Source organism: Xenopus laevis, chromosome 2S (genome assembly GCF_017654675.1).
Source record: "Xenopus laevis strain J_2021 chromosome 2S, Xenopus_laevis_v10.1, whole genome shotgun sequence".
Lineage (NCBI taxonomy): Eukaryota > Metazoa > Chordata > Amphibia > Anura > Pipidae > Xenopus > Xenopus laevis.
Genome location: NC_054374.1, coordinates 157,737,861 through 158,314,576, shown reverse-complemented (window position 1 = coordinate 158,314,576; position 576,716 = coordinate 157,737,861). Strand labels below are relative to the sequence as shown.

Sequence of the window (576,716 nt, the reverse complement as noted above, 5' to 3'; positions counted from 1 at the left end):
TAGGTAGCTTTGCTGGCTAGTAATCTACCTTCTACTGCAGTGCTCTGTATGTAGCTGCAGTGGGCAGCTGTCCTGCTTCTGATCTCATCTGCTGACTGCTGCAATAACAGTAGTCCTTGTAAGGACTGCTTTTATTTATTTTTTGTTGTTTTACTACTACTACTACTACTACTACTATAAGAGCCCAGTGCTATTAGTCTAGCAGTGTTGGGGAGTGGGACTGGTGTGCTAATCTGCTGCTCCTAGTAGTTCAGCAGCACCAACTTTAATTTTTTTTTTTTAATATTCATTTTTTTTTTATTTTACTTTTTTTTATTTTACTACCGCTGTAGTAGTGTATAAGTTGACCTTTTAGGCATTATTTGCCCTGTAGGCATTATTTGCACACTGTTTTCTTCAACCCGCCATCGAGCTGTGTGACCTTGTTCACATTCTGTCTAAATATCCATAATATTACCGTCTCCAGAAAAAACACCGGAGTCACTTTTTTCAAGCAGCCATAATATATTTTACGTAATCCGTATCCACCGCTGTAGTAGTGTATACGTTGGCCTTGTAGGCATTATTTGCACACTGTTTTCTTCAACCCGCCATCGAGCTGTGTGACCTTGTTCCCATTCTGTCTAAATATCCATAATATTACCGTCTCCAGAAAAAACACCGGAGTCACTTTTTTCAAGCAGCATTCATATATTTTACGTAATCCGTATCCACCGCTGTAGTAGTGTATACGTTGGCCTTGTAGGCATTATTTGCACACTGTTTTCTTCAACCCGCCATCGAGCTGTGTGACCTTGTTCCCATTCTGTCTAAATATCCATAATATTACCGTCTCCAGAAAAAACACCGGAGTCACTTTTTTCAAGCAGCATTCATATATTTTACGTAATCCGTATCCACCGCTGTAGTAGTGTATACGTTGGCCTTGTAGGCATTATTTGCACACTGTTTTCTTCAACCCGCCATCGAGCTGTGTGACCTTGTTCCCATTCTGTCTAAATATCCATAATATTACCGTCTCCAGAAAAAACACCGGAGTCACTTTTTTCAAGCAGCATTCATATATTTTACGTAATCCGTATCCACCGCTGTAGTAGTGTATACGTTGGCCTTGTAGGCATTATTTGCACAGTGTTTTCTTCAACCCGCCATCGAGCTGTGTGAGCTTGTTCACATTTTGTCTAAATATTGATAATATTATCGTCTCTAGAAAAACCACTTGAGTTACTTTTTTTCAAGCAGCATTCATATATTTTACGTAATCCGTATCCACCGCTGTAGTAGTGTATACGTTGACCTTGTAGGCATTATTTGCACACTGTTTTCTTCAACCCGCCATCGAGCTGTGTGAGCTTGTTCACATTTTGTCTAAATATTGATAATATTATCGTCTCTAGAAAAACCACTTGAGTTACTTTTTTTCAAGCAGCATTCATATATTTTACGTAATCCGTATCCACCGCTGTAGTAGTGTATACGTTGACTTTGTAGGCATTATTTGCACAGTGTTTTCTTCAACCCGCCATCTAGCTGTGTGTATTATCGTTTCCAGAAAAACCAACTGAGTTTTTGTTGTTGTTGTTGTTTTTTTAAAAATAATGCCAGGCAAAGGCAGGCCGCCACGCAGAGGCCGTGCTAGGGGCCGTGCTGCTATGCAATCCTGTGGCCCTAGCAAATTTCCCAGTTTTAAAAAGCCAATGACCCTGAACTCCCAAAATGCTGAAGAGGTAGTTGACTGGCTTACACAGCACACCCATCCTCTACCGTTTCTAACTTTACCACAACATCCTCCTCATCCTCCACTGCTATGGCCACCCCACGTAACACTTCCTCCACCACCGGTGCCCCTTCTTCACTGGGGTCAGAGGAGTTATTTTCCAATGAGTTTCTTGAACTGAGTAATGCGCAACCATTATTGCCAGAAGAAGATGAAGGAGATGAGGACCTTACACCAGATTTAATTCTGGCAGAGAACACGATAGAGATGGACATAATGAGTGATGAGGAGGAGGTCCCCGCTGCTGCTTCCTTCTGTGATGTGTCAGAAGAAATTGATGCATCTGAGGAGAATGATGATGAGGAGATTGATGTTTTGTGGGTGCCTAGTAGAAGAGAGCAAGAGGAGGGTAGTTCAGATGGAGAGACGGAGAGTCAGAGAGGCAGTAGGAGAATAAGACTTAGAAGAAGCAGGGAGGACAGCCCGCAGGGATCAGCAGGGCAACAACATGTATCGGCACCTGTGTTCAGCCGGCCAACGCACCCGCCATTGCCGCCAATACCGCCAACTCCGCCAACTTCTACTGTTACCGCCAGATCGCACACTTCCAAAAAGTCAGCAGTGTGGGATTTTTTTAATGTGTGTGCCTCTGACAAAAGCATTGTAATTTGCAATGAGTGCAGTCAGAAACTGAGCCTTGGTAAGCCCAACAGCCACATAGGTACAACTTCTATGCGAAGGCACATGAGCGGCAAGCACAAAGCACTTTGGGAGCAACACCTCAAAGGCAACAGGCAAACTAAAAGCCACACTCCTTCTGGTCCAGCATCTTACTGCTCTACCTCTGCTCTCCTTGACCCGTCTGAACCACCCTCCACTCCGCCTTCCACCTTGACCACCTGTTCCCATTCCCAGTCATCTGCCACCAGCCAAGTTTCTGTGAAGGCCATGTTTGAGCGTAAGAAGCCAATGTCTGACTGTCACCCCCTTGCCCGGCGTCTGACAGCTGGCTTGTCTGCACTCTTAGCCCGCCAGCTTTTACCATACCAGCTGGTGGACTCTGAGGCCTTCCGCAAATTTGTAGCAATTGGGACACCGCAGTGGAAGGTACCCAGCCGCAATTTTTTTTCTAAAAAGGGAATACCACACCTGTACCAACATGTGCAGAGCCAAGTTACCGCATCTCTGTCACTTAGTGTTGGGCCAAAGGTCCATATGACTACTGACGCATGGTCCTCCAAGCATGGTCAGGGCAGGTATGTCACCTACACTGCCCACTGGGTGAACTTGGTAATGGCTGGGAAGCAGGGAATGGGTAGCTCAAACAACAACAGTGGAGTTGGTGTCACCGCCACGGATTGCACGCGGTTCTGCCACCACCTCTACTCCTCCATCGCTCTCTACCTCGTCTTCTTCTTCTTCTTACTCTGCTGCTGGGTCCTCCTTCTCCTCCTCCACACCTGTGCACCCCCAGCTCCCCCTAGGCTATTCGACGTGCCAGGTACGCCGTTGTCACGCTGTCTTGGGGATGACGTGCCTGGAAAGCAAAAACCATACCGGATCTGTACTCCTGTCATCTCTGCAGTCACAGGCCGATCGGTGGCTGACCCCACACCAACTGCAGATCGGAAAAGTGGTGTGTGACAATGGAAGCAATCTGTTGGCAGCGTTGAGACTAGGCAATTTAACACATGTGCCCTGCATGGCACATGTGTTAAATTTAATAGTCCAACGTTTTGTCTCCAAGTACCCAGGATTCCAGGACGTTCTCACCCAGTCCAGAAAGGTGTCGGCCCATTTCAGACGTTCCTACACAGCCATGGCACGCCTTGCTGACATTCAGCAGCGCTACAACATGCCAGTCAGGCGTTTGATTTCTGACAGCCAGACTCGCTGGAATTCAACGCTCCTTATGTTGGAACGTCTGCTGCAACAACAAAGGGCCGTCAACGAGTACCTTTTTGAACTGGGTGGTAGGACTGGATCTGCACAGCTGGGGATTTTTTTCCCCCGTTACTGGGTGCTTATGCGCGATGCCTGCAGGCTCATGCGACCTTTTGAAGAGGTGACAAATATGGTCAGTCGCACCGAAGGCACCATCAGCGACCTAATACCCTTCGCTTTCTTCCTGGAGCGTGCCGTGCGACGAGTGACAGATGAGGCTGTAGACCAGCGTGACGAGGAGCTGGAAGCGCACGATTTCTGGTCGGAATCACCAGAACGAACCCAGGCACCTGCTGCAACGCAGGGAGAGGTGCCAGAAGTGGAGTCAGAGGAGGAAGGTGGCTTTGTGGAGGAGGAGGAGGAGGACCAACAGGAGCAGGCTTCCCAGGGGGCTAGTGGTGACCTTTTGGGGACCCCTGGTCTTGTACGTGGCTGGGGGGAGGAGACCGTGGATGATGCAGTCCTTGATAATGAGGAAGCGGAGATGGATAGCTCTGCATCCAACCTTGTGAGAATGGGGTCTTTCATGCTGTCATGCCTGTTGAAGGACCCCCGTATCAAGAGGCTTAAGGAGAAGGACCTGTACTGGGTCGCAACGCTACTAGACCCTCGGTACAAGCATAAAGTGTCAGAAATGTTACCAACATACCACAAGTCCGAAAAGATGCGGCATTTACAAACCAGCCTGCAAAACATGTTGTACAATGCTTTTAAGGGTGATGTCACTTCAGGAACTCATCAACATTCCAGGGGCAGAGGTGCCAGTAATCCTGCCACGAGCACACCTGCAAGGACAAAGCCCTTTGGCCAGTCTGTAACGTCAGACATGCAAATGTTTTTCTGTCCAAGGCAGCGCCACAACCCTTCTGGATCCACCCTCAAAGAACGCCTCGACCGGCAGGTAGCGGACTACCTGGCATTAACTGCAGATATCGACACTCTGAGGAGCGATGAACCCCTGGACTACTGGGTGCGCAGGCTTGATCTGTGGCCAGAGCTGTCACAATTTGCCATGAACCTCTTGTCTTGCCCAGCCTCAAGTGTGCTCTCAGAAAGGACCTTCAGTGCAGCAGGAGGGATTGTAACTGAGAAGAGAACTCGCCTAGGTCACAAAAGTGTCGATTACCTGACCTTTATTAAAATGAATGAGGGGTGGATCTCGGAGGGTTACTGCACGCCGGAAGACTTGTTCTGACTTCTATGCAGCTGTCCTTCTCTTCAAGCCTCATGACTCCACACACAGCTGTCCTTTAGCGTCCTCCTCCTCCCTCCGCCACCGTTACAAACTAGGGTGCAAACCCTACTGGTTTAATTTTTTCTGGCCTCTGTGCTTCAGTGGCTGCAACCAAAAAAACTGGGCAAACAATGTCTACAAGGTCAACGTATGGCAAAAAATGACTATTTTCAGCATTTATATGGCATATTTTTTCTGGCAACTGTGCTTCAGTGGCTGCGTCCAAAAAAATGCATATTTTCTGCATTTATATGGCATAATTTTTCTGGCAACTGTGCTTCAGTGGCTGCGACCAAAAAAATGCATATTTTCTGCATTTATATGGCATAATTTTTCTGGCCTCTGTGCTTCAGTGGCTGCAACCAAAAAAATTTATATTTTCAGCATTTATATGGCATAATTTTTCTGGCCTCTGTGCTTCAGTGGCTGCAACCAAAAAAATTTATATTTTCAGCATTTATATGGCATAATTTTTCTGGCAACTGTGCTTCAGTGGCTGCGACCAAAAAAATTACTATTTTCAGCATTTATATGGCATATTTTTTCTGGCCTCTGTGCTTCAGTGGCTGCGGCCAAAAAAACTGGGCAAACAATGCCTACAAGGTCAACGACGTTGACCTTGTAGGCATTGTTTGCCCAGTTTTTTTGGCCGCAGCCACTGAAGCACAGAGGCCAGAAAAAATATGCCATATAAATGCTGAAAATAGTAATTTTTTGCCATACGTTGACTCAACGTATATGGCAAAAAATGACTATTTTCAGCATTTATATGGCATATTTTTTCTGGCAACTGTGCTTCAGTGGCTGCGACCAAAAAAATGCATATTTTCTGCATTTATATGGCATAATTTTTCTGGCCTCTGTGCTTCAGTGGCTGCAACCAAAAAAATTTATATTTTCAGCATTTATATGGCATAATTTTTCTGGCAACTGTGCTTCAGTGGCTGCGACCAAAAAAATGCATATTTTCTGCATTTATATGGCATAATTTTTCTGGCCTCTGTGCTTCAGTGGCTGCAACCAAAAAAATTTATATTTTCAGCATTTATATGGCATAATTTTTCTGGCAACTGTGCTTCAGTGGCTGCGTCCAAAAAAACTGGGCAAACAATGTCTACAAGGTCAACGTATGGCGAAAAATTACTATTTTCAGCATTTATATGGCATATTTTTTCTGGCAACTGTGCTTCAGTGGCTGCGTCCAAAAAAACTGGGCAAACAATGCCTACAAGGTCAACGTATGGCAGTTGTTTAAAGAGAACAGTAGATTACTAGCCAGCAAAGCTACCTAAGCTAAAATGTCCCTCAAATCCCTGCAGACTTCTGTCCCTCCAATACAGAGCAGTATCAAGCAGATTACTAGCCAGCAAGCTTACTATCATCTGTCCCTGAAATCACTAACAGCTCTCCCCCTACACTATCTCTTCCAAGCACACACAGGCAGATTTTTCAGATACATTTTTGCCCTTGATCCCCCTCTGGCATGCCACTGTCCAGGTCGTTGCACCCTTTAAACAACTTTAAAATCATTTTTCTGGCCAGAAATGTCTTTTCTAGATGTTAAAGTTCGCCTTCCCATTGAAGTCTATGGGGTTCGCGAACCGTTCGCGAACCGCTCGCATTTTTGCGCAAGTTCGCGAATATGTTCGCGAACTTTTTTTCCGACGTTCGCTACATCCCTAGTCTTGACTGCCAAAGTTCCTGTATGGTTTATAAAAACCATGAAACTGGATGCCGGCATTACTGACATCCCACATGTTCCCATATCTGCCACAGGAGATTTATACAGTAACAGCAACAATCTCTGCTGATTCAACCCAATTTGTTTAGGGATGAAATGAGAGTGCTGTGTGTGGATTACTGTACCATGGTTTTGCTGATATAGCATTCCAACTTTTTTTTTATGTAGATTCAAGCTATCGCCTTCCATAAAGGCTAAGAATCCTGTCATTCCTAAATTTTTGTTTTAAATCAGTATTTTTCAGGCCATAAGGTAATTGTGCCTGCCCATCAACATGAACTTTGGAATGAGTAGCCACTATTCACCAACATGTACATCAGTAGCTACTATCTCACCAACATTTACATTAGAGAGACTATGAACTCATGAATGCACCTCCGAAGCGTGGCCACCAGCTCATCACTCTGCATGTTAGAAAGAGTATCCACCAACCTATAAACATGTATGTTAGAAAGAGTAGCCACCAACTCTTCCACATGTATGTTAGAAAGAGCAGCTTCCAACTCTTCAATATTTACTTTGAGTACACATGGACCAGCTCATCACTGTGTACATTAGATAGAGTAGGCATCAACTTATCATATGTATGTTAGAAAGAGTAGCCATCAACTTATCAACATGTAGTAGAGTATCCACCAACTTATCAACATGTAGTAGAGTAGCCACCAAGTTATTGACATGTATGTTAGAAAAAGAAGTTACCAGCTCTTCAATATGTACTTCTAAAGGAGTAAGCACCAGCTCATCAATGTGTACATTGGAAAGAGTAGGCATCAACTTATCAACACGTATGTTTGAAAGAGTAGCCACCAACTTTTTAGTTGTAATATTGGTGTGTAGGTGCATCTCAGGTTATTTTGCCTGGTCATGTGATTTCAGAAAGAGCCAGCACTTTAGGATGGAACTGCTTTCTGGCAGGCTGTTGTTTCTCCTACTCAATGTAGCTGAATGTGTCTCAGTGGGACCTGGATTTTACTATTGAGTGCTGTTCTTATGTCTACCAGGCAGCTGTTATCTTATGTTAGGGAGATGCTATCTGGTTACCTTCCCATTGTTCTGCTAGGGGGGGGGGAAGGGAGGGGGTGATATCATTCCATCTTGCCGTACAGCAGTAAAGAGTGACTGAAGTTTATCAGAGCACAAGTCACATGACTGGGGGCAGCTGGGGAACTGACAATATGTCTAGCCCCATGTCAGATTTCAAAATTAAATATAAAAAAAATCTGTTTGCACTTTTGCAAAACAGATTTCAGTGCAGAATTCTGCTGGAGCAGCTCTATTAACTGATGTGTTTTGAAAAAAAGCATGTTTTCCCATGATAGTATCCCTTTAAATAAGTTTGAGAAACAAAGCAACGGTGCATTGTCCTGGCTTGGAGCTGGTACCAGTCTGTGGGTTCTGGCAAATGCAAGAGGGGCTGCTATAAGGTGCCATAGAAAGTCAGTATTTAGTGGGCTGGTGGAGGTTGTTTGGGCCTCTATGTGGGCCTCTGTGGAAATGAAATGTCAGGGCCTATTTTAGTTCTCAGTCCGGACCTGGTTCCCACTGTCTGTTTTATTTGGATATACAGTATAGTATATGTTTTTTTACATATCATATTTTACATCACTATACAGAGTTGGACTGGAGGGGGCTGCTGCTTTGGGGGCCAACCAAACCCCCCCTGAGCTGGCCCCAGATGCAAAGCCCCAGCCCCCCTGCCTGAGCAGCAACCCCCACTGGCCCTCCAGTGTCTACCTTCTTCCTCTTGCGGCCATGCCTGGGACCAGGGAGGAAGGCTGGAATCTGCAGCAAAGGCTTCACACAAGAGCCGGGGCCCACTGGGCTTTTTTCATTGTGTCCCACTGGCCCAGTCAGTATATCCATACCTCCCAGCTCTCCAGTTTTCAGAGGGACAGTCCCGCTTTTACAGTTCAACCCGCAGTCCTGTGTTTGTACTGAAAAGCCCTGACTTTCTCTGCACTGAACAGCCAAAAAAATAAACAAAGTTTCTAACTTAATTTGCTTTTGGCAGAGAGCCCAGAACAACCACCAGGTGCAACTAAAGGCCCCCATACACGGGCCGATAAAAGCTGCCAAAAGACTGAGTCGGCAGCTTATTGGCCCGTGTGTGGGGCCATCCGATGGGCTTCCCCGATCGATATTTGGCCGAAAGTCAGCCACATCTGCATATACACTTTTATGTACCTGGAAATTCTCAGCCTACTCTGAATACCAGTGTCAAGATTCTTATCTAATCCCTCAAATAACCGGACACAATTTATTCGGTACTGGGAAATGAGGCCATAGCTACCCTCCTCAGCCGCAACTTTATTATAGCAACAAACCAAACATCAGGGACAACACAAATATAAATGTGGTATTCAGTGCTACTCCTTATCTGGATGACCCTTCAGCTTGTAATGAATCGCTATTTGTTGCTTTTATTACAGTTTGAAAACTCACACACGTTCCACCATCTGTTCTGTTCCCTGACAGCGCAACTGCTCAGGATGGCCGTTTGCATACTAACAGTATAAAGCAGCATGTCTCGACTGTTAATGGTAAGGAAAGGAAGAGAAGATGGGCAAGAAATTGTAAGAAAACAAACGTAAAAATGAAGGACATATTTCATTCCAGTCATAGTTAGTGATGGGCGAATTTATTCGCCAGGCATGAATTTGCCGAGAATTTGTCCGTTTTGCCACCGGCAAATAAATTTGTGAATTTGCCGTGAAAATTGGCGCCGAAATCGTGACGCCAGCGACGGTTTCACCGCTGAATTTTTCGCCAGTTTTGCGAATTTCACTGTAAATTCGCGAAAATCATGGTGAAGCGAAACAGAACAAATTCACTCATCACTAGTCATAGTATTGCTAAGGGGGATTAGCAGGATAAATGATTCGAATTATAGAGTTAAATCTTTAAACCTTTTCATTTATTTCAGAAGTTAAATTATTTTCCTATTGTGGATGTCAGTTTAGCTTGATTTAGATCTCTTTATCTCTTTATCAAGAAAACCTTGTTTCGTCTACAAAGGTTATCTAGACTATTAGTGCAGGAATCTGACTACAGAAGAGTTCTGAAGACAGTGAAAAAAGTAGATGCAATAAAACACAAGGGCTTGTGCTCCCCAAATGATGAGCAGAGCTGTTGCCAGGGCCATATTTTCTATATAATCACCTTGGGTGGCAGTTTTGGGGGAGTGTCTAGGGATGGGCGAATTTTTTCGCCTTGTTTCGCTGTAAAAATGACGCCCATAGACTTGTATGGCATTGTGCGTCGGAATAAAAAGACGCACGTCAAAAAAAATTCTGAGTTTTCTGGATAAGTGGTTTCCAGGTAACTGATCTCATACCTGTACTTAAAACCTGCCCTACGGGTAATTTGGACCCGAGCTGAAATTGCAAACTGGAGAGCCACAAAAAAAAAAAAAAGCTAAATACGGTGACATAAAACAGAAATAAGGTCAAATGAAAACTAATTGCAAATTGTCTCACAATATCACTCTACGTAGGGGCCCATTTACTTAGCTCAAGTGAAGGAATAGAGGGAAAAAAACAAAACAAAATTTTTTTGGCTACTTCGACCATCGAATTGGCTACTTCGACCTTCGACTTCGACCATCGACTTCGAATCGAACATTCGAACTAAAAATCGTTCGACTATTTGACCATTTGATAGTCGAAGTACTGTCTCTTTAAAAAATACTTCGACCCCCTAGTTCGCCACCTAAAACCTACCAAGGCCAATGTTAGCCTATGGGGAAGGTCCCCATAGGCTTCCTAAGCATTTTCTGATCGAAGGAAAATCCTTCGATCGATGGAATAAAATCCTTTGAATCGTTCGATTAGAAGGATTTAATCGTTCGATCGAATGATTATTCCTTCGATCGTTTGATCGTAGGAATAGCGCTAAAGCCTTCGACTTCGATATTCGAAGTCGAAGGATTTACATTCGGCAGTCGAATATCGAGGGTTAATTAACCCTCGATATTCGACCCTATGTAAATCTGCCCCTACATATACATCATACTAAAAGTTAATTTAAAGGTGAACAACCCCTTTAAATGTGAGATGGGATGTAAATTGCCATATATAAATATGAGTAGGACATGGAATTTGCATCTTTAATTATAATGTAATTACAAGAAATGAGTTTGTAAATATTGTAAATAGTGAATAGTTATTTATTAATTATGTGAGAATCTGGACATGTCAGGATTGCAAGGGTCATGTTAGAACTGATATAATAAGATATAGTGAATAAAGTACCCCCTCTTGTAAAATATAAGGATATTATAAGTTACTGAGGAGTTTCATGCCCATATAAAAACACGAGGCCGAAGGCCAAGTGTTTTTATACAGGTCATGGAACTCCGAGGTAACTTCTAATATCCTCATATTTTGCAACTGGGGGTACTTTATTTATTATAATACACAAATTTATTTAATTCTGTCATGTGACAGAAATGACATGAGAACTCACCGTTTATAACTGATGACATCAGAACTCACCGTTTATAAGGATATAATTTACAAGATATTCATGGCTTTTGTGTATTATATAGTGAATAAAGTACCCCCTCTTGTAAAATATAAGGATATTATAAGTTACCGAGGAGTTTCATGACCATATAAAAGTACGAGGCCGAAGGCCGAGTGTTTTTATACAGGTCATGGAACCCAGAGGTAACTTCTAATATCCTCATATTTTACAACTGGGGGTACTTTATTAATTATAATACACAAATTTTAGTGAGTCATGTGACAGAAATTACATCACTACTCACCGTTTATAACTGATGACATCACTACTCACCGTTTATAAGGATATAATTTACAAGATATTCATGGCTTTTGTGTATTATATATATATATATATACCAGTAGTGATGAGAGAATTTCTCCCATTTCACGCAAAATGGCGAAAAATTTGCAAAACTTGAAAATTTGAAGCTGGTGTTAAAGTCAATAGGTGTCCAAATAGTGTTAACGCGTAACGGTTTTGACGCAATCAGCTTTTCCAATTTTGTGAAGCCGCCAAATTTTTGTGGAAGCTTTGCAAATGTATTGGCCGACGGTGGATCACTATATACCAGCACTGCGCAACATGTCAGCGCTCTATAAATACATGTTAATAATAATACATATATAGATAGAAAGAAACAAAAAAAATGTAACAAGCTATGGTTAACAAATTTATTCATTTTTTAACATGGCAGGAACACAGATGTAACGTATTCTGCATTAGCTGCTTATTTTGCATTTTGATGGACAGACTTGCAGATATTGCCCTGGCTAAAAAATACGGTTTTGAAATGGATCCTATGAAAGGGTTAATCCAATGAAAGGAAATATGTCAGAGCTGAAGGCCCAGATGCCTTTGAAACCTGTTTTTGAATGATTGTAAAAATGATGCCTATGACTACGTGTATCAAAACACGAAATGCGCTAGAAAAATGCTTTTGTGAATAAAGTCGCTCAAATTTTTGCCACTGTCCATGTTTCCATGAAGTTCTCGCTGCAAGAGGTTCCTATTAGGGATGTAGCGAACTGTTCTGCTGCGAACTAGTTCGCGCGAACTTCGACCGTTCGCGTCCGCCGAATGTTCGCGAACGTTTGGGAACGTTCGCATTTTGAGTTCGCGTTAGATTCGAATACAAGTCGTTCGACCATTCGACCATTCGAATTCCTTCGACCGCTAAAAATCGAACGATTTCCATTCGTTCGATTCGAATGAAAATCCTTCGATCGAATGATTAAAATCCTTCGATCGTTCGAATGATTTTAGCGGGTGTTCGAAGTTTGCGAACTGTCCGCGAACATTCGCATTTTTTGCCGGTGTTCGCGAACGGCGTTCGCGAACACCAAATCGGCAGTTCGCTACATCCCTAGTTCCTATGTTGGTGAATTTCTCCCCAGGCTGCGGGTTCAGAATTCTACACCCGGACCATGGAGATTGAGCGGTGAGTGACCTGTTTTACAAGGAAAAAAAGCGTTATGCAAGAGCTTTGGGGCACCTGAACCTGAATAAAATTTTGGTGAGCGTGAAGACTCAATTGGAGTATATTTGTTTTACTTAGATTGGAAAGTCGCTCAGGCTATTCACTTAAATTGATGTTAAAGGGGTTGTTCACCATGCAAACACTTTTTTCCAGTTGAGTTGTTTTCAGTTTGTTCACCATAAACCAAGACTTTTTTAATTTTTTCCATTTTTTATTTTTTACCGTTTCCCCAAAATTTAAGTTTAAAGTTTAATGTTTCCAGAAGCATCGGAACTGTTGCAATTGGCTACATTGCATACTTCTCATCAGTATCTCTGGAATATTAGCAACTATTGTATCAATTCTAACAGCTGTCTTTAACAGAGAATTCAACCCTCTAGCAAAAAAACCCTACCCCACATAGACCCCCCTCCCTCCTCCCCCCAGCCTAACTGCCCCCCTGGGGAAATGCCCCTAACTTTTTACTTACCCCTCGGTGCAGATTTCTGGATCGCAGTTCACGGCAGCCATCTTCCGGGTCTTCATGTCTTCTTCCAGCAACTTCGTCAATTTCCGTCCATTTCGGCGCATGCGCAGTTGTCGTAACCGGTAAATTGCTCCACCTGTGCATGCGGCGTTTCACCGGTCTCCATCTCAGCTTACCGAAGACCCGGAAGATGGCTACGTGGAACTCCGATGCCTGAATCAGTGCCAAGGTGTAAGTACATTTCCTTGGGGCGGCAGTTACGCTGGGGGGAGGAGGGTCTACAGGGGGTGGGTTGTACAGGTTTTTTGCTAAAGAGTTGAATTCTCCTTTAATGAAACTCAGGGATTCTGCTGAACAGGGACAAAGATAACAAATGTATGAACTAAATGTCAATAAATATTGTCAATAAATATCTGCGACCTCCCCTCCCAGAGCTGCTTTAGAAGGTGAAAAATGAAACTTTACACTAACAATGTTAAAAAAAAGGCCACAAATAGAATATAGAAAGTAATTGGGAAAAGACTTAATTTATGGCGAAACCAACTGAACTGAAAAAGTGTTTGAAGCTGAACAAGCCCTTTAATTATAGGAAAGCTTTAGTTTTTCTCTCTATTGAGTGTCCAAATCCAATTAATTGGGTAAAGATGACTTTGACGTAGTTGGCCAGCTTAAATATATTGCAATATATGGACAAACAATCCCTGTGTTGTTTAAAGGGTAAGGCATTTTTTAGTAGCAGTATGCACAAAATGTCGCTGTCTTAAATATATTGATAATGGGTTGAGTGCAGAGGACCTCTTGTAGTTGACTATATGTTTTTTGTGGTCACAGCTTCATTGCACCCCCGCCTAATGGTTTTAAAAAATAGCGGTGAGCACAACTTTCCCTTGTTTGTTAAAGATGTCTCATAGTCAACAATCAGAGTTCTATTCTACTGGTTAGTCTGGTTAAATCCTAAATAGACCTGCTTTATAGGGGTGTTACTATAGAGGAAGCAGACCCTGCGGGGCCCAGGAGGTAAAGGGGCCCCATGAGGCTCAAATTCATATACAGTTTCAATAAATATTGGTAAAACAAGTCAACCTCTAAACATTTTTGGGGCCTGAAAAATAATTAGCTGTGGGACCCAGTAATATCTAGTTACGCCACTGCTCCTTAAACATCATAAGTGCAATTGCAACGCAGGCTTCCTATGCAAGGGTAGACTCATTACAATGACCAACTGATGATTGATGAGGTAGAACCAAGGACTGTGAATGGTTCCTCTTGTTCAAGCAACTCTATAAATATATTGTAAATTTGCATTGTGACAGCTCCAGGGTTGCCTTTAATGATTACACCGAGAGCACGACGCTCTACAACCAAACAACTTCCTTTGTACGTTGTGGAAATCATTAAAGCCTTTACCCCAATGATCAGCCTGGATAATGATATACTTATTTAACAGTCTGTTTTCTATTAAGTTCAATTATTGAAGAAACTGAATTACACATCAGTAGAAATGTATGAAATGGTTGATGTGAAATGCGCCTATATTTCTACCAATGAAAGTGCTCTCTAAAGAGACTTAATACTTAATGAGGCAGAAGGCAGATTCAACATATTTACTCTTTGATTTACAGGAACTTTTATGAACAAGCACAATGGATGGGATGGAAATCACGTGAAGAAGGAGCTTGTTGATAGGTGAGCCAACATACACAACATACTTTCATTTTCCATTTGCTTTAAATACATATTTTTAATTTGCTTTAAATACAAATACAATTGAATCATACTAATACTTCAGTATGGCATCTCCCATGGTCAAAAGTTTTGTGAATTTCCCGCAAAATTTGCGAAACAGCGTAAAATTCCCGAAAAATCGTGAAATCTGAAAGTTTGCGAAAAAATCCTGAAATTTGAACGTTTTCACGAAAAAATCGTGAAATTCAAATGTTTTCATGAAAAAATTGTGCAATTCGAACGTTTTCACACAAAAAACAAGCAATCTGAAAGTTTTCACAAAAAAATCAAGCAAAAAATTTTTTACTTAAAAAATCAAGCAATTCAAACTTTTTCACTAAAAAATCAAGCAATTTGAAAGTTTTCACTAAAAAATCGAGCAATTCGAACATTTTCACAGGAAAATCGGGCAATTCGAACATTTTCACTAAAAAAAAATTCACAAAAAAAAATCAGGCAATTTGAATGTTTTCACTTAAAAAATCGAGCAATTTGAACGTGTTCACAAAAAAAATCGAGCAATTAAAATGTTTTCACGGAAAAATCGAGCAATTTGAACGTTTTCAGTAAAAAAACTTGAAAATCGGAAATTTCACCGGCAAATTTTCGCTGGAGATTTGCAAATGTATTCGCCAGCGGCGAAAAACAGAAATTCGCTGTGAATTCATGCCAGGCAAATTTATTCGCCCATTTGAATTTGCCACCTAAAACCTGCCGAATTGCTGTTTGAGTCAATGGGAGAGGTCCAGGGATCAATTTTGCAGCCTTCCTGACATTCGAGTTTTTTCGGAGAAAAGTAATAACCGAAGTGTCCCAGCAGGCACAAAATACGTTAATTTTTGTCTCTCATGTCCTGATAAATGTTTTTGTATTTTTAACTAATTTTGGTTTTTGCTTCATATATATATATATATATATATATATATATATATATATATATATATATATATATATATATATATATATATATATATATATATATATATATATACACACCCACAGACTGGGGTGAACTGTGAGTTCTTTCTCCTTTTTCATTATTCATTTTTGTCACTGAACTATTATATACTCTGGAAGTGCCCATATTTGAATTGGCGTGTTGCACCAACTTTTCATTTTTGAGCAATATTCCCCTGCCTTTGGTGGGCATATCGGGGGACGTATCTGCTCGTTTGATGACGTCACCAAATGAATGGATCTTATAGGGGGTTATTTACTAAATTACAAATGCAAAAATCACGAAAAATTCTTGATTTTTTTTAAATAAAATCGGACTTGAATCATCGAAAACATGAATTTTTCAGAATTTATTAAACCCAGAGGATGGAAAAGTCGGAATCTGAAAATCCGGCATCTCAGGCCTGTCGAGGTTGAATATAAGTCAATGGAAGAAGTCCCAATGATTTTTTGATGTGCGCTGGGTTTTTTGCAATACCCTGAAGTTTTCGGGCAAAATTGTGAGTTTTTGGGTGAAAAATCTGAAAAAAATCGTGAAAATCGGATGAAAGATCCAAAAATCTGATTTTTCATGTTTTTTCCGGATTTTTTCCCGCACACGAAATTTCGGGGAATAATATAAAATATAAATAAGCCTAAAAAACCTGTGCGAATTTGGTTGGAGTTTTTTTCAGAAAAAAATATTGAATTCTTACTTTGATAAATAACCCCCTTAGGGGGTTATTTACTAATCTCCGAGTGCAAAAATCAGGAAAAAATTTTTAAAATAAAATCGGACTTTTAAAAAAATCACGAATTTTTCGGAATTTATTAAACCATTTATTAAACCCAGAGGATGGAAAAGTCTGAGTCAGAAAATCCGGCATCTCAGAGCTGTCGAGGTTGCATATAAGTCAATGGGAGAAGTCCCAATGATTATTTGATGTGCTCTGGGGTTTTTTTTGCAATACCCCAAAGTTTTCTGAGTTTTCAGGTGAAAAATCCGAAAAAAATCGGATGAAATATCTGAAAATTGTGTTTTTCACAATTTTTTGGGGGGATTTTTTCCCGCAAACAAAATTTTCGGGAAAGTGTATTAATAACTAAGCCCAAAAAACCTGTGCGGATTTGGTCATTGTTTTTTTCAGAAACTATTGAGATAAATTCGGACTTTGATAAATATCAGTTTAAATTCCCAACTCTACAGCTACAGGAAAAATATTGAATTGTTCAAAAAATAAATCAACCCCAGTTACCAATCATCTTGGGAAACCTCCGTCTACTTCATGGTAATCATTCAAGGTGAACTGAACCTTTAAAAAAAGAAAAGATTCATGTTGCCTATAAACAGGTTATATGTTCCTTTTCAGACCTTTTAAAATTGAATATCTGTTAGATTTGAGCTCTGTTTTTCAGATATGCATTTTATGGGCAACTGTTAAATTTAACCCACAAAAAGTTAAGGCTGAAATATTCCAGTTTCGACTTCCTTTGAATTGGGGCAAGATCACATGACTGCTAAATGTGATACGATGGGCTGGAACAGACGAGCCTGCCTGCGGTCGCAAAGAAGTGATATTTTATTATTGTCCGTTTTCCAAGCATACTGAAATAATCACTCGACTTGCAAAAATATTTTCCTAGGATCTTATCCAAACTCGGCGGTGTTTTGGTAATCTCTACAATATGTGAGTATAAAGTATGGTTACATTTCATGGACCCTCATTGTCTCCTTTTATTAAATGTTAAAGGGCTAAATAGGCCACAGCTATAGTTTCTGTACAATGAAATTACATTTATGTCATAAAGGATTTTTTTTAGAGGGACTGAGCACAATTAAGAGGAGGTCAGAGCAATCACAGAATAAAAATAAATGATATTTACATAAAAATTGACTTTTAACAGTCGGCTTCTTTATCACTCGATGGCAGCAATGTAGCTCCCATGTCAGTCTGTTCACCCAATGATCATGATTATTCTGTTGTTCATTAGCTGAATGCATTTGATCAGAATTTCAATTTCAATCATCGAAACAGATTGTTTGGGGCTTGTAAGACGCCCCCGGAGATTTCCTCCTGTCCTTACCTCCCGGCACGTCTCTGCTCGTCTGAAGGGGCGCTGGCGTCATCCAGGGATAATGGATGCCAGGGTCACGTTGCTGGCGTCTGACGCCGAGTGTCACGACGCTCACGTTTTGACGCCAAACGTCATGACATAAGTTTTGGGCACCAGATTCAAACTTTGGCGCCAAATCCTCTTTAAGAAGCCCAAACGCCATTTTTAAAGTGCCCAAGCTAGGCTTCAGTTTATCTGTTCATGCTCGTTTTTCTATATTTTGACTTCCTGGTTTTACCTTTTGCCTGATATTTCGACTACGACTTTTGATGCCTGCCTTGAACTCTTCGCCTGACTCTGACTATGTTTTCTTTTGATCCCTGCTGGTACCTCATTTTTGTCTTTTGACTACGCACTTCCTCATTGGCTTCCGCAGCAAAAGCCCGGGGCCCGAAAAGGGAGTCGGTGAACACCGGAAACCCACAGCTCACCTGTGCATGCAAAGCTACTGTTCACCTCACAAGGTTCCCATTAACGAGATCGTTACAGGCTGAACCGATGGAGAGATCTTGGTTAAACTGATCATATTCTGCACAATGAACGCTGCTGACTCGGCCCCTCCAATCCGAATAACCAGCTTATGAAAAAATGCAGTTGCTTGAATTTTCCTAATACAGCTTTCATTGACTTCAACATCAACTTGTCATCCTTAAAGGAGAACTAAACCCTAAAAATGAATGAGGCTAAAAATGGCATATTGTATATAGTGAACTTATTGCACGAGGCTAAAGTTTCAGCTTGTCAATAGCAGCAATGATCCAGGACTTCAAACTTGTCACAGGGGGTCACCATCTTGGAAAGTGTCTGTGACACTCACATGCTCAGTGGGCTCTGAGCAGCTGGCGTCAATTTGCGGGCTTCAAAATAAACGCCGGCGACTATTAAAGCAAAAGGAATCCATTTAATTAGAATCTGAATTGTCGCCGGCGTCAGTATTGTTGCCGACGTCAAAAAAAAAATTTGCCAGCCAATTTCGCAAATTTATTCTCCAGCTGCAAGCGCGGAATTTGCTGTGAATTTGCGCCTGGTGAATAAATTCGCCCATCACTATTGACATTCATGTTTATTTGATTTAAACATGAATGTAATTGTTTATTTGGCAGATATAACACACCATAGAAGTACTTATGCGTCAAAGCAGACATATTCCACCTGCAGATCTATCGGGTATATCACTTTAAATAAATCCTTTTAATTTCTTTTGTGTCCTTAAACGTGAATAACATGAAAAGGCAAGACACAGTCTCTCCCAATACAGGTATGGGACCTGTTATCCAGAATGCTTGGGACCTGGGGTTTTCTGGATAATGGATCTTTCTGTAATTTGGATCTTCACACCTCGTCTACTAGAAAATCATGTAAACATTAAATAAACCCAATAGGCTGGTTTTGCTTCCAATAAGGATTAATTATATCTTAGTTGGGATCAAGTACAAGCTACTGTTTTTTAATTACAGAGAAAAATGAAATCATTTTTAAATATTTGGATTAGTTGGATAAAATGGAGTCTATGGGAGACGGCCTTTCCGAAATTTGGAGCTTTTTGGATAACGCGTTTCCATATAACGGATCTCACATCTTCAGGTAAGCGTCACACATAGGGGCAAATTTACTTATGGTCGAATATCGAGGGTTATTTAACCCTCGATATTCGACTGTTGAATATAAATCCTTCGACTTCGAATATCGAAGGATTTAGCGCAAATAGTTCGATCGAACGAAAAATCATTCGATCGAACGCATAAATCCTTCGAGTTGTTCGATTCGAAGGATTTTATTCCATCGATTGAACGATTTTTCTTCTACCTAAAAATTGATAGAAAGCCTATGGAGACCTTCCCCATAGGCTAACATTGTACCTCGGTAGGTTTAGGTAGGTTTTAGTAAGGGGTCAAAGTTTTTTTTAAAGAGACAGTACTTCGACTATCGACTGGTCGAATAGTCGAACGATTTTTAGTTCAAATAGTTCGATTCGAAGTCGAAGTAGCCAATTTGATGGTCGAAGTGGCCAAAAAAAACATTCAAAATTCGAAGTTTTTTTTATTCTATTCCTTCACTCGAGCTAAGTAAATGGGCCCCATAGAGTGTAACACCGACAGAAGGGGTGCCGAAAGGGTTAAATTCATATTGTTTAATTATTGATCAACACATCACACATGAATGATTGTTTTGTAATCGTTATCGTAATTGCGCAAATCTGCGAGAGCTTTCGTTTTCATATTGCTGAACATCTCTCTGAATTAATTAGCACCCTGATGGGTGATTTATCCCCTATATTATACCAGAGGCAGGAAAAGCTCCATGAAACCATCTTTCTAAATGATAGCTGATGCAGATAGAACTCTTTATTGTTATTACTGTTATCAATATGTTAATCTAGTCACTGAGAATTTGTAGCATCGGTTCTATAAAATAATCTCCGTCCTATGGAAGTGGGGACGACAATTATTCCTTTATAAGACACAATTGTTCAATGCAATCAGATTTAATTACTCCAATATATTTGTAGAACGCCAGGCTTCCATGTTATATTCCTGATTTGTCATCGTTTCTAAATCATTTACATAACGTTTGGGCGTCATTAAAAGATATTGCGTTGCAGGGGCTAATTAAAAAGCAGTAATAACTACAAGAGAGAAATAACACAATTAATTACTTTATTGTGCAATAGTGAAAAGGGCATGAGTCAAAATATAGTCACAGCACATTTGTCAGATCCATTGAATAAATGAATGCTGATGGTTTGCCGAGCGAATAATTCTTACAAGATTTCGTGGATATAATGAAGGTTGGTTGCATCTTTCCCGACCTCTGCTCACATTCTGTAGAACTGCTGTCTGCTTCGATGACTTTTGTTTAATGCTTAGGTGCTTCCATCTTTATTATTAGTGATGGGTGAATAAATTCGCCAGGCGCGAATTTCCATGCCAGGCGCGAACTCCCGAGAAAATTTGCCGTCGTCAAAAAAAATTAGACGTGCATCAGAAAAGTCGATCGCATCAACAATATTGGGCTGCCCATTGACTTTAATGCTGGCGTCAAAATTGACATGGCGTCCAAATTCGAGTCTCTTCATTGTTTCGCCAATTTCATGGGAAATTCGCGAATTTTTAGACGAAACGGGAAAAATTCGCCCATCAGTGTTTATTATAGGGATGCACCTAATTCAGGATTTGGTTCGGGATTCGGGCAGGATTCGGCCTTTTTCAGCAGCAGATCCTTCTGCCCAGCAGAACCGAATCCGAACCCTAATTTGCATATGCAAGTTAGGGGCGGGGAGGGAAATTGCGTGACTTTTTGTCAGAAAACAAGGAAGTAAAAACAGTTTTCCCCTTCCCATCCCTAATTTGCATATGCAAATTAGGGTTCGGATTCGGTTTGGTATTCGGCTGAATATTTAGCGAAGGATTTTGGGGGTTCGGCCGAATCCAAAAAAGTGCATCCTTAGTTTATTATATGATTAATTGGGTGAGCTATGGCATTGGACCTGTTTTTTGCACTTTGCATGTTGTCTTTCTTATAGGAAATGACGCTTTCCTTCTCTAGTTCCTTGCGATGATGTGCTGCGTATTGACAAAAAATAATCTAAAATCTAAAAGCATTTGTAGGGATGTAGAGATTTAACCTGCCCTATTGTGTGAAGTTTAACCTGTGCGCTGTGGGTGGGTTGTATTGCTAATGTCCCATTGGTGTTATGGGTAGTGATGGGTGAATTTATTCGCCAGCCCGAATTTGCAGCGAATTTACGCGTTATGTCGCCGCAAATAAATTCACGGATTTGCAGCAAAAATTCACTGTTGAAAAATTTCAACAGAAAAATTTTAATGCCGGCAACGGTACCGACGCCGGCCTCAAAGATTTTTACACACAGATGACGGTTCTGCCACAGACACCAATTTTGATTAACGGATGCCCATTGACTTTAATGGGCCAGCATCAAAATCGGCGTTTTGCAAAATTTTCGAAATGGGACAAATTTGCCCATCACTAGTTATGGGTATTACCTAGTCCAGGGTTCCCAACTTTTTTTTACCCATGAGTCACTTTCATTTGAAGCAACGTAGGGGGTTCTTCACAGTCAGGACAGTGAGGTTGTGGAATGCACTGCCGGGTGATGTTGTGATGCTGATTCAGTTAATGACTATAAGAGGGACTTGGATGATTTCTTGGGCAGACATAATATCAAAGGCTATTGTGATACTAAACTCTATAGTTAGTATAGGTATGGGTATATAGAATTTAATTAAAAGTAGGGAGGGGTGTGTGTAGGGATGCTGGGTTTTCATTGAGGGGTTGAATTTGATGGACTTTGTCTTTTTTCAACCCAATTTAACTATGTAACTATGTAACTATGTAACTAAAATCTAAATGTAATCTAAAAAAAGGTTGCTCATTACTTTTTGTAATTACTTAGGATGTGTGGTCTATATTCCTAAAAGTAATAGAACTTGATACAAATGGCTAAGAATCTGAGTTGTTGTGGCTTCCATAGAGGAGATGTTGTAGGCTTAGTATCCCAGTGGAAAACCCATCAGTAGAAGACATTGCGGGGTCAGGCCGGCCAGCCCGGGCACTTCAGCCCGTCACATCACTGCGCAACAGCGCGTTACTGAGGATGCGCGTGTGAAACCGAGGACTCGCAACCATGGACACACATGCACAACCGCATGCAGCCGAGGGCACGCATGCACGGCCATGCGCAAAGCACCTTGACTTCAAAGAGCACCCCCACTTGCTGGACTTAAGCTGGCCATAGATGTTGAGAATCTTAAAAGATCAGATCGTCATCGTGAGAACGCGATTATCTCGGAACGATCGTACGATCGTACAACTTGTCCATCAACTAAAAAGACCAATTTGCCAGGAAAACAAAGGGGAGCTGCCTGCTTGGCCCTGCAAACATAGATAGATTGTACTGGGACTGACAAAGATTTTTTAACCTGGCCGATGAATTTCTCGACTGATGTCGGCTGAAAAATCGTAAGATTTAGAAAAATTAGAAAAAGTCACAGGGAAAAAAAAGTGCAACTTTTTCAGGAGTTTATTATGCCGAATCTGAAAGTACTCCAGCTAAAACCTGTCGAAAACATGAAGTCAATGGCATATGTCCCTTTTACAACCGGAAGATCTTTTCCAGATCTGATTCGTGGCATTAGAGGTTTTCAGGTGTTTTTGATGGTGATTTTTCTGTGACTATACATAAAAGTCATAGTTATTGTGCAACAACTCAAAAAAGTTGCAGGTTTTTTTTACTTTTCAGCATTTTTTGCCGTTCGTGCTTTTCCTGTTCATATTTTTTTAATAGATTTCATGAAATTCGTGGTTTTAGGGAATGCGAGTTTAGCCGTGGTTTGCAGGGATGGGCGAATTTGACCTGTTTCGATTCGCCGAAAATTCCCAGCCAGCGAAAATTCGCCCATTAAAGTCTAAACCACAAAAATATGAATGTTGACAATTAGGCCTCCACGTTATGCCTCAAGCTGCAAATAGATGCAAAAATATAGTCGTGTGAATTGAAGTTTCGTGCGATTTGCAGGGCATGTGTGGATCGTCCCGACATTTTTCGTACAAACGTAATCGGTAGTTTAGTCGATGGGACAGGTTCGAAAATGTCTGTTGGCTAATGATAATATCTCTGCATGTATTGCCTGACAATATCAATGGGTGACTGTCATTACTATTTGTCAGATATAACTTTAGTACGACTGCTGTGATTGGCATAACATCGTCTGATTTGTTCTTTTACGACTTTATTTAATCTGAATGGTTAGTGACAAACTAAATCAGAAAGGTCTGAGGAACAGGCCAGTTTAATTGGTGTCTGCAGGCCCATTAGTAGTGATGGGCGAATTTGCGCCGTTTCGCTTCGCCGGTTTTTCGGAAAAATTTTTTTGACGCCGTCGAATGTTTGCAGAAAATTCGCACCTGGCGAATAAATTCGCCCATCACTACCCATTAGGCTCACAGTTCAGCAATGTATAAGCCTAGAAAAGAACTGACTGCCTGGGTTTGCAGGAAGGTGTAGCTCATAGGCTCTAAAGTACTGTGAATTTGATATGCGCATTTATTAGAATTTCTTGGCTTCAGACAAAAATGAACTGTTTAGCTGCACTTCTCTTTCTCCTTTTTCTATGGTCCTGTGTCCAATCGAGATCGCACGGTTACATTCTGAAATCATCTTCAAAAATGACAGTTTGTAAGGAAGCAACCTTAAGAGTTTCTCGCACATTCCCTGCGCTTTTCCGTTTTAGCATAAAATAGTCCTATAAAGGCTGGAGTCGTGGAGCAGCCTTTGCCCCTATTACTGAGTCAAAGCAGGCGGATGGGGCACGGGCATCACTTAAACACCTTCCAAATTGATTCAACAGGTTTAAGTATGAGCAGACACTTTGTGCAAAGAAAAGGATTGGCTGGTTGTAAAACACACAATATTCTTGTGGCTCAATAAGCTGTTCCTTGTGCTTCAGTTCAAAGTAATAGGTGTCACATAAAGAATGAAGGTTAATGCATTCCCTGTATGGCATTTTGAGTAGTGATGGGCGACGTTTTTTTCGATGCCGCCGACGGTTCCAACACCGGCGACAATAAACGGACGCCCATTGACTTTAATGGGTTGCCGGTGTCAACTTTGACGCAGGCGTCAAAATCAACGTTTCAGGAATTTTCCAGCAGTTTTGCGAATTTCGCTGGAAATTTGCTAAATTCGCGGCGAAACAGGAAAAATTCGTCCATCACAATTTTGTGGTATTCAGGTTTGGTTGTGTATTGCCATTTGCTTCAGTTGCAATCATCTATCAATGCTTCTGGTAGGCCTGGCTGAACAGCAGGGGACACTCATATTAAAAATTAAAGAGATTCTGTCATGGGAAAACATGTTTTTTTCAAAACACATCAGTTAATAGTGCTGCTCCAGCAGACCTCTGCACTGAAATCTATTTTTCAAAAGACCAAACAGATTTTTTAATATTTCATTTTAAAATCTGACATGGGGCTAAACATAATGTCAGTTTCCCAGGGGCCTCCAGTCATGTGAATTGAGCTCTGATCAACTTCAGTCACTCTTTACTGCTACACTTCAAGTTGGAGTGATATCACCCCCCCTCCTTTTCCCCCAGCAACCTAACAATAGAAAGGTAACCAGATTAACAAATAAGAATAGCACTTGGTACAAATAAGAATAGCACTTAATAGTAAAAATCCAAGTCCCACTGCAACTCTTCCAGTTACATTGGGTAGGAAGAACAATAGCCTGCCTGAAAGCACTTCCATCACTAAGTGCTGGCTCTTTCTGAAAGCACATGACCAGGCAAAATGACCGGAGATGCAGCTACACATCAATATTACAACTAAAAAAAATTGTTGGATCAGGAATACAATTTTATATGGTGAATTATTTACAGCGTAATTTAGAAATAAAACTACACCATAAAAATCATGACAGTATCCCTTAACCCCTTAACAATGTAAAACTGCCAATAATGTGAGAATTCAAACAAAACAAATTATATAAATTCCAAAAGTTGTTTGTATCTCTTTATTCACTACTATTCACAAGGGAAAAAAGAAGCAAACTGATACAATTGTGCCATTTTTCCTCTTAAAGGGGTTGTTTACCTTTTAATGAACTTTTAAGGGGATATTTATCAAAGTCCGAATTTATCTCAATATTTTCTGAAAAAACGCAGACAAAATCCACACGGGTTTTTTGTGCTTATTTAATAATAAGCTTTCCGGAAAATTTTGTTTGCTGGAAAAATCCAAAAAACAGCGAAAAATCTGATTTTTCCGGGTTTTTCATCCGATTTTCACGTGTTTTTTTTTGGGATTTTTCAACCGAAAACTCAGAATTTTGCCCGAAAACTTTGTGGTATTGCCAAAAACCCTGCGCACATCAAAAAATCATTGGGACTTTTCCCATTGACTTATATGCAACCTCGACAGGTCTGAGATGCCGAATTTTTTCATGCTCTGGGTTTAATAAATTCCAAAAATTCTTGATTTTTTTAAAAGTCCGATTATATAAAAAAATATCACAAATTTTTCGTGATTTTTGCATTTGGAGTTTAGTAAATAACCTCCTAAGTATAATGTAGAGAGTGATATTCTGAGCCAATTTGTAATTGGTTTTCATTTTTTTATTATTTGAGGTTTTTTTTTTATTTATTTAGCTTTTTATTCAGCAGCTCTCCAGTTTGCAATTTTAGAAATCTGGTTGCACAACCATGCATTGCTTTGAATAAGAGACTGGAATGTGAATAGCAGAGGGCCTGATTCTCTGTCTGGTTCCATTACAAGTTTAAAATTAAAGTAAGTGTTCTAGATCATAGCTGGGGAATTACTGACCAGTAAATCTGACATCCACTTTAAAGAAACTTAATTTAAGGGTTATTATATAAATGTACATCACAGCCATCAATGTTAATCATAAAAATGCAAAATATCATGTGCCACTGCAGTTTAATTCATTTTCTGTGAAACAGTGACTAGAGGAATAGGTAGACCTTAATAATAAAGCTGGAACACACCAGAAGAACAGCATTCTTATTACCAGGGAAAAAGAGTGTGGGGGTATGTGTTTTAGGTGCTTTCCTTTATCTTGCTCCATCTTGCTCTACTTATCCTTACATAGAGCATTCTAGATCTATTCTCCACCACTGGTGAATGCTGCAAAAATATGGCATTGTGTTCTTGCATTGACATGCCTAGATCCTACACCATAGATAGACCTTATTAATAAAGCTGGTGCACACAGAACACCATTCTTATTACCAGAGAAAAAGAGTGTGGGGGTATGTGTTGTAAGTGCTTCCATTGATCTTGCTCCATCTGTACATACATACCCTTACATAGAGCATTCTAGAACTGTTCTCCACTGGTGAATGCTGCAAAAATATGGCATTGCTTTCTTGCATTGCCATGACTAGATCCCCCACCTTGCCAAATGGATGCATCTCCTTGGGTGGATTTACTTATTTTGATACAGTTACAGCCAATGGGAAAACAAGCCCAAAAAAGCTCAACTCTGCTGGAAAGCCATAGGCTACAGAGTAGAGTTATTGCCTAAACCACATGCAATTGGAAGGGCAGGTCTTCTCTCTCAGGTGATATCAGTTCAGTTTGGGGTATCTGTATCATTGAAAAGACATAGACAGAAAAGGTCAATGACAAATAAGACGTTGGAGAATGTCAGGACTATTTTAGGGGTATGATCCCAGATCAGTAAAGGAATTATGAGGAGGACCTGTTATCCTCAGTTCTATGCAAATGACAAAATGCTCTCCTTGCAATTACAGCAAAATAAATTGTTCACTGCAAAAAGAGACAAAGAGGATTAAAATGTTATAAGATGTGAAATCCATTGCCTTTGGATGTATAGCTGCTGATTAGTTCATTCATTTATTTATTCATTAATTTATCTTTAGAAAAGGTGTTATAGTCATCCTTGAGGCTACATTGACCTGGACTTCTTTTTTATTTTTGTCAGTGTCCTCCTGGTCAGTGTTCAAGACTGAGCTTGATGGCCTTGGCTCTCCTTAAAAACAGGACTGAGAGAGAGAGAGAGAGAGAGAGAGAGGGAGAGAGAGATATGATAGATAGATAAATAGATAGATAAATAGATAGATAATAGATATTTAGATAGACAGACAGACAGACAGACAGATAGATAGATAGATAGATAGCAGTGGCGTAACTACTGGGGGTGCAAATGGGCCAGGGCCCGCACCCCCGCAGGGCCCCCCCAGAACATAGTGTGCGCTGCAGCCGACTGGAGTCGGCTGCAGGCGCAGAGAAATAACGCGGAGACGAGGGTGGGGGTGGGCCCGTCTGCACGGCCCGCACCAGGGCCCGCCCCCACCAAGTTACGTTACTGATAGATAGATATTAACAGATAGAGAGAGAGAGAGAGAGAGTAATGACGCCAGCGCGCAATGGTGCAAAGTTCAAAAGTTCAAAGTTGTGCCAAAACACAATTTCTCACTGCCCATTATAGGATCTTGTTCCTGAGTTTCCTGGTGCTTCTGTGCTCTTAGAGCTTCTGCTATTCTGTGATTTTGACTACCTGGTTTGACCCCTGCCTGCTTCTGACCATCCTGACTTCTGAAATCCTGACCCTGCCTGATAACTGACTCCTCTATTCCATAACCCTTCTGATTGATCTCCTGGTTGGCCCTTGCCTGTTTGACTCCACTTGTACTCTGCCTGCCCCAACCCGGACTGATCTGACTTCGCTTTCTGTCTACACCTTTCACTGCGACCTTCTGCCCAAAAGACTACCGTTGTGCCCCTTTGCTCATTCAGAACCCTTCGCTTGGCACCTCTCTTTATAAGACCTGGCGGCATCCAATTAGCAGAGAGCTCCTCCCGAGGTGAAAGGCGGCTGTTAAAGGCGGTAGCAAGACCCGAGAACAGGGTGCTTAGCATCGGTTCTGAATTTAGGGAGCCAACCGTGACATATAGATACAGATGGAGATAGATAGAGAAAGATATAGATAGAAAGATGGATAGATGGATAGATAGATAGATAGATAGATAGATAGATAGATAGATAGATAGATAGATAGATAGATAGATAGATAGATAGATAGATAGATAGATAATGAAAGAGAGATAGATAGAGATAGATAGAGATATTGAGAGAGATGCAATATATATATAAATGGAGGGAGGGAGGGCAAGAGGGAGAGGGTGAGAGAGAGAGAGAGAGAGAGATTAACAAATAAGAATAGCACTTGGTACAAGAGAGAGAGAGAGAGAGAGAGAGAGAGAGAGAGAGAGAGAGAGAGAGAGAGAGAGAGAGAGAGAGAGAGAGAGAGAGAGAAATCATAGATCAAGTTGTATTTTGGCTGCAGTTTTCTTTGATTGGGTGAAAGGTTTATGGTATGAAATTAAAAGCATGCTGTGTTTAGATATGGGCACAAGTACATAACCCAGCGGTGATTAGCACCTTAGCTCCTGCTCAGTGGCACATTGATGGTCCCAGTTAGGAGGAAACAAGTTGAGATGGTTTCATGCCGAGAAACATATTGTTGCAGTAACATCATTATGACTTTTTCTCTGTGGTTTGTCTTCTAGAACATGCACTTGTATGAAATGCCCTCGTTTGATCCACTCAAATAATAAAAGGGGGAGTGTGGAAGACAAGTAGCTCCTGTTGAACAGTATTTGTTTTTTATCGGAGTCCCGCAGATCACAGAAGGTGCTACAAATCTGCAGTTCACAGCATCTGGCAAACAAGCGTTGATAAATGGGAGCCCTTTTCAAGTCCATATGGTCATAGATCTTCAATGTCACCTACATACTGGATGAAAATCTATCCATCACTTATACACAACTGCTAAGGGTGGGCCAACATTTACTTTTGCACCTACATTATATACCAGCATTAATTAATTGGATGGAAAAACAGATTATTATCCTGTTTTAATTAAAATGATGTTCTCTATAAAAGACTGACTGCAGAGATACAGTTATTTATGTCTTACAAATTCTGCATCACACACAAAGGTAACACAGGGATGGTCCAGGGGAACCATCATTTGGAATGTGAAAGAATGGAAAAATTATTTGCTGCAAGACAAAAATCTTACCGAGTCAAACATGTTGCCCAAAGAAAAAACTCCCATTGACTTTAATGCATTTGGAGCGAGAAAATACTTGAGAAATAAACGCCCATTGACTTTAATAACTTTGGAGTGAGAAAAAAAAGTAGGTAACGTGTAAAAATGTTTTGTTTCCTATTGATTTTTGTTTCCTATTTTGTGAATTGCCATTTTGCAATTTTTTTTTCAGTTTCACAAATTTTTGGGAGAAGGGACAGATTTGCTCATCACTAGAGAGTGGCTGCAAAATGTGCTACACTAAGGGGCATATTTATCAAAGGTCGAATTTAGAATTGAAAATACTTCGAAATTCGAATTCAAAAAGACCAACCGAAATAAAGTTGAAGTTTTTTTTGGGTCGAATAGGTCCGTTTTCGATGGAATAGGTCTGTATTCGGCCGAGTTCTAATCAAAGGAATAGCGCAGTCAATCAAAATCGATTCAAAGTTTTCCCCTAAAAAAATTCCGATTTTTCAAAGTCCACCAATTGACTCCAAATAGGTTCTAGGATGTCGGCCATAGGCTAAAATAGCAATTCGGCAGGTTTTAGATGGCGAATGGTCAAAGTCAAATTTTTAAAGAGACAGTACATGATAAATTCCAATATTCGAATTTTTGAATTTTTTTCAAATTCCGTAGTACTAGAGAACTGAAGGAGATAAGTCATCTTTCCTAAAGCCGGTTCAATAAAATGAAACTTCAGTGTTAAAGCTCTGCCTTTTCTTTTAAGGGATTCTGTCATGATTTGTATGGTGTAGTTTTTATTTCTAAATTACACTGTTTACACTGCAAATAATTCACTCTACCATGTAAAATTTAATTTTTTTAGTTGTAATATTTTTTGACCATTTATAGGGCCCTGGTAAGGCCTTACCTGGAGTATGCAGTCCAGTCCGTAAGAGGGATATAAATGAGCTGGAGAGAGTGCAGATACATGAAACTAAACTGGTTAGAGGGAGGGAAGGGAGGGAGGTGGTTGATATCACTCCAACTTGCAGTGCAACAGTAAAAGATGACTGAAGTTTATCATCAAGTCACATGACTGGGGACACCTTGGAAACTGACAATATGTCTAGCCCCATGTCAGATTTCAAAATAAAATATAAAAACATCTGCTCTTTTGAAAAAAGGATTTCAGTTCAGAACTCTGCTGGAGCAGCACTATTAACTGATGCATTTTGGGGGGAAAAAACATGTATTCCCATGACAGTATTCTTTTAAGAGGGTTGGTCAAACAATGATAACTTATATTTTTATGGTGCCAAGCAAGTGCTGTTGCTTTCATTTACATGTAATGGCCCACAAAACCTTCATGTAAAAAAATAATATTTTTGCATTAATTGGAAGTGATGTGTTAATGATACAAATAAACATGTGACTCATACTCTCTCTAGCCTCTCAGTAAGAACCAATGAAAAATTCAGAATCCAAATCTGATGGTGTTACACTGTGTTGACGAGTGTCTGGCTGTTTGACATGGATCAATTAACTTGTTGACACTTGGTAGCTATTGCTAAAAGCTTTAAGGCTGATGGTGTATGTTGGATTTTTGGTTTCATCATAACCCCCCTAAATATAAATTATTAGAAAAACATTTAAGCAAAATTTGAGATCAAGCCAGGTCCAGATGTAGAGCCCAGTGTGTCTTCAGCTTCTCTGTGTTCCACTGGCTTTTGGTAAATGTTGATGTCCTAGCAGAGAAAGTGCAAGCTAAACAAAAAAAAACTTAAAAATCTCCTTGCATCATCTTCATTTGTATGATTTATAATACAACCGTTATTTACAACCAGTAATTACAGGGTAGTTGGATTTTAAGACACAATGTCCAGATTAAGGAATGCTGGTTTTCCCTACATGATGCAGCCTTTCCCGCTGAGGAAGATACTAATTCATCGGGACTTGCTGTCTCCAGCATTGGCTGCTGGATTACCACTTCATCACCATAAACGGCTGAATAATGGAAAACAGAATTATTCTATCCTGCTTCCCCTCATACATTCCCAGTAGGTTATATAAATATTAACTTTATGGCTATAGCTTCTATATTAGTATAAAAAAGCAGCCTCTTTCTGCTCACTAAAAATATAAGATTATTCAGCAACTTTGGATAAATTCGTTCTAGTTATCCTTGTACTTGTGCGCTAAAAATGGTCTTATAGAGCAATGGATAGTAAGGTCAGCCTAAGCTATTAGAGTTTTCTTGGGAAATTGTACTTCATCTAACAAGTCACCCTAATGTTGATGTCTTACTCTCCTATTCCAGTGATCCCCAACCAGTGGCTCACAAGCAACTTGTTACTCTCCAACCCCTTGGATGTTGCTCCCAGTGGCCTCAAAGCAGTTGCTTATTTTTGAATTCCAGGCTTGGAACCAAGTGTACTGCCAAACAGTCTTCTGTAGGCTGCCAGTCCACATAGGGGCTACCAAATAGTTAATCACAGCCAGGGTTGGATAGGGGGGCCCTGGGCCCACCGGGACTCCTGTCCAGGGCACCCCTCTGGACCCCCTACTGCGACGCCACAAATTGTTTTTTTTTGTAGGGCCAGGAGATCGGAAAAAGGGGGTCTGGCCCAGGGGGGCCCACCAGGTTTTTTCCCTGTGTCCCGCCGGGCCAGTCCAAACCTGATCACAGATGTTATTTGGCATCCCCTGGGATGTTTTTCATGCTTGTGTTTTACATTTGAATGTGGCTCATTTGGTAAAAATAGTTGGGCAAGCTATTACCCATAACACCCCTGGGCCATTAGCAATAAACCCCACCCACAGGGCACAGGTTAAACTTAAACTACCACAGCACTTATTTGGCACCCAGGAATATTTTTATGCTTGTGTTGCTCTCCATCTCTATTTACATCTGAATGTTGCTCATGGGTAAAAAGTTTGGAGACCCCTGTCCTATTCTATAGCCCTAGTATCCCCTATTCTTCCTACCTGCTATACTGGGCCCCATTTTATAGGGCAGCTCTAGGAAATCACCAATATTTGCCCCACGTACAGGCAACTTGGGGTCAAAACAATTATAGACAATATCAACAATCAGTATGTAAGTAAATAAATCATCTGTTTTGTTTCTCAACCTTCATATGATTAAATCTACAGCACAGGATATGACTATTCTCTTTTCAAGCTAATGTCTTTTTTTTTTTTTTTAATGTTTGCCAAGCAGACGAATAAATAAAGTACAGTTAGTGAAGTTTACTATCTGCTGACAAGAAAATGAAACTATTAGTCACAAGGCTTAGTTCGCTTGCACAGAAAATGTAATATCAATGTAGATTAGCTGTCGCTCCAACGAATTCAGTGTGTCTGACATATCTTATAACCATGGAAAATAAATTGTGAATCAGATATTTCACTGCAAAGTCTTATTAGCTTAAAGGGATACTATTACATTTTTAATTTAAGGGTAGATTTTGCTTAATTTAACAGCACCCAGAATTTATAGATTTATATATAAAAATATTTTATTCTTATTGAAAAGCTGTTTGCCTATAGACTTCTACCATCTTCATTTTTTGCTATAGACTCCCTTAGGTATAACTGTGACCTTCAGGCTGATGCCACATTTTCCAGTAGGGGCGTTCCGAGCCAGAAAATGCTTTAGTGCCAAGATCTGTCTTATTTAGCTCGGGGCATCAATACATTTAAAATTACAAGACATCATACAATGCATCACATACTTCTAGCCTCTGAATTAAGCTACAACATTACCCAATATTTTAAAGTTAAAAAATCATGGGGCAAAAATCTGCTGGCCAACAAAATGTATAAAGGTTGAATTGTTTTACCAATATTTATTAAAATTGTATATTTATTGGGGCCTCATGGGGCCCCTATATGTCCTGAGCCCCCATCTGTAGTTATGCCCCTGGTGAAGGGGGTGTTTCAAAAGTAGCCCAAAAATAGCACAATATGTGCAGTGAAAAAAAGTCTAAAAAATTGATTAATACATGTGAAAATATGCCTTTTTAAATTTTCACTGATTTGCGCATTTTTCACCAGGGGCATAACTACAGAAGGGGCTACATATACAATTTCAATAAATATTGGTAAAACAGGTCAACCTCTAGGCATTTTGATGGCCAGCAGATATTTGCCCCATAATTGAAATTGAGAAAAGTCACCGGAAAATCTGGTAATTCACAACTTCTACACAAGTCAGTCCCATTGCATGCTGGGTATTGTAGTCTTACATAAAACATTGCAGTCTGCAAAAACTACACTACCCAACATGCTTTGGGAGACGTAGGCTTGGCACATTAGGGCAAGAAAAAACTTTGGCTGGTTTCCAAAGTAAAAACCAGCCAAAGGCCCAAAAAGTAGCCCAAATCCGTACCTTGGCTAGTTTGTACTTTCAAAACCTGCCTGGACTTTATATTAGGAGCCCAATTTGGCTGGAAAACCACCAACTTGGAAACCATGTGCTTCTCTCTCCCAGCAGCCTTTTCTCTCTCCCAGCAGCACTTCCTCTCTCTCTCTCTTCCTTCCTGTCAGCTCACAGAGGGTGGGGCTCCTCCCCCTCCTTGCACAGAATCAATACAGAGGAGAGACAGTGTACACAGCTCTCCTACATAAGTATTGCCTCCCATTTATTTTAATGCATCAGAAACTGTGTTGGATCTGACTTGGATCAACCTGGACGAAATCCATGGGCTTGTTCAGCTTTAAATTAACTTTTAGTATGATGTAGAGAGTGATATTCTGAGACAATGTGTTTTCATTTTTTTTTTATTAGTGGTTTTTGAGTTATTTATTTATTTTTTATTCAGCAGCTCTCCAGCTTGCAGTCTCAGCAGTCTGGTTGATAGGCCCCAAATTACCCTAGCAACCATGCAGTGATTTGTATAAGCAACAGGCATATAAATAGGAAAGGCCTGAATAGAAAGATGAGTAATAAAAAGAAGCAATAACAATATATTTGTAGCCTTACAGACCATTTGGTTTTTAGATGGGGTCAGTGACCCCCATTTGAAAGCTGGAAAGAGTCAGAAGAAGGCAGCAAATTCCAAGAAACATTTCACTGATATTGGCAACATTCAGATTTTGTTTCCCTGCAGCATAGGTGCCCTTTCCCCAGCTCCCCTCATCCTAAAGCTCCAGCTATTCAGAGGCACCAAGGATGGTGATCAACTCCTGGAACTCCTACATAGCTTTGTTATAACCCTCATATAACACAAGTTTTTTTAATTGTCTTTTAGTTATGAAAACATTAAAATACTGTACCTGCTAATATTAGCAGGGTTGGATTGGTCTGGTAGGACACCAGGAAGAAGCCTGAAGGGTCCTGGTCTTAATGGTCTACACCGACCCAGACCAGTTCCCCTAGGCATTGCACCCTTAACTTCCCCTGGCCCTGATCACAGCTGCAACAAGATAAATTATGTGCGTGGAGGGGGTATCCCCTGAGGCAGCAGCCCCAGTGGCCCCCGGACCCCCCAGTCGACACAGAATATTACCCTCCGATAAGATATTAAGTCAGTAGCTTTGAAGTTCTGGCCTCATTTCCAGTGAGTTTTTGTGCTCACATCCAGACAGTCATCTCCATTCTGATTCATGTTAATGCGTCTCACTTTTCTCGGGGGAATACGAGTCGAAGCCATTCTGTTTTCGTATTCTCTTTCCAAATATGAATGCTGATAAACCTGAGGGCAATGTTCTTCCCTCCACTGAAATGCGCCTAAACAATGAACAAGGGCAATCGATGCACAAATAAAAGTCTAAATGACAGTGGATTGATTTTTTTTTCTTTTTTTATTCTTCATGGGAAACAATCTTAGAAAAGAAGTCATTTCCTTAGAGGGAAATCATTGTCCTTGCGCATTCTGTACTTGAATGCACCCGTGCTTGATTTATTGGGAAAGAATCTGATTTTCTCTTCCTTTTTCTGTATTGTACAAGGAAACGTCAATAGGGGACTGTGAAGGGAAATATCTACATACCCCGATATCTATAGATCACATTTTAGTCACTTATAGTCAAATATATTAAACACAATCTCAATTCAACATTTTGTTAGTTCTTTACTTTTTTGTCCTTGGTACAGATTATGGACAAGAGATGTTGTTATACATATATAATGCTTGAATCTGTAACATAAATCTATGTGTAGTGCTTAATAAAGTAGGAAAGAGGTGAAACTAAGGGATTCACTTATTTTATCATTTTAAGCCATTTTTATACTTGAATAATGCAGTAGAACACTCAAGCGAATATTGCCAACCTGAAAACTCGATCAAATTCGACTAAACTCGAATCGAGTTTTTTCTCAGAAAAAAATTTGAATGCCAGGAAGGCTATGAACATCTTCAAATGGGTCACTGGATCTCTGCCATTGACTTCTACATGAACTCGTCAGGTTTTAGGTGGGAAATAGTCAAATTCGAGTTGTTCGCAGGGTCAAGGTATGATAAATATCGAATTTGAATTCGAGTTTGGATTATTCCCAACTCGAATTTGTGAGTTTTGACCAAAAATCCAATTTGAATTCAAATATACAAATTTGAGCCTTAATAAATCTGCCCCTATATGAACTTTTAGTATGATGTAGAGCGTGATATTCTGAGACAATTTGCAATTGTTTTAAATTCTTTACTATTTGTGTTTTTTTTGTTATTTAGTAGTGATGGGCGAATTTATTCGCAGGTGGGAATTGGCGGTGAATTCCAGCGATTCGCCGCCAGAGAATAAATTTGCGAAAACGCAGCGAAAATTTGCCGGCGTAAAAAAAAAATGGATGCCGATGTCTGTTTTTTTGGACGCCATCGAATTTGCGCCTGCATCAAAAAATGGATGCCGGCGTCAAAAAACGAGACGGCGACAGCGTTTCGCGCATTTTTCACTGTTTCACGAATTTCCCTGGAAATTCAAGAATTTTTCGGCGAAGCAAAATGCCCCAAATTTGCGAGGTTTTCTGAATTTTTTTTCCGCTAGTAATTATCTGAAAAACTTGAGGTCTTTGAGATATTTGTATTTTTTTCTGCACTTTTTGCCGTTTGTGCTTTCTATATTTGGATCTTTTAATAACTTTCACAGCATTTGCGATTTTAGAGAAACAGAGTTTAATGTGGTTTCAAAAAGCTTTAATACCAAAAAAAAAAAAAATGTGACCATTAATAAATGGGCCTCCCAGTGATGAGCAAAGTTTTTCCCATGTTCCTCCACAAAAATAAAGTTGAGCGGCCTACATGAAAAAAATAAAATAAAAATGCCATTGATTTGCATTTTACGATCTTTTACTGTTTCTCAAATTTTTGGTGTAGCTTAATGGACAAGATTCATCCCATCATGAATACATGAATTAAAAAAACGACGAGGCCAAGAATGTCATCTTTCTATTTGTCAGTGAGCACAGGTATGATTGAACTTTAGGAACACTGGTGTTCATCTACTAACTCTAGTTGATACTTCAGTGCATCAATACAGTAGCCAGAAGCAGTTAACTGGAGATTGGCTTCCATTTTTGTAACTTGTGATGGACTATTCAAAGGTATTCACTAGTGATGGGCGAATTTGCGCCGTTTCGCTTTGCCGAAAAATTCGCCCAGTCGAATTTTTCCGCCAAATTTTCGCGGGCGCTTCACGAATTTATTTGCTGGCGGCGAATCGCGCAAATTCGCCTATCACTAGTATTCACCAAGTGTCCATAAACAAGCTTCATTTAGTCTATACACATAGGGGCAAATTCAGTAACCGGGAAAAATTCGCCAGCACTGGCTTCGCGCACATCGCAAAACTTCACCAGGCGTAAATTCGCCTGGACAACGCTAATTCACGAAGATCCAAAGTTGCGCACAGGGTACCGAATGCTGGGAAAATTATGCCAGGGAAATTACGCTCAGCAGTTCGAAGTTACACTAGTGTTGGCTAATTAGCATACAGTGTGCAGTTAAAGTACAATGGCCGTATATGTTACAGTAAATACATTACACTACACAAGGCCAGGGAAAATGTACGATCTTTTTCAGTCTATCACCCTTTAAATAGGAAAAAACGCCAGCGTTTTTTGGGACTTTGAAAAATATTCAACTTTTTTTTGAGGAACTCCTATCTACTCTATTGCACTTCGCCTGGTCTGAGGTGGCGAAGGCAAGTCTGGCGATAGAGGTAACGGTCAGTAAAATCAAAAACGTGTGAAACGCTCTTTCGCCAGACCGAAAATTCGCCTGGCGTTAGAGTGCGAGGTTGTGCCTGAGTCTATCTCCTTGGCGAAATTATGCCAGCGAAATTACGCCAGCTACCATTAGTAAATCGACAGTGTCAAAATGACAGCACACTGGCGAATTTTCGCCAGCGTTAGCCACTTCACCCTTTAGTAAATTTCCCCCATAGTCTAGCTCACCAGCATGATTTACTTTGAGGATCACCAGCAGGCATAGAGATATACAGACCTGACTATAGTAGTCCTTTAAAATACTTTCAAAGGTTCTTATTGGGCAATAATAGAATTAATGTTGGTTGCTGTCCCATCCTCCATTAATTAGACATGTGTGCTTTTCCTTAAAAGAGAAGGAATAGCATTTTACACTTGGGGGTGCCAGAAATTAGGCACCCCAAGTGACTACTTTTACTTACCTGACACCCTCTTCTATGAGCACCAAAGAGTCATCCTCTTCCTGCTTCTTCGGGTCTTCTCACGGCTGCGCATGTACTAGAGCGAAAAGCTGAACTTTAATGGAATAAGCCGGCTATTTTGTTCTACTGTGCATGCGTCTGCCCCGGGAAATTAGAAGAAGCAGGAAGAGGATTGCTCCATGGTGCTCGCCAGAAGAACCCTGGGCTGCGGTGGTTTTATGCTGATAGGAGCACATGGTGTCAGTTAAGTAAAAGTATTCACTTGGGGGTGCCTAACTTTTGTAAAATGTTATTCCCTCTCCTTTAAGAGGGTTTAGAATGTCCAATCCAGGTATCAGGAACCATTGAATCAGCTCTCAGCACGCGGGCGGTTGACTCTTGTGACGTTGAGCATCATGACGTCATACAGAGGCGCCGGTTTTGAATTTTTGGCGCCAAAACTCTTTTAAAAGGCCAGTCCTCCATTTTTTTCTGTGCCGAAACTGGTTCCAGTTTACTGATCCTGCGTAAGCGTTATTTGATATTGAATTCCTGGTTTTTAACCTTTTTGCCTGACTCTCGACTACAATTTCTGCCGCCTGCCTTGAGCCTTTTGCCCGACTTCGACTATGTCTTTTCTTCAACCCTGCTGGTACCTTGCTTATGAATTTTACACGTACTTCCTTGTTGGATTCCGCAGCAGAAAGCCCAGGGCCTCAAAAGGGCGTCGGTGAACACCTGTGCGTCCGCAGGTACTTTCACAAGGTTCCTGATAATGTGTTAATAAATCATTTAAGATCGAACTGTTAAAAGTCATTATCCCCTTCTGCCCATGTTCACCTAGAGCAAGGGTCCCCAACCTTTTTTTACCCATGAGCCACATTAAAATGTAAAAAGAGTTGGGGAGCAACACTAGCATGAAAAAAGTTCCTGGAGGGTGCCAGATAAAGGATGTGGTTGGATATTCGGTTGCCCTATCTATATGGACTAACAGACTACAGGAGGCTCTCTTTGGCCATAAACCTGCTTTCAAGTCAGGAATTCTACAAGAAGCACCTACTTTGAGGCCACTGAGAGCAACATCCAAGGGGTTGGTGAGTAATATGTTGCTCCTGAGCCACTGGTTGGGGACCTGTAAGGAACTTACCCTGGTGGTCTAGCGGCAGCGGGGTCCACGCCGTGTCCTCGGCGTGGACACCCGCTGTGCTGCTTTCTTCCTGTGCCGGCTCCCTAGCGCGCGCGCACGCCTGCGCACTCTGATTTAAAGGCGCAGGCGCGAAATTCAAAAGTATAAGAGGGGAGTTTGGTTTTTAGCAAATTGCCCGTTGTTAGGTTCAAATTAGCTTGTTCCTGGGTGCTATTACTTTATTCCTGATATCTCTGCCGTGTTTGACTCTTGCCTGCCTGATTTACTACGCTGATCTCTCTAATCCTGACCCTGCTAGCCTGTGACTATTCTGATCTCTCCAATCCTGACCTTGCCTGCTTTCCGACTATTCTACGATCTCTAATCCTGATTCCGGCCTGTCTGACTATTCTAACTGCTTGTGCTGGCCCGGCCTGCCTGTTCCTGGTGGCTTCCTATCTTCCAGTATCCTTGTAAACAGTCGTGCCCCATTGCCTGCCAGAACTTATGCCTTGCACCTCTCGTTAAGTCCAGGTGGCATCTGAGTACGCCGAGGGCTCCTCCCGAGGCCAAAGGCGGTCACTTAACTGGTGAAGTCGAGCCGAGACCAGGGTGCTTGGCATCTGTTCTGGTGTAGGGTGCCGACCGTGACAGGACCACTGACCTAGAGTAATTTTTCTTTCATATGATAGTATTTTACTATGGTCTGTACTTGGATCTAGAAATTATATAGAACCACTGGAAGTGTACAGTTTCTCCTATATATACATACAGTCAGCACATATGTGTAAGGGGTCTGGCTGGCTGCAAAGGTTGGATAATTAAGATAAGACTCACCCTGGACTCCTTCCTTTTAAAGATACACCCATCACTGTTATCTGGGTAGCTATTATGTTGTGATCACACCAGTTGGTTGCTCCTCCCTCAGTAACACAATGGTGTACATGTATGCATGTACATATGTCATTTTTCTCCATTGGTCTACATAATTATGTTCCACAGCACACCTCAGGGTTAAACAACCACTGCAATGTATCTATATGTAGATTTCTGTAGAGCGAAGGCCACCGCCCTGACACAGGAGAGAAAAAGACACCAAGTAGTATTTTTGCCATTGGATGAGAGGACAATTCACCACAAAAGAGACCTCCACAGCCTTAATAACTTAAGTGTTTTGACGTTTCTTCTCTCTTAGAAATATAGTCCCCAATATAGTCAATGGTTCAATGGTAAGTCCCCAAGAAACTCTTACACATACCATTGAACTAGAGCAGCTGTTCTCAGCCTTTTTTATCCTCCAATCCTCATGTACAAGAGAAATCACTTTCCAAATGGTGTCTTCAAACATTACCCTTATGCATAGCTTTACTATGACCCCACAGAAAAATAGTAAGTAGAACCAACACTATTCAATATTCAGGCACTTTAGATGTTGAGCCTCACAGTTCAAGGAACATCTCCACTTAGCAAGAAAAGAGCCAAGTCCACCAATGTAATTATTGGAAGTCCTGTACCTATAGTAAAGTTTACTTGACAATAAAGTTAAGTTATAGTAGAGAACTTTTGGAGGGGGTCTGAGATGATACTTGAGAAAGGGCAAGTAAGGCCCGAAACATGTTGTGTATGTAGTCCTACATTAAAAACTTTAATCACAGCAGTTCCTGCTTTTTGAGTGCTCTCCTCATCTTTATCTAATTGAGGGACTGAGATGATAAGTCGACTGAGAAAAATATTTGGTGAGGGAAATCCTTAGCAGGGGACAAATGTATCCTATAAAACACTAAAGCTTGGATATACCTCCCAACTCATTTTTCACGGGACAGTCCTGATTTTGACAGCTCAACCTGCAGTCCTGGATTGTTACTGAAAGGAACTTTCTCTTTGTATCTTTTCCTGGCTGTTCAGGCTGTTCAAAGTTTCTAAAACATAATTGGCTTTTGGCAGAGAGCCCGGAATAAGTGGCAGAAACATTTGTAACAATTTAAGATAAGCAAAGAAACAATTTTCACTATTTAAGATAAGCAGGTCTCTTTGGGAAACTGTGATATTCATTACCTGCCAAATTTTGTAACATGAACATGATAATTATAGGTTGTGGCCACAAAAATGGACATGGTCAAAACATTTAGCCGCGCTCCTCACGGCAGATCTTTTTTGTCCCTCTTTCTACTTTCAAAATGTTGGCAGGTATGGCTTGGGCCTTAAAATCTCTTGTAGCCAATCTGTTGTCTGACCTAGTGTTTCCGGCCTATTTACTTGTTTGGGTTCTGTGGATATAACGAAGTTCTGTTCCCCTGGTGCCAGACGTATAGGGCAGAATACTAGACATAGGAGTGTGTTTAACAGTCACATCAAAGAGAACCTGCTTTCCCAATTAAAGAAAAAAATTTGTATTAGTCAAGGACATTTTTTAGAAACCTAACGTTTCATTGTGTCTGAAAGTGATTTAGATGTAACTGTTTTATTTACAGTAAATCAACAGAAGCTCATGGAGAGAAAACAGCAGCTTGTGGAAAAACAAGACTCGGAGCTTTGTGCAGTTTGGACGAATCTACTGTCAACATGATATCATTTACCTACAGGTAATTAAATTGTCAAAACTAATTAAAACATGCTCACAAACCAGTAGCAAACACATTTATAATCCTCTATAATACTTCTGACTAAGAATTGATAATGCACGTACAATATGCTAAACTATAAATATCATTACACAAACAGGTTTGTTAAAAACTTTGCATAGTTTGTACAATGCACAAACTCTTAATGGAAATGATAAGGATATTAGAAGTCACTGAGGGGTTGTTCTGTGACCATATAAAGACACAAGGCTGCAGGCTGAGTTATACAGGGAACTCTGAATATCACTCATGTATTATAAGGGATAATGTACCCCCTACTGTAAATGATAAGGATATTAGAAGTCACTGAGGGGTTGTTCTGTGACCATATAAAAGCACAAGGCTGCAGGCTGAGTTATACAGGGAACTCTAAGTATCACTCATGTATTATAAGGGATAATGTACCCCCTACTGTAAATGATAAGGATATTAGAAGTCACTGAGGGGTTCTGTGACCATATAAAGGCACAAGGCTGCAGGCTGAGTTATACAGGGAACTCTGAGTATCACTCATGTATTATAAGGGATAATGTACCCCCTACTGTAAATGATAAGGATATTAGAAGTCACTGAGGGGTTGTTCTGTGACCATATAAAAGCACAAGGCTGCAGGCTGAGTTATACAGGGAACTCTAAGTATCACTCATGTATTATAAGGGATAATGTACCCCCTACTGTAAATGATAAGGATATTAGAAGTCACTGAGGGGTTGTTCTGTGACCATATAAAGGCACAAGGCTGCAGGCTGAGTTATACAGGGAACTCTGAGTATCACTCATGTATTATAAGGAATAATGTACCCCCTACTGTAAATGATAAGGATATTAGAAGTCACTGAGGGGTTGTTCTGTGACCATATAAAGGCACAAGGCTGCAGGCTGAGTTATATAGGGAACTATAAGGGGCAGATTTATCAAGGGTCGAATTTCGAGGATTAAAAAACCCTCGAATTCTACCATCAAAGTAAAATCCTTCGAATTCGAATATGGAATTCGAAGGATTTTAGCGCAAAAGTTTGGATTGAATAAAAATCGTTCGAATTGAACATTTCGAACGATTTTAAACGATCGATCGAATGATTTTTATTTGATCATAAAAAGTGCCCAAAACCTACAATGTCCCCATAGGCAAACATTCAATTCGGTAGCTTTTATTTGGCGAAGTATTGAGTCAAAGGATTTTTTAAAGAGACAGTACTTAGATTATTGAATGGTCGAATGGTCAAACTATTTTTACTTCGAATCATTCGATTCGATCGAATAAGATAGAATTTGACCAATTCGATGGTCGAAGTACCCAAAAAATTACTTAGAAATTCGAATATTTTTGGATTCAAACTATTCACTTGAGCTTAGTAAATCTGCCCCTAAGTATCACTCATGTATTATAAGGGATAATATACTCTCTATGGTAAATGATAAGGATAGGAAGTCAAAAGTGAGGTCAGAAAGGAACACTAACTTCAGCATTCACAAGCAAATGTTAAATACCCATACGTGGCTCCACTTCTGCATTTTGTGAGCCTGTGAGGATCCATTTTTGAGAAACAGCATCAGCATGAAATTTTCTATAAGGACAGGCGGATTGTGATCAATTCAGGTCACATGATGGCCTTCCAAAACAGCACCAGCCACGGTACCCAGATATGGGCATAGCTACTTTACAGCAAAGCATTGCTTATCCAGTACAGAGAGAGATCCAGCTTCACAAATTAAATGATTTGCCCTGCAGCGTTTATCAGTGAAAAAGTTCATCTTTGTTAAATACAGGAAAGAATCCGTGTTCTGATACTTAATTCTTGGAGATTCCTAAACATAAACATGGGTTTAGAGCAGTGATCCCCAACCAGTAGCTCGTGAGCAACATGTTGCTCTCCAACCCCTTGGATGTTGCTCCCAGTGGCCTCAAAGCAGGTGCTTATTTTTGAATTCCAGGCTTGGAGGCAAGTTTTAGTTGCATAAAAACCAGGTGCACTGCCAAACAGAGTCTCAATGTAGGTTGACAATCCACATAGGGGCTACTAAATGGCCAATCACAACACTTATTTGGCACCCCAGGAAAATTTTTCATGCTAGTGTTGCTCCCCAACTCCTTTTACTTCTGAATGTTGCTCACGGGTTCTAAAGGTTGGGGATCCCTGGTTTAGAGGCATCAATTACTATCATCGCTAACCCTTAATAACCCTGTCGTCACATGAAGATTCCAGATTAAATGCAGCCCATGGAAGCCATATCTGCATGAACAATGAATAAAAGCAGAAACCAGTAAGGAGATAAGGATGGAAAAAATCCTGGTACTAAGGGATGTGCCGGACAAGTCACGGCATAGGTATGCATGGAAGGATTTGTAAGCATCCCCAAGGGTCTTGTGCAAGCAACTAAATAGAAGATCAAAATAATAATTCACTTTAGTTGCAGACAAATACTGTATAACAAGGGACAGCACAAAATATTGCATAGATAACACTCCTGTTGCCAAGAAATAGCTTTTGCCTTTGTGCCAACCAGCTACAGTCACTGTCCAAGTTCTTCTACTCTGTTTTCATAGTCTCATGCTCAGGGCCTTGAAAGTTGACCCCGTGTTCTGGGTCGACATTTGCTGAAAGGTATAATATGGTTAATAGTGTGAGTGGGTAAATGTATCGGTAAGGCGTTAGTGTAGGAGCGGTTCCCAAACTACATGGCTCTCCTTGCAGGGTCTGGAGCAGGTTGGGGGTGCTCTCCCTAAAGGCGGTGAGATTTAAGGGTAAACCCTATTTTCTCTTCTACGTATCCCTAGAACCTCAGCATGAAGGTCAAAGACAGTGGAATTGGTAAAACTTCCTATGAGCTGAGTGGTGGGGGGCTTCACCAAAGGTTCCTTAAAGGGCACCAATCATGACCAAAATCATTTCCTAAGTAAATACACTATGTGAAAGTTCAAGAAATCCAATTTTTAAAACAGTTAGAATTGTTTGTATAATATAAATGATCAGCTCACTATTCCTTCTGCAAGATCTCCCCTATCTCCCCTGCAGTTCTAGCTGAGGCAGCCATCTTGGATTTCACTGGCTCCTCCTACCTATATCTTCCCAGCCAACTGTAGCTCTGAAATCTCGCACATGCTCAGTTGAAATTCCTTGTTGCTTATCAACCCTTCTAAGCTATTTTCAAATCAGCCAAACCTGTGTGTTAGCTGCTGTTCAGTAGTGCTGCCCCCTGCTGGAAGTTAGTGTGTGTCCTTCATTTGCATAATGACTTTACCAGCAGGGGACAAGATAGGGAAATCTCCTGATACTTCTAGTGGAGGAGTTTACTTAAACAAGGCATTCTGGGTAGAATACTCAAAGCAGTGTTACAATCTGAGCATGCTCCTGAAATTTGCATATTAGAGTCTCTGTTATAGTCACAGTATGGCCTTCCTCAGTGAAAGAACCCATTTGACAAAGTAAGGGATTTTTTTAAAACCTGCAGTTTTTTCAAAAAACTACATATGTAGTTTGATTAAACATGTTTAGATTGTACTGGTCAGATTGTTAATATGTGTTTAATTTTGGCTGTGATAGGTGCCCTTTAAACTTGAAACTCTAGGGGGCAAATTCACTAACGCGCGAAGCGCCGATTGCTAGCGTTAATTCGCTAGCGTTGGGCATTTTCGCTACTGCGCAAATTCACTAACGAACGCTGGCGTAGTTTCGCTAGTGTTACTTCGCAACCTTACGCCAGGCGAATCTTCGCTAGCGACGAAACTACGCAAATTCACTAACTTTCGCAGTGTAGCGAACGCTACCTTTTACGCTAGACTTCCTTCGCCACCTCAGACCTGGCGAAGCGCAATAGAGTAGATAGGGATTGTTTAAAAAAAAAATCAAAATTTTTTCTAAGTCCCAAAAAACGCTGGCGTGTTTTCTACATTATGGGTGATAGGCTGAAAAAGATCAAAAAAATTTGGGGCTCCCCTCCTTCCCCCCTACATTTCCTGACTCATGGCAACTTACCTATACAGTGGGCACATGTGTAGGGCAAAATAACATTTTTATTTGATGATTTGAAGGTTTTCTAGGCATTTGTAGTGCTGATACGTATTCCTCCATTGAAATTTGAATTTGGCGCCGTATGCAAATTAGCCTTCGCTAGCGTAACTTCGCTTTACATAGCGAATCAACGCTAGCGCAAGTCCGCAACCTTACGCTACCCCTGTGCGCAACTTCGGATTTTAGTGAATTTGCGAAGCGCTGGCGAAACTACGCATCTTAGTGAATTTGCCCCTAGGAATCATTGCATTGCCTTACACTCAAGTTCAACTATGGAGCATGACGTGTATGTTTGTTTTATGTTCTTTCTCTCTCTTTCTTCACTCAGGATAGAACTATGGGCTTCAGTGACTACTTAACTTAGATAGTGCTGGGTTGAAATGTTCTAGCAATATCTATATAAACAAGTCTGATGCTAAATAGATCCAGTAACTGTAGGTGCTACTACGGTTATCTTGGCCTCTTTTGTAGTTTTAAGGTTTTCTCTATCATGCATTCTAGGGGGAACCTTCATTTGGGGAAACTTGAATGTCCTTTTGTCTATACAGGTATGGGATCAGTGATCCGGAAACCTGTTATCCAGAAAGCTCAGAATTAGGGAAAGGCCATCTCCCATAGACTCCATTTTATCCAAATAATTCAGATTTTTGGAACCGATTTCAGTTTTCTCTGTAATAATAAAACAGTAACTTGTTCTTAATCCAAACTAAGATGTAATTAATCCTTATTGGAAGCAAACGCAGCCTATTGGGTTAATGTAATGTTTAGATGATTTTCTAGTAGTCTTAAGGTATGAAGATCCTAATTACAGAAAGATCCATTATCTGGAAAACCCCAGGCTCTGAGCATTATGGATAACAGATCCCATACCTGTACATGCCCCTATTCACTCTGATGAAATGTGTTCATTTGGGCATAAGGGAATCCTGGATTTACTGGTAGCCAGTAGGTAGGAAATCCAGTGTTCCCTAAGTGCTTGTAGACATACTCTCAACTAACTTATACCAGTTGACTTGAATCAGACACAAATGGGGTTATATATCAAAAGGTGCAAAGCTTGCTACAGGTCTTATCAGCTACAGTAACTAACCAGCAGGAAGCAAATACAGATCACCTGTTTAAAAGCAAACATCTAAGTGGCTGATATGGGTAAATTGGGAGGTCCATTTATCAACATTCTCATTTTAGTGGTTTTTGAAACACAAATAAACTCATTTTCTTTAAATCCATGAATGTCACATTTCATTTATTACAAGATCCGAATACAAAAAAGCAAGAATGGAGAAAAATGCAAAAAAAAAAAAAAATCTAAAAAAAAAAAAACTCTAAAAATTCTAGTTTGGAAATATATCAGAAAACCTCTAAAAGTAAATGGCTAAAAAGAAAAGGTCCAAAGAGATCAGCACAGCTCCCATTGTCTTCTACAGGACCTCGATTGCTTTTACTTGCTGAGGGTTTTGTGGTTTTTACACTTCATAGATCTCACATTTGTGGAGTTTTAGAAAAAATTTCAAAAAACACGAATGCGCTTATCAAAAATCAAATTTGGGAGATTTTAGAGGATTTTTCTACTTCTACGAATAAACTCACAATTAAAAAAAACTCAAATGTTAGCTTATTTCTTAAAACATCAGAATATAAAAAACATGATTGAAAACTAGCTCAGAAAAACTTGAATTTATGAGTTTACTAGCTCAGAAAAACTCAGATTTTTGAGTTTACTAGCTCAGAAAAACTTGAATTTGTGAGTTAACTAGCTCAGAAAAACTTGAATTTATGAGTTTACTAGCTCAGAAAAACTCAAATTTGTGAGTTAACTAGCTCAGAAAAACTGGCTTGAATTTTGCCTTTAACTCCCATTGACTTCTTCATGAACTCATCATCTTTTAGATGCCCAAGTTTCACTTTTGGGTTTTTTGTGCTTATTATATACTATGGGGCAGATTTCTCAAAGGACGAATTTCGAAGTTATGTGAATTTATTTTTTAACTCTAATGAATTTGAATGTACTAACAACTCACATGGGAGGTTATTTATGAAAAAAACTTGAATGTCTAATATTCAAATATTTGAATAGGAACAACCTGAAAATTGTAATCATCTTCAAATGGTTCAACCATTGACTTGTAAATGAACTCGGTAGGTTTTAGGTGGTGAATATTTGAATTAGAACTGTTTTCAATGTGTTCTAAATCTCACATTCAAGTTGGTGATCTAAAATTCAAATTGAAAATCTAGGGGCACATTTACTTTGCTCGAGTGATGGAATGGATTAATAGAATAAAAAAAACTTTGAATTTCGAATGTTTTTTTTGGCTACTTCGACCATCGAATTGGCTACTTCGACCTTCGGCTACGACTTCGAATCGAAATAAAAATCGTTCGAATATTCGACCATTCGATAGTCGAAGTACTGTCTCTTTAAAAAAAACTTTGACCCCCTACTTTGCCACCTAAAACCCTACCGAGGTGCAAAGTTAGCCTATGGGGAAGGTCCCCATAGGCTTGTCTATGTTTTGTTGGTCGTAGAAAAATCGTTCGATCGATGGATAAAAATCCTTCGAATCATTCATTTTCAAAGGATTTAATCGTCCGATCAAACGATTTTCCATTTGATTGTTCGATTGAACTAATTACGGTAAATCCTTCGACTTCGATATTCGAAGTCGAAGGATTTACAGTCGGCAGTCGAATATCGAGGGTTAATTAACCCTCGATATTCGACCATATGTAAATCTGCCCCCTAATTTACCATTCGAACCTTAATCAATCTGTCCCTAAACCTTCTAGTTTTTGAAAATATAATTAAACTGTATTTTTACGTAAAAAAAATGTTGCCAAAAATTACGATTTGAGCATTGATAAACCACCATCTAATTTTTAGAGGAAAAAATTTGATTCCTGAAAAAAATAGATATTCGAATTCAAAGCACCATTACTGATGGCACTTGCCTATCACACAGCAATTGTTGTGCTGGAAATGTGGGAACAAAACCCAGCATGCATTGTGTCGTTTTAACAGCACTGAATAATAGAAGTATTTCTTAAATAGACGAAATCGCTTCGAGAACCCGCTTGCTTTGTTGAAGAACTTCAATTGAACAAATGAAACAGATTAAAATCATAAAAGTTAGTGAAAAAGATGACAAATGTACATAAAGTCAATGAATAAGAACATTTAAGCCCGGATGAAGACATAGAAAAGTTCCTCATCGGGAAAATCTAAAATCTGAGCCGCGCAGAAATTATTATGTAAAACTAGTCGGCGAGGCCGCCCCGAAAACAACAGCACTTTCCGTTTCCTAATGTACTGGAGCAAACGACATTTCTCTACCTTTGGGGTATTGTGTCATTGCAATAACACAGTCCAGTGTCTTCTAAAATTGATTTACATGCATTGCTGCAAGATACAATTGCTTTCTCCAACGGGCTATTTGTTTCTTGACTCCTTTCATCATTAACAGGGAAAAATTTGGAAGAAAGACGACAAAGTTGCTTTGAGTTTCCAGGCGCGGCCTCTCCTACTCGTTGATATTTAGAGAAAGGTACATCCATTACAACGCTGATTAAAGAAGGAGCAAAGGACTTCACACAAAAGCTCGGAGACAAGACGCTTTATTATGGGTTTAATTCAAGCAGAATGTGATACTTTATTCAGGGTCTAGCGGTGTCACATTCCATCGCGAGTGAGCACAATGGAAGACAAAAATAGAAATGGTAAAATAAAGGAGGGGGGGGATCCTTTGTTAGACTCTGTACTACACAGAGAGGCGGAATTAGAATTTTCTTCACCATCGTGAACGTGACATCTGCCAAAATCGACATTATTCTAAGGAAAGGTAAAATAAAAATACAATGTGCTAATGAGTAGCTCCGGGAAATATGTGGTGCCACCAAGAAGGAGTGTCACCTGCTAAGGGAGGAATAAAGTGATGGATTCAGACATTTGGGTTTGTTACTTGGGTTAGGGTTTAAAGCAATGATGAGACAGTAGTGGCAGTTAAAGGATCTCTATGAATGACAACACCATGAACACTCGGGATCCTTTAACGTCTGCTGATCTCCAGGTAGAGTAGTGATGTGCGGGTCAGGAAAACTCAACCTGCACCTGACACTGACCCACAGAACTTAACCAGCACCCGTCCCTAACCAGTGTCGGACTGGGACACCAGGGGCCCACCCAAAGAACCATAGACCAGGGGCCACTCTCAGTGCTATTATTCTTCCTCTCCACTCTCAACCTCTATTCTCCTAGTCTCTGTTCTTTACATACTATAATCTATTATTCCATCTATTTAGCCTCCTTGTTGTCAAAGAAATAGGGAATGACCATGAAATAGGCCAAATGTTTAGCAGCATGAGGCCCACAGACACCTGGGCCACCGGGAGATTTCCTGGGATCCCGGTGGGCCAGTCCGACACTGTCCCTAACCTGCAAAATGCTGCCATTGTAGGACCCATGCCCAACCTGTCCCCGAGTCTTCTTGCTCTGTTCACTACTTCTGTGCGTGCCTCTTGTTCCAAGACAGGGAATCTTTAGGAGAAGTGGAGGAGTGTACTTACCCAGTGTGACCCACACCCAACCCTAACCAGCAACAATTGGCCAAATATTAATCCAAACCCTCCAACTAGGGGTTCAACCCACAGGTCACCACAGGTTTCAGGTCCACCCGCACATCACTAAGGTAGAGCACTGCTACATGCGACTCCCAATCTCAGCAGGTAAAAATCACACACACTCATGCATTGGGATAATTATTTGGTGCCAGTTGTTCTTTAACCGGAACTGTTTAGTTATTGAAGAAAATTAATGAGGGTGCTTCACCTGGTACACTAAATATTTCTGGCACATCATCATAGTGGTTTTATATTAGTCACTTGGCTATTACTCACACTGCCAGATACTTCAGACACTACTCCTAACCACTGGAGTTCCTATAGTCTGTCTGTTTATATCTGGGCGACTATCCCACATTACAGTCCCCTGTGTATCCTGTGCTTGAATGGCTGCCCCCGTGGCTACACAGCAGCTTGTTTATATAAACTATAGTAGTACTTATCTGTTATCTACTGTGTATCCTGTGCTTGAATGGCCGCCCCCACGGCTACACAGCAGCTTGTTTATATAAACTATAGTAGTACTTATCTGTTATCTACTGTGTATCCTGTGCTTGAATGGCTGCCCCCATGGCTACACAGCAGCTTGTTTATATAAACTATAGTAGTACTTATCTGTTATCTACTGTGTATCCTGTGCTTGAATGGCTGCCCCCGTGGCTACACAGCAGCTTGTTTATATAAACTATAGTAGTACTTATCTGTTATCTACTGTGTATCCTGTGCTTGAATGGCTGCCCCATGGCCACACAGCAGTTTGTTTATATAAACTATAGTAGTACTTCTCTGTTATCTACTGTGTATCCTGTGCTTGAATGGCTGCCCCCACGGCTACACAGCAGCTTGTTTATATAAACTATAGTAGCACTTATCTGTTATCTACTGTGTATCCTGTGCTTGAATGGCTGCCCCCATGGCTACACAGCAGCTTGTTTATATAAACTATAGTAGTACTTATCTGTTATCTACTGTGTATCCTGTGCTTGAATGGCTGCCCCCGTGGCTACACAGCAGCTTGTTTATATAAACTATAGTAGTACTTATCTGTTATCTACTGTGTATCCTGTGCTTGAATGGCTGCCCCCATGGCTACACAGCAGCTTGTTTATATAAACTATAGTAGTAATTATCTGTTATCTACTGTGTATCCAGTGCTTAAATGGCTGCCCCCATGGCTACACAACAGCTTGTTTATATAAACTATAGTAGTACTTATCTGTTATCTACTGTGTATCCTGTGCTTGAATGGCTGCCCCCGTGGCTACACAGCAGCTTGTTTATATAAACTATAGTAGTACTTATCTGTTATCTACTGTGTATCCTGTGCTTGAATGGCTGCCCCATGGCCACACAGCAGTTTGTTTATATAAACTATAGTAGTACTTCTCTGTTATCTACTGTGTATCCTGTGCTTGAATGGCTGCCCCCACGGCTACACAGCAGCTTGTTTATATAAACTATAGTAGTACTTATCTGTTATCTACTGTGTATCCTGTGCTTGAATGGCTGCCCCCATGGCTACACAGCAGCTTGTTTATATAAACTATAGTAGTACTTATCTGTTATCTACTGTGTATCCTGTGCTTGAATGGCTGCCCCCGTGGCTACACAGCAGCTTGTTTATATAAACTATAGTAGTACTTATCTGTTATCTACTGTGTATCCTGTGCTTGAATGGCTGCCCCCATGGCTACACAGCAGCTTGTTTATATAAACTATAGTAGTAATTATCTGTTATCTACTGTGTATCCTGTGCTTGAATGGCTGCCCCATAGCCACACAGCAGTTTGTTTATATAAACTATAGTAGTACTTATCTGTTATCTACTGTGTATCCTGTGCTTGAATGGCTGCCCCCACGGCTACACAGCAGCTTGTTTATATAAACTATAGTAGTACTTATCTGTTATCTACTGTGTATCCTGTGCTTAAATGGCTGCCCCCATGGCCACACAGCAGTTTGTTTATATAAACTATAGTAGTACTTATCTGTTATCTACTGTGTATCCTGTGCTTGAATGGCTGCCCCCATGGCTACACAGCAGCTTGTTTATATAAACTATAGTAGTACTTATCTGTTATCTACTGTGTATCCTGTGCTTGAATGGCTGCCCCCATGGCTACACAGCAGCTTGTTTATATAAACTATAGTAGTACTTATCTGTTATCTACTGTGTATCCTGTGCTCGAATGGCTGCCCCCATGGCAGCTTGTTTATATAAACTTTCGCAGGAAATTCGCAAATTTTTCGATGAAGTGAAACGCCCCATATTCGCCCATCACTAGTAATAGTCATTTTTACTTTTAAGTGATTTAAAAAAAAAAAATGGAACCACATCCACTGATACAGTCGATGCATATTCAATATGGTTACAGAGCAAATGCAGTGAATTTCCAAAGGGGCAGAGCAAAATGCACAAAACAGCTTTTCAACTGAAACATACGGCAGTTGATAAATCCAGAGTGTTTATACATCGTCTGGAGAATGTACTCCGTGTGCCAGGTAAAATATCAGTTCTAGGTTCTGCAGGAAACACAATTAATGGAAGAAGAGTTGGGAAAGCCAAAATGATAAATAATTGAGTTAATAAGAGACCCATTAATCATGAAGTGCAGTTCCTCTGTATATTTGTTATTGCCCAGTCCGGCTGATCCTACTCACCTTACTGAGGGAATCTGAGCTTTACGTTAAAGTGCCACTTTGCCTTCATCTCATGTTTTTCTTTTCCTAATGGAAACCTGAAAAGCTGAATATATATTTCTTTTCCGTTTGCTCCCAAGATTTTGTGACGCATGGCCTGCGTTTCAGCCTTTAATGGAAACAAAATATGCTCAGTTTTTCATGTGTGTTCATTGAATATTATAATATCCATCATTTTATATTTTGTGCCAGTCTGTGTAATAAAACAAAATGCCACCTTCGAGGAGAGATTAAAATACAAATAGTAACATAGTAAGTGAGGTTGAAAAAATACACATCCATCAAGTTCAACCTTAAGTCTATATATAGCCTGCCTAACTGCCAGTTGATCCAGAGGAAGGCAAAATACCTCATTTGAAGCCTCTCCAATTTGCCTCAGAGGGGAAAAATTCCTTCCTGACTCCAAAATGGCAATGGGACCAGTCCCTGGATCAACTTGTACTATGAGCTATCTCCCATATCCCTGTATTCCCTCACTTGCTAAACACCATCCAACCCCTTCTTAAAGTTATCTAATGCATATGTTATTATATATATAGTGATGGGCGAATAAATTTGCCTGGCACGAATTTGCTGCGAATTTCTGCCTTTTTGCCTCCAGCGAACAAATTTGAGAATCTCCTGTGAAAATTCACCGGCGTCAATTTCGGATTTTCGCTATTTCAAATTTCACTTTCAAATTTCACGGTTTTTGAGTGAAATCCTTCAAATTTCACGATTTTTGAGTGATACAACCGATTTTCACGATTTTTTTGTGAAAACCTTAAAATTTCTCACGATTTTTGAGTGAAATCCTTCAAATTTCAAGATTTTTGAGTGGAATCCTTCTAATTCCACGAATTTTGCTTGAAAACATCCGATTTGCACAATTTTTTCGTGAAAACGTTCGACTTTCACGTTTTTTTCGGGAACTGTTGGGCCAATAGGCTGGTATCAGCAGTCTAAAACAGAAACCATTAAAATAGAAAAGTAATGTAAATTGCAAAAGGTCTCAGAGGACCACTCTGTGTGAGTTTACATCAGTTCATAACTAGTGATGGGCGAATTTCTCTCCTGCAAAATTCGCAAAACGGTGTAAAATATGCGAAATGCGAATTTTGATGCCGCGTCAATTTCGATGCAGGCAACAATTTGATGTTATTAAAGTGAATGGGCTCCTTTAATTGTCGCCGGCGTCGGAATTGACAATTTTGTACATTTCGATTTTGTCATTCAAAGAAAAACTTTTTTTAAGCTTTTTTTTTTTTATACCTCTTAAAAAATGTGATTCGTGGACTTTTTTGGACAATTTTGACACCGGCGATTTTTCGTGGCAATTTTGCGAATTTGTTCACCGGCTGCGAAATGCAGAAATTCACTGCAAATTTGCACCTGCCAAATAAATTTGCCCATCACTATTCATAACTTGGATTTAGCTAATTTTTAGTTGTTATATTCAGGGTCCGACTTGAGCCTTGGGGGCTGCAAATGAAGGGCCCTCCTGGCAGTCCCCGGGGGCCCCCTCCAGACCTCCAATTCCGAGGCCCACCGCATGCATGTGTGAGCTCTGCAGTGCAGGTTCAGCTTTTTATGGGGCAGGTTTGGGCAGGCGGAGGCCCATGAGGGCCAGGGCCCACTAGGTTTTTCCCCCAGTGTCCGACACTGATAATATAATAAAAATGCAGCACTGTGTGGAAACTGAAAGGTGGACATCACTAAAGAGCCCCCTTTGAAAACAAAAAGCGCGCACACACACAGCTAACAGGACGGGGAATCGGAAGGTACCAAAGAATTTCTAAAAGTGCTTTTACCTCCTCATACTTTCTAACGCCACATCTGCTGCACTGTTAGATGCCAAGGTCAGCACAGCCATTTCCCTTGAAATGAATTACCGAATCCCAATAAATAGGCGCGGGTGCTCTCAGAGCAGCTCAGAAATATCCTGGAATCAGAAATAAATATTTCATAAACCCGACAAGAATACAAGTGTGAGAGTGTTTTACAGTTACTGTATCTGTCCGGGCCAAGAATCTCAAATACCAGAGACATTACTAACTGGTGCCGCTGATAATAATGTGTATTTTATATAGATTCTTATACATAACCAAAATTGGGCCTGCACACGCTCATGCTCAAGTCACTTTATTTCACTGCAGATTTTCTAGCTACAGATTCCTCTTGTGCCTGTTCATGAGACAATATTTTACTACCTCCATACAGGTAAAAAACTCTGGTTAGTTTCCAGTCAACACGTCTACATGATCTTTAGTGATTGGCGAATTGGCGCCGTTTCGCTTCGCCGTAAAAAATTCATATAATGGCAAAAAATTAGCGAAACGGCGCTGGCATCAAAAGCGAGATGCCAGCGCCGTTTCGAAAATTTTTCGCTGTTTCGTGAAATTCACTAATATTTCGGAGGTTTTTGACGCCGGTGTCTGTTTTTTTGGCGAAAATGCGCCGGCGTCCTAAAAACAGAAATTCGCAATGAATTCGCACCTGGTGAATAAATTCGCCCATCACTAATGATCTTCCTTACGAATACAGGTATGGGATCTGTTATCCAGAATGCTCAGGTCCTGGGGGCTTTTCAGATAATGAATCTTTCTGTAATTTGGATCTTCATCCCTTCTAGTCTACTAGAAAATCATATAAACATTAAATAAACCCAATACGCTGGTTTCACTTCCAATAAGGATTAATTATATCTTAGTTGGGATTATGAACAATATACAGATTTTTTAATTAAAGAAAAAAAGGAAATCATTTTTAAAAATGTGGATTATTTGGATAAAATGAAGTCATATTTTGGATCTTTCTGGATAATGGGTTTCCGAAAAACGGATCCCATGCCTGTATTAGAAGGATATAATATGGAATAAACATAAACTAAAAACATGCATTTACTTGAAGGGGTTGTTCACCTTTAAATTAACTTTTAGTATGATGTAGAGAGGGATATTCTGAGACAATTTGCGATCGGTTTTCATTTTTTATTATTTCTGGTTTTTAAGTTATTTAGCTTTTTATTCAGCAGCTCTCCAGTTTGCAATTTCAGCAATCTGGTTGCTAGGGTCCAAATTACCCTGGCAACCTTGAATTGAATAAGAAACTGGAATACGAATAGGAAAGAATAGAAATATGATTAATTAAAAGTAGCAATAACAATAAATTTGTAGCCTAACAGAGTATTTGTTTTTTAGATGGGGTCAGTGATCTCCATATGAAAGCTGGAAAGAGTCAGAAAAAAAAAGCCAAATAATTAAAAAAAAAAATACAAAATACACAATGCAGACCAATTGAAATTGGCCATATTAAAAGTTAACTTAAAGGTGACCCAACCCTAAATCGTGAACAATATCAACATAAAGCAGTGAAATGGCCAAAAGTACTGTATGTGGGCACCCTCTTTTAATGATTAGAATCAGCTGTGTAAGCCATACTCATCAAAAAAAACCACTAAAAAATATGAAAACCTCTTAAACCTCTAAAAATTCAAGTTTTCTGGACAATTACCACCTGAAAAAGAGGTTCAACAGGATCAGCTGCAACCATTGACATCTTTGGGACCTTGACCGATTTTACTTGATGACATTTTGTATTCGAGTTTTTTCATTGGTTTTTACACTTTATAAATGCCAATTTTTTTGTAAAAATTTGGAAAACACAAATTTTAGGGCCCCTATGTGTTAGAATTAGACACACATGTGTCCCCATACACTTGACCATATAGTTTGACCTCTCCTTCACCACAAAGTAATCCAGTTAACAAAAAGAAAGTACAGGTATGGGGTCCGTTAACTGGAAACCCGTTATCCAGAAAAGTTCCAAATTACAGAATGCCTCCCATAGACACCATTTTATCCAAATACTCCACATTATTAAAAATGATTTCCCTTTTCTCTGTAGTAATAAAACAGTAGTTTGTACTTGATCCCAACTGAGAAAATAATTAATCCTTATTGGAGGCAAACCCAGCCTATTGGGCTTATTTAATGTTTAAATGATCATCTAGTAGATTTAAGGTAGGAAGATCCAAATTATGGAAAGATCTGTTATCTGGAAAACCCAAGATCCTGAGCATTCTGGATAACAGGTCCAATACCTGTTCATGCCCCTACGGGCAGGAAGTTGGAACTTCACCCATAGTTTGTTGAAGTGTTTGACACAAGTAGGTTCAACAAAAGATTCAGCCCTTCTTCACTTCATTACTGGATTTATTCCAGTTGAGTCATTGTCATATAGGAATTAGAGATGAAGCCAGTTCTGAAGGACATGTGGAGGGAAGGTATAAGGGAATGCTTCATTTCTTTTCTTACCCGATTTGGATTGGCAAATCCCTAGTTTCCAGACAGCGTGCAAATGGTGCAATCCAAGGATGTCCATTCTGTTTGGCCTCCAGCTGTTTTTGAAGGACAACTCTCACCAGTTCTGGAAGGCCAAAAAGTTGCCTAGGGCTATTGAGAGCTTCATTTATTTTCTTACCCAAATAGTACAGGCTACAATTAGCTCCACAGACATTCTCAGTTTCCAGCTAAACATTCCATGCACAGACTAGAACATATTTTGTACTAAAGTTGAAAAGATCTGACACGTTGGGACCTCCATAAAAAGTTTCTTCAGACAAGTAGAAAAAAACATGTTTGTTTCCAGTAGGGATGCACCAAATCCAGGATTCGGTCTGGTGCATCCCTAGTTTCCAGACAACCTGTAATCCAAGGATGTCCATTCTGTTTGGCCTCCAGCTGTTTTTGAAGGACAACTCTCACCAACTCTGGATGGCCGAAAGGTTGCCTGGGGCTGTTGAGAGCTTCATTTATTTTCTTACCCGAAGAGCAGAGGTTATAATTAGCTCCACAGACATTCTTAGTTTCCAGTTTAACATCCCATGCACAGACTAGAACATATTTTGTATTGAAGTTGCATAGAGCAAACACTATAGAACCTACATAAAAAGTTTCTTAAAACAATAAGAGAAAAACATGTTTGTTTCCAGTAGGGATGCACCGAAGTTTCCAGACAACCTCTTATCCAAGGATGTCTGCTCTGTTTGGCCTCCAGCTGTTTTTGAAGGACAACTCTCACCAACTCTGGATGGCTAAAAGGTTGCCTAGGGTTGTTGGCAGTCTTAGTGCAATAACACCTTGAGGGCAGCATCGTTGGCATCCCAGCTCTAATCTGTAGAGGATTAATCCCCTTATAAACAGGTTTATGGTTAATTCTCCATAGATAGCAAAGGCTGAGATGACGGATAAAAACAAAGTTTAAGTAAAAAAAGAAAAATTCTGTGAAGTTAGTTGTCTACATTTTCTGCCATGCATTAACTTGGTGCTTCTGCAGTTTACTCTGAAATATGAGAAAGGAACAAAATGAAGTGACTATTCTTATCAACTCCCTCTGCAAAGTCTACAGTTGTCTCTGTCTGGGCAAGTCATGTTCATTATTTTGTCTTGTAAAGTTTTCAATAAAAACCCAATAGGAACACTTTCAAATTACAGAAAGATACGTAATTTGGAAGGTCATTTTGAGTAAATATTTTGTATGTACAAGTATGGGACCTGTTATCCAGAATGTTGGGGACCTGGGGCTTTCCGGTTAATGGATCTTTTATTGGATCTTCATACCTTAAGTCTACTAGAAAATCATGTAAACATGAAATAAACCCAATAGGCTGATTTTGCTTCCAATAAGGATTGATTATATCTTAGTTGGGATCCAGTACAAGCTACTGTTTTATTATTACAGAGAAATAAACATTTTCAATGGCAGACGGCCTTTCTGTAATTCGATGTTTTCTGGATAACGGGTTTCTAGACATTATTTCTCAGCTGGTTTTAAAGGGGAACTATCGCAGAAATGAAAATGTAATATAAGCTTCCTCATACTGAAATAAGAAGCTTTCTAAATACAGTCAATTAAATATTCTGCATCATTTCTGTGATTGAGCTCTAATACATCTTCTAGGCAAAAGGAGCCCCCCTATAAGAAATATTGGATCTAACTGTCAATGATTATCTGACACCCAACTCCCGTATGAAGACAGAATGAGGAGAATCAGATGCTGAGAGAGGAATAGTGAAGATAAACTTGATTATTTCAGAAACAATGCAGCATATTTACAGTAATTGATTGCATTTAGAAAACGTATCTCAGTTTGCTGAAGCTTATATTAAATTCTCATTTTCGTGATGGTTCCACTTTATGCTCTGTCTGAATGGAAAGCATGGAGAAGGGTACATTTCATTCTGACTGTGCTTTATATTGGCCAAAATCTTTTGCTCATGCCCCTTATATTCTAGTCTGATGTTCTCTGCTTTACCCTCTAAATCTGCTTGTTGTTAAAATAGTTCACATTTGTCAGGGTTGCTCCGATGATACTCATTCAACCTACCAAGGTAATTCTGTTTATTCCTCTTACTTTCGACCTACCACCCTATAGGGGTGAGCAAAATTGTTAACTGCAGCAATATGGACACTTGTATTACGCTACTGGTCATTTATCAGCCTATCATGCTTTTTGCTAAGGTGTTATATTCAAAGTTTGCTCCTTATTGATTTGTGCCTGAAAGGCCTGGTGGGAACCCACAGCATATTAATATCCATTGCCATGGTCTAGATACAAAGACAAGAGCATTTTGTATATTCTACAAGCCTTAGGGGAAGGTCACATGGGGGGGGGGGGTTTATATTGCATTTTTAAAAACACCACATAAGAGTAAATACGCAGGATATGAAGCCATTCTTTTCATATAAGTTAAATAAACCTTTTCCGGGGAGAATTGTGGGGAACGAGCAAAAGCAGAAATACATGTTGGGAAATGAAATCTACGGGCTGAAAAAAACACATTGTCATGCACATGTGGTTTCATTGGCGTATTTATGCTGACTGCACATTTTTAAAAATGCAATGTAAACCCCCCCATGTGACCTCAGACTCAATATGGGGACACAGGCTGTTGGTTCTGGCTGTTGTCAGTCTGTGTATTTTTCCAGACTGAGAGAAGCAGGTCTGCTCCGTGCCGCTGCTCCATTGATTTGAATCCAATCAGAAAAAAAGTTCCTAGTAGACCGCGACCATTACTTTAAATGGTCACAGCTCACACGGTGCTCACCCTCCCACCTTTGTTAGGCTCACTGCAGGCAGCCGGCCGGGTCAAATTATACAGCTGCGATGGTCTGACAGCAACTAGCAGCAGTGCATAGCTCATTGGTGAGCCAAGTTTTGCAGCAAAAATGACGCCCATAGACTACAATGGGTAAAAAAAAATTGTTGCGTGTGCCCATAGACTTCAAAGCAATTGGGGTAATGGGGGTATTTATATGTGGAATTGCCTTTGTGTCATCTTGCTGATGAGTTCTTGAGGTAGATCTTATGATGGATCAACATTTAAAGGGTAGACTGTCAAGGTTGGGGTTGTTTTCTATGGAAAAAAGGGAGGGGACATGATTACACTTTACAAGTACATGGACATTATAGACAAATAGCAGGGGACCTTTTTACCCATAAAGTGGATCACCGTAACAGAGGCCTCCCCTAGGGAGTCTTTGTAGATAACAAGTTGTCTAATTCTGGGCAGTGTCATTCTGTGGCTACTAAAGCAAATAAAGTTCTTGCATAAAAAAGGGCATTAACTCAAGGGATGAAAACATAATTCTGCCTCTTTATAGGTCCCTGGTGAGGCCTCATCTGGAGTATGGGGGGCAGTTTTGGACTCCAGTCCTTAAGAGGGATATAAATGAGCTGGAGAGAGTGCAGAGACTAAGTGCAACTAAACTGGTTAGAGGGAGGGAAGACTTAAATTATGAGGGGAGACTGTCAAGGTTGGGGTTGTTTTCTCTGGAAAAAAGGCGCTTGCGAGGGGACATGATTACACTTTACAAGTACATTAGAGGACATTATAGACAAATAGCAGGGGACCTTTTTACCCATAAAGTGGATCACCGTACCAGAGGCCTCCCCTTCAGACTAGAAGAAAAGAATTTTCATTTGAAGCAACGTAGGGGGTTCTTCACAGTCAGGACAGTGAGGTTGTGGAATGCACTGCCGGGTGATGTTGTGATGCTGATTCAGTTAATGACTATAAGAGGGACTTGGATGATTTCTTGGACAGACATAATATCAAAGGCTATTGTGATACTAAACTCTATAGTTAGTATAGATATGGGTATATAGAATTTATGTGAGAGTAGGGAGGGGTGTGTGTATGGATGCTGGGTTTTCATTTGGAGGGGTTGAACTCCGGATTTTAAGATGAATGTCACATGGCAAGAGTAGATCACTATATATATATATATATATATATATATATATATATATATATATATATATATATATATATATATATATATATATATATATATATATATATATATATATATATATACATTGTGTTTTCAAAATATCCTTTTGTGGCTTAAATACTTTTCTATATATACCAAACTATATATTGGTGCTGCCAGGCAGGCATTGCCAGCCAAAAGATTGACAACAAACTGCCCAATGGATCAATAGACTTCTCTCATGACAACATTATTGTAAGATAATAAACCCCCAATAATGTGGTACTGCATGAACAATCAACCCAATGAAAAATTGAAACGCACAATAGGAACATTTCCCATAATAAGCCAGAAGAACCACAGTGACAGGCATCTTGGTATCTGTGCTCACCCACCACATTGCGATCACCTAAACAGATGGCTACACACACAGGACAGCTTGCATGGAATGGTTCAGGAGACCTAAAACATCACAATGCCTAATAAAGCACTGGGTTGACGAAAGCACCTTTATAAGTGCAGCCATCTCTTTATAATATGGTCATCTGGGTTCAAGACATTGTCTTTCCATGGTGGAAACAAATAAACCCCCTTCCTTGAAAGAATGAACATTTGATAGGTCATTATTTATACAGAGGTCCTAGTGATCCAACATTTTCAAAATTTAGGATTTATTACATAGTTACATAGTTAGTTACATAGTTAAATTGGGTTGAAAAAAGACAAAGTCCATCAAGTTCAACCCCTCCAAATGAAAACCCAGCATCCATACACACACCCCTCCCTACTTTTAATTAAATTCTATTAGGATTATTAGGATTCATTAACATGCCTGCTAAGAATCTTCAACATTCTGGGCACATTGTGGAATTCTGGGTATTTAGGTCCATATAAACAGACAGTTAACTTGGCCATTTTTGGTAGGCAGTTTTATTTTGACTATAATTCCATGGACATTCATTGCATATCAAGAATTAAATTTTTAACAAACCAACCAGTCTACTCCATCCTACATGTCCATGTCCGTGTTGGCACAATGATTGGAAAGAGAGAGAAGCTCATCATCACTGGTCCAGGCTATTGGGTTATACGACGTACAATTGACCAGTATGTTGCCTCTTAAGCAGTGTCATCTTCATCATCTTCTTTTAAACAAGACAATGTACATTCTATTTGCTAATTTCCATTATTATCTTTTTTCTTCTTTGATTAAATAGGCTGTTCTATCCAAACATCCTCAGCTCCTGGCATTTCGCTGCCTGACATGAGCCGTCATGCTTCACTTCTCTCTTATTTCTGATAATTACTTTTTCTCTTCCTTACGTGTTTTGAAGTTATTATGCTAATTAGAACTAAGCACTAAAATGGTTTATTAGATAAGGTAGCGTGTAAGGGATAGACAAAAGGGCGGCCGTAAAAAGAGATCGGTCTGTAGGGATCAGGATAACCAACGGTGAACATGGTTCAGTACTGGGGCATCAGCTCTGTAATTACCAGCTACATTACAATTAAGCGACAGGAGAAGTTCTGCTTTTGTGTTAATGACATTGTGTTCCACAAGACGTTTAAAAATCCAGAAGGAGTAAACAGAGTGAGAAATAATCTAGATAAATTAGATAAATGGCCAGGAGGCTGCCAACTACAATTTAGAGCTAACAAGTTAAAAGTCACAATACTTTCCCTAAAATGCTTGATGGAGAGAGAGAAATAATTTACAAATGACTTGAAATACTGAAGTTAGATGGCATGGGAAGGACTGTTATTCCTTGAGACTTAATAGAGTTGTAATGATTCCAATAACTGTTTCTTTGTTATACAAATTGTAGAGCATGGTTCTGCTGACAAATGTTCATGAGCAGTCTATCAATATTTCCACTACAGCACTGTAGGGATATAGGCAAATTAAATTCTTACAAGAGATGTAGTATTGTACAGAAGAAGAAGGGTTAGAATTAGTACAAGTAGGATGGTATTTCCTTGGGTTAGATCATAGTAGTAGAGCTTAAAGTAGTTTACCCATCCTGTTGTGAGACTATAAAAGAAGAATGGGCAGAGTTTGTACAGATAGGATGATGTTTCCTTGGGTTAGATCATAGTAGTAGAGCTTAGAGCTTAGAGTAGCTTAACTATTCTGCTGTGAGACTATAGAAGAAGAGTGGGAAGAGTTTGTACAGATAGGATGGGGTTTCCTTGGGTTAGACCATAGTAGTAGAGCTTAGAGCTTAGAGTAGCTGAACTATCCTGTTGTGAGACTATAGAAGAAGAGTAGGCAGAATCTGTACAGATAGGATGATGTTTCCTTGGGTAAGACCACAGCAGTAGAGCTTAGAGTAGCTGAACTATCCTGCTGTGAGACTATAGAAGAAGAGTGGGCAGAGTTTGTACAGATAAGATGGGGTTTTTCCGGGTAGACCATATTAGCAGAGTTGTTGGAGTGTCTTAAATTCATATGTGATAATGCCAGGATCACAGGACTGTGTATTAATTTATTCTATATAATATGTAAAAAGAGAGGTGATTGGTCAATGAACATTCCCTAGTTCCCCATTCCCTTGTTTCACTAGTAGTTTAGTATCTGTAAATAAATAGTTAGGTCTACTATGTGGAGTTTACTATGATGTGGTATGGTGGCTTCCCAGTTTTATGACCCCAACTTTGCAGCAAAAACCCCCTGTTCTTGAAAATATATGCACTTGCATAGATACTGATTTTTTTAATGAAACAGTGGACCAGGGAAAGTGCATTGATCAATCCCCTCTTGTTTGTATGCTTGTAGCTAATCTGGCCAGATCAGTTGCACACACACACTTTTTATAGGATTATATGTAGCCAGAAACTGAGGTGGTGAAGGACCCCAGAGAAGAGTTACACAAGACATCCCTTGAGTAACTTCTTTGCAGGAGTATGTGTATCCAGGTCCTGGAGCGGAATTACAATCAAGGAGAAACCACATGAGTTAGGAGTGTGCAATTCAGGGCTAGGTCCCAATTTTTGGAGCAGGGGCACCACCAAACTGAGAGGCATAGTAAGAGAAGCAGGCTCAGGAGTGGGGTAGTTGTCCTTGTGATTAAACCAATTTGAAGACCAATGGACTGAGTTTAGGGTTAGGGATTATTTCCCTTAAAGTGGTCCAGGAGGGCAGGGGGTGCCAAGGCACAACCTAATGTTTTGTGAGGCCCCCCACTGCTGTCCATCCCCATGCCTTATCTTTATTCAGGCATGCAAAGTGCCAGTGGGTGCATGCCGCTATTGAGCCCTGTACTTATTGCCTGCCCAATGGCAAGGAGTAAGAATGAGGTTGCCTTGTGTCTATTGGCGCTACACCCTGCACCCAGTGCTGGATTTCAGCAGACCTGGGGATCTCTGTATTTGACCCCCATATCTCGCAATGTCAAGAGCAAATGAATTCAACTTCACCTGAAACACTGCATCGCTGACAGTTTGATTCAGTTGTTTACAGCAGGATAAAAATAATATCAGCTCGAGAAAACAGTCCAATAAACCATTTATATACAAAAAAACAAAGTAACACAACCTATTTCTGAAAAAGAATTATTAAGCATCCGCTACAGAATGAATGTGTGTTTATATTGATGACAGTTTCACTTTAAGTAGGTTGCAGATGTTTTCTTAACACAGACATTTTATCTTGCCCATCCGCCCTCTTACTGTGAAGCAGCCTAAATTAGATTTGGCACAAAGAAGTGGGGGGGAAGGGGACACAATGTGCAAATCTATTACATTCCAAAAAGCTAATTTATGAGATAAAAAACTAAAATGCCAAAAGCAAACAAAATGCAGTCTGCAAAATTTAGAAATGACACATTCACAAGCAAACCCCGAGTCTATTTCTGCCAAAGTCCTTCCCTATTCCTGTGGTTTTACCCTTCAGAGCGAGAGTTTTCTCTGCAGGGTAAACAGTCCTCACCTGTTCCCAATTACAGGGACCAAGGCTAAGTCAAGGACTCTCAATCCCCCATAGAGCTGGAGGCTTTGCTACTATGAGTGGGGCATACTTTGTGCATATGGGATGAAGGACAGAAATAAATTCTGCATTTCAAGCTTAGTGATTGATGTTTTTGAAGCGCAAACCTCAATTCTCAAATGCATTTCATAATTAGTGTCTAGAATAAATGTTTTTCTATAGATTTCTGGTAGCATAATTCTACCACATCTCCTCCTCCATGCTGTTGCCCCACAACTGCATTCTCCAAATTCCATAAAGGCAAATTATAGGTCTAGAGGTCAAATTCTAAAAAGTCTGGCCCTATAAAGAATATATGAAACTCTTTGTCCAATTTATTCCAAGTTCTCCAATCTTGATGATATTTTGCTGCCGATCATACATCTACATTTTTTTGTAATCATAATATGTGAGATAATACTTCACCTGGGAAACTTGATTAAATCTTCTGTTCTGAATAATACAGGTATGGGATCCGTTATCAGGAAACCCATTATCCAGAATTATGGAAAGGTCGTCTCCCATAGACTCCATTATAATCTAATAATCCTAATTTTTAAAAATTATTTTCTTTTTCTCTGTAGTAAAAAAATTGTACCTGATCCCAACTAAGAAATAATTAATCCTTATTGGAAGCGAAATCAGCCTATTGGGTTTATTTAATGTTTATATGATTTTCTAGTAGATTTAAGGTATGAAGATCCAAATTACGGAAAGATCCATTATCCGGAAAGCCCCAGGTCCTCAACAGTCTGGATAACAGGTCTCAGTCCCAAGGTTTGGATAGGTTCATACTCCTTGTCCGGCTTACACTTGTATCCCTTCAAGTCCAAGATACAAAATATTTACTCAAAATGACCCGCCAAATTATGGCTCTTAAATTATTATTAAATTATATTTTAGTAGATTTAAGGTATGAATATCCGTTATCCAGAAAACTCCAGGTCCCAAGCATTCTGGATAACAGGTCCCATACCAGTAGTAGTAAGTTGTAAGAAGAGATACAATTTATGAATAAAGGAATCCACATGCCCCCCCCCCCAAAAAAATTGTTTACAAATGTAGGTACTGGCCCCCACAGGAGTGCCCAGAGCAGTGATGCCAAGATAATGAGAGCCTGAAGCCTGGTAGGGTGGAATTTGTAAAGATTACCCATTTGTTCTCCAAGATAAACCTGAAAGTCCATCTTGAAGTAAATTATTTGATATTTTCAGAAAAATGGTTGTTCTGTGTGTTACCTACTAATGAGCAAAGGGGGCACTGACTAAAAATGAAACCTCCAAGAAGGGGCCTCGACCAAAAAACGATGACAACTTCTGAATTAGACTAATAGTGACTGTTCCTATTATGGAATTTGGCTTTTCTCTGGGGAAGAAAGGAAAGTTAGGGATGTTAGTAAAAAATTGGACATAGGCAATACATGAGCCTTTGAAATTGCCTATTGAGCTGAAATTTGAATTGAGACCAACAGGATTTACCTGCCCTGTCAGTCAAAGGACAAAAGAGGACCATGAGTGACAATGTCATGAAGCTGGGGGCCATTATCTCCAATGATGGACATTTAAAACTATTTAATGTAGCCAATCATATGACTGCTTGCAAACAGTGCTCAATAAATTTTACTTGTTGATTGTTTGTTACGAGTTCCTAAACCAACACCCAAATTCACGGCTGTTTTTTTATTCTGCAATGTATGTCTTTCTGCATAATCAATTTGTAATTGTGATATTTTTCTGAATTTTCCGATTATTTAAAAATGTCCCTGCTATTCCTACAGATTTGCACTTGTGCTAGAATCTTCAGTAATTTATAGCGGTTACTTAGGTGGTTATCTAATGACTCATTTAAAAGCAAGCAGAGAAACCTGAATTTTCAGTAGTTGAACTGCATAAACATTTCTGAAAATTAGTTAAGCTTCATTGATTGTTTTTCTCCTTTCTTCCTTAGTACATTTCATCTAAAAAAATAACCGCACATCCAAATTCAATTAGAATTATTTTTCAAAACTTATTTTTTGCTTATTGTTGCTTACTACAAGTAGATAACTGCTCATGGGGAGGATAATATTCCTATAAAGCTGGCCATAGATGTTGAGATTTTTAAAAGATCAGATCCTGATCGTGAGACCACGATCTTCTCAGAACAATCGTACGATCGTACGAATTTACCATCAACTAAAAAGACCAATTTGGCAAGAAAACAAAGGGGAGCTGTCTGCTTGGCCCTGCAAACATAGAGAGATTGCACTGGGACCGACAAAGATTTTTTGACCTGGCCGATCAATTTCCTGACAGATGACGGCCGAAAAATCGTAAGATGTACGATCGTTCGAATCCAACTAACCTCACAATAATTTCAAAGGATTGGTCGGGCTTCCCTAAAATCGGTCTTTCGGCAAGAAGAATTGTCGCGTCTATGGGGAGCTTTACTCTTCTAATGAATTGTTCTTCTCCAGTATTACCCGACAAACTTTGATGCACATTTATCAAGGGTCCAATTTCGAATTCATGTGAGTTTTTTAAAACTACCCTAAACTCCCATGAACTCAAAATTCGACCAATCGAAAATGTATCAATAAAATTTTGTTTTTTAAAAGTCGGGTGAATAGTCGAATTTGAGGACCAGAATATGATAAATCTCAAAAATCTAATTCAAATTCGAATCAAATTTGAATAATTCCCTAGACGAATTTGACAGTTTTGACAATAAAAAAAACTTGAAAATTTGAATTTCGAATTCAAATTTTCAATTCAACCCTGTATCAATCTGCCCCTTTGTATATCAATGCAGTAGCATTATGATAGCATATTATGAGTGTGGAACAGGCTTTCATTGTTTTTGTAAAAGATTTTTATACACAGGAATCGTTCTGAGTATTCGTTTTGCAGAAAACTGTTGCTCCTCTGTTATTTATTAAATTCTGATTACTCTTCAGATCTTGTAAAAAGACATTATAGTGACTTTTCATGGATTTAGGAAAACGATGGTGCTCCTGAATGTGAGAGTCGTGTTCTAACATTTTTATAATAATTTGGCCTACACAGAAAAATAGATTAATAGAAACTTTGAATGGGTTTTACTGATCATAATCAAGTCCTCTCTGTGGGCAAACATTTTGTCAGGACTTTCATTTAGCCCTAGCAATATTATATATACATATTCACCTCCAACCTGTAGTTCCTCATGGTCATGTCTCCATCATCAATACAACAGGCTAGATAAAGTTTGATAAGAAACATTTTTCTCATGAATAGAGGTCTTCCAGGATCTCTAGAATTGAATTAGGACACAATCGTTTTAATATGGATTTTTTTCTAATATTGACCCAGTGAGAAGAACACGTGAGAAGAACACATCTAATTCAATTGCAGATTTTCCCATAGACCATAATGGAAGTTTCACGTACTAAACCATGACAAGTTCTGGGACATCGTATTTGATCACATTATTGACATTGATTCTTTAGTCCACCTTGAGGAGATAAGTCTTTAAATATAGGAGTGTTTTGTTCATCAATGAGACATCTCAACAGGAACTGATTAGTATGTTTTCTGGAGCAGTCTCCTCCCACTGATTTGTTGGGCAGGATTTTTTAAAGTTTTATATTTTACAAGTAACTCTGGAACCCACCACCAATGGATCAAATGAAGAAGGGAGATGGTGCACCCATTGCAGACTCATTCAGTGAGGAGAATGCATCTCCTAATGCAATTCCAGATTTCCCAAGACTGTAATGGAGGTTTCACGTGATAAACCATGAGATAAGTTCTGAGCCATTGTTTTTGACCAAGTGTATGAAATTATTGACATTGATTCTTTAGTCCATCTTGATAAAATAAGTCTTTAAATCCAGGAGTGTTTTGTTCATCAATGATACAACCCAATAGGAATTGATTACAAAGTTATCTGGAGCAGTCTGCTCCCACTGATTTGTTGGGCAGTGGGAGCAAGTAATATTTTTAAAGTAACTCTGGAACCCACCGCCAATGGATCTAATAAAGAAGGGAGATGGGGCACTCATCACAGACTCAATTCAGTGAGGAGAACGCATCTCCTAATTCAATTCCAGATTTTCCCATAGACCATAATGGAGGTTTCACGTGCTAAACCATGACAAGTTCTGGGACATCGTATTTGATCAAGTGTATGACATTATTGACATTGATTCTTTAGATAAGTCTTTACATTCAGGAATGTTTTGTTCATCAATGATACAACTCAATAGGAACTGATTAGAAAGTTACCTGGAGCAGCCTGCTCCCACTGATTTGTTGGACATAATTTTTAAAGTCTTTTTACAAGTAACTTTATGATCACTCTTGAACCCACCACCAATGGATCAAATGAAGAAGGGAGATGGGATTATTGTATCTATGGGGCCAAATCTTTAAAGTCTGAAAACCTCTGCAGCAGGAGGCCAGAACCACATTAGAGACAAAGTTGTACTATGCAGAAAAGAAATTGCAGGGGTAAGACTAAAAATGTAAATTTGGCTTGCTACATTGCATTGCTTTCTGCTATGAGATAGCAATTATCAGAACTGGGCCAAGTATAGATGGAAAGACATTACTACTAAGCCCAGCACCCTACCTCAACCTAAAGCCCCCCTTGCTTGCACACCTCTCACTAGGTCCAGCTACATGGTTCTCCTCCTCATCCAGTGTCTACCCTTGAACCATCTGCCATGTAACTTGCTCTGTACAGTTTGTTTGTTCCTTTCTGCCTACTTGTTGGGTCCAAGGCATGTTCCTTAGCTGCCAACTCCTAGTTCAGGCCCTGCCAATTATCATTTTAAATATCTTCTCTTTATTCATATAATATCTTTTCTAAACCTCTCATAATACCTATTCAGTGCTTCAAAGTTCTCAGTTGCCCTTTAAAATGATCTTACGGCTGTGTGGAGTGAAGCAATAAATATCCAGTCTGAATAATAATTAACCTGAATATTTATAAGACCTTTAGAGCAACAAGTGAGTTGGTACTTCTATAAGTAATTATATAATACTGCTAAATAAGCCAGCATGTCCCATCTCGGACAATGTCAGCTGTGAATTCTTCAGTTTCATGGTTATTATGGGAAGTTGTACAACAGAATCCTGTGTCTGTGTATTTGATGCATTTCAGGCTGGCTGCTATATTTCTACTGATGATTGTTTTCTTCAGCTTTCATTGATTAACTGCTGGAAGCTTAAAGCTTAGATGCACAAAGCCAACACGTTGCCTGAGCTTACGGCCGGCGCTGGGTCACAGATGGTTTCTACCTTGGAGGAATTAAGAGTTTGTTAGCTCTGCAAGCAGGATTTGATATAAATCTTCCACAAAAGAACGCTAAGTGGCATAATAAAGTGACAGATGATAAAGACTAGTAGAAACACCAGACAAATACTTCTATTTACTTCTTTGAACTGCCATTGAGAGTTTTCATGTATTTTCCAGTTGAATCTAAGCATTTTCTTACCATTACAACAAAATAAAAAAATGCACACTGCCATGTAGTCTACCAACCATGATACTGGGTTGGTAAAACTGGCACCTCAGCACAGTACATGACATGTTGCTACAAAGCTTATAGTGCAAATATGGGCCCATTATTTGGCCTTCCACTGAATTTACTTTTGCACTACCCCATATATTTCTAATGACGGGCCTTTGTAAAATATCAGGTCAAGTAAGAACTTGTAGTATAAATTCTAAATTGCTTTTTTATAATAAGGAGAGCCCAAGAAGGGGGTGGTGCTAATATGTCAGACAACCCCCGAGGACCCCAGTCACTATCACATAAGCACTGGCATTTTTCTTAGTTTCAAAAAAAAATCTTGCTGGCTGTAATAGCTTTCTGAAGGGCAATGACAGATGGGATGACTTGTCACCACAATTGGACATCACCGCTGGGAAAACATACAAAGTAAGGCTACTTTCGTAGTTTCCTCACAAGGAAACTTCTGCCATCTTTGCCCCGCATATGTTTCCCCAGATTCCCATCTTAGCTGATGGAAAGGAAACAAGGGATGTTTTGACACCCTCTAAACAAACTCTCTAAGGGGGTTATTTATCAAAATCTGATATTTTCTCACTATTTTCTGAAAAACACTCTGACCAAATCCCCACATACTCCCCCCCCCCCTATTTATCAATACATTTGCACAGAAAATTTTTGTGTGGGGAAAAAACATGGTAAGATCGTTAAAAAAAACCAGAATATTATATTTTTTTGGATTTCCCAACGAAAGCTGCGACATTTTTAGATAATCGCCTGACAACCATGAAATCTTCAGATTATTGAACAAATGATCAGGATATCTTCACAGTGTCAACAGGACATCTGCCATTGACTTCTACATGAACTCTGCAGGTCTGAGATGGAGTACTTTTTTAGTTAGACTTTTAACACAATCGAGGTTTAATAAATCGTGAAAAAAATCTATTTTTTTTTTAAATTTGTTTTTTTCCTTTAAAAGTCTGACCAGATCAGGGCAATATATGCACACCCGCAGGCAAAAGTCCTAGTAAATGGAATATTTTCTAACACCTTCCTGCTGGAAATGGGAACGCGGCAGGGCTGTCCCCTTTCACCCTTATTATTTGCACTGGCAATTTAGCCATTAGCAGTAATGATTAGAGCTAACCCACAAGTAGAAGGGCTCGTGTTGGGAACAATCACCGAAAAAGTGTCACTTTATGCAGATGACATGTTGATATACCTGTCAAACCCTAACAATGCATTAGCAGCGCTTCTGCGAATAGTAACCAGATTTGGGGAATTCTTAGGTCTTAAAGTCAATGAAAATAAATCAGTCATCTTTCCCATTGACCCCCTCCCAGAGAACAGACCTTAAAATGTAGGTAATCTACAAGTAGTCGATACCTTTAAGTACTTGGAATAGTAATACAGTGGGATCTACAAAAATATTCCAGTCTTAACCTAGATCACATAGTCAGGTCCTTTGAGGCCAAACTAGAGACTTAGCAAGCCCTCCCACTCTCATTTCCTGGTAGGGTGAACATATTTAATATGGTATTCTTACCAAAATGTTAATATGCCCTCCATAACTCCCCTATCACTCCACGAGTCTGCTGGTTTTAACGTGTCGAAAGTCTGATAAGAAACCTCCTTTGGGCAGGTGGACACCCTCGGGTAACATTTAAGACAATGTGTGCCCCTACAACAGGAGGAGGATTAGCCCTCCCTGATGTTAAACTATATTATTTGGCTAGTTAACTAGTGTTCGCACACTGTTGGATTAACCCAACACTGGATAACCAAGCTACCATTCTTGAGGCAACAGCTGTGGGTTCTTTTGAAGCTCTAGCTAGATCATTGTATAGAGGTCCATCCCAACATTACACCGCCACAACTCCCATGCTCACAGTAACCCGAGCATACCAAAAAGCCATAAAAATGGTAATGGGCACCTCCGAGACATGGTCTATTTGGACCCCTCTGTGCGGCAACACCAGCCTACCCCACTTTCAACTTATATCGGATGTCAGTTGCTGGGCCAATCATGGCGTCAAAACTACTATAAAAGATACCAAAGAAGGTGGTGACATTAAACAGTTTCCAGTCCTACAGCAAGAATATAACCTCCCTTCTAGGATGTTATTTCACTATCTTCATCAAACATGCTTTCCTATCACAATTTCCTGATAGACCAATACTAACCAAAGAAACAACATTGGAAAAGTATCTACTTAAACCAAGCCTGAAAAAAGTCAATATTACTTCACTGGAAATCTATGACAGCCCCCTCGCTCAATTTTTGGAAAAAATTAAGCGATGATTCTCTACCTAAACAGAAACTTAAATATATAGCCAGAGGCTGCCCAAAAACGTTTGATGCAGTCTGGGGAACCTGGGTAGTAGTGCAAAGATAAGAAAGTGGTGTATAGATACTCAACATATAGATGTGTAACTCTCTTGACCCCACCTCCTATGGCCCTTGAGATCCTTTTTACTTGCTTTCCTTTGTTTTTCTTTCTCTTTCTTTTCTAAGGTTGTAGAACTTGTATTGTTGTTTGTGTTTATTATGAAAACTCAAATCTTTCTTTATCGATTTTTTCAGAAAAGGAGAAAAAGGGTGGGGTACAGAATGTAAAAGGGGGATGGAGAAGCATAAGCATAATATAGATCCAATACGTATCAATGCTTGAACAGGTGAACAATGAGTCAATACTACATATCCAGAGTCTATACACTATAAACGCAAACATTCGATGCCAAGAGAGTTAACTAGTTTAGTGTAGGTAGATCTCATGGTCGGGTAATCAACTTGTCATTTTCCAACTGTCTATACATGGTTTCCATATCAGCTTGTACTGGGCTATATTATTATGTAAAGTACTTGTAACTTCCTCCAATTTCCTAGTGTCTTCCACTAGGTTGCACCACTCGATTTCTAATGGGGGGCTTGTCTGTTTCCATTTTTTGGGTATCAAAGCAATAGCAGAGTGTAGATGATGTAAAGTTAATTTATCTGATAACAAGGCGCTGTGCCTAGTATTGCACTGAAATAGAATCAGATTGATGTCAGTATGGTTTATCACAAAGCTTATTATCTGATTTATTCTCTTACAAACTTTTCTCCAAAAGGGTATGATAGCAGGGCATGTAAACCAAATATGACTGTATGTTCCCACCTCTGATTTACACCGCCAACAAGATTTCGACGTTGCTGGAAATATTTTGTGTAGCTTTTCGGGTGTGTAATACCACCTGGTTGTGATTTTATATAGCATTTCCCTTACCCTAGAGCAGTGATCCCCAACCAGTAGCTCGTGAGCAACATGTTGCACTCCAACCCCTTGGATGTTGCTCTCAGTGGCTTATTTTGACTTGGAGGCAAGTTTTGGTTGTATAAAAACCAGGTGTACTGCCAAACAGAGTCTCAATGTCGATTGACAATCCACAAAGGGGCTTCCAAATGGTCAATCACAGCATTTATTTGGCACCCCGAGAACATTTTTCATGTTTGTGTTGCTCTCCAAATCCTTTTACTTCTGAATGTTGCTCACGGGTTCAAAAGGTTGGAAATCCCTGCCCTAGAGGCTCTGGGTGTTTTATGAACATTAGTCATTATTCTCCATCTCATCATAGGGGTAAGGTTTATCCCCAATGTGTTTTCTCATGCTTCAAAAAAAATTTGGATGAGATAAGGTTTTCCGTGATACTAGTTCATACGTTAGCGAGATAGGTCTAAGCAGCTGTTTCTTAAAGGGATCCTGTCATCGGAAAACATGTTTTTTTCAAAATGCATCAGTTAATAGTGCTGCTCCAGCAGAATTCTGCACTGAAATCTATTTCTCAAAAGAGCAAACAGATTTTTTTATATTTAATTTTGAAATCTGACATGGGGCTAGACATTTTGTCAATTTCCCAGCTGCACCTGGTCATGTGACTTGTGCCTGCACTTTAGGAGAGAAATGCTTTCTGGCAGGCTGCTGTTTTTCCTTCTCAATGTAACTGAATGTGTCTCAGTGAGACATGGGTTTTTACTATTGAGTGTTGTTCTTAGATCTACCAGGCAGCTGTTATCTTGTGTTAGGGAGCTGCTATCTGGTTACCTTCCCATTGTTCTTTTGTTTGGCTGCTGGGGGGGGTGTGATATCACTCCAACTTGCAGTACAGCAGTAAAGAGTGATTGAAGTTTATCAGAGCACAAGTCACATGACTGAGGGCAGCTGGGAAATTGACAAAATGTCTAGCCCCATGTCAGATTTCAAAATTGAATATAAAAAAAATCTGTTTGCTCTTTTGAGAAATGGATTTCAGTGCAGAATTCTGCTGGAGCAGCACTATTAACTGATTCATTTTGAAAAATGTTTTTTCCCATGACAGTATCCCTTTAAGTTCTAATATATTTTCCCATTCTGTCGGTAGTATATCTATTTGGCTGAGATGAAGGGAGTTTACATAGTCATGGAGTTGGTAATAGCACCATGTATCTCTTGGGTGGGAGCTCCAGAGTTGTTGGATAAAATAAAATCTTTTCTTTATTTTACTCTACGCAGCTGCATCGGTCCATACACAGTACTGCTCAATGTCCTTTGCTGAGTTGGATCTGCTGCAGAGAACCATTAGTAAGATGCCTCATTCCCCTCTAAAGAAAACTATCAGGATCAGTGGGTTTTTTAAACCAACATAGTGACTGGGGTCCCCAGTGGGCGCTTTATAAATTGGCCTCCACCGCTATTCTGTCCTTTCCTTGTCCTTAAAATGACTGGCACAAGTGGTGATGATGTCACAATGAGCCTCACCTGTGCAGCACCCGGAGCTATGAAAATAGGGGAAAGTGCATTGTTGGTAGAAACAAATGGCGACTGGAGACTGTTTTTGTACTTGGCTACTCCTGCACTTCAAAACGATTCAATAAACATCCCTTTAGAACTTATTATTTCAAAACACTGTATCCCATCATTCCCACCCCTTGTAAACAGATGGCAAAATATAAAGTGCTCTGACAGTGTGTATTGCCTGCAGGTAACGATCCCTCCGCTCCAGATGCACTCGCTGCCAGGAATTATTTATAGGAGAACTAACACCCGATACCGCTCGCAGGTGATTTAGCAGGCACATGCCTTCACTACAACCTTCCCTGCACAAGATTCCTGGTGGGGTTTTTATTATCTGTTTTACAGTAACTGATGCCCAGGAGCCAATTGTGCAAAACGTTTTTAACCCCTTGGTTGCCGGGACAGGTTGACTGTAAACATTCGGCGCTACATATTCCAGAGATGCAAAAGCCAGAGATGTTAACTGACAGCAGCACCATGGAATATAATGTTACACAGACAAGCAGTTAAGCATCCAATCATTAGTTCTGTAGAGAAATAAAAGCATAAGAAACCGTAGCCCTTACAAAATGTTGTCCTTGTAAAACCTCATGGGCCTCATTTGTAGTGATGGGCGAATTTCTACCGTTTCGCTTCGCCGCAAAACGGCAAAAAATTCATGAACCATGAATTTTGACGCCAGCGAATTTTCCCAGGCGAATTTTTGCGGAAATTCAGAGAATGTATTTGCCGTCGGCGAAACACGTAAATTTGCTGCGAATTTGCACCTGGTGAATAAATTCGCCCATCACTACTCATTTGCGCGATTCGCCGCTGCGAATAAATTCGCGAAACGGGCACGGAAATTTGCTGGCAACAATTCACCGGCGTCAAAAAAAAATGGACGCCGACGCATTTTCGCCAGCAAATTTTTCGCCGTTTAGCAATTTTGCACGAAATTTGCAAATTTTTCAGCAAAGCGAAACGGCGCAAATTCGCCCATCACTACTCATTTGCAATCACTGTGGCAGGGTGCAATGTATCATGTTTTTTACACTTTGCACTGTATGTATTTTATGTCTGCTGTCCAAGACCTTCATGTTTCCCTTGACGAATATTGCACTGTATTTCTTTAATGGGGGGCATGAGTTGTCCAACTGAAGTTATTCATACCTCACCTCGCTGAGGAGGTAACTTCAGTGCACAGATTTACCCAGGTGAGGAGGATCCCGCGAGAGCTGCGACTGAAGGTGGAGACGCTGCATAAAGAAGGGTGAGCTCCGATATAACATCTAAACCTGCTTTTTGATGCTTATTCATACCTCCCAACATTTTGGAAATAAAAAGAGGGACAAACAAGTTGCTGTGTGTAGGGTGGGGAATTTGTTGACCACGCCCATTTTTGTGACCACACCCCCTAATTACCATGTTCATTTTACAAAATTTGGCAGGTTATGAAAGTTGAATATATTTCTGTGTTTTTTTTCAGTTATTACAGTTTTCATAATGAAGGTGAATTGCCCTTTAAGCTGTGAGTCTAACTTTTCCCAAGGGACCTGTTCTCTTATATTGTTATAATTACTTATTTGCTTATCTTGAAATTGTTACAAAAGTATCTTATCTGCTGCTGTCGCTGTTCTGGGCTCTCTGCCAAAAGCCAATTAAGTTAGAAACTTTGTTTTGGCTGATTGTCAAAAGAGGGACTGTCCCTCTAAAAACTGGACAGTTGGAAGGTATGAGTAACTGGTGGGCACTGGGCTCCCCACCCACAGCAATCCCTACTTACTCCCCACCGGCCCACTCTCAGCCCCGCCGATCCATTCTCATGCCTCTCTGTGTCCTCCCTTCCTGGAGTCCCCACTCAAAGTAGGCTAGTGGCTGGGGAAGGAGGGATTATTTATAGGGTTTCCACTTTTTCTGGGTACAGGGAGGTGGGACGGATGACATCTAAGTTGGGGGCAGGACCCGTAACATTGGGGGCGGTGATGTTGGGGTCGAACTGGTGATGTTGGGGGTGGGACTTATGATGTGGAGATCAGTGATTGGCTGATTGCCATGTCATTATTTTCAATATCCTTTCCGGATTTCCTAATTTGTCCGAACTGGACAGTCCTTCCAAATACTGGGCTGTCTGGGTGAAATCCGGACAGTTGGCAACCATAATTATTTTTGAACTAAAGAGAAAGCGAACCCTGCAGTCGTAGCCCCCCTGTTCCCTGGACCCCCCTGTAGCCGTATGATCTGCTTCCTCCATAGTTACACCACTGGACTGTGCTCAAGGATCAATGGTTTCCTCAACTGCCCACCTAACTATGGTGCGATTTTGCACCTCTTGGTGCTCTTGAATAGGGACCAGCAAATTTTGTCAGCTGATTCAAGCTGTAATTCGGGACAGGCTATAAAAAGTGGTGAAAATTTGTGCTAAAATTTCTCCATGCATTTTTTTTTTTTGCTGAAATATGTTGTAAAGGAAAAAAATGTAAGAAAAAGCACACGTAGGGGCACATTTACTAATGGTCGAATATCGAGGGTTAACTAACCCTCGATATTCGACCCTCGAAGTTAAATCCTTCAACTTCGAATATCAAAGTCGAAGGATTTAGCGCTATTCGAATCGAACGGTACGAAGGATTTTAATCCATCGATCGAACAATTTTCCTTTGATCCCAAATTGGCTATAAAGCCTATGGGGACCTTCCCCATAGACTAACATTGATGCTCGGTAGCTTTTAGGTGGCGAAGTAGGTGGTCGAAGTTTGACAGTTAGACAGTACTTTGACTATCAAATGGTCGAATAGTCGAACGATTTTTAGTTCGAATAGTTCGATTCAAAGTCGTAGTTGAAGGTCGATGTAGCCAATTCGATGGTTGAAGTAGCCAAAAAAATACTTCGAAATGTGAAGTATTTTTTATTGTATTCCTTCACTCGAGCTAAGTAAATGTGCCCCATAGACTTCACTGCATTGGGCGTGACAAAAAGCACTTCTATGGACTCCAATGCATTATTTGGCAAAATTTCTCCATTTGCTCATTAATACACAAAGCAATACAGGGCAGTCTCCCTTGTAAGTAGTGGTGATAATGTTCAGAATTTGAATTAAAATTCTGCATTTTTTTTCAAAATCACTGAATCATGTTGCTGTGAAATTTTTTGCCACAAAAAATTGCCCATTGATTTCCATGTATTTTGTGCTGGAAAATGCTGTCACACAAAAATAGGCCATTGACTCAATGTATTTGGCTTGGAAAAAGTTGGTGCAAACAAAAAATCTTATTGACTCCAATGTACTTTGCGCCAAAGAAGTAGCTGCAAAAAATAAAAGCCGATGCATTTTGCACAGAAAAAAATGTACAGTATGTGTTTGGTGTTTATGCAGCTTTACTGCTCCTTGCCCAATACTGTACCCACTCCTGTCTCTTTTCATGGAACAAGACCTCAATATAAATCATGTGTGTTAACTCCAAAGACACCAAAGCAGAAGGTCCGCATGGCTGGGCTTTAACTCTCTTTTATTATATGTTCTGATCCATTTTCCTTTGTAATATTGTACCAGGTAAGACCTTGGCATGGAGGGATCGGAGGAGGAACAGTTGATCTTTCCATTGTACCTGCCTCTCCCTTCCCCCTGAAGGTTAAACCAAACTGTATAATCGTATCAGTGAGAGAGGCTGAAGTTATGAAATGCTTACTATGTACCCACACTCGCCTGGAACAGGATTCCGCTCCAACCGAGAGGTCTTTTTATTTAACATCTCATAACCCAGTGAATAATTGTGCCTCAGTCCAGCTGTGAGACCGCTAGAGAGGCCGTGTAAGTGAGTATCACAATTACAGGAGATCGCACTCATTGTAAACAATAGCGACACTATAGAGAGAAGAAGGATCATTTACACAGAGCAGTGTGTATGTTTTTTGACTCAATTTGCCATGTTTTTTCCTACCATTACAGCATTACTGTGATCACATGCTCAGTTGCATCTGCTGCATGGCATACAATGCGCTAACATGCATGCTTATCACCCTTTGCATTTCTGTGGCTAATATTGAGTGGAGATGGCATAAATAATGGCATTAGCATTTAATTGTTTTTGAGTAGGGTCCTACATCCGGTCGGTCCTAGCGGAATACCCAAAAATAGGACGAGTTCTGGGTAGAAAATTCCTGATTCCATGACCATGCGGGTAGTCCATGGGTAACCCACCTGGGTACCTGGCAAATGTGCGGGACTGGCTCTTGTGTTGTAGGCAATGGTGCATTTCAAGACGAATGGGCGCCGGAGTGACATCCCTTTCAGTTTCACTGGTCCCAGGTCGGAAGATAAGTTTAACTTATAAGCTCCGGGTCGGGTAGTGGCTCTGGGTAGGGGGAAGGATTCTAGTGAGAAGCAAACATTGTTTGGTTTGGAAAAAGCCGTCAGGTGTATTTTGCACATTTTTGTCATTTTATAAATTTTCAGTGAAACAAAACAAGACAGATTTGTCTATCACCATTGGAACAGACACCACATTAACTCTCTGTCTAACACAGTCCAGTTAAAGTACCAAACCATTTTTAAACTAGGAATGTTCAGCCTTTTAGACAAAGGGTAATCTAAATTGCACCTGTACATTTAACCGTAGAACCAATTAGATCTTGGCTTGCTTGGCTTCCAACAGCTGATTGGTTGCTATTGAGAACTTCAGTGTTAAAAATGGGCCCTAAAGTCCATCCCTGGGATTTTTCTAAAGGGTTACCTTTCCCATGGACCTTTCCTTCAACAAAGGCAGCTGCTTCTGCATAACAATTACAAATATAGAACATGTTTCTAAAATTGTCAAACAGGTGCTCCCAAATATAATTCTGCCACAATCCAGGGGCACTCTGCATTTTCTCAGCTTGCACTCTGTGGTATTTGTCATCTTATGGTGACTTGAAGCTTGGATGGGAGTATCTTTGTCCATCAGCTTGGTGTTAGAGATTCAGGTACGTCTTTCTTGTGGAGTTTGGCAGAGTCTTCTCACTGCCTTTCTCTATGGTTTTCTTCTAGGCTGGGAGTTGGAGACTTTTATAGCCTTAGTCCACACCCCTCTGTCAGGCTTCTTCCAGGTTCTCCACTTCTTCATGGCTCATTTTGAAGCTCTCCAGCCCTGTCCGGCCATTTGTATATGTCCACTGCTGGTGACACGTCATAATGACTGCATTGCTCTAAGGGGTCTCCTCTGCCTCCTCTCTTTAGTATTATTCTCTTCCTATTATAACTGAATCTTATCAAGGGTCCATAGGCTATGTCCAGCAGTCCCTTGTGTTCCCCAATGCCTTCAGGCAATAGTATACGTAGATTGCTCCTCTGTCAGGCTTCTTCCAGGTTCTCTACTTCTTCATGGCTCATCTTGAAGCTCTCCAGCCCTGTCCGGACATTTGTATATGTCCACTGCTGGTGACACATCATAATTACTGCATTGCTGTAAGGGGTCTCCTCTGCCTTCTCTCTTTAGTATTCTTTAATATTCTATTCCCTTTCTAACTGAATCTTGTCAGGGGCCCATAGACTATGTCCAGCAGTCCCTTGTGTTCCCCAATGCCTTCAGGCAATAGTATGTGTAGATTGCTCCTCTCACAGGCACAGACTGACAAGTGAGGAAGAGGACATTGGGGCACTGAGCTGACGCTAGAGGGTGATTATGGCTCCCAACAAAATTTTTGTAGCTCAGATTAGGTGATACCTGCACTTATAGTCTCATTTGTATTACTGTAACAATTCCTAGGTTCACACTCCAAAGTTCATCAAATATAAGAAAACAAGCCTTCTGTTGGTGAAAGTAATGGTTTCTGATATTCAGCTGAATTCAATACATGTTGTTTCTGCTTGCTTTGTCTTTTTTCCCTTTCTTTTTAAAATCAATAATAGTTTTAAAACACTTACATTTTTTTGTATTTAAAGTACATACTCTATTACAGGAATAAGAAAAATAATATATATTTAGAGGCAATGTATAGACTTGGGAACAGGCAGCCTGTGGTTTTACTTTTAGAGTGCCTTGTATTTTAGTACCACATAGTCAATGCTCTGTATAAAATTGCACTTCATGGTTATTGACAAAGGCAATTGTATCTGGTTCTGCAGGTCTGGTATTCAGTGTGAAATGATCAATATTCCTTTACATTCTCCTATAACTTCCAACTTTTAAATTTGATTTTACTTTTTTTTTTATTTTAAGTTATGTAAACAATCTAAAGGACTAGCTTTCCCTTGCTCTCTGGTCCGGTCAGTAACCTATGTCCTAACGGAGGAAAGTATTCTCATTTGCCCAGGGCAGGGCCATATTAAAGGACAAGGAAAGTCTAAAATAGAATAAGGCTAGAAATGCTGTATTTTGTATACTAAACATAAGCATGAACTTACTGCACCACAAGCCTAATCAAACAAATAATTTATGCTTTCAAAGTTGGCCACAGGGGGTCACCATCTTGTAACTTTGTTATTCATCTTTGCCTGACCCTGACCCTGCACATGCTCAGTGTGGTCTGGGCTGCTTAGGGATCGTCATAAACAAAGCTGCTTGAGTTCTGCATGGCTGGTAAGTAAGGCGGGGGCTCCCCCTGCTATTCATAAGTATGATTGTTTCCCTGCTCAGCAGTTAGGGACTGTCTGACAATTCCTATCCACAGCAGTAAATGAAGGGAGAATTTCATTGCATACAGTCAGGTTTCTTATAAAAACGGTACACATTTTTAAATTAAAGTATATTGGAGATAGGTTTATTTTTCATTAAAAAAAAGTAAAAATGGGATTTTATTTTTTTGCCTTTCCTTGTCCTTTAAGGCCTTGGTGGGACCTGGGCAAAGAGCCAAAAGGTCGGCCCATATTATTCTGCCACACACAGCACGGCCACATTTTTTAAACCACGCCCATAAATACACCACCTATTTTATTACAATACAACACAGATAAACCAGTATAATTACTATACAAATGAATACTGAGGATATTAAGCACAGATGTGATTTCATTTAATGTACAAGAGGAGGGTTGTGGGTGCACTCCTAAGGCCATATAAAAAAATATTTAAATACAATAATCCCCTGTCTAAAAAAAGAAAAACAGGGTTTTTTGTTACAAAGTTATGATCATAAAATTGGTAAGCCGCCATACTACGTCAAGGTAAACCCCATACGGCAGTCCCTAACCTGTTTACCTGTGATCAAAATATAAAACCTTGGTTTCAATCTGTGGACTAGATCCTCCCCTGCCACCTGCATTGACGTGGTATGGCGGCTTACCAATTTTATGATCATAACTTTGTAACAAAAGACCCTGTTTTTCTTTTTTTAGACAGAGGATTATTGTAATTAAATTTTTTTTACATGGCCTTAGGAGTGCACCCACAACCCCCCTCTTGTATCTGAAATGTAGCCGGAAGCTGTGGCTGAGCTTCATGTGGTTAGTGCACCCTCATACCCACCCCTTTAAATTAACGGTGGCCCTATGTCCTTGTTGTTTTTTATTAATCCTTGGTTTGGGCAATTTCTCTCCCTTAAAAGCCACAAATGCTAGCGGCTGGGGAGGCTTTGGCCTTTTTATTACCAACGCCTGTGAGACACCCATTATATTTGCTGCACTTATTACTAGGTAACACTTGCACAGACCCACACACATTACACCTATTACACTCCACATTTAGCTTTTCCTTTTTCATCTCCCCCCACATCTATACTCACACCTGTACTTATACTTATACTCACACACATACACACACAAGTGTGCACTTATATATATTACTTTACTTTTCCTTCATTATAGTCTCTTCACAATCAAATTTTTTTTTTTTAAATGGGCGTTGGTCTGGGCAGTCTCCCCTTCAAAAGCCGCATATGCAGGTGGCGGGGGAGGATCTAGTCCACAGATTGAAACCAAGGTTTTATATTTTGATCATTTTAACGTGGTATGGCAGCTTACCAATTTTATGATCATAACTTTGTAACAAAAAACCCTGTTTTTCTTTTTTTAGACAGGGGATTATTGTATTTAAATATTTTTTATATAGCCTTAGGAGTGCACCCACAACCCCCCTCTTGTATCTGATTTCATTTAATCCCTAAGTAAAATGGAGAATGGCCATATAAACTCTAGACCTGACTGTATAATACTATAGAAAATGAATAATCAGCAAAACACTGTGACAGTATAATCATTGTAGAAATGGCCAATAAGCAATCCCAGACATGCCAGCAAGATCACTGAAAAATGTCCAATAAGCACTCCATTAAATGTCAGTAAGATCAGTGGATGGATTGGAAGCATTATGTTACACTTGTACAAGCAGAATACCAGTAGCAAAGTTTTCTTCTTTCCTTTTGCTCCCACAGCTGCTTGGTGCACTCTCACTCTCTCTCTCCTCCTTAAAAAAGGAAAAGACACCAGCGTTTTTTGGGACTTAGAAAAAATTCCAACTTTTTTTGAAGCAAGCCCTATCTACTCTATTGCACTTTTCGCCTGGTCTGAGGTGGCGAAGGCAAGTCTGGCGCAAGAGACTTCAGTAAAATGCGCAAGTTAGTGAATTAGCGTAGTTACGTCCCATCGCCATAGCGCAACTTCGCCTGGTGTAAGGGTGTGGAGTAGCGCTAGAGTAGGTCCACTTCGCTAGCGAATTTACGCCAGCGCCCGTTAGTAAATTAGCGAAGTAAAGAAATGACATCACGCTGGCGAATTTGCGCTAGCGTTCGCTGCTTCGCGCTTTAGTGAATTTGCCTCTCTGTCTGTCTGCCTGCTCAATAAGCTGTAGAAAAATCCAAGATGGCTGTGTGTTCCACAGTGGAATGCATGGCCATTTACTAAGGAAAGAGAGGTGGGGCTAAGGAGGGCAGCAGGCAGTATGGAGGGCAATAAATAAAAAAAAATCTGGTGGCACAGTGGACCTGTTTTTTTTTTTTAAGAGAATCGCACAACATCAAATATGTTGCAGGTGGGGAGCTTCCCCTTTTCTTTATTGGACCTGGCAGACTATGGGAAAAGGGGTGGGACTTCATGTATCCCATATGTCTTAAATGCGTGTGTAGCACTAACATTTGTATCCTGACAAAGGGAGGGTTAACCCCCCCCCGAAACGTTGATGCACAGGTGGTCACAATAAAGAAAAGGGGAAGCTGCCCACCTGCAACATATTTGGTGTTGTGCGATTCTCTTCAAAAATTCTGCCCTGGGCAGATGCGCCATTGGCTGTATGGTTATAGCGGCCCTAGCCCAGGGGTATAATATCAGTTCCTTGTTCACTAATATATCAAAGGGGAGGGGACAGGTGCTCCGTCTACTACTCGACTCCATCACAAAGGTTATGGAACTGCCAGGGGGCCTGAGGTGGAAATAGGCCTCAGTAGCGTAGTACAAGACCAAGCTCTAAGGTAGCCGCCCCATGAACAAGATTTGCACGTAAAAGGCTAGCTCTAGTCCTACTACACCCAGGGGTGTCATGTAGTCAGTTGTGGGTTGGATTAGGGTTGAGCACAGCATTATTGATAAATATTTGACCTGCGCATTGCTAGTAGCCAGGGATACTAAGCAAGGGCAGTCGTATGCACTACCAATAAGAACACTACAACCAGAAAATGACCCAGGCTATATTTATGCCTCAGAGGCTTCCACTGGAGGGGATCTGTAGTGACCATCCTGTCTTAAACCCAGATATGAGTGACTACTTTATAATATAGTTACATAGTTAAATCAGGTTGAAAAAGGACCAAAGTCCATCAAGTTCAACCCCTTCTATATGAAAACCCAGCATCCACACACACACCCCTCCATACCCTCACATAAATTCTATATACCCATATCTATACTAACTATAGAGTTTAGTATCACAATAGCCTTTGATATTATGTCTGTCCAAGAAATCATCCAAGTCCCTCTTATAGTCATTAACTGAATCAGCATCACAACATCACCCGGCAGTGCATTCCACAACCTCACTGTCCTGACTGTGAACAACCACTACTGACCCGACTAACTAATGACCTTTCAACTGCTAAAGCCAACAATCATTTCTCACTACTAATACTTCTTGATCTCTCAGCTGCATTTGACACTGTAGATCATCCTCTCCTCCTCCAGTCCCTCCATTCGCTTGGCCTTTGTAACACAGCCCTGTCCAGGTTCTCTTCTTACATCACCAATCGTTCCTTCAGTGTCTCCTACAACGGAGTAGCATCTTCTCCCCTACCTCTTTCTGTTGGAGTTCCTCAAGGCTCTGTTCTGGACCCCTTACTATTCTCCCTCTATACTTCCTCCCTCTGCAAATGAATCAACTTGTGTGGTTTCCACTACCACCTCTATGTTGACGATACTCAGATCTATCTCTCATCTCCTGATCTTAATCCAGAACTCCTAACTCGCATCTCCTCCTGCCGGTCCACTATCTCTGACCCTGACATTCAAAGCACTTCATAACTCTGCCCCACCCTACATCTCTGAACTCATCTCTATATACTCACCCAGCCGCTTACTACGCTCCTCTACTGACCTGCTACTCAACTCTTCTCTCATTACCTCCTCACACTCTCGCATTCAAGAATTTGCAAGGGCTGCACCCCTCCTCTGGAACGCTCTCCCACAGTCTGTCCGACTTTCTCCCAACCTTTCTGCTTTCAAGAAATCTCTTAAAACGCACTTCTTTCGAGAAGCCTACCCTCACTCTGCTTAACTACCAAACGCAACACCACATACAGTACCACATTTCTCATTCACTGAATTTGATTTTGCCCACTCCCACACCTTGTGTATAACTCCCTTCCCTTTAGAGTGTAAGCTCTTTTTGCATAGGGCCTTCCTCACCTTTTGTACCATTATTGATTGTGATGTATGTAACTCCCTAAGTTCTATTTATATAAGTATGTGATTTAGTTGTATAATCACATTTACTTTATAGTGCTACGCAATATGTTGGCGCTATATAAATACATGTTAATAATAATAAATAATAATAATAAATACTGAACTTATTGCACGAGGCTAAAGTTTCAGCTTGTCAATAGCAGCAATGATCCAGGACTTCAAACTTGTCACAGGGGGTCACCATCTTGGAAAGTGTCTGTGACACTCACATGCTCAGTGGGCTCTGATTGGCTGTTGAGAAGCTAAGCTTAGGGCTCGTCACTAATTATCCAGCAGAAAATGAGCTTCCCCTGTAATATAAGCTGATGCTACAGGGCTGATTATTAAATTCTGATGCTAATTGCACTGGTTTCTGTGCTGCCATGTAGTAATTATCTGTATTAATTACTAATCAGCCTTATATTGTGACATTTCTATTCTATGTGTACTGTATATTGTGAGTGGGTCCCTAAGCTCAGTAAGTGACAGCAGCACAGAGCATGTGCAGTGAATCAGCAGAAAAGAAGATGGGGAGCTACTGGGGCATCTTTGGAGACACAGATCTTTACTGCTAAAGGGCTGTGGTTGCCTTGGGCTGGTACAGAAGCACAAAACATAATGTACAACATTTCTAGCTACTTCTTCAGTTAGACTTTAGTTCTCCTTTCAGACTTATACTGCAAACTCTCCTACTGCAGTGTGCCAGTCCCCATAGATAGGCATTATTGACCCACCATCCCAATTAAGCTTGCTTATACTGTATATTTTACTATGAAGATTTAACTTTGAAAGTTATTGTATAATAGTTGAATTAAGCTCCTGCTAATTGCTCTTCTTACAAAATGTATCTGCCAAAGGTTTCCATAGAAATCGCTGAATCGTTAACTCTATTGTATGTGGTTTTTGCCTTTATAGAAATGTATTGGTATTAGGAACCAAGGACAAGTGCCTTTGGGATCTTTCGAATCAGTGTATCACCACTGTCACCGTAACATAAAACATGTAATGTACCTTTCAAAAGATTTGAGGTCAGAATCTGCCCGTAAGAAGTCTGTGGCTGGAGAATGCAGATAGGGAAAACCTAGTACAGGTATGGCATCCATTATCTGGAAACCCATTATCCAGAAAGCTCCAAAATATGGAGAAGCCATCTCCCATAGACTCTAAACAATCCAATCTTTAAAAATGATTTCCTTTTTCTCTGTAATAATAAAACTTGATCCCAACTAAGATATAATTTATCCTTATTGGAAGAAAAAACCAGCCTATTGGGTTTTATTTAATGTTTACATGATTTTCTAGTAGACTTAAGGTATGAAGATCCTAATTACAGAAAGATCTGTTATCCACCAAACGCCAGGAGAACCTGAATGTTGACCTAATAAAGTTGCCACAAACCATATTCAGTATACTTTAGAGATCATTTATGAACATGTCTGACATGACCTATCCTTCATAAAGCCATGCTGATTGCTGCTTATAATGCCATTCATTAGGACAACATTTTGAATGCGATCCCTTAACAAGCCTTCAAATAATTTGCCCACCACAGATGTCAAATTTACTGTCCTATAATTGCCAGGCTGAGATTGTAATCCCTTTTTAAATATTGGAATGAAATCAGCTTTCCTCCAATCCATAGGCACCATAGCAAATGAAAGTGAATCTGAGAAAATCAGAAATAGAGACCAGTCTAAAACTGAACTAAGCTCTCTTAAAGAGGGTGGGAGACGAGCCGACCGATATCAGCTGAAGACTTGGATATGGGAACATCGGCCATTGTTAGTGCTGAATCATCAGATACAGGTAGAATTCTATTGTTTCTCTCTGTATATCTGACGATTTAGCTACACATGTGTATTGAAATGAACAATCTGTGTTGGAAAGATCTTATCCAGGAAAGACCGTAATTTTAAAGTCTATCGCCACCTTTAGAATCTGGAGGTTCCGCCTGGTGCCACCAGTTTGAAGGTGGCAATAGTTCCAGGCTTACGCTTAGGGTTGGACTGGACTGGCAGGACTCAGGGGGCCCTTCCGACCCAGACCCACACCCTTCTGAGACCCTGTGTTGCCAGATCTTCCCCTGGCCCCAATCATGGTTGCAAGTAGAGAACTGCCCTGTTTTTAGGGTGAAAACTGCCTGTCCGGATTCCTGGACTGGCGTCTGTGACATCATCTACTCGACCCAATCTTACCGGGACTGCCCCTGGCGTCATCTGACCTTCCCCCGCCCAATCTAGCAGAAGGTGGCAACCCTAGTAAATGAGCCCTTTTTATTTATTTTAAATGGTAGCATTTTTAAAATGATAGTTTATCCCTTTAAAAGACAATATATTCCAACAGAATGATAATAAGAGACAAAATTAGCACAAAGACAGCAGAATTTGGCACCTGATGTTCTTCACATGAATTATTCTTTATCACCTTTGATGAAACATCTTTATGTGCGAATAGTGACAGCTTCTGCAGAATATTTGCTAATTATATCTTGTACTACCTCTACAAATCCCACTTCTAGGAAAGCCAATAATTACCCTTAAGCCTGATAGATCCGTATTTCAAATCTTTAGCATCCACATTGTTTGTACTTGGATGTTAAAAATATAGTATTTGTTACCAGACAACATATATTTTAGCTACAATGAGAAACGAGTAGGTTTGGGTAATTATAGCCTCGACCATGAAAGTGTTATATACACTGACAGCCACAGTGAAATGTAGGGACTTTCAACAGGAGAATTTAGAGTGGGGATCTTGAACTGTTTTAACCAATCACAAGAAATTTGATTTTATTTATGATTTATCTTGACTAGATCATTAGACGTCCTCTTATGTCACGTATAAAAGCTATAAGTGATTGAATGTCTTCATATAAGGTTCTATTATCCAGTAGCCAAGTCCACCTACTGAGACTGGGGAACCTAGAACCATGGACACACTTAGGGGCCGATTCACTAACTTCAAGTGAAGGATTCGAAGTTTTTTTTTGGGCTACTTCGACCATCGAATGGGCTACTTCGACCTTCGACTACGACTACGACTTCGAATCGAAGGATTCGAAGTAAAAATCCTACGACCATTCGATAGTCGAACTACTGTCTCTTTAAAAAAAACTTCGACCCCCTAGTTCGCCATCTAAAAGCTACCGAAGTCAATGTTAGCCTATGGGGAAGGTTCCCATAGGCTTGGCTAACTTTTTTTGATCGAAGGATATTCCTTCGATCGTTGGATTTAAATCCTTCGAATCGTTCGATTCGAAGGATTTAATCCTTCGATCGAAGGAATTATCCTTCGATCGTTCGATCGAACTATCTGCGCTAAATCCTTAGGATTTTAATTCCTAGTCGAATATCGAGGGTTAATTAACCCTCAATATTCGACTCTTAGGGAATCGGCCCCTTAATATGTGAGCACTGAGCATTAGCAGTGCCAATGACAATCAGAAGATGCTTCTTAGAAGAGTCAAGATGATGGTGACAACTGTGGAGCATTACTGCTACAGGGCTGCCTGGCCATGTGCTTATTTAAGCTTTATTTCCCCTTAAATATGGTACTTGGATGAATTTAATAGACTGTCTATACTGGAAATGTAGAAATAAATTACCAGAATAATAGACTTAATATGGATGAAAAAGAATCCTGATTTCTTATGAGATGTTACCATCACTTTAGGCTCTTTCACTGGTTCTGGAAATTTTCAGTCACAGTGCATAATTAAAGAAAATCTCTCACCTAACATGGAAATAAGATACTCGCCCCTGGACATTCTCTCGGTGAACATTTTAACTGTGAAAAAGATGATTTCTTTAAAATTTTGCACGTATCAGTGAACACCAAACCCACATTTTTGATTTAATGGACAACATCTCATCAAAGGTATATTATTAGCCGCTAGAATAATGGCATACGGGAGTTCTACCTAGGCAAAGTCATGAAGTTTCATTGTATGCCATACATTACGTTAATGGGATATACTGTGGATTAAACTAAAAGTTAAAAAATCTTGGCTAAGGAGAATGCATTCAATTTTTAGAGATGGGGAACAAGGCAGATCTTTATGTGGGCAGCACATTTCTTGAGCAAGCTGATTTGACGCTACAACTTTAAAGGTTCATCAACTTGAGTTGTTTTACTACTAAGAGGCAAAATGAGGAAGAGGGGGGTAACTGGGACTATGTGATGAAAGATGTGGTAACAATACAAGCATTGTTCTGCTCTAATGGTCAAGGAGGCCAATAATAAAAACCTGCAGGTTCAAGTAGCTTAAGTTTTTCTTAAAGAGGAGCTATCGCAAAAATGGAAATTTAATACAAGCCTCATCATACTGAAATGGGAAGCTTTCTAAATACAATCAATTAAAAATTCTGTATTGTTTCTGAAATAATCAAGTTTATGTTCACTATCCCTGTCTCAGCACCTGGTTCTCTTCATTCTGTCTTCATTCAAGAGTTGGGTGTCAGATGAATGATCCAATATATTTTATAATGGGGGCTCCTTTTGCCTAGAAGATGTATTAGAGCTCACTCTATTAACTTCACCAGACATCATGTCTCTCTACATGCAGGATTTGTGCAAAAGGCCGTTATTTTGTTTTTACTGGAATCAGTTATTTGAGTGGGCTCTAATACATCTGCTAGGAAAGGAGCCCCCCTATAAGATATATTGGATCTAACTGTCAATGAATATCTGACACCCAACTGCTGCATGAAGACAGAATGAAGAGAAACAGATGCTGAGAGAGGGATAATGAAGATAAACTTGATTATTTCTAAAATGTTGCAGAATATTTAATTGATTGTATTTGCAAAGTTTCTTATTTCAGTATTTTTGAAGCTTAAATTAAAATTAAATTTTTCGCAAAAGTTCCCCTTTAAGTCCATTCAACCCCTTAGACCACAAGGTAAATTCATTTAAATACAAAGCCATCCTGCAGTGATGGGAATGTTCCATTATGACTATGAGATTGGAATGTACTGCGATAACAAATCCTTATATACAGGACATGGTTACATTGACCTGACAGCAAGAAAACAGTATAAATTGGGTCTTATATCAAGCAAAACAACCAAATACTAACCAAGATAAACTTTTATGAGGGAATCTGTAGCACTACTAGAGCAATTTTTGGTGGGACAGAATTTATAAACCACCCAAACACTGGTATCTACACAAGGCTACACTCAATGAGTTGGGGGCAGCAACCTATGGTCTTTCAACTTTTGTTGACCTTCTACACTAAGAACCACCCAAAAGCCTTTTGCCATATGAGGGCACTTGGTTTTATACCCCAATGACATCTAGTGGTCAATATAAGCTTCTTTTAGAACTAGTTCACCTTTCCCTTGCCTGAGATTATCTGCTCTATTGAATAGCTTGATTGTATGCCCAAACAACATCTAGTGGTCACATGTTAGAGATCTGCAGTGGGTTGAGTACCCATGAGTTATCCATAAAGGTTTAGGTTGCAGGTAGGATGTGTGAATGCAGGTATGGTGTGGTTTGGGGGATCATCTGATCTTTAAATCACCTATCATAATATAAGATTATTTTGCAACTATTTAACCTTTACCTTGCCTGAGATTATCTGTCTATAGAATAGGCAATTTCCAGTTTTATATTGGCTAGCAAGTTGCAGGCATAGATGTGGCTTACCTGCACAGGTTTCTACCACGGATTGGCCAAAACTGATATAAACTGACAGTAGAGCTATTCTATGTAATGGCTGACTATGAAGATTTTCATTCATCCAGGTCATAGTATATCTAGTATAGGTCAATGTAAAAACAACTGGACTTGCTGAGTAATCAATGAAGACGTTTCACTACTCATCCGAGCAGCTTCTTCAGTTCAACTGACTGGTTTGGGAAGTTCTCGGTATATAAACTCTTCCACTAATCCATTTACAATGGCACATTGTAACTCTTCAAAGAGGTGACATCTGAAGAAACTCACAGAGGTGTTGATTCTGTGTAGTTACTGTGATGGGATTATCTAATGTGTCATGCAACTCCTAGATACAGGTGTTACTTGTGAGAGTTGCATGAATGGATGTGTGAAGTGAATCCGCCGGGGTACAGATGTTAGAACAGCATTGTATGTAGCAGACAGGTGGTGTCGAAGGCCCCCACCTCTGTTCAGAGATGGTCTCTCCACCTTGACATGAATCGCCTCTTTCACGCCTCGTTCAAACCAGCGGTCTTCTTTATCCAAGATTTGGACCTTGCTGTCTTCAAAGGAGTGTCCTTTGTCTTTTAAGTGTAGAAAGACAGCTGAGTTTTGGCCTGTAGAGTTCTCCCTCCTGTGCTGAGCCATTCGCTTGGAGAGCAGTTGTTTTGTCTCCCCGATGTATAGATCTGTGCACTCCTGGCTGAAGGCATCACTATGTGTAGAATGTAGCTGAAGCAAACTGACCTTCTTTAGATCCCCAAAAGACAGGTTAGTACTGTATGTCTCTCTCTTTGTCAGGGGGCCTATCGGCTCTAAGCGAGGGAAGTCCCGACCAAGGAGGAAGCTTCGGGTAAAAGTCCAAGTTTGCAGTACAGACAAAGGTTCAGGAATAAGCGTAGTCAAATCCAGGCAATAGTTCAATAGGCAGGCAGATAATAGCAAAGTCAAGGTACAGGCAGTGTCAAAAGACCAGGACTCAGCAAAAAACAGAATTTAGGAACACCCAGGAATGCACCAAACAAATCCTATACTCAGGCATTGAACTGGCGTCCTTTTGAATTTGGTGCAAAACGCAGCGTTGTGACATCACGCGTCTGCACACTGGCATCAATGCGCCAGCACCTGAACCCACACGGCGACCATTGGCGCCGCCATCTTGGACTTGCTGCGGCTGGGAACAGGAGCGTCGCAGAGCTCTCCTGACACTCTGAAAGAAAAGGAACTAAATCACTACCATGTATAGAGACTCATTTTATTGAAAGCATCTCAGTCAACATGCCAGTGATGAAAAGCACTGTAGTGGAGTTTTTGTTGAACATTTTATACAACCTGTTATGGTAGGCAGTTTGGATTCCTGTGTTGGCATTCTGCTCCACTGAAGATTTACTAACTCCTAACTCCTGATTTTAGTTACATCTGGGACTGCTAAACGTGATCAGCAGAAGGCAGTAAGTGCACCGTCGACCTGTTAAAGGAAAACTATACCCCCAAAATGAACACTTAAGCAACAGATAGTTCATATTATATTAAGTGGCATATTAAAGAATCTTACCAAACTGAAATATATATTTAAGTAAATATTGTCCTTTTACATCTCTTGCCTTGAGCCACCATTTCGTGATGGTGTCTGTGCTGCCTCAGAGATCACCTGACCAGAAATACTTCAACTCTAACTGTAACAGGAAGCAGTGTTGAAGCAAAAGACACAACTCTGTCTGTTAATTGGCTCATGTGACCTAAAATGTATGGTTTGTTGGTATGTTTGTGAGTACAGTGAATCCTACGATCCCAGGGGGCGGCCCTTATTTTTTAAAATGGCAATTTTCTATTTATGATTACCCAATGGCACGTACTACTAGAAAAGTATATTATTATGAAAATGGTTTATTTACATGAAGCAGGATTTTACATATGAGCTGTTTTATGCAATATCTTTTTATAGAGACCTACATTGTTTGGGGGGTATAGTTTTCCTTTAAGAGTCTGACCAGATATTCCATAAAGGATCCTGGACAGTAGTAAAGCTCACTGGGACTCTGCTTCCAGGTCAGAGGGCTTATCGAATGCTAAGTGGAAAACATGTTCCCTATAAAAATATACACTAAGGTGCGGATTTATTAAGGATCTAATAGCAAATATGAATTTATGATTTCGTTTTTGGTGTCAAAATTCACACAATCAAATTTTAATCCCTCAATTTGAATGTAAATTCAAATGTTAGATTTATCACATCTCAACCCTGGAAATGGTCCTAATTCGCATATTTGCCTCCTAAAACTTGCTGAGTTCAATGTCGGACTGGGACACCAAGGGCCCACCAAATAACTTTGGACCAGGGCCTCACCCTCAGTACAATTTTCTTCCTCTCCTCACTCAACCTCTATTCTCCTAGTCTCTTTTCTTTACATACTATAATCTATTATTCCATCTATTTAGCCTCTTTGTTCTCATAGAAATAGGGAATGGCCATGAAATAGGCTAAGGGGCCCATTCACCAAGCTTGGGTGAATGAATAGAGGGAAAAAAAGCTAGAATTTCGAGTAGTTTTTTGTGCTCCTCGACTATCGAATTGGCGTAAATTTGCCTGAGTAGAATGATTCGAATAGATCGAGCGCAAAAACGCTGCGACTATTCGCCATTCGATAGTCGAAGTACTGGATTGAGCGCAAAAATGCTGCGATTATTAGCCATTCCATAGTCGAAGAACTGGATTGAGCGCAAAAAACGCTGCGACTATTCGCCATTCGATAGTCGAAGTACTGGATTGAGCGCAAAAACGATGCGACTATTCGCCCATTCGATAGTCGAAGTACTGTCTCTTTTAAAAATACTTTGACTGCCTACTTCGCCACCTATAACCTACAGAATTGCTTTAAAAGCCTATGGGACTTTCCCATAGGCTTTTAAAGCAATTCGGTAGGTTATATTGTTTTCCAAGTTTTTGATCGAGCGCCTATTCGCCTGGCGAATATTCGCCAATTCGACTATTCGCCAGCGCGTAAATTCGCCCGAATTGCCTATTCGATTCTATTCACCAGTCGAATTTCAAGGGATTAAACCCCTCGAAATTCGACCCTTGATACATCTGCCCCTAAGTGTTTAGCTGCATGAGGGCCCACTGACACCTGGGCCCACCGGGAGTTTTCCTGGTATCCCGGTGGGCCAGGCCGACACTGGCTGAGTTCATGTACGAGTCAATGGCAGAGGTCTGTTGAGCCATTTGGAGATGTTTATAGCCTTCCTGACATTCCAGGGTTTTTTTGGAGGAAAACTTAATTCGTATGATTCGAATACTATTCAAATACAATTTGAATTTTCAGGGTCGGAACTATTCAATCGAATATTAGACATGACATTTTTTTCTTAAATAATCTCCATCGAACTGTGAGTATATTCGAATTTATTAAAAAACATTCACATGAATTTCGAAATTCAACCTTTGATAAATGGGCCTCTAAGACAATAATATTGCTGGATCTTTATTTTATATACAAGAGCCGCTTGGTATTTCCATGAAATATCACGTGAAACTATTTCTATGTCACCATGTGTTTCTATGTCACCATGTGTTTGTTGGCACAGTTTGGCACATTCTTTAGTTTGGTTTCAACACAAGTTTCTTCTCTTGTTAGGAAAGATTTATGTATTCCAAGGATGTAATTATTACAAAATGAATGATGTTTTGGAGGCTAAATGTACCCCAGAGTTTAATCATGACTGATAGCACAGAGATTTAAATAAACAAGAAAAAAAACACTTGTTTGCTGTGTGTCTCCTGCTTTCTTATTCAAGGAAGAATAATGGGTATCTCATGAAACATTGATTCATAGACTGACAAGGAGAAGACTGTAGAGTGAGTTGGCAGCGAAGCTTTGTTCCTGTTGATCATTCATCTAACTGCTTTGTGTTGCCCTGTAGATTAATATTGTTCTATTCCCAAACCTGTTGTGAAATGCTTGGGGACATCATTCTTTCTATCAGCGAGAAACCCATAATTCTTTGCTCCCCTCGTGCATTAAATGCAAAGGTAACGCGATTGCTTCGGGTTGCTGTTGTAAAACCCATGATTCATGTCCTCATTAACCTTTTAAAGATTCAGTGTAATACTGATGTACACACCTGAAATAAGAGGATCTTTAATTATTTTTTTTATGTTCCTAATATATAACCTCAAACGATCTCAAGCCATAAGGACATTAGTAAGGAAATGACAAATCGTTCAGATATGGGATCTGTTATCAAGAACGCTTGGGACCTCTGGTTTTCCGTATAAGGGATATTTCCATAATCCTGGATTCTGGGACCACACTGTGGAGCATGGATTCCAAGGCTTAGCTAAGTGACAGATTTTCAGGTTTGGATAAAAACACACGGGACTAGAAACCAGGAGCTAGCTGCAAAAAAAACCCAATGGACTACCAGGGCCAGTTGGAGGAATGACGTCTGTTGATGCGGCCCACAGTGGGAACCCTGGGACTACTGCAACTTTGAAGGTTCTTCAAAGGTAGATAATTAGATTACCAGTATACAAACTACCTTCTTCCCACCTTTGTTGTGATATATAAATATGTTCCCTTAGCCAATTGATCATCTCAATAGTTTCGTTCCATTCTGTCCCATGTCCCATTTGTGCAAGGGGTGTTTCAGGAGCACTCCAAGGTTAATTAAAGAGAAATTGAAGAGCAACTGTCTGTGCGATCTGTGAGGCAGAGCAAAATCAGGAGAGATATTCACAATTATCTTTCCATGCTCTGGCAAATTTAGGGTTTTCTGGAATCCCAAGGAAAGATCCATTGTAGTTGCCATGAAGGCTGATGTGTGATCTGCAGTTCAGTGCACTCAAATACAAATTTGAATTTTCTAGTTTTAAAATTCACACATTCAAATTTTAATCCCCTTTTCGAATGTAAATTAGAAAGTGAGATTTATCACACCTCGACCATGGAAACAGTCTTAATTCAAATATTCGGCACCTAAAACCTGCCAAGTTCATGTAGAATTCAGTGGCAGAGGCCCGTTGAGTTATTTGGAGATGTTACTAGCCTTCCTGACATTTCGAGGTTTTTTTTTTGGTAGAAAAACTCGATTTGTATGAATTGAATACGATTTGAATTTGCGGGTTGGTACCATTTGATCGAATATTAGACATTACATTTTTTCTTAACCTACCAGTTGAATTGTGAGTGAATTCGAAATTCTACCTGCTCTAATCTGATAAATGGGCTTCCCCATATTCACTACTGTCCTAAAATCATAAATCATATTTTGTCTTGATAAAGTTAAGATCCCATACAGAACCTAAATAGAATCATACTATTCCCAGAAATAATTTTCTATTGGTTTGCCTATCCTGGACTATCAAATCTTCTGAGTTGTCTGCATGGAGACTACGGATGCACCGAATCCACTATTTTGGATTCGGCCAAACTCCCGAATCCTTCGTGAAAGATTCAGCCGAATACCGAACCGAATCCTAATTTGTATATGCAAATTACGGGTGGGAAGGGGAAAACATTTTTTTACTTCTATGTTTTGTGACAAAAAGACACGCAATTTCCCTCCCTGGGCCTAATTTGCATATGCGAATTAGGATCCAGATTCGGTTCAGCTGGACAGAAGGATTCGGCCAAATCCGAATCCTGCTGAAAAAGTCTGAATCTTGGCCGAATCCCAAACCGAATCCTGGATATGGTTCATGCCTAATGGAGACACAATGTGCCTTATTTATAAACAATAAACAGATTGGCACAGGGGCAATAACCCATAGCAACCAGTGACTGACGTTTTTCAGCCATTTGCTAGGTTGCCATGGGTTACTGTTGAGGTTAAAATTTTTGAGCCCCAATATCACATTAAAAATCTTTGTTTTTTCTCATTTCTTGAGCTAAACAGGGCAACATGAACCCTTTAATAAACCCCTTTCATAGAACGCACCCATCACAAAGATTCCAAACTCCCAGGGTACAATAAGAGACAATTCTCTATAAGACTGATTAATATGATGAGAATGAGGACATCTAATTAAATTAGGATAAAAGCATTTTTAATTACAGGGAGAGCTGTGGAATACTCTCCCCCCGAATTAGTTGTACTGGCAGATACATTGGAAAGCTTCAAGAAGGGGTTGGGTGGATTTTTAGGAGAAAATTAAAAATTACTAAGATTAACTCTTCGGGGCACATTTACTATGAGTCAAAATGAATTCAAAGTGGATTTTCGAATTCAAAAACTTCGAATTTCAAAGTAATTTTTGGGTACTTCGACCATTGAATAAGCCAAAATTCGATTCGAATTGAAAAAACTTTGAATATTCGACCATTCGAAAATCGAAGTACTGTCTCTTTAAAAAACTTCGAATTCGACACTTCACCACCTTAAACCTACCTAATTGATATGTTAGCCTATGGGGACCTCCTAGAACCCATAGCCAATATTAGTTTTTAGAAGTCAAAGGTTTTTTTTTTTTGGAAATCGTTCGTTCGATCGATGAAATCGTTCAAATTGTTCGATTCGAACGATTTCTATGATTGAGCTAACGATTTTAATTCAAATCGACTAGCGAATTTTTTCAATTCGATGGTCGAATTTTGAAGTTTTAGCACTTCGAAATTCGACCCTTAGTAAATGTGCCCCTAAGTATCTCCAGGTTCAAATTGGGGCATTTTGCTTTTTTCTGGATCAACTAGTTTTACTTAAAAGGTATAAAAGGTTGAATTTGATGGCCACTTTTTATTTAACCTCATTTAACCTAAATTATTAAGATCTATGTTGGAATGAACGCCTCTTTTATGGCTCTAGAATGAATACAATATTGCAGATATTTAACCTGGCTCACTGCTCCAGTACGTGCAGCATTAAAGGGTTTGTTCACCTTTAAATTAGCTTTTATTATGACTTAAAGATATTCTGAGACAATTTGAAATTGATTTTCATTTTGTATTACCGTACAGATTTGGTCAGAGTTTTTTTCAGATGATATTGAGATAAATTGGCCTCTAAGTCTACTAGAAAATCATGTAAACATGAAATAAACCCAATAGGCTGGTTTTGCTTCCAATAAGGATTAATTATATCTTAGTTGGGATCAAGTACAAGCTACTGTTTTATTATTACACAGAAAAAGGAAATCATTTTTAAAAATGGACTCTACGGCTTTCTGATAACGGGTTTCAGGATAATGGATCCCATACCTGTTATGCAAACCTGCCCCTCATCCATCATTGTAAATAGGCCATGCGTGGGCTGGTTATTGCGTGACACTTACATGATCCTTTACCAGTTGTGTTTCATATGGGTTTGTTTATTTTATTTTAATTTCATTTTTCATTGTGACACCTACAATTGAGTAGTTGGCTTCTTTTTCAGGGGGGGAGCAGCTAACAAACAGTTATTGCACGCACATTATATAACATAACAAGCATTCCCTGTGGCTTCTGTACTCACCCTGATTACTGGTTAGATTCACATGAATTCTTCAGTGGGTTAATGAATCAGGAGCCTAAAAACCCAGCCTGTTTCTATGATTAATGATAGAAGTGATTGTTTGCCAGACACACACCACGGTGCAAGGATCTCTGGATTCCTGATACTAGAAGGGGAAAAAGAAACATTGACAAATAGTCAGTAGGCTGAAGTGGGCTGCATAATAATATGTCAGACAATTATTCTTTATTTAATAAAAGAGAAGATAAAACTAGATTATAGACAATGCCCTCCAGGCTGGAAAAAAAAGGGAAAAGATCATTGAGAGAGAATTCCAGACTTTATGAAGATTTGGGGGCTGATTCACTAAGGGTCGAATATCGAGGGTTAATTAACCCTCGATATTCGACTTGGAATTGAAATCCTTCGACTTCGAATATCGAAGTCGAAGGATTTAGCGTAAATAGTGCGATCGTACGATCGAAGGATTATTCCTTTGATCGAACGATTAAATCCTTCGAATCGAACGATTCGAAGGATTTAAATCCAACGATCGAAGGAATATCCTTCGATCAAAAAAAGTTAGGCAAGCCTATGGGGACCTTCCCCATAGGCTAACATTGAGTTCGGTAGCTTTTAGATGGCGAATTAGGGGGTCGAAGTTTTCTTTAAAGAGACAGTACTTCGACTATCGAATGGTCGAATAGTCGAACGATTTTTAGTTAGAGTCATTCGATTCGAAGTCGTAGTCGAAGTAGCCCATTCGATGGTCGAAGTAGCCCAAAAAAACCTTCGGAATTCAACGTTTTTTTACTTCCAATCCTTCACTCGAAGTTAGTGAATCGGCCCCTCGATGTGAAGTACATTTGCTGGACATGGAGCTGTAACTTAAATCATTCTGGTAACGTAATTTTTCTAGTTTCTGCATTCTTTGCTGGCTATACTACAAGCCTAGTTGGTATAAATAAATTGCCTCAATAATCAATCATATAATCCATAACCAAATAACATTGTCCAGTGTTGTGCCGCAAAACTAGGGACGGAACTAAGATTAGGCAGAGAAGGCAAACAGGGCCGGATTTCCTGAGCGGGCGCCCCAATGCGCAATGGTCCTAGCGCACGCTCAATTCATGTTTTTTCTCCAAAAAAAAAAACGTTAAGGGGCAAATTTACCTAGAGTCGAATATCGAGGGTTAATTAACCCTCAATATTCGACTGCCGAAAAGAAATCCTTTGACTTCGAATATCGAAGTCGAAGGATTTAGCGCAATTCGTTCGATCGAACGATCGAAGGAATAATCGTTTGATCGAACGATTAAATCCTTCGAATCGAAAGATTTGAAGGATTTTAATCCATCGATCGAAAAAAATTCCTTTGATCAAAAAAACCTTGGAAGGGTCCCCATAGGCTAACATTGGCCTCGGTAGGTTTTAGGTGGCAAACTAGGGGGTCGAAGTTTTTTTTAAAGAGACGGTACTTCGACTATCGAAAGGTCGAATAGTCGAACGATTTTTAGTTCGAATCGTTCGATTCCAAGTCCGAAGTAAAAAGGTCGAAGTAGCCCATTTGATAGTCGAAGTAGCCAAAAAAAAACATTCGAAATTCGAACTATTTTTCCTCTATTACTTCACTCGAGCTAAGGAAATGGGCCCTGAATGTCAGGAAGACTGCAAATAACTCAAAATTGATCCCGGACCTCTCCCATTGACTTAAACAGCAATTCGGCAGGTTTTAGGTGGCGAATAGTCAAATTCAAGTTCTTAAAGGGCCAGAGTATGATAAATCTCAATTGAATTAAACATTTTTTAAAAAAAACTTGAATCAAATTTGAATCACTTCCTTGTTGAATTTGACAGTTTTGACCATAAAAAATTTTGAACATTCGAATTTTCAGTTTGACCTTTGAAAAATCTGCCCCTTAGCGTCGGAGCGGATCGAGGATGGGCCGCATCACTAGTGTAGTAAACGCTATTGTGCATGCTGCCCTAGCAGAGACAAATTTCCGTGTTGAAAAATGGAAATTTGGCTCATAAATTACTAGAGGCAGTTTTTTGTCACCCCTGCTAACTGGCCTCTCCATGCCACCTGCGGGAAGGTTCTGGCTGTAGAGAAAAATGCACAAATCAGACACAAATGCGCCATGGCTTTTTACCCACAATGCAGCATCCTTTCTCAGGATTCAAATGTATTAGAAGATGTAGATGATTTGGTAAATTGCAGTGGATGTTTTTTTAAGTGGGATTCTCTTTGTGCAAGTCAGTTTCATCTATTGATACAAACTGCTAAAGGGACCCTGGATTTAGAGCCAGGTCCATCCATGCAGTTGTGTGCAATTCATCAGAGCATAGATTGGTGTTTTGGTATACACCACAACTGGTGATGAGCAAAATTTGCTAGCCATGGATTTGCGGCAAAATTCTGCATTTAGCCATGTCTTCATTAAAATTCGCAGAGAAAAAACGCCCAATGACTTCAAAGCTTTAGTATGAAAAAACTCACATTGACTTCAATGCATTAGGAGAAAAAAAAGTTGCCATAAGAAAAAAAGCCCATTGACTTTAATGCATTAGGAGAAAAAAAAGTCGCCATAAGAAAAAAAGCCCATTGACTTTAATGCATTAGGCCAAAAAAGTCGCCATAAGAAAAAACGCATCTGTGATGTTTTATTTTGCCTTGCCCTTGAGGGGCAATAAGGCAACCCCAGAATACAAAATATAAAGCTGATTAAAGGGGTTGTCTATGATCAAAATTACCCTTGAGCATTGGGTAGATAGCAGTATTCTAGGTCTATTTATGGTTTTCAAATTTTTTTGTTCAACAGCTCTCGAGCTTGAGATTTAGTTGGCTGCTTGGATGCTAGGCCTGAACAGAAATGTAAGCAATAAAGAAATAATTATAACAATAAAACTGAAACCTTGCAGTCAATCTGTTCAGCGGTCCTGACAACCAGGCAGCAATTTCACTTGCAAGCTGGAAACAAAGCAGAAGAGGAACACTAATGAATCAAAAGCTATACAAAACAGAAAAATGAAGATCAGCTGAATAATTGCTTAGAATGGCTCCATCTGCTAGACAATAACAGCTTGTTTAAAGGCTGACTTCCCCTTTAATGTTGTAAGTGCAGTGGTTAATTTATGGGGTACCAGCGCTGGTATAATGCATAGTATTTTCTTTGTGCAGGAAAACGTAGGGAGCTTTTCCAGCTGCATCTATGCCTTTTCTAAGTCTATTAGTCTGTTCTTGAATGATCAACCCAACGACATAAAACCAACAGCCTACTGGCTTGCAACTTAAAAAGGAATTATGGCTCTACAGAAAAAAGGAGAGGAAAGGAGCAACCCTCACTAGTGACCTGGTCTAGTCTTGTAGACACAGCTGGATACACACAACCCACAACTGCTGACCATCCTAGTATGAAGCCTATTAACTGACCCCCAATGCAGTCACTATGTTGCAAAGTAGAAGAGGATATTGATAAAAGACACATACATCAAGTTCCACCTTAAGTCGATGAAACTCTTGTCTTATTGGAGATTCAGGGAATGGTGAAAGAACCCAACTGAAACTATCTCCAGTTTGCCTCAGAAAAGTAACATTATTTTTGAGCCATAGATTGGAACCTCCATTCTCCCAGTTCCAATGGATGTCCACATGTCCTCTGGAAAGTTCTATTGGTGAATAAGGTATAAATTAGTTTATTATATGGTCCCTATATACATAAATATATACATAATGATCATGTCCCCTCTAATTGCTACACCTCTCTCATTTCTTAACAACTGTGACTTTCCATACCCTTTTATGTCACCCAACACTCGACTTTCTTAGTTTCAAAACTGTCCCTTTTGAGCACTGGAGACCAAAATGATATGACGTTTACTAGATGGGGACTTACCAGAGTTTTGTAAAGGGGAATTCCTCCCATGGAGCTATACCCCTTTTAATACACCTCAATATCTTGCTGACACTTCCTACTGCTGAGTGGCATTTTTGTCAGTCACGCAAGTACCCCCCCCCAGGTCCTCCTCCATCAAGGATTTGCCTAACTTAGTCCCAAGAGTATAAGTAACCAAAATATTTGTAAATCCCAAGTGTATAACCTTACAGTTCTCAACAATCGCTTCTGCCAGTTTGTCAAGATCTGCCATCAAGGGTGACACATGCTTTGTGGATTCTACATAGTTTTATGATATTGGCAAACAGAAATGCCTCCTCCAAGTCATCAATGAATAGATTATACTAATGTGACCACCCCCTGAAGCACACCTGTATACTCTGAACATAATGTTCACCAATTTTCTGTGCAAACATCACCTCCACAACCAATGGACCTTATTTTAGAAAAGAAAGGTTTATGTTGGACAGTATCAAGTGCATAGGCAAAATGTAGGTGTTACAAATGGAATCCCAACCCCAGAACTAGATGCAAGGTCCCGGTCTCAGCTCACTCTTCTGCCTATAACGTCCACCTTTTGCTTCGGGAGGAGCCCTCCGCTACTCGGGTGCCGCCATGAGATGGACCAGGGAGATAGTTTTGGGCAGGCAAGGGAACTGAACGTGGTAAATGGAACTGAGAACAAGGAGCATGGTCGAGGAACAGGCCCGGGTCAATACCAATAAGCAGTACAGATTCTAGAGACTAAAGAGAAGTCTAGGCCGAGTGAAACACATCAGTATCGCAGTTCAAAACAGGATCAGAGAGAGTAGTCAATACACGTGCAAGGTTCAGGAGAGGCAATGGACTAGGCAGGGTCAGGAACAGATCAGAAACACACCCAGAATCACACACAGGAACTATTGAAATAGACTGTTGTTGGGCAATTGAGTTACCAAATGAGAGTCCTTTAAATATTCGAATCTCGCGCCAATGCGCAATGACATCATACACAGCGTTGCATCAAATGCAGAAGAGCATGTGCACGTGCCATTTTCATTCGGCGCATAAAAAGGATTGACGCCACGGGCATCCCTGATGTGTTTATCAGACAACGCTGAACATTGTCACCGCTGCACAACTGCCCCACCATGCTGACTCTCCAAAACATAATCTATCTTAAATGGTATCTCATAACAAATCCTCAAATAATTTACAGGCCTACAACTGCCATGATGAGATTGTAATCCCTTTGGAATTACATAGGTGTTCCTGCAATCCACTAGCACTATAACATAAATTGTAGCCTCTCTAATCTAATACTGAACTAAGCTAATTATTTGAGTGAGAATTCCATCTGTGTCACGACCACTGGCCGTTTTTACTGAAGGGCCAACCGGGGCCCACAATGGAGTCTCCAGGGTCACTGGTTATAGTATTTGGTGAAGGGACCAAGAAGGAACAACAGAAAGGGCAGCGACAGCAACAGGAAGGATTAACTCAAAGTAGTCTCTAGACCAGTGATCTCCAACCAGTAGCTCGTGAGTAACATGTTGCTTTCCAACCCCTTGGAGGTTGCTCCCAGTGGCCTCAAAGCAAGTGCTTATTTTTGAATTTCTGTCTTGAAGGCAAACTTTAGTTGTACAAAAAACAGCTGTACAAAAAACAGAACCTCCCGTACGCTGCCAGTCCACATAGGGGCTACCAACTGCCAATAACATTCAACTTTAGCACCCCTAGGAACTTCTTGCGTGAATATGTTGCTCTCCAACTTATTTTACATTTAAATGTGGCTCACAGGTAGAAAAGGTTGGTGAGTCTAGCACATCAGGGTTAAAGAAATACAAAGTCCAACATACATTAGATGACTGGCAAAGTTCAAGCAAAGTCAGGTATGAAAGGATAACAAGGAGCAACTGCCATGGATACAGTGACCAGAAGGAGCAGAACATCACTAAATGGCCAAGAACATTGGCATCAGTGGGGGTCATTTATCAAGACTGGGCAAATTTGCACATGGGCAGTAACCCATGGTAACCAATCAAATTGCTGCATTCATTGTTCTGCTTGCAGCTGGTTTCAAAAAGCTAATCACTGATTGGTTGCTATAGGTAACTGCCCATGGGCAAATTTGCCCAGTGTTGATAAATGAGCCCCAGTGTGTTTAAAATATATATTTTGCTCCCCAAGGTAGTGTGCTTGTCATTGTACACACCAAAACCAGTAGCTTAATGGCACATGCATAATGATACTAAACTGACATGGCTTGTTCAGGTCAATGCACGGCTACCCAACCTGATCCAGTTTCTATATATCAGTAATAACAAGATAGAATTTAATTGACTAGGGACAGATCATCAATACTCTACTTATACGGCTTTTTACATATTCTGACATCACAACTTTTACAATTAAAGTGCTATCACTGTGCCATTGTCAGAATAATGTAATATAGGTATGGGATCTGTCATCCAGAAACCAGTTATCCAGAAAGATCCAAATTGCTAAGGTTGTCTCCCATAGACTCCATTTTATACAAATAATCAACACGTTTAAAAACTATTTTCTTTTTCTTTGTAAAAATAAAACAGTAGCTTGTACTTGATCCCATATATATATGGGATATATATACTTATATATATATATAATTAATCATTGACTATAAAGATTTTCATTCATTCAGGTCATGGTATATCTAATATACGTAATTCTAAAAAACAACTGGACTTGCTGAGGAATTATTGAAGATGTTTTACTACTCATCTGAGCAGCTTCTTCAGTTCAACTGGTGTGGGAAGTCCTCAGCATATAAGCTATTATTGAAAGTAAAACCAGCCTATTGGGTTTATTTAATGTTTACATGATTTTCTAGTAGACTTAAGGTACGAAGATCCAAATTACGGAAAGATCCGTTAACCCCAGGTCCCGAGTATTCTTGATAACAGGTCCCATACCTGTATTCTGATTGCAGAAGTGCTTGTCCTTATTGACATGACATGTAGCATTAAATGCGCAGCCACAGAAACTGCAGAATAAATCATTTGCACTTGGATATTTTAACCCTCGCTCTCAAGTGCCACAAACGACATTATTATTATTATTAACATGAAAAAAAAGCTCCTCTGCTTCTGGTGTGATACTTCTCTTAAGTGGTAGGACTTGAACACTCGTATCCTCAGGCGATGATGACCTTTTTCTAATGCTCACAGAATTTATTTTATAGGGCAGAAGTCAAATCTCCCATCAGTCCTGACCTATGTCAATGTCATTTTCTTTTCTCACAGGAGGGGGTTACATTGGATTACATTCCTCTTATTTTCTCTAACGTAGAGAGAAAGATTGTGCAGTTACTGCCTACTTGCCAGAACTAAAGCTCTGCTTGTTCTTTTACATTGTCACAAGTGTGTTCATAAAACAGAAGTTAGAACAGACGTCCTCTAAAATTCCTTTTAAGACAACACAAGTCAGAGAAACAACAGTAAACAGGGAATGCCCTAGGGATCCTCAGGCTTACAATACATTTAAGTTTTATTGAAGAATCAACATGCTGGTGCTTACTCAGAGCTACTGAAAGACCCTTCTGTATAATATTTTCTAAATTGTATAAGAACAACACTGTAGTTAAAATGAAGAAATTTGATGGGATGCAGGGTCTGAGACCTTACTAAAGGTTTAGGGGTCTCTATGGACATTAACAATCAGATCTTTCACAAGTGTATTTTGAACAATGGATTATGAAGAGGATACAGAATATAGGATCTGGATGAGAACAGAGGGAATAAAAGGACTGTGGGATAGCAGGTATAGTAGGGAGAGATGGTGCCTATAGTAACAGTGGATAATAGTCTCTGGGAAGGGAGTGTGACTGTGGGATAGCAGGTATAGTAGGGAGAGATGGTGTCTATAGTAACAGTGGATAATAGTCTCTGGGAAGGGAGTGTGACTGTGGGATAGCAGGTATAGTAGGGAGAGATGGTGTCTATAGTAACAGTGGATAATAGTCTCTGGGAAGGTAGTGTGACTGTGGGATAGCAGGTATAGTAGGGAGAGATGGTGCCTATAGTAACAGTGAATAATAGTCTCTGGGAAGGGAGTGTGACTGTGGGATAGCAGGTATAGTAGGGAGAGATGGTGCCTATAGTAACAGTGGGATAATAGTCTCTGGGAAGGGAGTGTGACTGTGGGATAGCAGGTATAGTAGGGAGAGATGGTGCCTATAGTAACAGTGGGATAATAGTCTTTGGGAAGGGAGTGTGACTGTGGGATAGCAGGTATAGTAGGGAGAGATGGTGCCTATAGTAACAGTGGATAATAGTCTCTGGGAAGGAGTGTGACTGTGGATAGCAGGTATAGTAGGGAGAGATGGTGCCTATAGTAACAGTGGGTAATAGTCTCTGGGAAGGGAGTGTGACTGTGGGATAGCAGGTATAGTAGGGAGAGATGGTGCCTATAGTAACAGTGGATAATAGTCTCTGGGAAGGGAGTGTGACTGTGGGATAGCAGGTATAGTAGGGAGAGATGGTGCCTATAGTAACAGTGGGATAATAGTCTCTGGGAAGGGAGTGTGACTGTGGGATAGCAGGTATAGTAGGGAGAGATGGTGCCTATAGTAACAGTGGATAATAGTCTCTGGGAAGGGAGTGTGACTGTGGGATAGCAGGTATAGTAGGGAGAGATGGTGCCTATAGTAACAGTGGGTAATAGTCTCTGGGAAGGGAGTGTGGCTGTGGGATAGCAGGTATAGTAGGGAGAGATGGTGCCTATAGTAACAGTGGATAATATTCTCTGGGAAGGGAGTGTGACTGTGGGATAGCAGGTATAGTAGGGAGAGATGGTGCCTATAGTAACAGTGGATAATAGTCTCTGGGAAGGGAGTGTGACTGTGGGATAGCAGGTATAGTAGGGAGAGATGGTGTCTATAGTAACAGTGGATAATATTCTCTGGGAAGGGAGTGTGACTGTGGGATAGCAGGTATAGTAGGGAGAGATGGTGGCTATAGTAACAGTGGATAATAGTCTCTGGGAAGGGAGTGTGACTGTGGGATAACAGGTATAGTAGGGAGAGATGGTGCCTATAGTAACAGTGGATAATAGTCTCTGGGAAGGGAGTGTGACTGTGGGATAGCAGGTATAGTAGGGAGAGATGGTGCCTATAGTAACAGTGGATACTAGTCTCTGGGAAGGGAGTGTGACTGTGGGATAGCAGGTATAGTAGGGAGAGATAGTGCCTATAGTAACAGTGGATAATAGTCTCTGGGAAGGGAGTGTGACTGTGGGATAGCAGGTATAGTAGGGAGAGATGATGCCTATAGTAACAGTGGGGATAATAGTCTCTGGGAAGGGAGTGTGACTGTGGGATAGCAGGTATAGTAGGGAGAGATGGTGCCTATAGTAACAGTTGGAGAATAGTCTCTGGGAAGGGAGTGTGACTGTGGGATAGCAGGTATAGTAGGGAGAGATGGTGCCTATAGTAACAGTGGATAATAGTCTCTGGGAAGGGAGTGTGACTGTGGGATAGCAGGTATAGTAGGGAGAGATGGTGCCTATAGTAACAGTGGATAATAGTCTCTGGGAAGGGAGTGTGACTGTGGGATAGCAGGTATAGTAGGGAGAGATGGTACCTATAGTAACAGTGGGATAATAGTCTCTGGGAAGGGAGTGTGACTGTGGGACAGCAGGTATAGTAGGGAGAGATGGTGCCTATAGTAACAGTGGATAATAGTCTCTGGGAAGGGAGTGTGACTGTGGGATAGCAGGTATAGTAGGGAGAGATGGTGTCTATAGTAACAGTGGATAATAGTTTCTGGGAAGGGAGTGTGACTGTGGGATAGCAGGTATAGTAGGGAGAGATGGTGCCTATAGTAACAGTGGGATAATAGTCTCTGGGAAGGGAGTGTGACTGTGGGATAGCAGGTATAGTAGGGAGAGATGGTGCCTATAGTAACAGTGGGATAATAGTCTCTGGGAAGGGAGTGTGACTGTGGGATAGCAGGTATAGTAGGGAGAGATGGTGCCTATAGTAACAGTGGGATAATAGTCTCTGGGAAAGGAGTGTGACTGTGGGATAGCAGGTATAGCAGTGAGAGATGGTGCCTATAGTAACAGTGGATAATAGTCTCTGGGAAGGGAGTGTGACTGTGGGATAGCAGGTATAGCAGTGAGAGATGGTGCCTATAGTAACAGTGGATAATAGTTTCTGGGAAGGGAGTGTGACTGTGGGATAGCAGGTATAGTAGGGAGAGATGGTGCCTATAGTAACAGTAGATAATAGTCTCTGGGAAGGGAGTGTGACTGTGGGATAACAGGTATAGTAGGGAGAGATGGTGCCTATAGTAACAGTGGGATAATAGTCTCTGGGAAGGGAGTGTGACTGTGGGATAACAGGTATAGTAGGGAGAGATGGTGCCTATAGTAACAGTGGATAATAGTCTCTGGGAAGGGAGTGTGACTGTGGGATAGCAGGTATAGTAGGGAGAGATGGTGCCTATAGTAACAGTGGGTAATAGTCTCTGGGAAGGGAGTGTGACTGTGGGATAGCAGGTATAGTAGGGAGAGATGGTGCCTATAGTAACAGTGGATAATAGTCTCTGGGAAGGGAGTGTGACTGTGGGATAGCAGGTATAGTAGGGAGAGATGGTGCCTATAGTAACAGTGGGATAATAGTCTCTGGGAAGGGAGTGTGACTGTGGGATAGCAGGTATAGTAGGGAGAGATGGTGCCTATAGTAACAGTGGATAATAGTCTCTGGGAAGGGAGTGTGACTGTGGGATAGCAGGTATAGTAGGGAGAGATGGTGCCTATAGTAACAGTGGGTAATAGTCTCTGGGAAGGGAGTGTGGCTGTGGGATAGCAGGTATAGTAGGGAGAGATGGTGCCTATAGTAACAGTGGATAATATTCTCTGGGAAGGGAGTGTGACTGTGGGATAGCAGGTATAGTAGGGAGAGATGGTGCCTATAGTAACAGTGGATAATAGTCTCTGGGAAGGGAGTGTGACTGTGGGATAGCAGGTATAGTAGGGAGAGATGGTGCCTATAGTAACAGTGGATAATATTCTCTGGGAAGGGAGTGTGACTGTGGGATAGCAGGTATAGTAGGGAGAGATGGTGGCTATAGTAACAGTGGATAATAGTCTCTGGGAAGGGAGTGTGACTGTGGGATAACAGGTATAGTAGGGAGAGATGGTGCCTATAGTAACAGTGGATAATAGTCTCTGGGAAGGGAGTGTGACTGTGGGATAGCAGGTATAGTAGGGAGAGATGGTGCCTATAGTAACAGTGGATACTAGTCTCTGGGAAGGGAGTGTGACTGTGGGATAGCAGGTATAGTAGGGAGAGATAGTGCCTATAGTAACAGTGGATAATAGTCTCTGGGAAGGGAGTGTGACTGTGGGATAGCAGGTATAGTAGGGAGAGATGATGCCTATAGTAACAGTGGGGATAATAGTCTCTGGGAAGGGAGTGTGACTGTGGGATAGCAGGTATAGTAGGGAGAGATGGTGCCTATAGTAACAGTTGGAGAATAGTCTCTGGGAAGGGAGTGTGACTGTGGGATAGCAGGTATAGTAGGGAGAGATGGTGCCTATAGTAACAGTGGATAATAGTCTCTGGGAAGGGAGTGTGACTGTGGGATAGCAGGTATAATAGGGAGAGATGGTGCCTATAGTAACAGTGGATAATAGTCTCTGGGAAGGGAGTGTGACTGTGGGATAGCAGGTATAGTAGGGAGAGATGGTACCTATAGTAACAGTGGGATAATAGTCTCTGGGAAGGGAGTGTGACTGTGGGACAGCAGGTATAGTAGGGAGAGATGGTGCCTATAGTAACAGTGGATAATAGTCTCTGGGAAGGGAGTGTGACTGTGGGATAGCAGGTATAGTAGGGAGAGATGGTGTCTATAGTAACAGTGGATAATAGTCTCTGGGAAGGGAGTGTGACTGTGGGATAGCAGGTATAGTAGGGAGAGATGGTGCCTATAGTAACAGTGGATAATAGTCTCTGGGAAGGGAGTGTGGCTGTGGGATAGCAGGTATAGTAGGGAGAGATGGTGGCTATAGTAACAGTGGATAATAGTCTCTGGGAAAGGAGTGTGACTGTGGGATAGCAGGTATAGTAGGGAGAGATGGTGCCTATAGTAACAGTGGATAATAGTCTCTGGGAAGGGAGTGTGACTGTGGGATAACAGGTATAGTAGGGAGAGATGGTGCCTATAGTAACAGTGGATAATAGTCTCTGGGAAGGGAGTGTGACTGTGGGATAGCAGGTATAGTAGGGAGAGATGGTGCCTATAGTAACAGTTGGAGAATAGTCTCTGGGAAGGGAGTGTGACTGTGGGATAGCAGGTATAGTAGGGAGAGATGGTGCCTATAGTAACAGTGGATAATAGTCTCTGGGAAGGGAGTGTGACTGTGGGATAGCAGGTATAGTAGGGAGAGATGGTGCCTATAGTAACAGTGGATAATAGTCTCTGGGAAGGGAGTGTGACTGTGGGATAGCAGGTATAGTAGGGAGAGATGGTACCTATAGTAACAGTGGGATAATAGTCTCTGGGAAGGGAGTGTGACTGTGGGACAGCAGGTATAGTAGGGAGAGATGGTGCCTATAGTAACAGTGGATAATAGTCTCTGGGAAGGGAGTGTGACTGTGGGATAGCAGGTATAGTAGGGAGAGATGGTGTCTATAGTAACAGTGGATAATAGTCTCTGGGAAGGGAGTGTGACTGTGGGATAGCAGGTATAGTAGGGAGAGATGGTGCCTTTAATAACAGTGGGATAATAGTCTCTGGGAAGGGAGTTTGACTGTGGGATAGCAGGTATAGTAGGGAGAGATGGTGCCTATAGTAACAGTGGATAATAGTCTCTGAGAAGGGAGTGTGGCTGTGGGACAGCAGGTATAGTAGGGAGAGATGGTACCTATAGTAACAGTGGGATAATAGTCTCTGGGAAGGGAGTGTGACTGTGGGATAGCAGGTATAGTAGGGAGAGATGGTGCCTATAGTAACAGTGGATAATAGTCTCTGGGAAGGGAGTGTGACTGTGGGATAACAGGTATAGTAGGGAGAGATGGTGCCTATAGTAACAGTGGGATAATAGTCTCTGGGAAGGGAGTGTGACTGTGGGATAGCAGGTATAGTAGGGAGAGATGGTGCCTATAGTAACAGTGGGATAATAGTCTCTGGGAAAGGAGTGTGACTGTGGGATAGCAGGTATAGCAGTGAGAGATGGTGCCTATAGTAACAGTGGATAATAGTCTCTGGGAAGGGAGTGTGACTGTGGGATAGCAGGTATAGTAGGGAGAGATGGTGTCTATAGTAACAGTGGATAATAGTTTCTGGGAAGGGAGTGTGACTGTGGGATAGCAGGTATAGTAGGGAGAGATGGTGCCTATAGTAACAGTGGGATAATAGTCTCTGGGAAGGGAGTGTGACTGTGGGATAGCAGGTATAGTAGGGAGAGATGGTGCCTATAGTAACAGTGGGATAATAGTCTCTGGGAAGGGAGTGTGACTGTGGGATAGCAGGTATAGTAGGGAGAGATGGTGCCTATAGTAACAGTGGGATAATAGTCTCTGGGAAAGGAGTGTGACTGTGGGATAGCAGGTATAGCAGTGAGAGATGGTGCCTATAGTAACAGTGGATAATAGTCTCTGGGAAGGGAGTGTGACTGTGGGATAGCAGGTATAGCAGTGAGAGATGGTGCCTATAGTAACAGTGGATAATAGTTTCTGGGAAGGGAGTGTGACTGTGGGATAGCAGGTATAGTAGGGAGAGATGGTGCCTATAGTAACAGTAGATAATAGTCTCTGGGAAGGGAGTGTGACTGTGGGATAGCAGGTATAGTAGGGAGAGATGGTGCCTATAGTAACAGTGGGATAATAGTCTCTGGGAAAGGAGTGTGACTGTGGGATAGCAGGTATAGCAGTGAGAGATGGTGCCTATAGTAACAGTGGATAATAGTCTCTGGGAAGGGAGTGTGACTGTGGGATAGCAGGTATAGTAGGGAGAGATGGTGTCTATAGTAACAGTGGATAATAGTTTCTGGGAAGGGAGTGTGACTGTGGGATAGCAGGTATAGTAGGGAGAGATGGTGCCTATAGTAACAGTGGGATAATAGTCTCTGGGAAGGGAGTGTGACTGTGGGATAGCAGGTATAGTAGGGAGAGATGGTGCCTATAGTAACAGTGGGATAATAGTCTCTGGGAAGGGAGTGTGACTGTGGGATAGCAGGTATAGTAGGGAGAGATGGTGCCTATAGTAACAGTGGGATAATAGTCTCTGGGAAAGGAGTGTGACTGTGGGATAGCAGGTATAGCAGTGAGAGATGGTGCCTATAGTAACAGTGGATAATAGTCTCTGGGAAGGGAGTGTGACTGTGGGATAGCAGGTATAGCAGTGAGAGATGGTGCCTATAGTAACAGTGGATAATAGTTTCTGGGAAGGGAGTGTGACTGTGGGATAGCAGGTATAGTAGGGAGAGATGGTGCCTATAGTAACAGTAGATAATAGTCTCTGGGAAGGGAGTGTGACTGTGGGATAACAGGTATAGTAGGGAGAGATGGTGCCTATAGTAACAGTGGATAATAGTCTCTGGGAAGGGAGTGTGACTGTGGGATAGCAGGTATAGCAGTGAGAGATGGTGCCTATAGTAACAGTGGATAATAGTTTCTGGGAAGGGAGTGTGACTGTGGGATAGCAGGTATAGTAGGGAGAGATGGTGCCTATAGTAACAGTAGATAATAGTCTCTGGGAAGGGAGTGTGACTGTGGGATAGCAGGTATAGTAGGGAGAGATGGTGCCTATAGTAACAGTGGGATAATAGTCTCTGGGAAAGGAGTGTGACTGTGGGATAGCAGGTATAGCAGTGAGAGATGGTGCCTATAGTAACAGTGGATAATAGTCTCTGGGAAGGGAGTGTGACTGTGGGATAGCAGGTATAGTAGGGAGAGATGGTGTCTATAGTAACAGTGGATAATAGTTTCTGGGAAGGGAGTGTGACTGTGGGATAGCAGGTATAGTAGGGAGAGATGGTGCCTATAGTAACAGTGGGATAATAGTCTCTGGGAAGGGAGTGTGACTGTGGGATAGCAGGTATAGTAGGGAGAGATGGTGCCTATAGTAACAGTGGGATAATAGTCTCTGGGAAGGGAGTGTGACTGTGGGATAGCAGGTATAGTAGGGAGAGATGGTGCCTATAGTAACAGTGGGATAATAGTCTCTGGGAAAGGAGTGTGACTGTGGGATAGCAGGTATAGCAGTGAGAGATGGTGCCTATAGTAACAGTGGATAATAGTCTCTGGGAAGGGAGTGTGACTGTGGGATAGCAGGTATAGCAGTGAGAGATGGTGCCTATAGTAACAGTGGATAATAGTTTCTGGGAAGGGAGTGTGACTGTGGGATAGCAGGTATAGTAGGGAGAGATGGTGCCTATAGTAACAGTAGATAATAGTCTCTGGGAAGGGAGTGTGACTGTGGGATAACAGGTATAGTAGGGAGAGATGGTGCCTATAGTAACAGTGGGATAATAGTCTCTGGGAAGGGAGTTTGACTGTGGGATAGCAGGTATTCCTGCTCTTCCCTGCGGCTGAGCGCAGCTACAACCACTCATTAGTAAGAGCCTTAACATTTGGGAAAGGACTATAGCTTAAAAGGGTGGTTCACCTTTAAGTTTAACTTTTAGTATGTTATAGAGTGGCCAATTCAAAGCAACTTTATTATTTATTTTTCATAGTTTTTTAATTATTTGCTTTCTTCTTCTGATTCTTTCCAGCTTTCAAATGGGGGTCACCCCATCTAAAAACAAATGCTCTGTAAGGCTACAAATTTATTGTTATTGCTACTTTTTATTACTCATCTTTCTATTCAGGCCTCTCCTATTCATATTCCAGTCTCTTATGCAAATCAGTGCATGGTTGCTAGGGGAATTTGGACCCTAGCAACCAGATTGCTGAAATTACAAACTGGAGAGCTGCTGAATAAAAGGCTAAATAACTCAAAAAACACAAATAATAAAAATTGAAAAGCAATTGAAAATTGTCTCGGAATATAACTCTAAATGTTAACCCTTTAAGACCTCTAGATTCTGCAGTATCATTTTACTAAAAGTATTAAACTCTGCATTTTTTCTAAACACACGTATGTAAATAAAAAGTGTGTGCTCCTAATTCTATCAAGGGACACGTCTATTTTATGCTGTTTCAAACATACACTTGATTGTACATTTTAATATTACATAAACGTATTCCCAACGATATTGTTTTCTGTACATAAAATAAATAATCCAACTCTGGAATGGCTTTGCCTCACAAGGGATCAATTGTTCAGTGTACAAATGAGCTTTATGGCTGGTGCAAGAGAAGAGAAATAAAACAGGTGTTTGCAGAATTGTATAGCGATGACAATGACGATAAAGAGGAGGAAATGGTAAACGGGGCTGCGCTATGTCCAGTAACGTGCGTGCGTGGGGGGTATCATTCTGCGAGGTCTGTTCTTAAATTTTTAGTATGTTATTGATATGACCAATTCGAAGCAACTTTTCAATTGGTCTTCGTTATTTATTCTGTAGCTTTTAAATTATATGCCTTCTTCGTTTTAAATGGGGGTCACCGACCCCTTCTGAAAAAGCAAATGCTCTGTAAGGCCACACATTTATTGTTATTGCTACTTTTTATTACTCCTCTTTCTATTCTGGCCTCTCCTCTTCATATTCCAGTCTCTTATTCAAATCAGTGCACGGTTGCTAAGGTAATTTGGACCCTATTAACCACACTACTGAAATTGCAAACTGGAGAGCAGCTGAATAAAAAGCTAAATAACTAAAAAAAAAAACACAAATAATAAAAAATGAAAACCAATTTAAAGTGTCTCAGAATATCACTCTCTACATCTTACTACAACCCCTGAATGAATCCTCTGCAACTGCTGCAGACTGGTCCCCTGGCTCTCTGCAAACACAGGTCTTGTTTTTTTGCCAGCGCTCTAGCCCTATCCTTAAGCGTTTTTTTGGGCTAATTTAGACTTTATAGGAACAGAGATTGTGTTATATGGAAGCAGTGAAGCAAGGATGCTGTGGCACTAGTCTGTCGGCTGTGCAGCAACAGCAAGTGTGTGGCAGTGCCTGCTGCTGCAGGCTGATTTTTTTTTTTTTTAATTGTTTTATTATATATTTGAAGAGTGGGACAGTCTGACTGACTTCTGAGGGGGGAGGAGGGGGCAGTCAGGTCAAGCTGGCAGGTTGTTCTGTAGCCATTGGTAAGTGATCTGGCCTCAGGGGGTAAAATAGGGTCTGTGGGGCTGCTGGGGCAGTGTGTGGGACTGTTGAACTGTTGCAGGGAGGGGGGCAGACAGAATTTACAAAAAAAACAAAAATCTACAAAAAAAAATATTTGTGGGCAAGGTAATTTGTAAAGGGTCTCTGGAAGTGGGACTGTGACTGGCTTGTGTGCAGGGTTGGCACCTTTTAAAAAAAAATTACCAGCCAGTGGTGGGGGCGGAAACTAAAGGGGCGGACCGTGACACTAAAAGGGGCGGAGCTGTCGGGTCGCAAAAGGGGCGGAGTCACTGGGTAGTGCCACAAAATGGGCGGGCCACATCGCCAGAAGCGAAGAAAATGTAGGTTTTCACCGGCGGGCAAGGGCTTTTGTAAATGGTATTACAAATTACCGACAGCTACATTGTCGGTTAATTTGTAATACCGGCCCCCGGCCCTGACAGGTGTTTTACCGGCAACTCTACTTGTGAGGGGGAGGAGGGGGCAGTCAGGCCAGGCTGTGCTGTAGCCATCTGAAAGTGATCTGGGGGTAAAATTGAAAAGGGTCTGTGGGACAGTGGGTGTGGGGCTGTTGAACTGTTAAAGGGAGTGAGGGAGGGGGGCAGACAGAACTGAGAGAGAAAAACTACAAAAAAAAAAATGTAAAAAAAAAAACTAAAAAACTTTTTTATCCCTCTTTCTACTTCCAAAATGTTGGGTTAGTGCTTCTGTTACAACTATAACTTTAGGTGGTTCGAGGTGGAGGGGGGGGGTCAGAAGCATTAACTAGGGCCCTGTTTAGTCCTAATCCGGCTCTCTGTGCCTTATTTTTGTGACTAGGGTTGCCACCTGCCTGGTTTTGACTAGAGCTGCCCGGGTCAAAACTGTCTGCCCCGTTTTCCAAATTAGGAAATCTGGGCAGGATTTCCTATAATTGACATGACGATTGGCTCATTGGTCATAACCCCACCCCCAACATCACGGCCCTGCTTCGTCGTGTCACTGTCCCGCCCCCGCCGCATCCCAGCCCCGCCCCCTGCCCGGATTCCATGAGGCAAAAGGTGGCAACCCTTTTTTTCACATAAAATATTTTGTGATGTGTGTGATGTGTTGCCACCTGTCCGGTTTTGACCAGGACAGCCCGGTAATTTGAAGGGCTGATGGGTCAAAATTTCCTGCCCGGTTTTCCAAATAAGGATTCCCCATGATTGACATGGCGATGGCCCCGCCCCCTGCCCGGTCTCCACCGGCAGAAAAGCTGGCAACCCTAGTTGGGGAGGGGATGACAGATTGAGGGATCATTTAGTTCTACCCTCTTGCCAACCTCTGGTGATACTTGTGATGCCTTCATTGTTGGCCACACATCCAGGAGTTTGTGGACTGCTCCATGGGGGAAACAAGTTCTCTCTGTCCCGTAAAATAGAATATTATTCTACTGATGCCCGTGCTGCCTGCCTTAAAGGATTGATTCACCTTTTAGTGTTCTATAAAATAGTCAATTCTAAGCAACGCTTCAATTGGTCTTCATTATATATATTTAAAGTTTTTTAAGTTATTCGACTTTTTCTTTTGACTCTTTTCCTACTTTCAGATGGGAGGATCACTGACCCCCGCTAAAAATAGTTTACAAATTGTTGCAACTTTTTTATTACTCATCGTTCTATTCAGGCCTCTCCTATTCATATTCCAGTCTCTTCTACATGGTTTCTAGGGTAATTGGACCCTAGCAACCAAATTGCTAAATTCAGAAACTGGAGAGCTGCTGAATAAAAGGCTAAATAACTCAAAAACCACAAATAATAAGAAATGAAAACCAATTGCAAATTGTCTCAGAATATCCCTCTCTACATCATACTAAAAAGGTGAACAAACCTTTTAACCAGGTGAAATAATAATACAGTGTTTATCTCATTACAAATATGTTGAGGTTCTGCACAAATACAGGTATATCCCCCATACTGTATGTTGTAACCGAATAGAACTATGGTATGTAACGTGCATTAGTAACACACATACCCCCATATGTAATAAAAGGCACTTAGTTTGCCCAGGAGCAGTAACCCATAGCAACCAATAAGATGTTTGCTTTTAAACAGGTGACCAGTGAATGCTACCTGCTGATTGGTTGCTATGAGTTACAGTTCCTGGGCAAAATTAGTGCCTTTTATTACATTTTCCCCTTTGTGATTTAGCAGCAGTTTCCCATCTCTGTGCTGTTTGTTAGTGATGGGTGAATTTGCGTCGTTTCACTTCGCTGAAAAATTAGCGAATTTCCCACAAAATTCGCAAAACGGCGATAAATTCACGAAACGTCGAAAAAATTTTGCCGCTGCGAATCATGCAAATTCGCCACGAATTTGCGTCTGTTGAATAAATTCGCCATCACTACTGTTTGTTGCCCACAGCTCACATGGGGTCATTGTGTTTGCTGTAGCAGCGCAACTGTAGCCTAATTGTTACCCCTTGGGATGGCAGCTGCCGAGGCTTTACATGAACATAAGATGGAGGATTTCCTTTGTAGCCTTCATTTATTCCTCTGCATCAACCAATAATCTCTCAATACATGGGGCGCCGCCAGGGCTGATCCTATCAAATGTGGGGCCCAATTGGGACCATGTTGGCGGGGCCCCTAGACAAAGTGTTGCTGGCTACTGACACACCAAGTATTTAGGAAAATAAGGGCATACAGGCACAAAATAGAAAGGGAAGGGGCAGACAAGGTAAGAGAGTGAGAGGAATGAAATAGGGGCACATAATAGGGGCACACAGGGTAAGGGAGAGAGGGAGGAAATAGGAGAGTGGCCTGGGCCAATTAGTTTGGGGCTGGGCCGATTCAGCTTGGGAGCAGGCTTGGTTGGATTGGGGGCAGGCAGGGCCTATCAAGGTTGGAGGAAAGCTGGGCCTATGAGAGTTTGGGGCAGGCTAGACCTATGGATTTGGGGATGGGCTGGACTCTCAAAGTTGGGGGCAGGCCAGGCAGCATCCTGTGCTGAGGGAAATATTATCTGTGCTGCCCTGTGGTGCGGGGCCCCCCAGAGGTGCGGGGCCCTATTGGGCCCAATTGGTCCAATAGGCCTAAGGCCGGCCCTGGGCGCTGCCATTTATAGGGGAGTAACTGGTCCCTCTGACTTACGCGAAAGGTTCATTTTTCTGGAGTCTTTAGTAACAATAAGATTTAATGTGTGCCAAGTAAATGAAATGCCAGTGAGCTGGATTAATAGAAGAGGACATTCAATACTCTTTGACTTACCATTGTGTTTTATAGCGAGCCCCAGAAATTCTCTGCAGCAAGGAACTTTAAGGAGAACTAAAGAAGTAGCTAGAAATGTTGTACATTATATTTTCGGCTTCAGTATCAGTCCGAGGCAACCACAGCCCTTTAGCAGTAAAGATCTGTGTCTCTAAAGATGCCCCAGTAGCTCCTCATCTTCTTTTCTGCTGATTCACTGCACATGCTCTGTGCTGCTGTCACTTACTGAACTTAGGGACCCACTCACAATATACAGTACACATAGAATAGAAATGTCACAATATAAGGCTGATTAGTAATTAATACAGATAATTACTACATGGCAGCACAGAAACCAGTGTAATTAGCATCAGAATTTAATAATCAGCAAACCTGTAGCATCAGCTTATATTACAGACAGGGAAGCTCATTTTCTGCTGGATAATTAGTGACGAGCCCTAAGCTTAGCTTCTCAACAGCCAATCAGAGCCCACTGAGCATGTGAGTGTCACAGACACTTTCCAAGATGGTGACCCCCTGTGACAAGTTTGAAGTCCTGGATCATTGCTGCTATTGACAAGCTCAAACTTTAGCCTCGTGCAATAAGTTCACTATATAAAATATGCCATTTTTAGCCACATTCATTTTTAGGGTTCAGTTCTCCTTGAAGAGTTTAATGATCAGCAAAGGGCATTCAGGCAAAGATTGGCAGAAGATAATGTCTTACAATCTAATGTATAACTAGGGGGCTGTTTAAAGGGATTCTGTCATGATTTTTATGGTGTTGTTTTTATTTCTAAATGACACTGTTTTTACACTGCGAATAATTCACTCTACAATATAACATTTCTGAACCAACAAGTGTATTTTTTTTTTGTTGTAATATTGGTGTGTAGGTGCATGTAGGGATATTTTAACCTAAGATGTGCCAGTATAATTACTACATAAATTAGAGAATCTGTCAGTTAACTTTTATTATGTTGTAGAATGGCTATATATTAGCAACTTTTCAATTGGCCTTCTTTTTTTCTGATTGATAGTTTTTGGATTATTTGCTTTCTTCTTCTGACACTTTTTTTTTAATCCCCTGGCCACCAATGTATTATTTTAATATTCTATAGGCCCCTGCCACCAATGTTTTTTTTTTTTTAAATATTTTTTGGGGCCCCAATTTTTTTTTAACTTGTAAGGGGGCCCTGGCTCCAATGTTTTTTTTAAAAAAAATGTATGGGTGGCCCTGGCGCCAATGTTTTTTTTTTAAACTTATAATGGGGCCCTGATCATCAATAGCTTTTTATAACATGTGTGTGTGGGGGGTTACATTTTTAGCGCTGATGTCTGTGTGGTCTTTTATGTGATGTGGAGTGGGCGGGGTCTGGGGCGTGGCTTGGGCGCCAGGGTGGGTGGGGCCGGGTCCCCAAAAATGTTGTTGTATACGGGCCCCGTGATTTCTAATGGCGGCGGCATGTCAGCTTTCAGGATTTGGTCCCCCCTCTTTCGGTGACGCATAGATAGAAGCCAGTCTCGTAGCCATGGCCGTGCCCAAAACACCCCCGAATGGGGGATAACCCTTGTGGGCCCCATGAAATCTGAGGCAAAAAAGTAGCCCTGACAAGGACACTGCCTTCCTTAAAAGGAAAGACAGAGACGTACCATAGGATGCTAATAGCCTGCCATTTTCAATCACCTCATTGCCAGCAAGCAGAGAATATTTAAGATTAAGGGAGGCTTAGTCTTCCCCAAACATTGATCAATTGCTACAGTACATATATCTATATATAGTTATATGTTCTTCAGTGATAGACTTCTATTGGTAGCCTTCCAAAATAAAAAATTCAGCCTCCTGCTGGGTGCAAGCAGCGCTTCATACAGAGACGGGTGCAACTCTGCTGATACAGGGCACCTAACAAATAGACACTCACAGTAGATTGGGTTGAAGTGGTCAGACAGGGTGCCACCTGCAGCCCTACCAGGGTGTCCAACCCACAGCCTTCTATCTGATAATCTCATCATTCTAATGGCAGCCTAGTGGGGTGAGGGAGTTGTAGTTTAACATTGGTTGTTGAATGGCAGGCTAGTCCCTGAACCCCATTTTTTTTTTGCAAACTTCTCCTAGTCCAAAAACATTATCTTTTACTCTTTTTATTGTTCCACCTGAATTCACTGACAAAGTTACAGGTCTGTTCGGTATCCAAACGTAACTGGTAGTTAAGTCACCCTGGCATTCTTTTCCTATAACGCACAATTTCTATCTTTATGGGCCAATCTTTTATTTTCTGTTCTTTTTTGTGTACGAGGTCGGTGATTGTTTTTGGCAGTGCTCTCGGCACACACAGCACCACCTAAATGACACAACATCCCTGGAATTGATATTGTCATGGTGCCATTGTGCTACTGATCTTACCTTTCCCTCTCCCAAGAGCTGCCGTATATTATACAGTAGAACCCTCATTTCATGTTTTTCAAGGGACCAGAATAAAATCGTGTAAAATCAGGGAAATGTATTATGCATAATATATAGGTGGGATCACAAAAAAACAAATGTAAAGTTAGGGGAAACTTAACAGGGGATGTAAAATTGAGGTTTCACTGTATAAACAAGCCATGCCTTCTGGGGCCACAAAAGCAACTGCCAAAATACATAATAATAATAATAATAATTAAAAAAATGTAACTACTCTATGAGAAAAAAAATGCTGGTATGAACTATTTTTTTTGCTAAAAATCAGGACATTCACTAATCGCCAGTATGTCTGGTTGCAATAGAACCTAAAAGGGGGCATTGACATACACACCTCCCAACTGTCCCGTTTTTAGAGGGGACAGATCAACCCGCAGTCCCTCTTTTGTACTGGAAAGTCCTGTTTTTCTCTGCACTGAACAGCCAGAAACAGAAACAAAGTTTCTAACTTAATTGGCTTTTAGCAGAGAGCCCAGAACAGCCACCAGGTGCACTTGGAAACTTTTGTAACACTTTCAGATAAGCAAATAATTAATTGTAACAATACAAGATAACAGGTCCCTTGGGAAAAGTTAGACTCACAGCTTAAAGGGGAAACCCTTTTGGCGCATGGTAATTAGGGGGTGTGGCCACAAAATGGGCGTGGTCAAAAATGTTGCCGCACTACGTGAGCCAACTTTTTTGTCACTCTTTTTATTTCCAAAATGTTGGGAGGTATGGACATAGAGAATGGGTGCAAGTGCTAGAGAATTCATGGAGCGCATAGTTCATGTAGGGTAGGGAGCAGGCACCTAAAGAAAATTTTCCGCGTGGGAGGGGTAAAGTCATAAAGTCAAATTAATAACCTGTTTTTGTAGACTAAACCTGTATACAACTACTAGGTGCCATGTTTGTAGGAAATCAATTTACTTTCAAAGCCCATAAAGTCACTCATAACTTTCGAAGTTGTATAACTAATGGGGCTGTTTAAGTAGAGAGTAGAGATCATGAAAATCTGCCGCACTCAGTGTTCAAAACATTTTTTGGTCATTTGCACTTTGTGAACAGACTGGGCGGTAAATACTACACCCACTTGCCAAAGCAAAGCCCACCACGTCAGTGTAATAGCTGAAGAAAATGAGCATAATAACCCCAGATAAACCAGTATAATCACTACATAAAATAAATAATGTTAACCCCAAACAAACCAGTATTATTACTAAAGAACATGGATAATCTGCATATTAACCTAAAATATGTGAGCATAATTAATTACAGAAATATTAACCCGAGTTGTGCCAGTATAATTGAGACAGACGAGCCAGTGCATTCACTAAATAAAATATATGAAGGATTATAACCCCAGATGTGCAAATATTATTACTAAGGGAAATTAATTATCAGAATATTAACCCAAGATGTGCCAGTATAATTAGTACAGAAAATGGTTAACCAGCATATTAACCCAGAGATGTGCCAGTATAATTGAGACAGACGAGCGAGTGCATTCACTAAAAAAAATATATGAAGGATTATAACCCATATGTGCAAATATTATTACTATGGGAAAGAGATAATCAGCACATTAACCCGAGATGTGCCAGTATAATCACTACAGCAAATGGATAACCAGCATATTAACCCGAGATGTGCCAGTATAATCACTACAGCAAATGGATAACCAGTATATTAAACCGAGATGTGTCAGTATCATTTCTACAGATAATTGATAATCAGCATATTAACCCCAGATGTGCCAGTATAATTGCTACATACAAGCCAGTATAATCAATAAATAAAATATATAACAGCATTTTAATCCAAGATGTGCAAATACACTAAATTAATACTAATATGTTACTGCAGGAAATGTATAATCTGCATAATGTCCATGTATCAATGGCAGGTTTAGTTGTTAAGCACTCCATCACTATGCAATATACTCACTGTCGCACGTGTACTCAGTGCTCAAGCAGAGCATCTTCACTCTGCACCCAGGGCCGGATTTTCGGGTATAGGCGCCTCTGCCACCGCATGGTCCTAGCGCACGCGAGCGCACTTTTAAGCACCGGAGCACTGGGCAGCTTTGAGTCCCCAGTGCTCCTCAGAGATGTGAATAGTTTTTTTTTTTAAATATTTTTTTGGGGCCCCAATTTTTTTTATCTTGTAAGGGGGGCCCTGGCACCAATGCTTTTTAAAAAAAACTTTTATGGGTGGCCCTGGTGCCAAAGTTTTTTTTTTTAAACTTATGGGGGGGCCCTGACCATCAATAGCTTTTTATAACTTGTGTGTGGGGGGGAGGGCCCTGCTAACCCATAACAACCAATCAGTGACTACATTTTTTATACAGCTTGCTGCATGTGAGCCAATGAATCAGGGGTAGGCAGAAGAGGCACATGTCTAGAGCACAGGTTGCCTAGGGTGGCCCGATTCTGCAGGGAATGCAACAATTTTATTGGTTGTCATGGGTTGCTGCCCATGGACACATTTGATAAAGTATCCCCTGTGGCCTTTACATCACTCCATCTTAGGCTTGGCATTGCACATGGTGATGTTGGGTTTGTTTGCCTCTCATCACCCATAAATACCCCGCAGTTATCAAAGAGTGAAGTTCGAGATCCGTAAAGACCACTAGAGTGAAATTCCGCCACTCTCCATTAATTTCTATGGGACATGAATTCACGCCTTTCACGCCTTTCACGCCTTTCAAAATCCCATTGAAATGAATGGAGAGTGGCGGAATTTCACTCTAGTGGTCTGTGCGGATCTCTAACTTCACTCTTTGATAAATATACCCCATTTGTATTTTCATAGGTTTTTAGTATATCTGTGTTCAGGCACAGAGGAATCTCTCCAATAAAATGTGTTATGTACGACCCTGCTTAGCTTATAACATAATGGGAAGCTTGGGGGTGGCATAATGAAAACATATACAAATTCAGGGGAAAAAAAGGAAAATAGAACAAAAAATTGAAAGTAGGAAATTGAAGCTTGAGGGTTTTTTTTATTCCTCTGAGATATTTAATATATTACAAAGGATTATGATGTGTGACAGTGGCAGCTGGAGTTGCGCCCGCTAAGTGATAATACTTTATATAAAGGGGACATATTGATTTTGTTGTGTTATGTAGTGCTTGGTGGGTTGATGTTTGTCACAGGGGGATGAACTGGCGTTTCGGTGACAGAAAGAATAATAGAATGAGTCCGGCATGAGCTTGTGAGATGTTGTAGAAGAAGAAGGGATGTCAGCTTTATTACTGGCTCTGTCCCTATCAACACTTTATGATGGGAACAGAGACACATTTCAGAATATACTGAGAGCTTGTTTGATATACAGGTACGAGACCTGTTATCCAGAATGCTCCGAAGTGGAAGTCGTAGTCGAAGGTCAAAGTAGCCAATTCGATGGCCGAAGTAGCCAAAAAAAACATTCAACGTTTTTTTTATTCTGTTCCTTCACTTGAGCTAAGTAAATGGGCCCCTAAAGGATCCATACTTTGCATATGCAAATTAGGATTCGGATTTGGTATTCGGCCGCATCTTTCGCAAAGGATTCGGGGGTTCGGACGAATCCAAAATAGTAGAATCGGTGCATCCCTACAAAAAACAAAATCTGGGGTGTAGCAGAATGTAAGGAAGGGTGCCAGGTGGTTGGGACATGGGTGCACAAAGAAGGAGGGATAGAAGAGGCAAAAAACAAGGAACCCTGTACCTAAAGGGGTGGTTTACTTATAAGTTAATTTTTATTACCGCCATTATCCGGAAACCTGTTATATAGAAAGCTCCGAATTACAGAATGGTCATTAAGCCTACTCCATTTTTTTAGCTCCAAAAACCCATTGGATACTAGGAGATCAGTCTAAGATGTTATGCAACAGTTGTAGGATAGGAAGGAGCATAACAATCCGCAGACTTGGCTGCAAAATTCCTTTATTATCACAACATGTTTCGGATCATCATGGATCCTTTTTCAAGTGAAAAAGGATCCATGATGATCCGAAACATGTTGTGATAATAAAGGAATTTTGCAGCCAAGTCTGCGGATTGTTATGCTCCTTCCTATCCTACAACTGTTGCATGAGTACAAATTTGGCCTGGCTGGTGTGGCCTGAGTAGGAAAGTGAGCTACACAGGTGGAGATCGTTTGGATAAAACTACATTTTTGCAGTCTAAGATGTTAGTGGTGGGCCCCTACAGCATTCCGCCCAACTGTCCCGTTTTTGACAGCTTAACCCACAGTCCCGGGTTTGTTACTGAAATGGCCTGACTTTCTCTTTGATCTCTTGCACTGAACAGCCAGAACAATATACAGTGTTTCTAACATATTTGGCTTTTGACAGAGAGACCAGAAAACGTGGCAGGTGCACTTCGATACATTTGTAACAATTTAAGACAAGCAAAGAAATAATCATAACAATTTAAGATAAGCAGGTCTCTTTGGCAAACTGACTTTCGGCTTAAAGGGCTAAAACACTGTGAGTGCCAATATGCTCTGCATCCCCCCATGAGGCTACAGTATTGCCAGGCACCTGCATATTTGATCTGTATCCCCCAGGCTGCCCTGAAAGTGCATTATAGAGTTTGCTTGTGGTACAGAGAATACTGAAGAAATGGATCAAACACTATGGCACAAGTGTGATATAAGCCGCTATGATTTTCATGGAAAATGGGCACCAGGCTGGGTCACAAGATTAGCTTCCCCCTAATGTTTTCACCCTTTGTTCTCCTTTTAAACCAGCTAATTATTAGTGATGGGCGAATAAATTTGTCAGGTGCAAATTTGCATCGAATTTCCAAAAGAAATCCAAAAAAATTTGGACACGCGTCGGAATAGTCGCTTGCATCAAAACTGTCGCGCCTCAAAATCATTCATAATTGACACAGGCGTCAAAATTTACATTTCGCTATTTTTTTGCCAGGATTTGGCCTTTTTCAGCAGGATTCGGCCGAATCCTTCTGCCCGGCCAAACCGAATCTGAATCCTAATTTGGATATGCAAATTAGGGGTGGGGAGGGAAATCGCGTGACTTTTTGTCACAAAACCAGGAAGTAAAACATTTTTCCCCTTCCCACCCCTAATTTGCATATGCAAATTATGATTCGGATTCGGTTCAGTATTCGGCCGAATCTTTTGCGAAGGTTTCAGGGGTTAGGCCAAATCGAAAATAGTGGATTTGGTGCATCCCAAATTATTAACCGAAGTCCTTTGAACTGATGGCAAACAATTCAGCAGACTTTACCATGCCCCCCTGTTTGTAACATAGAATGTGCCCCCTTATTTTTTCATCTCTAGACCCTTCTGTATTGCACGCCATTTAATTGAGCACCTGCAAATAGGGATTTCATTTTTCCACTTCTTTCTTTCTTTCTTTCTTTCATGTCAGGCTCTGTATTGTTCACTTTGTTCAGCAGCTCTACAGTTTGCAATTTCAGCAATCTGGTTGCTAGGGCCTAGATTACCCTAGCAACCACACACTGATTTGAATAAGAGACTGGCATATGAATAGAAGAGGCCTCAACATAAATATAAGTAATAAATAGTAACAATAACAATACATTTATAACCTTACAGGGCATTTGTATTTTAGATTTCAGGTCAGTGACCCCATTTGAAAGCAGGAAAGAGTCAGAAGAAGGAGGCAAATGATTATAAACTATAAAAAAAATAATGAAGGCCAATTGATTCTTAGATTAGGGCATTCTATAACATACTAAAAGTTAACTTAAAGGTGAATCACTCCTAATGTTTTGTGGGATCTGACTGTGGCAAACAAAAACTCAGCTACCCTCCTTTCTCTTTTTTTTGTCTGTCCTTTCTTTTCTCTCTCTCTTTCCCTTTCTTTCTTTTAGTTTCTGTATTTGTATTTCTTTCCTATCTTCCTTCCTTCCTTTTCCCTCTTTTCTTTCCCTTTTTCTCTATCCCCCTCTTTCTTTCTTTCTATCTTTCTTTCTTTTTCTTTCTTTCTTTCTTTCTTTTTCTCTTTCTTTCTTTCTTTCTTTCTTTCTTTCTTTCTTTCTTTCATTCTCTTTCTTTCTTTCTTTCTTTCTTTCTTTTTCTCTTTCTTTCTTTCTTTCTTTCTTTCATTCTCTTTCTTTCTTTCTTTCTTTCTCTTTCCCTCCCTCCATTTCTATCTTTATAACTTCTTTCTTTCTTTCTTTCTTTCTTTCTTTCTTTCTTTCTTTCTTTCTTTCTTTCTTTCTTTCTTTCTTTCTTTCTTTCTTTCCCTTACTTTCTATCTTTCTCACTTCTCTCCTTCTCTTTCTTTCCCTTTCTCTCTTTTACCCTTTCTGTTCTTTCTTTCTTTCTCTCTCTTTTTTCTTTCTTTTCTTTCTTTCTTGCTATCGTTCTTTCTTTCTTTCTTTCTTTCTTTCTTTCTTTCTTTCTTTCTTTCTTTCTTTCTTTCTTTCTCTTTCTTTCTTTTTCTTTCTTTCTCTCCCTCCCTTCCATTTTATACATCTAATTTCTCTCCTCTTTCTTTCCCATTCTCTCCATTCCCCTGTAGCGAGGCACTTAGTGACAGATGTAAGGGGAAGGTAAATACACTGGAGCAATCTGTTGCTAGAGTAAATCTGGCAGTCAGTGAATTCCTGACAGAACAGCTGAGTGAAACCCAGTGCTAAGCCAGGACATTTCTTGCAGATCCGAACGACTTCACCAAGAAAAATATCAGAGTTTTATGGGCTAATCTTGTTGCAGCTCGGCCCCAGCTGAAATGAGCAGCTATCAGACACTCAGCAGCACAGCTTGATAAAGTCACTGTAGAAAGCAGAAATCTGGGCCCCATTGTTTTATGTGGGAAAAAACTATTCCCCTTGGTGCTGAGAGTGGGAATAGCAGGAGGGATAGTGCTCTATATGAAGTCAGCCAGTTTCGGCTTGTATTAAAAAGTTGGAAACATCTAGTGGCTACAGATTATATGAGGTCAATTTAAAGGGTAAAATATACACTGTATTCATGGTGCTAATGTGAATAGAGCTGCTGTGCACCTGCTAATGTACAATAACACTATGTGATAAATCATTTCTCCTGCCTCTGTCACTGTCTCTTCTCTCTGTGTCTAATCAATGTTATTTATCCATTTATCCCTGTACTGGTGGCACTGGGCATAGACTACAGACAAATGTGTGAAACATCCCTATGGTTGATAGAACTGATAGAAAGATAGATAACTGCCCCTAAGCAACCCCTAGTTCTCTGGTACTTACCCCTTTCCCCTTAAAGGAGAAGTAAAGCCTAACTAAAGAAGCTAGAAATGTTGTACATGATGTTTTGTGCTTCTGTACCAGCCCAAGGCAACCACAGCCCTTTAGCAGTAAAGATCTGTGTCTCCAAAGATGCCCCAGTAGCTCCCCATCTTCTTTTCTGCTGATTCACTGCACATGCTCTGTGCCGTCACTTACTGAGCTTAGGGAGCCACTCACAATATACAGTACACATAGAATAGAAATGTCACAATATAAGGCTGATTAGTAAATAATACACATAATTACTACATGGCAGCACAGAAACCAGTGCAATTAGCATCAGAATTGAATAATCAGCAAACCTGTAGCATCAGCTTATATTACAGCCAGGGAAGCTCATTTTCTGCTGGATAATTAGTGACGAGCCCTAAGCTTAGCTTCTCAACAGCCAATCAGAGCCCACTGAGCATGTGAGTGTCACAGACACTTTCCAAGATGGTGACCCCCTGTGACAAGTTTGAAGTCCTGGATCATTGCTGCTATTGACAAGCTCAAACTTTAGCCTCGTGCAATAAGTTCACTATATAAAATATGCCATTTTTAGCCATATTCATTTTTAGGGTTTAGGTCTCCTTTAAGTTAACTTTTAGTATGTTAAAGAACGGCTAATTCTAAGCAACTTTTCAATTGGCCTTCATTTTTTCTTTTGTACAGTTTTTTTTTAATTATTTGCCTCCTTCTTCTGACTCTTTCCAGTTTTCAAATGGGGGTCACTGACCTCATCTAAAAAAAAACAAATGGTCTGTAAGGCTACAAATGTGTTGTTATTGGTACTTTTTATTACTCATCTTTCTATTCAGGCCTCTCCTATTCATATTCCAGTCTCTTATTTGAATCAATGCATGGTTGCTGGGGTAATTTGGACCTTAGCAACCAGATGGCTGAAATTGTTGAAACTGGAGTGCTGCGGAATAAAAAGTTAAATAACAAAAAACACAAAAAATAATAAAAAATAAAAACTACAGTAATTGGAAATCGTCTTAAAATATCACTCTCTACATCATATTGAAAGTTCATTTAAACTTGCAGAACCCCTTGGAGCAAACCAGTTCTGGAATGTTAATAAGTTGCCTTCAGCTACATTGTTTCGGGAGTCAGAACCGTCCCAGCAGCAGTGAATAGCAAAGGACAGACCTGATCCAGTTACACATACAGAGCACTGAGAGCTGATACATGTCTATGGGGAAGTTGCTGTGTAGAACGCTGGGCTTCAGTACAGAGTCAGGCTGAGGCTTCCCCAGTAGGCTGCGCGCTGATTGGTGGACAGGGAGTTGTGTCTCAGCAGCAGTAGGAGCGGTTGGAGCTGGAGGGACAGATGAGCGGCGGGTTCCAGTGCAGCAGCCCGGCTTATGGGACTCTCTTCTCCCCATACTGATGAGTATTAGCGGCGAGCTCCGGAGACAGCAGAGGACAGAGGAATCGAACACCGAACGGTCGGTACTTTGTGCCCAATCCACCCCCGACCCCGTCTCTTTGTCTTGTCCCTGGGGCTCATTCCCCCCTGTCAGCTCTGAGCAGCGCATGGGAAGTTACACCTGACCCAGGTGTGCGGGGGAATTAGGGAAACTTTATTCCTATTGGAGCTGAGACCACTGACTGGGTCACAACCGGTACCGACAGCTTCTGTGCCCTGGGGCTTCATTGGATCTGCTGCTGTTGCTGTAACACTTAATACCGGTACTGCTGTAACCACTTCCATTTGCCTTAAGAACTGGCTCTGCAAGTCACTGCCCATTGTGGGGGTATGTTCCTTTAATAGGGAAACTGACCTCTTTATCTGCACAGAACTGACTGTCTCTCTCTCTGTCTGTCTGTCTATATCTGTCTATCTCCATTCATTCATCTATCTCTTTATCATTCAATTTTCTGTCTCTTTTATCTATCTATCTATCTATCTATCTATCTATCTATCTATCTATCTATCTATCTATCTATCTATCTATCTGTCATCTATTCATCTTTCTATCTATCTATCATCTATCTATCTATCTATCTATCTATCTATCACTTTATCTATCATCTATCTATCATCAGTTGATCTATATATCTATCTTTATCTATCATCTATTTGTCCGTCTGTACGTCTATCTATCTATCTATCTATCTATCTATCTATCTATCTATCTATCTATCTATCTCTTTATCTATCATCAGTGGATCTATATATCTATCTTTATCTATCATCTACCTATCTACTGTATCTATCCATCCATTATCTATCTATCTATCTATCTATCTATCTATCTATCTATCTATCTATCTATCTATCATCTATCTATCTATTATCTATCTATCTATCTATCATCTATCTATCTATCTATCTATTATCTATCTATCTATCTATCTATCTATCTATCTATCTATCTATCTATCTATCTATCTATCTATCTATCTATCATCTATCTATCTATCTATCTATTATCTATCTATCTATCTATCTATCTATCTATCTATCTATCTATCTATCTATCTATCTATCTATCTATCTATCTATCTATCTATCTATCTATCTATCATTTATCATCTATCTATCTGTGAATCTGTGTATCATCTATCATCAGTCTATCAATCTATGTGTTTATGTATCATCTATCTCTATGTACCTGTATCAAATCCAATTACACATGCTACATGTATGTGTCTCATCACACCTGTACATCCCAGTCGATGTTGTCACAAAGCAGCTGTTGAAACGGATTCCTATGGAATGGGTATAAGTGTCTGTTCCTTTCCAAGTGCTGATATATATATATATATGTAATGATATGTGCAGCCCCCATTTGTATACATACTGTATTTGTGATACTTACATCCAGCAGTATTGATGGTTGCCAGGGGTTGCTGGGAGCTGTAGTTCAGCAACAGGTTGAACTTGCCTATGTGTGAGTGTATATGTATGGGCATGAGCATGATTATTGGCCTGTGTGTAGAAGATGCTTAGGAAGGGGATCTGTGTTCATCATCCCATCAATCACTCCTGATGAGCCCAGCGTGTAGCCTGTCTCCCTCTGCTGATTCCCTGCTGGACCACTCTGTCTCCTCAGGGGTTAATCCCCACTGCGCTTGATTTGCAGCGGATTTCTGCCTGCGCTCAACCGGCGGATCACACTGAGCCCCAAGCACTTGCTGGAAACCCCATTCATATTATATATACTGTATACATATAAAAACCTCATCTCTCCGGTCTGCAGCTCTGCCCGAAAGGAAAGTTTTCTCCGGTCTGGCGGGCGAGAGATTTGCTGACGGAGATTCGCTGTCACCGAGGCTTCTCCTTTCCAAAGCATTCCATTAAAGGGAAAGTAACCTTTAATTCCATGTCGGTACAAGAGATGTAGGAAATATTGATAATATTTTGTAATCTTATTCTAGAAATGTAAAGAAGACCAAATGCAAAAAAAGCCCACTTAATATCCCCTTTAAAGTAGGCTGTTTTCGAATTTTTTTCTGACTACAAGTGTCACCCACGTTGCCCCATGTCCAGCCCTGAGTTGGTCTGAATGCAGAGTATTTTACTTTATTAGCTGCTCCGTCACCCGAGAGGCCAAACCCACCCATTCCCCCATTATCTCTGCCCAATGCATTGCCCAGAGTAATAGCGCTAGTGATGGGCGAATAAATTCGCCTGTCACAAATTCCCGCCAAATTTCCGTATTTCGCCGCCAGCAAAGAATTCGGGAATTTTTTAGCGAAGCGAAACGAGAGAAATTCGCCCATCACTGAATAGCACAAGGCTTGAGGATGGATAAAGCTTCCATGTAATTATTCACAGCAGCCTGGGACCCTGGGTGGGCTTTTACACAATGGTGGGTGCCATTATGAATGGTGGGTGCTATTTATGATAAGACTCTTTGGCATAAAAGGAGTTAATTAATCCGCTCTTCATTGGCTCATGCAGTTGTTACAACTTTATAACACGACTTCTGGCAGGTGTTTGCCTCTTTAAAGGGGTGGTTCACCTTTCAATGATCTTTAAGTATGTTATAGAATGGCCAATTTTAAGCAACTTTTCTATCGGTTGTCATTATTTATCTTTTATAGTTTTTGAATTATTTGCCTTCTTCTTCTGACTCTTTCCAGCTTTCAAATGGGGGTCACTGACCCCATCTAAAAAACAAATGCTCTGTAAAGGGGGCCATACACGGGCCGATAAAAGCTGCCGACAGACTGGGTGGGCAGTTTATTGGCCCGTGTATGGGGCCCCCCGACGGGCTTCACCGATCGAGATCTGCCCGACTTTTGGATGGGACGAAAAATCCTGTCAGATCGCGGCCGCATCTGTTCGTGGGCATATCGGGGAGAGATCCGCTCGTTTGGCCACCTTAAGGCTACAAATGTATTGTTATTTCTTCTATTTAATACTCATCTTTATATTCAGGCCTCTCCTATTCAATATCCAGTCTCTTATTCAAATTGGTGCGTGGTTGCTAGGGGAATTTGGACTCTAGCAACCAGAGAGGAGAGCTGCTGAATAAAAAGCTAAATAACTCAAAGGCCACAAATAATAAAAAGTGAAAACCAGATTGTCTCAGAATATCACTCTCTACATCACACTAAGGGGCAGATTTATCAAGGGTTGAAGTGAAAATTCGAATTAAAAAACAATTTTTTTGTGTACTTCGACTAGGGAATAGTCCAAATTAGATTCGAATTTGAAAAAAATTAGAAAATTAGAATATTGAAAATGTGACTGCGACCATTCGCCATCTAAAACCTGCCGAATTGCTGTTTTAGCCTATTGACCTATTTGGAGTCAATTGGTGGACTTTTTTAAAAAAAAAAAAAACGTTTTTTTTATTCGAAATTCGACCCTTGATAAATATGCCCCTAACTGTTACTTTAAAGGTGAACATCCCCTTTTAAAGAGAGTTGAATTGCGCTGCTGGTAGGTGTAGGGTTAATTTTAGGACCATGTTTATTTGCGAAACAGTTTGTGCCTTTAAATGAAATGGCGGGGGAGGGGGGAGGATGGGCATTAAAAAAAACCTTACAGTTAATTTATTCAGAGATTGCCCCAGATTCCCTTCCTCACTCCCGTCTCATCTGATCTTTTCTTCTTCTTCTTCACTTTGGCATTTTCATCTGGGATTTTATTTGGGTGGCGATTCCTTCGCTTTGATTTCTCCTTCCAAACGAGCAGTCGGGAAAAAAGAGAGAGAGAGAGAAAAAATGCAACTTCTCTCTCACTCTTCCCAGTCAGTTTCTACGGTTACGGGTGTAATTCAGTGAACAGAATGTGAAAAGTGATTTCTGAGCGGATCATCCCCCCTCCCTAGTGGATTGGCCTGAGCTAGTGCTGCCGAGCGGGAGGGGGAGGAGTCAGTACAGTCTGGAGCTGCTGGCGGAGTTTCTCGTGTTTGGGGCAACGCTGGAGTAATGATTAAATTCCTGCACAATGTCTGTCGCGGTGTATCGGCGCTTGTACTGAAGTGTATTGGCTCAGTATAGCAGCACTAGCGAATTTGTCGCGTTTCACTTTGCCGAAAAATGAGTTAATTCATGAAACGACGGAAAATGAGCGAAACGCGAATGTTGTCGAGCGACAGTTTTGACATGAGCGACTATTCTGTGGCACAGGCAACTTTTTTTTTTTACATTGGCAGTTTCGTGAGTTTATTTCCCGGTCACGAAACGTGGAAATTCACTGCAAATTTGCGCCTGGTGAATTTATTCGCCAATCATGCAGGGGGAGCAAATGAAAAAAAGCATTGCCCTGACACAGGGTCACAGAGCAGGGTTCCCCAACCGCCAGAACCGGGCCACGGACATCCTGCACTGGGCCGCCGAGCTCAGCCCACAAAAACGAGGTGCGCAGAATTGGACAACGGCGTGCCCATATTGGATGCTGCTGACCCTACCCCAACACGCTGACCCCTCCGCCGACCCCGACCCCACTCCCGACGACCCCATCCCCGACCCCACCCTCCCCCAGTCCTTGAAAAAAAAAAATGTTTTTGCACCCCGGTCCCCGGTCCATAAAAGGTTAGGGACCGCTGCATTAGAGGATATTTCTGCTGATGAAACATAGTAAGTTAGGTTGAAACAAGACACGTCCATCAAGTTCAACCTTAGCGGTAAAAAAACCTGTTGTGCTATTGTTTTTTGGGAATACCAGCACTGAAGCAAGCAATATGGCAGCTCCCAGGGCAGTAACTAGAAGCCCAAGGGCCCACTGCAAAATGTAGTGCAGAATCCCCTTCTTAAAGAGATACTGACACCAGAATATAATAATATTGTCTTTGCATAAGATTTATAATTTTTTTTGTAATTATAATTTTGCCCTAAAAGTACTTCCTAGATGGTTTTCATTTCCTTTCTTACCCCCATGTTCCTGTATGAGGGGGCTGCCATATTTGTGCAGCAGGCGTCCGTTACTATTAGAAACTCTAACTGAGGAGGGACAGTCAGGTTGGCAAAACAGTCAGGTTTAGGAACTTCAACTAACAATTACTTACAAAAGCAGAGCTATGAGTGAAAAACGATGAACATGACCTATAGGTAACTTTTAATGTACATTAATATTTTGAAAAGAAAATTTTTTAGTGTCAGTATCACTTTAACACTATGCTAAATACCTATATCCCACTGTGTTTTTCTTCCTTCCCCACCTGCACCCTACAAATGAATTATCTTAAATATGCAAATATGCTGAGAAAGCCACACCCCCATGCAACAGAAGGCGTGTTTTAGCAGACAACATTTTAATTCGAATTTGGTTGATTGTTTTTAAATGATGGTTTTAGTAGACTTAAAGGAGAACTAAACCGTAAAAGTGAATGTGGCTAAAAATGCCATATTTTATATAGTGAACTTATTGCAGGAGGCTAAAGTTTCAGCTTGTCAATAGCAGCAATGATCCAGGACTTCACACTTGTCACAGGGGGTCACCATCTTGGAAAGTGTCTGTGACACTCACATGCTCAGTGGGCTCTGATTGGCTGTTGAGAAGCTAAGCTTAGGGCTTGTCACTAATTATCCAGCAGAAAATGAGCTTCCCTGTAATATAAGCTGATGCTACAGGTTTGTTGATTATTAAATTCTGATGCTAATTGCACTGGTTTCTGTGCTGCCATGTAGTAATTATCTGTATTAATTACTAATCAGCCTTATATTGTGACATTTCTATTCTATGTGTACTGTATATTGTGAGTGGGTCCCTAAGCTCAGTAAGTGACAGCAGCACAGAGCATGTGCAGTGAATCAGCAGAAAAGAGCTTGAATAGTGCTCTACACTTGGTTACACAGGAAAGTTGGACTGAGCAGCCTCTTTATTACAAAATCTTTTTTGAAATGGTTGGCTGCACATTTGACATTGGGATTGACTTTTGCTTACGCTCTTTATATATAAATATGTACCTAACATAAACCCACAAGGCTCACAGCTGATTTGTAGCTGGAGTAGTTTGCTGGTACCTGGTCAGTGTTTAATAGCGATAGGCGAATTCATACGGCGGGCACGAATTTGCGGCGAATTTCCACGTTTCGCCGTCGGTGAATAAATTAGTGCTGCGAAAATTGTCAGAGTTTTTTTTTCGGTCAGTGACAATTCAGCGACAAGTAAAAGAACGGGCATTACCCTTAACAAGCGCCAAATGTCACCAGCGTTAAGATTCACATTTTGCAAATTTTTCGCTTGTTTCACAAATTTCGCGGGACAAATTCACCCATCACTAGTGTTTTAATATTTTGCCATTAGAAACAATAAAATTGCATGCTGGGAGATTGGGGTTAGCCAAGATTCCTCTAGAGAACTCCATCCGAACAGAAATCATTTGTGTCAGCTCTTGTGTATAACTCTCTCTTAGTTACTGTAGGCAGGTCCCAACTAGGGTTGCCATCTGTCCGGTGTTCACCCATATGGTTATCCAGTTTCACCGGACAGCCCTGTTTTTGGAAGGGATGTTCAAATGAAAACTTAAACAAAAAACAAAAACAGAATAGACTTACTGTTAGTTAAAAATGAAGCCCAGATGATATATAAAAAGTAGAAAAATCTTTATTAGGACATACCCAAGCCTGACGCATTTCGTGCCAAAAGTGGGCACTTACTCGAGTCTATGAGTAAGTGCCCACTTTTGGCACGAAACACATCAGGCTTGCACATTTCTTAATAAAGATTATTAGGACTATGACTTGACTCAAATAAATGGCCCTTGGACTGAGGGTCTGTTTGGGATTAGACTACTGTGATGGACGTTGATCTCAAGGAATAAAATCTTTTGGAATTCACTTTGAAACTTGGATTACATTTAATTAGTAGAGGCACACATATACTCGAGTATAAGCCGAGGTTTTTCAGCCCCCAAAATATACTCGGGTCAAGCGCAAAAATGGTCGCCGGCGTCTAAGAATAGTCGCCGGCATCTAAGAATAGTCGTCTAAGAATATGCGCCGGTGCCTAAGAATAGTCGCCGGCGTCCAAGAATAATCGCGAGCGTCCAAGAAGTCTCCAAGAATATTCGCCGGAGTCCAAGAATGGTCGCCGGCATCCAAAAACGAGACGCCGGCACCTCCAATGGGAGCAGAAACCCTCAATTTTTTGATTGAACTTACCAGAAGCTGCTGCATTTCTCACCCTAGGCTTATACTCGAGTCAATAAGCTTTCCCAGTTTTTGGAGGTAAAATTAGGTACCTCGGCTTATACTCGGGATGGCTTATACTCAAGTATATACAGTAGTTAATTGTTTGGATGAAAACTGCTTCCAAATTAGGGAATCCAGACAGGATGTTGAAGTAAATGGCATGGCAATCAGTCAATCACTGATCGCCACACCACAAATACCGCCACTGATGTCTTCAGCCCCACCCCTACAGCACCGGTCCCGCCTCCTTTTTCACCCGCCCTGCTCTTCACCGTCACCAGCCCTTCCCCCTGCCCAGAGTTGGTCAAACAAAAATGTGGCAACCCTAGTCCCACCATGCTGTACAGGTATGGTACTTGTTATCCAAAATGCTTGGGATCTGGCGTTTTCTGTATGAGAGATCTTTTGTACGTAATTTGGATCTTCATACCTTAATTCTGCCAGAAAATCATGTAAACATTAAATAACCCCAATCGACTGGTTTTGCTTCCCATAAGGATTAATTATATCTTAGTTGGGATCAAGTACAAGGTACAGGTATGGGACCTGTTATCCAGAGTGGGGTTTTCCGGATAAGGGATCTTTCCATAATTTGGATCTCCATACCTTAAGTCTACTAAAAAATCATGTAAACATTAAATAAGCCCAATAGGCTGGTTTTGCTTCCAATAAGGATTAATTATATCTTAGTTGGGATCAAGTACAAGCTACTGTTTTATTATTACAGAGAAAAAGGAAATCATTTTTAAAAATGTGGATTATTTGGATAAAATGGAGTTTATGGGAGATATCCTCTCCATAATTTGAAGCTTTCTGGATAACAGATAATGGATACAGACTATAACCCAAATAAATATTCAGCTTCTCTATGATTTGCAGAAAAATAAAGGAAATATGTCACACAACTGTATCTAAATAGTTTATATATGAGGGGCTATTTCCCAGAGAAGCTTCAATCACAAAAATCCTTCCCTTTCAAGTCAAAGAATGAAACCAAGAAGCATCTGATAGAACGTCTGGTACTGTCATTTTATTTACTCTGACTTTACAATGTAGAACTCAGAGGGAGCAGAGACAGAACATCACTGACGAGGGCTCCATGCCAAACTGTCATGTGTTCTTGTCAAAAGGAAAAAAAAACTTGCGTGAAAGCTGCGAGGGAACTCGAGGTAGAATATTCCTTTTTTTTTTTAAAAAAAAAAATCTTCTTTGGCTCGTTCCGGCTGTTCCCATTGTCTGGATGACTCCAAGTAATGCGGGAATGCTGGAGACGTGCGTTGAATTTTAATTGGGTCGAAACTTTGAAAAACACTTTTTTTTTTAAAGACAAGTAAATGTGCCATTGCAATACGGGAAGTTATTATCTGTGGGAATTTTAATGGCTGCGGCGTACGCAGAGATAGCAGCTGGCAATTAGAAATTTGCTTATCGTCAGCAATACAAACCCAGAGACACTAAACACAAATTGCCCCCGACACCTTCGCTGGATCTGCATGTTGACAAATACCTGAATAGCCCAAATGACTATTTATTTTATATAGTGAGAAATGTTGGATTATAGTTTTCTAGATTTCTATAAAGTGCACCGTGTACAATGTGTGTTTTTTTACTCTGTCCGAGATCGGTGCAATGCCAACATTTTCACTTAACAAAAGATGTTTACTTTTTTTTATGTACCAGAGGAAAATTTATTTTAATCCTGCAGAAGTTAATTGTGTTGATTGCTTTTTAATCCTCTTGTTGTCATGGAGAACAAAAAACATCAGTGGCAGCTGTTCCTATTGTGGGAACAACAAATACTTCTTGCACGATAAGCTAAAACAGCTAGATTTTATATAGTAGCAGTGGGATAGCAGGTATAGTAGGGAGAGATGGTTCCTATAGTAACAGTGGATAATAGTCTCTGGGAAGGGAGTGTGACTGTGGGATAGCAGGTATAGTAGGGAGAGATGGTGTCTATAGTAACAGTGGGTAATAGTCTCTGGGAAGGGAGTGTGACTGTGGGATAGCAGGTATAGTAGGGAGAGATGGTGTCTATAGTAACAGTGTATAATAGTCTCTGGGAAGGGAGTGTGACTGTGGATAGCAGGTATAGTAGGGAGAGATGGTGTCTATAGTAACAGTGGATAACAGTCCTCTGGAAGGAGTGTGACTGTGGATAGCAGGTATAGTAGGGAGAGATGGTGCCTATAGTAACAGTGGATAATAGTCTCTGGGAAGGGAGTGTGACTGTGATAGCCTATAGTAACTAGTCTGGAAGGAGTGGATGTGGGATAGCGGTGAGTACCAGCCTGGGAAATGTTCACTAACATAGTCTCTGGGAAGGAGTGTGACTGTGGATAGCAGGTATAGTAGGGAGAGATGGTTATAGTAACAGTGGGATAATAGTCTCTGGGAAGGAGTGTGACGTGGATAGCAGGATATAGGGAGACTATAGTAACAGTGGATAATAGTCTCTGGGCTGGACTGTGGATAGCAGGTATAGTGATTGATAGTAACAGTGGGATCTTGACTGTGGGTAGCTATGGTGCCTATTGTTGGGATAATATGTGGACTGTAAGCAGTGGTCAGTGGATCATAGTCTCTGGGAAGGGAGTGTGACTGTGGGATAGCATGGTATAGTAGGAGAGTGGTGGTAACAGTGGGAAAAGTCTCAAACTGTGGGATGCAGTATCGTAGGGAGAGATGGTGCAGTGGGATAGGAAGGGAGTGTAACTGTGGGATAGCAGGACTGGAGAGATGGTGGGAGTAATGAGATAGCAGGATAGTAGGGAGATGATTGGTGTAGTAAGTGATATAGTCTCTGGAAGGGAGTGTGACGTGGGATAGCAGTTAGTAGGGAGAGATGGTGTCTATAGTAACAGTGGAAATAGTCTCTGGGAAGGAGTGTGACTGTGGAATAGCAGGGTATAGTAGGAGAGTGGTGTCTATAGTACAGTGGGATAATAGTCTCTGGGAGGGAGTTCATAGCGTATGTTAGAGTCGGATGTTGTCAACGAGTCAGGTGGGATTATTACTAGAGTACATGTGTGAATAATAGTCTCTGAGGAATAGGGGAGTGAGGGCATGATAGATGGCTGGTGTGTAGTTCGTGGAGTAAGATCCAGTAACAGTGGATAATAGGTCTCTGGGTAAGGGACTGCCTGGATACTGCTGGGTAGCATGTCGGTAAGCAGGTATAGTGGGAGATTTGGCCTATAGTAACAGTGGAATAGTTGGGAGGGAGTGTGACTGTGCGAAAGCAGGTATAGTAGGGAGAGATGGTGCCCCTATAGTAACAGTGGGATATAGTCCTCTGGAAGGGAGTGTGAACTGTGTGGATAGCAGGTTATAGTAGGGAGAGATGGTGCCTATAGCAACAGTGGATATAGTCTCTGGGAAGGGAGTGTGACTGTGGGCTAGCATGGTATATGTAGGGAGTGATGGTGCCTAAGTAGACAGTGGGATATAGTCTCTGGGAAGGGAGTGTGACTGTGGGATAGCAGGTATAGTAGGGAGAGATGGTGCCCTATTAGTAACAGTGGGATAATAGTCTCTGGGAAGGGAGTGGTGACTGTGGGATAGCAGGTAAGTAGGGGAGAGATGGTGCTATAGTAACAGTGGGATAATAGTCTCTGGGAAGGGGAGTGTGACTGTGGGATAGCAGGTATAGTAGGGAGAGATGGTGCCTATAGTAACAGTGGATAATAGTCTCTGGGAAAGGGAGTGTGACTGTGGGATAGCAGGTATAGATAGGGAGAGATGGTGCCTATAGTAACAGTGGGATAATAGTCTCTGGGAAGGGAGTGTGACTGTGGGATAGCAGGTATAGTAGGGAGAGATGGTGCCCTATAGTAACAGTGGATAATAGTCTCTGGGAAGGGAGTGTGACTGTGGGATAGGCAGGTATAGTAGGGAGAGATGGTGCCTATAGTAACAGTGGGATTAATAGTCTCTGGGAAGGGAGTGTGACTGTGGATAGCAGGTATAGTAGGGAGAGATGGTGTCTATAGTAACAGTGGATAATAGTCTCTGGGAAGGGAGTGTGACTGTGGGATAGCAGGTATAGTAGGGAGAGATGGTGGTCTATAGTAACAGTGGGATAATAGTCTCTGGGAAGGGAGTGTGACTGTGGGATAGCAGGTATAGTAGGGAGAGATGGTGTCTTATAGTAACAGTGGTATAATTAGTCTCTGGGAAGGAGTGTGACTGTGGATAGCAGGTATAGTAGGGAGAGATGGTGCCTATTAGTAACGAGTGGATAATAGTCCTCTGGAAGGGAGTGTGACTGTGGGATAGCAGGTATAGTAGGGAGAGATGGTGTCTATAGTAACAGTGGTATAATAGTCTCTGGGAAGGGAGTGTGACTGTGGGATAGCAAGTATAGTAGGGAGAGATGGTGCCTATAGTAACAGTGGATAATAGTCTCTGGGAAGGGAGTGTGACTGTGGGATAGCAGGTATAGTAGGGAGAGATGGTGCCTATAGTAACAGTGGATAATAGTCTCTGGGAAGGGAGTGTGTCTGTGGGATAGTAGGTATAGTAGGGAGAGATGGTGCCTATAGTAACAGTGGATAATAGTCTCTGGGAAGGGAGAGTGACTGTGGGATAGCAGGTATAGTAGGGAGAGATGGTGTCTATAGTAACAGTGGATAATAGTCTATGGGAAGGGAGTGTGACTGTGGGATAGCAGGTATAGTAGGGAGAGATGGTGTCTATAGTAACAGTGGATAATAGTCTCTGAGAAGGGAGTGTGACTGTGGGATAGCAGGTATAGTAGGGAGAGATGGTGCCTATAGTAACAGTGGATAATAGTCTCTGGGAAGGGAGTGTGACTGTGGGATAGCAGGTATAGTAGGGAGAGATGGTACCTATAGTAACAGTGGGATAATAGTCTCTGGGAAGGGAGTGTGACTGTGGGATAGCAGGTATAGTAGGGAGAGATGGTGTCTATAGTAACAGTGGATAATAGTCTATGGGAAGGGAGTGTGACTGTGGGATAGCAGGTATAGTAGGGAGAGATGGTGCCTATAGTAACAGTGGATAATAGTCTCTGGGAAGGGAGTGTGACTGTGGGATAGCAGGTATAGTAGGGAGAGATGGTACCTATAGTAACAGTGGGATAATAGTCTCTGGGAAGGGAGTGTGACTGTGGGATAGCAGGTATAGTAGGGAGAGATGGTGTCTATAGTAACAGTGGGATAATAGTCTCTGGGAAGGGAGTGTGACTGTGGGATAGCAGGTATAGTAGGGAGAGATGGTGTCTATAGTAACAGTGGATAATAGTCTCTGGGAAGGGAGTGTGACTGTGGGATAGCAGGTATAGTAGGGAGAGATGGTGTCTATAGTAACAGTGGATAATAGTCTCTGGGAAGGGAGTGTGACTGTGGGATAGCAGGTATAGTAGGGAGAGATGGTGTCTATAGTAACAGTGGATAATAGTCTCTGGGAAGGGAGTGTGACTGTGGGATAGCAGGTATAGTAGGGAGAGATGGTGTCTATAGTAACAGTGGGATAATAGTCTCTGGGAAGGGAGTGTGACTGTGGGATAGCAGGTATAGTAGGGAGAGATGGTGTCTATAGTAACAGTGGATAATAGTCTCTGGGAAGGGAGTGTGACTGTGGGATAGCAGGTATAGTAGGGAGAGATGGTGTCTATAGTAACAGTGGATAATAGTCTCTGGGAAGGGAGTGTGACTATGGGATAGCAGGTATAGTAGGGAGAGATGGTGTCTATAGTAACAGTGGATAATAGTCTCTGGGAAGGGAGTGTGACTGTGGGATAGCAGGTATAGTAGGGAGAGATGGTGTCTAAAGTAACAGTGGGATAATAGTCTCTGGGAAGGGAGTGTGACTGTGGGATAGCAGGTATAGTAGGGAGAGATGGTGTCTATAGTAACAGTGGGATAATAGTCTCTAGGAAGGGAGTGTGACTGTGGGATAGCAGGTATAGTAGGGAGAGATGGTGCCTATAGTAACAGTGGATAATAGTCTCTGGGAAGGGAGTGTGACTGTGGGATAGCAGGTATAGTAGGGAGAGATGGTGCCTATAGTAACAGTGGATAATAGTCTCTGGGAAGGGAGTGTGACTGTGGGATAGCAGGTATAGTAGGGAGAGATGGTGTCTATAGTAACAGTGGATAATAGTCTCTGGGAAGGGAGTGTGACTGTGGGATAGCAGGTATAGTAGGGAGAGATGGTGTCTATAGTAACAGTGGATAATAGTCTCTGGGAAGGGAGTGTGACTGTGGGATAGCAGGTATAGTAGGGAGAGATGGTGTCTATAGTAACAGTGGATAATAGTCTCTAGGAAGGGAGTGTGACTGTGGGATAGCAGGTATAGTAGGGAGAGATGGTGTCTAAAGTAACAGTGGGATAATAGTCTCTGGGAAGGGAGTGTGACTGTGGGATAGCAGGTATAGTAGGGAGAGATGGTGTCTATAGTAACAGTGGATAATAGTCTCTGGGAAGGGAGTGTGACTGTGGGATAGCAGGTATAGTATAATAGGGAAGCAAGACGTATGTAGTCTGTCTGTCAGTGAACAAGGCTGTTCTGGTTAATGAACAAAAACTGTGAGCTGCTATAATTTGTTATGCAATGTTACAAGTCATATATCTCTTGAAAACAAGAATAAAACAGGCGGATTCCTGTTTAAAGCAACTGTTTGTTGCTTCCTTTTTGCTTTGCAAAGTTATTGCTCAAGCTGCCATTTGAGTGTATTCCCAGAATTCCCAACCTCCATATCTATTTCTATGTTTATTTGTGTGTCGGGTTATAAACTGAGGTTTCCACTGTGTCAATGTCTCGCCCTGAATCTGCCAGAAGCAAGTTTTGTGAGTCCATTTGGGAGTCAGAGTGGGACCTGCCTGAGGGTGAGGACAAAGTTGTGTCAGGAAGGGATGATACAGAAAGTCTCCTGTCCAGGGACTGAAACACAGGATTAGTCTCTGTAGAGAAATGTGTTAGTCCAGCAGTAGTGAGAGCAAGTTGTAGTTAAAGTGGAAGAAACCAAGTGGAACTTTTTTTCTACATAATTTTATTTTTTCTATATTTGTGTGTCCTCTTGTGAATTCCTATTGTGGATTGGGCCACATTTAGGGGGTTATTTATCAAATTTTTTATGATTGTTTAAATAAAAAAGTCTGACCAAACTAAAATCCACGATTTACCCTTATTTACCAATAAAAAAAATATGAAAAAAAAAGTTTTTTAGCTTTCGGACTTTAATAAATAACTTTAATAAATAACCCCCTTATTGTATTTATTGTGACCCAGTGCAAATCTCGCCTAATGCCGATATCAATCAATTACACAATTTATTTCTTCTGTATTTGTGTGTCTACTTGTGAAAGTCCTATTGAGGATTTGTTGAGGTCAGCATTTAGGAGGTTGTTTATCAAAATCCAATTTTTAAAAAAATAAATAAAAAAAAAAGTCTGACCAATCTAGAATCCACAATTTACCCTTATTTATCAATAAAAAAACATGAAAAAAACTGACTTTTTTGGATTGTCGCATGAAAACTGCTAGTTTTTGGGATTGTTGCATTAAAAATCTGCTTTTTTTCAGATTTGACCCCAAAAAATTCGAATTTTTCTTGAAATCGATGGAAAATCCCGAAATGTTCAGATTATCGTACAAAACCCAGTGCAGACAATAATATCTTCAAATTGCAAATAGCGCCTCTGCCGTTGACTACAGGACCTACACTGTAGGTTGAAGATAGAGTATTTTAAGATTTGGAGTTTTTAGCCTCGGGGTATAAAAAAATTTGAATTTCTTTTCCACTAAAAATTCAGATTCTATAGTAAAACAACTAAAATTTTCAGAGTTTTTAGCATTCGAACTATAATAAATAACCTCCTTACAGTATTTATGTGACAGTGCAATTCTCGCCTGATACCTATTCTAATTTATTACACATTTTATTTCTTCTGTATTTGTGTCTTCTTGTAAAAGTCCTATTGTGGATTTATTGAGGTCAACATTTAGGAGGTTGATAAATAAAATTTTTAAATGAAAAAAAGTCAGACCAACCTAGAATCCACAATTTACCCTTATTTTTCAATAAAAACCATGAAAAAACTTTTTGGGATTGTCGCATGAAAACCCGTTAGTTCTTGAGATTGTCGCATGAAAACCCGCTAGTTCTTGGTATTGTCGCATGAAAAACGCTAGTTTTTGGGATTGTCGCGCAAAAAAATCAGAATTTTTCAGATTTGACTCCCAAAAAGTCCGACGTTTTCTTGAAAACGATGGAAAAGCCAGAAATGTTCAGATTAGTGATGGGCGAATTTGCGAATTTCAAGCAAAATTCGCAAAACGGCGCTCGTTTTTGATGCCGGCGTCCGTTTTTTCAAAAAAAAATTTTTGACGCCGGCGAATTTTTGACACGAATTTTCGCGGGCGTTTCGCAAATTTATTTGCTTGCGGCGAATCACGCGAATTTGCCGGGAATTCGCACCAGGCGAATAAATTCGCCCATCACTAGTTCAGATTATCCTACGAACAATAATATCCTTAAATTGCAAATAGGACCGTCTGCCATTGACTTCTACAGGACCTTGGTTGAAGATTTAGACTTTTTGCAGCCTCGGGGTATAATAAATTTAAATAGTAAAATATTTAATGGTAAAAGAACCAAAATTTTCTGTGATTTTAGCATTCGGACTTCAATAAATAATCCCTTTATTGTATTTATTGTGCAATCCTCGCCTGATGCCGAGGTTAATTTATAACACACCTGCACTGTGAATCCAGAAATGCTGAAATATATATCATGCAATAAGTCCATATTTAATGTGGAGATAGGACTACAGAGTCCTGGGGTTGTGATGGCATTTGAGGCTGTGTTTTTCCTCCCCATTCAGGAAACCATCTATCATAAGTAGCTTCCAAAACATATGCTATATATTTGACATAATCTGTTGCACAGACTTTGCTTCTGTCTAATCCCTAGACAGACCAACATTATATCTGCTGTAATAAATTGTTCAACCCTACTTAATGGATCAGTACCGATTCTTTCTCTTTTGCATATTCTAGAAGTAGCCAACACCACTCCTTTTCTCTAGTTTATACAGGTATTGGACCAGAATGGTTGGGATCTGGGCTCTTAAATTTACTAAAATAACATGTAAACATTAGTGATGAGCGAATTTATTCTCCAGCCGTAGATTTGCGTCATGTGCAAATTTTTTTTGCGAAACTGCGGTGAAAATTTGCAGCGAAAAAATGCCCATAAGAAAAAATGCCCATAAGAAAAGACACACATTGACTTTAAAGTATTAGGACAAAAAAGTCGCCATAAGAAAAAACGCCCATTGACAGGATGAAAATCGCTGGCGGAATGGCACTCGGATCGCTTCATTTTCAGAAGTTGCCAGTAGTTTCCTCGTGAGGCAACTTCGGAAAACAAAGCGCTCTGTGTGCCATCCCGCCGGCTAGAATGAAAATCGCCGGCAGGATGGCACTCGTTTTCCGAAGACAGGAGAGGCAGTTCTGGGAGATTAGTTCCCCCGAAGAAGAGGAGATTTGTCGCCAAATCGCAGCGTGTGTCTCTGCCCTGATGCATTAGGACAAAAAAGTCGACATTAGAAAAACCGCGCATTGACTTCAATGCATTAGAATAAAAAAAGTCGCCATAAGAAAAAACGGCCATTGACTTTAATACATTAGGACCAAAAAAGTTGACATTAGAAAAAACCCCCATTGACTTTAATGACTTTTAGGACAAAAAAAGTCGCCATAAGAAAAAACGCCCATTGTCTTTAAAGCATTAGGACAAAAAAAGTCGCCATAAGAAAAAACGCCCATTGACTTTAATGCATTAGGACAAAAAAAGTCGCCATGAGAAAATAGCCCATTGACTTTAATGCATTTAGAGTGAGAAAACTTTGTTGCACGCTTAAGAATTAGTCGCGAATAAAATCGCCCATTGACTTTAATGTGTTTCGCGAAATTTTGCCGTTTCCGTTTCTTGGGTTGCCAGCCATTCAGTGTTATGAAACCACAGAAAAAGGGAGGTGCAAGACACAATATATGTAGATATATATATATATATATGAATCAGGTGGTCCAGTTGCACCAGCCCCAGACCCTCAGCTATTAGGGAGAGGATAAACCAGCAAAGTACAAAAAGAGGGGTATCAGGTACTCAGAAAGACTCCACAAGGCTCCATTGGCCCTTCGTGAAAATGTCAGATTTTCACAATTTTCATGAAAATGTCAGATTTTCACGATTTTTCGTGAAAATTTTGGAATTTCATGATTTTTCCATGAAACTTTCCGATTTCACGATTTTTTTGCCAATTTTTTGCAGCAAAGCGAAACGGGAAAAATTTGGCCATCACTAGGTTTGGCCATTTAGGGGCACATTTGCCTAGGGTCGAATATCGAGGGTTAATTAACCCTCGATATTCGACTGCCGAATTAAAATCCATCGATCGAAGGATTATCCTTCGATCAGAAAAGTGTTAGCAAGCCTATGGGGACCTTCCCCATGGGCTAACATTGGCCTCGGTAGGTTTTAGGTGGCTAACTAGGGGGTCGAAGAAATTACTTTGATTATCGAATGGTCGAATATTCGAAAGATTTTTAGTTCGAATTGTTCGATTCGAAGTCGAAGATCGTAGTCGAAGGTCAAAGTAGCCAATTCGATGGTCGAAGTAGCCAAAAAAACCATTCGAAAATCTATTTTTATTCCCTCTATTTTCCTCTATTCCTTCACTCGAGGTTAGTGAATGGGCCCCTTAGTGTTCCCTGAAAGAATTTCCGCAGGGGCAGTTGTTGGCAACATAATATATACAGTAACCTGATATAGAATAAAACCAGAGTGAAAGAATAAGGAAATGATCTTTGATACTTTAGAACATCTCTGTATGGAGGAATATTTATTTAAATAACTGAATTCTAAACATACTGCCCACTAAGCAAATGCCTCCCATGTCTGGTCTCCCTGATTAATGAGGTTGACCGTAGGGTGACTGTAGAACTGAGGAAGCAAATACAGAGAGGGGAGTCCAAGGTCGGACACAGAGGGTCAGCTAACAGGGTAGGAGCCAAGGAAGAACAGAGGATTTATGGCAGATGAGATTAAAGTGCCCATGTAATTTAGGGAAGGGATGATGGGCACAGTATAGAGGAGGCAAAGGGCATGTTTATACCAGAGAAAGTGCTTTTATAGGCTGAAGCAATAGAGAGAAGGGGGAATAAAAATGTCAAGATGATCTCCATGCGGAAGTCTAGTAAGTCTCATACAAAGCACACTGTAAGATTCCTGAAATATAGAATAAAAATCATTAAGTAATTCTAGCTTGTGAGATAGCTCTGGTCACCGTTTTCTCTCCTACATGTTAAAACCTGCTGTTATTAAAAATATAATTAAGATAAATGAAGGGAGATCAAGAGCACCATCGTTTGTGAATGCTTACTAAACCATTTTTTTAGGGAAGCGATCAGAGAAAAGTGCAGGTGCCCGTCGCTATTCTGCATTGTAATGTGCAGATTCATTAGTTCCAAATGCAGATGTGCCCACCCTTGTTGTGTTGCTCAACTCGTCAGGGAAAATTCGAATTAAAGGGATAAATACATACCCTGTAAATGTCAGTTTGTTTTCCACGTATTTACCTTCTTTTCACTTCCCATAGCCCTTCTATTGTGCTATAATTACTTTACAAGCAGAAGCAGTGGGTGGGGTCTACTAGATGTGCTCTAACTATATGGCCTATAAAAAAGGCATCTGTATAGCAGTTTCTGCTCATATCTGGTAATGACTGATGGGAGGATGGTCCCTTCGTTGACATAACTAGGGGACCATAGGCCCAGATCCAAAACCTTCACTCAAGCCCCTCCCCACCAGGACATGCACCAGGCATATAATCGTACATTCATGTCTCCCTTCTGTGACTCCAGTAGACTCTACTGGGGGGCAGCCGGGGTACAGTTGCACGTACTACCCCCCAAATAGTTAAGTCACTGGGTCCCTCAGATGTCTTCTTGCATTTGGTCATGTTGGGTCCAAACATAGCCAAGGAGAAATAAAGAGAAGAATAGATCACACCTTTCTTCCTTAAGACTCATTACATGTTGCAATAAAATATTACTTTTGGGCACAACTATTCTGATGCTTTTTTGCAAATGTATTCGCTGACTGCAAAACGTAGAAATTCGCCGCAAATCCATCCCTGGTGAATTCATTTGCCCATCACTAGTGGCCAATGTTCAGTGGTGGACCATACCATTCTTCTGCTGAAAGAGGTAGAGTCAAGCCTCCATGTGCTGCCCTCAAGCTTTGATGCTCCAGCACCTCTACTTGTTCAGTCTAGGCCGGTCTGTTATGGAGTTTTACATTTCTGAAAGCACAATGCACTCTTTTCTAAAAAAATAAAACAAAAAGTTTGACTCTTAAAGTCACAGCAGTATGTGCTTTTAGCGAAGTGCAGCCTATTGGCCAATTCATACCTCTTCATCCGTGACCCCTTGCCAGTTAGATGACAGTCACTGCAACTATGCATGGGCAGAAGTATCTTATACCTGCAGTAGACTCTACTATGGACTTACTACTGGGGTTATTCTGGCCAACATTTATTCCCATTCCGTGCATAAGCCCTCGCACATCCAAGTGTGCAATGCTAGTTAAAATACCACAGGGGTCTAGACCTACCAGAATGAACTGTTCTAGCTGAGAAAATTGCAAATGAATATAGTTAGCAAAAAGGCAAACTTTTTTTTTAAAAAAAGTTGTTTTTGTGTTGCTGCAAAACAATGTTGGTTTGTAAGATAGTTCCATCAACATTTTGCCATAGTAACAATACAGCATGTCATTAGCAGTGGATTTAACATTAAAATAACCCATAATTTTAGTTCTTGAATGAAGACTCCCCTCGCCATAAAACACGCTGAACGGAAGCGTTGTGCACATTTTGGGTGTCTGCGTTCCCTCCAAAGACAAAAAACCTTGCAGTACACATAGGGACGTGAATGGAGTAGAGAGAAAATTATATCTTTCGCCTGTCAGAGGGAGTTCTAACGAACTGGTGGCTTTCACTTATTTGTTCGGGCTTAATTGTATCCTTACAGAATGCGTTTAGAGGCCGGGGCTATTTTTAAACTCAAGGCAACGACTCTGTAAGTAGATGTTAAGCAGAGACAGATGATCTTGGCAGTAGTAAGGTTATAGAGGCTTTCGGGGATGAGTCGGATGGCGAGTTTCCAGACCGCGCTCTTATGTAGCCGCTGTTTAGTGAGAGAGCGAGTTATCATTAAGCAGCTTCAATGACAGTCGAAAGCACCGCAGACATTGGGAAAAACGAGTTTCTTAGAACTTGAACAAATAGTCATTTACAATGCGTTTTCTTTTGGGGGGTGGCTGGTTAAATAATATATCATTATACGTTGGGAGACGTTTCAGAATCAGAAACACGTGTGAGATGTTAAATATACCCTGGTCTGTCAAAGAAAGTAACCCTTATGCTGTAGTTCACTTCACGGGGATACTTGGTCTCTGCATACATTTTGATTCCTAAAGGACACAAATTGGGGTTTTGACCCGCACTCCCATTCCTTGGTGGAGCTTTGGCTGGTTCCTCTACACCAGAGGTTCTCAAACTACAGGCCTAGCCTTTCTAGGAGGAGCCAAAGCACTGGCTAGGTTTGCAGCCCTAAAGTATAATTGGGGTACAACATAGGGAGAATATTGCAATGTCTTTCATACACCTGGAAGCCCAGCTTGGAGGTCAGTTGGCTGCTAACGCTACACCAAAGGTTCTCACACTGTAGTCCTGGCCACCCTAGGGGAAGGAGCAAATGCACTGGTTGGGGGTGCAGCCTCAGTAAATTATTAGGATATGATTTAGGCATAATAAAAATGTAATAAAAAGTAATATCTTACATGCCCCTGGAAGCCCAGCCTGGAGGTTGGTTGGCAGCTTACTCTACACCAAAGGTTCTCACACTGTAGCCCTGGCCACCCTAGGGGAAGGAGCAAATGCACTGGTTGGGGGTGCAGCCTCAGTAAATAATTAGGATATGATTTAGGCATAATAAAAATGTAATAATAAGTAATATCTTTTATGCCCCTGGAAGCCCAGCCTGGAGGTTGGTTGGCAGCTTACTCTACACCAAAGGTTCTCACACTGTAGCCCTGGCCACCCTAGGGGGACTCAATGCGGTGCAGCCCCAATGTATAAGTAAGATATGATTTAGGCATAATGATAATAATTTAATAATAAGTAAAATATTGCATGCCCCTGGAAGCCCAGCCTGAAGGTCAGCTGGCTGCTTACTCTACACCAGAGGTTCCCAAATGATGGGCCTGGCCACCCTAGAGAGCACCAAAGCACTTGCTGGGGTTACAGCCCTATAGTATAGTTAAGGTTAGATTTTGAGAGAATACTATGTCTATGTATTTATTATGTATATGCAATATGTACTGTATGTCCTATATAATACTACAAGCACATCCTGGCTGGCTGGATTCTTATGCTGCACTGGAGGTTCTCACATTAGGCCTAGCCACCCTAGAGGGAGTCCAGTCACTTGTTGTGGTTGTAGCTCTAAGTATAATTAAGGAGAAACTACAAGAGTATACTGTAATGTCATATTTCTAGGATCCCAGCCTGGTGGTCGGTTGGTTAATTATGCTTCACAGACACTCTTAAACTATGGGCCTGGCCACCCTAATTGAAGCTAAAGCAGTGACCAGGGATTCAGTGTTGAGCAATGACTCCAAACCAGTGGCTCATGAGTAACATGTTGCTCACCAACCCCTTGGATGTTGCTCCCAGTGGCCTCAAAGCAGGGGCTTATTTTAAAATTCCTGACTTGGAGGCAAGTTTTGGTTGAATAAAAACCAGGTGTACTGGCAAACAAAGGCTCCTGTAGGCTGCCAGTCCACTTAGGGGCTACCTAATTGCCAACCACAGTCCTTATTTGGCACCCCATGGACTTTTTTCATGCTTGTTTTGCTCACTAGCTCTTTTTATATTTGAATGTGGCTCACAGGTAAGAAAGGTTTAGGACCCCTGGTCTAGAGTATAACAAAGGTGATACTGTATTTGGGTAGGATGTGCTATGTACAGTTTTGGGCACATTTACTTAGGGTCGAGGATTTACCGCATTTCCTTCATTCGTACGATTAACGATTAAATTCTTCGATTTTCCTTAGATCAAAAAAAGCTAGGAAAGCCTATGGGGACCTTCCCCATAGACTAACATTGATGCTCGTTAGGTTTTAGGTGGCGAAGTAGGTGGTCGAAGTTTTTTTTAAAGAGACAGTACTTCGACTATCGAATGGTTGAATAGTTGAACGATTTTTAGTTCGAATCGTTCGCTTCGAAGTCGTAGGTCGAAGTAGCCAAAAAAATACTTAGAAATTCGAAGTAATTTTTATTCTGTTCCGTCACTCGAGCTAAGTAAATGTGTTTTTTTTTGGAGTGAACTTGTTATTTTGTATATGGGTTAAGAAAACCCTGGGCAAAAACTGGAAACTAAAGGGAACTTATATGTAAACAGTTCCAGTAGAGGAACAAAACTTTAGTGGCACTGGGGCCCAGGAGCTTAAGGAGAACATGAAGAACTAAGAATTGAGGCATGCAGAGAAATAATTTGGGGCATGTAGGCTTTTAATTTCCTTAGGGAACAGTTCAAATTGTATCTAGCCAGATATATAGCATTTACTACCCCCGTGTGTTACCTAAACTACTATCATAATGTTACTTATAAATGTTTTTTTTATACAGTTGTTCAGTCCCAATTCAAGGGCTCCACATAAGAGCCTGTTGTTGGACACCCCTCAGATCAGATTGTAGCCTGAACTCTCCATTTCTAAGTATGTTCCTCTGCAGAATCAACAGAATGCACCGAGCAGGTGTTTCATACCTTCTGCTGATCCTCCAGGGCACGCACCAGTGAGAGCAGCTGTAAGTCTATCATTGACCACCGCCAGAATCATTCAGCCTCAGCTTCGCTCTTTCCCTTCATGCAACAAAACAGCTGTGGACAGGGGCTTCTGTCTCGTAAGCGCCTCTGACTTTCATCCGCTTCGCTGTTCACCAGTTTTTAGGACTTTGCTCAACCTCCAGAACTCACTGCCAAACGCTGACAAACTTTCCATCATACTTTTCCTTTGTTCTCCACTTTTGGAAGACAAACAATCGGGTGCCCATACTGGGGCAAAGATTTTGTTGACCTTGACTTACAAGTGGATCCACCCAAGGACGATTATCTTAACGACGACTATGGAGATTATGTTGCAAAGGGTTAAATGTGGCACCTCCGTGTGTTTGTTTTTCAGAATTTTGCCTATTAGTATTCCAAATCAGGCTTCGTGCTCTCTGTACCTGAAATAATCTGCATAATTATCCTTATCTTTTGTGCAGCGATGTGTGAATTCTCCAAGCCAGAGGAACTGTGCTGTGTACTCTTGATCTGCTGTAATATGTAAAATGTCATTTTATAAATTTGTTGCATGGATTCCGTCCCTGTAGCTACATGCAAATTTATCATTGTACCCAGTTTCTTGGCTTCTTTAGACTACAATGAACATCAGATGTTCATCGAATGTGAGGGGTAGGGGGTGGGCAGACAACCAGGGGACGTGAATTTGGGGCCAGGGGATTTGAATTTGTTCCTTAATCTGTGTGTGTATATGGGGGGGGGGGGTTATGCAGCAACTTTGGCAAAATCGGTAACACTTTCCGGTCACCTGCTTCTTTGGTGTTTTCCGTTCTCGTAAAATCCGAGCCTGAAGGCCAATTACTTTGACGTTTTGGAGAAAATCCTGACTCGCCTTGTTATTGTTGGAACTATAGCAGAAACTAGGGATGCACCGAATCCACTATTTTGGATTCGGCCGAACCCCCGAATCCTTCTTGAAAGATTCAGCCGAATAACGAACCGAATCCGAATCCTCAGTTGCATATGCAAATTAGGGGTGGGAAGCGGAAAACATTTCACGCGATTGCCCTCCCCTAATTTGCATATGCAAATTCGGATTCGGTTCGGATGGGCAAAAGGATTCGGCCGAATCCGAATCCTGCTCAAAAAGGCCGAATCCTGGCCGAATCCCGAACCGAATCCTGGATTTGGTGCATCCCTAGCAGAAACGGATAAGAAAATGGAACATTTTTAATCTTATAAAATAGAATGGAACCTGACCGGACCTAGAGCTTGAACCCAATAAGTCTGAAAATAGGGATTGATCAATGCAGGTTCCCTGGTCCCATGTTTAGGGTCAGGGCACACAGGCAGATTCGGGGAGACTAGTCGCCCGGTGACAAATCTCCACTTCTTCAGGGCAACTAATCTCCCTGAACTGCCTCCCCTGCCTTCCTGCCGGCTAAAATGAAAATCGCCGACGGATAGCACTGGGAGCGATTCGTTTTCCGAAGTCGCCCCGCAATTTCCTTGTGACTTCGGAAAACAAATCGCCAACCCGCTGGAGATTTTCATTTTAGCCGGCGGGCGACTAATCTCCCCGAATCTGCCTGTGTGCCCTGACCCTTAGTGGTAGGGATGCCACTTTCCCTGCTGCATTGAGACTGCACAGGGGGGTGGGTGATGACATCACAGGGGGATTAGAAAAGTAGAGGAATCTTAAGTCTCTTCTTGATGAGTTCTTGTTGCCATGACAGTTTTATTTCAAAGTATCTTAAGTGAAGACAAAGTGTTCTGTTATATCTCTGTTTGGAAAAGTGCTAAACCTTTTATGGTGTATGAGAGTCACAAACTTGTGTGTATATTCTATTTCTGGAATGATACTGTGAATATTTATACCCAGAACGAGGGTAATTAACGTGTTTGCTGAAGAACATGTACCTGTAATGAATGTGCGTGATGAGAAGGATGGAAATGATCTGAGCTCAGGGGAAACTCTTGGCTGGTTTAGTGCTTTTCCGTATTCAATGCTGGAGAATGGAGTTTTATATTAATAATAAGGTCACAACTAACTAGACTTTAAGGATAGGCACCGCTGGCAGCAGTATTGGTTAGAAAATATACAGAAACCTTGAATGGAGAGCAGGCACCACTCCGGAACACCAAAAAAATCAATTAATCAGTAGAATCCAGGAGTCCAAAAATTTTTTTGTGAAATAGTACAAAAGTCTTTATTTACATTATGTATAGAAAATAAAAGCCTGACGCGTTTCGTGCCCCCCAAAGGACACTTAATCATATATGTACTATTTCACACAAAAATTTTTGGGCTCCTGGATTCTCCCGAATAGTGATGGGCGAATTTGCGGCGTTTTGCTTCGCCGAAATATTCGCGAAATTTGTGAAACGGCGAAAAATTTGCGAAATGGCGCCGGTGTCTAGTTTTTAATGCCGGCGCCCGTTTTATTTATGCCGGCGCCCGTTTTTGATGCCGGTGTCCGTTTTTTCGAGAAAACATTTTTTGACGCCGGCGAATTTTCGCGGGCGTTTTGCGGATTTATTCGCTGGCGGCGAATTGCGCAAATAAATTCGCCCATCACTACTCCCGAATAATTTATTTTTTGGTGTTCTGGAGTGGTGCCTGCTCGTTATTCAAGGTTTCTGTGTGTCGCTCCCCTTCGCTCAGGGTCTAGGACATGAGCACCCGGACCCATTATGGAAAGAGGTAAGCTTGTCCCTTTATTTCAAAATATCCATGTTTCCTATGGTTTTCATTTCATAGTAAGGAAATATATATTCATTTATATGAGAAAATAAACCTGTGGAGTATTGTGCATGTGTATTGAGTGTTGTGCATGTAAGTGTAGAAGAATTATTGCATTTCATAAATACAACTCACCCTCCGTTTGGCAGCAATGTGTTCATTAGGGGTAATTACCCCCCTAATTACCATGTTCATTTTACAAAATGTGGCAGGTTATGAAAGTTTGAACACATTTCTGTGGTTTTTATGTTTTATTCCAGTTTTGCTAATAAAGGTGAATGTTCCTTTAAGCTGCAAGTCGCAGTTTCCCCAAGAGGCCTGCTTATCGTAAATTGTTTCAATTGCTTCTTTGCTTATCTTTAATTGTTCCAAAAGTATCCAAGTACACCTGCTACATAGTCTGGGCTCTCTGCCAAAAGCTAATTAAGTTAGAAACGTTGTTTCTTTTTCTGGCTGTTCAGTGCAGGAGATCAAAGAGAAAGTCAGGACATTTCAGTAGCAGTCTGGGACCGCGGTTTGAGCTGTCAAAATCTGGACTGTCCCGCAAAAAACAGGACAGTGGGAGGTGTTCTTTTTAAATGTGCCCCTTAGAACTTTTGAATTTTTGACCAAGGCAGGGGGAACTAGGGGGAGGAAGAAGAGGCATGCACATAGGGAGCAATGGTGAGCATGTACCTCTTCTCCCTGGCTATCACTGGTACTTATGTCCTGAAGAGGATTTCTTTAGTGTTTCTGCCTCCTACCGTATGTAACCTGGGGGGGGTGATGAGTGAGATCTGCCTTGGGCTAACCAGTAACTTGGCCTGGCCCTGGTCCAAGGTCTCAGTTAATAGTCCCATAGTCTTCTAGGATCCACCACAGAACCTGACATTGAGGATCTCCATTCACAACAATTAGTAGACATTACTGAATGTAATAGATATCATATAGCCCTATGATGGAAATATGAAAGGGCTGATGGGGATTGCCCTTGGGCTGGGGATTACTACTGTTGGGTGAACCAGGGCAGGCCTGGATTTGTGGCCAGGCCACAAAGTCCTGGGCCTATGGTGGCAAGATTTTAGTGGCGGCATGCTGGCCAGCCGCAATCTAAGGAGCACTGGGGACGCGTACTCCTCTATGGATAATCCCCAGTGCTCTGGCCATTGCGCATACTTGCACGTAGGGGTGGGCAGGGTCGGACTGGCCTGGCGGGACAATGGGAAAAAAACAGACCCCCTTCCCTTCTCCTGATACCCTGGCCCTACAAAAACAATTTGCCGCTCCTTTTACGCATGCACGGCGTTGCAGTAGGGGGGTCCAGAGGGGGACCCTGGACAGCGGCCTTGGACAGGAGTCCCGGGGGTGGGGGCAGCACAAGTGCAGGTGCCGGGCACTAGGACCTTGTGAAGAAAAAATAAATAATTGGGGGAGTCTATATTGCCAGTCCGTATTGGTCAGTAGAGTTCCAGGAACTTGCCCCAGTTCCCAGGGCACCATGAAATAGAGAGTGAGGTTAGGAGTTAAAGGAGGGGACCTCAAGAGTCTTTTGACGAGAAGAGAGGTATTCTGGATCTTTCATTTACAAACACCTTACCATTGGGACAACATGATGAATTTTACGTTACATAATATAGCTAAATGTTATTACGTTTTTTTTATTTATATTTATAAATAACATTTTTTATTTTATAACATTTATGATATAATTACGATGGCAATAAGGTATACATTGGAGATGGGAATGATAACATATCCATGGGAGGTTTAAACATACTAAATCGACTGTATTGACTGTATTACTTGTTAATTCATAACATACTGTGATTGCAACATTATAATTTGAGGGTTGTTACATGATACTATGGAAATTATATAGAAGCCAGTATTGTTTATACAGGGTACAGGAAATAGTACTAGTGCCCCGGAAACATACAGTCTAAATGTTATAAAGAGGTTGAGCCAACCTCACTGGTTTTAAAGGAGAAGGAAAGCTACCAAAGCAGTTTATTGCCAATAGATAAGCCACATTAGTGCAAGCTATAACACTATATTTATTCTGCAGAATGCTTTACCATACCTGAGTAAACAGCTCTAGAATCTCTCTCTGTTTGTTTAGGATAGCAACCACCATATTAGCTTGGTGTGACATCACTTCCTGCCTGAGTCTCTCCCTGCTCACTCATAGGTCTGGACTCAGATTACAGCAGGGAGGGGAGGAGGGAAGGGGAGAGGAGCAAACTGAGCATGCTCAAGCCCTAGCCCTGGAGGTTTAAGCTGAAAACAGGAAGTCCGATACAGAAGCCCATGAGTACACAATAGAAGGAAAGAAATGTGTTATTTCTTTTGACAGAGGACTCAGAGCAACATAACATTGAGGGTTTACTGGTTTATTTATATAGACCTTTCTGATAAAGCTTGCTTAATTTTAGCCTTCCCTTCTCCTTTAAGTAGGAATGGGTGAGATCACCCTGGTTTTAAATTCTGTGATCAATGTAATACTGACATAAGCACCTATGATTAAGTACCGAAGGGTATGAAACGCGTAAGGTGGGTCATACGGGGTCATAGCATTTTTAATATGTTAATTAATGATGGGCAATTTTCTCCTGCTTCACTTCGATGAAAATTTTGCGAATTTCCCCACGGAATTTGCGAAACAGCAAAAAATTCGAGAAACGGCAAAAAAATTCACGAAAATTTGTGAAACTCGACAATTGATGCCCGAGTCAATTTTGACGCCCGCGTCAATTTTGACGTGGACGTTAAAGTGAATGGGTGTCCGAATATTGTTGACGAACGGCGATTTTGACGCGAGCATCCAAAAAAAAATTATGCTGAATTTTCGCAAATTTATTCACCGGCGACTAAACTCGCCCAGCACTAATGTTAATATTAGGGATGCACCGAATCCACTATTTTGGATTTGGCCGAACCCCCGAATCCTACGCGAAAGATTAGCCCGAATACCAAACCGGTTTTTCATTTGCAAATATGCATATGCAAATTAGGGGTGGGAAGGGGAAAACATCTTTTACTTCCTTGTTTTGTGACAAAAGGTCACGCAATTATCCATCCCATATGCAAATTAGGATTCGGATTCGGTTCGGCTGGGCAGAAGGATTCGGCCGAATCCGAATCCTGCTGAAAAATGCAGAATACTGGCCGAATCCCTAACTGAATCCTGGATTCAGTGCATCCCTATTTAATGTAATAAATCTTGGAGTTTTTACTAGTTATGAGTTATGGGATCTATATCTTCAATAAATGGCTATTTACTAGAACCCAGTGGCCTAGGGGCACCCAAGCCCGAAATCCGGGCCTGCACCAGGGGATTCTCTAATAATCTGGCAGGTCATTCTGACCCTGATGTTGAGTCATTTGGCTTCTATCAATATTGTGCTCCTCTATTTCAAGGTGTAAGAGGGATGAAAATGCTGAATAAACGACTTGGTGTGGGGTGATAGAGATAGATAAACAGATATACTGTAGATAGACCATCATACGGTCAGATAATAGCAGCGTTTTCAGCAGTTGCAGCTGATATATAATCAGTCATCTGTTAAGGCTCATTCGTATTCCAAAATGGCAAATGTCCCCTCTCAGCATGTTTGGTCCCCTGGGAAGACAAGGAAGATGCTGATTATTTATTCATTTGCCTTACAGAATAGTATGATAGCTCATTTTTTTGGCTGTGCGAGAAAGAAAAGCAAGCGGCCATGCTCGTGTGCCCTCGTCTCCAACCAGGGCCGGTAAATAAATGAAGAGGCTTATGAATCATAGAGTTGCACCGACTCATTAAGTGCAATCATTAAAGCTGCTGCAAGTTTCATGCAAAATAAGCTGGAAGCAATCTGCAAATATCGTTACTCCTAATAACAATTGCATTGCAGGGTATATAACATGTAAATATCTGCAAATACCTGTTGGGCAGGGCCCTTTGTAGACTGTGGGCAAAACAGACTTTGCAGAGCTCATTTCCTATTATAGGTATGGTATCCGTTATCCGGAAACCCATTATCGGGAAAGCTCTGAATTACGGAAAGACGCTCTTCCGTAGACTCCATTATAATCAAATAATTCAGATTTCCTTTTTCTCTGTAATAATAAAACAGTAGCTCGTACTTGATCCCAACTAAGATATAATTATTAATCCTTTTTGGAACCAAAACCAGCCTATTGGGGTTATTTAATCTTTACATGATTTTCTAGTAGATTTAAGGTACGAAGATCCAAATTACGGAAAGATCTGCTACCTGAGCATTCTGGATAACAGGTCCCATACCTGTACTGTCCATGGTTTGAAACTACTATCCTCCATTCTCCCTACAAATGCCAGTCGGTGGAGCCCCACAGGGTTCATGCCCCAAAACAGCAAGAAAAGGTGCTGAAAAGAAAGTCAAATGTGGTGTATAATTTTAAGGATACAATGAATATTTTGCTTTAATATGTTTGCTTTAATATTCATATGTATAAATATTTACAACAAGGAATTCTGCATTGCACATATACAGTAAAGCCCAAAAGCAGTGACTCTGTACCAGTCAGAATACTCATTGGGGGTCATTTATCAACACTGGGCAAATTTGCCCATGGGCAGTAACCCATGACAACCAATCAAATTGCTGCATTCATTGTTTTACTTGCAGCTGGGTTTAAAAAGCTAATCTCTGATTGGTTGCTTTAGGTAACTGCCCATGGGCAAATTTGCCCAGTGTTGATGAATGAGCCCCAATTGTGTTGTTCAGCCGTTTCCGTTTCAGATCAAGGATAGACACAATGATATCTATGGAACTGGGGTGTTGCATCTTATATCTGACCACAGAAAGAGTAAATAGACCTTGAAGGTGGGCTATATATAATTCTGGGCATTATTCAGGTTGGTTTTGGACCAAGGAAATTCAGGTGTGGGATCTGTTATCCCGAAACTCAATATTAACCAAGTAATTCATACTTTTTAAAATTGATTTCTGTTTTCTGGGTCCCAACTAAGATATAATGAATCCTTTTTGGAGGCAAACCTATCCTATTGGGCTTATGTAATTTTTTACATGATTGTTAGTAGACTTAAAGGAACAGTAACACCAAAAAATGAAAGCTTTTTAATGGAATGACAATATAATGTAGTGTTGCCCTGAACTGGTAAAACTGGTGTGTTTGCTTCAGAAACTCTACTATAGTTTATATAAACAAGCTGCTGTGTAGCCATGGGGGCAGCCATTCAAGCACAGGATACACAGTAGATAACAGATAAATACTACCATAGTTTATATAAACAAGCTGCTGTGTAGCCATGGGGGCAGCCATTCAAGCACAAGACACACAGTAGATAACAGATAAGTACTACTATAGTTTATATAAACAAGCTGCTGTGTAGCCATGGGGGCAGCCATTCAAAGCACAGGATACACAGTAGATAACAGATAAGTACTACTATAGTTTATATAAACAAGCTGCTGTGTAGCCATGGGGGCAGCCATTCAAGCACAGGATACACAGTAGATAACAGATAAGTACTACTATAGTTTATATAAACAAGCTGCTGCGTAGCCATGGGGGCAGCCATTCAAGCACAGGATACACAGTAGATAACTGATAATCACTACTCTAGTTTATATAAACAAGCTGCTGTGTAGCCATGGGGGCAGCCATTCAAGCACAGGATACACAGTAGATAACAGATAAGTACTGCTATAGTTTATATAAACAAGCTGCTGTGTAGCCATGGGGGCAGCCATTCAAGCACAGGGTACACAGTAGATAACAGATAAGTACTACTATAGTTTATATAAACAAGCTGCTGTGTAGCCATGGGGGCAGCCATTCAAGCACAGGGTACACAGTAGATAACGGATAAGTTCTGAAGAATCCTATAGTATATTACAGAGCTTATCTGTTATCTGCTGAGTATCCTGTGCATTTTCTCCTTTTTTTAGCTTTGAATGGCTGCCCCCATAGCTAAACAGCAGATTATTTGTATGAACTATAATAGAGTTTCTGAAGCAAACACACCAATTGTACCAGTGTAACACAACAGTACCTTATATTTTCATTACTTCACCTTCATTTTTTGGTGTTACTGTTCCTTTAAGGTATGAAGATCCAAAATTATGGAAAGATTCCTTATTCCGAAAACCCCAGGTCCCAAGCATTCTGGATAACAGGTCCCATAACTGTACTCTTTTCATTAGTGATGAGTCTAATTTCTTTCAGGGCCTTTGCTCTTCTGTGACATCATTAGTCTGTCACAGCCCTTCCTGTGAGGTCACTGCCTGTATCTTCTTTCCTCTCCAATATTTTCCTATCTCTGATATCACTCTACGTCTGTCTCTGACATCACTCTAGGGCTAGTCATAAAAACCATAGACAAGCTTAGCAACGGGGTGAGTTAGGGCTGGCGATAGTTGAAAAATTGCTAATTGTTGCATCTCTAATGGATTGAGAGGGGATCTCCTCGTTAGAAGCTGTCAACTCATGAAGTCAGTTTATAGAATACTTTATCTATGTTTTATGGCATCACAGTCTGTAGTTTCATTTAATTAACCTCAGGAGTCTTTTTATTTTCTGTAAGCAACTCCAGGGCGTCTAAAAGCATGGTCTCCTTACCCCAAGAGCAGGCATTCCAGTGCTACCCGCTAATGTTATGTTTGTGTGGAACCAATGGGTAAGAAAATGCCAATGTCAGGTCTAAATGAACACCTCACATATAATCAATGAGTCAGTGTTTGGCAAGGCTTTCGCAGTGCTGCTCGACTTCTTCTCTGGTCATTAATTCATGCAAACCACACCATGCAACGGGTGTACATTTCTAACAAGCCTGCAATTCTAGATTTAAAATAAATATCTTTGGAGACGAACCTTATATGAAAAAGGATGAAATCATGTTGGATCTGAGTTTTGGAGTCTGCTTATGTCATTGTATTTATTCAACTTGGGGTCTTTGGGTAACATATATATATATTTATTTGTTAGTTGAAGGGTGCAGGGAATTATCCTTTGAAGGTACTGCAGGGCTCTGTACTAGGTCCCTTGCTTTTCAACTTGTTTATTAATGACCTGGAGGTGGGTATTGAAAGTATTGTTTTTATTTATGCTGATGATACTAAATTGTGCAGAACTATAGGTTCCATGCAGGATGCTGCCACTTTGCAGAGTGATTTGTCTAAGTTGGGAAACTGGGCAGCAAACTGGAAAATGAGATTCAATGTTGATAAATGCAGGTTATGCACTTTGGCAAAAATAATATAAATGCAAGTTATACACTAAATGGCAGTGTGTTGGGAGTTTCCTTAAATGAGAAGGATCTTGGGGTCTTTGTAGATAACACGTTGTCTAATTCTGGGCAGTGTCATTCTGTGGCTACTAAAGAAAATTTCTGCATAGGGATGAAAACATAATTATGCCTCTTTATAGGTCCCTGGTGAAGCCTCATCTGGAGTATGGGGGCAGTTTTGGACTCCAGTCCTTAAGAGGGATATAAATGAGCTGGAGAGAGTGCAGAGACTAAGTGCAACTAAACTGGTTAGAGGGAGGGAAGAGTTAAATTATGAGGAGAGACTGTCAAGGTTGGGGTTGTTTTCTCTGGAAAAAAGGTGCTTGTGAGGGGACATGATTAGACTTTACAAGTACATTAGAGGACATTATAGACAAATAGCAGGGGACCTTTTTACCCATAAAGTGGATCACCGTACCAGAGGCCTCCCCTTCAGACTAGAAGAAAAGAACTTTCATTTGAAGCAACGTAGGGGGTTCTTCACAGTCAGGACAGTGAGGTTGTGGAATGCACTGCCGGGTGATGTTGTGATGCTGATTCAGTTAATGACTATAAGAGGGGCTTGGATGATTTCTTGGACAGACATAATATCAAAGACTATTGTGATATGAGTGTATATAATTTATAAGAGGGGTATGTATGGATGCTGGGTTTTCATTTGGAGGGGTTGAACTTGATGGACTTTGTCTTTTTTTCAATCTGATTTAACTATGTAACTATAGAAGGTTTGGGGTCCTATTTAATCTCTTGGACATACCCCGTCAAGAAAGAAGGGAGTAGGTTTGTCCATAGACTGAGGTATAAGATGATATTCTTCTGCAGTAAGCAGCCTCCACAAAGGAGTATTAGTGCAGGAATCTACCATGTGTTTAGATTAAAGGAAGAGGTGGTCCCTGACAGTCAACATGAGAGGTCCTTATAATTGATGAAGATGGCACTCCTGTGAGTATTGTAACCCAAGCTTCTGTGTGTAACCTATTGCTACTAAATATTTAGTTATATTCTATTGTGGAACTGTACTGGCCTGTTTAAGTCGATTGTTATGGTTTGTGGAAGAACCCCTGGTGCCCATTCTGAGTAAATGGTATCACATATCACTTACAGTATCTAGTTGGGCCCATCATCGAGTGTAGAGGGTCTAAAATGTAGAGTCTCTCAAGCTTCCAAGTTCCTACTCCATAAGTGTGGTCATTACAGTTCCTCTTCTATTTCTGCTGTGTAGAGGGTCTAAAATGTAGAGTCTCTCTCAAGCTTCCAAGTTCCTTCTCCATAAGTGTGGTCATTACAGTTCCTCTTCTACTTCTGCTGTTTTGATTGTTTGGGCTCTTCACATGAATGATGGAGACAATAGAAGGGTGGCCATATAGTATGTGACCCATTGTATGTTCTTCTTTACATTGGATGGTGGGCCTATTGGTAGAAGATCATACCATATGAACCCATATATGGAAGTCTTTAGTAGATTGACTAAAACAACTGCTGATTGGTTGCTATGGGCAACTGCACTGGCTCAATTTAGCACCTATGTAATAAATCCGTCCTGGGATTTCATATCTGTAGAAGGCTGTATAGCTGTTCACTCCAATGGCAGCTTCAGGGCTGGAATTTGGAATTTGCCAAACCCGCAAAAAAAAAAAAAAAATCTTTGTTAAAGTTCATGAAATATTCAACAATGGATTTCAGATGTTAAATGAAAGAAGTGACCTGATTGGGATCAAAAGCTCTCAAGACATTCATTTCATCTTCACAAGACTTTAGCTGCGGGTGTATGAAATTGCAATCAGCCTATCAATGATCCGGCAGCATATTATATCACCGTGCTCTGGAATGGAAGGTATGACCAGTTACATTATCACAGCATGACCTGATTTCTTTAGATTGTGCATCATTAACATAAGAATCCAACTTAATATCTCTAGTACATGCCCTAATCTATAACGTGACCTGGAAATACTGTGGCAGTGATGTCACAAAGGCTATTTGATTTCTTTTTTAAATTCATGCTGGTTGTATCTACTTAATTTCCATAGATCATTGAACGTGTTTATGAAGCTGCCACTCTTTAAAAAAACTTTGCATGTAAATTCCACGTGTAAAATCGCCATTTATCTATTTGTAAAATGCTAAAAGATACACCATTTCTAGATGGCCTCTTGGGGAAGCCCATTGGAATGAATAGGAATAAGGCAGGATAATTAGGCCAATCTGTTTTCTGGCAACCCTAATATAAATGCATTCCAACACATATAAGTTCACCCCAAATCTCTTGCTAAATGACCTACAAACTGGGCTTCCAGGACTATCTAGCAGAGCAAATAGGCATTTTGTTCCTCATATCTCAACCTACATTGCCTTTAGGCTGGACCTTTGTGGTTAGACTTTGTTCTTATGTGGGACTGGGAATTTTCCAGATATACCAAACTCAACTCATTGGATTTTACTCCTTCAGGCCACCAGGAGCCCCAACTGGTTGTATATAGTTCTGTCTCTTCTTTGTTCCTGCTGGGAATCCACAGCGAATTCATGGACTCTTCATAAGATTGAGACTGCCTTTGTCCCATTGTTGTTTTATCCATCAGGATATTTGGCCAGTGGACTGGGGGGGTTGGTTCTGTGTGAGTGTAACATTCGGCCGAATACCGAACCAAATCCTAATTTGCAGATGCAAATTAGAGTTGGGAAGGGGAAAACATTTTTTACTTACTTGTTTTGTGACAAAGAGTTACACAATTTCCCTCCCCGCACCTTATTTGCATATGCAAATTAGGATTCAGATTCAGTTCGGCCCGGCAGAAGGATTCAGCCGAATCCGAATCCTGCTCAAAAAGGCCGAATCCCAAACCGAATCCTGGATTCGGTGCATCCCTAAATGTCATACCTCCCAACATTTTGGAAATTCTTGCAAACACGAAGCACCAGCGAATTAAAAACACCCATTTATTTGAAATGCATTAAAATGTAAGAACAGAGCGTAGTGAGCTCAATAGCTTTGACGCGTTTCGTGGATAGCCCACTTCCTCAAAAAGCATTTTGGAAATAAAAAGATGGACAAAAAAGTTGGTGCGTGACGCGTGGCTAATTTTTTGGACCACGCCCATTTTTGTGGCCACACCCTCTAATTACCATGTTCATTGTACAAAATTTGGCAGGTTATGAAAGTTTAAACATATTTCTGTGGGGTTTTTTTTTTCTTTCAGTTATTACAGTTTTGCTAATGAAAGTGAATTGCCCTTTAAGCTGTGAGTCTAACTTTTCCCAAGGGACCTGTTGTCTTATATTGTTACAATTACTTATTTGCTAATCTAGAAGTTGTTGCAAAAGTATCTTATGCGCAGCTGCGGCTGTTCTGGGTTCTCTGCCTAAAGCCAATTAAGTTAGAAACATTGTTTCTTTTTTTGGATGTAGAGAAAACGAGACTTTCCAGTACAAATGATGGACTATGGGTTGAGCTGTCAAAAGAGGGACTGTCCCTCTAAAAACGGGACAGTTGGGAAGTATGAAATGTTACTGTAAATTATGTTCATATTTTCAATAAAAAACATAGAAAACCCCCCAGCTAGTGCTCCAAGCTCATTTGGATTAGGGCAACTGCACAGTTAGGGAATTACTGATTGATTGCTTGGACCTCTCCCTCTTTAATATAGATCTTCATTTCCATCTATTGGGGCAAATGTTCTGTTTTCTTTTTTCCACAAATCGTAACCAGATATTAATTTTTCTTTAACCCGTGGAACGGGGCCTGTTAGCAAGTGTTATGGGTGGGGTGATGACTAATCCAACTGTGTAGGTGGTTTTTTTTTCTTCTATTCAGAAAAAAAGAACGTCTTCTCCTTTTCTTCACTCTTGACTTGCTAATCATATATTGTATTGTGTCCCTCAAGTTCTGATGTTCATGGACTTGCAGCCGGTCTAACGCAGATAAAGTGCAGGAGATTTTCATGATTCATGGATAACTATATCACATATCTGGTTAATATGTGAGAACAGCAAAGTGTGTTTCTGTAGTGGGGTTGGTTGTGGTTAAAGCAGGAACATTTGTACAGGTTTATTAGGCAATTTCTTTTTTCTTATGGATAGAGCCTCAGCCAGGGTGGGCATAACGGATCAGGAGGCATCTGCCACTAGGGATTTTGCAGCTGTTGGTTGATGCTGAGAGGTGAAGTTTAGCAACAGCTGGGGCAGCACAGGATGCAGTGCAGATGAAAAGCATAACTGGAAGCTCAGGAGTATTGCATTCCATGTACATTGAGGGGCAGATTTATCAAGGGTCACAGTGAATTCGAGGGAATTTTCAAAGTAAAAAAATTAGAAATTCAAAGTAATTTTTTGGATTCTTCAACCATCGAATAGGATACTACGACTTTGAATTTACTTCGACTTCGATTCGAAGTAAAAAACGTTAGAATATTCGACCATTCGATAATCGAAGTACTGTCTCTTTAAAAAAACGTTGACTTCAATACTTCGCAAAATTAAACCTGCCGAATTGCTATGTTAGCCTATGGGGACCTTCAACAAAGTCTTTACACATCGAATAAAAATCCTTCTGTCGTAGGATTGCCAAATTCGATGAAAAAAATTCGAATTCGAAGTTTTTTAATTCGATGGTCGAATTTCGAAGTTTTTTGTACTTCGAAATTTGACCCTTGATAAATATGCCCCTAGCTGTCTATCCATGCATTGATCTATCTCTGGTATCTATCTCCATAGTTGTATCTGTCCATCCATTCAGCCATTCATTCAACTCAAAGATGTTCCATTTACTATTGTTTAGGGCAGAGACACACGGTCAGATTCAGGGAGATTAGTCGCTCGTTAAACAAATCTCCTCCTCTTCGGGTGACTAATCTCCCCGAACTGCCTTCCCCTTCGCTAGAATGAAAATCGCCGGCGGGATGGCACTTTGAGCGTTTAGTTTTCCGAAGTCGCTTGAAGTTGCCTCATGAGGAAACTTTGGGCGTCTTCGGAAAACGAAGCGCTCTGTTTGCCATCCCACCATCATAATCAAACAATACATATTTTTAAAAATGATTACCTTTTTCTGTATAATAATAAAACAGTAGCTTGTACTTGATCCCAACTAAGATATAATTTATCCTTATTGGAAGCAAAACCAGCCTATCATTTACATGATTTTTCTAGTAGACTTGGGGCAGATTTATTAAGGTTCGAATGGTAAATTCAAAATTCTCAAATTGTTTTTGGTCAAAAGTCACAAATTCGAATTTTAAATCAACAGCTCGAATTTGAATTCAAATTTAAGATTTATCACATATCGACCCTCTAATTTGAATATACGGCACATAAAACCTGCCAAGTTCAGGTAGAAGTCAATGGCAGAGGTCCATTGAATCATTCAAAGATGTTAATTGCCTTCCTGACGTTTGAGTTTTTTTCCGGAGAAAAACTCGATTCGATTTTGGTTTAAAATTTTTGGGTCGTTTCTATTCGATCGATTAGATAAGATGTTCAATTTTTTTCATAAATAACCTCCAATTCGAGTTGTGAGTACATTCGAATTTATTAGAGTAAAAAAAAAAATTCACTATTCAGTCGAATAGTCCCAAAGAATTTCATTGAAAAAAATCTCACAAATGTCAGGAAGACAATTAACATCTTCAAAATGGTTCAACGGACCTCTGCCATTGCCTATGAAATGAACTCGGCAGGTTTTAGGTGGCGAATATTGAAATTAGAACTGTTTCGAGGTGTGATAAATCTCACATTTGAATTGACATTCGAGTTGGTGCTTTAAATTTGAATTTGTGAGTTTTAAAAAAAATAAATAAATTCGAATTTATCATTTGAAACTTAAAGGGATCCTGTCATCAGAAAACATGTTTTTTTCAAAATGTATCAGTTAATAGTGCTACTCCAGCAGAATTCTGCACTGAAATCCATTTCTCAAAAGAGCAAACAGATTTTTTTATATTCAATTTTGAAATCTGACATGGGGCTAGACATTTTGTCAATTTCCCAGCTGCCCCTAGTCATGTGACTTGTGCCTGCACTTTAGGAGAGAAATGCTTTCTGGCAGGCTGCTGTTTTTCCTTCTCAATGTAACTGAATGTGTCTCAGTGGGACATGGGTTTTTACTATTGAGTGTTGTTCTTAGATCTACCAGGCAGTTGTTATCTTGTGTTAGGGAGCTGCTATCTGGTTACCTTCCCACTGTTCTTTTGTTTGGCTGCTGGAGGGGGGGTGATATCACTCCAACTTGCAGTACAGCAGTAAAGAGTGATTGAAGTTTATCAAAATCTGTTTGCTCTTTTGAGAAATGGATTTCAGTGCAGAATTCTGCTGGAGCAGCACTATTAACAGATTCATTTTGAAAAAAAAATTTTTCCCATGACATTATCCCTTTAATAAATTTGGCCCTAGGTGTCCACCTTCCCCCAGCTGTGCCAAGGAGATATCCCTCCCCATTCCTGTGGTATTGATGGAAGCAAGACAATCGATAAAAAAAATATCCAGATATAAGAGGTGCGGTTTCTAACCCTGATTGGTATCAGCAGACACCCACAGGCGGATCAGCACCCACCTGCATTTACATCAATCATTTCTTTGCTTGTCGTAGGTTATAATTACTCGTGTTCAATTGTGACCTCACATGTGCAGTCTGAGAGTTATAAAATAAATATCTGGTTCTTTCAACTCGCGAGGTTAATTGAATTGGAATCTCAAAGGCCGATGTAATATAGTGAGTTGGTAGATCTTATTTGAGTCCATATTTGTATAACTTCACATTTCTCCCATTTGGTATAAATCAAATCTATATTTTATACTTATCCTGGAAGTTTGGATCTCTTAATTTAGTAGAATATTTTGCCGAATGTCCTCAGTAGACATGTCACATTTTAGCTGTAATTAGTGATGGACGAATTTGTCCCGTTTCGGTTAGAAATGGCAAAAAAATTGCGAAACGAGAATTTTGAAATGGGTGTCAATTTGTGGGTGTCAAAATCGTTGCCAGCAACTATTGACGCTTATTAAAGTCAATGGGTGTTCGTTTAATTGATGCCGGCGTCTGAATTGTCGCTGGTGTCAAAAAACTATGACACTGCTGAAAATTAGATGGCGAATTTTCACAGCAATTTTGCGAGTTTATTCGCCGGCAGTGAAACGTGTAAATTTGCCGCTATTTCGCGCCTGGCCCATCACTACCTGTAATGAGTTTTCCAAGAAATAAATACATTTTTGGTTGAAGATTTTTCTATATTCTGGGGTTAGGCTGGTGGCACTCTGGGAATTTAGTAATAAATCTTCGCTACTGCGGGCGACTAATCTCCCTGAAATGCCTTCCCACCAGCAAGAATGTGAATCGCCAGTGGCATTCGCTTCATTTTCCAAAATCGTGCAAAGTTTCCTAATATCCCCGCCACCAACCTTAATGGTAAACGGTTTAGATTTGTTGAGTTTCTGCGCTTGTTTTACGTGGATTGTTGGGTTATTTGTCTGAATAGCATACACCCCAAACTAGATTATATTAAAGCATTCAACCCAATATTCAGAAATTATAATATTTAAGCCACACCTCCATTATACCCAAGCTGTGGCCAGACCCCCTTCCCCAGTGACCGTAAAGGCTGCCCAATTTTCCATGGCTGCCCCTGTTTAACTCACTAAAAATGGATATCCGATATTTTCTGTTTTAATTTTTTTTTTGTTACAAATTGATATAATAATGAAAAATAAACAATTTACTGCTTTGTTGCTTTTTGTGCTTCTAGGTGTTGATGTCAGATATTTATACTAACCCATATTTAATTGTACTGCAAGACTTATGTGTAAAGGTTCTCTGAAAATGTTTTTAACGCACTGCCATCTGTTCCCTGACTCCGGTATATAGAGAAAAGGAAATATTTGCTATAAATTATGTGTCTGAAAGGAGTTTTGCCAGTTGATTTCAAAACGATAAGAGATATAGCCCCCGTATTCAAAACTCCAGGTATTTAATGATATTGGATATAAATAGTCGAGTCTTTCACTTTGCACCATACGTTGACTTTGTAGGGTTCTTGTGGCATAATTAGGGTTGACACATTTTGTTGGAATATATACTGATAAATATGGAACAAGGGATGGGGAGGAGATTTGAGGGGCGGGACCATGATATAAGGGGGCGCATCAGGTGGGGATATGGTTGGTAGGGCAGGTATGTAGAGCTGTGGGATAGAGGGGAAGTTGGGTGAGGGAATTGAGGAGAACTAAGGGTGGAACAACTAGGGATCACCCCTTTACCATAAAGTATTTTGACTAGGCTCGGCTGGTAACCCCAGGGGCATTGTGCCAATGAAGTGAGTTGGCAAAAAGCTGTTCCTGGTAACTTTAAGAGCTGAATTTCCAGTTTGCTTTCTCTGCACAAGCAACCCCCCGACCCCATCTGGCACTGATAAGGTGAACATGGGGCGAAGGGGGGATAACTGGGCAACTCTAGACAGAATACTGTATGAGATAGAGTCAAGAGACAGAGACTTGAGAAAAGGCACTAGAAGGCCTACTCTACTTTCCCTTACAGAATTAGGAAATTGTAATATATAGGGGAGAAGACAATGGGAAGACATTGGGGCTCTATCACCATAGCTGCTGATCTGTTTACATTTTTTTTGGAGACTTTGGATACAGCTGAGAGACTGGGAGAAAATCGGCAGGAGAGAGTAAACCTAAAAGACTGACTTTTTTTCCTGAAAATTCCAATCTGAAAGGGCAAGAAGTGTTATTGCCTGCGATGCTTTTATTTCCCCAACAGAAAAAGGGATTGGTTGTGGTAGGGACAGAGACAAGGCAAAAGTATTGGAAGCAGTGGAGTATCTTCATCTGGCCATAAAATCTTTGGGGTTTCCAGCACTTACTCAACCTCCCAGATGTGCTGCCAACAACAAATCAGGGCCGGAACTAGGGGTAGGCAGAGTAGGCACAGTGGAGGTACCGCCTCTGTCACCTACCTCTAGTCCGGTTCCCTTCTCTGCCCGACTATCTGTGGTATTTTAGCTTTCATGCGCTTGTGCGCATGCGCAAGAACTCTAATCAGCGCAAGCGGACGTGAGCGGCAATTCGCGCATGCACACGTGAGAGTGGTAATTTGCACATGCGCACACGAGCAGCCATTCGCGCATGCGCACGCTAAGCCGGCGCCGCGACTGCCCGGCTTGCCTAGGGTGACTGGCCAGCGCGGCCCGGCTCTGCAACAAATAATGCATGTGCATGGTGAACTTTGGAGTTTGAAGTGCCTGGGGACCTCCATGTACCCCAGGTCACCTCATGACTACGCCATTGCTCTGCTCTCATTTCCCCTAGAGGATTGGTAGCACTAGATAGGTACCAAGAGCCAAGAGGAAAGTGTTGGAAGGGTTACTGTCTGCTCTGCTCTCATTTCCCTACAGAAATAGGGATTGGTAGCACTAGATAGGTACCTAATATATAGAGACAAGAGGAAAGTGTTGGAAGGGTTACTGTCTGCTCTCTCTAATTTCCCTACAGAAATAGGGATTGGTAGCACTAGATAGGTACCTAATATATATAGAGGAAAGTGTTGGAAGGGTTACTGCCTGCTCTGCTTTCATCTCACTGACAGAAATGGAGAGGCTTGCTGTTTTTGCCTTGAACACATTCATATTTATAGAGACATGTTTTACAAACTTAGAAATGTAATGCAAATTCATATTCACTTTACTGACTGTAAAACACATATGGGATAAGTGCTGAGCACAGGCATTATCGGTGTGTGCACATAATGGGGGGATGTGGGAATAGAAGTGTGTGTTTTCCTGTTTGTCTCCAGTGATGGAAAAAAGCTGAGCTTGCTATGTGCCCCGCTTGCTAATTATTGTTCTTATGTCCCTAAATACATTGCACTTGTTTTCTGAAAATGATTGCGAGTGCTGGAAGGAATCTCATTATAAAGATAATTCCATTGTGTACTGTACGGCTATACCTGGTGCATTTCCACACATAGCACCATATATTAGATACGCAGGATTTCCTCATACTGTAAATGATGGCCTTATCTGCTCCGCACTATTTCTGGAATGTAGATTATGTAGCCTGCTGGTTTGAGGTTTATAAAAAAAATGCAGCCTAATGGAAAACAAGGTTATTTTGGCCCCGGTGGTCCGAGGAATTGCTCACAACATGGGAAGCTGAGGTAATTGGGGGGCACTTGATTGCAATGGGATATTTTGGGAGACAGAGACCTGTTGCAGAGTTTATGTGAGGTGATGAATAATTTGTGTCTTGCAAAACACAGCCATATATAAATAGCCTCAAACTAGAGTTCTGCATCAGGTCGGGTACCCGCGGAATCCCCACAATAGGGTTGAGACTCGGCGGATTATTCTTCATTGACCCATTGTGTGGTGCCCCGCGGGTTCCCGATTGTCTGCAGTGGTGGGCAACAGGTGGCTAATGCAGGGGAAACAAAAATTCCAAGGGTCCTAATGGTTAAAAAAAGCTCATTGTGACGTCACTTTCGGTCAATGTGACGTCATTTCTGGTTGGAACGACGATCACTGTGGGGAGCCGGTTGGGTGAAAATTTGTGGAGTTGCCAAGGCAGTTAAGCAGGTTCGGGTCAGGCTTGGTGAAAGCAGGTACAGGTTGGGTGCGGGTTTTAAAAAACAGACGTGTGCAAGTCTCTACCTCACACAGCACATTGGAGACACTTTCACATGAAGAATAATACCAGTGACTTCCTTGTCCTCTGCTGGCAACTCAATATCCTTCCTGTTCTCTGCCTGGTGGGTCTCCTCTACTTTCTGTGCCAGATTTAAATCATCACCTTCTGACTCACTGTCTTTTGGTATTATGGCCCCTTCGGATATGCTCCTCATTCAGTTGCCATCTCACATGCTCCTTGTTGGTGTAATGCTCTTGATTCCTGGACAGGTTCTTCATAAGTGGTGTCATTTTGTTGGCAACATGTCTTCTTCTTGACGTGATGACCCTGATTTTTCAGGTTGAACAGCTTCTTCATTAGTTTTGGCATCTCATTGGTTTCTTATTGTTGTAAAGCTCCTAATTCTTCAGACTTGCCATGTTCTTCACTTTGTGTTATCATTTCATTATCATCTTATTTCCACCTTGTTGTTTGTGATACATCTTTGCCTTCAGATTTTATAGGTTCTACATTACATGCTTTGCATTTTGGTGGCTTCATATTGGTGGGCTATTCATGATTACATTGGACAGGCCCTGCTTTAGTGTTGCCATCTAGTTGACTTTTTGTTGGTGTGATGTTCCCGATTCCACAGACTGGACAGGTTCTTCATAAGTTAAGTCATTTTGATGTTGTCTTCATGTTGGTGTGATGACCCTGATTTTTCAGATTGGACAGGTTTTTCAGTAGTGTTGCCATATTATTGGCTTTTTATTGTTGTAATGCTCCTAATTCCTCAGACTGGACAAGTTCTTCTCTTGTTGTTATCATTTCCTTGTCATCTAGTTTCCATCCAAATTGTATAGGTTCTGCATTACATATTTTGCACTTGTTTTGTTGGCTTCTTATTGGTGTGATAGTCATGATAACTTACATTGGAAAGGTCCTTTACTAATGTTGCCATCTCGTTGACTTCTAGTTGGTGTGATGTTCCTGATTGCTCAGATTGGTAAGGCTCTTCATTAAGTGTTAATATTTCATATTATTGTCTTATTCCTGGTTTGAAGCTCCTGACTAATCAGATTGAAGTGGTTCTTCATCAGTGTTGTCACCAACTCGTTTGTTTGTTGCTGGTGTGGTGCCCTTTATTCCTCAGACTGTTGATGTTCTTTAACACTGTTCTCATTGTGTTGTGTTCTCGGTGGCTTCTTTTTGATGTGATGCTAATATAAGGGTTGGAGCTATGACATAAGGTGGAGGATAGGGCAGAGATTTTGGAAGGGCAGGGAAGGGTTACAGAGGTGCTGAGGAGATAAAGGGGAGCTGGTGGACTAGAGGCAGAATGATTGAGGATTACAACACATTTCCAGCTCTGGCTGGTGTTTTACTGGCTAGGCTGGTGAAAAACTGGCCAGGTGGGATACATCCACCTTTTTACAGATCATCATGATTTAATTTCCCAGGATCTGATTTCCCCAAGAAGATTTATTTATTTTTTTACTTTCAGGCTAAAGTCAGTTCTGGAGTCAGGCCATTGGACCACTTTCCCATATACTCACAGCAACTCAAATTCGACAATGCTCTGTATTGAGTTGGGCCAGAAATTTTTTTGGCTGTACTTCCCAAAAAAAGAACAATCCCAGGATAGGCATCATTACCCCTTTGGTATCAGAGCCAAGCTGTAATTTGTAGTTCAACTACAGCTCATGGGCCCATTATTAGTGAAAAAAATCTGATCTGTTTGCCAAAAATTTGGCATTGAATTCTATGGGTGACAGATTTTTTGCCACGCGTTAATGTTTTTTTTTTGCCGCGCAAAATTTTTTCAACCATTGTTCTATGGGTGTGTTTTTTCAAGGCGAAACCTGGCTCATTATTACCCATTATCCACAGGTTTTTTTTTTGTCCTCAGCGTGTGTCTATACTTTAGTTATCCAGGTGACCCACTTGGGGCTTACAGGGCGGTTGTTGAAGGCAGATAAAGCCACTTGCCAAAGCTGAACGATTGAAGCCAGTGCTGCCTCTTTCAGATAACAGTGTCTGCGCCAAGCTCCGCCGCTCAACATAATTCTCTGTTTGTTTTAAGAGAATGGCAAAGCCGCGTTATGATTACGTGTAATAGAAGTTGAAGCCATTATGGCTGTTGAAAAACAATTTGAACCCAGTTGCTGGAGAGAGAGAGAGAGAGAGAGAGAGAAAATGTGCAGAGATGCTGTAACGTATCAGCGCTCTATGATTTCTGTTAAACATTGATTTTTCTTCTTCTCTGTGATTGTTTGAAATATAAGAGCTGACGGCAGTATATCATATCCACTCGTCCAAGCACCCTGATAGCTACTTTAATGGTCTGTTTGTGCCGGGGCAGTTCATGCAGGAGGCGGTCATACAGTACAGGAGGGACACTGTATATCTATAGCTTTTGGATTGCTTATTTAACAATTTAATATACAGGAAACCCCTTATCCTTAAAGCTCCAAATTACGGAAAGGCTGTCCCCCATAGACTCCATTATAATCAAATAATCCACATTTTTAAAAATGATTCCCTTTTTTTCTGTAGTAATAAAACAGTAGCTTGTATTTGATCCCAACTAAGATATAATTATTTGTAACTGGAAGCAAAACCAGCCTATTGGGTTTATTTACATGATTTTCTAGTAGATCTAAGGTATGAAGATGCAAATTATGGAATTATCCCTTATCTGGAAAACCAGGTCCAGCATATTCTGGATAAGGGTAAGGCCACACAAGGAGATTTGGGCAGATTTTGTCGCCTGTCGACTAATCGTCTCGTCTTTTGTGCGACTATCTCCCCGAACTGCCTCAGTGTTTTTCCCCATAGGTTACAACGAAAAGTCGCCTGCGCTAATGCACACCCGGCGATGCGTTTTCTATAGTAAGGCAACTTCGGATGACTATTGAAAACACATCGCCGCGTGTGCATTAGCGCAGGCGACTTTTCATTGTAACCTATGGGGAAAAACGCTGAGGCACTTCGGGGAGATAGTCGCTCAAAAGACGAGGCGATTGTGGACTAGCCCTAATAAGTCCCATATCTGTATATTTTTTTCCTTATTTGGGTATCTGATCTAAAGTTTCAGAGCTTCAGCCCAGTCGTGAAGGTGCCAGACTTCTCTTTAATGTTTATGTCCTCCTCTGAAGTTAGTTACCTTAGCCCTTGTCTGAGCCGGACACCTGTCCTTGTCTTTCATACATAAAACCCCTTGGCTACAGAGACCAGGGGCTCCACAAGGGCCCCTTATTCTAACCTCTACATATAGACAGTAAATTCCAGCCAGGGCTGAAGTTACACACAGAGGGGACACGGGTCAAAGCACGAGCACTGGGGCCCATAACTTTAAAGAAAAACAATATAAATTGTTAAAGAGACAACTGCCAGCTTCCTGACTGTCAGGCTGATACTGAAGGGGCTCATTTACAGACACAGGCACAATTGTGGGCACACATTGCTTGTATTTTCACCATTTCACACATATTTGTGCCAAACACCACGGAGCTCATAAAGTTACGATTCACGTAAGTGTTTCTAAAGGAGCAGGAGAGCCCGGGAGCTGCCATGTTGAAAGGTTCCAGGGTTCCAACTGCTGGTAGGGTTACTGTCTGCAAAGTCGGTAAAATACCAGCTAAGGCCGGGGGTTGGTATTACAAATACACTGCCCGGAAATTGTAATAACTTGTCCATTCGCCCCAATCCTTCTCTGAAAATATAACACATAAACCCAAAATGAGGCACCTATGCTAATACTATACCTTATATATGTTAGTGATGAATGAAATTTTTCACAGTAAAAAAAGACGCTTATAGACTCCAGTGGGTGAAAAATGTTGTCGCGTGTCAAAAAATTTCTGTTGACTTCAATGCATTTGGTGAATTTTTCGCTGTTTCATGAAATACTATATACACTGTAAGTGCTGCAGAATGATAACATTTACATTGATTTTTTCTGATTTTTTTTTCTGATTGTTTCTGATTTGTAAAATATACAGGTAAGGATTTGGGTTGCCACCTTTTGCCCGATCTGACTCCAGGCAGGGGGCGGGATGTGATACAACGGGGGCAGGGCCGTGATGTACGAGGGGCGGGTCGTGATGTCAGGGGCAGGGCTATGACGTGGCAACTGGCCGATTGCCACTTCAGTCATAGGGAATTCTGCCCGGTTTTCCAAAAATTACCAAAAAATCGTCTGTCCAGGTCAAAACCAGGCAGGTGGCAACCCTAGTAGGGACTCATAGGGTTCCCCTATGGCTTTAAATCTGTACACTTCCTTATTCCCTAGTTGCCGGGCAGAAGAGGATGTATCTATTTGTTCTCATTAGCATAAGAGTATCATTGGCCCAAAAGCGGATGACCACTTTCTGTCACACTTTCGTGTTGGCAGAGGGTGGAGCTTTCTCTTTGAACTTCCACTTCAGGAGGGAGTGGCTGGTGCTGGGGAGCCTGGGACTTAGGCCCCAGCATAGGAAAGGCCCTAAGGGTGTTGAGGCTGCTGAATAGGGATTTAGGGTTTGTGTATCCCCTGATCCAATGTGTGGGGGGGCAGCTAGAGGGGAAATTTTCAAAGCAATTTCACAAATTGATTCGCTGGCGCGAAACGTGGAAATTTGCCACGAATTTGCACCTGGCAAATAAATTCGACCATCACTATCTATAATATAATATCTTTCAGTAGCTGAAATACATGTTCATGGAAAATGTTTGTTCCCAAGTTTAGGGGCCCACTAATCTTGCCATGTGGATCAACAACTAGTCAGTAGTAGTTCCTATATATAGTAAAAATAATGAATTCATGTGCTAATAAGTCAATTAGTTTATTATCATCATCATTTATTTACTGTATATAGCGCTGTCAAGATACGCAGTGCTTAATTAGGGGCAATAAAGTTTACCATAGGTTTTTGCATTCATTGGTGGTCAGGGGAGTTTGCCCCTGGTGCTCTTGTGAAGCTTCTCTGCACTGACATTCAAAAACATCAGCAGCACGTAGTAATTTTTTGACTACATCCATTTTATGGCCACACCCCCTAATTACCATGTCTATTTTACAAAATTTGGCAGGTTATGAAAATTACTTTTCTGGGAGTTTTAGGGTCATGTTTTATGTTCCAGTTAACAGTTTTGCTAATGAAGCTGAAATTGCCCTTTAAGCAGTGTCACAGTTTCCCCAAGAGACCTGCGTATCTTAAATTGTTTCTTTGCTTGTCTTAAATTGTTAGACATGTATATGTATATGTAGAAAAGTGCAACTGCTCAGTGTTCTTAGCTCTCTGCCAAAAAGCCTCTTATTTTAATTAAGTTTTAGAAACTTTGTATCTTTTTCTGACGTCTGTGCAGGAGATCAAAAAGAAACTTGGGACATTTCAGTAAGAAACCCGGGACTGTGTCAGAATCGGGACTGTCCAGCAGAAAACGGGACAGTTGGGAAGTCATTGCTTGATAAGTTACGTAAGCTTCTGTAAGTTTATATAAATTGTGTACGTTTTAAAGTCATTTAATAAGTAACGTAAGCAATTTGTACAACTTTCGCAATGCAGTGGATGTTAAATAAACGTTTCTTTGGTTTGTTGCTATAACCTCTGGTGCACTCCATCTTCATTTTTTGGTATAGAAGTAAGAGAGGTGTAGTTGCACAACACCCTCACCTTCCTCTTCCATACTGTGAAGGCCCATTCTGGGTAAGAGAGTCCAGTGTAATCCCATGTTCTACTGGTTCTACTGGTGCTAGTCTGGGAAGGCATTTATTGAGCCGAAATAGAGGTTATATACATTTCATTGTACCAAGGAGACTGCCCCATTGCCCCTTCTACCCCTACTTAGCCCCTGGCCCCAGTATCTGAGGGGGTTAAAGGAGAAGGAAAGGCTAAAATGAAATAAGCCTTATCAGAAAGGTCTATATAAGTTAACCCTCAAAGTAATGCTGCTCTGAGTCCTCTGTCAAAAGAAACACATCATTTCTTTCCTTCTATTGTGTACTCATGGGCTTCTGTATCAGACTTCCTGTTTTCAGCTTAAACCTCCAGGGCTCGGGCTTGAGCATGCTCAGTTTGCTCCACTCTCCCCCTCTCCCCCTCTCCCCCTCCCCTCCCTGTAATCTGAGCCCAGAGCTATGAGTGAGCAGGGAGAGACTCAGGCAGGAAGTGACATCAATCTAATATGGCAGCTGCTATCCTAAACAAATAGAGAGAGTTTCTAGAGCTGTTTACTCAGGTATGGAAAAGCATTCTGCAGAATAAATATAGTGTTATAGCTTGTACTATTGTTGCTTATCTATTGGCAATAAACTGCTTCGGTAGCTTTCCTTCTCCTTTAAAGAAACCGCCATTAAAACGAACTGTTCTCACCATACTGAAAGGGTGACTTGGATCAAACCTATTAAGAAAATATAAAATCATAATAAATCTCTTTACATTCTGTACATCACTTTTATGATTGGCAGTTGGCAGCACCGTCCGTTGCCATGGCAGCAAGGGTATTGCAGTCTATTTTAAACATTTTAAAAGGAGACTTTACACTTTTGACCAAGAAAGCGCAGGGGAACGTGTTATTCTAAGTGTAAGTGACTTATTGTATTGGCGTCTGTGCTCACAGTTAGTGTTGAGCAAATTTTTTCACCAGCCATGGATTCACTGCAAATTTCTTCATTTCGCCATCTGCAATTTTTTTTGTGAAACTGTGGCAAAAATGTTGCCGCAACAAGAAAAAGCCCTTTGACTTTAATGCATTTGGATAAAAAAGTCACCTTAAGAAAAAACTCCCATAAACTTAATGCATTTGGCGCGAAAAAAATTGTTGCGCGTGTGAAAAAATTGTCACGTGGAAATTGTTTTTGATACCCATTCACTTCAATGCCTTTTTTTGCGAATTTTCCACCAATTTTTTTGCCGTTTCTCAAATTTTTTTCGGCAAAGCCAATAAATTTGCGGTGAAAATTCGCCTGCGTCAATAAGTTTTGGACGCGCGTCTGAAAAGTCGCTCGCATCTTAATCGGCGTGCATCAATGCTATTCGGACGCCCATTGATGTTAAGGCCTGCGTCGAAATTAAGTGAACGCCTTTTCAGACGCTTGTTCAAAATTGACACAGGCGCCGATTTTTCGAGTATCACAAATTTTTGCAAGAATTTTCCTCCGTTTTGCAAATTTCACGGGAAATTCGTGACTTTTTCGGGGAAGCGAAACGGGACAAATATGCTCCTCACTACTCACGGTCATTCCGAGGGATCGAACTGGCAGCCTAGTTGGGAAAAACTACAAATTTCAGACTCAGGAAAGGCTATTGGGGTCTGCTGGGAGTTGTAGTTCACAGGAACAAGAGGGTCATAAGCTCATAAGTTCAAATTGGGGTTTTTTGTTCCTTCCTCTAGATCAACTGGCAGTTAGGCAGGTTATATATAGACTTAAAGGTTGAACTTGATGGACGTGTGTCTTTTTTAGGGATGCACCGAATCCACTAAATCCTTCGCGAAAGATTCGGCCAAATACCGAACCGAATCATAATTTGCATATGCAAATTAGGGTTGGGAAGGGGAAAACATTTTTACTTCCTTGTTTTGTGACAAAAAGTCACATGATTTCCCTCCCCGCCCCTAATTTGCATATGCAAATTAGAATTTGGTCCAGCCGGGCAGAAAGATTCTGCCGAATCCGAATCCTGCTGAAAGAGGCGGAATCCTGGATTCGGTGCATCCCTAGTCTTTTTTCAACCTAACTTACTATGAAATGATGTTACCACAAGGTAGGACAGTAGGCTCAGCATAGCAGTCCCCTAAACATCTACCTTATGTGACCTTTTTACTGTTTTATGGGTTATTTCCCCTTTATTTCATGCCAATCCTGCAGTGACTCTATAGGTCCATAAAGAGCTTATTTATAAAGTCCATTGTTTAGAATAAGAGCTTTCTTGTCTGTGGTGCAGTGATCCATCATATTCGTCACTTGGGGTCCTAACGAGTCAGCGCCTCCCTCGCTTTGCTCTTTATAGTATTTCCCAATAACTGTTTATTCTGCATCCGCATCGCTGTCACAACCCCCATGAGTTATGACTTTCTCAATATTATACATTGTCACCGGGAAAAGAAAAATAATGTTTTAAGTGGATGCCCTGGCAAACGGAGGGTAAAAATGGAGGTTTTAGCCAAAGGTTGAAATCAGGGGAACTGGAACTCCCAGCATGCTTGTATGTTAATGAGGGTAGGAGTATATATCCGGGATTCAGACAGGATTCGGCCCTTTTCAGCAGGATGTGGATTCGGATGAATCCTCGTGCCTGGCCGAACCGAATCCCAATCCTAATTTGCATTTGTAAATTAAGGACAGGTAGGGAAATCGTGACTTTTTATCACAAAAGAAGAATTTTTTCCCACTTTTTCCTTTCCTGACCCTAATTTGCATATGCAAATTAGGATTTGGTTCGGTATTCGGCCGAATCCTTCACCAAGGATTCGGCCGATTCCCAAATAGTGGATTCGGTGCATCCCTAATATATATATATATATATATATATATATATATATATATATATATATATATATATATATATATATATATATATATATATATATATATATATATATATACACACACACACACATACTCCCAACATTTTGGAAATAGAAAGAGGGACAAAAAATGTGTTATTACAGTTTTGCTAATGAAGATGAGTTGCCCTTTAAGCTGCAAGTCACAGTTGCGCCAAGAGACCTGCTAATCTTAAATTGTTACAACTGCTTCTTTGTTTATCTTAAATTGTTACAAGCGTATTTAAGTGCATCTGCCACGTATTCTGGGCTCTCTGCCAAAAGCCAATTAAGTTGTAGAGACTTTGTATCTTTTTCTGGCTGTTCAGTGCAGGAGATTAAAGAGAACTGGGGACATTTCAGTAGCAATCCCGGACTGCGGTTGAGCTGTCAAAATCGGGACTGTCCCGCAAAAATGGGACAGTTGGGAGGTATGAACGCCTAAAAAAAGAATCTGATTAGAAATTCGGTATTTTATGTACTGTACTTACTGTACCAGCGGTTCAGCAGCCCTATAACAGTAATGATCCAGGCCTTCAAAGTTTCCCCAGCAGCTCCCCATCTTGGTTGTGCATCTTTTGAGTGTCAGTGGCACTGCACATGCTCAGTGTTCTCTGTGCTGTAGCTGAGAAGCTAAACTTCGGGGTTGTGGGAAATAAAGCAGAAAGTGAGATTTATCCAGTGGCATTACTAGAGTTCACCGGGACCCCCTGCAAAAAACCTTCAGAGGGGCCCATCGTACTTCAATCCCAATCTTCCCACCTCCTGACCAACCCACCTCCTGCCCACACCCCACCCAACTCTTCCCATGCCCCTCCCCAACTCCGCCCAACTCCCGCCCCCTCCTCGCCGGTAAGAGAGCGGCTGGGGAGGAGGGTCTTTTTACTATCTATAGAGACAGAAGACCCCACAGTCCAGACCCCCTGTTTCCCGGGCCCCCCTACGACTGCGGGGTCGGCTTCCTCTACAGATAGGCCACTGGTTTCATCTGTCATAGAAGCTGTTGCTACAGGGCTGATTATATAATGCTGATGTAGACTGTACTGATTTCTAAGCTGCCATGTAATGTGAATTGGAAATAATTGCTAATTATCTTTGTATCTCTATATACAGTATATTGTGGATTTGGCATACCAGGTGGTTCACCTTTAAATTAACTTTTAGTATGTTATAGAATGGCTAATGCAAAGCAACTTTTCATTTGGTCTTCATTTTTTTCCTTTTTATAGTTTTCAAATGATGTCCCTTCTTGGGTCATGGACCCCATCTAAAAAACAAAGGCTATTGTTACTGCTACTTTTTATTACTCGTATTTCTATTCAGGCCTCTCCTATTCATATTCCTGTCTCTTATTCAAATCAGTGCATGGTTGCTAGGCTAATTTAGACCCTAGCAACCAAACGGCTGAAATTGCAAACCGGAAGGCCTGCTGAATAAAAAGCCACAAATAATAAAAAAATGAAAACCAAATTCAAATTGTCTCAGAATACCACTCTGTACATCATACTGATGAACAACCCCTTTAAATGAAAAGACTGGTGACAGTTGACTACAACTCCCTGCATCCAGCTGCCGGGCCATTGTGGGAGTTGTAGTTTAAGGAATGTTGAAGCAAACAGATGGCAAGCCCATGTCTGGGTCAGTGTTTGGGAGCTGCTGAGTTGTGATTAATTGAGCAGAATCGACTCTGTGCTGACACACCAGCAATTGCACTTTCCCCAGTTGTTCTCTTCCCGGACTGACTGGTTTCTGCTGGCGCTGACAGAATTTTGAAGTGTGGACGGGTCATTAATCAGACCTGCTGTGGACATGGCAAACCTGCGCTTCATCTCCAGAGCTGGGGGGATACAGGATTATTATTTATATCTATTTTATATTCTAAATGGACAACTGATATACCCAATTGCAAGTCCATTTATCTCCCTGCAGGAGCATCAAACTCTCAGTCTGTACTGCAGTGTCTGAAATATGTCAGTTCCATTATGTTCTTGGGCTTGGGCAATACCTACAGTAATGCTGGTCTAGTTTTATAGCATCTCTCTGTACAGACTATGAGCAAACTTAGGGACTGTTCCTGCTGAATTGTGCTTAGTACAGGGGAATACCTATGCTGTCATAGTTTTATGGGATCTCTCTGTACAGACTATGAGCAAACTTAGGGTCTGTTCCTGCTGAATTGTGCTTAGTACAGGGGAATACCTATGCTGCCATAGTTTTATGGGATCTCTCTGTACAGACTATGAGCAAACTTAGGTGACTGTTCCTGCTGAATTGTGCTTAGTACAGGGGAATACCTATGCTGTCATAGTTTTATGGGATCTCTGTGTACAGACTATGAGCAAACTTAGGGGCTTTTCCTGCTGAATTGTGCTTAGTACAGGGAATACCTATGCTGCCATAGTTTTATGGGATCTCCCTGTACAGACTATGAGCAAACTTAGGGGAATGTTCCTGCTGAATTGTGCTTAGTACAGGGGAATAACTATGCCGCCATAGTTTTATGGGATCTCTCTGTACAGACTATGAGCAAACGTAGGGGTCTGTTCCTGCTGAATTGTGCTTAGTACAAGGGAATACTTATGCTGCCATACTTTTATAGCATCTCTCTTTACAGACTATGAGTAAACTTAGGGGTCTGTTCCTGCTGAATTGTACTTAGTACAGGGAATACCTATGCTGCCATAGTTTTATGGGATCTCTCTTTACAGACTATGAGCAAACTTAGGGGTCTGTTCCTGCTGAATTGTGCTTAGTACAGGGGAATAACTATGCCGCCATAGTTTTATGGGATCTCTCTGTACAGACTATGAGCAAACTTAGGGACTGTTCCTGCTGAATTGTGCTTAGTACAGGGGAATACCTATGCTGCCATATGTTTATGGGATCTCTCTGTACAGACATTGAACAAACTTAGGAGACTGTTCCTGCTGAATTGTGCTTAGTACAAGGGAATACTTATGCTGCCATACTTTTATAGCATCTCTCTTTACAGACTATGAGTAAACTTAGGGGTCTGTTCCTGCTGAATTGTACTTAGTACAGGGAATACCTATGCTGCCATAGTTTTATGGGATCTCTCTTTACAGACTATGAGCAAACTTAGGGGTCTGTTCCTGCTGAATTGTGCTTAGTACAGGGGAATAACTATGCCGCCATAGTTTTATGGGATCTCTCTGTACAGACTATGAGCAAACTTAGGGGTCTGTTCCTGCTGAATTGTGCTTAGTACAGTGGAATACCTATGCCGCCATAGTTTTATGGGATCTCTCTGTTCAGACTATGAGCAAACTTAGGGTCTGTTCCTGCTGAATTGTGTTTAGTACAGGGAATACCTACGCTGCCATAGTTTTATGGGATCTCTCTGTACAGACTATGAGCAAATTTAGGGGTCTGTTCCTGCTGAATTGTGCTTAGTACAGGGAATACCTACGCTGCCAAAGTTGTATGTTATCTCTCTGTACAGATTATAATAAAATTTAGGCACAGTTCCTGCTGCATTATGTTTAGTACAGGGGTAATAGTAATGTTGGCATCTTTTTATAGTTATGATCACAACAGGGAGTGGGGGTTGTTTCTGCAGATATAGGTTTATTGTATCCAGTTATGAGCCAATTAAGAGGGGGAGGCTGTTCTTGCGGAACTATATTATGGTCATTATAGGACAAGCCAGGTGTAATTTTCCTCTGAGTGTTGCTAAAACCAATCTATAATCCCAAGGAATAATAACACTTTATTGCATATATCCATTAATCATTAATTACAGGCCGTTTCTGCAGCTGAACTTGTGTTTTGTACATTTACTAGACCCGCGTGGTGTTGCAGAACTACTCACTGGACATTTTTTATTTGCAATAAAATCCCCATCACTGGGCCAAACTCTTTGTTTAAAGCTTAATTGCTACAGTCGAATGGGTTTGTTTTCTGTTCCCCTGTAATTGAGTGCGTGGGATTAATTAGTCTGTTCCGTCCCGTGTGCTCGGCCTCTCGTCTGGGAAGTCTAGTGTAAAATCCACACCCCATGTAATGGGAGCTGAGTGCTTTAGCAGATTGGGGAGCTTGCTGTTGGGGAGAGCTTGATACAAATTGCTTTTTCAGAAGGAACGGCCTCAGTCTCACAGATCAGTTCCAAGACCAAATCGTTTCTCACTTCAGCACCAATCGGGACATCGTGTTGCTGCGTTTGCCCCACTCGGGCTTGTACAAGTCACGGCTCAGATAGTCGGTGACAATAAGGTGAGACACGAGAGAAGGAGCCGCTCGCCCCGGGCGCACACATTTCCATCATGATTTTATTTCCGCCTGTCGTTGCCTAATGGAATTTACAAACTGAAATGTCTGAGGTTGGAAGGGTGTCATTTACAGGTGTTCTAATTGGGTGACACCAGTGCCTGCAGCACCCACCCCGGGGAATTCCTGCCCAATTTAATTACGAACAGCATTGAAAGTTCAGTGTTATACTTTCTCTCACTAGACATTTACAACTGTTAGTCCTTTTCTATTGTCTTATTCCTACATTTTTAGTGAGGGGGAGAAAGAACAAAGATTTACTGGGGCAAATTCACTAAGATGCGAATTTGCGCCAGGCGCAACTTCGGCGCACTTCGCCAGGCGTAGTTTCGCCAGCGCTCCGCAAATTCACTAAAATCCGAAGTTGCGCTCAGGGGTAGCGTAAGGTTGCGAAGTTGCGCTAGCGTTGATTCGCTATGTAAAGCGAAGTTACGCTAGCGAAGGCTAATTTGCATACGGCGCCAAATTCAAATTTCAATGGAGGAATACGTATCAGCACTACAAATGCCTAGAAAACCTTCAAATCATCAAATAAAAATGTTATTTTGCCCTACACATGTGCCCACTGTATAGGTAAGTTGCCATGAGTCAGGAAATGTAGGGGGGAAGGAGGGGAGCCCCAAATTTTTCTGATCTTTTTCAGCCTATCACCCATAATGTAGAAAACACGCCAGCGTTTTTTGGGACTTAGAAAAAATTTAGATTTTTTTTTTAAACAATCCCTATCTACTCTATTGCGCTTCGCCAGGTCTGAGGTGGCGAAGGAAGTCTAGCGTAAAAGGTAGCGTTCAGTACACTGCGCAAGTTAGTGAATTTGCGTAGTTACGTCGCTAGCGAAAATTCGCCAGGCGTAAGGTTGCGAAGTAACACTAGCGAAACTACGCCAGCGTTCGTTAGTGAATTTGCGCAGTAACGAAAATGCCAAACGCTAGCGAATTAACGCTAGCGTTCGGCGCTTCGGCGCTTAGTGAATTTGCCCCACTGAGTCTAGTAACCCATAGCAACCAGCTGCCAGTTTGCATTTGCTGGCCGGCAGAAGATTTGGTGAAGGAAATAAATCTCTGATTGGTTCATATGGGTTAATAGATGATATGAAGCATTACCTGACTCCTAGTGATGCCCGGGTCGGCACAAAACCAGTGGCAGGTTTGGGACCACTTACTCAAAACGTTTGCTGGTTTCAGGCGTGTTCAGCAGGGTCTGACTGGCCCGGTGGGACATGGGAAAAAAACCCGGTGGGCCCGACCCTCATGGGCCTCCGCCGGGCCAGACCCCCTCTCCCGATATCCGGATTCTACAAAATAAAAGCATTTCTGTGCTGCGCAGCGCCGTCTGCACGTGCGCGCAGATTAGCGACGTTCGCGCATGTCTGCGGAGCGGCGCCTTTATGCATGCGCACCGAACACTGCATCGCAGTAGGGGAGGGGGGCCCTGGACAGCAGTCCCAATGGGCCCTGGGCCCCCCAGTCCAACCCTGTTCAAACTGAACTTCCCCAGATGCCCACCCTGCCCGTGACCTTAATATGCCCCACTTCAACCTCCAGGCATGGCTTTTTAGCTTTTTATAGTTTTGTGCCTGCCCCTTCCATGACGTCAGAGAAGGGGATTGGGTGTTGGCATATATATATATATATCATTGCTTTCCAGGTTAGGGTTGGGTGTGGGTGCTTAAAGGAAAACTAAACCCTAAAAAGGAACATAACTTAAAATGGCATATTTTATATAGTGAACTTATTGCACGAGGCTAAAGTTTCAGCTTGTCAATAGCAGCAATGATCCAGGACTTCAAACTTGTCACAGGGGGTCACCATCTTGGAAAGTGTCTGTGACACTCACATGCTCAGTGGGCTCTGATTGGCTGTTGAGAAGCTAAGCTTAGGGCTCGTCACTAATTATGAGAAAATGAGCTTCCCTGGCTGTAATATAAGATGATGCTACAGGTTTGCTGATTATTAAATTCTGATGCTAATTGCACTGGTTTCTGTGCTGCCATGTAGTAATTATGTGTATTAATTACTAATCAGCCTTATATTGTGACATTTCTATTCTATGTGTACTGTATATTGTGAGTGGCTCCCTAAGCTCAGTAAGTGACAGCAGCACAGAGCATGTGCAGTGAATCAGCAGAAAAGAAGATGGGGAGCTACTGGGGCATCTTTGGAGACACAGATCTTTACTGCTAAAGGGCTGTGGTTGCCTTGGGCTGGTACAGAAGCACAAAACATCATGTACAACATTTCTACAGACTTCTTTAGTTAAGCTTTAGTTCTCCTTTAACATCACTGCTACCCTGGCATCAGTATAAATTGGCTAATGATACAAGATTAAACCATTTTGATTGGTTCAATACTGTTAGAAATCGACTAATCTCCCCGAATCTGAGCGCGTGTCTCTGCCCTTAAAGGGCAATTCGCCTTCATCTGCAAAACTGTAATAACGCATAAAAACCACAGAAATGTGTTCAAACTTTTATAACCTGCCGAATTTTGTAAAATGGACATGGTACGTAGGGGGTGTGGCCACACAATGGGCGTGGTCAAAACATTTTGTAGGGCTCCGCGCTGCCTCCCCAGTGTGATTTGATGTGCGAGGGGGTGGAGGCCCCTGTGATTGCAAGCGGTGTCCTTGGTGTTGTAGCCGCAACGGGCCCCCAATGCCTCAGTCCAATGGCAATCATCAGACTATAAAGAGAGGACGAATGGCCTGTAGTCTCGACTGTCAAAATGTTTTGCTTTGCCTTGATTTCCCTTTCATGATAAGAGGGTTCCAGTTACAGAACTGACACCTCCACCGGCCTGGAGAACGTCTCTGTCTGACTTGAGAGCAGCCCAGGGACTCTTATGTCTTCAGACGTTCTTAATGTGTCTGAGACTCAGGATGTTATGTTTTCTACTTATTCTAAGTGTCAAATGATTGTGAGTAGAATTCACTGAGGATTTCGTGCCGTCGCCCCAACAGACTGAGATCTGTATTTAGCTGCACATAGAGAGGCACATTTATCAAAGGTCCAATTTCGAATTCATGTGAGCTTTTAAAAACTCCCCTAAACTCCCATAAATTTGAAATTCGGCCGATCGAAATTTATTTTAGAAATTCCAGTTTTTCCAACTGGAATGAATTAAATCGACCCGAAAACTCAATCGAATTTGATTAGAATTTAAAAAACCGGATCCGAGTTTTTTCTCCGGAAAAAAACTGGACATCTCCCATTGAATTGAACAGCAATTCGGCAGGTTTTAGGTGGTGAATTGAGTATGATAAATCACGGAAAATCAAATCAGAATTTTTTTTAAAAACTCAAATCAAATTTAAATAGCTCCCTAGTCGAATTTGACAGTTTTGACCATTAAAAAAATGTGAAAATTCGAATTTCAAAGTCGAATTTTTAATTCGACCCTTGATAGAACTGCCCCAGAGTGTGTGTTTCATGCTTCACTGAGTTAATGTAAGACTTCATTTATCTAATGAAAGCCAGAAGAACTGGCCTGATGAAGGCTCATGGTGAAACGTAGGCTCATGGAGAAACGTAGCTATTGAAATGCCTGTCCCCCAGTGTCGGACTGGCCCACCGGGATACCAGGAAAACTCCCGGTGGGCTCCGGTGTCAGTTGGCCTCTAACCATTTGGCCTATTTCATGGTCATTCCCTATTTCTTTATGGGAACAAAGAGGCTTAATAATGGAAGAATAGCGTATAGTATGTAGAGAAAAGAGACTAGGAGAATAAAGAGGTTGAGTGAAGAGAGGAGGTATAATAGTTCGGAAAGTGGGCCCTCAGCCTAAGGTTTTCTGGTGGGCCCCTGGCACCCCAGTCCGACACTGCTGTCCCCCATCTAGGCAGCCATTGTTCAGGGGCATCTAAGTTAGCAGGTCCCAAGCATGTTCTGTAGACAACGCGTTTCGCACTCTCAGTAATGGAAAGTTGATGTAAAAGTTGATGTAATGCAAATTTAATATGCGGTGTAAAAAATGGCAAAATAATCGATGTCTGCGTAATATTTTTCGGTGTGATTTCTTAGTGCGATTATAAAGGATTCAAGAGGTGTAAAACGACGGCCGCAAATCTGGTCTTCACAAAATAAAACACATGTTGATGAATTTATTTTACACAGCTTTTTACAAGGCCTTTTGCACCATTTTTTGGGCAGATTTCGTTTTACACTGGATAATAAATCGGCCCCTATGTATTGGGAGGGCATTTTTGGTGGGGCCGGAACTTCACAGGAGCTCCTTAGGGCAATGTTCATTAAAACATCCATAAGACTGGGCATATTTGTCTCAATGCATTAAAGGGGTGGGTCTAGGGTTGCCATCTGTGTTTTTGACCCAAACAGTTCGGTTTTTGTAAGGCCTGTTCGGGTCTGAACTTTCTGTACGGTTTTCAGCTTTATGAAACCCGAACAATAATCTGGCCAATACTGTACATGAAAAGCAGTTAAATACTAAGATACTCCCCTTTCTTATTATTACAGATAAATAAAATGTTTTTTTCTAAATTAGCATTGCTGTATTTCAGAGCTTTCTGGATAACTTATTTCTGTATAATAGATCTCACAACTGTAATTAAAGGATTGGGCTTAATCATCAAGCAGAATATAGGTAGAGATAAGGTTGCCCCCCATGTGGTTTTGAAATGGGCATCAACACTTTAAAACATTGGATAGAAATCCAACCAGTTGTATCTAAGTGATGCAATAACCTCGCCCTGGTGTCATAACTCCACCAACATCATTGTGCCCACCTCTGATGTCATCATGCCTGTTCCTACATCACTGCCACACCCCCAATGTTATCTGCCCAGTCCCCCATGTTCGGGTTTAGCCATCAGCAAAGGTGGCAACCCTAGGTGGGTCACCCTCAAGTTTACGTTTAGCTTTCTTTTCAATTGGTCTTCATTGTTTTTTTTATATTGTTTTTTAATTGTTTGCCTTCTTCCTCTGACTCTTTCCAGCTTTAAAATGGGGGTCACTGACCCCATCTAAAAAACAAATGCTCTATAAGACTACAAATGTATTGTTATTGCTACTTTTTATTACTGAGATTTCTATTCAGGCCTCTCCTATTCATATTCCGGTCTCTAATTCAAATCAGTGCATGGTTTCTAGGGGAATTTGGAATGCTGGGACAGGTAGTTCAGCATCAGCTGGAGGGCTGCAGATTATTCATCCTTAAAGGACCAGTAACATTAACATTTTTTAAAAAAGATTTCGTTAGTATACATTGAAAAAAAACACCAAGACAAATTAAACTTTATAAAGAAATAAATTACCGAAACTCCGCTCCACTCCCCGTCAGAAAAGGTGATCGTGATCCATCATGCGGGGCTCAATGTCACTTCCCTGGCTATCTCCTATAAGGAAAGCAGGGAAGAGAAATCGAGCGCTGCACAATGGATCGCAAGTTTCTGAAGTGGAGTTTCGGTAAGTTATTTCTTAATAAAGACTTTGCGATTTTAAATTTCAATTTGTCTTGGTGGTTTTTTTTTTCAATGTACACTAACTAATTTTTTTTAAAAAATTCTTTGGATGCTTTAACTTACATATGTTTTACCCTTATGAATGGCGCACAAAAATCCTGTAACGAATACTGTAATGAACTTTACATCTATTTTTACCTACATGATAATGTTTTGCTCTTTGTTTGATGTGTTTTCTCTTTCTTTCATTTCCTCCCCAATATATTGAGCGGCGAGAACAGTTCTGCTCATAAATCACCACGTACATGAGTGTGAGCCTTGTCTGTGTGGGCAAGAATCGACAGCAGAGTTTCAGACTGTGAGTGACCTAATGGATTGCACATATGTACGAGCACATGTCTCCCACGCTGTGCCGGCCTTCCCGGAGGAATGTGGCTCTTAAATGCTCCTGTTTATGTAAATACCAGGCAGTTTTGTGCTGAACTGGGTGGGTTTGGGAGGGGGTCTGGTGGAGCAGTTGGGGAGGATGCCCAGTCTTTTATTTAAAACAAGGATTATGTCTCCTTTAACCAACAAGGGATCTGATAGAAGGTTCTAATCTGTAGAGGAAATTCTTTTGTACCATTTACAAAATTCTGATGTGGCTAAAATCAGATTCTGGCTGCAGCGATGGGAGGGGAGAGGGAACATAACGTTGGTTTCAGAGGGGCAGATTTACTAAGGAGCAAAGTGGCTAACAATAGCGACTTTTCGCCAGCATTGCCACCCGCAGGGACATCGCCAATTCACTAACAATTCGCTAGCAAACAGGACCGCCACTAGCGGTCATTCACACTCTATCGTCAGGCGACTTTTCGATCTGGCAAACGATCGTTACACCGCAAATTCACTGAAGTGCAGATTTTACTGAACGATATCTTTTTCGCCAGAGTTGACTTCACCACCTAAGACCAGGCAAAGTGCTAAAAAGAAGCCAGATCTTCCTCAGTCTTCTGTGAGCCAAAAATACATTAAAGTTCAAAAACACTGGCGACTTTTCCTTTTCTGAAGCGGAATTGGCTGCAAAAGTCCTAACTTTAACTTTTTTGGGGTAACTGAAAGTAAAAGATGATAGGCACAAACGAATGCTAGCAAATCTTCGCTATGAAATGATCGCACTGCCGAACTAACGCTAGCGAAAAGTCGCCGTTGTTCGGTGCACAAGGTGCAACTTTGCATACTAGTGAATTAGCGTATTGATATCGAATTTCCGCCTGGTGAAGTGGTGCGCTGGCAATAATTCGCCCTTTAGTAAATCTGCCCCAAAGTTTGATAAATAGACCCACGCCAATAAGAGGGCTTGTCTTTCTTGGCTGAAGAAGTTTCTATAGACAAACTGCTTAAATGGGACTTATTTAATAACATAGATGCTAAACTGGGTGGCTCCTTGATAGATACAGAGTAAGTTGTCCCGCCTCTAGAGCCAGGCTCCCAAACAGCCCGTCCAATTTCTGCCTAAAAAGTCATAACGATATCAAAAGCCGGTCTAAGTAGTATTTGTGCTCAAGGCAACACAACCCAACACTCGCTGCCTACAACAATGCCCCCCCATCTCACTACCCACCAGTTGCTTGATCCCCCCCTCCCCCCCACTACCACCAATTAAGTAGATTCTCATCATTGTAAACTTTGGGTTTGGGCACACAGCCCTAAACCATCAGCCAAAGGGAGAGGAACACTGATGAAACAATAATAGGGCTGGCACTCTAACATGTGGGGCAAAAGTACAACATTAAACAGCCTTACGCATTTTGTGCCGCTTCAGGGGAGCAGCACCAATGAGGCGAGATATGAAACAGCGGCAGCGGGTCACTGGTTGCCAGGGGCAGCAAAAATGCCACTTCTTGTAACTTTAAGAATATATGGTTTTCAATCTTAAAATTCAGCTCTTGTAGTACAAAGAGTGTTCTGGCTCCATGGACCCCCAGGGTTCCCTCCAGGGCCAATAAGATGAACGCGAGGGAGGGAGAGGGGGAGGCAGCACCAAACCAACTGAGGTTAGTGATGGGTGAATAAATTCGGCAGGTGAGAATTTGCGGCAAATTTCCTTGTTTCGGCATCGGCAATAAATTTGAAATGCCGCAAAACTTTGCTGGCGAAAAAAAAAAATCTGGACGCATCAGAAAAGTTGCACGCGTCAAAACGGTCGCGCCTCAACATTATTCGGATGCCAGTTGACTTTAGCACAGGCTTCAAAATTGACGCGAATTGATGCGTCAAAATTGACGTGGGCGTCAAAATTCGTGTTTCGCTAATTTTTGGCTGTTTTGTGAATTACGGGACAGATGGCAAAATTGCCAGGATTGAGCCTAGCCTGCTTAGTCATTGGCTAAGAACTACATTCCTAGTAGTGATGTGCGAGTCAATAACAATTCGACCCACACCTGACCCTGACACACCTGCTCCCAAGCCCAACCTGGCCAGCACCTCCATTTATAGACCCATGCTCAATCTGCCCATCTCTGATGTCACGAAAGGAAGTGGGGCAGAACCCGAACCCGCTTGCAACCCGAAAAATGTGCGTGGCAATCAGCAGGGCCCATTGGTTAAGCTGCGCATCACTAATTCCTAGGGTCCTAGTGCCACCCCAACATTGTTTAACCTTAGGCACATGTCCTTTCTGCCTACCCCTAGTTGTGGCAGAAAACCCTGTTGGGCAAGAAATGCATTTCATTAAACTATATGGATGGTCAGAGCAGGGCTAAGAAGTAACGCCCTCTAAGTCATTTCTACTTGGGTCCGATGCCCTGTTTGTTTAAACCTTAAACTCTATCCCCTGATTACTCACCCAAATTTACCGCCTGGGTGGCATTCTGTAAACCAGTCCTCCGTTAGGTCCGTGCGCCACCTGCATACTAGTGATGGGCGAAAAAATTTGGCAGGCATGAATTAGTGGTGAATTTCCACTGTTCGCCGCCGGCGAATAAATTCTTGAAATTGCCTTAAAAATTCGCCAGTGAAAAATCCACCGCAGCGGAAAAATTTGGGTGTTCGTCAGAATAGTCACACGTATAAACATTGTTGTGCGTCAAAATTATTCGGACACCCATTGACTTCAATTCAGTTCGCGAATTTTTTGCCATTTTGCGGGAAATTTGCAAATTTTTCCCGAAAACTGAAACGGGACAAATTCGCCCATCACTACTGCCTACCCCTAGTTTGTCCCTGTGCTTGATTAATTATAATGGCAGTATTTGGAGTGGGTAATGTATGTGGTCCTTGCCTATGAGCTATTTGCTTTGTAACCCTGTGCCTGTTGCCTCTGAATCAAACAGTAGGGAAACAGTACATGAAGGGGCAGATTTAACAAGGGTCAAATTCAAAATTCATATTCAAAATTTGAATTTTCAAGGTTTTTTTTTTATGGTCAAAACTGTCAAATTTGACTAGGGAGTTATTCAAATTTGATTCGAGTTTTTGAAAAAATTCTAATTAAATTTTCGAGATTTATCATACTCTGGCGCTTTAAGAACTGGACTTCGACTATTCGCCACCTCAAACCCGTCGAATTGCTGCTTAAGTCAATGGGAGACGTCCTGGGATCAATTTGGAATTGTTTTCAGCCTTGCCGACATTGGAGTTTTTTCCGGAGAAAAAAAACCTCAAATCTAATTTTTTAAACTCATGCGAATAGGAAGACTCGAATCTAATTCATTTTGAATTTTAAAAACTCAAGTTTTTAAAATTTGAATTCAATTCGATTTGAGTTTTCCTATTCGCACGAGTTTACAAAATTAGATTTTTTTATAATAAGTTTCGATTAGTCGAATTTCGAGTTCATGGAAGTTTATCGGAGTTTTAAAAAACTCACACGAATTCGAAATTCGACCCTTGATAAATGTGCCTCTATATATAGAGAGACTGTTATTTATTATTAGATTTAGGGCTCTTACAGATGAGCGTTTTTACCTGTGCTCCCCTGCGTTCCGTTTTTCTGCGTTCAGCCGCAGGGGAGCGCAGGGATAGACGCATTACATTTTTTCCAATTGGGCTGTACTCACACAGGCACGTGTAGGCGCCGAACGCAGGTTGAGACGCAACATGCTGCATTTTTTCCTGCGTTCGGCGCCTACACGCGCCTGTGTGAGTACAGCCCCATTGGAAAAAATGTAATGCGTGTATTCCTGCGCTCCCCTGCGGCTGAACGCAGAAAAACAGAACGCAGGGGAGCGCAGGTAAAAACGCTCGTCTGTAAGAGCCCTTACACATGGCGTTGTTATTGTCTGAACGACGGCAAACATTTAAGTTATTAAGAATTATCTAGTTTATTTTGCTGTTAGGGCTCTTACTGACGAGCGGTTGAAGCTGCGTTCTGCGTTCAGCCGCAGGGGAGCGCAGGAATAGACGCATTAAGCTTTTTTCAATGGGGTTGTACTCACACAGGCGCGTGTAGGCGATGAACGCAGGAAAAATGCAGCATGTTGCGTCTCAACCTGCGTTCAGCACCTACACGCACCTGTGTGAGTACAACCCCATTGAAAAAAGCTTAATGCGTCTATTCCTGCGCGTCTATTCCTGCGATGAACGCAAAAAAACAGAACGCAGGGGAGCGCAGCTTCAACCGCACGTCAGTAAGAGCCCTTAGTCCCCCTGCCCCAGACACACCCAGAAACATTCCTGCTCTGCTTTTGTTCCCTATAATTCCACTTGTCTCTGCACTCAGATCTAATGACGGCAACAGCTGTTTTTCTTATTAGCTTTCAACTTAAATGGTATCAGTTTCTCATTTCGGGAGATCAGCGTGCGCTCTATAAAATCTATACTTTCTGCTCTCAGACAAATAAAAGAAATCCCTTTGATTCTGCGTCTCGGGAAAGCGTCACCGGCTTTTACCATATCGATTTATAAAGTGCCAAAGTAAATTTCGTGGGTTCGATAAATATCTCGCTAAAGGGACCGAATTCCTTTCCGATTGGCTTCTCGGGCTCCTTTGTAGACAAATCGACAAGGATCGTGGGTAATGGGCGTACATGTACTTTACTGGGCTGTTGTTGGGAATTTTAAATGGGGGTATATACCCTGTTAATGCATAAGTTTGAGCCTCCATCTGGTTCCGCTTATTCAAAAAGTAAAGTAAAGTTGGTATGAGGACCTAACATTTATGTTTGCTCCAATTATTATTTGTGCTGTTCCGTAGGAGCTACCATATTGTTTGTCTTAATTAAAGGAGAAGGAGCTAATATTACCGGGCTGGTTGCCAAGTTGCAAAGCACCCACAACTAATTTAGTCACCCACCTCCTATACTAGGATGGAACCCTTCAATTCTTCAAAACAGGCAACGGCTTAGGGAACATTATGCCAAGCATTGTGCCGCCATCTTTTTCTGACCCCAGTAATTGTGCATGGGTGCTTGAGCAGTACAGGTATGGGACCTATTATCCAGAATGCCTGGGATCTGGGGTTTTCTGCAGCGTCAGACTGGTACACCAGGGGCCCATTCTCCGTATTATTATTCTTCCTCTCCTCACTCAGCCTCTATTCTCCTAGTCTCTTTTCTTTACATACTATACTCTATTATTTCATCTATTTAGCCTCCTTGTTTTCATAGAAATAGGGAATGGCCATAAAATAGGCCAAACATTTAGCAGCATGAGGGGCCACTGACACCTGGGCCACCGGGAGATCTACTGGTACCCTGGTGGGCCAGTCCGACACTGGGTTTCTGGATAAGGGATCTTTCCATAATCTGGTTCTCTATCTATTATATATACTTTTATTTAAACATTTAATAAACCTAATAGGAGTGTTTTGCCTCTACTAAGGATTAATTCATTATCTTAGATGGGATCAAGTACAAGCTACTGTTTTATTATTACAGAGAAAAAGGAAATCATTTATAAAAATAAGAATTATTTGATTACAATGGCGTCTATGGGAGACGGCCTTTCTGTAATCTGAGCTTTCTGGATAATGGGTTTCCGGATAATGGATTTCATACCTGTACAGAAATTGGACCTGGGGCAGCAAGGATATACCAGAGAGGCTAGTAGAAGATGGCATCATCCAAAGTCAGGCACTAGAAGGACTGGGGGTACCAAGGACACCCTCCCAAGTGATTTTTGGTTTTATTTTCCTTTACACGGTAGAGACCTACACAGGTCTTGTCATGCAAAGCGTCTTCATGTGAATTGATCCATGACCAGACTTGCTAACCTGTATTTAACCCTGACTCCCCCACCCCTCACTTGCCCTAAAGTTAATTCTTTGGTACCAAATGCCAATGAACATTGCGTAACCCCAGAAGTGACATCACAATAACCAAGAAGTGACATCACAATAACAAAGAAGTGACATCATTGTGGGAGGCAGATAAGGTGCAACATCAGGAGTACACACACACCCGTTTCAGTTTCAGGCGGCCACGGGGACCCACCGGTCCAGTCTGACCCTGAGGTGGATTATTTTTCCACCTGGAAGTCACAATGCCTAAAGTGAACTTCATCAGGTGGGATTTATTGACGTCTCTACAAACCAACACCAAGTCATTTCCTACAGCAAAACAGATAGAGGGACGGAAGACTTAAATTATGAGGGTAGACTGTCAAGGTTGGGGTTGTTTTCTCTGGAAAAAAGGCGCTTGCGAGGGGACATGATTACACTTTACAAGTACATTAGAGGACATTATAGACAAATAGCAGGGGACCTTTTTACCCATAAAGTGGATCACCGTACCAGAGGCCACCCCTTTAGACTAGAAGAAAAGAACTTTCATTTGAAGCAACGTAGAGGGTTCTTCACAGTCAGGACAGTGAGGTTGTGGAATGCACTGCCGGGTGATGTTGTGATGCTGATTCAGTTAATGCCTTTAAGAATGGCTTGGATGATTTTTTGGACAGACATAATATCCAAGGCTATTGTGATACTAAACTCTATAGTTAGTATAGGTATGGGTATATAGAATTTTAATTAAAAGTAGGGAGGGGTGTGTGTATGGATGATGGGTTTTCATTTGGAGGGGTTGAACTTGATGGACTTTGTCTTTTTTCAACCCAATTTAACTATGTAACTATGTAACTATGTAAATAAGGAGACAATTTGTGTAAAAAATAAGAATGTACCAGTGCATTATACTCATTTAGATATAGAAGAATTGTGCGTAAAAAAAGTAGTGTTTCAGGCTGATTTATTGAATATTTCTGCAAAAACCCTAATAATCCCTCCCTTCCACTTCCTGCTCCCTGAACTCCCAGGCTGTGCACTCAGCTCACTGCACTGTAGGACAGGAACCAATCAGCAGCTAGCAGGACCTGATAGGGAACTGAAGCCTGTCTGTGCTTGTGTGAATGCAGGGCTGTGATTGGCTGTCCCCCTCCTACTGTGATTCTGGCAGGGACCATTAGGACATGCCCACCCCTCATTTGAAACACAGACAGAGAGCAGAGAACATCTATAGGGAGCTCCAATAAAGGAGCTATTTTTAAAGATAATATTAATTTTTAGCACCATGTAAAAGCAGCACCATATATTACTTATAATTGCCTACAAAATTAGTTTTTTTTTTATTTATCCTATATGTCTCCTTTAAATGCAATCTAAATCCAATGTTTAAATAAGGCATATTTTGTCTGGGAAAAGTATAAATACCTGATATGCAATATATTAACAAAGCACCGTGGGAAGAAAGCCGTCCTTGCAAGATACAAAGAATTAATGCATTCATTTCTATTCCTTCAATCCGCCCGGGCAGACTTAATGATTGATATTAAATAGTAAAGAAAAAAAAAATTCCCTGTAATATTGATATCATAATGCAACAATCCCATAAAGTACGTGCGGGAGGCAGACGTGGTATTAATTCATTCATCCCCAGATAAATTATTTACTGTTTGGAGCTCACTACATTATGGAAAGTCTGCGGGGAATGAGAATGTAAATTGATCGCTGGCAAAACAATGGCCGGCGCTACAATATTGTGAATTCATCATAAATGGCAAATTAAAGCTGGTTTTATCAAAGCCGTCAGAGGAGCAGCCAGGATTATAAAGAAAACTAGAGAGGTACATTTCCTGAAGAAAATGTGAGTGGTGCTTGCCGTGGCAAAACTCAGGCCCAAATCTGATTGGCTGTTGTTGCCCCGCCCCTTTTTTTCCTAATTGTGAACCACAGTCACTCAGTGACTAACATACCAAAGTTTGGGAATGCTGTCATTTAATGTGTAAAAATGGCAGCATTTCTATTTTTTTCTATTGAAAATCAATGAATGAAATTTGATTGGTTGTTGGTGGCTCCGCCCACTTTTTCTAAACTTGAAGTGGAAACCCCCAGCGACCACATTTGTGATATTCAAGGTCCCTGACATCAATACTGAGAGAATGGCAGCCTTCTTAATTTTTACGATTAAAACCAATCAAAGAAATCTGATTGGTTGGTTTTGGCTCCACCCACTTTTCTTAATTTTAATCCCAGTCCCCCAGTGACCAACTGTGCCAACTTTGAGGACCCTGCCATTAACCGTCTAAGAGCGGCAGCAGTTTAAAATTTTCCTATTTAATTGAATGGCTGAAATTTGATTGGCTGTTGTAGACTCCGCCCACTTTTTGTAAATTTTGGCCGCAGTCACCCAGTGACCCACGGTGCCAAGTTTGGGAGCTCTGGCTTTATTACTGTGAGAATTACAGCTGTTTACATTTTCTCATTGAAGTCAATAGGGAAAATCTGATTGGTTGTTTGCGGCTCCGCTCACTTTTTTGGGTCCCCAAAATAGGACAGAAAAGTCACAACACCCCATTCCCGAATAAGCTGAACGGTTTGACACCTCATTCATGGGTCTGCGACAAACTAATTATTCGATAAATTCCCCATTATAAGTCAATGGGGCAAATTTGGGGACCTCTCCTGCCCCGGGGGTAAAACTTATACCCTCATGTGGGGTATCATCTGACACAGGTCGCAAACCTCTTCAAATGTGGTAAATTTAACGTTTCTACAAGATTCCCTCTCTGCGCTAGAATCCGTCAAAAGTTGGCCTCAATGTTAATCTATGGGACTTTTCGGGGTGGTTAATTGCCCCCGCAAGGGGCAATTAACCACCCACCCCTTAGAAAAGTCATACCACCCCATTCCCGATTAAGCCGCACGATTTGACACCTCATTCATGGGTCTAGGACAAACGGTGCGGGACTAGTTACGCGCCAAACTTTCATACGGAAGAAGAATAAAAATAAGTTTGCAAGATAACAGTAGTGATGCTTTGCTTCGCAAGCACCACTAATTCAGGGAAGGGGATGGAAAATTGATCATATCACCTTTTATTGGGAGGTGCACTGTATGCGATGGCTACTGCTGACTAGGGGATATGGAAATGCAAAAAAACAGGTTGGGGCAAAACAATACAGGGTACTACAGGTATGGGATCCGTTATCCGGAAACCCGTTATCCAAAGACATCCGAATAACAGAAAGGCCGTCTCCCACAGACCCCATTGTATCCAAATAATCCAAATTTTTAAAAATGATTTCCCTTTTCTCTGTAATAATAAAACAGTAGCTTGTACTTGATCCCAACTAAGATATAATTAATCCTTATTGGAAGCAAAACCAGCCTATTGGGTTTATTTAATGATTTTCTAGAAGACTTATTGTATGAATAAATGACGGAAAGACCCTTTATCAGGAAAGCCCCAGGTCCTGAGCGTTCTGGATAACAGGTCCCATACCTGTATATAGGTATTTAATGAGATTCTTCCTTCCAGGTAAATCCCACTTTATAATGAAGGCTTTGTCTATATATATGAGTATTGTATATACTTGAAGGATCAGCACACTAATATTATTTTTTAATGATAATTTATTCTACTGTGGATTCCAACAATTTGGTCCACATTTAGGGGGTTATTCACTAAAATCACAATTTTTCTGATTAATAAAAAAAAAAAAATCTGACCAAACTAGAATCCTCTTATTTATCATTAAAAAAACACGAAAAACAAAAAACGTGACTTTTTCGGATTGTCACACGAAAACCGTGTGTTTTTTGGATTGTTGCACAAAAAAAATCTGAATTTTACTGATTTGACACCCAAAACGTTGTAATTTTTCGTGAAATTGCCGGAAAAAAATGAAATGTTTGGATTATTGTACGAAACCCATCGCAACCAATATCTTCAAATTGCAAATAGGACCTCTGCCATTGACTTCTACAGGACCTCGACAGGTTGAAGATGGAGTATTTTCGGATTCATAAATTTGCGTTCTTGAGGTATAATAAATCTCAAAAAAATTCAAGTTTTTCTTTCCACTAACATTTTTTAGAGTATTTACCATTCAGACTTTAATAACTATATCCTGTGCTTGAATGGCTGCCCCCATGGCTACACAGCAGCTTGTTTATATAAACTATAGTAGTACTTATCTGTTATCTACTGTGTATCCTGTGCTTGAATGGTTGCCCCCATGGCTACACAGCAGCTTGTTTATATAAACTATAGTAGTACTTATCTGTTATCTACTGTGTATCCTGTGCTTGAATGGCTGCCCCCATGGCTACACAGCAGCTTGTTTATATAAACTATAGTAGTACTTATCTGTTATCTACTGTGTATCCTGTGCTTGAATGGCTGCCCCCATGGTTACACAGCAGCTTGTTTATATAAACTATAGTAGTACTTATCCTTTATCTACTGTGTATCCTGTGCTTGAATGGCTGCCCCCATGGCTACACAGCAGCTTGTTTATATAAACTATAGTAGTACTTATCTGTTATCTACTGTGTATCCTGTGCTTGAATGGCTGCCCCCATGGCTACACAGCAGCTTGTTTATATAAACTATAGTAGTACTTATCTGTTATCTACTGTGTATCCTGTGCTTGAATGGCTGCCCCCATAGCTACACAGCAGCTTAGTAACTATAGTAGTTTCTAAAGCAAACACACCAGTTGTATCAGAGCAGGGCAACACTACATATTTTCACTACACTTCAATTTTTAAATGTTACTGTTCCTTTAAACATTAAATAAACCCAATAGGCTGGTTTTGCTTCCAATAAGGATTAATTATATCTTAGTTGGGATCAAGTACAAGCTACTGTTTTATTATTACACAGAAAAAGGGAAATCAGTTTTAATGATGGCCAAAATTCAGGTTTCTGAATAATGAATCCCATATATACAGTATATGATATAGATATGAAACACAGATAGGGTTGCTATCGGGCCTGGCAGGTAAAAGTTATGCTTAATACCAATGTTATTTATAGAGAAGAAATTAGAAATATAGGAATGTTGGTATTTTCCCCTGAAATGTGAAAATGTATACAAAGAAGGGAAGGGAGTGGGATACATCTTTTTCATCTTCTGCTTGTTATCTGGATACAGAATAAGAATGATCCACAATCTATTAGTTGCAATTAAACATATGCTAACGATGAGGGCTCATTTAATATGTGTATCCCCATACAGCTACACTGCCTGCTCCCCGGGTCTGCTCTCTGTATTTGGGACTGTTTGGAGGTATCTATATAAATCACATTTGCATTAATCACAATAATTGTCCTTGACTCTCTCTAGGTGCCTTACCTTATAACAAGCCATGGCAATGACATTAATGCATGTTTCTAGTGTGTGCTTCCTAGTAGAACTGCCTTACTACCAAGAGCCCCAGCATTTGTGCTAGTCAAGCAGTACTACTAGAGGTAGTCTGTAGGGTTAGGCCCATCGGAAGCAATTAAAGCAATATCTAGGCAGCTACGAGAAGCACGTGGGCTTAGCCCATAACCTGTCAGTTGAAGTCTAAGTCCCTAGAAAAGGAACGTGAGAGAAAGAGAGAGAGATTAATCCAGGATGACCAACTTTTGACTATTAAGTTGTTGTGCAGCTCTAACTTCCAGCTGGAACTGGGGGTAGCTCGAAGAGGCAGCTGCCTAGGGTTCAATGATCGGCGGGCGCTGGCAGCTACCTCTAAAATTGTCTTCTTCCTACCCCTAGTCTGTGTTTGCACTCCTCAGTCTTATTCACCTTCCTTCCCTCTGTCACCCACCCCTCCATCGGTTTCCCCTCTCCTCCATAGCATTCTCCTCCCTCCCTCCTCTCCATCGCTCTCCCATTGTTGCGGTGTAAACTTGGTTGGTGTCGGGTGGGGGTTGCACCTGGCCAGCCTGGTCTGGCCCTGCTTCCAGCATTCCTTGAAAACAGGTGTTTCTGTTTTTATTGCCCTTCATGAATAGTTCATGGCCCAGACATTGCATCTACATATGCTTTTCCTGGTGCCTAGTGAGCAGTGTCAGACTTGGTCTCCTAGGTCCTAGCTGAGAACCTGACCTCCTGGGCCAACTCTCACAGTAACTAGATATATTTTTTAGTTTTCATATATACTTCTGTGTTGCAAATTTGGGATGATGGGGGATTCTCCTCGGCCCGGGCCTGGACCAACCCAGAATATCCACTGGTACTCTGCTAGGCCAGTTTAAGCTTGTTAGTGAGATAAGGGTCTTATATCATAGCTGGGGATATACCAAATCAAGTTGGGTTAAGTCAAATTTTTTCAACTTTCCTGTGGACTGTAGTGTGAATTTTTGTGCAGCTACCTCAATGAATTATCTTCAACCAACCAAGTCCCTCAAGCATTGAATGTGCAAATATGTATTGGTCGCATCTCACTGTTTTGTAAGACCTGTTAAAATACAACTCATGGAACCAACTTCAATCCAAAGGCTCCCTTCTTATGCTGCCCTATATGAACTCCTGGGGGCAAATTCACTAAGCACCGAAGCGCCGAACGCTAGCGTTAATTCGTTAGCGTTTGGCATTTTCGTTACTGCGCAAATTCACTAGGAACGCTGGCGTAGTTTGGCTAGTGTTACTTCGCACCCTTACGCCTGGCGAATTTTCGCTAGCGACGTAACTACGCAAATTCACTAACGCGCGCAGTGTACTGAACGCTACCTTTTACGCTAGACTTCCTTCGCCACCTCAGACCTGGCGAAGCGCAATAGAGTAGATAGGGATTGTTTCAAAAAAAGTCAAAATTTTTTCTAAGTCCCAAAACACGCTGGCGTGTTTTCTACATTATGGGTGATAGGCTGAAAAAGATCGAAAAATTTTTTGGGGCTCCCCTCCTTCCCCCCTACATTTCCTGACTCATGGCAACTTAACTATACAGTGGGCACATGTGTAGGGCAAAATAAAATTTTGATTTGATGATTTGAAGGTTTTCTAGGCATTTGTAGTGCTGATACGTATCCCTCCATTGAAATTTGAATTTGGCGCCCTATGCAAATTAGCCTTCGCTAGCGTAACTTCGCTTTACTTAGCGAATCAACGCTAGCGCAACTTCGCAATCTTACGCTACCCCTGTGCGCAACTTCGGATTTTAGTGAATTTGCGGAGCGCTGGCGAAACTACGCCTGGCGAAGTGCGGCAAAGTGCGGCGAAGCACGGCGAAGTTGCGCCTGGCGAAACTACGAATGTTAGTGAATTTGCCCCCTGGAACTGAGGTGGCCCTGGGCTAGGAGAACCTTCAGGGTATGATACCACATTGCATCCCCAGATGGGAGTAATATTCTGATATTAGCAGCCACTACCACCTCCATGCATTACATACACTAGTCTGAAATATCCTATTTGGCTTCCGTCTCTAATAAAAGTGCTCCCTAATGACCTGTGCTCATCGGGTGACAGTTCTTGGGATTACAGGAGTTTAACATATAATGAGATTCACTGTCTTAGAGAATGCAATAAATACGTTTGTTCATTGCTCCTAAATTTAGAAGCTAAACCCCTAATACGTGCAGCACCCTCTCCTCCAGAGCCAATTAAAGCGGGCCTTGGAGGCACAACAGAGTCTACATGTCTCATGTCGGTGCATTGTTTTTTGTTTTTTGCCTGAAATGCCACATGTGCATCCTTTGGGCTACAGAGCTGTCAGATGTTGCACTGCTTGTGTCTCCCATTAAATTTCTTGCTAATGGGTTGAAAGATTCTGCTCAGGGTCTGGTGTTTGGGTGGGAAATAGATCCCCCTGCATTAGGGAATGTTCATGCTTCAGAAGTTTAATGCCTTTAGCACTCTATAAAAATACAGAACTCTGCACGGTAACTGAAGCTAATAAGGCCCAGAATTGGCAGGCAAGGGGAGAATTATCATGTGTGAGTGGATGACAGAGAACCCCCTACCTCTGTAACAGTGAATTAGGTGGGATAGTAAACAGGTGAGCAGGGACATAGCTTGTCTGGGGTTAGAGCAGGGGTCCCCAACCTTTTTTACTTTTGAGCCACATTCAAATGTAAAAAGAGTTGGGGAGCAACGCAACCATGAAAAAGTCCCTTGGGGTGTTAAATAAAGTCTATGATTGGCTATTTGGTAGCCCCTTTGTGGACTGGCAGCCTACAAAAGGCTCAACTTGGCAGTATACTTAGTTTTTATGCAATTAAAACTTGCTTTCAAGCTTGGAATTCAAAAATAAGCACCTGCTTTGAGGATCCTGAGAGCAACATCCAAGGGGTTGGCGAGCAACATGTTGCTCGCGAGCTACTGGTTGGGGATCACTGGGTTAGAGAGTGAGGAATAAATCAAGAATGTCCAACCTGGATCCCTTCAGATATCACTGACCTACTATTATTATTATGGAGCTATCAGTGGGATGCTGGGAGTTGCAGTTATCAAAAATAGTACGGCCTTCCCCAACCGGGACCCATAGCAGATAAGGTTCTCTAAATTGCCTTCAGGGTCTTGTTGTACAGCTTATTAAGAATTCAATTATTTGCCTGACAATGGAAGTGAGATGGTAATCCAAAAAAAACTAAACCCCATCATAGTTTAAGCCTTCCTGCTACCCCTTATCTGATCTCCAGAAGTAGTGCTATGGAGTGGGGATGTCAGCCACCATGTTTGCCAAAAATATGCACAATTTGTTCTGCAGAGCCTTCATTTATCTCAGGATGTGCTATGCATCCAGTTTGTCTCAATGTGCATTTTATATTGGTAATCAGCTAATTATTTCCCTTTATTTGAGGAAACAATGTGTACAGGCCTAAGATTACAGAAGATAAAGGACCATAGGTCTAACTAAAGAGTCATATGAGCACTTACTAGAGGGAATGTCCCATATTGAGATACATCGTCTGACTTTGCTTGGTGGCCTTAATCTATGGGAAGGCTATAAAGGTTTGACTCTAAGGTGCATGGGAGTGTAAGCTATTTTAATGTAAAGGCAAACAAATAAAATCCCATTTTTACTTTCTTAAATGAAAAAGAAACCTATACTCCAATATACCGTTTTTATAAGAAACCTGACTGTATGCAGTGAAATTCTCCCTTCATTTACTGCTGTGGATAGGAATTGTCAGACGGTCCCTAACTGCTCTGCAGGGAAAACTTATGAACAGCAGGGAGAGCCACCGCCTTACTTCCCAGCCATGCAGAACTCAAGCAACTTTGTTTGTTTTCCTGTTTTGATAATTTATGATGATCTCTAAGCAGCCCAGACCACACTGAGCATGTGCACAGTCTTAGTCTCGCAAAGATGTTTAACAAAGTTACAAGATGGTGACCACCTGTGGCCAACTTTGAAAGCATAAATCACTTGTTTGATTAGGCTTGTGGTGCAGTAAGTTCATGTTTATGTTTAGTATACAAAATACAGCATTTCTAGCCTTATTCTATGTTAGACTTTACTTCCTCTTTAAGGACTTTTTCGGTTGTGTAACTAAATAATGACTTAGACACTTGAACATCTTGATCATTGGACGTGTTTGCATCATATGGCTAACTAAAGAATCACATGAGCACTTTGCCAGAGGGATTGTCCTATACTGAGATACATCTTCTGACCTTGCTCGTTGGCCTCAATCTATGAGTTTGACTCTAGGGTGGCAAATCCTTGGGAGTGTAGTCTACTTAAGGACTTGTTGGGTGTGCAACTAAATAATGTCTTAGACACTTGGTCATTGGACCTGTTTGTACCATAGGGCTAACTAAAGAATCACATAATCACTTTATCAGAGCGAGTGTCCTATACTGAGATACATCTTCTAACCTTGCTTGGTGGCCTCAATCTATGAGTTTGACTCTAGGATGGCAGATCCTTGGGAGGGTAGTCTACTTGAGGACTTTTTTGGTCGTGCAACTAAATAATGTCTTAGACACTTGGACATCTTGATCATTGGACCAGTTTGCACCATATGGCTAACTAAAGAGTCACGTGAGCACTTTGCCAGAGGGATTTTCCTATACTGAGATACATCTTCTGACCTTGCTTGGTGGCCTCAATCTGTGCGAAGGCCATAAAAGTTTGAGTACAGGGTGGCAGATCCCTGGGAGAGTAGCCTACTGGTAGCTTAAGGACTTGTTGGGTTGTACAACTACATAAATGCCTTAGACACTTGAACAACTTGACCTTTGCACCTGCTTGCATCTTTATCAACATTGGAAAACATTCTTGGAAGGACAGGAACATTTAGTTTCTATGTCCTGACCAACGCAGAATTTTTGACTCCTCCTCATTAACCCCCTTGTTCCCCTACCCCACCCATACTTCCTACCCTGCAGAACAGCAAAAAGAAACTTCTGCAAGAGCTCAAGTAAAGGGCAAGGGCTAGAATCAATGGCACATGGGAAGGGTGTCACACATTTTGTATAGGGGTTCCCACTTTTTGACCCCATAAACCGCTCTCCCACTCATTCACACAAGTCCATTTGTCCCCTTCTGCATGAGTTTCTCTCTCACAGTGAACATATTTATTAAAACGTGTAATATTAATTCTGTCGACTTGATGCCTCCTGCCAACAATGAATGACAAATCTCCTAATTAGCAGTTGAGTCCCAGTTAATTACCAGATCAGTCTTTTGGCTTAATATAAGAACCACCGTCTCTATTCGAACTCTACAATAGATATCCGTCTTCACTCGCCTGTATCGTTTATTTATTGTGAGAACCAAATCAGAAAAGCTGTTGTTTATACATTGATTAGTGCCTCGTTACTGGTCGCTATTAGCTTCCGAGACTTTTGCAGTAATTAAATCTGCTTTTTGTATGGTCCCCAATGAACGTCAACTGAACACTTCCATGTAGGAAGATCTGGAGTCCCGTATTAAGTGTTTCATTGTTACAGAGATCCAATTGGTTTATTTATAAGGCCACCTCCTTTCTATAGATGTCTATAGCGTGTTATCCAGAATGCTCGGGACTTCGGGTTTTCCGGATAACGGACCTTTCCCTAATTTGGATCTTCATAACTTAAGATCATGTAAACATTAAATAAACCCAATTGTCTGGTTTTGCTTCCAATTATATCTTAGTTGGGATCAAGTACAAGGTAATGTTTTATTATTAAAGGAAATCAGTTTTAAAAATTTGGATCATTTTGATAAAATGGAGTCTATGGGAGACGGCCTTTCTGTAATTTTCTGGATAACAGGTTTCCGGATAACGGATGCCATACCTGTAATGCCAACGTGCTGTCATTTGGCTTACATTGTGCATTTAGTAAAAATGATAATAAGGATTTTAAATATTGCTGATTTTAACATATGTAAATGTTATCCCCCCTTTTTTTTTATTTTTAAAAGCAATATTGTCATGGTAACCAGAGACTTTAAAGGAAGATTAACTTTGAGTCTGGTATATAAATGCCTTGAGTCAGACTCTCCAATTAGGTGCAATGTGTGTGTATGTAGAATGACCTGAGCACTACTGTTGCCTTGTTAGCTCTGTAGGGGTATAGGGTCTTGTATGGCTGTTGGTCTTAAGGGAAACTCTCTGCATAATAAGGATTAATAATAATAATAATAATCAAATATACAGTATATACCATAATGAGTCTAGCTTTGCTTTATAGGATAATACAGGCATAGTAGAGTATTGTAATGTGTTAGCCATAGATCAAAACAGGGGCGTAAGTAACTATAGAGGAAGCAGACCCTGCGGCTGCAGGGGGGCCCAGGACATAAATGGGCCCTGTGAGGCCCTAATTTATATACAATTTCCATAAATATTGGTAAAACAGTTCAACCTCTTGAAACAGGGTCCTAGGTAGTCCCAAAAGCTCACATTTTTAATCTACTCAGCCAATAAAAGGTATCACCTACTCTCTCTCTCTCTCTCTCTCTCTCTCTCTATATATATTTATTGGGTAAAAAGACAGAATTTTTTGGATTCTTTCCCCAAAAAGCCTGAAATAGTCTGTAGGATAGGGACCTTTCCCACTGACTTATTTCCAACCTCGACAGGTCTGAGATGGAGTATTTTCAGATTCTGACTTTTTCCATTCTCTGGTATAAAACTTTTTGAAAAATTTGAGGCTTTTTTTAATAGTTAAAAAAAAACTTGAATTTTTCGAGTTTTTTTGGATTCGGACTTTAATAAATAACCCCCATAGTCTTATTGTATATATCTGAACCGGTAAGGGACCTGTTATCAGCGCCGGATTTGTTTGCCGGCCGCCCCTAGGCCGCGAGGTTTGACCAGGCGGCTGCGCGGTCCTAGCGCCCCCCTACACTTCCCCTTCCCAGCGCACCGGTGAAAAAGCGCCGGCGCAGCTGGTGTAATTGAATGGGGACGCACCCGTCCCCATAATGCGGCTGGGTGGCATGCCGTCCCTATTTTTTGCCGCCCGGGCCTATGTGGCCTCGCCACAAATCTGGGCCTGCCTGTTATCCAGAATACGTGGGACCTTGGGTTTTCCAGATAAGGGATTCCTTACTTTAACCTGTCTACTAAAAAAACATTTGTAAATGAATTAAAACCAATAGGCTTGTTTTACCTCCAATTGGGATCAATTAGTTAGGACGAAGTACTGTTTCATTGTTATAGAGAAAAAGGAAATCCTTTGAAATATTTAATTAAAATGGAGTCTGTGGGAGACGGCCTTCCTGTAATCTGGATCTTTTTGGATGACGGAAATTTGTAGTACTGGCTATGGGTTATTATCCTTGACGTCAAATAGTACACGTTGGTGGAGTCCAAAGGGTTTGGCAAAAATAACATTGCCTGTGATCCCCCCGTGATAGATGGATCTGAGAGTAATGTTTATTGTAATACTGAAGCTTTATCTGCTTGTTGGCCGTGCATGTGTCTCTGAGGGTATCATCAGAACCCGGCTCTTTGTCTCTGGTACATGTAAATTCATTTTAGCTAATCTCAGCCACACAAATAAAACTTTATTACAGTGAGTAAATGGCACATCAGCACAGGCTCCCGACTCCTCAAATAAAGAGTAAGCTTGATCTCCAATGATACCTCCAGCTCAGAGGCGTTGTTTACCTATAGTAAAATTACCGGGGATGGAAATCACTGAACTGTATAAAAAAGTGACTTCAGGAGGTTACGAGGTGCTTTCCGAGAAATGGATGATTCAGGGAGCCAAATTAAGGAAAAATTGCAGATGGGAGATATGAGCAAAGGGGACTTTTGTGAGCCGTGTCCAAGCAATCAAAATGAGAGAGAATAAGTGTGAGGCTGATGTGTGATTGAGATACAGATACATTGCACCAAAGGCTCATCTTCAAATCTGTTAAACATTTACCCTGTGCTAGAGAACAAGCCCCTTCAAACCAAAAAGCACATGCTTTATGGAAAAATGTTATTTAAGGGCCATAACAAGCCAACAGATGTATCAATAGAAGACACGCTACTATCTTTAAATGATGAAATGAGCCACGGAACGTGACTAAGACTGTCCTCCAATGTGGTTGGGCAGTTTGTAGAGATTGTGACCTCATTGGAAACCAATTTGAAGAGACAACCAGTCTGCCCTGACAGATCATATGATCTGTGCCAATTCCCAATGGTACATTAGTGGGAGAAATATGTTGGTCCAGATTTGAGAAGTGCCACAACTTTCACTCCATAATATCCAATCATTTGGGCTGGGCTGGGCTGGGCTGGGCTGGGCTAGCAGAGAAACCTTATGTAGCTGTCCATGCAAATGGCCAAATTGGATAATATCTGTCCATTCTCCTGGGGCTGATCATGGTAATGGGAGACCCAAAAGTTAGTTGTGGTACAACATCATGTTTTGCCCAAGGTTGGATCAAGACTGTCTAGGTTGCACAAGAAGGATCCAATGAACAAGGCATGGCTACCTATAATTTATTCTTTCACTTTGTGTCTCAGGTCAACCCCAAACTCAAATTGTTTTCTTAGGGAAAATGGTTAACTTGCCCTTGTATAATGCAGAGACATACACAACCTGTCATCTTGGCCATGTGATTACTAAAAGTGATACAGCCAATTTGGTGGCCAGTCTCTGCCTAACTAACATATTGTTTTGGAGGAGGGGACCTGGTTAGACATGAGCATTGGCAGTTTTGGGCAGTGGGTGAGTATTCGTGCTAAATCAGTGATCCCCAACCATTGGCTCATGAGTAACATGTTGTTCACCAACCATTGGATGTTGCTCCCAATGGCCTCAATGTTTCCTTTTTTTTGAATTCCAGGCTCGTAGGTAAGGTATAGTTGCATAAAAACCAGGTTTACTGCCAAACAGAGTCTTCTGTAGACTTCCAGTCCACATAGGGGCTACCAAATGGCCATTCACAGTCCTTATTTGGCACCCCAGGAACATTTTTCATGCTTTTGTTGCTTCCCAACTCTTTTTTACGTTTGAATGTTCCTTACGGGTAAAAATGGTTGAGGATCCCTATGCACAGGGCACACATTGACGTCAATGTCAACCCATGTCCAGAAACAGAGCCCACGATCTCCAAATACTGCTTGAATATACCAAGTGGGAATGAGGGGGGAAAGGAATAAAATACATTTTAATTTGCCCTTTAATTTAATTTTAAATAAAGAAAAAAAACATGGAGTCAATGGGAAAACAATAGAACAGGCGCATACAGTTAGTTCAGGAACTGGATAATATTTCTTTCTGAATGTATCATGTTGTGGCTGGAAGGTGATCTGCATTGATTAGTTATCAACTTTTATGGCCGGGGTTTATGTATTACCTCCACTGTCATAAATTATACTCAGCCCGTGATGTATTTTGTCTATTTCATCAGTTTTTATTCCTGTGCCCGATGTGTGTGCGCTGTTCTCCTGCTTAAATGTCTCTGTGCCTTTTCTGCTTTATATCCTGTGGATAGGCTGAATGTGACCTTTATATAACAACACAAAGCTGTAAATTCAGCCTGGGGGTGGGAGGAAATATCCTTTCCATTCCAAAGATGGCAGCAGCCTTGCTCCCTGGATCATTAATTGTTTAACAAATGATTATCCTTAATTCCCTTTGTTCCTAGAATCTGACCAAACAATCTCTCACCTGGTAGGGAATTCCATAATACAGTAATGAAACTCCTTGAATGATGCTGATGGTGAAATCTCCTTTCCTATAGTCTCAGTCATAGACATTTTGTTGCTTGGAGTATATTATAGAACATTTGTTTTTTTAGAAAGGGTCAGTGACCCCCCCCCCCCACTTGAAAGCTGGAAAAAGTCAGAAGAAGAAGGCAAGTAATTAACAAAAATCTCTAAAAAAATAAAAAATTAAGTCCAATTGAAAAGTTGCTTAGAATTAGCCATTCTATAACATGCTAAAAGTTAACTTAAAGTTGAACCACCCCTTTAAAGGAAACTTTACCCCCAAAGTGAATACTTGAGCAACAGATAGTTTATATCATATTAAGTGGCATATTAAAGAATCTTACCAAACTGGAATATATATTTAAGTAAATCTTGCCCTTTTACATCTCTTGTCTTGAGCCACCATTTTGTGATGGTCTGTGTGCTGCCTCAGAGATCACCTGACCAGAAATACCGCAGCTCTAACTGTAACAGGAAGAGATCACCTGACCAGAAATACTGCAGCTCTAACTGTAACAGGAAGAAGTGTGGGAGCAAAAGACAGAAGTCTGTCTGTTAATTGGCTCATGTGACCTAACATGTATGGTATGTTTGTGCGCACAGTGAATCATACGATCCCAGGGGGCGGCCCTTATTTTTTAAAATGGCAGTTTTCTATTTATGATTACCCAATGGCACATACTACTAGATAGTATATTACTATGAATATGGTTTATTTACATGAAGCAGGGTTTCACACATGAGCTGTTTTATGCAATATCTTTTTATAGAGACCTACATTGTTCGGGGGTATAGTTTTCCTTTAATATAGAGTAGAGATGGTTAGGGGTAGCAGCCTTCAATTTTCAAGGGCCCTTTTCTTTCTCTTTTTTTGGACTAATTCCCATGCAGGTAAATCCCTAGAGAATTCCGCCCCTGAATCTTTTTCTCGAAAAGGCGAATCCGTTGCACAGTGCAGCAAGAAGATATTCCTTAATGTGTTTAACTGTCCCATTGCCTTAGGTGCAGTCTAAATATACTCTGTCATTATTCTGCTTATTACCTGACCTGAAAGCGCAGGGAAGGGAGTCAAACAAAGATTGAGCTGTAACATGGAGTGCAAGATCCCTGGGACAGTTAACTGCTTGCTGGCCAAGCCAGGAAAGAGCAGAGGGGTCGGTCTAGTTGCCCTTTTCTTTCATTATTCTCTGAGGTTAGAGACAGAGACTGTAGCTGTGTTTTACATGCATGATATTCGGCATGATATTCGGCATTCAGCTGGGCAGTTTTATCCAAGGAAACCATGGGATGCTGGTGCAGCAGCATTGCTGGAGGCCCATTTATATATAATATGTATGAGGCAGTTCCCTTTCCCCAAGGCATCGGGTTCCCTACATTCCCTACATTTGTCTGTGCTAGTGAGAGTGCTGTTCTCCCCACATTAAGTAGGGTCTAAGTTGCTATTTGTTAACCTTTGCCCTTTAATGATTCAAACATCTGATTGTGAGCTGCAGGTCTCAGCATGAGTGTGCAATGGAGAGCACCAGTAAGTGAGTGCCAGTGGCACCTCTGCTCAGGACTACCAATAAAGGTGTGGTTCACCTTTAAATTAACTTTTAGTTATAGAATGTCCAGTTTTAAGCAACTTTTCGATTGGTCTTCATTTTACATTTTTTTTTTTTATAGTTTTTTAATTATTTGCCTTCTTCTTTCCATCTCTCAAGTGGGGGTCACTGACTCCCAGCCGCCAACAATTGAGGCTACAGTTTTTGTTATTGTTTCATTATATTGCCTATTCCTCTACCAGTCATCTCAGTCGAATCACTCCCTGGCTGCTAAGGTAATTTGGACCCTAGCAACCAGATAGCTACTGAAATTCCAAACTGGAGAGCTGTTGAACAAGAAGTGAAATAATTTAAAAAAACAAAACGCAGAAATAAAAAATGATGACCAATTGCAAATTGTCTCAGAATATCACTTTTTACATTATACGAAAAGTTAGCTCAAAGGTCAAAGAATTTCACCCGTTTTGCAAATGCCGAAAATTTTGCAAAAAAGTTGTGAAACTAGAAAATTGACGCCTGCACGTCAGAAAAGTTGCTCGCATCAATCGGCGTTAAAGTCAATGTGCGTCTGAATAGTGACGCGCACTGACTCGGGTGACTTTTCGGACGCGCGTCCAAAATTTTCTGACGCCGGCGAATTTTCACTGGAGTTTCGGGAGTTTATTGGCCACTGGCAAAACGTGGAAATTTGCCGCAAATTTGCGCCAGGCGAATATATTCGCCCATCACTAATCACTGAAACAGCCCTGATGTGTCCAGACTTGTAGTACAATGCGTGTAGTATGCGAGTGAAAGGAATGGCTCAGTATGAGAGTAAACATGGAAATACAGGTCTTTTATCTGCAATGCTAGGACCCTGATGGGGCTTCAGATTAAGGGTCTTTCAGTAATTAGGGCCACTATGGGAAATATTCAAACAGATAGACAAAAATATAAATAAATACTTTTTAAAAGTAGAGATGTCCAGATAAAGGTATCTATTCTATGAAACCCATTATCCAGATTTTGGACCGCAAGACAATAACAGTCATATGTGACCGCGGCCATGCTATAATGAATGCAAATGTTGGATATAAAGGTATGGGATCCGTTAGCTGAAAACCCATTATCCAGATAGCTCAGAATTACGGAAAGGCCGTCTCCCATAGACTCCATTTTATCCAAATAATTCAAATTGGAAGCAAAACCAGCCTGATGGGTTTTCTAGTAGACTTAAGGTATGAAGATCCAAACTACGGAAAGATCTTTTATCCAGCAAACCTCAGGTCCCGAGCATTCTGGATAACAGGTCCCATACCTGTATATATATTAGGGATGCACCGAATCCAGGATTCGGTTTGGAATTTGACTAGTATTTTGCCTTTTTTACCAGGATTTGGATTTGGCCAAATCCTTCTGCGCGGCCAATCCGAATCCTAATTTGTATATGCAAATTAGGGGCAGGGAGGGAAATCGTGTGACTTTTTGTCACAAAACAAGGAAGTAAAAAATGTTTTTCCCTCCCACCCCTTATTTGCATATGCAGTCTGATATTCGGCCAAATCTTTCGCAAAAGATTTAGTGGTTCGGCCTAATCCAAAATATTGGAGTTGGTGCATTCCTAATATATATATATATTTGTTTTCATTCTCTTACTCTTAATTTTAAATACACTTGTTGTATATCCAGTATCCCAAGGCAGAGGTCAAGTCTACTCCAAATGATAGGAAAACGCCAGGTCCCCAGCATTCCAGATCGCTATAAATATAAGGATAGCCTACATATTTTTTGCAGTTAATCAATGGGAAAGCCTACTGAAGCCTATTGAACCAGCCTTTCTATATGAAATAGTAGAATAATCCAACATCCAACCTTATGATGGAACGAGGGAATTCTCCATACAGTCATCTCTATCCTGGGGCAGAGAAACAGCAGGCGCAAACCGTTACCCGAAATCATTCTGGGGATAAGTGCCATGTGTTTACACCACTCACGGAATGTTTTGACATCTTTCTACTCACATTTCCTTTCACCTTTCCCATTTCCCACTCGCCTCCCCTCCCTGTCAGCCTCCCTGATATTTCTCATTATGTCTGAGCGTCTGACAAATCAGTCTGGCCTGCTCCCTTGGGATATGTTTTACCCTAATTCCATGGAATACACAGCTGGTTCGTATCTATTGTTCTCTCAATTATGGCACAGTGTAGCACAAGGAAATTCCTTTGGGGCACATAACCCTTTAGCAGAACCTTTACTACACGGGACGTAGTATGTGTCACGCGTGATCCTGCCAATGGCTCAGCACATACAGCCGGCTCACATGGACACACATTAAATGAGCTCACATCACCCATAAAACCTTCCCCAACATGCCAATTAATCGGCACCACCGCAATTTATTTAATGGCTTTTTATCAAAAGAGTCTTCTCTTCCCCCACCGGTAAATGAATTAAAGAGAAATAAAGAAGTAATGCTGTGTTTCTGAACATCAAAAGCCTTGACATTGATTTGATTGTTACAGATAAACCTCATAGTGAGTGTGGTTGTTAGGAAATCCTGGAAATCAGATTAAAGGTATGATGGGTCTGTGTCATAGCCGGAGAGCATGGAGTTCCTCTGAAGCAGCTGAGACTTTCCATGTCCATGGTGTAATGATCTGATAGTTCAGTTGCCAAGCAACAAGATCATTGTGTTACATGGCCCCTTGGAGTTTAATATAAGGGGAAACCAGCTTTGGACCTGAGCCCCCTATGGTTTCTATTCTTCTGCTGATCAAATTTTTGAGAACTAAATATAAAATGTAAGTAGTGATGTTCAAGCAGTGGCTGGTGGACTTTCTCGGTTTAATCCCTATTAGAGACATTAGGTCCCCTACCTCTACCACTTGCCTTAACATAACCCTGTGAAAAACCATTGGTGTAATAACCATTCCAAAGTAGTTCCAAGAATATCTATGGAAGCAGGGGTATCTAGAAGACTAACCCAACAAAGTCCCTTTTGCCAATGATCCAGCCTGTATTTTTGGGAACCACTGCACTAGAGATTAATGCAACGTGCATTGTACTGGAATCCTCCTATATACCTTCTTATACTGAGTTCCCTAATACCACCACGGTACCTGGACAGGGTCATGAGCTTTCATCAATTTCCCGAAAAGATACATGTAGTCAGCATTGTCCACAGCTAGTGGGAGATTATGCGTTGATCAGAGCAAGCATGGACATAGGATCCCCACTTAGAAGATTATATTTACTTATAGGGATTCATGGTGCTTTTCTGGTTGAAACTCCTGACCCCAGTCACAGTTTAGTATGCTGGATCATTTTATTTGGACTAATTCCAGCAGGAGCTTAAAATACAAGGGTGAGTGGTGTGGCCTGAAGCTCCAATTGCCTATAGGCTCCTGGTGGTCTCCATCTGAGAATAAATTTGGCCATGCCTGAAATGTGAAGCAGAAGGGAGAGGCCAGCCATACTTGATTCTGATTTCTGACTTATTATTTCAGAAAAGTTTGGACTTTGTACCTGCAGCAGCAGTGTGGCACACATAAGTAGAAATAATTGGGTCCCCAAAGTAAAATCATTTTAAGACCTCATGATTTTTTAAATATATATTTACCGTATATACTCGAGTATAAGCCGAGTTTTTTAGCATCCAAAATGTGCTGAAAAAGTCTACCTCGACTTATACTCGAGTCAGTGGGCAGTAGCTGAGATTGCAGTCACTTTTAATCATTCCTATACCAACAGTTCGCTTGGGGAGAAACTGCAATATCACACAGCGCCCTCTGTTGGTTATATGAAAGAATAACACCCTCTGTTGTAGTTGTGTCTAGGCTTATACTCGAGTCAATAAGTTTTCACAGTTTTTGTAGGTAAAATTAAGTGCCTCGGCTTATACTCGGGTCGGCTTATATTCGAGTATATACGGATAACTGCTTATCAGTCATGGCCGGAACTAGGGGCAGGCACATACCTCTTCTGTCTCTCACCCCTAGTCCTGGGCCACGTGGCCCTCCTCATGTGCATATGTGGTGGAGAAGCTTCTGAGGATGTGGCCTGTAGCCACGAAACTCGTAAAGCGAGCAGTCTACATTATTTTCTGGGCATGCTTTGACCATTTTTAATGATTCTTAAATACATTTCTATTTATTAACGGATGAAAAATCGGCTTCTTTGGTGCTTCATTTTTTCATGCTCTATGCTGGGAGAAGGGCAACAAAGCTGGCCTACCCAGATACTTCAATTAGTAGTCCACTGAAACTCCCAATACCTCCAATGTGAAAACGCTTGGGAGTATATTTGTCGAGGATTGAATTTCAAATTGAAAAAAAACTTTGAAATTCAAATTCAAAAAGATCAACCATAATTAAGTCAAAGTTCCTTTTGGGTCGAATAGGTCAGTTTTTGATCGAATAGGTCTGTATTTGGCGGAATCTTTGGAATCGAAGGAATAGCGAATTAGATTCAAAGTTTTTCCACCAATTGACTCCAAATGGGTTCTAGGAGGTCCCCCATAGGCTAAAACAGCAATTCGGCAGGTTTTAGATGGTGAATGGTCGAAGTTGAATTTTTAAAGAGACAGTACATGATAAGTTTCGATATTCGAATTTTCAATTTTTTTCCAAATTCGAATCGAATTTGTAATGTTCCCTAGTTGAAGTACACAAAAAATCTAAAATCTGCCCCTTAGTTCTGATTGTGTTCTTGTCCCTGATGAAGGTTGTGGGAAGCCAACTTGGGATACAATGGCAGTTCTGGCAAGACTGAAACTGCAAGTATTGAAACTGGAGGTGGGGTTGGCGATTTTGGAGAGTCCCAGAGCAATACAATATATCAGGAAACAAAACAGGATTTTCAGTCTAGTGTGAAGCTTTTATAGATTCGCCTCTTAGTATTTCCGTTAGGTAAATAATATAAAGGGAACATACAAATGAAGGTTTAACAGACCCAGTCTCTGTTTCTGTGCCTACCCAAGATTTCTGTTGCTGCTTGTCATTTATCTATGAGATTTGTGTGACTGGTGCAAGTGTGAATCCCGCTGCTCTGTAATGGGGGGCGGTTTTGGCTTTGGAGCTGTGAATTTTTGTCATCTTTTATTTATGGTGTGTCAGGCCGTTCCTGTGCGGTGGGAGGCTGGGGGGCTCTGCATTCGATTATAGCACTTATGGCGACATGGAGAGAAAATGCCCTTTGACCTGATCCTAGACAATCAGATCTGCTTCGGTACCAGGCACTTATCATCATCATCATGGTGGTTTTACGCATGGCAGACTGAAGGTCTCCCTCAAAACTGCAGTGCACTTGGGTCCTGACAGAGGGTTCAAGTTCAAGTTGTGACTAAGGACAGCCATGTTTAAGAAAATTCAACCCAATTCATTAATTGTATGTGCTGAAGCCTACATTCATTTATTAGCAGTTATATAGATTAGAAACCACTAGGCACACACTGGAGCCAACTCTTCCCTCCTAAGCGGGTCAAAAGTAGGGTTGCCACCTTCTTCTGTTCTGGTATGGACAAAGGGCAAGTCCGATGAAATTAATGGCTGGGTGGATTACATCCAGCCCCAGATTTGTGGCAAGACTCTCCCCAGTGCTCCGGGGCATGCCAGTGTGTGTTCGTGGGGGTGTATGGCCCAGATTTGTGGAAAGGCCACCAAGACCCGGGTCCAGGGTTGCAGGATTTAAGAGGGTGGCATATTGCCCAACCACACCCATATTGGTTCAAAAACATCCCCATTGCTCTGGTCCCAATGATGAAATTTTGCACGAATAAAGGGGAGGGACAGGGGTGACGTACGGTAGTTGGCCTAGGGGCACTTACTATGTAAATCCAGCCCTGGTGAAGGGCGGGCGGGTATGAGGACTGAGCCTTTTTGGATCAGGTGATTTTTTGGGAGTGGGTTCATGACATCAGGGGCTGGGGTTTCAATGTAGCAATCAGCTATTGGCTAATTGCCATGCCATTCACTTTAAAAAGGTTGTTCACCTTTCAACTGTTCACCAGAAACAAAGACTTTTTTCAATTATTTTCCATTTTTTATTTTTGACTGGTTTCCCAAAATTGAAGTTTAAAGTTTAATGTCTGTGTCGCTAGTGTTTCAGCCTGGCAGCTGTTACAATTTGCTCCATTTAGTTGATCCATTTCTCAGTAGGATCCATGTGGAGTATGAGCAACTATTGTATCAATTCTAACAGCTGCCTGTAATGAAACTCAGGGATTCTGCTCAAATGTATCAACAAATGTATCCATTTTGAACAGTTAGATAGTCGGTGACCCCCCCCAGAGCTGCTTTAGAATGTGAAAAATGTACACTTCCATATTAGAAAAATAGTCACAAATAGAAAGTCATTGGAAAAAGTCTTTATTTCTGGCGAACCATCTGAAACCAACTGAACTGAAAAAAAGTGTTTGAAGGTGAACGACCCCTTTAAATCCCTATCCGGATAGGAGGGCCTGGCTGATCGAGTTGGAACTGAAAATCATCCAGATATCAATCGGGCAAGGAGCTGTAGAGCAATAAATAACTGACCTCAGAGTAATAAAACAATAGTGCCACATCAGCGAGTTGTTATTATTTACTAAACAAACCACTGTTCAACCATGTTTCATGATTTGACCACTAGAGGCACTGTTTTTATCTAAAAACCTATTGTCTAAAAAACTATTTTTGTGAAAAAAAAAACCTGGTGGACCGCTTCGATTTAGACCTGCCCCCTGCACTGGGCGCTACATCCTTACCCCCCCTGGCCCCTATTTCAGGCTTTAATAAGCTAAAATAAGGTTCACGGGGACCTGGAAAGCTGCCCTGGCTGGAATGGAACTTACGACCCCAGCACTAAAAGGCAGCAGCGGTAATACAGACTTTGCTGTAGATTTAAAATGGTCCAAAGCAACAAATACTAATTGTAAATATCACAACCTGATTCGCCTCCAGCTTGAACCCACCATTGCTAGTGATGGGCGAATTTATTAGGCAGGCGTGAATTTGCGGCAAATTCCAGCGATTCGCCCCGGGCGAATAAATTCACGAATCCACTGCCAAAAAAACGGACGCCGGCGGCAAAAACTAGATGTCAGCGCCGTTTCGCAAATTTTTCACTGTTTTGCGAATTTCGTAGGAAATTCATGAATTTTGAAAAGTGAAATGCCCCAAATTCGCCCATCACTAACCATTACCCCCAACGGGCAGTTTGGGAAGCTTTGCTGTATGGGAAGGATGATATTTGCTTGTGTTGGTGACATAAATACTGAATATGTTGCAGCTTCTCCCTCGACAAAATGAAAAAAAAAAAACGACCTTAGACCTTAATTGACAGCGTGAGCTTCATTTGTTGTGATTTGCTGTCGCTTCGCAATCCCATTACTACTACTGGGTGCGTCACACTGGGGATTTCATTCATATGAGAGATGATCTGTGTAACAGTGGGCCCCGGGGGCCCTAACATAAGAAAGCGTTTTTTGTGTGTGTGTCTCAAGATTGTGTTTTAAATTATTGATTGATGAGCCAGTGCCATTAATCCATAGCCGGGAGCAGGGTGCATTGATTGGTTGCTCCTCCTGAGTCTCACACACACACACTCTATTATAGCTCTGATAGATGGAGGCTTAGATGCATTCATTCAATGGTGGTGTAACCCCCAGCAAAAAAACATGGCTGCTGATTTAGACTCAGGGGGTTGCACAAAGCATCACATCAGGTGCGCTCCGCCAATGAGGCGAGCTGAGGCGCTCGCCTCAGGCGGCAGCGCCAGATGAGTTTCCAGGGGCGGCAAAAAGCCGCTCCTGTCACTTTAAAGAGACGAATTTCCGGTTTTGAAACCGGAAATTCGGCTTTACTAGTGCGAGAGAGCGCAGTTGCGCTCTCCGCACTAGTGTTTCTGCGAGGGGAGGGGCGGCATTTAAGGAGCCGCCTCAGGCGGCATCTTCATTAGAATCGGCGCTGCATCACATGTACCCACTGGATTAAAGTACAAAGGGCATATTATATTAATGGGGAACTATTGCAAAAAGGAAAATTTAATAGAAGCTTCAGCATGCTGAAATAAGAAACTTTCTAAATACAATCAATTACAAATTCTGTACCGTTTCTGAAAATAATCAAGTTTATGTTCACTATCCCTCTCTCAGCATCTGTTTCTCCTCATTCTGTCTTCATGCAGCAGTTGGGTGTCAGATAAATGATCCAATATATCTTAAAGATGTATCAGCGCTCACTCTATTAAAATCACCAGACATCATGTCTCTCTACATGCAGGATTTGTGCAAAAGGCAGTTATTTTGTTAGATTTTGTTTGTGCTGGAATCAGTTATTTGAGTGAGCTCTGATACATCTGCTAGGAACTCTGCTGAATTGTAACTCCACAGAGGGATTCTGGGAGTTGTAGTTTAAAGGGATACTGTCATGGGAAAAAAAAATGTTTTCAAAACGCATCAGTTAATAGTGCTACTCCAGCAGAATTCTGCACTGAAATCCAATTCTCAAAAGAGCAAACAGATTTATTTATATTCAATTTAAAAATCTGACATGGGGCTAGACATTTTGGCAATTTCCCAGCTGCCCCAAGTCATGTGACTTGTGCCTGCACTTTAGGAGAGAAATGCTTTCTGGCAGGCTGCTGTTTTTCTTTCTCAATGTAAATTAAAGTGTCTCAGTGAGACATGGGTTTATACTATTGAGTGCTGTTCTTAGATCTACCAGGCAGCTGTTATCTTGTGTTAGGGAGCTGCTATCTGGTTACCTTCCCATTGTTCTTTTGTTTGGCTGCTGGGGGAAAAAAGGGAGGGGGTGAAATCACTACAACTTGCAGTACAGCAGTAAAGAGTGACTGAAGTATATCAGAGCACAAGTCATATGACCAGGGGCAACTGGGAAATTGACAAAATGTCTAGCCCCATGTCAGATTTCAAAATTGAATATAAAAAAATCTGTTTGCTCTTTTGAGAAATGGATTTCAGTGCAGAATTCTGCTGGAGCAGCTCTATTAACTGATTCATTTTGGAAAAAAAATATTTTTCCATGACAGTATCTCTTTAAGTACAGCTATAGGTCTGCACCCACCTCCCCTGGTGCGAGGATAAATGTAGATTGATACGGAATAGATTGCCATGAGAAGATGGTGAAATTGCTTTTATAGACAGACCCACCAGCTTGGTCGGGGAGGGGGTCCCTGCCGCACAGATAAGGTTAATGGTATGCGGCACAATCAGGGGGGTAAGGAGAGAGAAATCAATAATTGAAGCCAAGCAAGGTGACACAAATAACTGCTATGATACACCAGCTGGGACATACAAACTGCCAGCAGAATCAGCGGATTGGAGATCCATTCTGTGACAGGGATCTGCCATAGTAATTACTGTGCAATAGGTACAACCCTATGGAGAACATTTATTAGCCATAAGGAATAAAGGCGCCAGGGATATAAATGCAAATTCCGGGAGAAAGGAATGTTTAGGGAGCCATGTTCCACCCACCCTGCAGTCTCCCTGTAAGCAATTGCCTATTTCTGCTGTTATTGTATTATTCAAATTGGCTGTATATTCAGCTGTTCCTTGTATTTCTAAACACTTGTCCCCAGTCATGTGTTGCCTTTAAAACACAGCCTGTTCCACATGAGACTTCTGCGTACGCCTCGGCCCTCGCACTAAAGCAAATAATCGCCTTTGTTTTTTTGTCATTAAAGCAATTCTGTGACCTTGCGCTCAGCACCCTCGGCACGTTACTATTTCTTTTCACTGGGTAGTAATAACGGCTTAAAACAGCTAACGGCATACACAGCACTGATACTATTACATTGAACACACAGTAATGTATATGAACAGTATGTGTGCTATATATATACAGGAATATAACCTACAGGAATATAACATAGCACGTCTCACAGACCAGATATAAACCCTGCACCCCTTACATGTTTCATTCAAAAGATATCCACCCTTCACCCCTTTCCAACAGCAGATATCCACCCTGCACCCACTTACATGTTCCATACAGCAAATATTCACTCCGCACCCCTTTCCAACAGTAAATATCAACTCTGCACCCCTTTCCAAAAGCAGATATCCACTCCGCACCCCTTTCCGACAGTAAATGTCCACTCTGCACCCCTTTCCAATAGTAGATATCCACCCTGCACCCACTTACATGTTCCATACAGCAAATATTCACTCCACACCCCTTTCCAACAGTAAATATCCACTCTGCACCCCTTTCCAACAGTAAATATCAACTCTGCACCCCTTTCCAAAAGCAGATATCCACTCCGCACCCCTTTCCGACAGTAAATGTCCACTCTGCACCCCTTTCCAATAGTAGATATCCACCCTGCACCCACTTACATGTTCCATACAGCAATTATCCACTCTGTACCCCTTTCCAAAAGCAAATATCCACCCTGCACCCAATTACATGTTCAATACAGCAAATATCCACTCTGCACCCCTTTCTAACAAAAAATATCCACCCTGCACCCCTTTTCAACAGCAGATATCCACTCTGCACCCCTTTCCAACAGTAAATATCCACTCTGCACCCCTTTCCAACAGTAAATGTCAACTCTGCGCCCCTTTCCAACAGCAGATATCCACTCCGCACCCCTTTCCGACAGTAAATGTCCACTCTGCACCCCTTTCCAATAGTAGATATCCACCCTGCACCCACCTACCTGTTCCACACAGCAAATATCCACCCTGCACCCCTTTCCATCAGCAGATATCCACCGTGCACCCCTTTCGAACAGCAGATATCCACTCTGCACCCCTTTCCGACAGTAAATGTCCACTCTGCCCCCCTTTCCAACAGTAGATATCCACCCTGCACCCACCTACCTGTTCCACACAGCAAATATCCACCCTGCACCCCTTTCCATCAGCAGATATCCACCGTGCACCCCTTTCCAACAGTAAATATCAACTCTGCACCCCTTTCCAACAGCAGATATCCACTCCGCACCCCTTTTTTAAAAGTAAATATCCACTCTGCACCCCTTTCCAACAGCAGATATCCACTCCGCACCCCTTTCCAACAGTAGATATCCACCCTGCACCCACCTACATGTTCCAAACAGCAAATATCCACCCTGCACCCCTTTCCATCAGCAGATATCCACCCTGCACCCACTTACATGCTCCAAATGGCAGATATGCATCCTGCACCTCATTGAGTCCATATAGTGACTAGTCACAATAAATACATTAAATATACACATGACTGAGAGTTTATATAAGGACACAGAGCTTTAGTGCTATGTAGTAAGAGACAAGATAGGAAGGAGCTCCCTGCCCCATAGAGCTTACAATCTATTTATCAAAGAGTGAGAAAAGAATTCACTGCAGGAGCGAACACCCAGCTACCTTGGAATGTTAGGGGCACATTTTTCCAAAGGGTGCAGAGATACCATAGTAGTGTATAGAGAGCGGGTGCTGGTGATAACTGTGTAATGATTGGAATGAATAATATTTATAGTAGGGATGCCTTATATCTGTGTATATATCTGTGTATATATCTGTGTATATATCTGTGTATATATCTGTGTAAATATCTGTGTATATATCTGTGTATATAACTGTGTATATATCTGTGTATATAACTGTGTATATATCTGTGTATATATCTGTGTATATATCGCTGGCACGTGGGCTTCTGTATGCTCCGTGCCTGGAGTTGCTCAGCAGACTGGGGACACCCTCGCAATGGAATTCTGCAAGTTCCTCTGCACAGAGCCCACTGTGTGAGTACGGGGGACCCCCAGGGGCTTCTTCTTATTGACTGAGAATCTGGAGAAGGGTCTGGAAAGTAGATTTCACTGTATGGCCACTTAGCTTTGGCCCCTTTCTTCCTCCTTTATTTCCCTGGTATGGGAATTCCTGAGTGCCGGAGCTTGTAGCCTATCTGACAGCATTGTTTAAGCTCTCATTCTATATGTGTGTCACATTCCAGCCCCATTCTCCTCCTCCTCCTCATTCTCCTCCTCCTCCTCCTCTCATGCTGCCCTTCCCCCACCCCCACCATTCGCTGTGCCCCCATCTCCAATTCACAGTGTTTTCCCTATAGCACATGAGTAAGGTGACTGCAAGTTTCCCAAGCAGCTTCTTCTTTTGACAAGTTCACTCCCTGGACCAGCTGCGGAGGTCACAAGCCCAACATTTGTTTTTATTTGATTTTTTTCCTTTTTTAATGGTTATAACTAAACTGCATTGGAAGGCTGAGTGAGCGTGGGGGGTTCTATTCTGGTTACCTTGGTAGCAGATCTCTGCGCTATGGAGAATTAAGTGGCTTTGCTGAGAGATTTTGGGAACCCATAGAGGATGAGCACTCATGGCTTGTGACTTAGCCTCCCTCTCTGTCACCTCCCCTAGTGTCAAGGTAAGTCTCCTGTCTGTCTCTTGTGTGTCTCATTGCTCTACCTCTACTATACTGTGTCCCATTTCCATACCTCTTGTATAGCGTGTGTGTCCCATTTCAGTACCCCTACTATACTGTGTCCCATTGCCGTACCTCTACTATACTGTGTCCCATTGCCGTACCTCTACTATAGTGTGTGTGTCCCACTGTCGTACCTCTACTATACTGTGTCCTATTTCCGTAGCTCTTCTATAGTGTGTGTGTGTCCCATTGCCGTACCTCTACTATACTGTGTTCTATTTCCGTAGCTCTACTATAGTGTGTGTGTGTCCCATTGCCGTACCTCTACTATACTGTGTCCCATTGCCGTACCTCTACTATAGTGTGTGTGTCCCACTGTCGTACCTCTACTATACTGTGTCCTATTTCTGTAGCTCTTCTATAGTGTGTGTGTGTGTGTGTCCCATTGCCGTACCTCTACTATACTATGTTCTATTTCCGTAGCTCTACTGTTATGTGTGTGTCTTATTGACGTACCTCTACTATACTGTGTCCCATTGCCGTACCTCTACTATACTGTGTCCTATTTCCATACCTCTACTATAGTGTGTATGTCCCATTTTCGTACCTCTTCTATACTGTGTCCCATTGCTTTACCTCTTCTATAGTGTGTGTCCTATTTCCATTCCTTTTCTCTTCTGGCACCTTATTGATAGGCTTGTTACAATGATGCAGTTTCCAAGGTACTGATTCCTTAACTATATAGCTGTATATTAGTGATGGGCGAATAAATTCAGCAAGCGAGAATTTGCAGTGAATTTCCGAGTTTTGCCCCGGGCGAATGAATTCGCAAAACTGCCGTGAAAATTCGCCCACGAAAAATCAGCCTCAGTGAAAAAATTTGGGCGCACGTCAGAATAGTCGCGCATAAACATTGTCGCGCGTCAAAATTATTTGGACGCCCATTGACTATGGGGACTATTTATATATATATATATATATATATATATATATATATATATTTATATATATATTTATATATATATATATATATATATATATATATATAGGTTTAATGCTTCTGTATATATTTTATTTCCTATACACACACGCCCACTCTGCCTTGGGATACTGGATACATATATATATATATATATATATATATATATATATATATATATATATATATTATATATATATATATATATGTATACATATATATATATATATATATATATATGTATACATATATGTATACATACAGGTATGCGATGCAGAATGCTTGGGACCTGGGGTTTTCCAGATAACAGATCTTTCTGTAATTTGGATCTTCATACCTTAAGTCTACTAGAAAATCATGTAAACAGTAAATAAACCCAATAGGCTAGTTCTGCTTTCATAGGCGAATTTCCCGCACAATTTTCGAAACGGCAAAAAATTCACCAAAATTTTTTTCTGCTTTCTATGTGCCAGAAGTTTGTGGTTTCTCCCCGTGTCTGTGCAGGTTTCCTCCAGATATTCTGGTTTCCTTCCACACTCCAGATACAAACAGTCAGGTTCATTGGCTCCTGATACAATTGCCAGTAATGGGTTTGTGTGATAAGGACCTTAGATTGTAAGCTCCACTGGGGCAGGAACTGAATAAATTCGCCCGTCACGAATTTGCTGCGAATTTCCGCATTTTGCTGTAGCCGGCGAATAAATTTGAGAATCTCCTGCGAAAATTTGCCTGCGTCAAAAATTTTTGGACGTGCGTCCGAAAAGTTGCTCACGTTAAAGTCTCTGCGCATCAACACTATTTGGATGCCCATTGACTTTAACGCCAGTGTCAAAATTGATGCCAGCAACTTTTCGGACACGCGTCCAAAATTGTATCGATTTTCAAAATTTTTTGGTGAATTTTTTCGCCCTTTTCGAAAATTTTGCGGGAAATTCGCCAATTTTTCGGAGATGCGAAACAAGAGAAATTCACCCATCACTGTGTATAACAGCTGTAGAATATGTTGGTTCTAAATAAGTAATGAGTAATAACAATATTGAAGGGTTCCTGGCGTTGCTACAGTAGGTGCTGAGAGTTGTAGTTCACCAGGATATAGCACATACTTGAACAACACCTCTCTTGGTATTTGGGAGTGCATTTGCTTTTTTTTTTTAATTTGTAAAAGCACATAGACAACATCCAGCCAAAGACTTATAGGGACTTCTGGGAGTTGTAGTTAAAAAACAGTAAAAGGTGGTTTAAGATGACGGACAGCGATAATTGACTGCAATTACACAGTGAATCGTTATCAGTCTATTGCCATGGGGGTCACTTGACAGCCCTCTGGCACAATTGCAATTCATTGAGCTCATATTTGTCCAGATGGAAGTCATCAGGCTCCCCAGCTTTGTGTTTTGGCTGATTAACTCTAGTGCTGCCATTGCAGATTTGCTGTTACTGAACTACACCTCTCATCGTGCAAGGGAGCCTGGAATTGTTTTTAAAAGTGCAACTTTAACCCCTCACATCCTGCATGGTTAGAAGGCAGCTCATCTGCATGCCTGTTGCATGGCTGCACAGAAAGCAGCACAGTCTACAGCGTGCCTTTCAATTCATTGCTAATTAGCCACGCACAATGTGGAAGGAGGTGCAGCCCTTGTGCTTCAGCAACAGCCTCGGGTTGTGTATTCCTGCATCTAGTTTGGGGTTAGGTAATTCTTTCGGAGTGTACATGACAGATGGATAATGTGCCCCCCCCCCCGACTCAAAACTATATTTAGATTGCAAGCTCTTGTGTCCAGGTGCTTTTATTCTGTGACCTCACTGTAAGATCCCCTGTTTGTTAAAGGGATTGTAACACGCTACAAAATGTGTTGGAGCTATGTAAATAAATGATGGTGATGATTATGAAGGATGATGAGATATACGTAGAATTTCGGTGTATTTATAAATCCTAATACAGGACCTGTTATCCAAAATGCTTGGGGCCTGGGGTTTTCCGGATGAAGGATCTTTCCATAATTTGGATCTTCATACCTTAAGTCTACTAGAAATTAATGTAAACATTAAATAAACCCAATAGGCTGGTTTTGCTTCCGATAAGGATAAATTATATCTTAGATGGGATCAAGTACAAGCTACTGTTTAATATTACACAGAAAAAGGAAATCATTTTTTTATTTGGGTAAAATGGAGTCTATGGGAGAAGGCCTTTCTGTAATTCTGGATAATGGGTTTCCGGATAACTGATCCCATACCTATAGTCTATGGGAGACAGCTTTTCCATAATTAGGGGATTTCTAGATAATGGGTTTCCGGATAACTGATCCCATACCTAGAGTCTATGGGAGACAGCCTTTCCATAATTCTGAGATTTCTAGATAAGGGGTTTCCGGATAACGGATCGCATACCTGTACCTTGATTCTGGCGCTATTTTAGTTTAGCGGATTGCATCTTCTGCCGGCGAATATAACGTTACAGGCTGCAGCGGCTATTAACTCTTTCCGTGGGGACTGGTTTCATGAGGAGTCTGTTTGTTCTCACTCACTACCAGTCCGGGGGCTGAATGTACAAATGGCAGGTGTAAGCTTTCAGGATTAGTGTCTCGCTTCCATTCCCTTCCGTCCTGTCATGGGGAGCGCACCCCACTCCCTCTGCTTAATCTCTCTCTGTATGGCAGTCGCATGGGAAGGAAATCAGAAATTAGAGTTAATTGTTCTTTTTAGTGTTTTTTTTAATAAAGAATACAGTGGGTTATTGTGGTTGCTAAGGTCCAACTGACTCTAACAACCAGGCAGCGGTTTAAAGGGGTAGTCTGCCTTTAAATTAACTTTTGACGTTATGTCGGCTTTAGTCGATCTTCATTATTTTATTTTTTTTTGTGTATTTTTAATTATTTACCTGTTATGGATTTCAGCAGGTTTCTGGTTGCTAGGATCTATTTTCATAGCAACCGGGCAGCAGTTTAAATGAGAGACTGGAACATGAATAGAAGTGGCCTGAATAGACAGATATGGAATTAAAAGTAGGGATGTACCCAATCCACTTTTTTGGATTCGGCCGAACCCCCGAATCCTTTGCGAAAGATTCGGCCAAATACTACCGTATATACTCCAGTACAAGCCGAGTTTTTCAGCCCCCAAAATATGCTGAAAAACGCTACCTCGGCTTATACTCGGGTCAAGCGCAAAAATGAGAATAGTCGCCGGCGCCTAAGAATAGTCGCCGGAGTCCAAGAATAGTCACCGGCGTCCAAGAATAGTCTCCAAGAATATTCGCCGGCGTCCAAGAATGGTTGCCGGCATCCAAAAACGAGACGCCGGCACCTCCAATGGGAGCAGAAACCCTCAATTTTTTGATTGAAACTTACCAGAAGCTGCTGCATTTCTCACCCTCGGCTTATACTCGAGTCAATAAGCTTTCCAAGTTTTTGGAGGTAAAATTAGGTACCTCGGCTTATACTCGGGACGGTTTATACTCGAGTATATACGGTAATCTGAATCCGAATCCTCATTTGCATATGCAAGTTAGGGGTGGGGAAGGGGAAACTTTTTTTACTTCCTTGTTTTGTGACCAAAAAGTCAAACGATTTCCTCCCCGCCCCGAATTTGCATATGCAAATTAGGGTTCGGATTCAGTTCGGCTGGGCAGAAGGAATCGGCCGAATCCGAATTCTGATGAAAAAGGCTGAATCCTGGCCGAACCGAATCCTGGATTCGGTGCATCCCTAACAATAACTGTAAAACTATAACCTTAAATGCAATACGTTTTTGGCTGCCGGGGGGTCAGTGACCCCCTACTTGAAAGCTGGATAGATGCAGAAGAGGAAGGCCAAGTGAACAGTTGCTATGAATAGGACATTCTATTAACTCAAAGGTGAACTACTGTTTAACAACATGAGCGTTCCATGCAACCTACTGCTCCTACGACTCCTCAGCTAAGCAAGGATGCTGGGTATTGTAGTTTAACACCAGCAGCTGAGACACAGTTTGATTGTCCTTGTAGTATAAGAAGAATACTCTATAGTGTGTCATCACTGGACTGGTCTATCTCTACCCGCCAGAATGCAAATACCCCTCTCTGTGCCACAATATGGTCCTTTGAGCTTGCAATCTAAAAACAGAAGGGAATGTAAGACACCAGATTGTGGGTACAGATGCTTTGGCCATTACTTTCCCTAAGCAGCACGTGGGCTTTGCCAAACTTATTAAGCTTTGTTATTAACTGGTTCTGACAGTTACACACCTATCGCCATGGATACTCGATAATAGCGCAGTTTCACAAAGTGTCATCTGTTGGGTTTTATTCACTAAAGCCTTTTCCACTCTCTCTTTTTTATCTCCATTCTTTATATACGGAGGCATTAAAATAGAGTTTTATTGTGAATTCATGACCCAGTTCTGTGTATAATGTTATTGTTGGTCATTACCTTGTAACCTAGATTATAGCCTGATGTACTTCTAAACAACAGACGTCTGCGGCCTGTCTTTGTAAAACCTTTACTGCTGTATTATGTGCTGTCATTATATAGAGCTATAAGGCTCTTGGCATTTGCTAGACTCAATAGGCCAGTTCATTCTATCCTATTAGTAGTGTAGATAGGAATAATATAATACACAAAAGCCATGAATATCTCGTAAATTATATCCTTATAAACGGTGAGTTCTGATGTCATCAGTTATAAACGGTGAGTTCTGATGTCATTTCTGTCACATGACTCACGGAAATTTGTGTATTATAATAAATAAAGAACCCCCAGTTGTAAAATATGAGGATATTAAAAGTTACCTCGGAGTTCCATGACCTTCGGCCTCGTGTTTTTATATGGTCATGAAACTCCTCGGTAACTTATAATATCCTTATAATATCCTTATAATTTACTTTATTCACTATATATGTAAAGGGCAGGGATGTGTATATATAAAGCTCTCCCGTGAGTCTTTGGGTAGGGGAAGGCATTCAGTTCACTCTACCAGCACACAATAGGGTTAAAGTCGTCAGGGGCCAATTAACCCGCCTGTAAGTTTTTGGAGTGTGGGAGGAAACCAGAGCATCCCATTTAGCAGGCATTCTCCATAATGCACCCAATATACTAAATGCACCCAAAAAAAACCCCAGAGGAATTAGGCTATGCACAGAGGGTGCCAAGAAAAACATGGTTGTTACATGTGCGTGTGTATCCACAGAAACAGATTGTGTGCGAGGAGCAGCAGCCATGGGACCACGGTGTCTCCCAGCGGTTACGCAAATTAGCAAAATAGTCGTGTTCCTCTGAGATGTCAGTAAAGGATAACAAGTTGGGTGCATGAATTTGGCTACGTATAAAGGTTGATAAACCGTCAGACTTCTTAAAGGAGAAGCACATCTCATGGGGTACAAACGAACGGGTGGCATCCGGGAAACAATTTATCCAGAGTGGAACCAAATATAGGGTAAAAATTCGTCTTTATTGATCCAAATTAAAACCATGTGTACCAGCGGGCAGGGAGAGTATCTTAAAGGAGAAGGAAAGGCTTGGTGCACTTGGGGGTGCCAAATGTTAGGCACCCCCTAGTGATTGTATTGAGTTACCTGAAACCCCGGGCCGGTGCTCCGATCAGCAGAAAACTGCACAGGCCCGGGGTTATACCAGTGAGCACCACGGAACGATCCTCTTCCGGCTTCTTCTTTCTTCAGATTTCCCGGGGCAGACGCATGCGTTAAAGTTCGGCTTTTTATTCTAAATTGCAGCCGCACGAAGAAAGAAGACAGAAAAGGATCGCTCCGTGGTGCTCAATGTTATAACCCCAGGCCGGTGCAGTTTTCTGCTGTTCGGAGCAAAGGCCAGGGTTTCAGGTAAGTAACTACAATCACTTGTGGGTCCCTAACAATTGGCACCCCAAGTGCCCGAACCCTTTACTTTAAAGGGATACTGTCATGGGAAAAAAACATTTTTTCAAAATGAATCAGTTAATAGTGCGACTCCAGCAGAATTCTGCACCGAACTCTGTTTCTCAAAAGAGCAAACAGATTTTTTTTATATTCAATTTTGAAATCTGACATGGGGCTAGACATATTGTCAATTTCCCAGCTGCCCCAAGTCATGTGACTTGTGCTCTGATAAACTTCAATCACTCTTTACTGCTGTACTGCAAGTTGGAGTGATATCACCCCCCTCCCTTTCCCCCCCCAGCAGCCAAACAAAAGAACAATGGGAAGGTAACCAGATAACAGCTCCCTAACACAAGATAACAGCTGCCTGGTAGATCTAAGAACAACACTCAATAGTAAAAACCAATGTCCCACTGAGACTCCTTCTGTTACATTGAGAAGGAAAAACAGCAGCCTGCCAGAAAGCATTTCTCTCCTAAAGTGCAGGCACAAGTCACATGACCAGGGGCAGCTGCGAAACCGACAAAATGTCTAGCCCCATGTCAGATTTCAAAATTGAATATAAAAAAATCTGTTTGCTCTTTTGAGAAATGTATTTCAGTGCAGAATTCTGCTGGAGTAGCACTATTAACTGATGCGTTTTGAAAAAAACATGTTTTCCGATGACAGGATCCCTTTAAGCTTTCATTAGCTGCTTGATTCACCCCTGTACATGTCCCAATCAGCCTTCCCTATTTCACAATTCCAAATACACCGACCAAAGTGGCGCAATGGGGTGCTTATACCTAAGTAAGGGCACCTATATATTATTATTAAGCTTTCCTTTGTTTTTTTGAGCTAATGTACATAGGTTTGGGGTGATTTCTGTATCCCAGTGCAAATTCCATGTATAATATCCCAGAACACATGGTAGTATAAATATAATGCCAATTCCATATAGAAGCCTTCCAGAACACCTTGAAGCATAAGGGCTCTTACTGACAAGCGGTTGAAGCTGCGCTCTCCTGCGTTCTGTTTTTCTGCGTTCAGCCGCAGGGGAGCGCAGGAATAGACGCATTTAGCTTTTTTCAATGGGGCTGTACTCACACAGGCGCTTGTAGGCGCCGAACGCAGGAAAAATTTTGCGTCTCAACCTGCGTTCGGCGCCTACACGCGCCTGTGTGAGTACAGCCCCATTGAAAAAAGCTAAATGCGTCTATTCCTGCGCTCCCCTGCGGCTGAACGCAGAAAAACAGAACGCAGGGGAGCGCAGCTTGAACCGCTCGTCAGTAAGAGCCCTAAATTCAGTGGCAGTTTAATAAATAAAACCCAAGAATACACGGTAGTATAAATACAGTGCCAATTCGCTATATAATTCCCCAAACCCATGTGATATAAATAAACTTCCAGTTCCATACATAATTCCCCAACACCATGGCAGTATAAATTCAGTGCCACTTTCATATATAATGCCCCAAACCCATGGTAATATAAATAAAGCTCCAATTTCATATATAATGCCCCAAACCCATGGTAATATAAATAAAGTTCCAATTTCATATATAATTCCCAAAAACCGTGGTAGTAAAAATATAGGGCCAATTTAATATTTAATGTGCCAAACCCATGGTAATATAAATAAAGTTCCAATTTCATATATACTTACCAAAAACCTATGGAAGTATAAATACAACGTTAATTTCATGTATAATGCCCCCAAACCCATAGTAGTATAAATTCAGGGTCAATTTCCCTATGTCCCTATGTGCAAGGGAATAATACTATCTGCACCCCCTTAATGTCCTCGGAGTAAGGAGAGAGAAGGAGTAAGTCTTATTTACGGGACCTGTTAATATCATTAAGCAAACCCTAATAAAGCTGAATCCCAATTAAGTTTATTGTGCGTTACACTGAGACATTTGTGCGTATTTCCCCGCGGTAAGAAGTGGATATGAGGTGCCGGACTGTAAAACGATTCTAGCCCGCTGTAAAACACGACGAGTTATTCTAGCAGGGAAATCTTGGCACAGGCACCATGAATATTTATTTGGCTTCCTCAATGGTCACATAGTAAGGGGCAGCCATAAATCCTCATCTTTACACTAACGCTCCATTGTTTGCTCCAGCCCAGCACTACTGTACCTCCCACATTGTGGAGAGACTGTAGTTCTGCACTGATAGTATATGTTTATAAAGGAATATTGGTGGGAGCTGCCATGCTGATTCCTCTCTTTTATACTGAAAGAAAGGTTTAGGAAAAGTTGTCACTTTAAGAGGGGGTTGGGCTTGATCTGAAAGGGGCTTATTTACTAAACTGAAGGGTTTCTTTTTTTCTCTCCCTATGGGAATGCAACTGTACACCCTGCCTGGTTTTTGCACTATCCATTCTCACTAATGAATGGCCAGGGGGTTACATCAGGTCACATGGTGAATGCAACTGGAGCCGTGTTGGGAAACTATGGTGGCAGCTAAAGAGGGGGAGGGGCAGTGTAACCGTTAATAATGGCAGATTCTTAATTATAGGGTTTCCACTGCATATTGTTCCTGTAGCTGCAGTGGGCGGCATTGTCTCCTTGCAGCGCTGGGTCCTAGGTTTGATTCCAGCCAGGGCACTTTTTTTGCAAGAAGTTTGTATTTCACCCTGTGTCTGTATTGGTTTCCTTCCACACCCAAAAATCATACCGGCAGGTTAATTGGATCCTGATCTAACCCGGTTGTGTGACCTTGATGACGTATAATGTTGCCAAGATATAAATAAAGAAATCTTCCCTATCTGTCATTCCAGCCACTGCCTGTTGCTAGGGTGCTAAAGTCCATAGCAACCACATAACCGTTTTAATACAAGCCTGGAGAGCTACAAAAATTAATGAAATATGAAAAGACACTAAGGGGCAGATTTATCAAAGGTCGGGGTGAATTTTTGAATTTAAAAAAATTGAAATTTCAAGTTATTTTTTGTGTACTTCGACTATTTGAAAAAAAAATTGAAAATTCGAATATCAAAATTTATCATGTACTGTCTCTTTAAAAATTTGACTTCGACTATTCGCCATCTAAAACCTGCCGAATTGCTGTTTTAGCCTACGGGGGACCTCCTAGAACTTATTTGGAGTCAATTGGTGGAATTTTGGAGAAAAACTTTGATTTGAATTTGGCCGAAAATGAACCTATTCGATCAAAAATTTACCTATTCTGCCAAAAAAAAACTTTGACTTCATTTCGGTTGGTCTTTTTGAATTCTACGTTTTTCAAATTTCAAATTCGACCCTTAATAATAAATATGCCCCTAAAAATAGCAGATTAAGGGGCATATTTATCAAGGGTCGAATTTCAAATTCGAGTAATAGCACATTCGATTGAATTTGAATCAAAGTTTTTCCCCAAAAAAAGTCCACCAATTGACTCCAAATAGGTTCTAGGAGGTCCCCCATAGGCTAAAACAGCAATTCGTCACGTTTTAGACGGCGAATGGTCGAAGTAGAATTTTTAAAGAGACAGTACATTATAAAAAAAAAAATTTCAAATTCGAATCTAATTTGAACTATTCTTTAGTCGAAGTACTCAAAACATTAAAAAATTCACCTTTGCCCTTACAGGGTTTATTTCTGCTTTATACTAAAAAAATTCTTTCCTCTCCACACACCCCCTGCTCTTTAGAAAAGGAGTCGCTTTTCAGCCAATAAAAAGAGGAGGCTGCGCTTTCTATCCATTGTATTATTGTCAGTGCCTTTAGGAAATTTTCTGCTTTCCTATATCAAAATCATGATTCAATCCCATAACCTAAAAGAGGGCCCTTCTCTCTCCGTTACACTCAGGACCATGTAATCCTCTCAATAAAATAATAGAGCGTGCCAAGATTGTGCGCAGCCCAGGCTGAAAGGCATAAATGCTTCCATAGAGGAGGCTCCGGAGTAATGAATTACAGGCCCTTCCAGCCCCACAGGAGTTAATTAAAAGCACTTGGAGATGGGGAAGCGGGCAACAAAGCTTACACTTGCTGGTGGCAATGTGAGGAGTGGAATGGAGGTGATTAACATTTGAAAAGGAGATTCCCGGGCTGTGCTGGAGAGGGCCAGGAATGAGCGCCTATTGAAATGCTTTCAGCTGGAAAGTCTGTGTTGCACAGAGAGAGATGTTACAGTATCAGCTCCTATTCCCATTAGTTACTTTTCATTGCACTTTCAAGGAGAACTAAAGCTCAATAAGGAACTTGGCTAGAACTGCTGAATCTTACTACTGCTACAGTGATGCTTCGTGCCTCGGCCAGTGAGGGATGCTGGGAGTTGTAGTTAAACAGTAGTGGAAGGGCTACAGTATGTTGGCATTTATATTCATAAAGAGGGGCAGCTAATTAGCATCATAATGGAGAAAAGGATGAGGATATCATTGTGTTGCAGATTTATATATTGTATTCCATTCTCTTTATAACCATATCCCAGGTTATTTAATGCATGTCAATAATGGAGGCATGGTACATTACTGCAATAATAGCTCCTGGGTATTTTCCCAGACTGGGTTCTACTATAAAAAATATATATAATATATAGATAGATAGATAGATAGATAGATAGATAGATAGATAGATAGATAGATAGATAGATATGTGTGTGACACCTGTTATCCAAAATGTTCAGGACCCAAGGTATCCTTAATACTAGAAAATGATTTAAATATTAAGGGGGTTATTTATTAAAATCCAAATGTTTCTGATAATTTTATTAAAAAAAAGACTGACCAAACTAGAATACACTATTGGACCTTATGTATTAATATAAAAGCAGGATTTAATCGGATCGGGGAAGAACTCGAAAATTTGTGCGAAAATCCAAATCGTGCAGGTTTTTTTCAGATCTATTTCCCGAGTCGCTCGATTTTTTTTTCTGGCTTTTTTCCGAAAAGCCAAAATTGACGGATTTTTGCCCAAAAGCCTGAAATTGTCGGATTTTCAGGATAATTCCAGCGCAAACCACAGAAGCATCCAAATAGGATAGGGACCTCTCCCATTGACTTATATACAACCTCGGCAGGTCTGAGATGCCTGATTTTCAGATTTGGACTTTGCAGCCTTGGGGTACAAATATTTTTTAAAACGTTTTTTTTCCCACAAAAAATTAGGTTTTTATAGTAAAAAAAAGCTCAAATTTTTTGAGCTTTTGCCATTCAAAAAAAAAAAAAACCCATTAATAAACCCAATAAGCTGGTTTTGCCTCCAATAAGGATTAATTATATCTTAGTTGGGATCAAGTACAAGCTACTGTTTTATTATTATTAAAGAAAAAGCAAATAATTTTTAAACATGTGGCTTATCCGGATAAAAATGAGTCTATGGGAGACGGCCTTTCTGTAACTCAGATCTTACTGGATAAGGGATTTACGGATAAACCTATAACGGAATCTCTAATAAGCGAGTCCTGCGGGACCTATTTACTTAGTTTGAGTGAAGGAATAGAATAAAAAAAACTTCGAATTTCGAATGTTTTTTTGGCTACTTCGACCATCGAATTGGCTACTTCGACCTTCGACTTTGACTTTGAATCGAACGATTCGAACAAAAAATCGTTTGAATATTCGACCATTCGACCCCCTAGTTCGCCACCTAAAACCTACCGAAGTCAATGTTAGCCTATGGGGAAGGTCCCCATAGGATTTGCAATCTTTTTTTGGTTGAAGAAAAATCGTTCGATCGATGGATTAAAATCCTTCGAATCGAACAAATTAACCCTCGATATTCGACTGTCGAAGTAAAATCCTTCGACCCTCGAATATCAAAGTCGAAGGATTTACCACAATTCGTTCGAACGAAAAATTGCGGTAAATCCTTCAACTTCGATATTCGAAGTCGAAGGATTTAACTTCGACAGTCGAATATTGAGGTTTAATTAACCCTCGATATTCGACCATAAGTAAATTTGCCCCCTGATGATACTGCGGCACTGAGGCTGCAGAAAGTGGCTAGTGGCTAAACTAGTGAATTCCGCCTGCAGATTCTTTGGCCTATTTAGTTGGATTGTGATACAGTCCCCAATGAAGTGTCAGATAAAGAGGCTTTCAGTGGCATTTTTGCTTTGACGTTGATGTTTTCTGGGTGATTTGTTAACAACCTACAAAGAAGTCGCAGTATATAGTAAACAGCTCAAAGCAGCTGAACAAAAACAGAGCCTCCCCCACCATAAACACTAGTGTAAGGGAAATGCTCTGTGTGCAGAAAATGATCAGACGTTCAAATATAACGTTCAATATAATGACTTCCCTGCTGTATGTGCTGAAATGTACGTCTGATTCTCATGAGAAGTGAAACAACCAGAGAATCCCAGGGTTTTACACTTGAAAATATCTTGTATGAAGTACCATTGCTACATAAAGTAAAGTTGCATGACATTTGTAAAGGTATTCCTGGTTATATGGTCACAGAACCCCTCAGTGACTTCTAATATCCTTATCATTTACAGTAGGGGGTACATTATCCCTTATAATACATGAGTGATACTCAGAGTTCCCTGTATAACTCAGCCTGCAGCCTTGTGCCTTTATATGGTCACAGAACAACCCCTCAGTGACTTCAAATATCCTTATCATTTACAGTAGGGGGTACATTATCCCTTATAATACATGAGTGATACTCAGAGTTCCCTGTATAACCCAGCCTGCAGGCTTGTGTCTTTATATGGTCACAGAACAACCCCTCAGTGACTTCTAATATCCTTATCATTTACAGTAGGGGGTACATTATCCCTTATAATACATGAGTGATACTCAGAGCTCAGATTATGGTTAACGAAGGGGAAACTCTGTAGGAGACTGATTCTTGGGTCCATGAATTGCAGTTCTGATTGCAGCGTGTTGGTGTAAAGTGATAGACTCGACTAAGACAACAAACTCACTTTGGGTTGATAACATCAGATTTTTTAAAGCAACACAACTGCTGCTGAACAATTTATACCGCGTTATTTCTGTAACCCAAGACCCGGGGCTGTTTCTCCGCACGCCGTAGGGGGAAGAAAAACATCCTTGTGTGATTCTCTTTCTTGTAAATCTTAAATATCTGATTGCGACTGGGATTTCATGGGTAGAGGTTACAATATGTATTTATGTTTTAGTCATCAGCGATGTGTGTGGGGGATACTTCCCATCACAGGAGGGGGAAACTGAAGTGGGGAAAGGTCTATAAACCCAGTGTCGGTATATAAAGGGGCTTGTTATAGGGAAATGTCTTTAGTTAAAGGGATACTGTCATCGGAAAACATGTTTTTTTCAAAACACATCAGTTAATAGTGCTACTCCAGCAGAATTCTGCACTGAAATCCATTTCTCAAAAGAGCAAACAGATTTTTTTATATTCAATTTTGAAATCTGACATGGGGCTAGACATATTGTAAATTTCCCAGCTGCCCCTGGTCATGTGACTTGTGCCTGCACTTTAGGAGGGAAATGCTTTCTGGCAGGCTGCTGTTTTTCCTTCTCAATGTAACTGAATGTGTCTCAATGGGACATGGGTTTTTACTATTGAGTGTTGTTCTTAGATCTACCAGGCAGCTGTTATCTTGTGTTAGGGAGCTGTTATCTGGTTACCTTCCCATTGTTCTTTTGTTTGGCTGCTGGGGGGTGATATCACTCCAACTTGCAGTACAGCAGTAAAGAGTGATTGAAGTTTATCAGAGCACAAGTCACATGACTGGGGGCAGCTGGGAAATTGACAATATGTCTAGCCCCATGTCAGAATTCAAAATTGAATATAAATAAATCTGTTTGCTCTTTTGAGAAATGGATTTCAGTGCAGAATTCTGCTGGAGCAGCACTATTAACTGATTCATTTTGAAAAAATTTTTTCCCATGACAGTATCCCTTTAACAGGTTTCCATGGAATATCGGCAAAACTGATAGAGAAAATAGACAACTTATTGGCTCACTCAACATTAAAGGGGATGTAAAACCTCTTTAAAGCAAATACTTCTGCTAGAGTGCCAGTGGCACTCCTGTCTACTGAGAAGAGTGTGGCAGCCAATCGAAAATGTGCAGGCGTGGGACGTAGAAAGCCTGCTTATTTCCGATTGGCTGCCAGTGTATAGGTGTTCCACAACAAATACAGTAATGGAAGTATATTTTAAAGTTGATCTATAGTTGCAGTTGGTCCTGCCTTTGGTGATACAACTGACTAGTCTCATGTTTTGGAACAATGTTGCTGGGAGTTGCTTCCATTCAGTCAGAGCATTATTGAGGTTGGGCACTGATGTTGGGGTTCAAGCCTGGCTTGAAGTTCATCCCATGGGTTTTCAGTTTGGTGGAGGCCACAGCCAATTAAATTATTCTACTCTCTTCTAACCCATTCTGTATGGACCTTGTTAAGTTCCTAGGAACTTTACCTCATAAATTTTGATTCAATGGCCACAATTTCGTCAGGTGCACAGGCCACTCACAACTGCAAGTAGAGGGTAAAACATTGTAGTTCCTCTTTAAAGGAGAAGTAAACCCTAAAAATGAATGTGGCTAAAAATGCCATATTTTATATAGTGAACTTATTGCACGAGGCTAAAGTTTGAGCTTGTCAATAGCAGCAATGATCCAGGACTTCAAACTTGTCACAGGGGGTCACCATCTTGGAAAGTGTCTGTGACACTCACATGCTCAGTGGGCTCTGATTGGCTGTTGAGAAGCTGAGCTTAGGGCTCGTCACTAATTATCCAGCAGAAAATGAGCTTCCCCTGTAATATAAGCTGATGCTACAGGTTTGCTGATTATTAAATTCTGATGCTAATTGCACTGGTTTCTGTGCTGCCATGTAGTAATTACCTGTATTAATTACTAATCAGCCTTATATTGTGACGTTTCTATTCTATGTGTACTGTATATTGTGAGTGGGTCCCTAAGCTCAGTAAGTGACAGCAGCACAGAGCATGTGCAGTGAATCAGCAGAAAAGAAGATGGGGAGCTACTGGGGCATCTTTGGAGACACAGATCTTTACTGCTAAAGGGCTGTGGTTGCCCATCTGTGTTGGGCCCATCTGAAGATTTTTTTGGAAGGGGGCCCGACGTACTCTAGTTACGCCACTGTCAGCCATCTAACGCCTATTGTTGTGCACAGCGCCGTTTTTAAAACATTTGTCAGCAATAAAGACAGAAGAATGTCTAAAACATGTCGCTGACACTCCTGATATTTTTATGTTTTTGCCAATAACATCCCCAATACAAAGGGCCCCAGTCAGAGATCGTTTGCCAAGCGTCCCACTAAAGTGTCTCTCAGACAAAAAGTCCGAGCAGGCGCGGCGAGGTTACGGCTTAAGCCTTAAGTCTTTTTACAGGAATTCATTTGGCAGCTGTCGCTGCGCAGCAGAGGAGATTTCACCGGGGGTTTGTATTTTTTCTAATCTTTCACACATTTTTATTAGGGGGATTTTTTTTTATACTATTGTCCCAGAGGAAGGGGCGCGAGAGAGATGTGGGTAATAATGCGGAATATGTATCGCGTGAAAAGTGCGTGCGTGTGCCGTTTCTCTTGTTTTATGGTAATTTATTCCGTTTGATTTAATACATTCCAGGCAGGCTCCTGAATTTGTAGCGGTTTTGAGGTTTAACTCTTTGAGCAAGGGAAATAGCCAATAACCCTCGAATGGGTGGAAACTACATTTCTCAGCCAGAGGCATGATGGGTTTATTAAAGGGGAAATATTGGGGATTATATAAACTTTATAACTTTATAACTTTCTAAATACAATCAATTAAAAATTCTGTACCATTTCTGAAATATTCAAGTTTATCTTCACTAGTCCTCTCTCAGCATCTGTTTCGAAGTGGCTAATGCTAGCGACTTTTCGTCAACTCGGCAGGGACATTGCCAATTTACTAACAGGCACAGGTGCGAATTCGCTAGTGAAAGAGACAGGTGCTAACGGTCATTCGCCCTCTATCACCAGACGACTTTTCGCTCTGGTGAACGGATGTTACTCCGCAAATTCACTAAAATGCGGATTGCCTTCACCACCTCAGACCAGGTGAAGTGCTATAAAGCAGCTCGACCTTCCTACCACTTACATCATATACTGTGTGCTGAAAATGCATTAAAGTTCAAAAAACGCTGGTGACTTTTCCTTTATTCCAGACATTTCATAACATATGGAACATTCATTTTACAATGGGCTCATGTGTAGGGCATTATATTAACTCTCTTGTCTTTATTAAGGTTCCCTGGACATTTGTAATAAAAAGTGGTAACTTCAGGCATTTGCACCAACATTTATAATAAAGACGTCCATACAACTTTAAATTACCCGCCCTATGCAATTTGACCTAAGCGCAAGATCACAAGTGACGTTTTGCTAGGCACAAATTAATGCTAGCGCATCTTCGCTATGAAATGCTCGCACAGCCGAAGTAACGCTAGCGAAAAGTCGCCAGTGTTCGACGCCCAGGACGAAACTTTGCATTTTAGTGAATTAGCGTTTTCTCAGCGCATTTGTGCCTGGTGAAGTGTTGCACTGGGGGGCGAAGCAGACGCTGGTGAATTTTAGCTGGTTAGTGAATCTGCCCCTACATGTATGTCTCTCTACGTGTAGAATTTGTGCAAAAGGCAGTTATTTTGTTAGATTTTGTTTGTACTGGAATCAGTTATTTGAGTGAGCTCTAATACATCTGCTAGGAATGGAAGCCCCCCTATAAGATATATTGGATCTAACTGCCAATCAATATCTGACACCCAACTGCTCCATGAAGAGAGAATATAGAGAAACAGATGCCGAGAGAGGAATAGGGAACATAAACTTGATTATTACAGAAACAATGCAGAATATTTAATTGATTGAATTGAGTTTCTTTTTCTTGAGTTTCTTATTTCAGTGTGCTGAAATCTGTATTACAATAGTTTGTACGAACGATTCGAAGCATTTTAATCCATCGATCGAACGATATTCCTTCGATCAGGAAATTGTTAGGAATCCTATGGGGACCTTCCCCATAGGCTAACTTTGGCCTCGGTAGGTTTTAGGTGGCGAACTAGGGGGTCGAAGAAATTTTTAAGGAGATAGTACTTCGACTATCGAATGGTCGAATAGTCAAACGATTTTTAGTTCGAATCGTTCGAAGTCGAAGATCGTAGTCGAAAGTCGAAGTAGCCCAATCGATGGTCGAAGTAGCCATATTCGAAATTCGAACTTTTTTTCCTCTATTCCTTCATTTGAACTAAGTAAATGGGCCCCTTCATGTTCACCAAGTATCTGATTCACCCAATCTACTAGTGGATACCTGGAGGTACCACCATGTCCAAGCTGGTAGTATTTCCATGGTTTTCTTTCCATTGCATCAATGAGTGTGCAATTCCTTGGAATAGGCTGGGCTGGCTCATCGGCGTTGCCACAAGACTTTAGGAGAACGTATGGGCGCAAGTACTTTTATTAACAAATGCTCCGTTTTGTTTTAAAAATACTGGCATAAATGAAGCGTCTTGTGTGGCAAAAGCCAGTTCATCAGTTCGTCCTGCAACTTAAAAAAATAAAGTGCCATTTTGTGATACAAACTCAAAGTTTGAAATTGCTCTGAAATTACTGGAGGCCCCTCCATGCCCCAGTGTCCCATACATAACCTTCATGAGTCAGTGCGTGACACATTTAGCAGGAAGCTGCTCTGCCTCATATACATCTGAGTAAACTGCAATTATATTTTACCAGCTGAGGAAACATGGTTATGTCATAGAGAATATTAGTATGTTGGGCTGACATTGCAGAAGTATGTGTCTCACAACTATTTCATTTTCCTCTGATGAGTTTACCTTGCTTTTGCATCCCTGTGTGCATAACCCAACTCTCTCCACTGTTTCTTCAGGATAGTATCATTACAACCCAACTCTCTCCACCATTTCTTCAGGATAGTATCATTACAACCCAACTCTCTCCACCATTTCTTCAGGATAGTATCATTACAACCCAACTCTCTCCACCATTTCTTCAGGATAGTATCATTACAACCCAACTCTCTCCACCATTTCTTCAGGATAGTATCATTACAACCCAACTCTCTCCACAATTTCTTCAGGATAGTATCATTACAACCCAACTCTCTCCACAATTTCTTCAGGATAGTATCATTGCAACCCAACTGTTGCCACCGTTTCTTCAGGATAGTATCATTTAGTGGCGTAATTAAAAAAAAATCTTCACAGTGGACCGGTGCAATCCCATCCTCCCACCCACTTCCCATCCCACCTCCATCCAACCCATGAACCACCTCTGCCTTGCCCACTACCACGCCCAGACTCCATTCACTCCCACCCGACTCGCGCCCCCCTTCCTTGCCGCAGGTAAGAGAGCTGCTGGGGAGGAGGGTTTTTATTATTGGCTATAGAGGAAGCAGACGCCACAATTTGGGCCCCCTTGTTCCTCTGCCTCCCTGTGAATGTGGGGTCTGCTTCCTCTATAGTTACTCCACTAGTATCATTACAACCCTGCTGTCTCCACCGTTTCTTCAGGATAGTATCATTACAACCCAACTGTCTCCACCATTTCTTCAGGATAGTATCATTACAACCCAATTCTCTCCACGATTTCTTCAGGATAGTATACTTTAGTGGCGTATCTAGAGACTGGGTCCCTGCAAAAAATCTTCAGAGGGACCTGGTGCACTCCAGTCTCCAACCTCCCACCCACTTCCCATCTTCTGATCCATTGGGATTTTATGATTATTACCCATTTGTCGTCACACTTTCTTTAGGATAGTATTATAAAAGTTCTAGCTACACAATCTTCAGAATAATATTATTAAAATCCAGCTGCCTCCACACTTTCCTCCCTATAGTATAAATTAACCCCCAACTATCTCCACACTTTGTATGGGATATTATCTTTATATCCCAACTGTCTAGCTGTCTCCTACAGGTTAATATCATTATATCCTTACACTGTCTTATTTCCTTACTACTGAATACTATTATACAGAATAATAAACAACCCTTACTCTGGGTGGCCATAATATCCCATCGGCCTGTAGATTTAATGGCAGTTATTATGGTTATAGCAGATGTTACTTTAATATTTTGAAGGTTGTGGGGCTTCTTATGTGCATTGTTTATATTAAGTATTCTAAATACTTAATATAAAAAATGGCTAAATATTGGGAAGGGGTTTGTTACAGTGAGAGCTGTGAAGATGTGGAATTGTCTCCCTGAATCAGTGGTACAGGCTGATACATTAGATAGGTATAAGAAGGGGTTGGATGGTGTTTAGCAAGTGAGGGAATACAGGGATATGGGAGAAGCTCATAGTACAAGTTGATCCAGGGAGTGGTCCCATTGCATCTTGGAGTCAGGAAGGAAATGTTTCCCCCTCTGAGGCAAATTGGAGAGTCTTCAGATGGGTTTTTTGCCTTCCTCTGGATCAACTGGCAGTTAGGCAGGTTATATATAGACTTAAAAGGTTGAACTTGATGGACATGTCATCTTAGTGTTGGTGAATGCCGGGAGATGTAGCTAAAGAGGCACCGGAGTTGACCTTGATGAACTTGTGTCATGTTTTAAGTTTCATCCTTTAAGGCTTAAAGGGGTTGTAAACCTGTAGTTAATTAAAAAATTAAAGGCAATTGAAAAGTTGCTTTGCATTAGCTATTCTATAAAATCCTAAAAGTTAACTTAAAGGTGAACCCTTTTAACAATTAGTAGCAAATGTCCTTTGTTATTTGTGCCTTTTCTATTACATCAAAGCACAGAGCGAGTTAAATCACTGAAAAAAAATAACCTGTCGGTAATAAATACATTTACAGTATATGTAGATTCATTCCTTAACAATGTTCACTGATGTCTACATGTGTATACACATCTGTAACATCTGCATTACTACTTTTCTTGGCTGGATTGATTGTGAGTCGGCGGCATGAGTGAATGGTACCATCTCCGGTTCAAGGGCTCCTTTGTAGAGGTGATATAAATAAAGCAGAAATAGTCCCACCGGCTGGGGTACAAGGCACTAAGAGCGTATTGCTACCGGAATCTGTGCACCTGTGGGATTTCTGTTTGTTCCATTATATTCCCTTACATGCTATCTGTTTTCCACATTATGAAATCCGAAACACTGGCCGACTGTCAGGCACTTATCAGCAGAACAGTGTAGCACTTTGTAAAAAAAAAAAAAGAAACAACAAATCTCGCACCAGAGTTTCAAGTTATTTTGCTTTGCAAGCAATTTTTATTTTTAGGGAAGATTATTTGAATGTTTGAAACCAAAAAAAAATCCGGCTGTTAAAAAGCGAGGATGATTGTGTCTCCAGGCATAAAGGACCTGTTGTGTTACTCTTTTGTGCCCAAGTTGTAGAGGTTACTGGTCATTTCAGTTTCTAGGATTTCTGGCTACAGACGTGGTACTGGCTTAAGGTTATTCTACGCAGTGCCACAGAGGTATGTTTTGGATGTAGCTCCAGAGGTCAGCAGTCATAAACGGGTGGTAAATTATTAACAAAAGATTCAGATATCTACTGCCATACTACAACAGGAGGAAGGTCATACATTTAACATTCCCACAACTAAACATGGTTAGTTCTGCCCTAGGCCACTTTGCTAATTCTAATGGCCCATAGAACAGTCTTGGCCAGGGTCAGAGTGGGCTGGGGGACACCGAAAAAAAACCCAGAGGGCCCCGCAGGCCCAGACTCAATCCTCGCCGTCGACCCCCCAGGTTGCTGAAAGTAGGTTTAATTTACACCAGCTTGGGGGATGGGGTAGGGTGGGTGGCCCTGTAGGGGGGGTGCGGGGGCCCCTGGGGCAGCAGTCCTGGTGGACCATGCACCCACCAGTTCAACCCTGGTTTTTGCTTTTTCTCCTAATGCAGTTTCATGGGCGCAGAGTGATTTTTGTGTTTGGGATGGCTAATTAAAGACATTTACTACAAACATAACATCACTGGGCCCTTCCCATGTATAATTCCACCAAAACACACGACAAGATGATTACAGTACCGATTTCATACATTCTAAAACACATGAAAGGATAAATAAAGAGCCATTCGACTCCAGAAAAAGGCAGAATAAATGCAGTGCCAACTCAGTGTATAATTCGGCTATGTTGTAGGAAATTTAGTGGTGTTGGTTTTGGGGAGGCTTAGCCATCCAAGTTTTCATTAAAATTCAACCCTGAAGACCTTCCTATTTGACTCGCCTACAGGCACCTACAGTATGCTGCTGGGGGATAGGGGGGTAAGGGGTGATATCACTCCAACTTGCAGTACAGCAGTAAAGAGTGACTGAAGTTTATCAGAGCACAAGTCACATGACTGGGGGCAGCTGGGAAACTAACAATATATCTAGCCCCATGTCAGATTTCAAAATTAAATATAAAAAAATCCGTTTGCTCTTTTGGAAAACAGAATTCAGTGCAGAATTCTGCTGGAGCAGCACTATTAACTGATGCATTTTGAAAAAAAACATGGTTTCCCATGACAGTATTCCTTTAATAATATGTAATTGTGCACCCAGGGTCGGACTGGGCCGGGAAAAACCCGGTGGGCCCCCCAGATGTTGCCTCCTGACCTCCCCACATGGCACCAATGAGGCTGCAAAAAGAATGAGTTATCCGCGGGGACAGAGGGGTATTGTGACCGGGGCGGGGGGCCCAGGGATGTGTGTAGGCCCCTGAGGCTACAGCCCCAGTGGGCCCCGGATACCGCAGTCTGATACTGTGTACACCTATTCTGGTGAAAAGATATAGATATATAAAGCTGTATCCCATAGTCTGTAAAGCGTTGCAGGAGACAATGACACTATATAAACAATAATTATAATGTGTGTTTGTTGTAGGAGAATTAGACCGTAAGCTCTCCTGGTGCAAACGCCAATGTGTTTGGCTAAACAAGATGTCAGTGCTTTATAAATAAAGGGATGACATCATTTCAGGTTCTCGCGCTTCAACACTTCTACAAATAGATGGATTATTATTTTTGGTGCTCTAATAAACATTTGGTAACTAGGGTGCGTGAATTCACTGTACTTGATTCAGTGAAAGTCTCCGAGTTTGCAGAACCTTCAGTCTCCACAATGAAGGGATTCATCTGTATTTGCAACTGCACTAGAAATCTGACTGTGAACAAACTGCTATTGTGGAGAATTTCGGGTCATACATTGAGGTTAAGGTCATGGAGAATGTTTCCTGCTGCTTTTGGTCTGACCACACACATATAGATGACATATTGATGAGTTATATAGATTGACTTGATGAGTAAAACATGACCATTCGGATACACATTTTCAGTAGATAAAATAAATACCCCCATGGCTAGTTTATGAAGATACTCAGGATCCATCCTAGTGGAGGAACCCATCCATAAAGCTCACATAAGAAAGGAATGCTTGTGCAGACCCTCAGGAAGGATGGATCTAAACATCTCTACACCTTGAGTCGATATGGACATCTAGTGCCTACTGATGATTAGTTTTCAGAATGTAGGCACTGTAATCTTTCTTGACAAACAGGGGCCCTTGTTCTAAAGGTGCAAATAGAAGTACTCACACCATCCTAGAGTTGCCACTCAAAGCAAAGGTTGTTATAATAAAGATTCAGTGTAGGACTGGTCTTGAGGAACACCAGCAACTCACTCCACCCCCCACCCTGATCGCGGTCTCAAAGAGGGGTGAGATGGTTTGGTGCATGGGGGAGAGGGGTGCTTGAGGCTGGCAGCAGGTTAGTGCATCATGGAGGTAGGAGTTTCCGACTGGTGTACAGGGGCCCTAATTTGGCTGGTGGGGGGAGAGGGCCCTAAGGTAGCAGCCCCCAGTGAGCCCTGGACACTCCAGTCTGACACTGGGATTAAGCCAAAAGGAAATGTTATGCGCTCCTCAGATTTGCAAGGAACAGTGGATTAGGCACCCATAGCATTAAAGGAGAAGTAAAGTTTAACTAAAGAAGTAGCTAGAAATGTTGTACATTAAGTTTTGTGCTTCTGTACCAGCCCAAGGCAACCACAGCCCTTTAGCAGTAAAGATCTGTGTCTCCAAAGATGCCCCAGTAGCTCCCCATCTTCTTTTCTGCTGATTCACTGCACATGCTCTGTGCTGCTGTCACTTACTGAGCTTAGGGACCCACTCACAATATACTGTACACATAGAATAGAAATGTCACAATATAAGGCTGATTAGTAATTAATACAGATAATTACTACATGGCAGCACAGAAACCAGTGCAATTAGCATCAGAATTAATAATCAGCAAACCTGTAGCATCAGCTTATATTACAGCCAGGGAAGCTCATTTTCTGCTGGATAATTAGTGACGAGCCCTAAGCTTAGCTTCTCAACAGCCAATCAGAGCCCACTGAGCATGTGAGTGTCACAGACACTTTCCAAGATGGTGACCCCCTGTGACAAGTTTGAAGTCCTGGATCATTGCTGCTATTGACAAGCTGAAACTTTAGCCTCGTGCAATAAGTTCACTATATAAAATATGACATTTTAGTCATATTCTTTTTTAGGATTTAGTTTTCCTTTAAGGACAGAGCTTCTTGGCACCCTGCTCCCACCCACTGATCCCCAGCATGAAGCTGTTATTGTTGTTATGATCTTATCTTTTCTTCTTTCCTTGCACTCTGTAGTTAGTTAGTGACCGCACATAACACAGAGCTCTCCCTCCAGGAAGAAGCTATACTAGTCTTCTCCATGGGACAAACATTTTTACATATAGATCTGTGAGTGTTTGAATGTCATTTATAGTAGCACAGCAGGAGTTGAATTGCTTCTCCTCATCCTACTGAGCAGCTGTACGGGCAATATCACAGCACTTCAAGATAGTCTTCAAGATCCAAATAATACTCACTTAAATATCTTCATCGCAACACTGGGTTGGATGGAGAACCCTTTAATGACAAAGCAAAGAATAGACAATCATGGCTTTTGGGGGTGCTATGGCCTAGGCAAATTTCTTTTCCCGAAATATGTAATTTGGGAATTAAAGTCAATGGGTAGTAATTTCTAATATCTTTATTGGGGAATATTAACAGCAGTTGCATCCTTTATGCAGAATTATGTTTTCGCAGGACACAAATATGGCGTATTGAGGTGTCCAGCATGGCCTTCTACTTTCTTGGATTGAAGGACATTTTGCCGCCTTTCCTATTTAGGCCATGCAATCCTGATTGGACATTAGAAGGCATAGCAATGTACATGCTCAAGCCCATCCCTTATGAATGCAGCACTGCCAAACAAAGGTAACACTGTATTCATGGAAAACGCTCCATTTTGGAGCAGGGCTGTATTTATATCTAGTGCTGCCCTAGGCACCGCTCCTCTGCCCAACCCCTCCTCTTGACAGTTGGCACATGCACAGAACAGTCAGAAGAAAGGGGGTAGGTGGGAATTGTTTTATTTTTTCTATATAGGCACCCCAACAACGTACTGTAGATTGCTTATATAGGAACACAACCGTAATCTGGAATGCAAAGACATAGTTACATAGTTAAATAGTTAAATCGGGTTAAAAAAAAAGACAAAGTCCATCAAGTCCAACCCCTCCAAATGAAAACCCAGCATCCATACATACACCCCTCCCTACTCTCACATAAATTCTATATACCCATATCTATACTAACTATAGAGTTTAGTATCACAATAGCCTTTGATATTATGTCTGTCCAAGAAATCATCCAAGTCCCTCTTATAGTCATTAACTGAATCAGCATCACAACATCAGCCGGCAGTGCATTCCACAACCTCACTGTCCTGACTGTGAAGAACCCCCTACGTTGCTTCAAATGAAAGTTCTTTTCTTCTAGTCTGAAGGGGAGGCCTCTGGTACGGTGATCCACTTTATGGGTAAAAAGGTCCCCTGCTATTTGTCTATAATGTCCTCTAATGTACTTGTAAAGTGTAATCATGTCCCCTCACAAGTGCCTTTTTTCCAGAGAAAACATCCCCAACCTTGACAGTCTCCCCTCATAATTTAACTCTTCCCTCCCTCTAACCAGTTTAGTTGCACTTAGTCTCTGCACTCTCTCCAGCTCATTTATATCCCTCTTAAGGACTGGAGTCCAAAACTGCACTGCATACTCCAGATGAGGCCTCACCAGGGACCTATAAAGAGACAGAATTATGTTTTCATCCCTTGAGTTAATGCCCTTTTTTATGCAAGAACTTTATTTGCTTTAGTAGCCACAGAATGACACTGCCCAGAATTAGACAACGTGTTATCTACAAAAACCCCAAGATCCTTCTCATTTAAGGAAACTCCCAACACACTGCCATTTAGTGTATAACTTGCATTTATATTATTTTTGCCAAAGTGCATAACCTGCATTTATCAACATTGAACCTCATTTTCCAGTTTGCTGCCCAGTTTCCCAACTTAGACAAATTACTCTGCAAAGTGGCAGCATCCTGCATGGAACCTATAGTTCCACATGGTCCTAAGAGACAACCCATGTGAACAAAACATTTAGATTTTGCACTATTTTTGCACTTTGCTCTAGGGATGCACCATTTTCAGGATTTGGCCAAACCCTTCTTCTGTACTGGAAAAGCTGGTTCAAGTGCAGAAACACATAATTTGAACACCAATTTTCTGGATTTGGTCCAGGCTCTTGAAGTTGTATGAATCCTGCCAAAAATAGCTCCAATTCGGCTAGGGCTGCCACCTTTTTTCTTTGGGGAAAATGGGCAGGGGGGCGAGCCGTTGACATCGGAGGTGGGCCGGATGACATAAGGGGTGGGGTGGTGAAGTGGGGGGCGGACTGGATGATATTGGGGGCAGGACTGTTGATGTGGAGACCAGAGATTGGCTGATGGCCATGTTATTCACTTCATTGTCCTGTCCGGATTTCCTAATTTAAGTTTCCAAAAACTGGGCTGTCACGGTGAAATCTGGACAGGTGGCAATCTTGAATCCAGGATTTGGTGCATCTCTACTTTGCAGCCTTCCCCACACATAGAGGCACATAGGTCGAATTTCAAATTCAAGTGAGTTTTTAAAAACTCCCCTAAACTCCCCTAAATTCGAAGTTCGACCAATTAAAATTAATTAAAAAAACTCGAATGAATGCTATCGACCCGAAAACTCAAATTGAATTCAATTCGAATTTTAAAAACTCGATGTCAGGAAGGCTGCAAACAACTCTAAATCGATTTATGGACCTCTTCCATTGACTTAGTCGGCAATTCGGCAGGTTTTAGGGGGCGAATAGTCGAATTTGAGTTCTTAAAGGGCCAAATCTCGAAAATCAAATCAGAATTTTTTTTTTTAAAAAAAAACTTGAATCTACCGTATATGCTCGAGTATAAGCCGTCCCGAGTATAAGCCAAAGTACCTAATTTTAACTCCAAAAACTGGGAAAGCTTATTGACTCGAGTATAAGCCTAGGGTAAGAAATGCAGTAGCTTCTGGTAAGTTTCAATCAAAAAATTGAGGGTTTCTGCTCCCGTTGGAGGTGCCGGCGTCTCATTTTTGGATGGCGGCGACCATACTTGGACGGTGGCGAATATTCTTGGAGACTATTCTTGGACGACGGCGACTATTCTTAGATGCCAGCGACCGTTTTTGCACTTGACCCGAGCATAAGCCAAGGTAGAGTTTTTCAGCATATTTTGGGGGCTGAAAAACTCGGCTTATACTCGAGTATATACTCCCTAGTCGAATTTGACAGTTTTGACCATATAAAAACTCAAAAATTTGAATTTCAGATTTGAATTTTTGAATTCAACCCCTGATAAATCTGCTCCTTAGTATAAGAGGCCCAAAATGTCTGTTCTTCCATGTGCTGCAGGTGTGTGCAAACCCACTGGCATATTCAACAGTAAAGGCCTCTGTTTCTTAAAAAGACAGGGGCACAATCTATTGCACCCACATTACATCCTCCCCCTCTTGGAAAGCAGACATAAAACAGGTTTGGCATGAAAATGCCTTTATTATCACATGGCAGCTGGAACTGGCAGTGCTCTGGGCGCTTGTTTTATCAGAGTTGATAACAAGTGTTTGTACAATGCAAACGTTGGCAGCCATTCAAACTCACTGCCATATCTTTTTATTCTTCCAGGAATGCCGTGCCACCACCATGGGCTGTGGGAAACTTAAATATATGGCACTGCAGCTAATGCTGGAATTTGGGGGGCAGAACTGATGGTTTCAGCACAATGTAGAGACTTCATCAGACTCTTAATAACAGCGGGGCAGGAGTTAAAGAATAAGGAGCCCTGACAATGGCATGCTGGGAGTTCACAGATGACAGTTCCCTACTAAGAATAAAAAATCTAGGCAGTTAGCATGAGGCAAATGGAAGGCCTTTACTTTTCATGCCCTTTAATATCTTCCATCGCCAAATACAAACCGGCCCTTTAACAACCCATTGTCTGTGCCGTGGTTACTCCTAACCCTGGATAAATCCCACACGGATATTTCTCTGCCTTTTACTCATCACTGCGATTGAGAAATAGGTTTGAGTTTGTTCACCTTTTAAATTAGTTAATATTTATTCTCCCGTGGAAGGTCGGCCCGGAGTTTTACCAGCGACTCACCTTGTTGTGCAATTGATTTAAAGGGCAGAGGAAAACGGCGCCTTCTGAGATTTAGATTAGTAACAGTAAAAACACTCATATTTCTTGCCTTTTTATTCAGATATATAGTCCTGCACCATTCCTGTCTGTCTGTGTTTTTTTAGGTGCAGGGGTTGGGGGGGGGGGAAGCTGTTTTTTGTAAACCTCTTAACCTACTTCCCACCATGCGTAACAATGGCTGCTGAGAGTTGTAGCTCGACAAAAACTGCAGGTTCCTCCCTCATTTATAGTGTTACTATTGTCATTTACTATACCTGCTATCCCACAGTCACACTCCCTTCCCAGAGACTATTATCCACTGTTACTATAGGCACCATCTCTCCATACTATACCTGCTATCCCACAGTCACACTCCCTTCCCAGAGACTATTATCCACTGTTACTATAGGCACCATCTCTCCCTACTATATCTGCTATCCCACAGTCACACTCCCTTCCCAGAGACTATTATCCACTGTTACTATAGACACCATCTCTCCCTACTATACCTGCTATCCCACAGTCACACTCCCTTCCCAGAGACTATTATCCACTGTTACTATAGGCACCATCTCTCCCTACTATACCTGCTATCCCACAGTCACACTCCCTTCCCAGAGACTATTATCCACTGTTACTATAGGCACCATCTCTCCCTACTATACCTGCTATCCCACACTCACACTCCCTTCCCAGAGACTATTATCCACTGTTACTATAGGCACCATCTCTCACTACTATACCTGCTATCCCACACTCACACTCCCTTCCCAGAGACTATTATCCACTGTTACTATAGGCACCATCTCTCACTACTATACCTGCTATCCCACAGTCACACTCCCTTCCCAGAGACTATTATCCACTGTTACTATAGGCACCATCTCTCCCTACTATACCTGCTATCCCACACTCACACTCCCTTCTCAGAGACTATTATCCACTGTTACTATAGGCACCATCTCTCCCTACTATACCTGCTATCCCACACTCACACTCCCTTCCCAGAGACTATTATCCACTGTTACTATAGGCACCATCTCTCCCTACTATACCTGCTATCCCACACTCACACTCCCTTCCCAGAGACTATTATCCACTGTTACTATAGGCACCATCTCTCCCTACTATACCTGCTATCCCACAGTCACACTCCCTTCCCAGAGACTATTATCCACTGTTACTATAGACACCATCTCTCCCTACTATACCTGCTATCCCACAGTCACACTCCGTTCCCAGAGACTATTATGCACTGTTACTATAGGCACCATCTCTCCCTACTATACCTGCTATCCCACAGTCACACTCCGTTCCCAGAGACTATTATCCACTGTTACTATAGAAACCATCTCTCCCTACTATACCTGCTATCCCACAGTCACACTCCCTTCCCAGAGACTTTTATCCACTGTTACTATAGACACCATCTCTCCCTACTATACCTGCTATCCCACAGTCACACTCCGTTCCCAGAGACTATTATCCACTGTTACTATAGGCACCATCTCTCCCTACTATACCTGCTATCCCACAGTCACACTCCGTTCCCAGAGACTATTATCCACTGTTACTATAGAAACCATCTCTCCCTACTATACCTGCTATCCCACAGTCACACTCCCTTCCCAGAGACTTTTATCCACTGTTACTATAGGCACCATCTCTCCCTACTATACCTGCTATCCCACAGTCACACTCCCTTCCCAGAGACTATTATCCACTGTTACTATAGACACCATCTCTCCCTACTATACCTGCTATCCCACACTCACACTCCCTTCCCAGAGACTATTATCCACTGTTACTATAGGCACCATCTCTCCCTACTATACCTGCTATCCCACACTCACACTCCCTTCCCAGAGACTATTATCCACTGTTACTATAGGCACCATCTCTCCCTACTATACCTGCTATCCCACAGTCACACTCCCTTCCCAGAGACTATTATCCACTGTTACTATAGACACCATCTCTCCCTACTATACCTGCTATCCCACAGTCACACTCCGTTCCCAGAGACTATTATGCACTGTTACTATAGGCACCATCTCTCCCTACTATACCTGCTATCCCACAGTCACACTCCGTTCCCAGAGACTATTATCCACTGTTACTATAGAAACCATCTCTCCCTACTATACCTGCTATCCCACAGTCACACTCCCTTCCCAGAGACTTTTATCCACTGTTACTATAGACACCATCTCTCCCTACTATACCTGCTATCCCACAGTCACACTCCGTTCCCAGAGACTATTATCCACTGTTACTATAGGCACCATCTCTCCCTACTATACCTGCTATCCCACAGTCACACTCCGTTCCCAGAGACTATTATCCACTGTTACTATAGAAACCATCTCTCCCTACTATACCTGCTATCCCACAGTCACACTCCCTTCCCAGAGACTTTTATCCACTGTTACTATAGGCACCATCTCTCCCTACTATACCTGCTATCCCACAGTCACACTCCCTTCCCAGAGACTATTATCCACTGTTACTATAGAAACCATCTCTCCCTACTATACCTGCTATCCCACAGTCACACTCCCTTCCCAGAGACTATTATCCACTGTTACTATAGAAACCATCTCTCCCTACTATACCTGCTATCCCACAGTCACACTCCCTTCCCAGAGGCTATTATCCACTGTTACTATATACACCATCTCTCCCTACTATACCTGCTATCCCACAGTCACACTCCGTTCCCAGAGACTATTATCCACTGTTACTATAGAAACCATCTCTCCCTACTATACCTGCTATCCCACAGTCACACTCCCTTCCCAGAGGCTATTATCCACTGTTACTATATATACCATCTCTCCCTACTATACCTGCTATCCCACAGTCACACTCCCTTCCCAGAGACTATTATCCCACTGTTACTATAGACACCATCTCTCCCTACTATACCTGCTATCCCACAGTCACACTCCCTTCCCAGAGACTATTATCCCACTGTTACTATAGACACCATCTCTCCCTACTATACCTGCTATCCCACAGTCACACTCCCTTCCCAGAGACTATTATCCACTGTTACTATAGACACCATCTCTCCCTACTATACCTGCTATCCCACAGTCACACTCCCTTCCCAGAGACTATTATCCCACTGTTACTATAGGCACCATCTCTCCCTACTATACCTGCTATCCCACAGTCACACTCCCTTCCCAGAGACTATTATCCACTGTTACTATAGGCACCATCTCTCCCTACTATACCTGCTATCCCACAGTTACACTCCCTTTCCAGAGACTATTATCCCACTGTTACTATAGACACCATCTCTCCCTACTATACCTGCTATCCCACAGTCACACTCCCTTCCCAGAGACTATTATCCCACTGTTACTATAGACACCATCTCTCCCTACTATACCTGCTATTAGAGATGTCGCGAACTGTTCGCCGGCGAACTTGTTCGCGCGAACATCGGGTGTTCGCGCTCGCCGGAAGTTCGCGAACGTCGCGCGACGTTCGCCATTTTGGGTTCGCCATTGTTGGCGCTTTTTTTTGCCCTCTCACCCCAGACCAGCAGGTACATGGCAGCCAATCAGGAAGCTCTCCCCTGGACCACTCCCCTTCCCTATAAAAACCGAAGCCCTGCAGCGTTTTTTCACTCTGCCTGTGTGTGCTGAAGAGATAGTGTAGGGAGAGAGCTGCTGCCTGTTAGTGATTTCAGGGACAGTTGAAAGTTTGCTGGCTAGTAATCGTTTTGATACTGCTCTGTTATTGTAGGGACAGAAGTCTGCAGGGGTTTGAGGGACATTTAAGCTTAGGTAGCTTTGCTGGCTAGTAATCTACCTTCTACTGCAGTGCTCTGTATGTAGCTGCAGTGGGCAGCTGTCCTGCTTCAGATCTCATCTGCTGACTGCTGCAATAACAGTAGTCCTTGTAAGGACTGCTTTTATTTATTTTTTTGTTGTTTTACTACTACTACTACTACTACTACTACTACTACTACTACTACTATAAGAGCCCAGTGCTATTAGTCTAGCAGTGTTGGGGAGTGGGACTGGTGTCCCTGAAATCACTAACAGCTCTCCCCCTACACTATCTCTTCCAAGCACACACAGGCAGATTTTTCAGATACATTTTTGCCCTTGATCCCCCTCTGGCATGCCACTGTCCAGGTCGTTGCACCCTTTAAACAACTTTAAAATCATTTTTCTGGCCAGAAATGTCTTTTCTAGATGTTAAAGTTCGCCTTCCCATTGAAGTCTATGGGGTTCGCGAACCGTTCGCGAACCGCTCGCATTTTTGCGCAAGTTCGCGAATATGTTCGCGAACTTTTTTTCCGACGTTCGCTACATCCCTACCTGCTATCCCACAGTCACACTCCCTTCCCAGAGACTATTATCCCACTGTTACTATAGGCACCATCTCTCGTACTATACCTGCTATCCCACAGTCACACTCCATTCCCAGAGACTATTATCCACTGTTACTATAGGAACCATCTCTCCCTACTATTCTAGTTCAATCCCAGACACTGTTCCATAGGCATTATTTAACCCTACTATCCCTACCGCTTTCTTCCTATTTGGATCCTATTATGACAGTTGTGCAGAATGGAAACAGCTCTAGAAACCTCACTGTGCCATATTATTTGAGTCCTATTGTTCTGGCGGATCTGCTGGTTTCTCTGTATCATTCCTTCTCTATTACACACGTCTCACTTTGCCGATGTGGGGAACTGATTTTTAACACACGCGCCACTTCTCAGCACTGAGTATCAGAGAGAAAACATGCTTGCAGTTGGAAGTGTTTGCTGCTGAATTAATATTTGACATTAGTGGCTGCTATATGGAAATATTTTCGGTACTGGAAAAATATTCATAACGGGCTGCTGAATAGAATCTGAGTCCTTGGGGGTGTCTAGAATTACAATTATTTAATGCTGAGTGGCTGGTTTTACTGATGGCTTCCAGCTAACTGCCAGATCAGTGATACAGACGTTGCATTGTTTTACACTGTATTTCATTTATTAGTCGCAAGAACGATTTTCTGTATATGGACAAACACACACAGATACATTAATCAAATGCTACGAGAAACCCGTGAAATATATGGATTATATATACCTTTTATATACCTTATTATAAAATGTCATCTTTGGCTGATGTTTTTTATTCTTCAGGCGTCAGGAGGATAAGGTGATATATTTATTTATTGATATATATATAATCCATGGAAGAAATGACGAGGAAGCTAGGAATGTTATTTTATTTATTACTTCACTATAATTTCATATATTGCTGGGATTTCAGTTGGAGCATTTGGCCTGGAAAGAGAGAGAACCATAACTTTTTAATTGTAAACAAACGTATACATTCTGCAGGAGTAACATATGGCCGCCTTCGCTTTCCAGCCAACCTTTTATGTTCTCACGTTTTATCTTTTTCCAGCGACTTTCTTGTGACCCCCATAATATTTTACTTTAGTCTTTTATTAACTGAGGGTTTGGAATAAAGTGTCCAATGAAAACAATCTGTACACTCAGTAGAAGAAAGTAGAAGAGGTCATTCCTGCCGATGACTACTCTCTGCAATGAAATAACATTTTTATATTTGGAGTAAGTCTGGAGTTTTTGGGTGCAGCAAATTAGTGATTCATCCCAAATCTTACCACCACCCCACCTTTAAATTATCTTTTAGTATGTAATAAAGTGGCTAATTCTAAACAAGTTCTCAGTTGGTCTTCATTATTTATTTTTTATAGTTTTTGAATTATTTGCCTTCTTCTTCTGACTCTTTCCAGATTTGAAATGGGGATCACTGACCCCATCTAAAATAAAAACAGATGCTCAGTAGGGCTACACATTAAGGGGCCCATTTACTTAGCTCGAGTGAAGGAATAGAGGGAAAAAAATTTCGAATGTTTTTTTTGCCTACTTCGACCATCGACTGGGCTACTTCGACCTTCGACTTCGACCTTCAACTGGAACGATTTGAACTAAAAATCGTTCGACTATTCGACCATTCGATAGTCGAAGTACTGTCTCTTTAAAAAATACTTCGACCCCCTAGTTCGCCGCCTAAAACCTACTGAGGCCAATGTTAGCCTATGGGGAAGGTCCCCATAGGCTTCCTAACAATTTTCTGATCGAAGGATAATCCTTCGATCGATGGATTAAAATTCTTCGAATCGTTCGATTATTCCTTCGATCGTTCGACCGAATGAATTGCGCTAAATCCTTCGACTTCGCTATTCGGAGTCGAAGGATTTCAATTCAGCGGTGGAATATCGAGGGTTATTTAACCCTCGATATTCCACCCTAGGTAAATTTGCCCCTTATTGTTATTGCTACTTTTTATTACTCGAGCTGCTGCTGAATAAAAAGCTAAATTACTCAAAAATCACAAATAATTAAAAATTAATACCAATTGCAAATTGTCTCAGAATATGACTCTCGACATCATACTAAAAGGTAATGTAAAAGTGAAAAACCCATTTAAAAGCTAAAATGCATTCTTTGCAACTCTCACTCATGATGGGGGAATAAATTTGCCTGGCATGAATTTGCGGCTAATTTCCATGTTTTGCCGCCTGCGAAAGTTCGCCTTCAAAAAATTTCGGTCACTCATCCAAAAAGTCAACACTATTCGGATGCCCATTGACTTTATCACCGGCGTCAAAATTGACACGGCGTCAATCTTCACGAATTTCACTGGAAATTCGCAAATTTTTCGGCGAAGTGAAACGGGAGAAATTCGCCCATCACTACTCATCCTATCTGGCCTTCTGCCCACCCGAGCCACTTCTACGGCAGCTTCATAGTTATGGAACCCCTGCTCTAGAGCTTTCATTCAAGATCACTTGCCTTTTCCAAATCATGCCCATGTCAAAAACTGACTCCTAATGCTTCTAGCAGTGGTTTGGGGCTTATTTGCAATAGGCAAATAGTGATGTGGCTCCCCCTAGACTAGCTTTGAAGTTCCGAATGGTAGACAAGGTGTGGCCAATATCTGAACGTCCATCTCAGGTGGCCAGGGGTGCAGAATTGCCCCTTCGTCTAACAGTCCTATATATATATATATATATATATATATATACACACACATATACAGTCTATATTGAGTCCCTAAGCGCAGGTAAATGATACCGCCCCAGACCATGTGCTGGGAAGCAGGAGAAAAAAAGTTTGGGAGCTACTGGCTACTGGCGGAATCTACAGGGGCAAAGAAGCTGAAACATTAGTGCCATTGATGGGTGAAATTTCTGAAACGTCGGAAAATTCACGAAACGCAAATTTTAACGACAGCGTCAATTCTGATGCTCGTGTCAGATTTTGACGCTGGCATTAAAGTCAATGGGCGTCCAAATAATGTTGACGCGACGGTTTTGACGTGAGTGACTTTTCCGACGCACATCCAAATTAATTTTCATTGCAGTTTCGCAAATATATTTGCCAACGGCGAAACATGGAAATTTGCCGCAAATTAACGCCTGCCGAATGTATTCGCCCATCACTAATTAGGATGGGCTAAAAGCTTGAAAAATTCAAGTCTTTTTACTATAACATTTTTAGTGGGAAAAAAAACGTGATTTTTTGAGATTTATTATACCCCGAGGCTGCAAAAAGTCAGAATCTGAAAATACTCCATCTTCAGCCTATCGAGGTCCTGTAGAAGCCAATGGCAGAGGTCCTATTTGCAATTTAAAGATATTATTGTCTGTGCTGGGTTTTGTACAATAATCCGAACATTTACGTTTTTTTCCGCCGATTTCATGAAAAATTTCGACTTTTCAGGAGTCAAAAAATTCGTATTTTTCTTGCACAATCGAAAAAGTTGCGTTTTTCTTGTTTTTTGTCGACTCAATATTTTCAATTTTTTTTAATAAGGGTAAATCGTGGATTCTAATTTGGTCGGATTTTTTTTTATTAATTAATCAGAAAATTTCTGATTTTAATAAATAACCCCTAGGTGTGGCATTTCTAGTATCATTATTTCTTGAGTGTAATTTTTCCTTTAAGTTATATACAAGGATACTCATATTTCCATAAAGAGGCACTCATCAATGAAATGAACAAATTCATAAAATAAATCATCAATAAAATATAGTTTGCTGTTTTCAAGTTTCAGTTGCTTCTCCATTAGCTGAGTTTTATATATGAAAGCTGTTACAATGACTGCACAATTTGGAGTGTCTGTTATGGCTCCACAGGGTGTGGGGCTTGAACATTTATTGAACTGGAAAAGTACAGAAATGGTAAATTAAATGAATAAAGAGAACAGGAAGGGTGAATCCATCTATGATTAAGCTCTTAGAGAACATGATCTATAGCATGATCTATTGTATTAAGATAAAATATTCCTAAGGGGATTCTGAAAATAGAAAATAAAGGCCCATTCATTGTAAAAACACCAAACCATCGAAAATGTAAAATGGTATCATCTCAATTTTATGAGCAGGGGCTTCTGCTGGCTTTGCTCACTGCTGCATGTGTAATGTAATTGGCTGGTGTGGTTGTACTTTTACTGGTGCAGTACTTCATTTTATCTCAGTTGAGTACACATTACAGTACACCTAATTTTTTGGAGGTTCTGTGTTCATTTTACTAGCCTTAAGCACAGGACCTTGTTTTGTTCCAAAAACTCCTTCAGAAATTATGCCATGGGTCTAACCCTTTCAGAAGTCCAGAACTGTTCAGCATGGCCTCGGTGTTACTCACAATTCCACTTGATCTTCTCTCCTGTAGCTATGCATACTGAATTAATTAGATGTTGCCCTCAAGACCATAAACCATTTGGAAAGCTCTTTTTAAAAGACTAATGTCTCCATAAAGTCAACCCTACAGCATGGGCACATTTCACACTGGATGACTTATGAGTGGTGGAAGAGAACATATTTATGGCCTTGCACACTTGTTTATAGTTTTAAGAATTGTATTGATTTTATTGATATTGATTTACATTACAATTAAAACAGAGCCTTCATCTGTTGTTAAAGAGTCTTCTTTTGGTGTAATTGTTGACATATTGATCAGAAGGGAACCATTGTCTGTTGGGAAGTCTTCTTCTGTTGGTTCCATTGTTTACATAAAGCGATTTAGCTTTATATTGCGATTTAGCTTTATATTTAGTTTAATTAAAAGGGAACCATTGTATGTTTGGAAGCTGTCTTCCTTTGGTGCAGTTGTTAATATCTTAATAGAAAGGGAACCATTGTCTGTTGGGAAGTCTTCTTCCTTTGGTACCATTGTTGACATCTATTGATTTAGCTTTATATTTTATTTGATTAAAAGGGAATCATTGTATGCTTGGAAACTGTCTTCTTATGCGGCAGTTGATAATATCTTCTGATTTATCTTTATAATCCTTATAAATAGAAAGTGAACCATTATCTGTTTGGAAGGTTTCTTTTTTCAGTGCAGCTGTTGATGTCTAGTGATTTAGCTTTATAATCTGATTGATCAAAAGGAAACCATTGTCTGTTGGGATGATTTCTTCTTGTTTCTGTGCAGTTGTTGACATCTAGTGATTTTGCTTTATATCCTAGTTGATCGAGAGGGAACTATTTTCTTCTGGGAAATTCTCTGTTTAGTTGTTGACTAATAGGGATTTAACTTTATATCCTGATTGATGGATATCTTTTGGGAAGTTTTCTTTGGGTGTAGCTGTTGACTTCTAGTCATTTAACTTTATATCTTGATTCATCAAAAGGGAACCATTGTCTGTTTGGACGATTTCTTCTTCTTTCGGTGTAGTTGTTGACATCTAGTGATTTAGCTTTATATCCCAATTGATTGAGAGGGAACTATTTTCTTTCAGGGAAATGGTCGAAAGAGAAGTATTTTCTTTCGGGGAAATCTTCCTGTTTCTGTTTAGTTGTTGACATCTAGTGATTTAGCTTTATATCTGAAATGGTCGAAAGAGAAGTATTTTCTTTCGGGGAAATCTTCCTGTTTCTGTTTAGTTGTTGACATCTCGTGATTTCATTTTATATCCTTATTGATCGAGAGAAAACCATTTTCTTTTGGGAAGTCTTCTTTTGGTGCAGCTGTTGAATTCTAGTTATTTAGCGTTATATCTTGATTCATCAGATTGTCTGTTGGGAAGTCTTCTTTGTTTTTTACCATTGTTGACATCTATTGATTTAGCTTTAAATTTTGTTTGATTCAAAGGGAATCATTGTATGTTTGGAAGCTGTCTTTTTTTGGTGCAGTTGCTAATATCTTCTTATTTAGCTTTATATCTTAATATAAATTAAACCATTGTCTGTTTGAACGTGTTATTCCTTTTTCAGTGCAGTTGCTGATGTCTAGTGATTTAGCTTTATATCCTGATTGATCATAAGGGAACCACTGTCTGTTGGGAGGATTTCTTCTTGTTTCTGTGTAGTTCTTGACATCTAGTGATTTTGCTTTATATCCTAATTGATCGAGAGGGAACTATTTTCTTTCTGGGAAATCTTCTTGTTTCTGTTTAGTTGTTGACATTTAGTGATTTAGCTTTACATCCTGATCGATGGAGAGAAACCCATTTTCTTTTGGGAAGTCTTTTTGTGCAGCTGTTGACTTCTAGTCATTTAACGTTATACCTTGATTGATCAAAAGGGAACCATTGTCTGGATGATTTCTTCTTGTTTCGTTGTAGTTGTTGACATCTAGTGATTTAGCTTTATATCCCAATTGATTGAGAGGGAACTATTCTCTTTCAGGAAATCTTCTTGCTTCTGTTTAGTTGTTGATGTCTAATTATTTCATTTTATATCATGAGTGATCAAGAGAGAACCATCTTCTTTTGGTGCAGCTGCTGAATTTTAGTTATTTACCGTTTTATCTTGATTGATCAGAAAGGAACCATTGTCTGTTGGGATGTCTTCTTCTTTCAGTGCAGTTATTGACTTCTAGTGAGTTAACTTTATATCCTGATTGATAGGAGCAGAACTATTATCTCTTGGGTAGACAACTTCTTTTAATGCAGTTGTTGACATCTAGTGTGCTGGCTTTTCAAAAGGGAACCATTGTCTGCTGTGAAGTCTTCTTCTTTCAGAGCAGTTGTTGGAATTTGCCTATTACTTATGGAGAAACCATTGTGATTGGTCCTATATCTTCTCTTGTGGCACTGCATTTGCTCAGATTTTCATTATACATTGGCATCTCTCATAAAGGAATGCCAGCATGGTGTTTGGCACTGAGCGCATCTCTAGCTAAGTAATGCACTTAGTATCATTAAAGGCCTTAAATGTGCTCATTGAAGGCTCTAATTGCATTTTAAATTGGTTTGTTTTTCAGTTGAATAGGCGGGACTGCATAGAGGGATGAGAAAACAAAGTAAGGGGAAGAAAGGCTTTCTTTTAATAAAAGCAGTCATTACTGCCGATTGAGACTTGTGCTAAATAAGGCAGCATACAGGTTAGTTCATGAACTGTATTTTATTGTGTTAATCATTTTCACTTAAACCAAAGTGTAATTGTGGCAGCAAGTGGTGCCCTTAGAGTGTTGAAAATGGAACATTTCTCGCAAAAGGATGAAGATATCAGCACTTCCCAACTAAATAAATCACTTTTGTCAGTATAGCTGAAGTGTTATAGAGTTTGACATGATTTTACTTGTACATCTGTCCCTCATCTGTTTTCACATTTCTTCAATATTATGTGTCTGTTTCACACAGGATAGCTGTATTTCTCTCAAGTGCTAAATTGCCTATTTTTAACCAACATTACACAGCAAAGGGCTGAATGGCAATTCTTCCATTCCACTTAACCTACATTTTTTATAATATTTCTGTTTCATTTTTGTGTACTTCTGATTATTATATTGTGTTTCTACAAAGTTCTAATTTTCATAAGACTCTTTCTTATCTTTCTTATCTTAAACCCTTCCGCTAAGTATTATGGTAAAGGGCTAAAGAACATTTAAAGATATGAACAGTGGTTTATAGTTTGGGTCTTAAAACACTATGGTCTGAATGTTTGGTATCTAGAATACCATCCATGAAGCAGGATCTAAGGAACATTGCTGGATTATAGAAAAAGGGAGCTTAAGGTGTGATTGAAGACTGTTGCACTCTTATTTATGGACACATCTGTCTGTAGATGCGTTTGTTCATATTTACCCATGTCTTGCCATTGTACTGGGCTTGTTCCAGTGTTGGGTGGCACACACCTTTCACATGCAGAAGCCCAGTCTACGAGGACAGTTGATGCTGTGGTCTCATTTTCCTTGCACTTGTTCCGTTTGGGAACCAATGTGTCAACTCATTTTAAGTATTTATTTTCCAAAACTGCATTCTGATTATTCTGCCGCTGCTCAAGCCCTATACGTTTGTTTTTTGTTGAGTTTGTACTCAGAGTGTACTTCTGATTTTGATTCATTCAATTGTAAAAAGAGTTGAGATAGCACAATCATAAAAAAGTCCATAGAGTGCCAAATAATGACTATAATTACTATTTGGTTTTTTATATGGACTATATGGACTATAATCACTATTTGTTTTTTTATGCAACTATAACTTGCCTCCAAGCCTGGAATTCTAAAATAAGTACCTGCTTTGAGGCCAAGCGTTGGTGAGTAACTTATTGCTCACAAGCCACTGGTTGGGAATCACTGCTCTAATCTGCTCTTCACCACTACTAGTTACTTCTCAGAAGTTAAGCTTGCCATAGATGCAAAGATTTGATTGTACGAATCTCCGTTTCATACGATTTTCGGGCAGTTTGTGGAGTGTCCCTACATTTTTCGTGAGATGGTGATCGGTCGTTCAGTTGATAGGACAGGTTATACAATTTCTGTTGGCTACCAATAGTATCTCTGCATGTACGATCAGACGATATTAGTGGGAGACTGACCAGCTTTTGTCGTACATAACTTTCGTACGATTGCTGTCAGGGGCAGAACATTGTCTAATCTGTTCTTTTACTACTTTATTTGATCTGAATGGTTAGTGGCAGGTCGGGAGATGGCACAGAGCGATTGTTTGTCCAATATGAAAGTAAATCTGCACGTGGATAGCCAGCTTAATAAGTAATTAGCTTGCCAGTTAGTATAGAAGCAGAACGTTTCTGGTGCACCAAAATGGTGAAGACCAACAAAGAAGAGACTGACTTGAACTGGCTCCTGGTCTCCATAGGGTTCTGCCTTTCAGCCATTACAGTTTGACTATACCTAGTTCAGAAGAAAGTAGGTTCCCATGGGTGGATTGTAGTGAAGACTTGGGGTGGTAAGCCTTCCCAAGTCAACACCAAAAAGAATAGAGGTACGTTGGCACTGAATTTATACTGCCGTGTATTCTAGGGTTGTTGTACATAAAAAAATTACATTGTATTTTTACTACCATGTGTTTTGGCATTGTATTTATCCAGCCTTGTGTTCTGGAATGTATCAAAATGGCACTGTGTTTATCTTGTAATAAAGTATGTTCTATGGTGGGCATTACTGTATATATGGAATTAGCATATGAAGAATCTATGTATACATTTTAATTATACTCCCCAAACACAAAAATCATCTACCACCTATGGTGTTGCTTATCACACCTCCTTATTAAATAGACCAGCTACAGCTAGCTGTATTTTTACATTTTATTTTTCACATTCCAGACTTAGCGAAAGAGAGAGAGCACAGTCCTACAATTGAATTTTTTAATAATAGCTCGACCTTAAAAGTGTTTAAAAAGTTACATAACTTAGTTATCATGTAATATTTCACATTGCTGAACAGGAGTAAGTGGCGGTGACTAATACAATTAGAAACTAACTTGTATTTGCAGGTACAATATAAAGATATAAACTCACATTTCTAAAATTGTATTTGTATTTTTTATTGCAGGATGAAAACATGAGGATATGGCTATGAAAATGGACATCTTGGGAGGCACACCGGCCTCTCATTCTCTCATTGGCCTGCTGTTATTAAATCTGCTTTGTAACCTCTGCCTATGCAATGGCCTTCAAGGAACCTCAGCTCAGATTTTTCAGTTTACCCACCCCGTTTACAATGCAACTGTTTACGAGAATTCTGCTGCAAGGACCTATCTCAACAGTCAAACCAAAATCGGCATTCAGTTAGCAAACATGTCATGGGATATCAAATACAGGATAATGTCTGGGGACGAAGAAGGGTTTTTTAAAGCTGAAGAAGTTGTAATTGGAGACTTCTGTTTTTTAAGAATTAGAACAAAAGGTGGGAACTCTGCTATACTGAACAGAGAAATTCAAGACAACTATTTATTAACAATAAAGGCTTCAGTGAGAGGGGAAGACCTAGAAGCTTGGACAAAAGTAAGTGTACAAGTCTTGGACATGAATGACTTGAGACCTTTATTCTCCCCCACAACATACTCTGTCACAATAGCAGAAAGTACTCCAGTACGGACTAGCATTGCCCAAGTTACAGCCACAGATGCCGATATTGGATCCAATGGGGAATTCTATTATTATTTCAAGAACAAAGTAGATCTGTTCTCTGTTCATCCCACTAGTGGAGTGGTGTCATTGAGTGGGCGTTTGAATTATGATGAAAAAAACAGATACGACCTGGAAGTCTTAGCTGTAGACCGTGGCATGAAATTGTATGGGAACAATGGCGTAAGCAGCACTGCTAAACTCTACGTTCATATTGAACGTATTAATGAACATGCTCCCACAATCACTGCGGTGACCCACATTCCTTCAGTTCTTGACACTGATCCAACCTATGCCGTTGTCACCATTGATGACCTTGACGAGGGAGCCAATGGTGAAATTGAAGCTATAACAATACTAACTGGGGATCCACTAGACCAATTTATGTTGGTTAAAGAGGGAAAATGGATCAATGAGTATAAAATAAAACAAAAAGCGCCAATTGAATGGAACAATTTTCCATTTGGTCAAAACATAACACTACAAGCGACAGACAAAGGGTTGCCTCAAAAGTTTTCTGCTATTAAAAATGTACATATCGCCAGTCCCAAAAAAGATATTGAAATGTCTAAATTTGAAAAAGATGTCTATGAAGTTACAGTCAGTGAATTCTCCCCACCTGGAGTTGTAGTAGCAGCAGTAAAAGTTCAGCCTGAGCCAATGTCTGTGGAATACAGTATATCTGAAAGTGAACATTCGGAATATTTCAAGATCCATTCCAGAACAGGATTAATTACTACCGCTTGCCATTTAAACATCTATGGGATAGACAAGTATTTATTGGAGGTCAAACAAAAAGGCAAGGACATGAAAGCTCAGGTTATTGTTAAGTTGGAAGATGCCAATGATAACATTCCAGAGTTCCAACAAGCTTCCTATGAGGCATTTGTCAATGAAAGTGTTCCTGTTGGTACTAGTGTATTAACTGTTTCAGCATTCGACAAAGACTTGGGAGAAAATGGTTACATCACCTTCAACATTGCTAGTCTGAATGTGCTACCTTTTACCATAAACCAGTTTACTGGAACAATTAGTACATCTGATGTTTTGGATTTTGAATCCTCTCCAGAAAGTTACAGGTTCATTGTAAGAGCTTCAGACTGGGGGTCCCCATACCGCCACGAGAGTGAAGTTAACGTTACAGTACATGTAGGCAACGTCAATGACAATAAGCCATTGTTTGAAAAAGTAGCTTGTCAGGGAGTCATACCTTTTGACTTCCCGACAGGTGGGCACATAACTGCCGTCTCAGCCATAGACGTAGATGAACTGGAACTTGTTAAGTATAAAATCATTTCTGGCAACGAACAAGGATACTTTTATCTAAATCCAGATTCTGGGGTTTTACAGCTTAAAAAGTCTTTTATCAACTCTGGTTTGAGAAATAGTAACTTTGCCCTGAGGATCACAGCGACAGACGGTGAAACCTTTGCAGATCCTATGTACGTTAATATAACTGTTGTACATGGCAAGGTATCTTCTAAAAGTTTTACCTGTAAAGAAACCAGAGTAGCCCAAAAACTAGCTGAAAAACTTCTGAAGAAAACAAAAGCAAATGCCAAGTTGAATTATGAAGATAGTTTATTCGATTACTATTCTGTAAACAGGCAGCCTCCTCAGTTTGATAAATCGTTCCCTTCAGACGTGTCCGTGAAAGAGGACCTCCCTGTAGGATCTCCTATACTCCTCATCAAAGCCACCGATGCAGACTCTGGATTTAATGGAAAGGTTCTTTACACCATCTCTGATGGCAACACTGACAGTTGTTTCAACATTGATATGGAAACTGGGCAGCTTAAAGTCCTGATGCCAATGGATCGAGAAACAACTGATAAATATATTCTTAACATTACGGTTTATGATTTGGGTAACCCCCAGAGGTCTTCATGGAGGTTGCTGACGATACATGTGAATGATGCAAATGATAACAGTCCGATTTTTTTACAGGAAAGTTATTCAGCTAATACTTTAGAAAGTACCAGTATAGGAACAGAATTAATTCAAGTTGAAGCTCGAGATAAAGACCTTGGTCCAAATGGGGAAGTGACTTATTCGATTTTAACAGACACAAAGAAGTTTGCAATCAACAGCTCGAGCGGGGTTGTATATATTGCTGACCAGCTGGACAGGGAGCTTGTTCCAAACTACACCTTGAAAATTGAAGCAAGAGACAAAGCAGAAAATGGACAACAATTATTTTCAGTCGTTACTCTTTTAGTCTCTCTAGATGATGTCAATGATTGTGCCCCAATCTTCATACCTTCTAGTTACACTGCTAAAGTCCTTGAAGACCTTCCTGTTGGTACTGTCATCTCATGGTTTGAAACCCAAGATCCTGACCTTGGACTTGGAGGTCAGGTACGATACTCTCTGGTGAACGACTACAACGGAAGGTTTGAAATTGATAAAACCAGCGGTGCCATACGTTTAAACAAAGAGCTTGACTATGAGAAACAACAGTTCTACAACTTAACAGTGCGAGCAAAGGATAAGGGACGACCAGTGTCTCTCTCGTCGGTTTCTTTTGTGGAAGTGGAAGTTGTGGATGTGAATGAAAACCTCTATACTCCTTACTTTCCCGATTTTGCAGTAACTGGATCTGTAAGGGAAAACTCTCGCATTGGAACAAGTGTTTTGCAAGTAGTGGCCAAAGACGAAGACAGTGGACGGGATGGCGAGATACAGTATTCCATTCGAGATGGGAGCGGCTTGGGCCGATTCAGCATTGATGAAGAAACGGGTAAGTGCTTCGAAAAAGGTTTAAGGGAGAACTAAACCCTAAAGTTAAAAAAACCCTACCCCCCCTACCCTTCATAGACCTCCCTCCTTACCCTGGGCAAATGCCCCTAACGCTTTACTTACCCCTCGGTGCAGATTCAGGCATTGGAGTTCACAGGAGCCATCTTCAGCCACTTCTGTAATTTTCGGAATGAGATAGGTGCTTCAACAATTTTCGAGTTTCGGCGCATGCGCAGTCACAAAACAGAAAATTGCTCCAACTGCGCATGTGCCGCCATGCTGGTCTCATTCCGAAGATTTCAGAATTGAAGAAGATGGTGCCCGTGAACTCCGATGCCTGAATCTGCACCGAGGAGTAAGTAAAACATTAGGAGCATTTGCCCAGTTTAACACTAAGGCTGGGGGGGAGGAGGTGGGGGGTCTATGTAGGGTAGGGGGGGTAGAGATTTTTATAACGTTAGGGTTGAATTTGCTTTTAAGAACATTGTCTTTATACTCATGATTGTTTGTTCTTCACAATGTAGAGCTGCTATGTTTGCCAGTAGGCGTAATGCTACAGTGCTTGAAGTATTGAGAGCAAACATAAGGAACATTAATACCAATGATTCAGGATTAAAGGAAAGCTGTCATACATGTTTTATCTAATCTTATTTGCTTGAACACAGCCTTAAGTACTGTGGTTTGCGTTTCTTGCATTTGCTTTATATATTTCTGTTGCCACTGTGGCTGATTACCTCTTTTCAGTCTTTATTATAATACATTTATTTAAAGAATTCAAGATGGAGATGTCAATTTGAGATTGACAAGGATGGATGATGAGGTTGAACAGTAGGAGAGTGTAGTCGTTCCAACCGATGCCAGGAGCTATTTGTAGATTTGATATCCTTATTTCGCAATATATATGTGTAAGTGTTGGGGTGTGCATGCCTACTGTTTATTTTAAGTAAGATCATAGATTGTTATATTGTAAAAAAAAAAAAAAATGTCCCCGCAAGCAAAGTGAAGTAAGAAAATATCTAAGAATTAAAAAAGTTTTCATGTTATAAAGTTCATTTGTCTTATTATACTATATGTTATCTCATATGTTGCTGTGGGTATTTAATATTCACATGAACATAAATAATAGAGGATTATGTAGTAACATGAGAAGCATTTCACTTAGAGCAGCAACCTGTAGCAGCCAATCAGAAATAAGTTGTTACAAGAGAAATTACGTTATGAAAGCAAATATGTGGTTAGCTGCTGTGTTGGAGAATCCAAACTCTGGCCATGTTTCATTATCCCCAGTGTTATTAACTAATTAAAGTTAAAAGGGATTGCTGGCAGTTAAATGCTGGTTTATAGTTTCAAACCATTAGACACTCGTGACAGTCCTTCCCAAAACCTGTGGTACTTGGGGGTTGCGTAGATTTGGGCTGTGGGTTGAGTAAGATGTTCCCAGTGGCTGGGCTCCTGACAGGTAACGACAGAGGTTCAAAGTAGACCCCATTTCAAGTATTCAGAGGCCCAATCAGCCTTCCAATAAATAGTGACTGTCAAGGCATTTCTGGAATCAACAATCACCAGTCCAGGTCTGACTGACATTGGGGTTGTTCAGATACTGTTCCCCAAGCCTAACCGTCCCCTCTGATATCCGCTGAAAGGGCAGGGAATGTTTAGGTCTTCAAGTCCTTAATCTCAGTGTTAGGAACTCCCTGCTTTAGAACAACGGACCTGGTGCATACTGGCCACTAATGCTCCACGTTGAGCCACCAGAGGCACTCTCTTTGTAACCTGCTAAATTATCTATGTATTTTCTTCTATTTGTATTCCCTCACCCATGACCTTAATCCAGAACCACATGTGGCATGGAGTGACGGGTTACATTCTGTATAAATAATAATATATATTGCAGGCCTTTATGAGTCTGTTTTTGCAGTCTCACACCCAACCCAAACCCATGTACCCACTCTCTTTCCCCAATCAAGATAAACCTGGGCCACTCCTGATATAAGCGACACAGAACCCCCCGAAGTGATGTCACTGACCCTGGAAGTGACGTCACTCTACAGAGCATTTTCGCCAAGAGATTTTACTTTTTGTTTCCAATGGCTGATTACCATGTAACCATCTCCATCTAAAGAGTCACCATGGGCCACCCATACAATCGGGGCATGAACGATACTCCGACGAGTTCCGATTTGTGGATATTCCGCTGGTACCTGCAGATACCCAACCCACTGCAGGACACTAATAACTCTAATATATATAATAACTTACACTTAGGTGCAGATTTATTAAGGGTCAAATAGTAAATTCAAATTTTTGAGTGTCAAAATTCATGATTCAATGTAAATTTGAAAGTAAATTTCGAATGTGAGATTTATCATACCTCGACCAAGGAAACAGTCCTAATTCGAATATTCGCCACCTAAAACCTGCCGAGTTCCTTTACAAGTCAATGGCAGAGGTCCGTTGAGCCATTTGGAGATGTTAATAACCTTCCTGACATTCGAGTTATCGAATACGATTTGAATTGTCGGGTTGGAACCATTCAGTCATTTAATCGAATATTAGCCAGTCGAATCTTTTCTTTAATAACCTCCCAGTCGAATTGTGAGTATATTCAATTTAAAAAAATTCACATGAATTCGAAATTCGACCTTTGATAAATGGGCCTCCATGTTTGTTGGAAAGAATTCGGAGTGGTAAATACTATGGGGCAGATGCATCAAGGGTCGAATATCGAGGGTTAATTAACCCTCGATATTCGACTGGGGAATGAAAATCCTTCGACTTCGAATATCAAAGTCGAAGGATTTTGAGCAAATAGCGAAGGAATAATCGTTCGATCGTACTATTAAATCCTTCTAATCGAACGATTCGTAGGATTTTAACCCAACGATCGAAGGATTATCCTTCGACCAAAAAAAGTTAGCCAAGCCTATGGGGACCTTCCCCATAGGCTAACATTGAGTTCAGTAGCTTTTAGGTGGCGAACTAGGGGGGTCGAAGTTTTTTCTTAAAGAGACAGTACTTCGACTATCGACTTCGAAATTCAAAGCATTTTTTCTTCTATTCCTTCACTCGAACTTAATGAATGGGCCCCTATATGTATATATTCATTATGCACAAGTACTAATTTCCACTTGCTCCTAATTAGGAGTCATGAGTCATGAGCTTGTCCGTTCATCATGCGCTTAGTAAGCTTGGTCACTTCCCTCTTAAGATAAATGGAAAAGGCATTTGGCAATATGATCTGGGCTACTTGAACTCATTTGTGGCTTGCTATTGGCTGGGCGACTGCTTCTTAACACCTTTTAATAATTAACCTCCTGTCTCGTTACAATGAGAGTCAAAGACTGAATTTCCTTGCCCTGACAGCGCGGCTTATTTAACGTTAGTTTAGTTCATGCGCTCGTTAAGAACTGCCCATTGATTTTAGTTTAAAGGCTTTTCCGCAAATCCAGATGTGTCACAGGTTATTGGCTCGGGCAATTAATGACACTCCGTGGGCACAGACTTGTGTTATCTTTTTAGCTCATTTTATTTAAAACAATGTCCAAACGTGTAATGGATTTGCTTCTGGAAATGGATAACGTGTATCCTGCAGACTGGTTTTCACAGTAATAAATCAAGACTAAAGTAAGGTCTGTTATGGATTTTAATGACTAGGTTCTAAGCAAGGTGCAGCTGAATGAGGGGCTGTGGGTTTTAAAGCAAGGTCTAGTTAGAAAGCAGCGCTTCGGAAATTGTTTTGCTTTAATTGTCTCCATTATCTGTGGAATCAAAGGCAAATCTGGGCTTTCATTTCATGTCATTATACTGAATAAATATGGGGCCTGATGAATTACTTTTGGCATGGGTCGCTCTTGTTTATGTTAATAAATACTGTTGATGTAGGTGCAGTACATTCATAGATGTTTGGGTGTTATTGTATTAAAGAATTAAAGTGGAACTTCAACGTAATTAACTTCAGTATATTTCAGGAGGTAGTAACCTTTTTAATCTGACATCTGGCTCTTTGAAAATGTTGGGCAGCCACAGGGTAGTATTCATGCTATACTACAATCTGACAGAGAAGCTACTATCCTCACAACTACTATAGGCACCATCTCTCCTTACTATCTTTCCCTCCTATCCCACAGTCACACTCCCTTCCCAGAGACTATTATCCACTGTTACTATAGGCACCATCTCTCCCTACTATACCTGCTATCCCACAGTCACACTCCCTTCCCAGAGACTATTATCCACTGTTACTATAGGCACCATCTCTCCATACTATACCTGCTATCCCACGGTCACACTCCCTTCCCAGAGACTATTATCCACTGTTACTATAGGCACCATCTCTCCCTACTATACCTGCTATCCCACAGTCACACTCCCTTCCCAGAGACTATTATCCCACTGTTACTATAGGCACCATCTCTCCCTACTATACCTGCTATCCCACAGTCACACTCCCTTCCCAGAGACTATTATCCCACTGTTACTATAGGCACCATCTCTCCCTACTATACCTGCTATCCCACAGTCACACTCCCTTCCCAGAGACTATTATCCCACTGTTACTATAGGCACCATCTCTCCCTACTATACCTGCTATCCCACAGTCACACTCCCTTCCCAGAGACTATTATCCCACTGTTACTATAGGCACCATCTCTCCCTACTATACCTGAAATCCCACAGTCACACTCCCTTCCCAGAGACTATTATCCCACTGTTACTATAGGCACCATCTCTCCCTACTATACCTGCTATCCCACAGTCACACTCCCTTCCCAGAGACTATTATCCCACTGTTACTATAGACACCCTCTCTCCCTACTATACCTGCTATCCCACAGTCACACTCCCTTCCTAGAGACTATTATCCACTGTTACTATAGACACCATCTCTCCCTACTATACCTGCTATCCCACAGTCACACTCCCTTCCCAGAGACTATTATCCACTGTTACTATAGACACCATCTCTCCCTACTATACCTGCTATCCCACAGTCACACTCCCTTCCCAGAGACTATTATCCACTGTTACTATAGGCATCATCTCTCCCTACTATACCTGCTATCCCACAGTCACACTCCCTTCCCAGAGACTTTTATCCGCACTGCTACTATAGGCAGCATCTTTGTTGTAGAACAAATAGGGCCCAGTGCTGGATAAGTGTATTGGAGTCTCTTTCAGTGTAGTTGCCCTTGATTGGACCTTTTTTCTCCACTTTCTAAAGTTCACACCAGTGCATTGTTCATTTTCACACTTTTTTCTAGACATTAGAGAGTATTCATAATATTCATCTTAACTGGCCTTCACATCCGTTGCCTTGGGCCTCCCTATGGAGCACCAGCCTGTCTGCGAATGTAAATTGTCCTTCTCTCCTGTGTAACATATCATACTATAAGGCAATAATCTATAATAATATTAATAATAATAGAGCCATCATATTCTAAACCTTATCAAATGAGAATGGCCACTCTGAAGCACATCACATCCACTGTATATTCATTCCTTCAATTACATTATCCTGTCTACTTTTTGATGGGAGCTGACGTCTTAAGAGATTTTTGTAGAGCTGTGGATCATATTTAATATTACTCTGTTATTAAGCCAACAGTCTCGCTGATGCAGGTCTCTTGATGTGCTGAAATGATTCTGTAACTCAATGCAGATGTTCTCCAAGGCTACATTATACATGAGCAGTGTGAAAATATTCTGTTACCTTGCTACATATAATTTCATGGCTTCTGTCGGCTCCTTTTACACTTCATCAGAATTTTCACAACCCCAAAATTATCTCTTCTTTTTAAATAAACCCAATTCTCTACTGAAAACCCAGACTGTTGGTGTCATATTTTTTTTCTTTTGCTTTTTTATTTGTTTGAAATGAAACTCGCTATAAAACCAATGTTTTTAGGGTTAAAAACCATATAGGAGTTAGAAAAATAATAATCAAATACTTTGCTGTAAAATCAAAAACAGCTTGTGAATAAATCATCAAAATGGAATGGGAGAGCTACTGTTATTAAATTACATACATAATTATGCTCAGTCCAGCTTTTGGTTTATAAATGAGCAGCAGCGAAGCTGAAAGCAATTACTTTCTATATATTCTGTATGTTATAGTACCTGGCATGTAATAAAGGTTGGGATAGCGCAGGTCAGATAGCTGCACCCTCCAACGACCCAATGGGACCGGCACAGTAAACAAGCTCCATATGGTTTTACAAATTGCAAACGTTAGACTGGTAATGTGATTGTGCATTGATGGATACTTATATTTTCCTCCATGTTGTATTAAACCTTTGGGGCTTTATAGGTTTTGCAGAAATAAGAAACCTGTGGTATTGTTTTATTTGACTTTCTCAGAAAGCATTCAGGCAAAGACATTTATTCAGGATAAAGGCACAATAAACTGTAATATGTACACTAAGGGGCCGATTCATCAAGAGTCGAATATCGAGGGTTAATTAACCCTCGATATTCGACTAGGAACTAAAATCCTTCGACTTCGATTATCGAAGTCGAAGGATTTAGCGCAGAAAATTCCTTCGATCGAACGATTAAATCCTTCTAATCGAACGATTCGAAGGATTTAAATCCAACGATCGAAGAAATATCCTTCGATCAAAAAAACTTAGGAAAGCCTATGGGAACCTTCCCCATAGGCTAACATTGACTTCGGTAGCTTTTAGATGCCGAACTAGGGGGTCGAAGTTTTTTTTAAAGAGACAGTACTTCGACTATCGAATGGTCGAATAGTCGAACGATTGTTAGTTCGAAGCCTTCGATTCGAAGTCGTAGTCGTAGTCGAAGGTCGAAGTAGCCCATTCGATGGTCGAAGTAGCCCAAAAAATACTTCGAAATTCGTAGTTTTTTACCTTCGAATCCTTCACTCGAAGTTAATGAATCGGCCCCTAGATGCTTTGTTACAAAGAAGAACAGCTAATATGTCTGCATAGGGGAACTGTGGTTAGCATTGCAGCTATGGTAGATCCTAAGCAGAGCCGTCATTGTGTTATATTTATTAAGGTATAGTAGGGAGAGATGGATAATAGTCTCCGGGAAGGGATTGTGACTGTGGGATAGCAGGTATAGTAGGGAGAGATGGTGCCTATAGTAACAGTGGGATAATAGTCTCTGGGAAGGGAGTGTGACTGTGGGATAGCAGGTATAGTAGGGAGAGATGGTGCCTATAGTAACAGTGGATAATAGTCTCTGGGAAGGGAGTATGACTATGGGATAGCAGGTATAGTAGTGAGAGATGGTGTCTATAGTAACAGTGGATAATAGTCTCTGGGAAGGGAGTGTGACTGTGGGATAGCAGGTATAGTAGGGAGAGATGGTGCCTATAGTAACAGTGGATAATAGTCTCTGGGAAGGGAGTGTGACTGTGGGATAGCAGGTATAGTAGGGAGAGATGGTGTCTATAGTAACAGTGGATAATAGTCTCTGGGAAGGGAGTGTGACCATGGGATAGCAGGTATAGTAGGGAGAGATGGTGCCTATAGTAACAGTGGATAATAGTCTCTGGGAAGGGAGTGTGACTGTGGGATAGCAGGTATAGTAGGGAGAGATGGTGTCTATAGTAACAGTGGATAATAGTCTCTGGGAAGGGAGTGTGACCATGGGATAGCAGGTATAGTAGGGAGAGATGGTGCCTATAGTAACAGTGGATAATAGTCTCTGGGAAGGGAGTGTGACCATGGGATAGCAGGTATAATAGGGAGAGATGGTGCCTATAGTAACAGTGGATAATAGTCTCTGGGAAGGGAGTGTGACTGTGGGATAGCAGGTATAGTAGGGAGAGATGGTGTCTATAGTAACAGTGGATAATAGTCTCTGGGAAGGGAGTGTGACTGTGGAATAGCAGGTATAGTAGGGAGAGATGGTGTCTATAGTAACAGTGGATAATAGTCTCTGGGAAGGGAGTGTGACTGTGGGATAGCAGGTATAGTAGGGAGAGATGGTGTCTATAGTAACAGTGGATAATAGTCTCTGGGAAGGGAGTGTGACTGTGGGATAGCAGGTATAGTAGGGAGAGATGGTGTCTATAGTAACAGTGGATAATAGTCTCTGGGAAGGGAGTGTGACTGTGGGATAGCAGGTATAGTAGGGAGAGATGGTGTCTATAGTAACAGTGGATAATAGTCTCTGGGAAGGGAGTGTGACCATGGGATAGCAGGTATAGTAGGGAGAGATGGTGCCTATAGTAACAGTGGATAATAGTCTCTGGGAAGGGAGTGTGACTGTGGGATAGCAGGTATAGTAGGGAGAGATGGTGCCTATAGTAACAGTGGGATAATAGTCTCTGGGAAGGGAGTGTGACTGTGGGATAGCAGGTATAGTAGGGAGAGATGGTGCCTATAGTAACAGTGGATAATAGTCTCTGGGAAGGGAGTGTGACTGTGGGATAGCAGGTATAGTAGGGAGAGATGGTGCCTATAGTAACAGTGGATAATAGTCTCTGGGAAGGGAGTGTGACTGTGGGATAGCAGGTATAGTAGGGAGAGATGGTGCCTATAGTAACAGTGGGATAATAGTCTCTGGGAAGGGAGTGTGACTGTGGGATAGCAGGTATAGTAGGGAGAGATGGTGCCTATAGTAACAGTGGAGATAATAGTCTCTGGGAAGGGAGTGTGACTGTGGGATAGCAGGTATAGTAGGGAGAGATGGTGCCTATAGTAACAACTTTTTACACCATTTTTTTTTATAGATTTTCATTTTACACAGCATAATAAATATGCCTCGAAATGTAACAGAGCTGCTTGTAATGGGAAATTATTTATTACCAATGAGACAGCACAGCTAATCAGCAAACCCCATTCATCAGGCAACAGAAATCCCCAAGGGAAGAAGAGACTGCAGCTAAATAAACATAAGGATAAAGGATAATCTTACTTTCTCCCTAACTAATTCTAATTTTAAGTCCTAGAATGGAAACTGCAGACCTTAAAGGGATGCTGTGAAGGGAAAACATGTTTTTTTTTCAAAATGCATCAGCTAATATTGCTACTCAAGCAGAAAACTGTGCTGAAATCTGTTTTTCAAATGAGCAAACTGATTTTTTATATATATTTAATTATGAAATCTGACTTGGGTCTAGACATTTTGTCAGTTTCCCAGGTGCCCCCAGTCACGTGAAATCTGTTTTTCAAATGAGCAAACTGATTTTTTATATATTTAATTTTGAAATATGACATGGGGCTAGACATGTTGTCAATTTCCCAGGTGCCCCCAGTCATGTGCTCTGATAAACTTCAGTCACTCTCTACCGCTGCACTGCAAGTTGGAGTGATATCACCTCCTCCCTCCGCCATCAGCCCTTTAGCAGAACAATGGGAAGGTAACCAGATAACAGATGCCTGGTAGATCTAAGAACAGCACTCAATAGTAAAATCCAGGTCCCTGAGACACATTCAGTTACATTGAGTAGGAGAAACAACAGCCTCCCAGAAAGCAGTTTCATCCTAAATTGCTGGCTCTTTCTGAAAGCACATGACTAGGCAAAATGACCTGAGATGGCGCCTACACACCAATGGTAGAACTAAAGAAAAATACACTTGTTGGGTTTTACATGGTAGAGTGAATCATTTACAGTGTAAACAGTGTAATTTAGGAATAAAACTACACCATAAAAATCATGACAGAATCCCTTTAAAGCTCTATAAGTTGTCTGCAACCAATTAAACATCCAATAAATGCTACTGATAAAGAGTAATAAGCACAGTTCAGCAGGAGCAGCCCCTAAGTTTACTCATAATAGCCTTTACAGATAGATACCAGAGGCACAGACATTATCTTATACTAAGCCCAGTTCAGCAGAAACTGCTAAAAGATACCTTAAATCTTCGCCAAGCAGATATTCTCCTATTTGCTGACTGTGGCACGCACACTTCTCAACATTTTCCACCAAAATCATATTTAACGGGTGTTTTTGCTGCCCTTTGTCACTGAAAAGAGGCCCAAGATACTGGGGAATAAACATTTAGGAAAAAAAAGTGAATATATCAGATCTCCCAAGATGCGCCTGGGCCCCGGGGATGAATTGTACAATGTAAACAGCAGTCACGGCTCCATGCATTGCTGGTTCTCTGCCATTTTTATCCCAGAGTGATATTTTCATTTGAAAGTCCATCTAACCCGCAGTCTGATTTAATTTTTTCCACCTCCTTTCATATGTTTTCTGTATGACGAAAATACAGTGCAATGTGTCTTCATGGTTCAGCTCCCAGTGCTAATAATAGCTGTATGCTGGCGAGCGTGTGTGTCCCCTACTGCTCAAATACGTCTCCCTGAATGAAGTCACTGCCATTGCCATCATCAAACAACTGAAGGTGGCCATACACGGGCAGATAAAGCTGCCGATATCAGCACATGATAATCTGCTCGTGTATGGAGGCTTCCGAAAGGTCTTTCTGATCGATATATGGACACGATATCGATCGGGAAGGTTTGATTTCCCGTCGGAACCCATTGCGCTCGCCATAATCCGATCGTCGGCCATAAGGCAGAACGTTCAGATTACCCCCGATATAGCCCTGCCATTAGTGGCATAGCGGGGAAAAGATCCGCTCGTTTGGCGATGTCGCCAAACGAGCGGACCTTATAGTGTATGGCCACCTTAAGGAAACTCAGTATATAATAGAACTGTAGTTTTTAAATACGATTAGAAGCCAGTTATAAATAAGAATATATTCTTCCCTACCAAACTGATCTATCAAACATGGACACCAACCCAACTGATCAACTGAACCAAAAAAAATGCCATCGTCAAACAACTAAGAAAACTCAGTATATAATAGAACAGTGGTTTTTAAATAAGATTAGAAGCCTGTTATAAATTAGAATATATTCTCCCCTACCCAACTGATCTAACATGGATCCCAGCCCAACTGATCCGAAAAAAAATACCATGGTCCCCTCCTCTGTACCTTTGCCCTAATGCAGAGCTTCACTGCAAGGTTGGTGGCTGAATATTGTCAGAGTTTCCAATTCAACCACTAACCAAGGGCATTAAGAGAAAAAATCTGTGAGCATGCTCCTTTTTGTTGATCGCAACTGTGATGGATTGTGACTGAACATGGTGGCATATGGATGACTTTTGCACCAGCCCCTTAAAGGAACTACATCTGAATTTAAGTTTATACAAATTCAAAATTCAAATTTTATACAAATAGATAAACATAAAATTAAGACTACTTATTTGAAGACCATGGTAATATAGAGGGTACAAAAGAAATAAAAAGTAGGCGAAAAAAAGAAGAAAGAAAAAAGATGGAATTGTGTTTCTCTCATCAAGAGAAGATTGTTTCTCATTCATAATGAAGTCTATGGGGTAGATTCACTAACGGGCGAATTTCAACAGAGTTATCTTTGCACACCTCGCACCACTCTGCCAAGTGCAAATGCGCTATGACTAGTAGGGATGTAGCGAACTGCCGATTTGGTGTTCGCAAACGCCGTTCGCGAACACCGGCAAAAAATGCGAACGTTCGCGGACAGTTCGCGAACTTCGAACACCCGCTAAAATCGTTCGATTCGAACGATCGAAGGATTTTAATCATTCGATCGAAGGATTTTCATTCGAATCGAACGATCGAAGCCATTCGATCGAAGCCATTCGATCGAATGCTTACAATCGTTCGAACGAATGGAAATCATTCGATTTTTAGCGGTCGAAGGAATTCGAATGGTCGAACGACTTGTATTCGAATCGAACGCGAACTCAAAATGCGAACGTTCCCAAACGTTCGCGAACATTCGGCGGACGCGAACGGTCGAAGTTCGTGCGAACTAGTTCGCAGCAGAACAGTTCGCTACATCCCTAATGACTACGCCAATTCACTAATATGCAAAGTTTAGTCCTGGGTGCGGAACGTTGGTTACTTCTGCAGTTCGAGAATTTCATAGTGAAGATGCGCTAGCATTCGTTTGTGCCTAGCAAAAATCTCTAGTGATCTCATGCTTAGGTCAATTTGCATAGGGCCGGTAATTTAAAGTTGTATGGATGTCTTTATTATAAATGTTGGTGCAAATGCGTGAAATTACCATTTTTATTAAAAATGTCCAGGGAACCTTAATAAAGACAAGAGAATTAATATAATGCCCTACACATGAGTCCATTGCAAAATGAATGTTCCATATGTTATGAAATGTCTAGAGAAAACTGGTTACCCAAAAAGGTTAGGACTTTTGCAGCCAAGGAAAAGTTGCGAGGCAACCTCTTAACAAATATTTCTTGCCAAATTGGGTTAGAAGCCGATACAGCAGATACATTGTTGGGAAGGCTGGAGGTCGCAAGGAAAGGTTGGCATGGTTCAGACAAGGTAAAAAAACAGGCAAAAAGTCAACAGGAGGCATCTGGCAAGGGTTTTATAAGGCTGTGGCCCAAGTTTGGTTGCACATTTTAGGTCATTGTTGACTATGAAAAAAACTGTAAACAGGAGTCTGACCTCCCTTGAGTCCAGGCAAGGAGGATGCCCTGTCTTAAATTGAAATCCCACCAAAGACATATCCCAGAATTGTCCATGCATATACAAAGGACTCATTTCCACCGAGACAAGTCCTTCATCCACCAAAAACATTCTTAATGCTGACTCTAATCATAAATATGAATTGGTTCTTCACTACTGTGGCCAGGAGAAAAGTCAACGTCCCTGAACATAAACTCCTCTGCTTTCAAAAGTCCAAAATGGTCTATACTGTTATTTACTTCATTTTCAGGCAAATTAAAATGCCCTTTTTCTCTACCCTCCGCCGAGATCGGTTCCTAATGGTTTTCTGATTTGATTTTTTTCAAGCGACTGACTTAGCTTAAACTTGATGGGTATTCCAGTAATTAGGTTGGAGCAAGAACATAGTCTACGGCACCGTTTCAAAGATTAAAATTCTGTCACTGCTCAAGATAAACGAGGAGTAAATTACTCCCTGAGATGTTGAATATAATAGCATTGTATGTGTTATCTGTAATTAGTTTCAGCTTCTCCGTAACTCATTTGGTAGCACTCCAGAATTCTCTAGAAGGAGGAACATGTAAAATTGTGCTAAAGAATGGGCAGCAGGTCATGGACAATAACAGGTGAAAAGGATATTACGATCTCATTAAACTTTATGCACTTCTAGAGGAAAATTAATATTCAATAAGAGAGGACATATTTCCCAAACATAAAAAAATTGTATGTTAAGTCACACTCCTAGTTTGAACATGGCACACCCAATAATATGTAGACTTTGTAGCCTTATTCATTGTTAAGCTATAGTGACGTTTTGAAGGCCCTCAGCTCAACGATGTAAACAAAAATCTTCTTTGTGCATAGAATTATATTTTTGCCTATGGATGTATTGAATGCTCCTAGATATCTGCCATCAGTCAAGAGTCTTCAACTTGGCAGCAGCAGAAATGCGTCCTGTGATATCTCATGTTAGGCTTCCAACAGCCGGGCCTTTAGCTCTATATTCAAAAAGGCATTAGCCATAAATTAGGAAACAATAGAGTAATGGGCGGATTGACTATAGTGCATTTCCTCATAAATGTCATGGCGTTACATGAGAAAGCACTTTCTTTTTATTGCTCTTCCAATAAATGTTGTTATGTGCAATGCAAGGAACCTGCCCCACTTTATATCATCTGGATGTGTGTGAAAATAAGCGTTTCTAGATTTATGGGCTCTGTCTAATTCGTAAGAGCATATTGATACAGTATTTATTGGCCGCAGGTGAAAATGCATATCCGTCACTCTGGTGCCTGCTTCTCATCATTACAGTATATTGAGTGTCCATAAACACAGTTATTCCCAGCATCCAATCAACAACTCAAGATGTTGCTTTGAATTGGTACATTTTTATGTGTAAGAAGATTGGAACTCTGGTATCTTACCATAAAACATTATCTTATGTCAAGTTATCCCTTTATCATGTCTTCTTCATAGCTCTGTTTTTGAGTAGGCAGCAATTACCCTGGAGCTCCAATTGCAACTTCATAGAGGTTCTCCTTATGGTTGTTACTCTTCTTCGGTCAGATAGTCCTCTGCATTTGTCAGTAAGCTCCTCCCTATTTGCATCTGCACTAATTCCCTCTATATTCACATTTAGGCAAAGTACCCTAGGTTGCATTTAGGCTGCTGTTATTCAGTCTGTGAACAGAGCCATGTTATTTCTCAGTACCTACAGATGCCAATATTCTGGCTGATCTTCTGCCAAAGGGCTTGTCTAAATCACATGCACGTTAATGGACAGTATGGGGGGATACCTATAGCCCCCCTTGAGCCCACCCTTCATGAATACAGCTCAAAAAAAACACAACTGCACTCTCTTTTTTTTTTGCACTCTTTGAATTATTGGCTTGGAGGCAAGTTTTGGTTGCATAAAAACGAGATGTACTATCAAACCAAGTCCCCTGTAGGTTGCCAGTTCACATAGGGGCTACCAAATGAGCAATCACAGCACTTATTTTACACCACAGCACTTATCTTGCCCCCAATTCATTTGGCTCATGGGTAGAAAAAAGGGCATCTCTTCTCTAGATGCAGCCCATTGCTGAATTCTACCCTAAGATGGGACATCATCTCTTTAAACTTCTTATAGCTTATATCTCTATCTCTCTATAAAGATTTGAAAAATACTGGCAATTTGAAAGCGTTTTTCTGTTCGGAGAATACATTCAATTTTATGGATTATCCTGCTGAAAAAGTGCAAGCGCATTGCCGGAAACCCTGAGCTTGCACTGCCGACAGCTCACTCCGGGCCGGATCAATATCTATCTGCTGATCTTTTCTTTGAAACATCTTCAGAATCTAAGCAGCTGACATAAAGTGTTGTCACCTCAGAGTAATTGTCCTGTCGATACAGAGCCATTGCTGTGATGTCCCTTTTTAAAATACAGTGTGAGAATGCTGCTTGCTAGCGAGCCGAATTAATCCAAGCAGCTAATATCTCGATTTGGGCTCCAGGCCAGTCTTTTCAACACAACACATGGAAGCATGGGGGAACCAGATTATTACTGCCTTTAGTGTTTGATGTCTTTGCTCCCAGCTGGAATACTAATGAAATTTTTATTATTCCTTGATAGTTTATTGACTTGTCAGTACTACTTATCTTTCTTGTGAAGCTGCACCTAAGAGAAAAAAAATTTGGGCTTCCAACCCCCCCCCCCCACCAAGCAGGAATACATGTTTTTTAAAGATACTTTCTCTTTGATCCACCCTTTTCCATACAGAAAGGAACTTAACTTCACATTACAGTGTTGGTCTCCTATTTGTCTAAAGTGGTGAAGGTGGCTAAGGCCACAATATTTTTAGGGTCAGATTTGGGCACCAGGGGCTCTCCAGAGAACTTGACTACCAAGAACTCCTCTTACACCAATTTGATAGAGATTTCTCCAAATGAAATTTGGAGAAACCAATAAACTATTGACCAATAAACTATTGATGACCTCTCCAGCCAGTATATGCTTAGGACTCACCAATCAAGAAGGTTAGAAAATCCTTTTAGCTAAGGACTGCATTAGACAATGGATGTGTGGATTGATCCATGTATGAGTCCAAAGTGATGGCCTCTTCCACTAACATCTGTCTGAGGATCAACCAGGTATCTCTTGGCAGGTTGATAAAAATCCTGTTGGGTGTGAACCACATGAGGCTATGTAGTCGCTGACCTGAGACTAAATGGTCACATCAACACGACTTTACCCTTCTTTCCATGTATGACCAGCTTCAGCCATGGGCAAGCCTTTCCACAGTCTCTTTCGTGACAAGCCCCTATATTGGTCCACAGATCATACTAGTATATAATTTCATGTCGTGGCTTTTGATGGCCAAAGAAGAATTTTGTAAATGTTAAAAGTTATGGGCAAAACAAAGTTCTTAGGATAGGCATATAACATTCCTTTCGTGTGTGTGTGTCTGTGTGTTTCTTAACTTCACATCAAAAAGCCATGTGGTACGTGCAACCAACACCAGAACCAGGATGAGAAACTTCAGCTTTGCAGCTGTTTCTGAAAAATCAAAATACTGTTCTCCTCTGCCACTGATTAACTGTTGACAAAAGATCATTTTCCTGGGACTCAACAGCAACTGCAGAGGCATGGCTTGCCTACACCCCAAGTAGCTAGCCCACAATGATACCAGTTGTGCTTCAGGAACAGCTGCAGGGCTGCTATGGTTAAGGCTAAAGTACTAGCAGAGTTCTTCTCCCATGCTTGCTTTTGCACATTAGGTCTTTCTCTGCTTATAAAATAAATTCTACTTCCTAAATATTTTTCGCTATGTCTTCCTAAAAATAACATTCTGCTGTTGTTTTATGGCAATAACTTCTCCATGAGTGATACAACTACCTTAGAACCAAAAGGACATCAACTATATTTATTCAGGAGTGTTTTGACCACACTCTTTAGGAGAGTGTTGTTCCATGTTAGCCATGCTCTAAACCGTTATGATTATGCCCTATTATGCCCAGATCACTATTTCAGATGAATTTAGATGAGTTTATAAGCAACTTTTAAACATTTTTCATTGGCAACTTTAAAAAAACTTGGGTGCAAGCTATAGGAAGTGGGGAATTGGGCCCTTACTGTGGGCGACTAGCAGAAGAAACTGTGACTGTACCCTTTGCACTTATAAGGAAGACAGTGGCATTTTATACACTGAAAGTGGCATATTGTGGGATCCCCAGGCATCCCCACAGGACCTTCATCACCTACACCATTGGATCTCTCAACCCTACTACCTCTCCTCCAACATTTTGTTTAAAAGGGGGTACAAGGTATTGATGTTGCAGCTGGTCCCCCATGGCCACATGATCTCCCCAAAGGTTACACCACTATAAAAACCTCCTATAATGTCTCAGGCTTTCTTTATTACCTTACATAGGACTCCTAATGGGCTACAATCCACTTATAAGAAGGCAGGGGCCATTCCACGAGCATTGAATTATGTCACTAGTGTGATGGTTGGTCACATGGGTCTGTCTTTGAAGGAGACATATAGATTAAATGAAGAAACCCTAGTTTTTTAGGCAATTATAAGTAATATATGGTGTTGCTTTTACATGGTGCTAAAAAATATATTATCTTTAAAAATTGCCCCTTTATTAGAGTTCCCTATAGATGTTCTCTGGTCCCTGTCTGTGTTACATATGAGAGGTGGGCGTGTCCTAATGGTCCCTGCCAGAAGCACAGTAGGAGGTGGACAGCCAATTACAGCCCTGCAGTCACACAAGCACAGACAGGCTTCAGTTCCCTATCAGGTCCTGCTAGCTGCTGATTGGTTCCTTTCCTGAGAGCCGCCGGCTCCCCACTGCACAGCCTGGGAATTCAGGGAGCAGGAAGTGGAAGAGAAGGGAGGGATTATTAGGGTTTTTGCAGAAATATTCAATAAATCAGCCTGAAACACTACTTTTTTAAGCACAAATCTAAATGAGTATAATGCACTGGTACATTCTTATTTTTTACTCAAAATGTCTCCTTTAAAACAGGTATAACTCACTATTTGTTTTCATAGCCTGGAGAGATGGCCACCATATTTTTATAGTGGCATCGACATAACACCATAGAAAGCCAGAACATATATATATTACATATATATAACATATACAGTATAGAGCATATTGTACCCGCTGCCATAAAATATAAGGATATTATAAGTGACTGAACATTTCTTTACAGAGGTTTCATTGTATTTGTCACATTTCCCATGATTCCCACCTTCTCTTCGAAAAGAAAAAGGAGCAGATTTGTTTTTCGTAAATCTGCTATAAAAATTTTGCTTTTTTTATTTCATTTCCTTTCTCTTCCTTTTTTTATTCCTTATTTTTGCATCTTGAAAAACAGTTTGTGGTGAGACTGCATCTAACGTGACCTAAAGGCAAAGCTGTTTACAAACATCCACCCGCCCGGCGGAAGAAAGCGGATAAATGCCATTTTGTTAGATACGAAATTTGGCCTTGGGTTGAGCCGCTGATGGTTAATATGCAGGATATAAAGGGATAATGTCTCCGGCGCGCAAAGAAAGGTTAATAGTAATTCATTCAAGTTTGTGTTGAATCACTTTTATTATTGTAGCTTGAACTTTAAAGCAATCGCTTTTATTATTTCTGCATGAACTTCACAACAGTTGTTCAAGTTTTTTCTCCAAAAAAAACTAGATAGTCAGGAGTGCTGCAAACATCTCTAAATTGATCCCTGGACTTCTCCCATTGACTTAAACAGCAATTTGGCAGATTTTAGGTGGCGAATAGTCAAATTCTGAAAGAGCCAGATTATGATAAATCTGGAAAATCAAATTGAATTTTTTTTTTTAAAAAAAACCTCAAATCTAATTTGGATAACCCCCTAGTCGAATTTGACAGTTTTGACCATTAAAAAAAAAAATCAAAAATTGACCCTTGATAAATCTGCCCCTAGTAGATAGTAATTCTAAAACATCTGGGGGCAAATTCACTAAGATCTGAAGGTGCGCCAGCAATAGCTTCGCCAGGCGTAGTTTCGCCAGCGATACGCAAATTCACTAAAATGCGAATCAGGGAGGCGAGCGGTAGCGAAGTTGCGCTAGCCTTAATTTATAAAGCAAAGCGAAGTTTCACTAGCCATGTCTAATTTGCATACGGCGCCAAGTTAAAGTACAATGGACGTATATGTAGCAGCAAATACATTACACTACACAAGCCTGGGAAAGCTTCATAAAATAAAATAGAGGTGTGATTTTGCCCTATACATGTGCCCAGTGTATAGTTTAGGTGCCATATGTTAGGAAATGTAGGGGGGAAGGAGGGTACCCCCCAAAAAATCTACGATTTTTTTCAGCCTATCACCCTTAAAAAAGTAAAAGACGCCAGAGTTTTTTGGGACTTAGAAAAAATGTAAACTTTTTTTGAAGCAATCCCTATCTACTCGCCTGGTCTGAGGTGATGAAGGCAAGTCTGGCACAAGAGGTAACGTTCAGTAAAATGCGCAAGTTAGTGAATTAGCGTAGGTATGTCCCGTCGCCATAGCACAACTTCGTCTGGCGTAAGGGTGCGAAGTAGCGCTAGAGTAGGTCCACTTTGCTAGCAAATTTACGCCAGCACCCGCTAGTAAATCGGCAAAGTAACAAAATGACGTCACGCTGGCGAATTTGCCCCCCTGGACTTGCTGAGTAATCATTGAAAACATCACTACTCATCCGAGCAGCTTCTTCAGTTCAACTGACTGGTATGGGAAATCCTTGGCATACAAACTCTTCCACTAATCCAATCACAATTGCTCCGATGAGTAGTGAAACATCATCGATGATTACTCAGCAAGTCCTGTTGATTTAGAATGAGTTACACTAGCTATACCATGACCTTGATGAATGAAAATCTTCATAGTCAACATTTATTACATTTATTTCATTTCTGTATGTTCCTCCATGTACCTCTTACTTTAAAATGAGAGGGTATTAGGGGTAATCTGTGATTTCCATGATCTGTATATGTGAACAGAACTCATGGTGGCTTCTAATATCAATATATTTTACAACAGGGTGGGAATAGTTCCCTGTATAAAGGACTTGGTTCGTTGTACTGAGAATCTGTGGATTTTGTAGCTGTTTTGGGACAAGTACAGGTTCCTGGGTCTGTTGGCAAATTAGTATGACCTTTACAAAATGACAATACTTGTTTTCACAGTTCGAGATCTTTTGAACCATGGAAATAATAGGTAGGAAGCAGCCTTTCCTAAAACACATTAAATAAAAACTCGTTAAAGGAAAACTATACCCCCAAACTATGTAGGTCTCTATTAAAAGATACTGAGTAAAACAGCTCATGTGTAAAACCCTGCTTCATGTAAATGAACCATTATCATAATAATATACTTTTTTAGTAGTATGTGCCATTGGGTAATCATAAATAGAAAATTGCCATTTTAAAAAATAAGGGCCGCCCCCTGAGATCGTAAGATTCACTGTGCACACATACAAACCACATGTAAGGTCACATGAGCCAATTAACAGACAGAGTTCTGCCTTTTGCTTCAACACTTCTTCCTGTTACAGTTAGTGTTGTAGTATTTCTGGTCAGGTGATCTCTGAGGCAGCACAGATAGAGTCATGAAATGGTGGCTCAAGGCAAGAGATGTAAAAGGGCAATATTTATGTGAATATATATTCCAGTTTGGTAAGATTCTTTAATATGTCATTCAATTTGATATAAACTATCTGTTGCTTAAGTATTCATTTTGGGGGTATAGTTTTCCTTTAATAACATTTTCTAATGATTCTTGTGTTCCCGACATTCCTTCAATTCCTCCTGATTCAGGGACTTCATCGTTATTATGCTAGTGCTTGTTTATGCATTTTATGGACTTTGGCAAGGGCTGGAGACCATTAACGGGAAAAAACCCAGAAATATTAGGAAAGAATGTGACTGTACATAAAGAGGTGAGAAGTATCTGGCCGTTATCACCTGCTAATTTCCTATTGCTTGTCATTAAGCCCTGAGACCCGGGCCATGGGGGGAACAGAGCAGACAGGCTATAAAGAGGGGATTTGGAGAAGGGATGCAGGGGGAGTCATTTGCATTCATTTTCCCATAGAGGACTTTAATGAATTCTGTTCGTCACCAACAACACATTTCAGCTTTAGCACTGAAATTGCCTTCCTGGTCTTGGATAAACAGGAAATTTGATCTATCCACTGCTAGGGAACTGCATTGCTTAATAGAACTCTATGACAAGCCTTGGAAAAGCCCTGATGAATGGCAGTAAAGACACCAAATAACTGGACCTATGGCTGTTGAGATGAACATACATAGAGTTGTTCTTTATATTTATTTGTTAAATAGTATTGCGCCGAAGAACATTTCTCCAAAGTTGAAGCTGCAATAAGTTAGTCATAAGGCAACTGCATGCTTATATATATGTCTGATTATTGAAAGACAAGGAACGCTAAAGTGACACCTGTGAGCAAAAGCAATATGGCGGTGCCATGCTCACCTGCAAAGTCTCAGGGGCCGTGCAGCTTTGCTAACTGGTAGGTGCCAATTTGTTGGTTTGCCAATTTGTTTAGCATCTCCAGGGAGCAAAATTGCACGGCCCCAGGAGACTTTGCAGGTGAGCATGGCACCGCCATATTGATTCTTCTCACAGGTGTCCCTTGCTCAAACTTGGGATGGACACAATCTCCAGCAAGGTACTCTGAGCCAGTGTTTTTTGGAAAAGGTGCAGAGGCCTGGGGCAAAAGGTGGGAGATTTTTTACACACTAGGGGGCATATTTATCAAGGGTCGAATTTCGAATTGAAAAAACGCCGAAATTCGATTTCAAAAAGACCAACCAAAGTGAAGTTGAAGTTTTTCTGGGGTCGAAGAGGTCCATATTCGGCCGAATTCTAATGGTACGATCGAAGGAATATCACATTTGATCGAATACAATTCAAAGTTTTTCCCCAAAAAAACTTTGATTTCTCAAAGTCCACCAATTGACTCCAAATAGGTACTAGGAGGTCCCCCATAGGCTAAAACAGCACTTCAGCAGGTTTTAGATGGCGAATGGTCGAAGTCGAAGTTTTAAAGAGACAGTACATGAAAAAGTTTTTTTCAAATTTGAATCGAATTTGGACTATTCCCTAGTCGAAGTACACAAAAAATAGCTTGGAATTCAAAGTTTTTAACTTCGAAAATTTAACTCGACCTTTGATAAATCTGCCCCTATGTGTGCCTTATATTGACACCTCTAGGTGTCCTTAGCATATGGCTGATTTTCAATGAAAGCATGCATATAAGGAAGCCTGCATACATCATGATTTGTTGAACTGTAGATCCTTTTAGCTATAGCTTCGGATGCTCATTATCACCATACCTGGGGTCTCAGTCTGCTGCCCGACTAGGATATCATGGGGGGCCTTATTCATGAAAATCCAAATTTATATGATTATTTCAATAAAAAACGGATTTAATCGGATCGGGGACAAACTCGATAAAACCAAGTGAAAACCCCAATCGCATGAAACCTGAACTCGTATGAGTTTTTTCCCGAATCGGTCAATTTTTTTCTTGATTTTTCCTGAAAAGCCCATTTTTATAAAAATTTTTGCACAAGAAGTCCGAAATAGTTGGATTTTATGGTTAATTTCAGCGCAGACCACAGAAACTTTTAAATAGGATAGGGACCTTTCGTATTGACTTACTGTATATACAACCTCGGCATGCCTGAGATGCCAGATTTTTGGAATCTGACTTTTTTTCATCCTCAGGTTATAATAAATCTTGAAAAGATTTGAGTTTTTTTTCCACTAAAAATTCAGATTTTAGTATAAAAATAAACTAAAATGTTTTAGAATAATTTGCACCAGAGGAAGGACCCAAGAGACGTAATTGCGCTGTTTGGCTCTCCAGTGGATTCTTCTGTATCTACATGTTAAGTATAAGGGGGGACCCTACTAGACTGTTTGACTGTTTGAGAAACGAGACCACGGAGATTGAAGCAGATCAGAGACACCTACTGCTTGATATTGTACTTGTGAGACGTATCTCAATAGCTACAGATGGAGTAAAGTTGTATAGCTATTTAGATGTTGGGTTTCTATAAAAACATGCGCCTCAACAGATGCTACAGCACAATTTATTTATTCCACCGCAGAACTGGGATGTGTTTCCAATTATTCCCCACCAAAATTCTTGGCCAGGTGCAATATGGGTGATTGTGTGAAGAGGAAATCATTTAGGAAGTGCAGTTTATTTTATGGGCAATTGCCTCATAGACATTTACATCCCACATTATTGGTTCCGTGTACAAGACGCTTACGTCCTGTAACACAGGAACTTATTTGTGGCAAATTGAGCAGATACCGGGGCGGGGGGGGGGGCAAAAAACAATTCCAAATAAAAAAAGCAGAACTTTTTTGAGCATCTGGCAAAACTCCCTCTTGTTGTTGATCTTGAGTGTAAGAAAAAATAAAACTTCAGTTGAAAGTTGACAATTAGCTCAGATTCCAAACGACTTTCCTCTCTTTAAATGTCAGAAGTTTTTATTGTAAAGCCGTGGGAACCTATTGTGATTTTATCCAAGGGAACAGTGTCCGGGCTTTAGGGTATGCGCTGCTGAAATGCTCGCTCGCTCATTAATTACCATTAGTGCTATGTCCGGCCGCAAAGGAAAAATAAGGATATATTAAACTCGGGTGATTTGCAGAAAATAATACAGGTTTGTAACAAACACCTCATGTCTCTGCGAGTGCTGTTACACAAATCATGTGCGCAATGCATCTACCTGTACAGAGGAGAAAGATTTGTTTTCCAGAACACCCCAGGTTTCTGGCATACTGGAAAATAGCTTCAGTATTAAATGGCACTACAATACTATCTGATTTCTATTATGGATTTCTATTATGGAAGACCTGAGTTGCAGAATAAGAATGGACTCCATGCCCCTTACTTCTTCAACTTGAGGGTATAAATACAGGGGACTCCAGAAACTAAGAGGATAACAGTTTTATCACCTTGGTTTTTCTTCATCATGTCCAGTTCAGCCTTCCCTGCCTGGGTTTCAGTGATCTAAAATCACACCGCTTCTGCTTCTAAACATAGCCATCCCTCTCCTACAATATGTGTATTTTGAATGTTGTACCTGGATATAAAGGGCGAGGCTATGACATTGTGGGTGGAATGAGGACATTTAGGGCAGAGACACACGTTTAGATTCGGGGAGATTAGTCGCCCAGCGACAAATGTCCTCTTCATCGGGGCGACTAATCTCCCCGAACTGCCTCCGGCCGGCTAGATTGTAAATTGCAGGTGGGAGGGCAATCTGTGCACTTCGTTTTCTGGGGTCGCCCAAAGTTGCCTCATGAGGAAACTTCGGAAAACAAAGCAAATCAAGTGCCATCCCTGTCGATTTACATTCTAGCCGGCAACTAAATCTCCTCGAATCTGAGCGTGTGTCTCTGCCCTAAATTTCCTCATTCCACCCACAATGTCATAGCCTTGCCCTCTATATCCAGGTATAACATTCAAAATACACATACCTAACACTTATCCATCAATAGTTGTCTTCTCCCTGGTCTCATATGGCAATAATACTTTTATTCCATCGTAGATAGGAGATATTGTTATCTGAACTTTGTGGTGCCTCCTGCTTGTAAAAGCTAAGCACCATCACACAAGAAGAACTCTACCCTACCATGACTCAATTGAGAACCCAGTTTAGACAAAACCTCAGTCAGAGATGTGTGGTCTGTAGTTTTTGTAGCTGTAGTCTAACTAGAACTATATATACTCAATTTAGATTATTTTTACCTCCGGACCCTCCTTTTCCATAGACAACCTTGCATCTACCTTGCACCTACATTTTATTTGAATATTTTCCCTCAGTTACACAAAAGGTGAAACTGTTGACATACCTTTTATCTTTTTATTATATTGTAGCCGCTGGCTTCATTGTGCTTTTATTTTATGCTCCCTACTGGTGAGACAGAACGCTCTTTTTTTTCCTGTAATATCTAAACACTGCCGGAAGATTTTCTTTTAAAATTCCATGGTTAGAAATTGTAAAATGGATTTGTTCTCAAGCTGTTCTTTTCCTTTTTAGTGACTAACTCAGTTGCGCTTATCTCATTTTATAAGAGAAAATGCACCAGGCAATGAGATGGAAACAGAGGGAAGGGGTGGGAGAGATCATTTCAAGGAAGAAATAACATTTCTTTGACATGGGCTTAGGCTTCAGCCTGTGTATTTGATCTGGTGCTGTGATCATGATTGAATTTCTATTTATGTTTTATCTGCTTCGGCTATTGCTGGAAATTGAACAGTCGCCGCAAAGGCACCTGTTGTTTGGAATGTTACTTATACTTCACAATGAGCAGAGGATTGTTTATAGCAGGTTCAACGGCGAGGTTTCTTCTAACTCAGCAAACCCTTAAAACTTCTCAATCTCAATAACAAAATTTAACTAGGGTATCAGAGGCTTCTGCTTGAAGGATGTGTTAATGGTTGCACATATGTATTCAGTTTAGTATCCTAAAATGTCTTTCTGACCTTCTTGAGTTAAAGATCTTTTGTTTTCTTGCCAATGTAGTAATTGGTAAACATGAGAAAAGTAAACCAGTTAGGAGAGGACAACATTGATGGCTCAATGTGGTCTTCTACCAAAGGGATTTCCCTAAACTTCCCCAATAGATCACTCAAGCAACCAATCATTTTGTACACAAATATGGGCCTATGTGCTTCCAACACAAATGGAGTGGCCTGTATATAGCCCTTTTAGACAGAGCTACAGATCAAAATTAGAGAAATACTAGTTTGGCCTAGGAAGAAGAAGCTTCCAACTATGAACTAAATCAGCCATAGCATGTAGGGCAGGGATGAAGAGCAAGGTAAGGCAGCATTATGGCAGTAATCAGCATAAATGACAGTGGTGGAAGACCAAGTTGACCATGTACAAGTTGATCCAGGGAGTGGTCTGATTGCCTTCTTGGAGTCAAGAAGAATTTTTTTTCCCCCTTCTGAGGCAAATTGGAGAGGCTTCAAATTGAGTTTTTTTGCCTTCCTCTGGATCAACTAGCAGTTAGGCAGGTTATATATAGACTTAAAAGCTTGAACCTGATGGAAGTGTGTCTTTTTTCAACCTAATTTACTATGTTACCAGCAAGTGAAGGCTGCAGGGGCACTTGTTGAAGTTGGGCCTAGGATACATAGTCACAAGTGAAAACTAGGACAGGTTACTGTTTCAAGTTTCAGTTAGGAGGTATAGCAGGGCAAAGTCTGTATAGATGTGCAGTGTGTGCCAAATGCATTAGATGCATCCATAAGCTCTGCTGGAAATTTAATTTGAGTATCATCTTCTGTTTTTCAACTTACCCTGAGGGCATGACAAACACAACACATTTGTTTGAGATTATTTAATTAAAATCCTACTCTGAAATTTAATAACATATTTGATAAAATAAGTTCATCGATGCTTAGGGGCAAATTCACTAAGCGACGAAGCGCCTAACGCTAGCGTCAATTCGCTAGCATTGGGCATTTTCGTTACTTCGCAGATTCACTAACGAACGCTGGCGTAAATTCGCTAGTGTTACTTCGAACCCTTACGCCTGGCGAATTTTTGCTACGGACGTAACTACGCAAATTCACTAATGCGCGCAGTGTACTGAACGCTACCTTTTACGCTAGACTTCCTTCGCCACCTAAAACCAGGCGAAGCGCAATAGAGTAGATAGGGATTGCTTCAAAAAAAGTTCAAATTTTTTCCCAAAAAATGCTGGTTTTTTTTCTATATTATGGGTGATAGGCTGAAAAAGATCGAAAAAAATTTTGGGGCTCCCCTCCTTCCCCCCTACATTTCCTAACTCATGGCACCTTAACTATACAGTGGGCACATGTGTAGGGCAAAAAAAAATTTTATTTGATGTTTTGAAGGTTTCCCAGGCATTTGTAGTGATTCTACGTATTCCTCCATTGAAATTTGAATTTGGCGCCGTATGCAAATTAACCATCGCTAGCGTAACTTCGCTTCGCTTACCGAATCAACGCTAGCGCAACTTCGCAACCTTACGCTACCCCTGAGCGCAACTTCGGATTTTAGTGAATTTGCGGAGCGTTGGCGAAACTACGCCTGGCGAATTGTGGCGAAGTTACGCCTGGCGCAACTACGAATCTTAGTGAATTTGCCCCTTAGACTTTGGAACACAGGCATTTTGGGCTACACCTGCTAAGTGATGCATCACAGCCAAAATGCTGCAAACATAGAGGACACAAACAGAACATCGAACCAGATGGTTTACAAGAAACCCCTCTTGATGCATTTGAAGTTTCCCTTCTCACACATTCGGCACGGCTACGGCTTTGCCATTATGTACAAATGGACTTCTGTTATTTTATCGAAGAATACATTTCTTCTCTTGTCTCTTATTATAGAGTGTAGCATTTATGATGGTTTTCTATCAGCCAGTGGTTAATCGTCAATCCAAGTTTCCCTGATGTATTGCCTGTCCTGGCTATAAATCACTTCACTTTATGACTGTGCCGCCACAATGGACAGTCCATGATTGTTTTTGAGAGAGTTGTATTTTGCTTGTAGGACGTACAATGAAGCCGTCTGCAAATTTCCATGAAATCACAAATAGTTTATTTTTTTTAGGTTTATTATCTTAAAATTATGTGTGTTTGGTTTAATGTAGACACGTGCCAAAAAAGTTTGATAAATCATCTTGGGGGGTATAGCTACAAGAGTGGACTTTATGGAAAAATTCTTCTACACCTTTGTTCTTGGAAGATAAATAAAACCCTAGTATGAAGGTCCCGTATGACTATATTATACATATACATGCAATTAAGAAACATGGAAGAGAATACAAAGGTTGACTTTGGTCCTGCTGGAAAACATCTCCCCCCCGCTTCATTAAATGTAGCTTCTTTGTTTAGCTCTAGGAACTATTAAATGTGTTCCCTTCTCGTATAACCGTGACAACCAACAATATTAAAAACAAATGAAGATCTGTATGGCTCACTTTGTGCTTGGGAAATTAATGATTTACTGCTCTTTTGTATTCCATTGTGCAATGCTAGTTTGTTAAGATGTTGGCAATTCATTATTTAATTAGCTCCCTGCTTCTTATCAGCCTATATGGACATTGAAAGGATTGCATGGAAAATCAGTGAGACATCATATTAATGTTAGCTGATCTTTTGGTTGGACTTATTCGCACCAAGACTTCATCAAGGGGACATATTTCAGTGATATAGGAAAAATCGTAACACTTCTAATTATTCCTGTCGGATTGCTTTTATGCTTATAGTTTGAAAGCCAAACCATATCATGCTACTTTGTAAGCGAAGAAGGAAGCAGATTGGACCGAACCTGGGTTTTTGCAACTTTTTCAGAGAGAGGGATAATAGCAGCGGGATTATATCCATTGTGCTCAAGCAGTGTTGGAGTGGGCCTCCTAGGGCCCACCAGAGAACTTGACCTGCACTCATAATACATGTATCATTATATACATCTAAGTGTTATATAGGTCTATGCTTGAGATAAGATAGGGTTCATGGGAATTGATTTGGGCTATAATCTACAAGGTTTGGGGGGCCTGGAGATCCAGATAGGCCAGTTCAACCCTGTATAGCGGGATTAATATGATGACATCGGGTTTGCATGGATTTGAATCTTCATGTACTGTATATGGGGGGCCCTGCAAGTGAGGGGCCTTGAATGTGGGGTCTGCTGTGTCAAAGCCCCCCTCCTTGACCCGTCTTTTACCATGAAGGAGATATCTGTAGTAATAAATCAAGTCAACTGGACTGGTTTTCTTTATTCAGAATGTCGGATGATTGGTGAAATATCTTCAAGAAAAACACAGCAAGTCCAGTTGATTTGACTTATTACTACATATATATACCATGACCTGGATGAGTGAGAATCTTCACAAACATACAGTAGTTTAAGGAAATGTACTTTCTCAACTTCATTTCCTCCTCAGTCCATCAATAAAACACAATAATAATGCATCCTATGGTTCAGTATGGACCCTAAAGCTGTCAACCCCAAATGCCTCCCTGTGAATAATTTCACCAGTGAGAAGAAATACATTAAAATATGTTGGTACGGATATTTGGTAAGATGAGTTTAGTATATGATGTTAGATGCCTGACATCAAATATTTTATTTGACTTTTTGGATTACTATACCCTCTTTGTTTTCCTTATGCATCAGGTGAGCTCCAAGGGGATATGTTGTTATATGAAGAATTCCTGGCTCTCATTTCCACTGAGAAGTGTGTGCAGGTGTACCCCTTATGCAATCTTCAGTCGTTCTCATCTAACGGCTTCTTTTGAGTGGGTCACAATCATTTCTTGAGAAAAAAAAAGGTTTCCAAAGGGTCGTGTTTTTATTGCTATGTTGTGTTGGAAATAACCTCAAGGTCTTAAAATTGTCTACCAGATCTGATTTATCAGAATGTGGTTCCAGACAAAGAACAGAATAAGCAACAATTGTCTGCTTGGCATGGTTCCTGGTCTTTGTGTGATTGGCTGCGAGAAATGCAATTTTGTTTCAAAGCTGGGTAGCTAAGGGAATTGAGCATGTTGTTGTTTTATAAAGTGTATTGGTGATTACTTTGGGGATACCTGCTTAGTAATATCTTATGTTTTACTTCAGGCTCAACAATGTCAGCTCAGTGCCTACAGGTGCAAGTGGCAGCAGGAAAATTCTACCCATTTAACAACTGAATCCCCCTCTAACAATGGAATTACATTGCCCATCTGCAATTAAATTATGAAATAATATAGTGTACAGAATGATATAGCTGAGGAATCACTATTCTGCAATTTGTATAAAGAAGAATTATTGACCTACCTCAGTTGTGTTGATCATTGTGTTGACCATTGAGAGGAATTCTATTTTTATCCTAACTTCTTACCTTGTAAATAGTGATGGGCGAATTTATACAGCAGGTGCGGCTAATTCCCGCAATTCGCCACCGGCGAAAGAATTTGCGAAACCACCGCGAAAATTCGCCAGCAAAAAATTCGCCCCAACGCTGGCCCATTTTTGCCATCGAATGTGCGCTGGCGTCCAAAAAACAGATGCCAGCGTCAAAAATGGATGCTGGCGTCAAAAATTAGACACTGACGCCATTTTGTGAATTTTTCCGCTGTTTTTTTTCGGCGAAGCGAAACGCCAAAAATTCTCCCATCACTACTTGTTAATAATTTTTATTCTGGATCTCTTGCTAATTCTGGCTTTCTATGGGATAAGGCTACCACTCCCCTCCTTTGATTTTTAGTTGGCAATTGGCAGTGTGCAGAATAAATCGTATCCACACTGCGTTCGCAGAATCATTGATAATCAGGAGAAGGGAACAGAGTCTAACATACACTCCAGTGAACCCAGAATTGGATGTTAAGCTCTGTTAAACAGTGTGGTTGTTTAGCCCTTATCCCTAGTTATTCTACATTGTCAAAAATTCCTTTGTCAATTATCTTCATGACATTGGCGGGAGTGATGGCACTGCATATGGCGTATATGGAAAAACTAGGGGAAACAATGATTGATGGATTTAAAATAAACCTTTACTTTTCTGCAAACTAACCAATGTGGTTTGGGTTGGTAAACTGGGTCCTTTCTAAAAATGGTACTATGAGGTTTTCATTGCTTTTGAAGCCAAAAGGGATTTTTTGCTCTCCATAAACAGGAATAGCTGCTGCCAGTTGTTTTAACTGCACTGAAATATGAACTGACTCAAGTCTTTATTGTGGAAGTTGGGTCCAAAATGTTAAACTTTACATAGTTGATGGGGGCTTTTACGAACAGTCAAATTTACATTTTATTTCTTGAAATCTCTAAAAATTTGAGATTTATTAAGGGGCAGATTTATCAAGGGTCGAAGTGAATTTGAGGGAATTTCTAAGTAAAAATTCTAAGTAATTTTTTGGATACTTCGACCATCGAATCGGATACTATGACTTTTGACTTTACTTCGAATTCGATTCGAAGTAAAATAAGTACGAATATTTGACCATTCGATAATCAAAGTCTCTTTGAAAAAACGATGACTTCAATACTTCACCAAATTAAACCTGCTGAAGTGCGATGTTAGCCTATGGGGACCTTCTACAACCAGTTTCTAAGTCTTTACACATCAAGTAAAATCATTTGATCGTACGCTAAAATTGCTTTCGAACGAACGATTTTACTCCGATCGTTCGAATGCCAAATTCGGTGAAAAAAACTTAATAAGTATTTTAATTGGATGGTCGAATTTCGAAGTATTTTTTTTTCGAAATTTGACCCTTGATAAATCTGCCCCTAAGTGTAAAAAACCACAAAAAGCTCTAATACAAAAATTAGCCAAGTAAAAAGTTGTCGAGGTCCTATAGAAGTCAATGGGAGCTGCCCCGATCTTATTGGACCATTTCTAATCAAATCAGACAGTTTATTTTTCGCTAGTAATTGTCAGAAAAACTCGTCAGAATTTTTTTTATTTTTAGCGCATCGTTCAGCATTTTTTCTTTCATAATTTTTAAAATTGGATTTTTAAAATAAATTTCACGGCATTTGTGGTTTTACAGAAAGTCAGTTTAATCTTGGTTTCACTAACCTCTAAAACCACTAAAATTTACTTTCAATAAATACAGTAAGCCTCTACCTGTTTGCAGATCTAATTTTGCAGTCGATGGATGAGGCCAGGGTGTTGACTATGATAAGCCTGTCAAAAATGTAGAGCTACTAGTTTAAGAAGACCTAATATTATTATTATTATTATTATCCATTATTTATATATGGACAACATAATCGATGAACAGGACCCACACCCTGGCTGGAGATAGGAGTACCCCTTTATAACATATTATATGCATCATGGCAATAAGAAATATAATCTTTGGTTTTCAACCAGTAACCACCCAAGATCTAAAGACCAACAAATTGCCAGTTGATGCCAAAATGTAGAATGATGGACGTGAAACTTGTTACCAACCACAATAAATGTAAAGCTTCTTCGTGTGACCAAATTGAACATGGCCAAACATTATTCACAAGAACAATCATTCACCAGACTTTATACCTGTCCTTTTAGCCACATATAATAAGGGAAGAAGCCAAGGACTCCATTTTTTAAAGAAGTTAAGCCTGAACTTGCTTCTGTATTTGGTTTTGTCCCTTCTCTGTTCCTGTGTTCTAAGAAACAGAAGTATAAATATATGATAATTCTTTGTGATTTGTTTTCTACTCTATAAACACTGAATATACATAAGGGAGTTTGTTTGTTTTGGAGAAGGTCTGGAAATAGCTGATATAACTTGTATAGTCCCAATAAAAGTACTTCTTATACCGGCCATTATGCAGTTGTTGAATCATACAATTTCCATCTTGTTCTTAGTGGTTGGGTAAAGTGGTTTATACTGTATATTTGTACAGAGGAGCATAATTATACATAATAGTCTGTAAAGCAATGGGTATATAATGGAGCATAACATGAATAGCGCGGAAGGGAAAGGGGAAATAAAATTTGAATTTTCTTGGGAAGAGTCCTTTATAAAAATTATAAAGTCACTGTAACTGCAATGTTTGCTGGAGTTACCGGGGACTTATGGATTAGAGAAACACATAGGGGCACATTTACTTAGCTCGAGTGAAGGATTAGAATAAAAAATACTTCGAATTTCGAAGTATTTTTTTGGCTACTTCGACCATCGAATTCGCTACTTCGACCTTCGACTACAACTTCGAATTGAACGATTCGAACTAAAAATCGTTCGTCTATTCGACCATTCGACCATTCGATAGTCGAAGTACTGTCTCTTTAAAAAAAACTTTGACCACCTACTTCGCCACCTAAAACCTACTGAGCGCCAATGTTAGCCTATGGGGAAGGTCCGCATAAGCTTTCTAATCTTTTTTTGATCGAAGGAAAATCCTTCGATCGATGGATTAAAATCCTTTGAATCGTTTAATCGATCAAAGTATAAGTCAATGAGGAAGGTCCCAGTGTCTGTGCTGATGTCCGTACCGATATTCGATGATTTTGAACAATTCAGAGTTTTCGAGGGAAAGCTCCAAAGTTTTCTGAGTTTTGCCTGACCCTATCTTTTCGGGCTGCTCGGAGTTGGATATTCGAAATACTGAGATCAATTCAGACCTTGGTTAATAACCCCCATAGACTCCATTTTATCCAAATAATCCAAATTTACTGTCACTGCAATGTTTGTTGGAGTTACCGGGGGATTTATGGAGTAGAGAAACACATAGGGGCAAATTTACTTAGCTCGAGTGAAGGATTAGAATAAAAAATACTTTGAATTTTATTTTTTGGCTACTTCGACCTTCGACTACAACTTCGAATGAACGATTCGAACTAAAAATCATTAGTCTATTCGACCATTCGATAGTCGAAGTACTGTCTCTTTAAAAAAAACTTCGACCACCTACTTCGCCACCTAAAACCTACTGAGCACCAATGTTAGTCTATGGGGAAGGTCCCCATAAGCTTTCTAAGATTTTTTTGATCTAAGGAAAATCCTTTGATTGATGGATTAAAATCCTTCGATCGATGGATTAAAATCCTTCGAATTGTTTGATTCGAAGGATTTAATCGTTTGATCAAACGTTTGAAATGCGGTAAATCCTTCGACTTCTATATTCGAAGTCGAAAGATTTTACTTCGACGGTCGAATATCGAGGGTTAATTAACCATCGATATTCAACCAATAGTAAATGTGCCCCATACAGTGAAACTTAAATTTACATCCCCTGATTTTGAGTTTTCCCTTATTTTACATTGTTGTTTTTTGGTCTCACCTATATATTATGCCTGATACATTTCCCTGATTTTACATTTTCCTGGATTTTACACCATTTTTTTCTGTGTCTCCAAAGATGCCCCAGTAGCTCCCCATCTTCTTTTCTGCTGATTCACTGCACATGCTCTGTGCTGCTGTCACTTACTGAGCTTAGGGACCCACTCACAATATACAGTACACATAGAATAGAAATGTCACAATATAAGGCTGATTAGTAATTAATACACCGTATATACTCGAGTATAAGCCGAGTTTTTCAGCACCCAAAATGTGCTGAAAAAGTGTACCTCGGCTTATACTCGGGTCAATGTGCAGAATCACCCAACCGCTAACACTAACACGCTTTCCGGCTCACAAACTGCCCTCTGCCCGTCATTTATATGAACTCCTCACCGACAGCCAGCGACGCTGTGCACACTGATATAAACACGATCAGAATGGTATCTGCAAACATACCGGCAGTACTCATCTTGCGGGCACGCTAGCTTCACAACTCCCACACAGGAAGCGCAGGCCTCCGTCTAAGCGAGGCAGCATTCCGAGAGTGACGCCACGTCACCTAGCAACTGAAAGCCGGAAGTCGGGGCCAAAGGCTGGACTGGGCTTACCGGTAGTTTAGATGCTGCGATTGCGCCACGATGCTTCAAGTACTTCAAGGCTCTGTCCCGCTCATCCCCAGACCTGTCCCTACCCAAACTTTGTGTAGCACGGCTAGCAAAGTAGCAACGCAGCGGGTGAAATTACGGTATTGTGGAGGGGAGAAACAGAACGGAAGGATGACCATTAGCAGGTACTATCTTTGGCACAGTAGGAGTTTGGCCCGGCGCTGCCTTAGTTTGACAGCTGAAGGGCCCCAGATCAGGCAGAGCAAATATACAGTGTTACTGTCACTAGTGACTCAATTTTACACCGTCACTGTCATTAACTGCATCTGCTATCTTGCTTTACAATTCCCATTTTGGGCACAGTAGGAGTTTGCCTACTGTCATCATCTTGCCCTATTGTCACCATCTTGCCCTACTACCTTAAATTTCCCTGCTGTCACCATCTTTCCATTCTGTTGACACGCTGCCCTACTGTCAGCATCTTTTCCTACTGCCATCTTAACCCACTATTACCATTTTGCCCAATTGTCACCATCCTGCCTTATCAACATGACTATCTTGCCATCCTATCACCATCTTACCTGCCATCTCCCATGTTTCCTGTCTTCTGTGCCTACTCTGTAGAGAGCCTCTATGCATGGATGCATGACAGCTGCTGCCTCAGTACGTACAGACATCACAACACAGTGTGTACTGGAATGCACCCTAGGCTTATACGCGAGTCAATAAGGTTTCCCAGTTTTTGTAGGTAAAATTAGGTACCTCGGCTTATACACGGGTCGGCTTATACACGAGTATATACGGTAATTACTACATGGCAGCACAGAAACCAGTGCAATTAGCATCAGAATTTAATAATCAGCAAACCTGTAGCATCAGTTTATATTACAGCCAGGGAAGCTCATTTTCTGCTGGATAATTAGTGACGAGCCCTAAGCTTAGCTTCTCAACAGCCAATCAGAGCCCACTGAGCATGTGAGTGTCACAGACACTTTCCAAGATGGTGACCCCCTGTGACAAGTTTGAAGTCCTGGATCATTGCTGCTATTGACAAGCTCAAACTTTAGCCTCGTGCAATAAGTTCACTATGTAAAATATGGCATTTTTAGCCACATTCATTTTTAGTAGGGATGGGCGAATTTTTTCGCCTCGTTTCGCGGAAAAAAATGACGCCCATAGACTTGTATGGAGACGTGCGTCAAAAAAAAAGACGCGCGACAATTTTTTTTTTGACGCCCATAGACTTTAATGGGCGAATTTTTGGCAAAACGAAACTGGTCAAATTCGCCCATCCCTGATTTTTAGGGTTTAGTTCTCCTTTAAATGATCCTAAAACAGCAGGGATATATTACCTGGAAACAGAAACTGGTTATTCTGCTACTTAGATAAAAAAAAACAACTCTTCACCCAAATTTTATATTTTTAGTTTACTATTGTACAGACAATATTTGTGATATTATTATGTTGAGATCTAAGATTTGATGATGGGAAGGAGACAAGTCTGGGGTTTATTCTGCAACAGGACTGAAAAGAGATGTATTTCCATCATAACTGGATTATTTGTGAAATTGACATTATTGGCCTGAACGTCTCAGACGATTCCTCCCCCCTTTATTTTGTATCACCCTGCCGCCCGCCACTAAAAATCTATCTACAGAAATCAGGAGAATGCTAGTCCAGACAAAGGGGTTTTTTCCCCTCGTTTTCGCTTTCTTTAGGAACAAGAGACGGTACAGGGAGTAGCACAATAGGGCCGTACATTTTAGAAATGATTAAACATAAGCGAAGTCTATAGAACATTGTCTGGTCAGATAGTCAGTAACGAAGGATTATTCTGTTCCTTGAAGCTATCTTTATCCAGACTTCAAATAATGCAGTTGCCGCATCAAATGCGCCTGCTGGGTTACTGTATGGAGGGGGTGAAAGGTTCAGAGAAGAAAGGGAATATAAAAGCATTGATTTTTTTTTTTTTCTTTCTTTAACATTTTGTGACTTGATCCATGTGGTGCAGAAATCTCTGGAATTAATAGCGGCCACAGTTTTAGAAGGAACAGGCAGCTCCTTCTGTTATGAGATTATATTTTTAAAGGGGAGCTGTCACGAAAATGAAAATTTAATACAGGTATTAGCGTCAGCATACTGAAATGAGAAACTTTCTAAATATAATCTATTAAAAATTCAGTGTTGTTTCTGAAATAATCAAGTTTATTTTCACTATCCTTCTCTCAGCATCTCCTCATTCTGTCTTCATGCAGCAGTTGGGTGTCAGATAATCATTGACAGTTAGATCCAATATATCTTATAGGGGGGACTCCTTTTGCCTAGAAGATGTATTAGAGATCACTCTATTAAAATCAACAGACATCATGTCTCTCTACATGCAGGATTTGTGCAAAAGGCAGTTATTTTGTTAGATTTTGTTTGTACTGGAATCAGTTATTTGAGTGAGCTCTAATTCATCTGCTAGGAAAGGAAACCCCCCTATAAGATATATAGTGAATAAAGTACCCCCTTTTGTAAAATATAGGGATATTATAAGTTACCGAGGAGTTTCATGACCATATAAAAACACGAGGCCGAAGGCCGAGTGTTTTTATACAGGTCATGGAACTCCGAGGTAACTTCTAATATCCTCATATTTTACAACTGGGGGTACTTTATTTATTATAATACACAAATTTCAATGAGTCATGTGACAGAAATTACATCAGAACTCACCGTTTATAACTGATGACATCAGAACTCACCGTTTATAAGGATATAATTTACAGGATATTCATGGCTTTTGTGTATTATATAGTGAATAAAGTACCCCCTCTTGTAAAATATAAGGATATTATAAGTTACCGAGGAGTTTCATGACCATATAAAAACACGAGGCCGAAGGCCGAGTGTTTTTATACAGGTCATGGAACTCCGAGATAACTTATAATATCCTCATATTTTACAACTGGGGGTACTTTATTAATTATAATACACAAATTTTAGTGAGTCATGTGACAGAAATTACATCACTACTCACCGTTTATAACTGATGACATCACTACTCACCGTTTATAAGGATATAATTTACAAGATATTCACAGCTTTTGTGTATTATATTGGATATATATGAATCATAGTTGGTAATCCACAGACAATAGGTTTTTCAATTCTCCTACTAACACATGTCCTATTGGTGCCCATATTGTACACAGTTGATGGGGCTTCTTTTAGACCTGGCTCTTGATCTAGTTGAGAGGTATCTAATTTGACTTTCCTAAATAAATGCAGGCAAACTCTCTGTTTGAAGACCTTTTAGGGTTCAATGCTGATGTCAAAGATTTCCCTCCACCCCAATATCATCTGTCCCAACCCCCTGACATCACTTCATGGCCGTTCAGGAATAAGTGGTAACCCTGTGTGTGACAGGTCTCAAAATAGGTTTCTCCACCTCCCTTTGTGCCTTTCTCCAACCCTCAGTTAATATCATTTCTGGTTTTATGGTGGGTCGGGCTGTGATGACCCTATCTTTTCAGGCTGTTTTCTTCCCATTTGGGAGTTGCTCGGAGTTGGATATTCGAAATACTGAGATCAATTCAGACCTTGGTAAATAACCCCCATAGACTCCATTTTATCCAAATAATCCAAATTTATAAAAAACGATTTCCTTTTTCTCTGTAAAAAAAGGATCCCAACTAAGATATAATTAATTCTTATTGGAAGCAGAACCAGCCTGTTGGGTTTATTTCATGTTTATATGATTTTCTATTAGACTTAAAGGGGTTGTTCACCTTCCAAACACTTATTTCAGTAGTTCCCCAGCAATAAAGACTTTTTTCAATTCCTTTCCATTATTTATTTTTTACTGGTTTCAAAAATCTAAGTTTAAAGTTTAAAGTCCCTGTTTCTGGTGTTTCAGTAATTCAGGTGCAGACAATTTTGCAACATTTCTCGGCAGCATCTCTGGAGAATCAGCAACTATTGTATCAAGTCTAACAGCTGCCTGTAATGAAACCCAGAGATTCTGCTCAGCAGAGACAAAGATAAGAAATGTATCAACTAAATGTATAATTTTAGAACAGTTTACAGGGTCGGCGACCCCCCCTCCTATAGCTGCTTTAGAAGGCGAAAAATGACAATTTATACTTCAATATTAGAAAAACGGTTACAAATAGAAAATAGCAATTGGAAAAAGTTGTTATTTCTGGTGATCTATCTGAAAACAACTAGTTTTTTGAAGGTGAACAACCCCTTTTAAGTATGGAGATCCAAATTACAGAAACATCTGTTATCTGGAAAACCCCAGATCCCGATAACAGGTCCCATACCTGTACTAGCAATATACTGTATGATAAATCCTTAAATATGTAGCTAACGTATCATGCTATGGTATCATTTTACATGTATAGTAACAGTGGTATAAAGAAACACTTACAGTAGAATCTCACCCTCGGTTCTGTCCATATGTATGAATGTAATACTATTAGCCGCAGGAGTGGTAGGCTGTGCCGCATTGAGCCTTTGATGTACTAATCTGGAGAACAAGGGGTTTACTCTAGGACACCTCATCTTTGTTTTTATGCTTGGTTTTCCTTTATCTATTAATCAGAAATGGAATTCCCGCAACATGGTGTGATGCCTCTTTGTCCTCATTGTTATCTTCACATTACCCTCCGTTGCTTTTAAAAACCTTCATTCCTTCTCACGGAGACCCAAAACTGTCAATATTCATTTTCTAGTAAATGACCTGTAATTCATTTATACAACAATCTAATGGGAAAACAGCTTTCTGCTGGTTTCGTTGCTTTGTTTCAAAGGCTCTATTGATTCCCTCCTCTCGTTGCCAAGAATTTACAGTAAGAGCGGAGCGCCGGCAGTGGGCTTCCTCGATGTAATTACAGCCTTTAATGAGGGTTTCACCATACGTATGGCCTGTCTAGCTATTGTGCTTCAGGATGATTTATCTCATCTTAGTGAATAGAACCTATCAGTACAAATTGGTGGCATAAGATATTTTTAAGCATCAGGGTTTGTGTTGTGGCTTATTTATTTTAACCTCACTGTCTGATGGAGTACTTGACTGAGGGCTATAATCTTGATTAATACATTCCCGGAATAATATTAATGAATAGTCTAAGAAAAACCTTTGAATAATTATGTTCAAAGCTGAAATGAGTGGCTCTTTCTTTTTGCAGCATAGCTGCTGCTTATTAAGGTTGCAATGGCCACCAGGCAGACACTAGACTCTCTCTGTATATTTAAAATGAAAAATATACCCTATTATGTATTAAGTAGGGATTATATTCTGTTGCATTTTGAAGGCAGGGAAAGTTGAGACCATAGCTTATTGCATTCATAGGGCCATTTTTGTATTTATACATATAGATGGAAGGTGCCATATTGTTTCACTTAGACAATACAATATGAGGGTCTAGCACAGTGATCCCCAACCAGTAGCTCGTGAGTAACATGTTGCTCTCCAACCGCTTGGATGTTGCTCCCAGTGGCCTCAAAGCAGGTGCTGATTTTTGAATTCCAGGCTTGGAGACAAGTTTTGGTTGCATAAAAACCAGGTGTACTGCCAAACCGAGCCTCAATGTAGGTTGACAATCCACATAAGGGTTACCAAATGGCCAATCACAGCCCTTATTTGGCACCACAGGAAGATTTTTCATGCTAGTGTTGCTCCCCAACTCCTTTTACTTGTTGCTCATAGGTTCAAAAGGTTGGGGATCCCTGTATATTATGTGCTATGAACATTACTACTAGACATGGGCGAATCTGAACCCTTTAGATTTGCCTAAAATTGGCGAAACAGTGATGAACTCAACAAATGCATTGAAGTCTCTGGGCAACAGGTTTTTTTGAGTCGCAACAATTTTTTTTTGACACCTAATACATTTTTGACGCGTGACAATTTTTTTGGCCCTTTGGAGTATATGAGCGTCTTTTTTACACAGTGAAACCAGGTGGAAAAATTTCACACACTAATTATTTCATTAAGAGGGTTATTTATTAAAGTAAAAAAGGTAAAAATTCAAGGTTTTTTTTTTATAAAATCCAAATTTTAGTGGTAAAAAAAACCACAATTTTTTTGAGATTTATTATACCCTAGGATGCAAAAAGTCAGAATCCGAAAAAACTCCATCTTCAACCTGTCGAGGTCCTGTACAAGTCAATGGCAGAGGTCCTATTTGCAATTTTTAAATATCACGGTCTGCGCTGGGTTTTGAACGATAAACAAACATTTCAGGCATTTCTGCCCGATTTCACAAAAAATTCGGACTTTTCAGGCGTCAAAAATGTCTCGTGAAAACCCAAAAAAGTCACAGTTGTCGTGCGACAATATGAAAAAGTTGCGTTTTTTTTTCTTGATCCAATTTTTTTCATGGTTTTTTAATGATAAATAAGGGTAAATCGTGGATTCTAGTTTAGGTTGACTTTTTTATTTAAGACATTAGAAAAATTCAGATTTTGCTAAATAGCCCCCTAAATATTTGTACTGATACAGAATGGTACAGTGTAAGTTTATGGCTTATTCTATTCTTTTATTGTATACATAGATCTTGACACAATGTTGTGATAATGCTTCATTAGGTGTTTGAATTGACCTGCCTATCCAGTCATTTTTCATTAAGGCCATGTGTCTCATTCCAGCTTAAGGAATATTGAATGAATGATGGACCCTATTTCTTCAGACTTCCCCTGGAAGAAAGTAGCCTAAAAAAAAAACCTTGGGGTAGCTGAAAGAAGGCAGGAGGAAAGTAGTCCAAGAACATATAGAAGGATTAGGATATATTGAAGAGTAGCGAAGAGATGGAGTGAATTGCAACCAGTAGGTAAATGGGGAAAGGAGGACTCAATTTTAGAGTATGAGCAACAAAAATTGTTTGGAGAAAAAGGAGGCAATCCTGGCTAGTGAAAAATTCCTAAATTTCCTGTAAAATTTGCGAAATGGCGAAAAATTAACGAAACGCGAACTTTGATGCCTGCGTCAATTCTGACGCTTGTTTGACGCGATTAACCGTTCCGACGCACAACAAAAATTTTACGCTGCGGGCAAATTTTCGTGGCAGTTTCACGAAAATGCGGAAATATGCTGCGAATTCGTGCCTGCCAAATTTATTCGCCCATCACTTATCCTGCCTGCTAACTCCATGATGGATTGTTTTATATAGTTCATTGTTATAGCTTCACCTTAAGACTGCTTATGACATTCATGACATTAGAATAAACGATGAGCAGGAAATATCCTTGATGTTTTCAATACAGAATAGTAGTAAAGGCTATCTATATTTTAATAAAGCAACATTTTATTACATCAGCTACAATTTCTTTTTCTTCAATTCTGGCTCAGTTCTGGCGGAGTTATGAGGTTCTCCATCCATAAGCCTTCTTGTCAAATATTTGCTTTCATATATTACAAATGTATGAAATTGGTAAGAAATGTTATGAACTTTATTACCCTTGGGAAGGACGTAGATGTGAGCCACAGAGTTAAGTTACAGAGCCTGTAATTTGTATTCGGTAGGAACATATTAAAGCTTTGTTAGAGTTTGATGGAGCAGAATCAGGTAGAAGGAAATGGCCAAGTATTGTCTGGCGACTTTGTATTTTTCGCTGAGGAATAATGTATTGTTAATTTGATGCTTTGATTTGATGATGATGGTTCATGTAGCAAATACTAACTAATAATAAAGGCATTTGTCTTCATCTGAAACAGTACTTTTATTAATTATAGTCAAGCAGGAGTAGTCAACTCTTGTTGATCCAGATTGGGGGCACAGTCAGTGGGCAGCAAGCCCCTGTGCAAACTTTGATACAGGAGTCCTTCTTATTACCCCCTTAGGGTCTGGATTCATTCACAACCACAAAAACAAAGATAACAGTCTTGAACATCTCCTACAACATCTGGAGCACATATCCTTCTAGCCTCCTAAAAAGAATAGATGTAGGAAAGATTTCATCTTAAAATGGGTCAAAATATTACTCTCCCATAGTCCAGGAAGCAATTTAACGCAAACAATACACAAATAGTTTTTGTGTCTTTGATCTATAAAGCTCTTTGTTCTGCACAAAAATAGTTGAATCTGCTTCAGACAAATGCATATAAAGTCTTCTTGGGTCAAACACCACTGATGCCATGTCTTGAAAAGCTTTCTAATATATCTATACATATCTAATATTGCTGTACTCATTGACCAGACTAGACCCAAGCTTTTTGGCTTCTAGTAATTCTCTGTCTTCTCTTACCCAACAATATCTCAATCTCCCATTGGGCTGCTGACCATCTTCAGGTCGGCAATTTGAATTGGGGTCAATGGCAGAGAACAGCTCATATAAGATATTGGGGATCATAAAACAATGCAAGTTCAGGGTACTAAGTTCTAGAACTAAATTACTTTTTTAAGAGTAAGGTGGTGAGTTAGTTCTGGCACATATTCACTTGGTGCAAATCTGGTGCACCTATTGATGAAACCCATGGTGAGAACCTGGGAGCTACTGCCAGTTGCAGGGTGGCAGTAGGTACAGGGTTCCCCATTGTCAATTGGAGCAGTTGCACATCATTCATCAGAAGAGGCAAGATGAGCCCATTGGCAACAATTTGGAACTTCAAGAGCATGTTTGGACCTTAATGAATTACCCACTGTATGTGCTCTTCATTGTACAGTATTCATAAATGACCTCTATTGTTTCTAGTAACTCCTTAACCAAACAATGTCTCAGTCTGTCATTGGAATTTTGTCCATCATCCAGATCAGTACTGTGGACTATAGGCAATGTCAATTAACATCCAACATGAGACATTTAGTGTGGTCAGATATCTTGAAATGAGAGAATAATATTTTGCAAACGACTCAGATCATAAAAACGCAAATGTTCTGGTATTGTAGACGTTTTCCTAAAGTTTCCTTGTTGGTACAGTGATGAAGTTGATAGAATGAGGCATTTAATTCCATGGAAATACTAGGGAATTATGCTCTGCCTTGTGTTAGTGACTGGAAACCTGAATGTTAGGGGCAAATTTATCAAGGGTTGATTCAAAAACTCCCATGAACTCGAAATTTTACCAATTCATTAAAATTCGACCACATTTATTAAAATATTCAAATTTTCAAAACTTGGGTGAATAGGATAGACCCGCAAACTCAAATTTAATTTGAATCAAATTCGAAACGAGTTTTAAAAACTCGATTCGAGTTTTTTCTCCGAAAAAACTCAAATGTCAGGAAGGCTGCACACAACCCCAAATTGATTCCAGGGGGCAAATTCACTAAACGCCGAAGCACCTAACGCTAGCGTGAATACGCCAGCATAGCGCATTTTCGTTAATTCGCCGATTCACCAACGAACGCTGGCGTAAATTCGCTAGTGTTACTTCGCACCCTTACGCCTGGCAAATTTGCGCAACGGACGTAACTACGCAAATTCACTAACACACGAATTGTTCTGAACGATACCTTTTACGCCAGACTTCCTTCGCCATCTCAGACCAGGCGAAGTGCAATAGAGTAGATAGGGATTGCTTCAAAAAAAGTTCAACATTTTTCTAAGTCCCAAAAAATTTTTTATGGGTGATAGGCTGAAAAAGATCGAAAAAATTTTTGGGGCTCCCCTCCTTCCCCCCTACATTTCCTAACTCATGGCAACTTAACTATACAGTGGGCACATGTGTAGGGCAAAATAAAAATTTTATTTGCTGTTTTGAAGGTTTCCCAGGCTTGTGTAGTGATACTACATATACCTCCATTGTAACTTGAATTTGGCGCCGTATGCAAATTAATCATCGCTAGCGTAACTTCGCTTTTCTTGGCGAATTAACGCTAGCGCGACATTGCAACCTTACGCTACCCCTGAGCGCAACTTTGGATTTTAGTGAATTTGCGTAGCGCTGGCGAAAATACGCCTGGCGAAGTGGAGCGAAGCGCGGCAAAGTGGACGCTGGCGCAATAACGAATCTTAGTGAATGTCCCACCAGGACATCTTCCATTGACTAAAACAGCAATTCTGCAGGTTTCAGGTGGCGAATTTGAGTTCTTAGGGCCAGTGTATGATAAAGCTCGAAAATCTAATTTTTTTATAATTCTCTAGTCGAAATTGACAGTTTTGGCCTTAAAAAAACGTAAAAATTAAAATTTTCACTTCGACCCTTGATAAATCTGCCCATAAGTGTGACTTAGGGGCAGATTCACTAAGGGTCGAATTTCGAAGTTAAAAATACTTCGAAATTCGACCCTCGAATTGAAATCCTTCGACTTCGAATATCGAAGTCGAAGGATTTAGCGCTAATCCTTCGATCGATCGATCAAAGGATTTTTCGTTCGATCGAACGATTAAATCCTTCGAATCGAACGATTCGAAGGATTTGAATCCAACGATCGAAGGACAATCCTTCGATCAAAAAAAGGTTAGCAAACCTATGGGGACCTTCCCCATAGGCTAACATTGACTTCGGTAGGTTTTACCTGCCGAAGTAGGGGGTCGAAGTTTTTTTTAAAGGGCAAGTACTTCGACTATCGAATGGTCGAATAGTCGAACGATTTTTCGTTCGATTCGTTCGATTTCGTTCGAATTCGAACGAATTTAACCAATTCGATGGTCGAAGTACCAAAAAAATACTTCGAAATTCGAAGTATTTTTCATTCGAATCCTTCACTCGAGCTTAGTGAATCTGCCCCCTACTGTAGACACAGGCTTTAACATCTTCAGGGCTAACATAACACTCTGATTGAAACCTGCCTTTAATTATACACATCGTTTTGAGTATCTGCCCCCCCCCCTTTGGGCTGAATTTTAAAATGTGATATTAATTACAACTGCGAGTGTTTGTTCTGCAATTCTGATTTATGGCCCAACTGGCCTGCTGTCAGATTTTATACACAAGTCAGGTTTTATACACAAGTCAGGTTTTATACACAAGTCAGGTTTTATACACAACTGAATGCTGACATGGAATACTGACCCCTGCAATAACAACATACACACACATCAATACGCTGTATTCCCTGTAGTTGTAGAAACCAATAATATAATTACATTGCTCCAGCAGGTTGGAAACACTTAATTAAAATATATGTTTTCTAATTGTTTGCCCATAAATGTCCTTTTAGTCTTCACAGTTTAATGCATAGATAATAGTGTTTATTAATATGCTGTACTTTGTTTTTTTTTTCTGCCAAGGTTGAAATAAATATCCTTCCAAACACATTGCTATTCCAGAGGTATAAACAATTTTTTGTGTGTTCTCTAGCACCCCTATGCGCTGTGGCGCTGAAGGGTTCAGAGCAGTGGTCCCCAACCAGTGGCTCAACAATCCCTTGGATGTTGCTCTCAGTGGCCTTAAAGCAGGTGCTTATTTTTGAATTCCAGGCTTGGAGGCAAGTTTTGGCTGCACAAAAACCAGGTGTACTGCCAAACAGAGCCTCCTGTAGGCTGCCAGTCCACATAGGGGCCCTGGTTTCAGATGAAACTTCCCTGCTTGTTGGGAACGGTATTACACTGGTGCTTTCAAACCACACTCACATAAGGACTCTGCTAAAATGAACATGGCTCCCTACACATCCGTCCAGCCTCTTCTTATGGATGATGCACAACGGTGCTTATTGACACCGAGGAATCCTGCCCCCCTATACCTGGCAGTAGCTCCATCAAATGCACTCATAAACGCCCCCTCTTTTGTTACAGTCGTTTTTATAGTACTTCCATGGTTTATCTCACAAAAACGTAATAGATGTTGGAGAAATTTGGAACTGATTTAAGAGATATGTTTTGGAGTTGAATCTTAAAGAGCATGGTAAGTGTGCCTCTGTTTAAAAGAACCTTAGCCGATGATTTCCAAAAAGCTTGAAGTACAGAAAGATCGGTTCCCAGAAGTAACCATACAAGACCAAGACCACTACGCATGTGCAATAGCTAGTTTTGTATTCAGTGCATGCACACACAGGTATATATCATGAGCGTGCTTTCACCTCCAGGAGCCGGCTAATATGCACATAATACGGACAGGGGAAAGTTGGCACAATAGTGACATGATCCTGTTAAAGATGGTGGACGCAATCTCTTAATAGAGAATAAAAGACACGGAGTGATTATTGCATTTATAAATGGTATTTTAACAAAAAAAAGTAGGGGATTGGGAGAGGGGAATGCAAATATTTAAATTATCCACTTTGTAAAAACAGGTTTTCCTTGTCCTTTACACTTTTTATTTAAGCATCCCTCTAGCCACAATTCCTCCTTTTATGTATAAGTAAACTATTTTCTTCGTGTTTCCTAGATAAAACATGCTGGAATGTGCAAGTTCCATAATGCAGAGAAATGCTTTGCATGGGCCGTTTTTTTTACAGAATAATTGCTTTTACTAGATCTGATCAATACTCATTTATACTTTTTGGAAATCACAGAATGAAGAATCAGAAACATACGTAAGATGCTTTTTTTTAGAATAATCAGTAACTGTATGTAATGGAGATTATTGAAATGGGTTCTTTATGGAATTTTAATCAAATATTTTGAGCATGAAAACATTTAAAAATGTTTTTGCATTTGCAGCCTCCTTGCACTCCATTCCCGCACATCGACATGTGTATGCAGACTGGGGGTCATATATATTGGGCTAATTGGCACCTGGGCAGTAATCCGTGGCAACCAATGTTTGCTGTCATTATTTTACCTGCAACTAGGGTGAAAAAAAAAAACCTAATGACTGATTGGTTGCCCAGGTGCAGATTTGCCTGTGTTTATAAATGAGTGCCAGTGAGTATACAGTATGTGTTTGCATTTGCAAATATGGTTCCACGGAGCACGGAACGCTGGAAACTATTTCCAATATAAATCTCCAGAACAAGGGGAGTCAATGAGCCAATTATAGAGCGTTGCGGCGCTGCAGAAGCACTAGATCTACCATTACAAAAATGAGCTTGTTTGGCAGGACTAGTGTTTTAATCAGCCAGTATGACAGTATTTTGCTTTTAACTTCTGTATTATACTGACAGATGGCCAACACGTTTCTTACAACTCACTGGGGTTATTTACAGGAATAAACCTTGTGCACTTATCATGCTCGTTTCTATACAGTCGCACCCTTATACTCAATACTTGGGTATCCTCATTGGTACTGCTACAGGTATAGGATCCGTTATCTGTAAACCTGTTATCCAGAAAGCTCTGAATTACGGAAAGGTTGTCTCCCATAGACTCCATTATAATTAAATAATCATTATTTTTAAACATGATTTCCTTTTTCTCTGTATTAGCAAAACCAGCCTATTGGGTTTATTTAATGTTTACATGATTTTCTAGTAGACTTAAGGTATGAAGATCCAAATTATGGAAAGATCCATTATCCGGAGAACTCCAGGTCCCAAGCATTCTGGATAACAAGTCCCATACCTGTATTATAAAATTCTGTGATATATCCAGGCACAGGCAGCAGTATTATCTAGTTCTGCCCTTGCAGAGGTAGGAGCAAGAGGAGTTTCATTCTCTTTTAATGTAATGTGAAAACTGATCTTATCTTATTACAGTAGTATTGCATTTAAAGGATTAGGTTGATATACTCCCCTTCATGCTAAATTTATTGCAAAATTGTGCTTTGCACATGGGAATATCTGTGCTGTGTACATTTCTGTTTACAGCCTTAGATGGCCACACCCCACAATGGCATCAGCTCCTGCCCCAGCCTATCTAGTAGGAGAGATCAAAAGAAGTTTGTGGCCACTAGTGATGGACGAATTTGTCCTGTTTCGCCTTCGTGAAAAATTAGTGAATTTCCCGCGAAATTTTGACGCGGTGACAATTTGACGCTCATTAAAGGGATACTGTAATTTTTTCAAAATGAATCAGTTAATAGTGCTGCTCCAGCAGAATTCTGCACTGAAATCAATTTCTCAAAAGAGCAAACAGATTTTTTTACATTCAATTTTGAAATCTGACATGGGGCTAGACATTTTGTCAATTTCCCAGCTGCCCCAAGTCATGTGACTTGTGCTCTGATAAACTTCAATCACTCTTTACTGCTGTACTGCAAGTTGGAGTGATATCACCCCCCTCACTTCCCCCCCACTAGCAGCCAAACAAAAGAACAATGGGAAGGTAACCAGATAACAGCTCCCTAACACAAGATAACAGCTGCCTGGTAGATCTAAGAACAACACTCAATAGGAAAAACTGAGACACATTCAGTTACATTGAGAAGGAAAAAGAGCAGCCTGCTAGAAACATTTCTCTCCTAAAGTGCAGGCACAAGTCAAATGACTGGGGGCAGCTGGGAAATTGACAAAATGTCTAGCCCCATGTCAGATTTCAAAATTGAATATAAAAAAATCTGTTTGCTCTTTTGAGAAATGGATTTCAGTGCAGAATTCTGCTGGAGTAGCACTATTAACTGATGCGTTTTGAAAAAAACATGTTTCCCGATGACAGGATCCCTTTAAAGTCAATGGGCATGTGTTTAATTGTCTCCTGCATCGGTGTTGTCATCGGTGTCAGAATTGACATCGGCTTCGGAATTTTCGCAGCAAATTCGCAAATTTATTCACTGATGGAAAACGTGGAAATTTGCCACGAATTTGCACCTGCCAAATAATTTGCACTAGTGGCCACCAACCTTCAGAGAAAATCAATGTTGGACTGGTGCATCGGAAGGCCACCGGGAGTGTGACTTCAAGGGCCCATGTCACAACCTTACAGAGTACACCAGAGCCTTATACCTCCTTCCTCCTCATCTCCAATGGGACGGCCCAGGAAGGGAATGGTTTTTTTTTTCAGTGCCCCGTCAGCCCAGTCCAACCCTGGAGATAATGTTAGCTATGATCCACCTAAGCTGGATAAACCTCTATAGATAGGGAAGGGCCAGTATGAAAATAATTAAATGTTTACCTCTTAATGTTTCCATACCGACTCAGGAAGGTGTCCTTTAATATGGCTGCAGTAACATTATTAATATCCCTTATCTAGGCAGTTTTTATCATCATCAGTCATCAGTCCCTGCCCTAGTGGAACTGGCAGTGTTTGGTCTCTATCACATTCACACACTGGTCAATATTATCATTAGCCCCTTTAGAGACCATGGGAGGAAACTGGAGATCTAGAAATAACTAGAAGTCGGGGTAACAATGGTCCCATCATAGTGAGATTGCAGCAGTGCTAGGTAATGTCGAGGTTAGCTGAAAGCCACTAAATGTGTTGTGAGTACTAACGAAACATTAGATTTGATATTTAGATATTATATTGCTATATTATAAAGGCAATAGAAAGGATAATACCTGATGAACCAACCTACCAAGCCATTGTGTCATTATAGGGACAGCCCAGGCATTGGAACTGAGTTTAAGTAAGGTAACGCAGAATGAGTCATTTATTTGGCATTATTGATGGAGAGAACATTGTAAATGAGTAATGGGACCTTAAACAATTAAATGACACAATGATCAATACCCATGGTTTTTGTAGATGTAATTGACTCTTTAATTTATACTGATTACTTTATTATGGGGAAGAGTGTATCATAGGAAAGGTTCAATCAATTAATAGACTTGGATGGCCTAAAAACAAAGCCTACAATCGTTTATGGAAAACTGAATAGCCACATTTTAATTTCCCATTAATGGTCTTTGGTAGCCATACTTTTTTTTTTTTTTAAGTTTTTATTGATTTTTCAGATTACATAAGAGGTATATGTTAAGGGAAGTACGTAAATTAAGTAAGAGTGAAAGAAAGAGACAATTAGGTTATCAGAGTAGGGTTTGGGAGGGGGAGGGGTAATTGTCCCATAATAATGCTGCTAGGTTTGTAATGCTACTTTTTGGCTTCTTGCCGTTTTGTCCTTTGTCACCTTCTTTGTGTTTAGGTTACTGAGCATTTAAATATTTAATTTTCTAGTCTTGCCATTTTTGCTAGGTGAACATTTATGACCCATGGCCTGTGGCAGGTATTTAAGAAATGTTCTACTTTTTGTTAGATATTTGCATTTTGGCGTTAATCACTAGAATATACAGTTGCCTCTTTAGTCCTGATTGTTCCCAAACCCATAATGAGAGCTGTAAAATTTCATACAGGGTCAATGATTATTCACCCATTAACAAAGAGTTGGTACCAACTTAAAGAGTTACAGTTACAGTTATGAGTGAGCTAAATCAAGTGACAATATACAATATCTCCCCCTATATCAAGTACTGTTTAAGTAGTCATTATAAACTTGCTCCATGTCTAATATTCTTTATTTTAAAAGATATTTAAATGCATCTTCTATTTCCTGTTGATATTAGAGTTATCATTTATATCCATTGTAATATATGTTAAGACTGAAACTCTTTTTATATCTGAAACTTTGGGGATGCCAATTGAGTTAGCTTCTGTGAACCTTCCACCTACTGGGGACTCTAGATTTTGACTCTAGATAGCTATACAGTAATGTTTTACCCAACCTGTTGACCCTTAGGGGCCGATTCACTAACTTCGAGTGAAGGATTCGAAGTAAAAAAAACTTCGAATTTTGAAGTGTTTTTTGGGCTACTTCGACCATCGAATGGGCTACTACGACCTTCGACTACGACTTCGAATCGAACTATTCAAACTAAAAATCGTTTGACTATTCGACCATTCGATAGTCGAAGTACTGTCTCTTTAAGAAAAAACTTTGACCCCCTTGTTCACCATCTAAAAGCTACCGAACTCAATGTTAGCCTATGGGGAAGGTCCCCATAGGCTTTCCTAAGTTTTTTTGACCGAAGGATATTCCTTCGATCGTTGGATTAAAAAACTTCGAATCGTTCGTTTCGAAGGATTTTATCGTTCGATCGAAGGAATAATCGAACTATTTGCGCTAAAATCCTTGATATTCGACTGGGATTTTAATTCCCAGTCGAATATCGAGGGTTAATTAACCCTCGATATTCAACCCTTTGTGAATCGGCCCCTTAAGGTGGCCATAGACCTAGAAAGATTGTTAGTTTAAATAAACACGTGAATGGCTGAATTGTCAGATATACAGATAGAAACAATAGAATTCTACCTGTATCTGATGATTCAGCACTAACAAGGGGCGATGTTTGGGTGCCTTCAAAGGAGCCCGATCAAAATTTTTTGTCCAGCCCGATAGACGAGCCGACCGATATCCAAGTCTTCTGCTGATATCTGTCGGCTCTTTTCCCACCATACATGCACCGAATATCATACTATATTATCTGTGCGTCTATGGCCACCTTTAGTTGTATTTGATGAACATTTCTCTGCTCCAACAGCTGATGTTTGTCAGGGTTTTTGCCAGGGACGGCAAAATGCTGCTCCTGATACCTTAAAGAGACACATTTCAGTAGGAAATGTAAGTGATGGTGGTGGTGGGGGGCAGGATCATTGCTTGTTAAAGGCAAAATATTTGGAAAAAAAGAGAGGGCAAGTTAGTTCATGGTTTCGGTGATTCTGGGCATGAGCCTATGACATAGGGGGTTATTTAGCAAAGTCCGATTTTATCTCAACATTTTCGAACTCCGATCAAATCTGCTCTGGTTTTTTACCCATATTTCTTATTACATTTTCCCAAAAATTTACTTTGAGGAAAAAATCTGATTTTCACAATTTTTTCAGATTTTACACCAGAAAACTCAGTTTGCTTTTTTGACTAAAAACTCTGGGGTATTGCACAAAACCCAGTGCACATCAAAAAACATTGGGACTTCTCCCACTGACTTGTATGCAACCTCGACAGGTCTGAGATGCCGGATTTTAATAAATTCTGAAAAATTTGTGATTTTTTTAAAAGTCAGCTTTTATAAAAAAAAAAAAATTATAATTTTTTCAGGATTTTTGCATTCAGAGTTTAGTTTAAATACCCCCCTAAGTGTTCATTAACACAGAACCCTTAAGGCTGCCACATTGCTTAATGAGTGCCTGCTCCAACATACATTGTTGATTCCACCCCTGAAGCTGAATGTTCAGGGTAGTGAACCTAGGACCTCCTTGGGACTTTTGGTGAGTTATAGATTTTATTTGTGGTTTTGAATCTGGACATGGTTCCTGTAGAATGGGGTGTGGTGGCAGGGTATACATGTTCCCGAAATCCATTGTGATTGTAAAGTGCAGGTACAGGGCTGTCTGACCTAGAACCAAGCACTCAAATTGTCTTGCTGCCCACATACATTAGAGTCAGTTTCATCATGTACATCATGAACTATGAACACAATGAATGTACAACCTCCAGCACTCTGGTTAAATTGAACCCAATACCACTGCTTAACTCATCATGGGTCTTAAATTCAACTTCCACCATCTTTAACACAATAATTTTTGTTAAGTGAAGTCCTATCAATGTTATTGTATTTTAGAAGTCCCCAACCATTGCTTTTCTGAATTGATTCAGAAGTACAAGTACCAGTACCAGCAAGTGTCAGCACTATTTTCTTGCACTTTCACATTGAAGAAGCGATGAGAAACATAAAACATGCAAAATCACTTTCTTTGTCTAGATTTCTTGGCTCTGCTCTTAGCAAACCTACCGAGTTCCCTTGTTTACCTCCTTGAGGGTGACATCCATTTGTTCTGATTGGCAGCAACTATGAAACCTTTTGTTCATCTGAGACAAAAAAAAAAGTAAAAGGGATTATATAGCTGTCCTGCAATAAGGTAATAAGATTTTCTCTGCTTTAAAAATGATGAAAACATGCCAAATAATTGAGTAGCCTGAAGTTATGACAGATTATGTAAATGGCCAAGTGCTGCTGTAATTCAGCCTTCTGCTGCAAGTCTGCAGGCTGCTAACAGAAGGAACTATTTTGCTATTGATAAAAATGAAAGGCAGAGGCTTTAGACACATCCCTGTGCAATTCTGGAAGATTGTGAAGCTTATATTCGAGGGACACCACAGATTAAGACAACGTAATTCTCTGAATAATGATTTGTCCCTGAATGCCCTTTTTGGGGATTGCAGCAAGCAGTTAAAAATCACAAATTATTTTTTAAATATGTAAATAGTAAAAAAATGAACCAGAAAGGGGTGGGATCCTTTATATCAGAGGGGGAGGGGGTCAGCTGGTTGATGAGAACAGAAAAAAGCAAAGATTCTGAACTGTTATTTTTCAACTGTCTACACATATGAGGGACCAGTTTCCTTCTTAATAGTCCCAATTCCAGTAATACAACTAATGTTGCATGGTTCACACACAGAAAAACTGAAAAGAAACTAGAAACATGTTAAGATAAACAAAGGTCCAGGACCGGGTGGCATTCATCCCAGGGTACTTAGTGAGCTTAGTTCTGTGATTGCCAAACCTCTTTGCTTAATTTTTCAGGATTCATTGAGGTCTGGCATGATGCCAAGAGACTGCTGGATAGCTAATGTGATGGCGCTATTCAAAAAGGGATCTCGTTCTCAGCCTCACAATTATAGGCTGGTTAGTCTGACGTCAATGGTAGGAATGCTTTTCGAAGAGGTACTATGGGATAAGATACTTGACTCAATTGCAAATAATACAACTGTGAGTTTGTGGTGACTTGCCAGACTAATTTAATTTCTTTTTATGAGAAGGTGAGCAGGGACCTCAATTCTGGGATGGCAGTGGATGTGATTTACTCAGACTTTGCTAAAGCATTCGATACAGTGCCACACAGAAGGTTACTGGTTAAATTAAAGAAAGGTTGGCCTGTAACATACTATTTGTACCTGGATATAGAACTGGCTAAAATATAAATTGCGCATGTGTAAATGGAACATTTTTCTAATTGGACCAGTGTTGTTAGCGGAGTACTGCGAGGCTCTGTATTTGGTCCTTTGCTTTTCAACTTGTTTATTAATGACCTGGAAGAGGGCATTGAATGTACTGTTTCTATTTTTGCAGATGATACCAAATTTTGAAGCAGCGTAGGTGGTTCTTCACAGTAAGGGCGTTAAGGTTGTGGAATGCCCTGCTGGATGTTGTTGTGATGGCTGATTCTATTAATGCTTGGATGGTTTCTTGTACAAGCATAATATCAAAGTATAGATATATATAGTTTATGTGTATGTATGGAGGGGTCACTAGGAGTGTGTGTATGTATGGATGCTGGGTTTCATTTGAAGGGATTGAACTTGATGGGCTTTGTTTTTTTTTTTAACCTGATTTAACTATGTAACTATTCTGTCAGAGCACGGGTTACACTCCAGAACCCATACTGATAAGCCGCTGCATATACTGCTATCAGTGAACGACCCAGAATTACCTAGAAAGGGCTCCAGGGGTTCTCATTAATACATATCATTTTACAACAGGGAAAAGTCCATCTAGCAATACAAAAGAAACTTATAGTAATGTGGATTGTAGTACTCACACTCATGCAATGAAACATTGGATGATCACCTCTTAACATTTGGATTCCTAGGCTGGTGATTAGGCTGTTGGCCCAGCTCACACTTTTAAGAGTTGAATAACATTTTTGCTACATAATCCTGACTTATCTATGTAGTCTAAAATGGCTGATCCTACCATCATATAGGAAATTTTTGAATACCTCTGGTCATCACCATCAGGTCTACAATGCTCTCCTATTCTCTAGCCTTTTGAAACACTCAAATTAAAGACATGGTATCAGTGCCATCAGCAAGGCATGTAACAAATGATCAGAGACTACACAGGAATGCCATTTCTGCTAGTATTTATACTTCGTAGATCTTCTATAAAGTATATCTTGGAGCTGAACATCAATGTTTGGGCTGCAGGTACATCATATTGTCTCAACATGGATCACATTTAGGAGCCAAAGCCTTAAGTGCATTGGTGGCATGGCTGCCTTTCAGTGCTGAGGTTCTTGTTCTTAGATTGTCTTCCTACCAGTCCAAATATATACAGATAGTTTAATTGGCTCTTTGTGAACTTGATTCTTTTTTTTATGTGCATGAAGAACAAAGCGTTGACTGTTCCACTGGGGAATGTAGTGAACGATGAAGAGGAAAATAAGTCATCTTGGAGTTTGGCTTGGAACTTCTCAGTCTATCCCTATGTTTTCCAATAGGAGACTCCTGCATGTTTCCAGGGGTCACTTCTATAACATTTAAAGCATTTGTACATCTTTTTCTACTTTCTTTGCAATTAGACTTTTTTTTTACTAAGTCATTTCAGCATGTGCACGTAATTGTGGAAAGGAAGAAATCAAGGAACAATAGCTTTTTTCATTACCTTAGAAGGCAGAGCAATTGGAGGTGATTGTGCCACAGTTAGACCCCAGGCTATCAAGCTGTATAATGCTTTTTACTGTTGAGCATGGGCTATTTGTTTAATAACTTTTCAATATGAAGGCCTGAGGCTATGAATGGTACAATTGTAAGGATAACTGAGCCTTTAATCTATACAATTGCACTTCCGTTGGAGACAATGCTCTAATAGGACAAATTGGTCACAGACAAAAATGGTCTCATGAATACCTCAAAGCACTGGGCCCCAATGGATTTCCTTTGCACAATAGAAAGTATTGAGCCATTTCTTTATCAGGAAGGGATGAAGGCAGGTTATGTTTTATCGCTCTAAATCAAACTGATGCATTCCGGTATCAATGTGGATTTAGCCGCTTCTCGCTGGCAGCTGTACTTTCGAGGGTGGTGTGCGGCGAGTGAAGGTTTTCTATAAAGAGTACCATCATTTGGGAAATCACAGAGTTGCTGGAGCGTGGCTGGGATCCTTGTGTTGTCATGTTTCGTTTGTGTACGCCACTGATATCACCGTGCCTGAGGCTAGGCTAATTACACATCTGTCATGTAGCTCTTACAACTGGCGTTTCACTTTGGAGTGTGGTTTCTGCTTTACATGCCTAACCTGCTTCCTTGTGGTTATTTAGGCTTTCTCTCAATGTCCCTATATTACTATCATTATTTTGTGGCATCTTTATATATTTTTCTTTGCAAAAAAAATGGGCTTAAATGAAATTTATTGATGAAATAGGAACAACTCTATTGTTCTGTGTCTGCATATGGGACCTCCTTCCGGTAATGCAAGTAGCAGAATGTTCTGTTATGATGGGACATGATTGTGTAAAAGAGCATGGCACTTGTTGTATGTCTTATTCTCTATCCTTCATGGGAAGTCGGATTCCTGTAAATCAATGCTGAGCCAAAGGGTTCCAAAGGCACCCACAATGTGCTGTAAATATATATCCAAGATATACGTCCCGAGGCTCAATTCTTAGTTAAAAATTTAAAGTTTATTACAAATCACATTTAAAATGGTACATACTGACCCCACACGGCCGACCTTACGCGTTTCATATCCTCCGGTACTTAGTCATAGGTGTCTTGGTGGGCCATGTGGGGTCAGTATGTACCATTTTAAATGTGATTTTTAATAAACTTTCAATTTTTAACTAAGACGGGACGTATATCTTGGATATATATTTGTTGTATGTACTCACTAATGAGGACTATTATATATATATATACAAGTATGGGATATATTAGGGATTTGCTAGGGGCTGCTGGCAACTGAGGGATTTTGACGCATATACTGTACAGGTATAGGATCCCTTATCCGGAAACCTGATATCCAGAAAGCTCTGAATTACGGAATGGCTGTCTCCCATAGACTCCATTTTATCGAAATAATCCAAATTATTAAAAATGATTTCCTTTTTCCCTGTAATAATAATACAGTAGCTTGTACTTGATCCCAACTAAGATATTATTAATCCTTATTGGAAGCAAAACCAGCCTATTGGGTTTATTTAATGTTTAAATGAATTTCCAGTAGACTTAAGGCATGAAGACCCAAATTACAGAAAGATCCATTATCCGGAAAACCCCAGGTCCCGAGCATTCTGGATAACAGGTCCCATACCTGTGCATATTGTGGCATATATTATGGATGTCTAGGCTCTGGGGCACTCATGAGATGTTCATGCTCACTCCCAGGTATGAAGTAGTACATGGGTCACTTGGAAACCTGTGTGTGCCCCAAAATGACTGTGCACTTCACAGAATCATATCTGGAAGCTGCCCAAGGCAGGAACCCTATTGAGTGATGCCATTGTCAGTGGCAGTATTTTCTATGGCTGGTAGCTGTTCTTTTACTGTACAGTTCTTCATTTTTGACAGAATTGTCTTTATTATTATTATTATTATTATTATTAATAATAACAATAACTAATAATAATAATACTACAGTAAGGGTCATTTCCTTTACCCTGGGCAGAAGTGAACAATTAACTATGTGCTGTCCCCTGGTCAACCCTCATGAGTACTGTGCTGCCAAGCCCAGGCAGTACTGTATTCATGGAGGTAGTAAATGAACTCTTATACCTTGCACTTAATTTGTACTAAAGTAGTAACAGTATTAGTAGTGTCCTATTGGATTTTTGAATGTTAAACACTTTAAGAGGCACAGAACGTAGAACAGGCGATGCCCACATAAAAAGACCCTAGAACTAGTGCTGTAGATCCTGCATTTCATGCCAGCGTTTTATTCTATGCTATGTTTGAGATCATTGTCCAAAAATATATATATATATACTTAAATAAAACATAGACAAATACTGTTTTTCATTTGCCAGGATAAATAACGTTGTTACCTACATAGTAAGTTTGGTTGAAAAAAAGACACACGTCCATCTAGTTCAACCATTTACATCTAGGTATAACCTGCCTAACTGCCAGTTGATCCAGAGGAAGGCACAAAAAACTCATTTGAAGCTTCTCCAATTTGCCTCAGAGGGGGTAAATTCCTTCCTGACTCAATGAGATAAGTCCCTGGATCAACTTGTACTATGAGCTATCAATAATAGATGAACAAAGACTCATTCATCCCTGTTGCCCACTTGTAGACTGTATACAAGGTGTGTTGAAGGCATAGTGGGGAGCGGTGGCCCAGGGAACCATTAACAGGGTCAGAATGGGCCCCCGCTGGCCCAGACCCGTTCCCCTGATCGGCTGGCCCCCAAAAAGACTCGCAACTGCGCTGCACATCCATGTGCACAAAGCCCCTTCTACATCCATGTCAAATCCAGTTACTATCTTCTGGATTGTTATCCCCATGCGCACAGGGCCCCGAAGGTTTTGCACCCGGTGGGCCCCAGTGATCCAATCTGACCCTGCCTATTAATACACATTTTATGTTGCTGTTTATCGTTTAGTGCTCTGGCATGTACAGCTTTTACTCTGTGCTACTTTCCCAAACTATCAACATCTTCTCCTAGATCACATTTCCCATCATGGAGATTTGCTCCTTCATTATAATTCTGTCTTCTGTTAAAGTCATGCAGTCATTCAAACACCAAGACAACTTAGCATTCCATAGATGTTGTTAAGCGAAGCATATAATGATCAGTGATAAAGTACGAGACGATGTAACGGCCATGTATCTAACAGTAGATGGGCTTCAAACAGCACAAGAGGATAGTGCCTGACAAACTTTCTAAACAGTTAAAGTTTGCCAAAGAAAAATAATCATTGTCCTCAGAACAAAACAATCCAGTCCACAAGAAGAAGCAACCGTGGCAACGCTTTGACTGTGGTTACAGATTTTCCTTTTTTTTTCTTTTAACATAAAATGTGTGTAGAGCACGTTATTTCTTAATCCAAGTGCAAGACAATTCTTTTTTTTTTAATTTAAAAAACTGAGCCCAATCCAATAAAACACTTTTTTTCATAGTTTTGCTTTTTAATTGCTTGAATTATTTTAAGTTGTTGAAGTAGTCAATAAAAGGCACCTAAAGCCCCAAATTGCTTCTTTGATGGGCTTTGATAAAGGTTATAAAGTCTGAAATACAAGTCTGCAATACATATGTAAATATATCAATCCCCTATACCTCCCATTTTCAGCTCCTTAATTGTCTGAATTCTAAAGATGACTATACATGGGCAGATTTAAGATGCCTTTTTTGGTATTTTGGGTCCTTTAGAGCGATTCGCCAGCTTATATGGCCATGTATGGACCTCCCAGAGCAATATCTGGCCAAAAATTGCCGAGATACCTGTCTGATTATGGACTGCATTGGCTAGTTCAAACAGTTCTCGTCCAGTCGGCGCTAGAGATGGGCGAATTTATTCGCCAGGCGCGAATTCGCGGTGAATTTGCGTGATTTGCTGCTAGCGAATAAATTCGCCAAATGCCCGCGAACATTGGATGCAAAAATTCGCCGTCTTCAAATTTATTTTTTTTGGAAATACGTCAAAAACGAGACTCGGCGCCGTTTCGCAAATTTTTCGCCGTTTCGCAAATTTAGCACGAAATTCGCGAATTTTTCGGCAAAAGAGAAACGGCGCAAATTCGCCCATCACTAGTCGGCGCCTATTCCCTTCATTGTAATCCAATCGTTTGGCCCTAGGGAGAAGAATTAGATTAGCCTGGTATTTCCCACCTTTAGTGGTTGCCAAACAAGTGGATTGTGTAGTGTATGGCCACCATTAGTCTGTCCCTTCTGGTATATTGTGCATGAATGGGCAATAATAATGGGTGTTGGTTGCCACCCATGTTAAAAACATAGGAGGGATTACATGGGGTTCAAGGAAGTCTTGAACTAAAATATTCTGACTGTATGGTCTGAAAGAATTTCTTCCAATATGACAAATGGAGTGCCGATCATTGGGTGACAATACTTCAATTTCATTGATGACATGGGGCTTAGTGCAGGACCCCATAATGTGGTAGAGCTGGGGCATCATTGTAGAAACAATTTTGCCATTTCCCATTTTAATTTTAATTGGGGGGCTGCTTCTTCACTTTGAAAATGTAAACCAGTAGTACCATTATTCATGAACCTGTCATTGTCTTATAAAATCATAAAATCATGTAAAATTTGTTATCTAATATTACCCTTACACTTTTCCCCCTCCTTATTAAACCTAGCAGACAAGTAAAAAAAAGGATGATATTCTATTCGTGTGCTTATATTGAATTATGCTGTAATATGTATCCCTTACCTTTGGTCTTTCGTTTCTGCATACTGAAATACCCTAGAGAGCCACCAGACTGATTTGAGATGACAAAGGCATTTATATCTGAGTTAATGAGAAGTTCGCAGCATACATTTGAGAAGCTTTGTCATCCCTTTGTCCGTAGATGCTCGGCCCTGCATTTTAATTTGCCGCACATAATACTCTCTTAATGAGTTCCAGAGGATAGACACTGAACCAGGCCATTGAAGCTGCAAGAATGATTATGAGCTTTTTTATTTAATTCTCCTATATTCCATTACACAAAAAAGAGAAGCAGTGATGATCAGAGGGAAATACTTTTGATTTCGGCAGCATAAACTTTTGCATAATAAAATAAAATAGGACTGAAATTAAAAAGTCCATTTCCAAGAGTTTGCTGTTTAGGTCCCTGATTGAAGTTCTACCAAAATCAATAAGGTGGTTTCAAATTGTGGTGTTTGGTCTTCAACAACTTCATTTTGGGTTTTATTAATATTTTCAATACAATCTGTATTTCATTTGGATTTTCAGATAGTCCTAGGGGTTGACATTATTTATGAAAGTCCATCAATGTTTTCCCTCTGGGTGTTTGAAGTAAATGTAAGATTTGTTACTACTACATCTCATAACCTTGCCATTATGGAACCAAAACAAACTCCTTATAAAATAGATACAATTATATTATCATTAAAGGAAAACTATACCCCAAACAATGTACGTAGGTCTCTATGAAGATATATTGCATAAAAGAGTTTATATGTAAAACCCTGCTTCATTTAAATAAACCATTTTCATAATAATATACTTTTTTAGTAGTATGTGCCATTGGGAAATCATAAATAGAAAATTGCCATTTTAAAAAACAAGGGCCGCCCCCTGGGATCCTTGGATTCACGGTGCACACAAACAGAGCAAACAAACTATACATGTTAGGTCACATGAGCCAATTAACAGTTCTGTCTTTTGCTTCCACACTTCTTCCTGTTACAGTTAGAGCTGCAGTATTTCTGGCCAGGTGATCTCTGAGGCAGCACACAGACCATCTCAAAATGGTGGTTAAAAGCAAGAGATGTAAAAGGGCAATATTTACTGATGTCTATATTCCAGTTTCATAAGATTCTTTAATATGCCACTTAATATGATATATTCTGTTGCTTAAATATTCATTATGGGGGTATCGTTTTCCTTTAAGTTTTGTAATGACAGGACATTTTTCTGGTCACTGATGTCATTTAGTAGTTTGTTTCAGTGAGATTCCTGTAGTCAGTAGCCCTATGCTGAACTGCTTCTCCCAACATTTGTCTCCTCAAAGAGGAGGAAGTACTGTAGGTGTTAAAACCCAGTAGATGAATTAGAAGAGTTTGGACGGCCATTATATCTTTAATACAAAAGTGCTGCCCTCGTCTTGAAGTACAGGAATGCAAAATATATACATCTAGCAATGGTTTATCTCTCGTGTGTGTCCCTCTAAACTTAAGAAACACAGCATTAGTGGTCAAGAACATGACCCATAGCTCAGATGAGAAACACAATATGGAAGCTTAAAATGAGGTGCAAATCCTGATAAAAAAGGATAACCCCTATATGTTTGTGAAGATTCTCATTCTTGACTGACTTTCTCAATTCTGAATTGAGAAAGCAAGTTGGATGACTGGTGAAACATCTGGATACAGCAAAGTTTCAGGCCCTCTTTGGCCCTTTTTTCAGCTTGAGAAAGGGCAAAAGAGGGCCTGAAATGTCGCTGTATCCAGATTGTTGCCATTTATATCTAATAAAGGCTTTTTATTCACAATACGGACCGGTGCTGTGCTTCAAGTATCTTACAATATGTGAATGGATGGTGGCCATTAATCGCACCTGCACTGGAAATTCTCCTTTAAAAAGGTAACAGTGGAGCTGAATCAACCAAGTTTACAACTGGTGAAACATTTTCAAAAAAAAAAACACAGCGAGTGTTTTGACTTATTACTACATACATAACCCCTATAAGTGCTATTTACAGTGATTGAGGTAATTCTTATTCTGAATTAGATGTTATGCAAGTGCTAGTAACCCATAGCAAAGTGAACACATATATCTTAATAGTTGCTGTGTACAAAATCAAGAAAAGTACATTTTACTACCCCCACCTTGTATTTTAATACTACTCTCACTTTATGGGGCAGATTTATCAAGAGTCGAAGTGAATTCGAGTGAATTTTCGAAGTAAAAAAATTTTAAGTTGTTTTTTGGATACTTCGACCATAGAAAAGGATACTAAGACTTCGAATTTACCATTCGATAATCGAAGTACTGTCTCTTTAAAAAAACGTTGACTTCAATACTTCGCCAAATTAAACCTGCCGAAGTGCTATGTTAGCCTATGGGGACCTTCTACAGCATTTTTCTACGTTTTTTGAAGTCGAAGTAATATTCGAAGGAATCGTTCGATTCGAAGGATTTAATCGTTCAATTTAACAATTTTACTTCGACTGCAGAATACCCAAATTTGATGAAAAAAGTTCGAATTTGATATTTCGAATTCAAAGTATTTCAATAGGATGGTCGAATTTCGAAGTAATTTTTACTTCGAAATTCGACCCTTGATAAATCTGCCCCTAAATATTGTCATAATTTTCTGATGTCGTTTTTCTAATCTTGAGCCTCAGATCTTTTCTTTTGGTTTTTTTTTCCTTTACAGTTATAATAACACTTACCATCTGGCTTTATTTGGCCAATGACAAGATGAAATCTGTTTCATATTAATTACTTGTCTTTCATTGGTAGGTACAATACAATTTATTGCCATTTGTGAAGAATGTGTGTTTAATGGATGGCTGCCCATTAATAGATTATCAACTTGGCAATGGAAATGAGGCATTTTACGAAGTAGAAATCTTTGTGTGCCAACACATGCCCATATATAAAGGGAATGAGAAACAACAGGCAGTTGAAAATAGGTTAAATATGTAACAAAGGTAAGATACGATTATATTGTAGATAATAGAATAGATTTCCCCTTTATTAAGACAAAGAAAGGTTGTGGTTAGTGTTTCTTAAAGGGATTTTGTCATGGGAAAAAAATTTTTTTCCAAAACACATCAGTTAATAGTGCCGCTCCATCAGAATTCTGCACTGAAATCCATTTCTCAAAAGAGCAAACAGATTTTTTTATATTCAATTTATTTTGAAATCTGACATGGGGTAGACATATTGTCAGTTTCCCAGCTGCCCCAGGTCATGTGACTTGTGCCTGCACTTCAGGAGAGAAATGCTTTCTGGCAGGCTGCTGTTTTTCCTTCTCAATGTAACTGAATGTGTCTCAGTGGGACATGGGTTTTTACTATTGAGTGCTGTTCTTAGATCTACCAGGCAGCTGTTATCTTGTGTTAGGGAGCTGTTATCTGGTTACCTTCCCATTGTTCTTTTGTTTGGCTGCTGGGGGTGAAAAGGGAGGGGGGTGATATCACTCCAACTTGCAATACAGCAGTAAAGAGTGATTAAAGTTTATCAGAGCACAAGTCACATGACTTGGGGCAGCTGGGAAATTGACAATATGTCTAGCCCCATGTCAGATTTCAAAATTGAATATAAAAAAATCTGTTTACTCTTTTGAGAAATGGATTTCAGTGCAGAATTCTGCTGGAGCAGCACTATTAACTGATTCATTTTGAAAAAATATTTTTTTCCCATGACAGTATCCCTTTAATGTTGTTAACAGGAAAAAGAAGGTAGATCTGGATAACTGCCCTTTAGCCCTAAATGTAATAAGGTGACTTTCCAGATGTACAGTCTCATGGACTGAGATGAGCTAAGGGAAGAGATACCTTGAGGATGGGAAGGGTCTTTGTCTGAGAACACTGGTAATAAAGTGTACATAAAATGGATCAGAAAGAGTTGGGATTGGAATGAATTGGTTGGAGCTTTTGTGAATAAAAGGTGATGATCATGTCAGAGTTTTTCTTTTATACAAAATAATTCACGAAGGAATGGTTGGGTTCCATTACTTTGTAGACAAATAAGTATTGGCAGAATTAGTTTTAGCCTTTTTAAAGGATCAGAAGGCTTATAGTGTATACACATTTCATTTCGTATGGGCTGCTTTGTACTTTGTATGTAGAGTTGGTATATTGATGACATACCACAATTGTTTATAAAAATGCCATTAACCTAGTTAGCTACATTTTATATGACCCTTAATTATCTTCTAAAGAATAAAATATATGGCGATGCCCTTGTCTTTGGCTGCTCTTGGGGAAGTAGCAGAAATCTTAATTATGCCTTTCACGCTTACACTGAACACATTCATGTCATATGTTTCCTTAATTAGAACTCTGTGCACCCCATTGTGTGCAAACACAACAACGCAGAGCATCTATTTTTTTTATCTAGATAGGGGAACAGTCAGGTCAACCAGTGTATTAATAAGAACATTATTTATATATTGGTGAGAAATCTTTTCTTGGTGAGGCTAAAATCACAGGGAGTGACATTAAGGATTTTAATGATGGATTTGTGAGCTAGGTAGCTCATTAAATCTGTTTTCCCCCAATAATTACCCATGGTAAATGGGATGAAGCTTGTTAAAATGTTTATTCATGGAACCATCATTAACATGGTTTATGTAAATGAGGGGCACTGCCTGATAATATGGTTTAACTACTATACTTCTAAATGAGGAAATATTTGTGTCTCACTCTCACTAACGAATGCAATTTATTTAATATATTTATTCCAATTAGGAATGTGACTGATACTTTTGGTGAAAAACATACTACTGCTGTGGGAGATTGCTAGAAATGTAAAATGTTAAGTAAAACATAGTGTAATGTTCCTGTGATCTTATATGACATTTATTTACATGTGTTTATACATATATAAATCATTAGTGATGAGTGAAACTGGAATATTTTGCTTTGGTGAAAAAATTTGTGAAATTTCAAAGATTTTCTATAACAATATATTCAGGTGTCATACTTTTGGAAACTTGATCAAATTTGGATTATGTAGCATATTTGAGCATTTTAGGTGATTGTGTGTGATTTCAAAGGGAAATTGCATAGAAAATTTCATAGAAGACTTGAAAAAGAAGATGGATATATAAATGGTCAAGCAAATTTGTTTGTTGAGTAGAATTAAAATTCATACAAGAAGACAAAATAAGGAGGACACTTATCAACCCAATCCTCATTATACCGATTCGTTAGGAATAAATGGTAGGATTGAGGCAATTGCAAGGTATAATGGAGCACGTTCCGCATTAGAAGCACTAGCACCATTAGACTGAGAGATTAAAGGTCATTTTTGAAATGAAAAGAACTGGAAACTTGACAACAATTTTGTGTTTGTTTTTTTAAGTATCTCTTTTTTTTTAAAAAAAAAAAAAGTAGTTTTGCCCATCCATCAGACTTTACGATGCACTTTGATGGCATCGTAAAGCTCCTCAGGCAAAAGAGTAATCAAAATGCCATTTTCGCAGATGTTTTTCTGTTTTTATCTTTGGATGATGCCTTAGCTAAAGTATGCAGAATTGCAGTTATCTTTCTCGTACATAGATATAAACATTCCAAATAAATCATACCTGACAACATTCTAAAATGTACTTAGCATTTCTAGAGGTGACTCTTATTTAATTTTACCCTTCCAAAATTTACTTTGACCAGTCCCAGATTTGTCCAAATTCTGCTGACTAAACTCTCTACAGAACTGTTTTTAAAGGAGAAGGAAAAGTAAAAAGTAAGCAAGCTTTATCAGAAAGGTCTATATGAATATACCAGTAAATCATCAAAGTAATGCTGCTCTGAGTCCTCTGTCAAAAGAAACACCACATTTCTTTCCTTCTATTGTGTACTCATGGGCTTCTGTATCAGACTTCCTGTATTCAGCTTAAACCTCCAGGGCACGGCCTTGAGCATGCTCAGTTTGCTCCTATCCCCCTCCCTTCCCCCCTCACTGCTGTAATCTGAGCCCAGAGATATGAGTGAGCAGGGAGAGACTCAGGCAGGAAGTGATGTCATACCAAGCCAATATGGCAGCTGCTATCCTAAACAAACAGAGACAAATTCTAGAGATGTTTACACAGGTACGGTAAAGCATTCTGCAGAATTAATATTGGGTTATAGCTTGTACTATTGTGGCTAATCTATTGGCAATAAACTGCTTCTGTAGCTTTCCTTCTCCTTTAATTCATATTGAGAGTTTAGGTATGCCACTCGTAAGGGGCATAGAGCAGTGGCTGGGGACAATCATCAAGGCTGCCCTTTATACTGGAAGCATCAGCCTGAAGGTCATATGTGTAAGACCTGGCCTTCCCAATCTGTACGAATCCCAGGTGCTCAATGAAGGAGGTGTTGGCAACCTCAAATTCAGAGTGAAAAGCAGAGAAATCACTGGCACAATTTGGGTTATTTCTAGCAGGGAAAACCCTTGCTCATTTATTGCGGATGCAACGTTTCGGGGCTTGACAAAGAGGTTACGCCCCTAAGACCTGGGGTGAACACTGGTGTTTTATTCTAAATATTCATAAAACTATGGTTAAATAGCTGATACAAAAAGTTCTCTGTGGCTTTGATCGAATTAAACAGAACGTTTTTAGATATAATTCTTATTCACCCTGACCATACTCAGACTCACCTTGGCCAGTCCCAGATTTGTCCAAATACCACCAACATCTCTGTAAGACCAAATTCCATGTGATATCTTAAATTTGGCATTGTCCTCAACAGACATGACTTTATTAAGAATTTAAGGCCACGGATCCAAAAATTGTGGGGCTGCACCCCTTAGTGGGTTGACAATTATCACTGGAAAGCCATTGTTAAAGCTGTCCTTCATAATAGAAGCATCTGCCTGAAGGTCATTTAGACTAAGATCTTGGGTGATTTTATTATTGACAATCTTGGTTGAATAGCTGATATAACAGCGTTAACCTGTTTCTGTGACCTTGTCTTTAGCTAAGGTTTCTGGATGAAAGTGTGAGGGGGAATGCTGAGCAACAAATATACTTGTTTTGATTGGGGGAGGGGATCATCTTTGTAAACCAATCACATCTTCGCCTTTTACAACTTTTGTAAAGTTTTGTAAAGAAAAAGTGTGTTCAAAGGGGTAGAAAAAAGCTCAGACAGAATAAACAAAAAAAAACTGGTCTGAAAAAAAAAAAGTTGATTGTTTAATGTGGATTTTTAAAGCTTGCAGATGGTTTGTGCCTACCTTGCTAACAAAAGCTGTCCTGTATCTGTTGGCTCTGACAGCCGTGCCTGTAGGAGGGAAATCGTAATCATGTATTTTGGCCTCCCCAGCAGATGGGGGTGGGAGGGATTTTGAGAAGTTGATTATAAGAAAACAAGCTTTAGAAGGCATCAAGAGTTTATGAAACAACAGACTGGCAGAGATGCAAATGTTTCATCATATTTTAATTATTCACTCAATTTAAGTCCAAATGTATTTGTATTTTTTTTTTTTTTTTAAATCTTGGCCTTCTGTCATAGCCATAGCTACTATATGATGAACAGTTATTTTTTCTCCATCTGTTCTGCCGGTTGTTAACTCCCAGTCTGATGGAAGCGGCTACGTCACCTGGCTGCTTTGCTCTAACCTAAAACGGCAGCATGTAATAGAATACAATAGCAATTACTAAAGGCAATAGTATTTGAAAAATGTATAGAATGTCCAAATGAAAGTTCCCAGGCTGTAGCACAGCTCTTGATTATTATTATTCAATGGTAGGAACTGTAGAAAGCTGTAGTAACTGCTAAATAGCCTCGAATTGTCTGTGGATTGATAATACTGGAGGCAGAACTAGATGAAAATGGACAATAATGGAAGACTCTAGGCTTAGCCTTAGCAATATCAGCGTAGAAGGCCTGAACGTTGGATTCGTTGAGGGCACACAGCACAACTACGTTCTCCCATTACTCTTTCTTTCTGGGGCAATGGGACTTGTCAGATAACAAACTACTGCTACAGATGTTCCATTCAACTGAAGTCCATGACATTCACCCCTTCTGGATCAAATTATGGCTTGAACCACAGTTATAATGTATTACCATGATAATTATGTTTGCCTGTGTGCTGCACCAGATTATTATTTTTCCCCCTTAACCCAACATTTTGGGTTGAAGTCCCATGTTGTCCTCATCCAACCAACAAGGTTAAATAAATATAGAAACTGTTCTGTAACAGTCACCCTGCTACAGTTTGAGAAGTATTGAGGATAGTAAATAATTAACAAATTTCAAATCTCAACCTGACTAGCTTTCAAGTTGGCCCAACCCATGAACTGCCTTGGTTCTGTCTACAGGGGAGGTTCAGTCACATAGAATGGGACCATATGTTTTCAGTCAAGCCATTATTCCCAACATTTCCCAGTGGTACAAATCTAACCATACTTTGGGCTCCAAAGTTTGGGACCACTAGCAAACTTTTCACCTTGTATCATGTTCCCCATAAATTTTAATTCTTTGATGTTTTTCTTCTTCCATTGAATTTTGCAATCATTTCCTTGAGCATAAAATATGGGTTGTGCCTGCATCCTAAGTTCTCATATATCACTGTATCTTTCATCATGGAAATGGATGATTAGTAGGAGCAATGAAATGGAAGATTCCAACAGTTTTTCGGCAAGGTCATTTTTACAGAAAGCATTAAAAGGAACTCTATTCTGGAAAATAGCTCTGTTAATTGGATGCCTTTCAATAACAACAGAAATGTCCCAAAATCTAACTGCAAGAGAACAAACACTAAATTAATGCTAATATGATTATTGCGCCATGGGAGAACAACAGATTGCTGGTTAAATAAAAATTAATTTATGTATCAGTCATTATTAGGCAGAGCTGAATGTTCCGTTAACATATTTTAGAATTAAAGTGATGTAAGGCATTTCGCAGAAACATCTTTAAAGCTGGGCTTTTTTTTTTGTAAACTCCTAAGGTTGAGTCGAGACCTTTTAAAAGATTTGATATAGTCCATCTAGGAATTGATTGAAAGTGAAGGGAAGGTACATTTTATAATCAGTGTCAGATAAGAGGTGGATTTTATTGGGTTTTCTCTTTGGGGTTTGAGACGTTATTACACAAAATGTTCTGGAGATAGTGATGATGGTTTTAACATGCACTGGGCATATTATATTCAATTATACTGGGGCACATGCGGTTAGGAATACCCTAATAACACATTTTTTTATAGGCAACATGGAATATAATTACATTTTAATTACGTTCACGGTAACGAGAGGTCATCAAAAATGGTATTAGTAAAGTAAAGTAGTGTTGCTTGCATTCAGTGCAGCGTTAGAGAGAAATTCAGTTAATCCTGATATGTGGAGCTTGTAAATAATTTCAAAGAGGTGGAGGTGAGAATAGCTTCAATTTTATACTCAAGCCAAAGCATAAAGTGGGTTTAACATCATGGTGGTCATAACAAAGACCCAGGGCAGAAGTACAAGAGCACCAATGGGCTGAAATAGCCCCACTTACTAATTTAATGACGTGCAAGTTAGAGGATGGGAAGGGGACAGGAGTGGAGACACCTACATTCCTTTTCCAAAGTCTAACTGCAAGAAAACGAACACTAAATCAATGCCTTTCCCTTCCACCCTCCGTGAAAACAGCACGGTATTCATGGAGGGTCATGAAGATTGAGCCCATTGTATGCCCTTTGCACAGAAATCGCAGAATATTCAACAAACACGAGGCAAGCTCCCCACAACATAGGAACATGTCAATATGTCAATGTCTATTGACCGAAATCTGAACCATAGAACCATGGTAAAAAGTTGTCCATAGAACTTAGAAATTGCATCATTGACAACATAAATTTACTTAAGAACACTAAGGGGGTTATTTATCAAAATTCAAATTTTTCTGATTATTTTAAAAAGTCCCACCAAACTACAATCCACAATTTGACCTTATTTGTTATTACTAGGGATGCGCCGAATCCACTATTTTCGATTCGCCCGAACCCCCAAATCCTTCGCGAAAGATACGGCCGAATACCGAACCGAATCCGAATCCTAATTTGCATATGCTAATTAGGGGTGGGAATGGGAAAACTTTTTTTACTTCCTTGTTTTGTGACAAAAAGTCACGGAATTTCCCTCTCTGCCCCTAATTTGCATATGCAAATTAGAATTCGGATTCGGTTCGGCGGGGCAGAAGGATTCGGCCGAATTTGAATCTTGCTGAAAAAGGCCGAATCCCGAACCGAATCCTGGATTCGGTGCATCCCTAAGTTATTACTTAAAGGAAAACTATACCCCCCCAAACAATGTAGGTCTCTATTATAAGATACTGAGTAAAACAGCTCATGTGTAAAACCCTGCTTCATGTAAATGAACCATTATCATAATAATATACTTTTTAAGTAGTATGTGCCATTGGGTAATCATAAATAGAAAATTGCCATTTTAAAAAATAAGGGCCGCCCCCTGAGATCGTAAGATTTACTGTGCACACATACAAACCACATGTAAGGTCACATGAGCCAATTAACAGACAGAGTTCTGCCTTTTGCTTCCTCACTTCTTCCTGTTACAGTTAGTGTTGTAGTATTTCTGGTCAGGTGATCTCTGAGGCAGCACAGATAGAGTCACGAAATGGTGGTTCAAGGCAAGAGATGTAAAAGGGCAATATTTATGTAAATATATATTCCAGTTTGGTAAGATTCTTTAATATGTCATTCAATTTGATATAAACTATCTGTTGCTTAAGTATTCATTTTGAGGGTATAGTTTTCCTTTAAGCTCGATTTAATCGGATCAGGGAAAAGCTCGATAAAATCCAGCGAAAATCCGAATCACTCAATTTTTTTCAGGCTTATTTCTGAATTTTTCTGATTTTTGCCCAAAATCTGATTTAAGGGCTAATTCCAGTGCAGACCACAGAAACTTCCAAATAGGATAGGGACCTTTCCCATTGACTTATATTCAACCTCGGCAGTTCTGAGATGGTGGATTTTCAGATTTGGCCTTTTTCCAGCCTCAGGGTATAATAAATCTCGTGAAATTCAAGTTTTTTTCCCACTAAAAATTTAGCTTAAAAAAAAAACTTGAATTCTTCAAGTTTTTAGCATTCGTACTTTAATATAAAAGCCCCTAAGAGTATCTACTTAATAGACTAACACGCACACAGACTTCGTAGAGAACCAAAAAGTTTAAGTCTATGTAAACACATATTTTTGGATGCAGAAGGGAATAAAACAACTTTTCAGGGTAGGAGGGGTAATCAATTAGGCAAATAACCTACACAATTTAGTTTACTAAAGTGAATGCACTGTGGTCTTAAATCTGAAGCCACATTTTCATGAAATGATTGTCCTTTGGGTTGTGTTGTCGGCAGTGTTAACATTTTTGTGACCTGATTAATGTGTCTCCTAGTACAGGTAAAGGATCCCTTATCTGGAAACCCAATATCCAGAAAGCTCCGAATTACGGAATGGCTGTCTCCCATAGACTCCATTTCATCCAAATAATCCAAATTTTTAAAAAATATTTCCTTTTTCTCTGTAATAATAAAACCATAGCTTGTACTTGATCCCAACTAAGATATAATTAATCCTTATTGGAAGCAAAACCAGCCTATTGGGTTTATTTAATGTTTAAATGAATTTCTAGTAGACATAAGACATGAAGACCCAAATTACGGAAAGATCCGTTATCCGGAAAACCCCAGGTCCCGAGCTGGATAACAGGTCCCATACCTGTAGTGTTAGTTTCACTCGATATATGATATGTTATTTTATTCTTTACAAGGCTTATGTTATCTTTCCATTGGTGTTTAAAAAAAACGAATGAACTATTAAACCACATGATCTTTGATGTTTTCGATCAAAAAAATGTCATGGTTCAAAACATTTTGAACTGAGATGTTACATAAACATAGAAACCTATGGAATGGATCAGAGAATATTTTCCTAAACAACAACATCAAAGCCTCGGAAGTTGATGCTGTTATTGAACCAAATGGATAACGTTACATTCCTAATGTTTTTTTTTTTTATTAGTGAAATTTGAGGCAAATCATAAGTAAACATGACTTATATAAACATAAAAATTCTTTTCTGTGCTGCATTAAAAAGACTGGAAAACTTTATTTAAGTGGAGCATAAAGCTGTGCCGTTGAGTCGGTAGCAGAGCCAAGAAGGAAAAATAAAATGCATTTTCACTTAATAAAACGTAACAGCCCTGAATCCACAGTAAATAAGTCAACAACTCCATTCCTATAAACGATCTGCAGCGAGGCCGCCGGTCTGGTCTGCCACATAAAGCGCTACTGGGAGCCACGAAGAGAAATGGAACCGTGCTTATATCTGTCCATTTCTTTTATGGATTTTATTTCCAAAGCCGCCGGTTTATAAATGAGATGTTAACCTGAAATACACTGACATTCATTTCTGTAAATGAATTGAGCCTGTTATTTACCTTATTTAACACATACTGTATCCCTTACTCGATAAAGGGGAATTTATAATGTATTATTTATACATGGTAGAAGATGGCAAGCACCATGGGACAAAGTATAAAGCTAGAGGAGGAGCAACAGAAAGGCTTTATACGGAAACATTTATTTACATGACTTGGATATGTTACTGTATATGGGGAAAGCTCCAGCGGGAGGGATATCACAAAACCCAACATTTGAATATTAAAAATCAGAACAATTAATACCATACCCCAAGCCCTTACCTCCCAACTGTCTGGTTTTGACAGCTCAGCCCTCAGTCCCTGATTGTTACTGAAAGTTCCGACTTTATCTTTGATCTCCTTCACTGAACAGCCACAAAAAGATACAAAGTTTCTAACTTAATTGGCTTTTGGCAGAGAGACCAGAATACGTGGCAGGCGCACTTCGATACATCTGTTACAATTTAAGATAAGCAAATAAACAATTGTAATAATTTAAGATAAACAGGTCTCTTGGGGAAACTGTGACCTGCAGCTTAAAGGGCAATTTCACCTTCATTAGCAAAACTGTAATAAAGGTGGCCATAGACAAAAAGATCCGCTAGTTTGGCGACATCGCCAAACGAGACGATCTTTCCCCGATATGCTACTAACGGGCATTGCTATATCGGGGGTAATCTGAATGTTCGGCCCTATGGCCAAACGATCAGATTACGATTACGAGCGCAATGGGACCGATCTCCACAGAACGAAAAATGTCGGGACTCTCCACAAACGGTCCGAAAATCTTCATCCTCTTCATACGAAAGGATCTTTGCGTCTATGGGCACCTTTACACATAAAACCTGACCATAAAACCCCCCAAAAGGTGTTCAAACTTTCCATAACTAATGACAGGTGAATTTGTCCCATTTCACTTTGACGAAAAATGTACGGTTTTACCACGATATGGCGAAAAATTAGCATTGAAGTCAACGGGTGTCAAATTTATTTTGATGCCCACAGCAATTTTTATACACGTGCCTATTTTGTCCAAATGCATTAAAGTCAATGAGTGTCCAAATAATTTTGAAGCATTTTTATAAGCAAATTTATTCGATGGCGGCGAGACGCGGAAATTTGTTGCAAATTCACGCCTGGCAAATTTATTCACCCATTACTGTCCATAAACTGGCAAATTTTGTAAAAAGGATGTGGTATTTAGGGGTGTGGCCATAAATGGATGTGGTCCAAAATATTTTATGCGCAGCAAATGTTTTTTCCCTCTTTCTATTTTCCAAATATTGGGAGGTTTGCAAGCCATCCTGGTCACATCTATGTTAGAAACACCGTCTGACTGGTAAGCCCTTCTCCAATAGGGGTTCACAATAAAGGCCTGTCCCGCCTAAAATGGTGGTAGATATTGGGTCTATAATATTCAGATTCAGCTACGTACTAAAAACATTTTTTTTTTTTTAGAATAAGGGGCAGATTTATCAAGGGTTGAATTTCGAAGTGATAAATACTTCGAAGTCGAAGTCTAAGTTTTTTTCACCGAATTTGACCGTTTTGTGGTCGAAGTAAAATTGTTCAATTGAACAAGGAAATCCTTCAAATCGAACGAATCGAAGGATTTCATCCATCGATCGAATGATTTTTCTTCTACTTCAAAAAACATAGAAAACTGCTCCAGAAGTTCCCCATAGGCTAACATAGCACTTTGGCAGGTTTAATTTGGCGAAGTATTGAAGTCAACGTTTTTTAAAGAGACAGTACTTTGATTATGGAATGTTTGAATATTCGAATGATTTTACTTCGAATCGAAGTTGAAGTCGTAGTATCCTATTCGATGGTTGAAGTATCTAAAAAATTACTTCGAATTTTTTTACTTAGAAAGTTCCCTCAAATTCACTTCGACCCTTGATAAATCTGCCCTTAAATGTTTGAGCGATTAAAGGAGACCTATCAACCTTCCCAGATTACTCATAAGTCATCCTTCTGGAGCAGAACAAGCGGTATGGTTGGGGTTTCCAAGAATTGACCCAGATTTGGTAACCAGGTGGTCAACATCTCCAGTAGTGGGGTCCAGTGTGAAGGTCCTGGATCAAACAAAATTCAAGTCTATATTACTGTTATCAAGTTATATTAGGAAAAACTTGACAGACATACATTTTTTTGTATCCCAAAGCTACTATGTAACAATGTAAAGCAAAAATATTGTATTTTGGGCAATTCCGTTCACAAGATCTACACTAAGGACCATGATATTATGGGTTGCCAGCAATTAGTGAACTCCAGTCGCCCTCAGCATCATAAATGAAACTGGGAAAAGACGACATATCATTCCACCCTCTGAGAACAATTTAAAAATAATCCAGAAGATGCCAAACAAAAACCTCAGCAGGCCATCTGCCAAACCAGTCATAGATAGGGAAAATTAATCTCTGGTGATACATTGCTTAAGACATTATAATGATGTATGTCCATTGTATGTGGTAGAAAGGCATCTAACCTGACCTGACTGGCCTTACGGCAGTTGCTCTGTGGGGCTTGTTCCCTTTGGAGGGCTTAGTGGTTTGGCAGAGGTGGGCAAGTCTAAGGTTTCTAATGGATATATTTGTTTAGAAGATCTTTTTCTATCTTAGGTACATCCATCTTAAAGGTTAATTAAAGCATGATTTTGGGTGATCACTTGGGGGGCAGATTTATCAAGGCTCTAATTGAAAATTTGAATTTCAAATACAAATATTTTAATTTAAAAATTAGAATTTTCGAGTATCCACTGCAGTTGTGTCTATCATGCTGGGCTGAAGGGGTGTGGCCTTTTCATAAGCTGGAGTACTGTCATGTTTTGCCACCGCCAGCCTAGCACGATACAGGAAAACAGTATGGCTTCCTCTGTCTCTGTCCCCTTCGTGGTGAGCAGGTGCTGTTGGGCTGGGGTGGCTTTGGGGGAATCTTGCCTGTACAGTTTCTCTAGTAATCTAGTAAAACTACTAGTTATAATGTGTCAATATTACTGGTACTGACGAGTTGTGGGCTTGAACTGAATGGAAAGTCCAACAACGTCTGCCTTACAGTAAAGAAACCTTTGCTATGCTGATAGTTAAACCTCCTGTCCTTTAGTCTCCATTTCTGTCCTCCCGTTACCGGCACTTAATAAAGAAAAAGCTTATCAGACATTCCATATTGATCTTGCATATATTTGTATGTTTTATAATATTCTTCATAAGACTACTATTTTCCAATGGAGTCTTTTATGGAAACTTATTCTAATAGAGGGTTCTTCACATACCTAGCCACAATGAAAGGCCACAAACAGAAAATAAAAAATAAACCCAACCAATCAAATGCTCAGTCTGGCTCCAAGTTGGGTCTACAAGTTGGTTGCTCATTGACATAAAGTACAACCAACAGCTGTGATAGTAGCTGCACTCACCTAAGTGAAAGACTCCTAAACCTCAGCTACAGTTACATTTATTCTCTTTATAAGAAGTCTACTGCCAAGGAATTGCTGAATGAAAATGTTTTGCCATTCGAACCCATTTTTATTTGTTTTAGGCAGCTCTAGGAAGATGCTTCCGTGGCTTTTGCGCTGACACTTTATTCAGTCCTGTACGTTTAACTAAATGAATGAAAATAGCAAATTGCACTGCTTAGCTTGATTCTAATCTTGATGGAGAATTTATGCTTTCCTCACTCTTGCAGGTTAATGGCTGGTATTGCTTCTCGGCAGGAATTTCTCTTTGACTTTATTTCCTGCGGCTCAGGTTATTTATTTAAATAAAACACCAACTTTAAGAATAAAATAGAATTGATTGTATGGCCCCACGGAACAGAAACATGCTCCGCAATCCTAAACATTCTCCCTTGGAATACCTTCTTCTTCCATCTGCCCAACATTCTTTTCCCTTACAAGAGTTCAAGAATAGTGAGAGGTATTTGCCTTCTGGCACACGCGTTTGAAACAAGGGTGTGGAATGATACCTGGCTGCATTTTAGCAAAGCAAGTAACAATCGCTTTCTGTATAGCAGTTGCAAATGAATGGCTTCTTTCATTTACGGGCATCAGTGTGGAATGCTTTGGTGTGTTTAAAGGAGCAGTATAGACCCTTGTTCAGCATGGGTTTGATGAATTGGTTTATAATCTCCGCCTATTGTTTTCTATCTAGAAAAATATATACAGTGTTGGTTGCGTCATTCTATGACTATGAAACTGAAAGTACTTTCATTTTGCAACTTCCTGGTTCTCAAGAGCAATTGTGGACAGACAAGAAGGCATTTAAAGGAGTAGTGCACATTAAAAGTAACTTTTAATATTTAGATATTTAGATATTTTTGCCTTTCACTTTTTTGTGGTTTTCAAATTAAAGGAGAAGGAAATGCTAAAATTAAGTGAGCTTTATCAGAAAGGTCTATATAAATACACCAGTAAATCCTCAACAGTCCTCTGTCAAAAGAAACACTGCATTTCTTTTCTTCTATTGTGTACTCATGGGCTTCTGTATCAGACTTCCTGTTTTCATCTTAAACCTCCAGGGCTAGGGCTTGAGCATGCTCAGTTTGCTCCTCTCCCCCTGCCTCCTCTCATCCCTGCTGTAATCTGAGCCCAGAGCTATGAGTGAGCAGGGAGAGAGTCAGGCAGGAAGTGATGTGACACAAAACTAATATGGCAGCTGCTATCCTAAACAAACAGAGAGCTTCTAGAGCTGTTTAATCAGGTATGGTAAAGTATTCTGCAGAATAAATATAGTGTTCTAGCTTGCACTATTGTGACTAATCTATGCAATAAACTGCTTCGGTAGCTTTCCTTCTCCTTTAACACTTTTTAAGCAGTTCACCAGTTTGGTATTTCAGCTATTATCTGGTTCCAAACTCCTGTGTAGAGGTGCCAACCTGTACCTAAAGGGATCTGGATGGATCTTGGCTTCTCCTCCACCAATGTCCTACCCACAGTCTTGCCACCAATTATGCTCCCTGTTCTACTGAATCAGATCATTTTGAGAGACAATTCTGTGTTATTCAGTGGTGTGCATAAGTTATGATTTGGGTGCAAATGACTGATAGCTAGTGATGGTCATATAACTGTGGATGACTGGGTGATGGGGTTAATATCAAGGTGACTTCTGAAAATAGTGGGTGAGGTAAAGTGCAACTGTTGGTTGTTGGGGTCAATCTCTGAAGTGTCTGCTGAAGGCAGAACAGAACCATAAATAAAATAGTGAAAAAAATTGAAAACTTGCCTAGAGCAGGACATTCTATCAAGGTAGGACTGGGCTGGTGGGACACTGGGAAAAACCGTATGGGCCCTGCCAACCCAGACCCAATTTCTGCCTGCCCTTTGCTGTTACTATCCTGCTGCACTCTCACCTAAGTGGGGTGGGGGCAAAAGGGCTGGTGGTGGGTGAGCGGGGGGCCCCAGAGGGGACGTGGGAACCTCAGGGTCTCATATAAGAGCATGTCTATCAGCTCATATTAAAGTGGTCTGAACATATGGTCTCCAGCCCAACTCATTACAAGGCCTTAGTAAAATACTCTTGGCAAGAGACTGTGTAGCATGGGACACTTTCATTATGTGAAAGTGTCCCATGCTAGCTGGCTGCCATTTGGCTAAAGGAATGCTTTTAGTAATTATCATAGATTAACAATAACTGGAAAAAAAAAGAATACAGGAGCTGGAGGTATTTTTGCAGAAAGAAATCAAATTCAGACATTGGCGTTTGGGCTATTTGCTCTTGGAAGACAGACAAAGATCAATTTTCAAGCAATTTTCAAAGCAGACCATCAAGACATGGAATCATTTTCACAGTCAGAAACAGCTCGAGTCTTCTGTCCTGTACCAGAACCAGCTCAAAGGGAAGATCAGAGGCATTTTCACCTTTGTTGCACAAAACAGGAGAATTTGGAAGATGACAATCGGGTAAAAATAAACCATAATTCACAGAGTGATTTACCTTTGTATTCGATAAAGTGTTTGGCTCCCAGCCGCTAATTATATCTTTTCTGAAAAATTCCACTTATGATCTTCTTTTCAAGAGTTTAAATACTAAAATGTTCATTAAATTGAGATGGCCAAGATTGCCAGATTTCTCGTTCATACTCTTTACAGTGCCAGTTCACCCACCATGGTGTCCTCTTTGATGTTTTTGACCAGACTAGACTTTAAACTGAAGTATGCCTTCCGATAGCCTTGATTTTCAAAAATGTGAGATATTTTAGGGCACTCACTTACTCACAAAGGAGACAGCAAATTTCTCATGGCATATGTAAATTGGGTAGTGACCTAAAAAAAACTTTGGCCATGTTCCCATAAGCCTCATCACTTTTAGGCTGATAACTTGGAGATGCATCACGTAGAGAAAGTTACCAGCACACCCGAATACTCCCTAAGGATACGGCCAGTACTTAGTCTGGTCTTCCCCTCCCTATTGCATTCAGGGTTTACCCCACAATTGTTTGTTGTGCTGTCTCCACTAATTGAGATACGCCACTATACAATGAGGAACCAAGAAAGTGAAATGTAAAACCTATTTAGTTCGTATGGTTTATCTTCCATAACCATTATGGCTTACCTCCTACCCTTTAAAAAGATAACTGGCCTAGGTTAGTTTCCTGCAGAGCATTGGCCACCACCATCTTGCTCCAGTTGCAAGTCCAAAATTGTTCTGTACATACTGTGCTTGCACCAAGTCTGAAGCAGGAGACACTTGGAAGCTGGGGGACAAGATGATGACTGCTAATTAGGAGGTAAAAAAATTAGAGTCACTTGGGAGGGGGACCTCCCATTAAAATGCAGAATCCCACCAATAATTTAACTTTCCCTTCTCCTATTAATGAGTTTGATATCAATTAGAGTACAAGCTGCAAGGAGTTCCTATTTTTGCACAAGTGAACTAGGTAATAAAAATGGGTTCATATAAATGTCTTTCGGGTGTGAATGTGATAGGGGCCTTGGACTGGGACAGGGACTGATATAAATGATGAGCAATCTCATAACTACATATAGCATAATAGAAATATAAGATATTATTAATCCACCTACCCATTCAATCTCTGAATGGGAGCTGCCATTTTGCTTTCCTCAGCTGACCATCAATTTTATACCAATCAATCTCCATAGATTGAACATTGTGATAGCTCCTTTTGATTTACATCAATGTATACCACCATTGGCTTTTGGGGTTGTAGTCCATCTTGCTTCCTCTTGTATAGCCGTCCTGACTTTTAATTGCAGGATATACAGTAATCTGCTAATGGACATTCTGATTATCCTTGTGTGTAAAGCACAACATTGATATAAATGAATATCTGCCCCTGTGTATCGTCTGCGATCACATCCAGATAATTACAGAAGACGAATTCATTTATTATACATTCACAGGCCGTACCCCCAGATACAGAAAAGGCCAGGATCATATTCTGACCTAAATCCTAAAAAATATCAGGACATTATGGCTGAAGGCATGTCTCTGCCTTTAACAAGCGTATGACGTGCCCTAATGAAAAGCAGGTCCATTCTGGCAGCTGCCCAGTATATGCTGTTTGCATGGGTTAAAGTGCACATGTCCTCCGTCTAATAGTTCTATTAAGCCACACTTCAAAGGACGTCAAAGGTTCAGTAAGGGAAGGTGGTTCCCCTGGTGGAGACGGTGGCCATGATTAAGCTGGTGGAGCTGTCACAGGCAATTCAGAGTTATAGGCCAGCTATAATGTGACAGCTGAGACATTAATGTGCTCGGCTCAGGTTTCACCACCAACCGGCAGCTTTTAATATCTTTCCTATCCCACAGACGTTGAAGAGGCTGCTAATGTTACCAGGGCTCATGATGTGTCTACATTTTAGTCTGTGTCTACTGTTTCCTATTTGCTTTACCAATTCAGATTAAGATTCACTGGGGACGGATTGGAGAGATCGGCGGCGGGGTATAAATTCCCGTTGGAAATGGTTTCCTTCTGCTCCATGTGTACAATATAAGGATTTTCTGCTTTCTCTTAGCTGCGACTGTATTCTGATGCCCAAAGCTCCATCAGCACTGACAGAAGAAAATGCTGTGTGCCTATAAATTTATTTTATTTTAGATTGTGGCACCATCTTTGCTTCTATCTGGCCATATGAGATTAGTGAGCATGGCTAATGCAAAATAAACATGTTGACTGCATTTCCAAAATACACAACTACAGGAGACACACACTTTTAATGATACAGAAAATAATGGAATGCTATTAAACCTTGTGATGACAGTGTCTAAGGGGCAGATGTATGAAGGGTCGAATATTCGAGGAATTTTAATCCATCAATCGAAGGATTATCCTTCGATCAGAAAAATCTTGCAAAGCCTATAGGGACCTTCCCCATAGGCTAACATGGACTTCGGTAGCTTTTAGGTGGCGAACTAGGGGGTCGAAGTTTTTTCTTAAAGAGACAGTACTTGGACTATCGAATGGTCGAATAGTCGAACGATTTTTAGTTCGAATCGTTCGATTCGAAGTCGAAGTCGTAGTCGAAGGTCGAAGTAGCCCATTCGATGGTCGAAGTAGCCAAAAAAACACTTCGTAATTCGAAGTTTTTTTCCTCTATTCCTTCACTCGAATTTAGTGAATGGGCCCTACTTAGTGTTTAATTTTTAAATAGTGGCGTGAATTCCCCAGTGTCAAAACACACTGAAAACAAAGAAAAAGCCATATGGTAAAAAGCACAGTTTAAAAAGGGCTTTGAGCAAATGCCTCTGTGAAACAAATGAAATTGGTCTGGGCCAACGTACTGGAAATACCATCCATACCACCATGAGGCTCAGCTACAGATTGGGATCAAAAGTCCCTACCTATTTTGCAGGCACAGCGTCCTGTAGGCTGTCAGTCCACATAGGGCTATCAAATATCCAATCACAACCCTTATTTGGGATTTTTTTATGTTTAAGTTGCTCCCCAACTCGATTTACAATTGTGGCTCATGGGTAGAAAAGGTTGGGGATCCCTGTTCTAGCAAACCTCTTCAGCACATGGTCTACTGACATCCACATTCTTGCTCTAGGGAGTTGCTTTGGCATTGAACTGGAGTAGCACTTTGTTGCAAGTGCAAGAAAATCAACAAGTGCTGGTATGGGGTCTGGAATCTCCAAACATTGTCCCTCCAGCTGTTGCTAAACTTCTTGCAGGCTGGGGCCACCAGCTGTTGGTTGGCTAAGGATGCTGGGAATTAGAGCTAAGTAACAGTTGCAAGTAGGGGAGACTCCTTGAGCCCCCTGCAGGTGTGCCACCCGTAGAGCTTGCAATAGGAACACTTTATAGTAGCCATGTGAAATCTACATCCTCCAACTTGAACTGAACTTAAACTGTCAGCTTCCACTGACAGTTACAGGTTGGCTTTTGTAACTAAATGACAGCTGGAGTACTGCAGGCTAGACAGGTCAGCTTTTCCCAGGCTGCTTTTCCTGCTCAGCAATAAGGACAACCTGGTAACAGTTCTGAGTGTATTTAGTAATGAAGACTGAGTGACTCAAACCTGTAATGGATTAAATTTCAATATTCCCAACATAAAAAGAAGGTAATTCAATATACCTCAGCTGTTGTTTCGCCTCATAATTCAAACTGGGGCAACCTTTGACTTTTATGATTCTAATCACAAGTTCAGAAATGAACAACATGTGTCGGGAACATTGCCGCCCACACTGCCCAAATTGCCTTCCTTTCCTGCAATTATACCCTTGCTGTGCTCAGATATACCATGTTAATGCAATTTGCACCTTCTGGGTAGAGCTGATCTCTCAGTGGCATCTCTGACTGGTTCCCTAGAATAAAATATGTCCCTATGTATGTTCCCATAAGAAATTCTACATACCCTTTAGGAATTCCACTTTTGGGAGTATTTGCTCTAGTACTTTTTGTTAAACACCTATTTTTTAATTTTTTTTTTGATCGGATGTTCTACTCTAGGCTGAAGTCCATAATTTTCAGCCAAACCAATTCTGAAGCCTTAATACTTTTAATACAGTATATCACTGCCCAACTCCCTCCAGCACATACCAGTAACATTTACTAGCAATGCTGTCCTTGTTCTATTAACAAATGTTTAATTATATTACTTTTCTTTTCTCTCATAGGGATTATTTACACAGCGGATATACTGGATAGGGAGACAACCCAGTCCTATTGGCTAACAATTTACGCCACTGATCGGGCAGTGGTCCCGCTGTTCTGCACCATAGAGGTTTACATTGAAGTGGAAGATGTCAATGACAATGCCCCTCTAACTTCCGAACCCATCTACTATCCAGCTGTGGTGGAGAATTCTCCAAAAGATGTATCAGTTCTTCAGATTCAAGCTGTAGATCCGGACTCCAACTCAAGCGATAAATTAACCTACCGCATCACAAGTGGGAATCCGCAGAATTTTTTTGCCATCAATCCCAAAACAGGTAAAAAAATTTAAATTTTGGCCACATATTTTCCTTGCTACTTTTGCATGGTGGAAAGTTCTGGTGAAGAGGTTGAATTCTGCTGTGAGTTTATTATATTGTTTAACGAATCATGCACCTGGCTGTTGCTGAACTTGAATTATAATAAGATTCCCATAGTCCGTTACCTGTCTAAGCTGTCATGTGATTCTCACTTTAATTTCCATGCTTGGAACTTCAATATTGGCTGTCTAGGAGATGTAGTTATAATAACAGGGCAATGACATTGTATTTTATTGGAGCTTACTGTAAGTGATTACCGGTAAAGTTATTCCTGTAAACCCAAAGAAGGTCATGCTTGTATATCATTCCATGATAATAATAAAAATAATACTTTAATGGCTTCTCTGCTATTGTAGAGACAGTTGCTGCCCTTTTGTGCATGTCAAACAGCTGCTATTAATTATCTTGCTGTTGTCAAAGTCCAAGGTTGACTGTCCTAGGTGTCCCTGTGTCCTTGCGTGGTGCTGGTCACAATGCTACCCCCTCAATGATTGAGAGCCTCCAAGATATCAATTGTCCACTTTTCCAATCATGGTTGCCTCAGTGGAGTAGTAGACCAATAGATGACAAGTGTAAGGTGGCAGTATGGGGCCGCTACAGAATTTATTTGGTTCATATTACCTGTATTTCTATTGTAGATAGTGTGTAAGCTTGTATTGTTCTTTATATATGCTTAGGGTGAGATATTCCTTGTAGAAAGACAGGTCAACCCAACAGGCCATAGTTTCTTAGCTGATATCTTCTTATCTTGGTGTTTTTGTTTTGACTAAAATAAACCACCCTCTCCAAAAGATCATTCTAAAATATCTGACCTCATTCATTGTGAAAGTTTATGATGTATAGAATGCAGTCTGCTGGTGGCCACCATTGTATGTAAGATCACCAACCTACATGGAAGTGCAAGGTATGTTTACCAGTTGTGAACTTTATCTGAGCAATGTGGCTATTCATATGGGTGGCCAATGAGTTGCTAGCCTGGTAACATTGCCAAATAATGGAATGAAATGAACACGTCAATGTCCATCTTTAAATAGGTCAACTACAAAATATATCATGACCAAGTTACAGCTCACTAGCTCTAAGATATTAAACCAAAATATAAGGGCATGTGAATTGATATACAATTTTCCTCAGTCCATGTATTCCAAAATAAACTGTATTAGAACTTGTTTCTAGTTTTCTGGATGAATATTGAGCCTACATGTCTAAATGGTCATCATTATTGTTCTTGAAGTTTCACTGGATCCTTCTAGACAGATAATTCAAATTGAGAACTTATCATGTAATGTTCATGTGATGCTGCACTCGTTGGGATAATAACAAAGATACAGTATATTAGGGTCAGCTCATTAAGTTCCCAGGTGTGCGGTATACGTAGCAGAATCATTTACTCAAACAGGATTTGATATCCACTGCCGTTGCTTTTGAAAAGTGTAGATTAAAGCACATCCGTTGCCCTCGTTCCTAAAGCCAATGCTTGTTCTGTCCATGGTAAGTTCATTATAAAATGCAAATAAGCAGCTTTACTAGAGAGTGAGACTATTAATCAAGAAGTGACCCATATTTTAAAGCTGTACATTGTATTTTGCTGTGAATTCCTTATTACTGTATGTTCCAAACATATATATATATACTGTTCCATATTTTAGTCTGGGTTTCCTTTATCTGATTTGTATGGGATTTACTTTACTCCTTTATGGAATCTTTACAAACTGATGGTTAGTGATGGGCACAAATTTGCGGCAAATTTCCACAGTATAAATTCGCCGGCCTAAATTTCCAATTTTCACGATTTTTTTGAGAAAACGTTCAAATTTTGTGATTTTTTTTTTTTAGTGAAACTGTTTAAATTGCATGATTTTTTGTGTGAAAACGTTCGAATTGCACATTTTTTTCGGGAAACCGTTAGAATTTCACGATTTTTTCATCACTACTGATGGTTCATGTTCATTGACTGAATTTGGGAGAATCAATCAAGACCAATCCACACCCAATGCATAGTTTAGGCAAATAAATGGTTTTTTTCCAATAAGATTTAACAAAAATGAAATTAGTATAAATTCTCACCCACCTGCATTAAAGCTTGCAGTGCCCCAAACCCAGGCATTGAAGGAGGACAATGAGGTAGACCAGGAATGTGTGTGCAAATTGTCATATCATTTCCAACCTAATTAATTACACCACTGTGGGAGGTCTATTGTTAAGAACGAGAAAGCAGCATCTATTTATGGTTGTGTATGGATATCAGCTCAAGCCCTGCTGTGTTTTTAGTAATCAGTAACCATGTATAGACATATTAAATCTTGTTTTGCCATTCATAGGACTCCTGCTGGCTGTGCGTGTGCATCTATACATTCTCACCAATAAAAATGATTTACTGATCATGTGTCAAAGGAAAACAGGCAGGTTCAACATTTATGTACCTTTGTCTTTGAAAGGGACCGTATACACTAAAAAGTTAATTGTTCATTACTCAGATTCTGTTTTTTCTTTTCTTTTTCTTTTTTACTGTAAAAGTCTGCTAAATAACATGGGCACAAAACATTTTTATAAATTATTTTCCTTGTAGCTGTCCAGCGAGAATGGCTGTTTAATGATTTTCCAGTTGGAAGTCTTTCCCTGGCTTCTGTAAACGTGTAAATGTCTCTATCACTTTTCCTTTGTGTTATGTCCTGTTACCTTCATCCTGCTTTATTTTCTTGTAAAGTAATTTAACATTGTTTATTAGCAAAATAAATAAAATAAAAAAACACAATGGGGCTAACTTGTTAAGGCTGGACAAACACAGTATGCATATGAGCATTAATCCATAGAATTAGTTTTTTTTTAGTACACTGAAAGTGAAAATTTGGTTGGTTGCCATGGGTTTCTGCAAATTTTCCCAGTCTTGATTAATGATCCCCAGTAATTTTTGGAGCGTGTCCAAGCAATCTGTCAACATGAACAACCCCTCGCTGTTTATAAAGAAAAATCATATAGAATAATTACCCTATGCTGAATGCAAAAGTATAAGAAAAAGATAAAAAAAAATAACCCTTTACCCATGAGCCGCATTCAAATGTAGAAAGCGTTGGGGAGCAAAACAACCATAAAAAGTCCCTGGAGGTGCCGCATAAGGGTTGTGTTGGGCTGTTTGGTGGCCCCTATGTGGACTGGCAGCCTACTGGTGGCTCTGTTGGGCAGTACACCTGGTTTTTATGCAACTAAAACTTGTCTAAAAACCTCGAATTGGAGCAACATTCAAGGAGGTTGGTAAACAACATGTTACTCGTGAGCCACTGGTTCAAGATCACGGCTGTAGGCCTTACCTATTTTATCTCATGGTCTTTTTGAGTCCAGCAAGTTCTACCTGCCATAGTTTCTTTTCCTGAAAATATTGTTGATAAGTTCTAAAAAACAATATTGAGACACCTCCCCAGGGCCGGAACTAGGGGTAGGCAGAGTAGGCACGTGCCTAGGGCGCAAAGCTGGGGGGGGCAGGCACGTACCTGCTCTGTCGCCTACCCCATGTCCGGTCCTCTCACTCTCCATCTTCCTGTGGGCGATTGTGCATGTGCATGTGCGCACGCCGATTGACGCTTCTGCGTTAATTTGCGTATGCGCGCCAGCGTCAACTTGCGGATGCGCGCACACAGCCGGCGCAGCGTCGGCCCAGGTTGCCTAGGGCGCCCACCCAGTGTGGCCCGGCTCTGCACCTCCCCCTTGAGATAGTAGAATATAACATACTTTCTAATCCATGCAGTAGCCTCATAAAAGGCTTAGCTAGCTATACTCTGGTGATTTAAGGTGGATATTAGGGGTCAATTATAACCTGGAGGGCAGAGAACAAGAAGAAGGGTCCAGACTTCCATAGATCTCTTGCACTTCTTTCTAATGCTAAAGTAAATAACCCCTAATGTAGATCATGGAGCAAATGAATCCTTAATACAAGGCAAACTCTTCAACCACAATTAGAAATGCTTTTATAAAACCAGAGGCCCTGCACCAAGATTAAACTGTGCAAGCTCTATGTGTATATATATTGCAATTTGATAAACAAAATTTAAATTCATGAATGTGTGTGACTGTGATTGTAATACTAGAAGACATTATGCACATTTAGATTCAATAACATTAGTTTCTCTTTAATAACAATTAATAGACACTGTCCGGTTTTTCTGAAAAGGTTAATAATAAAGTGTATTTTCTTGTACATTCATTTGGGATCTCGGCAAACAGAGACAGTGTCTGTGCAGTTTATGCAGAATTGAGTAATGATGAGCAGAGGCATTAATAATGTATGTTATTGTGGGTACGCTGATGTACGCTGGAGGCGTGGGCACAGATATTAGTACTGGGTGAAGTGGAGGGCAGCCCAAATTAATTCCCTTTATGTCTAATACCCTTTACAGATTACTGTGCCATTAATCATGCCGGAGCGCAGACTGGGGCGCTAGAGAGCAATAGCTGCTCAGCCTTTTATTTCCGTTTATTATACACACACATAAATTACACTGCAATCCCGTTTAATGAGTGTGTTGTTCTTCGAGGATCATAAACACCATTGCCATGCAGGACTCGGGAGAGCTGTATCTGGAAGGCAAAATAGGGGGCTAAAAACCTGACAAAAGCTGTTGGAAGGAGCTTAAAAAGTATAATGAAGTTATAAAAAAGTGACGCAGTTTTTCCATTTAGAGGAGTGTTAATTTTAGACGAAAGCAATGCAGTAATTTACAAAAGAAATGGTTTATATTGCTCATAGGTACTGGAGCACAAAATCTAATCTTGAATCAAAAATAAAAAAGCCCGAATATAAAAACACGGCATCTCAAACCTGTCGAGGTTGAATTAAAGTCAATGGGAAAAGTCCCATTGCTTTTTGGATGTGTCGGGGGTTTCTGCCAATTTCAAGATGTTTTCCATTGATTAACAGTGAAAGCAATAAAACATTTTAATTCTTTTATTCCAATCTTCTTTAGACATCAGGCTGGATATTTAACTATGTACTTCAAATCACCTTCTCTTTAAAGATCCAATTCAGTGTAATCGGCTTCTACACGCGGCTATCCTTCATACACACCGACAACGAGAGGTAATTCATTAGACTGTGATATTGCTGATTAAAGAACTATCACACGGAGACTCCCATCGATTTTATAACGGGTCCTTCAAAAGGTGAACAGCGAGTTTAGATTAAATCTGTTTCTGAGCAAACGAAAAAAACACGTTTCCCCTTCCATTATTGTCATTCTTGTGGGGCACTTGGATGGACAGAGTGTAACTGACAGTTAGTGCATTTAGAACTTAGAAACACTAAACATTGAGACTAGTTTATCTATATAGACATTCGAACCAGGGAATAGAAATAGACAGCCAATGACTGGGCCATGTTCAAAAAGAATGTTATTTGGGAATTGAATGTTACATGAAATAGCTTTACACATTCCATGCCTAAACAGGCACTTAATTATAGGCTTTTATTAGGTAGTCCAGTGAACGCCTGTCTATTTCTATTTCTCAGTTAATATCTGCTCCCTATGCTGAAAGGTCTGGAGAATGAGGACCTTGACCTCATTGTGTTAACGGGTGAGTTAAGCCTCCATTACTGTATATAGGCATAAGTGACGGACGAATCTCTCCCGTTTTGGTTTGCCGAAAAATTGGCGAAAAATTAGTGAAACTTGAAAATTGATGACCGCGTCAATTTTGACGCCGGCGTTAAAGTCAATGGGCAACCGAATAGTATTGACGTGCGTCGATTTTGTCCTGAACTACTTTTTGGATGACCGTCCAAAATTTTTTGACGCCGGCGAATATTCACGGGTGTTTCATGAATTTATTTGTCGGTGGGTAAACGCGGAAATTTGCCCATCGCCCATCACTAATAGGCTTACCTCCAAACGTTCCTTATTTAGACTTTTGGTGGCAAATTCACTAAGATTCGTAGTTGCGCCAGGCGTAACTTCGCCGCACTTCGCCACACTTCGACAGGCGTAGTTTCGCCAGCGCTCCGCAAATTCACTAAAATCCGAAGTTGCGCACGGGGGTATCGTAAGGTTGCGAAGTTGCGCTAGCGTTGATTCGCTAAGCGAAGCGAAGTTACGCTAGCGATAGTTAATTTGCATACGACGCTAAATTCAAATTTCAATGGAGGAATATGTAGAATCACTACAAATGCCTGGGAAACCTTCAAAACATCAAATATTTTTTTTTTTTGCCCTACACATGTGCCCACTGTATAGTTAAGTTGCCATGAGTTAGGAAATGTAGGGGGGAAGGAGGAGAGTCCCGAAAAAATTTTCGATCTTTTTCAGCCTATCACCCATAATATAGAAAAAACGCCAGCGTTTTTTGGGACTTAGAAAAAATTTGAACTTTTTTTGAAGCAATCCCTATAAATTTGAACTTTTTTTGAAGCAATCCCTATCTACTCTATTGCGCTTCGACTGGTCTGAGGTGGCGAAGGAAGTCTAGCGTAAAAGGTAGTGTTCAGTACACTGCGCACGTTAGTGAATTTGCGTAGTTACGTCCGTTGCGCAAATTCGCCAGGCGTAAGGGTGCGAAGTAACGCTAGAGAATTTACGCCAGCGTTCATTAGTGAATTGACGCTAGTGTTAGGAGTTTCAGCGCTTAGTGAATTTGCCCCTTGGACATTATGGCACTGATCTACTGAATCCAAGTCTTCAAGTTAATTGAAGGAGTCATTAACCCATATGTCCACCAAACTAAGGTTATGTAAGTACTTATAACAATTCTGCCCTACGGTTTGTAGACCATACCACTGTAAATTAAGGGTGAGGTGCATTTTAGCTGGAGGACTAGGATGTTCTCTGAGGAATAGCATGCGATAGCCTCAGCATGAGGGACCTGGATGATTAGTAAAATCTGAAAGACATATGTTGCCCCTGTGCCCCGGTGATTATCACAGTGATGATGACCAAAGCCTGGAGTGTCTTAATTTGGCACTGTGTTAGCTATATTTAGCCCCAAGCTTGTGCTAAAATGGCCTACAACTAATGATAGATCCGTGTGAACATTCTTCCACCAGTACACATATTTTCCCTGGATATAGACCCCAGAAGGTGCCTAGAAGAATTTAGTGCATTGAATTCCAAAATCCCAGTTCCCGTCACTCAGATGAGACATTCTCTGTCACTGCTTTTCTTTTCTACATAGGGAGGCTGCTGACAATCATTCACCATTTTCAGCAATTACTACAATGTCCATATGCCACTAAAAGCAAAAAAACTGTGATTCAGAAGGTCTCAGTCAAGTGCATTAAACGGAATGTTCCTAAGTGATGCTGCAGTAAGACCCCCAACTTATTTAGAGGGGGTAAAAGCCATGTTTGAATACACAGCACTACAAAGCCATCACGAAATAACTCTCAATAAATACAGAATGGTAATTTTGTGTCAACAACAATGCAGAATCATCATTTTATTCTAGCTACGCTATGTAATAAAGCAGTGGAAAGATCAAGAAGAATCCTAGGATGTAGAAGAAGATTATGTTTCCATTCCATATCAGGTTGTCACTGCGCAGAACGTATGCATTCGGGTTTGAAGACCCGATCTACAAAACCAGATTAAAATCTAAAATATTTTGACATACTGCATAATTTAAAATATCAGGAGGAACTTTAAGGCGTATAGGGAGACAGATATCAGGACTGAACCTAGACGGAGCAGATAATATTGCTGCATTTCTCGCCTCCAGCGATGCAAACTCTGCAAGCCAATATGTGATAATAACCAGATGATTTTTGGTTTCATTTTTATCAGGCTTGCACTGCACAATTCGTTTTATGGATTTCTTTGCTTGCAGCAATAAAATGATGTACAAAAAGGTACAGCACAATACTGACAGGGAATATATATATATATAAGTGTTAAGCCAGACCTACAGTAAGTCTAATGGAGCAGGTTACACTGAGAAAAGTCAAAATGTGCCAAAAAGCTTTTATCCCGCATTTTTTTCCAGCCACTTCAGTAAATTGCTCATCAGATGAACCTTATTTGTCTTGTCACTGAAGTCTGACAGTCCTTACTTGTATGTACTTATACAGGGCAATGTCTTTACTATCATAGTCTCATACAGTAGTCATGGAATCTATCTTTACAAGCTTTAAGTCAATTGGAATGGCTGTTGCTGTTCTGCCTGAACATTGTTACTGGTTATTTGTATTTCCCGCATTCCACTGACATCAAGCCATGCCCACTAGGTATGGGTGAATTTTTTCTCCTTGTTTTGCCGCGGAAATGATGCCCATAGATGGCTTTGCGTGTCAAAAAAAATTGCGACATTTTACAAATTTTTGGTGAAATTTTGCAAATTTTTGGTGAAACGAAACGGGTCAAATTTGCCCACGCCTAATGCCCACTGTTGGCTACCTGTGATTATAACACAACAGGGGGGCTATGGGGAATGATAAGGAAAAAGTTGGCAAGCAACCTGGTAACAAAAGAGTTTTATAAGGGCAGATTTGGGGGGGATTAGTCGCCCGCAGGGTCGGACTGGGGGGCTAGGGGCCCACCAGGGCTACTGACCCAGGGCACCCCTCCGGCTCCTGCTCCGGCATGCTGCATCGCGTATGTGCATCTGCGAGCGGTGCCGGGTACCTACGCTTACGCACCGCGCTAGTGCACATGCGCGTGGCGCAGCGTATTTCACCGCAACCTCCGACTATGATTTCAGTTCATAAAAGTGTTCAAAGCCAATATAGGGGTCATGACTCCACCCCCCCCCAGCATTGCCATACATAGGAGGAAAAGTGTTTCCTGTTGGGTAAGCAGAAGGTGGACCATGGCTGGTTTAAGTGTTGGGCCAAGAGTTCCTTTACTCTGGGCCTCCCAGTACCAGAGGGAGGAAAAGTAATGTTGCTTAAAGAATACATTAGATATAAGGCTATGTGCAAAACTCTAAATATAATTTTTTTACCTAATGCAACATTTTACCCAACGTTCCAGCATCATATCATCACCACAGGAGTTATCAAGTCATGTGTAAAACATTTGGTGCCCATTGTGCCAAAATGTTCTTTTTTTGCAAAGCAGCGGCAGCCTGTATATCAGCACATGGCGCAAGTATAGATGAGCACAATGGGTCCTATTGGCCCAATATGCCACTAAAGGTTGTTGAGTTTGTTGTATCCTATAACCTAAATAACCACAGATACAAAGTCGGTACAGATACAAAGCGCTGTGTACAGAAGCTGCTACCCCAAAATGAAAAGAACTGTGCTTGAAAAGTTATCAGTCATGGAATAGGTTAACTGTATCTAAACCTGCTGAGATTTTTTATTTAAAGGGAACTTATTATTTTTTTTACTCATATTCTGTGATCAGCAGATTCCGGGGAGTTTAAAGCAGGCGGTTGGGTTTAAGCTCATTTTGGATTTGGTGTAGCAATAATGCAAGTGCTGACTGCAGTCAAACAGCACATTAATACTTCCCCGTGGCTTGCCTTGCCTTATCAGCCCTTCCATCCATTGACACACAAGATGGATTTAATGGTGTTTCTCCAGCAAAGCTTTCTAGGAATGGGGAAATATTGGATATTCCTTTATCGGACGTTGCTTAAATCTCACAATATGTTTCCTTTTAAATACTTTGCCTTTGCTTTCTTTCCTCTGTTATAATCTCTGCTGCAGCCTCTGCTTGTCTCTTGGGCTGAATATCATAACTTAGAAGATTGTGTAGACCAGGGTTCTCCAACCATTGGTCCAGATTCCAGATGTGATCCTCTGACAGAACAAGGGCTCTGTTGACTTTAATGAGCCAGATTTTTATTCATGAGCCAGATTTGTGTTACCAATGAATGTGTGTGTGTGTGTGTATATATATATATATTTATATATATATATATATATATATATATATATATATATATATATATATATATATATATATATATATATATATATATATATATATATGATCAAGAACACCCTTATAATGAGGAGAGACCAAAACTCCACCTCCTTTATGTGCAAAACCACCGGCCTCTGGGAACTAAGTGACATTTTCTGTTTCCACGGAATACCTTACATGTTGAGAATTACTTACTGTATTTTAAAGCACAGTCTTCAAGAACCATCATCAGAAATGATAGGAATTCAGGTCTGGACTCAAAATTGGTCCTGGTATTTCAGGTACACCAAGACCCATACAGCCCAATAAATAGTATATGCCTATGGTAAATACAGGTTTCCAAATAAAGGATCCCATATCTGTACTTAGTTATCCAGGCCTGCAGGGCTCACTGTCCATCTGGGTCTGCTAGATTTTGAGCTGTGCCAGCTCAGTAGAACAGGACCTTAACATGCCTAAGCATGCCCTTGATTCACAGACAGTCATGTCCATACCCCACCTACCCCCTCATAAAGCTCCACCAATTTGCAGCCTGTGAATTTGGCTGTTGTTTGTGTCCAGCTTTCCCATTACGATTTTCCAGCTTGCCTACTTTTTAGCCAGATAATGGCTCTGTAGGCCATTGGCAAGGCCTTCTGCTGCTCGGTCCACAGGCTGCCTTTCTATTACAGCTGTGGCTCCTCATTATTACTTGGCTCATTGGCTGATGAACTGTACATTGGCCAACACCAGTTCGAAAATATCAGACTTGCCCAATGGACAAACCAGCTGATATCCATGGTATATTAATATCTGGTGGGATTGTTAGATTGTCACCTTTTGTGGACACTTTGCTTGGAGTTGATTACAGAACAAACTCGCAGTGTGTTAAATCCATTTTATTGCATAGACTGGGTCCCCATTGATGCAGCCCAATATACAGTCATTGGATTATCTTCCTGTACAAGGAGATCAGTGCTAACTTAAGGGGAGCTCAGTGAAATTTGGATAGTTCTTAGATGAATTCTTTTTGGCAGTCAACTCTTGCATTATTGCTTAATATGATCATCTCGATGATTTCTTGCCGTCTGAGTAACTCGCTCTAATGCACTTTTTAAATCAAGCCAGGGCCCCAGATCTCGTTTAGCACTAATTGAGAAAAGAGTAATGTACAGCACGAAATATCCACTGTTTCTCCTCTGAAGCAATATATAAAAAAACAAAATTGCTACTTTGTGAAAAGTAAGGCTATAAATGCAATTTCCATAGATCAGTTTAGCAAAGAGACTGTGAGATGGAATAAACCAGCCCTCACTCCGATCGGAACAATCTATCTATCTATCTATCTTTCATCTATCTATCTAATCCATCCATCATCTATCTATCTATCTATCTCTCTATCTCTCTCTCTATCTATCTATCTATCTATCTATCTATCTTTCATCTATCTATCTAATCCATCCATCATCTATCTATCTAATCCACCCATCATCTATCTATCTATCTATCTATCTATCTATCATCTATCTATCTATCTATCTATCTATCTTTCATCTATCTATCTAATCCATCCATCATCTATCTATCTATCTATCTATCTATCTATCTCTCTATCTCTCTCTCTCTCTCTCTATCTATCTATCTATCTATCTATCTATCTATCTATCTATCTTTCATCTATCTATCTAATCCATCCATCATCTATCTATCTAATCCACCCATCATCTATCTATCTATCTATCTATCTATCTATCATCTATCTATCTATCTATCTATCTATCTATCTATCTATCTATCTATCTATCTTTCATCTATCTATCTAAACCATCCATCATCTATCTATCTATCTATCTATCTATTTAATCCATCCATCATCTATCTATCTATCTATCTATCTATCTATCTATCTAATCCACCCATCATCTATCTATCTATCTATCTATCTATCTATCTATCTATCTATCTATCTATCTATCTATCTATCATCTATCTATCATCTATCTATCTATCTATCTATCTATCTATCTATCTATCTATCTATCTATCTATCTATCTATCTATCTATCTATCATCTATCTATCATCTATCTATCTATCATCTATCTATCATCTATCTATCTATCTATCTATCTATCATCTATCTATCTATCTATGTAGGATTGGGTAGGTGGCTTCATATGAGTCACATAGAAAGGTAGAATCAGATGAAAGGGATTTAAGAAGTGGTTCCTCAGTTATAAGGTTGACATCCCTGGGGGCCTTGGAACAATAATAGAGAGGTCTTTGCTTGAAAACCTTTAGGGTGTTATTTGGGGAGAATCAATATTTGCTCCTCTAGGTGCTTCTGAAAAAACAGCTTGAGGCTCAGCCAAGGTAAGATTTATTGATAATATGCTTTAACCTTTTTATGAGCTTGGGTTGCTGCTCAGAGGTTGGACCTTCAAAGGACTTTCAGCTAAAACTCCAACAACCATTTGATAAATAGCATTTAGCACAGCTGTATTAATATATTCTAAGGGCAAACCTTAACAAGGAAACATTGAGCCACATATTTTGGGATTGTGCTATGTGACAGATATTCTTGACTGTAACCTTTGTAGGAGCTCAGGGGGCGCTGACCAAAGTCTGGACCTATATGTGAATTTGTATTTAGTATTAGTATATTCAAAGGGCAAACTGCACAACCTACATTATTTTTCCCTATTATTTCTTGCACAGTAGGGGCTGATACCGGAGGAGCATGTGTTGCTATGGAACAGTTCTCTGCTCCAGGGTCGGACTGGGCCGGCGGGTTCCCGGGAAAAAACCCAGTGGGCAACGAGCCCTTGTGGGCCCCATGGATCCATATCCACATGCCCCATGGCTGTCAGAGCCGCCTCCTTCCTGGACTCCAAATCACAGCTAAAACCAGCACACATAGAAGGTACATGCCCCTGATGTGGCAACCCTGGTTCCCAGTCTGACGCTGCTCTGCTCCACTCATTACCATGGTTTTTTGTCTGTCGCCCAGTGCTGAGTTTTCCTTCCCCATAACAGATTTAATAAGGTAGCAATGACTCTCACAAATATAAAGGGACACACACTAAGCATTATGTGTGGAAAACTTGGAATGTCATATTCTGATCGGATGGATTAGCGCAGAGAGATGGTTCCGCTTTGAAGATTTGTGGAGGAAATCCATTTGTATGGTAATAAAACACACATCCAAGAAGAGTCCTAAATAAATTGTTATTTCTTACTAACATGTCATAAACATTCCTGGGGGAAATCAGAGGGAATAGCAGGGGAAATATGATGGTGTTGCTGCTTTGGAATGCTGCTATGGATTAGGTTCTTCATGATATAGTATTCATTGATGAAGACCCTTAGTTGCCTTTTGAGAACTCAATTCAGCACCAGTAACAAACAAAAAAATAAGCCTCAAAATGGATGCAAAGATGCCCAGCCCCAAAAGGTAAAAAGTAGGCATGCACCAAATCCACTATTTGGGATTCGGCTGAATCCTCGAATCCTTGGTGAAAGATTTGACCGAATACCGAACTGAATCTGAATCCTAATTTGCATATGCAAATTAGGGGCAGAAAAAAAAGTGCAAACAATTCGTTTTTTGTGACGAAGAATTTTCCTACCCACGCTTAATTTACATATGCAAATTAGTTTTCGGTTCAGCCAGGCACTAGGATTCAGCCGAATCCTGCTGAAAATGGCCGAATCCTGAACCGAATCCTGGATTCGGTGCATCCCTAGTAAAAAGGGGAAATCCATAAGGAACAAGTTTTTATATTTTGGAGAACTTCTCTTGGCCTCCTTTACTCTCTTAGGATTAGTTGCAATATGAGGCAGTGAGCTGAGCCTGATGTCCATAGGCAACTTGCTATAAAGAAACCCAAGTATTCATCCACTATTGCATATTTTCCAGAAAATAAATCCAAATAATCCAAATTTTTAAAAATGATTTCCTTTTTCTGTGTAATAATAAAACAGTAGCTTGTACTTGATCCCAACTAAGATATAATTAATCCTTATTGGAAGCAAAACCAGCCTATTGGGTTTATTTAACGTTTACATGATTTTCTAGTAGCCTTAAGTTATGAAGATCCAAATTACGGAAAGAGCCCTTATCCAGTAAACCCCAGGTCCTGAGCATTCTGGATAACAGATCTCATATCTGTACCAGATATTTCTGGAATCTACAGGGTTATACTTTTTAATTCCCATCTTGGATATAAAGTGCTGCCAGAGGCAATCCAATGAGCCGCTGATGGTACTAGGCCACATGCTGAGATAATATTCACAGTGTCAGGTAGCTGAACCTTAAAAACCACTGAAGGCTTTTGTTCAATACAGCACCTTATACTCAGCAACATGATTATCTCTGCATTCCCTGCGGTGTCTATTGCCAGAGATAGTCTTTCAGTATGAATGAGCTAATCATATTGCGCCTCCACATATTGCATCCAATAATTGCTGGTCACCTGTCCAATTCCACTTGGCGATGGAGCTGACGATAGATTGCTGGGTACCGGCCTCGCCATTCAGTTTTAATGAAATCGGACTCAATTACTATTACAATAACACTTCTGAAAATGGAATCCTTGTTTAACGCAAGAAGGTACTGACAGATAATGTTCTGCTTTATCCCCCCGCGAGAATTTTAGGATTTAAACCTGAAGCAAAGCTTTGTGGGGAAGCCCGTTATCTTGAAAGCTCCGAAAGACAGAAAGACCATCTCCCACAGACTCCGTTATTGTCAAATAATTCAATTTCAAACGTTTTCTTGTTAAAGGAGAAGGAAAGTCGTTAACCACTTGGGGGTGCCAAATGTTAGGCGCCCCCAAGTGAATGTATTGACTTACCTGAAACCCCAGGCCGGTGCTCCTATCAGCAGAAAAGTGCACCAGCCCGACGCAAATTCGCTGCGGATTGCTGCGTTTTGCCGTTGGCAAATAAATAAATAAATTCCTGAAACTGCTACCAGTGAGCACCACGGATTGATCCACTTCAGGCTTCTTCTGTCTTCAAATTTCCCGGGGAAGACGCATGCGCAGTACAATGAAAAAGCCGATTTTTTAGTTAAAGTTCAGCTTTTTACTCTACTGCGCGAATAAAGCGGACTACAGAAGAGGATCACTCCATGGTTCCCACTGGTAGCAGTTTCAGGAATTTATTTATTTATTTTCCAACGGCAAAACGCAGCAATCCGCAGCGAATTTGCGTCTTCCGAATAAATTCGACCATCACTAATCAGAAGGGAACAAAATTGGAGAAGCAGTGTTTGTTCAGAAGGGTTGGGCTATAGCAGGGCTCCCCAAACTTTTTCACCCGTGAGCAACATTCAGATTTAAAAAGAGTTGGGGAGCAACACAAGCACGGAAAATGTTCCTGGGTGGTGCCAAAAAAGGGTTGTGATTGACTATTGGTAGCCCCTATGTGGACTTGCAGCCTCTAGGAGGGTCTGTTTGGCAGTACACCTGGTTTTTATGCAACTAAAACTTGCCTCCAAGCCTGAAATTCAAAAATAAGCTCCTGCTTTGAGGCCACTGGGAGAACATCCAAGGGGTTGGGGAGCAACATGTTGCTCACGAGCTACTGGTTGGGGATCACTGGGCTATAGTATCGGTAGTAGACCCCGGTTACAACCATAGACAGTAACAGTATTACCCATCCTTCAACTCTTTAGGTGTCAGCGTAATTGTACTAAAACAATTGCATGGACCATGCTTGGATAGATCTAAAAAATAAAGGTTGTATTTCTGTAGTCTTGGACCCCACCACTGAAAAGACAACCTTGTCTATGTCTCCTTTGGACTTCTCTGCCTACAGATATTGTGCAATTCCTAATGTAGCCGATTTAGATCTTTCTCAATCAATGTAACAGCAGAACCAACAAGAACGATTAAACGGAGCAAATTCGATTTGACATCATCATATTTCATCCCCCGACTTGGATCTCTTGGATCTTAATTATTCAGGATGGGATTAAAGCAAGTTGGGATATTGTTGGGGACAGGTGGGACATGTGTCCTATGAATCTGAAATTCCATTAGGAGTATTTTTAATTACTCGGTATGTCAAAAAGTGAGACTAAAGATTCCCCGAGTGCTGCGCGCAGACCTCAGTGGGCTCATATTCTGCAATTTCTTGTATTGTGTGTGTGGGCCTTTTCTGATGAAAGAAAACCTTTCTTTGTACAGAGTCTAAGGAAAATAAACCACCTTTATATGGAGGGATAAAACTTACCTTCATTTCCTGTTTAACAGAGAGTACAAGGTAATAATGTTTTGTGAGCACAGAACATTCCTTTGTATATTTGCATTTCTAGTCCATTATACAATGAACAATGAGAGTGTGGCTTATTGTGAGTATATTAGAATATCAGCAGTTTTACATACACTGAGCAGAAGCTGACATTTTCTTTCCCTGAGGTTACCAGGTCATTTAAAGGGATACTGTCATGGGTAAAAAAGTTTTTTTTCAAAACGCATCAGTTAATAGTGCTGCTCCAGCAGAATTTTGCACTGAAATCCATTTCGCAAACTTATTTTTTTTTTATATTTCATTTTGAAATCAGACATGGGGTTAGACATATTGTCAGTTTCCCAGCTGCCCCCTGTCATGTGACTTGTGCTCTGATAAACTTCAGTCACTCTTTACTGCTGTACTGCAAGTTGGAGTGATATCACCCCTCCCATCCCCCCCAGCAGCAAAAACAGAACAATGGGAAGGTAACGAGATAACAGCTCCCTAACACAAGATAACAGCTGTCTGGTAGATCTAAGAACATCACTCAATAGTAAAATCCAGGTCCCACTGAGACACATTCAGTTACATTGAGTAGGAGAAACAACAGCCTGCCAGAAAGCAGTTCCATCCTAAAGTGCTGGCTCTTTCTGAAAGCACATGGCCAGGCAAAACGACCTGAGATGCAGCTACACACCAATATTACAACTAAAAAAAATACACTTGTTGGTTCAGGAATTAAATTTTATATTGTAGAGTGAATTATTTGCAGTGTAAACAGTGTAATTTAGAAATAAAAACTACATCATAAAAATCATGATCGAATCCCTTTAAAGATCAGAGACTTTCTAATTAATGAAAAATGTTTTATTAATTGCATTTAAATTGAAACCTGTGTCACCGGTGTTATTTATTTTACCCCTTGCTATACACTAACTCTAACCCGCAATATCACTGTTTCTGCCACATTTCTTGTGCTGGATCCTCTTGGAGTTCAGGGCCCCATGCAATTTCTCTTATGTAAATCTGCCACAGTCTTAGACCAAACATTATTAGGGTGCAGATCAGGGCTGCCAGGTGTCTAGGGGGTAAGGGTGCCATTGTTGGGGGGCGGGGCAGAATGGAAAATGTAAAGTTGTGGGTTGGGCAGTGGTATAACTAGTTGTTACTGGGACCCCAGTAAATTAATTGTATGGCCCACATCATATTCAGAGGTTGTCCTGTTCCTCCAACATATGTTTAAATTGCTCATTAATTAGGGCCTCATGGGCCCCCCCCATACCTCCTGGCCCCCTGCAGCCACAGGGTCTGTTTCCTCTGTAATAATATCCCAGGTATTGAGTTAGGTGTGGGTGAATCATGGGAAAAATGTTGTCATAGTTGAGGAATGGCCACGTTGGATCCAGGGTGTAGCTGTGCATGTGAAGGGCATTTTTTTTATATTGGGGCCCTATTTGACTTTTGGGCAGGGTCCACCACTCCGGGGACTCAGATGACCAGATGGCTAATATTTAGTACCCCTAGGGGGTGAACACCATAACTTAATAGTTATATAAACCAAAATCTTTGCTGAGATGCTAAAACTGGAAACATGGGTGGCATGGGTTTTTTTTTAATTAAAAACCATGTACAATATTCATTAGCTTGTGGCAAAATGATTGTATTATGCTCTAAAAATACACGTTAATAATATAATAATATAATAATATTTGGAAGTATCCTTGAATGATATCCTATCGGAAACCCATTGTTTCACAACAATATCCCTAGGCAGAATTAAGGTGGCCATACAGTATGGGGCAGATTTATCAAGGGTGAAATTGAAAATTTTAATTCGAATTTTTGATTTTTTTTTTTTTTTAATGGTCAAAACTATCAGCTAGGATGTTATCTAAATTCAATTTTTTTTAATTTAGATTTTCGGCCCTTTAAGAATTCGAATTAGACTATTCAACACCTAAAACCTGCCGATTTGCTGTTTAAGTCAATGGGAGACGTCCAGGGATCAATTTGGAGTTCATTGCAGGCTTCCCGACATTCGAGTTTTTTTCGATGAAAAAACTCGAAACAAGTTTGATCGAATTCGATTCAAATTTGATTCGAATTTTCAGGTCATTTAAATTCGTCAATAAAAATTTGATTTTATTAATAAATTTTGACTAGTCCAATTTAGGATTTATGGGAGTTTAGGGGAGTTTAAAAATTCGAAATTCAACCCTTGATAAATGTGCCTCTATAAGATCTGCTCAATTGGTGAGGTCGCCAAATGAATGGATCTTTCCCCCACGATGCCCACCAAAGGCTGGCCAAATAATCGGAATACAATGGCAGGAATAGCCACCAATGGGACAAGGACCGTATTAACTAATCAATGCGGTCGTTGATCAGACGGGAAAAAAAATCCTGCCCAAATTTTTCCCAGATATCAGTCAGGGAGGCCCATCGGAGATCCCCAAATATTGGCAGATAAGCTACTGAATCAAAGGACCCAATTTGGAGACTTAAAACTGCCCCTACATGGCCACCTTTAGAAGAGTGGGTAGCAAAGAGTTCACAGAGAGTTAAAAAAATGTATAAAACAATTGCATAACTATAAGGGAAGCGAAACCACAGCTGCCGAGTAAAATTCTACGATTCCACATGCTCCCCCCTCGCGCCCGACGGCACCAAAAATCTTGCCAATTCTGAATTATGATTTAGCTGCTCATAAAAACCACACACTGAAGGTTCTTCTCTTATCTATATGCCGTAGCCGAGCTGCATGCAAAACTATTTGACATATCAATTTTGTTGTAACACTTGTTTTTTGGCACAACTAGTAGTTTGACTCCACATTTATCATTAAAATTGAGCAAGTTCTGTGTAATTTGCCAAGAATAAATGAGCAGAAAAGGAGCTTTCTGAGATATGCACATTAGAAAAATAAATATATTTTCCATCCCGGTTTTGTGTCATCCGCAGTATTTCTGATGAACAACTTAAAGGTAATTTATTAGCCCCCGCTTCAAGAGGAGCTGCCCCAGCAAGTCGGGGAACATATATCATTATTTGTATTGGGTCTCTGACAGGCCCATATTTGCAGTAGCAAATCAGAATGAGACTGAAGAGCTTACTTCCAAAGGAAAGCAGAAGTGCAAAGTGCTAGAATGGATGCAAATTTAGCAAACATTGATGCATACATCCCAACTGTCCCGTTTTCAGTGGGACAGTCCTGCTTTTGACAGCTCAACCCGCAGTCCCGCGTTTGTACTTAAAAATCCCAACTTCTTCTGCACTGAACAGCCAGAAAAAGAAACAACGTTTCTAACGTAATTGGCTTTTGGCAGAGAGCCCAGAGCTGCAGATAAGATACTTTTAGAACAATTTTGAGATAAGCAAATAAGTAATTGTAACAATATAAGATAACAGGTCCCTTGGGAAAATTTAGACTCACAGCTTAAAGGGCAATTCACCTTCATTAGCAAAACAGTAATAACTGAAAATAAACACAGAAATGTTTTCAAACTTTCATAAATTGCCAAATTTTGAGAGGTTTCTGACCAAGCCCATGGCATGCCCAACCTCTCCCCATTACACCTGGTAATGCCCTGGCCACCCCCAACTTGGATTATAAATCCAGATGACTCCCAGAAAATCTGGGTGGGTTTAGAGATCAGCAGTGAGTGGCTGAAGAGAAAGGAATTAGTGGTGTGTAGTACATTACAACTTGCCATGTGGATATGTATGTGTTTATATCTTTATTTGTATGATCTAGTTGGATACAGAGCACTGTACATTTAGGGGGTTATTTATTATGCTCCAAATTTTTCTGACTTTAAAATGGGAAAATACAATTTTTTTCTAAGAAAAAAAAACAAATCTTTGTCAGGATTTATTAAAGTCTGCTGGTATTAAAGTCCAATGAAAACAGTTCTCCAATTCAGACCTGCTGAGAGCACGTAAAAAGTAAATGGTAGATGTCCTGTTAACAATTGGAAGACTTTCTGAGTTGCACTGGATTTCCAGAAAAATCGTAGCTTTCGGGCGACTTTACAAAAAAAACATAGGTTTTGAACACCTAATCTGAAAAAAATAGTTTGATTCCAATTTTTCCGCGATTTTATTGTGACTTTTTCTGCACAAGAAACATCTGTGAAATGTTATTGATAAATAGGGAGGGGGGGAGTCCGTGCTGATTTGGTAGGATTCGTTTTCAGAAAATAATGGAAACTTTTCGGACTGCCGGAAGCAACCTACGGCGCTGCTTACCTTCCCGGCGGTCGCAATGAAAATCCAAGATGGCGACGCCCATGCTGAATACATGAGTGTGGCGTCGCTGCATGATGACGTCATCGCTGGTGTCGGGATTTTGTAATAAAAGGGCGCACCCTGGACGCTGAAACCCTGCCCAATTATAGGTCTTCAATCCTGTGATTACCTGGGTGTATTATTGTCTGTCTGATTCCTGGTTTTGATTCCTGCTGTGATCCTGACTCTGATCCTTATATGCCTGCCTGTTTGAACTCTTGCCTGGACTTTAACTAATGATTGTGCCTGATTCCTATTTGTACTGCATACTCGGACTTTAACCCTTGTTGGGCTTCCTCCTCGGTCCTGCATACTCCCGCTGGGAGCCGATAGCCATACACTAAGAGAAAGAGGAGAAATGGGTCCTTGGTTAATAAAGCTTACAAGTGGTTTGGCATGCCAGTAGGCAAGCCTCCCAAAGGTCCCAGGAATCCTTCTTGATGGTGTCTAAGCACTATTGTTTCTGTTTGGATTTTCGCCATGCACCAAGAGGGCAGAACAAATACAAAAAAACAAATTAAAGTATATTTTGAATACATACCTCGTTATCTCCTTTACCCACTTGCACTTGCCTTTCCTAGAACATACAGTACATTCTATGATGGATTTAGCTTTTAGGGACCTGACTGGAGGCAACATGATCAAAAATGTTCTCAAAGCAATAGATACTCTTATTTGAGAATAATGTACTATTTTTTTTTCACTCAGCAACCTGAATGTTGATTTTACATATCTGCGTGTCCTTTTTTTGTCAAGTATTTTGTTTGAGGGCAACGTTGAACAAGTGGAAGCTTATTCCCTTAGATAAGTGACCTGTTTAATCCTGGAAACCACCGTTGAGCTATCAGCTAAAAAACTGTATTGATTTACAGAATGACCCCTTGTGTTTGTGATGATCTCTCGTCTATGGCAATTAAGATTTCTATGTGATATGCACTTTCCTCTGCTTCTTGAAACAGTGGAGAACACAGCCGCATTAGATATAGTCTCATATTACAATGTGGGTGGCTCTGTCACTTCATAAACAGCTAAATGTTTCTACCACATATGACTGGTATCCGAGACTGCATTGTGCCTCCTGTTGGTGCCTCATCCATATATATAACCAACCAACTGTTAAATACTTCCTAAAGTCCACTAGGGGCCTTTATTGCCTCATGGAATTGTTCTTGCAGGAGAATGCCTATGCTGGTATTATTGTATGTCTCGCAGTGCTGATGTTAGAAAAACAACGGTGCTATTAATTGTTCTTTGCCCTTGTAAGCTGACTGCAGAGACCATTTGAGCTGAAACCCATTTTAGTTCTTGTTTAGAGGTTATAATGGTCCTGATGGAACTTTCTTTATTCCTCCATTATTTTGTACAGCAGGGTTCCTTTAGATGGCTCCTCATAACTGTATATGTTTGCGTTCCATTGCCTTTTTGTTGGTGGGTTGTAGGTTCCAGTGGCTTGGCTCAACTCAGGCATTGAATGATAGTAACATCTGCCCTGAGCAACATAGAACATCATATAGATGTATGAATATCTAAGGGTGGATATGTGGACAACTTACATTTTCACATCCTTCTCATGCTGGTGTTGACTAGCACCCCTCCTCCAATCATTTTAAATATTCGAATGCTGCATCTATTTATGTCTTCTGGGCTTCAAGCATACAACGGCACCTCTAATTAGTGGATGACTATTACAGGGTGTGAAGGAGGACAGCTTAATTTTCACACCATCCTCATGTGGGTGTTAACGTGTATCTTAACTGTCCTTGGCTTATTCTGCATCTATTAACATCCTTGGGTCTAAAGGTTGGCTAACCTTGTTACAGAACTGCATCTGTACTAAATAAGAGCGTATAACTGAAATATTCATATCCCTTTGACTGGCTGCTTTAACTATTCTAGACTAATTTTGCATTGGGGTTGACTTAAAGGAGAAGGAAACCTAGTCGGCGCAAAAACCCTCCCCCCCTCCCGTGTGCTGAGGATGACTTCTTGTTAGTTATGTTTTTGCATTTCCCTAAGTAATGCAAATCACTAACAATAAAGAGCCATCTTGAAGAGCCCATGGCACTAATTAGGGTTGATGACTATCAGCAGGTTTCCCCTCAGGGGAAACTTTTTGTCAAACCATCAAAAGCTCCTTGAGGGAGTAGAAAATCGGTTTTACCGTATATACTCAAGTATAAGCCGAGTTTTTCAGCATCCAAAATGTGCTGAAAAAGTCTACCTCGGCTTATACTGGGGTCAGAGGGCAGTAGCTGAGATTGCAGTCACTTTTAATCATTCCTATACCAGCAGTTCACTTGGGGAGAGACTGCAATATCACACAGCACCCTCTGTTGGTTATATCAAAGAATAACAGTGACTGCAATATCACACAGCACCCTCTGTTGGTTATATGAAAGAATAACAGTGCGCCCTCTGTTGGTTATATGAATGAATAACAGTGACTGCAATATCACACAGCACCCTCTGTTGGTTATATGAAAGAATAACAGTGCGCCCTCTGTTGGTTATATGAAAGAATAACAGTGACTGCAATATCACACAGCACCCTCTGTTGGTTATAAGAAAGATTAACAGTGATGGCAATATCACACAGCACCCTCTGCACATGGTAGTGGGACAGTGGGACAATGCACACAGTAATCCGTTTGGCAATTCTCTGTCACCATCAACTTTGCAAAGAAGTCCGGTTGATCGCTGGGGGGGGTCGCTTTAATGGAATGTGCGCTGCTGGGAGACAGGGCTATAGTTGTGTCTAGGCTTATACTAGAGTCAATAAGTTTTCCCAGTTTTCGTAGGTAAAATTAGGTACCTCGGCTTATACTAGGGTCGGCTCATACTCGAGTATATACGGTATATCTTTGACAGCCTGAATTGAAGCATTTCTTATTTCTGACAATATATATAGACATACACTTCCAGCATGCAGAGATATATGGATCTAAACAGTGTTGAAGAATCAATCATCATGAATGACTCTTAGCTGCTGCTATTGGAATTACATGCCGCACGTGCATTGCACCAAACAGGGGTAAAATAAAGTTCTGAATCTCAAGATACTGTCGAGATCTTAAAAGGGAGCCAGTCCCAGACTGAATATGATATTCATGTTTGTGAGGACACCAACAGAGGGAAACTTCAAAGGATGAGAACGTTCTTTGGCATCTCATTTATTTGCTACTGAGAAGTTGCAGAGATAGAAAGTGTGATTCTAATTAAATGCTACAAATAAATAATGAGGTTAAAAAAAATAGGCCACGGAAAAACCGTGCAACTTAAAATAGTCAAAGCCAGTTAATTCTTTTTTTTTTTTGCCAGAATGTTATTATATAAGCCAGTGAAAAGGCAAGTATAGCAGTGTTGCTTTCAGTTCAGCTTGGATGCATAAATTAGAACATGTTGGGTAAAAAAATGATTTCTACATTTTTCCTAGTATACCTGTATAGATTTTATTTATATACGTTTTCTCCTCTGTTCTTCTGTTTGCAAAGAAATGTATATTATAAACACAAGATGAAACATACTGACTGCTTGATTCATAAGCTTGATGACCATTTATAGGTCAATGGTTTCCAAACTATGGGGCTACAATCACCCCCCCCCCAAACTGACCCTGAGCATTGTAAGGTATTCACAACCTAACAGGCCATCAGAGTAGTATTTAGGGGTAAATTATTATTTACTGTTTTAAATATTCCTGGAACAGGGATATTTTAATACATCTTCCACCATGTCAAATGGGTACCATAAAGAGGTATCTTGAACAAAATAAGTCCTCTGCAGTACTGGGTTTGTAGGTGGATAATTAGAGAAGGGACAATACATTTTACTACAGTAGCAGTAGGACAAATATATCATATGGCCTTGGAGTGCTCCCACAACTGCCCCTTTTTTTATCACAGTTTTGTCAGTTGGGTTTATTTCTGTAATGACACAAATGGTATCACACTTACTGGTGGACCAGACAGAGTGGACGCAGACTAGGGCTCAGTTGGTCAATCAGGGACCCAGTAAACATATGCCTAGTGTAGGCAATAAATATCACTCTAAATGCCACAATTCTAATTAATAAGGTTCTTTAAGGAGATTCACCTCTATATGTGGCACCCTGTAGCCCACAAATCTGAATGGTGCAGTGTGAATAAATAAAGGAGATATGTCACTAAATGTGTCTCAGGAGATGATGGTTCGGTCTGCATTTTTCTCTTTCCTACTTTTTTTTTACATTCATATCAAACAGAAGCCAATAACGGTCTCCCACTCTCTATGAGCCGGTGTCACAAAATTAAACATTTAGAGACGACCGTTTATGGATTCTGTCTCCTCGTTATGGATTGATGAATCCAATAATGTTGCCCAGCCTTCTGTTTGCTTATGGCATAAATCAGATGGCACGTTGTATTATCTGTGTTCATGGACCAGTGTCTATAGATGGAATCAGCATTTTTATCAGGCACAATAGGACCATGGTTCTTATTATGAGTTTCCATTCTCTCATAACCCCGTTGTCCCTCATTCCAGCGTCTCAGGAAGGTTATTCATTAAGCATTTTATATGACACGGCTCAGCTATCCATTTTTGAGCATCAGGGAGTGAAGGTGAGATGCTAAAATGTTAAGAGAAAACCCAGTGCAGACACACACCATTTAATTTATGGGGGGAAATGGTACAGTTGGGTGTGCCAGATGCATTCATCCCGCTTGGTACAGCTGTACTTATACAAGTGTTGGCTCTACCTTCATAGTTTAATATGTATTTGAGCTAAAAAACAATTAAAAAAGACTACATAAAGATTATGTATAGATACTGATCTGCAAAATGTGGAAACCACCGTATTGCTTTCTATAAAATTGACTCCTCATTGATAATATAATATAATCAGAAATAGAGAGACACCAACTCTGGCCAAGCCCCGTTTTGCCTCAACCACATTTACCACAAGCCTTCAATCACGCTCCATCCAATCTACATCTCTCTGAGGAATATAGGGATAAATTCAGCTGCATTTTAAGGCCTTTCAGTGGAGGGCATTACCAGAAATCCAGGTACAAAGTCGTAGCCAGCTCCAACCTACCAGATATACTAAAATGAGCTGAAAACAAATTATACCCATCAGTCTGGTATTTAAACGATCTAACCAACTGAGACAGTGATCCTACCAACCACTGAACTCATTTATTAATTTTTCTCATTCCTTTAGGTCAAAAAACTCATCTATGTCAATGTTAAAGGGCATGTAAAGTCTAAAATAGAATAAGGTTAGAAATGCTGTATTTTGTATACTAAACATAAACATGAACTTACTGCACCACAAGCCTAATCAAACAAATGATTTATGCTTTCAAAGTTGGCTACAGGGAGTCACCATCTTGTAATTTTGTTAAACATCTTTGCAAGACTAAGACTGTGCACATGCTCAGTGTGGTCTGGGCTGCTTAGGGATCGTCATAAACAAAGCTGCTTGAGTTCTACATGGCTGGGAAGTAAGGCGAGGGCTCCCCCTGCTGTTCATAAATATGATTGTTTCCCTGCTCAGCAGTTAGGGACCATCTGACAATTCCTATCCACAGCAGTAAATGAAGGGAGAATTTCACTGCATACAGTCAGGTTTCTTATAAAAACGCTATACATTTTTTAATGAAAGTGCATTGGAGATAGGGTTCTTTTTCATTAAAGAAAGTAAAAATGGGATTTTATTTTGTTGCCTTTACATGCCCTTTAAATTGAAAACTCTTCAGACACATATAAAAAGAACAAAAGCAAAATTACAGAAAATTATAGTAAAAATACCAGGTGTGGAATATAGATATATATAGATTTCAGTATAGTCATGCTTAGTGATTTCTCAAACAATTACAATAAACAGTGGATCCTTGTGGATTTGTGTTGGTCTAAGTGTTCTTAGTACAAGACAGCGGAACTTCACTTCAAAGCAAAGAACCGATCGATTTTAAATGTCTTCCTATTTTCTGCTCTGTAATGGTCAATCACAGGAGAGATGCTACACAATGAATTGAATACTCGTGAGCAGTCATCCACTTTCAGCCAGGACCTCTAAGTGAAATATCAACCTTTCAAACAAAAATGTTGAATTCCAGAACTATTGACATTTTCTCTCTTGAAAGTAGAGGTTTTGTAAAAACTTTGGGGAAAGTGGTGAGGCTAGCGTGAGAATTAAATTAGGAATGTCCGCATTGACCTTTGACTTTATCCCTCATGGCTGATTGAGACATTTCAATTTAAAATAGTTATTGATGTTTTATTAAGTATAAAAAGTGATAAAAAATGCATGTCCATCATATTCAATCATTTGCACAGATCATACTGGTTTCGTTTCCAGTAGATCAAGAGGAATGCAGTTGTGCAGAATAAGTTTGCAAAATGGCAAGTGGACAAGTTCTTGAATCAACAATCCGTTAGTAATATCAGAAACCATCTATGTTCTCACCTGCTAAAAAAACAGCCAGGTCCAAGGGTGGACCTAGGAATAGACCGTTTTGTAGAATTAGAGGATGTCCCATCATTAGGAACAATCTACTGGTGAATTAGACACCATAATATTATAATAATACTAATTATAATAATAATAATAATAATAATTTCTTGGTGGTCTTGGGGAAAATGTTGTGACTGGGCATTTGAACAAAACTGATATTGCCTTAAGGGAAACATATTTTGTAAAAAACAAGAATATTCCAGTGCATTAAACTCTTTTAAATATAGAAGGAATGTAAAAAGTTGTGTTTCTGGTTAATTTATTGAAAATTTCTGCAAAATCCCCCTCCCTGTTCCACTTCCTGCTGCCTCCTTTCCCAGGCTGTGCAGAGGAGCCGGCAGCACTCAGTACACTGCACTGTAGGATTGGAACCAATCAGCAGCTAGGCCAACCTGATAGGGAAATGAAGCCTGTCTTTGCTTGTGTGACTGCAGGGCTGTGATTGGCTGCCCCACTCCTACTGTGTTCCTGGCAGGGACTGATAGGACATGAACACACCTCGTTTGAAACATGGACAGGGACCAGAAAATGTCTCTGGGGAGCTCCAATAAAGGTGCCATTTTTGAAGACAATATTAATTTACAGCCAAAATTAAAACCAGCACTATATAGTATTCATTACTGCCTACAAAATTAGGGCTTTGTTATTTATCCTGTATGTCTCCTTTAAAAGCTGGATCCTCATTGAACTCACTGTCAGTATCTAAGCTGTTGGTTTGTAGAGACATACTCAAGGTTGTACACTCTTCTGTGATCAACATATGTTATTGTGATGGGGGTTCTGATACAAGTATGAATTTAATAGGGATGCATCAAATCATGTGGGGGTTCGTCTTACTTTTATACATGGTAACTAATACAGTAGGTTTGCACTTTTTAGATTTTGCCAAAATCTTGTATTAGAGGAAATAAATAATAATGTATATGACCATAATCATGTTAAACTGTGACCCCATACAGTACATCACTCTTTACTTAAAGGGCAATGTTTGGCCAAAAATATTTTCCCCCACCAAGTGTTGGCTGATAAGGCCCACACTCTGGTTGGGGGTAACAGCATTTTTTAAGAATGCTCTTGGACACCCACATTATGTTCATTATGTGCATGCATGTGATGTCAGAAGCTCATTATGTGCATGTGCACAAGTGTCCTAGCACTGCAGGGGCCAATAAAAAAAAAACTATTGTGACCCCCAACTGGAGTGCGAGGCTTTATTAGTCGGCACCTTTGGTGGAGCAAAATATTTTTGTGCAACAGGTGCCCTTTAATGTCAACCATTGGTTAGCAGAGAATGGTCGCTGTTCTAGATTTCTGAAGATTTACTCAATACTTTTAAGCATCTAAATGAATTGCTGATAGCCGTGGATCTCTGTGGGGTTTTGAGGGATGAAGTGGTAACTCTATATGATTCCTTTGCTATTAGAAAATAGTCAGGGAAAGATCATCGATTCTGACAATGAATGAAAACCCTAGCACTTTTTGACACTTCCGAAAACCAAGCCTTCCTGCTCAACTAAAATGTTTAAATTGAAATCTCCGTTCCTTTTCGTTCCTGTAAACTGCCGCCACTTGTGTTCCATAGTTTTGTGTCGTGACATGCCTAAACAACTGCCAAATGTCTCTACAAAGCTCGCATACCCTGCGGGATAAATTTTCAGCACAGTTGCTGTAAAATTAGGCGTGCGAGTTCCATTAGCAACAATGGGCAGAGGTGTAAAATAATTCACCACGGTAAAGATTTACTTGTAGCATTCGTACAGAGCCGGAGCCTTGAAATGACTACATTAGTATGGGCCGTTGCACAGCAATGCAGTTTCGTTTAATGGAACCTCACTGAAAGGACAGTCACTCTGAATTCATAGAAATATCCCAGCATTCATTGCTCATTCATTTGGAATGGAACCTGAAATAAGTCTCATTTATGGTCAGATAACCCCAAGTGCTGGTGCTAAGGCCTCTGCTTAATCTGGGAGGTTATTTGCAGCAATGTTGCTACATCAGTTCATTTTTTACAAAGGTGCATTAATGTCCTAAAGCTGGGTAAAAAAATGCTGCATTTTCAGTACAACCTACAAACAAATTTTGCCCAAAATTGCATTTTTCGAACTGCACTTGATTTGGTAGGCCATGTCGTGCCACAACAATAGAAGGAAGGATTCATTACTGCCCAGAGCACAGTGGGCAACTTGTGCATTTCCCCCACAGTGAGTTGAGCTTAAAAGCTCTCTTATTTAAAGTACTTACATCCCAATGTGCTCTTCATTGTGTGCTCTTACTTGTGTCTGTTTGGCGCTCAGTCCTCCCTTCTTCCTTTCTGAATCAGGTGCTGCTGCCTTTATTGACACACAGGAACCCAGGAGTTACTTCCACCTCTAGACCAGGCGGTAGCTCCAGGGTTCCCACAACTCCCTGCATCACTCGATATGACTCTCGATGTGCCCGATTTGGGACAAAACGCAAATGTAATTGTGTTGATTTTGCTAAATTGGAAGCACCTGGGTCAGATTTCACACAATTGTGTCAGATTCAACACCCCTATGGTGCCTTCAATGATGTTGGAAATCTTGGGGAAAATGCTGCATTGTGGGGAAAAAACACTGTGAATGTCCTCAGAATTCGCAGAATTCGACTTTGCTGATGGCAGTTGCAGGCATCAATGAACCCTAGAGTTTTAAACTAATAGAAATATAATATAAAGAGCATGAGAATGACTGTAGCAATGGTAAAAGACAGTAGATAAGAAGACTTTTTGGGGCTCTAGGCTTTTTACTGAAGGACAGACTGTAATCCTTCACTTTTGGCGCCAAAACTGGCCTATAGTTTTCACTTTGTGTATTCCTGGGTGTGATTATATCTTGTCTTAATTGATTCTTGTATACCGACTTCTGCCTGTTAAACCGTATTGACCCTTCACTGCCTGGATTGAACCCTTTGCCTGGACTTTGACCATTCTTTTGCCGAACCCTCTTGTTACCTTGAACCCCGGTCTGGCGAACTGCCTCCTCCTTGGTCCGCACTCTTAACTGTGCCTACGGGCCCTTACAAATGCACAGAAAACAAGATATTTTTACAAATACTTGCATTTTAACATCATTGTTTTACATTTGATTTTAAACACTGAAGCAACAGCTGAAACTTTTAGTATTAAAAAATATGATTTCAATCTCCTATTGCAGCAAAACATGGTCCTATTGATTTGCTTTCTCTTGCAGGGCTGGAAATGTGTTCTTCTTGTAGGTCTTACAACCATGGCATTAACTTGATTTATGTTGTGTTATTATGAGATAACCAGGCAGTCTTAGGACTAAGGACTTAAAGTACTCCATGCGTGTCACAGCACAAATCCCCAAACATGTGACTTGTGAGAATATTCTCAATGTTTTTTGAGACACATGCTCTTCTCAACAGATGTTTGTTGTCTTTGCTTCCTTAAGTATCCTGACATATATTTTGACATTGAAACCTACCTGGAGTTGGAGGTTGCTTCTTCAAATTCTTGCCACCATTTTTTTATTAACTTCATTAACACCTCCACTATTGTGTTACAATTCTCATCACAAAGCCTCCTTCCTTGAACAAACTAGACTTAAAAATGTGAAGTCCAATAAGATGTTGTAAGAATACTGTTGGCCTCACAAGTGGTTTTAAGGCTCAAACTTTGTTCAGGCCCCCACCATAACCAATAAAAATGTTACTGATAGGAAACCACCAATGTATGTAATGTGTCTTTTGGCCATAGATCCAATAAGGCAGTAGTTGTTGGTTTAAGCCCACATTTGAGGTCTAAACTTTGTTCAGGGGCCCACCTTAGCTCATAATAATGTTACAGACGTAGGGAACCATCAATGTGTCAGTCTTTTGGCCCTACTGTAGTTCCAATAATATCTAGAACATCAGTACATTTCTACTTGAATTCTCACACTTGACTTTCAGCTTTGTTTATGAAAGTAAATAGGCTTTCTCCCTTTCTTTTCTATTTAAGGCTCTCCTGTCCCTTGCTTCAAGCTTCACTGTAGGAAAACTACTGTAAGGACTCCTTACAGATACACTAAATGATGAGCACATGTTAAAGACAGAGGGATATTGTGCAGTTTAACCATCCACACAGATAGATCCTTCTACCTTTGTCTCTGCTAATGGCCAATCCATGTGCCGAAAATAGGCAGATTAATGTTTTGGACAGGCTGACTGCAAAAAGTCAGTGTCATGGGAGGGTCTATTAAAACTACTGTTGACTATCCAGTAGAAGTAGAATGTTCAGTCCGTTGCAATATTGTCCCATCCAGTTTTTGGCTCAGCCAGTAGCAAAAGTGATGTTATCTCTGGATACTGACTATAATAGAAATAAAATACTTTGTATCCAAGGCACATACTGTATCACTGTCTGTATCTGTGAACTGCTCTTATTGCAGTGACATTAATCCTTTTTTTTTTTTAAAAAAACACTCCCTTGGACAACTGCTGTCAACACCACTTATGGCACCGAAGGTCAATATCTCCGCATTTACTACAATTGTGCTGTCAGCTTGTATTCTCTCACAGTCAGACATGGAAAAGGAAATAACTATGTACAGACTTTTTGGAGACTTTATAAGTTGAGCTGTGTTTTACTTCTTAACTCACAAGGGAGAATCAGAGATATATATGGGAGTTTGCCTCCAGAGCAAAGGAGCCTGTAAGGAACCATTGATTGCCAGAAACATCATAGGGATTATGCGCTCTTTATGAACACAGGCCTATGTGCAGAGGACAAATCACTATTTTTGGCTGCTTTTTTCAGCCACAATTCTTTTTACTTTCTGGCAGGTCAAACCTGGCCTTAATTCAAGGGTTCAGTTGTGTCCATACGGGCTGCTGCACCCCAGTTCAACAAAACAGGCTGGTCATCAGGCACATTGGCAGAATCTATAGGTTTCAATACCTTTCTGAATAACACCAAAGCATCCACAATTTATCATTTCTAGTGCTTATCATGCAAAAAAAAACACCCATGGGGTCATCTGATTTGCTGCAATGTACAGATGGTAGGCAGTAACGCACAGCTCCTATGCAACATGCGCCTACTAGCTCAGCTTAACTTGCAGTTCTGAATTGGTGGATAGAATAGAGGATGCCTAGATGTCAAGCACCCTTTTCTGCCATGTAGGGAATGGTGTGCTTTGATGTGTGACCCAGATTCAGAAAGACAATGCCTAACACCATAGGGTTGTACCTTAGGGCACCTTAGGGTTGTAGATTGTGGTACAGAGAATGCTGTGAGAACTTCTAAGTGCTCAGGGTGGGTGCCACCAGCTAAAACCACAAGCACAGTTGTGTTGTAGCAAATTTTCTTGCAGTCAATATCTCATAAAACCTCATTCCTTAATAATTAAGCTTGATGCCACTTGTCTTCCATCTGTACTTAATTGGGCACTGCTACATCTATTGGTGAAGAAGAAACCAGGAGCCTACTGTCACCTCTGAACTAAGGTCAGCACACTGGGTCAATAGATGCAGCATAGTGTCAAATGAATAGACCTGCACGTCACTCTTATGACGGACCCGATGCCATGTGCGCTTATTTATATTTATAAAGTGTTATTGCATCTGATTCACAATAAAGTGCGCAACTGTGTTCATTTGATGCATTGGGTGTAGTGAAAGTGTGTTTTTGGTCTGCCATGCACTAACACTGGCCAATATTGTGCTCCTTCTAACAAATGGACCAATGAAAGTGCTGCAAACTCTTTGTTATAAGTAGGGCTCAGTAAATATTGATTTGGACATCCTGGTTTATTTGCAGGTTACTTTCAGCTTTATTGGGTTTTTCATTTTAGTTTTAATCCAGCACCCACTGTTTGAGATAAAACGGCCTTTATTGGACCAAGGGCATTATGCTGTAATGCCCTTGGTCCAATAAAGGCCGTTTTATTTCAAACAGTGGGTGCTGGACTAATTCTTTCGCTAGTATTGCCAGTGGAAAGTGGCCATTGGAGGACGTGCACCCAGCCAAAGAAGGGAGTTGAAGTTGTGCTGACTACTATTCTGCTATTTTCATTTTAGTTTGCCTCAGCTCAAGCTGTCTTTCTAGAATCTAGATCAGGGAACTCCAAGCAGTAGCTCAATGTCAGGTGCGCCTGTTGGTGCTCACGTCTCCGTGAACTACGTGGGCTGACGCCGGCATGCTCATGGACCTGGCACGAAAATTGGAAATAAAAGACTTTCAGGTCACGGGTTCAATGCCTGGTTATAAAAATTGTTAGCTTGTATTCCTGGGTGTTCCTAAATTGATTATTAGTATTTTCCTGGACTTTTGACTCTGCCAGAACCTTCTTACTTTGATCCTTGCCGCCTGCCTACTGATCCCTCTGGTTACGGTGAACTTGAACTTTGTCCTAAAGCTTCCTCCTTAGTTCGGACTTCCCTGCACTTGGAGCCGAAAAGGCCCCTGACACTCAAGAGTAAAGGTGGCTATAGACGCACAGATAATATTGTATGAAACGAATTTTCGTCCGATATTCGTTGCGTGAAGACTTGGATATCGGTCGGCTCGACGATCGGTCTGGACATAAAATTTTGATTGGGTGCCTTTGAAGGGACTAGTGATGGGCGAATTTATTCGCCAGGCGCGAATTCGTGCCGAATTTGCGAGATTCGCCGCCGGTGAATAAATTCACGAAACGGCCATGAAAATTCGCTGGTAAAAATTTGCCGGCTTCAAAAAAAGTCACCGCGTCCAAAAAAAACAGACGCCAGCATCAAAAACGAGACGTCGGCGCCGGTTAGCGAATTTTTCACCGTTTTGCGAATTTCGCTGGAAATTTGCGAATTTTTCTGTGAAGCGAAACACCGCAAATTCACCCATCACTAGAAGGGACCCAAACATCGCCCATTGTTAGTGCTGAATCGTCAGATACAGGTAGAATTCTATTGTTTCTTCCCATATATCTACCTGTATATCTGACGATTCAGCTCTACACGTGTATTGAAACAAACGATCTTTCTTGGAAAGATCTTTTCCAAGTAAGATCGTAATTGTTACGTCTATGGCCACCTTAACATGTTGCTCACCAACCCCTTGGGTGTTGCACCCAGTGGCCTCAAAGCAGGAGCTTATATTTTAATTCTTGGTTTAGTGGCAAGATTTAGTTGTATAAAACCAGATGTGCTGCCCAACAGGACCCCCTGGTTGTTCTGTGTGTGTTGTCTGTTTGTTGTCTATTTAAAATTGAATGTGGCTCCCAGGTTAAAAAGTTGGGGACCCCACGAGTATCACCATCAAGTGGTCATGCTATTCACTTGCTAAGCGCAGGCAAAAGATACGGTAGCACCCACGTATAAATTGTCATTCTAAATCCGGAGACTGAGACACTGGGGGTCATTTATCAACACTGGGCAAATTTGTCCATGGGCAGTAACCCATGGTAACCAATCAAATTGCTGCATTCATTGTTCTACTTCCAGTTGGCTTTAAAAAGCTAATCACTGATTGGTTGCTATAGGTAACTGTCCATGGGCAAATTTGCCCAGTGTTGATAAATGAGCCCCACTAGTGTGTACACAATAGGCAATGCCATTATCATTTACTGTCTGAAATAATAACAATTGGTTGATAAATCAACCAAGTGACAAAGTTGATTTTATTTTTCCATGTTGTTTTCTACATAACATCCTTATTCAGCCTTCTAAAGATTTAATAAAAGAGATTATTTATGTTGTTGGCCGTACAGAAAAAGCGATGCCTACGAACGAATTCATAAAAGAGTCGCCATGTGTAGAAATGGGGGAGATGTGATGGGAGACAAGGGAGATCCTGGCTGACATTCTCTAACACTGTTCATGGAGCCTTTCATACGAGCCTTTATATCTGGTCCTGCATAGAAATAACAGCATTCCTGCAAATCAAATGAATAAGCAGCTGTATCAAATGGGGGGGAAGGAAAAATCAGTTGACCTAAATGTCTCTATCAAAGGGCGATTGTAGAACTGACAGTATTTGCTTCAGTCTGGCAGTTGTACTGGTTCGTCTGGGAATTGTTTAAAAAAAATGAATTTATTATAATAGTAAACAATTGGGTAACCTTAGGTTTTGCAGCTATTAGCGGCCTGGTTCCCTTGTTCTCCAGAGACTAAAGGGGAAATTCACTTTTTAATGAATTTATCTGGCTCTCAGGGTCACTGATCTCAGCAGCCAAAAACTCACACCTCCCCAGCTGGCCCCTCATGAACACTGCACTGCTAAATGCAGGGAGCACTGTATTCATAGAGGGGGACACAGGTCTTCTCTCCAAACCAGCAGAAAATAAAACAACTGCAGGGTAGAGCACAGCACTTTGCATGCCACTATGCTCTGTAAATGACCCCTATTGACTATGAGTCTTCAGTTTTATTGTTTTCTTAATTTGTTTTAGCAGTTTTAGACTGCTGATGCCAAGTATTTCATTTAGCGTTTCAGAGCTGCTGAGTCAGTGATGGTGCATTTATTTCCTGTTTGGGTTGATATTTCCTTTAATAGAAAAAACGATAATAGTTATAAGAAGGCTGGGGGGGGGGGAAAGATGTGCCTAGATTTAAGGGTTTGCAGCTTAATGTCCTTAATTCAACAACCAAGATCTATTTTGCACATGATTGGTGAAAGCTGAGACCATATACCAGTTAATAGTAAACCTTTATTATAGGAATAGCAGGTTCCTGATTATAGGAGTAGTCAGCGCCAAATCTGGCTCACTGACACCTCTCCTGCCTTATTTTGTTTCATATTTTCTCCCTTCTAGTTATCAGATTCTGACATTACCTCCAATCGCCGCATTAAAAAAAAACCTTTTACATTCAGTTTGGCTCCAGGAAGACACTTCTAAGATGCATTACTAGTGATGGGCGAATTTGCGCCGTTTCGACGAAAAATTTGCGAATTTCGCGCGAAATTCGCGAAACGGTGAAAAATGCGCGACGCCGGCGCCCCGTTTTTTCGGAAATTTTTTTTTGACGCCGGCGAATTTTTGCCGCGAATTTTCGCTGGTGTTTTGCGAATTTATTCGCTGGCGGCGAATCGCGCAAATTCGCCACGAATTCGTGCCTGGCGAATAAATTCGCCCATCACTATGCATTACACCCTATTTACCTTCTCAGAATATAATCAATAAGTTCCTTACAGTGAGTACCTTCATATATTCCCTCCCTGCTACAGCATCTAAATTGGAAAAGCATCATGCATAATAGATTTACACGTTCCTAAATCTGTTTAGTGCCATAATCAGTGAACTGGTATATTTATGAATAGCTTTTATGTTTTGTTAATGGTTAAAACATTTTCTGATTGCTTGGCCTGTTTTCATCAAGAACTACTCATGAAGGTATTAATCATGAAGAAGCAGTAATAGGCTTTATAATATCCGTGATTGGGAATTATTGTGCATATCTGAAGTCCTCAGTAGTCTAAGGCTCACTTGAAATATAATATGTTCATTACTAGTGTTTGTTGGTTGTGTAGTGGTGTGTAAGATAAGCATCCTTAATCTGGTGGGACTTCATGTAGCATCTAGGGGTTTGATGGTAAAGGAGAATCTAAAGCAGTGGTTTCCAGATTTCTTCAGGTCAAGCTTCCTTTGAGACCAAACATGTGACCAAGGCCCATCTTAGATTTAGAAAAAAAGCTTACAATCATACTAAAATCGTATTTAAATATTACTGTACCGTCCAGTCATCCAGTTACAAAAATTTCTTTGACAGCAAATAGGCGTTAAAACCCAATTCTCACTCTATTTGACCTCCAAGCTTTGCTTTCAGTGTCTAATTCAGAAAATAATTTTTTTTTTCCCAAAAGTTTCCAAACTGGACTTTAGGCTGCCCCCTGTCCACCCAGCAAAGGCTCTGGGTCTCCTACTAAGTCCAGCCCCAATGAAAGAGAATTTCACAGACTGACACAAATATGAAGGAAAAACTTTATGTAAAAATGAAAAGTAGGGGACGGTGTGAAGCAATGTATTGATGGTGCATGTTTTAAGAGTAGGTGGAATAGCCACTACTTAGATGTCAAATTTCAGAATTATCAAGCGAGTGAAGGGATAATCATAGGAGAGCTGCAGATATAGAATAAAAGTAATAGGCAGCTAGTCTGGTTGACTGAATAAAAGGTGGAGTCCTTAACCTTGTGTGAAAATGGAGGGCATGACGAAAATGATGATGGATGGGGAGTTGAAGTTAATGTAATGGTGACTAATTCTGAGGGAAATAGCTGAGAGAGAGTCAGTGATTGATAACAGTAAAGTAACCAATCGATTTGGTGTAGAAGAATGAACTGTAGGTCTGACCCCCTAGGGAGACTTTGAGTAGGACAAGGGGGCTCAGTTTGAAGGATGATTATGTTAAAATTTAGAGGAATGCCTATTTGCTCTCTCTCTCTCTCTCTCTCTCTCTCTCTCTCTCTCTCTCTCTCTCTCTATATATATATATATATATATATATATTTGTACTTGGAAGCTCAGCTTAAAGGCCAGTTAGGGGGAGATTTGGGGTTGGACATGCTGGTTTTAACCTCCAATGAAGGCTTAAACCAAAAAAAGTCCATCAGTCTCTAATATAATGGCTACACGCCAGAGGGTGATTACTTTTATACAGGTCATTTATTTTTTTTATAACACACAAGTTTCATTGGAGTTGATAGATAGATGATAGATGGATAATAGAGGGAAGAAGATAGATAGACGATAGATAGTAGATAGATAGATAGATAGATAGATAGAGACAGACAGACAGACAGACAGACAGACAGACAGACAGACAGACAGACAGACAGACAGACAGACAGACAGACAGACAGACAGATAGATAGATAGATAGATAGATAGATAGATAGATAGATAGATAGATAGATAGATAGATAGATAGACAGATAATAGAGGAAAGAAGATGATAGATAGAGGAAAGAAGATAGATAGATGATAGATAGATGATAGATAGATAGACAGATAGATAGATGATAGATAGACAGACAGACAGACAGACAGACAGACAGACAGACAGACAGACAGACAGACAGACAGACAGACAGACAGACAGATAGATAGATAGATAGATAGATAGATAGATAGATAGATAGATAGATAGATATATGGTAGATAGATAGATATATGGTAGATAGATAGATAGATAGATAGATAGATAGATAGATAGATAGATAGATAGAGACAGACAGATAGATAGACAGATAATAGAGGAAAGAAGATAGATAGATGATAGATAGATAGATAGATAGATAGATAGATAGATAGATGGATGGATGGATGGATGGATGGATGGATGGATGGATGGATGGATAGATAGATAGATAGACAGACAGATAATAGAGGAAAGAAGATAGATAGATGATAGATAGATAGATAGATAGATGGATGGATGGATGGATGGATGGATGGATGGATGGATGGATGGATGGATGGATGGATGGATGGATGGATGGATAGATAGATAGATAGATAGATATATGGTAGATAGATAGATAGATAGATAGATAGATAGATAGATAGATAGATGATAGATAGATAGATAGATAGATATATGGTAGATAGATAGATAGATAGATAGATGATAGATAGATAGATAGATAGATAGATAGATAGATAGATGATAGATAGATAGATATATGGTAGATAGATAGATAGATAGATAGATAGATAGATAGATAGATAGATAGATATATGGTAGATAGATAGATAGATAGATAGAGAGATAGATGAATACTATGTATATTCCTTTAGTCTGATGGAGTGTGATTGAGATCATGTAAACTGAACACACTGAGGTGCAGATTTACAAAATTCGAGTGAAGAATTCGAATGTAAAAAACTTCGAATTTCGAAGTATTTTTTGGGTACTTCGACCATCGAATTGGTTAAATTCGTTCGAATTCGAACGATTCGAACGATTCGAAGTAAAAATCGTTCGACTATTCGACCATTCGATAATCGAAGTACTGTCTCTTTAAAAAATAGATAAAACCTACCGAAGTCAATGTTAGCCTATGGGGAAGGTCCCCATAGGCTTGCCTGTGATTTTTTGTTCGAAGGATTTTCCTTCGATCGTTGGATTCAAATCCTTCGAATCCTTTGAAAAATCCTTCAATCGATCGATCGCAGGATTTGCGCAAAATCGTTCGACTTCGATATTCGAAGTCGAACGATTTTAGTTCCCAGTCGAATATCGAGGGTTAATTAACCCTCGATATTCGACTATTGATGAATCGACCCCTGAGTGTAACAAGAACCAATTTGCTTCATGGCTCATATTTATCTCTCCTGAAACACTCAAGCACTTTAGAAGTTTTCACCGAAATGCTGTGAGAAACTGTTTGTGTGAATATCTACTGGAAGATTAAAAATGTAATTGCAGTTTAGTCTTCAGATTTATTTGAAAAGGGGATAATGATAGTAATTACCCAGTTTGAGTTTTGTGGAAGTTTAATTAGATCCCCCAAAAAGCATTTGTGTTCACAAGAAGAGAAGAACACGCACACACATACAAAAGAACCATCTGCCTCTTCTCTTTTTGCCACTCTAAGACATTGTGCAATTATTTAACTGGCATCCAGGCTGACATTTTATTGCGTTATCAGTATTTGTACAGTAGGAGAAAGACCCTATGCTCAGCCATGTACATTTCTTTTTGAGATGAGTAACCTTTCTCTTATATTAAACAAAGCCAGTTTAGGATTGTTTGCTTTTTTATACTTAGTGGAACAATTTAAATATATCCAAATTACATGGGGATGTTTGTTATGCAGCCTTTTAGCTTAAAGGAGAAGGAAAGCTACGGAGGCATTTTATTGCCAATAGATTAGCCGCAATAGTGCAAGCTAGAATGCTATATTTATTCTGTAGAATGCTTTACCATACCTGAGTAAAAAGCTCTAGAAACTCTCTGTTTGTTTAGGATAGGAGCTGCAGTATTAATGTGGTGTGACATCACTTCCTGCCTGAGTCTCTCCCTGCTCTGGGCTCAGATTACAGTAGAGAAGGGGGGGGGAGAGGAGCAAACTGAGCATGCTCTTGCCCAGGGCAATGATGTTTAAGCTGAAGGCAGGAAGTCTGATACAGAAGCCCATGAGTACACAATAGAAGGAAAGAAATGAGCTGTTTCTTTTGACAGGGGACTCAGAGCAACATTACTTTGGGGATTTTCTGGTATATTTAGATGGACCTTTCTGATAAGGCTTACTTAGTTTTAACCTTTCCTTCTCCTTTAAAGGAGACGGAAAGCTCCCGAGGCAGTTTATTGCCAATAGATAAGCCACAATAGTGCAAGCTATAACACTTTTTTATGCTCTAGAATGCTTTACCATTACCACTCTACAAGCTCTCTCTGTTTGTTTAGGATAGCAGCTGCCATATTAGCTTGGTGTGACATCACTTCCTGTCTGAGTCCTGTTTGCTCATAGCACTGGGCTCAGATTACAGCAAAGAAGGGAGGAGGGAGAAGGGGGGAGAGGAGCAAACTGAGCATGCTCAAGCCCTAGCCCTGGAGGTTTAAGCTGAAAACAGGAAGTCTGATACAGAAGCCCATGAGTACACAATAGAAGGAAAGAAATGTGGTGTTTCTTTTGACAGGACTCAGAGCAGCATTACTTTGAGGCTAGGGTCACACAGGGGAGGAAATCAGCTAGCAGCCGATTTCAGCCTTACCGCGGGCAGTAGTCTCTTCTCTTCTGTATTGAATCGGCTTATTGCGTACAGACTTGACGGGTTTCAGAGAAGAACCATGAGTCTTTGCAATTTGAGCCGAAGTCTGTTCTGATTCAATGGGGAAAAGAGGGGAGGCTACTACCCTTGGTAGGGCTGAAAGCAGCCAGCGGATTGTGGCTAGCTGATTTCTGCCCCCGGTTGCCCCAGCCTGATGGTTTACTGGCGTATTTATACAGACATAGACCTTTCTGATAAAGCTTACTTACTTTTAACCCTCCCTTCTCATTTTTAACTTTGAAGCATCTATAACAATATTTTTTAAATCAATTTAATTTGTTAGAATTAAAAATTGTCATTTTTAACTTTAGTGTAGAGAGAAATAAATGCTAACTGTAATTTATTATATAACTTATCCATCATCTATTCCATATGTTCAGTTGTATATGAATGGTTTATTAATAGTGCCTGTTAACCCTTATTAGTAAACGAAGAATAGGGATAAGAATCTGTATTGCATTAAACCATTTTGAGAGCTACTTAAGCTTAAGTTTTAAATGTAAATTTTTATTAACTGCCAATAAAATGAATATTGTAAAAGTGGTGCCACATGCTGCTCAGTTCCTGTAACTGGACAGTCAAAGAGATATACCTTCAGAAGAAAAATTTGTTCTGATGTTGCTCTACTCAGGAAGGAGATAGGCAAGGGCAACTGAGGTGAGATATACCTTCAGAAGGAAAACAGAGAAGTGTTCAGATGTTCCTCTACTCAGGAAGGAGATACTGTAGGCAAGGTCATCTGAGGCGAGATATATCTTCAGAAGAAAAACAGAGAAGTGTTCAGATGTTCCTCTACTCAGGAAGGAGATAGGCAAAGGCATCTGAGGCAAGATATACCTTCAGAAGGAAAACAGAGAAGTGTTCAGATGTTCCTCTACTCAGGAAGGAGATAGGCAAGGTCATCTGAGGCGAGATATATCTTCAGAAAAAAACAGAGAAGTGTTCAGATGTTCCTCTACTCAGGAAGGAGATAGGCAAAGGCATCTGAGGCAAGATATACCTTCAGAAGGAAAACAGAGAAGTGTTCAGATGTTCCTCTACTCAGGAAGGAGATAGGCAAGGTCATCTGAGGCGAGATATATCTTCAGAAGAAAAACAGAGAAGTGTTCAGATGTTCCTCTACTCAGGAAGGAGATAAGCAAGGTCATCTGAGGTGAGATATACCTTCAGAAGGAAAACAGAGAAGTGTTCAGATGTTCCTCTACTCAGGAAGGAGATAAGCAAGGTCAACTGAGGCGAGATATACCTTCAGAAGGAAAACAGAGAAGTGTTCAGATGTTCCTCTACTCAGGAAGGAGATAAGCAAGGTCATCTGAGGCGAGATATACCTTCAGAAGGAAAACAGAGAAGTGTTCTGATGTTCCTCTACTCAGGAAGGAGATGGACAAGAGCATCTGAGGCTTCTAATCGCTTCCTTACCAAAGTTTTGTGCATGGGTTGAATTTAAAAAGAAATAATCATTCCTGTACCTTTGTATACTGTGAAATATATTTGTATTCTTCTCCAGCCCACTGATATAATAAAATATTTAGTATTGCTGAACATGCGCCATGATAATTCATCGAATTTTCAAGATGTAAACAAAAAACATTTAAGAATCATTTCTGAGTTTGTCTTTGCCTTGGGCAAATGTTGGCAGTTGTTACTGTAGAATATATTTGGATTGATTCTTGGAAAGAAAAAAATTGAACTACTGTATTTAAGCCAAACTTGTTGGGAGTTTTATTTATTTATTTTTCTTTTTGCATTTAAAATAAGTGGCAAAGGTTTATTTTGGAGACTGTGGATTTAGTGCTCTTAGAGTGAAGATCGTTGCAATTATCCTACTGGACCTAAAAAAAATTCTTTAGAGTAACCCCATCCCCAATGTCTGCCCATATATTGAAAACCAAGACTATCAATGCCTTTAAAAGTGGCTTGGATGACTTCTTGGACAAGCAGAGAATCCAAGGATATAGTGATTTACTGTATATGTGTATACAATTTGTCTTTTTTTTTTTTTTACAACCAAAATTAATCTTATAACTATGGGAGGAGCTTAGAGGCCTTGAGACCAAAAATGTCAGATACCAAGAATGGCCTCTAATATATACAAATAAACTAATGTTGCTAGTTGGTAAATATCAACAGTTCACATTAGTGAGAAATTCCTAAATAATGACTTAAAGGAAATAACAATAGAATTAATATTTCTCAGAAATATTCCCATTTTCCCAGGCATTTTAACCAAGGAAGATACATATACAGTATCTGCTGAAACTATCATCTGAAGTGAAATTTCCATTCTGCACTGTACTTCCAAGGTTTGGAAAAATAATCAGATCTCTGCTGTATCAATGGAAAGACTTGACTGATTATAGGATTTGATCTGTACCTGCTAGACAGTCTCCATGGCAACGGGGGAACGTTGCATTATTTTAACAGAAATGGGCTTGTTACTGTGGGGACAAATTCCTTGATTTATAAGTCACATTATCTTTGTGGTAGCTAATGGTTATTGAAGGAATAAGTTTGTGCACATGTGGGATTGACACTGCACCCGATATACACAAACTACGGAGGTGTAATTCTGTGCAATATTATTTTAAGTGTATATTTCCATTGGGTTTTAGTGTTCAAAGTATTCGTGTCAAACACATACTGCAGGCTACAGTATAATAATATCTAAATAATTCAAAGCAGAGTCAAAAACCTAGCCTTGGGTTCCATACAGTTAATATTGCCTCCAAATTTTGATACATTTTTTATGCATCCTATGGGTAAAAGTCGGCCAGGAGTTATACAGAACTTTCTAAATATCAGAATTATCTGAATATATGAACCCAGAATATCCAAAAAAAAATGAGATGTCCCATTATACGTTAGTAGGCTTAGAATTAACCTACATTGAGGCCAAAGTTACAAAAAAGATATATACAGGTATGGGACCTGTTATCCAGAATGCTCGGAACCTGGGGTTTTCCGGATAATGGATATTTCCATAATTTTAATCTTCATACTTTAAGTCTACTAGAAAGTCATGTAAACATTAAATAAACCCAATAGGCTGGTTTTGCTTCCAATAAAGATTAATTATATCTTAGTTGGGATCAAGCACAAGCTACTGTTTTATTATTACACAGAAAAAGAAAATGATTTAAAAAAATGTGGATTATTTCATTATAATGGAGTCTATGGGAGGCAGCCATTCCATAATTTGGAGCTTTCTGGATAACATGTTTCCAGATAATGGATTCCATACCTGTATATATAAATTATTTTCTTATTCTTTCTGACCAGGACTTTATTTATGTCAAGCACTGCCATAAGCACTAGTAATGGGAGAATTTGTCCCGTTTTGCCGCAAATTTTGTTTTCCATAAAACTGGCGAAAAATTCTCAAAACTGTAATTTTGATGCCAGCGCCAATTTGCCGGCGGCAAAATGGGAGCCAGTGTCAAAGTTGATGCCGGGGCCCATTAAAGTCAATGGGCATCCGTTAATCGTCGGCAGCATCAAAATTGGCGCCAGCAATGAAAAAAACTTTGATGCCAGCGTCAGAACTGTTGAATTTTCGCCCCAAATTCATGAATTTATTTGCAGGCGGCGAAGCGTGCAAATTTGCACCTGGTGAATAAATTCGGCCATCACTAATAAGCACCTGACTTGCCCCATCCCCTCACTGATCAGTGAATGCACAGGACAGTCAATTACAAAAGAGGTGACTTTGTGTAAGCATCTGAAGGAGAAGAAGGAAAACTGTTGTCAGCCATCTTGAGGCTATAGCAGCTTAGGCAATGTATCAGTAACCCTTAGCAATAATAGAAGAAAAAATAAACTTTATATTCAGCTCTTAATTCTTCCATTTGACAAAACTAGGAGAAAATAGAAAATGTTATTATGACCCTTTAAATATTCATCAAGCCACATAATTCTATGTATCAGGTCACTTGGAATGTGATGAATCTCCTTGAGGTCTCCATCTTCCTTCCCAGGTACCATTAATTTGCCAAATTTGGGTTGCTTCTTCTCAGTTTCATACAGACATACGGAACTGGATGCCGTGCTGTGAAAAGTGATATTCATTATTTTGCTAGCAAGCTGCCCATGATCAAGAGATGGAAGAAAATTATGTTATGGGATGTTGGATTAAAATAATAAATGTTTTTCTTTGGTAATCCTAAAAGCAAATAGAACTAAAATAAACTTTCCCACCGGGTGCAAAGACCTGTATTTGTCAAAATATGTTCTCTAATTTCTGTTTTCCCGTGGAGACTAGCAGTCAAACCTGGATTTTTCCATAATTAAGATTCAGTGGAGAGAAAACAATTACATATGTATAGTGTCTGGAGATGGAGAGCTTTCACTAATAATTGAGCATGCAAACACTGAATTATTCCAGTCCAAACATTGAGCTCAATGATGTCCAAGCTGTTGCCCTAAAACTGATCTTGAAATGAAACACCAAGAAATAATCAACAGTCTTCAGTTCACAGTTACAGTTCAGTAACAGATGGATGACTGTAGGGTGGACTCCCATGAGGCAGAAGAACGATTAGAGTAGGAAAGGCAAGCTTCAAGCTTCCATGTGTGTTTGCATTGCAACAGCTAGATGCCTACAACATCACATAAGCTCAGAGTGGCTATCGTGCATTAGAGAAGGTTTCCCATTCCAAAAATAGGTTGACCATCCCTTTGACAATTATTATTTCCACAGTTGTGTGATATTAATAAGATTTCATATATTCTTATATATGTTTCTTAAATGTGGCCAAAACTAAACTTGTAATGATCTCCGGTAGGTGAGGTGTGATGGAAACTATAAGAAAATGTAAGCGGTAACCTTACTGAACAAGACCTATGGTGGCGCTTTAGTGACCAGGATGAGGGTGTTACATTTAGGACTTACCTCGCTGATAATAGAAAATGTGACAGTATAGATGAATTAAAGGCAACCAGGAAAATGCTATGGGAACAGGCTACAGATGGTGTATGAGGCCAGTTAGAAGTGACCAGGAGACATCACTGGTATTTAAAGGGATCCTGTCATTGGAAAACATGTTTTTTTTCAAAACGCATCAGTTAATAGTGTTACTCCAGCAGAATTCTGCACTGAAATCCATTTCTCAAAAGAGCAAACAGATTTTTTTTTATATTCAATTTTGAAATCTGACATGGGGCTAGCCATTTTGTCAATTTCCCAGCTGCCCCTGGTCATGTGACTTGTGCCTGCACTTTAGGAGAGAAATGCTTTCTGGCAGGCTGCTGTTTTTCCTTCTCAATGTAACTGAATGTGTCTCAGTGGGACATGGGTTTTTACTATTGAGTGTTGTTCTTAGATCTACCAGGCAGCTGTTTTCTTGTGTTAGGGAGCTGTTATCTGGTTACCTTCCCATTGTTCTTTTGTTTGTCTGATGGGGGGGAAAAGGGAGGGGGGTGATATCACTCCAACTTGCAGTAAAGAGTAATTAAAGTTTATCAGAGCACAAATCACATGACTTGGGGCAGCTGGGAAATTGACAATATGTCTAGCCCCATGTCAGATTTCAAAATTGAATATAAAAAAATCAGTTTGCTCTTTTGAGAAATGGATTTCAGTGCAGAATTCTGCTGGAGCAGCACTATTAACTGATGCATTTTGAATTTTTTTTTCCCCATGACAGTATCCCTTTAACCATTTTGACATGACATGGAGAAACAATAGAACTTGATTACTAAAATAAGGACAAGGTGCAAAAAAAAACTGAGGATTGTCATTTTCTACCCATGATGCAGTTTTTTTTTTTTTTTTGCATAATTCCAACATAATAGCAGGCAACTGCAAAGAAATGCATCACGGGGCTTGATAATGGCCTGGTGTTAGGCCTACAATGTTGCCTAGTTGCGGCAAGAAAACACTGTTTTTTCACTAATTTGGTGGGCATTTGGGTTGGAATCTCTATAATGATAATGGGAAATCAGCTTGCACCTGACTGCAATGAGTGAAAAATCTTTGCAGTGTTGCACTTGTTGTCTTTGTATATGTAACACCTATTTGGGCTGCATAGCACACAAATAGTTAAACTGTCCAGCTAGCAGTAGAAGCATGGGTTACACGCGACTTCACACAACAGGGTCAGGGCCTTCACCATGTGGAAGTGTTCCCTCTATGGTGTAGTGCAACTACATCCCCCCAGGCTACTGTGCATACAACAAAAGATGGGGGCGCCAGGAGGTTCTTGCAGTAAAACAGAAAACGGTTTATTGAACTATGCACGAGGCAAGTGACCACAGGTTTAGTAGTCACACAGGAGCTGAGGCAATAGCACATTTCTCACACAGAGCTGCAGGCATTAGGCATTTCTCACAGAGGAAAGGTCTCCATTAGGCATTTGTAGTATTATTACACACTCATTCCCTCCTGGAAGTTGTCAGGAAAGCAGCTTCTACCCTACAGTCCCTCTTCACTGAGGTCCCTGACTGGAGGCAACACACAGAGCCTCTGGGAAGCTACTCCCTTACTGCAAATCCTTGTTGGAGCTTCAGCTGCTCTTTCTCTCTCACCTCTCTGCCTTTCTCTCCTACAGAGACTATGACAAGTCTGCCCTAGTGTAACTATTCCTCATTCACGGGGTTTCCTGGTCCCCAACTTCTTCTCCAAAGCACATGGGCCTTTCTGGGCCTAGTTGTACCCAGGCTCCCCTGAGCACACCCAGCTGGATCACCATCCACAGGCCAAAGAGGAAGAGACCACTCCCTGCACACACTATATAGGAGTGAGTCAGAGCAGTGTCATCAAATCTCTCAGCCTATCACTGTAAAGGTTATTCTGTAACAGGGATTCTACCCAATAACCCAAGGAAATGGTGAAAAGATTAACTCTATAGGGCCTGTATCCCTATAGGGCCCTACATATACAAAAGGTGTCTCTCAACTTGCATCTAAATTACAGATGCAGGTGCAAAACGATTTTATTTTCGTGACTGCTCCTTTTTTGCTTGATCACTTGAATATTGATGTAAGATAAGGTTGTGTAAATGGCGGAGCTCACCCTGGTGTAGTAGCGTCTCCTGGTTAGTCGCTGCTCTTGTGTGAATTCGGCAACTTCAAACCGAAACTTGCTTCACATCAGTGTTACCCGCAACTGGTGCTGACCAACATGTCCAACAGGGTCGTTGCTTGTTAATATCAATGCGGTTTTATTAAAACACACAACGAGACCGGCAGTGGGTGTAGAGATAAACTAACGCGTTTCATGCCTACAAACACTGATGTACAAACTCGATTGCTTGAATTCAAACATGGAAAAACTCCATCATATAAAAATTAAAGGTGTTAGTTGCCAATACGTTTCATTCAAATTTTTGCGCTATATCAGTTCAACTAAAATATTGGCATAGCCATGTTTTTTTGCTGTGATTTTCATGACAAAAATGTAAATTGTGATATTAAAAGACGTGCCCCTTGGATTTGTGGTATTTACTATGGGTTTAAAATAAAAGACCATATAAAGACTGGAAGGGAGTAATTAGTTCATTCCAAACTTTTGGATGTTCTAACTAGCTTTTTAACTTTTATTTCTTGTATTTTAAAATCTCACTATAAACCAGTTAGAATGAAAAGGGTTGCTTGTTTTAAAAATAAAATAAAAAGTGGGAAGGAAATATTTATTTTCTTAAATTTGTAAACCCGCAGTCCAGTGATTAGCAGAGGCTTTATTGAGTGCCAAGTTCTTTTGTCCTGTGAAAGTTCTGACCCTTTCTTTTCTGCACGGAGGCACTAAATATCAGAGTACAGGAGCCAAATCACTATAAAAAAGATTATTCTTTCCTTCCCAAGTGATGATGTCATCTTAACAACAGGTAGTGAGGTCCTTTTTGTCCCCCATGATGCGTAAGTGTTCTGCATTCTGTATAAAGGATAATAGGCCTACCACAGGCTTAACCGACCACAATTAGTGGTTTTTATACTATTCACATTCTCTCCGATTTTTAAAGCGGTGTTAGCCAAGCTTGTTATTTTTTTACAAAATACTTTTTGGGTTGTTGTTATTTTCAAACCCAGATGTAAATGTGAATAATGCAGAACTGAACACATGTAGAATTTGTCAGCAGATTTCCTATTTGGAGTGCTAAGCAGCACACTTCCCTCCTGTGCTAATCAATATGTAGCAAACACTATTCACACGCACAGCTATATATGATTATTATGCCTTGGCACATAGAGCAGCACCATCTGGTACGTGCTGCAGTTGTAGATCATAGCTTTTCAGTTGAACTTTGTTGCTTAATTTAGAATTGTGGCTTTTTAATGTGTTGTGTTTTATATGGGGCATGAAGAAAGAGTGACTGCTGTCAGTTCAGACATCTGCAGAGGTTAAAGCTTGTCCTTAGAATAGCTGGAATTCTAAGAACCAACAGGAGTCCAATGGTCTTTAGAAGTGGACATTGGGTTAGAGAGAGTCCTTTGCCGAACCAATTTCTAAGACCTGAACCTGCAGCCCGCGACCCGAACCGCAACCCATAATTTAACCACTTTGATACGCTACCCTACCCGGACCTGCAACTGCCTTATCCTCAACCCGACCTGCAACCTGCCGACCTCGTCAAACAGGAAGTGGTGTTGCTGCAAACCGGAAGTGACATCATCAAAAGTGGGCAGGGACAGCAGCAAGTTTTGTAAAACTTTAAAAGGAGTAAAATATAGACAATAATACCTAACATAAGAAACTTAAATGAGACCCTCAACCCGATCAGCATACCCGCGACCCGCAGAACCGCATCTATACCCGTACCTGAAAATCCTCCCATCATTCTGCAGGGTGCCCGCTTTTTTTGCAGGTAACCCTTGTGTACCTGCAGGTTCCTGACCCACTGCAGGACTCTACATTGGATGGTGTGAAGCTCTTGGGGGAAAATTCACTAAGATTCGCCAGGCGTAGTTTCGCCAGCGCCCCGCAAATTCACTAAAATCCGAAGTTGCGCACAGGGGTAGCGTAAGGTTGCGAAGTTGCGCTAGCGTAGATTCGCTAAGTGAAGCGAAGTTACGCTAGCAAAGGTTAATTTGCATACGGTGCCAAATTCAAATTTTAATGGAGGAATACGTAGAATCACTACAAATGACTGGGAAACCTTCAAAACATCAAATAAATTTTTTTTTTGCTAGCCTTCGGCGCTTCGGCGCTTAGTGAATTTGCCCCTTGGTCTGTTGGTCTGCTAACATGGATATAATGGTAGTTGAAAGCTAACAATACAATTGTACTGAGAATAACAAGGGATCTCGGTTTGCAGACATTAATGGCATGGTGGCGTGGAGCTTTCAATAACAATTGTAAGTCATATTTTATTGGTCTCATTGGTCTGCAGATATTGATATAATGGTGGTGTGGAGCAATTGTAAGTCAGAGTTTAATGAGTGGTGCCATTGGTTTGCTGACAATGACTTTGTGGTGATGTAAAACTATCAATAAAGTTGTCAGTTGTTAATGAGTGATGGGACTCATAGATCTGTAAACATTGACATCATAATGGTGTGAAGCTATCAAGAAAATTGGAAGTCAGAGGATAATGAGGATCTACATTTTATAACTGACACCATGGTGTTGTGACATTATTATTAAAAGTGACAATCCCTAGGTCTAACTCCGGAATCAACATAAATCATCAAGGTCTGTAGGTCTGGAGAAGCCACAGTTTGTCTGAAAGTCTCAGATCCAACATGGTTCTGCTGTTCTGCTGATACTGATATCATGGTGGTATAAAGCTTTAAATGAAAACCCAAGAACCAAAATGTTGGTCTTTTATGAATCATAACTGCAACTCTATTTTCAAAAGTTGTCCATCAGAGTCAGGGGGTGTGAAGATATCATAGAGGTGGGCGAATTTGCCCCGTTTCTCTTTGCAGAAAAATTCAAGAATTCACTGAAAAATTTGCGAAATGCACTGAAATCAATGCCCGTGACAATTATTATACGAGTGCCTATTTGTCCAAATGTTTTAAAGTCAATGGGCGTCCGAATAATTTTGACGCGCAACAATTTTTATGCGTGTGACTATTCTGACGTTCCCCAAAATGTTCTTGATGCAGCAGATTTTTCGCCAGCGAATTTTCACTGCAGTTTCGAAAATGTATTTGCTGCCAGCAAAACGTGCAAATTTGATGCATATTCGCGTCTGACGAATTTATTCAACCGTCACTAGGCGTGAGGTACCCAAAGTGTGATGGTAGTACCAAAATAATGATATTATCATAGCCAAGCGATGTCATTATTGTGATAATAATTTGGAATGATACTATCATGGTGATTTGAAGAGCTCATTCCAGTTATGGAACATACTGCCAGAGGCACCACAGCGTGGAGTATCCTTTGGAGTATTATTATAAGTTGGTAGAATTAAAAAAGTAAAAGTGTCCCAGGATCAGGCAAAAAAAAAACCCTTACAACCTTTTTTCCACTGTATCTGCCTAGTTGTCAAACATTTTGCCAGCAACAAACTACCCAAAATATGGTGAATTTTTAGCCCTGATGTATTTTTTTTAACTCAAGTCCATCAGGTATCCGCTGGCAAGAGTGTAACTGCCATGGGAGCCCTACTGCCAAGCATCTTTCATGCTTCAGTGTGAGCTAAACACACTTATTTGTACTCAAATCTTAAATCAAAGACTAAACCTTAATCTTGCTTAATGCCAGGTCTAGAGTGGGTTATTCGAGTGCTCCCACGCGGGTTGCAGCAGAGCACGAGTTCACTGCGGATCTGAAGCACATTCATTAGCAAACTCTTACAGCGGTTTCTCAAAAGATTGTTAAAATGATTGCCAATGTATACAGTCGGAATTTAAGGGGCTTATACAGTTAGTTTAAGAGCAGGGATACATTATTTATAGTGGGATTTTGTGTTAAAAGAATGTACATTACTATTTTGTTCTTGTGGTTATAATCCAATGATTGTGAAATAAATAAAAAGGTGTATAATGTTACTGGGCATACACATTCCTAACAACTACTGCTGTTTTCCTTGTTTGCCATTGCTCTGTCAGTCCTGTAAATAGACTAAACATACATACCTCCAAGTGGTCCTGGCATAGAAGGTAGGTAGGGTGGCCACCTGTCCAGTTTTGACCAGGGCAGCCTTGTATTTTGAGGATAATTCAGAATCTGATTTGGAAAACAGGCCAGGATTTTCCTAGATTAACAGAGCCATTGGAAACATCATAGCCGAGCCCCACAACATCAGCTGTCCGCCCCGCGACATCACCGGAACATCCCCCTGCCTTGACTATATGGCCCTGAAAGGTGGCAACCCTATCCTGAGGATGCTCCTAGAATGCAGTTGCAACTTAAATATGATGCTGCCTGCATCATCAGCAGATTGGGGTATGTCTGAGCTAGGGGTGCACCAAATCCTCTATTTTGGATTTAACCGAACCCCAGAATCCTTTGCGAAAGATTCGGCCGAATACAGAACCAAATCCTAATTTGCATATTCAAATTAGGGGTGGGAAGGGAAAACATTTTTTACTTCCTTGTTTTGTGACAAAAAGTCATGTGACTTCCCTCCCCGCCCCTAATTTGCATATGCAAATTAGGATTCGATTCAGTTCAGCCGGGCAGAAAGATTCTGCCGAATCAGAATCTTGCTGAGAAAGGCTGAATCCTGGATTCGGTGCATCCCTAGTCTGGCAAAAGGCTGTTTAGGGGACATAGCCTACATTTGTTCTTGTTTTTAGACAGTTCTAGAATTGGCGTTAGTTGGGTGGTAGTAATGGGCGAATAAATTCAGGAGGCTCGGATTTGCAGCGAATTTTCACGTTTCGCTGACAGCAAATAAATTCGAGGAACAGCAGCAAAAATTCGCAGCTGAAAAATCTGGCTCATTAAAAAAAATTGGGCGTGCGTCAGAATAGTCGCGCACATAAAAATTGTCTTGTGTAAAAATTATTCACATGCCCATTGACTTTAATGCATTTGGACAAAATAGGAGCGCGTATAAAAATTGTCGTGGGTGTCAAAATTGACGCGCGTCAAAATAATTATGAAGCCCATTGACTTCAATGCGTTTTGCGAATTTCTCAGTAAATTTGCGAATTTTTCAGCAAATTCACCCATCACTATTGGGTGGTATGCTGAGCCAGTAGCCCTCTAGGAGATACCATAAGTCACCAAAAAAAGTATATGATAAACGATCGAATCTGCCACTCAACATTCGATAGAATGCTCCTATCTTTTCCTCGATAGACAATGAATGTAATTATAATGTAAGCTGAGCTACACAAATGTTCCAAACAGCTGACACAGTGATTGCTGACATTTATGTTTCTATATTAGTGTTTCTTGGACAGTTTACCCTCAGGTTAGTAGTGACTTTTCAGGATGGATTATTGTCTGGGAAACTAAATGCATAATCATTTGTCAACCATACATGAAGCAAACTAAAAGAAACATTCATTGGTATGTTACAAACATTTATAAATCACCCATGCTTATTAACTCTGTTCAGTTCTGTGTGCCGGGCTTGGAGAAGAGCAGTTTAGTAATATTTGATATATGCAAGCAAACTGTAGGATTTAATTTAATGTTTGGCAAATAAGTCAGTATATAAATATCATTACAATGATGAGATATCAAATGAGGGACCCTCCAGCAGATTTTTGTGGTTTTTTGGCTCTGCTAGTGTTAAAGTGGATGGGCAGCTATGAAATGTGTGACTGTCAAACTAATTGCATGGATGGCACTTGATGGTCCCACTTGAATGACTCAGAGGACCGTTGGTGAGCAGCTCCTATACAGCATAGTGTAGCATTATTATTGTTTTTCTATACATCACCAGGCTATTAGCTCAAAGGACAAGCAAAGTAGGTTTCAGCTCATTGTACATTGATGGCACTAAAATAGATAACGTGCCATAGAGCAGCAGCCTTTACAACTAATATTCATTTAATTCCTATTGCCTAACTGATTGATAAAAGCTTATTTCTAATCAGTTACCCTGGGTTACTGTTGCAAGTTTGATGTTATAAACTTATTCCTACTGATTCACTGGCACACGTGGTGAATACAAGCAGGGCCAAGCCATTGCGGTTTATTTGTGAAAATGCAATGTTTTGGGGTAAAACCCTTTTTTCAAGCATAAATCCACAGTGCATTCTTCAGTCTTCCTTTTTCTTTCCACTTGTTGACTCCCTTGATGCAGCCATTTTTTACAGAGCTCCTCTTTTCCCTTCTTCCCTTGTGTCTACCATCTCTTCCACAGCTACTAATTTCTCTTCTTCCCTCTGGTCTGTTATCTCTTCCAAAGCTAGTCATTTCTCTTTGTCCTTAACACAACCATCTCTTCCACAGCTCCTTCTTTCCCTTCTTTCCTTGGGTTTAACACCTCTTCCACAGCTAATTCTTTACCTTCCTCCTTTGGGTCTATCACCTCATCCACAGATTCTCATTTTCCTTCTTCCATTGGTTCTACCATTTTTCCACAGCTACTCATTTCTCATTGACCTTTAACTCAACCATCTCTTTTCAAAGCTCCTTATTTCCCTTCTTCCTTTGGGTCTACTACCTCTTCCACAGCTCCTCATTTCTCTTTAACTCAACCAACTCTTCCTTAGAACCTTCTTTCCATTCCTCCCTTGGGTTTATCGCCTCTTCCACATCTATTCATTTCTCTTTGTCCTTAAACTCAATCATCTCTTCCACATCTTCTTCTTACAATGACACAATAATCTCTTCTAAAACTAATTTTTTCATCTTTCCATCACCCAACCATCTTTTCCACAGTTCCTTGTTCCCCGGTTCCTCACTTCAGCATTTGCCTTTCTCATGTTTTCTATCATTGTTTCATATATTTTCTACCCTTACAAATGTATACCCTCTTTATCCTCTCTTTTTCATTGTCTCTAAATTATTATTATTCTTTGTAGAGTATGTATAACAAACATGACAAAACGACTACAAATGACAGAGCAATAGTAAATCTCTTCTCTCTTCTTCCCTCTCCTACAATAGACCATTTATTCACCATTGTTGGTTGGGAACAAGTACAAGGTTCTGCGTTATCATTACAGAGAGAAATGAAATAGTTCTTAAAAATTAGACTCATTTGATTAAAATTTAGTCGATAGACCATATAACGGAATTCTGGATAATGGGTCACATACCTGCATATTTGTATGTAGAAACAGCAACAAGGACCAGTGGGAAATGTCATGCACAAGGAGACCCCTTTGACCCACATCAACAATACATAAATACTGTACAATTTAGTAAAAACTGGTTGAGATTTCAGTATAAAATATAAGCAAGTAGAAACATGTATGCAAAATGTATGCAAAAACATTCATTTTTAAATTCTGTGCAACATTGATAGCATTGAATGCACTGTGGATGAATGGTTTCTTTCTATCACTCAAGCACCTTTCATATTAATGGATAGCTACATGCATGCTCTGGATTTCATTAGCTACTGGCGCTCATTCAAGATAGTTGCAGAGTGATATCCAAGAATAAATGAACTTGGCAGCGGACTTCAGAAATTGGACTGCTGTATCTATGTCTCAATATAAATACTTTCTCCAGTTTGATGTAACTTATCAGGAGATGAGAAATAGTGACATTTTGTACTTCTGATAGCACACAGCCATGTATCATCATGTAAGGCAATTACTTAACATGTAAGGCAAGATTTAAACATGCTTAAAGTATCCAAAATTGTAGTATGATCCATAATTCATAAATAATTACATTTCATTCAGTTGCAACATCTGTTGACCAGGGTCAGTCAGTAGCAGGTCCCATCCCTTGTTTGACAGCTTTTCTTAAATAAATATGTGCGTACCAACCGAGCCATAGCAAACCTTGGAAAACATTGGTGAAATTTGCTGCTGTTAAAGATGTTAATGGTCTGATAATATTATAACTTACCTTTTTGCGGAGTAACTGTTACGATTCGTTTTTTCATTGGCATATTCTGCTGTTAACCTTCTTTTAATAGTGTGTTGGTTTAAAAATCACAATGTTTTCTCTTTGTTTTCCCTTAGGTCTTATTACCACGACTTCAAGAAAATTGGATCGGGAGCAGCAAGCGGAGCATTTTCTTGAGGTAGAGAAATAATAAACCCCCCTCACCCTGCTACCAATCTCTAACAATATCTCCAAAAAGACAATTGGAACAGCCAGTCAAATAAATAATAAGAATAGAAATCTGGTCAGGTGTTAGGAGAGTCTAGCAGAAATACGTCCTTAGGCCTCAGAGCTCACAGACTAAGTAAATGTTGGACATAGGTAGTAAGTTCAGCCATTCATAATGGATGAATTGCTGCCCCAAAATCGCCAAGTCTAAACTGAAAAATGTGCTATTGCTTAAAATATTGGTGAAGAGTTCTTTATGGAGGAAGAAAAAGGTGGAGTTCTAGGGGATGTGGAGCGGCTAGAGGAAAAGGGCAAATAAAGCAAGGAAAGAAGACGGGAAAGAGTCAACCAGGGAAACAGCCAAAACTCTAAACAGTTCTAATGTCATACAATGCTAGCAAATAATGCATCAAACTGTAGCAAATTCTCAATAATAGACTTAGGTAAACCTTCAAATCTGAAAGCATGCTCAGTGGTGGAACTGAAGGTAGAGTCCTGCAGTGGGTACCTATAGCTTACTGGTATTTTGTGTGATTGATGTAGCAACTGCAGATACAGTTATGGTTTGGGCAGTTCTGTGGGTCACTGGTCATAAATTAGTCTTTTATGCCCTACTTGACACATTGCCTGTTCTCGGTTGTCACCTCCAGGGTTGGATTTACATAGCAGACACCCCTAGGTCCGCTGCCGTTCGTCACCCCTGTCCTCTATCTTCATCCGTGCACAAATTTTCAACAGGTCGGGAGCACTTGGGATTGGCACACATAAAATTTAAAAAACTATTGTATCTCATGAGCAGCACTAGAGCTTCCAAACCAATATGGATGTGGTTGGGCAGAATGCCTTGGTGGCCTTTCCACAAATCCGGGCTTGGACACCTCAAGATCTATGATGTCACTCTGAAGCCAATTGGGTTTTGGATGAAGAAGTTGGAGGTCTGATTGGATCACATTTTGGTGGGAAAAATGTGAGTTGCATATCCAAATGTGGATTGTGGGTCTACCAAAATGATCCAAAAAACAGTTTGTCTTTGGCACACCACTTACTTGATAATTATAGGGTGCATTCAATCCCAGGCTGCTTCAAACCCAACACGATAATATCTTGGAAAAAGGGAAAAAGAAGCACACCATATTTCGGCTTCTGCCTTTAAGGCATTTATTGCAGCAGAAATGTGGCACAAGCTTTCAGTGCATTGCACCTGAGGAAGGGGTTGTCCCCAAAGGCTTGTGTCACATTTCTGCTGCAATAAATGACAGGAGCCGAAGCATGGTGGCTTTTTTTTCTCTTTTTCCAAGATATCTACCAAAATGATACCTGCACAGGACTCTAGTTGAAGCTGCAGCTGTTGAGGAAGCTTAGCAAATAATATATCAGAGAATTGGCATCCAGGCGTACTGATCTACATCTGGAACACATGAGAGAACACATAATATTCATTTTTTCTCAAACTGGCAAAAAATAAACAGCAGAAAGTAGTATAGCATAAGTCCTTCTTTGTGGCGTACTTTTGAACTGTCCCTTTAACTCAGCAGAAATTCCATTTGCAGCCGAACATCAGAGCAGTCGTTAGAAAGTTTTGGCAACAACCTCTGACATAATTGTGTCTAAAATAAAAGAAGCTGGCTACTGCCCAAAGTATAATGGGATTACTGTATCTCTCTAGAAGAGGCGTCGTTCTTCAAACAGTCTAGTCCTGCGAGTCTTTATAAAGAGAAATAACTTGTAGCTATATCTTAACCAGACACTTATGGGGAAATACAAATGGCTCTTGTACCAAAACCAAATCTAACCCCTATGTATAATTATTATTATATAATCACTTAATATAATATTATTTTAGAATGAGGTTAAGGAATGGTATAAGTCTATAGGGTGTTGAATAACTGCAGGTTTCTATTAGCAATTGATGGTTTTTGTATTTTGTTTGATTTCTAATTAAGTGAGTCAAGTATTATTTTAGTTCATTTGATCTGTCCATATATAAAATACCCATAAAAATAGTTTGGCTCCTTTTATCCCTCACTAAAATGTTGTTCGTTGATCTACATGGTTATGTCTGTGCTATAGACCCAGTCATTTTATAGACATGGTTAATGGGAATGATATATACAGATGGAGCAAAAGTTTGGCATTTATGGCCCCCCGTGTCCCTCCGTTTAGACAGATCTTCACACCTTTTTCTGTTAAATGAAAATGGTAACTGTAACATGGAGTGTTGTGAACTGTGTTATGTCGAAACAAATTTTGCTCCATCTGTAAGTATAGCTACAATTCTTCAGTTAAGTGTTATTAGGCAATAACATATGTGTACTGGTTTTATCTACACGGTTACACTCAAGATCCAACAACTAGGAAGGGATTACCCAATGCTCAGATCTGAGACCAAGGAATGATGAAATATTCTGTGACCATGTTGGGGGTATGTGATTCTATATATCCTATTAGCCAGTGATTTTATATTCTTGGTTGGCGGGATCAGTATATACAGATGGAGCAAAAGTTTGGCAGTTATGTCACTCCATGTCCCACCTAGTTTGACCAGATCAACACACTTATATTTCTATTGAAATTAATGTTGCAACGTTGTGTGCTGTGTGTACCTTGCGGTCAGTGTGATGTAAAAAAACACGTTTGCTCCATCTGTAAGTACATCTACACATGCCTGTAGCAATGATCATGTAAATTTGTTCAACCAGGATATTCACTGTGTTTTGACTCCTATTTCCCATCTCTCAATTACATAACTGGTACTGTGGCAGAGCAGCATAGACACTGCTTATATAGGGGCAAATTCACTAAGCGCCAAAGCGCCTAACGGTAGCGTGAATTCGCTAGTGTTACTTCGCACCCTTACACCTGGCAAATTTGCGCGCATTGTTCTAAACGCTACCTTTTACGCCAGACTTCCTTCGCCACCTCAGACCAGGCAAAGCGCAATAGAGTAGATAGGGATTGCTTCAAAAAAAGTTAAAACATTTTCTAAGTCCCAAAAAACGCTGGCATTTTTTCTTTATCATGGATGATAGGCTGAAAAAGATCAAAAACATTTTTGGGGCTCCCCTCCTTCCCCCCTACATTTCCTAACTCATGGCACCTTAACTATACAGTGGGCACATGTGTAGGGCAAAATAAAAATTTTATTTGCTGTTTTGAAGGTTTCCCAGGCTTGTGTAGTGATGCTACATATACCTCCATTGTAACTTCAATTTTGGGCCGTATGCAAATTAACCATCGCTAGCGTAACTTCGCTTTGCTTGGCGAATTAACACTAGCGCAACTTCGCAATCTTATGCTACCCCTGAGCGCAACTTCGGATTTTAGTGAATTTGCAGAGCGCTGGCGAAAATATGCCTGCCGAAGTGCGGCAAAGTGGACGCCAGCGCAACTACGAATCTTAGTAAATGTCCCACATAGACTTTTCCTAGCACATTCTGCTAAGTTGCTAATTAAGATTTTGTGGCTCTGAGACCTCTTTAGTAAAGCACCCTGGTGTTATTTGCTTGTAAGCAAACTCACTTTTGACAGGTTTTCCAATATATTGTAAATTCTTCGAAGAAGACACATAAAAAAGGGTCTTGTGCAAATAAAAGCCGTGCTTATGATTTCTAGTGTGAACTGCAGGGGAAGGGGGGAACTGAATATTTATAAGTGCTTTGATCAGATAATTTCCCAGGAGCACTAGGTGTGGGAGACTGCACCTAAAAGGAAAAGGCTTCAGATGGTAGAGGTTAATTGGTTAAACCTGAAAATGGAGAAATGTCTTACAAACTCAACCTAATTCAGTGCTGCTTTGTATTCAAGTCTGTGCCATCAGGCAGCAAAGAAAATGATTAATCCAAAGGAAGGAAAATTTAACCCCAAGCAGACAAAATGTCTGTTTCAGGAGGGAAAATAAACTCTCCCCTGGCCCCAATGGACTTCAGGTCAGACGGACAGATGGTTGCTTTAAAGTGAAGACCAAGCAACAAGGGCAGCATTGGGTTGCCACAGGAGATATTAACCACCTCCTAAATGAACCTACAGTATGAGAGTTTTGACCAGGACCTATGAGAATTTTGACCATGCCCCTTGTCTCTCTGCCCCACCCTGATCATGCCCCATTCCAGCCAGAACATTGCTCCATTCCACCCAGTGGCATAACTAGATGTTACTGGGCCCACAGAAAATTCATTTTAGGTCCCCACCCCAACATATCCTGAGGTTGTCCTGTTTTACCAATATATTCTGAAATTGCTCATTAATTAGCGCATCATGGGGCCCCTTATACCTCCTGGGCCCCCTGCAGCTGCAGGGTCTACTTCTTCTGTAGCTACTCCCCTGGTTCCACCTCTGATGAGAGTACAGAAACGTGTGATTCCCAAAACATACGGCAGGTCTTCATTTCCCCACTAGCATGGAAACTCCACTCTGTGCCATACAGTGACTAATCTGAATTAGCCACTAAAGATTTTGTTCAATTACAGCGATTACAGTAGGTGCATATTTTAACTTTAACTTATCTGACCACCTCCACCTTTTATCATAGGAATGTTCATACCTTAACTGCTTATAGAGTAGAAGAGTCACCTGAAAAGGCTGTTTCATGAGGTCTCCTTCAATTTAACGAAATGGGCTGAGTGAAATGTTTGATAATAAAATGGAAGGAGCCCATGCAGGTGGGAATAAAATGGTCAGAAACACAGAAGACTTTATTAGGGACTTTATTTCAATAGATCCCATTGTTGCTCAGCCAATAGCTGAAGGCCTCTATAGTGTTTTTTTAAACTGCACATAATTGTTGCTGGTTTTACTGCACCCTCCACCCGAACAGCCAAGACCTTTGAAGATACTGGTTCCATTGTACCATAGCAGATACATCACGTCACTTTCACGCCAATGTTTAGAGCTCATTCATAGATTCTTTTTCTCCAGAATCCTTCTCTCGCTATTAAACATTTACAAGAAGGGGAAATATAATTATAGAAAGTAATATCCACCCCCCCTTTTGGCATGGTATCTATCAGCTTCTTGTGTACATTACAAGTGCACCTGCCAGGCTACAGTGGGATCTACTTGGCTTTACAATGAACATCTGTAGAGTGATAAGGCTCTGGATTGTTCTTCCAGAGGAAACACAAAGGTCTGAGCAGCGGCTGTAAATCAAGACTCAATGAATGTGCTCTCTTTCAGATGTGCCGAGCCCCATGCCGCGAACTTGATTGTCGTATGAGGCTTTTGTAGAAAAGCAAATTAGAGGAACGTAGACTCCCTGATGCTGGGGTTTATAGAGGCTCCACATTGATGCTATTTAGCTGAAAAAGGTGTAAAGACTGCTTCTACCCAAATGTATAGCCGTCATCATCAAATCTGCATTCGATAAACCCTCCACCTTTGTGGAGGGACCTATCATTGGTAAACTGAGGCGTAACTGAGTGTAAATATGTAACATATACGTTAAATGTATTCCCATGAGCAATCAGTGCACTTGTGTTGCTATTTAAATATACATTTGCTTCAAGTGTTGTTAATCTGACTAAATGAAAATAAAGCAAAGCTCGGAATTGTAGGTCATATGCCAATAATACATGTTCATTGCTGCAAAAAAATCTCATTAAAAGAAGGTTTGTGAGCTAGACCAGTGGTCTCCATAATGTAGGACTGACCCTCACTGGAGGGACCAGAGCAGAAGGTTTGAGCCAAGTCTAGTTAGAGTCAGATTAAGGGGCAGATTTAATGATGGCAAAATGGCTGTCGCTAGCAAAAATTAGAAAGAAATCCAACCCGCAGGGACATCGGCAATTTACTAACAGGCATAGAGGACAAATCACTAGCGTAAGAGTACATCGCTAATGAATTTTCGTTTCCTATCTGCATTCGAATTTTTGCTCGGGTATATGACTGTTACTCCACGAATTCACTAAAGTACGAATTTTCCATTACGTAACCCCATTTCTCCAGAGTTTCCTTCGCCAGCTTAGACCTGGCGACCTGATAAGATGAAGCCACATCCGCCTCAATCTTATGTCAGTGACATCATATCCTGTATGCCGAAAGTCAGAAAAGTTCTAAAAAACGCTGGCGTTTTTTCATATTTTCAAGCGGGATTGTCTTTAAAAGTTGTAAATAAAATTAATTTTTTTTTGTTTGAACATATTTTTGAACCATTTGAAGGGCATGCCACATTTGTTTTAGGGTGGGCTCATGTCTAGGACATTAAGGGATCTCTTTTGTCTTTATTTTGCTTCCTTGGACATTTTTAATAATAAGTCACCACTTCAAGCATTTGCACCAACATCTCTAATAAAGACATATATATGACCTATATGTACCTGCCCTATTCTAATTGACCTCAGCGTAAGAGCACTAACGAAGTTTTGTTTGAATGTGAAAGTTCGTTATGAGATGCTGGTGCTGATGAATTTCATGCTTTATCCTTTATCTCATTCTGCTTCCATGAGCCTTTGAGAGCCTTGTGCCTATTCATTACCTTCTCTTTAGCTGTCAGTGGCGGATTGACTGCAGCCTTCAAACTGTCAGCTGTCTCCCCAGCATTTCTGTGGCTGACTGTGCCACCATTTACAATGTTCTTACCTCTGTGGCGCGCAATTAGAGGTGGGGCATCACACCTGTTCTTCCCTGTGTCTCGGCACTCGACTCCCTCCGTGTCTGGCCCTGTCTCGTGCCAAAGTCTGCGGTGCTTTTTATTTGTCCCAAACAACAATGAATTGTGCCCCTACTGAGCCAACGTTACAAGAAGGTTTTCACACTCACAGCTTCCCCTAAAAGAAAACCCACTCGACTGCCAAATAATCCATCTACTTCAGTAATGAGGGGCTCCTTTAACCCTGCCACTGGTGTAATGACATTTTATAGTAGGTTTTTTTACATTTTTGAATGTATTTTTCCCACAATATACTCTATCTTTGTCCTATTGCCATTCTCTTGGAAATAGACGTGTATAAGTAACAGAAAAAGATTCATTACCAAGAAAGTGTAACCCAGTGCAGACACCTATCTAATCAGCAATTAGCTTTCATCAGTTTTTTGCAAATAGAACAATGAAAGCAAATCTCTGATTGGCCGATGTAGGAAAAAACTTGCCAGTTTGTTTTAAAGATAAGTAAACTCATTGAGGTAATTGAAACATACTGGGCCTTGTTCAAAGGAGATTTTTATAAAGTCAGGTAGATGAGCAGAATTAAGGGTAGAGCACCAAGGGTGTTTGTCTGTGGCTCTCAGCAACTGAGTGGGCCCCCATGAGAAAAGAAACATTGAGAGAAGCATGACAAATATGCAGCACATCTTACTGTTTATCAGTCTCTTATATCTCTGGATCTCAAGCCATTTCTATGGTTGGAAGATCTCCTAGATCTCCTAGCTGGCCAGTCCACCCCACATCTCTGTTACATTACCAGCCAGTTCACAACCTGAATTCTGAGTTCCATACATTGCCAGACAGCAAAGTTTAAGGGGCAGCTTTATCAAGGGTCTAATTGAAAATTCGAATTTAGAATTTGAACTTCGAATTTTTAAATTAGAATTTTCCAGGTTTTTTTGTGGAATTTGACTAGGGAATAGGGAATATGAATTTGATTTTCGAAATTTATTATGTACTGACTATTCACCACCTTAAACCTGCCGAATTGCTGTTTTATCCTATGGGGGCCATCCTGGGATCATTTTGGAGTTGTTTACAGCCTTCCTGAAAATCAAGAAAATTCAGAGAAAAAACTCAAATCTAATTCTATTCGAGTTTGCAAGTCGATCCAATTCAAAAAAAAAAAATTGAAAAAAATTTTGATTGGTCTTTTTTTTAGTTCCGAGTTCATGGGAGTTTATGGGAGTTTTTACAAACTCCCATGAACTCGAAATTTGACCCTTGATAAATCTGCCCCTAAGGGTCAAGGTGGTCTCAGAAAATAGCATGAAGGGAAAGCCTATACCCATGTGAATAAGTGTCACATGCATGGTAGGTGTATTCAGCATACACATAGTTTTCAACAAACTGTATGATTCTCAACTCGTTAATGGCCTCTTCTCAGTAGACATTGACAGGTTGCTGCCCAATGGACAAATACAGCCAGGACTCACTTTATATGTAATGCTGTCAAAGGCCATGCCTGCCCCTTATTGATGCATTGTGGGTAAAAAACATGGAGAGTTGTCTCCAAAATTGCACTTGCTTCGTATGCAAGCCTTTATGTTAAATGTTCTCCAGGGCTGGCCATAGCCATTGCTCGAGATTGAGTAGTCAAAGTGGGCTGTTATTGATAGTTGGTGTCATGATATTCGTGAATGGTCCATCACAATGAGAGAGAAATGTATCCGCTGACACCCTCCATCGCTGTGCTGGGAAATTCCTTTCATTACATTACTCAGCACAGAATCAGGATATTTGAACTAAAACAGCAGAATTTGTGCCGGGCAAGATGACTAATGTATCACCATAATTAGATCTACAAGTTTTACATCTGTTCATTTAGTAAGCGTTTAAATTACACATATTTTCTGCCTTTCTAATTTTCATCTACAAGTCTTTTTTTTTAATAAATTGGTCCATTAGCCAAATCACAGATTCAATAAAATTAAAAATATAAATATATATGTTTTGGGAAAAATGGGGGGTCAGATGCAGATGAAGGGAGGGGGGCCAGTGGGGACTTTTGGCTGTGGGGGTTTAGTTCTCCTTTAAGGCCCTGGTTCACTCCTATGGCTATGCTTTGTAACAGCAAGTAAGCATGATATGTTTCACCTGTTGCCAATCTGGGCACAGGTGATCTGTGTAAACCATTAGTCTGGCTATAAAACCCCGGATATTGCATTGGACTCATTGTCCAATGTAGGTTTATTTCCTGATAGTTCCAGGATGTGATTCTTGTCTGATTATCTGTTCCTGACCTTTGCCTGTTTTGACCTTGCTGTACCGCTGCCTGAACCGACCATTGCCTGTTCGACTACTCTCCTGGGACCTCACTTTGTACCATGTTATCAATTTTACCGGTTTTGACCATTTGCCTGCTTATCCTGGTTCCTGATTCTCCACTGTTTGACTGGTACGGTCACAGCCAATTTCACAATTTCACTCTCCGTTCCCTGTTCCTCCTGTATATGTTTTGGTTCCCTTGCCTGCCCAGAGCTTCCCCCTTGGTCCTCTCACTTTAAGACCTGGCGGCATCTGAGAAGCGGAGGGCTCCTACCAAAGCCAAAGGCGACTGCTATAGGTGGAGGCGTGAACTGAGGCTGGGATCTTTGGGTTTGTGCTGGGTTTGGGATACCAAACATGACACTAAAGTGCTTTAGTATACCTTTAAAGCTTTATAAAGTCTCAGAAATAAGTCCTTTACCAGGCCATACAGTTAGGCAGGTGTCACCCTCTCCTTGGTGGAGCACAGGACTTTGTTTGCTCTATAGTCCTTACTGTCTTACACACCTGGAGTTTACTAAGACATGATGGATGTTTGTCACTTGCTAACTTCATTCATGGGGTTCCTGTTACCCTGTTTCCTTAAGGAGTGGTCTGGCCTCTTCCCTCCTTATACTGAGGCCTGCCTCCACCTTAGGCTTTATAACAGATCCGCCTCCTACTTTGGTGGGGTCCAGAAAGGGTTGGGCACATGTTCCCTCCCCTCTACACCAAGGGTTCCCTTGCATCACATTTAAATGTAAGAAAAGTTGAAGAGAAACATAATCATGCAAAAAGTTCCAAGGGGTGCAAAATATGTCATTGGCAATTGGTAACCCCTATGTTGACTGGCAGCCTACAGGAGGCTCTGTTTTGCAGTGCAGATTTTTATGCAACAAAAACTTACCTCCAAGTGTGGAATTCATAAATAAGAACCTGTTTTGAGACCACTGGGAGCAACATGCAAGGGGTTGGAGAGCACTGGTTGGGGATCATTGAACTAGGGGATGAGGAACTGCTAAGCCACTCTTGGACCAGTGGAGAATACCTCCCTTCCACAGGTTACTGAAAATAAAGTCCCTGAGTAGAAATGGGAAGTTAACCTTAAGTCATCTCACGGTGAGAATAATTGTTTGCCTTCACCATCAGAGGAGGTCTCATTATCTATAACTGTACATAATGTTGGGCACCAGTGATGACTATGACCAGTTTCATAGTTCTGAAGCTCTGTTGTGATTGGGGAATGGTGTCCATCTATTTGAAGTGCTGAGTAGCAATCAGTGTAATTAAAAGAAGACGGTGAGAAGGTATTTTGTTCCTGCTGATACAGAAAATTAGAAACAGAACAGAAAGTACAGTGAGAAAAGATGACGCGGATGTAGAATTCTGGGTGGGTATTAGATGTTCTCTTGAAATGAGAGAATCAGCAAGAGGTAAGATGCAGTACAGCAGGGAGTCAATGAGTATAGGTGTCGGTTAAAAAAGCACTGGGGATACAAGGGTTTTCAGAACCAATAAAAATCTATAAATTTCTAGTTTTTGGTTACAGAAAGCTGTAGAGATTTATTGCTATTAGTGATGAGCAAAATCCTTTTGCCGCAAAAATGATGCCTATAGACTTGAATGGGTGATAAAAAACATTTGACATGGGATATAACAACATTTGACACGCGGCACCACGAGACTAAAAAAAAATGACGCCCATAGACTTGCTTTTTGGCAAATTTTTGCTAATTTTTGTCGCTCATCACTAATTGCAATTTAAAGGGCTATTGCACCCTTAGAATTCTGTACACAGCTTACCTTCAGGCACCAGTTCAGACAGGTCCTATTTCTAAAATTCATCACTACTCATACCTTTCAATGTCCAGTGATATAACTTCCTATACCCCACCCAGACATAAGGGACAGAGCAGATTTAAAAATGTATGACAAGTTCCAGCCAGCTCTAGCAGGGACTGGGCTAGGGGTCAAGTGCTGGGTTGTGAATTGCTCTCCGTAGAGCAAACTTTGGGGGCTGTTCCTGTTGAATTTTGATTGGTTCATGGGAATACCCCTGCTCTTCTATGGACATTTCTACTTACTACCATGTCCACAACTGCAGTAATGTCCAACCCTGCCATAGGGCAACTAGTCCATACCCCTGTCAGCTTCTGTTAAAGGAAATTTTAACCCTGAAAATGAATATGGCTTGAAATGCCATAGTGTATATGCTGAACTTATTGAACCAGCCTAAAGGTTCATCATCTCTATAGTAATAATGATCCAGGCCTTCAAAATTGCCTTCAAAGGAGTTTCCCATCTTTGATTTTGTTAGGAGTGTCAGTGACTCGCACATGCTCAGTGGACTTTGAGCAGCCGTTGAGAAGCTAAGCTTAGTGGTCGTTGCAAATCCTGAAGCAGACAATGAGGTAATATAAGCTGATGCTACAAGGCTGATTATTACATTCTGATGCTAATTGTACTGGGTTGTTTTCTACCTAGGGATGCACCAAATCCACCAGTTTGGATTCGGCTGAACCCCCGAATCGGTTACCAAACCAAATCCGAAGCCTAATTTGTATATGCAAATGAGGGGTGGAAAGGGGAAAACATTTTTTACTTCCTTGTTTTGTGACAAAAAGTCACACTTTCCCTCCCCACCCCTAATTTGCATATACAAATTAGGATTTAATAATAAAACAGTAGCTTGTACTTGATCACACTAAGATATAATTAATTCTTATTGGAGTCAAAACCAGCCTATTGGGTTTATTTAATGTTTACATGATTTTCTAGTAGACTTAAAGTATGAAGATCCAAATTACAGAAAGATCCATTCTGGGAATACACCAGATCCTGAGCATTCTGGATAACAGGTCCCATACCTGTATCTTAGTTTGGATCAAGTACAATGTACTGTTTTATTATTACAGAGAAAAGAAAACCATTTTCAAAAATTCGGATAATTTAGATAAAATGGAGTCTACGGCCTTTCCGTAATTCTGAGCTTTCTGGTTAACAGGTTTCTGGATAACAGGTCCCATACCTGTATCTTAGTTTGGATCAAGTACAATGTACTGTTTTATTATTACAGAGAAAAGAAAACCATTTTCAAAAATTTGGATAATTTAGATAAAATGGAGTCTACGGCCTTTCCGTAATTCTGAGCTTTCTGGTTAACAGGTTTCTGGATAACGGATCCCATACCTTTTATATATTGTGCATCTGTCCCTTAGTTCTGTAAGTGACAGCAGCACAGAGCATGTGCAGTGAATCAGCAGAAAAGAAGATGGGGAGCTACTGGGGCATCTTTGGAGACACAGATCTTTACTGCTAAAGGGCTGTGGATTATATTTGGGATGATACAAAAGCCCAAAACATAATGTACAACATTTCTAGCTACTTCTTTAGTTAAGCTTTAGTTCTCCTTTAAAGGGATCATAATATAACATGAAGGCTATCAGTATGGCAGCGGTACTTGTCAAGGCAAGTGTATCACCTGCATGGAATCCTGGGACAGTAAAGCTAAACTAATCATAGTTATACATTCAGCCTTTCATGAATCCAAAGGTAATGCCAAAGAATGAAAGTATTTTGGCACAATAACTTGATAAAAGCAAAGAAAAAAAAGAAACACCTGTGATCTCTCCCCACTGCTAATATTGTACCGTCCAATTAATTACCTACACAGTGATGCAATTCCTAATTATATTTACCGCCTCCCTCGGTTTGTTAAAGACTTTCTCTAATGATTAACAGATTCTCACTCAACAGGTAGGCCATATGGTCTAAGGCTTGAATGAAAGCAGCACCGAGCCAATTTCTTTGCTCCGCCGCCGCTGATGTTTAACAGACAAACCAATTGAATTAATTTAATCGTATTATTAAACGCAGGGGAAAGCGCCTGCCAGTGTCGCACTTGCCATAACTGATATACGTTGATAAAACAGACTGCCATTTATTTTCTTCCTTCCATTAGTTCCCTGTTATCTGGAGGAATAGTCCTAAGGATGAATATGATATGATGAATATTCATTTCCCCAGCCATCTCAACCTAATCATGGGAAAGGTTTCAACCTCTCGTACAGAAGCTCCGCTGCCTGGAATCCTGCGTAAAACTCAAAATAAAGACGCTTCATTGAATTTGACGTATTCAGATAACCCTTTCGATTGCTTAAAGGGAAAATTTAGTATTCTGTTGCTGTTCAATTCTGTTCCTCCTCTAAGCAACCATAGACTGCAGTGAAACAGTGACCTCCACAGGACAAATTAGGAATGCTTGCTTAATTTAAATGCCTGGTTGCTTTGGAATGCAGTGGTCTTGTTATAATCAGTTAAGGTGGCCATACACGTAGGGGCCAATTCATTAACTTCGAGTGAAAGATTCGAAGTTAAAAAACTTCGAATTTCGAAGTGTTTTTTTGGCTACTTCGACCATCGAATGGGCTACTTCGACCTTCGACTACGACTTTGACTTCGAATCGAAGGATTCGAACTAAAAATCGTTCGACTATTCGACCATTCGATAGTCGAAGTACTGTCTCTTTAAGAAAAAACTTCGACCCCCTAGTTCACCACCTAAAAGCTACCGAACCCAATGTTAGCCTATGGGGAAGGTCCCCATAGGCTTGCCTAACTTTTTTTGGTTGAAGGATAATCCTTCGATCGTTGGATTAAAATCCTTCGAATCGCGCAAAATCCTTCGACTTCGCTATTCGAAGTCCAAGGATTTTCATTCCCCAGTCGAATATCGAGGGTTAATTAGGAGATTAATCGAGATCTGGCTGACTTTCGCCCAGATATCGATCGGGGAAGCCCGTTGGATGGCCCAACACAAGGGCCAATAAACTGCTGACTCGGTCTGTCGGCAGCTTTTATCGCCCGTGTATGGGGGCCTTATGAATGGTTTTATAGAAATAAATACAGTTTAAATGAGAAGAAAACTCTTAAAATAATAATCTAGCTCTAAATGCTTTTTGTTATATACTGTACTTACCAGCCCAGAGGTTCAGCAGCCCTATAACAATAATGATGCAGGCCTTCAAAGTTGTCCCAAGCTGCTCCCCATCTTGGATCTTCTCAGGCCATCTTTTGTGTGTCAGTGGCACTGCACATGCTCAGTGTGCTCTGGGCTGCTGTTGAGAAACTAAGCTTAAGGATTGTGGGAAATGACAACGAGGTTCTCTGAGTAGTGATGGGAGAACAAATTCACCTGGCACGTATTCGCTGTGAATTTCAGCAAATGATCCATGCAAAGAGCAGGTAGCCTGGTGGTGCAAGTGCTGAGCACTAAAAAGTGGGTTTCCAATGTCGGCCCTTCCACTTATGCATCACTTCATCAATTCTAAAAAGCAAAACAAGTCTTCTGAATGTGAGAACAACTCCCAGGTAGTGTGATACACAGAAGAACAGAAGGAAGATTGACAGTTAATTAAAAGGTACAGCCTAGGGGTTTTGTTATCCTACTCATCCACCGCTGCTATTGTTTTAGAGTTATCCGCACTTAATATTAACTGATATCCTTTATATTTCCAATTGTAATGTATTCCCTCGTCTCCTTGCAATCATTTCACGCCGTTTATTAGCAGTAGCCATGGAGCCATCCCTGCGCTAAAACATTTATAAGCGGTTTAATAATTTACTGTGTATTACGGCAACACAAAATAAAAATCTGATCTCATATTAAATAAAGGTGATGAACCGGATAACTTGTTTCGTGTAATTTTCTTATCTTTGGTTTTGGTCGGAGATTATAGCAGCAGTGACTTCTTTTGGTATTTTGGTACATTGCAGTGGGGGGGATGATTTGATTTGGAATTGTGCTTTGGTGATGAGGTTCTGAAATGGATTGGGCGGTGGGTGGGCTTTTGTGCCGGCTAACCTGTGGAGCAGATAAAATGCACAGCGAGAAGAGTATTGTAATCAGAATGACCTGAACCAACAGTGCAGGAAACTGGCATGATACCTCAGCTCTGCTTCTTCGGATATTTTGCAAACGGTCTGATGAAGAAATAAAATATTTCTAATACAATGTTTTTGAAGGGAAAGATGGCTCATATACAACTGTTATATGCAAAGATGCACATGTCTGTGTTTTTTTTCCTGTTATTCTCTATCCAACAATGCATTGCTGTTCCCAGAATTCTAGCACTATAACGGGAGTCTTTAAGTGCAATAAATGTGAGACATATCGGTGCATGGGCTCAAGTGGGAAAATCAAGCAGAAGTTTCAAATCTGTATGTGCCGAATCCTTAGGTGCGAGTTAGTTGTGCAACATGGAAAGGGAGCCCTGGAGAAAACAGCTCCTCGACGGGTGTTAATTCAAGGCCAGTGGAAAAGAAATGTGTTCATAATCAAATACATTCAAGTGACAAGTGAGAATGATATACTGTACAGTATGTAGTTTTAAGATGTTGTACCGTGTCGTTGAAAAAATGCAGAAAATGTTGATGCCTTTTATTGGCTAACTGAATAAGTAAAAATTGCAAGCTTTCGGAGCACCCAGGCCCTATCATCAGGCAAGATACCTGTATGTAGTCAGAGAAGGCCAAGTTCAATGAGACTCAAAAGAGAGTCAGAGAGACTCAGAACAGAGTAAGAAATTTTAGGCTAAAGGCAATTAAACACCAGCAGAGAAACCAATGCATGTGCCATTAATCAAAGACCAGTGATCCCCAACCAGTGGCTCATGAACAACATGTTGCTCACCAACCACTTGGATGTTGCTTCCAGTGGCCTCAAAGCAGGTGCTTATTTTTGAATTCCTGGCTTGGAGGCAAGTTTTGGTTAAATAAAAAACAGGTGTACTGCCAAACAGAGCCTCCTGTTGACTTCCAGTTCACGCAGGGGCTACTAAATAGCCAGTCAAAGCATTACTTGGCACCACAGGAGCATTTTTCATGCTTGTGTTGCTCCCCAACTCTTTGAATTTGAATTTATATATGATTTTGGCTCAAGGGTAAAAAGGTTGGGCTCCCTCATCAAAGAGGTTTGGAAAATGCTGATGGGGACCAAAAGCAGTGACTAGGCAGACCTAGGGGCAGATTTATCAAGGGTCAAAGTGAATTTGAGGGTAAAAAAATTCGAAATTCAAAGTAATTTATTTGGATACTTCGACCATCGAATAGGCTACTACAACTTTGAATTCGATTCAAAGTAAAAATACTTAGATTATTCGACCATTCGATAATCGAAGTACTGTCTCTTTAAAAAACTTTGACTTCAATACTTCGCCAAATTAAACCAGCCGAAGTGCTATGTTAGCCTATGGGGACCTTCTAGAGCATTTTTTGAAGTCGAAGAAAAAACGTTCGATCGATGGATGATATCCTTTGAATCGTACAGTTGGCTCCATCTGTAGGGGGGGTAGGGGTGACTGGTAAATAATTTGACACCAAATCATACAATCACAAATGAAATTGTGAGGTTTCATAAATAAAATCCCATTCTGATTCACGTATTCCATTTCTCCATAAGCAAACATTTATCTTAATCAGCATTTAGCTAAATGCATTCACTCCCTGCTTCTAAATATAAGGACTAATTGCAAGTTGTTGTTGGTGAATATGTATGCAAAATAATAAGTCTCATGCAAAATGCAAACCTTTTTTCAAGCACACACACCCCCTTCCTTGTACATTATGGATCATTTTAGGGAAGCAAATAAATATATTTGAAATCAACATATGTAAATGTAGGAAGAATGAGTAAGCTTTAATTAGTGCCGTTGGAAAGTAATTGATCCTTTTTCCACAAGCAGTGGCTGCTGAATTCACGTTCAGCGTTGCAGTTGGTATCTTAGTACCTATATAGTCGGTCTTCGTATTTTTTTCTTTATTATAAAAAAAAATATTTTTTTACTTAGAAATTAGTTTGACTGATTGAAACTCATCATCCTAAATAAAAACCCCTTCCCCTCAGCCATAAACCTTATGACTATGTGTGAATTTATTACTCAAATCCAGATTTGGATATGTTTTTGCCTACAGGTAACAGTCAGCGATGGGGGTCCTTCCTCTAAACAGTCAACCGTGTGGCTGGTAATCGAAGTCTTGGATGAGAATGATAACAAGCCTCAGTTTCCGGAGAAAGTCTATCAGATCAAGCTGCCTGAAAGAGACCGTAAAAAAAGAGGGGAGCCCATTTATAGAGCCTTTGCCTTTGACAAGGACGAAGGCCCCAATGCTGAGATCTCCTACAGTATCATTGACGGGAACGAGGATGGGAAGTTTTTTATTGACCCTAAAACTGGCTTGGTATCTTCCAGAAAGCAGTTTGCTGCAGGAAGTTATGACATTCTAACAGTAAGAACTCTTTTATAATTAATTTCTGTTCATTAAACAAGTTAAACTAAAAACCATTTTTTTTAAATTTATCCAACCAAAACCCAATGCAGCCTCACGAGGATGTGAAACTTAATTAGTATCATCAATATAACCACCTCATATCCTGTTTTTGTATTGAATATGTTTATTATTTTTTCCTGCTGCCAACCCTTAGTTTACTATTCTTATATATTAAAATGTTCCTTCCTACCAATCTTGTAAAATTACTTTTTGCATATTTCTGCCCCAACCCGCTTCCCTTGTTTATTATGTTTTGTTGTTAATTTTACACTTAGTTTCTTAATTGCTATATCCCTCATCCCCTATTCCATTTATTAGCATTCGAAAACAGTACCTCTTCTGCTGATGTACTGGTAAAAACATCAGTTGGCAGATAACGGTAGATTGGAGCCGGAAAACATGTCAAATAATATTGATCTGTTTATCCAAAAGACAGAACAACATCTGTAATATTTAAGTCACGGCATATTGTCTTTGTGCATCTCAGAATGGATAGGGTCACTCAGAATGTATCTCAAAATGGATAAGAACATTCAAAAACAAGATGAAATGATCTTCAAAAATTCAGCAGTTAGTAGGGTTGATGATCATCAACAAGAACATCAATCATGTTGATAAAGATAAATGCATTGAAGAAGAAGACAATGCCCATTAATGTAACAAAAGAGACAACAAGTGCAGCAGCTGCTGGAAGGGCTTGTAGGCCATAATACCTTGTGTTAGAGAACACATTTTATATTTAATTGTTGACACTGCATGTTCCTAAAATAAAGAAGAAAAGAAGAGTGGTTTATGTTTTTGTACTGTTCCCCTATCAATGCAGATAAAAGCCATAGATAATGGGCGCCCCCAAAAATCATCTACTGCCCGACTACACATCGAATGGATTAAGAAACCACCACCGTCACCTATCCCGCTAACCTTTGATGAGCCATTCTACAACTTCACTATTATGGAAAGTGACAAGGTCACTGAAATTGTGGGCGTGGTCACTGTGCAGCCTTCAAACATACCCCTCTGGTTTGATGTAGAAGGTAAGACTGTATTTTTTTTAAATTTGTTTAGGAGAAAAGGGACTTTTATTTTACAGAATTCAAAAGAGTTATACAGTATAAGGACAACCTAGATTTGTGGTCTAAATGCTTACATATAGTCTGAATGCTCCAATTTTCTCAGGGCACTCTTAAATCCTGACCTGAAAAAGGCAGGGTCATGGAAGCTGGTGGATAGTGGGTGTGGTTAGGTTTATCTGAATGAGACTTAAGCTGACCATGCATATACAGATATTATCATTAGATATAAAGACATGTTTGGGTTTTGGGTTGAGAGTGTCCAAGAAACGTCAGGAGCATCAAATGGATGTTTTTCTGAGTCAGGCAAGTTGAACATTTTGGTCGCACTAACAATAGAGCCAGGGCAAAGGATAATGTTGTAGACTGGGTCTCTGTTGTTGACTATGCATGCACAATCAGTCTGCTAACCAATATTTCCTCAGAACAATCATATTCTGAACTTTGTAATCTTCATGCTAATGAGTAGTAGTTCCTTACAGTTGAACAGTGGCTCTTATGCCCATTCATGGGTTTCCAATAATTCTGCAGGAATGGCCAGCTTAAAGCCAAGGTTTGATTTAGAAATAATAAGGAATGTAGCAATATTGAAAAGCTTCGTCCCTTGGGCAGTAACATAAATCAGCAATGGCCAACCCTCCAACCCTGAACATCCCACCAATGTCTAACAGTTGCAGTCAACAATAGATCAAGATCTTCAGGTTGAACATTTATGATGAATTTCCTAAAATTGTCAGTTATTACACGATATTGTACACTTTTGTACTTTTATCTATGTTTTTCCTACCTAAGGAGCTCTGTGGCTAAGGGTTTAGAAGGGCTCTATTGGTCCTTACTTAAAACCAGCCATAAGCTATTTTTGGAGTGGTATGGATTTCAGGTCAATAGCATATTTTACAGTAATCACTGGACTTAGGACAGGCATGGCTAGGGATGCTGGGAACTGTTGCTCAGAGCAATGTGCTGGGCTGCTTAGTAGATATACTAACTTAATATTGTCCTTCGCTAAAGTAGCATGCTACGCTTCTACTAATATTGCTAATCTTCTTCTGCTGATGTTATATTTCCAACCTGATATATCTGTGTACTTACCTGTCTGTTACACTCACGTTTCTCTCTCTCTCCTTGGATTTTCTGCCTTTCCTATATGCCAAGGTGGCAAGCATGCGCGGGAGATGTTCTTTATTCTGCAGACAGCTTGTGGGCACAACTGCTCAACAGAAGGTATTAGCGGTGCAAAACTGATTTCATTCAGTCACAGCCACATTGCTCTGCCTGCTTTGCATGATCTTACGGGATAACTTCATCATCTTTTTTAGAAATATATCACACTGAGTACTGGAAAGCACATTTTCCTTCCAATAAATAGCTAGCCAATTATGCACATGCATTTCATTTCCACTTATGTATTTTGGGATTACTGTTTTTTCATATTTTTACACCCTGTGTTATTCTTACCTCATTGTTCATGAGCTGCTTGATATTATTTTCCTTAAAATGCTAAACCGACATCTGTATTTTACTTACTAATAATCAAATCTTGTTCAAAATTCATATTATGTGAGGACTGCAGGGCAAATGCATAAAAGGCTAAATTTGTTTGGTTTCAAATTATCACTATCTGGCTGCTGTACTGAGCATTTTAATCCATAAACTGGCACTAAGGTAACATCTAGTACAGATATGGGATCTGTTGTATGGAAATGGAAACCTCTCTCTCTCTCTCTCTCTCTCTCTCTCTCTCTCTCTCTCTCTCTCTCTCTCTCTCTCTCTCTCTCTCTCTCTCTCTCTCTCTATATATAGAAAATGCAACTATTGCATTTTCTATTTTTTATTTCTGGACTAGCACCCAGGTTTTTTTGTTATTATGTGAGTGCGTTCCATTCTGCTTGCTATATATATATATATATATATATATATATATATATATATATATATATATATATATATATATATATATATATATATACCTCTGAAATGCAGCATTGTCATTTGCAAATGTCCCTGCGATTATACCGGCGACTCTCGAGTGCGCTCACAATTCTCTTGCTTGCTGCTTCAAACTAAAGTTTTTTTCCTCTAGTCTGAAGGGGAGGCCTCGGGTGCGGTGGTCCTCTTCATGGGTAATAAAATCCCCTGCTATTTGGCTACACTGTCCTTTAATGTAGTTCTACTACTACCTCTCAGCGTCTTTTTTTTCCCAGTCTACCCAAAAGTCTACCCATATAATTGAAATATTACATCCCATTAACCATGGGTGGCCTCTGAAGTGGTAGCCTCTGGATTAAGGCTTGGGTTACTTAATTATGATGTTATCTAAAGGCAACCTCATTTCAACTCAGAGTTTGGGATTGGGACTTGTTGTGTAGCTTAAAGTCAAGATTTTAGTAGAGTAAGTTGTCTTATTGCCTAGTCTCACCACAGTAAGATCCACTGCATTTGCATAGTAATCAATATCTCATCCAAACCTCCACCACTTCTTTACGGCAACAAAAATTAAAGCTTCCTTTAGCAAATGTCTCCAAAGACACTGGTGGCAGCTCTGGGAGCCCTGCTGAATCATGATCAAATGCTGTAACCAAAGAATATGGGAACATAAGCTATTAATACAGAATGTTGTATCAGAAGCTTTTGATGAAGAATTTTTTTGAATTAGAAAGCTAGCAAGAAGCAATTTTTTTAACCATAATTTATATAACTGCTTTTTTTGTGTGACCATTCCGCCCTCTGTTTGAAGTAGTTGAAATACTTTGCTTTGGCTAGGCCGTTGCAGAACAAAAAAACACCTTCAAAATTCTATTTAACTTGCTAACGGAGTTCTAAAATATATGCAATTTAGCTTCCTCTAAAACTGCCTATACCTTTCACTTGTGCTTATAATCTGGAGCCAAGCCAGTGAAATTTTAAGGTTTATTTTATTTTTCTTGTAATTAACAGAACAAAGTATTCTTTGAAAAATACGATACTCTCCCAAGGCTTTCAATTAAAGTCTTTCCTTGCAACTTCGTTCTTCAAACGATTTTACAGTCAGTTTTGTTTTTTGACTTTGCAACATTTCCCAGCCAAATCAATTAAAACGTTAATTGGGCAGTGCCATGTCATTTTAATTTTTAGCATAAAACATAAAAATCGCTTAATCTAACATCTACCGTGTTATCTCTGCATCGTAAATTAAATGTCAAGGACAATTATGTGCTCAATTTACAGTTATGAACATCTTGCACATGACAGATGAGAGATCTGCATGTTTTGGGATTTTAGGGGATAAAAAAAGAATTATATTTTATAGAGACAGATTATTTGCGCTTTGATTAACTTTACGGGAACGCTGAAATATAACCGTGGTGTGATTTATGGCTATGCCCTTCAACTAAATAACAATGACTTCATCATATTTCAAATTGACGTCTTACAATATAGGCCCATTAAATACAGGAACCTGCTTGTTCAATAAGGATAAATTGATGAATTCAGACTTGATCAACCTGTGGCTCAGTTTCTGAAAGCTTCCTTTGGATGCCAGCTCAGCAACAGTTTGAAGTCCCTATTAAAACTCCTCCCTAATAGATGGATTAAATTGCTTAGCAAACTCATAAAAATCAAGATCAACCCAATAAGACTTTTAAGTAAGAGATTCATATAGCTCAGTCAACATGTTTCAGACTTAACATGCCCTTTGGCTTTTTCTACTACTTTCCATTTTATATTTTGGCATGGTCACTGCAGTCAGTTCTCTACCAAAACGACAGCTAATCATTGGTTCCCATCTGTCGCACAATTTTTGAGTTTTTCTTCTTATGGTGGCCTTCATCTAGCCTACCCAGTTTCTCAAGAAAATGTAGAAAGAGCAAAGAGGACAACATTCAACAAAGTCATTATTTATTGGTCACACACCATATTTAGGGCTTGCATACCCTTTCTACTTGTGAATCTGGAGTGTCTGGGTGGATGGCACCATAAAAGTGACTCTTTCTACTGCATTTCATTTCATGTTTTGGAATGTTTCTGCTATTGGTTGCTTGCCAAATGGACATCTGATCATTTGGCCCCACTGTGTGCCAACTAGAACTATGGGTTATTTACCCAATTGCATTCACTGTGAAATACTAATGCCTACACCCATATGTGTGTCTGTCTCTATTTACGAACACTTTGGGAGCTTTACTTTGCTTTTTATCACCACTGAAGGTTTTCCATTGTGGTTTGTCATTTGCATACAAGGGTTCCAAACACTTGAAACTTTTCTAGGCTAAGAAAATAATTATGTATGTTTCAGTAGGTTGTATTTTTCCTTGAAAGAAAGAATTCTGTAGCCAACATGCCATGTTGTCATTAATAAGGTTATTGTGTTACAGGTGGTCTTAACTGTTTATTAAAAAAGATTAAGGTATCACCATCTACAATACCATCACTGTCTGCATGAAGCCTCCTTCATTTTTGTTTTAGCGTTCTCTTCATTTCTATTTCCTCGCATGGATCAGACCCAGAATTACTTACATGTATTAGTTTCCACCAGGTTATATCTAAACGAAAGAAATGTCTAAAATGATAGAGTGGCAATGATCCAGATAGTCAAGGAATTAATCATGTCATGAACTCATCTTGTTGTTCTTTATGGTAGGTGGAAATACAGACAGCATCTTTGACATTGAAAAAGGAGTAGGCACCATTGTCATTGCAAAGCCTCTCGATGCTGAACTTCGATCCACGTATAACATGACCATAGAGGTCACCGATGGAACAAATATTGCAAGCACTCAGGTAATGACATTAATACATATCTGTCTTTGGTTCTTTTTGCATTTTTGTAGTCTGAGCCAATTCAGTAACGTAAAACTGAAACAGTTTACACTTTTTCTAGATATATCTTGCAGGTTCCCAGGCCTTGCATCCATGATCTTAAAGGAAATGATATCCTGATCACAATTAAAGTTTGGGAGAAAAGTGTTGAAAGGATGAATACTCAGTTAACAATAATTACTATTAGCACTTAACAGTGGACTTATTTATGAATACATAGGGAATGGGAACATTTTGGGAGGGTTAATATCTCTTTTAATCTCTTATTTCACCTACAGAAGTTGTGAGTTATAACACTAGGCAGGTGTTTCATCTTCCGTATTCTATCAATTAGTTTATAATTTAGAAAATTTATCTTTCAGGTTTCTTTTTTCAATTGTCATCAGGTGTCATACAAAGCTTTTAATGGAAACTCAAAGAGCCATTCCAATTAAAATTTTGAATTAGCAGTGAAGCAGGTGGTTTCAAAAAGTCTCATCAGATTCTAAATGGAATGTTTCTAACAAAATTTATTTGTGGCATTTAACTTTTATATGTATAAACAGGACATGGGTGTTTCCTGCATACCAATAAGCTCATTTTGTATTGTCTGTCACGAAAAAACAAGGTAGGATTAAGGCCATTAATAAAGTGTTTACGGTTAATTTTTGCGTACCTTAGTCATACATACTACAAATTATTACATCTAGTGATGGGCGAATTTATTCGCCAGGCGCAAATTCGTGGCAAATTTGCGCGATTCGCCGCCAGCGAATAAATTTGCGAAGCGCTCGCAAAAATTTGCGGCAAAAAACGCAGTTTCGCAAAATTTTTAGACGTTTCACGAATTTTGCGCGAAATTCGCAAATTTTTCGGCGAAGCAAAACGGCTCAAATTTGACCATCACTAATTACATCTTACTTTCTCGTTTCTATTTAGCATTCAGAGCTTAGTAATGTTGCAGAATTCTATGGTAGGTTGAATTTTTAGACATATCAGATGCCTTCAGTAGGAAAGAAAATGATAATATCGGCGGTTACACAACATATTTAAACAAGCTGACTTGGCCTGGAAAAAATATGACTGCTGCCTTTGTTATTGAGCCGTTGTTTTCCCTTCTCGTAATGTAAAATTGGAGCAATTTGGTTTGGCTGATTTTATCTTTAACTTCATAAGAAAATCTGTTTTTGAAGATTAAAGTCGACAGTTCTGTGCTGCTCCTTGGCCGTCCGCATCCATTCTTTATTCCTGTGCTAAATTCACACGATTAGAGAACTTGAATGTAATAAAACAAAGGACAAGAGAACGTTCAGCAATTTTTAACTTTGGAGAAATTGTAGCTGAGACTGTGTCCAACTAAGGCTGCTCTTGACATTTTCAACATGACCTGTGAATGTTCCAGCAACATGAGGTTTCTGATGTGTGATGGGCAAACATACCAGTGTTCCTTCTGAGTGATGAATTTTTAAGAACTTGAGCAAAAGCATGCCTTTTCAGCACCTTTGCTCAATATATCATCGCTCAGGGCCATGTTTGGAAAAGTGATTACTTTTGCAAGAGAGAAGGTGAATGGCATTCTTCACAGTCTTGCTTGGTAGAAATGTATTTTCTCTGCAAAGACTGACTTGTGCTTGGTGGAACAGAGAGAAAAATAAACGCTGTATTATATAGCACAACGGCACAGTTTCAAAAGCTCATTAAAAACCTGCCCGTGTCTATATATCGGCTAAGGGGAACAGCCTGCATCGTAAGCTTAATCCTGAATGTGCAATAGAAAACTAAGGTTTTATTTTCTGGTGTTTATTAAAGTTAGCACTGCAGCTAAACGTCTAACTCTTTACCATTTATTATGGTGACAATTTTATTTCTGGGCAGCTGGTTGACATGTAATAAGTAGAATACGCTTTCAGCAGCAATTCACCATGTTTGGCAACAGAGGAATCATCACGTGACATAGAAGTAGTGATAGGCGAATTTATTTGCCAGGCGCGAATTCACAGCGAATTTGCGTGATTCGCCGCCAGCGAATAAATTCGCCGGTGTCTGAAAAAATGGACGCCGGCGTCAAAAAACGAGACGCCAGCGCCGTTTCGCAAATTTATGGCCGTTTCGCAAAATTCACAGATTTTCCGGCGAAGTGAAACTGCGCAAATTCGCCCATCACTACTTAGAAGTAGTCAAGTAGAGCAATAAAACTGTGGAAAAAAGGTATCAGAATAGTTGGATCCATTGGAGGAAGTTATAGTAGCAGAATGAGGCCTAGAAAGGTTGTATTTGATATCTGTACCAATCAAGAGGGTCAGCAGCCCAATAACAATCATTTAGGCCTTCAAAGTTGTCTCCAGCAACATGCTCAGTGTGCCCTGGGATGCTGTTGAGAAGATAAGCTTAATAGTTATCAAATTATTATTAGAACTCCCTTGAACCACTGCCACTCTTACTATGAAATATTGCAATGTTACATATTATAACTACATTCAACTATTGCTCTGCTAACTGTTGTATACTATAGAGGTCAAGCTCCTATGGGACGGTGGTGTGCAAAAAATTGGGTTTAGTCGGAAAACACTGCCTTTTTCTCTCCCTAAATTACCGCAGGTCCATTTTAGAGCAGATGGTTCAATGGCCACTCTGATTAATACAGCATTATCTTCATTTATTGGGGGGAACACTTATGCATTACCCTCCTCCCATCCCACTACACTTCTTCTAATTTGCAAAATACTGTGCTCTGCACCTGTCTTTTAATCCAGCAGGATCCAGGGAAGAAGTGCTGCCTGAATGAGCACTAAGAGGTGTACTCATATGCCCCATCATAACTCCTTAGAACTGTTGGAATATGATTTGGGAAAAACCAAATGGAAAGTGAGGACAAAAATAAGACACTCAAGGAAACTGGGCTATATGATATGCAATAGTTAAAGGGCAACAGTTGCAATATGCAATAAAAGGGCAAAAGTTCATTGTAGTAAAGTAGAGTACATAAAATAGAGAGGTAACAGTTCAAATGTGTTATAATGCGCAGTTTTAGAGTGGCAACAATTCAATGCAATTACAGTTTAATAGGGGCAACAGCTCAAGGAGTATAAACTGAAATGATGCAATCCCTTTACACGATAAAATGTGTGCAAAAGACGTATAAAAGCAAAAATATAAAAATAAAAAATGATATATGTAGCTCTACATTCAGAAACAACACTTTTCACAAAAGGAAAGAGTCTCAGCAAAATAATCAGGTCTAAGGGGAGCTAATTGTGAAAGCATCCTTCCGACTCACAACGCTAAGAAAAGCCATAACATTGTGGCATAAACGGAGCAGAGAAATCCACGCAAACTGTAATGCTGAGCATTTTCCGATTAGGGATTTAATGGCCTGTAATGCAATGGAGGTCTCTGGTAGAGCAATTAGTGAACACAAGTGCCTTTTGGCTTGGGGGAATTAAAAAAAAAGCCCTGGCAGTCTTTCAACTGTTTCACAGTTTGGGAAAAACCTAAAGACTCTTGTTAGAGGCAACATAAAATGGCTTTGGAGAGACTTCCTAAACTTGCCTTTGTCCTGATTTTATTATATTGTGTTCTTGATATACTTTCTTTTTAATATATGAGGTCTTGGGTATACTTTCCCTTAATTTGTACGATTAGAAGACGTTGGGGTTCTTTGTCTAATAGCTTTCTTCCTGTGGGAAGTAAGAAGCAAGGATCTGAAGTGATGGGGTGGGTCCCATACATAACACAGTAGTGCCAGTGAATAAGGGGTGTACAGTATATGACAAATCAGATGAATGCTCCAGTGGGGCCAAGGCATTAGTGAGGTTGTGGGACCAAGCAAAAGAAAGGATTGGATTCCAAATTAGATCAGGTCTCATGATATCCAACTTATTAAAAGGAAAACTTAAGGAAAGCAAATTAAGAAGGAATTTTCTTTCCATAATGGTTCAGTGAAATAAATTGACTTATTCAAATCTCGCTCCATACAGGTTGCTGTGCAGATAAAGAAAGCCTCATCCTTAGACATTTATAAATATAAAAGTGTCTTGGTGCTCAGTAATCATGTACACATAACTGCTAAATTTAACACTGGGGAGTGGGGCACTGGAAGTTCCTCCTGTTGGAACCAACACCTAAAGGCAGCTTTGAATATAGGCATTGGGCTGTACCGAGAAGGATGTGGGATGAGGAAGGGAAAACAATATGGCAGACAAACAAAGCTCCCTTTGGAAATTAACGTGTAACCATATGTATTGGTGAACAAAAACAAAGTGAAATTATTCCCCACTCATAAATACGCATGTTAAAATGATGCCATTGTTTGTAATCACTTATCAGAACACGAGGTTTTTCAGAGTTGGAGATCATGCTTTCAATATGTTCTGTTCCTTTCTGCTCAGCATGATTACTAATGATTACATTTAACACCATCTAATCTTTCTTGCTGGATACCATCCATTGTTGCATTCCTCCTCATTGTGACATCGATACACAATGCTCCAATATAACATGTGCTGTAGCTTTTTAAACATGTTCAATGAAAAGTTGTTGTTTTTTTTTTACAAATTTTTCTGGGACATGGAAAATGCTATGAATCAAGTTGTCAAGTATTTGTTACATTGAAGTTGTGCTTAGGAAATACTCAGTTGATTATTATATATATATACACACATATATAAAGTGACATGCACTTATTCCTAATGAAGTCAAACAGCAGAAGCTGGTGGAACCCACCAGTTCCACGCTGATGTCCTGAGCCGCTCCTCTACCACGATAATTATTTCTCTGCCTTTAGTCTCTCTGTGGGAGACCAAGTCTAAGTGCCAACCTATTTTCTAGCAATCACAGGCTTCCAAGCCTCCTTAGCGTGAGCGTTACCTGTCAACACAGAGAAACAATTTATGTGATACTTAAAAGGCTACTTTATCTTTGTTTTCTCCCTATAATTTGTCTAATGGGAGTTTTAAGAGCTGAAAGTATATTTATTGTGCTTTTGATTTATTTCACAAAACTTTTATGAAGGTGTTACTGGTTCAGCTTGTACTTTTAATGTTCCCTAAGCTACCATTATCCCTTAGGTTGGCCAGCCGCAAACTTTCCAACACATGCCATAGGCCACATTGCAAGAAGCCAGAAGGGGTCTGGAGAACTCTCTATACCAAGGGTCCCCAACCTCTTTTACCCATGAGCAACATTCAGATGTAAAAAGAGTTGGGTAGCAATGCAAGCAAGAAAAATGTACCTGGGTGGTACAAAATATTCACCTTACAAGAAACCAGGTAGAGTCTGGAGAACTCTCTATGACTGGGGTCTCGAACCTCTTTTACTCATGAGCAATATTCAGATGTAAAAATAGTTGGGGAGCAATGCAAGCATGAAAAAATGTTCCTGGGTGGTGCAAAATATTCACCTTACAAGAAACCAGGAAGGGTCTGGAGAACTCTCTATGACTGGGGTCTTCAACCTCTTTTACTCATGAGCAATATTCAGATGTAAAAAGAGTTGGGGAGCAATGCAATTATGAAAAATGTTCCTGGGTGGTACAAAATATTCACCTTACAAGAAACCAGGAAGAGTCTGGAGAACTCTCTATGAATGGGGTCTCCAACCTCTTTTTCTTATGAGTAATATTCAGATACAAAATGAGTTGGGGAGCAATGCAAGCATGAAAAATGTTCCTGGGTGGTGCAAAATAAGTGATGTGCTTTTTGGTAGCCCCTATGTGGACTGGGCATCAACAGGAGGCTCTGTTTGGAAGTAAACTTGTTTTTTATGCAACTAGACATTGCCTTCAAGAAAAAAGAAACATCCAAGGGGTCATTGAACAACACTGGTTGGGGAATCACTGCTCTATACTGAGAGACTCTCTAGGCTAAGGTTACTTGATCTTGTCAAATGTTTTTTATTGATCTGGTAACCTGTCCTCGGGTTACCACATAGAATTTACAAAAGTCCAGCATAATTTTAGCCATGAACAAATTTGTGCCTGCTTAATTGCGACCAATGCTTTAGAGTGAAGGTAAGTGAGTGGACACGTTCAGGGGACAGTTACGAGGGTGGGACCTGGCACTGTTATTAAAGTAGTATTTTACTGTATGTTCCATTTTGTTTATTGAATTCACAGTTATCTTCTCATATATGTCTATATTTTCTTTTCAGGTCTTTATTAAAGTTCTTGACAACAATGATAATGGTCCTGAGTTTTCCCAGCCAAATTACAATGCTGTAATCTCTGAAGACATTCTAGCAGATACAGAAATTTTACACATCAAAGCCACGGATAAGGATGAAAACCACAAGTTAAGTTATATTATCCATAGCAGCATCGATCCCGTCAGCATGAAGAAGTTCAGAATTGATGCCAGTACTGGCGTGCTCTATACAGCTGAGAGGCTTGACCATGAAGCCCAGGCCCATCATATACTCACAGTAATGGTAAGGCAAGGGGTTCCCTTACTGTCTATCTTGTGTTTTCACCATTAACCACCAATGAGAATTTTGCTTTCAACATTAAGGGGGTTATTTATTAAAGTCTGAATGTCAAACATTTTAGGTTTTTTATTATAAAATCCAAATCTTTAGTGGAAAAAAAAACCCTCAAATTTTTCGAAGATTTATTATATCCCAAGGTTGAAAAAAGTCAGAATCCAAAAATCAGGTCTCTCAGACCTGAAGAGGTTGAATATAAGTAAATGGGAGAGGTCCCTATCCTATTTTGAAGTTTCTGTGGTCTGCACTGGAATTATCATCATCATTTATTTATATAGCACTGTCAAGATACGCAGTGCTTTACTGCAGTTATAGCAAACAGGGAATAAATGGTGGATAACAAATAAGGATTACAGAGTACAATAGGGTTAGAAGGACCTAGAGATTAGAGTTTACAAAGAATTAGCCAGAACATCCGACTATTTTGGACTTTTCAGGCAAAAATCAGGCCTTTTTGGGAAAAAAATCCAAAAAAATCTATGATTTGGTAAAAAAATCTGAAAAAATAGTATGATTCTGGTTTTCGCTTGATTTTATCGACTTTGTCCGATTAAATTGTGCTTTTTAAATAATAAAAAACGTCACATTGTGGATTCTAGTTTAGTCGGATGTTGATAAATAACAATATAATAAGAGTTAAGAAAGCAAATTTCCATATCTCCAATCATTTCCACCTAGCCCTATTCAGGTTTCTGAATTATAGAGAGTCTTACCTTAATGGGAAGGAGTTGTTGGAATGCTTGATTGGAAATGCTTGTTGCACTGGCATACCCCCAGCTACAGTATTACCCTCTGGCAAGGTATGTATGTATAGCTAAATGTTTAACAGTGTATTTATCTTTTTAAAGGTGAAAGACCAAGAATTTCCTTACCGACGTAACTTAGTTCGAGTGACCATCGCAGTGGAGGACGCCAATGATCACAGTCCGTACTTCACCAGCCCTTTGTATGAAGCCTCCATTTTTGAGTCGGCTGCTGTGGGCTCAGCTGTTATCCAAGTGACGGCTTTGGACAGAGATAAAGGGGAAAACGCTGAGCTGATTTACTCAATAGAATCAGGTAACAAAATAAATCTGGCATGTTGACACATTCATGGTATTGTCTATAGAAATATTGTTATGTTTATTGTATATGTTATAAAGATATTCAAGTATTTCAAACTATGAAATATGAGGATGATGTGATCTGCTTCTACATAATTTCATAACTTATTAGGAACCTCTAATATTTCACTTAAAGGGGCACACATTTCCTTTCTCTAGCCATAGCCTAATCTGGTTTAGTTATTAGGCAGAACAGTTTGTGCCATTTCACGGTCTACATTTCTACCCAAGCATGTCCAGTATTGGTCTCTTTGTTTGGAGGGCAACTTGAGACATTATTAATGCACACACAGGCAGTGCAAATGAGTCTGCTGGATGACAGGCGAGTAACATAGTAAGTAAGGTTGAAAAAAGACACACGTCCATCAAGTTCAAGCTTTTTTTTTATTATATCTGCCTAACTGCCAGTTGATCCAGAGGAAGGCAAAAAACCCATCTGAAGCCTCTCCAATTTGCCTCAGAGGGGGAAAAATTCCTTCCTGACTCCAAAATGGCAATGGGACCAGTCCCTGGATCAACTTGTACTATGAGCTATCTCCCAAGTAAGCAATACCACTCCTGCTTGTTCACTGTTGTCCTTTGCTTGGGAAATGCATGTCATTGTAGAAGACTAGGGAAACCAGACGTAGAAGTTCCATGAAGACGAGTACTGCCAATGAGAACTGTCTGCTGTATGCTTACATTGTGCAACACCCATCAGCTGTGATCAAAATGTCAATATGTCACATTATAAAGAGAGAGAATCAGCTTTGCATAGAGAGTTTTTTTTTTTTTTTTAATGGATGGGTGTTGTGGTTAAGCAGCAGCCCAAGACCTGCAGGGTGGATTGTATAACATACAGGTTTACTGTGTGCAGGGCAGGATTCAGTGTGCCCAAAACTTACATAATCCGCTATTTTTTCACCCTGTCTTATGCATAGTAGAATTGCCTCCCCAAAAAAAGAGTGCAGAGTCCTCCACTGCCTACATTCAGCAGGGCTATATTAATGAATTGGAAAGGCACGTAGATGCCTCAGGGAGCATCAGCACATTGTTCTGCACCCAGGCTTTCAATTTGGCACTGGATGCAGAATGCAGACGCCCCCACATGCAGTTGTGAATGAAGTCATAGTCAATTACATCTACAGACTTTATTCATATATTTCAGAGGTTGTTAGACTTCAAGTTCAACCCACCTGGGGGTTCTGAACTTTGTACCCTTTAGTTTTTAACTAGGTTCCAGATTTAGGTTATTTGGTTCCAGATCAGTCATTAAACCACAGTTCCAAGTAGATCTCCCCATAATTGACCTTCAACCTGAGCTCTAATAGAGCAAATAAGCATCTTTTCCAAATCTCAACCTTTCTGAATTACAGCCTGTGTTTCCCTGACATTATTCCAGGACCCCAAAGCTTGGGGACCCCTAATGTATTTAGTGCATGTGTCAGATGCTGCTATGGGCCACAGATTCCTTCTACAGTTTTTATTTTACATTCTACATTTTTGGTCCTCTCACCTCTGGTTGCATCTCCATCTTCCATCAAGATACTCTTATTATGTCACCCTCATGTCTCATTGGATTAGAAGGTCTCTGTCATTACATAAATCACAGGAGGGATTTGGGATGAGAGGATTACATGGATACAAGCAGAACAATAGCATGCAGGAAACTTCTGCAAACAGAAACAGTGACGCCCCTTATTGAAATGAGACTACACTTATCCATTATATACATTCACCTCCTAATGTTTCAGCTATAAAAAGAGCACAGAGAAACTTTGAAATGTTTTGTATGTCTGCCTGATACTTGAGGGACTAAAACTCAGAACCAGATCTCTCTGCTTACAATGCAGAATGTTGACCCTGTAAAAGCCACCTTCATTAAGTTATAGTAGTGCTATAGATACAGATATAAAAATGGAATAAATAAATAAATCCTGAGACCTGAACATGAGAACAAAGGATTCATTTCACTCAGGAGCTCACACAGTCGGATTGCCCTATCTGCTACTCTCTAGTCCCCGGGGCTCTATTTTATGGTCCATGTAATTTCGAATTTGTCTCATTTATTTTCCAGCATCATCTATGTTTGGCAGCTGTTTCATAAATATTCTGGGCTCGGAGGGAAGATGTACTTTCTCACATTTTCTCTCAGCCCGTAACAAAGACTTATTTCCCTCTAGAAAAGTCAGCGTTTCATGGTAGTTACCGTCCCTATTGCTTTAAAGTTTGCAATCAGTGTCTGAAACTTTGTAGAGTAATCAGTGGCATAGAACTTCAGGGAGACCTAAGTTGGATTTTTGGTGATTACTTCTAGCCTTGGGCCATAACGCATGTGCCTCGTATATCGGGATGGGCGAATTTGACCCGTTTAGTTTCGCCAAAAATTTGCCGCCGGCAAAATGACACCGACGCCCATTAAAGTCTAAACGTCAAAAACGCACAACGCCATACAAGTCTATGGGCGTCATTTCTGCGCTGAAACAAGGCGAAAAAATTCGCCCATCCTTACTCGTATACAAATAAAGATAAAAACAATGAATAACTTTTAAACAATATTGTGTAAAATGTTTGTAAGCAGATATTACCTATATATATATATATATATATATATATATATATATATATATATATATATATATATATATATATATATATATATAGTATAACAAACAAGGAAAAGTTGTGCTCACCGCTAAATTTTAAAACCATTAGGCGGGGGTGCAATAAGGCTGTGACCACAAAATACATATAGTCAAATACAAGAGTCCTCTGCACTCAACCCATTATCAATATATTTAAGACAGAGACATTTTGTGCTACTGCTACTGAAAAATGCCTTACCCTTTAAACAAAACAGGGATTGTTTGTCCATATATTGCAATATATTTAAGCTGGCCAACTACGTCAAAGTCATCCCATATCTGGCCAGTCCTATGCTCAATTTTCATCTGATTCATTAAGAATTCTATTGCTTCATTATACATTTTACACAGGGACTAAGTTTCACCTGCAAATTGCTGCTTTCAAAGTAAAACTCCCAAACTTGGCTGCCCTTTTATTGGCCACCAGGGGGATCACCTGACTATAGCTGGAGAGGGTGGGAGCTACAAAATGGAGCTGGTCACTGCTTCTGTATAACTATAACAAACAAGGGAAAGTTGTGCTCACCACTATTTTTTAAAACCATTAGGCGGGGGTGCAATGAGGCTGTGACCACAAAATAGATATAGTCAAATACAAGAGTCCTCTGCACTCAACCCATTATACATATATTTAAAACATTAAATATATACATATCCATGTAGCAGAAATAGGAGTATTCATAGGACATTTAATAGTGAACAAAGCAGGGTTTTTAATGAGGTTTTAGTAGGACCAGGACATTGACCTATATAAACACTCAAGACAGGTCCTCTTAATGAGGCCGAAACATAGACCTATATAAACACTCGAGAAATTATACTGACCCATATAAAGAAGTTTTGTTCATTATTAAATGTAGCATGAATTCTCCTATTTTTGCTAAATGGATTTGCATTATTTTTGGAGGCACTCAAGTTACACTGCTTACTTGTGAGTGCATAACATTACTATCATTTATTTTGGTTATTTTGCACAGTGAGCCTTATCTGTCTACATATCTATTCTTATTCAATCTTGCTGTCTCAGTAGGGTGAGATTTGGACTGAATTCTAATTTGCTGCCCTAGATACCAATGGACATAGTCATTTGACTGATAAGATTTTTCTTTCCCCTGTATCTGTGACCTTGTTATATGTAAGTCAAATGTGCAATATGTAACTGTTTAATGAATATTACATATTATATCTCTTCCAAAGTTGATCATTATTTAAAAAGTATTTTGCGATAATAACATTCTAATTTCTTTTATGTTTGGTTTCAGGAAATACTGGGAACACATTCAAAATCGAACCAGTTTTGGGAATCATCACTGTTTCTAAAGAACCTGAGATACCATCTTCAGGCCAGTTTGTGCTGTCAGTAAAAGTAACCGATCGTGGAAGCCCACCGCTTTCTGCCGCTGCCATTGTGAGAATTTCCTTGACAATGTCAGATAATTCTCATCCCAAATTTACTCAGAGTGAATATCAGGCTGAAATTCACGAAAAAGTGCACTTGGGAACATCCGTTGTCATGGTGTCTGCCATCAGCCAATCAACGTTAATTTATGAAATTAAAGTTGGAAATATGGAAGGGGCCTTTATCATAAACCCATACTCTGGAGTAATTACCACTCAAAAAGCACTTGACTTTGAGAAAATATCCTCCTATCAACTTACTGTTCAAGCAACTAATATGGCTGGCATGGCTTCCAACACCACAGTGAACATTCAGATTCTTGATGAGAATGATAATGCTCCAGTTTTCCTCAGTTCCCAGTATGTTGGAAGCATTAATGAAGCTGCTCCAATTAACAGTATAGTGCGCAGCTCAGACAACAGTCCTCTAGTCATCAAGGCAAGTGATGCAGATAGCATCCAGAATGCCTTGCTTGTTTATCAGATTATTGAATCAACTGCTAAAAAGTATTTTACAGTGGACTCCAGCACTGGAGCTATTAGAACAATAGCCTATTTGGACCATGAGACAATCTCATTCTTCCATTTCCACGTCCATGTAAGAGACAGCGGAAGTCCACAGCTTACAGCAGAAAACCCTGTACAGGTTACAATTGAAGTCACCGATGTCAACGACAATCCCCCGGTGTTCACAGAGGCTGTGTTTGAAACAACGTTGCTGTTGCCTACCTATGTTGGAGTTGAAGTTCTTCAGGTTAGTGCAAGAGATCCAGATGCAGCAATTCCACCAGAGTTAACATATTCTTTGACAGAAGGCAACATGTACCATTTCATAATCGATTCCATCACCGGCATTATTACAGTGAGAAATAGCAGTTTATCTAAGGATCATTACATGCTCATGGTCAAAGTGTCTGATGGGAAGTTTTATAGCACTGCCATTGTGACGATAATGGTGAAAGAAGCTCTGGACAGTGGCTTGTATTTCACCCAAGACTTTTATTCCACGTCAATAGCAGAGAATAGCACCAATGTCACCAAAGTGGCAGTTGTGAATGCTGTAGGCCATCATCTAAACGAGCCCTTAAGATATTCAATACTGAATCCAGGAAACAAATTTAAGATCAAGGCAACTTCTGGTGTAATTCAAACCACTGGGGTGTCGTTTGATCGAGAAGAAGAGGAGGTGTATGAGTTAGTGGTAGAAGCCAGTCGTGAAAGTGATCACCTGCGTGTTGCTCGGGTTGTTGTCAAAGTTAACATCGAGGATATAAATGACAATGCTCCTGTTTTTGTAGGCCTCCCCTATTATGCTGCCGTTCAAGTGGATGCTGAGCCTGGAACTCTCATATATAAAGTAAATGCTATTGATAAAGATAAAGGTAGAAATGGAGAGCTGACCTTCTTCCTACAAGATGACTATGGTCATTTTGAAATTGATAAATATAATGGCAGTGTCACATTGAGTAAAACATTTGATTCAGATCTGTCTAACATCGAATATATGCTGCTGATAAATGCTAAAGATCAGGGGGATCCTTCTCTGTCAGCCTCAGTAGAGCTTCCAATAACCATCGTCAACAAAGCAATGCCTGTATTCGCAAAGGCCTTCTATACAGCTTCTGTAGACGAAGATGTTGAAATGCACAGTCCAATTTTAAGCATTAATGCCACCAGCCCGGAAGGTGAAGGTATTATTTACACTATTGTTGATGGTGATCCATATAACCAGTTTAATATTGATTTTGATACTGGGGTACTAAGTGTGATAAGCCCATTAGACTATGAACTAAATGCTTCCTTTAAGTTGACTGTAAGGGCAAGTGATTCTCTGACTAGCGCAAGGGCAGAAGTTATTGTGGACATTAGTATAAATGACGTTAACGACAATGCCCCAGTTTTTCAGTTCCCATCATATAATGCAACCCTGTCCGAAAGCTCGCTGATTGGCACGCCTGTTTTACAAGTGGTGGCTCTGGATGCAGACTCAGAAAACAATAAGGTTATAAGATATCAAATAGTCCAAGACCTTTTTAACAACACAGATTCGTTTCACATTGATAGCACCAGTGGCTTAATACTAACAGCTCGTTTATTGGACCATGAAGTGCTACAGCAAAGCTATCTGAAAATCAGAGCAACAGATAATGGATTTCCCTCTCTCAGTAGTGAAGTTCTGGTGACCATCTACATAACAGACCTGAATGACAATCCACCTGTATTTAATCAACTGATTTATGAATCTTATGTTAGTGAACTTGCTCCCAGAGGACATTTTGTGACCTGTGTGCAGGCGTCCGACGCAGACAGCACAGACGTTGATCGATTGGATTACAGTATTTTATCTGGAAATGATCGTGTCAACTTTGTTATGGATAGCAAAAGTGGGGTCATCACCCTTTCGAACCATCGCAAACAACGAATGGAACCAATGCACAGCTTAAATATCTCTGTTTCTGATGGACTATTTACAAGTACCGCTCAAGTCCATGTAAAGATTCTTGGAGCTAATCTGTTCAGCCCTGTTTTCGCACAGAGTGTCTATGTGACGGAGGTTAGAGAAAATGCCGCCATCGGAACAAAAGTAATTTATGTAAAAGCAACTGATGGAGATTCTGGTATATATGGGCATGTCACCTACACAATCATAAATGACTTGGCCAAAAATAGATTCTTCATTGACAGTTTGGGTCAGATTGTGACAACAGAGAAACTTGATCGAGAGAACCCACTGGAAAGAGATATAAGCATTTCTCTTAGAGCTCTCGATGGTGGTGGAAGAGCTGCTTTCTGTATTGTGCAAGTGATTCTGGTGGATGAAAATGACAATGCCCCACAATTCAAAGCTACAGAGTACCGGGCCAGCGTAAAAGCAGATGTTGAAAAGGGCCATCTGGTAACACAAGTCCAAGCCATTGACACAGATGATGGGGCAAACTCAAGGATTACCTATTCACTATACAGCGAGGCTTCTGTCTCAGTAGCTGATCTACTCGAAATAGATCCGGACAATGGTTGGATGGTTACAAAAGGAAATTTTAACCAGTTGGAAAATACAGTACTTTCTTTCTTCGTTAAAGCTGTTGATGGTGGCATTCCAATGAAGCACTCTCTTATTCCTGTCTACATCCATGTAGTACCTTCTGAAACAGTTTTATCAGCTTTCACCCAACCCCAGTACACATTTATGGTGCCTGAAGATTCTGTTATCGGAACTATCATAGGATCATTTCAGATTACCCCAATCCAAATTGTTACATTTAGTATGGTCAATGGGGAACTCGCTGAAAACAACAAAAATGGCATTTTTACTATTGATAAAGAAACTGGGACATTGAAGCTCGATAAAAGAGTTGACCATGAATCAGTGCCTGTGTTCAGTTTCAAAGTTGCTGCATCTGTACCTCTACATACGGTTGATGTTTTTATAACTGTTGATGTAGAGGTGAAGATTTTGGATTTAAATGACAACAAGCCAGTATTTGTTTCTTCCTATTATGAAGCTGTTATAATGGAAGGTATGCCCATTGGAACAAATATTATCCAAGTCAAAGCCACTGATGCAGATTGGGGAGCTAATGGTCAAGTGACATACAGTCTAGTTTCAGAAAGAGAAGAAGACAAACTCTTGGAAACCTTTGCCATTGATTCAAATAGTGGATGGATTAGCACACTGAAGGATATGGACCATGAAAAGCATCCTACTTATATGTTTACAGTGGTGGCATCTGACCTTGGAGAGACCTTGTCCCTTTCATCAACAGCAATTGTATCTGTGACTGTCACTGATGTTAACGACAATGGGCCTATCTTTGAACATGAGGTGTACAAGGGATCTGTGAAAGAAAGTGATACCCCGGGAGAGGTGGTGGCAGTACTAAGTACATGGGACGAAGACACATCTGAGATTAACCGTCAAGTGAGCTACCATATCACAGGTTGGTAAACTAGCATAAACAAAGACATACAATATAAGATAATTTATTGATAAGCTATTATATAATATCTTTCAAGTTCCCTGATAAAAAAATATTTTAATTGTGTATGTTAATAGATGGGGAGGGAGGAAAGGTAACTAAAGCTTGACAATTTAATGTACAACAGACAAGGACTGTGTGTCATACAATTTTCAACCCAACCATAATACTTTCAAAGCCATACCCAAACCAGCCTGAAGTCCTCTTCTGCTGTATGACACCCACCTGGCATGACTCCTATGTGATTATTCATATAAGGACATAATCAGCCGTCATAGAGACAACACTATTATATGACCAAAGGTTAGTAGTCATTCTTAAAATCTGACTTGCCACCAACTTGAATTTACATTTACTTGGAGTTCACTTCCCAAGTCACCATTTATGTTGTTGGGGTGCCTTGACAAATATTATTTTTGCAGTTTTGGCTTAGGCACTGACCTTATATCCCTGAGTGAGACCAACATATACAAGGAGTTGTGGAGTTGACTAAAAAGTTTGCATGCACACACCTAGGGGCAGATTTATCAAGGGTCAAATTTAGAGATCATGGGAGTTTGTAAAAACTCCCATAAACTCCCATGAACTCCCATGAACTCAAAATTCTGAAAAAAAAAGAATTTTCAAATTCGGGTGAATGGGATCAACCCGCAAACTCTAATCGAATTTGAATTAAATTCGATTTGATTTTTTTCACCAAAAAAAAACTAGATTTTCAGGATGTCTCCAAACAACTCCAAATTGATTCCAGGATGTCCCCCATGGCTTAAACAGCAATTTGTCAGGTTTAAGGTGGCAAATAGTCAAATCTGAATTCTAAAAAGGGCCAGTACATGATAAATTTAGAAATTCGAATTCACATTTTTTAAAAAACTTGAATCGAATTTTAACTATTCCCTAGTCAAATCACACTAAAATAAACTCAGCATTGTAAAAAAAAAACCAGTTGTACTCTAGTTTTACTGCTATTCATGGAGTTTCAGGGCACCAATAATGAACTATTAAACTCGGGTTTAATAAGTATATGTAAATAAATAGAGGTTGTGCTGTCAGCTGTTACCACCGAGAGATGAATTTGGCATATGCTCCTCAGGGAACATAATGCTGAATGATGTTCACCGTAATCTGATTTGTAATGCCTTTTATAGTTATGATGAAAAATATTCATAGTATGTATTTTAATTGAAGCATCTAGCTCCTGTCAGGCGCCTACCTGGTAAATATAGTACTCCATTTAAATGATTGTTAAAACACAACTGCAACCTTTCTGCTCTTTTCCCCTTCTAATATAATTGGAATCAGCATGTCGTCTGGAGTTAAATATGTCAATCAGATCCAATGGCGGATAGTCTTGAGCTGATTTTAAAAAATGACGACATTCACATTGTTATATCAAGTAATTTTCATCAAATAAAATGTCATTCCACCTTGTTTAACCCTTAAAGGAGAAGCAAACCCTATAGTTAAAATTCCCCTACCCTACATAGACCCCCCTCCCTCCTCCCCCTAGCCTAAGTCTTTACTTACCCCTCTGTGCAGATTCTGTCCAGTGGGGTTCACGGGCGCCATCTTCTTCTCTTCAGTAATCTTCAGGAAGTAAGTGCCGTATCAGCGCATGCGCAGTTGCAGGTGCGCCAAAACTCACGAAAATTGGCGAAGCGCTTTTCTCATTCTGAAGATTCCCGAAGCGGCTGAAGATGGCGCCCGTGAACTCCGCTGGACAGAATCTGCATGGAGAGGTAAGTAAAGATTTAGGGACTTAGGAGCACAAAGCGTTAACTCTTTTTCTACTGTCTTCAGGTTCTGCTTGTGTTTTCATGTATTGTATTGAAAAATGTTTCTTTTTTGGGTATATTAATGAGATTTGAACAAGGAATCTCTCAAATGAGGGAAACCAGCTTTTCCAGCAAGGTTTTAGGGCTTTGTCTGGTGTGCCCTTGATACCATCTTCTCTGGTGGGTATGACTCCAAATAAGTCTCAGTTGGGTATATTTAATGTTTAGACCAACATAATGATGGATGAAGTCAATGTGTTACATCGGGTATTTTTCTAATGATTACTTATAAAAAACATTTATTCTTTTTCTGGAATTTAATTTTCTATTTTTTTTTTTTTTGTTGCAATGAATTATTTTTTATTTCTGCCCAGGGTCAAGAAATCTGCCATATTTAAGTTCTAATTAAGAGTCAGTGTGAGAGGAGAGAGCTGCAGTATCCTAAGTCTGCTAGTGAGGGGTGATATTTAGCTCATTACCTACAGTAGCTCAGTAATAATAATGTTTCACCCTGTGACATGAAGCATGAACAGAAAGCCTTCCCTTCCTAATGTGGGGCTGAGAAAATGCTAATGAGATAGAATGTGACATTATTGTACAATGTTAAATGGACAAAAAGTTTTTGCAGCATTTATACCTTCTGCTACTGGCATCATCACTTAAGCCTTTCCCTCATGCTAAGGGGAGTTGTAGTTTAATAGCAGCATAGGATATTTTGCCTCATGCTATAAAACAAGCCTTAGTTGATTGCTGCATATTTACTGGGTTTGACAATGGTACTTGTGTTTGAAGTGCCCTGGCACCACTTTGATTGGCTGCAGTTTGTTCTAGCCATTATAATATTCTAAAAATCTGATTGACCGCAGGTTCCCATAATAATGTCAATATTCTAATGGTCTCATTGGCTACAGGTTGATGTAACCATGGTGGGTGTAATCATGTGACTATTCTATGGGCCTCATTGGCTACAGGTTGATGTAACCATGTAAATATTTAAATGGTCTCATTGGCTTTGTAACCATGTGACTAATCTAATGGTCTCATTGGCTACAGTTTGATGTAACCATGTGAATATTTAAATGGTCTTATTGGCTTCAGGTTGGTGTAACCATGTGACTATTCTAATGGTCTCATTGGCTACAGTTTGGTGTAACCATGTGACTATTATAATGGTCTCATTGGCTACAGGTTGATGTACCCATGTGAATATCTAAATGGTCTTATTGGCTTCAGGTTGATGTAACCATGTGACTATCCTAATGGTCTTGTTGGCCACAGGTTAGTGTAACCATGTGACTATTATAATGGTCTCATTGGCTACAGGTTGATGTAATTATGTGAATATTTAAATGGTATCATTGGCTTCAGGTTGATGTAACCATGTGACTATCCTAATGGTCTTGTTGGCCACAGGTTAGTGTAACCATGTGACTATTATAATGGTCTCATTGGCTACAGGTTGATGTAATCATGTGAATATTTAAATGGTCTCATTGGCTTCAGGTTGGTGTAACCATGTGACTATTCGAATGGTCTCATTGGCTACAGTTTGGTGTAACCATATGACTATTCTAATGGTCTCATTGGCTACAGATAGGTGTAACCATGTGCCTATGCTAATGGTCTTATTAGCTTTAACTTGGTACTTGGCCTTGTAAATATTCTTGTGTTTTATTGGCTATATGTCTGTACAGTTCAGTGTATGCTCTAATGCTCTCATTCAGTACAGAAGGATCTAGCTATGTAAATATTCTAATTCTTTCACTGGCTACAGTATGGTTTGGAAATGTGAATATTCTAGTGCTCTTATTGGCTACATGTTGGCCTAGTCATGTGAATATTATACAGCAGTGATCCCCAACCAGTGGCTCATGAGTAACATGGAGGTTGCCCCCAAGTGGCCTCAAAGCAGCTATTTATTATTAAATTCCAGGTTTGGAGGCAAGTTTTGGTTAAATAAAAACCGTGTGTACTGCCAAACATAGTTTCCTATTTGATGCTAGTCCACATAGGGATTTCCAGTAGTCAATCACAGCCCATAATTGGTACCCCAGGAACTTTTTGGATACTTATTTTGCTCTTCAACTTTTTTTTTTACATTTGAATGTGGCATCTAGATTTTGTGACTACAAAATACCCTGCAATAGACAATACTGAGAAATGCTTCTGCTAAACCACACATTGGGTAAAATGTAATAAAATTTGCAAAGAGAACACATTTGTGCACAAATAAGAATAAAAATTTGCAAGTCGTAATGTAATATTCTTCATTCGACTTTTATTGCATTGAGAATCTTATTGGGCATTGGCGAACCTTTAACACCTGCTTAAAGGTGGCGTAAAGTTTTGGAGGAAACGTAACAACGTTTTCATTAAGTTTTATTACAAACATTGCGTAATATCGCACACTATACAATTTGCAATTGCTATCCTACTGTCATATGAAAGGCAAGGTGTTCACAAGGGCAATATTGTTCACTTTGCGAACATTTATTCGCATTTTGAATGATTTTTTGCAATATTGCATTCCCCCAATAGTTTCTTAGTAAAGCCATTTATCACTATTATCTATTTTGTAGCCAAGACAAGTAGCTGCTGCTAGTAGCTCTGTGTGCCTTCACCCTAAATGTTGTGGATCCCTGGTCTACAGGTTGGTGTAGCATTGTAAATGATCTAATATTTTGCATGACTAGAAGATGATTTACTATGCGAATGTCAGTTTTCTGGAAGGGTACAGGTTGGCCTAGAACTTATCTTATGCATGAACTGGCTCCAGGTGATCTAGCCATGTGAATGTTCTAATGCTCTGGTGCTCAGATTTGCTACGTATTCATTTAGCCATGTTAATTTCCATTGGATGAAGAAATGATTAAATCTACAGTTTGGCTACTGGTTGTGGTAGACTGTCATGATGGGTTCTATCCCCATTGACAGTAAAGTTACTTTCATAAAAATGGAGCAAAACAAGTAATTTATCCCTAATGTCTGTTGCATGCCTGTGAATTGATGGCAATCCTAAATATGAGTGGTTAGGTTAAAGCAATGTTGGAAGTGAAAGACATGTCAGGTGTTGGTAATAAAATCCATCCAGAAGCCAGTTGTTGTGGAGAAAATGACTACCGAGCTAATAAAAGTTTAGCAGCTGCAGAACAGAATCTTCTGAGAATGAAATAAACTGCTTCCTAACGCCCATTGCATATTATGAGAATACCCTGAGTGGTGAATTTATTGATCTATCTCAGCATCCTCTTGATCACATGTGGAGTCAAAATAGCAAGTGTGTGTGTGGCCTTGGGTGTTTTCCTTTTCTTTATTTGGTTAGCAAGGACTAAGCTTTGAGACAAAAAATTCCTACTTACACATTTCCTTATAGGCCGACTTACATCTAAAGTATGGAAAATAGGTTTAAACATAAAGAAATACTTTTAATTCAGGAGCAGTCTGTAAAAACAAGAAGAGAAAGATGAAGGGGCTGAACTAACAATGATTAGTGTTGTGTGGGTTTCTTCAAAGGATTCAGGTTGGGTGAGGGTCACAATGGCCCTGTGCAGCACCGAGTCCCTGAATCCCAGTTGATTGGGAGATAGGATTGAGCAGAGCTTGACCCCCCTGACCTCATCTTTGACATAGAGATCAGGTTGGTTACAGGTACAGATTGGGATATTCCTAATCACGACCAATGATGCTTTTTTACAGATGTGAAGAGTTAAGTTCCTTGGGGTGGTTGTCCCCAAATAGTGTATTCCTGAGGTGAAAATAGCTTAGAGCAGCCCCATTTTAGTTATGCCACACCCTGTGGGAGTGGTTTGAGGCAGGATCAGCAAGTGCATTTTTTTTAGTTGTAATATTGCTGTTTAGGTGCATCTCAGGTCATTTTGCCTGGTCATGTGCTTTAGGATGGAACTGCTTTCTGGCAGGCTGTTGTTTCTCCTACTCAATGTACCTGAATGTGTCGCAGTGGGACCTGGATTTTACTATTAAGTGCTGTTCTTAGATCTACCAGGCAGCTGTTATCTTGTGTTAGGGAGCTGCTATCTGGTTTCCTTCCCATCGTTCTGTTATTAGGCTGCTGGGGGGAGGAGTGATATTACTACAACTTGCAGTACAGCAGTAAAGAGTGACTGAAGTTTATCAAAGCACAAGTTACATGAATGTGGGAAGCTGGGAAACTGACAATATGTCTAGTCCCATGTCAGATTTAAAAATGAAATATGAAAAAAGTCTGTTTGCTCTTTTTAGAAACGGATTTCAGTGCAGAATTCTGCTGGAGCAGCACTATTATCTGATGCGTTTTGAAAGAATTTTTTTTTTTCCCATGACAGTATCCCTTTAAGTATTTTACATTCTCCAGTTCTTTGTGATTTAAATTTTGAATTTAGAGTAAAAATATTTTATTTGTGTCCCATAATGTATGGGGATGCCAGGATTTGGATTTGGAGGGTCAAGGTTGGTGATAAATTACTTTTTCACTATTAGACTGAGACCCAGGATTTCAAGGTCCCCTAGACCATATATATGTTTATCGGTCAATACCATATGTCCCAGTGTCTCCCAATTAGGCGGGATAGTCCTGAATTATGGACCCAATGGAAATGGTGGAATGTGACCAGACATGGCCCCTTTTAATATTCAAACATCTGCCTGGCTACTTAGCAGCCACTGTGTCTGTTGTCTATAGTGGGCTGTAATAAATTCATGGAAAAATGTTCTACAACCCACTTATCTTCTTAGTTTTCTAAACCCACCAATTAATCTAGGACACAGGTAAAACATTACACTTTCTTTAGTTTGCCTTAACCAAAAAAAACCCCAATCATCTATGCACAATAAACTTCAGTCCACTTGTGACTTCAAAGTTTTCCATTCTTGGAGTTCACTTTTCCTTTTGTTCTGATTTTAATATTGGGGAAAAAAAGAGCATTAATACAATTGTTTTTGGCAAGTTGGCAAAGCTTCCATCACTTAGCCGGATAATAATTGGTGCATTAAATCATTTTTACATTACAAGGTTTACAAAAAAAAACCATAATACTTGCATGAATGCGATGCACTTGGTTTGTTTTAATGGTAATTACAAAGGAAAGTGATAAGATGCTATTTGCACACCTGCACCTATAAATGTTATTTAGCTGATGATTTAGTGGGTGGGGGGATAACATTTAGCATTTAATCGAAACCTGCTGCTTATTCCTGGGTTGCTTTAAGTACATTATACAACTAAGCAGCATTCACCACCAGCCGCTTTTAATTGGATTTTATTCTAACCCCCTGGAAGTGCCGAGACTTTTGCTGCTGACTTGGAACAGACTACTTGAAATTATTGAAGTATTGTTAATCACGCTCTTTCAGTGGAGAACAGATTTTATGTTCTCTGGAGACACAGCAAGTGGTCTGAAAAATGGCATCCGAGGTGAATTGAAAAACACACTGCACTTTTCTTAGGTCACATACTTGCATCTCTCATGAGAATCTCAAGGCCACCAGTATAGTGAGGGTGAATGATAACAGCTATAAAACCAGACAGAAATAAACATTCCAGAAAAGCTAATTTAACATGTTTTCTCCCACTTTTGGACTTTTACACTTTCATAGCATTTTGCAATATATCTGACTTCTAGTTCATTGTGTTGTCAGTCAAAAATTCAGTAGCAGAATTCAGCTCCAAAGAGAAGACTCCATTTATCCAAATACTTTACTTGCTTCTCTTAAGTAGCTGGCTACTGCCAAGTTGCTTGAACAGTTTGCAAAGTATAATTTAGGTTGTGAATTGCCATTTATTTACCCATAGAACAGCTCAGGGCCGGAACTAGGGGAAGGCAGAAGAGGCAACTTCCTAGGGCACAACGAAAGGGGGACGTTGGGCACGTACCTGTCTTCTGCCTATAGTTCACTGTTCCTCCCTGCCTCCCTCCCCTCAGATGCTCTCTCCCACCTCCCTTCCCTCCCCACTGGTGCTCTCTCCCACCTCCCTCCCCTCCAACTCTCTCTCCACCTCCCTCCCCTCCAGCGAACTGTGCATGGGGGGAGCATCACCTAGGGCTCTCTGCCCGCTTGGCCCAGCACTGGTGCCGCTATTTATCCCCTAATTCCAGGGTAATTGTGGCCGTGCTTCAAGTTGTGTCCATCACAGTTGTGCCAAAATGGTTGAAATGGTGCCAGTGTTTTAAAGGGGTGGTTCACCTTTTAGTATGTTATAGAATGGCCAGTTCTACTGGCCAGTTCAATTGGTCTTCATTATTTATTTATTTTTATGGTTTTTGAATTATTTACTTTCTATTTTTGCTCTTTCCAGCTTTCAATTGGGGACCACTGACCCCCAGAAAGGGAAAGAAATTGGAAGCACTCCAGGCTACCAAGAAAAAAATATTAAATTTTAATACAATGGAAGTGCAACTGATTTATCCTATTAATCAATGCACATTCCCTGGTCACCTGTCTCACAATAAATCCAATATATATGCAAGTGCATGTGTGTATAAAGACAAGGGTTTTTAGTTAGAAAGTTATGATCACAAAATTGGTAAGTCAAGGTAAACCCCATACGGTGGTCCCTAACTGTTTACCTCTGGTCAATAATATAAAGTACCAGTAGTCCTTGGGATCAGTGTCTCCTGACCTTGAGTTTGGTTTTAATGAAAGGGCTAGATCCTCCCACTAGCTGCTGCGGCTTTTGAAACAAAAGAAGGCTACAAATGTATTCTAATTGCTACTTTTTTTTATTACTCTCCAAATTGTATTCCAGTCTCTTATTTAAATTAGTGCATGGCTGCTAGGGTAATTGGATCTCTAGCAACCAGATTACCGAAATTGCAACTGGAGAGCAGCTAAATATATAACACAAAATAACACAAAAAAAACATAAAAAAAATAAAGCAAATTGCCTCAGAATATTACTTCGTACATCATGTTAAAAGTTAACTCAAAGGTGAACAACTCCTTTAATACTAACCAGGTGCACATCGTATTTAGCATTTTCAGACCAAAGTTTGCATCACTTCTAAAGCCCACAGTCAACATGACATTTGCATCAGCTTCAGTGGGTACAAGTGTGGTGCACAACCTGCTGTGGGAACCATGGAGGAGCTACTGGCAGGTCCAGGGTGGTGGTATGTCACCATCACCATTCACCCGAGGCAGGATAGATGCATTGGCAACCAAGTACCTTCATGAATTCCATCATTATGAGCATTAGTGCCATTTTTGTGTCTACACACAAATATGTTTATAAATGAGCCCTTTATTCTGTTATAATGGAGCTGATGCAATACACAAATGGTAGTTGCAATCTGCAATTGATTTGTATGGTCTCTCTGTGTTTATGTGGGTTTCATCTGGATACATACAGGTAGCCTAATTGGCTCCTATTGAAACTGACCCTTGTGTGTGTATTGTGTGACAAGAACTTTGACCTTGGACTGTAAGCTTCACTGGAGAAGGGAATGATGTGAATGATGAGCAATGCCATTAAATGAGAAGGAAAGGCTAAAATTAAGTAAGCTTTATCAGAAAGGTCTATATAAATACACCAGTAAACCCTCAAAGTAATGCTGCTCTGAGTCCTCTGTCAAAAGAAACAGCACATTTCTTTCCTTCTATTGTGTACTCATGGGCTTCTGTATCAGACTTCCTGTTTTCAGCTTAGACCTCCAGGGCTAGGGCTTGAGCATGCTCAGTTTGCTCCTCTCCCGCCTCCCATCCCTGCTGTAATCTGAGTTCAGAGCTGTAAGTGAGCAGGGAGAGACTCAGGCAGGAAGTGATGTAACACCAAGCTAATATGGCAGCTTCTATCCTAAACAAACAGAGACAGTGTCTAGAGCTGGTAATTCAGGTATGGTAAAGCATTCAGCAGAATACATATAGCGTTCTAGCTTGCACTATTGTGGCTAATCTGTTGGCAATAAACTGTCTTGTAGCTTTCCTTCTCCTTTAACACTCTGGCTCTACAGTATATAAATAATGCATAACAATAATATTAAATAATTGCCCTGAATAATTTGAAGGTTCTTGGTGAGAACTTCTTGCCAATGTGCCCTGTAGGTTGTTCTGTGTCAGTTTTATGACATTGCAGAAGAAGATGTTCCATCAGACGCATGCTTGCTCAGGAGCACGATTAGCAGCAATGTCATATTTTTAAGACTAATCATCCATCCAAATCTTCTTCTCCACAACCCACTGCCTTGAAAGATTGTCATAAGAGAGGCCTCCTCCATTATACTTACGCCCGGCTCTCTTCTAGACATGGCGTTCCCCTGGCCAGTGAACTTCAAAATCATATCCCTTCTCCAAGGAGGCTTTGTCTCTGTGTAGTTTAATGATGTGGAAAAGTGTTATTGCCACTCTCAATGTCAGTGTTCCGGCTTAATAAAAGGTTGTTCTGCTTCATCTCTTCCACTTCTTAGCAGCCTTCAGTCAGATGAATTCCATCTAATTACTGTGCTTTCATTTCAGCTGCTCCTTAAATGACCCCTCGTTAGGGCTATTTAATACTTCAGTGTCTTTCCGTGTCATCTCAACTTTTTTAACATGTTTTTCCTGCCAGACTAGTAATTAAGCAAACGGCATGGCTGTATGATAAAACTTTCATTAAATGCTTCCTGACCAGGATCGCCTGCCTCGCTTGGATGCATAATCAACAGCTAATGAAATATTCTACGTAGCAAGTTACTGTGGCAAAGTGCATCCTCTCTTGAGACTCGACTTTTATCAGTGATTATATTAAAACAGTCTGTTTGATTGTTCTCTGCTTGAGTCCAGTTTTTATCTAGTGATAAACGGGAACAGTTCCAGGAAGTCTTTAAGGAGATGTGTGCCTCAACATTAACTTCTTCCCTGGTATGTTTTAGGCCTTGGTAATATAAATCTGTGCACAGAGAAGCTGATGGTGATACAGGATGCAAGCACCTATTCTATTCAGCTATGTGTAGGTCTTTCAAGATTAGGGATGTAGCGAACGTCGGAAAAAAAGTTCGCGAACATATTTGCGAACTTGCGTCAAAAATGCGAACGGTTCGCGAACGTCGCGAACCCCATAGACTTCAATGGGAAGGCGAATTTTAAAAGCTAGAAAAGACATTTCTGGCCAGAAAAATGATTTTAAAGTTGTTTAAAGGGTGCAACGACCTGGACAGTGCCATGCCAGGGCAAAAATGTTTCTAAAAAATCCATTGTTGACACAGCGCTGCGTTTTGTGCTGTAAAGGGCAGAAATCACACTACATTTCTAAACCTGTGTAATAAACTGCTTTAAAACGTCCGGCGTCTACATGCCAATCAAGTCGTGTAAAGGTTACAGCCTGTTCACACGCAAAGACGAAATGCGGTGCTTACTGCAACGCAAAAAGACGCAAAGAGCTTTAATGAATGATACCGTCAAGTGAGCAAATAATAGTTTTTAATTACTAGTTGCTTGTCACCTCCAGGATGTTCGTCCTGTTGGTGGCAATATTTCTGTAGTGGTGTGTTTAGCAGTCACCGTGCTTGTGCGCACGTGCACGGTCAGGCAGAGGTAATTCAATGTACAGTGAAGCGAACCAAAAAACACTGATTCTGCAGTGTGGGCCCAGTTTTGGTCTACTTTATTGATCACCTGCGGTGACCATAAAAGATGCGATTTTGCCACTGTTGCAGAACCCTGAAAAATTAGGCATGTGTACTTTCCTGAAAAATTATGTTTTTTTTTGTCGCAGCCACTGAACCAGAAGTCCAGAAACAATATGCCATATAAATGCTGAAAATATTAATTTTTTTTTGTGGCAGCCACTGCAGCACAGAGGCCAGAAAAAATATGCCATATAAATGCAAACAATATTAATTTTTTTTTGTCGCAGCCACTGCAGCACAGAGGCCAGGAAAAATATGCCATATAAATGCTAACAATATAAATTTTTTTGGTCGCAGCCACTGAAGCACAGAGGCCAGGAAAAATATGCCATATAAATGCTGAAAATATTCTGTTTTTTTTAGTCGCAGCCACTGAAGCACAGAGGCCAGAAAAAATATGCCATATAAATGCTGAAAATATTCATTTTTTTGTCACAGCCACTGAAGCACAGAGGCCAGAAAAAATATGCCATATAAATGCTGAAAATATTCATTTATTTTTGTTGCAGCCACTGAAGCACAGAGGCCAGAAAAAATATGCCATATAAATGCTGAAAATATTCAATTTTTTTGGTCGCAGCCACTGAAGCACAGAGGCCAGGAAAAATATGCCATATAAATGCTGAAAATATTCTGTTTTTTTTAGTCGCAGCCACTGAAGCACAGAGGCCAGAAAAAATATGCCATATAAATGCTGAAAATATTCAATTTTTTTGGTCGCAGCCACTGAAGCACAGAGGCCAGGAAAAATATGCCATATAAATGCTGAAAATATTCTGTTTTTTTTAGTCGCAGCCACTGAAGCACAGAGGCCAGAAAAAATATGCCATATAAATGCTGAAAATATTCAATTTTTTTGGTCGCAGCCACTGAAGCACAGAGGCCAGGAAAAATATGCCATATAAATGCTGAAAATATTCTGTTTTTTTTGGTCGCAGCCACTGAAGCACAGAGGCCAGAAAAAATATGCCATATAAATGCTGAAAATATTCTGTTTTTTTTGGTCGCAGCCACTGAAGCACAGAGACCAGAAAAACTCAGGATTTACCTGGATTCAAATTAAACCAGTAGGGTTTGCACCCTAGTTTGTAACGGTGGTGGAGGGAGGAGGACGCTAAAGGACAGCTGTATGTGGAGTCATGAGGCGTGCAGAGAAGGACAGCTGCATGGGGAGTCAGAATCAGAAACTCAGAACAAGTCTTCCGGCGTGCAGTAACCCTCCGAGATCCACCCCTCATTCATTTTAATAAAGGTCAGGTAATCCACACTTTTGTGACCTAGGCGAGTTCTCTTCTCAGTTACAATCCCTCCTGCTGCACTGAAGGTCCTTTCTGAGAGGACACTTGAGGCGGGGCAAGACAAGAGGTTCATGGCAAATTGTGACAGCTCTGGCCACAGATCAAGCCTGCGCACCCAGTAGTCCAGGGGTTCATCGCTCCTCAGAGTGTCGATATCTGCAGTTAATGCCAGGTAGTCCGCTACCTGCCGGTCGAGGCGTTCTTTGAGGGTGGATCCCGAAGGGTTCTGCCGCTGCCTTGGGCTGAAAAACATTTGCATGTCTGACGTTACAGAGTGGCCAAAGTGCTTTGTCCTTGCAGGTGCGCTCGTGGCAGGATTACTGGCACCTCTGCCCCTGGAATGTTGATGAGTTCCTGAAGTGACATCACCCTTAAAAGCATTGTACAACATGTTTTGCAGGCTGGTTTGTAAATGCAGCATCCTTTCAGACTTGTGGTATGTTGGTAACATTTCTGCCACTTTATGCTTGTACCGAGGGTCTAGTAGAGTCGCGACCCAGTACAGGTCCTTCTCCTTAAGCCTCTTGATACGGGGGTCCTTCAACAGGCATGACAGCATGAAAGACCCCATTCTCACAAGGTTGGATGCAGAGGTATCCATCTCCGCTTCCTCGTTATCAAGGACTGCATCATCCACGGTCTCCTCCCCCCAGCCACGTACAAGACCAGGGGTCCCCAAAAGGTCACCACCAGCCCCCTGGGAAGCCTGCTCCTGTTGGTCCTCCTCCTCCACAAAGCCACCTTCCTCCTCTGACTCCACTTCTGACACCTCTCCCTGCGTTGCAGCAGGTGCCTGGGTTCGTTCTGGTGATTCCGACCAGAAATCGTGCGCTTCCTGCTCCTCGTCACGCTGGTCTACAGCCTCATCTGTCACTCGTCGCACGGCACGCTCCAGGAAGAAAGCAAAGGGTATTAGGTCGCTGATGGTGCCTTCGGTGCGACTGACCATATTTGTAACCTCTTCAAAAGGGCGCATGAGCCTGCAGGCATCGCGCATAAGCACCCAGTAACGGGGGAAAAAAATCCCCAGCTCTGCAGATCCAGTCCTACCACCCAGTTCAAACAGGTATTCGTTGACGGCTCTTTGTTGTTGCAGCAGACGTTCCAACATGAGGAGCGTTGAATTCCAGCGAGTCTGGCTGTCGCAAATCAAACGCCTGACTGGCATGTTGTACCGCTGCTGAATGTCAGCAAGGCGTGCCATGGCTGTATAGGAACGTCTGAAATGGGCCGACACCTTCCTGGACTGCCTGAGAACGTCCTGGAATCCTGGGTACTTTGAGACAAAACGTTGTACTATTAAATTCAGAACATGTGCCATGCAGGGCACATGTGTTAAATTGCCCAGTCTCAGTGCTGCCAACAGATTGCTTCCATTGTCACACACCACTTTTCCGATCTTCAGTTGGTGTGGGGTCAGCCACCGATCGGCCTGTGACTGCAGAGATGACAGGAGTACAGATCCGGTATGGTTTTTGCTTTCCAGGCACGTCATCCCCAAGACAGCATGACAACGGCGTACCTGGCACGTCGAATAGCCTAGGGGGAGCTGGGGGTGCACAGGTGTGGAGGAGGAGGAGGACCCAGCAGCAGAGGACGAAGAAGAGGAAGAAGACGAGGTAGAGAGCGAAGGAGGAGTAGAGGTGGTGGCAGAACCGCGTGCAATCCGTGGCGGTGACACCAACTCCACTGTCGTTGTTGAGCCACACATTTCCTGCTTCCCAGCCATGACTAAGTTCACCCAGTGGGCAGTGTAGGTGACATACCTGCCCTGACCATGCTTGGAGGACCATGCGTCAGTAGTCATATGGACCTTTGGCCCAACACTAAGTGACAGAGATGCGGTGACTTGGCTCTGCACATGGTGGTACAGGTGTGGTATTCCCTTTTTTGAAAAAAAATTGCGGCTGGGTACCTTCCACTGCAGTGTCCCAATTGCTACAAATTTGCGGAAGGCCTCAGAGTCCACCAGCTGGTATGGTAAAAGCTGGCGGGCTAAGAGTGCAGACAAGCCAGCTGTCAGACGCCGGGCAAGGGGGTGACTCGCAGACATTGGCTTCTTACGCTCAAACATGGCCCTCACAGAAACTTGGCTGGGGGCAGATGACTGGGAATGGGAACTGGTGGTCAAGGTGGAAGGCGGAGTGGAGGGTGGTTCAGACGGGTCAAGGACAGCAGAGGTAGAGCAGTAAGATGCTGGACCAGAAGGAGGGTGGCTTTTAGTTTGCCTGTTGCCTTTGAGGTGTTGCTCCCAAAGTGCTTTGTGCTTGCCGTTCATGTGCCTTCGCATAGAAGTTGTACCTATGTGGCTGTTGGGCTTCCCAAGACTCAGTTTCTGACTGCACTCATTGCAAATTACAACGCTTTTGTCAGAGGCACACACATTAAAAAAATCCCACACTGCTGACCTTTTTGAGGCTGGCAATCTGGGGGTAAAAGTAGAAGTGGGCGGCGTTGGCGGCAATGGCGGGTGCGTTGGCCGGCTGACCACAGGTGCCGATACATGTTGTTGCCCTACTGTTCCCTGCGAGCTGTCCTCCCTGCTTCTTCTAAGTCTTATTCTCCTCCTGCCTCTCTGACTCTCCGTCTCTCCATCTGAACTATCCTCCTCTTGCTCTCTTCTACTGGGCACCCACAAAACATCAATCTCCTCATCATCATTCTCCTCAGATGCATCAATTTCTTCTAACAGCTCACAGAAGGAAGCAGCAGCGGGGACCTCCTCGTCATCACTCATTATGTCCATCTCTGTTGTGTTCTCTGCCAGAATTAAATCTGGTGTAACGTCCTCATCTCCTTCATCTTCTTCTGCCAATAATGGTTGCGCATCACTCAGTTCAAGAAACTCATGTGAAAATAACTCCTCTGACTCCAGTGAAGAAGGGGCGCCGGTGGTGGAGGAAGTGTTACGTGGGGTGCCCATAGCAGTGGAGGATGAGGATGTTGTGGTAAAGTTAGAAACGGTAGAGGATGGGGTGTGCTGTGTAAGCCAGTCAACTACCTCTTCAGCATTTTGGGAGTTCAGGGTCATTGCCTTTTTAAAACTGGGCAATTTCCTAGGGCCACAGGATAGCATAGCAGCACGGCCCCTAGTGCCTCTGCGTGGCGGCCTGCCTTTGCCTGGCATTATTTTTAAAACAAAAACAACAACAACTCAGGTGGTGTTTCTGGAGACGGTATTATTATTGATATTTAGACAGAATGTGAACAAGCTCACAGAGCTAGATGGGAGTTGTTTGAAAATGAAGAAGAAGAAGAACACACTGGGCAAACAAGGCCTACAAGGTCAACGTATACACTACTACAGCAGTGGATACGGAATATATTATTGCTGCCTGAAAAACGTCACTCGGATGGTGTTTCTAGAGACGGTATTATTATTGATATTTAGACAAAATGTGAACAAGCTCACACAGCTAGATGGGAGTTGTTTGAAAATGAAGAAGAAGAAGAACACACTGGGCAAACAAGGCCTACAAGGTCAACGTATACACTACTACAGCAGTGGATACAGAATATATTATTGCTGCCTGAAAAACGTCACTCGGGTGGAGTTTCTGGAGACGGTATTATTATTGATATTTAGACAGAATGTGAACAAGCTCACACAGCTAGATGGCAGTGGTTTGAAAATGAAGAACACACTGGGCAAATAATGCCTACAAGGTCAACGTATACACTACAGCAGTGGTGGATACGGAATATATTATTGCTGCTTGAAAAACGTCACTCAGGTGGTGTTTCTAGAGACGGTATTATTATTGATATTTAGACAAAATGTGAACAAGCTCACACAGCTAGATGGGAGTTGTTTGAAAATGAAGAAGAAGAAGAACACACTGGGCAAACAAGGCCTACAAGGTCAACGTATACACTACTACAGCAGTGGATACGGAATATATTATTGCTGCCTGAAAAACGTCACTCGGGTGGTGTTTCTGGAGACGGTATTATTATTGATATTTAGACAGAATGTGAACAAGCTCACAGAGCTAGATGGCAGTGGTTTGAAAATGAAGAACACACTGGGCAAATAATGCCTACAAGGTCAACGTATACACTACAGCAGTGGTGGATACGGAATATATTATTGCTGCTTGAAAAACGTCACTCAGGTGGTGTTTCTGGAGACGGTATTATTATTGATATTTAGACAGAATGTGAAAAAGCTCACACAGCTAAGTGGCAGTGGTTTGAAAATGAAGAACACACTGGGCAAATAATGCCTACAAGGTCAACGTATACACTACAGCAGTGGTGGATACGGAATATATTATTGCTGCTTGAAAAACGTCACTCAGGTGGTGTTTCTGGAGACGGTATTATTATTGATATTTAGACAGAATGTGAAAAAGCTCACACAGCTAAGTGGCAGTGGTTTGAAAATGAAGATCACACTGGGCAAATAATGCCTACAAGGTCAACGTATACACTACAGCAGTGGTGGATACGGAATATATTATTGCTGCTTGAAAAACGTCACTCAGGTGGTGTTTCTGGAGACGGTATTATTATTGATATTTAGACAGAATGTGAACAAGCTCACACAGCTAAGTGGCAGTGGTTTGAAAATGAAGAACACACTGGGCAAATAATGCCTACAAGGTCAACGTATACACTACAGCAGTGGTGGATACGGAATATATTATTGCTGCTTGAAAAACGTCACTCGGGTGGTGTTTCTAGAGACGGTATTATTATTGATATTTAGACAAAATGTGAACAAGCTCACACAGCTAGATGGGAGTTGTTTGAAAATGAAGAAGAAGAAGAACACACTGGGCAAACAAGGCCTACAAGGTCAACGTATACACTACTACAGCAGTGGATACGGAATATATTATTGCTGCCTGAAAAACGTCACTCGGGTGGTGTTTCTGGAGACGGTATTATTATTGATATTTAGACAGAATGTGAACAAGCTCACAGAGCTAGATGGCAGTGGTTTGAAAATGAAGAACACACTGGGCAAATAATGCCTACAAGGTCAACGTATACACTACAGCAGTGGTGGATACGGAATATATTATTGCTGCTTGAAAAACGTCACTCAGGTGGTGTTTCTGGAGACGGTATTATTATTGATATTTAGACAGAATGTGAAAAAGCTCACACAGCTAAGTGGCAGTGGTTTGAAAATGAAGAACACACTGGGCAAATAATGCCTACAAGGTCAACGTATACACTACAGCAGTGGTGGATACGGAATATATTATTGCTGCTTGAAAAACGTCACTCAGGTGGTGTTTCTGGAGACGGTATTATTATTGATATTTAGACAGAATGTGAACAAGCTCACACAGCTAAGTGGCAGTGGTTTGAAAATGAAGAACACACTGGGCAAATAATGCCTACAAGGTCAACGTATACACTACAGCAGTGGTGGATACGGAATATATTATTGCTGCTTGAAAAACGTCACTCAGGTGGTGTTTCTGGAGACGGTATTATTATTGATATTTAGACAGAATGTGAACAAGCTCACACAGCTAAGTGGCAGTGGTTTGAAAATGAAGAACACACTGGGCAAATAATGCCTACAAGGTCAACGTATACACTACAGCAGTGGTGGATACGGAATATATTATTGCTGCTTGAAAAACGTCACTCAGGTGGTGTTTCTGGAGACGGTATTATTATTGATATTTAGACAGAATGTGAACAAGCTCACACAGCTAAGTGGCAGTGGTTTGAAAATGAAGAACACACTGGGCAAATAATGCCTACAAGGTCAACGTATACACTACAGCAGTGGTGGATACGGAATATATTATTGCTGCTTGAAAAACGTCACTCAGGTGGTGTTTCTGGAGACGGTATTATTATTGATATTTAGACAGAATATGAACAAGCTCACACAGCTAGATGGCCACTGGGCAAATAATGCCTGCAAGTGCACTACTATTGGTGCACTACTATGAAGAACAGCAAACAGCACTGGACACCTTAAAGAACAGTAAGATAAGTAAAATAAAAAAAAAATTATATGTATATTAAAAAAAAAAAATATTCTCGGGTTGGTGCTGCTGAACTACTAGGAGCAGCACAGTAGCACACCAGTCCCACTCCCCAACACTGCTAGACTAATAGCACTTGGCTGTTAAAGTAGCAAAGTAAAACAACAAAAAATAAAATAAAAGCAGTCCTTACAAGGACTATTGGGTTATTACAGCAGTCAGCAGATGAGATCAGAAGAGATCAGTGCCCACAGCAGGCAGCTACATACAGAGCACTGCAGTAGAAGGTAGATTACTAGCCAGCAAAGCTACCCTAAAATGTCCCTCAAATCCCTGCAGACTTCTGTCCCTCCAATACAGAGCAGTATCAAGTAGATTACTAGCCAGCAAACTTACTATCAACTGTCCCTCAAATCAGTGAAATCACTAGCAGCTCTCTCCCTACACTAGCTCTTCCAAGCACACACAGGCAGAATGAAAAAACGCTGCAGGGCTTCAGTTTATATATGGAAGGGGAGTGGTCCAGGGGGTGTGGGGGTGGTCCAGGAGGGAGAGCTTCCTGATTGGCTGCCATGCATCTGCTGGTCTGGGGTGAGAGGTCAAAAAAAAGCGCCAGGTAAGGCGAACCCAAAATGGCGAACGTCGCGCGACGTTCGCGAACTTGCGGCGGACGCGAACAGCCGATGTTCGCGCGAACAAGTTCGCCGGCGAACAGTCCGCGACATCCCTATTCAAGATGACCACCTATTTGATAGGGGCCTATTGACAAGAGAGAGCAATAGAAATATTTGTGTAATGCAGACCTTTCAAAATCTACTGCCGCCAACTTAAATGTCATGGAAGCTCATGCTTTATGGTAGTATAAGGATCCTGGGTGATCAAACCTCTTGAGATAAACATTCTGTTTTACTGGTGGTCTCATTGCATCAACAGATGTTGACCATGGAGCTTTAACTATCATGAGGGCTTGTGAGGTTCCATTGGATGTTGATTAACATTAAAAAATAGTCTAGAAGGCCTCAATACAATACAGAGTCTGCAAAGTAAAGCTTCAAGGAGTTACTTTAAACTTTACGCTGACTGGACAAATCATTTTGTGTAGGAGGTGATATTAGGAGAGATCGAGAGAGATACTGAGCTATGAAAAACACATAGCAATTAGCCACTGCCTCTGAATTAAAAACAGTCTATTCAACATTTAAAATGCACTTGGGAAGAATCATGATAGCTCATTTATCAAAAGGAACTAATGTGCACCTGCACACTCATTACTTGTACTGAATAAATAGGTGTTTAGTACAAAAAACTCCCTTGTGCCCAGGTGTAAGCACTCTACTCTTTATGTCCAACTTGTATATTGCACTCTACTCCTTGTTTACAAGTGTACTGCACTCAACTCCTTGTGTTCTACTCTACTCTACTCTACTCCTTGTGTCAAAGTCAACTCTACTCCTTGTGTCCAAGTCTAGTCTACTCTACTCCTTGTGTCCAAGTCAACTCTACTCTACCCCTTGTGTCCAAGTCAACTCTACTCCACTCCTTGTGTCCAAGTCTACTCTACTATGATCGTGTTTGATGCACCATCATAGAAAATATTAAAACAATGAATGTGTAAATAGTAGATTGTACTGACTCAAAAATGCCTTACGCGTTACATAGTTCATTTTGTGTTCGATATTATTTCAGGTGGGAATCCGAAAGGTAAATTTGCCTTAGGGCTAATACAGAATGAATGGAAGGTATATGTAAAAAGGCCATTGGATCGGGAGGAACAAGCTCTGTATCTTCTCAATATTACCGCAACTGATGGTCTATACGTATCTCAGATGACGGTTGAAGTGACGGTCATTGATGTTAATGACAACAGTCCAGTTTGTGAACAGGTTTGTAACCAGAATTTATTTGCTCATACTTATGTTCCTCTAGTTTCCATTCATTTAACCTTCATAATTGGCCCTGACAGTCTCTAGGAGGCTCAAATGCGGATTGATAATTATTTGCATGTTGTTAAATTTGTGTCACCTCTAGTGTAGGGCTTGATGCAGAATATACTATTCCCATTAAGGTATGCACAGATGGCACAAACATTGCCTATCTCAGGTATCTTGCCATGATCACACCTTTTTTCATTGAATTAATGCTGTGCCATGGTGCATTGTGCGATGGGAGAACAAAGTTTGCTCCATCTGTATGTTGCAGAATATAACTTGTGTTTTGTCCTATTTACAGGTAGCAAACACAGCATCTTTTCCAGAAGACATTCCTCCTAATAAGATGATTATGAAGATTAGTGCTAGAGATGTCGATATTGGGACCAATGCAGAAATCCATTACTCTCTTCATGGGCCTGGCTCTGATCACTTTTACTTAGACTCTGAGACCGGTAAGTGAATTAGGGATGCACTGAGTCCATGATTCGATTCAGGATTCGCCAGGATTCGGTCTTTTTCAGAATAATTCAGGATTCGGCCAAATCCTTCTGGCCGCCCTAACCGAATCCGAGTCCTAATTTGCATATGCAAATTAGAGGCGTGGAGGGAAACTGCATGACTTTTTGTCACCAAACAAGGAAGTAAGAAATGTTTTCCCCTTCCCACCCCTAATTTGCATATGCAAATTAGGATTCAGAATCGGTTCGGTATTCGGACGAATCTTTTGTGAAGGATTCGGAGGATCGGCCGAAACCAAAATAGTGGATTCGGTGCATCCCAACATTGAATAAAACTCATTTTGTGGATAGCAGAAATGTATGAATGTTATGAACAGTGTACTTGGGTCATGCTAAGTTAATACTAGTTAATACTTATCTGGCTACAAATAGGTTTACGGCTTCCATGGTATTTTCTTGGTTTTTGAGGAACCAACTTTAACGTCAGAGAGCTGTGATACAGATGTATATCTGAACATTTTGGGTGGCTACACATTATGGAAGGGCACTTTGGATGATTTCAGTTGACCAGCCCAATCATGGCTCAATCAGCTGGTAGTTTTAACACACATTTTGATATGCCATCTTCACCGAAAATCAATCTGCTTTTCTCTTCATGGCTCATACAACCTTTGAAGTTAAAAGGGTGGTGCAACCACATATGAGCCTCATCATATCTATCCACACTAAATAGGCCCATTAAAATCAACCAAGTTTGGCATTAAAATGTAACAGGGTCCCTGCTTACCAACTTCACTAAAGTAGTTGGTCACCTTTGGGCTCAAAGCTTGATACTGTGGCCTTCTGATTCAGGACCTCCAGTATATTTAATCCAGGTGCTAAGTGGAGACAAAAGAGAAGGAGCAATGTGCTTCCCTTATATAATTTAAAGACCGGAACCTCTGGGGCAATTGGGACACTTCCTTCCCACAGGGCACCCTTTGGCTCCCTTAACGAAACTTCTGAAAATGACTGTTCTCGTGAATACAAAAGGGCAGTCTATAGTTTACTATGGTTCTATAGTAAACATTGGGATTGTTGTTCGCAACACTGTGCAATAAAGATGCCATTTATATGTAAATTAGTGTAAATATTGAATATATTCATCAGATCTTATCTTCAGTCCAGAATAGTTCATCTTCCTTTGGGTGTAAGTCATACAGTGGTGGGGTTCCATTTCAACCCGATGAAATGACAATGTTCTGAACTGCATATGCACTGATAAACAACAAATATAATAATATTTGGCCTCCTTCCCAAACTGCACAACTGCCCCCACCCCAATACTTGCCCATTTGCCTTAACTGTTCAGAAAAAGCAGAGTAGCGCTTGACCACTTGATGGTCTCTTCCAAGTGATCTTAGACCTGGAGTGGACAAAGTTGAGCCCACGTTTAGACTGACAATGGTGCTTGGGGCAAATACACAGAAGTGCAAGGAGCATATTTAGACACAGTAACCTTTGATGAATGGCATCAATATGTGCAATAACAGAAGCCCTTCGATGGTTTCTTATTCATGACCACTTTATGGTGATGTCTTTGGTCTTTGTTGAATACATTGGCCAAGGCAAGTATTGTGCCTACTGCTGATCATAAAGAAAAACCTGCAGAGCAGGAATATACTGTGCACACAATGAGCTATATCCTAATTCTTTATCTGTTAATAGAAATGGACTATAAGCCCTTTTTATAAATACTGTATATTTTCTTTAGTCTGATCTGACAGCTCGCACCTTAGGTTCTTTTTTTACACTGCTTTTCTTTTATTGCAAATAGAATCCTACAGACAGCGGGTTGTAACATTGAAAGGCCAGTCTCACAATGCAGCCTGTTAGGTCTGTTCCTCAAAGCATTTCTTGTCAGGCTTTTTTCTTATGCCGGAATAATTTGGCTTCTGTGAACGTCTGTGTGTTTGTGGCGGAGCATATTGTGTATATTCACACTCAGGAGGGAGTGTAGCGTGTGTTACAACAATACTTGTCCTGCACATAATGCCATTGTTTTTCAATCAATTGCAGGTGAGTTGAAAACCTTGTTTCCATTGGACAGAGAGACAGACCCGGTGTACAACCTTCATGCCCGGGCCACCGACGGCGGAGGAAGATACTGCCAATCTGAAATCCGTTTAATCCTCGAAGATGTCAATGATAACCCCCCAATGTTTTCATCGGATCATTACAGCGCGAGTGTCTATGAGAACACAGTCACCAAAACTCTGCTCACTCGGGTGCAGGCCAATGATCCAGATGTCGGTATGTAAACGATTCCAATAACATATCAATATGAACGTTTTTAACAAGAGGAATGCAGTTGGTCGATAATGGCTCCAGTTCCCAGTAGGGATCCAGGATTCGGTTCTCGATTCGGTCAGGATTTGGCCTTTTTCAGCAGAGTAGGTGTGGGGGCGAGAAATCGTGTGACTTTTTGTCACAAAACAAGGAAGTAAAAAATGTTTTCCCCTTCCCACCCTAATTTGCATATGCAAATTAGGATTCAAATTTGGTTCGGTATTCCCCCGAATCTTTCACGAAGGATTCGGGGGTTGGGCCGAATCCAAAATAGTGAATTTGGTGCATCCCTAGTTCCCAGACATCTTATATGTGAAAGAATTCTTAGGAACCGATCCAGCTGACCAATCAAATTGGATAAATGTTGGTATTTATTAAATGGCTGCTTTCCTTAGTTCTGGATACGCATGCGGATTAACCATTTATTTTTAAAGTATTGGTGAAACTCAGGGGAAGAGGCAAGTGAATTCAACATGGGTGTGTGCCCACCTATAGATACAACACATACAGGGAGGTCAAGGCTGGGCTTGATTGAACCATTTCAACAAACACGAGCAGGCCAGGGGTGATTCTGACCTCTCTGCAACCTTGAGTCTGCTGAGGCCCCCCTCATTCCCCCGCTCTCACCTTTTTAGTGCCAGAGGGGTGCCAAGTGGGGTCCACAGCGCAATTGCACCCTCTGCACTAGAAGAGAAGAATTTCCAGTTGGAAAACCAGAAATTCGGCTCTGAAAGTTACCTGGAGCGGCTTTTTGCTGCCCCTCTTACCTTTTTGGTGCCAAAGGGAATCCAAGGGGGGCCACAGTGCACTAGAAGAGCCGAATTTCCCTTTTTGAAAATCAGACATTTGGTTCTTAAAGGTACCTGGAGCTGCTTTTTGCCATCTATGGTAACTAGTGGCAGCGAGCTTCTCAACTTTCCTCATTGGCACAGCATCCCTGGAGCAGGTTTTCAAAAAATTCAATGTGCCGGTTTAAATAAAGTAAAAAAAAAATATTTTTCACTGAGTTTACATGTCCTTATAAAACCTTATGCATTTTGTGCTGCACTGGTGAGTTTATACATTTCTATTGGAGTTTTGTTTTTTCCTTTTTTTATAGGGCTCCCTTGGTACCGAGTGTAATGAGGGAATATTCAACCAACAAAATAATAAATATGACTATTTAGAATCCATATAAAGCTTATGTCAAACAAAGTCTAGTATGGCCCCTTCAGGAAAGAATCCAATATATTATAGCCAACTACAACAGCTACTGATATGATCATTTTGGTCCATTTATAAAGCCTGGGCAAATTTGCACCTGGGCAGTAACTCATGGCAACCAATCAGATCTTTGGTTTCATTGTTCTACTTGCAGCTGGTCTAATATAAGCCTAAGACTGTTTCTAAGGGCCACTTTGATTGGACTGAATACAGGGAAGTTTTTCTTCTGCAGTAGAAAAAAGAATATTTACGTTTGAAGCTGAATCCTGGAATTAGGCCCCAGAAAAAAAAGCTTAAATAAAACCGGTTAAAAGACATTGACATCAGAAATGTTTACTATCTTTTTGGTTGAATACTTTAGGGTGACTATATTGTTTCAAATTAACAAAGGATGATAACTTTATCCCAAAAATAGTATAAATCCAAAAATACGCAATAAACTGGAATTTGTGCTTATAAGTCCTTACTGACTGTCATAAGGTTTGATATAAGGCAACTCTTGCACTGGAAATGTTTGCCTGTCTATAAATCTGCCAGCAAAGTCGGTTTGATGTTCAGATTTGAATGTGAAGAGGATTTGTTCTATTGAAGCCGCATGTGTCGAGGGTTTATTCATGGGATTTTGTGCATCTGGAGCCGCTTTGCACGGTAGATGTATCCGCTTGAATCTTGTGTAAAGTCATGTACGACAAGTAAGAGTCCCTTCACAAACCTGAAATTAGAAATTACCTAAATGATATAAGACGTAAAATATACCGAAAATTCTCTTCCAGAATGTAGAAATAGATATGTATATTATTTTTATATGTACCGGCTCTGTATAAGCCTCTGTAATATGCATAGGGTTGGCACTCAACAAAATCTTCCAATAAAGAAGAAGCCCACAAGAGCTTGCAATCAAGAAGAAAATGTGTAGTGGACAGTGTCGGACTGGCCCGGTGGGACACCGGGAAAATACCCGGTGGGCCCTGACCCTTAATGGGCCCCCTCTGGTCCAGACCCCTATCCAGATCTCTGTAAAAAAGTTTTCTTCTCGCAGCGCCATCAGTGCAGTGCCTTCTGCGCATGCGCTAGGCACCAGGCGCCTTCACACTGGTGTGCCAAGCGGTGCCTTTGTGTGCGCACTCAGCACGGCACAGTAGGGGGCGAAGGGGGCCCTGGACAGTCTGACCCTGGAAGTGGAAGTATAAATGATGATGCATTTATTCTTTAAATTTGGTTCCTCGGAGGCGGAACTACTGCTAACAGTAGCCAATAGCAGAGTAGAATGTACACACACACCTAAGGACTATTCTGCTCACTGGGCTGTAGGTCTGTCTATACTGTATGTGAGTCCCTACTGCCATTTTTATGGAGTTTCAAGTATTCAGTTTATTCGGATTGGAGTTGTTTGCCCATAATGGGATGCTGGTTGGGTAGTGACACCCCTCATTACTTTCATGGGGTCAGTGAGAGGTTTCATAGCACCTTATGTTGTAGCCTCTGTTAGATTTAAAGAGTATATTTTGACCGAATTTATTCTCTGGCGGCAAAACGGAGAAATTCGCTGCAAATCCATGCCTGGTGAATTTATTCGCCCATCGCTAATAGCACGACATTTGGGTGGTTATTTATCAAGGTCCGAATTTATCTCAATATTGGCTACTTCAAACTCCGATCTAACCCGCTCAGGTTTTTAACGCTTATTTATTATTACATTTTCCAGAAAATTACCTTTGCGGGAAAAGCTCTGATTATCACAATTTTTTCGTGAATTTTCCCCGAAAAATCTGAATTTTTCAGAGATTTCACCCGAAAGCTCAGAAAACTTCGTGAAATTGCCCGAAACCCCGACATAACCAAAAATTAATGGGACTGTTCCCATTGACTTTTATGGAACCTGAACAGGTTTGAGATGCCGTGTTTTTTGTGATTTTTTTAAAAGCCTATTATAACACAAAAATTTTTTTTTTCGGATTTCGAGGAATTTCGTGTATTCGGAGCTTAGTAAATAACCCCCTAAAAGTCTTACAGAGTATTTGTTAGATGGGGTCATTGACCTACATTTGAAACAAGGAAAGAGTCAGAAGATGAAGGCAAATCATTCAAAAAGTAAAAAAAAGAAAAATGGAGGCCAGTAATAAACTTGGCTACAATTAGCCATGCTATAACATACAAATAGTTAACTTAAAGGTAAACCACCCTTTTAATGTTATCAATATTGTTGGAGCACCGTGCTCCATATTATAAAAGACCCCTTTATCCATAAAAACCCAGGTCTCAAGCATTCTATAGCAATATATGGGGCAGATTTACTAAGGTGCAAAGTGGCTAACGCTAGCGACAATTCGCCAGCATAGGCGACTTTTTGCTCTGGCGAACTGACGCTACTCCGTAAATTCACAAAAATGCAGATTTTACTGAACGTTACCTCTTTCTCCAGAGTTGCCATAGCCACCTCAGACCAAGCGAAGTGCTATAAAGCAGCCAGATCTTCCTCAATCTTCTGTCACTTACATCATATCCTGTGTGCCGTAAAAGAATCAAAGTTCAAAAAACGCTGGCGACTTTTCCTTTTTTCAGCGTGATTGCCTGCAAAAATCCTAACAAACTTTTTTTTGGGGAACCATTTTTTTCCAGACATTACGTAACATATCGAACATTCATTTTACAGTGGACTCATGTGTAGGGCATTATATTAACTCTCTTGTCTTTATTAAGGTTCCCTGGGCTTGTGTAATATAAACCAGTAACTTAAGCCATTTGCAGTAACATTTATAATAAAGACGTCCATACAACTTTAAATTACCCGCCGTATGCAAATTGACCTGAGTGCAAGATCACTAGCGATTTTCTGCTAGGCAAAAATGAATGCTAGCGCATCTTCGCTATGAAATGCTCCCACTGCCGAACGAACGCTAGCGAAAAGTCGATATCGTTCGGTGCTTAAGATGAAACTCTGCATGTTAGTGAATTGGCGTAGTCTCAGCGAATTTGCGCCTGGCGAAGTGTTGGGATGCGTTCGAAACGGACGCTGGCGAAAATTTGCCAGTAGTGATTTTTTTACGCCAGCGCCCGTTTTTGACGCCGGCGCCCGTTTTTGACGATGGCGTCCGTTTTTTCCAAATAAAAAGATTTTGACGCTGGCAAATTTTTGCAGGCGTTTCACGAATTTATTTTCTGGCGGTGAATCGCGCAAATGCACACCTGGCGAATAAATTCGCCCATCACTATTTGCCAGTTAGTGAATCTGCCCCCTAAGTGTTGGTAGGCATAGTTCATCTTTACTCTGTATATCTTCATTTTACATCTGCTGAGGTTGCTCGCCCCATGCAGACATATTATTCAACGAATAATAAAGATCATAGGTGTATAAATATTTTTTTAAAACTTAGATAGACCAACCCAATAAAAAGCACAATGCCTCAGCATATACAGGAAAAGCATATCTAGATGCATACAATTCTACCATATTCTTTATATTCTCCATTTCTTTCCATGGTGCATGAGAGCCGTCATGTCTTGCAGTGAAACATCTCGTTTCTTCTCGGCCACCTCTGCCTGAACTCCTTATGCCATCAGTTTAATCAAAAGTAGCCGGCGTCATCAAGATCCGACTTTTTTGAAGACTTTCCGAGTTTTTTGACAAGACGTGTTTCTTACAAAAGCGACGCTTTCTTCAAAGGAATTCTGCTGCGTCTGACACAAGTTTAAAATATTGCTAAAAAGCCTAAGGAAAAAAGCATCTTAATGGAATCCGCTGATACAGATAAGAGATTCTCTGCGGGCGGCTTAGTTTCTTTATCTAGCACAAAATGCCCGTTTAGTTATTCGATTGAAGGGTTATAAGGTCAATACAAAACCAAAAAAAAAGACAATTTTGTTTTATGTAAATTTTAATATCTTTTCTGTAAACTGGATCTGTCCGGTTATTAAATATTCGCATTTCAAACCTAAAAACATCATTATAACATAAAAATATTACAGATTACAATTTAATTGGCCCCTAAGCCTTTTTTTTAATGTTCTAATGGTCTAGCCATGTGTAAGGAAAATAATTAACCCTGGTAGTCTAGTGGTGCGGCGGGGATGCCTGCCGTGCCGCTCCTCTTCTCATGGGCCGGGTTCTTCTTAGTGAGCACGCGGTGCGCACTTCCGGGTTTAGTAGGCGCATGCGTGCTGGCATGATGACATCAGCGCACAATGGCGCGAAATTTAAAAGTTTAAAAGGGACCTTCCTGCTGTTTCCCATTGCCCGTGATAGGAGTTTATTCCTGGTGCTTCCTGAGCTTTGCTAATCCTGTTTTTGTACCTGTTTGATTCCTGTTGTGACCCCTGCCTAGCTTTTGACTATTCTGACCTCTGGATCCTGACCCTTACCTGAATACCGACTACCTCTTCTGATTAACCCTCTGATTGACTTCCTGGTTTGACCCCTGTCTGCCTGACTACATTTATTCTCTGCCTGCCCCGACCCGGCCTGATCTGACTACTCCTTTGCCTAAACGCCTTGTACTATGACTTTCTGCCCAAATACTTTGCTTTACAGTCGTGCCCCTCTGCCTATCCAGAACCTATAGCCTTGCACCTCTTGTTTAAGACCTGGTGGCATCCAAGTAGCTGAGGGCTCCTCCTGAGGCCAAAGGCAGTCACACTACAGGTGAAGCACGAGCCGAGACCAGGGTGCTTGGCATTTGTTCTGGTGTTGGGTGCCGACTGTTACACCATGTCAATATTCTAATGCTCCAATGCATAAATCCTAGATTTGGTTCTGGATTTGGCTGAATCTGAACCATTTTTAGCATGATTTGAATTCAGTTGAATCCAAGAACCTGGCCAAACTGAATCTGAACCCTATATCATGGAGAAAAAAATCATGTTGTAGGGGCAGCAGCTTTTTCCACTTGTGCGTCTGCATTTTCCTGCCCGAGGTGGGGGTTCAGATTCAGTTCAGCCAAAACCAGAAAAGAAGGGTTCTGATTGGCTACAAGCTGGTCTAGCCATATGACGATTCTATTGCTTTGATTTTCTCCAAGTTGGTGTAGCCAGGTCAGAATTCTAATGGGGGAATGTAATATATTCTGCTAGTTCAAAAAAATCTTTGCAAAGATCATTGCGAATGTTATCGAGCAAGAGTTTCATTGTTTGCGTCTTTTTCGGGCGATTTCAGACCTCAATGACAAAATGGCTTTTGCAAACATGTGCAGGGTATGTAATAAAATTTAGCAATCGCAAAGTGTTTTTTGCGACTGATTGTTTGACCAAACTCCAGAAAAGGTTAACCCTAAAGTTTGCTTAGCGGTAATGTGCGATGTAATGTATTCGCCAGCGAATTATTTTACATTGCGAGCAGCACTAAACATTCTCAAAACTCCAATTTTAAACACCACTTGTGATTTTAATTATATCCCCCCTTAATGCTTTTCGTTTATAGCCACATCATGTGAAACGTCTTTGGTACAATATTCTGTGTATGTTTGGCGGGAGCGAAGAGAACAATATCGGAAAAAGACTTGGCTATCGGTTCTTTGATGGTGCCCAAACATCAGCCACGGTTTACTGCTGAATTGTCAGATAGAGGTAAAATTCTGTATATCTGACAATTCAGCTCTTAATGTTTTAAATAGAATGAAAAATGGCTGACTTTTGAAGAATTTACTCGAAATCCTTAAACTGTCAGCCATTGGTCGTTTAATTGGAAACATTAACAATTCAGCAGTAAACCCTGGCCAGTGTTCGTGCACCTTCAAAGGACAGATATCCAAGTCTTTTGCCGATATTGGTGACCTTGTCTCCTGCCATACACACAAAAAATATTGGACAAATTTTGAGTAAATTGGTCTACTGTGACAAAATTATATGGCAGCTCTCACTTATAAGAACAAAAATATGCTGATAAATTATGCTCTCTTATCAATGATTTTTGTCAGTATAAGTTAATCGTCCCTTTAACTTGCACAAACATCTTACATTTTGCCTTTCAAGGTGAACTTCAAAAAGTTGTCAGAAACCCACACGCATCAGTTTCCATTCCTATGTCCTTTTTTTGCAGAGTACATTCGAAGCCCAAAGATCTTTCCCATTTCGTTTTATTGCGGTCGTTTTACAAAGTCGATTTTGATTGGTGGCATTCTGCAAACCAATCAGAAAACACGACCACGCTTATCTGACGGCTTCTGCATTCACTGCCGAAATGATGAACAGGACTTTATTATCCCTTATACTTCTGGGCCTTTCTAAAATTGTTGTATAGATCGGAATGGCAGGTTTCTTCAGCAATAGTCAGTTAGTCGCAAAGCGAGCAAATATTTCATCGATCAACAAACCTCTTCTGACAGATGTTCCCGATGAATATAAACGTCCCACATATAACAGTTTATCTTTCGTGGAGAACAAAGAATAGAGATGCAAGTAGATATAGAGCCGACATTTCATTGCTTTATAAATTACCTTCTTCAAGGTTTGGGCCTGACATTGCTTGATACTCCATCAATAACTTTATAACCACCGTGTAATTGCTGCATCTAAAGCTCATCACGTGATTGATGTCACTTAAGAAATATTATCCGTCAGTCTAGGCCTTAACTCTTCTTCTCACTTTTACTTTTACTTAACATTATAAACCAAAAATGTTTCATTCCTATATGTCCGGTTAAACTTCGACTCCCATCATATTTTAAGACTATTGGATGATCTGGTCTTTTGGGGAAAAATTTTCATTAGAAGGACCTCTGATTCAAAATGACATTCAAATATTCAATGGCATTTGGGGGTTCTGTAATTTGCTTTTTAGAGGCTCCCCACTTTTACCAACATTCTACTTTAATGTGTCAGCTCTGAAGGAAAGAAATACTGAAGCCATAGATGTGTAGCTTGTGGCTGATTTAAGCCATATTACCCTTCCATATGGGCATCTATGGCAAGAAGGGATGGGCCAGATGCAAGTTTGGCAATTTTTGTTTGTGATTTTGTTTCGCCAGGAGAAAAATATATTTCCATTGATTGCAGTGCATTTGGCTTGAAAAAACCTCCCATGTGGACTCCTAAGCATTTGGGAAAATATTATGATTTTTTCTGTAGTTTTGCAGTTTCGCTTGTCCCTAATGGCAAGTCCTATGTATATAGGGGTAAATTTATCAAAGAGTGAAGTTCTGCCACTAGAGTGAAATTCCGCCACTAGAGTGAAATTCCGCAGCTCTCAATTCATTTCTATGGGATTTTGAAAGGCGTATTTATCAATGTGTGAAAGTGAAAGTTCGGAGAGTGGCGGAATTTTACTCTAGTGGCGGAACTTCACTATTAACTTCACTCTTTGATAAATATACCCCATAGCGCAGTGAACCCCAACCATTGGCTTGTGAGCAACATGCTGCTCTCCACTTCCATTGATGTTACTATGACGCCCCTGGGATCAAGTGCCCACTTTAAAATTCCTGACTTAAATTTAAGTTTTGGAGACATAAAGACACTTAACTCAACGAGAATTTCCTGCAGGCTAGCAGTCCTCATGGGTCTATCAGTTAGCCTGTCACAGCCTTTATTTGGCATCCCCAAGGATTTTTTTTCTTGCTTGCTTGTGTGTGATAGTTTTTACATTTGAGTGTAGCTCACAGGTAAAAAAAAAAAAAAAAGATTGGGGACCCTTGCCCCAGTGAATAAAGGATTATCAGTCCTGATTGAAATTTTTAATTTGTCGGCCAAAAGGAAGAAGAAACAACGTTCAGCCATACACCTGTACGTTACTCTCCTGCTTGGCATGCGTGTCAATTGGTCAGGTACTACATGGGTTGTCCCATGTATCGTCAAGAGCTACGCCTCATATAAATGATCCAATACAAGCCATAATGCATTTGCGAGTGATACATAAACTATTCAACAAAAAATAAACCTGCCCCCCAATCTTTTGATTCCAAGAGTCACCTGGATTTAAACCGCTGGTAGGGGATGAAAACAGGCTTGGTTGAGGAATAATGGAGTAGAAAGAGCAACTCTTGGGCATGGTATAAACTAGTCAACAAAAACAATCTTGATCTCCAGTCTTGGTTTTCCAAGAGTCACCTGAATTTAAACCATTGGTAGTGGAGGAATAATGAGGTAGATTGTCCAGTCTTGGGCATGGTATAAACTTGTCAACAAAAACAATCCTGACCCTTAATCTTGGGTTTCAGAGAGTCACCTGGATTTTAACAGCTGGTAGGGGAGGAACACAGTCTTGGTTGAGGAATAATGGGGTAGAAAGAGCAAGTCTTGAGCATGGCCAAAAATCTGATTTGGTTCCAAGGAGGTGGACATGTTTCTAAAAGCAAAACACACAGATCTGAGAAACATAAACTATACAGAAGCATACATATACACATTTTTTCATTATGTTTATTAACAGTTTAGCCTGATAACCCCATTATTTATTATCCTACCTACTAGCCAACCTTAGAAGGCAAAGTCTGAATTTCCCATAGCTCAGTTTTTTATTGTTGAGCCATGACAAAACCCAGCTGCCTCTGGGAATAAAAGCTCCATGTGAATATTAATCTTACGGTGCCAAAATCTCTTCTAAAAAAAGTATTTTTTTTGGTTCACAGTTCGCACTCACATTCAGCAGATAATTGTTGATTTTATGCACCTACTCCGGAGAAGCTAAGGAATGTCTCACCTTACAAAGCCACAATATGCAATTTACTAAAATTGTGACACCAATTAAATTATCGGATGGAGCCGGTATGTGATGTTGTTATAGCTTTCAGCTTTAATTAGCACCGAAACAGCTAAGTCAGTGTGGGAGAGGCACGCACACATGAGCCTCCTTCCCTTTACATTTCATTAGTTTAGGCTGCCTTAGCATGCACATCTACATTACAAAGCATTGGGGTAGAGCAAATAAATTCTTTGCTAAATCTGCCAGAAATTCTTATCAGAGAGAGAAAATCTTTGTCAGTCGGAAACGTGGTTGATAAGTGAAGTCTGGTGTAAAGTTTTGGGATACAGACTTGTTTCATGGATTCGTAATGTTTGTAAGACAAGCAAGTTCATTCTGAAAAAGAAATTTAAGTTGTATAAATTTATCATTAGAAAAACATGTTACTCTTGATCCTTCTACTCAAGGGAGCTGCCATAATTGCTTGTTTGTTTTAGATTTCATGTCCTGGCATAATCAGTAGGCGGGACCCATGTTGTATTAAAGTACTTATACAGGTATGGGAACCGTTATCCAGAAACCTGTTATCCAAGAAGCTCAGAGTTATGGGAAGGCCATTCCCCACTTAATTGTATCCAAATAATCCAATTTTTTAAAAATTTCCTTTTTCTCTATAATAATAATACAGGTACGGGACCTGTTATCCAGACATGGGCCTTTAAGGATAACATATTGTTCCATAACTTGGATCTTCATGCCTTAAGTCTACTAGAAAATCATGTAAACGTTAAATAAACCCAATAGGCTGGTTTAGCTTCCTATAAAGATTATATCGAAGTTGGGATCAGGAACAAGCTACTGTTTTATTATTACAGAGAAAAAAGGAAATCATTTTTAAAATTTTGGATTATTTGGATAAAATAGAGTCTATGGGAGACGGCCTTTGCGTAATTTGGAGCTTTTTGGCTAACGGGTTTCAAGATTACAGATCCCATACCTGTAACACAGTAGCTTACAATTGTTCCCAGCCAGATATAATGAATTTTTATTGGAAATGTTAAAGGGATACTGTCATGGGAAAAAAAAAATTTTTCAAAATGAATCAGTTAATATTGCTGCTCCAGCAGAATTCTGCACTGAAATCCATTTCTCAAAAGAGCAAACAGATATTTTTATATTCAATTTTGAAATCTGACATGGGGCTAGACATATTGTCAATTTCCCAGCTGCCCCAAGTCATGTGACTTGTGCTCTGATAAACTTCAATCACTCTTTACTGCTGTACTGCAAGTTGGAGTGATATCACCCCCTCCCTTTCCCCCCCAGCAGCCAAACAAAAGAACAATGGGAAGGTAACCAGATAGCAGCTCCCTAACACAAGATAACAGCTGCCTGGTAGATCTAAGAACAACACTCAATAGTAAAATCCAGGTCCCACTGAGACACATTCAGTTACATTGAGTAGGAAAAACAGCAGCCTGCCAGAAAGCATTTCTCTCCTAAAGTGCAGGCACAAGTCACATGACTGGGGGCAGCTGGGAAATTGACAAAATGTCTAGCCCCATGTCAGATTTCAAAATTGAATATAAAAAAATCTGTTTGTTCTTTTGAGAAATGGATTTCAGAGCAGAATAACATGTTTTCCGATGACAGAATGCCTTTAAAATTTTTTTTAGTAGACTTAAGATATAAAGATCCAAATTAGGAAAGATCCATTATCTGGAAAACCCCAGGTCCCAAGCCTTCTGTATAACAGGTCCCATACCTGCACTACTAATTCTAGTTAATGGCAAAGGGTCTATTAAACAGAAGTTTGGCCGGGTAACAGGCAGATTTAAAGGTCCCACGGGGTCTACATAGGCCCTGATTGTTGGCTTGTGATTCAAATAATCAGATTACTGCAGCTTGACCAAAGTGTAGATATATCTCCTTGTTTGGTAACCATACATGCCAATCGTTACATGTTTTGGCTTTTAAATTAAATACACTCAATGGAAAACTGGGATTCTATAGTCCTACACTCTCCACAATGGGGCACAGAAATAGACACAGAAATTCATTAGTGAAATGCGCTAAGTACCCATTTGCCAGTTGCTATGTGAACTAAGTAGATGGTACAACATGCTCTGGTACAAGAGAGCCCTATGTATTACTGCTGCATTCAGCAGGTACCAAGTCTAGAGATCCCTTTGCATCTTCCACCAAGAGGCAGTCCTACTTGTGCCTGTTGAATTGCACTTTCAGGAATGACCAATCACCACCTCAGCTTCTGTAGCTCAAAGACCCTAGACTGTTGCACTGTTCTTTCTCAACCAATGAAACAGTGAAGGTCATGCTACTGCAGATAACTGATTATCAGTGGATGCAAATGCAATAGTTGATAGGAAGGACTTCCCTGAAAATATATGATTGTGATAAAGTGTAATGTGGCATTTCATCTTGTTGGTGTTACTGTGTCATTTGTAGATGTGCATTTATTAAAAGTAGAAGAGTAAAGTAAACCTTGAGCCCTCTAAAAATCAATTTGTTGCTAGACAATGTTGGGATTGTATTTTTGTAAAATTAAAGAAAAATAAAATTCCCTTCTCTTTTTCACGAAATACAGGGATGGTCCTTTATATTTTTGTTGGATGGAAAAACCTCTTATGAGTGCTCAGTATTCTGCTTGCTTATTGCTTGGAAGAAAAGCCTTCAGGTCTGGAATTAAAGTGAATTTATGGTTTATTTTTCTCTTTCTTTTTCAGGAATAAACAGAAAGGTTGTATATTCTCTAGTGGACTCAGCCGATGGCCATTTCACCATAGACATGTCATCTGGAATCATCATTTTAGAGCAACCCCTTGATCGGGAATTACAGTCTTCTTATAACATTACAGTAAAAGCTTCAGATCTGAGCCCTGTCTTGACCTTGTCTTCTCTTGCCTTTGTGACGATAACAGTCCTGGATGTTAATGACAACCCTCCTATATTTGAACGGAGAGACTATTGGGTCACCGTTCCAGAAGATACCACTCTCGGCACCAAAGTGCTGTCTGTTTTTGCTGTAAGCAAAGATATTGGAACAAATGCCGAAATAGTGTATAGCATTAGGTCTGGAAATGAGCACGCAAAGTTCTTCATCAACCCAAAAACAGGTTAGTGGCAGATATCCTCATATTGTTCCAAAATATTTACATTTCTTTCTCTATTTTTCCATTTATTTTTGGATGTATTTTTTGTTTCTTCTCCAGAATTCTACTGCAGGTCAAACAGATTCAAAGTTTTGAAAGGTCTCCATATAGGTAGAGAGTGTTTCCATAGTAACTATTACAGTTGGGGTCATTTACACCCAGAAGTGCAATGGCCATGTTTTACCCCCGTAATGCATACATTTTTCCCCAGAATCCCATTCTCATTGCACTGACTTGGGGGACTTGCATCTGACTCAATTGTGGACGATGCATTCAAATAAGTGCAATTGTGCTTGCATTTCGTCATCGGACACAAGGCACAGACACCTATCATTTCCGGTTTTCAGAGTGAGAGTGGTTCAAGCAGCCCATTTCATTGCATTTCATCCTATTGACTTTGGCACAGAGTGCTGAGAGAACCCTGGAGCTTCTGCCAAGTCCAGAGGTGGCAGAAACTCCAGGGTTCCATTAGCTCAAATTAGAGTCAAATGAAATGGAAGAACTCAATTGATCACAACTGTACAGATTTGCAAGGATCATGGATAGACACAATTTCCTTTAACAATTGACTGCAGGAACATTAGAGCAACTGCAATAGTAGACTTAAATTAATCTAATTACATTTTGGTAACCTAAATCCCCTACATAACGAAGGTTCACTCTTTGATTACCTACATATAGACCATGAAAGACCATGTTAGGACCAAAACGTTGACAGAAGAATAATCGGTTCATCTGTATAAGATATATGAGTGCTACTGGTTCTATGAAATGCATGGCTCTCAAACTCCAAGCAACTTAATGTGTGGTGGTTATGGGAAATTTTGCCTATACATATTCAACTGGCAGTTGGTCAAATCACCAGGTGAGATTCTTCAACCTACATGGGACAATGGGATATCTGGTTGAAGAGATCTTCAAAATGTTCCATCACAAGCAATTCTAGTTTGGTTATTGATTCCATTTGGTCTTACACATGGATTAACATTCTGCCACTTGAAGACAAAAGAAAAAGACCAAATTGCCAAATAATATTGACCCATCTGCAGTTGCCTCACTCTCAAGCAAGAACATGTCCTTGTTTACCTCTCTGTTTGTACAAATATTGCTGTATCATGTGAAAGTACTGTTCTATGGAACAATGATTTTATCACTTTATAGTTATTTGTTATTACCAAGTTTTTCTTTTTTCCCCCAGGAGCCATTTTAGTGGTTAATACTCTGGACTATGAAAACTGCAAGCATTTTTATCTGGTAGTTGAGGCCACAGATGGAGGATCTCCCCCACTCAGTGCCGTTACGACAGTGAACGTCAATTTAACCGATGTTAATGACAATGCGCCCGTGTTCAGCCAAGAGGTTTATAGTGCAGTCATAAGTGAGGATGCTTCTGTTGGGGATTCTGTAATTATGGTCAGTGTAGCAATGTCTAATGCTTTATTTTATTTCATTGCATAGTGTAATTTAAGGGTTTTTTTTTTTTTGGTGTTTTAATTGCTTTTTTGCTATTTACTTCCCTCACGGAGGGTCGCCAACGCCATGCTTCTACTCTTTATAAGGTCAATTTATTTTAATATTAATATCATGGAAGGAGGCTGAACATGTATTTGTATCTTTAACGTTGGCATATAAAATATAATGAAAGCTTTTCACTGAATTATTGCTTTCAGAGGAGGAAATTGCATTGATACCAAAAAAAAATGTACTTAACCAATTTCATCCGCGAGTGCTTGTAAAATACTCGGAAGCATCATTCATGCCGAGTGTGTACATAGCAAATAGAACTTCCAGCATCTGCCTGTGTATCTTCAGAAGACAATGTCAGCTCTTGACAATCCTGACTAGTGATGGGCAAATTTCTCCTGTTTCACAGAAATTTCGCCAAAAATTCACGAAAAATCTTGAAATCGGAAAGTATACCTGTATAAAAAAAATCGTGAAATTTGAAGGTTTTCACAAGGAAAATCATGAAATTCAAACATTTTCACGAAAAAATCTTGAAATTTGAAAGTGAAATTCGCCACAAATTCATGCCAAGCAAATTTATTCGCCCATCCCTAATCCTGATGAGTTTTATATGAATGTTCACCCTTCTGGAACTATTATATTGGTGAGGGGGGTTAGAGTTTGGGTAAGGGTAATTGACCGAATGTTGCACCTAGTAAGGTGAGCTTCGAACTAAGAAGTTTTTCATGAAATGATCACTGATCGCTGTTTTATACATATGGTAGAAATTCTGAGCTTAGAGGTAAGTAGATTCAGGAATAGTAGGCAATACATCCTGATGGAAGCAGAAAAAAATTACCTAGTCCCATAACATTCCACCTAAACTTCTTGGCCAATCAGCCCATAGGCTGAAACGTATGGAATTCAGATGAGGCACCGCTCGTACACCCTGGCCTTCTGGAATGGACGCCTGGTGTACAGTGATGATAGGATCGGCACCCTCCTAATCAGACAACTCCAAGAGATTCACTGGCACTCAAAGGCTGGTGCAAGCAGGGAAGAACCCTTGCGTGTTTATTTGCAGTTGTGCTTGCACCAGCTTTGAATGCCAGTGAATCTTTTGGAGTTGTCTGAAACATATGGGTCCTAGGTGGAGCCACGCACAGTATGGCTACCTTTCTATGGCATCAATTTATTATTATTATTATTATTATTATTAATAACATGTATTTATATAGCGCCAACATATTGCGTAGCACTGTAAAGTAAATGTGATTATATAACTAATTCACATGAATTATAAACATACAACATATGGAGTTACAAACATCACAATCAATACCGGTACAAAAGGTGAGGATGGCCCTATGCATAGGCAAAAATCCAAAGATATATTCCCAGTCAATACTTTCAAAGTTAAAAAGTCACTCTTTATTTAGCATAAATATTAAAAAGTAGGCATACAGACCAATTGATGCTCCGGAATATATCTTTGGATTTTTGATTTGGGTGCCCTTTGGAGTTGGGGGCTATATTCCAGCATTTTTGGCCTTTTTTCGACAGGCCTGTGTAGACTGCAGCAGCTGAGCAACAAGTGTTTGTTTTTTTTTTGGCCTATGCAAAGGCATACACTCTAAAGGGAAGGGAGTAATACACAAGGTGTGGGAGTGGGCAAGATCGAATTAAGTGGGTGAGAAATGTGTTACTGTATGTGGTGTTGCGTTTGGTAGTTAAGCAGAGTGAGGGTAGGCTTCTCGAAAGAAGTGCGTTTTAAGAGATTTCTTAAAAGCAGAAAGGTTCCAGAGGAGGGGTGCAGCCCTTGCAAAGTCTTGAATGCGAGCGTGTGAGGAGGTAATGAGTGAAGAGTTGAGTAGCAGGTCAGTAGAGGAGCATGGTAAGCGGTTGGGTGAGTATAAAGAGATGAGTTCAGAGATGTAGGGTGGGGCAGAGTTATGAAGTGCTTTGAATGTCAGGGTCATTAATTTGAATTTGATTCTGAAAGGTAATGGAAGCCAGTGCAGGGATTGACAGAATGGTGAGGCAGAGGAGGAGCGGTTGCTGAGGTGTATGAGCCTCGCAGCAGTGTTCATTATGGACTGGAGAGGTGACAGTCTCTGGAGGGGAAGGCCAATTAAAAGAGAGTTACAGTAGTCTAGACGTGATATGGTAGTTTAGGAGTTCCTGATTATAGGTCATTTAACCTATCTTTGATCAATCATTTGCTTACTTTGGCAAGACTCCCCTTCACTTTCCTATCTGTCGATTTACCAACTGTCTGATCAGTTCCCAAACTGACTGATAACAATAGTATATATCAGTTGTGGTTGACATTCATACACATACCAATTATTATACAAGATCAAGTTTCCTACAATATTATTGATCTGTGTATGGCCAGTTTAACAACTTCAGTGAGCTATTTCAACAATCCTATGGCGTGGAAGCAATAACGCTCTGCCAAGGGGTCGTCAACTTTTGAATGTATTATGTTGTATTATGTTGCCCTTTCCTATGTTATAATGTAAATCTTACTGTACATTTTTGCTTTTATGCAGGTGTTTGCCGAAGACCTGGATAGCCCTCCAAATGGGCGAATTAGCTTTTCAATTGTAAACGGTGATCAAGATAATGAGTTCATGGTTGATTCGATTGTGGGTCTCATCAAGGTTAGGGACAAACTGGATAGAGAAAAGGTAATGACCATAATCCAGACAGGATAATTAAATAAAACAAAGTAATAAATATATTACAACTTTACAGTTGTTGAAGCTGATAAAATGGATAGTGTATCACTCAGTCTAAAGACTTTCTTCCTTAGAAGGGAATTAAACAAAAATTATACCCTTGTTGGTTGCTTTCTTGGCACTCTAAAATTTCAGGTTATGGGCCCATAGGAAATGAACCTTGAAGTATAATATATTCATAGGGCCAGCTTGTTGACCAAATTGTCTAATTTGGCAACCAGCTTCTTTTCCATCATAATTGTTCTAGCCTCCCATGCCCACCTATTAGAAAGTGGCCTACACAGACAAAAAGCATCACCTGAACCCCAATAAATAAAGGTTTGTTAGCACTCACATCAATTCCTTTGGACTACAACAAATGAAGACCTAATATAATGAGCACACTTCTACAATGGGTCATGTCTATTGTAATGGAAACAGTTGCTTACACCTTTACTCTTGTGAAGGTTTAATCACCATTACTAAATGATCCATACCTTTCATTTTATTTAAATGGAAGGGCAGGTCGGGAAGGGCACCTGGGTTGCATTTTACAGGCTGACCCTTAAGTCAATCCAATTGCCTAAAAAAATGGCACAAGTATATAATTTAATGGCATGGTTTATGGAACCTTGTTTTTTTTTTTTTTTATAACACTAAAGGAAATCAGCAGTAGATTATGCCAGTATTCTGCCTGCTCTGGAATGCCATGATCTCATAAATAGTGACCTTAAGGGTCCACCAAGTGGGACTTTCTTCCAACACCGCTTCTTAGTTGTTTCTGGAGTCATGTACCTTGAATATCAATATCCACTGTTTCTCTGTTAAATAATATGACACAGCCAAGGTATTATTCTCACTGGTAGGAATACACAGACAGGCAGTATAAATATCGCAGTGTTTGCTGATACAAGTTTACCTGGAGAATTCATTAAGTGATGGTATGTTTCTTTGGGCCATAATTGCCTCTTCCGCTCACAATTGACATTTTTCTTTACAGGTATCTGGTTACTCGCTTCTCGTTCAGGCAAAAGATAGCGGCGTCCCTCCATTGTCATCAACGGTGACTGTGAATATAGACATTTCGGATGTTAATGATAACAGTCCTCAGTTTACCCCAGCCAATTACAGCGCAGTTATCCAGGTCAGTGGGATGTGTGCTTCTGTCAGATGAAATGTTACTTCCGGGATTAATTGTCAAATAGAATTATTATTAATCTTGTAGGCCTTCGAAAACATTGGGAAGGGTTTACTGAGAGTGCAGGGAAGTTATGGATTTGAATACTGAACCCATTATTAATGGAAGATACAACAGATAGTGTCAAGAACGAGGTGGAAGGTTTGTTGATAGTCATACTTGTTCTTGGTATAAAGTTATATTATATAAAACAAAAAACATACAGTATAAGTGTCAAGGGTGAGGTTAGGGGGCGCTGTGGAGGCAGATGAGGGAAGGGTGAGTCCTTGAGGCAGGAGCTGTATGTGCCTACGGGCCACAGAAAGGGAAGGGCAGGAACAGGGTGACGAGGGCAAAGTGTCAGAACTGGACTGGACAGGATTAAGAACAGGACAGGACGAAGAGGGTGTAGCAGAAACAGGAGCAGACTGGATCAGATAGGACAGAGCAAGTGTAGAACAGGAACAAAGACTGGAGCAGGAACAAGGACTGGAGCAGGAACAAGGACTGGATAGCAGGAGAAACAAGGTCAAGCAAGGCAAAGTCAGGACATAGCAGACAAGGCAAGGATCGGAGCAAGGTACAGAGCAAGGTTCAGACTAGGCCAGGAAAAAAAGGGCAATGCCACACTGCTAAGGAAGGCCAATGATCAGGCATTGAGGGTGAGAGGGCTGGCTTTATATAGGGCAGGTTCAGCCCTGATTGGCTGACCCCAACTCACCAATCAGGCTGCTGCTGGGCTAGGGCTGCAAAGGCCAGGTACTCACCTGGCCCAAAGGTTAAGGCACAGAGCCAGAAACCCAAAGTTTCCTGGCTCGAATCCCAGCAGAGCCTGACAATAAGCCCCATTTATGAAAACACTTGAAATGTGATAGGAACTAAAGAGCAAAGTGCCTTGTTTTTTATTGCTGAACCTCAAAACTCAATCACTAACTTGTAGCCGAAGCAGTGAAAATGTGTTTTTTTCCTGAAAGGTAAAATCAAGTGGTTGATGTTAGGTTGAACGCCAGTAATGGTGTCTGGCCCAGGGTAGCAAAATATTCAATTTCCTCTGTGTATATGATTGATCACATCAGATATGTAAGATAAAGAGCTGGCTGCCGGCCATAGAGATTATGGGCAAATAAACAGAAACTCTGGCGAATAGACCTCTTCCGAGATAGACACAACCTTGGCTGTGAAAATGAATGAGATTGTCATCTTCCCTGCAAAACAGGATCAGATAGTGCTCGCTTTTGTTATGGAGAAATGACATTTACTTGGTGTTATTTGGCAATTAGGAATAGATCTAAAATCAGCGCATACCAAATAAATCAGAACCCATCAAACCATCTGAGAGATGATTACATTTGTTCACCAGTTCTTTCATTGCCGTTAATAAGTTGCCTCGGCTTTTGTCATGGCTGCCAGACTCCAACTGCTGTTAAATACAAAACTCAAAAAGCTACTATTTCTTGTTATTATTGTAACTGATCTTATAATTGTTAATCTGCACATCTTTATTTATAGTGCTGGTTGACCGTATACCTTCTGACTTTCGGAAACTTTGTTCTCATTCTCTAAGTTGTACATGCAGAATTTAAAGACTTAGTCTTAGACATGACAATATTTATGTATATAAAATTCCCACTAATACTATAGGCATCATCTCTCCCTACTATACCTGCTATCCCACAGCCACACTCCCTTCCCAGAGACTATTATCCACTGTTACTATAGACACCATCTCTCCCTACTATACCTGCTATCCTACAGTCACACTCCCTTCCCAGAGACTATTATCCACTGTTACTATAGACACCATCTCTCCCTACTATACCTGCTATCCCACAGTCACACTCCCTTCCCAGAGACTATTATCCACTGTTACTATAGACACCATCTCTCCCTACTATACCTGCTATCCTACAGTCACACTCCCTTCCCAGAGACTATTATCCACTGTTACTATAGACACCATCTCTCCCTACTATACCTGCTATCCCACAGTCACACTCCCTTCCCAGAGACTATTATCCACTGTTACTATAGACACCAGCTCTCCCTACTATACCTGCTATCCCACAGTCACACTCCCTTCCCAGAGACTACTGTCCACTGTTACTATAGGCACCATCTCTCCCTACTATACCTATTATCTCACAGTCACACTCCCTTCCCAGAGACTATTATCCACTGTTACTATAGGCACCATCTCTCCCTACTATACCTGCTATCCCACAGTCACACTCCCTTCCCAGAGACTATTATCCACTGTTACTATAGGCACCATCTCTCCCTACTATACCTGCTATCCCACAGTCACACTCCCTTCCCAGAGACTATTATCCACTGTTACTATAGGCACCATCTCTCCCTACTATACCTGCTATCCCACAGCCACACTCCCTTCCCAGAGACTATTATCCACTGTTACTATAGGCACCATCTCTCCCTACTATACCTGCTATCCCACAGTCACACTCCCTTCCCAGAGACTATTATCCACTGTTACTATAGGCACCATCTCTCCCTACTATACCTGCTATCCCACAGTCACAATCCCTTCCCAGAGATCATTATCCCCACTTTTTCTAGTATCGCAGCTATCTCAAAGCCACAACCCATTCTCAGAGTCTATTATGCCCACTGCTACTATAGGCAGTGGATACTGTTACTGATATAGACACTACCAATAAAGTCAAGGAGTATATTTGTGTTCAATTGCCAAGATATCTCACCTTATTTCTTCACTATAATTGTCTTTCTGAGTTGTCCAGCAGTGGTGCCCTAAACAGATCCCATTAAAGGGGAAGTAAAGTCTAAAATAGAATAAGGCTAGAAATGCCGTATTTTGTACACTAAACATAAACATGAACTTACTGCACCAGAAGTCTAATTAAACAAATGATTTATATTTTCATATTTTTCAATTGTTGTCTAGGAGAACAAACCAGTTGGAACAAGTATCTTGCAGCTTGTGGTAACAGACAAAGACTCTTTCCACAATGGGCCACCTTATGAATTCTCTATTATAAGCGGCAATGGAGGTGAAGAATTTCTACTGGACCAGAGTGGGGTTTTGCGATCAGCAGTGATTTTCCAACACACCATTTCAGATGAGCATCTTTTATGTGTACAGGTGATGAAAATTTTTTACTTTAGATTTTAAATTTGGTTATGCGATGGGCTAAGATACAGACACATTAGGCCTCGTATTTCATATTGTTTTATTCATTTTTGCAAATTGTTATATGTTTAATCTATAAACTGTGTAAAAGTTTAATTGTATTTCTCTCTGTATTTAATAGGTGAAAGACTCAGGGAAACCAGCCTTGACTTCCCAGTCCTATCTTCATATCAGAGTAATTGAAGAGAGTGTCCATAAACCCTCAGCTATTCCATTGGAGGTTTATATTGTCACCATGGAGGATGACTTTCCAGGGGGTGTCATAGGCAAGATCCATGCCACAGATCAGGATATTTATGATGTGCTCTCCTACAATCTGAAGTCAGAACAGATAAGTTTGTTCAAAGTTAACAATCACGATGGCAAGCTTATTGCTCTTGGGGGACTCGATGGAGGCAAATACACCCTGAACGTCTCGGTGAATGATGGCCGATACCAAGTATCAATAGATGTAACCGTTCACGTGGAACAGTTGAGGCAAGAAATGCTGCAGAATGCAGTTACTATACGTTTTGAGAATATCTCTCCCGAGGACTTTGTTGGGCTCCATATGCATGGATTCCGTCGGACTCTCCGTAATGCCGTCCTCACCCAAAAGGAAGACAGCCTCTATATCATCAGCATTCAGCCCGTGGCCGGCACAAACCAACTTGACATGTTGTTTGCGGTGCAAATGCAAAGCGGGGCCTTTTATAAACCTGCTTATTTGATTCAAAAGCTTTCAAATGCAAGGAGACATCTGGAAAATGTGATCCGTATTTCTGCTATCTTGGAAAAGAATTGCTCTGGATTGGACTGTCAGGAGCAGCACTGCGAGCAGACGCTGTCTATAGATTCCCATTCGTTAATGACGTACAGCACAGCGAGAATTAGTTTCGTCTGTCCGCGATTTTATAGAAATGTGCGCTGCATATGCAATGGTGAGTGATGTTATATGGTGTGTTTTCATCTTTAACTGGCAGATACTCCATAGTTACATAGTTACATAGTTACTTAGTTATATAGTTACTTAGTTATATAGTTACATAGTTATATAGTTATATAGTTACTTAGTTATATAGTTACTTAGTTATATAGTTACATAGTTAAATTGGGTTGAAAAAAGACAAAGTCCATCAAGTTCAACCCCTCCAAATGAAAACCCAGCATCCATACACACACCCCTCCCTACTTTTAATTAAATTCTATATACCCATACCTATACTAACTATAGAGTTTAGTATCACAATAGCCTTTGATATTATGTCTGTCCAAGAAATCATCCAAGTCCCTCTTATAGTCATTAACTGAATCAGCATCACAACATCACCCGGCAGTGCATTCCACAACCTCACTGTCCTGACTGTGAAGAACCCCCTACGTTGCTTCAAATGAAAGTTCTTTTCTTCTAGTCTGAAGGGGAGGCCTCTGGTACGGTGATCCACTTTATGGGTAAAAAGGTCCCCTGCTATTTGTCTATAATGTCCTCTAATGTACTTGTAAAGTCTAATCATGTCCCCTCACAAGCACCTTTTTTCCAGAGAAAACAACCGCAACCTTGACCGTCTCCCCTCATAATTTAAGTCTTCCCTCCCTCTAACCAGTTTAGTTGCACTTAGTCTCTGCACTCTCTCCAGCTCATTTATATCCCTCTTAAGGACTGGAGTCCAAAACTGCCCCCATACTCCAGATGAGGCCTCACCAGGGACCTATAAAGAGACATAATTATGTTTCATCCCTTGAGTAACTCCCAACACACTTCCATTTAGTGTATAACTTGCATTTATATTATTTTCAAAGTACATAACCATGTGTAGATTCTAATAGATAAGGGTGACGATTCGTTTTCTTGAGGGTAGGGTGGGGCTGATATCTTAGCACAGGTATGGGACCTGTTATCCAGAATGTTTGAAGCCGAGGGCTTTCAGGATAATGGATCTTTCTGTAATTTGGATCTTCGTACCTTAAATCTACTAGAAAATTATTTAAACATGAAATAAACCCAATTGGCTGGTTTTGCTTCCAATAAGGATTAATTGTATCTTAGTTGGGATCAAGTGCAAGCTACTGTTTTATTATTACAGAGATAAAGGAAATATCACTTTGAATTATTTGAGAGACAACCTTTCTGTAATTCGGAGCTTTCTGGATAACGGGTTTCCGGATAACGGATTTAACAGACACATTTACTTTTAGTCATTTACTGTTACTTTTATTTAGGTACAATCGACAGAAGAACACACTTAAGGGTAGATTATTATGAAATTATATTATTATGTGTTTTCTAGCTATACATCTCATCTAGGATTTGGGGACAGAACCATTTTTGATGCGACTAAAGTAGTCTCGCCTATAATTGATGTTTTGAACATGATTTAAATATACAGTATCTAGTAGAATTAAATCTAAAGCAACTGGACTTTCTGAATTTTTTGAAGAAAACTCAGAAAGTCCAGCTGCTTTAGACTTTAATTCTACTTGACCTGGATGAATGGAAATCTTCATACACATGATCATTTAAACGTTTGGACCATTGTGCTAAGGATTCAGACATACAATGGATATTTGTTATTTTTAACGAAAAGCCTAAATTACCTTGGTCTTTGATAGGCTTTATTCTATGCCTTAAAGGAGAACTAAAGCCTAACTACAGAAGTACCTAGAAATGTTGTACATTATGTTTTGGGCTTATGTACTAGCCCAAGGCAACTACAGCCCTTTAGCAGTAAAGATCTGTGTCTCCAAAGATGCCCCAGTAGCTCTCCATCTTCTTTTCTGCTGATTCACTGCACATGCTCTGTGCTGCTGTCACTTACTGAGCTTAGGGACCAACTCACAATATACAGTACACATAGAATAGAAATGTCACAATATAAGGCTGATTAGTAATTAATACAGATAATTACTACATGGCAGCACAGAAACCAGTGCAATTAGCATCAGAATTGAATAATCAGCAAACCTGTAGCATCAGCTTATATTACAGCCAGGGAAGCTCATTTTCTGCTGGATAATTAGTGACGAGCCCTAAGCTTAGCTTCTCAACAGCCAATCAGAGCCCACTGAGCATGTGAGTGTCACAGACACTTTCCAAGATGGTGACCCCCTGTGACAAGTTTGAAGTCCTGGATCATTGCTGCTATTGACAAGCTCAAACTTTAGCCTCGTGCAATAAGTTCAGTATATAAAATATGCCATTTTTAGCCACATTCATTTTAAGAGTTTAGTTCTCCTTTAAGCTGGTCATACATTTATCAATAATATTGCTTCATACGATTATTGGCACTTGCATGGTGGCCCACCAATACCAGCTGATATCCATTTACTATTAGAGATGAGCAAAATTGTTTGCCAGGGCGAAAAAGATTATCGTGCAGCAAAATAAAAATTGTTGCACTGCGGGTTTTTTGCTGTTATCGATATTGGAGGATTCGGGGACTGGGCAGATTTGGAATATTTATGTGCCAGTGCATTTTGCATCAACAGGTGAGGAAGTTAAGAGGAGCCACAAGCTCCTCTCTGTGTCTAAAAATACATTGTATTGTATTTCCCAATTAGAACCTAACATAAAATTATTTAAAATACATACAGTATATATATATAACTAACAGAAGTAGTATTGATGATGTTTCATGATGCAGGTGAGGAAATATGAGGCCTCACTGAAAGAACATTAAGATCTATGCGTTATTAGACTACCTCTGGCCTCAGGGCTTCCTGTTGGACGGCATTTACAAAATATTCAACTTGCTCTGTTCAGCAGAAAAAGCCACAGAAAGCAAATATTGCCTTCACAATCCCTAACTGGAATATGTAATGTCCATATAAAGTTGACTTTGGCACACAGAGGGAAACCCAGTTCCAAGTCGGAGTCTTATCTTCCCCACAATTCTCACAGAAGATTCTTTTAACCTACCATGGAATTGGGAGAAACATAAATGTTATGCTTCGGATTCCTGTCCTGCAGGTCTTTATATTTTTAGAAAATCAGTATAAAACAGTGGTAGCTTTCTGGGTTTAATTGCCCATTGCTAGAAAGTTGTAATGAAACACTTTAAAGAATGCTTGGCCCTTAATCAGTGATTCCAGTGTGATGCAGAAGTTCTTTCTTTCTTTCTTTCTTTCTTTCTTTCTTTCTTTCTTTCTTTCTTTCTTTCTTTCTTCTTTAACATTCTTTTTTTTAAAGCAATATGCTTTTTGTGTTTCTGTCTTAGTTTTACATTCATTATGCTGTAGGTAAGAGTAGGCTACTAAAACAATCTCCTTCTTTTATTAGGTAGAACATGTATTGAGAGGCATAGGGGTTTTCACTCAGTAATGCAACTCCTGGTCTCAATCTTCTAATTGCACTTCCTGACTATGCTCTGGACTCACCTACATCTTCTATTGAGGGATTCAAAGAATGATCTAGACCAGTGATCCCCAACCAGTGCCTCTTGAGCAACATGTTGCTCACCAACCCCATGGCTGTTGCTCACAGATGCATCAAACAGGTGCTTATTTTTGAATTCCTGACTTGGAGGCAAGTTTTGGTTTCATAAAAACCAGGAGTTCTGCCAAACTGAACCTCCCGTAGGCTGCCAGTCACCTAGGGGCTACCAAATAGCATTGGGACCCCCAGGAACTTTTTCATACTTGTGTTGCTTCCCAACTCATGTTACATTTTAATGTAGTCCACGGGTAAAAATGTTGGGGACCTCTGATCTAGACCCTTAAACTCCCTCACAGATTCACATGGTCATGGGACACTAAACTCTCCTAGACAAGACCAGACAATGAAGGATATCCAATAGAGATTTCTTAGAAATGAAGGACCTGTTTTTATGGGTCCAACTGCTGTGTCAATGAACCCCAAAAAGGTCTAGATGGTCATCTTTAGATATCTAATTTTATTCTGGGGGTTATAACTGTGTGTATATGAATATATTCTCTAACTTCACCAGTTTCTTTAAAACTATCTGCCTAATAAAAACCCCAAAATATTAATGACAGACCAGACAGTTATGGTCAGCAGAGACTTACAATATTATCTATTTCTCAGATATCTAATGTGTTTTGCTCCATTACTTATCCTAACCAGACTGAGGGAGAAATTTCAGAGCAGACTCCAGCAGATTTAAGGAACCGATCAAGGCAAATCTTATTTTGCCGTGAAAGTGCCCTCATAAAGCTGTGTTGGCTTTAAACCCACAGCCACTCTAAGCACACTGTTACATCTTCTAATGAAGTTGAGCAAAGACACATAAAAATATAAATTAACCCTAATCTAGAACATCTTGCTTTGATTTTTCCCACATGCCACAGATGGACTGCATTCAGAAGAATAAAATGCAGGTCATTGAATTCTACTTAGAGCGTAAAGTTGTGCAGATTGTTTCTTTATGGTGTTGTGCCTGGTGCTGAAATGACTTGCCTGCTCACATCTGCTTCATACACAATATGATATTGTGATGTTTATTTTGGTTCTGTATTTTGAGTAATTATTGCTAGTGTTGCCATGCTCTACCCTATACGCGTTCATCAAAATTATAATTTCATTATGAGAAACCGGAATGAAACAATAGAAAGTCAATGATTTGACAGCAGACAGTCCAATTATCCAAAATCCAGAAATAACTACAGTGTCCCGAAATCACCTTGCACAAAACTCCCAGGTTGACAGTTGGGTAGCTACAACATGTTCCTTATTTTTATAACTGTGGGCCTGAACATCTCCTAGAACATGTATATATTTTACGTTTTCGGACTAATTTTTGTAAATGGGTGGCCTTTCCAGGAAGGCAAGTGGTTAGGACAGTCATGGCTGTGTGGATTCAGTTGGGCATGTTAACCGGTAAATCTGTTTTGGGTCTCCTCCTGTGTATTAGTCAACTCACATTTTCTCTAGTGTAATCCTTGATCTGTATTATAATGGGATTGTTTCCACGATTGGCCATTGCTTCATCAGCATCATTAAGAAAATACATATAGGGCACCTAATTTAAAGACCTACCAACAGACATCATTTAGTTGGGGGTTACATTTTTATGCCGTACTAAAGCTCTTCTTCATGGCCTCAGTGCTTGGCGTGTCTTTAGAATTCCATTTCTGGATCTTTCTTCTAAAGGTCTTTGGGTTCATAGATAAAGACTTGAACTCTGGCTCTGGCTTGCAGCAGTGTATGGAAGCCTCTTTACCTTCCTGCACCCCAGGTGATAATGTGAGGAGGCCCTAGAGTCCTATATCAGCTTTATGTAAGGATGAATGATTATAGATCAGAACCATGCACACAATATGTATAATTATCAGGAATTGAAGCCCAAGTAGGACCAATGTAGAACCATTTGGCTCTTCAACTAATGAAGAAGTATAAATTGCAGCAACCCCAACACTGACCATAAATGTTGTTCTTCTTCACATGCTATTGCCGTCCTACTGTCCCCCCATTGTTTCTATCTAAAGCTGCAGGGCCCCACTTTTTACATCTTTGTGATATATATTATGTTGCCCTTTTTATTTATAACACAAAGAAACCCCAGGTCAATCTCTGACGGAGGCTTTATCCCGTGCTCATTTCGGATTTAGCTTTAAATGAGCCCATTTCTCTAATCCATCCAGAGAGTTTTATTCTCAAGGCAGAAATCTAAGTAGAAAACCTCAGCCTGTCAGCCCCTGAAGTACTCACTAAAGACCTCAACTGGATTGGTAACTGAACCATGTCATTTCTGAAAACAGTAATTTCCCCATTTCCAAAGAAAATATATCTTTCATTGTAATATGAGGCCACCCTTGTGCTATAATGGCACTTATTTCCATTTAAATACCACGGTAGCTTTCCTTCTCAACTGTTGTAATTGATTATACAGTAACTTGTAAATATCCCTGCCAGATGGCACTCATTTGAGTAAATGATCGACTGTATATTTTTCCCTTTTAACATGGCTGACTGCAGTTTATGTATTTTACCTGTTGGAAATTTAATTTTTTGGGAGAAACGTTCAACATAAAATAAACCATTCTTGCTTTTAAAATCGGCTGCACAGAAAACACCAATTAACTCTTGTTGGACTGAAAGCAATTCAAGGGTAACCTCGAATTATTGCTTCCGGCTGATGCAAATGACAGCTGCCAATATGTTCTTCCAAATGGTGGCGTTTGTTTATATTGAGCTTCTTCCTTCTGGCCCTTCGGTTGGATTAGATACAAGTTGGCATCGTGGATTGTATTTCTTCAATGGAGGGCTGGGGTCCTGGTTTGATCTGACCAAGGCATGGGGTTGCAAGGGCTCATCTATGATTCAATTTGCACCTGTTAAAGGGTAACTAATGGTTAAAACTCTGGGAGGTGTGCAGCCTATTGTCAAATCACTAACCCTGTGGCCCAAGGTACTTTCCTTTAGGGATCTGCCTCTCCATGTATTACTCAAAATACAACTCAATAAATGTATTACACAGTTTTGGGGTGCAGAGAAGGAAGGCAGTCCTTTAAGTTTAAATATTACCTCGTGGAGAGTCGGAGGCGTGAACTACTGTTAACAACTATTTGTAAAGGAGAAAAAGATAGTAAAATCCCCCACACTCTCAATTAAATTAAATTAATTTTCTAAATTCTATCGTGAACCAATCAATTGATAAATATAAAGTGCTTGCGCTGATAGCAGAAACTTGCTTGGTTAATTAAAACCTTCTAATGAGTTCAATTAAATATTCAGCAATTAACAAACAACATGTTCAGAAAAGCATGGCGTTGCTTTTTCTGTAGATTAAAAATAGCTGGTGCCAACTTGTTGATTTGTATACTGAGTCTATAGACAAAAGATTCAAAATGCCAATAAGTTATAAAGTGCAAGTGCTAACTTAATTGCAGTCACCGACTGCGTGTGGTTCAAAATAAAAAATTTATGCAAGTACTTGTGCATTATATGATCAAAAGGTAATTCATTAACAAAATTAGTTAAGACAAAGGAGCCAGGACCGTCATTCAAGGAAAATTAAGTAGGAAAAGGAAAATAGTTTAGAGGTGGAGAAGTCCCAAAGAAACTGTTGCCTATTGGACCTGGATGCCCTGGGACCCCACACGGGGAGAAAGTAGTACACTGAGGACTGTGATCTCGTATATTACATAACCTATCTCATTGAAAGAGCTAAAATATCTTAAAAAAACACAAATCCACCAGTGCCATATAAAAACAGAGAATAAAGGAAAATGAATGCGGTTCCCTGGACCAGGCTATGAGTATTCAAAGTTCAGTTAAAAAAAATTTTTTTTTCAAGTAATCGAACTGGTATTAAGGTCTAAGAAAAAAATTTACATTAAATACACTCATTTATGCTTTCTTCCATATCACCCCCTGCCCTTCACTCAATACACAATAATTGCCATGGTATTCAAGGCCACTTGGTTGGACATACTGGAAGTTGGGACACCTGGGCCCACTGAGAGTTTTCAGGGTGCCCTGATGAGCCTGTCCAAAACTGGTATTATATTGCCCATGTGCCTGTCCAGGGCATTATATGGTGTATTTATCCTAAAACCTTCCTCGATTAGATTCCCTAGAAGAAAATACATCTGCCTTGTGCTATTTTAATGGAAGACTTGCACCAGTTACAAGGTAAGCTATATTCCTCACTGAGGGGGTGCCCAGTATATTGTCATCCCCTGTGTTGTAACCCTTAGTTTTCATTCAAATGACACACTGGCATTGCTTCAGTCAACTATTATTTGATTAGCCAGTTGTGCCTCCTTTGGTTCATGAGGCATGGTGCACAAGATAGTCTAGAACCTCACTGTTGACCTTCGCTCCTCTCTCTTGCCCAGGAGGTCTGTACAGCACTTTTTGTGCAGTGTAGTGATGGGCAAATAAATTCGCGAAACTGCTGCGAAATTGGTCAAAAAATTTTGGACACGCGTCGGAAAAGTCGCTCACTTCAAAACCCTCGCACATCAACATTATTCGGATGCCCATTGACTAGCGATTTTTTTCGCCGTTTTGTGAATTTTGTCAAAAATTCGCTACATTTTTCGGCAAAGCGAAACGGGACAAATAGTGTCCAACTATATTGCAGATAACTAAAGGGGGGTAAGTTCACACTCATATCCTATCATCATGCCACCCCTTTATCTGGTATGCACCCATTTTCACTCAACTGTTCCTCTGGGATCTAGCACAGCAAATGTGGCTGTGACTGGTACAATACCAAAGGAATTCTGAGCAGGCCCGGATTTGTGGAAAGGCCACCAAGGCCCAGCCCTAGGGCAGCAGGATTTCAAGGGGTGGCATGCTGCCCAACCACACCAACATTTGTTCAGAAACACTGGGGATAAAATCGTTTTTTTTTAGTTTCCCGTGCGCCAATCCCCATTGCTCTGGTTCCGATTATGAAAATTTGCACGAATAAAAGGGACTGGATGGGCACGATGAACATCATCAGGCCTAGGAGTGGCCACTATGTAAATCTGCGTGTATGGACTTCATGTTGTCCCAATGGAGGCACAAGGACTTTTGAATTAAACCAATGAATTATTTATGTTTGATAATTATCTGCACACACTAGAAGTATGTTTCAACCTATCCTTGAAGTTCTACTTAGGAGCCACTCCCCACTTCCCCCCTCCACCCCCCTTTCATTTAGCTATTTAACACAGTTTTGATATGTAGGTTTAGGCTTGATAAGGACCCAGTGTCGCCCGAAACGTTGCCAAACTTCTGATGTCTACCCCGAGCCAATGAAAGCACTTTTGTTTGCATCACAAACTGGATCAGTGTGCTACAGTTTTTCTTGGATCACTGTGTAAATCCGGACCTGATACTGGGAAAGAATATTGCACTTGGGGTAAAAATCATGGTGATTTGTACTGATTTTTTTATACTTTCTTTCATTTAGTAATTGTGTTTTATCATTGCGGTTGCAGAATTAGATTGTAAGCTATTAAAGGGACTTATTCATGCGAATATATGTCAGCTCTAAACATACATAAACGTGTAGTTAAATAAAGAGGGGAATGTAGCAAAGTCTTGACTGAAAATACAAATACTAGGTGGAAAAAGCCTTAAGTGCTTAGTTAATTTGAAGTTTCTCATTTTAATATAATATTTGTAATTTTTCTAGGTGGGCTTTGTCCAGGATCTGCTGATCCCTGTATGAAGAAGCCGTGTCCTGAGGATATGCAGTGCATAGGGTATGAAGTGAGCCAGAGGCCTTTCATCTGTCAATGTCCACCAGGCAAGCTTGGAGAATGCTCAGGTAATGCATCATTAACAGCAGGGTCTCACCCCATTATACTTATATATCCTACTGTATACTTGTGTGGAGATTTGTTGGCTTTACTTCATTGTCCTTCCTGCTGTATTTCTCCTACTTAATGATATTAAGGGTCTAGTAGTACCACTTGCTTCCGAATTGAATGACCCACAAGCATCAGCACTTCAGCATGAAATGATTGTGTTCTGAATGGCTTATTAATGATTTGCTATGCAATGAGAGCCCTCCAGCCTGACTTTCCTTGAAAACAAATGCACAGTATTGTGGAATAATATCAGCTGTTGAACACCAAAAATATACTAAATTGAGTGCTTCTTACTGGGGCTCATTTGTGACCAAGGTGAAAGGGCAACGCACATTTTTTTAATTTAATAATAATAGCAAGCACTCCACATCCACATGATGCACCAGTTAGGTCACAAATAATCATGAATCTCACACAAAGACAAATAAAGAGTGGGGATGGATTGACTTCTGTGGTGCTATGCATGCATCGTCTGTAATGGTATTAGTGTCCAATACACTTGCCACAAGTAAGTCCAAGTCATGTCCATGGATGCTACCATTTATTCTAGGGTAACCTTCTAGTGAGGTCCAAGCTGTAGCATATGGTGTATGTTGCAGTTGTGCTCAATTCATGAAAACACTCAATTCTCGGGCCTACTCTTACAAGAATATAGAGACCATTGAAGTGGTTATTTACACCTATGGTGAAAAGTAAAAAAGGCTGGTGCAAATTGACCTAGCCATTAGGACCTTGGACCACCATGAGGTCATCTTCTGTAAATGTGCCAGGGCAGTCCAACCCTGCTTCCTAGGGCATGAAGAAGACTAAGACCAACCCAATCAATGTTGGTACAGAGGAAGCAAAGTTCAGATTTCAAGTGTGTTCCTTTGGAGAACCTCAAGGGAACTAAAACATTAAATTGATGCATGTTGCTGTAGAGGAAGGGCGACAGTATGGATAACAGAACAAGCCCTATGTGCATTAATTATGAAACCACCCAAGTAGGGAAAATAGGGCCATACACAAAACATGTTCTTCTGAAGGAGACACCACATCTAACTTGCATGAGATACAGTAGAAAGGCTTTATCTATATAAACTTTGATCAGGTCAAGTGTCCCATATACATTATATAAGTATTCTTCAGGCTGACTGCAGAGCATTGTGGCCCCATGAAACATTAGATACAGTCAAATCAAAATCTTGTTACTGAGTGATGCGCCAATGGTAACACCCATTCATTTCTGCTTTACTTCTTTTTTTTATTAATCTGAATAAGAGCTTTGGAAAGTGACCTCTAGACACAGTAATGATCCTGCATCCATTAAAATCACAAGGCATGTACAGTGATTTAGACGCAGCAAGATTAATGGCTCTGGCAGGTCTGGTGTAGAGGCAAGAAGGTCAGCTCCCCTGTCTTGCTGTTATCATGCCCTGCTATCACACAAGGGTATTTGTCAAACGTACACTGTATTTCAGATCATAGGGCATAGTGAAAACTGTATTGTATTGTGACTTTTGTTTTTGTGTTTCAGTCCCTAAGCTCAGGTAAGTGACAGCAGTACAGAGCAGAAAAGAAGATGGGGAGCTACTGGGGCATCTTTGGAGACACAGATCTTTACTGCTAAAGGGCTGTGGTTGCCTTGGGCTGGTACAAAAACCCCAAAAAACAATGCGTTGCATTTCTAGGCTACTTCTTTCTTGAGTTCCAGTTCTCCATTAAGCCCTGAATATCTTGAGTGTTACTGTTATTATCAGTAGTTTTACAGAGATGGAAAATCCATTGTTACCAACACACAGATGTGCATCTGGTATGTTCTGGGTCTGCTAAACAGACACTTGGAAAGAAAGCTTTGGCCCAAGATCTGTAATCTCTCTCTCTGTTGTTTCAGGACATACCTCTCTCAGCTTCTCTGGAAACAGCTACATCAAATACAGAGTCTCAGAAAACAGCAAGAAGCACGAGTTCAGTCTGGCCTTGCGGATGAGGACACTGCAAAATAACGCCATTATCATGTACACCAGGGCCAATCCGTGCATGATTCTGAAAGTAATTATTGTATTATCTCATCTGGATCTTAATTAACACGCCCAACATTTCTTGCTGTCCTGGTTTATGGTGGAAATAATAATTATTATTATAATTATGGTGGACATAATAATAGTGATGGGCGAATTTCTTACGTTTTGCTTCACCGAAAAATTTGTGAATTTCCTGCAAAATTTGTGAAATGGCGAAAAAATAGTGAAATCTGGAAATTTTCCAAAAAAAATTAAAAAATCATGAAAATCAGACGTTTTCACACAAAAATCGTGAGATTTGAAGGATTTCACTAAAAAAATTGTGAAATGTGAAGGTTTTCACAAAAAAATCGTGAAAATCTGACGTTTCACTCAAAAAACGTGAAATTTGAAGGATTTCACTAAAAAATCATGAAATTTGAAGGATTTCGCTCAGAAATCATTACATTTTAAGGATTTCACTCAAAAATCATGAAATTTGAAGTATTTCACTCAAAAATCTTGAAATTTCAAGGATTTCACTCAAAAATCATGAAATTTGAAGTATTTCACTCAAAAATCTTGAAATTTCAAGGATTTCACTCAAAAATCATGAAATTTGAAGGTTTTCACAAAAAAATCGTGAAAATCTGACATTTTCACGAAAAATTTATGAAATTCGGAAATTGAATTTTGACGGGAGATTTGAGAATTTATTTGCTGGCGGCGAAACACGGAAATTCGCTGCGAATTCGTGCCAGGCGAATTTATTCGCCCATCACTACATAATAATTATGGTGGACAGTTTTCAAGGATTTTTAAGAAAAGTGGGTTTGGTTTAGTAGGATGCGAGAGTATCTATTGTAGGACAACGGCATTGTCTTAATTGTGCCAATTTAGGGAAGGGCTGAAAAGGCATTTGCTCTGTGCCCCAAGCATTGGAGCAACCCCCTGGGAAGGGACATTGATAAAAGCACAAAGCATGGAATAATTGTTGTTGGAGGGTTTCAAGTTGAGCATCTCTATTATATTCCCCCAATTAGATGACAATATTATGGAAAAGCCTCAGGCCTCAGGTCCACCACGTGAAGGTGATGGACATGGAGAAATGTACACCCAACACTAGACTTACATTAATAGGGGCTCTGCTTTTCTATTACAGCCCCACAACTTCTTTTCTGTTGTGTGTTTGTCTCTTTGTGTATATTTGTATATATAATTGTAGCTAGAGTTACCCAAAAAATGCTCAGGCCATCCAACACAGTAATGTCTCTATCCGTTTGCTGAGAGATTATTATAATGAGATGGATCATGTATTTGTCATTGTGTAGGTATAGCATGTGCATATGTATATGTCTGTATATGTAGTCGGGAATGAGGTGCCATATCTCCTTGGGAAATCATTAGTCGCCATATGGAAGGGGTTGTATCCTCTCTAACAACATCTGCTGGTGAAACGGAAAAGGCTGAGCTTTGTAATGAGATTAGAGCATCTCAGGCTGGGATCTTCATTCATCACCTTCAAGATCAGTCAGAAATATCCATTTTCTGTTGTTGTTGCATTTTCGCTCTTCTTGGCGTGCAGCTCAGGCGCCGCAATACCCAATGTGGTTCTACTTTTGCTTATTAATACTTCATCCCCTATTCTGGCTGGAAACAACGGTGTTTGGAATATTTCCCAGTTGGGGCTAGAAATAAACAACATTTTAATTAGATACACCAGCCATAAAGAGTCGGTATCAAATGTAATCTCACTCTCCCAAAGGCTCCCCCGGTGTCTTGTACCCATGAAAGAGAAGCCGGTGCAGACGGGCAGCGTGCGGCTGGTGTATTCCCCAAAGAATTCATTTTTACGGGGTGTTAAATAAACACAGATGATATCCAGAAGCTGAAATTGGTTTTTATATGACCTGGTTTCTAAGCCTCTCTCCCAAAATATACAATCAGGCCTTATGTAATTGATTAATGCTCTGTCTTATTAAATGTCACTGAGCCGAGGAGCTTTGTGCAGTCCCCCTTCCATCGCAGAGTTGCTCCTTAGTTGCACATTGTGTCCTACAACTCGGAAACCTCAAAATAATTAAACATTCCCCGGCACATATACTCTAGGGTTCCCATCTTCATGTGTGTAAGAAAAGACTCTCCACAATCCTGACTGTGCAGCGACACCTGCAGGGGAAATGGGGTATTTAGGGTTTTATCCATGCAGTAATGTTTGTGTAGACTTTATCTGTAGCTAGACCATCTTCGATAGAACTCGGCATTTTAATAAATTACTCTCTAAATCCAGCTTGTGCTTGCTTGCTAATACTTTGTTTCACCTGGGTGGTCCTGCAGCAGCAGAGCCTGAAGGCCAGTTGGGGGGATTTGGGAATAATGCCTGTTGGTCCTCCTAGATTCACCAAAAGCCAAAACTTTAAGGCCAATTAAGGTGAGATTTTGGATGAAAATGTATTTACTTAGCCTATAGACCAATTAGGGTGAGATTTGGGGTTAGTGTTTATTTGTACCCTGGGTACCCCTGGAACTATAGCAGGGTGACTGTTACCCCAATGTTTCTATATATCTGTAACCTTGTTATGAGCTAAGGGGGCCCAGTCTGAAGGCCAGTAGGGGGAGATTTGGGGTGAGTGCTTATTTGTGCCCTGGGTACCTCTGGAACTATAACAGGGTGACTGTTACCCCAATGTTTCTATATATCTGTAACCTTGTTATGAGCTAAGGGGGTCCAGCCTGAAGGTCAGTTAGGGGGAGATTTGGGGTGAGTGCTTATTTGTACCCTGGGTACCACTGGAACTATAGCAGGGTGACTGTTACCCCAATGTTTCTATATATCTGTAACCTTGTTATGAGCTAAGGGGGCCCAGTCTGAAGGTCAGTTAGGGTGAGATTTGGGGTGAGTGCTTATTTGTACCCTGGGTACCCCTGGAACTATAGAAGGGTGACACCTCAATGTTTCTATATATCTGTAACCTTGTTATGAGCTAAGGAGGCCCAGCCTGAAGGTCAGTTAGGGGGAGATTTGGGGTGAGTGTTTATTTGTACCCTGGGTACCCCTGGAACTATAGCAGGGTGACTGTTAACCCCCAATGTTTCTATATATCTGTAACCTTGTTATGAGCTAAGGGGGCCCAGCCTGAAGGTCAGTTAGGGGGAGATTTGGGGTGAGTGTTTATTTGTACCCTGGGTACCCCTGGAACTATAGCAGGGTGACTGTTAACCCAATGTTTCTATATATCTGTAACCTTGTTATGAGCTAAGGGGGCCCAGTCTGAAGGTCAGTTAGGGGGAGATTTAGGGGGAGTGATTATTTGTGCCCATGTGTGTGCGTATGTGTAAAAAAATGAAAATGAAGGGATGATGAATATTAGTTATAAATAAGGTACATGTTCTTCTTTACATGTTGTACTTTGTTTAGCGTTTGCCCACCCAGCCGCCTTCTGGCCTATCTCAGTCGGCTGCCCCAGTGTATATTTCACTTACATGATTACTTTCTACGTAACCTACAGTTTCACACATTTTTTTTTTTTACATTCTGTTTCTCAGATCGTGGATGGAAAGCTTTGGTTCCAATTGGACTGCAGCAGCGGCCCAGGAATCCTGGGAATTTCTAGCAGGACGGTGAACGATGGGAACTGGCACTCGGTTTATTTGGATCTCAATGGGAATTACACAAGCTTGTCACTGGACGACAGCTACGTGGAGCGGCGCAAGGCTCCTTTCTACTTCCAGACCCTGAGCACCGACAGCGCCATTTATTTCGGAGCTCAGGTGCAGGTGGAGAACGTCCGCAGCCTCACCGACAGAAGGAACACGCAGGTCCTGGGCGGCTTCCAAGGATGCCTGGATTCAGTTGTCCTGAATAACAACGAGCTGCCACTTCAGAACAAGCGCAGCAGCTTTGCAGAAGTGGTCGGCTTGACTGAATTAAAGCTTGGCTGTGTTCTTTATCCTGACGCCTGCGAGAGAAAACCCTGCCAGAACGGAGGCAGCTGTACCAACGTGCCATCTGGTGGTGAGTAGCTGCTACTGCAAGCAAAAGTCACATTTACTACTAAAGTGGAACCTCAATTTTACATCCGCTGATTTTAAGTTTTCCCTCATTTTACATTGTTGTTTAATGGTCCCGCCTATATATTATGCATAATACATTTCCCTGATTTTACATTTTCCTGGATTTTACACCATTTTTTTCTGGTCAGGTGAAGAATGTAAAATTGGGGTTGTATTGCATAGGACAGGGGTCCCCAACCTTTTTAACCCGTGAGCCACATTCAAATGTAAAAAGAGTTGGGGAGCAACATAAGCATAAAAAGGCTCTTGGGGTGCCAAATTAAGGTCTATGATTGGCTATTTGGTAGCCCCTATGTGGACTGGCAGCCTAAAAGAGGCTGTACTTAGGCACTATACTAAGTTTTATGCAATTAAAACTTGCTTTGAAGCTTGGATTTTAAAAACAAGCACCTGCTTTGAGGAACCTGAGAGCAACATCCAAGGGGTTGGAGAGCAACATGTTACTCACGAGCTACTGGTTGGGGATCACTGGCATAGTAGCTAATTTATTTCAATGGGTTTTCTACCCCAAATTGTTTTTTTTTTCCTAATGTTCTTTATTCTCTGCTGGGTCTGGTTCTATTGAAACAATGTAGCGGAAGGCAACTAGGGATGCACCGAATCCAGGATTCGGTTCAGGATTCGGCCAGGATTCCGCCTTTTTCAACTGGATTCAGATTTGGCCGAATACTTCTGCTCAGCCGCACCGAATCTGAATCCTAATTTGCATGTGCAAATTAGGAGCAGGGAGGGAAATTGCGTGACTTTTTGTCACAGAACAAGGAAGTAAAAAATGTTTTCCCCTTCCCACTCCTAATTTGCATATGCAAATTAGGATTCGGATTTGGTTCGGTATTCGGCCAAATCTTTCACAAAGGATTCGGGGGTTCGGCCGAATCCAAAATAGTGGATTCGGTACATCCCTAAAGGCAACTGATTAACGGACCTAGAGGACACAAAGGGGGGAATTCAGGGGGGCCCTGAGGGATTGCGGGCCCTGGTCCGCTCACACCCCCTGCTCCCCCGATAGTTCCGCCACTGGTCAACACATTTGTAAAATATCGTACGAACTGCAAATTCACAAAGGCAGATGTTACCGTCTCTGAATATCTCGTAAAGTCCGACAATTTTCTAAAATGTTGTTTATCTTTTCATCAGACAGATGACATTTTACCGATCGTGTTTTCAAAAGACAATTTGACCGAATTTTTCATTTTGGAGAGCCTAATGTGTCGGAAGAATTGTCGGCAAATCAAATTAGTTTACGAGCAATTAAAAAAGTCAGGAAAGCGCTTAAAAAAATTGGCCGCTTTTAATGACACTATTTCAAAAGTGTCGTATACGCCAGACAAAAGAACGAAAGGAAATCCAAAGCTGCTTTTAGTAGCGAATATTGTTACGTTAAATGCCTCTATGTTGCTGCTCTGGCGCTCATTCATAGAAAAACCATGTACAGTTATGGGATCCGTTATCCGGAAAGCTGTTATCCAGAAAGCTCCAAATTACGGAAAGGCCTTCTCCCATAGACTCTATTTTATCCAAATAATCCAAATTTTTAAAAATCATTTCCTTTTTCTCTGTAATAATAAAACAGTAGCTTGTACTTGATCCCAACTAAGATATGATTAATCCTTATTGGAAGCAAAACCAGACTATTGGGTTTATTTAATGTTTACATGATTTTCTAGTAGACTTAAGGTATGAAGATCCAAATCAGAAAGATCCATTATCTGGAAAACCCCACGTCCCAAGCATTCCGGATAACAGGTCCCATACCTGTATTAGTGACTTAATAGAACCCTGGATTTACCAATACCCTGAACATGGTGATGATTCCAGGATTCCCACAGTGGGCTTGTACCCAGGGAACCACACACTGGTGCCACCTTACACAGTTAATGGGCAAACATTTGTGCAACTGTCATATCGGGTGCAATTCTTAATGCTGACCACATGCCGGTAATTATTGGATATTGGCAGACTATTGGGTAAAAATGAGTTCCCTTCTTGAACAATATCCATTTGGATAAGGACCGGACAGTCCAATCATTCCATGGACAAACCTCCTGTGTGATCAGCGCCGGATTTCAATAAGGGGCGCCCCTAGGCCGCGCGGTCCGACCAGGCGGCCGCGCGGTCCTAGCGCCCACCTCACCTCCCCTTCCCAGCGCGCCGGGGAAAAAACGCCGGCGCAGCTGCTGTACGCACGCGTCCCCATAATGCGGCTGGGCGGCATGCCGCCCCTATTTTTTTGCCGCCCTAGGCCCGGGCCTATGCGGCCTTGCCGTAAATCCGGGCCTGTGTGTGATGCGATTAGTGACAAGGGGTCAGATTGGAAGATTAGGTAGATCAGTTCAGCAGATATATGTGTGATGTAGTTGGCTGATGTTGCACAACTCAGGGGACAAGACCGCATCACATATTTACATGTATGCAAACTAAATTCCAGTGTCAGATTGAGGACCCTTGGGCCAACCGGGGGACTAGACCTCAAGGACCCCTTTACCACCAACCATAGGCCATTGCAACACCTCCAGCTACTACATACTCCACCAGGGTCAGACTGGGGAGTTATGGGCCCCCATAAGGCCCTCTCACCTCCCAAAGGCCCTCTTCCAAGCCGCAAATCCCCCCTTCCCCTGACAGTGTACCTGCCATACGCGCAATTCTTTATGTTATCGGGCGGGGGGAGGTCAGGAGCACTGGCCATTTAGAGTGGGTCTGGGCTAGAACCCACCTGGTTGTCCAGTCTGACATTGTACTGCACTTCACACACCACCAAGTTTATTGGCTGGACCCACAAGTTGCCAGTGTTACCCACTCACTGCCACTATTGATGGGCGAATTTCTCCCATTTCACATTGGCAAAAAATTCCCGAATTTCCAAAGAGATTCGTAAAATGGCGAAAAATTCACAAAAAAAATAGGCGAAAATAAAAAATTGATGCCCGCCGGCGAATTTTCCCTGGAGTTCCGCGAATTGGCCCATCACTAACTGCCACCACTGATGTTACCCACTGATGACATAACTGGATCCCTCTGGGATTTTTTTCTGGGATCACGGAGGGCCAGTCCGACCCTCATAATTTGTGACATATTGGAAGGGCCTGTCGGTTATACAGATGACTAATAAATATAGCAGAAATCACAATGGCTCATTCTAACTTTGTCATGAAAAATAATGGCTCCTCGGTCTAGGGTTGTTTTGTAGTGATAGACGAATTTGTCCCATTTTGCTTCGCCACGAAATTTGCAAATTTTCAGTGAAATTCACTAAACGGCGAAAAATGTGGGAAATGGTAATTTTGACGCGGGCGTCATTATTGTAGTTAAAAAATCTTTATCATATGTAAAAGGGTGATCTTGGGTGTCTTGTCAAGGGACAAATATATTGGAGCTGACAGTTGCACCTACTTTGGTGCAGGAGGAACATGATGGTAAAGTTTACACCTCTAAATGTGCACCTGATTGTGGCAGGCGTAGAATTCAGTAAAGGAATGTTGCATTGTGGGAAATAAAAATTATTGTGAACCTCGCTAGTTTTCTCTGCATTTCTCTAGTGAATGAGCCCTATTGTTTCTATTACTGGATTGCAAAAAAAAAACCCCCACAAAACAACAGAGCAATTGTTATCTTTTAAGGCAGCAAATCCTGAAATGCAGCCAAACAACTGCTAGGCAATAGCGCCACGAGGGTCTGCATCTACATTGCTTGGGTTAAAGGGGAACTTCACCAAACCACCATTTTTTGCCTAATAAAAGCAAATATAATTCTAAGCAACTTCCCTAAAAACATTCATTGTAGATTTCCAATGGTTTTGTGGTTATTTATTAATGCAATTGCTACGGAAAGCCACATCTGTCAATTTCTTCACTGCTGGCTTGATACAATGTAACAGGATTCAGCCTTGCCTGCTATTGTTACATTGTTTCAAAAGACAGAGATGCCAGGGCAGAGAATACAAATGGATGGACACATACGGCTTTCAGTAGCAAATACTTTTACAAATAACTTTAAAATCATTAAAAATTTTAAAGAATGTATATTGGCAAGTTGCTTGGAGTTACATTTTCTTTCACTGTGCAAAAAACTGTCTTTGGGTGAAGTGCCCCTTTAACATAAACTAGTGTGACAAAGATACTTCAACCACAGCAGGAATAAAATAATATTTGGGATTCCTACTCTTCAGTTGTGAAACCAAATCTATGTTCCCTGTGGATCAGCATTTGATAACAAGTGAAATGTAGAAAGTATGTGTGCAACTGGTGTAGAAGCCAATGTAATATAATAGTGCTAGTGATGGGTGAATTTGTCCTGTTTTGCAGAAAAATTTGCGAATTTCCCACGAAATTCGTGAAACGTGCCAAAATTAGCGGAAAAAAAAGTTATGATGCTTGCGTCAATTTTGCCACTGGCCTTAAAGCCAATGGGTGTCCGAATAACGTTGATGCCTGACGGTTTTAACACGAGCGACTTTTTTTCGCACTAGTTTCGCGAATTTATTCGCCCGTCGCGAAACGTAGAAATTTGCCGCAAATTCATGGCTGCTGAATTTTTTCACCCATTACTAAACTGTTCCCATCCATTACCCAAGATCCTGAGATTGGCATAGGGACAGTAGGACTGTACTACACTGATACGCTTGAGGGCAGGAATAATTTCATATAAAATGAATCGGTGCTGTACTCTCACTCTCACCCACCATAGTCCCCAGTTACAGGAAACAAATTTATCACGTAATTTGCTTACAGCGCCATCTAGTGCTCATCACCTCATAAATACTCAAGACTGAAAAACCTCATAAATGCTCATAACTAATAAATACGACTGAGCTCTCGGCACTGTTGGCAAAGGCACTCATGCATGAAACAACAGCAAAACTACAAAGCAGATGACCAAGGCACTGAAGCTCTAACTCTGGGGTCCCCAACCTTCTAAACCTGTGAGCCACAATTAAATGTGTCACAATACCATGTAATTGATACATTTGTTATCTTTGTCCCTGCTGAGCAGAATTCCTGAGTTTCATTAAAGTGGTTGTTCACCTTCAAACAACTAGTTGTTTTCAGATAGATCATCAGAAATAACGACTTTTTCCAATTACTTTCTATTTTCTATTTGTCACCGTTTTATAGTATTGAAGTGTAAAGTGACATTTTTCACCTTCTAAAGCAGCTCTTGGAGGGGGGGGTCGCCGACCCTGTAAACTGTTCTAAATTGATACATTAAGTTGATACATTTCGTATCGTTGTCCCTGCTGAGCTGACTCTATGGGTTTCATTACAGGCAGCTGTTAGAATTGATACAATAGTTGCTGATACCCCAGAGATGCTGCTGAGAAATGGATCAACTAATAAAAAAATAAATGAACTGGAAAAAGTGTTTGGAAGGTGAACAACCCCTTTGACAGCGCGTTACAAATAGGAATCCACTATTTTGGATTCAGCCGAACCCCCGAATCCTTCGCGAAAGATTCGGCCGAATACCAAACCAAATACGACCCCTAATTTGCATATGCAAATTTGCATATGGGAAGGGGAAAACATTTTTTACTTCCTTGTTTTGTAACAAAAAGTCACACGATTTGCATATGCAAATTAGGATTCGGATTTAGTTCGGCCAGGCAGAAGGATTCGGCCGAATCTGAATCCTGCTGAAAAATGCCGAATCCCGAACCGAATCCTGAATTCGGAGCATCCCTAGTTACAAATAAACTTACACATATTGTACATCTTTTTCTTTTCTTCATTGAGCTAGAAGTGACCTAATATGGGCAGTAGGTGTCACTGTTGAGTCACAATTTGGCCTTAAAATACTGACAGCTTTTCTGGTTGGAAGATGGGACATATTTATTAAGCTGTGTAAAAATGTTTTAAAGGTGTAAAATAAATGACAAAACTGTGTTGTTGGATTGCTGCTGTTGGATTTAATACTCTCCATTACGTGACACTTATATCCTCATTATTCTACACCTTTTTCAACCTGGGAAGCCCCCCCACCATTCGCCAATTAAGCTCCATGCTTTTGCTATTGACCCCTATGCACTTGCAGCTCTGTCTGTGTTTTTGTACTGACTGCCCTATTCACCTCCCTGTCTTTTCTCCTATACAGGCTATCAGTGCACTTGTCCATCTCAATTTATAGGCAAGAACTGTGAGTCGGAGGTCACTGCCTGCTTCCCAAATCCATGCCGGAATGGTGGGACGTGTGATCCTATAGGGAGCTCCTTCATCTGCAACTGCAGGACGGGACTGAGGGGCTTAACGTAAGTACCAGTAAGGGAGCGTCTCTAATGGAAAATGCATCATTCTGCTAGCTGCTCGTTTTAAGAGAAAGTTAAAGTAGTAATTATAATTTTGGCAACCCCCTGAGCCAGAAAAGAATATTATCAATGGTAAAAATGCTTAAATGGCTTGAGGTATATATATATATATATATATATATATATATATATATATATATATATATAGTGCAGCAGATAGGAGCGCACACCTTAAGCCAATGTTTATAACCTGGGTGCTAGTCCAAATAGAAATATAAAAGACAGCAACAAATAGCAGCACTCCAAGGAATTTTATAGCCGGACGAGATTGGTCAAAGCAAGCAGGTTTATTATTCCAACGTTTCAGTTCCTCATGGAACTTTCATCAGGGAAGAAAAACGAGTGAGTGCTCAGAGAACGCTTAAATCCACCTTTTGGCGCCCAAAGGACGTTGCTAGGCAACCAAAACACCTGTGGTGCAGAAACACAATACAGTGGTGCTGGGAGATGTGATTGAAAAAGGGGGGTTCACATAAAATGCAACGGACCTCCTCATATTACCACCAAAGTCCACTCGTCTTAGAGACAAAAGTTATCAGGTAAGCGCATCGCCAAATGAGGGGCAGGGCGGGGGCGTGGCTAGCTCCCCGTCCAAGGTCCTGCAGAGGTGGAGACAGCCAATCCGGCTCAGAGGATCAGTGGGACGGTCCGGAGTGTCATGCTCAAATTTGCCACGCCTACCTGTATCACTACATCACTTTGTGAGATTAATAGTAATTGAATAAACCTGGAGAAAAGCAAATTATTTGGACTTCATTATTCGGTAGCAGGCAGGTAGGACGAGCATGGGGCCTAGTCATTAATACACAGTGAATAAAGCAGGAATATTGGTTGGTAAAGTGAGATCAGGAGAGTAGGGGAAGATAGAGACAGTAAAAATATCTACAGGCAAATATCTAGACAAATTGGCACCTAACTCCAGATGCATTACAAAGGCACAACTGACCCCAAGACCTCAATGTGCTGCACTACACCATCTGTAGGTGCTGATAAACCACAACCATCAAATAATCCCCAAGTGAATAACAAGCCCTTTCCTTTCCATTATTTTAACTCAACTATCACTGATTTAAATTAGTTCCATCAAACTCCAGCCTTTCCAACCTTTGCCCTGAGTTTGCCACCTGAGAGATTTTTTTTCATTGTGTTATTCCTCTTGAAATTTTGATGTGCTCTGAAGTTCCTGATCTTGTTCCTCTACTTTAAAAATATTACAGAAAGTTCTTTACATCTGGTCTTGAAAAGTTTCTTATATTTTGTTCTCTTGAGACGAGGATCTATTATAATGGCCAATGATAAGTTGACCATGTGGTTTCTAGAACAGAACACAATACTCCAGGTAGTAGTGACTGAAGACCATCGTATCTTTATCTGTTTTGTATATGTCATGGAAACCAAGAGGGTGTGTCTGATATTGGACTTGAAAACAGTGTAGTGTTCCTTTGCAGTTGCCATGTTTTGATTTCCAGAATTATCCTCAATTGAGTTGACAATTGAGTTGATTGAGTTGACATTGGGCACCAGGTCCAACTTGGATTCATGCAACGTTACTGTTGTAGATATAACTTCAGCCTTTTGCTATCCACCAGTAGAACATCTCAGACATGAAAACAAAGGAGTACAGGAGGCAAATTTCTCTAAAAAAAATTGAGTTTGTGTTTATTTTGATGGACTGTAACAATTGGGGTCATTTGTGGAATATTGTGTTCTCTGTTCAACAGAGTAACATAAATGTCACCTGTTGTCCTAATGTATAAAGAAATCAATACTACAGAAATGAGCAATAATGAGTATGATGTTTCTGCCTGTGTAACAATGAGTAGCAGTTGACCCTTGTGTTTCTAATGGCATTGATAACCCTACTACGGTAGAGATTATTACTAATTCCTATTCCTTGTCAACAGCAGCCCAGTGCCACTAACACTAAAAAGGTGGCCTAACATCCAAGATTAGTAGTTGCTATGGACAAGGTTGAAGGCCTAGGTAATTACTCTTAGGCAGGCCTAACTTCTGGGTCTGGGCTGGTACAGTAATTTCACTATATAAAATACAACATTTCTAGCCAGAGTCGTTTTTAGGCTTTATTTCTTTAAGAAGAAAAAAAACCAGCTAATAAAGATTAGGAACAGGTGCTTTAATTATTATTGTCATAGTCATGCAATATACATTTCTATAATACAATATGCTAATTATTGTCAGACCTTTTTTTTGCTGTGATTGTCCTGTTGGAACTTGATGGACATGTCAGCCTCAAGTACAATATAACTATTTAATGAGTACTCAACCGATTATGTTTTATTCTGTGAAGGTGTGAAGAAGATATCAATGAATGTGAAAGGGAAGACTGTGAAAACGGCGGAACTTGTGTCAACGTATTTGGATCTTTTTTCTGTAACTGCAGCCATGGATATGTTGGACAGTACTGCGGCCTCAGACCAGTAGTAGTGCCCAATATACAGGCAGGTCATTCCTATGTTGGCAAAGAAGAACTTATTGGCATAGCAGTGGTCTTGTTTGTTATTTTCGTCCTCATCATCCTCTTTATTGTGTTTCGGAAGAAGGTATTCAGGAAAAACTACTCGCGTAATAACATTACTCTAGTACAAGATCCTGCCACTGCAGCCTTGCTCAACAAAACCAATGGCATTCAGTTTAAAAACTTACGTAGCAGCGGGGACAGTCGAAATATATACCAAGAGGTTGGTCCACCACAGGTGCCGGTTAGACCCATGGCTTACACTCCCTGCTTTCAAAGTGATTCAAGAAATAACCTGGATAAAATGGCAGATGGTCTTGGGGTAGAGCATCAGGAAATGACAACTTTTCATCCTGAGTCTCCTCGGATACTGACAGCTAGAAGAGGTGTGGTGGTGTGTAGTGTTGCCCCAAATCTTCCATCAGTATCTCCATGTCGGTCAGACTGTGATTCCATCAGGAAAGGGGCCTGGGACACTGGAAATGACTGTAAGTAATGACAAACATGCAGGGATTGTAAATCACTTATTAAATTCTTATATGACCATAAAAATGCCAAAAATGACATGAAAAGGACATGGGTATTAGTGAGGAGGAAGCAGAGAGGAGAGAGAGAAGGAGTAGGAAGATACGGGAGAAGATCACAAAGCCCATGGGAGGGAGTGGAGAGGACAGAGGGTTAAGAGAATGAGTAGTTAGATCTTGGAGTAAGTCACAAAACTAGTGGGATTGTGGAGGAGGCAGGGAGGACAGAGGGTTTGGAGAAGGAGTAGATAGGTGCTGGAGAAGGTCACAAAGATGGTGGAAGGAAAAATAGTGGAGGAAGAGAGGACAGAATGTTGGAAGAATGAGTAGGTAGCTTTTGGAGAAGGTCACAGAGGTAGTGAGAGGGAGCATGGAGAAGGCAGAGAAGGTACTGAGATCAAGGAAGAAGAATAGGGCATGCCATATTTCTGGGGCAATATTGGTTCTGAAATATTGGTCAATGGAGGGCACTCTAATATACCAACAGTATCAAATAGTTCAGTTAATTGCAGGTGCAATGAGTAATCCTAATTGTGTGTGACACAACCTTAGCAAAGCCAATAACATCTAGAAACCATGATAATGTGAATCAAATGTCCCCATTGGCCTATAATGTTTTAACTTCTGTTCCCCCAAGTGATCGTAAGGATATCTGTGACAATTGTGATCAGTAGTTGCTTAATATTTGTAAACTATTCACATTTCTAGTACTCAGTGTTTTTTTTAATGTCTTCCTACAAATCCAAGTCCATAATTACTTTTACCTATAGGAATTCGACCCTCTGGTGCAGCAAATGTTTATGGGTAGGGATGGGCGAATTTGACTCGTTTCGTTTCGCAAAAAACTTTGCCGCCGGCAAAATGTCGCCGACGTCTATTAATGTCTATGGGCGTCAAAAAATTTTGATGCGCGGCAATTTTTTTTTGACGCACAACGCCATAAAAGTCTATGGGCGTCATTTTTTCTGCGAAACAAGGCGAAAAAATTCGCCCATCCCTATTTATGGGTAACATTGAAGTCCCTGTAATACATTGTGATATATATTTAAAAAAAGCCCAAATGGGTTTTCATAATTTATCTAAGTGTAATAGAAAAAAAAAACTTGATTTCCTTTAAAATCTATGAAATTATTTTTATAGCTGAGTAATGTCTAATATTGCCCATGTTCTTTCAACAAGTATTTCTGTAGGGGTAGGCACTTAGAGATTATAGATTGGGAAATCTTTATCTACAGGGAAGCAATTTATCCATGTCACATACTTTTGTAGAGGGAACTTTTTTTCCTAATGTCACACAGACCTGTAACAATTACCTTGCAAGTTGCTTTGTGGGAAAATCACAAATTCCTCTTCTCGTTTGCTGGAAAAACCATGGCAGAAATGGCCTTGAGTATTGGGAGCTGTACAGTACGTTGATGACATTATTGGGTTACTCAAGATTGGATATCTTCATGGCAAAAAGTAATTTATATGTTTATACCCATTTTTTGAGGTGAAAACACCATGTGGGTTGATCTTGGAACTTTATTAAGTTGATTGACCCCCTCTTATAGCTGAAGGTTACAAACATATGGTACCAAGCAACATGAGTTCATCGATATCTCAAAAACATTGTGCACATCAGTAGCTGCCCCAGTGGGGCAAACAGTCTAAGGGCCTTATCACATAAACTAGAATCCGTTTCAACAGGAACTAAATAAACTGCCTGTATGTTTTTGAATTAAGTAAACCCACGTAGACATCTGCAAAATGTCCAAACACCGAGAAGACGGTGCCCAGGTCAGGCTCACCAGCTGACATAAACACTTAAAGAACCTGTGACAATTTCTCATTATATTTCTGCTTTTCTCCTATACATATAGGCAAGGAGCTGGATGCCACCGAAGAGGTGACCTGCTTTGTTGGAAGCAATAAAGGAAGCAACTCTGAAAACCAGTCTCTAAACTCCTTTCAGTCAGATTCTTTTGATGACAATGGTAAGAAGATTACTCTTGAGTTATTGACTTTTTATATGTCTATTTTAGCTTGAGTCGAAGTATGTCAGAATATTGCTTCCTTAAAAATGCTGGGTTTTAGATTCTTAAATTCTTGGACTTTTGAGGGAAACTCCTTTTGTGTATACAGAATATATACAGTGAATACTACTACTACTACTACTACTCCAAAAGAATTCACTGAGGGGTTGTTCTGTGACCATATAAAGGCACAAGGCTGCAGGCTGAGTTATACAGGGAACTCTGAGTATCACTCATGTATTATAAGGGATAATGTACCCCTACTGTAAATGATAAGGATATTAGAAGTCACTGAGGGGTTGTTCTGTGACCATATAAAGGCACAAGGCTGCAGGCTGAGTTATACAGGGAACTCTGAGTATCACTCATGTATTATAAGGGATAATGTACCCCTACTGTAAATGATAAGGATATTAGAAGTCACTGAGGGGTTGTTCTGTGACCATATAAAGGCACAAGGCTGCAGGCTGAGTTATACAGGGAACTCTGAGTATCACTCATGTATTATAAGGGATAAAGTACCCCCTACTGTAAATGATAAGGATATTAGAAGTCACTGAGGGGTTGTTCTGTGACCATATAAAGGCACAAGGCTGCAGGCTGAGTTATACAGGGAACTCTGAGTATCACTCATGTATTATAAGGGATAATGTACCCCTACTGTAAATGATAAGGATATTAGAAGTCACTGAGGGGTTGTTCTGTGACCATATAAAGGCACAAGGCTGCAGGCTGAGTTATACAAGGAACTCTGAGTATCACTCGTGTATTATAAGGGATAATGTACCCCCTACTGTAAATGATAAGGATATTAGTCACTGAGGGGTTGTTCTGTGACCATATAAAGGCACAAAGCTGCAGGCTGAGTTATACAGGGAACTCTATATATCACTCATGTATTCTAAGGGATAATGTACCCCCTACTGTAAATGATAAGGATATTAGAAGTCACTGAGGGGTTGTTCTGTGTCCATATAAAGGCACAAGGCTGCAGGCTATACAGGGAACTCTGGGTATCGCTCATGTATTATAAGGGATCTCCGTAACATTGGTGGACTATTTTCTATTCTATCTATCTGTCCCCTACTAATCCTTTAGTTTATATAAACAAGCTGCTGTATAGCCATGTGGGCAGCCATTCAAGCACAGGATACACAGTAGATAACAGATAAGTACTACTATAGTTTATATAAACAAGCTGCTGTGTAGCCATGGGGGCAGCCATTCAAGTACAGGATACACAGTAGATAACAGATAAGTACTACTATAGTTTATATAAACAAGCTGTTATCTGCTGTGTATTCTGTGCCTTTTCTCCTTTTTCAGCTTTGAATGGCTGCCCCCATGGTTACACAGCAGCTTGTTTAAATAAACTATAGTAGAGTTTCTGGAGCAGTTTTAACAGTCAGTTTTTAACAGTGCAGCACAACAGTACATTATATTTGTATTACTTTAAAAGACTTCAATTTTTTGTTGTTACTGTTCCTTTAACTTGGAAGACAATATGATTAAGTCTCCTCCCACCAACATAACTACAACCAAACTTTATGAAATCAATGTAAAAACTGAAAGTGGTTTCAGTTTCACTTGTCTGCACCGTTGACTGCACCAAGTTTAAAATCAATAATATACCTGAAAATGCTAAGCAAAATATATGTTTATAACCAACCCTATTGGTTGGGCTCACATTGAACAGAGATATATGCTGACTCATTCGATTCTTTGCTGAAGTTGTTTGCCCAAATATACCAACATGCTCTTACGTAGCACTCCATTGTTGTCCTAACACTTTCCATTTGGAACCTTTTGATTAACCAATCAATTGATCTCTTTGAAACAACCATCTAATGTTTCACTGCTGACTTCACGTGCCCAGATAGTTGCCTGTCTTGTGCTCCAGTTTGTTCAATGCCTGACAATATAATTGCCTGTATTTAGTATTCTATGTCAGACCTTTTAACATCAAAGCTCACAGCATGGTGCATTTTTTGTTTGTTTTACTCTGCTTAGGGTAAGGCCACACTGGGCGTTTTGGGGAGATTTGGTCGCCTGTCGACTAATCGCCTCATCTTCGCCGCGACCAATCTCCCCAAACGCCTTCCCTTCACTCTGCGCTGGCTAAAATGAAAAAACGCCGGCACTAATCATATGCGGCGGTTCGTTTTCCGACTCGGTCGACTTTGGAAAACGAATCACCGCGTGTGATTAGAGCCGGCGGTTTTTTTTTCATTTTAGCTGGCGCAGAGTGAGGGAAGGTGTTTGGGGAGATTGGTCGCCACAAAGACGAGGCGATTAGTCGCCAGGCGACCAAATCTCCCCAAAACGCCCAGTGTGGCCTTACCCTTATTGTGCATGGGGAATGTGTAGCTCTTAAATCCACCAGCCACTTTACTTTACTGTGTCTGCTTCAACACCATGAAGCAGCTTTCATTTTAGTAAACTATGGGTAAATAATCCCTGGAAAAGATTTTTACTCTTTATCATGTGAATCCACAGTGATCAAAATACTCATGGCAGAAGCTTCCTATTATAACGTATGGGATGCGCTGTGTCTGTGTTATACAGGAACCATTGTATTCAAACAAGGTTGTGTATTCACTTTTTATAGTGTATGGGAAGCACACTGCCTATGGCACAATATAGAGTAGCTGATGGTGATTCAGGACTAGTGATGGGCGAATTTGTCCCGAAACATGAATTTTGATGCTGGCGTCAATTTTGATGCCCACATTAAAGTCAATGGGCGTCCAAATCAATGTTTTTTGACACTGGTGAATTTCCGCCACAGTTTCGCAAATTTATTCACTGGCTGGGAAACATGGATTTGTGCCTGGTGAATTTACACACTGGTGAATTTATTTGCCCATCACTATTCAGGACATCCTTGTTGTAGGTTTTGAAGAGGAGACCACAGTAATGGAACTTGTGGTGCATAGTCTTGTTATACAACTTTCCAAGATTGGTATTAACTTGATTTTGATCATCAGTGTGAGGGTTTTAAATTTATAAAGGTAATTATAAACTACAACTATTATACAATACATCATATAGAGGCACATGATATAAGGATATCCAGGATTCCAGAAATGTCATAAAACAGAATACTAAGGAGATTATATAAGGTGTTTTTTTAGCTTTTAGGTGCCTTTCCTGATCTGAAACAATTAAATAGTATGGTGCTGTAAATTCAGGTAACATATAACATAGTAAGTCAGGTTGAAAAAAGACACACGTCTACAGGGCTGGTCCTATCACATGTGGGGCCCAATTGGGACCATGTTGGCGGGGCCCCTAGACAAAGTGTTGCTGGCTACTGACACACCAAGTATTTAGGAAAATAAGGGCATACAGGCACAAAATAGAAAGGGGCAGACAAGGTAACATAATAGGGGCACACAGGGTAAGAGAGAGAGGGAGGAAATAGGAGAGTGGACTGGGCCAATTAGTTTGGGGCTGGGCCGATTCAGTTTGGGAGCAGGCTTGGTTGGATTGGGGGCAGGCAGGGCCTATCAAGGTTGGAGGAAAGCTGGGCCTATGAGAGTTGGGGGCAGGCTAGACCTATGGATTTGGGGATGGGCTGGACTCTCAAAGTTGGGGGCAGGCCAGGCAGCATCATGTGCTGAGGGAAATATTATCTGTGCTGCCCTGTGGTGCGGGGCCCCCCAGAGGTGCGGGGCCCAATTGGGCCCAATTGGTCCAATTGGCCTAAGGCCGGCCCTGCACGTCTATCAAGTTTAACCTTTTAACTCTTTTTTTAAACTGCCTAAATGTCAGCTGATCCAAAGGAAGGCAAAAAACCCCAATCTGAAGCCTCTCCAATTTGCCTCAGAGGGGGAATAATTCTTTCCTGGCTCCAAAATGGCAATGAGACCAGTCCCTGGATCAACTTGTACTATGAGCTATCTCCCATATCCTTGTATTCCCTCACTTGCTAAACACCATCCAACCCCTTCTTATACCTATCTAATGTATCAGCCTGTACCACTGATTCAGGGAGACAATTCCACATCTTCACAGCTCACTGTAACAAACCCCTTCCCAATATTTAGCTGGAACCTCTTTTCTTCTAATCGGAATGGGTGACCTTGTGTCAGCTGGAAAGACCTACTGGTAAATAAAGCATTAGAGAGATTATTATATGATCCCCTTATATATTTATACATAGTTATCATATCACCCCTTAAGCGCCTCTTCTCCAGAGTGAGCAACTGGAGATCACTAAGGAAAAAAGGGTTTATTTGACACAGACTCCATGAATTCTGAACTCACAAAGTGTCAGAATCCTGAACAAAATAATCACTGGGTTTTTATAGACTTGTAAAAAGGGAGTTACTGATGGGAGTTGGGAGAGCAATGCATAGATAGATCACTCCACACCAAAGAAAAACGAAGAACTGCTCTTATATCCAAGCAGGTGGCTCTGTCTTCAAGGCCAGGGAATTAATGACCAAGGCTAGCTTGAGAACAGAATCTATACAAGTTATGGGGGTTCCCAGGAGAATCTAGATACACTTGAGTTTTATTCTCTCTCAATATCATCCAAAGGGGCTTGGTGGGGCTTTGTTTATTGTGAAAATATACATAGAGATAATATGTTCCACTGGCAAATCAAACCTCTTTAGCAATAGCCTTTATAGAAAGCTAGAAGAGCATGGTATAAGTTATATATGTATATGTATGAATACTTGTCTGTATAGATGTGTAAATAAGAAATGAAATAACAGTAGCATTGTACTGTGGGAGTTTGATACTAACCTGTCTGTTGTCTTCCCCTCTCTATGTTGTTCCTCTCCTCTCCCCCTTCCTCAAGCCTCCATAGTGACTGTCATACATCTAGTCAACAATGTTGTTGACACTGTTGAAAATGAAGGTATTTACATCTTTTCCGTAACCTTTTGCATTCTATAGAATAAAAATAGGCGCACTCTTGAAGCCGTTGTGCTGTTATCTGTGCATGCTTATGTCGAGTGCAATTGAAAGTACAACTATGCATGCGCCCGAGAGACTTCACAGCAGTCTGTTTGCACAACAAATCACTGGGTGACCTCTCCCAGCACAGACTCAAATTGCGTAGAGCAAAAAAACTCCATAGATGGCAGATGGAATCTTCCCCCTCCTGTTGCAGAATGCTAAGTAAAGTTATGCAAACACATTGAAATGTAACTGTTTATTGAAAGAACGTTCGAATAAAATGTAGCTGTGGGCTATTAAATCTAAAGTCTCAAAAATGGTCATGAACAGTAACGGGTGAATTTTTTTCACCAGCCATGAATTTGTGGTGAAATTCCGAATTTTGCCATCTGGAAATTTTTTTGCAAAACTGCAGCAAAAATTTGCAGGGGAAAATTTGCTGCAAAAAAAAAAAAAGTTGCTGCAGCAAAAAAAACAAAAAAACAATATGACAAAAGAAGGCCATTTGGACAGAAAAGTCAACAATGTTTAGCCCTTTTGCATGACAAATGACAAATTTGCTCATCACTAGTCATGAATGGATATTAGACTTCTAATTTAGTTTATTATAATAAGCTTTATATGTAGGTTTACTTCCCTGTCAAACTGATATTGCAGTCCTCTGTATCTTGATATATTGATAGTACAAGTATGGGACCTGCTATTCAGAATGCTTGGGACCCTTGGATAAGGGATCTTTCCATAAATTAGATCTCTATACTTTGTTCACATAAAAAAAATATTTCAATAAGAAATAAACCAAAAAGGATTAATTGTATCTTAGTTGGGATCAAATACAAGTTATTGTTTTATTATTACAGAGAAAAAGGAAATCATTTTTAAAAATGTGGATAATTTATTATAATGGAGTCTAAGCGAGATAGATAATGGATCTCATACCTGTACCACAATCAACATATGGGAAACATAATATTCCCTATTAGGTTCTACATCAATAAAATAAAATGAGGGGCATATTATAGGCATATACAGGTATGGGATCCGTTACCCAGAATGCTCGGGACCTGGGGTTTTCTGGATAATGGATCTTTTTGTAATTTGGATCTTCATGTAAAATCATGTAATCATTAATTATTAATATGATCTAATGACATTCTAGTTTTCCAAAGAGGAGATGGACATATATTCCTTAATTTGTTTCACGATCAAACTTTTGAATTGTGTAGTATGCCGAAAGATCTAATGATGGCGTTGCCACCATACAACCTTTCAGAGCAGTCGGGGGGGGGGGGATAGATGTACCCAGAAGTGCAAAGAGCTGTTTGCCCACTGCTATACCAAGCCCAGATACATTGAGAAGACTGCAAGGAGGACAGTAGATGATAGTGGATGTTGCATGTAAACTAGCCTTAGACATAGGTGAGTTGAGGTCAAAAAGAAAGAACACATAGGAAAAAGATACCTATATACTAGAAGTAGGTACATTTTAGTAATGTAAGTATTAAAGTATGTTTTTGAACCATCATAGGACATCCCCGTGGTGAATATGTACATTCTAGCTCTGTATTCACGAAGGGTGCACTTCTGTTCGGAGTCTATTTACATTTTATATGACCCCCATAGTGTTTCTCAGCTGGCCTATCATAGCCAGTGAATAGAAGGCAAGTTTCAACCCACAAATTAAAATTTGTTCAAAATAAGACAAAGAAACGCTCCATTAGTCTTAAAGTTGAGGTGATATTACATTATCCAGATATTATATTGCTCCATACTACACTATTTCACCTTCAACCCCCTAATTAACCCAGCATACCCATCCGATGACAATGATGATTCATTCTAAAGATATATATTGTCCACTTATCGAATAATATAGCCTTAAAATCAAGCCACACCTTTACATAAGAATAGTAGGAATTCTGTCAATCGGTTGGAAAATAATAATAATTCCTACTGTTTTGCATCAAATTGAACCGGAGCATGGGCCAATGAGTTCTTATTACTAGAGTGTCCAGATTTATAGTTCCACTGAGATCTATTAAGGGAGGACTGATTATGCTTATTTATGCTGAGTATCTGCTTCTAGATGAATTAAAATCCAGGTATTTATTGATGACTGCATAAAGAACTGGTATAATGTGTCCCTGTGTTTTTCATTGATTGTAAGGTTTGTTTTTCTTTCCCTGAATCAAACAGCTTCGGTTATGGATCAGGGACAAAATTACAACAGAGGTGACATTTGTAGCTCTGGTCCATCTGCATTTTGTTGTTGACTCACCAGTTTTTTTTTGTACTCACTTGTTGTGCTTGTGAAAAAATTGTTTCTGAAAGCTTTGTCTTTATTCCTACCAATTTTCCCACCTACCCGCTTATTCTCATGCAAAATGTCTGTTCAGCACGTGCCAAAATTCCAATATGCTTCTGTTAAAGTTCAGGTCCTAGCATGCAGTAACATTTCATCTAATATGATATGATTCTTTTTTGCTTCTTGTAGAATCTGATAACACACTGATGATGCTACTAAGACATGGCTGCCTCCGTGTGTATACATAAACATGATATTGATAAAGCATGGCTTTCTTTTATTAACAGGTGCATGCCACACAGCAACACTTATCTCTACTCTTTGACTGTATATTAATATTTCCTTCCTTTGTTCTTCCTCCAGCATATCATTGGGACACGTCGGACTGGATGCCAAATGATCATTTGTCTGACATCGAAGAAGTTCCCAATTATGAAACAACTGATGGAACATCGGCTCACCATGGAAGCACGAGAGAACTGGAAACAGATTATTATCTGGGTGGTTATGACATTGACAGTGACTACCCACCTCCCCAACACGAAGACTATTTAAGCCAAGATCAGCTTCCACCTCCACTTCCAGATGATTTTCAAGAACATTATGACACCCTGCCTAAATCGCAGCCAATATCTGTGGCAAGCACACTTAGTCCTAACTGTATAAGACGGCCACAGTTCCATCCCAGCCAATACCTTCCACCCCATCATTTATCAAATGAAATTGACACATCTGTTACACAACCTGGTCACTCGTTTAGTACTTTTGGTCCAGGCCCAAACCAAAAATTGGAAAAGACAAGCACAGATAATGTATCTTTAACCTTGCACAATTCAGTGGGTGCTTCTTTATCAGATGTCTCAGCTAGCTGTGGATTTGAGGATACAGAATTAGCCATAAGTGACTATGAAAGTTTGGATGACTTTAACATGGATCACTCTCACATTCCGTACATGGAAACCCAACATCAGACACAAGTGTGAAGGAACCTATGACTTAGGAGATATAGACAAAAGTGCAATGCAAAAAAGGGATAGTGTAACACTCCTTTGCAAAATCAACTCACGCCAATGATAGTGATGATGAAACAAATCCATTTATTTGTATGTCACAAATCTAATGTTCAAGAGGGCAAACAGTGTTTGGATACTGAAATCCATTCATCTAAAAGGTCTAAAAGGGCCTAATTTATTCATATAAATTTGGGAAAGGGAGAAAGTTGAGTATTATAAATACGTTTATACAATCTCATGCATCGATAGAAAATTGATGGCTAAAAATAACTGGAAGGAGTTTAAGGATAATGCATAACAATAAGCACCAGGGCTGTGTAAAGATGGTCCGTTTGAGAAATGTTTACTGGAATAGCACAAAAATGAAAAGAAAAAAAAAACACGATCATAACTAGTGATGGACGACTGTGACCTGTTTCCCCTAAAAATTCGCGAAACGGCAACAAATTCACCGAATGCATTTAAGTCTTTGGGCGACACAATTTTTTTGATGCTCAACAAATTTTTTATGGGCGTCTTTTTTGCACGAAAATCTGGTCAAAAATGTTGCTCATCACTAATCATAAGGTTTAAAAAAAAAAAACACGCTTTAATGGGTGCCGAGAAGAGTTATTTAAAGCATTCCATTGCAGTTCTGCTGGAGAACGTGTTACTAATGGCGGTACAATAGTTGTGTATGTATATGAGAACTAAACGCTAGCCATACTTTTAAAGAATGTGCGTGCCTTCTCCTTACTGGCTTTATTTGGTTAACTCACTGCAACATTTTTCCATTTGCACTTCAGAAAAAAAAAGAGGTCCATTTCTACTCCAAAAAAGCAATAGGGTTTTAACCCTTTACGCGCCACTTGTCCTAGAACCTCTCGGAGCTAAATGTGCCACGGTGTTGATGCCATAGATTCCTTTCGGCTTTGTCTTTGATCTATGACGCTCTCCATGTTGAAGGGCAACAAGACGAGATCAAACACCAAAGGGTTAAACCTTTATTTTTAACGCATCAAAATAATATTGCAAACCATTATTTCTTAAATTATGTAAGCAATAAAACTCGGTACACTGTATTGTCTGTGGTAGTTGTTTGGCAGTATTGCATAAGTATTGCATATGGCAAATTGTTTCTTTTATCAGTATTTTTGTACAGTTTTCTTTTCAATTTCAAGAAACACGAGGGTAGATTCTTAAAACTGTTTTTTTTAGTACAAGAAAAAATAAATATAGTCATCCGGATGTGCCACATTAGACTGATCAACATGAGTATGTGTTTTCTGGAGGTCAAAATACATTGACATTCCTTTAAAAAATATTTGTGAAATGGCTCAAACCTGCACAATAAAAGTGCAGGATCTAAATGTTTAATTTAATTTTTTTCCTTCCATAAATCCATAATAATAATAATAATAATAATAATAATAATAATAATAATTCATTTAACACTGTTTATCATTTTTAAATAATTCTCAATTACTTGCTTTATGAAGCAGTTCTTTAAAAAAAAAATCCTGAGACATATTAGGAGATGCTCCCATAGTACAACTTAGTTGCCAGTTTCCTATTAGTCCTGCATCCAAAATGGAAAAGCAGCTTGATGGAAGCAGAGATATAATCATGGTGGAGGAATCTCCAAAATGTCCATGGGTATAGAATTGATTGCATGTGTTGGAGGTATCTCTTGGTGATATTAACTACCCAAGTAATGGGACATTGTATGCAAAACCTGGGGGCAAAATATTCTACTGGGAATTCTCTATTGAGCAGTGCCTCAAATTGCAGGACCTTCCAGGTTCATCTGATGGTCCACCACCAAAAGAGACAGTATCAAAAGAAAGACTCATTTAGAAAAAAAATTAACATTTTCTTAATTCTGTCAATGAATGTTTTTTAGTGTTTTTCAAAAATGGGAAATTTAGCTTTTTTTTAAAAAAAATTTAAGCTTGATTTAAATGTCATGATATGTGGAACATTTGGATCAATGAATGCAATTCACACGCACACTCAAAAGATCTTATCAATGTGTTACACCTTGAGACATTATTTTCCTCCCCTTTCCATCAAAAACGATATGAATGGAATAATATGAAGGGAAAAAAATGCTTTTCGCTGTCACGGTCGACATGGTGGTGACATTTTAAAATTGTTTGGTTGGTTTCTTTTTTACAAGCTCAAGGAGACAAAAGGAGTTACCCAAGAATACTTCTAGAGATCGGTTATTGTAAGCTGGCAGGATGAAGAGGCAGATATATCAACATGGTTCATTGTTTCTGAAAGGCAACACAAAATAGTGTCTGTTTTCACAATATCAATGGTTAAAACAAGCCCCAATGGTTTCTTTAGTATGCAGTTGTACTTTTTTCTGTATAAGTGTTAAGGGAGATCTAGAGCATAACCTGTTAGTTAGGAATGGATGTAGTAATAATTAGCTGACTTTAGATTAGATGAGAAGTAGATCATTACTTTTAGTACAGTGATGGATGTGCAATTCCATTGTAGCTGAGCAGGATACAATATGTACCTTCATAGGGCACATATAGTGACTGGAGATTGTGTAAAAGTAGTTCCGGCAGTGCAACTCTCATAGTTCTTTTTTCATCCTTTTTCGGTTTCAGTTTTTGATTTGTTTTTCTTCCCGTAGAACGTATACATTTGATTTGTCATTAAAACATACTGTTTAGCATCTCATGTGATCACTTGTGATCCATTAAAGATTCTGCATTCATACACATATTAGAATGCATGACCATGACAAGCATGAAGTATATGGCAGTCATATTGCTTTCTCCCACATTAATAATAATAATAATAATAATGCAACGTCTTTGTGCCCCTCTTAATTGATGATAAAAGGACTTAAACAAAATGAAGGGAATTAATTTACAAATATATCACTTAACCAGCGCACTCTTGTTCATAGTTTAACCCAAATTCTGACTTTTCAAGTTCTGTTTGGCCACAATTTCAGATAGGTATGATCAGCTCCTTTTGTTATTACAAGTAGGCACCAAAACAAGTTTCTGTCAAAGTTTACTATAAGGGGCAGATTTATCAAGGGTCGAATTTCGAGTTCGTGTGAGTTTCTAAAAACTCCCATCAACTTCCATAAACTCGAAATTCGAAAAATAAACAACAATCTATTTAAAAAAATAATTTTTTTTTTAAAAAAACAGGTGAATAGGATTGAGCTGCAAACTAGAATCAAATTCGAATAGCGTTTTTTCACCCAAAAGATTTAAAGAAAAAGGTTTTTTTTTCAAAAGTCCACCAAACGAAGGTCCCCCGTAAGCTAAAACACCAATTCAGCAGGTTTTAGATGGTGAATAGTCTCATTTGAATTCTTATAGGGACAGTACATGATACATTTTAAAATTCGAATTTCGAATTTTTTTTAAACTCGAATTTGGACTATTCCCTAGTAGAATTACACTAAAATTAAATTTAATCAACATTAAAAAATTCAAATTTTCAATTTGATCCTTGATAAATTTGCCACCAAAGGTTTCTAAGACCCCCATAGCAGCTCCTAGAGGTTGTAAAGTACAGCCCTTGGTGAATCAGCAAACATGTCCTTGTGCAAGCAGGTCTTGACTGTATACAGAAATACAATTTAATATGCTGTTGTATAATTCAGGAATCCAATCATTTTCTTAGAAATGTATTCCTGAATGCAATGGTGATAACATATATTTATGCAAATGTATAATGCAAACACAAATTGCAGCATTTTCAGTTCTACTATGGATTATTGATTAACAAAATGGCCTTTTGACAAACTTGAGCAATGGGATATTGATGATTCAATAAATGCAAATACAATAATTTCCACAATGAAAATACACAAACGTATGTATAGTATTTCTGGTTTATACGTGTTTTTCATTAGTAACTTAATAAATAATGAGTCTTATAAAAGGAAAGACATTAAACTAGACGTGATTCGACGCAAATTATGTAAGCCTCTCGCAGGTATGCAAAGGGAATCTCAGCAGTTTGGATACTGGCAAATATAAACAAGTCTAAAATCTAAAATATATAGCTGTACTGTCAATAGAAATAGATAAAATTAATACAAGAAATACAATTTAAAATGTGTTTACATCTTTATTGCACATTGTTTAATAGATATCAAGGAAAGGCTGAATATAAATAATGTACAATTAGTAATATTAAATTAGGGTCTTTTACTTCTATCATGGGGAAACTGCATGCCAAGTTAACTTAAAAATACAAAAATATTAAAACAATTTCCATTTTAAATTATGAATCACAATTTTACACAGCAAAAAAAATTTTACGATTCATATTTTCGGACGGTTTTCATGATTTTTTTTATAGTTTTTTCCCGAACTGGCATTTTTAAAAAAATGTATTGATAAATAATGGTAAATAACTTGTGTGAATTTGGTTAAAGTATAGATAATAAGATAAATTCAGATTTTGATAAATAACACCGATAGTCAATGCTATAATTTTGATTTTTTTTATAATAGCAAGACTAAGGGGCAGATTTATCAAGGGTCGAATTTCGAAGTTGTAAATACTTCGAAATTCGACCATCGAATTGAATTACTTCGACTTCGAATATCGAAGTCGAAGTTTTTTTTATCGCAATTTGGCCACTTGTGGTCGAAGTAAAATTGTTTGATCGAACGATTGAATCCTTCGAATAGAAGGATTCGAAGGATTTCAGTGATCGATCGGACGCTTTTTCTTTGACTTCAAAAAAATTAGAAAACTGCTCTAGAAGGATTGGCGAAGTATTGAAGTCGAAGTTTTTTTAAAGAGATTATCGAATGGTCGAATATTCAAACTATTTTACTTCGAATTGAATTCAAAGTCGAAGTCGTAGTATCCTATTCGATGGTTGAAGTATCCAAAAAATTACTTCGAATTTCAAATTTTTTCTACTTCGAAAATTCCATCGAATTCACTTCGACCCTTGATGAATCTGCCCCCTTATTGTTGCAATTTTTATTTTATTTTTTTTTTAGAAAAAATAAATAAGTGTGGTACAAACTATTTACAAAAAAAATGAAAATAGCAACAACTAACCAATTATACCAGAATATTAATACATTATTCATTTTTCACAAGACACTTAGGTCTAAAGCTATAAAGTAGAGCGAAAGGAACGCAACAGGCCTCGGTTAACTCATTACACATTTGTCACAAGATGTTGTGTTTAGCACAATACAGGACATTGCATTGTGAACTGATCTTAATTAGAATATAGATTGCTATTTGTGCCAAATCAGTTGTAAGCCAAGAAACCTGGCGCTGAATAGAAAATTGGGGCAATTTGACAGTTTCTAAAGCTGAGAGATAGATCGTGAAGGTATACATATACTGTATATACTTATCGTCTTAGCATAAGGCAATAAAACATCACTTAATCCTAATGCAGTATTTCCCGGGATGAGAATGAGTTTATTGGAATGACTGTTACTATAGTTGCATTTTATTCGTTTATATATTCACCCTATCCGACTCATTTCTAAGCCCATTGTACTGCAATGTTGGCCTGCATTTGTGTTTTAGAAACATTTTCTTTTTTTATGCACTGTATCAGAAAAAACTGATCTTGTAAATGTTTTCCTGTTGTAAACAGGCTGGTTTTTAAGGATGTATGTTTTGGTGTTCAAAATATTTGTAAAATACAATGTAAAATGTATATAGTGGGTTTTACTTTCAGCGCCTTTGTAGATATTAAATGGCAATGAGATTCGATTCTCTAAAGTTTTCTGGGACATACAGTATATCTGAACTAAATTTGAATAATTAATATCTCGATTTATCCACATCCATAAATTATTATGTTATTGGGCAAAACATATTTTAATTATTTGGATTAATTGTTGCATTTAACCTTTTTTTTTTTTCATAAAAAAAATGTTTTGCACAGTTCCTTATTACAATATCTATACTGTTTAAAATTAGCCAGTAATTTCTTTTGAAATGCTAAAAAAAAATGAGTTATGCAAATCAAAGTATGGACCGGTCATAGGACTTGCCACAGTGGGATGTTTACGGTTCCCATGTGTATTTTGCCATTAAAGTATTACATTTTTTTGTTTCTCTTTCTTAGAAACCCTGTACAGATTTGATAAACTTGATGGTTAACACATTTCCAATAAAAATAAAATTGTGTTTTGTTTTTATTTTGTGAATATCCCAATGTATAGCATGCCATTATGTTGGTTCTTTCTAAATAAATTATTTTATGTAACACAGCTGGTAGGTTAATGTATCAGGTTTCGATATACTGAGAACCAACCTTTTTTTTTATTCATGTAGATATATAGCAGTGCAGACAAATCTAGATTAACGATTATAGAGTATAAAAAATGTGGATAAAAATTGGATTTATGCGGTGAATGGTTGTAGCAGTAACATAATGATGGAGGAGCGGGCCCGGGTACCCACTTCCTGTGAAAGTGTGCGCCGCTCTGGAAGCAGGTTTTTAACGCGCACGTGAAGTACCGGCAGGCCCGCAGGGATGCGGACTCTGGTACAATTGCACCGCCTGCTCCCCCAGTAGTTCCACCACTGGGTTGTAGGTATTATTATCATCATCCAATGTTTACATGGATGGGGGAATTTGTCCCATTTTGCTTCGCCAAAGATTTGCAAATTTACCGAAAAGTTTGCGAAACAGCAAAATATTTGTGAAATGCATTGTCACTTCTCTCACCAGTGTGAAGCTCCCCAATTGGCTCCCGACCATCACGTGTCCAAAATCCAGCTCCCTGGCAACAGAGCGTCCTCACAACTTTCAAAAATGGATTTCCATGGCTCGTTTTTCGTGATATAATAAAAGCTTCTTTATTTAATGTTATATTATTTGCATGTCAGCCTTGACACAGTGCACATTATCGTTACTACTGACCGGTTTCGTACCGCACGGTACTTCCTCAGAGTATACTCTGAGATTTTTGAAAGTTGAAATGCATTGTCAATGGGCTTCAAATTCATTTTGATGCGTGTCAATGTTGATGCCTGCGACAATTATTATTTTGTCCAAATGCATTAAAGTCAATGGGCATCCAAATAATTTTGATGCTCAACAATTTTTATGCGCACGACTATTCTGAAGCGTGCCGGATTTTCTCCGCAGTTTCACAAATGCACACACTGGCGATGAAACGCAGAAATTTGCCGCAAATTCACGCTGGCAAATTTATTCGCCCATCATTGCTCACATTACTACATACTTATTACACTTCAATATCTTTTTGGACTTTGGAAGAAGGCCCACATAAGTGTATGGAAAAAATACTGCCCTGAAACCTAGAACACTCAAGCCCACTATGACACTAGGGTGTCCATTTGAGAGTAACCAAAGCAACAAGGCTCAATATCTGACAAGGACTTCATTCAGAAACCAAAAATAACCCATTCATAGACGAGCTACAAAACTGATAAGAGAGAGGAGAACTTAAATTATGAGCATTTTTGCAAATAAAATGGTAATATGTTAATGTTATATTTATTTTTATGAATAAATAATTGCCTTATGTTGTGAGACGTTCTGTCTTTTGCAATATGTGATGGAAAGTTCTTGAGGCAAGTGATATTTGTGTCTAAATTAATGCATTTATCCTTAAATTGACTTTATTATGTAGCAGATGGATAGAATTTAAGGGACTTTGCACATTGTTTAGTGTCCTAATCCAGGTCCATGAGTAAGCTGAAGAAAAGCAAAATGTTCAGGAAGACGCAGAACTTATTTACAAATGCAGTTTATTGTGCAAAATGTTTCTGACAAAATTCACCAGAATTCCATCAACTTTGTAACTGCAAATTAGTATTATGCCAAAACTTTTTCTCAATGCATTTAAGTGTAAATGATGTCACTTCTGGCAAATGGTGTCAACAATGGAAGAATGCCAACAATACTTTTATGGATGTAGATCATAATGGGACAAAATCACTAAAAGTAGACTTTAGAATTAAAATGTGTGCTTACAAAATATCGAACATTTGAGTTTTGAAATTCCTAATTTCCCCATTTGCCCCATGGCTACACAGCAGCTTGTTTATATAAACTATAGTATTACTTATCTGTTATCTACTGTGTATCCTGTGCTTGAATGGCTGCCCCCATGGCTACACAGCAGCTTGTTTATATAAACTATAGTAGTACTTATCTCTTATCTACTGTGTATCCTGTGCTTGAATGGCTGCCCCCATGGCTACACAGCAGCTTGTTTATATAAACTATAATAGTACTTATCTGTTATCTACTGTGTATCCTGTGCTTGAATGGCTGCCCCCATGGCTACAAAGCAGCTTGTTTATATAAACTATAGTAGTACGCAGGTCCGTACTGAGAATTAAAATAGGCCCTGCCATTTTAGGTACACAGAGGCCCAATCAGCCCACACAGAGGCCCAAACAGCCTCCACCAGCCCACTAAATACTGACTTTCTATGGCACCTTATAGCAGCCCCTCTGGCATTTGCCAGAACCCACAGATTGCCAGTCCGGGCCTGGTAGTACGTATCTGTTATCTACTGTGTATCTTGTGCTTGAATGGCTGCCCCCATGGCTACACAGCAGCTTGTTTATATAAACTATAGTAGTACTTATCTGTTATCTACTGTGTATCCTGTGCTTGAATGGCTGCCCCCATGGCTACACAGCAGCTTGTTTATATAAACTATAGTAGTACTTATCTGTTATCTACTGTGTATCCTGTGCTTGAATGGCTGCCCCCATGGCTACACAGCAGCTTGTTTATATAAACTATAGTAGTACTTATCTGTTATCTACTGTGTATCCTGTGCTTGAATGGCTGCCCCCATGGCTACACAGCATCCTTTTTATATAAACAATAGTTGTATTTCTGAAGCAAACACACCAGTTTTACCAGTGCAAGGCAACACTACATTATATTTTTATTACTTTAAAACATTCAAATTTTTTGATGTCACTGTTCCTTTAAAACCGAGTCAGTGGAAGATGGCCTTGCCATGATTCAAAGCTTCCTGGATAACAGGTTCCTGGATAATGGATCCCTGTATTTCATACAGAACAGAAAGTCTTTTAGAACAAGTGATGCCTTTAAATAGACCAGTATAAATAATAGATAAAATACAGAGCGTTTGAGGTTTCGTTAGTTTGTTAATCAACTGGCCGGACCTCTCATTACGCGTTCAGAGGTAAAAAATATGGTGATTCAGCTGAGTGAGATAATGAATTTGAAAGGCTGCATTTACACCTGACTTAATAACAGTGCTCTTGCTTTCTGCAATCAACTGAATAGCCTCTAGCTAGAAATCATATTATTTTCAAAAAGGTGGAAAATAGTCAAATTAAAGTGGAAATAAAAATGATGCCTTTTTGGTTATTCAGACCTCACTGGATTGATTAGAACGTGTGGCAAAAATGTCTTCTTTTCCCCTTTTCGAAACGTTTCCCCGTCTGACACAGTTGAAAAATTAGCAAATGGGAATGGAATGATGCAAAGGAAAATGTAAATTCAGATGCTCATCATGGTTGCAGGCATTATTATATAACGATAGCAGCTGTTGACTAGTGGTGGGGGAATTTATTAGTCAGACGCAAATTCGTGGTGAACTTGCGTGTTTTGCCGCCTGCAAATAAATTAGTAAATTTCCAGTGAAAATATCCCGGCGTTGCAAAAATGTTGGCGATGGTTCGGACGTGGGCATCAAAGTTTTTCCGACGCTGGCAACGATTCCGTCGCCAATTTTGACACCAGCGACAATTAACAGACGTCCATTGACTTTAATGGGCGCCAGCATCAACTTTGACTCCGGCACCCATTTTGAGGCTGGCAATTTCGTGGAAATTCGTGGCTAAGCGAAACGGGAAAAAGTTGCCTATCACTTCTGTTGACCTAAAAGATTTTTTTGTATGGAACCTGGCGAGTAGGTAATGGAGCAGCCAGTGACACAACAATATAGGGATAAAATTGCCCTCATTTTCATACGGTACAGCAACCTATCAGCAATTACTGCTTTGATCAATCAACCAATCAAAAGAAAATTTTCAATTGTATGATGAATTTCAACAACAAACACATTTAATATACAGGTATGGGACCTGTTAGTCAGTTACTTGGGACTTGCGGTTTTCCCAGATAATAGATCGTTCTGTAATTTGGATCTTTATATCTTAAAGGGCATGTAAAGGCAAAAAAATAAAATCCCATTTTTACTTTATTTAATGAAAAAGAAACCTATCTCTAATATACTTTAATTAAAAAATGTGTACAGTTTTTATAAGAAACCTGACTGTATGCAGTGAAATTCTCCCTTCATTAACTGCTGTGGATAGGAATTTTCAGACAGTCCCTAACTGCTGAGCTGGGAAACAATCATATTTATGAACAGCAGGGGGAGCCCTTCCCAGCCATGCAGAGCTTTGTTTATGACGATCCCTAAGCAGCCCAGAGTCAGACCACACTGAGCATGTGCACAGTCTTAGTCTTGCAAAGATGTTTAACAAAGTTACAAGATGGTGACCCCCTGTGGCCAACTTTGAAAGCATAAATATTTGTTTGATTAGGCTTGTGGTGCAGTAAGCTCATGTTTATGTTTAGTATACAAAATACAGCATTTCTAGCCTTATTCTATTTTAGACTTTACATGCCCTTTAAGCCTACTAGACAACCATGTAAGCATGAAATTAACCGAATAGGCTGGTTTTGTCTCCAATAAGGATTAATTATATCTTAGTTGGGATCAAGCACAAGGAGGGAAAAAAGGGGAGAAAAAGAGAAAAGGAATAAAAAGAGCAAAAAGAAAAAAAGAAGCACAAAAAAGGGAAAGAACAAGGGAAAGAGCACAAACAACAGAGGAAAATGTTAAAGAGTATTATAGTAAAAAAAGATTTTAAAAAATCGCTTCAATTCAAAATTCGACAGTAGATCTAGTATTTAGTTCTTTATTTTCAGTGACACAAATATCGTTTGAAAAAGTGATGGGAAAATTCAGACCGTTGCTTAAAGGGGTTGTCCACCTTCAAACACTTTTTTCAGTTCAGTTGGATCCAGATAGATCACCAGAAATAAAAACTATTTCCAATTACTTTCTATTTTCTATTTGTGACAGTTTTTCTAATATTAAAGTCTCATTTTCACCTTCAAAAGCAGCTCTGGGAAGGGGGGGGGTCGCCGACTCTTTAGCTGTTTTAAATTGATACATTTAGTGGATACATTTCTTATCTTTGTCCCTGCTGAACAGAATCCCTCATTTTCATTAAAGGCAACTGTTAGAATTGATACAATAGTTGCTAATTTTCCCCATAGATCCTACTGAGAAATGGATCAACTAAATGTAGCAAATTGTAACAGTTCAGATGCTCCTGGATCACTGAGCTGCCAGACTGAGAAACTAGAGACGGGAACATTAAACTCCTGTGGCTTGAGCCACACGAGACAGCGTAACTGCAGCCTAAATTTAACAAAGAGCCTTCTGTGATGCTGTCTCTGTGTCCATCTTCCCTTAGTCACACCCCTTGTCCAGCTGCGGGCAATAGCTTGTTAGTAGGGATGCACCGAATCCAGGATTTGGTTCGGGATTCGGCCAGGATGAAGGCCTTTTCCAGCAGGATTTGGATTCGGCCGAATGCTTCTGCCCAACCGAATCCGAATCCTAATTTGCATATGCAAATTAGGGGTGGGGAGGGAAATCACATGACTTTTTGTCACAAAACAAGGCACTAAAAAATGTTTCCCCTTCCCACCCCTAATTTGCTTATGCAAATTAGGGTTTGGATTCGGTTCGGTATTCGGCCGAATCGTTCACAAAGGATTCGGGGGTTCAGCTGAATCCAAAATAGTGGATTTGGTGCATCTCTACTTGTTAGTGGACTATTTAATCCTGCTTCCCAGACCCCCCTACTCCCCCTTGCTTGATCATTGGCTTTCCAGGCAACTCCAAGCCTGGGTTCCTGAAGAGCTTTCCTGGTTCTGTGACCTTGCTCCTGTTCTTGTTCCTGTCCCTATCCTGTCCCTGTTCCCTCTAGTGTTTAATCTCCAGGTTTTGACCTTGGCCGGTTATCTGACTCTGCATGATTTCTGCCTGTCCCGACCTTCAGCTTGTGTCCTGGTTTATGTTTGACTGCCGTCCCCATCCTTGAACCTCAGCCTGTTTCAAGGACTTGTTTCTTGCTTTCTGCCCCATTTTCAACCACCTGCAGAGGTCTGTGTACGTTTTTCTTTATTAAACCAAGTAGTTACTCTGCACATTGGGCTCCTGTCAGTGTATCATGAACTAATCCTTACAAACAGTATATCTTCACTTAAATCTACTATAGCACATCAAGATTTCCCTAAAGACATGCCTTTTGAAAATTTAAACTTCTCAAACAAGACTTGAAGCCAGAGGAGACGTGTAAGAAAAACAATGACGCGTGTAAGGAGGGAAGAACACAATGTAAAGTTTCTACAGGGAACCTGTGTTACATTCATAAAGCTGCAAAAGGAATAGTAACATTTTATGAAGGATCAGAGATACTTCCAAGTTCATGGTGCAGCATGACACAACAATCCCGACCAATCATGTTGAGATGTTTTATCTCTATAGCTTGTTGAGTCATCTAGAACATGTTTCACTACTTATTCAGGCAACTTTTTCAAGCCACCAAGATGAGTAGTGAAATAAGATTAAGATTGTTCAATAAATCCAGTTGCTTTCGACTTACTGTATATCTAGTAGATGCTGGGGTACAATTATAAACACTGGGCAAAGTTGCACCTGGGCAGTAACCCAGGGCAACCAATCAAACGTTTGCTTTTATTGTTGAACCTGCAGCTGATGGTTGCCATGGGTTACTGCCCAAGTGCAAATTTGCCCAGTGTTATCATAAATTATCATAAATATACAGACTAGATAGACAAAAGAAGTGAAATACTGCAGAATTACACCTCTGACTGTGCGAATAAGGGGCAGTAGATTATAGTAAACAAACAGGTAGTGATGGGCGAATTTATATGCCAGGTGCGTTTCACAGCCACCGAATAAATTTGCGAACTTGTCACAAGAATTTGCCACCGAGACAATACTGACGCTGGTGTGAATTCTGACACTGGCGAAAATTAAACGCACGCCCATTGACTAATGCGCATCAATTTGTCAATGGCGTTGGAATTGTTGCCAGCGCCATTTTTGACACCCGCAAATTGGTGCTGGTGTCAAAATTCGCAAATTTTTCTGCAAAGCACAACGGGACTAATTCGCCCATCACTAACCTGCAAGGTGGTCGGGCCAGGAGGGGAGGTTAGGGAGCAGGTACGGGCTGGCAGGACCCACAATGGCTGGTACCCTGCTGGCCCAGTCCAACCCTGCTACACAGAAAAAGCAAATTCTATTCAGTATACAATGGGGATAAAACAATCCAGAGTCCCTTTTTTAACCTGTGGCCCCCCCCAAGATATTACCTTGAAGAACTAACCTCACTAAAGGGGTTATTTATCAAAATTCATATTTGTGTAGTTTTTCTCAACCTCGACTAAGCTCACATTTTAAAAAAGCCACAAATGTGTACTTATTTATTAAAAGATCTGAATATAAAATGTGCAAATGAATATAAATGGGAACAAATCTGAAAAAAGAATAGGAAAACCTCAAAATCCTTTTTTTTTTAAAGGAAAATTTTGGATTTTACAATTGCAGAAAGGACAGCTCCCATTAACTTCTGCATGACCTCGCTCAATTTTAGATGGGGAAGTGTTGTATTAGTGTTTTTAGTGGTTTCTGCACTTTCTAAATAACACATTTTTGTGGTTTAGAGACATCAAAATACTGTACACAATATTTAGCTGTAAAAGGTTTGATTTAGGCAAACAACAAAAAAATTCTGAACATTAATATTAATTAAATTGGCCCCTAATAGTGATAAGCAAATCGGTCCCATTTCGCTGTGCCAAAAATTTCATGAAACTGTTGAAAAATTTGTGAAAAGACGAAAAATTTACAAAATGCATTGAAGTCAATAGGTGACAGCATTTTTTTTAGCGCGCAACTTTTTTTCTCACTCCAAATGCATTAAAGTCAACGGGTGTTTTTCTTATGGCGATATTATTTCTCTGCAACAATTTTGCCTTGACGCTTTTTTGTCTCTGCAACATTTTTGTCTTGGCTATTTTTTTGTAGGGTCATTCAATACAAAAAATCTCCAGAAGCATGCTTTAAAGCACATTTCATGCTTACCTAGCACCTTGCCTATGACTAAGTGCTAGACTTTTTTGTCTCTGCAACATTTTTGTCTCTGCGACTTTTTTGTAGGGATGCACCAAATCCACTATTTCCGAATCCTAATTTGTATATGCGGACTATTTTCATTGAAAAAGTCAATCTTGAAAAGTCAAGACTTGAAAAAGTCAGATAAATTTGGACTTTGATAAATAAGGCAATTTATACAGGTACGGGATCCATTATCCGGAATCCTGTTATCCAGAAAGTTCCAAATTACGGAAAGGCCGTCTCCCATAGACTCCATTATAATCAAATAATCCAAATTTTAGAAAATGATTTCCTTTTTCCAAATTACGGAAAGACCCGTTATCCGGAAAGCCCTAGCATTCTGGATAATAGGTCCCAATCCTGTATATGTGCTTTAGTATATGCAAATTGGGGGTGGTAAGGGGACAACATTTTTTATTTGGATTAGGTTCGGCCAGGTGGAAGGATTCAGCCGGATCCAAATCCTGCTGAAAAAGGCCGAATCCCAAACTGAATCCTGGATTTGGTGCATCCCTACTTTTTTGTCGTGGCGAAAATTTTCACAGCGAGTTTTTGTCACAGTTTCACGAAGAAATTTGCAGTTGGTGAAAAGCGCAATTTCACCTGAAATCCATGCCTGGTAGATAAATCCTCACTAGCCCTTAATACTACCCCTAAGATGGTCTGTATTACTTGTATGAGTGCGTCATGACTGAAACTGCTATCCACAACATCATTTACAGCAGTGATCCCCAACCAGTAGCTCGTGAGCAACATGTTGCTCCCCAACCCCTTGGATGTTGCTCCCAGTGGCCTCAAAGCAGCTGCTTATTTTTGAATTCCAGGCTTGGAGACAAGTTTTGGTGCATAAAAAACAGTGTCACTGCCAACCAGAGCCTCAATGTAGGTTGACAATCCACATAGGGGCTACCAAATGGCCAATCACAGCACTTATTTGGCACCCCAAGAACATTTTTCATGCTAGTGTTGCTCCTCAACTCCTTTTACTTCTGAATGTTGCTCACGGGTTCAAAAGGTTGGGGATCCCTGATTTACAGGGTCCCAGTTCTTTGACATCTCTAAGGACCCATTAGGGTCCAATGCTCAAAGCTTGATACTGAAGCATTATGCTCCTGGCTCCCAAAACATCCACTCCTGGTACCAGGTGAAGACCAACCAGGGAGAGCCATGTATTCCCTTCTCAGTGGCATAACTAGAGTGCGCCAGCCCCCGCTGCAAAATAACCTTCAGCAGGGCCCAGTGCACTCTGATCCCCATCGTCCCACCCACATCTCATCCTGCATCCACCAGCCCATGCCCCACCCCCTTCCCCACTCCACCCAGCCCAGTCTCCACCCACTCCTGCCCGACTTGGGTCCTTCCTCCCTGCAGGTAAGAGAGCGACTGGGGAGGAGGGTTTTTTTATTGGCTATAGAGGAAGCAGGGCCTGCAGTCCAGGCCTCCTGTGACCCGCCCCCGCCCCCGCCCCCCCGCGAACGACTGTGGGGTCTGCTTCCTCTATAGTTACGCCTCTGTCCCTTCTGTTATATACACCGTATGCAGATAGTGGTCACACGCCCACTGGGCCAATAAGGGAAACTTTTCTGCCACAGGCCATACTGTAGGTAACCGAACCAGGACTTCTTGAGCAGTAGGTGATGTAACAGAAAGAATTTAAACCTAATATCTAAATGTTATCAAGTTATAGGACTCGAAAAAAATTCGAATTTCAAGCTATTTTTGTGTACTTCGACTAGGGAATAGTCCAAATTCAATTTGAATTTGAAAGAAATTTGAAAATTAAATGTACTGTCTTTTTAATACTTCGACCATTTGCCATCTAAAAGCTGCCGAATTTCTGTTTTAGCCGATGGGGAGTCAACTGGTAGACTTTGAAAAATCTACGTTTTTTTTTATAAATACTTCAAACGAATTCGATCGAATATGTTACTACGTTGATTCAAATGATCAAATACAGCCTATTCCCTATAAAAAAAAACTTAGATTTTTTTTAACAAATTTCAGTTGATCTGTTTTTTTTATTCGAAGTTATGGGAGTTCAAAAAAAACTCCCATTATTTCGAAATTCGACCCTTGATAAATCTGCCCCTATGGGTGAAGACACACAGAGCTACTAATAGCAGCTACTATACTTTTTGTGGCTACAAAATACCCTGCCATTGAGTATATAAAACACACATACTGTATATATTGCCTTATTTATCAAAGTTTGAATTTATCTGACTTTTTGAATGAAAAACCTTATTTATTATTAAAAAAATCTAAGTTTTTTTTTAATCTGGACACGCGTCTTTTTATTTTGACGCACGACACCATACAAGTCTATGGGCGTCATTTTTTCGGCGAAACAAGGCGAAAAAATTCGCAAGTCTACTAGAAAATCATGTAAACATTAAATAAACCCAATAGGCTGGTTTTGCTTCCAATAAGGATTAATTATATCTTAGTTGGGATCAAGTACAAGCTACCGTTTTATTATTACAGAGAAAAAGGAAATCGTTTTGACAAATTCGGATATTTTAATTATAATGGAGTCTATGGGAGACAATCTTTCCATAATTCTGAGTTTTCTGGATAATGTGTTTCCGGTTAACGGATCCCATACCTGTACTAGGTGAATGTGTTTCTGTTGCCGCTGTTCATTAATTGTTCATGATAGCAATCTGATTTATAAATATACGAATACACTGAAATGTTTTGATAAGATGAATATACCTTCCAACTCCTGCCCCTGCATTTGTTCCAATGTTCAGAAATGTGTTCCTTTGTTGTGTAAGAGTTATTTCTATGTTATTGTTACATTTACCTGTCCTTGCACTCCAATACAGAAAATGCTTGGCTAAATCCCTGCAAGCAATTTGTAGTATCAGATTTTAAAAGCTTCAAAGGCAAAATAGGTAATAGATCATTCTCTGCAAAGCGGCTCCATCACAAAGACACAAAGAAGATTTGTTCTCCTTCTTGGAACTTCTTATTGTGCCTCACCAATAGATCGTACAGTGTAAGAAATATGACTTTATTTCCCTTATGTACCCGGCACAATCCATTTTTAAGTATTACAAACAAATAAAATTAACTATGAATTGAAAAGCAAGAATAATTCATTATGTATAATTCCATTATTTGCTGAATACAGGAGAGCGCGAGTCAATTTGTGAATAGATTGTCCTAAAAACATAGGGAGGCAGAGATATGAATGGCAATTTACTTTCATAGATTTTGTATTAGGGGATATCATTTAGTTTTTCTCATGGAATGGAGGTCCGTCAAGTGACCTTTCACTATTGGGGTATCCTCTTATGTTAAAGGGGAACTATCGCGAAAATGAAAATTCAGCATAACGAAATAAGACATTTTGCTAATTACAATTAGGGATGCAACGAATCCAGTATTTGGAAATCCGGCCGAATCCCCGAATCCTTGGTGAAAGATTCGGCCGAATACCGAACCGAATCCAAATCCTAATTTGCATATACAAATTAGGGGCAGGAAAGGAAAAAGTGGAAAAAATTCTTCTTTTGTGACGAAAAGTGATTTCCCTACCGCCCCTAATTTACATATGCAAATTAGGATTCGGATTCGGTTCGGCCAGGCACATGGATTCGGCTGAATCCTGCTGAAAAAGGCCGAATCCTGGCCGAATCCCGAACCGAATCCTGGATTCGGTGCATCCCTAATTACAATCAATTAAAAATTCTGTACCATTTCTGAAATAATCAAGTTTATCTTCACTATTCCTCTCTCAGCATCTGATTCTCTTCATTCTCTCTTCATGCAGCAGTTGGGTGTCAGATATTCATTGACAGTTAGATCCAATATATCTTATAGGGGGGCTCCTTTTGCCTAGAAGATGTATTAGAGCTCACTCTATTAAACTCACCAGACATCATGTCTCTCTACATGCAGAATTTGTGCAATAGGCATTTATTTTGTTAGATTTTGTTTGTGCTGGAATCAGTTATATGAGTGAGCTCTAATACATCTGCTTGGGTCATTGGCCCTGGCATCATTTGCGTTTAAGCAAATTATGCCGCTATTTAAAAATCAATCAATCAATTATTTGTGAATGTAATTGGTATTGAAAGCAGTAGTTGTCTCTTAACTGATTGTTCTGACTACTTGAAGCAATGTATCCATAGCCAGCTCTCCTCCAGCCAAGGTCTGAGAAGATCAGATGGTTATGGGGGTTTGGGGGGGGGGAATGCGTTTAAATGATACAACTTATATTAAAACACTCATTCATGTCCAGGACAGTTGTCTATGCTCTTCAACTGCACAGTATCTTCACTGTACAGAGGTGTATTTAGATAAATGGGTTGTTCACCTTTGAATTCACTTTTAGGAGTAAATTCACTAATGGGCGAATCTTTGCTCCGCCACACTTCACCAGGTGTAAATTCCTCACCACTTTGCTTATTCACTAAAATGCAAAGTTCGTCTCTGTAGCTGATCGCTGGTGAACTTTCGCTAGCGTTTATTCATCAGCGCCACCATTTAATATTGATCTTTCGCAAGTGTTCATTTCTGCGGAGGGCCCAAATTCCCCTAGCAACTATTCATTGATTTGAATAAGAAACTGGAATATGAATAGGAGAGGCCCGCATTGGAAAGCTGGAAAGCGTCCGAAGAAAAAGGCAAACAATCAAAAAACTATAAGTAATAAATAATGAAGACCAATTGAAAGTTGCTTAGAATTAGCCAATAACCTATATATATATATATATATATATATATATATATATATATATATATATATATATATATATATATATATTGTGAGATTTCAGGTAGCAGGAATCTTGACCACGGCACTTTTGTAGCACAGAATCAGCACACAGAGCCTTAGTTCAGTCCAATTCAGCCTGGGCTGCTTTATTTGAAGCTGTTCACACAGACAGCATAAAGAAAAGGTTTCAGCAGATTGAAATAAAACAAATAAAACGTATCACAGTCCAGCACTTACTGATTCAGCTCAGTTTCCTCAGTGTCTGGTGTGCAAAGCAATGGCTCCAGGCTTGTAGTTTTAAACAGGCAAATCTGTAATGATCTCTCTGTGTCACTCTCAGTTTGAGTTCACAGCAGGCTCCTCAGCCCCTCACACACACTGAAATTAGACACCTGATTAATTTATGAGCAGGTAGCTAACACCACACCCAGGTCAGTCTGGAGTGGAATGGAAGGCCCGCCCAGATCCTTCCCTCCATTCCAGCCCTGGATACCCTAAAGAAGAATAACAATGCAGTTTCTTAACTGCCATATCCTTCATCCAGGGCCCTTAACCCCTGAACTAACATGCATTTTCCTTTTACCATATCACATATCCCCCCCCCTAGATCACTAGTAGAGTGATCTACAAGAGGACGAGACACAGGTGAAGTCCCATACTTTAAAGCCACCTTATGCTAATGACCAACATTTTTCAGACAAAAACCTGGGAGAAACATATATTCCATCAAGCACTTTCCCAGATATCCTGTTTAACTCTTTACTATGTACATTACTTTCTTGTACCATCCCCACTGTTGGGATAGATGCACCAAAGAGAGAATGGATTCTGGAGAGGCCATCAACATTGCTCATCTGAACTCCTGGCCTATGTGTTACCGTAAACTTAAACTCTTGCATAGCCAGGAACCAGCGGGTAACTCTCCTATTAGTCTCCTTCTTATCACACATCCATCTCAGCGGTGCGTGATCTGTCACTAACTCAAATTCCCTTCCTAAGAGGTAATACCGTAGTGCCTCCAGTGCCCACTTTATGGCCAGACACTCTTTTTCAACTACTGCGTACTTCCTCTCGTGTTCATTTAATTTTCGGCTAATGTAGACTACTGGATGTTCCTCTCCATTATGAACCTGAGACAAAATTGCCCCTAGCCCTACATCGGATGCATCTGTTTGCACAATAAAAGTTTTAGAGAAGTCTGGTGAAAACAATACTGGCTTGGAACATAATGCATCCTTTAAAGCCTGAAAAGACTTCTCTGTCTCCGGTGTCCACTTTACCATTACAGATTCTTTCCCTTTTGTCTGTTAAAGGCGCTGCAAGGGTAGCAAAGTTTGGGATAAACCTCCTATAGTATCCTGTAATCCCCAAAAAAGCTCGGACCTGCTTTTTATTTAGAGGGCGTGGCCAGGCATGAATGGCCTCAGTTTTATTAACTTGGGGTTTTATAACCCCCCTACCAATGATGTACCCCAGATACTTAGCCTCTTCTAACCCAATAGCACATTTTTTTGGGTTGGCTGTAAAACCTGCCATCTGGAGAGCATCTAACACAGCCTGGACCCTCGGCAAATGTGAATCCCAATCAGGGCTGTGTATGATAACATCATCTAGGTATGCAGCCGCCCACTGTCTATGAGGTTTTAAAATTTTGTCCATTGCCCTTTGAAATGTTGCAGGCGCATTTTGTAATCCAAAAGGCATCATTCTATACTGGATTGCTCCCTCTGGTGTTACAAAAGCTGTTTTCTCTTTAGCCGTTTGGGAAAGAGGGATCTGCCAATAACCTTTTGTAAGATCTAGGGTTGTTAGGTAACGGGCAGTACCTAACCTGTCAATAAGCTCATCCACACGTGGCATAGGGTATGTATCAAATTTGGATATTGCATTGAGCTTACGAAAATCATTGCAGAACCTCCAACTTCCATCTGGTTTTGGAACCAGTACAATAGGAGAAGACCAATCACTACATGACTCTTCAATAACACCCAGATCTAGCATTTTTTTTACTTCTTCTGCTACTACCTGTCGTCTAGCTTCTGGTATTCTATAGGGTTTTAGCTTTACATGATCCCCAGGGTTAGTAACAATGTCATGTTCAACAATAGAGGTATGACCTGGATGTTCTGAAAAAACTTCTCTATTTCTCATGAGAAATTCTTTTACCTCTTGTTTCTGAACACCCGAAAGGGTCTCTGCAATCTTCACCTCTGGAATTAAAGGTTGTTTACTGAATGTTTTTGCATATAGTATAGCAGATTCAGCAGTTAGGGACTCTCTGTCTTTCCATGGTTTCAACAAATTAACATGGTAGATTTGCACAGGCTTCCTTTTTCCTGGCTGATGAATTTTATAATTCACTTCCCCACTTTTTTCCATTACTTCAAAAGGACCTTGCCACTTCGCAAGGAATTTGCTTTCTGCCGTGGGGACTAACACCAGGACCCTATCACCAGGGGCAAAAGTACGTACCCGAGAACCCCTGTTATATACCTGTTGCTGCATGGCCTGAGCACGCACCATGTGTTCTTTAACAATTGGCATTACTGCTGCAATTCGATCCTGCATTTGGGAGATGTGTTCAATCACACTTTTATAAGGTGTCACTTCTCCCTCCCATGTCTCTTTGGCTATATCTAAAAGCCCTCTGGGATGTCTCCCGTAAAGTAAGTGAAAAGGCGAGTATCCTGTAGATGACTGGGGAACCTCCCTAATGGCAAACATCAGATAAGGCAAGAGTTGATCCCAGTTTCTCCCATCCTTATCTATTACCTTCTTTAACATGCCTTTAAGGGTTTTATTAAACCGTTCCACAAGCCCATCTGTCTGTGGATGATATACTGAGGTCCTGAGGTGTGAGATTTGGAACAATTTACATAACTCCTTAGTCACTCTAGACATGAATGGCGTCCCCTGGTCTGTCAGGATCTCCTTGGGAATACCTACCCGGCTAAATACCTGAACTAGCTCTTTTGCAATCGTTTTAGCACATGTATTGCGCAATGGAACTGCTTCAGGATAGCGGGTAGCATAGTCCATAATCACTAGGATATGTTGATGTCCCCGAGCAGATTTTACTAAGGGACCCACCAGATCCATAGCAATTCTTTCAAAGGGAGTTTCAATTATTGGTAAGGGCACCAGGGGACTACGAAAGTGGGGCAGGGGTGAAGAAATTTGGCATTCAGGACAGGAAGCACAATAATCTCGAATATTCTTGTACACTCCTGGCCAAAAAAATCTTTGTAGAACCCTCTCAATAGTTTTTTCCACCCCCAAGTGACCACCCATGACATGCCCATGTGCCAGGTCCATTACCATCCTCCTATAGGGTTGGGGAACTACCAACTGTTCAATAACCTCCTCCCCTTTTTTGTACATCTGGTATAACAACCCTCCATTCATAGCCATATAAGGATAGGACAGCCTCATCTCAGGTTCTGTAGGCTTTCCATCCACCATTTTTACATTCTCTCTAGCCTTGGCCAGTGTGGAATCTTTTAACTGCTCAGTACCAAAATTTCCTTTATGAACCTCTAGGTTAGGTAGTCCTAGAGGACCCTCTGTGTCTGTGGGGCTCAGGTTATCCTGCATAGGAGCAGAATTGTCCTCAGAGTCACTCTCCTGATCTCCCGCTAACACAGAAAAGGGAAAAACAAGGGGGTCCTGGGTAGTAATGTTCTCTGAGGATTTAAAGTGGACCCGTCACCGAAAAAAATTATTCAAAATCTTATTTTATCACATTAGTCAAGCAAAATGAACTTTAATTACACTATATAAATTATTTGAATCTTGTTTCCTTCAGTCTGGGAATTCATAATTATAACAAGCAGGCAGGAGCCATTTTGTGGACACTGTTATTAAGACAAGCCTTGCATCATCTCAGAATCTTGTTTGTGCACCAGAATGGGGGACCTGATGTCAATCCCCATGCGCTGGCTACACAATTAAATGGTGAAGAGAACTGGGGGAATGTGGGGAGAGCAGTGACATGTAGGAAGTGCTGAATGGAAAGTGAAAGTAATTGTCTGCCCCGCCTCTATGCCTAGGCATAGAGGCGGGGCAGACAAAATTTGATTGACAGCTAAGATTTTTATATGAGTTTACAACAGCTATAAATGCTTTAATAAAAAATAGAAATTGGATTTCATTTTTAATTTAAAAAGGACTTTTATTATACAGATTTTTGTGTCTGGGTGACGGGTCCACTTTAACCTCACTATCTACAGACTGGGGTTTATTCTGAGTTTGGTTTTCCCAAAGTTCCCAGAAATAAGGAAAATCTCTCCCAATTATGAAATCATGTAAGAGTTGTGGAACTATTCCAGCTGAACAGGCCACAGACCCAAATGAGGTATCAACCTGAATAGTTGCTATGGGATACTCCCTAATGTCTCCATGTATGCAGACTACAGCAAGCTTTTTCCCTTGACAAATTACCGGAGGTATTAGACCTGACTTTATCAAAGTAACTGAACTACCAGAGTCCAGCAAGGCATGTACTTGTTTACCTCCCACAGTTACCACACACATTTGCTTTTCCTTATAAACCACAGGCTTATCCGAACATGCAACATAAGCAAATAATGATTGGTTCTTATTCATGACAGAAAAATCACACTGCATTGGTTCATCTATAAGAGGACAGTCTGCAACCATATGTCCCATTTTATGGCAGCGAAAGCACTTAATTGCCTCTTGACCAAGTCTTTTATTAGGGAGAGGCCCTCCTGACTTGGCCTGCCAATCTTTGACCCCAGTACCGACCTTCTCTCTTGGAATGTTCCTACCGAGTGCCATGGGAGATCTCGGTTTAATGGGTGAATGTTGCTGCGAAGATTTAGGGTCAGCCAAATCCTGAGCTGCCAGGTACCTCTCCACCATTTCCACTAGGTGGTCAGCTGACCTGGGGTCTGCATGACTTACCCACTTTTGCACTTTCACCGGGAGGGACCTCAGGAAACGATCCATGACAACCCTTTCCACGATTTGGGGACTAGTCAGGGTGTCCGGCTGCAGCCACTTTTTCGCCAGGTATATTAAGTCATGCATTTGAGACCGGGGCGACTTGTCAGCAACGTAAATCCAACTCTGTACCCGCTGAGCCCGTACAGACGTGGTAACCCCCAGCCTTGTAACAATTTCCAGCTTCAACTTCTCATAGTCCTCGGCATCCTCGGCTGGCAGATCAAAATATGCTTTTTGGGGTTCCCCTGAGAGGAATGGAGCCAACAGCCCCGCCCACTGCTCCTTGGGCCAAGCTTCTCTCGCAGCTGTACGTTCAAATGTGTGTAAGAACGCTTCCACATCATCTTGCGGTGTCAATTTTTGTAGAAAATGACTGGCTCTGATAGTACCACTCAAATTATGCTGGGATACTACCGGAACAGCTTGGGCCCTCAGTGTGAGCTGTTGCACCAACTCCTGCTGGGCCATCAGGGAATCTCTCAAGGCCGACACCTGTGTAACAGTAGACTCCCTCTCTGCTTGTAGCTGTTCAGCCAGCAACTTGTTTGCACGCTTCTGATCCTCACTGATCTGCACAACAGCTTGTTGCAAATAAGAATTTGTTTCTCGCTGGGCAGCATTGGCTTGCTGCTGTGCTGCATTAGCAACAATAAGCTGCTCCAAAACTTTCTCCATGTTGTAGCGAGAAACCTTTCAAAACACAGTCCAATATTACTGGCCCTTTAAGATTCTGTGCTTAACTGTTTTTTTGTGCCAGCGCAAACTCCACCAATTGTGAGATTTCAGGTAGCAGGAATCTTGACCACGGCTTTTTTGTAGCACAGAATCAGCACACAGAGCCTTAGTTCAGTCCAATTCAGCCTGGGCTGCTTTATTTGAAGCTGTTCACACAGACAGCATAAAGAAAAGGTTTCAGCAGATTGAAATAAAACAAATAAAACGTATCACAGTCCAGCACTTACTGATTCAGCTCAGTTTCCTCAGTGTCTGGTGTGCAAAGCAATGGCTCCAGGCTTGTAGTTTTAAACAGGCAAATCTGTAATGATCTCTCTGTGTCACTCTCAGTTTGAGTTCACAGCAGGCTCCTCAGCCCCTCACACACACTGAAATTAGACACCTGATTAATTTATGAGCAGGTAGCTAACACCACACCCAGGTCAGTCTGGAGTGGAATGGAAGGCCCGCCCAGATCCTTCCCTCCATTCCAGCCCTGGATACCCTAAAGAAGAATAACAATGCAGTTTCTTAACTGCCATATCCTTCATCCAGGGCCCTTAACCCCTGAACTAACATGCATTTTCCTTTTACCATATCACAATATATATATATATATATATTCATATATAATTTTTTGTGATACTCATGAATTGATTATTTATGACATTAAATATTTATTTTGTTTTTAAAGATATTTATGAATCAAGACCGATCTGAGATTAAGAGGGGGTTCATATAACTAGAACAAAATAACAAACCCATTAGTTCCCATTAAAGTCCTTCTAGGGCAGTAAAATGGAGGAAGAAATTTAGTAGAAAAGGCACTTGCAACTCCTTTACCTCCCCAAAAATGTGCAGCTTTGTGCTCAGTGATCGGCACCCTCCTTAACTACAAGAGAATGAAATTCACCAGCACACAGAGCAAGTGCAGCAGGGAGAACCCTTGTGCAGTGTCGGACTGGCCTGGCGGGAAACCGGGAAAAAACCCAGTGTGCCCAACCCTCATGGGCCCCTGCTGGGCCAGACCCCTCTTCTGATATAGAAATGGCACAGGAAAAAGGAAAAAAAGTGTTGGCGCCGCGCAGCACTGTTTGTCCATGTGCAGCTGCCGTTCACGCATGCGCGCTGGTGTGCATTCAAGTGTGTACTCCTGAGCAGCACCTAACAGTTGGGGGCATCGCTGTTTGCGCATGCACAGCTGCTGTTCGCGCATGCGCGCCGGTGCATATTCATGTGTGTTCTCCTGAGCGCCGCCTAACAGTAGGGGGTCGGGGGGGCCGGAGGGGGCCCTGGACAGCAGCCCCGGTGGGCCCCGGGTCCCCCAGTCCGACCCTGCCCTTCTGTGTTTATGTAGTGGAAAGATTGTAATGTTTCCATGCAGTACAATGGAGGGCACAAGGCAACAATTGGATTGCCACCTGCAGGGTCGGACTTGGCCAGCAGGACACCTTTTGCACATACGCGTCTTGTCTTTCCCATAATGCGGCTCAACAAATTCGTGCAGGGGCACGAGCAGGGGTTTGGAGCTCAAGAGGGGCCCTCAGGGACTGCCAGGAGGGCCCTTTGTTTTGCAGCCCCGGTGGGCCCCCAGTCCGACCCTTGCCACCTGGCCTAGCCAGTAAATTACTAGCAGAGTCTAGAGCCAGTATTACCATTGTCAGCAAGTTTGCGATTTCTTGTTGTTCCACCCCTTGCCCACCTCCAATCGTGCTTCAGGCCTCTTCTCTCTTGTCCCTATTTCTCCCCAATCAACTCACCAAATGATTGTCTGATTTGCCTGGATCTTCCACTCTTGAATCATCACCCACCAATTAGAGTCCCAGTCCCCTCCATTATTGAGGCTGGAGAAAGGTGGAAACACTAGTTGCAAAGTCTGAAAAACATGGTGGCTTGCAGCAGTTCTTTTTGCACTTTGCACCCTTTTATTTTTTAATTTAGATGAGTAGATTAGTAGGCTGCCCAGCCATTTCAGTATATTTAAATAAATGAATATTGTAAACAATACATTTGAAACTCTGTGCATTGGTATACAGGACAAATTTAGCTTTATGACCGCTGGTCAATGGAGATTTTACAGCTATATGGAAATTTTTAGAGAATGCTTAAATGAATTATTTCCCCAAAAGGAGTCTACTAAATGTTATACATTGCTTTTAGACTTAAATACAAGCATACGGTAATTAACTCTGCTAAAGTTGCTAAAGTGATACAGTATGCCTGTTGTGGGGGTTGTCAAGGAGTCTGAATTCTGTATGAGGCTTCAGACATACAGAATGTGTTGGTTGCTGAAGGAGCATCTAATTGCAATTAGCATCCAAGCCATGGCCATAAGAGTTTGTTTGAAAGCAACACGGGCAGTGCATTATTCATTAGACCACCTGATACATTCCCTAGCACAGGGGTCCCCAACCTTTTTCACCTGTGAGCAACATTCAGATGTAAAAAGAGTTGGGGAGCAACACAAGCATGAAACAAGTTCCTGGGTGGTGCTAAATAAGGGCTGTGATTGGCTATTTGGTAGCCCCTATGGGTACTGGCAGCCTACAGGAGGCTCTGTTTGCAGTACATCTGGTTTTTATACAACCAAAACTTGCCTGGAATGAAGCTTCTGCTTTGAGGCCACTGAGAGCAACATCCAAGGGATTGTGGAGCAACATGTTACTCATGAGCTACTGGTTGGGGATCACTGCTCTAGCACAATGTCTTTGCAATGATTGGGTCAGTAATTATTTGGCAAATTGCATTGCTGTAAGTTCACTGAATGCAAATAATCTAATTTCTTTATGTTGCAGCAGGTTCATTATTCACTAAATTCTGCTCTTTGTAACTATTACTGTCTTCTCCTTTGGTATTGTCTGTGCTCAAGATGGCAGTGCCCAGGGCCGCGTGTAAGGTAAAATGTTGTTGTTCGAAGATGTAGTGTATGACAATGTAAATGTGAGAGAATGATTATTATGTGTATGTGAAATGTTAGTTTTGGAAAATTTAAGTGTTAAAAGGGTGTAATTACAGGGGTTGTCCACTAGTGTTTCCCCATTTAGTTAGAAAGGGTTAAATAAGGGTGTTATATAAAGTGTAGTTTCTGCCCCAGCCACTAGAGGGTGGTAGTGAGATAGGGTAAAAAAGGGATGGTTCCACCCAGGGTGTGGTCAGTCGAGTTGGAAGGTTAGACAGGTAAAATTGTAAATGGGGCACTAGGTGCCATAGCCAGTGAGGGCAAAAGCTAGAAAGGGTAGCTGGCACCCCACCAAGGAGTAAGAGGCCTAGTGGCCGTGGCTCGGCCACAGATAGGGAAGAGAGAGATAGACAGGACAGTGTGGACAACACAGGCCAAAGGTGAAAATTCCTACCCTTAAAGGCTAGGGGGCGCTGCTGTGGTGGCCCGCTGGCTGAAGGAGGGAGGTGGAGGGCTCGTAGGACGTACGGCGGACTGCCTGACCAGTAGGTGGTGCAAGAAAAGGTCAAAAGGCTGGGTTCACAAGTCCTGTGTCTGTGGGGAATAATTGGATACCTGTGCATCTGTAAAGAAACAGTTTTGAACGTTTGGATGGTAAGCTGAACTTCGTCAATTTTTTCAATAAAGTCTTTAAGTTTTTTATACTTTGGTGTAGTGTGCCCTTTAATACCTGGAGGGCCCCCCTACACGTGCACTGACATCATTGCATTGCACCGTGTGTGTGACATCATTGTGCTGAATGTGTGAAAATGTTCAATGCCTGAAAATAGGTTCCTACTTCCTGGAATTCCAGGGTGCTATTTAATTCTTTATTAACTGATTTCTGGACTTTTGACCCTCTTCACTGTTCCTGACCATGACCGATTGCCGATTGCCTTTAAAACTTTTGCCTGAATCACGACTTTGATCCGTCTTGACCCCTTGGCTGCCACATACTGGACTTTATACCTAGTGCTTTCTCTTTGGTCCAGACTACTCTGCTAATTGGGATATGAGGCCCTGGCAGGTATAATTTAAAGAACCACTAAATTCTTAAAGGGATACTGTCATGGGAAAAAAATTTTTTTTCAAAATGAATCAGTTAATAGTGCTGCTCCAGCAGAATTCTGCACTGAAATCCATTTCTCAAAAGAGAAAACAGTTTTTTTTATATTCAATTTTGAAATCTGACATGGGGCTAGACATTTTGTCATTTTCCCAGCTGCCCCTGGTCATATGACTTGTGCCTGCACTTTAGGAGAGAACTGCTTTCTGGCAGGCTGCTGTTTTTCCTTCTCAATGTAACTGAAGGAGTCTCAGTGGGACATGGGTTTTTACTATTGAGTGTTGTTCTTAGATCTACCAGGCAGCTGTTATCTTGTGAAAGGGAGCTGTTATCTGGTTACCTTCCCATTGTTCTTTTGTTTGGCTGCTGGGGGGACAAGGGAGGGGGGTGATATCTCTCCAATTTGCAGTACAGCAGTAAAGAGTGATTGAAGTTTATCAGAGCACAAGTCACATGACTTGGGGTAGATGGGAAATTGACAAAATGTCTAGCCCCATGCCAGATTTCAAAATTGAATATAAAATATTCTGTTTGCTCTTTTGAGAAATGGATTTCAGTGCAGAATTCTGCTGGAACAGCACTATTAAATGATTCATATTCCCATGACAGTATCCCTTTAAACTCATCAGAAAAATTGTGTATTTTTTCACTAATATAGAGAGTGTAATTTATAACATCCATTTGTCTGGCCGCTCCTATAGTGATGTAGTTGTGTGCCTCTCAGCTGCATCTTTGCCTTGTTGTTATAGGATTATGACACAATAGGAGGCCTATGGAAGGGGATAAGAAAGTTTATAACTTTACTCTTCCATTGCCCTTCACACCTTGATAGAAGCACAGAGAAATATAGAGAAAGGAAAATACATTTCCATCAGCTCTTAACATTTCCACTGGACAAATCCATTAGGCAACAAATAAAGTTATAGGGCAATTTTATAAGGAGTAAAACTGGGGTAGAACTGATTTAGTAAGGTCTTTGATTTAATTAATTTATCTCATTGGACATTCCAAGAGGAATGATAGAAGGCTTTTCGTTTCATCATATTGATGATGCTTATGATTATGATGCCATGATTTATTTTCTTCTCATGTTATACACCCACATGTGAAATGTCTAAGTATTGCCCTGTGTCCAAATTTCTTGCTAGGGTGCCTGTGGTTAGATGAGGATATCTCTCAGAAATGAGCACTGGGTTGATTGAAAATATATCAAATATCAGTTATAATTGAATACCCCCCTATGTGCAAACAGAGGAACGGATACACCTCCTGCCCTTTAGGGACCTTTCATTTCTCACATTCCTTGTCAATCATGTGATCTGGCTTTTATAGCTGCCTTGGCCACATTCTCATTGTAATAATCCTTTAAGTTATAGAATACGATATAGCCCAGAACATATTTTTGGCACAATGTAGAGAAATAGTGGCAATAACCCAGCATGATATAATATCCTTAATCTGTCATAGAATGACAAATATTTGTGGGAATTATAATGTCTTTGGCCCCTTATAATTCTACCTCTATACTTCCTCCCTAGGCAAACTAATCAATTTGCATGTTTTTCCACTACCACCTCTACGCTGATGACACTCAGATCTATCTCCCCTCCCCTGATCTTAACCCAGTACTCCTAACTCAGGTCTCCTCCTGCCTGTCCTCTATCTCTACTTGGATGTTTCAACGCTACCTTAAATTAAACCTCTCTAAAGCTGAAATGGTTCTCTTTTCTCCAACTAACATCCATAACATCCCAGAAGTATCTATCATAGCTAACAATTCCACTATCACCCCGTCTCCCCAGGCCCGGTACCTTGGGGTTATTCTAGATTCTGCCCTGTCATTCACTCCTCATATCCAGTCACTTATTAAATAATGTCACTTCCACCTAAGGAACGTATCCAAAATACAATCATTCATCACACAAGATTCACTCTCTCATCTTATCACATCTAGACTACTGTAACTCTCTATTAATTTGCCTCCCACGTCAGAGACTGATACCTTTCCAGTCCATAATGAACACTGCTACGAGGCTCATATACCTCAGCAACCGCTCCTCCTCTGCCTCACCATTCTGTCAATCCCTGCACTGGCTTCCGTTACCTTTCAGAATAAAATTCAAACTAATGGCCCTGACATTCAAAGCACTTCATAACTCTGCCCACCCCTACATCTCTGAACTCATCTCATTACCTCCTCGCATTCAAGACTTTGCAAGGGCTGCAAAGCCTACCCTCACTCTACTTAACTACCAAATGCCACACCATATCTCATCCACTTAATTCTGATCTTGCCCACTCTCACACCTTGTGTCTTATTCCCTTCCCTTTAGATTGTAAGCTCTTGCACAGGGCCATCCTCACCTTTTGTACCGGTATTGGTAGTGATGTATGTAACTCCATACAGTATGTTCTATGTATGTAATTCTTGTGATTTAGTTGTATAAACACATTTACTTTACAATTCTGCACAATATGTTGGAGCTCTATAAATAAATGATAATAATATTAATAATTTATAATTTAATAATAATAATAATAATAATAGTACTAATTTATTTATTTGTAATTTCTCTGCTACTTTCAGACCTTCATTATAATTTAGTCAGCTGATCAGATAGAACCCTTAGAGAGATAAATTCTTGAGAGTCCTTGGCCATGTCTTTCTCCATTGTGAAGTACAGTGATTCAGTCTGTGTATAGTTGTATCTACTGCTGATTTATTCTTTTGATATCAGACAATAACAATGGAGTATTATGCGAACCAGTGGAGACCAACTGACATGTTATTGCAGTTGGTTTGCTTCATTTTAAATTCTCCTACACTCATTTCTTATTGCTTTTCTTTATAAATAGATGATGATTGGGGTTGGATTATTTTCCCTGATGAGTCCATGAGTCACATTTTTTAAGAGGTATATATAAAAAAAAAGGTTTTCTTTGAATGACAAAATCAATGTACAAAATTGTCATCCTCTCATCAGTGTGGAAATTCTGTGCAGACAAATCACACAGTATTATTAATGTCTCCTATATGCACATTAAAGTTATAGTTAATTTTACAGGCTCTTTAATAAAAATATAAAACAGTACATCCCTTTGTTCATTTGGAGACACATTTATCAAGGGTCAATAAACTCGAAATTCGACCATTCAAAATGTATTAATAAAATCACATTTTCTCAGCTTGGACAACTTGAATTGACCCGAAAACTCGAATCAAATTCGATTTGAATTTTCTTGGAAAAAAACTCGAATGTCAGGAAGGTTGCAAACATCACCAAACTGATCCCTGGACCTCTCGAATTGAATTATACAGCAATTCGGCAGGTTTAAGGTAGCGAATATTGATATACTTCTAAAAGAATGTGGTGTAGCCCGCTCGCACAACCCTGGCCTTCAGCAATTCGACGCCTGGTGCACGGTGTTGGAGGGATCGGCACCCCCCTCAGCAAATTGTCCAAGAAAACACTGGCACACAGAGGCTAGTAACAGCAGGGTTATACCCTTGCGTGTTTATTCTGCAAACGTGCAACGTTTCGGGGTCAGACCCCTTTGTCAAGCATAGAAAAAATGTGCAAGTGCAAACAATTTAACACCCCTCACATAATTTTGATTGGTCAATCCCAGATTTACATACATAATTAGCGACACAGAAATGAACCCTTTTTATTATCTTATATGTGATTTTACACGTGGAATTTCAAGGGTTAATTTCTGTGTCGCTAATTATGTATGTAAATGTGGGGATTGACCAATCAAAATTATGTGAGGGGTGTTAAATTGTTTGCACTTGCACATTTTTTCTATGCTTGACAAAGGGGTCTGACCCTGAAACGTTGCACGTTTGCAGAATAAACACGCAAGGGTATAACCCTGCTGTTACTAGCCTCTGTGTGCCAGTGTTTTCTTGGACAATACTTCTAAAGGAGCCAGAGTATGATAAATCTCAAAATCTGAATACAACTCAAATTGAGTTTGGATTAATCACAATTTGAGAGTTTTGACCAAACCATTTTGGCCCCTTGGTGTATGTATATGAATCACAACAATTTTTGCACTTAAAGGGGCAGTCTGAGAAGAGCCAACAGCCAAGAACATAGTTAATAAATATAATCTACAGCCGTGATCCCCAACCAGTGGTTTTTGAACAAAATGTTGCTCACCAACACAATGGATGTTGCTTCCAGTGACCTTAATGTAGGTGCTTATTTTTGAATTCCTGGTTTGGAGACAAATTTTGGTTGCATATAAACCAAGTGTACTGCCAAACAGAGTCTCCAGTCCACATAGGGACCCCCAACCTATAGATTTGGCGAAACTCCTTTGCAACTGGGTTGCCCACCAAAAATGCATACTGGGATGGACCCTAAACAAAGAATGACCTTAAAACAATTAGTAAGATAATAAACCGTACCATTTTAAAAAGTCACATGGAGCTATGATAGATACAAAAACTATAAAGAAACATCTTCTCTGCCTTGACCCACCTGCAGAAGGGAATAACTGCCTTAAAATGAACATTTTATAAGATTTAGGTGGTGTAATTCTAAGGCAATTTTATAAGGAGGTTTTATTGCATAATAGCCAGGCTGCCCTGATGCTCTCCTATTAAGCTTTTGAAAATGTTCATACTGTAGTAGGTGTCATCTTCATTTGACTGGACATATCTGCAGTGCTTCCTATTTGTTAAAATTATGTAACCCAAGGTGACACAACCTTTCAAGGACCAAACGTTTTCCTAATAACAAAATTGATTTTGTGCTGGAATCTATACTCAGTATTGTATTTCATGATTCACCTGCTCCAACATGATTGACACATTAAGACCTCTCCATTACTCCTCACTGACCCCTGGGTTTGACCTGCCACATTTGTTTTTTAATAATAAAAATGGTGAATTCTCTTCTCATCTCATGGTTGTCAAAAAAAGACAATGCATTCTTATAATTAATACTGATTTTAATGAAGCTTCCTAAAGATCTACTGATCTGGTCCAGCAGTGAGGCTAAGGTATTTTTTTAGCTGACCTTCAAAAACATCTGAAACCAATAACTTACACTACCAGTGTAATACTTCAACACATCCTTATATCTATCAAGGATTCCATTAGGGATGAGCAATCAAGGAGGTGCTACAGAAGGGTGATAGAAAGGAAAAGTCAAAGGAGGAAGGATCCCAATGGATAGAGTGGGTGAAGGTTAGAGAAAGAATACTGGTGGCAAAAATCACAGTACAATGCTGGAAAATGCAAAGCAACACAAGAATAATGAATAGAAAAAAGAAGGGAATTAGGAACTAGGAAAGAATGTAGGGCAAAGTAGAACAAGAACAAAATCAAAGTAAGAACCAGATCTAAACACAAAAAGAATATACCAGGCCATGAGGACTACACAAATTGGCAAGAACTAGGCACAATACCTCAATGTTCAAGCATCAGCTTCTTGGTTCACATCTTAGCAGATCCTTATATTCACAAGCAATATCGTTGTTTGTTTGTGTTTTTTTTGTTTGCCTTAAACACTGCATTTTGCTTTATTTTTTACCTTTTGGAGGTTATAAATACATTGGTAATTTAAGGCAGTAAAAGAACATGAGTAGTGATGGGCAAATTTGCGAAATCTGCGAAATGGCGCCGGCGTCTCGTTTTTGACGCCGGCGCCCGTTTTTTTTTATGCCGGCGCCCGTTTTTGACGCCGGCGTCCGTTTTTCGGAAAAAAAATTTTGACGCCGGCAAATTTTTGCCGCGAATTTTCGCTGGCGTTTCGCGAATTTATTCGCTGGCGGCGAATCGCGCACATGCGCCGCAAATTTGCGCCTGCCGAATAAATTCGCCCATCACTAAACATGAGCTAAATGAACAGGAGGATGGCATTTCGGGTAAAAGCAGGTATTTATTGCAAGGTTCTACAGAGATACATGGCCTTACGTGTTTCGGGAATACACTCCCTTATTCATAGGCTTAAGCTTTTACCCGGAGTGCCGTCCTCCTGTTAGTTTAGCATATGGTGGCAGTGGGGACGCTGTGGACTGAGCACCCGGGATACCAGGAGGCGCAGCCAAAGGGTGGTGAGTTCGGAGAGATCCTAATTGGTTTTAGTAAAGAACATGACCCTTACAGCACCTGCCAATATATGGGAGGGTAATCACGTGTCACACATACTTTATATATTTCTATGTGTGACCTGTCTGACTTTGTCTGACACATTGTCCTTTCTTTTCCATTCATTATGACAAAAAGAGTTTCAGTCATGAAATCCAATAAAAAAATAAAAATAAAAAAAACCAGGATGGTTATAGCATTGGTATAGATTGATAATAGATCTTTTTAGGGACCCTTACATTAAGAAAATATGAGAGAAAATAAAAGAATAATAAAATAAAAGGATAACTGTCTTTGCCTCTAGTGGACTCCAGCTGGCCCATTAGCTTTTCCAGTCAGCTCTTTGCCCCCCAACCAGCGCTGTTTTTAAAGTTAGGCACTTTAGAATGACACAGGGGGCCCCATCTTCATTACAAAAAATACTGTTTAACGTGTCAAATATGATTTAGTCATATATAAAAGGGGAATCTGCATGACTTGGACCCTTCCATCAGTATTACAACAATGGGAAATGGGCAGTAGTTTGGGCAACACTGAGATAAAAGGAGTGCAAGCCATTAGGAGTAAAAGTGCACTTAGGGGTGCAAAGCTTGTGTGCCCGATGGAGCTCCCCAACTTGCATGACGCCTAAGTGCCTCCCACTGCTCAACCCTTATGAATACAGTGATGCCATAAGCAGGCAACACTGTATTCACAGGTTGACATAGGTCTCTGTGCTCCAAAACAGAAAGACCTTGTACAATTCTACTACCTGTAGGACAGGGAGCAAAGTCCTGTCAGTAGTAAACGACTCTTAAAGTGTTACTGAAGCTAAATTATTATACTTTCTTGACTAATTGTACCTACTGTACTAAGGACACTCTTTCTTCCTACATAAAGACCTGGCCTGAATATGTAAATTGAGAATATGCATTTATGAACAGATGCTACTTATCTCTAGTGAACAATCTATGAGAAAAAGAGTTTCTTTGACACTCTCTGTATCTACTATGAATGTGAATATAGGTAATTATCAGTCCCTTTATATTTCCCTCTGCTTTATTATCTCAATGGGTAGTAAAGACAGTATAAAACCATTAATATCAAATTGGTCATTTCAGCCCACTGTGTCGATGACACGACTGCTTCATGTTAAACTAAAAGGGATATGAAAAGCAAGTTATATGGGGAACTGAACCATAGGGAATTCCAGCAATTATCTAAACAGAAAGCTACACATTTACATCCGGTCAGGGAACATTTACATAACAAGAGTAGGTGGTACGTTACGAAACATCAAACTTGTGCGGTTGTGTAACCTTTTAGGTTGTTTACTGTGAGAGTGAAGATGTGTGGGTATCAGTTCTAACATAACCTGATTTTATGGTAATAGTAGGAAATTCCAGCAATTATCTAAACAGAAAGCTACACATTTATATCCGGTCAGGGAACATTTACATAACAAGAGTAGGTGGTGCTTTTCAAGTCATATTACGTTACGAAACATCAAATTGTGCAGTTGTGTAACCTTTTAGGTTGTTTACTTTGAGAGTGAAGATGCGTGGGTATCAGTTCTAACATTCTGATTTTATGGTAGTAGTCCTTTAATTTGGATTAAGGAAGTTTTGGGCCTAAAATATCCAGTTAATATAGTTTTTTGGGACAATCATGAATGGTTTAATAAAGTAGTCCTAAAATCATTGTAAGTTCTACTGCCTACTAGTGATGGGCAAATTTGTCCCGAAATTCATTAAAGTCAATGGGCCCGCGACAATTGTTATACACGTGCCTATTTTAGCAAAATTCATTAAAGTCAATGGGCGTCCAAATAATTTTCAACATGGCAGATTTTTCGCAGACTAATATTCGCAGCAGTTTCAAATTCATTCGCCAGCGGCGAAATGTGAAAATTCGCTGCGAATTCGCGCCTGGCAAATTTATTCACCCATCACTACTGCCTACTCATACATTACCAAATGTAAGGAACCCATACAACCTAGTCTTAAGTCGTTGCTTGGTCCTTGCTACAATGATGCTATCATTGTTCAGTGACAAGTTAATAGTTAACATCATTAGTCAAGATAACACCATCATGAAACAAATGTGTTTACCTGACCAACTCTCTTTTATTGGGTGTACTATAGCCGTAATTGTCTGGTTTTTGACGTTTTACATGTGCCTTTACTGTGCCTCTTTGCTACCCAGCGCTGACTTTCACGTCTTCCGGATTTGTTTGAGTATAGTCTACCTCAAACTATTTACTGGAATAGCTGTTTACTTTATTCTTCTTCTTTTGGAAGTTGAGGTCTTTGCAAGTACAAGAGGGATAACTTAATTCAAATTACACCACGATTTTATTTTTGCCATGTCATAGTCATTTACACTCTCCCATAGACTGGGTCACAGCATTGATAGTGAGGATTTAACTATTATGTTCAACAAATTTCCTAATTCGACAAATTTCCAACACAATTTGTGAATATGACACTGACTCAAAAAAACAGATCTTCTGTTCAATTGGTGAATATGTCATTGAAAACTCTTCCAAGTGGTTGCCTAATGTTACTTGCTGCTTATTGGGAAGGTCACCAACTGAGCAGATCTTTTGCCACCCAAGTGGTGGACCACATCTGGTTGATCTTGCCACAGGCCCAGTTGCGGGCATTCATATATCATGATTGTGTTTTGTGAAGGTTTCTTTATTGAGCAACATGATCTTGAAAGATTGTAGTAGGATATTGATTACCATTGGTTGTGAAATGTTTTTGAAAGTTCTCATTCATCCAGGTCCTGGTACATCTATAGAAATAAGTCAAATCAACTGGACTTGCTGTGTATTTTCTTGAAGATTTTTCACCAGTCACCCAACTAGCAATCTTGCTAATACAATCAACACCTAGGGGCCGATTCATGAAGCTCGAGTGAAGGATTCGAATTAAAAAAACTTCGAATTTCGAAGTATTTTTTGGGTACTTCGACCATCGAATTGGTTAAATTCGATCGAATTCGATCGAATTCGAACGATTCGAACGATTCGAAGTAAAAATCGTTCGACTATTCGACCATTCGATAATCGAAGTACTGTCTCTTTAAAAAATACTTCGACCACCTACTTCGGTAGATAAAACCTACCGAAGTCAATGTTAGCCTATGGGGAAGGTCCCCATAGGCTTGCCTGTGATTTTTTGATCGAAGGATTTTCCTTCGATCGTTGGATTAATATCCTTCAAATCGTTCGATTCGAAGGATTTAATCGTTCGATCGAACGAAAAAACCTTCGATCGATCGATCGCAGGATTTGCGCAAAATCGTTCGACTTCGATATTCGAAGTCGAACGATTTTAGTTCCCAGTCGAGTATCGAGGGTTACTTAACCCTCGATATTCGACTCTTGATGAATCGGCCCCTATTTAATGACATCATTGTGGATTATGATAAACAGATTATGCTGATTGGAGCAACATTCCAGATGATATAAAGTAAAGCAAGATCCTATGTACAAGTTATTCTGAATTGAGAAATCCAGGTGGATGACTGGTGAAACATCTTCAAGAAAAAACACAGCAAGTCCAGTTGATTTGACTTCTTTCTAGAGATATTGGTTGTGAAATAATTGCATTTATAAGAAATGAAATGGTTGATAAATAAGGTAAAAAAAAGACCTGCTAGAATGTATTCCCTATTAGTAGCTTATCTTCTCATTTTGTTAATGAGACCCAGAAGTCTGAATTATGCAACACTACCTTCATTAAAAATCTGGGTTACGTAAATCAATTAGCTCATGTTACAACACATTTGCACTTTGCAGCAACTGTAATATCCTATTCATGAAGACAAATTACCATACTAGGTTAAGGAAATGATGGTTCCAAAGTGGAACCTAAAAGGAGCATGAATTGTGTGGTATGTAGGCCAAAGTATAAATGTAATCGTAGGTCCTCACTAAATCTTATTTACAGTTTTTTAACTCATATGTAGATCTATTGTCTTTTTATTGAGTGGGAAAATGAGAAATGATGTTCCAGTAGATACAGTGAGGCACGCAGTGGTGTAACTAGAGTGCACCAGGCCCCCCTGAGACGAATCGATCCTCTTCCGTCTTCCTCCTTCTTTGTGCAGCTGCACAATGAAAAGCTCAACTTTAACTAAAACGTTGGCTATTTCGTTCAACTGCACCTGCCCCAGGAAATTTGAAGACAGAAGAAGACAGAAGTGGATCGTTCCGTGGTGCTCACTGGTATAATCAGGTAAGTAACTATAATCACTTGGGGGTGCCTAACATTTGGCACCCCCAAGTGCTGCAAGCCTTTTCTACTCCTTTAAATACGCTGGAAGAAAAAGCTGCATGTGGCAAAAGCTTCATGTTACTTCGGGGGAAATTTATCAAAGATTGAAGTTAGAGATAACCACAGTCCACTAGAGTGAAATACCGCCACTCTCCATTCATTTCTATGGAATTTTTTTTAAAGGCGTATTTATCAATGGGTAAAAGTTAAAGTTCACTTTTTGATAAATATACCACATACAGTTTTGCATGCACTAACAACAAATGTGACTATAGCGAAGCCCAACAGAACACGGGAGCCTTATTTATCAAAATCCGATTCTTCTTAGTATTTTAATAAAAAAAAGTCCAACCAAACTAAAATCAACGATTTGACTTAAATTATTATTAAAAAAAACTTGATTTAACCTGAAAAATTTTTGTAAAAATTCAGATCATACAATTTTTTCAGTTTTTTTTTCCAGAGTCACTCCATTTTTCGGGCTTTTGCCTGAAAAGCCTGAATTTTTCAGATTTTTGCCTGAAAAATCCGAAATAGTGGGATTTTCAGGCTAATTCCAGCGCAGACCACAGAAACTTCCAAATGGTGTAGGGACCTCTCCCATTTACTTACAGTATATGCAAGCTCCGTAGGTCTGAGATGCCGGATTTTCGGATTCTAAATTTTTCTATCCTTGGGTATAATAAATCTCAAAAAATTTGAGGGTTTTTTTCTACTAAAAATTCAGATTTTATAGTAGAAAAACTTGAATTTTTCAAGTTTTTGGCATTCAGACTTGAATAAATAACCACCCTAAGTCATTTAGATACTTGCACAAATTAAGTTGCAATTCATCTGACTAATTTATTCTGGGGAAATTGTAGGTCCCTCAGAAGTGTTAAGGTATCTCAAGATTTTACTTTAGTGGACAGAGCACTATATATCTACATATTCCGAGATTATTTTTTTTTAACTATTTAATAATTCATCTTCATCATAATCAATGAAAACTATTTCTGTGAAGCTTTCTGTATGTTATAGACATAAATAAGTTTATTCAAAGAAGGGTTAAGATATAAAGGATGGTTTCAATCTGAAGGATGAGCTACAGCATTTATGTCATCTTCTGTCTCTAGCTAAAGACATCATTTTAGCTGCGTGTTTTGGTTGTTCTGGAAACAATCACATCAGATTTTCCATCTGATTTAACAACAGATTAAGAATGAGCAATTATTGATCATAAATCTGTTTTATGTCCTGCTAAGTGCATATTCCCATCAATATTTTTACAGGACAACAATCTGCTTGTTTCTGTCTAACCTCCACCACCCTACCCACTCTTGTCCATTATGTTCTTAGGCAATTTGGCCTGTAGAATTATCTTTGTTGTTTTTAACAACACCATGGAACCCAGAAGAAACATCTGTTAAAATGAAACCGTTTGAAGGAGAGTCAGCACCTGTTTGAAATATTATATTTAAATATAATTGAACCCCAGGGCAGTGGTTGTTGAGCTTTTTTATTCAAGCGACCCTTGGAAGACCTGCTTTTGTTATGAGCCACCCTTAGCTTATAACAAGCCATACATGTAGCTGCAAGAATATACAGTATAGGGCAGCAAATAGTTGTTCATCTCAAATTGTATCAACCCCCTGCCTGGAGGTATATAAAAACATTTCTGTATCAACCATTCAGCATTATTCCCCTTACTTGGCCTTTCTTTTGCTGCTCCACGATCCCCAGCAGGGTCAGGCTCCTTAGTTTGAGAACCACTGCCTTAGATTCACACATTAGTTAGTATATTAGTAGAAAGAATTATGCAATTATTAACTCACCAGATGTGACATGTGGTCCAGGTGCACCAGCCTAATATCCTCAGAAGCAGAAATCCATATATATATACTGTATATAAACATATAGATAGAGTAAGGCACCAAACAAAACATGTAGGACACCGGAAAATATGTCAAAAACTAAAAATCTTTATTGACACATCCCCATTGACTTGTGCATTTCGTGCGCCATGAGCACATAGTCATAGGCTAGACTGGACCTGTAACCCAGACACAAAAACTGTATAATAAAAGTTCTTTTCAAATAAAATTTGAAAATGAAAGTCAAATTCTTTTTTACTAAAGCGTTCATAGCTGTTGTAAACTCATTAAAAATGTCAGTTGTCAATCAAATATTGTCTGCCCCTCCTCTATGCCTTAGGTCTAAAGCTGGCCATAGACTTTCCCATCTCCCGACCTGCCACTAACTATTCCGATAAAGTACATAAAAACAGATCAGCCGATGTTCTGCCTCTGACAGCAATCGTACGAAAGTTATGTCTGACCAAAGCTAGTGACAGTCTCCCTCTGAAAATCGTATGATCGGCAATACACGCAGAGATATTAACGGCAGCCGACAGAAATCTTCTAACCTGTCCGATCGACCAAACGACCGATCTCCGCCGGACGAAAAATGTTGAGACTCTCCACACCCAGTTCCCAAAATCGTACGAATCGAGGATCAGATCTATGGCCAGCTTAAGATAAATGATCAACTTATGCAAATCAAGAAGATCATTTATCTTAAGCATTTCAAGACAATAACATATCTTAGGTATATCAAGAAGATAACTTATCTTAGGCACATTTTCACAAATGTTTTGGGCATCTTAGTCCTGGATCTACTACATCTGTTTTTTAGCAAATCTTAGGGGCCCATTCATTGAGTTCGAGTGAAGGAATAGAAGAAAAAATACTTCGAATTTTGAAGTGTTTTTTTGGCTTCTTCGACCATCGAATGGGCTACTTCGACCTTCGACTTCAAATCGAACGATTCGAACTAAAAATCGTACTTCGACAGTCGAAGTACTGTCTCTTTTAGAAAAAACTTCGACCCCCTAGTTCGCCACCTAAAAGCTACCAAACTCAATGTTAGCCTATGAAGGTCACCATAGGCTTGGCTAACTTTTTTTTGGTCGAAGGATAATCCTTCGATCGTTGGATTAAAATCCTTCGAAACGTTTGATAATCGACCCTTGATGCATTTGCCCCTTAATCTCTCATTGAAAGCCTTTGCATTGAAACTATTTTAGGCTTTTAGGCATATCAAGAAGATAACTTAACTAAGGCATATCAAGAAGATAACTTAACTAAGGCATTTCAAGAAGATAAATTAATTTAGGCATATCAAGAAGATAACTTTTTTTAGGCATATCAAGAAGATAACTTCATTTAGGCACATCAAGAAGATAACGTATCTTAGGCACATCAAGAAGATAACGTATCTTAGGCATATCAAGAAGATAACTTTTTTTAGGCATATCAAGAAGATAACTTCATTTAGGCACATCAAGAAGATAACGTATTTTAGGCACATCAAGAAGATAACGTATCTTAGGCATATCAAGAAGATAACTTTTTTGAGGCACATCAAGAAGATAACGTATCTTAGGCATATCAAGAAGATAACTTCATTTAGGCACATCAAGAAGATAACGTATTTTAGGCATATCAAGAAGATAACTTTTGGAGTTTTCACACATGTTTTGGGTAATTGGTATCTTAGTCCTGGATCTACATCTGTTTTTTTAGCAACTCTTAATCTCTCATTGCAAGCCTCTGCATGAAACTATTTTAGGCTTGTTCCTATAGGCTCCTGTCTCTTATAGCTGTCTGGTTTCACAACCCCCTGAGACAGGAGGAGTATTGAGATGGACAGGACCACATTCCCTGTTGGAAAGTTGGATAGAGTAGAGTAACCATTTTAAAATATACATTTGTAGATGCCTGGACAATGGTGTATTTTACTTTTTCAGAAGAGTAGCTCTTTTTTGAAATTATTATTACTATTATTAACATTTATTTATATAGCGCCAGCATATTTCACAGTGCTATAAAGTAAATGTGTTTATACAACTATCATACATAGAACATATGGAGTACAAAATACCTAAACTGTATCAGTTGTGTAGTGACTTGTGATGATAATTTCTTGTTCATTCACTCAAGTACCATTAATTTGTATGAATATATATTTTCTTCATGTAATGGAGAGTTGTAGAGCATTAGATATATTTCAAAAGACTTGCACTGATCGACACTCACTGTCTGATTACAGATAGTCCCCTTTGATGCCACTAAGAAGAATATTAATAGAAGCTCTTTGGAACTATAACTTAAGATGTTCTGTACACTGTTAACCTGCAGATTGAAGATGGAATATAAATTGAAGCTTGGAAATAATTCGCAGCCAAAGCACTATTGATGGAGTTAAGGCCCATACCAATTATCACATTTCATTTACTAAACTGGCAAATATCCATATCAACACAACTGAGACGTCATGCATTCTAGACCTAATGGATCTCATCCTTCAAATCAGAGCGGTTCAAAATCGTGGAGCTTTAGTCTTAAAGGGTCCCAAGAAATGAGTTGGGCGTGGAAGTCTTATTTATGTCTACTTTTAAAAGTGGCAGCTGCAATTTTGTTTATTTCTAAGCTTAATGAGGTTGTCTAAATTCACTCAAATGGCAATACCTTTCAAAGGATGGTTTTAGAAAATGATTTGAGGCAACCCCCCTTTTTCAAGTGTGTTTGAAGAAGGGGGCTGCACTGATATATGCGCCGAAATGTCAATATACTTAAAGATTGCATTGTGCATATTTGTTTATATTTGGATATTTAGTACCTCTGTTCAATCATCCGCTAAAGAACCAAAGAGAGCACCATCTTTACATGGACTTATTACTATAGCTACACACAGCGACTTATTCATTATTTCAACTAGGTACCGCCTGTGTTTTTTTTTTTCCCCTCCAAAAACAGATGTTTCACATATGGGTTTCTAATGTGGTTAAACCAAAGTCCTGGAGTGTGTTCCAGTGCTGAATGGTTTAGCCATTCACAGCAAAACTCTATTTGGTCAACCAGGATGGACTGAATCAAACATTAATGAATATCAGTAAAAAATTAAGTACTAGTTTAGCAAACCAATCTTTTGTATCCAACTTACACTATAGAGTCTTTAGTCTATATAAAGTATAGGTAGTTTATTCAATTAAAGCTGTACCAAATTATGTATCCTGAATAGACCCTAAAAGTAGAATGGTTTTGCTGTTACTGTCTATACCACTGGGCATCTTCAAATTACCTAACTTTTGGGTCAGGGCACATGCTCAGATTTGGGAAGATTAGTCGCTCCGCGACACATCTCCTCTTCTTCCGGGCGAGAAATCTCCCAGAACAAATCGCTCTGAGTGCCTTTCTGCCTGCGATTTATATTCTAGCCGGCAGGAGGCATTTTGGGGAGATTAGTCACACCAAAGAAGAGGAAATTTGTCGTCAGGCAACTAATCTCCCTGAATCTGAGCATGTGCCCTGACCCTCAGGGCTCTCATTTCTATTTCCCTCATATAAGGGCGAGGTGTAGAGCATTAGATAGGTTTTAATTGGTGAAACACGGAAAATCACTGCGTGTCTGATTAATGTTGACGCGCGACGGTTTTGATGCGAACGACTTTTCCAATGCGCGTCCAAAATTTTTGCAACAATTGGCGAAACATGGAAATTCGCCAGGAAATCATACCTGCGGAATTTATTCGCCCATCACTGCCAATCAAGAGTCCTAGAAAGTTTCCCTTATCTATGTCTGACTGACCTACCAGGGTACCAGGAATTGTCCCGGTGGGCCCTGTTTCAGTGGACACTCCTGCTCACTCAACCGTTGTATCTTTTATGCTTATACCCTGGCCAATTATTTATGAGAACATAGAGGAAAATGGAGAAAGGCATACAGTAGATGAAGTGAGGAGACTAGGAGAATAAAGAATATAAGTGAAGAGAAAGAATATCACAGGCGGCTTTGTCTTGTAAAGACTTGGGGGCTATTGCTAGTGAAAATTCGCCAGAAATCCAATCCACGGGGACATCGCAAATTTACTAACAAGAGTAGAGGACAATTCGCTAGTGAAGGAGACCATCACTAGTATAGTTTTGTGCCCTATTGTCAGGCACATTTTTGCTCAGAAGAATGATCACTACTAAGTTCAATAAAGTGTGAATTTTACTGAACGTTACCTCTTTCGCCAGAGTTTCCTTCGCCACCTTAGACCTGGCGAACTGATAAGAGGAACTTACTTCCTCCTCAATCTTATGTCAGTGACATCATATCCTGTATGCCGGAAAGTCATAAAAATTAGAAAAAACTCTGGCATTTTTTCATTTTATAAAGTGGGATTGCCTTCAAGAGTTCTAACTATTAAAAATGTTTGTGTTAACATTTCTTTTTCAAACATTTGAGGGGCATGCCACATTTGTTTTAGGGTGGGCTCATGTCTAGGACATTAGTTGATCTCTTTTGTCTTTGTTTTGTTTCCTTGGACATTTGTAATAATAAGTGGCCACTTCAAGCATTTGCACCAACATCTCTTTTAAAGACATAATTATGACCTATATGTACCCGCCCTATTCTAATTGACATAAACGTATAACGAAGTTTCACTAGGCAGAAATGATGGCTAGCGAAAGTTCTCTATGAAATGGTCGCGCTGATGAATTAATGCCCGCGAAACTATGCTTACATAGAGCTACAGAGACACAACTTTGCATTTTAGTTAATTAGTGTAGTGGTAACAAATTTAAGTGTTGAAGCCTTTGGAGGTCTTTACTAATTTGGAGTGCTGCTGTGGTATTCTTTCTATGATTGTTCATTCAAGAAGCAACTTACACAAAGGGGAGGTTGGGGGGACACTTCCAGGCTAAGGAAAGTAAGTAGCTACAATGGAAGTGCAATTATTCTGGCCAAATAAGCTACAAGCATAAGAGGGATTGATCAATGCACATTCCTTGGTCCTCTGTTTTATTAGTAATTTAGTATCTGTGCAAGAGCATGTCATTTCAA

At 40.3% G+C, this 576,716-nt stretch overlaps 2 protein-coding genes across 6 annotated transcripts; one reads left to right on the top strand and one right to left on the bottom strand.

Annotated features, from left to right (window-relative positions):
• The first annotated feature begins 227,450 nt into the window (after positions 1 to 227,450).
• Positions 227,451 to 531,923, top strand: fat3.S (FAT atypical cadherin 3 S homeolog). Of its 5 annotated transcripts, XM_041584585.1 has the most exons (29): positions 227,451 to 227,989; positions 270,070 to 273,384; positions 355,532 to 355,846; positions 411,441 to 411,502; positions 428,387 to 428,701; positions 429,567 to 429,777; positions 430,969 to 431,037; positions 434,435 to 434,574; positions 440,740 to 441,015; positions 441,918 to 442,128; positions 446,059 to 450,132; positions 470,487 to 470,683; positions 471,030 to 471,183; positions 473,248 to 473,481; positions 486,076 to 486,465; positions 487,700 to 487,914; positions 490,503 to 490,640; positions 491,671 to 491,814; positions 494,771 to 494,968; positions 495,138 to 495,936; positions 505,084 to 505,218; positions 507,135 to 507,292; positions 510,790 to 511,258; positions 517,408 to 517,561; positions 519,927 to 520,582; positions 522,481 to 522,594; positions 527,444 to 527,503; positions 529,741 to 529,776; positions 530,213 to 531,923. In XM_041584585.1, exons 2-29 carry the CDS (start codon positions 270,087 to 270,089, stop codon positions 530,830 to 530,832), a joined length of 13,842 nt encoding a protein of 4,613 aa, XP_041440519.1. In that variant the 5' UTR covers positions 227,451 to 227,989; positions 270,070 to 270,086; the 3' UTR covers positions 530,833 to 531,923. The 5 variants fall into 5 exon arrangements, with proteins under 5 accessions (XP_041440519.1, XP_041440520.1, XP_041440521.1 ...); XM_041584586.1 differs by lacking the exon at positions 527,444 to 527,503; XM_018250357.2 differs by lacking the exon at positions 430,969 to 431,037 and having other exon boundaries at positions 227,452 to 227,989.
• Positions 531,924 to 550,442: 18,519 nt separating this feature from the next.
• Positions 550,443 to 555,766, bottom strand: LOC121400717. Its single transcript, XM_041584584.1, has 2 exons — positions 554,002 to 555,766; positions 550,443 to 553,482 (listed from the first exon to the last, which is right to left on the bottom strand). Exons 1-2 carry the CDS (start codon positions 555,433 to 555,435, stop codon positions 550,981 to 550,983), a joined length of 3,936 nt encoding a protein of 1,311 aa, XP_041440518.1. The 5' UTR covers positions 555,436 to 555,766; the 3' UTR covers positions 550,443 to 550,980.
• Positions 555,767 to 576,716: the final 20,950 nt, after the last annotated feature.

Coding starts and splice junctions, on each gene's coding strand:
- LOC121400717 (XM_041584584.1), bottom strand. CDS start 555,435: ATGGAGAAAGTTTTGGAGCAGCTTATTGTTGCTAATGCAGCACAGCAG. Junction 553,483..554,001: donor CTGTAGATAGTGAGGTTAAA/GTGGACCCGTCA, acceptor GTCCACTTTAAA/TCCTCAGAGAACATTACTAC.
- fat3.S (XM_041584585.1), top strand. CDS start 270,087: ATGGCTATGAAAATGGACATCTTGGGAGGCACACCGGCCTCTCATTCT. Junction 431,038..434,434: donor GCACAACTGCTCAACAGAAG/GTATTAGCGGTG, acceptor TCTTTATGGTAG/GTGGAAATACAGACAGCATC. Junction 486,466..487,699: donor CTTCATCAACCCAAAAACAG/GTTAGTGGCAGA, acceptor TTTTTCCCCCAG/GAGCCATTTTAGTGGTTAAT.